Source organism: Oncorhynchus kisutch, linkage group LG2 (genome assembly GCF_002021735.2).
Source record: "Oncorhynchus kisutch isolate 150728-3 linkage group LG2, Okis_V2, whole genome shotgun sequence".
NCBI lineage: Eukaryota > Metazoa > Chordata > Actinopteri > Salmoniformes > Salmonidae > Oncorhynchus > Oncorhynchus kisutch.
The window spans coordinates 32,002,872-32,487,483 of NC_034175.2; the positions used below are offsets into that span (position 1 = coordinate 32,002,872).

The window sequence follows — 484,612 nt, forward strand, 5'->3', positions numbered from 1 at the left end:
TGGAGAATATCGCCGCCTCAAGGCAGAGCTGGAGGCAGTGAAAGCGGAGAGGTGGCGGTATGAGGAGGCAGCATGGCAGCGCGGCTGGAAGCCCGAGAGGCAGCCCCAAAAATGTCTTGGGGGGTGGCACACGCGGAGTGTGGCGAAGTCAGGTAGGAGACCTGCGCCAACTCCCCGTGCTTACCGTGGAGAGAGAGGGACCGGGCAGGCACCGTGTTAAGTCGTTGCACCGGTGTCCCCGGTGCGCGTGCACAGCCCGGTGCGGTACATTGCAGCGCCTTGTATCGGCCAGGCTAGAGTCGGCATCGAGCCAGGTGCCATGAAGCCGGCTTAGAGTCTCATCGGGCCGGGGTACATGGCACCAGCACGCATGGTGTCCCCGGTTCGCCAGCACAGCCCAGTGCCGGCTATTCCACCTCGCCGCACTGGCCTGGCTACAGGGAGCATTCAACCTGGTAAGGTTGGGCAGGCTCGGTGCTGGAGACCTGCAGTGCGCCTCCACGGTCCGGTCTATCCACGCACCAGCCCTCCGCTGGCAGCTCCCTGCATCACGCTTGCGCTTTGGTCCGATCCTTGTGACTCCTCAGAAGAAGAAGAGGACGAGCATTACAAATGCATCCAATACAAATGTCTTATCTATCTCACAATGAAAACATTATTCAGAGCAGGGTTGGGGTCAATTCCAATTTGAAATTGCAATTAAATTCTTGAATTCACTCATGAAGTGGAGAATCTACTTTTAATTAAATTTGAATTTTAAAAAATCTTATGGAGTTGGAATTAGACTGTTTGAACTTTGAATTGTAATTTCAACCTCTATTCCTATATGTTCAGTTTAACTATGCCGTCTGGACAGCAACATGATCAGCCTGAAAGCCTGAGAGAATTGAATTAGATTTTTTTGAATTTTTGGGGAAAATATTGAATTGGGAATTAAATTCTTGGAATTCATAGCAATTTAATTATCTCTGAATTAAAAGACTGACCTGGACATTTTATTCAATTAAATGGAATTTACAGGGAGAGAGAATTTAATTTGAATTGAATTTGTGGATTTGACCCCAACCCTGATGCAGAGTGCTACAATATTAACCTTAAATCATCAGCATGCTAATGAAGAAATATTTCCCAAATGATGTATTGTTTTTATGTAGCTACAACATCTACATGAGAAAGATTTGAACACTATGGTGATGTTAACTCCAGAATTTACATGAGCCATTTTAAAAATGAGCTTTCAACCATTGGAAGTTTAAAAAATAATGAAGAAAATGAAATATTTAAAACAACAAAAACAAACCCAGTTCAGAACTATTGCCTTTTTGAGGGAACTTTGGAGATTATTCAAAGCTTGTTGAATGCATTTTCTATTTTGGCATCTTCAAAATTAGACAGCAGCTAATGGGCGGGTTTGGCTTTAGAAAATCGGGCTGATCTGTTACAGATTCGTTGCTATGCTTCTCACTGACACTGGCATTGTATATATTTTTTCAGAAAGGGAACACTCTGCCTTATATAAATGCTATATAAACAAATGATGTAGCTAGGATAAACTTAGGCCTACTAAACCTACCTTTTAATGTGTGGCCAACTGTTCCCAGAGCTACACGATACAAGGTTTTGCTCCAGCCAAGCCTCAAACCAATTGGTTCAATCACATCAACTACTGTAATTATGATATTCAATCTAGACTGGGGATGTCATCAAGAGCCAGTTGTCTGCTAGTTGCCACTTCTGACTCAGGTTTATATGGCTTGGGTGGGAGAAAAGTAACATAACATTTTTGTAATTCCTAATATGGCAATTCATATAATATATCCAAAATGAATTATTGTTAACTTAATTAATACTTCAGAAATTATTCCCACCGCTTCAATTTTTCACCCATGTTGTTGTGTTACGGCCTGAATTTAATATGGATTAAATTTAGATTTTTCTGTCATTGACCAGCACACAATACCACATTATGTCAAAGATTTCACCATGAGGACAAAGTTTACTTTAAAACAGTTCCAGAGTTAAATGACTGTGACAGGAGAAAACTGAGGCTGGATCAACAACATTGTAATTACTCCACAATACTAAAAGTAGGAAGACTGTACAGAATACGAATATTCCAAAACATGCATCCTCTTTGCAACAAGGCACTAAAAGTAATACTGCAAAAAAATGGGGCAAATAAATATACTTTTTGTCCTGAATACAATATTTTACTGTTTGTTTAGGGCAAATCCAATACAACACATTATTGAGTACCACTCTCCGTATTTTCAAGCATAATGGTGGCTGCATCTTGTTATGGGTATGCTTGTAATTGTTAAGGACCGGGGATTTTTCAGGATAAAAAATAAATGGAATGGCACTAAGAACAGGCTAAATTCTAGAGGAAAACCTGGTTCAGTCTGCTTTCTACCAGACACTGGGAGATGAGAGACATTTCACACAAGGCCAAATCTACACTGGAGTTGCTTACCAAGAAGACAGTGAATGTTCCTGAGTTACAGGTTTAAATTAAATCTACTCGAAAATCTATAGCAAGACCTGAAATGGTTGTCTTTTTGCCTGGTAACTGATTGCATCTAGAAAGAAAGAGAGAAGAAACAACACATGATCAAGATGAGTTAGCTACTAATTTAAAGCAATGAAACACATAATTGTTACAAATAGTTAATATATTGGCTATATTTAAGAGAATACCAGCATTCGCTTACTTTATCAAGCTTGAAGATGATACACTAATTTACCTAACAAAAAAGTGTTATGAGTGAATGCACCACAAACATCTTTCCAGGCTGTTGACGCATCCTGTTCTCAATGCAGCCTCTTCCAACACCACGGGTAGGGGAAAAAGCATATCCATCTGCAAAAAGTGATTGTACTGTTGCTACCTTAGCTGTTGTGCTTAATAACATGCTATTGAACGGTGACACTATGGATATTGGAGACAGATATGTGATCTCCAAAAAATGTGTTTAAAATCATCATTGGCCAGCTAGCTATTACCTTAATTGTGCAAAAAAATATGATAGCTAACGTTAGCTAGCTAGCTAAGCGCTAGCCACTAGCTAGCCAGTCAGTGTCACTGACAGGTTGAAACTAATAATGCAACAAAATGTATTTCACTCTATCCCATAAAGCTTGACATTGCTAACCAGGCATCAATTAGCTAACACAATTTATAATATATTAGGAAGTTGTCAAAGGTTTGCTGTAAATGCATCACTCGTGGCAAACTTTTCTGGTACACTATTTTAGTTGTATCAAATTTGCCACAAACCTGCGGGAAGTTCACAGCAACAAATACATTTTTGTGAGGGTTCAGATGTGATCCTGAGGAAAGTCCACCTCAATATATACAGTACAGTATGCCTGTCTCAAACACGTCAATGTCATGGGATTACAGGAATTTTATAAGAATCAGATAATCTCCATCATCCATACACTGAGTGTACAAAACATTAGGAACACCTTCCTAATATTAAGTTGCACCCCCTTTTGCCCTCAAAAGAGCCTAAATTTCTAAAGGCATGGACTCTATAAGATGTCGAAAGCGTTCCACAGGGATGCTGGCTCATGTTGGCTCCAGTGCTTCCCACAGTCATGTCAAGTTGGCTGGATGTCCTTTGGGTGGTGGAGTGTTTTTGATACAGACAGGAAATAGTTTAGCATTAAAAACCAAGCAGCTTTGCTGTTCTTGACACACTCCAAACTGCTGTGCCTGGCACCTGCTACCATACCCCGTTTAAAGGCACCTCAATATTTTGTCTTGCCCATTCACCCTCTGAATAGACTACCACAGTATGAGACATAATACCCATGAAACCTAGAGGCCAAACAAGGCAATGGTTCCAATCATTTTTCCACCATTCATTTTTCCCATATGGGATTTTAGAAACACTTAATAAGGGCTGTGTTTCGTGAAGGCTTATTCTGGCATGACATTTTGATAGCCGTGTAAATCTCCCTAGGACAAGTTTACTTTTATCAATATATTCACCTGTAAAAAATTGGCAACATTTCTTTAACTTGACAATTCTGTGATCTGTCTTTTGCGAGTTTTCAATTGACACAATACCTGTTTGCAAATGTGTCAGCTGGAGATGACGTGCAGGAGCATGGAGGAATTTGTAGTCTTGCATGATGTCTACGTTGATGCTAATTCGAGTTTTCGGATCTGAGAGTAAATAGAGCCGAATATATTGATAAAAGTCCCTTAGTCCGAGAGAGATTTACATGGTTATCAAAACATCACGCCAGTGTAGGCCTACACAAAACAAAGAACCATTTCTCTGTTTGACTGCTAGGTTTTATGGGTATTATGACACCTCCACTGTGGGGCTCTATCGCACATTGAAGTGGATTCAACAGGTGACATCAATAAGGGATCATAGCTTTCACCTAGATTCACCTGGTCAGTCTATGTCATGAAAAGAGCAGGTGTTCCTAATGTTTTGTACACTCAGTGTAGAAAGTCTTCAGGATATGTTCAATGTGTTTTGTATGATGCACTTTCTTTTGATGCACACATATATTGTAATACTGTATGATACAGACAGAAGAGTATCGAGAGTGTGACAGAATGGCAGTGGGACTGGGGGTACACAGGTGCATACACTACATCACCAAAAGTATGTGGACACCTGCTCGTCGAACATCTCATTCCAGAATCATGGGCATTAATATGGAGTCGGTCCCCCCTTTGCTGCTATAACAACCTTCACTCTTCAGGGAAGGCTTTCCACTTCATGTTGGAACATTGCTGCGGGGACTTTCTTCCATTCAGCCACAAGAGCATTAGTGAGGTCGGGCACTGATGTTGGGCTATTAGGTCTGACTCGCAGTCAGCGTTCCAATTCGTCTGTTGTACTGCCAGATGGTGAAGCATGATTCATCACTCCAGAGAACTCATTTCCACTGCTCCAGAGTCCCATGGCGGCAAGCTTTACACCACTCCAGCCAATGCTTGGCATTGCACATGGTGATCTTAGGCTTGTGTGTGGCTGCTCGGCCATAGAAACACATTTCATGACGCTCCCGACGAACAGTTATTGTGCTGACGTTGCTTCCAGAGGCAGTTTGGAACTCTGTAGTGAGTGGTGCAACCGAGGACAGAATTCGTTTTTTTCAGCCCTCGGCGGTCCTGTTCTGTGAGCTTGTGTGGCTTACCACTTACCACAATAACAGCACTTACAGTTGACCGGGCAGCTCTAGCAGGTTTGTTTGAAAGGTGGCATCCTATGATGGTGCCACGTTGAAAGTCACTGAGCTCTTCAGTAAGGCTATTCTACTATTCTACTACTCTATAGAGATTGCATGGCTGTGTGCTCGATTTTATACACCTATCAGCAACAGATGTGGCTGAAATAGCCTAATACACTAATTTGAAGGGTTGTCCATTTAGTGTACAGTATATGCTGAAGGAAGTTGCTCAGGGGTAGGCAACTAGCCATGGCCCGTATGAGCCATTTTTGTCAAAGCGGGTAGTTGGGGGTCTGGAAAATTATTATAATCACTTGAAGGTCTCAATATGTCTCATCTCTCAATTGTCTCAAGAGTTAATTTATTAACAAGTGACATCCATAAGTGATCGTAGCTTTCATCTGGATTCACCTGGTCAGTCCATGTCATGGAAAGAGAAGGTGTTTCTAATCGTTTGTACACTCAGTGTACAGTGCCTTTGGAAAGTATTCAGACCTCTTGACTTTATCCACATTTTGTTACGTTACAGCCTTATTCTCCATTTTCTCATCAGGCAAAACACAGTAACTACAGTGTAGTATCTGTTTTTATCTTGTGACAAAGTGTCCTGGTTCAATTATGTTCCGGCTGAAATTTGCAGTAACTATAAAATCCAAGTCAAATCAAGGCATATAGCAGTAATTGATGTTAATGCACTTTAGCCTTGTTCTACCGTGTTCTGACTGCAGTTAACTGCTCTGCCATACAAAGGCAAATAGTATTAACTACCCAAACATTGAAACTGAGAAAAATGGCTTTAAAGGGGATTTGCTGTCCAGCCAAATATGTTGTAGGTGGATAAGTAATAATGCACTGATGTATTATCTTATTATGAAGTATGTTTTTTTTGCATATCAACCATGACCACTAATTTGACCCCTAAGTCAAATAAATGACCATACAAAGTCAAACAAAAAAAACACAAGAAATTTGGATAAACACATTTAGATTTTAAGTGTAAACATTCTATGCAATGAAAACCTTTGTCCTTACCTTATGGTGAAAAAATGCTTGAGGGTTACTACAATACAACATTCAAAACATGAAAACATAACTAAATAAAACCATTAAATACAGTTGTAATGTTTCTATCAAATAGAAAAACAACAAGAATGTTGGATAAACACATTTAAATGGTAAATACTGCACTTTGCCTTTGCATTACCCATATACAGTGGTTGTCCACAGTCATACAAACGCAGAGTGCAGTATCTGCATTTTAGTGGTCATAGGTCAAATCAATGGTCATGGTTGATATGGATAGAAAGAGAGAAAGTGAGAGGGAAAGCAATAGAATGAGAGAGAATGATAAAACCCCTAAAATGCATTTCTTCGGAGAAAGAACCCAGCACATGGCTCCATTTCCGCTGGTGAAGCGGCGAGTTAAAAGGTGGCCCCAGTGCAATGAAACTCAATTTCACGCCACATTATCCCTCCCTGTTCTCTTTCCTGGCCTTCATTTTCATTAAGACCAGATACAATCATAAATTAATAATTACTGTTGAATGTCTAAGCGCAGACCGTCGCCCCGTAGTCTTCGTCTCCATGGCCCTTCATGTTCATGCTTGCAAAATGTTAATTTAGGTAATGTGGCCTGGCCTTTGTCAGATCATTCTCTTTTGTAGTTTCCCTAATACATAATGGTCTATTTGATTAGATGACATTAGGGAGTGTTTTCTGGTCCGATCAAGCTGTACCACCTTCATTCTTCTTCGGAGACTTACACAAGTCAACACAAACATTGAGTTACTCTCTGGTATGATGATCCACAGCAGGCAAAATTTCACATGGATGACATACAGTATCTGTTGTCCTGGTTCAAGTGACGTAAGATAACCACATTAGAACTAGGCCCAGATTCAATTCGATCACGCTTTGTCAGCAATGCATGTTTTAAATACAATGTTTCTGGATTCGAGGAGACCACATTCACGGTAAGGGCTACATAGGTCGGCTCATTCGGAAATGACCTTAAAATGGAGAATTGTTCAAATCCGTGATCAAATGAAATCCTGGCCTAGTTGAAGACCACTTTTTCAGGATGACATCAACACATCTGAAAGTATTATTTTGGTTGGTACCTATCTGAAGCTACAACAAATGAACAGATTATAACCAGACAAACAATTAAAAAATTCTGGTTGTTAAAATTACATCTACAAAACGTCCTTTTACAATCAGTACACATATTGACCATGACCTCACACAATACATCTGTCTGACATCATTGCCATCAATCTTTCCCACAAGGTTCTAATTATATTTAGGATATTGGTTGAATTCTGATGTTTGAGGTGGGTTCAAACAAGCATGTGCCAGAACGGCACTTTAACCCGCCAAATCGTAGGCATTGTCTCGGGGTCACCAAAATATAGAAGCATTGGAAAACAAGTAAGACACTACTATCATCTGTTCTCAATAACTCCTAGAGCTGGTTTGTCTAATGACATGTACATAGACCATTAGAATACGTCAGGTGTCGTTGGCAAAAACCACATTTAATTTATATCTATCGTTTTCCTTGTCGCAGAGACATACAATTTTTGACCCTGTCGCTGTGTCCATTGTCATGGTTACCTGACCGTGATAGCAACAAGACAGTGCAGAAGTAAAAAAATATATATAATATCTGTTAGAATGCTAGGCTTTATTTCGTCACACACAACTGTAAGCTATGTTCTGTAAATCGATTGCAATTACCTTTACCTATCTTGTAATGAGTTTATTTCCCTGTAATAATTAATACAAGTCAAAACGTTAATATAAAATACAGAGTAGCTTTAAGTTACCTGTGGCTCATTATTTTAATTACAGAGCCTAAATATGTTTTACATTGATTGGTTTATCGGTGTTGAAAGGCATTCTATTTGAACCGTCATGCTGCTGATGCCATGCAGACTGTCACATTGTGTTCATACTTTTGCTGATAATGACCAAGTTTGATGTCCGACGACAACAGACAGTTTATGATGTGGCTGAGATGAGTGTCTACAGACAAGTACTGTAAACCAACCTTTAGTTAAAACCATTATACGACAACTAATGCTCAGCTGCCATAAATTAACATGGGCTTTGAACTAGTTCCACCAAATATTCATCCTCAAACCCTGTGAGTTTTCAATTTCTCAGGGGTAAAGGAGAATCACTGGCTTGGAGTCTTACTGAACACTTACCCTCATCTTTATTTAGCCCTGCAGGCAAGCGCAAAACAACATCAAATTGAACAATGTTAACTTAGGCAAAAGAACAGACAGACAGTGACAGGGTCATGCAGAATAATTGTCTCTGGACGATGTCTGTATGGACATGTCTCTATGGCAAGCCAAGCAAATACACCACACAGCTCGTATTGTAACACAGCCGCTGCTTTGAATATGCAGCCAGGGTGCATAATGAACCTACTTGATGCAACTACAGCAGGACAGTACAACAGAACAAATATACGTTTGATATTTAAAGTCTTTGTGCCTTATGGTCATATTTGTACAGAATTGAATTTATTACAAAATGTGCACTGATATGAAACATCTAGCTTCGGGGGCACTTTGCTCAGTTGCCAGTGCAGAACAAGGCGTCAAATTGAGAAATAAACAGCATTTCTGACTAATAGATGAGAACAATCTCACTAAGTCAGCGAAAATGAGTGGGGTGTATGGCTACGTCTTAAATGGCACACTATTTACCATAAGGTGCACTACTTAGTGCCCTATATACGGAATAAACTGCAATTTGAGACACACTCATTCCTTTACTGTAGGCATTTCAAAGGCTGGATATATATGACAAGTGTTGGTAAGGGAAAGAATGAATGGGATCATTGGATGGACACAGTGCATCATTATGACCAAGGTGGCATAGCAGTTCAGACGTCTTTTGTCCTCGTCTTGTCGTGTCCTGTATATATATATATTTACAACTTTTTCACATACATTTTATTTTTATTTTCCATCAACTCATCTTCAAAACACTCTCCTGCAACCCGCCTCACCAATGTATATTTATAAAAAAGTATTATTTACCTCAGATCTGTAATCCTCCAAGAAGCTAGCCAGAAACTCCAAGAAGCTAGCCTGAAACTAGCCAGAAGCTAATCCAGAAGCTAGTTCAGAAGCTAGTTAGCTCCTTTACTGGCAAATCGTTAGTATTCAGCTAACCACGGTTTGTGGTCATCAGCTATCCTTTAGCTCGAAAATCTATCGCCAGTTCTGTACGGCGCAGCGCGGCTCGGAACGGAACATACCGGACCAATTTTTCTCTCCATGTCCCTGGATTTCGACTGCTCTCTGGACATTCATACCCGGATCTCACAGCTAGCTAGCTGCTATCCGTGTGACTATCGGCCTTCGTCGATTCCGGAGCAAACATCAATTATTCCGGAGCTAGCAAGCTCCGTCAATCACTCCTGAGTTCCATCAATCACACCTGGGCTGCAGTCACCTATCCGGACCCGTTTTACTGCTTTCGCGGAGCCCCACCGGGCCTTCACAACTGGACTGCCGACGTTATCTACCCGAAGGAGTTATTCGGCTGGCTCCTGAACGCCCATCTGCGGCCTGCTAACCGTTAGCTGTCTTACCGGCTGCTATCTGAATAGACAATCGGACAATTTTTTTTATATATATATTTATTTATTTTTTATTATTATTATTATGTTTTCTTCTTGGGCCTCTATAACTATATCTATTGTTTTTATTTTTGTTGTTGTTGTGTGATTTGGATTAATCCCCTCTACCACACGGAACCCCACTAATCTACTGACGGAACGCAAGAGGTAGCTAACAACAGACCTCCATCCTATGCTAGCTTGCTACCGATGCCCTGGCTAGCTGTCTAAATCACCAACCAACCTCTCCACTCACCGGACCCTTTTGATCACTCGACTAAGCATGCCTCTCCTTAATGTCAATATGTCTTGTCCATTTCTGTTCTGGTTAGTGTTTATTGGCTTATTTCACTGTAGAGCCTCTAGTCCTGCTCACTATACCTTATCCAACCTATTAGTTCCACCACCCACACATGCAATGACATCTCCTGGTTTCAACGATGTTTCTAGAGACAATATCTCTCTCTTCATCACTCAATACCTAGGTTTACCTCCACTATATTCACATCCTACCATACATTTGTCTGTACATTATACCTTGATGCTATTTTATCGCCCCCAGAAACCTCCTTTTACTCTATGTTCCAGACGTTCCAGACGACCAATTCTCATAGCTTTTAGCCGTACCCTTATTCTACTCCTCCTATGTTCCTCTGGCGATGTAGAGGTGAATCCAGGCCCTGCAGTGCCTAGCTCCACTCCTATTCCCCAGGCGCTCTCTTTTGACGACTTCTGTAACCGTAATAGCCTTGGTTTCATGCATGTTAACATTAGAAGCCTCCTCCCTAAGTTTGTTCTATTCACTGCTTTAGCACACTCTGCCAACCCGGATGTTCTAGCTGTGTCTGAATCCTGGCTTAGGAAGACCACCAAAAACTCAGACATTTTAATTCCAAACTACAACATTTTCAGACAAGATAGAACTGCCAAAGGGGGCGGTGTTGCAATCTACTGCAAAGATAGCCTGCAGATTTCTGTCCTACTATCCAGGTCTGTACCCAAACAATTTGAACTTCTACTTTTAAAAATCCACCTCTCTAAAAACAAGTCTCTCACTGTTGCCGCCTGCTATAGACCACCCTCTGCCCCCAGCTGTGCTCTGGACACCATATGTGAACTGATTGCCCCCCATCTATCTTCAGAGTTCGTGCTGCTAGGTGACCTAAACTGGAACATGCTTAACACCCCAGCCATCCTACAATCTAAACTTGATGCCCTCAATCTCACACAAATTATCAATGAACCTACCAGGTACCTCCCCAAAACCTTAAACACGGGCACCCTCATAGATATCATCCTAACCAACTTCCCCTCTAAATACACCTCTGCTGTCTTCAACCAAGATCTCAGCGATCACTGCCTCATTGCCTGCATCCGTAATGGGTCAGCGGTCAAACGACCGCCACTCATCACTGTAAAACGCTCCCTTAAACACTTCTGCGAGCAGGCCTTTCTAATCGACCTGGCCGGGGTATCCTGGAAGGATATTGATCTCATCCCGTCAGTAGAGGATGCCTGGATATTTTTTAAAAATGCCTTCCTAACCATCCTAAATAAACATGCCCCATTCAAGAAATTTAGAACCAGGAACAGATATAGCCCTTGGTTCTCCCCAGACCTGACTGCCCTTAACCAACACAAAAACATCCTATGGCGTTCTGCATTAGCATCGAACAGCCCCCGTGATATGCAGCTGTTCAGGGAAGCTAGAAATCATTATACACAGGCAGTTAGAAAAGCCAAGGCTAGCTTTTTCAAGCAGAAATTTGCTTCCTGCAACACTAACTCAAAAAAGTTCTGGGACACTGTAAAGTCCATGGAGAATAAGAACACCTCCTCCCAGCTGCCCACTGCACTGAAGATAGGAAACACTGTCACCACTGATAAATCCACCATAATTGAGAATTTCAATAAGCATTTTTCTACGGCTGGCCATGCTTTCCACCTGGCTACTCCTACCCCGGACAACAGCGCTGCACCCCCAACAGCAACTCGCCCAAGCCTTCCCCATTTCTCCTTCTCCCAAATCCATTCAGCTGATGTTCTGAAAGAGCTGCAAAATCTGGACCCCTACAAATCAGCCGGGCTAGACAATCTGGACCCTTTCTTTCTAAAATTATCTGCCGAAATTGTTGCCACCCCTATTACTAGCCTGTTCAACCTCTCTTTCGTGTCGTCTGAGATTCCCAAAGATTGGAAAGCAGCTGCGGTCATCCCCCTCTTCAAAGGGGGGGGACACTCTTGACCCAAACTGCTACAGACCTATATCTATCCTACCGTGCCTTTCTAAGGTCTTCGAAAGCCAAGTCAACAAACAGATTACCGACCATTTCGAATCTCACCATACCTTCTCTGCTATGCAATCCGGTTTCAGAGCTGGTCATGGGTGCACCTCAGCCACGCTCAAGGTCCTAAACGATATCTTAACCGCCATCGATAAGAAACATTACTGTGCAGCCGTATTCATTGATCTGGCCAAGGCTTTCGACTCTGTCAATCACCATATCCTCATCGGCAGACTCGACAGCCTTGGTTTCTCAAATGATTGCCTCGCCTGGTTCACCAACTACTTCTCTGATAGAGTTCAGTGTGTCAAATCGGAGGGTCTGCTGTCCGGACCTCTGGCAGTCTCTATGGGGGTGCCACAGGGTTCAATTCTTGGACCGACTCTCTTCTCTGTATACATCAATGAGGTCGCTCTTGCTGCTGGTGAGTCCCTGATCCACCTCTACGCAGACGACACCATTCTGTATACTTCCGGCCCTTCTCTGGACACTGTGTTAACAACCCTCCAGGCAAGCTTCAATGCCATACAACTCTCCTTCCGTGGCCTCCAATTGCTCTTGAATGCAAGTAAAACTAAATGCATGCTCTTCAACCGATCGCTGCCTGCACCTACCCGCCTGTCCAACATCACTACTCTGGACGGCTCTGACTTAGAATACGTGGACAACTACAAATACTTAGGTGTCTGGTTAGATTGTAAACTCTCCTTCCAGACCCATATCAAACATCTCCAATCCAAAGTTAAATCTAGAATTGGCTTCCTATTTCGCAACAAAGCATCCTTCACTCATGCTGCCAAACATACCCTTGTAAAACTGACCATCCTACCAATCCTCGACTTTGGCGATGTCATTTACAAAATAGCCTCCAATACCCTACTCAACAAATTGGATGCAGTCTATCACAGTGCAATCCGTTTTATCACCAAAGCCCCATATACTACCCACCATTGCGACCTGTACGCTCTCGTTGGCTGGCCCTCGCTTCATACTCGTCGCCAAACCCACTGGCTCCATGTCATCTACAAGACACTGCTAGGTAAAGTCCCCCCTTATCTCAGCTCGCTGGTCACCATAGCATCTCCCACCTGTAGCACACGCTCCAGCAGGTATATCTCTCTAGTCACCCCCAAAACCAATTCTTTCTTTGGCCGCCTCTCCTTCCAGTTCTCTGCTGCCAATGACTGGAACGAACTACAAAAATCTCTGAAACTGGAAACACTTATCTCCCTCACTAGCTTTAAGCACCAACTGTCAGAGCAGCTCACAGATTACTGCACCTGTACATAGCCCACCTATAATTTAGCCCAAACAACTACCTCTTTCCCAACTGTATTTAATTTTAATTTATTTATTTATTTTGCTCCTTTGCACCCCATTATTTTTTTATTTCTACTTTGCACATTCTTCCATTGCAAAACTACCATTCCAGTATTTTACTTGCTATATTGTATTTACTTTGCCATCTTGGCCTTTTTTGCCTTTACCTCCCTTCTCACCTCATTTGCTCACATTGTATATAGACTTGTTTATACTGCATTATTGACTGTATGTTTGTTTTTACTCCATGTGTAACTCTGTGTCGTTTTATCTGTCGAACTGCTTTGCTTTATCTTGGCCAGGTCGCAATTGTAAATGAGAACTTGTTCTCAACTTGCCTACCTGGTTAAATAAAGGTAAAATAAATAAAAAAAATAAATGTAATCTCATTGCATAACTTGTTATAACTTCGATTGATGTTCTCAAGTGACAGCAGACACCTTAATGTTGACTAAAAGGCTGAACTCGACAATAAGACTTTTCGGCGACAGGACTGCTTGACTCTTTGTGTGTCGCACTGCTCCCTCTGAAACGTAAACTTTTTTAAAAAGAAGAGAAAAGCTTGAAATGTTTCAGACCTTGAATTTTTTACAATACTATGTTGAATTATGCAGCGATCAGCCAACTGTTAATCTCTGTGGCTGTGTTACAGCCATGCTTTAAAAAAAATGGGACCAGGCCAAGCAATGCTGTGTCAACACATTCCTCTAAGAATTGCTTACAAGAGAAATGTGTCTCTCAATGTCGATTCAATTTTTCTCCTTACAAGTTTAGAGTGGTGTACCTGTTACAGATCAACGGTCACAGTTAATGATTCTAATCAAATAAAAAATGGTTACAGTAATTAACTAAGGCAACTTAGCATGATACCAGGGGTATGTACTCATTAGTGTACACCGTAGCAAAAGTTTTGCAACAAAAACAAGAGTTTTTTATGTACAATCCCTCTCCGTTTCTGTTTGCTTCCATTCAGTTCCTAGTACACCCCAGTCACACTATAATATAATTTGCTACCTGACAATGATTGGTCCATGTTATGTTGTCATGTATCCCTGGATGTTTTTGGAGTTCTGTTCTTCTGCTTGGAGGTACCTCCCATTACTCAAAGGAAACAGCATGAGCTGTGGGCCTACTCAGTGTAGATACGCATCTGGTGGGGTTGTGTGCAACCCCCAATCAGAGTGTGGCAATGTGTACCTATCAGGTACTGTATAAAGAGCCGGAGTGTGGGCTGCTGTCACATCCTGACCTTAGTTCCTATGTCTCTATTTTTGTTTGGTCAGGGCGTGAGTTAGGGTGGGCATTCTATGTTTTTGTTCTATGCGTTATAGATCTATGTGTTTGGCCTGGTATGGTTCCCAATCAGGGCAGCTGTCAATCGTTGTCTTTGATTGAGAACCATACTTAGTCAGCCTGTTTTCCCACTATGGTTTGTGGGTAGTTGTTTACTGCGTCTGTGTTTTCACCATACAGAACTGTTTCCATTTTCGTTGTTTCACCTTTGTTAGTTTGTGTTCAGTTGTAATAAATTTAACATGGACACGTACCACCCTGCATTTTGGTCCGATCTATCCTACTCCTCATCAGACGAAGAAGAAGTTTGTTACAGAACTACCCACCAAGAAAGGACCAAGCAGCATGGTAACGAGAGGCAGGGATATCTGGAGAAATGGGAGGAGATATTGGACGGCAAGGGACCCTGGGAACAGGCTGGGGAATATCGCCGCCCCAAAGAAGAACTAGAGGCAGCGAAAGCTGAGTGGCGGCGATATGAGGTAAGGCAGCGCAACAGGCACGAGAGGCACACGGGGAGATTGGCGAAGTCAGACGATAGACCTGAGCCAACCACCCGTGCCCCCCCGCAAGTGCCATGTGAGAGTGAGCATCCAGCCAGGGTGTGTTGAGCCAGCTCAGCATGTTTGGTCTCAGGTACGCCGTTTCGGCCCAGTGTATCCTGCGCCGGCGCTGCGTGCTGTGACTCCGGGGTGCTGGGAGGGTGCAGTGCGCCCTATGCCTGCACTCCGCCCGTGCCGGGCGAATGTGGGTATTGAGTCTAAGGGAGAGGTGCGAGTGGTATGCACCAGATCTCCAGTGCTCCCCCACAGCCCGGTTCAACCTGTGCTTGTACTCTGGAGAGTCCGGGCTAAAGTGGTCATCCAGCCTGGAGGAGTGGTGGCAAGGCTGCAAACCAGAGCTCCAGTGCTCCCCCACAGCCCGGTCCATCCGGTTATTCCTCCATGCACCGGGCCTCCTGTAGGTCTCCCCAGCCTGGTGGGTCCTGTGGTATCCCCACGCAACAGGCTGTCTCTCCAACTCCTCCCTCCAGGTTCTTCCTGAGCCGCCCGTCAGTCAGGAGCTGCCAGAGCCGCCCGTCAGTCAGGAGCTGCCAAAGCCGCCCGTCATGAATGGAGGCTCATGCCTATATCCAAGCTCCCATCAGTAATGTAGTACACAGTAAAAAAATATATATATATATTCAGGGGCTTAGTAAATATTACCCACTAAAATGCAGGTTTCTGGATTTACTTCAAGATTTGAATACCTTACTTGATATTTTGTTAGATTTTAGATTGTTTTGTACTTTTTACCCTTATTTTGTCTTGTCCCATCACTGCAACTCCCGTACAGACTCGAGAGAGAGAGGCGAAGGTCGAGAGCCATGCATCCTCCGAAATATGACCCCACCAAGCCACACTGCTTCTTGACACACTGCTCGCTTAACCCAGAAGCCAGCCACACCAATGTGTCAGAGGAAACACTGTACAGCTGGCGACCGTAGTCAGCGTGCATGCATCCGGCCCGCCACAAAGAGTCGCTAGAGCACGATGGGACAAGGACATCCCGGCCGGCCAAACCCTCCCCTAACCCGGATTGTGAACCGCCTCATGGGTCTCCCGGTCGTGGCCGGCTGCGACACAGCCTGGGATCGAACCAGGGTCTGTAGTGACGCCTCGAGCACTGCAATGCAGTGCCTCAGACTGCTGTGCCATACCTTACATTATTTTTGATGTGTTCAAAAAGAATGACATTTGAAAATGCATATTCATTTTATTATACTATGTTTAATTTACTCAATGTTAATAATATTTACTCTCAATTTAAGAATGTGTAGTTTTTGCAACAACTTGCCATGTGGTTGAATTTTGTTGAGGATTGTGGGTAATTCAAAATGTTTCGAATGTATGATAGTTTTACACAATGTTATATGCAAGTTTGAAGAAAGAAAAGCATATTTCTATATTAGTATTAAGCATCTTGTTATACTATGATGTGTAATGGATCATGATGAACGGATATCAAAACCGTCAGACAAATAGACGTTCAAAGATCAGACAACCCAATACAACCTACAAAAAGATAATTAAAGCACAACTGCATATCAATCTGAAAGGAAAACTCCATATTTTGGGATTATATAAACAATTAACTCATGAAACAAATATCTAAGCATAGTTTTCGGTGGACAGACCGTTCAAAAAATCGAGATCATGAGTTTGAATGAAAATGAAAATCCCTGCACAATTTCAATCCACCATTTATTTAATAAAGCAAAGAAGCAAGTGTTGTCAATTAAATAAAATGAGTAAAAAAACTAATTTAAAAAAACTCATAAAACTCATTTAAATAAAATAAGCAAGCTAGGCACCCCTATGTTTATTTATTATTTTCAAACCAAAGAGGCATTTGTTGATTACTGAATTTGTTGATGTGTAGATGGCGCCGACAGACACGGACACCCTGTTTCAAGCTCTTAGTCAACTTTGCAGTATTTTTTTGTGTGTGTTATTTCTTACAGTGCCCTCAGAAAGTATTCACACCGCTTAACTTATTCCAAATTGTTACGTGTTACAGACCCACCTATTTACACTACCGGTCAAAGGTAGGTAATTCAAGGGTTTTTCTTAATTTGTTACTATTTTCTACATTGTAGAATAATAGTGAAGACATCACAACTATGAAATAACACATATGAAATCCTGTAGTAACCAAAAAAGTGTTTTTTAGAAATTGTTGCAAAAACTGAAAATAACAGTTACATAAGTATTCAGACCCTTTACTTAGAGGCAACTTTGGCAGTGACTACAGCCTCGAGTCTTCTTGGGTATGACGCTACAAGCTTGGCACACCTGTATTTGGGGACTTTCTCTCATTCTACCTTGCAGATCCTCTCAAGCTCTGTCAGGTTGGATGGGGAGCATCGCTGCACAGCTATTTTTGGGCCTCTCCAGAGATGTTCGATCGGGTTCAAGTCCGGGCTCTGGCTGGGCCACTCAAGGACATTCAGAGACTTGTCCCAAAGCCACTCCAGCGTTGTCTTGGCTGTGTGCTTAGGGTCGTTGTCCTGTTGGAAGGTGAACCTTTGCCCCAGTCTGAGGTCCTGAGCGCTCTGGAGCAGGTTTTCATCAAGGATCTCTCTGTACTTTGCTCCATTCATCTTTGCCTCAATCCAGACTAGTCTCCCAGTCCCTGCCGATAAAAAACATCCACCACCACCATCCTTCACTGTAGGGATGGTGCCAGGTTTCCTCCAGACGTGACACTTGTCATTCAGGCCAAAGAGGACAATCTTGGTTTCATCAGACCAGAGAATCTTGTTTCTCATGGTCTGAGAGTCTTTAGGTGCCTTTTGGCAAACTCCAAGCAGGCCTTCGTGTGCCTTTTTACTGAGGAGTGGCTTCCGTCTGGTCAATATACCATAAATGCCTGATTGGTGGAGTGCTACAGAGACGGTTGTCCTTCTGGAAGGTTCTCCCATCTCAACAGAGAAACTCTTGAGCTCTGTTAGAGTGTCCATCGGGTTCTTGGTCACCTCCCTGACTAAGGCCCTTCTCCCCCGATTGCTCAGTTTGGCCGGGCGGTCAGCTCTAGGAAGAGTCTTGGTGGTTGCAAACTTATTCCATTTAAGAATGATGGAAGCCACTGTGTTCTTGGTGACCTTCAATACTGCAGAAATGTTTTGGTACCCTTCCCCAGATCTGTACCTTGACACAATCAGGATGGCATGGAGAGGGGTGTGAGTAAGGGGAGAAGGACAATTCTCTGTATTGCCCACCAGAGTACTCGTACCTACTGATGAGCCTGGTCTTTTACTGGACAGGTAAACACGTAACGACCGGTAGTCCTCAACACAGGCAACTCTTGGTGTTAAGTCTGCGTAAACTTTCGGCTGGAGACAACCTAGCTCTGCCGAGTTGCATCGGCTCCGGAAGAGGCGAGTCGGCAGACCTCGGAGACTCTAGGGGGAACTCGGGTAACCTCAGATTCTCTCGGGAATGTTGATGCCGGGGACTTCCAATAATCCGTGAAGGAACGTGTCGAACAGGGATTCTGGGTTCCAGCCGGGGTGGCCTTGAGAGATGCGCTGTTGACAGCGGGGTTACTAAGTGGCTGGGAGGTTACTGTCGTGGCTGGCTGCCTCACAGACAATCAGCGGAATTGCTCCAGAAATGTATTCAAGGCATGGTCATGGCGCTCCGCCAAGGTCTGGAATGCTTCCATAAGACCTCGAAGTAACTCCTCGTGTCTGCCAATGGTAGCTCCTTGGGAGGAGATGGCGTTGAAGAGCTGGTCCGAGTCTGCTGGGTCAGTCATGGCCAGTTCATACTATCAGGACTCAGAATAAAACCCAGAGGCAGACAGTTCAAATCACAGATTTTTATATACAAAACAGGGGGTATATACTTGTGTGTATAAGGTAGTTGTTATGACATTGTTAGATTACTTGTTAGATATTACTGCATGGTTGGAACTAGAAGCACAAGCATTTCGCTACTCTCGCATTAACATCTGCTAACCATGTATATGTGACAAATTAAATAAAATTTGGATTTGATATAGGCCTACTGTCAGTATTTGTCAACATATACAGAAAATAAAATGTCCACATAGACCAATCTCAGAATATTTAATGAGCCCATATCTGGCCATACCATGTATGATATCCCGAGGGAATAAAAAAATGATGTGTGCATGAAATATTTGTCAAATTCTTAAGCACATGCTGAAAACTCAGCATTCATACTTGTCAGGATCCGTATATGGACCTCAGCCAAGAGATGCATATCTGGACTCAATATAGTTCTATCTTGAATGTACTGAGAAAACACAGATATGCTACGTATGCAGTCATTATTTGTCAAAATATAGTATGTCATGTCTCAATATATCAAATGAGTCCATGTCCAGCCATAGGAAATGTCCATGTGTGATATTCGGAGTAATCCCATATCATGTCTAAAAAACAAATCTGTGTTGCGTATTCACAAAACTCCAAATATGTTTTTGGAAATGGTCTGCATTCTCTAGATGATCAAAAACGTGCCACATAAAGATATGTGATATGGACCCTTTCGCCCAGTGTGTGGCCAAACACATGGTCAACCTGCAGTTGACCCTTCCCAACACCATCTCATCCTGTCTGAGGATCTGACCAGTGTGAGACAGTGACGAAGACAGTAATGATGAGATTGATAAAACACTGTCAGAAAGGTTTGATACCTTTAAAATGGTCCTGGGCTCTGAGGGCTTTGACCGGGACACACAGCCGGGACATTGAGGTTGGGGACAATACTCAATGGTCATTGGGTGTGATGACAGAGTCTGTCCAGAGGACGGGAGAAGTAGAGAGTGGGTACTGGCAATTACGATTCATTGGTGAATACGATACACATTCCACAGTAGAGTCAGCCACTCAGCTTACAGTGTGACAGAAACCCCAAAGGATCAGAGCGCAGCTGGGCTGGGACTAGCCAACTAAACTCAATTCCACAATTTGCGATGGAGTTGAGCGGCGACTGTTGTGGGCGGACTTGAGTGCAGACGTCACATAAAATGTACTTTTTTATCAAAAACGACTGATTTCAGCACCCAAAGAATAGCCTGCAATTACAATTATGGGCATACCCGGAGAATAGCAGCAAATTACAATTGCGGGTTATTCTTTGGGTGCTGAAATCAGTAGTTGTTTATAAAATGTCGTCGGATCTCAACGTAAATCTTGGAGTTTAATCAGCTACACCGGGACAGAAGTATGCTGTCATTGTATGACGCTGATTATGATATACATCGACACACGTTCATACACAAGTCCACTGAGAGAGTCTTTCCTTTTTTCTGAATGGGTGTAAACTCCACCCACTGAGGATCTTACCAGTGAAGACCTCTGTAGACAAAGAAGATTATGCAAAAATTAATGAATATGATTCTGAAGACAATGAAGAATATTAGAGACAGCGACAGTGACTGTTCAATATTCGATCATGAAGCTGAGTATAATAGATTCCCTGAAGAACGAGATGATGAAACCTACTGATATACCATTAAAAAGGATTGATTATACAGGTATATCAATGTAGAATCATATCGTTCTGCCAGTGGAACTACACAGTTAAAGTTAATATTGTTTCTTTCTATTTTTGTAAAGACTTACTCTAAGGGCTGGTTGGTGGCTTTTAGGAAGAAACTGCAATGATGGCAGGTTATAATGTAAATGTGACTGAACAAAATTAACTTGAGAACCATCATATCATCTTAAAATGTCTAACTTAGTTATATAATAAAGAGTAACACATTTTACAACCCCACTGTAACATTAAGCTGTATGCATCCCAGTTGTAAGGAATATGGTGGGTATTATGTTCAGCTTCATGATTCCATGTATAATTTGCTGAAAGGGAAGTACAAAGGCAGTTGTTCATTTTACGGCTGAAATGTTGAATTAGTGTAATGCACTTTAACACATTAAATAATTGATTTACATTTTAAAGGAGGCTGGTCTGATCCTCATGTACACATATTCTATTCTATTCTATTCTATTATAGGGTAACACTATGATTATAAAACACACAAGTGCCTAAATTGGAACTCAGTGGATGTACAGTAACATGCTATACATGACATCAGAGCTCCGGTTTTCCACTTCACAGTGCTGTATGGGTTTTGACTGACAGCCATTATAAACTTCAGCACAGCGCATCAAGAAGCCCCCATCCTTCCCTCTAATTGGGCTACTTTTCCACTTTTGATGTTGTCTGAGTGAGGAAAAGGCTGTAAATGAAGAGAAGTCAATGTGTTCTGAAAGATGAGACGCTGAGGATTATAATAAATAATAAATACTGATTTGGGACGGGTCCACAGTGTCTCCTGACCCCTCCTGTCTCAGCCTCCAGTATTTATGCTGCAGTAGTTTATGTGTCAGGGGGCTAGGGTCAGTCTGTTATATTTGGAGTACTTCTCCTGTCTTATCCGGTGTCCTGTGTGAATTTAAGTATGCCCTCTCTAATTCTCTCTTTCTTTCTCTCTCTCCGAGGACCAGAGCCCTAGGACCATGCCTCAGGACTACCTGGCATGATGGCTCCTTGCTGTCCCCAGTCCATCTGGCCTTGCTGCTGCTCCAGTTTCAACTGTTCTGCCTCCGGCTATGAAACCCTGACCTGTTCACCGGACGTGCTACCTGTCCCAGACCTGCTGTTTTCAACTCTCTAGAGAGATACTCTCAATGATCGGCTATGAAAAGCCAACTGACATTTACTCCTGAGGTGCTGACTTGTTGCACCCTCGACAACTACTGTGATTATTATTATTTGACCATGCTGGTCATTTATGAACATTTGAACATCTTGGCCATGTTCTGTTATAATCTCCACCCGGCACAGCCAGAAGAGGACTGGCCACCCCTCATAGCCTGGTTCCTCTCTAGGTTTCTTCCTAGGTTTTGGCCTTTCTAGGGAGTTTTTCCTAGCCACTGTGCTTCTACACCTGCATTGCTTGCTGTTTGGGGTTTTAGGCTGGGTGTTTGTACAGCACTTTGATATATCAGCTGATGTAAGAAGGGCTATATAAATACATGTGATTTGAAACAAGCAAACCACACATCTGTGTCCAAATTTGCATTTCATATTTCCATATTTGAAATCTCATGTTATTTACAATATCAACGTTTATCGCTGTGTTCGATCCACAGTTACAAGGATGACATGCGTTGTACCCTGAATTGTCCTGAAGAGAATGATCCTTCGTTTCTCATATTGTGAAGAAAATATGCTGCTCCACACGCACCTGAATGCACTGAAGGACTCCATTCTATGCGGACCAAAATAACAATCTGTTTGTCTGAAGTGCCTTTTGAAAGCCTAACACTGTAGTATCTTATTTTACAACTTAGCTAGCCATGTTGGTAATAAAATAAGCTTTCAAATGATGCCCACCTGACCCAGATTGCGATTAATAATGGAACATTTTTGGATTGCGTAAACAAACCAGTAATTGTGTGATGATGGGGACACAGGCTGTGTTCCAAACAAAAATCTGTGCTTGCTTTAGTTGCTCAATGGAAAAGCTAGATGAGCTCAAAAAAGCAAGCGCCTTATAGTTGAAGTCTCTTTCCTTGACAGTTTCTTGTCTTCGTACCTGGAGTGTATATCTTAGACCCACTTTTACAAAACTTTAAATATAATGTTCATCAATGAATACAAAACACTGGAAAGTGTTTTGTTCACAGAACATCAACACGTTGTTTTCATCAGAAGACAAGTTGCAAATGTTTCTGGCAATCAGTAAATACTATTGCACAAAATTGTAAATGGATTATCAGTAGTCAATCATGTAAAATATAGGGAACGTTCTAGGGCTCTATTCAATCCGCATCCGGGACAGGCACATTTAAATTATTTTTTTCTAACATTGTGGACATGCAGAGATGCAGAGAATACAATTGGGTTACTTCTACTTCTAACGAAATTTGGGTTACTCCTAAGTCATCATCTCCAACATTGTAACCTTCCATTGCAGAGCTCTGCTTTGGTGTGGGTTTTGGCCTATGTGTTCATATCATTTGCATTCCTCCACTGTATTTACCTTTCCTTATTTCTATTGGGAATTATGTTACTGCTTGCCGATGAAAAGGCTATACAAACCTATGAGCAGACTAGTCTTTTAATTGAATACATGGAATTGGATTGTGATGATACTGATTAAAGAATCTGGCACACGTTGCTTATTTTCTATTTTGGTTTTGATTAGGGATTCTATTTGATTTGTTGTATATTAAATTGTTTGGTGAAATATGCTTAAAAGTAGAGAAATTTCCCATAATTCTGCACCTTTTGAAAGGTACATAATTTTGTAGCTAGTCGAACCCGGGTCCAGTGATTCTCAAGCTGACACCTTAACCGTTGCGCCGAGAGTTCCAGACCTGTGTGAAGTTGCTAGGTGTTGGGTTAAGGTTGCTACATTACGACCTTCCTTTGGGAGAGAGTGTCCCCAAACTTCTCTATACCATGTCCCTCATGGGTACACACCTCTCCAATGGCCTCACGGGCGCCATTTCACTTGTGACACCAATGTAGAAAATTCAGGTTCAGCGACTGCCAATACAACACCTTAACCATTATCCAAGAGGTCCGCTAGGTGTTGGGTTAAGGTCACTACAATATTAATAGTCCATGCAGAGAAATTGTGTGACGCTATCAACAAATCTACTTCTTCTGCCTTGGTGCAGGTTCTACCTGTATTTTGGTTTCGTACAAATGAAAAGTAAAATGGTGTGGTATCTACTGTGCAGGTTAAATTGAATCAGGCCCAGTCTTTGGGCAACAAAATTAATTTAATTAACTCACATTGGTTATCATCAGCATTTGAAGTTTATTTAAAGTTGAAGTACAATGAAGTGTGCTATGCGTAGCTATATGTAAGTTATTAGCGACAGGTCAACAATAAACATCGCAATAAACTTTCAAAGTAAAATAAAGTGTGAACATGGGACAGACACTCTTTTCCCAATATTTTTTCAAACACATAGCCTGTTCCTGTTACAGTACATGACAGAAATCAGCTCCTGTCTCTGGAATTAACTTTTACATACTGCATAAGAGTTGACTCACCTGATGTGCAAAACTATTCAACCTTCAGCTTGAATACAAATGAAGCACATCTCTCATAAAGTAAAATGTCTTCTTTTTGCTGCATCATGATTGCATTAAAATACTGTACATCACTGATTTTGTGAGGGAACTTTGCTTGAGTTTTCATACCAATATTCTACAACGTAGAGGGTCGGTTAATTGTTTCCGATAGTCATTCTAGCTGGTCCATTGTCTGTACACATGTAGGATCTTAATTTGATCACCCTGTTGTTGCAGGAAATGTCCTGCACAGCATGAAATAGTTTAAAACTTTAAAATGTTGGACTTGATTTGCACAAACAAAAAATGGATCAACCCCATACAAAAATGTCAATTCATTATAATCCACATAATAATTCACATTTCCTTTATCTGCAGGATTATTGTCCTGCTGTGGGAAACTGGTCAAATTAAGATCCTATATCTATCTGTATGTGACTTCTGAATAAATTGTCTTGAAAGAGGAGATTCGTTACCAAGTGATAATATGTGATTACCAACTGTCCATGTAACATGTTAATAGCCACACATTAGGAACAAAGGTGTCTGGGAAACTATCTTTAAAAAGTGTTCAAATAAAAACAGTATTACCTGTTGCAAAGGGTTACTATTGACAGCAAAAGTTGTTATTGGAAAGCAAAATGTTTAAGGTGTACATTTTCGAAATCAGTTGGGCTAAAGTGAATCAACCCTACGTATTTGTTCAGCACAATATAGGATTTAAATATCATAATTCCAGGACAAACATTTACATGCCTGCATGCTTTCTCACCAAAATGGCAGGTATTTTAAAGAATGATGGCTCAGAAATGAAACAAAAACAAACTATAAATTCATATAAATGTCAGTATTGTCTTCCTAATAGATCTACTGCATACCCAATACCACCTCTTAACTTTATACATATACCATATTGATAGAGTGAGTTATCCTATCATTATCATCAGTTCTGGTATATACAACAATAGTAAAAAGGAAACTTGATTGTATTTTCTTCTATTTAGAAAACATTCAAATCAAATCTCAGTCGAACCCTTTGATCAACATACGGATAAATTATACATTTTTTTCACAGGTTCGTTCCAAGCTTTATATTTTGGAATTAAACTTGAAATACAAAACAAAACCTCTGAGTCTGACCATGTTCAAAGCTTTCTCGCTGGTTGAAATACAGTATAAAAAATCTTCAGTGCTGAGAATTTATCTGAGATATTACCAACAGTGTACCCCATGGTAATTATTTACTGTGCTAAAAATGTGTTTATACTTAGAAAACAACCCACCTCAATGCATCAAAACCTGCTTTAGCTACTATATTATGTTGATATCTGTAAGAAAAAGTGTTCTAATTCTACATTCAGACACAACCCTTCTTCGGCGTTTGGCCAAACACACTTCCATTGAACTGCTACAGTAAACGCAGCGAGACTTGTTTCTGCTACTAAATCTGCCTGGATAAGGGCTCTTGAGTATCTTCATGGGATTGTTTTCCCCTTCAGCTCTCCTCATCATCTTCTTATCAGTACATCACTGTGGTTTTCAAGAACAGTCTTCCATCTGAAAAAAAATACAAAGGAGACAAGGATTAGCAATAGCGTACTGGCCATGCTGACTCAACTTGGAAATATGGTGTTTAGCTCTACCCTTATAGTCCACAAAAACACACACTGGTTGCTAGCTTGTGTGAGGTTTCCCCACAATAAGCTAACTCCATAGTTTCTGAAACAAAGACCTAGGAGCAAGAGTACTAGGCCTGGGAAGGATGTCAGATTCTCTTGGACATTTCGAAAGCGTAACCAAAAAATGTTTTGTGGATACGGAGGTGATGCCACCACATCCCATTTTCGAATCTGTCCCAGCTGATGCTGGGAACTTCTACAGACATTTAAGCTGGAGCATTGGTACATTATGTGAGGCAACCTGTCTGTCTAAAGAGACTACTAACTTAATAATAATGATACATTAATTGTTTGACAAAATCTGGAAAAACATCAGAAAATATGATCTGAAATCTTACAACACACATGGGACTAGTAAGAATATTTTAAGATAATACACAAAGCAGAGGACTAGAGGTCAATAGAGAATTAACGATCAATTTAAATAGTTGTTTTTCAGTTCAACATCTGGTTAGAATCTGTGTAGGGATTTCAGTCCTGGACTCATAGCTACATGTGGCAAGATCTCATTCGTCTGAATTGTTTATATATTGAGCCTGAAACAGGATACTTGTTATTTGGCCATTGGCCCAATTTTACTGCAAGAAACTCTAATTGGTCAACCACAGGCTAGGGTTGTTGGTTATAAAATTACATCCTTTCTCTTTGTTCTGTGGAGAATCATTGAGGACAGGGAAGAATGAACATCGACCATCTACTTCCCAGCATAACAACTATTATTTATTATTTTTGAATAAACCAATTTTTCTCCCCCTGATTTGCTTTGGGGTCTGTGTTATTGAGGAATAACATCAACTGCTAACATACTCTTATCTAATACTCTTCCAATGTCCCTATTTTCTGGACAATTTAAGTTACTCGAGCATATCACCACTCACAATTGTAGATTTAACAACAGACATGAATATTGTTTGTCCTACAACGTCAAGTCTATAATTGTTGCTTAAATGATTTGCATGATCTGTTGAAACAAGCTGCAGAATCGAGCAGTAACAGTTGAAGAGACTCCTTATGCCAGTGTTTCTCTGTCTCATGAATTAAAATAGGGAAGTAAAACCAGGCCAATACAACCATCTACATATTTAATCATTGACAAAGGCAAATTGTATGAGGAACCGCGATATTCAACACTGCCTGCCTGCACGATTGCACGTCACATGTGTTTAAGACATCTCAACTGACATGCTTGTTTGAACATAATATTGCACTCATGATGTAAAGCGCTTTACGAATGACACTTCCTGTACAGAAGGAGTGTTAATTGAAAAAGGCAGAGTCATTCTTCTCCAATGCTATCTCCAGACACCTGCAACCTAACGAGCTTTGTCCATTTTCAAGGAACACTCATATCTTAGTGGTATGCCCAAACGAGCAGCGCTGCCTCCGATGCAGGGCTGGTAAAAGCATTTGTTAAGCGCAGCTCAGGAGCATGGCGTTTTATTACTGTGCTTTAAGCAGCCCTTTCCTGTCTCTTGCAGTGGACCTAAATAATTCAATTTAATAGGGAAAAGCACACCAAAAGACTAAGCGGCGACAGCTTGAGGAGAGTGATGTGTTGCTGCTTGACACAATGTCATCGGGGTAGAAACGGTACGTTTGTTAGCGGCTTTCAAGAGATTTACAGAGTTCTCGTGACATACTGTGCCCATAGCTGGTTACTATCACAAACACTTCATTCACATTTATTGATATTCTGTAATCTCACTATTAAACCATTTAACATTTGGCCTCTTAAGTTAAGGCCCGTGGCCCACTGGCAATATTTTAAGCCATATATGAATCAGAAAAGCCTCTGTTTCTATCCAAAAAATACAATACAATACAATGAAAACCTTCCTCCATTAGCATTTTTGATTAGTACACATTCTCGCCTATGGTAGGACAGCAACCATCACTGCACCACTAACCATCCAGGCTTCTGTCGTCAATGCATACAGCACGTATGTTTATAAAAAGCTGGATGGAAAAATAGCAAAGGCTTGTTGTGGGAATGTGGGAGGAGGAGACAAACACATGGGCTAATTATCCGGCACTGCCGTGGGTCTCTGAGGCATTGCACTCTGGCTGCCTCTATTCAAGCAATATTGCAGAGTTATGTGTAAAAGTAACTACAGTGTGAATGCAAAGGGCTAAAAATAAAAGGGATAGAGGAAGGTGGTGGTGGTTGGAAGGGGTGGATGGGGATGAAATCATTCACCTCCATGAGATGCCATGTATATCACCTTTCTCTGTCAGTCTCTCTCTGCCTGTCTGTATGTCTGCCTGCCTGTCTGTCTGATCGGCTTTACCTTCACGGCTGTTCATAGGGATGATAGTCAATATAGTAAGGGGAGGCGAAAGTGTGGCTGATTGATCACCTTTGATAAGTTGTGAAGTAACATATCAGGTATTGTAGTGTTCAAACCATCACAATGCTCAACATTTGAATGTTCAGGAAAGGATTAAGAAATACATTTTTGACACAAGGTTCTTATCACGCCCTGGTCGAAGTATTTTGTGTTTATCTTCAGTTATTTGGTCAGTCCAGGGTGTGGCATGGGTTTTTGTATGTGGTGTGTATGTATTGGGATTGTAGCTTAGTGGGGTGTTCTAGTTAAGTCTATGGCTGTCTGAAGTGGTTCTCAATCAGAGGCAGGTGTTTATCGTTGTCTCTGTTTGGGAACCATATTCAGGCAGCCATATTCTTTGAGTGTTGTGTGGGTGATTGTCCTTAGTGTCCTTGTTCCTGTCTCTGTGTTAGTTTACACTAGTATAGGCTGTTTCGGTTTCCGTTACGTTCTTTGTTTTGTAGTGTTTAATATTGATTTGTGTTTTACGTTTGTTTATTAAACATATTTCGCAATCTACACGCTGCATTTTGGTCCGATCCTTGTTCCACCTCTTCGTCAGAGGAGGAGATAGAAGAGAACCGTTACAGAATCACCCACCACAAAAGGACCAAGCAGCGTGTCAACAGGCAGGAGCAGCCCAAAGAGGAGATACGTAATAAGGATTTCTGGACATGGGAGGAAATCCTCGACGGGAGAGGACCCTGGGCTAAACCAGGGGAGTGTAGCCGCACCAAGGTGCAGCAGGAGAGGAGGCAACAGGAGCAGCCCAAAGAGGAGTACAGTATGGACTATACTTCTTGGGAGGAGATAGACAGGTGGGCGGTCGACCCAGGGAGAGTGCCGGTGCCCGCCTGGGATTCGATGGAGCAGTGCGCGGAAGGTTATCGGAGAATGGAGTTGGCGAAGCAAGCACGGCGGCGCGGACGGAAGCCCGAGAGTCAGCCCCAAAAATGTCTTGGGGGGGGGGGGGGTCACAGGGAGTAGGGCTACGCCAGGTAGGAGACCTGCGCAAACTCCCTGTGCTTACCGGGGGGCTAGAGAGACCGGGCAGGCACCGTGTTATGCAGTGGTGCGCACGGTGTCCCCAGTGCGGGTGCATAGCCCGGTGCGGTATATTCCAGCTCCGCGTATCGGCCGGGCTAGAGTGGGTATCGGTCCGGTCTATCCAGTACCACCTCCACACACCAGCCCTCCGGTGGCAGCTCCCCGCACCAGGCTTCCTGTGCGTGTCCTCGGTCCAGTACCACCAGTACCAGCACCACGCATCAGGCCTACAGTGCGCCTTGCCTCTCCAGCGCTGTCGGAGCCTTTCTCCTCTCCTGCGCTGCCGGAGTCTCCCGCCTGTTCAGAGCAGCCAGAGCCTTCCTCCTCTACAGCGCTGCTGGAGTCTCCTGCCTGTTCAGCGCAGCCAGAGCTGCCAGCCTGCATGGAGCAGCCAGAGCTGTCGGTCTGCATGGAGCAGCCAGAGCTGCCAGTCTACATGGAGCAGCCAGAGCTGTCAGTCTGCATGAAGCAGCTAGAGATGTCAGTCTGCATGGAGCAGCCAGATGCCAGTCTGCATGGAGCAGCCAGAGCTGTCAGTCTGCATGAAGCAGCCAGAGCTGTCAGTCTGTATGGAGCAGCCAGAGCTGTCAGTCTGCAAGGAGCTGCCAGTCTGCAAGGAGCTGCCAGTCTGCACGGAGCTGTCAGTCTGCACGGAGCTGCCAGTCTGCAAGGAGCTGCCAGTCTGCAAGGAGCTGCCAGTCTGTAAGGAGCTACCAGTCTGCACGGAGCCGCCAGAGTTGCCAGTCTGTAAGAAGCCGCCAGAGCTGTCAGCCTACATGGAGCAGCCAGAGCCACCAGTCAGCGTGGAGCAGCCAGAGCTGCCAGCCAGCATGGAGCAGCCAGATCTTTCAGTCTGCCAGGATCCGCCAGTCAGCCAGACTCTTCCAGATCTGCCAGTCGACCAGACTCTTCCAGATCTGCCAGTCAACCAGACTCTTCCAGATCTGCCAGTCAGCCAGACTCTTCCAGATCTGCCAGTCAACCAGACTCTTCCAGATCCGCCAGTCAGCCAGGATCTGCCAGAACCACCAGCCAGCCAGGATCTGCCGGATCTAACTACCTGCCTGAGCTTCCTCTCAGTGCTGAGCTTCCTCTCGGTGCTGAGCTTCCTCTCGGTGCTGAGCTTCCTCTCGGTGCTGAGCTTCCTCTCGGTGCTGAGCTTCCCCTCGGTGCTGAGCTTCCCCTCGGTGCTGAGCTTCCCCTCAGTCCCGAGCTTCCCCTCAGTCCCGAGCTTCCCCTCAGTCCCAAGCTTCCCCTCAGTCCCGAGCTGCCTCAGTCCCGAGCTGCCCCTCAGTCCCGATATGCTCCTCAGTCCCGAAATGCTCCTCAGTCCAGTGGGGTTCTGGGTGAGGACTACTAGGCCATGGTCGGCGGCGAGGGTGGACTATACAAGGACGCGAGGAGAAGGGACTAAGACATTGATTGAGTGGGGTCCACGTCCCGTGCCGGAGCCGCCACCATGGACAGACGCCCACCCGGACCCTCCCTATTGTTTTGAGGTGCGTTCGGGAGTCCGCACCTTAGGGGGGGTTCTGTCACGCCCTGGTCGAAGTATTTTGTGTTTATATTCAGTTATTTGGTCAGGCCAGGGTGTGGCATGGGTTTTTGTATGTGGTGTGTATGTATTGGGATTGTAGCTTAGTGGGGTGTTCTAGTTAAGTCTATGGCTGTCTGAAGTGGTTCTCAATCAGAGGCAGGTGTTTATCGTTGTCTCTGATTGGGAACCATATTTAGGCAGCCATATTCTTTGAGTGTTTCGTGGGTGATTGTCCTTAGTGTCCTTGTTCCTGTCTCTGTGTTAGTTTACACTAGTATAGGCTGTTTCGGTTTTCGTTACATTCTTTGTTTTGTAGTGTTTAATATTGATTCGTGTTTTACGTTTGTTTATTAAACATGGATCGCAATCTACACGCTGCATTTTGGTCCGATCCTTGTTCCACCTCTTCGTCAGAGGAGGAGATAGAAGAGAACCGTTACAGTTATCTCTGAAATTGTTGAGACACCATTTTTAATTTGGGCAAATAAATTGGTGGAACTTCTTCTATGTTCGTTCTGTTTTAACTAACTTCCACTGCCTCCAGTTTGCAATATTACTTCAAATCTTGAAACATACTGATTTACATTTTTGAGTGAGAAAAATCTGTGACATCTTGACACATTGTTTTATGAAAGAAAGCCTCATATTTATTTTTCACTTTATCAATTTTTGTATTCAAATCAAGATGAAAAGTTCATTAAAAGAGGATAAATATTTTATTAGATGCCAAATAAAACAGATTTTTTTTTTGCTTCTCTCAGCATAAAATTCCTTTGAAAAATTAATGAATACATGTAAATTATGCAAAATATGCCCAAGCAAACATTTTATGAAGACAATTAAGGGATCCATTAATTACGGTATTTTTTGCTTCACTGACATTCATTCATTTAATTTGAATTTTACTTTAACTGTTTGGATGTTTAATCTCGCAACAAATAACTTTATGTCTCGGGTCATGTAAACTTGCCGAACACATCGAAGGGCAAGCAGGCGGGAACCAGAGAGGAGATACTGGGGAAGATATTTACGTGCACTCTGTCACCATGGCGTTAGAGCCAGGAGAGAGCTTCAGTCCCAGTAGCATGGCTGCCTGCTAGCTGCTACAAAAGCCAGAGCTCCCTCTTGGAACCGATTAAAAAACACTGCAAAAGCAATTAATGAACACAGATTGTGTTAATATCTCAGAATTAGAGAAGTGTGACAAAAGACAAATATAAATAATTAAAATGATGCTCTTGTAATTTTTGGTCTCTCTTTCTCACCCTAGCCTGAGTTGTGAGATGAAAACACAACATACATTTCTCTTGGCTTTTATCCGTGTGATAGGGTTGGGTGTTTTATCCACGTCTTCTTTGCTTGTGTAATTTATCAACATAATTGTTTTGCCTTTGAGAGTAATTACTGTATACTAGGCTGGGAGCAGAGGAGAACAGAGGAGACATGGGTGGCAGACAAATGGCGATCCAACTTCACAAAAGCACACATTGTTCCGTGTTAACTCAACCTCCTCTTGATTCTATTCTTCAAGGCCATTATCACTGACATTATGAGCCCTAGAAATGACACACTTCATAGCTACACCATAGCATATGATATATTATTATATTATCGTTATCATATAATTATAGATTATTCAACTGTGAGAAAGGCATCGGCTATATGTCCAAATTGTGTCTGAACAGGAGAGAAAATATGTATCTTTAGTGTCTATGACAATGTACCATGGTAATGGTTGCTACGTTGCAATGAATAAGCTATGTTTCTGATCACATACAAATAAAATGGTAATGCAATATAAAAAGGAAGTGAGAAAAGTTAAGCCTCCAGTTAATACAGTATAACAATTAAATTATAAAGTGCTGTTTAATGTAAATCAAAAATGTTCCAATTTCAAATTAAGGATACTTGATATACTAATTTAGTATGAAATGGGGGACTATAACTGTTCTCTATCCAGAAGTTTTAAAAAATTGTGAAATGTTGACATATGGTTTACCTTTATTGGACAGCAACCCTTTTCACATCTCTCCACTGACTGAATAACATTTAATTATGAAAGAATCCACCCTCCTTATGGTACAAAACTATGATGAATATCTTTCAAATTTCACAGCGTTTTACTGTGTAATCTTTGTATTTTCCAGGGGAAATTGAGACTTTCAGAGATAAAGCGGTGATGATAGGGAGGATTTGGAAAGGAAGGGAGGGGGAGATGCTGTTGGGGATTATTAGAGGAAGACGTTATGACACTAATGAAGAAGAGAGAGGTGTCGTGTTCTTGGGTGAACAGACTTCCTCACGTGGAGGAAGGAGGGGGTGGTGATCATTTCTGAAGACTCCAATTCCCGCCATGGTCAAAAGTAGTGCACTACATAGGGAATACAGTGCCATTTGGGATGCAGACACAGACGTTGGATAGTCTTCAGAAGTTATCACCACCCCCTCCTTCCTCCATGAAACCCCACAAGGGAAACAAACAAGCCATTCAAATGCACATATTGTTTCAGGACTTATACATAAAATAAAGTGGATCTTAAGAGGTAAACAAACAAGTCAAATACACGTACAGTACCCACATGGGTGCATGTACACAGACACGCATACCTACCGGTCACTGAAATTAACTTATGCGTGCTGATAGTTTCAATGTATTATTATATATCCTCTGATTGCACTTTAAACCTAGTTTACTGTAACATTCATTCAGATCCAGGCAGAGAAGCCTGTTAGTTAAGAAATTAAGAATAAAAATTTGCTTCTTCTATAGGAACAGGTCCTGTCTTTCGTCAATTAGTAAAAATAAAAATTATTTCAATAGTCATTCCGCTAATTGACTATGGCGATATCGTCTATATCAGGTAGTCCCAAACTGGCGTACGGGTACCCCTAGTGGTAAGTACAATTCCGTCGGGGGTACGTCATATAAAAATGTGATACACATTTAAAAAAAAATATATATATATATATACATATATACACACAATACCATTCAAAGGTTTGGGGTCACTTAAAAATGTCCTTGTTTTTAAAAGATAAACATTGTTTTGTCCATTAAAATAACATACAATTGATCAGAAATACAGTGTAGACATTGTTAATGTTGTAAATGACTATTGTAGCTGGAAACGACAGATTTTTTATTAAATATCTACATAGGTGTACAGAGGCCCATTATCAGCAACCATCACTCCGGTGTTCCAATGGCACGTTGTGTTAGCTAATCCAAGTTTTAAAAGGCAAATTGATCATCAGAAAACCCTTTGCAAATTATGTTAGCACAGCTGAAAACTGTTGTGCAGATTTTTTGAATGGTAGTGTATATAGATTTTTTAGTTAAAAAATTCTTCACATTTTCAAACAGTACATTTATATTTTCCAACGGGGCAATACGAGTAGCCTCGTTTCACTGCCTAAAAAAAAAAATCGACCATCTAGTGTTCAGCGAAATAACAACACAATATCAAATACAGGTAGCCGAGTCAAATAATTAACATCCATTCACATTAACCGCTACTCTCTCACGGGAAATCTTCACTCTTGCATGGACATTTAGAAATTAAACATGACAATTTGAAAAATAAGCCACGGGGGTTTTTAGAGCGAAAATAAAGACGACTTTTGAGTAGTAAGACATGAATAAAAGCAAAAGGTTCCATTAATAAGAAGTGGCTAGAAGCATCTTATATGGTGAGCTACCGAGTGGCCAGGACAGGCAAGCCCCATACTATTGTGGAGGACTTAATTCTTCCTGATGCCGCAGATATGGCTGGGACAATGCTGGGAGAAAAGGCCAAAAAACGTTAAGGACAATACCTTCGCAATGCCTTCACGATGCATCAGTGACATGTCAGAAGAAGTATTAAAACAATTACTGCTTCGCATACAAGCCAGTGAATTATATGTATATATAAAGGCACAGCTCCTGGTATATGTCCATTACGTTTATGGGGGTCAATTAAGGAAGACATCCTCTTCTGCAAACCACTGGAAACCAGGACAACATGAGAAGATATTGTTAAAGCACTGGACAGCTTTGTGACATCAAATGGACTTTGGTGGTCAACATGTGTTGGTATCTGTACTGATGGCACAAAAGCCATGACAGGGAGACATAGTGGAGTGGTAATGAGCGTGCAAGCAGTTGCTCCCGAAGCTACTTGGGTACACTGCAGCATCCACCGAGAGGCTCTTGCTGCCAAGGGAATGCCTGACAGATTGAAAGACATTTTGGACACGACAGTGAAAATGGTTAACTTTGTTAAAGCAAGGCCCCTGAACTCTTGTGTATTTTCTGCATTATGCATTGATATGGGCCGTGACCATGTAACGGTTTTACAACATACCAACATACATGCTGGTTATCAATGGGCAAAGTATTGACCCGTTTTTTAAAATTGAGAGACAAGCTTAAATTTTTCTTTACTCTACTTGGCATAATTTGTACTTGTCTGACAGCTAGCATGATGATGAGTTTCTCACATGACTGGTCTATCTGGGTGATGTTTTTACTCGCCTGAATGATCTGAAACGAGGATTACAGGGACTCTCCGCAACTATATTCAATGTGCTGGACAAAATTGAGGCTATGATTAAGAAGCTGGAGCTCTTTTCTGTCTGCATTAACAAGGAAACACACAGGTCTTTCCATCCTTGTATGATTTTTTGTGTGCAAATGAACTCAAGCTTACGGACAATGTGAAATGTGATATAGCGAAGCAGCTGAGTGAGCTGGGTGCGCAAATACGCGGGTACTTTCCCAAAACAGACGACACAAACAACTGGATTTGTTATCCCTTTAATGCCCTGCCTCCAGTCTACTTACCGATATCTGAACAAGAGAGCCTCATCGAAATTGCAACAAGCAGTTCTGTGAAAATGTAATTAAATCAGAAGCCACTGCCCGATTTCTGAGTTTCTTGCCTTGGCAAATCACGCTGTTAAGACACTGATGCCCTTTGCAACCATGTACAGTGGGGCAAAAAAGTATTTAGTCAGCCACCAATTGTGCAAGTTCTCCCACTTAAAAAGATGAGAGAGGCCTGTAATTTTCATCATAGGTACACTTCAACTATGACAGACAAAATGAGAAAAAAAATCCAGAAAATCACATTGTAGGATTTTTTATGAATTAATTTGCAAATTACAGTGGAAAATAAGTATTTGGTCACCAACAAACAAGCAAGATTTCTGGCTCTCACAGACCTGTAACTTCTTCTTTAAGAGGCTCCTCTATCCTCCACTCGTTACCTGTATTAATGGCACCTGTTTGAACTTGTTATCAGTATAAAAGACACCTGTCCACAACCTCAAACAGTCACACTCCAAACTCCACTATGGCCAAGACCAAAGAGCTGTCAAAGGACACCAGAAACAAAATTTTAGACCTGCACCAGGCTGGGAAGACTGAATCTGCAATAGGTAAGCAGCTTGGTTTGAAGAAATCAACTGTGGGAGCAATTATTAAGAAATGGAAGACATACAAGACCACTGATAATCTCCCTCGATTCTGGGGCTCCACGCAAGATCTCACCCCGTGGAGTCAAAATGATCACAAGAACGGTGAGCAAAAATCCCAGAACCACACGGGGGCACTGAGTGAATGACCTGCAGGGAGCTGGGACCAAAGTAACAAAGCCTACCATCTGTAACACACTACGCCGCCAGGGACTCAAATCCTGCAGTGCCAGACGTGTCCCCCTGCTTAAGCCAGCACATTGTCCAGGCCAGTCTGACGTTTGCTAGAGAGCATTTGGATGATCCAGAAGAAGATTGGGAGAATGTCATATGGTCAGATGAAGCCAAAATATAACTTTTTGGTAAAAACTCACCTCGTCGTGTTTGGAGGACAAAGAATGCTGAGTTGCATCCAAAGAACACCATACCTACTGTGAAGCATGGGGGTGGAAACATCATGCTTTCGGGCTGTTTTTCTGCAAAGGGACCAGGACGACTGATCCGTGTAAAGGAAAGAATGAATGGGGCCATGTATCGTGAGATTTTGAGTGAAAACCTCCTTCCATCAGCAAGGGCATTGAAGATGAAACGTGGCTGGGTCTTTCAGCATGACAATGATCCCAAACACACCGCCCGGGCAACGAAGGTCCTGGAGTGGCCTAGCCAGTCTCCAGATCTCAACCCCATAGAAAATCTTTGGAGGGAGTTGAAAGTCTGTGTTGCCCAGCAACAGCTCCAAAACATCACTGCTCTAGAGGAGATCTGCATGGAGGAATGGGCCAAAATACCAGCAACAGTATGTGAAAACCTTGTGAAGACTTACAGAAAACATTTGACCTCTGTCATTGCCAACAAAGGGTATATAACAAAGTATTGAGATAAACTTTTTGTTATTGACCAAATACTTATTTTCCACCATAATTTGCAAATAAATTCATAAAAAATCCTACAATGTGATTTTCTGGATTTTTTTCTCTCACATGTTGTCTGTCATAGTTGAAGTGTACCTATGATGAATCTTACAGGCCTCTCTCATCTTTTTAAGTGGGAGAACTTGCACAATTGGTGGCTGACTAAATACTTTTTTGCCCCACTGTACCTATGTGATAGTGGATTCTTGGCCCTCACTACCATGAAAACTAAATACAGGCAGAAACTGTGTGTGGAAAATTACTGAGACTTTCTCCAATACAACCCAACATACATTGCAGAGTTATGTGCATCATTTCAAGCACACCCTTCTCATTAACCTGTGGTGAGTTATCCACAATAACAAATAAGGTTTTATATGTAAGATGGCTAAATTAAGAGCAAAATTATTGATTATTATTATATTATTATTTGTGCCCTGGAGCTATAAGAGCTCTTTGTCATGTCACACGAGCCGGGTTGTGACAAAAACTCACACTAATTCTTATGTTTAATAAATGTATCGTATAGTGTGTGTGTGTGGCTGGCTTACAATGAAGGCAAAAAACAATAATTGAGAGTGCGCTGACCCAGGGGGTACGCAGCTGGAAGTTGAATGTTTGAAGGGGTACCGTAGGACTATAAAACGTTTGGGAACCACTGGTCTATATGAATGCAGCTGCCACTGTATTGAAGGCATTGGACAGAGTTTATCATCACACTAATGCTCAAATAGAGAAGGTGTGAGGGGGGGGGGGGTGTATAGACAGACTAACAGATGGACAGAAAGAAGAAGAATGATAAATAGAGAGATGAAGTGAGATAATGGCGAGAGAGGGTGAAAGTGAGAGAGAGAGAAAGTGAAAGAGAGGGAGTGAAACAGGGAGAGAGAGTGAGCAAGAGAGAGATTTATCTTCTCCTCAGGTTCATGTACCTTGTATTGTCCTCTCAGCATCTGTTCTTCCAGCACTGCGGTCACTCTCCGTCTCTGGGGTTAGTGAGTCTTGGAGAGCAGAGAGATAGAACAGCACTGCTGTTAAACATCCTTCAAATGGAGCAGCCACACTAAAAGTTTTCATTGAAAAACTCAATTGGCTATAAGTGAAAAACAACTGATACAATAAGACGTTAGATGATTCCACAGTCAGATGCCCTGCTGCATCATGATTTAACTTACTCTTACTTCCAGAATGTAAAGAACTCAGTAACACTATGTGAGTTGTTACCACAACATGTAACTGCAATCTATTTTGTTTTTAGCTCAGGCTGATCCCCAAGTAGCAAATGTATTTGCTGCAAACAGTGAAATACATACAAAAAGCATATGGATACATTAACTTTTTTTGTTTGTTTTATTCTAGACACTATTTTTACTTTATTGCTGCTGTCTGTTTATTTTATCTCCTCCATTCTTTTTTGTTTCACTGTAAAGTGTGTTGTGATTTTAAATGCACTTTAAATAAAGATTGATACATTTTTAAGTAGAGTATAACATAAACATTTAATTAAAAACACAACTAACCATTGAGTGAGCGCAGGCCTTCTGAGGGTGAGGGCTGTTTGAGGAACTGCTCAGCCTGCTCCCTCCTCTTGGACTCGTACTCCAGAGCCTCCTGAAGTTTCCTCTTTGCCTTCTTCTCCTTCTTCAAGCGCTTCTGGATTATTGCTGCGGGGAAAAGCAAGAAAAGGACAACTGTATCAACTTACTTTTATTTAAACCTTTTCTATCCAAGCAAGTCAATTAGGAATAAATTGATATTTACAAAGACTTGGCAAGTGGCCATTGTGGTAAAAGACAAGCAAAACTTGACCAAACTACAGGGCAGAAACATGTGGCAAACAACAGAGTTGAAACTGAGTTTGAGGTAACATTCAAACCAAAATTTTAACATGGGACGTTCACTCAAAATCATTAATTGATGTCAAAGAGAGATTGAGGACACTTAGGTTGGCTCGTGCTGGAAATTAGACTTGCCTGAATTCTTAGCAAACTATATTGAATTCAAAGCAGCAAACTGCTAGAGGGACTTTATTATTATTTATTATTTATTTATTTAAAGCAGCGCTTTAAATAACACAAGTGTGTTAACTTAAGTGTTATTTGTGTCACTTTTATTTAGAATGATGATGAATCATTCATTTTGATAATTCAATATGTATCCATAATTAGCTGATCTCTCGCGGTGGTGGGGGACAATACTAAGTGGTTCATTGGAAGCGGTTGCACAGAAACACACGGCAGTTTTCTTATGTATGTTTGACCGTTTTCATTATTTAGATGTGTGTGTTAAAGTGTTTTGATGAGCTTTGAAGCATGCATACCTCTGTCAAACCAGACACACACACAGACACACACGCACCCTCTCTCAGTCCGTACCTCTGTTCTTCTGTTCGATAGCGAGCTGTTTCTCCAGGGTCTCCCGGAGCTCTCTTTCCCTGAACAGCTCCATCTTTAGCTCCGTCTTCTCCAGCTGCACCTGCTTCTCTTGGGCCCGTGCGTTGTCAATCGCAACCTTCAGCAGGCCCTGCACACATACACCAGTTAGTACAAACACACACACACACACACACACACACACACACACACACACACACACACACACACAAACACACACATACACAAAGACATGTATGAGTACAAATACACGCATGCAAACATGGACACACACATGCACAATTTTAAATAGTGAAACCCTAAAAAAAGTTATCCTTTTAAAATAAAACTATACTTAATATATTCACGTCACCAAAAAACAGATTAAAACACACTGTTTAGCAATGGTATACATTAGCCTCAACAACACCCTCTAAGGTAGCAAAGCTATTTTCTGTCCTCCTCTGGGTACATTGACAATTCAAAACCTAGGAGGTACATGGTTCTCACCCCCTCAATAAACTTACACAGTAATTATGATGACTTCAGGATGACTTTTTCCAACCTATCAGAGCTCTTGCTGTATGAACTAACATGTTGTCCACCCAATCAAAGGATCAGATAATTAATCTATTACTGAAAGCATAAGGTACAGCTAGCTAGCACTGCAGTGCATCGGGTGTTGTGAGTAGTTGACTCAATGAGAAAGGCAATAGGTTAAAGAGTTTTGAACAAATACATATCTTCAAAAATTAAGGAGAAGCGAGAGAGAGAGAGAGAGAGAGCTAGTTTAATCTTTGTTTAATTTTTTGCTTCTTCTTAGTTTAACTTTCACTTACTTAGCTAATGCAGCAAATTTAGCCTAACGTTACTCAACAACCTGACTCAAAACAGAGAAGAATGCTATTCATGTTAGCTAGCTGGCTAAGGCTATCCAACTCTGCAACTCTTCCAAGTCAAGACAAGCCTGCCAGTGTAACTGTTAAACAGCTTGTTGTACACTGTACTGCGTAATTGTACACATGGATTGTGGGTTTACTAACGCATTAGTTCTAGTTGTTGACTATAACGTTAATATGGTGACAACGATGTAGGCTGTTAGCGGTTATGGTATTAAGGTTTGGCTAGGAGAGGTTTTTGTCCCTGGTCACAGACAGCTATTGTGTTGTGCACTAAAGTCCTCAAGCGAAGGAAGAAAAGTGAGAGCAGGAAAGCGCGTAGATGCGATAATAAATTATATAACGAGATGATGCTGAATGTGGCTGCTATGAAAGTGAACTGTGTGTGGGGCTAACCAGGGGTGTATTCATTCTGCCGATTCTATTGCAAAACGTTTCTTAAATAGAAGCAAACGTAACGGGGAAGGACCTGCCAAAATTTGTCAAATAGAAACTCTCATTTTCGTTGCAAAACGGATCTATTTAGACTAATGATTACATTATTGAATGTGTCAGCTTGATTACTCCTATGTGTCTCTCGACCTGTACACCTACATTATAAACTTTAACTTGTAGGCTAGGTTTGTAGCAACCTCATGATGGGTATAGGGAAAATGTGAGTATCATCTAGTAGCCTAAACCTATCGATGTTACATTGAGCTGTGTGAATGGGATATGAATGACAGTCATACAATATGCTGTAATACAAATAAGGCCATGCGCATAAAAAAACAATTGTTCTCCCTAATCTTAAACAGCACAGACTGCCACTGATTAATATACACTACACACCTCACTATACACATCAATATCCACATCAATACACAATCATAGAAAACAATCACGTTTTTCAGTAAAAAGGTCCTCAATCAGCCTTTTGAATTGCCCTAAAGGCACCAATTCATCCAACTTTAGAGAGCCTTGGAGACCATTCCACAAGCAAGGTGCAAAAAAAAGAAAACCAGGGATCTTCAGAGTTAGCCACCCCTAAGACCATGTGTGGTATTTCAAACGTCTATAAGTTAACAATGAAGTATGGTAAGGTAGCAGTTTATGCAGGAGGGCTTTATAAACAAAAATTCATCAATCTGACTTTGCTGAAAGCTACTTTATTGAGGAAAAATGTACTTACTATGACTGTGATATGTGGTTTTGCCACCGAGCTATCTTAAGATGAATCCACTAACTGTAAGTCACTCCAGATAAGAGCGTCCTCTAAATTACAAAAATTACAAATGTAAACCTAAATCTACGAGACTTCAGAGAGGGCCAGCCTACTTTCGGATAGAGAATGCAGTGACTGCCCATACCATAGTGTGTTTTGAGTAGAGTAGAGAGTAGAGTATTACTTTATTAATCCCAATTTGAGAAATTGTTTTATCACAGCATACATCATCAATGACTTACAGGAACAGGACACGCAACAATGACCAACATGATAAGCAACAACAAATACATTGTTATACATTGTTAAATAGGAAGACCTCATAAAAAACATTGATCAATTACACTCGTTAAAAAGCCTCATGGCTGTGGGTAAAAATGACGGTCTAAACCTCTCTGTGGAACTTTTGGGCAGTATGAACCTGCTACTGAAGCTGCTCCTGTGTTGCATTAGAGTGCTGTGGAGTGGGTGGGTGTCATTGTCCATGTGTGTTTTTCCCTTGCAAACTTTTATGAGCAAGTCCTGCATTGATTCCAGGCTGCAGCCAATTGTAGCACTGGCTTTCTTGATTATTTAGTCAAGCTTGTTTAAGTCCTCCTTAGTTGAATTCCCTTTCCAGCACACAATAGCATAGGTCACTACACTCACCAGGACACTGCTATAGAACATGCAAAGCCTTTGGTAACATACATCAAAATATCTAAGCTTCCTTTAAAAGTAGTCTGGATTTTTATTTTTTGTAAACACTGTGAGAGTTCTTCTTCCAGTTAAGTTTGTTGTCTACTATTACACACAAGAGTCAACAGTTCCATTCTCATCACCATTAAAACCTCTTTGGGATGATGCGAATTTTCGCAGCTTTTTGTTAAAAATCGCGCAACATTTCAGCGTCCTGCTACTCATGCCAGGAATATAGTATATGCATATGATAATTGTGTGTGTATAGAAAACACTCTGAAGTCTCTAAAACTGGTTAAATCATGTCTGTGGCTATAACATAACGTGTTTAAGGAGTCAAAATGCGTCGAAAAACTGTTCCCCGAAACACACAAAAAATATCCATCCGCCAGTCAATGTATTGTCTAACGCTGAAATAAATACATAGGAATCCCCTGTAAACGCCTACAGCTTCCACACGATGTCGCCAATGCTGTCATTTTCATTCTGCTTTATCCTTGGTTTGGTAGCGTGACGCATTTCCTTTCTTTGGGCTCACCACAGGATGTTTTGAATGTGAAAACATGGACGATGATTTCAAGACTTGCTGCTATCGAATACAGATCGCCCCGTGATCAATTTAATAGATTATTAACGTTTATTAATACCTAAAGTTGGTTTAGAAAAGTAATTTGAAGTGATTTGTAAAAGTATATAGGCAACTTTTGTAATTTTAAAAAGTGACGTTGCGTCTTGTAAAGGGGCATTTTTCTGGATCAGACCGGTCTTCAGCAAATCACATTTTGGGTATACAATGACGGATTTAATCAGGAAAAAGACCCAATTGTGATGTTTATGTGACATATAGGACGGCCAAGAAAGAAGCTAGTCAAAGGTAATGAATGTTTTATATTTTATTTCTGCGTTTTGGGTAGCGCCGGCTACCCGGTTGTTTTGTTGACGGTCTGGTATTCTGGGGGGTGTTTGCTATCAGATATTCGCTTCTCATGCTTTCGCCGAAAAGCATTTTACAAATCTGACTTGGTGGCTAGATTCACAACGAGTGTAGCTTTAATTCACTACCTTGTATGTGTGTTTTAATGAAAGTTTGAGTTTTATCGAAACACATTGTTTACATATTGTCGCCTTTATGTTTTCAATTTAAAAACAATACCAGTAGTCAATGTATATGAGGCTAATAATTTACTCAATGTTGCACATGCCGTGTGCTGACATTAAACTGTTTGGAGAAAATCCAATCCTTGTAATCTAGGCGGTGAAATGTCCGGAAGCAGGAGATGATGGGATGCTTAGTTTAAAACATACACAAAACTATTACTACTACTACCAAGTTAAATGCCAGATACTTTTCTCCCATAAGGTCTGAGTGGCACTTGGAGGTGACACTGTGATAATGAAGATGGCTTGCCTAAGACTACCACAACAATTGCATTGTCTATGCTAAGAAGGTGGTCAAGGTCAAGGTCAAGGTGTCATACGTCAACTGTAAGCTGTATGCTGATTTCAGAATCAGGAATCAATAATGAGTGCTTTCAAATAAAAAGCCTGCCAATACTGATTAAAACCATCACTTATCTCATTCTTCTCAGTAATGATGCCAGAGTCTGACTTGCTTAGGCAGGTCATGAGAGGAATTTCCACACTTCCGTGCATTAACTGTTATACAAAATGTTGACGGATCCCCAGCAGAGTTTGTGATAAAACGTAGAATGTAGATTGATTTAGCTTTCTTAATTGAGGAATATCTACTGTATTTTTCAATTGCTTGAAATGCTGCCAATCAGCTATCAAGGCAGTTTTTCTAACTTTGGTCCAGGCCTGATTTCTAATCATAATGAGATCTGAAAGTTCTATAGAGAACCATGGATTTGTTCTATTTTACCTCTAAGGCATTTAAAGGGCTCTTGTTTGGCTGCCAGAGATATAAAAATAGATGAGAAAAGTTCTAGAGATAATTCAGGGTCAGGCATGCAGCTTATAGAGGAAAGATGAGAACAATATTTATAATGAAAAATGGCTGGGGAAAATTTGAAAATGTATCTTCATAATTATACGAGGATCAATTTTGTTTCTGTTTTGTATCTCTAATACATGCAATAGACCGGGTTCGTTGTTTAGCAACAAAACTGACCGGTGCGCAACTATGGAGCAAAATAGACTGTTCGACTTGTAAACAGCATGTAAACTATATTTTGTCTCCAAATGTTCATTGAAAACATAATAACATTTTCACAATAGCATTTGTTGTTTCTATAATACGTCTTTAGAGTTGTTGGCTAGCTAGCTAGGGAATTTTAGCCATATTAGCACAGACATGTCATCAGTCAAAACACCTGAAAACAAGACATGGTATCAATAACAACATACTGAAATGAGCAACCTACGATTCTCCACATGGCAGCTTCTTGTCTAGCTAGCTGACTGTTCAGAATCATAACAACGCATGCCTTCCGGCAACATCGATGCTTTGCGCATCATTTTTGTTGTCAGCCAACCTGCCTATACAACAGTGATCACTGACGTCATTAGCAAAGACTACACTTAATAATTACTTGTGGGGGCTATTTGTAAAAAATAAGGTCAATCAGCAAGGACTTTCTTAGCAAGGAGTTTCTTACATTCACCTGTGTAGGTTTGGAGATTAGTTGAGTCAGGTGAATGTCAAGAGAAATATTCTTCAAAAGATCAGAGGCCAAAGTAAGCCAATCCAGGTTAAAATCTATTAAAATCACTAATTCAGATGGGGGAGGGTAAATCCCTGCTACAAACAAATACACTACATGACCAAATGTTGAACATCTCATACCAAAATCATGGGCAATAATATGGAGTTGGTTCCCCCCCTTTGCTGCTATAACAGCCTCCACTCTTCTAGGAAGGCTTTAAATTAGATGTTGGAACATTGCTGCGGGGACTTGCTTCCAATAGACCACAAGGGCATTAGTGAGGTCAGGTACTGTGTTGGGCGATTAAGCCTGGCTCGCAGTCGGCATGGCAATTCATCCCAAAGGTGTTCGATGGGGTTGAGGTCATGTCTCTGTGCAAGCCAGTCAAGTTCTTCCACACTGATCTCGACAAACCATTTCCTTACTCGAAAATGTATTTATTTTAGAATTATCTCATCAATCTACACACAATACCCCGGAATGACAAAGTGAATACTGATTTTTTGACATTTTTGCAAATGCATTAATCATAAAAAAATAAAAAAAAAAATTTAAATTGAGATCGAAATTGAGCTCAGGTGCAAATTGATCATCCTTGAGAGGTTTCTACAAATTGATTGTAGTCCACCTGTGGTAAATTCAATTGATTGGACATGAGTTGGAAAGGCACGCACCTGTTTATATAAGGTCCCACAGTTGACAGTGCATGTCAGAGCAAAAACCATGAGGTCGAATAATTGTCCGTAGAGCTCCGAGACAGGATTGTGTCGAGGCACAGATATGGGGAAGGGTCCCAAAATAATTCTGCAGCATTGAAGGTCCCTAAGAACATAAGACTCTTCCTAAAGCTGCCCACCCGGCCAAACTGAGCAATCGGGGGAGAAGGTCTTTGGTCAGGGAGGTGACCAAAAACACGATGGTCACGCTGACAGAGCTCCAGAGTTCCTCTGTGGAGATGGGAGAACCTTCACGAAGGACAACCATCTTGGCAGCACTCCACCAATGAGACCTTTATGGTAGAGTGGCCAGACGGAAGCCACTCCTCAGTAAAATGCACATGACAGCCCTCTTGGAGTTTGCCTAAAGGCACCTAAAGGACTCTCAGACCATGAGAAACAAGGTTCTCTACTCTGATGAAACCAAGATTGAACTCTTTGGCCTGAATGCCAATTGTCACACCTGGAGGAAAAATGGCACCCTCCCTATGGTGAAGCATTGTGGTGGCAACATCATGCTGTGGGGACGTTTTTCAGAGGCAGGAACTGGGAGATTAGTTAGGATCGAGGGAAAGATTAACAGAGATCCAGAGATCCTTGACAAAAACCTGCTCCAGAGCGCTCAGGACCTCAGACTGGGGCAGAGGTTCACTTTCCAACATAACAACGACCCTAAGTACACACAGTCAAGACAACACAGGAGTGGCTTTGGGACAAGTCTCTGAATGTCCTTGAGAGGCCCAGCCAGAGCCCGGACTTGAACCTGATTGAACATCTCTGGAGAGATCTGAAAACTGACAGAGTTTGCAGAGAAGAATGGAAGAAGCTCCCCAAATACAGGTGTGCCAAGCTTGTAGCATCATACCCAAGAAGACTTAAGGCTGTAATCGCTGCCAAAGGTGCTTCAACAAAGTACTGAGTAAAGGTACATTTGTAAATGTGATATACATTTTTTGAATTTACTAACAATTCAAAAAATCTTCTTGCTTTGTCATTATGTGGTATTGTGTGTAGATTGAAGAGGGGAAAAACATATTTAATTCATTTTTGAATAATGCTGTAACATAACAAAATTTGTAAAAAGTGAAGGATTCTGAATACTTTCCAAATGCACTGTATAGTGTACATGTTTTGGCCTAAGGCCTCATCTATAACCAAACACTCATACGTTTTGGCGATAGTGACACTTAGAGTCGATGATGCCACAAGAGTCGATTTCACATACTGTATAGCGTCACCCATCAACCCTTTTTCAGTCTATCACATCTGAATATGTTGTAATCAGCAATTTCAATGTCCTTATACATAATCAAAACCTTGAGACAGGTCTACGTGAGAACCAGAATATCAGGGCTCGTATAATGCACCCAGACATCAAGCAGGTGCAACTTTGAAATCAAACTTTGCATGTTTACGTGCAACAGCCCAAGTCCTCTATGTGATTTGAAAACTGACGGTGTCGCCATATTTGTGGAAAATTAGAGTAACTGACCAAAACTGTGGGCAGGAGGGAGTTGATGTCTCGGACACCTGTGCATGGGTGACAGTGGCCCTTAGCCGGTCTGCAGACTGTAGACAGACACAAATCTCTCACCATCGTGCTGCCCACAATGATGGTGGTTGTGATGGAATTCAATGGAGAAGGAAGCGGGGGGGATGAGACTGCCTCGGGCAGGGATGGTGGGAGCAGTGGATGGCATTGGGAGGCACTGTAGGCCGGTGGTATGGACAGCGGTTGTTGCCACTGGCCGGCTGCCGGCTGAAAATTCCCAGGATCAGAGCTGACTCCCGGGTATGCCTCCATCGGGGCAAAACTGTTTGATAGCTGCATCGGATATTCCAGGATAGATAAAGGACGGCCAGACAGCCTCCCTTCCTCCTATGCCTGGGGAGGCTGGTTTCTCTTGCTTCTGCCGCAGCTGAGCTACACAACAGGACAACCTCGCTTGATGGTGATGCATTTAGGGCAGATGAACCCCCGTCGCATCAGTTTCACCCTTTCTCTCTTCTCTTGAGTGGAAATCATCTCGCACTTATCGCATTTTGGCCCAGCCATGTGTAAAAACACCAGTACGCTAGCACTGATAGCCTGCTAGCTAGACGCCAAGTAGGATCCAAGCTCGGGTCAGGTTGAAGCGGTCCCAGCCACAGGGGCTAATCGTGACACAAGCTTGTAAGACAGTATGGATAAAAAAACGGCAATCCAAATGTTGACCCAAACGATACAAAGAAATAAAATTACCATAGACTAGGCTAAAAACAGACTAAAACAAGCTAAGAATTCACAAGCCAAACAAATCAAAAACACCGGCAACACACCAACTGGCCGTGACATCAATTTGAGGATGTGCGGCAAGTGTGGTTGGACCGGACCATAAGGCGAAGTAGTAAACAGGATAGCTGTTTGTTCACCCGAACCCACAATTACTAATAACTCATCCGCAACCGCCTATGTATGATGAAGTGAAAATCTGAGGCACACAGCTGACCTTAACCCCCTAAAATAGAAAATGCGCTTTAGGCTACAGTCTGAGACAGTGGAACGATTTTTTGACAGAGGATGCAGGATTTTTTTCGCCTGATATATTTAGATATATTTCTGCTTATAATTTCCGACATTTTGGTAGGCAATTTTTGGGTCAAATTGTTTACAATTAGATACATGCAGCTTCTCTTCTGTCATTATATATTGCTGTCGAAAACTAAATAAAACCTTGCTCACCAGAATAATATATTAAATCGATGGAATGAATGCTTCAATTTAGTTGAAATCTGTAAAGTTCTCTGTGATCTCCACTTGTTTTGTGGAGCAAAGGCTTTTAGGGACCAGGGAGAAAATGCAATTACTCAAAAAAAAACTGGAAATATTTTCCATGCAAAATTTCCAAATGACATCAGCTTGACCAGTTGAAAGGAAATAGAAAGCTTTGAAAATGACCCAACATGTTTCTGATAAGATTTCAAATCATTCCCATGGTGAATACCTAGGCCTGCTACACTAGGAAACCACACACTATTGAGAGACTTTGATATTACCGGCCACAATTGATATGGTGAAAACAATGTGTAGGGAGGCAGAGGCACAAAAACTCACATCAATACCTTTGTCAGATAAACAAAGAATGTATGCTATTGCTAGCAATAAAGATGAAACTCTGACTGAACAACTCAAAAACTCCCTATCTTATGCTCTCCAAATGGACGTTAGCTGTGAGGGCCGAGATACCCTTGCATTGACTTTTGTTCGCTATACATGTCAGGGGATGCTATTCACAAAGACATATTGTTCTGTCTCACAATTCCTGAGCATGAAATGACACAGTGTGCTGCATGGCTTTATTGACAAGAAACAGATTCCATGAGATTGAATGGTGGGCTTTTGCTCCATCTATGGCGGAATGGCGGGCAGGCTTCTGCACTCTAGTTATGAATGTGTTTCCCTCTGCCATATGGACACATTGTATGATACACCGAGAGCAACTGGTGGCAAAAGAGCTGAGATATACTGCAGCAGGTAACTTTGATTATAAACTACATCATACCACATCCACTGCGCACACTCCTGTTTGCAAATGTGTGGAGATATGGGATCAGAGGAGGACAATGTTCTATCTCACACTGAGGCTTGGTGGTTATCTAGGGGGAGTGTTGGAAAGATTTCTTCGCATTGAGAGAGTAACTGCTGTCATTCACAATGGAAGTTAAAAAAATACCTAGTTTATTTTCTGTGTAATGAAAAGGAAATGTGTCTCCTTGCCTATGTAACAGACATATTTGGGAAACTGAATGAACTGAACGCAAGCATGCAGGAGAAATACAAAAACATACTATAGATGAGTGACCAAAGCAGTGAATTCAGATGAAATAATTCTTATTGGAGAGTCTTTCAAAAGCAAACCATAAGTGTCACGAGTGACGATTGCTCACCTCCAACGCTTGGAAGAGCACATTGGAACCTACTTCCCAATCCGTATGACCTTGATCCTGGTTCAGTTGACAAGCCGGTCAGTGAAATCGAACAGCCGATCGAGCTATCATGTGACTGAATGATGCAGACAATATCTTCACTGGTTTTGGTTCCTGACTCAAAGGGAATACATTGCCATCTCCCTCTGAGCATAAATGCCGCGTTCAAAACAATTGGGAACTCAGAACTGGGAACACGGAAATCTCAGACTTCAGTGCTTTCAAGACAACTGCGAACTATGAAAAAAAGGAGCTCTGACTGGGATTCTTAGCAGGGCAGTGCTTTTTTTCATCCAACTCAGAAGCATTGGAATACCGTGGGACGCATTGAAGTCAACATGGGCCAGCATCCCTGTGCTTTTGACACCTTGTAGTCCATGCCTCAAATAATTAAGGCTATTCTGAGGGCAAAAGGGGGCAATATTAGGAATGTATATTAGGAAAGCACTCAATATTAGGAATGTATTCCTAGTTTTTTACACTCAGTGTATAGTTTTCTTCTAAAGTGTGTTAGATACTACTGCACTGTTGGAGCTAGAAACACAAGCATTTCGCTACACCTGCAATAACATCTGCTAAATATATGTATGTGACCAATACAATTTGATTTGAAGGAGTGACAGATTTATTTGACACCTCTTGATCATAGTGGTGAAATACAGGTGTACAGGGGAGAATGGGGGAGGATGATGTTGAGGCCTTTTCTATCATCTTCCAATCTATACTCCTTTTGCCTCTTTGGCCCTCCTATAAGGATTTATCCAACCTCTGACACTAAACTGAAGAAGATTATGATAGGAAAGATACACAGTAAAATATCAATACAGCTAGTCTCCCAAGACAGACAGGTTGCCTCACACATGAACAATGTTCCAGCATACATGTCTAATGTCCAGTTGGTAGTTGGAAATGGACTCACAGGAAATCCGCCCAGAGCCTTATCATTTTGTGCCCTGGTTTAATGTTCCCACCGGATACAAAATTGGTAGCTAGCTAGATAGAGAGCTCTGAGGATATTTTCAATGAGTGTATTTTGCACGTGAGCAGTTTGCATGCACCATGATTGCTAAAGATAGCATTCCACCACTGACCGACTGTGGCTATAATTAGTCTAGCTATCTGCGTCTGCATGTCAGCGCCTCTGACATGTTTCCGAGGTGATTATTTTTCAAGAGCACTATTCCTGCCCACATTTTAAGCCCCACCTACTCAAACTCGTGATTTGTTGGGAGAGATGAAGAGAAAACTCCCCATCTTTCTCAGACCTATTGCTGTTGCTCTAGGTCTGGGTTTTCCGAGACTAATTATCTCTGAATGATCACCACTGATATACAAGCATCTTTACTCCTACTGTACAAGGACAACTCATTATTATAGTCTCCATTCTGTGCAGCGTCCGTTTTTACAACAATTACTCTCCAAATGCAGTGGGCTATAGCTTACTAATTGTTGGTTCCCGTGACCCCAATTTAGACTAAGTTGCTTTATCTCAATTTTCTGCTCAGTTTCATTTTGTTGATTTGTATATTACTATTAAACGCCAAGATCGTTATCAGAGATGACTTACTCGAGTATTGGAGCTGTGTGTGTGTGTGTGTGTCTGTGCGTGTGGTTTTCTAATTAACGCGTAGATCAAAGGGATAACCTTGGAGGACACTGTGCTCTGATGTCCACGTATTGGAGTATTGGAGCAGTGAGCAGGGCAGTGCTGTATCCACATCATTACACTTTGATATAGAACGCCAAGGCATTTATCTCTCTGACTGCTAGTGCTGAGCGATTAAACATAATGTCGGTTTTTAAACAACTAATTGAGCGACGTTGTTTTTTTCCGTGAGCTTGATGCGCAGTTTCTCTAGAGATCAGATCTGTGCGACATAGTAGAAAGTTTTAGTTTCCAAAAGGCCAATATTCTACATAAAGTACCAGTCAAAAGTTTGTACACACCAACTCATTCAAGGGTTTTTCTTTATTTTTACTATTTTCTACGTAGCAGAATAATAGTGAAGACATGACAACTATGAAAAAACACATATGGAATCATGTAGTAACCAAAAGAAATGTTAAACAAATCAAAATATATTTGAAAGTAGCCACCCGTTGCCTTGATGACAGCTTTGCACACTCTTGGCATTCTCTCGAACATCTTTACCTGGAATGCTTTTCAAACAGTTTTGAAGGGGTTCCCACATATGCTGGGCACTTGTTGGCTGCTTTTCTTTCACTCTGCGGTCCAACTCATCCCAAACCATATCAATTGGGTTGAGGTCGGGTGATTGTGGAGGCCAGGTTATCTTATGCAGCACTCCATCACTCTTCTTATTGGTCAAATAGCCCTTACACAGCCTGGAGGTGTGTTGGGTCATTGTCCTGTTGAAAAACAAATTATAGTCCCACCAAGCGCAAACCAAATGTGATGACGTATCGCTGCAGAATGCTGCGGTAGCCATGCTGCTTAAGTGTGCCTTGAAAATAATCACAGACAGCGTCAGCAGCAAAGCACCCCCACACCATCACATCTCCTCCTCCATGCTTCACGGTGGGAACCACACATCATCCGTTCACCTACTCTGAGTCTCACAAACCAAAAATCGCACATTTGACCTCATCGGACCAAAGGACAGATATCCTCTGGTCTAATGTCTATTACTCGTGTTTATTGGCCCAAGCAAGTCCATTCTTCTTATTGGTGTCCTTTAGTAGTGGTTTCTTAGCAGAAATTCGACCATGAAGGCGTGATTCACGCAGTCTCTTCTGAACAGTTGATGTTGAGATGTGTCTGTTACTTGAACTTACGTGAAGCATTTATTTGGCTGCAATTTCTGAGGCTGGTAACTCTAATGAACGTACCCTCTGCAGCAGAGGTAACTCTGGGTCTTCCTTTCCTGTGGCAGTTCTCATGAGAGCGAGTTTCATCATAGCGCTTGATGGTTTTTGCGACTGCACTTGAAGAAACGTTCAAAGTTCTGGACATTTTCCACATTGACTGACCGTCATTTCTTAAAGAAATGATGGACTGTCTTTTCTCTTTGCTTATTTGAGCTGCTCTTGCCATAATATGGACTTGATCTTTTACCAAATAGGGCTATCTTCTGTATAACACCCCTGCCTTGTCACAACACAACTGATTGGCTCAAACGCATTAAGAAGGAAAGAAATTCCACAAATGAACTTTTAACCAGGCACACCTGCTATTTGAAATGCAGATGGTTGTGCCCTTGTGATTCCATATGTTTTATTTGATAGTTTTGATATCTTCACTATTTTTCTACAATGTAGAAAATAGTATGAAATAAAGAAAACACTTGAATGAGTAGGTTTGTCCAGCCTTTTGACTGGTACTGTAGTTTAGCGCAGAAAACCTGATAATTAACTACAATGACCATAATCCATAACACGCCAGCCTACTTGTCCGGTCTGTGTGGAATAGCCACGGACACAGAGAGTAAAGAACACGCGATCGAGAGGGATAGAAAGCAGATGCTTCGCGAAGTAGCTTAAAATACATGATCTAAGTGATTGATAGTTTGTAGTCACAGCAGTCATAAAAATATGCCTTGTTTATTTTTGTACTACTTAAATAGGGATTTTGTCAGATAGCAGCAGCTCTATAGAGATGAGATGATGACTTGGAATGAAATAATGATGTCATCATAATAAATATAAGAATGGAATCCGAAATAGAAAAAAAAGTATTTTTATTATTTTTAAAGTAATTGAACTGAAACAGAACCGACCTCAAAAAGCACTATTGGCTCACCACTACTGACTTCAGGGTCCCTATTCATAAAGTGTCTCAGAGCATGATCTCTGACCTGTGATCAGTTTTACCATTCAGATCACAATGAATAAGATTATTATGGAATGGATTCTAGATCAGAACTTCCATCCTGAGATGATTTGTGAATTCTGGCCCTAGTCTTTACAGTTGCAGGCTAAATGGCACTCAGACAAATGGCTATACAAACTGACGTTTTCTTTACTCTATTGCGTATTAGCTAGGATATTTTCTATTGATTCTCTGTAGACTATTGCTGAGGCCTACATGTATAGTATTGCTAAGGTCTATCTGTATAGAGTATTAGTTAGGCTTACCTGTATATAGTATTGCTAAGGTTTACATGTATAGTATTGCTAAGGTCTACCTGTATAGAGTATTAGTTAGGCTTACCTGTATATAGTATTGCTAAGGTTTACATATATAGTATTGCTAAGGTCTACCTGTATAGAGTATTAGTTAAGGTTTACCTGTATATAGTATTGCTAAGGCAAACCTGTAGAGTATTGCTAAGGCCTACTAGTAGAGTATTGCTAAGGCCTGCCTGTAGAGTATTGGTAAGTTGAACCTGCATAGTATTGCTAAGGCCTACCTGTATTGAGCATTTGTAAGACATACTTGTATTGTGAGGAGTATATTACTAAGGTGAATGTGAGGCCACTGTACCTGTGTGTTGTTAGTGAGAACAGTCTATATTGGTCTGACCTACATGCACTGTATATACCCTGTCAATGAATAAGGCCTATAGCATACCTGTATGTTAGTGAGAAGATTCTCTCTTAGTCAGACCAACTGTACCTGTATGTTAGTGAGAGTCTCTAATGGTCAGACCTAAGTGTATGTTAGTGAGGAGCACCTCCATTGGTCAGGCCCACTGTACCTGTATGTTAGTGAGAAGAGTCTCTATTGATGACAGGCCGTCTGGGAACAGGAATGGCGAAGGGAAGCCAGGTGGTAGACCCTGTCCAGTCAATGACAGCCTCTCGTAGCTGTCTCTCGCAGTCGGGGTGGACATTGGATTGTCGTCTAGAATTAGACCCAAAACAAGAATACAGAACAAGTCAGGACAAGTAGCCTGCTGTGTATTTAAACAGAAGATTGACTATTATTCATTCACAACAGTGTTTATATAGGTAGTAAACTCTAAGATTCAGGCAATCAGAGCTCTCAGGTCCACTCTGATAGATAATCCAGTCCAGGGGTGAATCTCAAAAGTATTTCTTTAAATATGTGCCTCCTTCTTAAATCACAGGAGAAGATCCAAGGTTGACTACCATATACTGTCTCTCTCAGGCTCTAAGCCAACATCCATCCAGGACATAAATTCAGCTTTTCCCCGTGAATGGATGTAATAATGTGCATTCCCAAATAAGAGGGAAGCTGGGCTACAGAGCTCAATTACCTCAGGTGGTTCAGGTTCCTTTGTGTACGCACGTACGGGTGCCTGTCAAACCTATAGGATGGCATCATGTACACATTATTGAGAGAGAAAGTAATATATATATCAATAGAGAGAGAGAGAGAGAGGGAGAGAGAGAGAGAGAGAGAGAGAGAGACCAGCCATGTTTCTGACATTATCTCTATACTCTGTCAGGAAGAGGTGCCACATTATGTTTATGTCTGGAAAGCCTTTAGTCAACCACTAACAATACAAACACACCACACAAAAAACACGCACGCGTACATGCACACACACACCTCAAAATTATATATTATGTGCCATCAATTCCTTGTTAACTCAATTTTTATCAAATCCACTTTGATTCTTTTAACACTGCACTCTAGCTGTGTTCTGTGCAGGTTCTCTCTCTTCCCTCTCATCCACTATTCATACATGTTTATGTGTCAGAGTGATCCTGCACAGGCAAGCTCTCTCTCTCTCCTCCTCCTCTCTCTTTCCCTCCTCACAGTCTCTCCTATCTCTCTCGCCCTTTTCTCTCTCCCTCCTCACAGTCTCTCTCTCCTGTCTCTCTCTCTCTCTCCTCCTCCTCCTCTCTCTTTCCCTCCTCACAGTCTCTCCTATCTCTCTCGCGCTTTCTCTCTCTCCATCCTCAGTCTCTCTCCCTCCTCAGTCTCTCTCCCCTCTCTCCATCTCTTTCTCTTTCTCTCTCTCCATCCTCACAGTCTCTCTCCCTCCACACTCCCTCTCCCTCCTCACAGTCACTCTCCTCTCTCTCTCTCTCTCTCCCTCCACATAGTCTCTATCTCTTTCTCTTTCTCTCTCTCCTCCTAACAATATTCAGCCAAGTGGTAGGAACAGCTGGTCGGCCATTAATTAGTTTAAAGTATTTATTTCACCCATCCTCAGAGCAGATAGAGCCAAAACATTGGAGATTATTTTGAACATCTGCAAATGCCCTGGAAACATGGACTCACTGGCAGGCAGTGGATCCACAGTTTTTATTTTTTTGGGGAGACGGAAAAAGTGAAGTGCAATGTTGGTCCGTGGGGGATGTCAACAACATTTCTCTTCTTTTTTTTACTCCTCTCTTTTTGTATCTTTTCATTCCTGTTGATTCATTTGAATGGATGGATGTAGACTTTGGGATGGCGACTGACTGAAGCAGACTTGAGGAGAGAGCTCCCGAGTTTAAAATAGTTTTTATGACTAAATACGCCATTAAATAACCATTTTACTGCATATTGCAGATTTACTAAGTTAAAATGGTAGATGATGTCTGGGAAAAGTAAAGTGAAGGGGGAACCAGGAACTTTAGCAAACAACTCCCTGCAAAATCAGCCAATGATGGCGGCAATGACTACCACCAGCGAAGACAACTTGACCATCTCCTCCCTGGTGGCCGAATTGGAGAAGAACCGTGCTGCCCTCTTAGCTGAGATGGAAACCTCGCTAACAATGTCCCTCTCGCCCATACAATCATCGCTGGACGTGATTCGTCTGACAGTGGAATCATATGGCCTTCGTCTGACTGACATAAAGAAGGCTCTTTCTGACCACAGTGACAGGCTGACACCCTCAAAGCCACGGTGGTTGTGCGCCATCATAAAAGACAAAATGGACGACCTCGAAAATCGCTCTCAATAACTTGTGAGTGGTAGGACTCTGAGGGCTTTGAGGGAGCTGAGGGCTGTGAGGGAACGCTTTGCAAGAAATTTCATGTCAAAGTTGATTTTGGAAATATTGGGCGATGATACGTTCGTAACTCCACCAGAGCTGGTCAGAGTGCACCACTCATTGAGAGATAGGCTGGCGAAGGGTGAGTGACCACATCCAATGCTAATGATTTTCCTCCACTACCAGGAGAAGGAACAGGTGCTAGAGTTAGCAAGGAACCTTTCTATCAGGGGAATAAAATGTTCCTATTCCAGGACCTGAGCACTCAACTCACCAAGAAACGTGCCACTTTCAATGAAATGAAAGTTGTAACAGGGGGGCATCAAGTTTACACTCTGCCTTTCTACACTCCGCCATCTGGCAGAGCTGCATTTTTACTAACAGGACATGGAGCGCAAGTTCAACACAGCAGCAGAGGCTGAGTCCTTTTACAACCAGCATCGGTTCAGCTGAGTTATATGTGAACTATCCCACTATGCGCACCCCGAAGTGGAATATCAGACAATATGTGCAGTACACTGGATTATTTTGTACAAAATGATATCCAATTGCGATCTTGTCTCATCTCGGCAACTCCGCAACAGGCTCGGGAGAGGAGAAGGTAGAGTCATGCGTCCTCCAAAACATGACCTGCCTAACCATGCTCCTTAACACCCGCCCGCTTGACCTGGAAGCTGCACCAATGTGTCGGAGGACACACAGTTCAACTGGTGACCGGGGTTAGCCCGCAGGCACCCGGCCCGCCTCAAGGAGTTGCTAAGGTCACGATGAGCCAAATAAAGCCCCACTGGCCAAACCCTCCCCTAACCCAGGTGATGCTGGTCCAATTGTGCACCGCTCTATGGGACCCCTGGTCACGGCCGGATCGAACCCGGGTCTGTAGTGACGTCTCAAGCACTGTGATGCAGTGTCTTAGACCGCTGTGCCACTCGTGATGCCTTCCTACTGACTTTTTAAATAGCCAACTGGCTGGACACATGAAACTCTGGTTATGTTGTGGTTAAACAGGTGACACTTGTTTACTTATTTTCTACGGTAGTATAACTGTGTTCCTCACGCATATGGAGTTGGAATTTTAACGTCACGTGAGCCTTACAGTGGGATCATATCGACTACATTAAAGACCATATTGGCAATGTACATAACTTTTCATTCCTGTTTAATTTGGCACCAACTTGATGGATTGCCAAGGACTGAGAAAAGATGTAATCTCTTTTCTCATCATTTCTGTCTGATCATTCCACTCACTCAAGAAAGGATCGCTTGCGTGAATTCACACCTAAAGTTAAGTGTAGCCAACATTTATGTTACAACCATTAATATGTTTACTTATACTATGGGAACATTTTCCTTTACCTGTTTTGGTGTCGCTTGGTTGGCTAATGTATGTAACTATCCTAACCGTTTAGCCATTAACCTTTGACTTCTACTGTGTCTTCAGTTGTTTCTTTTGGGGAAAGTGTAAGTAACCTGTGACTCTATTCTCTGCACTGACACGTGAGCTAAATAGTATGGCCCAAACACAAACATAAGCAGGTCGCTTTCCCGCATGGTGTTCTGATTTGATTTTCATTCACAGCCACTGGCAGGCCAATGCCCAGGAACCTATCCCCGCCTCTTCTTCGTTGAGGAGTCTGAAAGCAGATATTATATTTTTTCAACACATGTACAGTGCCTTGCGAAAGTATTCGGCCCCCTTGAACTTTGCGACCTTTTGCCACATTTCAGGCTTCAAACATAAAGATATAAAACTATATTTTTTTTGTGAAGAATCAACAACAAGTGGGACACAATCATGAAGTGGAACGACATTTATTGGATATTTCAAACTTTTTTAACAAATCAAAAACTGAAAAATTGGGCGTGCAAGATTATTCAGCCCCTTTACTTTCAGTGCAGCAAACTCTCTCCAGAAGTTCGGTGAGGATCTCTGAATGATCCAATGTTGACCTAAATGACTAATGATAATAAATACAATCCACCTGTGTGTAATCAAGTCTCCGTATAAATGCACCTGCACTGTGATGGTCTCAGAGGTCTGTTAAAAGCGCAGAGAGCATCATGAAGAACAAGGAACACACCAGGCAGGTCCGAGATACTGTTGTGAAGAAGTTTAAAGCCGGATTTGGATACAAAAAGATTTCCCAAGCTTTAAACATCCCAAGGAGCACTGTGCAAGCGATAATTTTATTTTTATTTTTTTATTTTACCTTTATTTAACCAGGTAGGCAAGTTGAGAACAAGTTCTCATTTACAATTGCGACCTGGCCAAGATAAAGCAAAGCAGTTCGACAGATAAAACGACACAGAGTTACACATGGAGTAAAAACAAACATACAATCAATAATGCAGTATAAACAAGTCTATATACAATGTGAGCAAATGAGGTGAGAAGGGAGGTAAAGGCAAAAAAGGCCATGATGGCAAAGTAAATACAATATAGCAAGTAAAACACTGGAATGGTAGTTTTGCAATGGAAGAATGTGCAAAGTAGAAATAAAAATAATGGGGTGCAAAGGAGCAAAATAAATAAATAAATAAAAATTAAATACAGTTGGGAAAGAGGTAGTTGTTTGGGCTAAATTATAGGTGGGCTATGTACAGGTGCAGTAATCTGTGAGCTGCTCTGACAGTTGGTGCTTAAAGCTAGTGAGGGAGATAAGTGTTTCCAGTTTCAGAGATTTTTGTAGTTCGTTCCAGTCATTGGCAGCAGACAACTGGATGGAGAGGCGGCCAAAGAAAGAATTGGTTTTGGGGGTGACTAGAGAGATATACCTGCTGGAGCGTGTGCTACAGGAGGGAGATGCTATGGTGACCAGCGAGCTGAGATAAGGGGGGACTTTACCTAGCAGGGTCTTGTAGATGACATGGAGCCAGTGGGTTTGGCGACGAGTATGAAGCGAGGGCCAGCCAACGAGAGCGTACAGGTCGCAATGGTGGGTAGTATATGGGGCTTTGGTGATAAAACGGATTGCACTGTGATAGACTGCATCCAATTTGTTGAGTAGGGTATTGGAGGCTATTTTGTAAATGACATCGCCAAAGTCGAGGATTGGTAGGATGGTCAGTTTTACAAGGGTATGTTTGGCAGCATGAGTGAAGGATGCTTTGTTGCGAAATAGGAAGCCAATTCTAGATTTAACTTTGGATTGGAGATGTTTGATATGGGTCTGGAAGGAGAGTTTACAGTCTAACCAGACACCTAAGTATTTGTAGTTGTCCACGTATTCTAAGTCAGAGCCGTCCAGAGTAGTGATGTTGGACAGGCGGGTAGGTGCAGGTAGCGATCGGTTGAAGAGCATGCATTTAGTTTTACTTGTATTTAAGAGCAATTGGAGGCCACGGAAGGAGAGTTGAATGGCATTGAAGCTTGCCTGGAGGGTTGTTAACACACTGTCCAAAGAAGGGCCGGAAGTATACAGAATGGTGTCGTCTGCGTAGAGGTGGATCAGGGACTCACCAGCAGCAAGAGCGACCTCATTGATGTATACAGAGAAGAGAGTCGGTCCAAGAATTGAACCCTGTGGCACCCCCATTGAGACTGCCAGAGGTCCGGACAGCAGACCCTCCGATTTGACACACTGAACTCTATCAGAGAAGTAGTTGGTGAACCAGGCGAGGCAATCATTTGAGAAACCAAGACTGTCGAGTCTGCCGATGAGGATATGGTGATTGACAGAGTCGAAAGCCTTGGCCAGATCAATGAATACAGCTGCACAGTAATGTTTCTTATCGATGGCGGTTAAGATATCGTTTAGGACCTTGAGCGTGGCTGAGGTGCACCCATGACCAGCTCTGAAACCAGATTGCATAGCAGAGAAGGTATGGTGAGATTCGAAATGGTCGGTAATCTGTTTGTTGACTTGGCTTTCGAAGACCTTAGAAAGGCACGGTAGGATAGATATAGGTCTGTAGCGGTTTGGGTCAAGAGTGTCCCCCCCTTTGAAGAGGGGGATGACCGCAGCTGCTTTCCAATCTTTGGGAATCTCAGACGACACGAAAGAGAGGTTGAACAGGCTAGTAATAGGGGTGGCAACAATTTCGGCAGATAATTTTAGAAAGAAAGGGTCCAGATTGTCTAGCCCGGCTGATTTGTAGGGGTCCAGATTTTGCAGCTCTTTCAGAACATCAGCTGAATGGATTTGGGAGAAGGAGAAATGGGGAAGGCTTGGGCGAGTTGCTGTTGGGGGTGCAGTGCTGTTGTCTGGGGTAGGAGTAGCCAGGTGGAAAGCATGGCCAGCCGTAGAAAAATGCTTATTGAAATTCTCAATTATGGTGGATTTATCAGTGGTGACAGTGTTTCCTATCTTCAGTGCAGTGGGCAGCTGGGAGGAGGTGTTCTTATTCTCCATGGACTTTACAGTGTCCCAGAACTTTTTTGAGTTAGTGTTGCAGGAAGCAAATTTCTGCTTGAAAAAGCTAGCCTTGGCTTTTCTAACTGCCTGTGTATAATGGTTTCTAGCTTCCCTGAACAGCTGCATATCACGGGGGCTGTTCGATGCTAATGCAGAACGCCATAGGATGTTTTTGTGTTGGTTAAGGGCAGTCAGGTCTGGGGAGAACCAAGGGCTATATCTGTTCCTGGTTCTAAATTTCTTGAATGGGGCATGTTTATTTAAGATGGTTAGGAAGGCATTTAAAAAAAATATCCAGGCATCCTCTACTGACGGGATGAGATCAATATCCTTCCAGGATACCCCGGCCAGGTCGATTAGAAAGGCCTGCTCGCAGAAGTGTTTCAGGGAGCGTTTTACAGTGATGAGTGGAGGTCGTTTGACCGCTGACCCATTACGGATGCAGGCAATGAGGCAGTGATCGCTGAGATCTTGGTTGAAGACAGCAGAGGTGTATTTAGAGGGGAAGTTGGTTAGGATGATATCTATGAGGGTGCCCGTGTTTAAGGTTTTGGGGAGGTACCTGGTAGGTTCATTGATAATTTGTGTGAGATTGAGGGCATCAAGTTTAGATTGTAGGATGGCTGGGGTGTTAAGCATGTTCCAGTTTAGGTCGCCTAGCAGCACGAACTCTGAAGATAGATGGGGGGCAATCAGTTCACATATGGTGTCCAGAGCACAGCTGGGGGCAGAGGGTGGTCTATAGCAGGCGGCAACGGTGAGAGACTTGTTTTTAGAGAGGTGGATTTTTAAAAGTAGAAGTTCAAATTGTTTGGGTACAGACCTGGATAGTAGGACAGAACTCTGCAGGCTATCTTTGCAGTAGATTGCAACACCGCCCCCTTTGGCAGTTCTATCTTGTCTGAAAATGTTGTAGTTTGGAATTAAAATGTCTGAATTTTTGGTGGTCTTCCTAAGCCAGGATTCAGACACAGCTAGAACATCCGGGTTGGCAGAGTGTGCTAAAGCAGTGAATAGAACAAACTTAGGGAGGAGGCTTCTAATGTTAACATGCATGAAACCAAGGCTATTACGGTTACAGAAGTCGTCAAAAGAGAGTGCCTGGGGAATAGGAGTGGAGCTAGGCACTGCAGGGCCTGGATTCACCTCTACATCGCCAGAGGAACATAGGAGGAGTAGAATAAGGGTACGGCTAAAAGCTATGAGAATTGGTCGTCTAGAACGTCTGGAACATAGAGTAAAAGGAGGTTTCTGGGGGCGATAAAATAGCATCAAGGTATAATGTACAGACAAATGTATGGTAGGATGTGAATACAGTGGAGGTAAACCTAGGTATTGAGTGATGAAGAGAGAGATATTGTCTCTAGAAACATCGTTGAAACCAGGAGATGTCATTGCATGTGTGGGTGGTGGAACTAATAGGTTGGATAAGGTATAGTGAGCAGGACTAGAGGCTCTACAGTGAAATAAGCCAATAAACACTAACCAGAACAGCAATGGATAAGACATATTGACATTAAGGAGAGGCATGCTTAGTCGAGTGATCAAAAGGGTCCGGTGAGTGGAGAGGTTGGTTGGTGATTTAGACAGCTAGCCAGGGCATCGGTAGCAAGCTAGCATAGGATGGAGGTCTGTTGTTAGCCACCTCTTGCGTTCCGTAAATAGATTAGTGGGGTTCCGTGTGGTAGAGGGGATTAATCCAAATCACACAACAACAACAAAAATAAAAACAATAGATATAGTTATAGAGGCCCAAGAAGAAAACATAATAATAATAATAAAATAATAAAAAAATTGTCCGATTGTCTATTCAGATAGCAGCCGGTAAGACAGCTAACGGTTAGCAGGCCGCAGATGGGCGTTCAGGTAACGTCGCGACGGAGTAGCCAGCCGAATAACTCCTTCGGGTAGATAACGTCGGCAGTCCAGTTGTGAAGGCCCGGTGGGGCTCCGCGAAGGCAGTAAAACGGGTCCGGATAGGTGACTGCAGCCCAGGTGTGATTGATGGAACTCAGGAGTGATTGACGGAGCTTGCTAGCTCCGGAATAATTGATGTTTGCTCCGGAATCGACGAAGGCCAATAGTCACACGGATAGCAGCTAGCTAGCTGTGAGATCCGGGTATGAATGTCCAGAGAGCAGTCGAAATCCAGGGACATGGAGAGAAAAATTGGTCCGGTATGTTCCGTTCCGAGCCGCGCTGCGCCGTACAGAACTGGCGATAGATTTTCGAGCTAAAGGATATCTGATGACCACAAACCGTGGTTAGCTGAATACTAACGATTTGCCAGTAAAGGAGCTAACTAGCTTCTGAACTAGCTTCTGGATTAGCTTCTGGCTAGTTTCAGGCTAGCTTCTTGGAGTTTCTGGCTAGCTTCTTGGAGGATTACAGATCTGAGGTAAATAATACTTTTTTATAAATATACATTGGTGAGGCGGGTTGCAGGAGAGTGTTTTGAAGATGAGTTGATGGAAAATAAAAATAAAATGTACGTGAAAAAGTTGTAAATATATATATATACAGGACACGACAAGACGAGGACAAAAGACGTCTGAACTGCTATGCCACCTTGGTGTTTTATTGATAATATTGAAATGGATGGAGTATCAGACCACTGCAAATCTACCAAGACCTGGCCGTCCCTCTAAACTTTCAGCTCATACAAGGAGAAGACTGATCAGAGATGCAGCCAAGAGGCCCATGATCACTCTGGATGAACTGCAAAGATCTACAGCTGAGGTGGGAGACTCTGTCCATAGGACAACAATCAGTCGTATATTGCACAAATCTGGCCTTTATGGAAGAGTGGCAAGAAGAAAGCCATTTCTTAAAGATATCCATAAAAAGTGTCGTTTAAAGTTTGCCACAAGCCACCTGGGAGACACACCAAACATGTGGAAGAAGGTGCTCTGGTCAGATGAAACCAACATTGAACTTTTTGGCAACAATGCAAAACGTTATGTTTGGCGTAAAAGCAACACAGCTCATCACCCTGAACACACCATCCCCACTGTCAAACATGGTGGTGGCAGCATCATGGTTTGGGCCTGCTTTTCTTCAGCAGGGACAGGGAAGATGGTTAAAATTGATGGGAAGATGGATGGAGCCAAATACAGGACCATTCTGGAAGAAAACCTGATGGAGTCTGCAAAAGACCTGAGACTGGGATGGAGATTTGTCTTCCAACAAGACAATGATCCAAAACATAAAGCAAAATCTACAATGCAATGGTTCAAAAATAAACATATCCAGGTGTTAGAATGGCCAAGTCAAAGTCCAGACCTGAATCCAATCGAGAATCTGTGGAAAGAACTGAAAACTGCTGTTCACAAATGCTCTCCATCCAACCTCACTGAGCTCGAGCTGTTTTGCAAGGAGGAATGGGAAAGAAATTCAGTCTCTCGATGTGCAAAACTGATAGAGACATACCCCAAGCGACTTACAGCTGTAATCGCAGCAAAAGGTGGCGCTACAAAGTATTAACTTAAGGGGGCTGAATAATTTTGCACGCCCAATTTTTCAGTTTTTGATTTGTTAAAAAAGCTTGAAATATCCAATAAATGTCGTTCCACTTCATGATTGTGTCCCACTTGTTGTTGATTCTTCACAAAAAAATACAGTTTTATATCTCTAAGTTTGAAGCCTGAAATGTGGCAAAAGGTCGCAAAGTTCAAGGGGGCCGAAGGCACTGTACATAATACTTACCAGCATAGACTTTCTAGGCCATGGCTTGTGCATATTTTTTTAAATCTAAATGTAACATTAGTGTAACGGCTTTCCTCTTCCTCTTCTAAGGAGGAGTAGCAAGGATCGGACCAATACGCAGCGTGGTAAGTGTCCATGATACTTTAATAATAACTCAACACGACTCAATACAAAAATAACAAAGTGAATGGAAACGAAAACCGAAACAATCCTGAATGGTGACACAAACAACAAAACAGGAAACAATCACCCACACCACACAGATGGGAAAAGGCTACCTAAGTATGATTCTCAATCAGAGACAACTAACGACACCTGCCTCTGATTGAGAACCATACCAGGCCAAACACAAAACACAACATAGAAAGTCGAACATAGACAACCCACCCCAACTCACGCCCTGACCAACCTAAAACAAAGACATAACAAAAAATCTAAGGCCAGAACGTGACAATTAGAATGAGAGGTGCAGCGATACTCATAAGGAAAAAGATACAGTTCACATCAACATCCCCTATTATACCAATGGCCGCTACGTAATAGTGACTGGCACAGTTTGGCGAACCCCAGTTGTTCTTGTAAGTGTGTACTCCCCAAAATGGGATTAAATCAAAGTCATGAAGAAACTCTTCTCCTCACTCTCCAATCTAAATACACAGTATTTTATATTTGGGGGTGACATAAACTGTGTCCCCAGGGTCAGATGGCTACCCGAATAATTTTTTAAGAATTTTTCTGAACAACTAACCCCTCTGCTATTAGATATTTTTGAAAACTCACTCCAGCAGGGTACACTACCTCATACTCTTACTCAGGCTTCCATCTCTTTAACATTGAAGAAAAACAAAGATCCAACCAACTGCTTTTCATTTCAACCGATCTCTCTCCATGTTAACATGGATGTACAAAGTCTGGCAAAGATGCTTGTTTGTAGATTAGAGACGGTCCTACAAACTGTGATATCAGAGGACCAAACTGGGTTTATAAGGACCGTTATTCCTTCTGAAAGACTTCTTAGTGTCATTCACTCTCCAGCTTCTCCAAACAAATCTGAAGTGGTAGATTCTCTTGATGCGAGAATGCCTTTGATAGAGTAGAATGGTAATTTCTGTTCTTTACAATTAAAATGGCTTTGGGGATACATTTACATCCTGGATATGGCTACTCCACACCTCCCCCAAGGCACGTGTATGCACTAACTCTTTTCATTCCAAATTTCCCCCTTAACCCATGGCACACATCAGGGATGCTCCATTTCGCCCCTCCTCTTTGCTCTTGCTATTGAACCTTTGTCACCTTTGCATTAAAGAACAGTCTGCTATTTTCAGGTATTAGGAGAGGGGATTAGGACCACAGAGTGTCACTTTACGCCGATGATTTCCTCCTCTTTGTTTCGGACCCTATACTTTGTATCTTATCTATTTTAAAAGATGTTGGAACTTTATCAGGGTACAAACTGAATTTAGGGAAAAGTTAATGCTTAACTATTAATCATTTATGGGTATAACACAATCTCTGCTGCCCTTCGACTTATCTAAAGCAGGGTTTAGGGGCCAGGGAATATAATATCACCTGATCCCTTCATTCACTGTTAGAGCAGGACTTCTCTACCTTTACAGCAAAGCTGAAAAATGAACCAATTTATTTATATTTTTTATTTTGTTGTTGTTTTTTTGTGTACTTTTTTACCCCTTTTTCTCCCTAATTGGTAGTTACAGGTCTTGTCACATCGATGCAAATCCCATGCGGACTTGGGAAAGGTCGAGAGCACTCCTTCTTGACACACTGCTCGCTTAACCCGGAAGCCATCCTCACCAATGTGTCGAAACACCATACAGCTGATGACCGAAGCCAGTGGACATGCACCTGGCAGCCACAAGTAGTCACTAGAGAGCGCATTGGGACAAGGACATCCCAGCCGGCCAACCCCTACCCTAACTTGGACAACACTGGGTCAATTGTGCACCACCTCATGGGGATCCCGGTCACGGCCTGCTGCAACACAGCCCGGTATCGAACCCGGATCTGTAGTGCCGCCTCTAGCACTGATCAGTGCCTTAGACCGTTGTGCCACATGGGAGGCCCACACCTGCCAAACTTGACTCAGGGTTAATATCCTGGAATAGGAAAGGTAACTTTGCCAGTTTTAATGAGCTATATATACCACTTTCAATCTGCAGCAATTGTATTTATTTAGACATTTTTAAGTCACTTTGTTCAATCCCACTCTTCTACATTACCAAGACTTCTGCTGGCTTATGGTATTGACTGTTTTGCCTGATGTGGCCAAAGGGACACATATAATTTCTGTATGATTTCTTATTGCCAGGAAATAGTCCAGCTTTGCGCAAAATTAAGACAGTTTGGGAAGCAGAACTCGGGGTTTCATTTTCTAATCAGCGGTGGACCAAAGCACTGGAGAAAGTAAATTCATCCACCTCCTGTGCAAGGCCTAATTTAATGTAATGTCCACCATAGGATTACTATTTATATTATTATTTTATTATTATTGTTATTATAAATATTTTATTTTACTATTTGATTTATATTATCTGTTACTCTGTCATTTTAAGGGTGAGAGTGAGTTGGAGGCATTGGGAAGGGGGGGGGGGCAGGGAGGTTTGGGGGATCAATAGGGAATGTTCTGAAAGTGTTGTATATCATTTCTTCAATAAAATATTGATAAAAAAATAATAATGGATGGATGAATTAATTGAAATTTGTTTTGTAAATTAACTTCATAAAACAATTATGAATCGCTTACTTTTAAGAAGTCACTTCTGTGGTAATTTGTTGTTGTTTGTGTTTTTACTGGTTTACTGTGGAAGAAGTGAGCATATGAAAAAATGATATCCTATATAACAAGAGCTACACAAAAAAAATGTTTTCTTCTTTTTACTTCTTTACTGAACCGTTATACTGAAATGTTACAAAAAAACTACAATATCATTTAAAATACTTGGCAGAGCACATCATTGGAATGGCAACCAATGCCTTAAAGCGGGACCAACAATAACATAACCACCGAACTCCAATGACCTGTGATGTTGTTCATATACATGTACAACATCTACCATTTGCATTTATTACATTACACGTTAACATAGCCTCCCCCTCTGCCAAACGCTGCAAATATCCCGTCCAATAAAATCAGCATAACTGCAGCCGAAGCTAGTAGACCTCAGGGAGAGAAGGCCTGTTGTTGTAGCTTTGTAATTGATTTGTACTGTGGGCACTTTGTCCCTTATTTAGTGTTGGCATTCATCATAAATCATTGCTTTAACAAACTCCGGCTTTGCACTCAGCAGGCCTACCCTCCTGCAATATGAAGGCAGATCACAGAGAATATTTGATCGCTTTGTTGCAGAGGAAACAACCTGTCACACAGCAAGGGAAAAGCTAACAGCTTTGTGTTTTGTTCGAAATAGACTCACAACTACAGAGCTGAACAGCGACGCTTGTCAGAGTAAATTTCATTTTCACCAAGATAGGTGTGTAGGCAAATACAGGAAGGTGGAAGCAAATAAACGGCTGATTCAGTTGATATTCAGTAATATTTTTCTTGTTTTGCTTGAGCTGTCTTTTACTGGTAGCAAATACACTGATAATTCAATCAATATAAAGTAATCACTATTTGTTCACTATATTTATCAGAACTCCTGATCTGTTTTTTTCTTAGTCAGGCTTTCACCAGACCTTTTCCTCCCTTCTACTCATTTTCTCCCATCCCCATCCCCATACCTCTCCCCTTCTCTCCTCTACTCTGGCTCTCCTAGCCTGCTGTGTTTGCATGTTTATTCCTCACCATCACTCCGGCATCATTGACTTCAACTCAATTACGGCGAGAGACGCTGGAGTGATGGAGCCGATTGGAATGGAGTGCCGAATTTCCAGGTGATACTTCTCCGCTAGTGAGCGCTGCCAGCAGCAGCTGTGACAGTCTCTTGTGCTGTATGTAGGCTACTCTACATAGGGCCTCCGCTGTGAAATACTTATGGAACAAACCCCCCTCTCTCAGGTCAACCATGTCACAAATAACATTGTTTCAGCTGGATAATAACATTTTGGGACAAAGTAAATACAATGCATTCCGAATGAAATGCCATCATTTAAAAATACCCCCCCCCCCCCTCCCTCTTCTCCTTGCATCCTGCCCTCAATAGTAGCAGTGGGAGTCCTTGACAGTGGGATAGCAATGATGAATCACCTATCCAGTTTATTTTCTTACTCCTCCATGTGCTGTGGTGCCTCTAAAACAGGGGGCCAAGGAATTGACTTGGCAAACTACAGATGCAAAAAAAATATATAACTTTGAGGGATCTGGGCTTATCTCCAATTTACATGTTATTAGATTTGTGTTGTGCGAGGAGTGGGACTCTGACCAAGCGATGTCAAGGAGGGAGAAAAAGATATACCGTATGTTAACCAGAGATTTAAAAAAATCCACTTGAAAACCTTTGATATGTTTGATGGTCGCGGGGAAGGGAAAGTTAGAGGGGGGTGCAACAGACATGCGTTGGCAATCTGTGGTAAATCTAGAGGAAACTTTGGGAAATGTAGTCACCATCTTTGGATAAATAATAGCTATAATTGACCTTGGGAGTTTGAAAATGTGCCATATGCTTTCTGGTTCCTGTGTTTGAATCCGGAGCTCCCTCGGGAGCTTTCAGCTGAATCCTCACACGGAGGGAGGGAGAGAGAGAGAAAGAGAGAGAGAGAGAAAAGGAGAGAGGGAGAGAGAGAGAGCGAGAGAGTGAGAGAGAGAGAGAGAGAGCGAGAGAGAGCGAGAGAGAGCGAGAGAGAGTGTGAGAGAGCGAGCGAGAGTAAGAGAGAGCGAGAGAGAGAGAGAGAGAGAGAGAGAGAGAGAGAGAGAGAGAGAGAAAGAGAGCAAGAGAGAGAGCGAGAGAGCGAGAGAGAGAGAGTGTGAGAGAGAGTGCGAGAGAGCGAGAGAGGGTGTGAGAGAGAGAGCGAGAGAGAGAGAGAGAGCGAGAGAGAGAGAGAGAGAGAGAGAGAGAGAGAGAGAGAGTAGATAGATAAAGAGAGTAGATAAAATGATAGATTTGGGGAAGGTAGACAGATACGAGTATGAAAGAGGAGAGAGGGCGAGAGAAAGAGAGATAAAATATAGAGAAAGAGACACTGAGCGAAAGAGAGAGAGAGCAAATCAAGGGAGAGAGAAACAGTCTCTCTCTGCAGCCTGTGCATTTGGCTGGGGCCAGAGCAGTCAGTGTGATATATTGACAGGTTAAGCCTGTGTCCTTGCAAACGGTGTGTTCCTCCCAGCAGGATAATGGAGCGCTAAAACCTGGAGGTTGTCAGCGGCACATACACAAAGCAGGGCGGTGTGCTTTCAGCCAGGCACAATTAGATTTTATTTGACCTGCCAGCAGTGGCTGAGGAGGGAGGAAGTTGTCCTCCTTGAAATGGAGTGGCTGTGACCTCTTTGCCCGCTAATAGAAGACGACGCTACTGCAGACTGTAGCGGTAGTGATTAGATTGTTTTTTTCCTTCACCTTGTCAAAGAAAACCTAGCTCCGAAACAAATGTACATGAACCTTGCTTCAATCGAGTGGATTTCATCTTTAGATATGTTATGTTTTTGTGGAATATTGAAGGAAATAAGCAACATAGATTCATTAGAATATGCACAAACATAGTCTTTCACCATGTAGTCTTTCACCACTCCAAACACATGTGCACACAAACACAAATGAAGCCATGCAGGACCAAGCATGCACACATGCAGATACACAGTCAAACGTACACACACATTTAAAGGCCCAGAGCAGTCAATAATGTGATTTCCCTGTGTTTTATATATATTTCCACACTATGAGGTTGGAATAATACTGTCAAATTGTGAAAATTATGATAACGACCTCTTAGTCTAAGAGCTGTTTGGAAATCCGTTTTTAAATGTCAGCCTGTTGTGGTGGGATGGAGTTTTGGCCTGCCTGGTGACAGTTAATAGACCGATAAGAAAGAGTTCCAAATTGCTAGTTTTTAATTTTCCCCTCCCTACTCAGAACACTTCCAGAGAGAAATGGCTCTTTTCTAAGAAACTATTTTGGATTACTTTTGACAATTTCAATTAAAAACAATCACAGTAAGGTACATAATTGTTACCCGGAAATGATTTGATATTAGAATACAAACGGCTGCATTGGACCTTTTAACTAATTTCCTTTTCAAGACAGAGAAGATGAGTAGGAGGAGGCAGAGGAGGAGGAAAATGAGAGTGTGCTCCATCCCTGCTGGGGGACAAAGTCAAGAGCCCCAGATGCTTTGGCACAGGTTACACAGGTAACATTTGGCTACCACCCTCTTATCACAGCGGGAAAATCAAGCCCTGTGTTCTCCCTTCTTTCTCTCTCCTTCTCCCCCTCCTTTCTACCTCTATCCCTAATGTTCCTTTAACTTAGAGATGAAATCCCTTGCTGCACAAACCCAGGTATGTGGAGAGAGCGAGAGAGATAGAAAGAGCACGAGAGAGAGATAATCCGTGTGGCCAGTGGGCCTTGTTTCCTAAACGCTCTCCTCCAAACATTACTCTCCACAGGCATTTAATTAGAATTTGGGACCTCAAAACACTGATATTTACCATGACTTTTGGGAAAGTTACATCCTAATTTTTTCTCATGAGATATCATTACATTTCAACTGCCCTATGGGCTGCACTTTTCCAGTAGTAACCAATTCAGTGTGTCACTCTATCCCTCCCTATTTCTCTCTCTCTCTCCCTCTCTCTCTCCCTCCATTTCCATGAGCAGGAGTCCAATAGGGCGGCGCACAATTGGCCCAGCATCATCCAGGTTGGGGTAGGCCGTCATTGTAAATAAGAATTTGTTCTTAACTGACTTGACTAGTTAAATAAAGGTTAAATAACATTTTTTTTTTTTAAATCCCCATTCGCTCTCTCTCTATATCGCTTTACCCATCTTTATCCCCTTCTCCCCCCAGCAATTTGAAGTAATGACTCTTTTCAAATCAAATTTATTTATATAGCCCTTCGTACATCAGCTGATATCTCAAAGTGCTGTACAGAAACCCAGCCTAAAACCCCAAACAGCAAGCAATGCAGGTGTAGAAGCTTTTGATTTGACTTAATAGATTGAAACGTATTCTCAAGGCCACGGGTAGAGTCACACAGATGGAAAGTCTGCATGGAGGAAATATTCATAAATCCTTAAGCGTCTGAGGGGCTGTCAGGGGAGACAAGGGAGCAGCATTCATTCTGCTCAGAACAGATATGATACACTGATCCTGAGATCTCTCTTCAGAAACACACACATCCACCGCCTAACAGGAATTAATAATGACCTATATGATATTGTCTATATGCATGTTAATATAATGACATACAGTACCAGTCAAAAGTTTGGACACACCTACCCATTCAAGAGTTTTTCCATTATTTCCACTATTTTTTACATTGTAGAATAATAGTGAAGACATCAAAACTATGAAATAACACATATGGAATCATGGAGTAACCAAGTAAGTGTTAAACAAACCAAAATATATTTTACATTTGAAATTCTTCAAAGTAGCCACCCTTTGCCTTGATGAAATATTTGCACACTCTTGGCACAACCAGCTTCATGAGGTGCGCCATGTTAAAATTAACAGGTGCGCCTTGTTAAAAGTTCAGTTGTGGAATTTCTTTCCTTCTTAATGTGTTTGAGCCGATCAGTTGTGTTGTGACAAGGCAGGGGTGTTATACAGAAGACAGCCCTATTTGGTAAAAGACCAAGTCCATATTATGGCAAGAACAGCTCAAACAAGCAAAGAGAAACGACAGTCCATCATTACTATAAGAAACGATGGTCAGTCAATGTGGAACATTTCCAGAACTTTGAACGTTTCTTCAAGTGCAGTCGCAAACCATCAAGCACTATGATGAAACTGGCTCTCATGAGGACGACCACAGAAAAGGAAGACCCAGAGTTACCTCTGCTGCAGATGACAAGTTCATTAGAGTTAGCAGCCTCAGATTGCAGCCCAAATAAGTAACAGACACATCTCAACATCAGCTGTTCAGAGGAGACTGCGTGAATCAGGTCTTCATGGTCGAATTGCTGCAAAGAAATCACTAGTAAAGGACACCAAAAAGAATAGACTTGCTTGGGCCAAGAAACACGAGCAATGTCCTTTGGTCTGACGAGTCCAAATTGTAGATTTTTGGTTCCAACTGCCGTGTCTTTGTGTGACTCAGAGTAGGTGAAAGGATGATCTCCGCATGTGTGGTTCCCACCGTGAAGCATGGAGGAGGAGGTGTGATGGTGCTTTGCTGGTGACACTGTATGTGATTTATTTAGAATTGAAGGCACACTTAACCAGCATGGCTACCACAGCATTCTGCAGCGATACGCCATTCCATCTGGTTTGCGCTTAGGGGGACTATCATTTGTTTACCAACAGGACAATGACCCAACACACCTCCAGGCTGTGTAAGGTCCCCAAGAACACAGTGGCCTCCATCATTCTTAAATGGAATGATGCCAGGCCAAACTGAGCAATCGGGGGATAGGGGCCTTGGTCAGGGAGGTGACCAAGAACCCGACATTCTGTCAGAGCTCCAGAGCTCCTTTATGGTGGTGGGTGAACCTTGCAGAAGGACAACCATCTCTACAGCACTCCACTAATCGGGCCATCATGGTAGAGTGGCCAGACGAAAGTCACTCCACAGAAAAAGGCACATGAAAACCCGCTTGGAGTTTGCCAAAAGACACCTAAAGACTCAGACCATGAGAAACAAGATTCTCTGGTCTGATGAAACCAAGATTGAACTTTCTGGCCTGAATGCCAAGCGTCACGTCTGAAGGACACCTGGCACCATCCCTACAGTGAAGCATGGTGGTGGAAGCATCATGCTGTGGGTATGTTTTTTCAGCTGCAGGGACTGAGAAACTAGTCAGGATCGAGGGAAAGATGAACGAAGCAAAGTACAGGGGGATCCTTGATGAAAACTAGCTCCAGAGCAGTCAGGACCTCAGACTGGGGCCAAGGTTCAGTGACCCTAAGCACACAGATTGGCCATGTAGTGCATCTTTCCAAATACCGTGCACTTTATTGTCATATTATTTCATAGTTACATAGACAAATGTAATTCATATTTAACTATGGTTTTCCTTGTGTGTCAATCGGCCGGAAGTTGGAAGACAAACAAATTTGAAATGGTTCTGGGTAAAGTGGGCAAGGCTACATACGGTGAAAAGCACCATTTCTTCTGGCAGTATAAAAACACTAAGTATTCAAACATTTGCCTCCAATAAATTTAGATGACAGTTTGAGCTATGTAAGACACTACCTACTAAAGTCAGCGCCTTGCCCTAAATGTCCTGATATATCCTGTTCGCAGACCTGTTCTGGCGGCAGTCGTACTTTACCTACAGTATGAGTGATGGAATGCAGCATAGGCACTATTACTTAGATAATTCAACAGCTGATCAAACATGAGATGATGTCAGGGGAAGCTGAAATACAGTACAGAACACCAAATCCTGAAGAACATCAAAGCGGAACGAAACAAAAGTTATAGTTTTTTTCCTAAGTGTATTTGGTTATGAGTAGTAGTATGTTTGCCTAATACCAAATGGTATGAAGTATGGTTGTTTCAATAGGACTCAAATGCTCTAACTAGTGTTTGATAAAAGGTATGGTTGTTTTTATATGCCTCATACTACTTTTCTTTGTTTCTTGAGGTTGGTACAGAAATGCAACTGTAACAGTATAACTTTAGTCCGTCCCTCTCCTCGCCCCAACCTGGGCTCAAACCAGGGACCCTCTGCACAGATCAACAGTCACCCTCAAAGCATCATTACCCATCGCTCGACAAAAGCTGCGGCCCTTGCAGAGCAAGGGGAACCACTACTTCAAGGTCTCAAAGCGTGTGATGTCACCGATTGAAATGCTATTAGCGCGCACCACCGCTAACTAGCTAGCCATTTCACATCCGTTACACAACCTCGACTTTTTCGACCTAAACACTTTTCAGACATGGATGGGTTTTCAATTCACATAGAGTATCATTACAACTCAGCTATCTCCCCTGTAAGTGACTTCTCTTCATCTCCCTATTTTCCGTACTTTAGCCCAATCCACTGAGTTGCTCTGCATCAGTCTTCTTTTTATAACCTATGTCCTTGGTGTTGTGCGGGGGGGGGGGGGTCTTCAAAGATGCTCACTACCTATCTACCTATCATTAGCCATCACAAGCCCCGGGATGTGACTTGGCAGACAATAATGCTTTGTGATCAAATAACTTGTCAGTGCATATGCCCAAGCAAAATCATTATTTGATAGAGGATCAATCAAATTTCCCCCGGCCCCCTGTGTGAGGGAAGAAAGACAGGGAGTGCTGATTGTGCAGAGAGGGGACTATCGCTTCAGGTCAGTGGGTGTGGGTTAGATGGGAGTGGGGAGGGCAGTTCATTTGGATATTTGTTCCACCCCCCTACCTTTCTCATGAATGTTCCATTACGTGACACCCTCTTCCATCCGCTAATCGCATTTCATAGAAGAAAAAGAAGAGCAGGGTGATGCTTTTAAGGAACGTTAAAAAAAAGAGGCAGAGAGTTTATTTTTAATCTTTAAAATGCCTCAAAAGTGACAGAATACGCTCTGGCTGCCAAGATGCGCGCCAACGTGAGGCTCAGATGGGGAGATAAATATGCTGTGGTCAGCTCCTAGTGTATCTAGGAGAGGCGGAGGCAAATTTAATAATGCATTATCATTCACTGGCCAAGGTGAAATCTTCCTGTCCATCAGGAACACACAGCAGCAGGCCTCTGTTTCATGTTACCTTTTGCTGGGGGAATGAACAAGTGCCTTAGTGAGGTGTGAGAGGGATGCACTGTAAGGCACAAGGAGTAAGGCATTGTTGCTTTGATATGCTTGCTATTCTACTCCAGACTGTCAGAAAATATAGAGAAAAAAGCACTTTGAGACAACTGCCGATGTAAAAAATGGCTTCATATATACATTGGATTGAATATGAGTAATTGAATATCAAAGCACTCATCGTATTGGATTAGGCTGAAGCACATTAGCCATACAGTGGTTAGAGATATTTTCAGAATGATGAAAAAAGTATAACCAGGCACTTGGTCCCCCCTCACACTTTCCATATCAGAGCATCTGCTATTATGCATATTACAATATAGCCAGCCCATATTGTACCTGCGTGCCCTTGGAAAGAAGCAGAAAACAATTAGTAGGATTATGTCCAATTCTGGAAATTTGCGATTCAAAATAACAACACATACCGCTTCTACAGCTGTTACAGTCAGATAAGGTTGACCCTGAATATAAATTACTGTATTTTTCCTCACCTTTTCTAAATAGCCATTCTGTGAGGTTGTTTGTCTCATTTCATGTTTACATGTAAATAGTAATTAGGCGATGCTACATTACCAACATGCCAAGCACCACATACTCAGCCAAGGTAAACACCAGCATTTGTGTCCCAAATGGCACCATAATCCCTATATAGTACACTACTTTTGATCAGGACCCATAGGACTATTCTCTAAAGTAGTGCATTATAGAGAAAAGGGTGCCATTTGGAATACATTCTAGCTTTCAGCAGCCTTAGTTGTTAGCGACTTCACTAACAGTTCATCATGTTTACAGACTAGCCACGAAACAAATGCTATTTGTGTGCTTTTCCTTGGTAAAGCCTATAAAACATGGAAACAGCCTCTTGGAGGCAGGAGTTATTCAGAACAGTGCCTCTTATCACACTGCAGTCTGGTAGCTAGCTGACTTGAGGACATTGCGAGTCAAACCTTCACATTTTCACTCTACGGATATTACACTGTTATACATGGCTTTTATAACCTTTCACTGGGAAACTAAATCATTCATAATAAAGAGAGAGACAGAGAGAATAGGGGGTGGAGTGACACTTCTTGATGACTAATTCTCTCTCTTTCTTCTCCCTCTCTTTTCTACGGGTGTTTTTGAAAGGCGTATTCCAGTCACCTTGACTTTGCCGTGCGGCCGTCTCTTACAGAGTCTGTTGCTTATCCCGCCTGACCCTGGCCTGTCAATTAGATGTTTAAAAATTAATCTCTTTAACTGGAAATACCACGGCACGGCTTTCTTCCGTCTGCAAATTAAGTGTTATTAATTCGAGCAGCGGTGGCGGCAAAGCCCAATAAGCCCAATATGTTATCAAAACAGATTTCCACACGTTTAACACGTCCCGCCCTTAAGTCCTTTTATAACTGTGAAACCAGGACCCGCTAATGGATTTGTATTCATTTTCCGAGCCCCCTTTTAGGCTTGTAGCAATTGCAGAGAGAGTCGGAGCTCTTCTCTCTCTAACCCTCTAACTCTCTAAGCTGGGCCTTTTAAGAGTTTACTAAACATTTGGCTTCCCTATTTCCGCTTAGTTCTTTTGTCTTCCTTTGAGATCGACTCAGTATATTCAGTCTGGATTAGCGCCAGCTAATGTCGTTAGTCGGCAGAACACAACACAGAAGAGAACAGCATTGGATACTCCCTGGAGGATTGCAATGCCATGCAATGACACCAATATGTCTGCCCGACTATCTTACTGGACACAAACACTATACTGTAGCTCTGATTTAGCACAGCAAACTACTTGGCTAATGCTTGTTTCAAAGATGCCAATTATGTGTGATTTAGGTTATGTTTAAATGTTAAATTACAGTAATTGGTGTGTGTGTGTGTGTATGTGTGTGTATGTGCGTATGTGAGTGTGCATGCAAGCATGCATGCATTCCTGTTTGTGTTTTAGTTTTATGAACTTCTCTGCCTGGATCTGAATGAAGATTCAACAAAGTTGTGTTACAGTAAATTAGGGTTAAATGGGTAATGAGAGGCACGATATAATGCTGCATTAAAACTATCAGCACACATTAGTCAATTTCAGTGACAAGTAGGCTACAGTTTCTTTTATTACTTTTTAGTACCATATAGAAAATGTGTGGAAAATATGATTGTTTCTACAAAATTATACTTATTCCCCCATTTTATCAAATGAAATCAGGTTGCACTTTACATGTCTCTGTGTGATCAGATACACCAGGATGATCCATTTATCCAAGGTAGGACATTATCAGTCCATCTCACAGTGTGTCAACAAGGATACATAACATTTACACAGGAAGTGAGAATATATCCCATTACAGTCAAACCTTTCCCTTTTTAGAATATGGTTAACAGAATCATTTTACAGATTGGTTGCTTTCCAAGTCTCCTTGTGTCATACGAGACCTGTCAGTCATTCTAGCCGCTAGAGTTGTGTGGCGTCATGACAAGACTATAGTTCCAGAACCGGGTGGAAATAGTATTTGTTCTCTTTCAGATGCTTCAAGGGTTAGATTGGTGTTTGGCTTGACAGATGGGCAGGTTTACTACTTTTGAGAGTATTCCATTGGTTCCATTGCACCACATTTCCAGATCCAACAAAACATAACCACTGTAAGTGAATAGAAACATCTAGTGCATTTTCACACAACATTTTTACTGGTGAAATTAAACGTCTGGTGCCCTAGATTTCGTTGTTCTATGTTTGGCTAATCAATATATCTGTTTGTGCTTTTCATCTCCCATATGGTTTCTACAGCAACACCGGAGTGTTGCGCATATTGCTTGTGTTTAAAAAGGCTTCTCCCCCAGTAAATCAAATCATGTTCAATGTTTGATATCTAAAATGAGTTTACAACCAAAGGCTTCCGTGTCTTTTATTCTGCCTTGTTTGTCAACAACCTGCTGTTTCACGAGACGCGGGCTTGTCGAAAGTGATCACCACAGACTTCCCTTTGTGAAGCGATTCAATTAGCTTGATGTGAGATACATAGCTGGCCTTGTACATTTGCCGTTTCAATTTTATTATGGAACATCATCATATCATCAAGTCCTATTTGCAACCGATCGTTACTTGCCAACAATAATTGTGTTAAAAAAGTTGAAAAGACACCCGAAAGCTATACCATCTGGTTGTGAGCTAGAATGAGGATGGACTGGACTTGAAGTAATAAAGAGATTTCAACTACAACAAATGGTCTTTGTCCTTTGTCATCAAAGAGGATGTGGAAAAGAGCGGAGAGATAGTTTCTGTCAGTGCAGTATCTGTGTAGTTTGACTGTCTTCGATAGCAGACACTTACTGATGAGAGATCTTCACGGCGACAAATGATCGGTTGCATTACCGCGTCAGTAACGGTGTACTTTGTCTTCGATAGCCGATACGAGCAGATATTATTAACCCTCATATATGGAGGCAGAGGCAGGACACGGCATCCTACAGTCCCCTCCTCTGTTCTCTCTGTGTGAGTATAATGCACAAGATTAATTCAATTCTCGACCAAGACCATAAATATCAAACAAGTGGAGAAATATCGTTAAACCATTGGAATGTTATCTCATTTGTCTAAACAAACTGATCCGATGAACAATCCTAATTAAAAAGCTTGCCATAAACAATGTAGCAAATCGCAGAACCCTCTCCATCCCTTCCTCCCTCCCTCCAATTCCCTCGCTCTTTAACAATGGAACACATTTATACTACTCATCTAATGCATCATGTATCATATCATTACAGTTCAATATATCTATCATTCATTTTATTTCCTTCACTTAAAGCTTTTATTGGGATTACTTTGGTTATTAGTTGGGTTCTAATGTATTGGTTACCAGCGCTGGGTCTGCCGACCGACTACAATCTCTCTTATCTCACCGCATAAAGCTGTGTGTGTTATTCAAATTGCCTCATTTATTATGATAGCTTCCTCATGTAAATTGTGCTGACTGCTCGCCCTTGCACACTCCTCATTAGACTAATGAAAACCTTCAAACGAAAAAACTAAACAACCTGCCAAATAAAGGTCCGGGGTTATTATGAAAATTACAACTGTGGGAGCCGCGAGAAGCTCTCTTCATTAATTCATGCTCAGCAAATTGGTAACTAATTTAGTTGCACTCCTCTGCATTAATGGGTTATTTTATAAAAATGTTTTTCTGCAGAACCGAGACCTCTGGTACAACCGTGCTGGAGAGGCCGGAATCCTAATCAACACTGGTGACATATTAGGAATTTACAATCTCAATAATAATGTGTTTGTGTTTGTTTGTGTGTGTGTTACATAAATGGATTGTCTGGTTTTCACACCCCCCCTTCTCTCTCTCTCTCTCTCTCTCTCTATCACATATCATAGGACATCACAGGTCTGAATTGTCAACAAAACTGTAATGTGTGTATGGTAGAACAGCATGGTGTTAATAGGCTGAGGTTTAGGTGTTATGTCTCTGTTTATGCAAAGACTGGTTGAGGGGAGCACTGAGCAGAGTAGTACAGAGTATGCAGATGGGGGTAGAAGAAGATCATGCTTGTTTATATTCAATGGTTATTACACTATGTCCCCCGATGGTTGCAGCTCTGCTCACTGTAACACACACATGTAGACACACACATGCACTCAATCACGCACGCACACACACGCAAACACACGCACACGCACACACACACACACACACACACACACACACACACACACACACAGTTGTGGAGTTTGACCTATGAATTCAGAGCATGATCACACTAATTATTACTATTTACTACTTCATATTGTGAGTGGAAGGACGAGAGCTGATCTCCACTTTGGGCTAATTGTTAGCCGCTAACCAAAAGGAAACACACAGCCCAATGATTTCCACTGTGGTTTTGTTATCATTATCCACCTCCACCCCACCCCAACCCACCCAACACCACACAAACCCAACCCCAGCACAACTCTAAACCATCATAGAATACTAAAATATATTATTTGCATCATTTTATGTTTAACTCACAGCATTAAACATTTGTATCTGCTCCTTGTTTGAGTAAAATTGTTTTATAAATGTTTCTAAATCTTGCTCAATAGAGGGGAATGGTAGTGGAATTCATGCTTAGAGACATATCTAAGCATTTAGTAGACTACTTATCATAAATACAGGTACATTTTCACCTAGTATTTACTAAGATTACTTACCTATCTGGTATTTGTTACAAGTAAACCATAAGTGAACAAGTAGTAATTTTATTGACATATCTAAACATAAATGTTTTTCAATATTCAATACATGGTTGCATTGAGGTTGTCATAACCAAACTAAACGACGTATGGAACATACATACACGTATGGAATATAAATACGATACATTGCAAGGTATAGTGCCTTTAGAAAGTATTCACACCCCTTGACTTTTTCCACATATTGTTGTGTTACACCCTGAATTAAAAAATATGATTCAATTCAGATTTTGTTTGTCACTGGCCTACAGACAATATCACATAATGTCAAAGTGGAATTATGTTTTTCGACAAATTATTAAAAATGAAAAGCTGAAATGTTTTTTTTTGCCCGAGAGGAAGGAAACAGCTCAGGGATTTCACAATGAGGCCAATGGATACTTTAAAACAGTTACAGCGTTTAATGGCTGTGATAGTGTCACGTTCTGACCTTTATTTCGTTTGTTTTTGTATTTATTTAGTATAGTCAGGGTGTGAGTTGGGTGGGCAGTCTATGTTTGTTTTTCTATGATTTGGGTATTTCTATGTTTCGGCCTAGTATGGTTCTCAATCAGAGGCAGGTGTCATTAGTTGTCTCTGATTGAGAATCATACTTAGGTAGCCTGGGTTGCACTGTTTGTTTGTGGGTGATTGTCTATGTTGATGGCTTGTTTCAGCGCAGCTCGAATTAGCTTCACGGTTGTTATTTTGTTTACTGTTTTTGTATAGTGTTTCAGTGTTCAGTTCTTTCTTTAATTAAACATTCAACATGAACACATATCACACCGCATTTTGGTCCTCCGATCCGTCTCGCCTCTCCTCTTCAGATGAAGAGGAGGACGACCGTGACCGATAGGGGAAAACCGAAGATGCATCAACAACATTGTAGTTACTCCCCAATACTAACCTAATTGACAGAGGTAATACTTGCAAAGAATGTGGCCAAGCTATTAACTTTTTGTCCTGAATACAAAGTGTTATGTTTGGGGCAAATACAATACAACACATTACTGAGTACCATTCTCCATATTTATAGTGGTGGCTGTATCATGTTATGGGTATGCTTGTAATAATTAAGGACTGGAGAGTTAATTAGGATTTTTTTTAAATCAGAATGGAGCTTAACACAGGAAACATCTGAGAGGACAACCTGGCTCAAACTGCTTTCCCCCAGACACTTGGAGATGAATTCACCTTTCAACAGGACAATAACCTAAAACACAAGGCCAAATCTATACTGCAGTTGCTTATCAAGAAGCTATTTTTTATTTTTTATCTAGCAATGATCAACAAATAATTTGACAAAGCTTGAAGAATTTTGAAAAGAGTCATGGGAAAATATTGTACAGTCCAGGTGTGCAAAGCTCTTACACACTTACCCAGAAATACTCACAGCTGAAATCGCTGCCAAAGGTGATTCTAACACTTATTAACGCATGGGTGTGAATACTTATGTAAATGAGATATTTCTGTATTTCCTTTTAAATACAGTACATTTGCTAAAATGTCTAAAAACATGTTTTTTATTTGTCATTATGGGGTATTGCATGTAGACAGGTGATATATATTTATCCATTTTAAATTCAGGCTGTAACACAACAAAATGTGGAATAAGTCAAGGGGTATGAATACTTTCTAAAGGCACTGTATATGTATGAAAATAGGACACATAACTTACCTTTGTCAACGTGAATATAGGTTTTTCAATAGGACACGTCTTACCTTTGTGAATGTGCATCCTCTTTGCTTCGTGACTCATGTCGTGGGCCAGGTCTCCTTCTTTAGGCCCAGGCAGAATGCTAGGGGAGAGGCCCAGCAGAGCTTGGTTCATTTGGTTCATAGAAAGACCATTCTGATGTATGGCTGGAGAGGAGAGAGAGAGTAGTACAGGTGAGCTAGAAGATGTCTTTGTCTGTTCAAATTGACCTGTATATGCCCTGTTTTTGGAAATGAACTTCTAACTATCACATTTTGAACACGTGGATGATTCAGAATACATGTTTTTCAATTCTGGTACTAAGGAACCCCTAAAGTACAAGGATTTGTTCCATCCCAGCACTAATATACCTGATTAAACTGATCAAGTGTACTAATCATCTAGCACTTGATTTGTTGAATCAGGTGTGTTACTGCTGTTGGGCTGAAACAAAAACCTACACACCCAGTGAGTAACTAGGACTAGGATTGAAGAGCACTACAAATCCCAAATCAATAAATTTATCGGTTCAGTACAACAAAAACAACAATATCAAAATTGGGTTTGTGGGTTAGCGGGGTGGGTTTGTTTGTTTACTTGCGGAACTGAACACGCAGTTAGCCAGTCTGACTCGTTGCATGGGGAGGGAATAGGGGGACGTACGTATCCTGTCTGAGGAGCTCTCTGTGTGGGCCGGTGAGCTGGAGACACTGCTGCTGCGGTGGGACGACGGGTGGCTGCCGGGCCTCCTGCCATCCTCTAAGGAAGGGGTGGGGGAGGGACTGTCTGGGACACGCTCCTGTCAATGACAGAGGGACATCAGTGACAAGGTCATCAGTGACAACTAAGGTCCATGAAAGTAGATGCTATGTAATCAATGTACATTTCCATAGTGCTTTCCACTCTGTCATCGCAGTCAAAAGTTCAGGATAAGTAACTTTAAATGTCCAGAGCTGTATGTTAGTTATACACAGTGTGTGTCCATTCTGCCAGTTTATCTCAATGACTGTGGTGACTATTCTTCAGGGCATGCTCTGTTTGTTGCTGTATCATGGCAGCCATGTTGTAATGTGTTTACTATACAGTTTAGTAAATTAAGTCCATTCTAGCGGTTTACCTTGATTACTGAGGTGACCATTCTGCAGGGCAGGCTCTGCTGTTGTGCCACATCGGCCATGTTGGAATATAACAGTGTTTCCCAATCCTGGTCCTGGGGACCAAAATGGGTGCATATTTTATTTTTGCCCTAACAGTAACAAAGTTATGGGTCCTAAGGATAAGGATTGGGAAACACTGTCATATAATATAATACTTTCTAGTTTAGTATTATGTTTATTATACACAGCTTACCTTGATAACTGAGGTGACCATTCTGCAGGGCAGGCTCTGTTGCTGTGCGACGGCGGCCATGTTGGCGATGGTGCTGAGGTGGTTCATCTGGCTCATTGCCATGGTGACAGAAGCAGGGGGCAAGCTGCACGGGATCAGGGGGTGGGGCATCATCATGAAGGGCAGTTCCAAACCTACAACAGGTGAGAAAGGTGATTGGTTAACGGAAACCATGGTTGATTGGTTCATCTGGATTGGAGGAAATTGATAGGTTAATTGGTTAATTTGATTTAAAGGTAACCATTAAGGGCTGGTTTCAGTCATAACCCTCTACAATGTTAAGATTTTTGTTAGACCATAAGAAAAAATGTATCTAAATGTAACTGTAAACCCCTATTCACATGTGACTAGTATTACTAGAGAATGTTATGCAATTATTAGCCCAGAATGTCCCTTATTCCAGAGTTGTTGTTTTTCTTCAAAGCTGATCCCTACCAAACCATCTTTGGTATATTGTCGCCATACCATTTGAATTTAGGAAGCGTGGTCATAATCATTATTTTATGTTGGGATATTTTATTAGAAGACATCCTACAGTAAATGCACCCTAGCCTTCAGATGTGAGCTAAACGGTGCACTTGCACTTGAGATGCGTTTTTAGGCTATGGATGACAAAGTGAATTGATACTTTCCTAATGTTTAGCTCAGTTGTATGCTGCTGCTTTGCCATCTATTAACAGCAAGGGTTGCATTAAATAGGAGCAATATTTTTTACTGATGCATGTTGGCGATGTTCAAATGATTCACACAAAACTTATAAACAAAAGCATTTACTGTGAAAGTTGACACATGTAGGCCCTTCATATATAGGCTATGAACAACTATTTATCGAATCAGTTATTGTTTTCTTGCTCAAAACGTGAGCAACACCTGTCAAACTCAGACATTTCTCTCAAAACACAGGGATGTCAATTAGCTAGTATTATCAGCAGTAGCTTATTCTGTCTGGAATTGTTACTCTCCAGCCATGTAAAAATAACTGACATAGCAGAATCGCACAGGCTAAAATGACAGATGTGGTGTTTTGTGCTCGTGCACATAATTACATTACCCGACCTCCCCCAGTAAGACTAATCCTGTTCGAATAGGGCTTAAAACTGCAAATAGCGCATTGTAGATTTGATTGAATTAAGATTTACTGAAATATTCTTTCTCTCATAACGAGGTGGGTGGCCATGCTGGTATAACCTACAGATCACTGATACTGACATGCCATGCAATGACAAAATAACAGCATAAAATTATTATTATCAAACAACACTACACTACTTTACTCTAATAAATTTAGCGGGATGAGTTAAACCCGGTCCTTCGCTACAGTATATTTTGAGGTGTAAATGTTTAACAACAGATGTTAATAATAGATACCATAATTGTAATGAAAATGGTAATGATGATAACAGTAGTTGAAAGCCAAACGTTTACACAGCCATAAAAGGCACATAAATTATTCTGTGGCTGAAAAAAAGGTCCACGTTATGGAAATAGGGCTCACTACTCACACATAAGGCATAATCTCAGTCTGCATCCCAAATGGTACCCTTTTCTTTATACAAATAGGGTGCCATTTGGGACAAAAAAAAATAAGGCAATCATTGGAAGCCATTACCCAAATGACTTGTTAAAACACGCTAATAGCAAAACAAGTATCTTCAGAACTACAGTGTGACAAATGTCTACAGGCTATTGTATAGTGTATAGGGCCTAGGATAGTGTGGACTTAGGATACTAGGATACTCTGATACTCTTACAACACCCATTTGTCTGCATAATTTCCAATCCCCCATATCTGTTTTTAGAAATATATTATAAAATATACACATATATATATTTAAAAAAAAAAATAATAATAATATATATATATATATATATATATATATATATATATATATACAGTACCAGTCAAAAGTTTGGACACAACTCATTCCAGGGTTTTTCTTTGGTTTTACTACTTTCTACATTGTAGAATAATAGTGAAGACATCAAAACTATGAAATAACACACATGTAATCATGTAGTATCCAAACATGTGTTAACCAAATCTAAATATATACACTGCTCAAAAAAATAAAGGGAACACTTAAACAACACAATGTAACTCCAAGTCAATCACACTTCTGTGAAATCAAACTGTCCACTTAGGAAGCAACACTGTTTGACAATACATTTCACATGCTGTTGTGCAAATGGTATAGACAACAGGTGGAAATTATAGGCAATTAGCAAGACACCCCCATTAAAGGAGTGGTTCTGCAGGTGGTGACCACAGACCACTTCTCAGTTCCTATGCTCCTGGCTGATGTTTTGGTCACTTTTGAATGCTGGCGGTGCTTACACTCTAGTGGTGGCATGAAACGGAGTCTACAACCCACACAAGTTGCTCAGGTAGTGCAGCTCAATGCGAGCTGTGGCAAGAAGGTTTGCTGTGTCTGTCAGCGTAGTGTCCAGAGCATGGAGGCGCTACCAGGAGATAGGCCAGTACATCAGGAGACGTGGAGGAGGCCGTAGGAGGGCAACAACCCAGCAGCAGGACCGCTACCTCCGCCTTTGTGCAAGGAGGAGCAGGAGGAGCACTGCCAGAACCCTGCAAAATGACCTCCAGCAGGCCACAAATGTGCATGTGTCTGCTCAAACAGTCAGAAACAGACTCCATGAGGGTGGTATGAGGGCCCGATGTCCACAGGTGGGGGTTGGGCTTACAGCCCAACATCGTGCAGGACGTTTGGCATTTGCCAGAGAACACCAAGATTGGAAAATTCGCCACTGGCGCCCTGTGCTCTTCACAGATGAAAGCAGGTTCACACTGAGCACATGTGACAGATGTGAGTCTGGAGACGCCGTGGGGAATGTTCTGATGCCTGCAACATCCTCCAGCATGACCGGTCAGTCATGGTGTGGGGTGGCATTTCTTTGGGGGGCCGCACAGCCCTCCATGTGCTCGCCAGAGGTAGCCTGACTGCCATTAGGTACCGAGATGAGATCCTCAGACCCCTTGTGAGACCATATGCTGGTGCGGTTGGCCCTGGGTTCCTCCTAATGCAAGACAATGCTAGACCTCATGTGGCTGGAGTGTGTCAGCAGTTCCTGCAAGAGGAAGGCATTGATGCTATGGACTGGCCCGCCCATTCCCTAGACCTGAATCCAATTGAGCACATCTGGGACATCATGTCTCGCTCCATCCACCAACGCCACGTTGCACCACAGACTGTCCAGGAGTTGGCGCATACTTTAGTCCAGGTCTGGGAGGAGATCCCTCAGGAGACCATCCGCCACCTCATCAGGAGCATGCCCAGGCATTGTAGGGAGGTCATACAGGCACGTGGAGGCCACACACACTACTAAGCCTCATTTTGACTTGTTTTAAGGACATTACATCAAAGTTGGATCAGCCTGTAGTGTGGTTTTCCACTTTAATTTTGAGTGTGACTCCAAATCCAGACCTCCATGGGTTGATACATTTGATTTCCATTGATAATTTTTGTGTGATTTTGTTGTCAGCACATTCAACTATGTAAAGAAAAAAGTATTTAATAATAATATTTCATTCATTCAGATTTAGGATGTGTTATGTTAGTGTTTCCTTTATTTTTTTGAGCAGTGTATTATATTTGAGATTCTTCAAAGTAGCCACCCTTCAGCTAGGGGTCATGATAAGGGCTGTACCAAAATGTTTGATGTATTAGAATAATTGATTAGGCTTATGTTGTATTAATAGAAGGGGAGGGGTTATAAGACCCCTCCCTCCTTACATTTATAGGGTCCTAGACTACAGATTAAGAATATACAGTATATATTCATTATAGAGGTTTAGTATTGTTCCACAGTTGTTTTCTAGTTCTCTCTCTCTCTCTCTCTCTCTTATAAAGAGACCCCTCTGAGAAATGTGTGACTGAGACAGAACTCTGCAGGGGTGTGTAGGACATAAGACTTGTCAAACATTCCACAATAAATCAACTTTGGGGAGTGGACATTTACTGCTAAATTTTTAGATAACACTAAAAGCCATTGTTTATAAAGCTTTGTAGGCACGGTAAAAAGGTAATGATGTAGGAAGTGACATCACCAGGGCTAGACTTCGGGTTTAACAAAACAACTTGAGACCCTTTATTTGATGCAGAACTTACTCAGAAACATGCATTAAGTTGTGAACTTCTGTCTGCAATTGCATTAATACAGATTTTTGAATGATTTAATTAAAGAAATTGTTATAATGCTAATTTCACCAATGAGCCAATGATTGACAAGGACGAAAGGAACGAACCCTAACAACAGCTTTGCACAAAATAGAATATAGTTAAAATTGTTGTGACGTGACTATCATTAATGTGATGACGGTTATTTTATCAAATCAATTACAGTGGCTTGCGAAAGTATTCACCCCCCTTGGCATAGTTTTGATGTCTTCGCTATTATTCTGCAATGTAGAAAATAGTACAAATAAAGAAAAACCTTTGAATGAGTAGGTGTGTCCAAACTTTTGACTGGTACTGCTTATATATTTGTATATATTTTCCTTAACTATTTTCCCCTAAACCTACCACCCCTCCCTAATTGGAGTAAAATAATGGACCACAATAATTATGCTTCTACTTCCAGCTTATACATACTATATACATTTTACGAACACAGTATATTTGACATTAGTTATCTTTTATTTGTTTTTATTCCCATGATTCAGCTACCCTCAACCCCTCTATCTATCTCTAAAGACCCTTCCACCACTTCTTTGGGGGACATTGAACTTGGCGGGATGAAAAGTGACTGGGAACATTTTGGTCTTGTTCTTTTGCCACTCAGATGCTTCCCCCTGAAGTAGTTTAAAGCCTAAATCTAAAAACCAGTTTGGCTCTATAGAAAAGAAGAGAAAAAACACAGCTAGACCCACCACACAAAGCTAATCCACAAAACAACTGCTTTTGCGAGAAAACATCAGTTGCCAACAAGGGGTAAGGCGATCTACACCGCAAAGAAAAGGGCTGTGGAATGAAAGACACAGAGGTAGTCCTTCTCTCCGTTGTTCCCTCCCATTCCTCCCGAATCATGTTGATTTACATAAGAAAGACGGCATGCAGAATCCAAGTGGCAAGCATTCCCAAACATGAAGAAGGCGAGGGAGAAAAAAGGCAAGGCGTGCACCTTCGGTCCCACCAACTTTGCCATTGGATCTTCGTTTCTGAATCAATTAACTCTCAGCATCCTGGGCTCAATTAAAACAGTGCCACAGAGGGCCTGATGTCAGGGGTACTTACAGTGAGACATCATGGAGAGGCCCACTGTATGTATGTGTGTATCTACATTTCCAATGCACTCAAGGGCCAAGGGGGAGCGCTATTCTGCCTTTGAGGGATACACACGGTGAAGTGCACAAGCACACATGCAGCGCAGGCATGTGCAAGAACACAGACCGAAACACACACACTGCGTCTGACTTACACCTTCAGGAAATTAACATACAAATAAGAGGAGAGAGATTTGCCTGAGACTGATATGACTTTGTCATTCAAATACTGTTTTAGTGGTATGTCTCAGTCTGAAAAGCACGCACGCAAACACACACACACACACACACACACACACACACACACACACACACACACACACACACACACACACACACACACACACACACACACACACACATCTCTCTCAACCATTTTCAAATTATGTTTCCTCCATAAAGGACCATTCAGTTGACTGTAGGGGAACCTGCTGTAGGCCAAGATGAGTTCATACAGTCCTTTTATGGGGGATTGAAAGGCACTGGGCACACAGAGATTGGTTGGATTCAATGTAAAAGATGAGGTGTTGTTGGAACATAGCTGAGTGTTTTATTTGTTTATTTGAGTGGGTGTTTTTTTTTCAGACATATTGTTGCTGGCTTTGTTTTGGAAGGGATTCAATTACTTTTCCCAGGAACTTACAGTACATGATGAATTTATACTGAATGGGTTAGAATTAGATTGGCCAACTATTGTCATTTTAAATAATATGGACATTGGTATGTGTGCGTATGTGACTACATTGTTTGTTTTTGACCCCTTTAAAAAAAAAATGTGAACAATCTGAAAAGGACCTAACTTGATCAACATTACAGTAAGTGAGGTTTTAATTTAACCACATCGCTAGATGCATTCGTTTGTCAGTTACTGTTATTCGCCTATACAGTGGTTCAACTTCAGCGAGTTTAATTCCCATGTGTTGCTTTCCTAGTGAAAGGCATAAACAACAGCATTTTGAGTAATTTACCTGGAGTAAGCCCTAGGGACTTCTAAAGGTAAACTCCTACTTAGCTACCATCATTAAAACAAAATGAATTAATATGCAGGCAAACAGCTCAAGCTATGGGTAATACAGTACTTTGGAAGTGCACGCATGAATAAGCAACAATCCAAATCATGGAGGATAAATGGAATGAATTCAAACACCCTTCGGAAAGATCACATGATTAAAAAGGTGTTGTCAGACAGAAACATATGGAGTAGGTCTGGAAAACGACAAGCAGGTTCAAGTATTAATACAAAATCAGTTGATGAAGGGTTTAACATGATTAAAAAGAGGGCAATAATTGCTACCTCTTTCATGGACTAAAATGACTGAGTCATTAACTTAAAGTGGTACAATATCCTCTATTGTTAATCCTTCTGGTGTTCTAGCGGTGTGTGTGTGTGTGTGTGTGTGTGTGTGTGTGTGTGTGTGTGTGTGTGTGTGTGTGTGTGTGTGTGTGTGCGTGTGTGTTAGAGGTTGGCCGATTATGATTTTTCAACCCCGATACCGATACCGATTATTGGAGGACCAAAAAAGATGATACCGATTAATCGGTCAATTTATTTATAATAATGACAATTACAACAATACTGAATGAACACTTACTTTAACTTAATATAATACATCAATCAATTCAATTTAGCCTCAAGTAAATATTGAAACATGTTAAATTTGGTTTAAAAAATGCAAAAACAAAGTGTTGGAGAAGAAAGTAAAAGTGCAATATGTGCTATGTAAGAAAGCTAACGTTTCAGTTCCTTGCTCAGAACATGACATATGAAAGCTGGTGGTTCCTTTGGGAATATTTAGTCTTCAATATTCCCAGGTAAGAAGTTTTAGGTTGTAGTTATTATTGGAATTATAGGACTATTTCCCTCTATACCATTTGTATTTCATTAACCTTTGACTATTGGATGTTCTTATAGGCACTTTAGTATTGCCAGTGTAACACTATAGCTTCCGTCCCTCTCCTCGCTCCTCCCTGGGCTCGAACCAGCAACACAACGACAACAGCCACCATCGAAGCAGCGTTACCCATGCAGAGCAAGGGGAACAACTACTCGAAGGCTCAGAGCGAGTGACGTTTGAAACGCTATTAGCGCGCGCTAACTAGCTAGCCATTTCACTTCGGTTACACCAGCCTCATCTCGGGAGTTGATATGCTTGAAGTCATAAACTGCGCAATGCTTGACGCACAGCGAAGAGCTGCTGGAAAAATGCCCGAAAGTGCTGTTTGAATGAATGTTTACGCGCCTGCTTCTGCCTACCACTGCTCAGTCAGATACTTAGATACTTGTATGCTCAGTCAGATTATATGCAACGCAGGACACGCTAGATAATATCTAGTAATATCATCAACCATGTGTAACTAGTGATTATGATTGATTGTTTTTTATAACTTAAGTTTAATGCTGGCTAGCAACTTACCTTGGCTTACTACATTCGCGTAACAGGCAGTCTCCTTGTGGAGTGTAAACGAGACAGAGGCGGGTCGTTATTGCGTTGGACTAGTTAACTGCAAGGTTGCAAGATTGGATCCCCCGAGCTGACAAGGTGAAAATCGGTTGTTCTGCCCCTGAACAAGGCAGTTAAGCCACCGTTCTTAGAACGCCATTGAAAATAAGAATGTGTTCTTAAAGGACTTGCCTAGTTAAATAAAGATTAAATAAAGGTGTAAAAAAAAAAAAAAATTGGCAAATCGGCGCCCAAAAATACCGATTTCCGATTGTTATGAAAACTTGAAATCGGCCCTAATTAATCGGCCATTCCGAGTAATCGGTCGACCTCTAGTGTGTGTGCGAGTGTGCCTGTGTGTACTTCTGATGGAGACAGCTATTCTACCCACCTTTTCCTACAATAAGGAATCCTCCAGGGTGGTAATAATGGAAAATTAATCCAAAGGTGTCCGACTGAAAACCTAGCCTTCCGAATACCACACAGATCTATGTCTAGCTGCCAATCGTCAGGTTTAGCTCTGGAGTAGCTAGATTTCCATTGACAAAAATTCAACCAGCTCCTACTTGGCACATTATTATCTCTACAACTGAATGATTTGTTGTTTGTGGAGCAAAACAGAAACAAAAGAGAGAGAGATGACATTTTCAGGCAGAGCTCAGGTTCAGATCTCTTTTTTTCTCTAACTCCCACTGTCCAGGAAAAGTATCATGACAAACAATAAAACAAACAATAGTTGATCGGAGGTCGCCGCCAGCACCTTGAGTAAAAGCTCCAGTATTTAAGCGAACACCGGTGCAAGCCAGGGCAGAGTGGTCTCCGCAGATGCTAGAGCTAATGAAGCTGTCTGTCTGTTATTTACCTTCTTTTAACTGGAAAAGGGGGATGAGATGTACAGTAAGAGATAGCAAGGACTGGAGAGGATCTGTCCAGGCGAGGATCTGTCCAGGCCTCTCTCTCTCTCTCTCTCTCTCTCTCTGTCTCACTCGCTGATTAAGTAGGACCGTGCGGACGACAGGGGAATGCGAAATTGGTTGACAACACAACCCAAGCTGAAGAATCCTTATGTTTGCTAATATATGGCTTGTGTCAAGCCTATCTGTCAAACTAAAACACATTTGAATGTGGTCAGAGCCTTTGATTTGGATTGGGTAAGACACAGGGTTGATTTGTACTGTGTTTTGCTAAAAACCTCCTTTTGCTTTCATGGTACAGAGATGTGTTTTTCGTCTGATATGTCAAAAAACTATAAATGGCAGTTTGAATCAAATTTCTAGAATTACTTCTTATACATTCACATACTCCAAAACAATTTTTTGCTTTTTTACTAAATGCCCTTGTAAAATGCCCCTGAGTTGCTGCTGCATTGCTTAGACAAAGGTGAGAGCATGGTCTTTTTTGTGGTTGTGTTGGGGGATTTTAGTGGTCTTACAGTACCACTAATCAACCAGATATCTTTATTGTAAGTACACATTTCTCCAGAAGGCAACAGCACAGCCTTATGAGGTGGGGGGGCGCTCGATATAGGGGGCGCTCTTTTAATTTTTGGATAAAAAACGTTCCCGTTTTAAACAAGATATTTTGTCACGAAAAGATGCTCGACTATGCATATAATTGACAGCTTTGGAAAGAAAACACTCTGACGTTTCCAAAACTGCAAAGATATTATCTGTGAGTGCCACAAAACTGATGCTACAGGCAAAACCAAGATGAAATTTCAAACAGGAAATGGCCCAGATTTTGAAGGCGCTGTGTTCCAATGTCTCCTCTTATGGCTGTGAATGCGCCAGGAATGAGCCTACACTTTCTGTCGTTTCTGTCACGACTCCGACCGAAGGAGGCTTCCCTTCCCGTTCGGGTGGCGCTAGGCGCTCGTCGTCGCCGGCCTACTAGCTGCCACTGATTATTTCCTCCCCCTCCTTATGTGTTTATTGAGTGCACCTGTTTTGAGTTAGGTAATAATAGTAGTGAGGCTTTATTAGTCAGCCGGCCCGCCTGGTTCCTTGTGCGGGATTAATTATTGTGACCGTCTGTTTGGTGTACTTGTGTGCACGTCTATGGGTTTCGTGTTTTTCCCATTTTCCTGGACAGTTTAAGTCCCCCTGTTTGGGGCGTTTGTTTGTTCATTACGCCCTGTGTTTTCGTGGGGTTGGCTTATGTTTGCCGTTTCTTTGTGCATTAAAATAGCACTACCCTGAACTCCCTGCTTCCTGCGCCTGACTTCTCACCCACTACACTCAGATCGTTACAGTTTCCCCAAGGTGTCTGCAGCATTGTGACGTATTTGTAGGCATATCATTGGAAGATTGACCATAAGAGACTACATTTACCAGGTGCCCGCTTGGTGTCCTCCATCAAAATTATTGCGTAATCTCCAGCTGCGTGCATTTTTCCATTTGCTTCAGAGGAGAAACCCAACTGCCACGAATGATTTATCATCGAATAGATATGTGAAAAACGGCGTTGTAATGACTGAATTTTTGTTTTTTTTCTTAGCCAAACGTGATGAACAAAACGGAGCGATTTCTCCTACACAAATAATCTTTTTGGAAAAACTGAACATTTGCTATCTAACTGAGAGTCTCCTCATTGAAAACATCCGAAGTTCTTCAAAGGTAAATTATTTTATTTGTTTGAATGCTTTTCTTGTTTTTATGAAAATGTTGCCTGCTGAATGCTAGGCTTAATGCTATGCTATCTATCAATACTCTTACACAAAAGCATATTTTTAAAATCTGAGATGACAGTGTTGTTAACAAAAGGCTAAGCTTGTGAGCCAATATATTTATTTCATTTGTGATTTTCATGAATAGTTAACGTAATGAGCATTAATAGTTATGGTAATGAGCTTGAGGCTATGATTACGCTCCCGGATACGGGATTGCTCGACGCAAGAATTTAAACTCCATCAGATAGAAGCGCAAGCTACAGGAAATATACAACAAAAAACCCAGAAACTTAAAGTCGTATTGTGGCAGTTCATGGGCTGTTTTCGTCTACACACGTACAGGCACACAAACACAGACATACAAACACATACCCAGAAACGCACACACATCCCCTACACACACACACATATGAGCACACGCATTCACACACACACAAACACAGACATAAAGACACATATACACAGACACCACAGGGGCTTGGTGGCACCTTAATTGGGGAGAACAGGCTCATGGTAATGACTGGAGAGGAGTAACTGGAATAGTATCAAATACACCAAACACAGTGTTTCCAGGTGTTTGATGCCATTCCATGAGCTAGCTCCCTTCCGGCCATTATAATGAACCTTCAGCAGCCTCCTGTGACAGACACGCACACACTTCCCCTGCACGCACACACAATCACACACACCCATCCACACAGAGACTACACACAACACACATGACCACAATATGGACGACCTTCCTATAGCAGCAGCATGAAAGAGATACACATACTTTCCAATGATTCAGGTGGGAAGGAACACTTGCAAACTTATGTCATGTAATATACTGTAAATACATTTTAGAGAAAGTAATGATAACAAAACATCTTTGGTTTGATGAGGTAGCATAATGACTTGCCTCCCCCTGAACCGCTATGCGCACATTTACTCTAGTGTTGGACGGTATACTTAAACTTTGGTATTCTTTCAATACTAGAACATTAAAAAATATTCGGTGCTAGAATTGTTGTTACATTCGGTACATCTGTCAAATGTGTCTCACGGATCAAGCCTGTATATCAGCGCAGCCGACCCCTTATTATAGCGCGCAGCGTGCCTGCTCCACTTTCTTGTCCACTTTATGTTCACTCCCCACTCATGCTGCACAGAAGGTAACATACTTGAATAATGCGACACATCATGAAGGAATGTTGAAACTGTTCATTACTGTTCACAAAACAATGTCCAAACAGGCTAGAACACTTTACAATGCAAGAAGATACTGGTACCTTCCAGCTTTGTAGGCAAACTTTCCTTGCTAGCTTTCCTAAAGCTAACATAAATTTACTACCCTAGTACTTTGTTTGTAATACCATAATGGAAAATATGCTGATTTCAAAGCTGATTGCCACCCAAAAAATATTAATTCACTTATTTGGCCTCTTCACATCTCTCCCAAAGATGATCCACTTCCTCAGCGAACTGACTGTGCTCTGACAGGCCGCCCCCCTCTTGCCTTGTGCATGATGTCATTACTGGTTAAAGACAGCGCACATTTTTATAAAAGAAGCAACTTCTATGCAAATGTTGTTGATCAGTACAATTAAATCATTCCAAGCTCAATAGCTCAATGCATGCACACACTCCTACTGAAAATGCATTCACCTGCATTGTGGATAGGCCTAGGCAACATATTTTTGATTTACCCAGTTTATCAATATAGATTTAAAAACAAAGTAAATGTATTGTATTATTGATTAATTAATGCATACATGGCTGTCTGAAAATTGTTGACATGAATGATAATGAACTCAAAAGATGCCCAAATATTGAACAGAGCAGAAGCTGAATTTATCTGTCTGGATCAAGTGCCATTCTGTGACTTTGGCTAATATGCCTTCTTCTTTTGCCGTGGTACCATTTTGGTATGGTTTTGGTATTGAGTATCATGATGGTATCGAGTATTGTGATACTAAGCCTGGTGTTGGTATCGTGACAACACTAATGTACTCACACACACACTCACACACACACACAGTATATAGTGTGTTAGGAAATACCCTAGAGACAGACAGTGTTATTTGTCCTGTAAGTATATACAAAGTTCTGCCACTAGCCGCCTACTTCAGATGACTGAGGCTGTGATGCAATCAATTGCAGATAGCTGTAAGGGTCTATGTGTAGATGGTGCAGAGGAGTCAGGCGCAGGACAGCAGAGATTAGTAAATAAAAGTAACTTTACTCAAAGTCATCAAAATACAAGAGAATTACCAAGCCCACAATACGGACCACAATACAACAAACAATCACTCACAACCAAAAATGGGGAAACAGAGGGTTAAATAATAAACAGGTAATTGGGGAATTGAAACCGGTTGTGTAAGACAAAAACAAAACAAATGGAAAATGAAAAGTGGATCGGCGATGGCTAGAAGGCCAGTGACGTCGACCGCTGAACACCGCCCGAACAAGGAGAGGGACCGACTTCGGCGGAAGTCGTGACAATAGCGGTTTTCTGGGGATATCGCTTTCAGAAGTGTGTTTTAAATAAAGTGTCAACTCCTTCCATCTGGGATATCCTTCATCCAGGATATTCTGGTGATTGACTGAATCAATTCACATCACTACTTACAGGCTTCTAAGAAAATAGAATGAATGGTTACAAGAGGTTGAAGAGATCATTTTGTTTAGATAATTCTGCCATGGAGTCACAACGTAGTATCTACGTATCTGTGATCTGATGATCATTACATATGTCATAAATAAAAACATGATGATATGTCTTTCATAATGTCTCAACCTTCTCACAAAATAATTCCAAAATTCCACATTTTCCAAATGAACAATGTGCTTGAAAATAACAATCCACACTAAATGTTGACCCGAAACGAACCAATTACCGCATTTATGTAATGCGCTAAACAACTTGTGGGGGGGACAGAGATGTTACAGACCAGGGTCGTTTTCATTTGGCACCAAATTATATAAAACAGACGGATACCGGGAGGGACAACCTGAACTTGTCCACTAAGAAACATTTATTTATATTTTCTGTTGAAAAAAGGTTGCTACGGTGTGACCCAAAATATACAACCGAGATTAACCTAATAATCCACATGGCTAGGGATGCCCAGGACGTCCAAGCCTCTAGGAGACATTGATATTAAGCCATGACCATACGGTTCACATGTCTAGTGTGGGTCTGGGCCCATCTAACTTGACATTTGTCACAGGTCACTCACAATAAACTGATAACACACACACACACACACACACACACACACACACACACACACACACACACACACACACACACACACACACACACACACACACACACACACACACACACACACACACACACACACACACACACACAGAGAGAGGGAGAGAGAGAACCCATTACTAGCAGCTATTACTACTGACGGGGTAATATATCCCCTGCCAATCAATAGAGTTCTTGTGTCAGTGACACGCCAAGCAGATAGAGGAATTATTTCCATGTGATACGTAGTAAAAGGCCTCCGCCTCTTAAAAAGATTGCTTTCAGTCAACGGGCGAGTCGTTGTCATTTGATTCACTCCCCTCTCCGCCGTCATATGGGTGCCGTTTGGGGATCGGTTTACATGTGCTGGTCATCAGACCATCTGTTTTAATTACAAAATTAGCATTACTCGCTCTGGCCTGTTCTCTTCATCTATAACCATTGGTCCTTGAGAGAAATTCTAAAAATGTAAATGAAAAGCATAGTCAGTTAAAAACAAACTCTCATTTGCAATGACGGTCTACCCCGGCCAAACCCTAACCTGGGCGACGCAGGGCCAATTGTGCGCCGCCCTATGGGACTCCCAATCCCAGCCGGTTGTGATACAGCCTGGAATTGAACCAGGGTCTGTACTGACACCCCCAGCACTGAGATGCGGTGCCTTAGACCGCTGCGCCACTCGGAAGCCAAATTATGTGATTGTCGTAAACGCAAATAGGTGAAACAGGGAAGGAAGACCCAGAGTTACCTATGCTGCAGTTGTTTATAGTTACCAACCTTCTTATTTTTTTGGGGATCCGGCGCCGACAGAGATGGTCGCCTTGCTTTGCGTTATCAGGAACACTGTTACACCAGGAAATCTTCATTTTAATTACATACAGCCGGGAGGAACTATTAGATATAAGAGCAACGTCAACTTACCAACATTACGACCAGGAATACGACTTTCCCGAAGCGGATCCTCTGTTTGGTATGTTTGGTCCACCACCCAGGACAATGGATCGGATCCCATCCGGCGACCCAAAACAACAGTGCCGCAGGAAGGGGAGAAGAAGCGGTCTTCTGGTCAGGCTCCGTAGACGGGCACATCGCGCACCGCTACCGAGTTTACTACTCGCCAACGTCCAGTCTCTTGACAACAAGGTAGACGAAATCCGAGCAAGGGTTGCCTTCCAGAGAGACATCAGAGATTGTAACGTTCTTTGTTTCACGGAAACGTGGCTCACTCGAGACACACCTTCGGAGTCGGTACAGCCACCTGGTTTCTTCACGCATCGCGCTGAATGAAAACAAACATCTCTCTGGTAAGAAGAAGGACAGGGGGGTATGCCTTGTGATTAACAAGAAGTGGTGTGATCATAACAACATACAGGAACTCAAGTCCTTTTGCACACCTGACCTAGAATTCCTTACAATCAAATGTCGACCGCATTATCTACCAAGAGAATTCTCTTCGATTATAATCACAGCAGTAAATATACCCCCCAAGCAGACACATCGATGAAACCACATATCCTGAGGCTTTATTCATTGTAGCTGGGGATTTTAACAAGGCTAATCTGAAAACAAGATTTCCTAAATTTTATCAGCATACCGAATGCGCTACCCGGACGGAAAAAATCCTGGACCATTGTTACTCTAACTTCCGCGAAGCATACAAAGCCCTGCCCCACCCTCCTTTCGGAAAATCTGACCACAACTCCATTTTGTTGCTCCCAGCCTATAGACAGAAACTAAAACAGGAAACGCTCGTGCTCAGGTCTGTTCAACGCTGGTCCGACCAATCTGATTCCATGCTTCAAGATTGCTTCAATCACGTGGACTGGGATATGTTCCGCATAGCTTTGGATAATAACATTGATAAAACTAAATGCATGCTCTTCAACCGATCGCTACCTGCACCTACCCGCCTGTCCAACATCACTTCTCTGGACGGCTCTGACTTAGAATACGTGGACAACTACAAATACTTAGGTGTCTGGTTAGACTGTAAACTCTCCTTCCAGACCCATATCAAACATCTCCAATCCAAAGTTAAATCTAGAATTGGCTTCCTATTTCGCAACAAAGCATCCTTCACTCATGCTGCCAAACATACCCTTGTAAAACTGACCATCCTACCAATCCTCGACTTTGGCGATGTCATTTACAAAATAGCCTCCAATACCCTACTCAACAAATTGGATGCAGTCTATCACAGTGCAATCCGTTTTGTCACCAAAGCCCCATATACTACCCACCATTGCGACCTGTACACTCTCGTTGGCTGGCCCTCGCTTCATACTCGTCGCCAAACCCACTGGATCCATGTCATCTACAAGACCCTGCTAGGTAAAGTCCCCCCTTATCTCAGCTCGCTGGTCACCATAGCATCTCCCACTTGTAGCACACGCTCCAGCAGGTATATCTCTCTAGTCACCCCCAAAACCAATTATTTTTTGGCCGCCTCTCCTTCCAGTTCTCTGCTGCCAATGACTGGAACGAACTACAAAAATCTCTGAAACTGGAAACACTTATCTCCCTCACTAGCTTTAAGCACCAACTGTCAGAGCAGTTCACAGATTACTGCACCTGTACATAGCCCACCTATAATTTAGCCCAAACAACTACCTCTTTCCCAACTGTATTTAATTAATTTATTTATTTTGCTCCTTTGCACCCCATTATTTTTATTTCTACTTTGCACATTCTTCCATTGCAAAACTACCATTCCAGTGTTTTACTTGCTATATTGTATTTACTTTGCCACCATGGCCTTTTTTGCCTTTACCTCCCTTCTCACCTCATTTGCTCACATTGTATATAGACTTGTTTATAATGTATTATTGACTTTATGTTTGTTTTACTCCATGTGTAACTCTGTGTCGTTGTATCTGTCGAACTGCTTTGCTTTATCTTGGCCAGGTCACAATTGTAAATGAGAACTTGTTCTCAACTTGCCTACCTGGTTAAATAAAGGTAAAATAAATAAATAAATACAAATCCAGATAGCAGATGTTCTGAAAGAGCTGCAAAACCTGGACCCGTACAAATCAGCTGGGCTTGACAATCTGGACCCTCTATTTCTGAAACTATCCGCCGCCAATGTCGCAACCCCTATTACCAGCCTGTTCAACCTCTCTTTCATATCGTCTGAGATCCCCAAGGATTGGAAAGCTGCCGCAGTCATCCCCCTCTTCAAAGGGGGAGACACCCTGGACCCAAACTGTTACAGACCTATATCCATCCTGCCCTGCCTATCTAAGGTCTTCGAAAGCCAAGTCAACAAACAGGTCACTGACCATCTCGAATCCCACCGTACCTTCTCCGCTGTGCAATCTGGTTTCCGAGCTGGTCACGGGTGCACCTCAGCCACGCTCAAGGTACTAAACGATATCATAACCGCCATCGATAAAAGACAGTACTGTGCAGCCGTCTTCATCGACCTTGCCAAGGCTTTCGACTCTGTCAATCACCATATTCTTATCGGCAGACTCAGTAGCCTCGGTTTTTCTGATGACTGCCTTGCCTGGTTCACCAACTACTTTGCAGACAGAGTTCAGTGTGTCAAATCGGAGGGCATGCTGTCCGGTCCTCTGGCAGTCTCTATGGGGGTGCCACAGGGTTCAATTCTCGGACCGACTCTTTTCTCTGTATATATCAATGATGCTGCTCTTGCTGCGGGCGATTCCCTGATCCACCTCTACGCAGACGACACCATTCTATATACTTCCGGCCCGTCCTTGGACACTGTGCTATCTAACCTCCAAACGAGCTTCAATGCCATACAACACTCCTTCCGTGGCCTCCAACTGCTCTTAAACGCTAGTAAAACCAAATGCATGCTTTTCAACCGTTCGCTGCCTGCACCCGCACGCCTGACTAGCATCACCACCCTGGATGGTTCCGACCTTGAATATGTGGACATCTATAAGTACATAGGTGTCTGGCTAGACTGTAAACTCTCCTTCCAGACTCATATCAAACATCTCCAATCGAAAAAAATCTAATCTAGAGTCTGCTTTCTATTCCGCAACAAAGCCTCCTTCACTCACGCCGCCAAACTCACCCTAGTAAAACTGACTGTCCTACCGATCCTCGACTTCGGCGATGTCATCTACAAAATAGCTTCCAATACTCTACTCAGCAAACTGGATGCAGTTTATGACAGTGCCATCCGTTTTGTCACTAAAGCACCTTATACCACCCACCACTGCGACCTGTATGCTCTAGTCGGCTGGCCCTCGCTACATATTCGTCGCCAGACCCACTGGCTCCAGGTCATCTACAAGTCCATGCTAGGTAAAGCTCCGCCTTATCTCAGTTCACTGGTCACGATGGCAACACCCACCCGTAGCACGCGCTCCAGCAGGTGTATCTCACTGATCATCCCTAAAGCCAACACCTCATTTGGCCGCCTTTCGTTCCAGTACTCTGCTGCCTGTGACTGGAACGAATTGCAAAAATCGCTGAAGTAGGAGACTTTTATCTCCCTCACCAACTTCAAACATCTGCTATCTGAGCAGCTAACCGATCGCTGCAGCTGTACATAGTCTATCGGTATATAGCCCACTCATTTTTACCTACCTCATCCCCATACTGTTTTTATTTATTTACTTTTCTGCTCTTTTGCACACCAATATCTCTACCTGTACATGACCATCTGATCATTTATCACTCCAGTGTTAATCTGCAAAATTTTAATTATTCGCCTACCTCCTCATGCCTTTTGCACACAATGTATATAGACTCTCTTTTTTTCTACTGAGTTATTGACTTGTTAATTGTTTACTCCATGTGTAACTCTGTGTTGTCTGTTCACACTGCTATGCTTTATCTTGGCCAGGTCGCAGTTGCAAATGAGAACTTGTTCTCAACTAGCCTACCTGGTTAAATAAAGGTGAAATAAAATAAAATAAAAAGTGCCTTTGGTCAAAGTTCTAGACAACTTTACATGCAGAGCTGCAGATGGTGTATGTCTTAGTCTAGTCTTCTTCTTTGTTTAAAGTTTCAAAGTTTGTAACCATGTTCTGGTCTTGTAGTTTTAAACCATTTCAACGTGTAGTCACCTCTCGTAGAGTCTAACCACTTGTGACGTCCAGCTCAACGCCGTCCACCTGCTTGGTCTAATGTAAATTTTGTTAGCAGTCCTTTTATCCACTCGCCTTGGAGTGCGGATCCATGACATTGCCACAATGTCTTTGCTCACGTGGGCGTGGTTAAAACAGTTATCTAATTTAGAAGGCTGAAATCACATTTCATCTTCTCACAAATAGTTTCATATTTAACCATATACGTTTTACAACATTTAGATGGGACATATACATTCTTAGAGTTACAGTTATTTAGTTATACCGTCCTTAATGATATCACAAAACAACAACAAGGATTTATTATTTTGATCCCCACCAACCATTTCCCACATTCTTTATGTTGGAAATATTGTTTCATTATCCACTTTTGGATGTTGGAGTTTTGGTGTCAAATTCTCTCTCTACACAAATTATTTTTGACTTCTCCATACTGCAGATCCAGAGAGAGAAAGTTTACAACTGTTCGTTAAAGTCATAGAATCGGCCCCACTCCCCCCTTCCTCTCTGGTGGGAGAGAGGGGGGGAGTGGCTCTCTTTGATCCTCACCCAGGAGGGAAAGTCATGACAAAATATAGAAAAACCCTGGAATGAGTAGGTGTGTCCAAACTTTTGACTGGTACTGTATATAATATTTTTACACGACACAAGTACTTAGTCTCCTCCATCTTTGTTTGTGTTTGTTGTGAAATGACTCTATCAACATCATTAACATTCAAACGCGTTCACAGCCAAATGCATGCATATTTCAATACCACTTTCACACCCTGAACTGTTTCACCTGTCCTTGTGATTGTCTCCACCCCTTCCAGGTGTCGCTTATTTTCCCTGGTGTATTTATCCCTGTGTTTCTTGTGTCTGTGACAGTTCGTCTTGTATGTTCAAGTCAACCAGCGTGTTTTCCCCGTGCTCCTGCTTTTCTATTCTGTTTTACTAGTCCTCCCGTTTTGACCTTTGCCTGTTTTTCTGGACTCCATTCCCACCTGCCTGACCATTCTGCCTGCCCTGACCTCGAGCCTGCCTGCTATTCTGTACCTGGTTTTGATCTTTTGCCTGTCCATGACCATTCTCTTGCATACCCCTTTTGGATTGTTAATAAACATCTTGGACTCTAACCATCTGCCTCCTGTGTCTGTATCTGGGTCTCGCCGTGTGCCCTCATAACCACTTTATTTCACATCACTCAAAAAACCTGCGAAAGCCCGTCATCAGTGAAAGGTTGGAATGTCATCTATTACACAGTATCACATTGAACCCAAGTGACACTGTCTTTTCAAATTGCCTTGATCTCTTCACTCCCCAAAGGTCAGCCCCTATCCCTGCTAAATGCAACCTGACAGTGGATGCTACAAAGGGGACAGCCCCGACGCATGCATCACCCGCTGCATCAAAGCCCTTCATATTAATCACTTCAATTAATGAAGAAGGAAGCCCTAATGCTGATGAGGGCTGACAAGTCGACTGGTCAGTTGTTTTTATTTAACCATGCCCCTGTCGTAGTGAGGTAACCGCAAGAGACAGTTGTACAAATATTTGCATGCCATGTGGTTTGTGTAGCATGCCACACTTTTTTACTCTGTCTTCCTCTCTCCCTCTATTTCTGTGATGATCCTCTCTACCTCTCCCTTTCTCTATTCTTTTGTCTCTCTCTCTCTCTCCCTCTTGATCTCTCTCTCACAGCTCTAATAAGACTGCCACACCACCACTGCCACTCAAAGATGATAGAACTTGATATGGATCATTACAGGAATAATGTTTAATCAATTCTCCTTGATATTCTAATCTATATCTGCATTTGTGTGCCTCCACACAATTCCCCCATAATGCATATTCAAATTTTAAAGCGGATGCTTAAAAGCCGAATGCAAGCGAAATTAGAACAAGGACATTTGACTTCATTAACATACATTTAAGATTATCGAGTTTATCTTTTGAAATAAAAATGTGTGTGTCGCTCTCTGCTTTATCTGTCACCTGACTCCCCTGGGCCTGAGTCACTAGTAGAGAGGTTGGGAGGACCAAAGTCCAGGAGGAAGAGAGGGAGAGAGAAGAAAGGGAGAGAGAGAGAGAGAGAGAGAAGAAAGGGAGAGAGAGAGAAGAAAGGGAGAGAGAGAGAGAGAGAGAGAGAGAGAGAGAGAGAGAGAGAGAGAGAGAGAGAGAGAGAGAGAGAGAGAGAGACAAATCCTCTGTACAGTTTTGTTCAGTCTATATAGTCAGTCAGTCAGTCAGTCAGTCAGTCAGTCAGTCAGTCAGTCAGTCAGTCAGTCAGTCAGTCAGTCAGTCAGTCAGTCAGTCAGTCTGTCAGTCTGTCTGTCTGTCTGTCTGTCTGTCTGAAGGAGGGCAGGCAGTCAGACAGTCAATGCCCTAGGCCACCAGTTCAGTGCTAAGTTAAGTTCCTAGACCTAGGCCACCAGCACTAACCAAGGCTAACATCCTAGACCACCAGTGCTAATTAAATTCAGTTTGATAAAACTGTATTTATCTCCTCAGGCACAATTAAGAAAGTCATTTTACAAGTATTAACCAAGCTAACATCCTAGGCCATCAGTGCTAAGGAGGCTAACATGGCTAACAAAGCCAGGCACTAGCTAGTGGCTAGATGTGTCCTTCCACCCTGAGAGCTTTATTATTAGAAAGGACATCAACTGACTAATTAAATTGCAGCAGTGAAGCTTGGTTGACAGCTGGTGCAGAGCTTGTGACCAAAAAATATCCCTTTCAAAGAGTAGGAGGCACTGCACACTGCATGAAGATGGACTTATTTTATTTACAGTATTTATTAGTCTACATTTATTTATCCAGGTTTGCTTTTGATATCATATCTAGGATTATTTTCCAGGATTATTACGTGTGATTTAATGCACAGTAATTTCTACATCCTGTAATGTATTTATTGTAATAACAATGGTTTAATTGTTGTTCCTCTACTAAACCATAACATACAGACACAGTCACAGACATAAAAAGAAAGACATTCTACAGAATACAACAATTAACATATATTCTAACCCAGTGTGCAATACAATCAATGCTATATGGCCTATCTTAGTGTTTACCCCATATATAGAGAAACCTAGTTAAACATTGATCTCAGATAATAAGGGCTAACTGTGTTGATGTACCGTCTGGAGGAACAATGTGTCCTGGTTCAGTTCTCTGCTGCTATGGGGGGAAAAACACACACACACACCAAAACTTAACATGGGGCATTTGGAGCTTGCCAAAATGAATACACCCTGAATAATTGATGAAGACCTTTTAAAATAATTGTTATCTGTCTGCTGACGACCGCAAACATGAAACCCACTGATGAGGAGAAAATATGGTTTTAACAAGTCAATAATGGCAAGAGCAACCGGAGCAAGCTTAATCAATGAGGCCGCTGCGTTTGCAAACAAGGACCTGAGTTATAATGCCGATAATTGATTCTCTCCCCCTGTCCTTTCCTCCATCTCTCTCTCTTTATCTGTGTCTTTCTCTCTCTCTTTTATCCCTCTCTTTGTTCTCCCCTTCACGTGATGTCATTGTTTATTGATTCCTTCCTCCGAGGGGGGGGGGGGTTGATGGGAAGTTTCCCGAGTTTGTTTATCGCTGTGACTTCTGCTCCCCTTCTCCCTTCTCCCTCCTCCCGCTCTCCTTCCCCATTTAAAATTTTGCAAGCTGCCACAAGCAGCTTAACCAAAAAGGATTAAGTCCCATAGCCAACTGAGAACACAGATAATGCTCAGTAATTGGTAAAAAATGAAGATGAATGGGACAGCCAGATAAGGGCCAATTAGTTGCTCGCTGTGTACAGCTGTGGTCTTCTCCTCACGGAGCCCTCTCAGGGGCCCCAGCCAGCTCGGCAACACACACACACACACACACACACACACACACACACACACACACACACACACACACACATATATATATATATATAAGAATGAAGAAGTGGATAGTGGATAGTTTCTTATTATTATTAGATACATTCACAAAATATAGATTACTATGTATAGCTTTGTAATACTATAAATGACCAACCGCCTAGTTTTGGAGTATTTAGAAGTTCTATTGTCCTGCTTATGTGAGGAGCTGGCTACTGTACCGGGAGACTTCCAGCAATTGGGCTAAGCTAACAATATGCTAACTTCAATCATCTCCAAACTGCACGCAGAGACATACAAATGTTTTCCATGAGTTCGTCTGACTAAGTAGATAAACAACCTCATTTTGAAATCTTGCGGTATCCCTTTAAGATGTACATGACAGCATTGTCTGGATGATGACAGATGGAATTCCCACACCTAATTACAGACCAAATGTAAGGTCCATTACTGTCACCGCGGTGAGGTGGAGTCAGGTGCATGGCCAGAGAATGGGGGTTAGAGATGAAGAGAAAGAGATGGAGCTCTACAACATAGAGAGAATAAACAGCGATACATGATACGATCTTACTAATTACGGTTCCCAGAGAATCTGTCACTGAACCAGTCATGTCTATTTTAGAGAGAGAGAGAGGGGGGGGGGGGCTTGAAAAGAGAAAACAGTAAAGAGAGGGGTGTTTTCTTCTCTTCTCTGTTCTACTGGCTCATGGTCTTAGTATTTTCTTTTCTCACTCCTGAAAAAAAAATTGGCAGGTTTTTGTTAGTGGGCAGCAGCTGACAATGTTTTCTGTCCCGGTAATGAAGGTTGTGGTTGGGGTTAGGGCGTTGGGATTGAATGGCTGGCTGGCTGTTTATCACACTGAAAGGCCTAGTGCCACATGCGCTCTAACCTGGTTTTGTGATCTGTAATTGTGGCATTTCCTGACAGCCACAGGAACAATCCACATTGTGAGGGCCTCTGAGCCCCTTTGAAAGCAACATGGATGCTCACACACACACACACACACACACACACACACACACACACACACACACACACACACACACACACACACACACACACACACACACACACACACACACACACACACACACACACACACACACACACACACCACCTCCTTCACAAGACTGTCAGGAAGAATCAAAGAGAGGGAGAGACAAACGTTTTGTCTAATCAGAGAACAAGCTCTCTCTCACACACACACACTCTCCTACCTCCCTTCCTCCCCTTTGACAGGATGTGTGGTCACTTGGCTGGGTTGAGTTGAGCTAGCTGCATGTTTTTCCTGATAAATAATAACGTTGATGCAAACAGGAAGGTCTATTTGTGATTCAGTGTTTCCCCTAGGCTTTTTTTTCAACAGCGTTGGCAAGGTTTTTGTGGGTGTCAGAGTGGACAAGGCCAATGGTGCCGTCTCCAACCCAACATTTTAACGGCCCTTCTCTTAGCCACAGAGACAAAATGTTGCAATGTAATTTCCTCCAATTCTACACATTTCGACATTGGGTGGAGAGAACATTTTACAGTTTTAAAGCTAGTTTCCTGCAATTCTACACATTTTGCCATGGCTCATGCCATGTTATTATGCTATTTAAGTGACTTAAACATAGCAAAATCAGTCGGGGCCCCATGCCATGAAACTTTTATGAATTTTAGATTCTCCCTGAAAATCTAGTTTTTAGTTTGGTGATTGTTAGTGTTCAAAGATTATCTTATTAAACAATACATAGCTCCAATAGGTCCAGTACATACTTTATATCTGGCTTTAGTCATTTAAGTGTACACTGAAAATATTTTAACAACCCTGAAAATTAGTGGCGACAACGAATATCAATATAGGGGAAACAATGTGATTAATATTTCATATGTGGGAGAGAAACATTAGCGTGTTCCATTGACACCAACAAATGGCAGCAGACACACAGCAATCCAACTCCACCAACAGAATAGGGTGTCCTTCACAGTCTCTACCTCTGTCTTTCTCTGCCTCTGCCTCTGTCCCTTTCTCTGTTTCTGCATGTGTCTCTGCCTTTGTCCCTGCCTTTATTTCTGTCCCTGCCTCTAACATTACCTCTGTATTTGTATTTCATTTCTCTGTCTCTGCTTTTGTGTCTGCCTTTATCTAGAACAAGTAGTAGTAATATTATACAATTCTTACACTATCATCCTCACCTTCAACCCTTCTGAATTACTATTTTATTTTATATTCACACTCTCTCTCTCTCTCTCTTTCTCTTTAAAACAGAGCATTTATTTACTTCCTCATCAGAACTGCCCTGCATTGAGTCCAGACCAACAGAGCCCAACAAGGCAGTGGCCAAATCAAGTTCCCCTCTTGCACAGTCATACAGCTATATCTGTCAAGTGATTTAGAGGCCTGGATTCCACAGGCATAATGGACTATAGACCAGGACATATTAGGCATGCAGGAATCCAAGCTAGACATGGGACTAAGTACTGCAGGGAAGTATAGGCATTAGCCTAAGCAATATCCTAAGCAAGGCCCTGAGTGCTGAGAGTGAAGCAGATTATATTGCAAACATGAGCAAAACATTTATGCTCTTCATGGTATGTGTCAAAGGATCTGTTTTTGTTTTAACGCAATAAATGTTCCCTAGCAATGAAAGAGATCCCTTTGCAAATATGGCCATTTCATTTAACCAGATAAGTAATTGAGAAGAAATTAAACTTTAGAATAGCTGACCCTCCCTGGTCTATTTTAACGAACCTTTAGGTGCAACTAGCAATTGAAACATTGACAGAACGTTGCTTTTTCTATTTTAAATGTGGAAGAAGTGTTGGCTTTCCCTTTTTAAACATTGCTTAAATGTTGCTCTCTTTACGTTGTCCATCTGATAAGACTATACTATACTAACTTTGTTCCCAGACACTTCTGCCCAAAAGAGAAAGAGTCTGGTGTGGCCTTCTTTAGCCAATACAGAAAGACCGGGAGAAACTCCCGGCGCATAGGCATTGGCACCAACCAATCATCTCCCACATCTTCCCTATAACCCTCCCCCGTGCGTGTGCCTTACATGTCTTGTGCACCTCTTTTTAAGGAGCCACTCCTCGCAGTTGTGTGATTCGCTAAAACTAAATAATGACACATACTTTACCCAGTAAATGTTCCTTTCTATCTCTGTTCCTTTCTTCCATCTGAAGAGACTATACTGTATCTCCTGTGGATTATCTAGATGACTTCTGCTGGCCACCCCTGTCACATGAGAGTAGCTGATATAAACAAGAGATTGCTGCGACACCCAGTAATATAAGGATGGCTTCAGTACCAAACATAATTTGTCTCAAAGCCATTCCTTTGACCAAACGAAGCATTCATTCAAATCATAAATCTGAGGCCAATTTAAATCTATGGAGAGTGAGTGAGAGGGTAGAGAAGGAGAGAGAATTTGAGACAGGCGAGATAGAAAGAGAGAAGGGGGAGAGAGAAAGAGAGATGGGTCCTCTGTCTGCCTGCCTAGCCCCTAATGATTTATTTTCTACATTTCTGCGAGAGAGATTTGTCCATACGCAGTGACAGGTCACCTTCAAACACCAGTGGCAGACTGTTCATCACCATGCACACAAGCAACTCATCGCTGCAAGTAAATATTAAAGGAAAATAATCCAATTGATTGTGGATGGGGCTGAGAGGCGTCCCCGCCATATATTTCATTCAGGGAGCTAATGTCGTGACCGACGCACCCGCGCACACAAACACACACCCATCCACAACACATGCACGCGCACACACACACACACGCCTATCAAGAGAAATAAACACAGATATGCATACAGACGCACGCGCACACACACACACACACTAACACACACACACACGCAATGGCACTCACACACCGCTGCTCCCTTCAACAGAATTATGATTCTTCAGGGAGTGCTTTCTTATGTGTTGCTGGCTGGCTGGCCGTGTGCTCAAGGTTACAATTTAAATTGTAAAAAGATAAAACAGTTTCTTATTAGCTCCATTGCCGTAGCCTTGCTGTTCTTATTCCCATTTATCTTGATTTCGGTGACCTCGTAGCCTCGTTTTCTCATTGGTCGTAGACCCGTTTTCATTTTTTGGGGATTGATGACCTCAGAGCTCATGAATTGTGCTTTGTTCAATCTGCTTAGTGACAGCATCCTGTTTTTACCCAAATATACAGCGTCAAGTACTTCTGTCGAGACACTTAGTAAGAGTAAGTGAATCGAAAACACTATTTAGTGTATCAAAGCTTTAGGGATTACATGGAGCCTATAATTTGTAATGGGCTCATAATAATTCAACACTATATTATCATTTTCCACAATACGCTAAGTGGCTCGGTGGCGATATGAGCAAAATCTGTCTGCATTTGTGGGCTAATAATTAATTGAAATGGCACATATTGAAAAAGCAATGCTCTTGCTGTGATTAAATAAAATAAATTAGAGACTGAGTTTATGGCTAATAGCTTTGGGATACAGTGTTCATGGATTAAACTTTGTATTAACAATGTCTGTGTTGTTTTTAGATTGGATACGAAGGCGGGGGATTTTACAGCGCAGTAGAGAAAAAGACTTTACAGATAGAATGTACCATTGCATTACAAAGACGTGGACAAATGCAAATAATGATACAATTGTTTAATATACATCCAACTTAATATACTAGCCAAGTTAGAACTGCAGTGAACATATAAGGATATTTTGTAGATGTTTCAACTGAACCTGTATTCTCTGAACTGTCTACACTCTGCTCCACACTGGCAAGAATAGGTTTGTTTGGAATCCAGCGCCGCCCTATGGGACTCCCAATCACGGCCGGTTGTGATACTTCCTGGATACAAGCTTGTAGTGGCTTGTAGTGGAATTCAGCTATACAAATGTACAGCTTTGGTTCAACACAAGCTGTATGTAGATGAGATCTGCAAACTCTGATACTCGCCTTGCTTATTTATGTGTCTGTACCGTTGTGTGCGTCTGCATAGGTATTCATACCTGCATTGCTATCTGCATGCATGTCTTCGTGTGAGTGTGAAGACCTGTATTCACCTGTACACTTGCGCGCGCGCGTGTGTGTGTGTGTGCGCGAAGGGCACAATGACTGACTCACCCACACTGGAGCTGACGTCTCCGTTCTCACCGTCTGCCCCATGCTGGTTGGCGTTGCCGTGGTAGCCGCTCATCACCTCCAGCTTGATCTTCTTCACCTTCATGGCTTCGGCAATGGCCGCGTTGGCAGCTGCCGCCGCTGCCAGCCCTTAACACACCACACCGAAGAGGACGGTTAGATACACACTTAGAATGCAACACTTAGTTGGTCTAGAGCAGTGGTTGGATGCTTTTTTGAAGGATTTATTTAAATGTTTATATTAAACATCTTATGAATGATTTTATGAATCATTAATACATAATGAATAACTAAAATGTGTATAGTGAATGGTACACCACTCAAAGGACATCCAGGCAACTTGACACAACTGTAGGAAGCATTGGAGTCAACATGGGCAAGCATCACTGTGGAACGACTTCGACAACTTGTAGAGTCCATACCCTGGCAAATTGAGGCTGTTCTGAGAGCAAAAGGGGGTGCAACTCAATATTAGGAAGTTATTCCTAATATTTTGTACACTCAGTGGACAAGCTAGCGTGTCTGAGGGCCAAAAAAAGAAGAGATCAATTCATGAATACAAACAGTGTATCACATACTGAATATGTACAGTGTATACATCAAGAACATTGAATAAAACATTGATTGATTGATACATTTTATTTAGGGTAAAATAAATGGAAAAAGTGTCATTCAGCTATACAAATGTACAGCTTTGGTTCAATGTAGATGAGATCTTCAAACTCTGATACTCACCTTGCTTAAGTATGTGTCTGTGTGTGTGTGTGTGTGTGTGTGTCTGTGCTGGTGCGCATCTGCATATGTATTCATACCTGCATTGGTATCTGCATGCATGTCTTTGTGTGAGTGAGGACCTGTATACAAATTCACGTGCACATGCGCTGTTCTGAGGGCAAAATGGGGTGCAACTCAATATTAGGAAGGTGTTGCTAATGTTTTGTACTATCAGTGTATATGGCTTTTCTGAAGACCAAAAAAAGAAGGGAGCCACCTGTTGGTCGGTGGGCTCCGAAATAGGTTAGTATAGGTGCAACTGTCCCAGAGTCCCGATAAAATGACTGATAATGACTAGCAGGAGACAAGGATACAATTCACACTTTACTCCACACCCAAGGAAGGCACACATGCACAACTTTACAGAGGAGGGAATTAGTGGTCGTGTTTTCTACAAGAGAGAGAAATACAGAGAATGTTTTTATATTGCGGTAATAACAGGCTAGTGACTGTATAATGACAATAGAGAATGTACATGATAGCAATAGCATACCAGATAACTATGCAGTCACAATGTGCTATGGCAATAGGCAATGTTACATCAAGGCATCATACAGCATCTTGTATCATAGACTAATAAACGAGCATAGCACCCAAAGGGAACAATATATACAAAGCAATGAGCTAGCACGCTAGCTAGTCCATGGGCTGGCGGGTGTAATACACTGCACAGCATGTAGGAGCACAACTGACATTCTAACATTAGCAAATATGGCAAATATGGCTAACATAGCACACAGTAATATGTACAACAGCAGCTGGCACGCTAGGCTACAGAGCACAGTTATATATGCAGTATACAATTAGCGGCTGGGCATAGCTTTAGCATGCTAGGTGACTACGTTAATGTGTGAACAGTAGGCCTCTCGAACAGGGGTATTCAAACGAGGATCTGCATTTTTTTCAGCTTCCAGGAATTGTGTACAGGTCCTTGTGACATCAGGCCATGCATTATCATGCTGAAACATGGCCAGCGGATGAATGGCACGACAGTGGGCCTCAGGATCTCGTCACGGTATCTCTGTGCATTCAACCATAGATAAATGTAATTTTGTTCGCTGTCTGTAAATTATGCCTGCCCATATCATAACCCCACCAGCACCATGTTCACAATGTTGACATCAGCAAACCGCTCGCCCACACAATGCCATATACGCTGTCTGCCATCTGCCCGGTACAGTTGAAACCGGGATTCATATGTGAAGAGCACACTTCTCCAGCTATCGAAAGTGAGCATTTACCCACTGAAGCCATTACGACGCCGAACTGCATTCTCCCTGAGACGGTTTCTGACAGTTTGTGCAGAAATTCTTCTGTTGTACAAACCCACAGTGTCAACAGCTGTGGGTATGTACAACCCACCGGTGAAGAAGTTGGACGTACTGCCAAATTCTCTAAAACGACGTTGGAGGCAGCTTATGGTAGAGAAACAAACATTCAATTCTCTGGCTACAGCTCAGGTGGACATTACAGCAGTCAGCATACCAATTGCACACTCCCTGAAACTTCAGACATCTATGGTATTGTGTTGTGAGACAAACCTGCACATTTTAGAGTGGCCTTTTACTGTCCCAGCACAAGATGCACCTGTTTAATCAGCTTGTTGATATGCCACACCTGTCAAGTGGATGGATTATCTTGGAAAATGAGAAATTCTCACTAACAGAGAGGTAAACAAATTAGTCCAGAAATAACAGAAATAATAATTTTGTGAGTTTCAAAAAAAAAAATCTGGGATGTTTAATTTCTGTTCATGAAACATGGGACCAACACTTTACATGTTGCGTTTATATTTTTGTTCAGTGTATATTGTGGGGAGGTCATTAGAATGGACATCTATCTACCAAATCTATTCATTTTATAATGTTGATTATTTGTCATTATCATTCACCAAATCAGTATCACAGATTATTGTGGAATAGACACAAATTGCTTATTGGAAATTTGTGACATGCACACGAAAGAGTACATTTTTTCTTGTGCAGTACACAATTTTGTATACAGTGCATTTCAATCACAGATAAAGACAGTACGTTACTTAATACATAAACAATAAGTGGGAGGTTGGTCAGGGAGGATGGGTGGGTGGATGTGAACGTCTAGCAACCCAAAGGTTGTGTGAATCTCATTATGGATAACTTTTTCACTAATTAGCTGCCTTGCAACTCTTTACTACTTTTGAGCTACTTTGCAACTACTTAGCATGTCAGATAACCCTTTCCCTGACCCTAACCCTTTAACCCTTTAACCCTTTAACCTAACTCCTAAACCTAACCCTTTATCTACTTAGCTAGCATGTTAACTAACCCTAACCTTAACCCCTAAACCTAACCACCTACCTTAACCCTTAGCCTAGCTTAATGTTAGCCACCAAGCTAGCCTATGCGCTATGAAGAAAGAAAATTGTGTAATACACACAAAATGCCTTGGGGTTGAAAATTGTGTAATACACACAAAAAAGTGGACTTTTTGTGTGCCTGCGTGCCTAATGTGTGTCTATTTCACAATAAGCTGTAATAGTGTGAGGCATTCACCAGATCCAAAACATGTTTTGCAAACATATGATGGGGGTCCTTCAGTCGCCAGATTGCCTGGCCAGAGGTTCAAGGGCAAGAAAATGTTGAAGACCCCTGCTCTACAATATGACCATGGGGGTAGCCATCTTGGGTTGTGCATCAACAAAATGACAGCCATCTTAAGGCCTATAGTGACTAATAGGGAAAGTCTCTATTGCTGGCCTGAACACTTAAAGTGATGCTCACACTCTTTTGTATAATTTCAGCCAGTAGTTTTGAAAGTGGCGCTCACAAGTCAAAACAGGTCCTTCTTTTTTGTGTATTATGTAAAAACAGTTGAAGTCGGAAGTTTACATACACTTAGGTTGGAGTCATAAAAACTCGTTTTTCAACCACTCCTCAAATTTCTTGTTAACAAACTATAGTTTTGGCAAGTCGGTTAGGACATCTACTTTGTGCATGACACAAGTACTTTTTCCAACAATTGTTTACAGACAGATTATTTCACTTATAATTCACTGTATCACAATTCCAGTGGATCAGAAGTTTACATACACTAAGTTGACTGTGCCTTTTAAACAGCTTGGAAAAGTCCAGAAAATTATGTCATGACTTTAGAAGCTTCTGATAGGCTAATTGACATCATTTGAGTCAATTGTCGGTGTACCTGTGGATGTATTTCAAGGCCTACCTTTAAACTCAGTGCCTCTTTGCGTAACTTCTTGGGAAAATCAAGTCTGGTTCATTCTCGGGAGCAATTTCCAAACGCCTTAAGGTACCACATTAATCTGTACAAACAATAGTACGAAAGTATAAACACCATGGGATCACGCAACTGTCATACCGCTCAGGAAGGAGACGTGTTCTGTCTCCTGGAGATGAATGTACTTTGGTGCAAAAAATGCAAATCAATCCCAGAGCAACAGCAAAGGACCTTGTGAAGATGCTGGAAAAAACAGGTACAAAAGTGTCTATATCCACAGTAAAACGAGTCCTATATTGACATAACCTGAAAGGCCACTCAGCAAGGAAGAAGACACTGCTCCAAAACCACCATAAAAAAGCCAAACTATGGTTTGCAACTGCACATGGGGACAAAGATCATACTTTTTGGAGAAATGTCCTCTGGTCTAATGAAACAAAAACAGAACTGTTTGGTCATAATGACCATCGTTATGTTAGGAGGAAAAAGGGTGATGCTTGCAAGCGAAAGAACACCATCCCAACCGTGAAGCATGGGGGTGGCAACATCATGTGGGGGTGCAATGCTGCCGGAAAGACTGGTGCACTTCACAAAATAGATAGCATCATGAGGTGGGAAATTATGTGTACAGTGGGGCAAAAAAGTATTTAGTCAGCCACCAATTGTGCAAGTACTCCAACTTAAAAAGATGAGAAAGGCCTGTAATTTTCATCATAGGTACAGAAAATCACATTGTAGGATTTTTAATGAATTTATTTGCAAATGATGGTGGAAAATAAGTATTTGGTCACCTACAAACAAGCAAGATTTGCTGGGAAGACTGAATCTGCAATAGGTAAGCAGCTTGGTTTGAAGAAATCAACTGTGGGAGCAATTATTAGGAAATGGAAGACATACAAGACCACTGATAATCTCCCTCGATCTGGGGCTCCACGCAAGATCTCACCCAGTGGGGTCAAAATTATCACAAGAACGGTGAGCAAAAATCCCAGAACCACACGGGGGGACCTAGTGAATGACCTGCAGAGAGCTGGGACCAAAGTAACAAAGCCTACCATCAGTAACACACACGTGTCCCCCTGCTTAAGCCATGTCCAGGCCCATCGGAAGTTTGCTAGAGAGCATTTGGATGATCCAGAAGAAGATTGGGAGAATGTCATATGGTCAGATGAAACCAAAATATAACTTTTCTTTTTCTCATCTTTTTTAAGTGGGAGAACTTGCACAATTGGTGGCTGACTAAATACTTTTTTGCCCCACTGTATATATTGAAGCAACATCCCAAGACATCAGTTAAAGCTTGGTCTCAAATGGGTCTTCCAAATGGACAATGACCCCAAGCATACTTCCAAAGTTGTGGCAAAATGGCTTAAGGACAACAAAGTCAAGGTATTGGATCAGCCATCACAAAGCCCTGACCTCAATCCCAAAGATAACGTGTGGGCAGAACTGAAAAAGCATGTGCGAGCAAGGAGGTCCACAGACCTGACTCAGTTACAGCAGCTCTGTCAGGACGAATGGGCAAAAATTCACCCAACTTATTGTGGGAAGCTTGTGGAAGGCTACGTGAAACGTTTGACCCAAGTTAAACAATTTAAAGGCAATGCTACCAAATACTAATTGAGTGTATGTAAACTTCTGACCCACTGGGAATGTGATGAAAGAAATAAAAGCTTAAAAAATCCTTCTCTCTACTATTATTCTTACATTTCACATTCTTAAAATAAAGTGGTGATCCTAACTGACTTAAAACAGGGAATTTTTACAAGGATTAAATGTCAGGAATTGCGAATAACTGAGTTTAAATGTATTTGGCTAAGGTGTATGTAAACTTACAACTTCAACTGTATATAATTTGCAATTTATATGAAATGCTACGAATTCCATTCGTACAGCATGTTATGAATTTGATGTGCTTAAGTTCCCAGACTGCATCTTTAAAAGTACACATAACAGCATATCAGACAGTACACCTTGACCAAGAAATTATATTTACTGGAGGAGAGAAGGGTCCATTGGTGAGTGGTCCAGCTGTGTGAAGTGCAGGTCAGAGGTTTATGAGAGATCTCCTCACTTTACCACTGCTTGCTGGATACTGAGCAAGATCTTATCCACATGTCTACTGGACAGATGCCCTGAGGAGATGCAGATGGGCAGGGCCAAAGGTGGTGATGGGTGGTCAAGTGTCCCAATCGGAGGTCACTGGGAGTGTTCCGGAAAGACCCCTGGCAACAACCCCTAGCAATAGTGACCAGGGCCAGAAGTGTGAATGACCAGTGGATGGTAGCCTCTGCTGGGGCTGGAGAGTCGTAAAGCTTGTCTCGTACCAGGGCCAGAGAGAGGGATTTAGACAGGATTTTATACAGCTGCCACAAAATGTATAAGGTATATTTTCACCTCAAATTCTCACACTCGTGGATGTGTGTCCTCTGTAGTTGACACGCCCCGGTCTTAGTATTTTGTGTTTTCTTTATTATTTTGGTCAGGCCAGGGTGTGACATGGGTTAATTATGTGGTGTGTTTTGTCTTGGGGTTTTGTAGGTATTGGGATTGTGGTATAGTGGGGTTGTCTAGCAAAGTCTATGGTTGCCTGAAGTGGTTCTCAATCAGAGGCAGGTGTTTATCGTTGTCTCTGATTGGGAACCATATTTAGGCAGCCATATTCTTTGAGTGTTTCGTGGGTGATTGTTCCTGTCTCAGTGTTTGTTTGCACCAGATACGGCTGTTTAGGTTTTAATGTTACTTTTATTGTTTGTATTGTTCTTGTATCATCTTCATTAAAGATGTATCGAATTAACCACGCTGCATTTTGGTCCTCCTCTCCTTCGACGGAAGAAAACCTTAACAGTAGTTGCCCCGTAAAGTCCAATGCCGTTTGTAAGGCACCAAGACTGTGGAAATCCTGCCTCATTATGTCACCACCCCTTCAGTGGCATGTGTGGAGTGGGCAGTGGGGGAAGAGGTGCCTTTGATTTAATTCTGTCCATAGTGTCTTTGATTTAAGTCTGTGCAGCAGGAGTCAGAGCGGTCTGTGCCTGTGCCGCTGTAGGTGTCCAGGTTGTTGGAGGAGGCCGTCACACGGAATTTTGCCAGGCATCCCTGGTTGGAAAGGGGAGAGAGTGATTCTCAGGTGGAGGCTCTCCTACAGGGGCTGGATAGGCATAGAGGTCCGGAGGCAGAGGCAGGCCCAGATATGGTCAGCTGATGGCCCGAGGATAGGGACAGGCACCGGACCCGTGGCTGGAGCTAGGTTGGGCGACGGCATCAGTCTGTCCTTATGGGCTGATGAGGGCCGTGGACCCAGCTCTGGGCCCAGCTCTTCAGCCGATGGTGTTGGGCCTGTGTTGGACCCAGGACTGGAGCTGAGTTGGCTAGTGGGTCCAGAATAGGGCCGGACTGGTCCTCCAGGACGGCAGTGCACATCAGGACCACTACAACGTAGAAAATAGTAAAACTAAAGAACAACCCTGGAATGAGTAGGTGTGTCCACCTTTTTGACAGGTACTGTATATAAATAAAGATATCCCCTGATGTTGACACTTTTCGCCCAGTGTCTGGTGACATCTCGGCTCGCTGGAGCTCTGTTGGTCACAGGGCAGAATGCAATACTGGCAAAGGCTTGTCTGGTTCAGGTGATGCTTGTAGTGGCACCGGCTGGAGTGCAGGATGGTGCTTGGCTGGCTGTTGGGACGACTTGGGCCTGGGCAGCCATTGTGGAGCAGGCTCGGGCACTTGCTGGTCTGGCTGCACTTATGTCATTGGGTTGGCTGACTAAAGCACATTAGACGGAACTGGGTGCGGCTCGTTGGAAGGACTGACGGCAGGAGACGTGGAGGCAGGATTAGTTCCAGCACTGACCTGGTAGTGTGAAGGGATGTCCGTCGTGGCATTGGTTTTGGTGGCAGGCTAATAACAATGTAGCATGTAACATATGCTATGAGTAATAGCACTGCTATGTAAGAATAATAGCTGTAATGTACACAATGTAATGACTAGGGATTAGCATGTAGCGGCTAATAGCACTGGACAAGTGAGCATGACATAGGACACAATATATACATAAACACACTATGTACATTAGCAGTGAGCTAGAATATTATACAATATCCACATTAGCAGTACCTTGTAGTAGCTTAACACAGTAAGCTATACAGTAAGAACAGTTTGTGCTAAAAGGCCAAAGCATTAGGAAATAGCATAAAATAGTAAGCATAGGCAATAACTGTAGGCTAGCACACTAGGCTAGGTACAGGCTAGTATGCCTCAGGCTATAGGCCGTTATAACAAACTATACAGGGTATCAGAAGTTAGCGGCTTGAGGTAGAATGCTATGGGCTAACAATGCTAATAAGTAAACAGACAGCCATCTTGGTAGAGGCTAGGACTGTATGAGGAAGTGACCGGGTGTGATGACCACCCGGTAGCCATCTTGGGTTACACTTTCAAACAATGGAAGGACTACTCTTCATGGCCTAGAAAATGTACTGTGCCCAAAACTATGCCAAGAGGCTAAATAAACAGGATATTCAGTTTGGCTAGTACCCATGTATGAATTACTTGCATATAAAGACTGGATAAGGCATGTATAAGCATACAGTTACATAGTTGTAAGGGCTTAAAACATACGGAACAATTCATATATACAAACTGAACCCTAACCTGTTATGAGTCCATAGTGACACAGTAACACAGTTAGGAGGTCCAGGGTGGAGGATTGTCCAGGAAGAAAAGTACAGCTGATGAGTTGGTGTGTAGCCAGAGGTATAGAGAGGCTGTGCTCAACACGGGCTCACCGGTTAGTCACCGGTTAGTCGAGGTAGTTGAGGTAGTATGTACATGTAGGTAGAGTTATTAAAGTGAATTTGCATAGACGATAACAACAGAGAGTAGCAGCGGTGTAAAAGGGGGGAGGCAATGCAAATAGTCTGGGTAGCCATTTGATTAGATGTTCAGGAGTCTTATGGCTTGGGGGAGCTGTTTAGAAGCCTCTTGGATCTAGACTTGGCGCTCCGGTACCACTTGCCATGTGGTAGCAGAGAGAACAGTCTATGACTAGGGTGGCTGGAGTCTTTGACAATTTTTAGGGCCTTCCTCTGACACCGCCTGGTATAGAGGTCCCGGATGGCAGAAAGCTTGGCCCCAGTGATGTGCTGGGCCATACGCACTACCCTCTGTAGCGCCTTACGGTCAGATGCTGAGCAGTTGCCATACCATGCAGTGATGCAACCAGTCATAGACCATGCTCTTGATGGTGCAGCTGTAGAAACTTTGATGATCTGAGGACCCATGCCAAATCTTTTCAGTCTCCTGAGGGGGACTATGTTTCGTCATGCCCTCTTCACGACTGTCTTGGTGTGCTTGGACCATGTTCGTTTGTTGGTTTTTGTGAACACGAAGTAACTTGAAGCTCTCAACCTGTAAAGATTTGTGTTCAAGTACCCAGGAACAGTACGTTGTATGATGTTGTGCAACTGTTAAGTTTCAGCTGTGCTACTTGTTCTACTGGAAACATTCCAGGTTTTTTAACCTTTATTTAACTAGACAAGTCAGTTAAGAACAAATTCTTATTTACAATGCCAAACCCGGGCGATGCTGGGCCAATTGTGTGCCATTGTACGCCACCCTCTGCTGTGCACAATTCAGCTGCCCTGAACTCACTAGCTAAAATGTATTCAATTGCGATTTTAAGTCATTTTATGTCATCATATGTCACAAATAACACCCCATAACGTCAAAGTGGAATTATGTTTTTCTGACATTTTTACAAATTAATTTAAAATGAAAAGCTGAAATGTCTTGAGTCAATAAATATTTAACCCCTAATAAATATTTAGCCTAAACAAGTTCAGGAGTAGAAAGTTGCGTGGACTGTTTGCAATAACAGTGTTAAACATCATTTTGAATGACGACCTCATCTCTGTACCCCACACATACAATTATCTGTAAGGTCCCTCAGTCAAGCTATGAATTTCAAACACAGATTCAACCATAAAGACAAGGGAGGTTTTCCAATGCCTCACAAAGAAGGGCACCTATTGATAGATGGGTAAAAAAAAGGCAGACACTAAATATCCCTTTGACCATGGTGAAGTTATTAATCACACTTTGGATGGTGTATCAATTCACCCAGTCACTACAAAGATACAGGCGTCCTTCCTAACTCAGTTGCAGGAGAGGAAGTAGACTGCTCAGAGATTTCACCATGAGGTCAATAGTGACTTTAAAACAGTTAAAGTTGAATGGCTGTAATAGGAGAAAACGGAGGATGGATTGTAGTGGAAAAATGAGAGAAGGTGATACTCGCAACTGGTAGTCAATGAGGTCACTGAGGCCCAGCGTGATGACTCAATCATGATTTATGACATTGTTTGGGTGGGATTAAACACACCTTTATCTGTGGTTTTCTACAAGGAGGTATGTTCCCACAGAACCCTCAGAGGGAAAGGGGAGATATCTAGTCAGTTGTACAACTGTATGCCTTCAACTGAAATGTGTCTTCCGCATTTAACCCAACCCCTTCGAATCAGAGAGGTGCAGGAGGCTGCCTTTAACCAACATCTATGACTTCGGCGCCCGGGGAACAGTGGGTTAACTACCTGGCTCAGAGGCACAACAACAGATTTTTACCTTTATTTTTAGCTCAGGGATTCAATACAGCAACCTTTCGGTTACTGGCCCAACGCTCTAACCACTAGGCTACCTGCCACCCAGAGCATGGACAACTTCATGTGAAGACAGATTAAACTTTTTCATGTTTTAGAATTCATAATAAGCTATGAATGTTAATATGTTTTATTGTACCCCTAAATGCTATGGATTTTTTGTTACAGGGAAGCTCTGTTATTTTGTTTGTTGGATGGTGGATAGATTAAAGAGGAGTGACACAGGGGTGAATCATTTAAATTGAGTTGATTAGATTACAATCTGGGTGTGTTTCCCTGTCTATTGTTTTTACTAGCAAAGTGCAAATACTGTAAATGCTAATTCAGGTTGGGCGTGAGTTTCTGATTGAATTTAGTTAAAAGGACAGTGAATTTGTTCATATTTAGATAAGTTGTTATTAAGCGCTTCTCTTAATTTTTTCTCTTTGCGAATATTCTGAACTGAAAACATGTGTATCCACATTAAGTCTTAGCCTATTGGTGATCATTTACCAGTCAATCATTTAGTCATTTACTCTGAGTAGTCTGTAATGTGTCATGTGTTTCATGTACAATAGTTTGAGTGTTAACTCTTCCTTGATTCGTTGAATTGAGTATGTATTCCTTGTTTTACAGAGAAATTATTTGATTGACTATACGTTTATAATTTAGTAGGTCTATTTGAACACTATACACATAGCATGTGTTTAGCTTCTAACTGTGCAACTCTGAGCTAAGGTGAACTCAATCATTTAATGCTAGGACATTGATTGCAAGATATTAGCTCCTTGTCCCTTAGCCTCTTATTAATTGCATAACGGTAAACCTAGACACGTTCAACTTATAGAATTCCGAGTGGTTTCGCAAGGCTCCCTACTTTGGCTATAGCCACTGGATACGATTATGGGGCTATGGCATTCACATGATAATGGTGTCAGATGAGCTTATTATTATATTTAACATCATTTCTACATAATGGTTGTATAATTTCCACCAAACTACAGGATCAACAACATTGTAGTTACTCCAAAATACTAACTTAATTGACAGAGTGAAGAGAAGGAAGCCTGTACAGACTAAAAATATCCCAAAACATGCATCCTGTTTGCAAACGGCGCTAAAGTAATACTGCAAAGAATGTGGCAAAGCAATTAACTTTTTGTCCTGAATACACAATGTTCTGTTCGGGGGGGGGGGGGGGGGGCTTGAATTGGTTACTGAGTGAGTGAGTGAGTCTTAGTGTGTGTTGTTTTTTCAAGTGTACTGTGATTCTGTGGCTACCGTTTCTTAGTAAAGTATTACGTTTATCCTTAACCACTGTTTCCTCGTCTGGTCTGTTCTCTGCACCTGGGTCCAACCTCACCACGTCACAGCTGCATCATGTTAGGGGTATGCTTGTAATTGTTAAGGACTGGGGAGTTTTCAGAATAAAAAATACATAGAATGGAGCTAAGAACAGGCAAAATCCTAGAGGACACCTGGTTCAGTCTGCTTTCCACCAGACACTGGGAGATGAATTCACCTTTCATCAGGACAATAACCTAAAACACACTTAGACTCACCCAAAAAGACTCACAGCTGGAATTGCTGCCAAAGCTGATTTGAACATGTATTGTCTCAGGGGGTTTAATACTTATCTAATCAAAATATTAGTGTTTTATTTTTTTTCCACTTCGACAGATTATTTTGTAGATCGTTGACAAAAAAATGTTACACGCAAAATGTGGAGAAAGTCAAGGGGTGTGAATAGTTTCTGAAGGCACTGTATCTGAGTATGTTGTTCTGTACCACCTGCTCCATTTTCTTCATGAAGAGGCATAATCAAAGTGGCACTGTATTAATGTTGTCACCAGCAATTTCTTGATCCTGGTGTCACTCCTTAATTTTGCACTATAAAAACTTGAGCTTGTTGTCACTTTTGGTGAGTGAAATGAGTGAAATGCCTATGTGCAGACAAATCATATTTGATTTTATGTGTTGGTCACACACACATATTTGCAGATGTTAAAGTTGGTGTCGTGAAATGCTTGTGTTTCTAGCTCCAACATTGCAGTAGTATCTAACAAGTAATGTAAGACTTAGTTATGAAAAGGGTCAACGCAGGTAGTCCGGGTAGCCATTTGATTAGCAATCTTATGGCTTGGGGGTTTGCTGTGGAGCAGCAGAGCAGGGGGTCGAAGCTGTTCCTGTTGGTTCCAGACTTGGTGCACTGGTACCGCTTGCTGTGGAGCAGCAGAGAGAAGTCTATGGCTTTTGTGGCTGAAGTCTTTGATAATTTTTTGGGACCTTCCTCTGACACCGTCTGATATGGAGGTCCTGGATGGTAGGGAGCTCGGCTCCAGTGATGTATTGGGCCGTACTCGCCGCCGTCTCATGCCCACTTCACAACAGTGTGTGTGGACCATGTTAATTCCTTAGTGATGGGGACACCGAGGAACTTGAATCTCTCGACTTGCTCCACTACAGCCCCATTGATGTGTATGGGTGCATGCTCACCCTTCCGTTTCCTGTAGTCCACTATCAGCTCCTTTGTCTTGCTGACACAGAGGGACAAGTTGTTGTCCTGGCACCACGGTGCCAGCTCTCTGACCTCCCTATCTCTGTCTCATCGTCGGTGATCAGGTCTACCACCGCTGTGTCGTCAGCAAACTTGATGGTTTTGGAGTCATGTGTGGCCATGCAGTCGTGGGTGAACAGGGAGTATAGAAAGGGACTAAGCACACACCCCTGAGGGGCCCCCGTGTTGATGGTCAGTGTGACAGAGGTGATGTTGCCTAACCTCACCGCCTGGGGGGCAGCCCGTCAGGAAGTCCAGTATCCAGTTGCAGAGGGAGATGTTCAGTCCCAGGGTCCTGAGCTTGGTGATGAGTTTGGAGAGGATTATAGTGTTGAATGCTGAGCTGTAGTCAAATAGCAGCATTCTTACATAGGTCTTCCTTTTGTCCAGGTGGGTGAGGGCAGTGTAGAGTGCAATCGAGATTGCATCATCTGCAGATCTGTTTGGACGGTATGCGAATCGGAGTGGGTGTGTCGCCACCCCCGCAAACACTGTATTGAACACATGGAGCCAGGATAACACATATGTAATGACATGATGCCATTATTTCTGTTTGTAATTAATGGTATGTGTATGCATGGTGGGATGTGCAAGTGTGTGTGTGTGTGTGTGTGTGTGTGTGTGTGTGTGTGCGTGCGTGTGTGTGTGTGTGTGTGTGTGTGTGTGTGTGTGTGTAAAGGACAACTAATAAAGAAAAACGTACAGACGTTTTGAGCCTCTGGCAATTTCAATGATAGCATCTAATGTATTCACCAGATTTAACCCCACTGTCACAGAAACTGAATAATGACCGACATTGCTATTCAAATTCTTTATGGGCTACACAGTCGCTCATAACAGTCTTCCTCTGGCTTTCATTGGCTTGCAAGGACAGTCGTGGGGCAAAACAGGCAAATTCTTAAAGAACTTAAGCTTCAATGTAATTTTCATTTTACTGCTGAATGACTCTGAACAAGGGCAGTGTGGAGTGCAATCGAGATTGCGTCATCTGCAGGAGTGGTTTTCAGGTGCGTGAAATGCAATTAGTGAAAATGTTTATTAATCATATAATTAAACCAGGGCTTTCTGATCAATGCCATCTGTTTTTAAGAGAAACACTTGAATAAGAGAATGAAGATTTTTGCAAGTGTTCTACAGAAAGAACAGGCTCTTCAACGAAAGTCACCTACGGTAAGTACAGTCAAAGGCCAGGTTGACACAAATACATAAGAGCATAATTGTCCAAAATACCCAGTTTTCTCCCAATCAAAATACAATACATGAGAAGTTCATTCCAACTTGGCTACAGTTGACAGCATGACCTGAGTACAGTTTTATGCACCAAATGACGCATATACTGTATCACTGAAAAACATTTCCTTGAAGATTAGTCTAGGACCATGGGAGGAAAAGGGTGCAAGCAAACAGTTGTATAAAGGAAACAGTTGGAAACACACTAGACCCTCTCCAATTCGCCTACTGCCCCGTCCCAACAGATCCACAGAAGACACAATAGCCATTGCACTGCACACCGCCCTCACCAACTTGGACAAAAGGAATGCATATGTGAGGATACTATTCATTGACTAGCTCGGCCTTCAATACCATAGTGCCCATAGGCTCACCACAAATAATTGAATTCCTTCCTATGCAACTGGGTCTTGGACTTTCTGATGGGCCGTCCCCAGGTGGTGAAGGTAGGTAACATTACCACCTCCACACTGATCCTCAACACGGGGTCCCCACAAGGGTGCATCCTCAGTCCCCTCCTGTACTCCCTGTAAACCCACAACTGCGTGTCCTCACAAAGTTCCAACTTCAAGCTCGCTGACGACAAAACGGTCTACAGAGAGGAGGTAGGCACTCGGACGGCATGGTGGCAGGTAAAAAACCTCTCCCTCAACATCAGCAAAACAAAGGAGCTGATTATGGACTTCAGGAGGAACCAGGCTGGGCATACCCCCGTTCAGATAGGTCCCCGAGGGCCCTCACCACGTTCTACAGGAGCACCATTGAGAGCATACCGTTGGGCTGCATCACTGCCTGATACTGCAACTCTACCGCCACAGACCGCAAGGCTCTACAGAGGGTGGTACAATCAGCCGAACGCACCATTGGATGCACACTGTTTACCCTTCAGGACACCTACAACACCAGGTGTCGCAGGAAGGCCAAGAAGATCATCCAGGTCCTCAGCCACCCGAGCCACGGCCTGTTCTCGACGCTTCCATCACTCAGACGAGTATAGGAGCATCATGGCAAAAACTGTATGACTGGCCAATCGCTTCAACCCCCCTAGGGAGCACAAGATATCGGTAAGCATTTAGGAATCAGCTGATATTAGCTAAAAATGCCTAATTTTCTAGTTTAACTCCGATGTGCAAAACCGATGTCAAAGCTGCCGTGCATACCTATATAACATACTGTAGGTAGACGACATAATAACGCCACGAAAAATACAGTGCTACACAGAACAAAAGCAGAAAAATACTAAGTGTACACTTTCAACAACTAAACAAGTTCGAGTCCAGCAGTCCTTTGAAAGAGTAAGAACATTTTATCGAGACAACTCAAAGGCAAAATCCAAGCCAAGCTACTTGCTTAACACCAAGCTACTTGCTATGGGCGTCACTACTATTAGCTTCATGACTGACATTTGGATCAGCAATGTCAGCCCCATGAGCATGCTGAGTCAGACAGCACAGTGGGTCTACGAGGGGTCTATTTCGTACTGAGGAAAGCCATATTGCATGCTCAAGAATGTGCTCGTTCTCATACCGCTGCTGCCATTTCATGGCATTTGAGAACATGTTTGAAACTTAGAAACATGAACACACTCCTAGCTCCATTCGAACAACTGACTGGAGAAATAAGCTCATCAACTGTGTCTGCAGCAGAAGTGATACCCTCTGTCATGACATTGAAACTCCTGCTGAACAAAACTGCCGACACAGATCGTGGGGTTAAAACTTGCAAAGGTACTCTACAAGAGGCTGTGAACAAGTGATCCGGTGGCATTCTCTCTTTTACTGTGTCGCCACCATGCTCGATGCTAGGTACAAGAACCCCTACTTTGATGCAGACAAGAAATAGGGTTTATGTAAAATGTTGGACACAGCTGGACAAGATAGAAACAGACACAGTGACAGTGCGCACCAAAGAAGAGAGGCCACGGACAGACAGAGCTGAAACTTCAGTGCTTGACCAGTATGATGCAATTCTGGTTGAGACTGAACAAATGAACGATGAAACAGCACAGCAAGTAAGTGAATTTAATAGGTTATGATCATGTTTTAATGGTAATGGGGACATATGTAAATGCCAACAAAGTAACTTGTTGGTGTGTGTGTGTTTGTGTGTGTGTGTTTAAACTATTTAACTGTACTAGAATGCTTAAAAGGCTGCTAAAGTTTTTTATATCGGGTGTCGGCATCAGGTTTTTTTTTGGCAAGGAAAATATCGGATATTGGTATCGGGCAAACATTTTGTATCGGTGCATCCCTCATAGTTACAATTGTCAATATGTTTATTATTATTATTGTTTTTTCCTGCCCTTTTTGATCGGCACTGTTGGCGCTTAAGAATTTCACTGTGCCCTGTGCATGTGACTAATAAACTCTAATCTAATCCCCAATGCACACACACAAGCACACACTCCTCTCTCCAGCAGCTGATATGCAGATGGTGAGACCAACTGAGCCACTGACAGGGAGGTGCATATCATTTAAAGCCTCGTTTGCATCTTAAAATACATTGGGACCATATTGACGAACAGTATACATCATGTCACCAAGGCCCGCTCGTTTGCAATGGCACCTCTCTGCTGTTCCATATGCATGAGAACGACACATACACAAATGCACATATACACACACACACACACACACACACACACACACACACACACACGCACACACACACGCACACACACACGCACACACGAGGCTTGGTAATGAATGTGGCCTCTGCCCAGCCTGAAGGTCAGCTTTCATTTCTGTCTAATGGCCAAGAGTCAACTGTTTTCCAAATGAGATGTATGCAGAGTAGACTGCAGAGTAAATATTGAAATCACCTCCGGGGTTGTTACTAAGATTAATTCCGCCACAAATCAGGTGCGGCATAAAGGACTTTTATAGTACAGAAGATGGCATTCACTGATGCATTGTGATGTATGCATGTGCAATTTTTACTTCACCTACTGTGTAGGTTTGATGTACACTGAGTTTACAGAACATTAGGAACACCTGCTTTTTACATGAAATATACTGACCAGGTGAAAGCTATGATCCCATATTGATGTCAGTGTAGTTGAAGGGGAGGAGACAGGTTAAAGAAGGATTTTTAAGCCTTGATACAATTGAGACATGGATTGTGTATGTGTGCCATTCAGAGAGTGAATGGGTAAGACAAAATATTTAAGTGTCTTTGAATGGGGTATGGTAGTAGGTGCCAGGTGCACTGGTTTGAGAGGGTCAAGAAGTGCAACGCTGCTGGGTTTTTCACACTCAACAGATTTCCATGTGCATCATGAATGGTCCACCACTTAAAGGACATCCAGCAAACTTGACATAACTGTGGGAAGCATTGGCGTCAACATGGGCCGGCATCCCTGTGGAACGCTTTCGACACCTTGTAGAGTCCATGACCCGATAAATTGAGTCTGTTCTGAGGGCAAAAGGGGGTGCAACTCAATATTAGGAAGGTGTCCCTAATGTTTTGTACACTTAGTGCATATTGTGATTACAAATTATTGACCAAATGTGCTCAAATCATCAGAGACATTGATCTAATCTAGAAGCCATTGTGATGTTCAGAGAAATTATTGAAAGGTATCTCTGCCAAGAAAGGACGTTTAGCAGAAAAAAAGAAAAAAAAACACCCAATAAAAAACTAACAGATTCATCCAGATCTACTTATCTATGATAAAGGGACTCGGTGAGACTGACCCCCACCTTCCGAACCCCATCTTTACATAATATAAGTTTAAATTGAAACCTTTGTTCATATAATTATTTCATTTCAGCCAATCTATTGTCAATAGCTCATAACACGCAGCACCCACCTTACACTCAATCTAACAAGGAGGCGTCAAGATCTCCGAACAGTGCAACAAGTCTATTAAAACGACTAGACGTGTAAATGTCAAAAGGCCCATCCCACACCCTCCTCCTAATCTGCATTCAGTACTATGCAAACAAAATACCGACATCATGGATTCTTTCAAATTCACCCTAAAAGATTCAGACAGACAGGTTTTTTCGTCTGGTCATCTCATATACACACACACAGAATCCTCCTTGGCCACAAACAAACACCAACACAACAGGGTCATGTTCATTAGCGCACGCAACAGAAAACATTTTAAAACATTTTGCAACGGGAAACAAAAATGAGTGTTTCTCATTGGAAAAGTCCAAGCAGTCCATTTTCTTTCATTTGGTGCCTAATGGACATAACCCAGTATTGCATGGTATGGACACAGCCACACCACACAAGTTGGAAAGCAAACACCCTTCCCAACGCCCCAATTTCAACAAATGGAAAACAGCATGGCAGAGAAGGAGAGTCAGAGTCAGAAAACAGCAAATAATGGAGACGAGGTCTGATGGTTGCCCTCGGAGCAGCTGTCATATTAAATAATAATGAAGCATCTATTAATATGCAAAGGAAGTGGCAGCCTCGACTGGCTTAACGCTGTCATGCCTCTGCATATTGTCAGGATCTTCATCATTAATTAACACGCAAAGCTACCCCATACCTGCGACCAATGTCAGAACATTTCTCTCTTACGACAAACACCCACCCTGATGCCACAGCCCTTCTCAACACCAACCGATGGGAGTAATTCAATTAAAATTAGATTAACTCCACATCGGTACTCAAAAGAAAGACTGACTTTTACGTCTCTTTTTCCCTTCAGGCAGTGATAAAGAGGCAGTGATAAAGAATGACCTGTGTTTTATCTGTTGTGTTGCTTTCTCTTTATATCTCTCCCTCTCTTTATGGTCTATCCCTCCCTCTCTCTCTTTGCTTGCGCCTTCTCTCTATCTCTCTCTCTCTGTAATGCTACTGTATGGTCCCCCCGGTCTCTCGCTCTCTACTCTTACGTGCAGCGCTGAAACAGTAACTAAAACGGTTTCTGAGATGCAGAGGTTAAGCTAAGTAGCAGAAAGGAGAGACAGTCCATGTCAATGAGCATGGATTTGGGGAAGCTTCCTTTTATGCATGGGCTGGCTGTGACGACGGTAGTGGCAGTGACAAACTGGGGTTTTGGAGTTCTGCGAGTCCTCGGGTACACCGCACCCGCGGCACTTGAACTCAGCGCTATTGAACATGACAAATTGTGTATCAATTACAGATACGCACAAACCTTGTGACCAGCGGCGAACTGGAAGCTGTAATGGGAAGTTGTGTGTGTGTGCAGAGCTAGGATATAGTGGTGAAGATGGGTGCCTAGGTAGTGGCCAGAGTGTGAGTCTCTGAATGCAGGCTGTTCAGAAAGCCTCTCTACAGTAAAGGAGATGTCATCTATGTGTGCTGTCAGTCCACGGCATTCCATTTAGTGGGCCAATCTGCCTGTAATGCATCAGCAACTGGAAAGACTCCAGAGCAACCCCAATCCCTGGGGCGCACCCACATGAACACACACACGCACACATGCAAACACGCAGATTCATGCACTCACACGCAGATTCATGCACTCACACACACACAAGCACACATGCACACACATAGATGCATGCACACACACACACACACACACACACACACACACACACACACACACACACACACACACACACACACACACACACACACACACACACACACACACACACACAAGCACATCCAAGCACACACATAAACTTGCACAAAAGCAAACAAATGCATACATACACACACGTGCACACACACGAGCAAAGGATGTTTCCTTAAATTGAAACCATGGCAAATTAAGACACCCTTCCCTGAATTGAACTGGTGTCAAGGGCAAAACATACACATGTCAACAATGTCTCTCACATAAATAGGCTTTCTGAAAATATAAGTCATTGAGTCATTGTGTGGAAAGCACACTTTCATAATGCACTGTATCTCAACTTTGGCACTATAAAACAAAACAAAAAGTCCACATTTTCAAATAACCTTCATTGGTTGAACAATATCTGTGACTCTCTCTCAGTGAAGTTTCCATGCAGGTGGCCATCGGAGAAGATTGGGTTATTGGGTGATTTGCCGGATTTGGTGCAATGCATCATGGGGGACAGATTTTTGTTAAATGGAGTCACCTGCTCTGCAGAGACAGGGTACAGGACTGAGTATTATTCCATTGCTAGTAAGCAAACTACTATGTATGGTCACTTTGCATCATTTTGAAGAATCATTTGTCATAACTTTGTTACTAACTTTGTACCATAATCAAACCACAGAAGCCAGTTAGGGAGAAAGTTCAGCCACCTTGGCTTTTGCGGCCACACATAGAAAGGAAGTTACGAGGGGACCAAAAAAACTAAATTACTTTATCTTGCTTTCCTGAATAACCTGACTAAATGTCAAGGTCATAGACTCCATCGGGGCTTAAAGGGGAGGGATATCAAAAGGCTTTTCTGTTGCTTTATGTTCCACTAAATAAAACCATGGCTTTCTCATCTTTGTCCTGCTTTGCTGTACCGAATGGCCTTTTGAGTCATTCCAAACAAGACACAGATAGTATGTGACCTCACCACACTCCCAGAGTTCAAAGCTGGGCATTGATCTGTGAGCCTCCATTGTTAAGAATGTGGCCAATCTGTGTCTGCTATTGAATTTAAAACATTTCTCAGGTGAATATTATTATTTTTTGCCTTGGAAAGAAAATAACTCACTCCCACGCTGTTTTTTCTCGATGAGAAAATGTGAGTGTAAGGTAGGAAGATTTTCAGAAATACTCAAGCATAGCAAAATCTTGGAGGCAAATTGTAAGATTACAAAGAAAACAAAACAAATTCTATGGAGTTTAGTTGTTTCTTGCAAGATGGCTAAATACAGCAAAGCTAAGAGTTAAGAGAAACCTAAAGACAGTAAAATATTTTTAAATATGGAAAAATCTAAATAAATGAGGGGGAAAAACGAAATATGCAAATCAGAGCATTTTTTACACCCAGCGACATCAAAGACGTCACAATGCAACCAGCCGCAAATAGAACAAAAGCATTAGCTGCATTAAGACTCGCCCGGGGGCACGTTAGGTCACAAACGGTTGTTGTTGATTCTTGTGGCAATAAAGCTTGCTTTAGCATCAACCATGCCTATGTACATACACCAGTGGAGTGGATTTAATCGCACTAATTAGAATGCTCTCAAGGCGAAACGCAGCATCTACTAAAATAATCTGAGAGAATAGGACGTCACTCCAATTTATTCTCCCTTTCTGTCTCTTTCCTTCCTTTTCTCTCTCTCTCCGTTTCCGGGGGATGAGTTAAAAAAAATATTTTTTGTGAACTAGTTCAAATGAGCTGCTGGTTGTCTGGTGGTTGTCTGATGGTTGTCTGATGGTTGTCTGGTGGTTGTGTGTGCATGCGTCACTTCGCTCTGCTTGCAGTTTAGAGGACAAGGAGAGGGAAGCATGGCGTGCTTTGGGGGTGCTGAGGGTATGGAGGATTGTTTCAGTGTGTGTGTGTGTGTGTGTGTGTGTGTGTCCGTGCATGTGTGTGTATGGTTAGCGTATGCATGTAGGTGCACAAATATGTGTGTGTATGTATACATTGACTATGTGCAAATACTGTATGTGTGTGTTTTTGCGTGCGTGCATGTGTGTGATCGTGTTTGTGTGTGCCTCGTGTGTGTGTATGTTAGTGTGCACTTGCGTGTATGCATGCGTCTTTGTTTGTGTGTAACTACAATACATACCTGAGGATGGGAAGGTTCCAGGGGACATGAGGCCAGGGACAGAGTGAGGCATGATGTGTGGGTTCTCTGATGATGTCACACTCTGGGTCCTCTTGGGAGGCCTGCCTGGTCTGGAGCTGGGAGAGACAGAAGAAAGAGGACTTGAACTTTTGATGCTCTCTCTATAGAGACATCTTCCCTTACCTAAAAACAATCCTCAATACCCCCCCCCCCCCACATCACCGTAATAAGTCAAACAGAATGGAGGGAAAAATGTAATAGGGTAAGGTAAGCAGATGTCGGCCAGGGAGCAGAGCGAGAGAAGGGGGGATGAGTGAAGGAGAGAGGGGAGGGGGAAGGGGAAAAGAGGGAGAGAAAGAGATATGTTAAAGAGTAAGACACATATGAGGAAGAGGTAGAAGGATAGAAATGTTGAAATACATGTTGAAATAAAGACAGACAAAGAGAGGGAGGAGAGAGTGAGAGGGGAAAAAAGAGATGGGGGAGAGGAAGGTGTTAACATTTTGGACCACTGCAGAATGCAATTCCATTCCAGAGAGCCAACAAAACACCGTACTGTAAATAAATTCCCTTTTCAAGGACAGTTGCTTTCCGCCGCTCCAACATAATAGACTTCCCGTAACTAATTAGATTACACGCTGAATTTATTTCCTTTATTGCAGATCAACCACTTTTTGATGCATAATTCATCGGCCGTACCTCGTTACCTGCTCCCGCGTATTAATATCCCAGCACACTATTTGAATTGCCTCACTTGCATATGATAAAACCTAGCCGAGGCCGGCAGCGCTCTAGCAGCCCTCTCGGCCTGGAAATTACATGTTAACTTGCTATAATTATTGCAGTCAGGCCCCACTATTGATTTATAGGACTTTGAAAAAACCCAAATATGTGTAGTTCTGGTAATGAATGATATGTTAAGGTTCTTCAGGAAATTAAAAACCACTGGGTGCCTTAGGAAATGTTCTGCTTGTTTGATTTAATGTGACGCCGTAGCTGGGAGGTGGAGGAGAGACGACGTGATTCGGTGATTCAGACTTGTTGGATCTTTTTGATGGGCCCCCGTTTATTACTGCAAATGAGAAGGAGCCCAGATTTGGACTTGATAAATTACTCCTCTGGCTTACTTTCAGAGCTGAGCTGATGTACCCTGTGTATGTATTCCCCCATATCTTAATCAGTTACTTATTAATAAGCTTTGTATCGCAATCGATATAAACTTTAGTTGGCGTAGTTATAGTTTGAAAAAGCCTATGGGATTTATTGTCAATATGATCACATATTCAAGACGCAGGGATTTTATTAGGCACATTCCATTATGGAACATAGACTGAAGAGGTATCTTTGGTGGAGAAAATGAATAGCCAAGTCATGATACTGGTTGCATGCATTATCAGTGATAATAGTCAATTTTAAGCAACACTACATTTCCCTTCCGCATGCCAGAAGAAAAAATATATATGTCACTTCTATAGAAGACCACAGTTAGCAGGTATACCATAGTTCTTTATCACATCATCCTCAATATTTTGCATGGAGTCATCTCAGATCTTCCAAAAGTGAATCTTCTAAATTATCAACAGCCTTATTGAAATATAAAATTGTTTATTTGTCACGACTTCCGCCGAAGTCTGTTCCTCTCCTTGTTCGGGCGGTGTTCGGCGGTCGATGTAGACGGTCTTCTAGCCATCGCCAATCCACCTTTCATTTTCCATTTGTTTTGTCTTGTTTTCCCACACACCTGGTTTACATTCCCTCATTAATTGTCGGAGGATGGTCTGGGTGGGCATCTATCCGTGGTGGTGGCTCTGGTGCACGACGTGGACCCCGCTCCACCTTAGGCTTGGCCCACTTAGGTGGCGCCTCTGGAGCGGGTACCCTCGCAGCGGGCCCCGGAAAGGCGGGCGACTCTGGCAGCTCCAGACTGGCGGGCGACTCTGGCAGCTCCGGACTGGCGGGCGACTCTGGCAGCTCCGGACTGGCGGGCGACTCTGGCAGCTCCGGACTGGCGGGCGACTCTGGCAGCTCCGGACTGGCGGGCGACTCTGGCAGCTCCGGACTGGCGGGCGACTCTGGCAGCTCCGGACTGGCGGGCGACTCTGGCAGCTCCGGACTGGCGGGCGACTCTGGCAGCTCCGGACTGGCGGGCGACTCTGGCAGCTCCGGACTGGCGGGCGACTCTGGCAGCTCCGGACAGGCGGGCGACTCTGGCAGCTCCGGACAGGCGGGCGACTCTGGCAGCTCCGGACAGGCGGGCGACTCTGGCAGCTCCGGACAGGCGGGCGACTCTGGCAGCTCCGGACAGGCAGGCGACTCTGGCAGCTCCGGACAGGCGGGCTACTCTGGCAGCTCCGGACAGGCGGGCGACTCTGGCAGCTCCGGACAGGCGGGCGACTCTGGCAGCTCCGGACAGGCGGGCGACTCTGGCAGCTCCGGACAGGCGGGCGACTCTGGCAGCTCCGGACAGGCGGGCGACTCTGGCAGCTCCGGACAGGCGGGCAACTCCGGCAGCTCCGGACAGACGGGAAACTCCGGCAGCTCCGGACAGGCGGGAGACTCCGGCAGCTCCGGACAGGCGGGAGACTCCGGCAGCTCCGGACAGGCGGGAGACTCCGGCAGCTACGGACAGGCGGGAGACTCCGGCAGCTACGGACAGGCGGGAGACTCCGGCAGCTACGGACAGGCGGGAGACTCCGGCAGCTACGGACAGGCGGGAGACTCCGGCAGCTACGGACAGGCGGGAGACTCCGGCAGCTACGGACAGGCGGGAGACTCCGGCAGCTACGGACAGGCGGGAGACTCCGGCAGCTCCGGACAGGAGGGAGACTCCGGCAGCTCCGGACAGGAGGGAGACTCCGGCAGCTCCGGACAGGAGGGAGACTCCGGCAGCTCCGGACAGGAGGGAGACTCCGGCAGCCCCAGACAGGAGGGAGACTCTGGCAGCAGGCTGGGGAGACATACAGGTGGCCTCCTCCATGGCCGAGGCACCGGTCACACTGGGCCGCGGAGGTGCACTGGCGGTCTCGAGCACAGAGCTGGCCCCACCCGTTCTGGCTGAATGCCAGCTTCCATCCTGCAAATGCGGGACGCTGGCACCGAGCACTCCGGCCTGTGAATACTCGGCCGAGACACAGTGCGCATCACCCCATAGCCTGACCAATCCCATGCTCGCCACAGTAAGCACGGGGAGTGGGCTCAGGTCTCCATCCTGACTCTGCCACACTCCCCATGTGCCCCCCCAAAAAAATTTTTGGGGGGGGCTGCCTCTCGGGCTTCCTTGCCAGCCGTGTTCGTGTTGCCAACTCCATTCTCCGGTATCCCTCCTCGCACTGTTCCAAAGAATCCCAGGCGGGCTCCGGCACTCTCCCTGGGTCGACCGACCACCTTTCTACCTCCTCCCAGGTTGTCTCATAGTCCAAATAGCGCTGCTCACCTGTCCAGGAGTCCCTTTCACCACGCTGCTTGATCCTTTGGTGATGGGTAGTTCTGTAACGGCTGTTGGAAGGAGTGGAGGACCAAGGTGCAACGTGGTACGTGTTCATCTTTATTATTTGAACTGAACACTGATTAACAAAACAACAACGAAGAGAACGAACAAAACCGAAACAGTTCTGTCTGGTGCAGAAAGACACAAAACATAAAACAACTACCCACACAACACAGGTGGGAAAAGGCTACCTAAGTATGATTCTCAATCAGAGACAACGATAGAGAGCTTGCCTCTGATTGAGAACCACACCCGGCCAAACACACAGAAATAGAAAATATAGAACCCACAACATAGAATGCCCACCCCAACTCACGCCCTGACCAAACCAAAATAGAGACATAAAAGGATCTCTAAGGTCAGGGCGTGACATATGTAAGTGCTTGTGTACTATGACTGGTGCGCAACGGGTTATTTTGTACCCACATTTTGTTCTGGATGCTGTTGGTTTTGCTAATAAAACTGCTCCGGTTATTACCCAGTTCTGCTCTCCTGCGCCTGACTTCCCTGCCGCCAGCAACGCACACCTTACATTATTGAAATTTAAGAAAAGAGGTTTCATGCTCAAACAACAGGAGTAGAAGTTGAACTCAATTGACATTTCCCACAATGATAAACGGTTCAACACAGTGGTGTGTCAGTTCAGCCAGTCTCAGAAGTTTAATCTATTCAGTCCTTTTTCTTTGTGATGTGTATTTACCTATATGCAGCCTAAGTACTCTCTCCCTCACACATTATCTGACTCACACACAAATGAGAGAGAGAGAGATAAAAGATAGCGAGAGAGAAAGAAGAGCAAAGAAATTGTGAACAAAAGGGAGGTAAAAAGATAGCAAGATAGAAAGAAGAAAGAAAAAGAGAGAGAACAAATAAGTGTCCGTTCAACCTGGGGACATCTGGAAATGTAATTCCCATTTCTACAGAGCCACCACCTCTTTGATATTATGAGAGGGAGAGATCTCAGACAGTTTTACTGTCATCACTTTCACTTATTCTCCGTCTGAATTATTTACGAAAGACCTCAATGGAGGGCATATGATGGGTGAATGGCTTTTTCAAACAAAACTAAAAGCAGAAAAACTCCAGTGGACAAAACATGTCACATCGACTTGGAGCTGATGGCCAGAAGGGACCAGACGATGTGTGTGCCCGGTAGAAAGGAACAGTTTAGTAGAAGTCATGTTTAGATAGGCTAGAAGAAGATATGTCTGTGTATTTAGAGGGGTAGCATTTCAACTTTGTATGCAGTGGACTGGTGGTGAAAGCTGTACCATAACAGAATAGGGGGTGTCATCTGAAACAGATGTCATTGGGCCACTGCATGTTGTGGTCATGAAGTACAGTATGTCTGGGACATAATTAATAACCATGCATTGTAATACCCATGCACCCCAATAATGTATATTAGCATGGGCTAGATTTAGCATGATCAATTGTCCGTATAGAATTTGGAATATGCAATATATACATACAGTGTGCCCCATAATGCATTTTTGTTGTTATTCTGGTTCTGTACTCTAGCACTTTGGGTTTGAAAGGATACAATGACATTGAGGTGCAGACTGTCAGCTTTAATTTGAGGGTAGTTTCATACATTTCGGATGAACCGTTTAGCACCTTTTGTACATGGTCTCCCCATTTTAAGGTACTAAGTATTTGTTGAATTGGCTTCACAGATGTGTGTCGTTAGGCATGTGTATTAATTTGTGTAGTTAGTGAATGCAGGAGAGCTGTTGATGAATATTATTGATTCTAGACGTTGCTATTGCCTTAGTAGGTGGTTGTTGGGGTGTGACAACATGAAAACAGCAGTGTCGATGCAAATGAAGCTGGCCGTCATAAAGTTCAGAAATGAAAATCAATCAGAAACATTGCAAAAACCCTGGGCATGCCCAAGTTAACAGTTCGGTTCATCATTAACGAGAAAAAAAAAACGGTGAACTCAATGATGTCAAAAGACCAGGTTGACTGAGGAAGACCAGGTAGACTGAGGAGAATACTCTCTATGGTGAAACCCCCCTGACAACAGCCCAACAGATCAAAAACACTCTCCTGGATGCAGGTGTAGATGTGTCAAACTCTACCATACGTAGAAGACTACGCCAGCAGGACTACAGAGGATACACTTCAAGATGCAAACCACTGATACGCCTGAAGAACAGAAAGGCCAGATTACAGTTTGCTAAAAAGCACCTAAAAGAGCCCCAAGAGTTCTGGCAAAAAAGTATTGTGGACAGATGAGACAAAGATTAACATGTACCAGAGTGATGGAAAGAGGAAAGTGTGGAGAGAAAAAAAGACATGCCCATGATCCAAAGCATACCACCTCATCCGTGAACTCGCAATTGTAAATGAGAACTTGTTCTCAACTTGCCTACCTGGTTAAATAAAGGTAAAATAAAATAAATAAATAAAAACATGGTGGAGGGGGTTTTATGGCTTGGGCCTGTTGCTGCCACTTGTCTGCATCGATGATCTGACTGCAGACAGAAGTAGAACAATGAATTCTGAACTCTACAGAAGTATTGTATCTCCTCAGATAAAACCAAATGCCTCCAAACTCATTGCACGGCAATTCATCATGCAACAAGACAATAAACCCAAACATACTGCTGAGGCAACGAAGGGGTTTGTGATGGCCAAATAGTGGAAAATCTCTTGACTGGCTGAGTCAATCACTGGATCTGAATCCAATTGAATATGCATTTTACATGCTGAAGAGGATACTGATAAGTCCCAGAAACAAGCAGGAACTGAAGATGGCTGCAGTACAGGCCTGGCAGAGCATCACCAGGGAAGATACCCAGCATCTGGTGATGTCGATGCATTGCAGACTTCAAGCAGTCATTGCATGCAAAGGATATGCGACCAAATATTAACAATGATTACTTTATTCTACATTATGTTAAACTGTCCAATGATTTTTGATGCCTGAAAATGGGGGGTCTATGTACAAAAGTTTCTATAATTTCTAAACGCTTCATCCGATATGTATGAAAATACCCTCAAATCTGACAGTCTGCACTTCACCCTCATTGTCATTGTATCCTTTCAAACTCAAAGTGCTAGAGCACAGAACCAAAATAACAAAAAATGGTCACTGTCCAATGAATTATGGTGCTCACTGTATACACAGACTATACAAAACACCTGCTCTTTCCATGACAGACTGACCAGGTGAATCTAAGTGACAGCTCTGATCCCTTATTGATGTCACTTGTTAAATCCACTTCAATCAGTGTAGATCAGTGTACCTTTATTTAACCAGGCAAGTCAGTTAAGAACACATTCTTATTTTCAATGACGGCCTGGGAACAGTGGGTTAACTGCCTGTTCAGGGGCAGAACGACAGATTTGTACCTTGTCAGCTCGGGGGTTTGAACTCGCAACCTTCCGGTTACTAGTCCAATGCTCTAACCACTAGGCTACGCTGCCGCCCCAAAGAAGGATTGTTAAGCCTTGTGACAATTGAGACATGGATTGAATGGGTGAATGGGCAAGAACAAATATTTAAGTGCCTTTGAACAGGGCATGGTAGCAGGTGCCAGGCACACCGGTTTGTGTCAATGCTGCTGGGTTTTTCACACTCAACAGTTTCCTGTGTGTACCACCAAAAGGACATACAATGTTTGGTATACTTAGTGTATATACCAGAAGCAATGTATGCTTGAATATATTTGATATATTCAATTCATTTCAGTTTAATGTTAAATTATGTTAGCCATTGACCCATACTTTTCATCATATCATACAGGTCCTGAGAGAATTGCATTAGGGAGACACTGAGGGCATTTTAACTTATTAACACTCATCAGGGATCATTACGAACCATTATGAACTCTCTAGCATTTCATATAGTCCTTCCCATATGGTTGAGCCTGACAAAGATCCCAGTGGGCCAAACCGTCTTATAATTCAAACCGTCTTATGTCACTATAATTCACTGGGAAGTATTAGAGTTGCAGACTTCACTTTTGTCCTATATTTCTTTTTCTCTATGCAGCACCTGACTACTGAATGTCCATACATTTCATACTTCTACTGGGCCCATGCTGTACAGTGGATTGACAATGGAACTCAAACTGGCCCAGAACAAAAGAGCCAGGCTATTTGTCAAGCTGCAGATGCTCACTCCCTAAATAGCTTGGCACATAAACTCCTCAGAAGTAGGGCATTATTGCAGAGAGAGATGGTTTAAATTTAAGACTCAATGTGATTGGGATAGCGTATTTGGTTGATCGAGAAAGTGCGGTATCTAGACCTACAGACAAAAGTATCATGCTTAAAAATGTAATACGCAAATCATCTCAACATAACTTACCAAACCAAGATATTGTACTGCACAATCCCTTTTAGAGACTTTGAGATATGATTTAATGTTATGTATATTAGGGTACATTGACTTTTATTTGGGTTTTGGGAGTTTGAAAGTGCTACTATTAGCGGTTAATGGCTAGGTAAGCAAAACCAAAGTGTGGATTTGTACATAGACCACTTTCATTGTGTAAGTCATTTGGTAATGTGGGTGAAGTGTCCCTTTAATTTGGGTGAACCAGCCCACAGACTATCCACTCCTCCTTTTGTGTTTCCAACCACAGGATAATCCGTGGGGTTTCATATCTCTGGAAACCAAATAGGACCCCACCAACCTAGGGTGCGTGGTCCAGCAAAATATGTTACGAATCGAGGAATTCTTCCTTGCTCTCCTTTAGCTGTTTTGCTACCATGGTGAAAACAAAATAGTGGCTGAACTTTCCCTGAGCCATCACACTTCCTTTAATGGACTGGGTCTGTGTAGACTGAACAGTACATGTCGGGGACCCTGATACTATCTAAAACACTATGCTGCCCAGGCAAACAGATTACACAAGGCCCAACAATACACTCAACCGTGCGGGTCCAATTTCAATGCAACAACGCAATAAAAGCCCAATAATCAAATTCATGTTCTCACCCCCTTTTACAGGAAGCAGACATGAGGTGATACTGTATAATACCAATACATCAGATATCACATCAGTCTTTTAGATCGCATGGCGCAACAGTGCACCTCCACCCTATCAGACTTTCCAGTCGACAACAAATACGAATGAAAGGGATCTTGTTTCGGCGAATACCGTGATTATGATTGTTACGCAGATTGACGGTAAATGTAGTGATTATGATCTATAAGAAATCTATTCAAACTTCAGAATTCTGATTTCTTATTTCCAAGTAAGCAAGCTTTCCCTTACAAATCCTCTAAAAGGGACATCTTCAGATGAAGTTATTAATGTAGGCCTAGTCTGGGTCAATGTGTATGCATTATGGCAGATTTACTCAAGTCAGGTTTACCCAAGTATTATTTTGTGTTGCCTCAAGTCGAACCATTGACCTCTTCTGTTTGACATCTCTGAAAGGTAAGGAGTAACGGAATCATTCTGTGTGTAAACAAAGCTTTCCCTCTCCAGGCCTCTGCCAATCAAGCCTTATAAAATATTAACCCAATGTCATTGCCCTTTTCAAAATCTCTCACCTAGAATTCCCTAATTGTTCCTTTTCTTTATCTCGAGAGAGCAGCGAGTAAATAAATTAACAAAATAGCTTTTATCGCCCCCGCATAACCTTTTAACTGAGGGATTATCTAGAGTTTATTTTTCATTTCTTTTGGAGATAGCCAAGTGAGGCCCATTAATTGGTTTGCTGAGGTGGTGACCACTACCAGCAATGGAACAAGGTATTTTTGATAGAACAAAAGCACAGCTCCTTACCTTCTCGACAGTCAAAGACAAACAGTCAGGGGGAAAAATGTTGGGAAGCCATTTAGAAACACCAGGGCTGAATGTGCTGAATTTATATTTTCTATTTGGTTCAATCGAGTTGCTCTAATACGCAATTCCCTGAAGAGGTTATCTTTGTGTTTGTTTGAAGGACAGGGATAACAAGGCTGGGTTGTAAACAATGCGCAATTTACCATCCCTGCAGATAAGATAGGATTGTTGGTAGAGGGGAAACAACTAAAATGAACTGTTTAACTTTAGTAATGGAAAGGAATTGACAATTAGCTATACTGTCATGTATTTTTCTGTAGTTGTTTGGGTTGTAAAACCTGTTTTGGAGAGTATAATATAACATTTTATTAGAAAATGTAGGGAGAGTGAAAGAAATTATATATAAAACAATTATTTGATGAAACATTTTATTTGGCCTTACTGCTTTTAGCCTTTACCAGATGCCCTTATCCAGACTTACAGGAGCAATTAGGGTTAAGTGCCTTGCTCAAAGACACATCAAGAGATTTTTCACTTACTGTATTTGGCTCGGGGCTTTGATCCAGCCACCTTTCAGTTACTGGCCCTACACTCTTAACTGCTAGGCTACCTTGCCGCCCATACAAACACATTGAATAACAGATTCACTACACGGAACAACAGATAGTCCCCTCAAAACGATCTGAAGTAAGTTTGTTCTGAGAGATATACGAAAAACCAGGAAACATGTATTTAACCCCTTATTTTTGGCACTAAACAGTCTCCAAATACACTGCAATTCATTTTCTCAGGCCTGTGGGCGTCCTAGAGCAAAACATCCAACATGTATGTATTCACAAGAGTCTCAACTTTTCACAGCGGGGTCATAGTGTGTAGCCCAAAACTGTTCGGATACTACAGACAGAAGTTCGCAGATCGGCTGATATCTCTAGCTTAAACTGACAGATTTTTATGGGGATTTTTTTTATTATGCTCAATAGATTTACGCGGGGGCATGGACATGTAAGCATCACATCGTCATATTTTGTTACAAAGTATTCTTTCTAACAAAATATTTACATATAGTTCAGGATGTTGTGTATCCCTGGAAATGATCAGGTTTCATGTAAACATTATGGGGTGGCAAGTAGCCTAGTGGTTAGAGCGTTGGGCCAATAACTGAAAGGTTGCTGGATCAAATCCCTGAGCTGACAAGGTAAATATCTGTCATTCTGCCCCTGAACAAGGCAGTTAACCCACTGTTTCCAAGTAGGCAGTCATTGTAAATAAGAACTTGTTTTTAACTGACTTGCCTAGTTAAATAAAGGTTCAATTTAATAAAATTACAGTTTTGAAAACAAAGTGGAACAGGGTGTGTTATTACCACTACTTTTTTAAAACAATGTCTATATTTATTTCCCAAACACAATTCAACACAATAACAAATTGTTGTCTTTTAATCACATTAAGCATCTGCCATTACAGTCTTAACACCTAACAAACGCTTTGTACTTTTTCATTTAAAAAAAACGTTTAACATAGGCCAGCCCTTGTTGGTCCCAGCAATGATGCCTTGCATTACACCTGGGAAGAAAACACTCCAATTTGCCATTGGCTCAACAAACCTGATGGCCATTGGCTCAACTTACACATATATATATATACATACATACAGTACTTGTCAAAAGTTTGTACAAACCTACTCATTCAAGGGTATTTCTTTATTTTTACTATTTTCTACATTGTAGAATAATAGTGAAGACTTAAAAACCATGAAATAACACATATGGAATCACGTAGTCACCAAAAAATGTTAAGCACATTTTATATTCTTCAAAGTAGCCACCCTTTCCCTTGATGACAGCTATGCACCCTCTTGGCATTCTCTCAACCAGCTTCACCTGGTATTCTTTTCCAACAGTCTTGAAGGAGTTCCCACATATGCTGAGCACTTGTTGGCTGCTTTTTCTTCACTCTGTGGTCCAACTCATCTCAAATAATCTCAATTGGGTTGGGGTTGGGTGATTGTGGAGTCCAGGTCATCTGATGCAGCACACCCGCACTCTCATTCCTGGTCAAATAGCCCTTACATAGCCCGGAGGTCTGTTTGGTCATTGTCCTGTTGAAAAACAAATGATAGTCCCATTAAGCGCAAACCAGTTGGGATGGCATGTTGCTGCAGAATGCTGTGGTAGCCATGCTGGTTAAGTGTGCCTGGAATTCTAAATAAATCACAGACAGTGTCACCAGCAAAGCACCCCCACACCATCACACCTCCTACTCCATGATTCACGGTGGGATCCACACATGCAGAGATCATCTGTTCACCTATTCTGCGTCTCACAAAAACACAGAGGAGGGAACCAAAAATCTAAAATTTGGACTCATCAGACCAAAGGACAGATTTCCACCGGTCTAATGTCCATTTCTGGTGTTTCTTGGTCCAAACAAGCCTCTTCATCTTATTGGTGTCCTTTAGTAGGGGTTTCTTTGCAGCAATTCGACCATGAAGGCCTGATTCACACAGTCTCATCTGAACAGTTGATGTTGAGAAGTATCTGTACTTGAACTCTGTGAAGCATTTATTTGGGCTGCAATCTGAGGTGCAGTTAATTGTAATGAACTCCTCCTCTGCAGCAGAGGTAACTCTGGGTCTTCCTTTACTGTGGCGGTCCACATGAGAGCCAGTTTCATCATAGCGCTTGATGGTTTTTGCGACTGCACTTGAAGAAACTTTCAAAGGTCTTGAAATTTTCCTGATGGACTGACCTTCATGTCTATAAGTAATGATGGACTGTCATTTCTCTTTGCTTATTTGAGCTGTTCTTGCCATAATATGGACTTGGTCTTTTACCAAATAGGGCTATCTTTGGTATACCACTACCTACCTTGTCACAACACAACTGATTGGCGATTAAACGTATTAAGAAGGAAATACATTTCACAAATTCACTTTTAACAAGGCACACCTGTTAATTGAAATGCAATACAGGTGACTGACTACCTCATGAAGCCGGTTGAGAGAATGCCAACAGTGTGCAAAGCTGTCATCAAGGCAAAGGGTGGCCACTTTGAAGAACCTCAAATATAAAATATATCTTGATTTGTTTAACACTTTTTGGTTTCTATATGATTCCATATGTGTTATTTCAAAGTTTTGCTGTATTTACTATTGTTCTAAAATGTAGAAAATAGTTTTTAAAAAAGAAGAAAAACCCTTGAATGAGTAGAAGTGTCCAAACTTTTATTCCAGACTCTGACATTGCTTATTCTGATATTTCTTAATTTGTTATTTCTTTATTTACTTTGGACTATATTAGCCCACATCATTTACATGCTAGGTTTAGGATTTCATATTGAAGTTTAGAGACCCCAACTGATGTATAGAACAATCTTAAAATGATCTACTTTGGTTTCGATACATGCATCATGAAACCTCTAATACTATAACTTAATTTGACTTGGTGAAAATGTTTTTTTTGTTTTTTTTTACCTCTCTTGGGTAGGGAAGTATTTTGATGTTCGGATGAAAAGCGTGCCCAAAGTAAACTGCCTCTTACTCAGGCCCAGAAGCTACGATATGCATATAATTGGTAGATTTGGATAGAAAACACTCTAAAGAATGTCTGTGAGTATAACAGAACTGATATGGCAGGCGAAACCCAGAGGACAAACAAAAATCATTTTTTTCAATGTCTATCACTTTTATTATAGGGCCAAGTCCTCCCAGATTGCAGTTCCTAGAGCTTCCACTAGATGACAACAGTCTTTAGAAAGAGTTTCAGGCTGGTATTTGGAAAAATGAGCCAGAAATTGTCGTTTTCCTAGGTGGCTCCCATTTTGGCTGTAGTGTTTCCAAGCGCGTGGATGAGAGTGCGTTCTTTGGTATTTTTTTTACGGTAAAGACAATAATGATTCTCCGTCTTAAATTGTATTGTTTATTTACGTATTAGGGTACCTAAGGTTGAATTATAAACATTGTTTGACTTGTTTGGAAAAGTTTATTAGTAACATTTGGAGGGAATGCATTTTGATGGAGGGAAACTGGGTGGATTATTGAGTGAAGCTCGCCAGCTAAACTGAGTTTTTATTGTTATAAAGAAGGACATTATCGAACAAAATGACCATTTGTGATGTAACTGGGACCTTTTGGAGTGCCAACAGAAGAAGATCATCAAAGGTAAGGCATTTTTTATATTGCTATTTCTGACTTTCGTGTCGCACCTGCCTGGTTGAAATATATTTTACATGTGTTGCTAGGCAGGGCGCTGTGCTCAGATAATCGCATGGTGTGCTTTCGCCGTAAAGCCTTCTTCAAATCTGACACAGCGGCTGGATTAAGAAGAAGTTAAGCTTTATTTTGATGTTATTACACTTGTGATTTTATGAAAGTTAAATATTGATAATTATGTAGTTTGAATTTCGCGCTCTGCAATTGCACCGGATGTTGGCCAGGTGAGACGCTACTGTCCCACCTGCCCATAAGAATGAACTAACTTGCTTACCACTTTTTCCATGTGGTTTCTTCCATCCATGAAATGATGACCTCTTCCTGAATATTTTGTGAAATTATACATTTTGTGTATGGTTTCAAAGAAACAATGGTGGCTCAACTTACCCCATTGACTCAGCTTACCCCACTCTCCCATCCTAAAAAGGACATTTACTTTTCACACACCTCAGGCCTACAAATAGGTACGCTGAAGAAATCTCACAAAGGGTAACATAGTGATACATGAACATATGAACATATGTATTTATTTATATTTATCCATCTTTTTTTCTCATCCATCCATCCATCCTTTCCCTCATCTCTTATCTGTATCATTTATTTGCATTTAGCCTCTGTTGCTTTATCTCCATCAGCTTTTCCTCACACCTGTCAAATAGTCCCTCGCACAGGTAGCCACATTCCCCTTATCAGATTCAGATACAGTAGCTGCATTATTATTGTGTCCCTGTGTGTGTGTGTTTATGTGTGTGTGTCTGTCTCTCTCTCTCTCTCTGTGTGTGTGTGTGTCTGTGTGTGTCTGTGTGTGTGTGTGTGTGTGTGTGTGTGTGTGTGTGTGTGTGTGTGTGTGTGTGTGTGTGTGTGTGTGTGTGTGTGTGTGTGTGTGTGTGTGTGTGTGTGTGTGTGTGTGTGCGTGCGTGCGTGCGTGCGTGCGTGCGTGCGTGCGTGCGTGCGTGCGTGCGTGCGTGCGTGCGTCTGTCTGTCTGTCTGTCTGTCTGTCTGTCTGTCGGTCTGTCGGTCTGTGCATTTGTGTGTCTCAAAACCCCATTCTTTCCAATTAGCAGTCTGAACAGCTGCATCTGTTGGTAAACGGTGAGACTTTTGTCTTGGAACAATATATCACAGATCAAATTAATTGGAATCAAATAAGGGTATAGAGTTAGCAGCATCAATCCCAAGGCTACTGCCTGTCTTTAGATCCTGCTTTAGTGCCCAGCTCTACCCTACACTCTTAGAAAAAAAGGGTTCGTAAAGGGTTCCTCAGCTGTCCCCATAGGAGGCAGAACCATTTTGCTTTCCATGTAGAACCCTCTGTGGAAAGGGTTCTACAAAGGTTTCTCCTATGGGGACAACAAAATAACCCTTTTAGGCCCTGGTGAAAAGTAGTGCACTATATTGGGAATAGAGTGCTATTTGGGATGGATCCATGGTGTTCAGATTAGAAAAATGGGGGGTTCTGAGAGTGTTCTTCCTTCCTACTTCCCTTTATCTGTGGTAACCGACTGATTAGCAACACAGTGGGTAGGGCTATCAGATAGCACAGTGGCATAGAGGAAAGCCTGCCCAGGTAATGTGGTTCCTTCCTTTGCCTGTAGTTACCTATACTGTACTCTGTCATGAAATGAACCAGACCCATGCTGGCACGGTGCTTTATGCTCAACATGGTCTCATTCCAATTAGTGTTGTTATATGTCATCTATTGTATATGTCACCAAAGATGACATATTACATATGACATGTCTAGATTGCTAGCTACTGACAACTCCATCACACTTGTTTGAAACACTTATTGATTGGGGAACTTCTTATTGTGCTGTATTTGACTTGTTTTTATTGTGTTTGATTTTGATGCTGTCTTCTGAAATTGCTTGTGAAAGAGACCCTGGTCTCAATTTTGACTCCCTGCTTAAATAAAGGTCAAATAATATGGAGAAGGAAAAAAATGATAATTGTAAAGTTTCGATTGTTAAACATGAGTTCTACGGTCTGTGATAATGAGTAAGCAGACTACTTCCTACATCCTGGGAATTGACGAGCTAACTCATAATTGGTTGACTTTTCCATGCCTAATGGATGATTCCCTTAATTAAAAAGATACTGTACCAAATGTTATAAATCAGATAGGGCTAAAACTAAAATGCTGTTAATCAAATGTACGAGAGTCAACAGTTTCAGGAAAGCCTAAATGAGATTGCGAGACATGATATATATATATATATATTTTTTACTCCTACCCAATATTTATTAATTGCAAATCCCTTTGGTTCGACAAAACAGAGCAAGTCTTATCTTCAAACTGTGAGGAAATGTAATCCAACCACGCACTGACTGATCTCTCTTTTTCATGAACTGCGATACATATGAAACAAGTCTTCAAAACAAGGCTTTAAAAAACTTACCCAGTCAGGGTGCCTTTGAGGATATTTAATTAAAATATAATCCTGCATTCATTACTGCTCATATAAATTAAGCTGTCATTCATAAGATTTATGGAATCTCGTTTGCATATTGCATACAATTCATCAATTACTCAAGTATGAAAGGATCGCATTTCCCTTGGAGATTCCTGCTAGCCTGCCAACATTTGAAATGAGAGAAAGAGCAGGACTGTCAGGCATTCAGCACAAACTTTCCCCACAATGCCTGCCGCACTGATTAATCTCATTTCGGAGGCATCCCTTATAAAATTGTACACAGTCCAGCTGCACTTTTCAATTATTTATCCTGTCCTCATAACTAACTGAATGAAATGCAGACCGAGGCTAAAATGTTACGTGGTTCTGGGGGGCTACTTAAGTCAAAGTCTTTAAGTATATAACATGGGATGTTCATACATTAGAGAGAAGAGTTTTTACAGATAACCTAATGGAAGGGAAATGTAGCTGTTTTATTGTGAACGCTGTCAGGCAAATGCTCAGCATGCTGTAATAGCATATTTTCTGTCATATCTGGAATAGGATACATCCACCAGGCATGCTGACAGAGGGTGAAGAGAGAGAGAGAGAGAGGTGGGCGAAGGAGGGAGGGAGAGAGAGGGAGGGATAGAGAAAAAGAGCTGAATAGAGGAGGGAGAGAGTAAAAGAGAGAGAGCGGAGGAGAGAAGACAGTGGGAGGGAGATCGAAAGAGATGGAGGGAGACAGTAAAATAAAGAGGGGGAGAGAGACAGGAAAGAGGGAGGGAGAAAAAAAGAGGGAAGGGAGGCTTACCGCTAAACACATTAAAAAAACTCCCTTTTTTGGACGAGGCAGCTATGGGAAACACAGTATGGAGTAAGTGCTTAAAGCGAGCAGAGCGTGAAATGCGTCTAAGATGAAAAGGTCAGGCAAAAACAAACAGAGGACCAGTCGGCGAGGAAGACGAATGGGAATTAATTGACTCATTAATATGGACGGCTAATAAAGCAGTGTCCAAATCCTAAAACAAAAATCATTGTCAACCATTTCGCTTTAATGGCCCCTTATTTTCAGCTTGAGGAGATTTGGCCTTAAGGTGCATATCAATCTTCAAGAGGGGTGTACTTCCTGTTCCCTTTCTCCCTCTCGCTCTTCCCTTTTCACCTAAACATGCTAGGGGTAACCTCAGTTTTGTGTGTGCATGTCTTTCCCTAGCAGACAAAGAAAGAGTTGATCTGTGTATAAGGATTCCTTGAGAATTAATCTGTGTTTCTGGCAGCGGAACAGAATGACATTAAGGAGTGAAAGTCATCCTGAAGGGTAGCTAATTGGTTCCCTGTAGAAAAATAAAAAAGCAGCTTGATTTATACCAAAATCAAGCCACATTCAGAAGTTCAGATTAATCCTAAACATCATTGTTTCAGAATATTATTGTCCTTGAGCGTTGACTTCAGATCGAGTCAATAGCTAAGGCGTTTTAATTAGATTTTAAATAGACCAGCATGGTTACAATTATGAAACCCGTTTGATTAGAACAATGTAGCTGTGAGAGATTAAAGCGTACGAATGGGATGAGAAATTACTTCAAAATCAATAGCTGATAAGCAATTACTCAACATCAGAAATGATAATTCCATCTAACACACTTACTGTATAACAACACAGAGACAGCAACTAAATAATTAGTTCATCTCTCCCTCTCAAACACACGCACACACTCTCTTTCTGTTTTTCTCTCTCACACACACACACACACGCACACACGATCGTTTGAACTTGGTAATTGTACAACCAGATTGTCGGATGTGATTAATTTCAGGTATAAATGGACACAACACAGAGAGAGCATGATGTAACCATAACATGGGCAGGCAGGAGAATAACTAACAGCAGAGAGAGAAGGAGAGAGAGAGATGGGGGAGAAAGAGTGAGAGAGATAGAGGAAGAGAGAGAGAGAGAGTTTAGGTTATTTCCCTGACATCTGGAATCAAGGACACATAACCCCAATCTTTAAGAACGGAGACAAATTTGAATTACAGAGGCATTTGTGTGAACAGTAACCTGGGGAAGGTTTTCTGTAGTATTATAAATGTAAGAGTTCTAAACTTCCTTAATAAGCACAATGTCTTGAGTAAAAGCCAAATTGGATTTATACCAAAACATCGGACAACTGATCATATTTACACCCTGATAGATAAACATGTCCACCGAAATAATACCAACATATACGCTTGCTTTATCGACTTCCAAAAAGCATTTGATTCTATTTGGCATACAAAGTTATTAAAAAACATGACATAATTAAATCAATGTTCACTGGCAATACGTGCAGCATTAAAATTGGTAAGAAAAGAACAGAATTCTTTAACCAGGGGCGGGGCCTTCGCCATGGTTGCAATCTGAGCCCTGCACTCTTCAATATTTACATTAACGAATTGGCCACTATTCTAAAAAAAATCCTCAGCCCCTGGTGTTAGTCTCCACAATTCAGAAGTTAAATGCCTACTCTTCGCAGATGACCTATGCCTGCTGTCACCCACAATGCATGGCCTACAGCAGAGCCTGGACCTGCTAGAGCAGTACTGCCAGACCTGGGCCCTGGCAGTAAACCCCCAAAATACTAAAATAATGATTTTCCAGCGAAGATCCCGATTTCAGGGAATTAGACCAAAGTTCTCAATTGGAACAACATATATAGAGTACTGCACACACTACAATTACTTAGGTTTAAAAATAAGCTTAACTGGACACCTTAATGAGGCAGTGAATGAGCTGAAAGAGAAAGCACTCTACACCATTAAAAAGCTAATTCAAATTGAAATACCAAATTAAAATTTGCCTAAAACTAATTGAATATGTCATATAACCAATTGCACTTTATGGCAGCGAGGTGTGGAGTCCACTTGCAAAACAAGATTTCATCAAATGGGACAAACACCCCATTGAAACCCTGCATGCAGAGTTCTGTAAGATTCTCTGACATGTCCAGAGGAAAACTACAAACAATGCATGCAGGGCAGAATTAGGCCACTAATAATAAAAACTCAAAAAAGAGCAATTAAGTTTTGGAAACTAAAATACAGTGACCCCCTCTCATATTATTACCAAGCCCTGCAATGACAAGAGCTGAGCAAAGAAAAGAGTCCCCTCATCCAGCTGGTTCTGGTTCTGGAGTCCACAAACCTGTAATACTAACACACTGAAGCCTCAGGACCAGAACATCCAATCAATCAGGATGAATGAAATTACAACACAGTCAAAACAAAACTATACTGCTTATTGGGAAACACAAACACAAGCACAAAGCTAAATGCAGTGCTATCTGGCCCTAAATCGACAGTACACCGTGGCTAAATATTTGACCATGGTTACTGATCAAAACCTTAGAAAAACCTTGACAAAGTACAGGCTCAGTGAGCACAGCCTTGTCATTGAGAAGGGTAGACACAGGAAAACCTGGCTCCCTGTAGAGGAAAGGCTGTGCAACCACTGCACAACAGCAGAACCTGAGACAGAGCTGCATTTCCTGACAAAATGTAAAAAATATAAAACAATTAGAGTGTCATTTTCCCAAATTTGAAACACTTATTCAAGGTTTCAAATACCTCTCTGATGAGGATAGGCTACCCGTCCTGTTAGGGGAGGACGCAGAGAGCTGTGGGTTGGCAGCGCACTACATTGCTGTCTGCCATAAGATGAGGGACAGTGTCTGACAGACCAATCAACCTGCACATGTCCTCTACTGTATACTTATTGTTATTGTTGAATGTATGGTTATTTTGACACTTGGTTATTGTTGTTACTGTTGTCCCGTTGAAAATTTGATTCTCATTTTTATTTATTTTTATATTGTAAATATCCAAAATAAGCTTTGGCAATATGTACATTGTTACGTCATGCCAATAAAGCAAATTGAATTGAATTGAATTGAATTGAGAGAGAGCGAGGAAAGGAGAGTGAGAGACAGGGGACTGAGTGAGAGGGGGGAGAGAGAGAGCAAGAGAGAGAGGAAAGGAGAGATACAGGGAAGAGTGAGGGAGAGGGAGGGAGAAAGAGAGAGAGGAAGAGACCACTCTGAGACAACACACTCCATGTGGAAGCTAAACAGGAAGGCTGTAATTAATTGCACTTCAGATAGCAATCCTGTGTGAAACATTCAACCAAATGTTTGGTTTATTGTCAATTTTTTAAAGATTTTTCCTGTTAATAATTCATGAAATGCATAAAGGAATCCAAAAATTGCAGGAGGAGAAGAAGAGAAATGTTTACATAATCTGAGAACACAGAGGGTTTTGTTCTCTCTCTGTCTCTCTCTCTCTCTCTCTCTCTCTCTCTCGCTTTTTCAAGACAGAAAGAGAGTAACTATAATTGTAGGTAGGCCTAACTGTAATTGTGGCTGACGGATTCTAAAGACCTAGCCAAACAAATGTAGAATAACATTCTACTCACAAACTTAGGGTATAGTTTACGTAAAATAACCTGCTATGCCTACTACCCTGTGGCAAATCCCCCCCCCCACACACACACCCACACACCCACACACCCACAGACACACAGACACACACACACAACACACCCTGAGTGTTGATTATTTATCATGCAGATAGCAGAGCAAAAAGGCCATATGAAGACAGATTTAGACATTGCATATCATTCAACAGTTCCATTTTACATCACGCTGTTCATAAAAATAATGTATTATAGTTTACCAGTTTCTCGCAATTATTTATCCCAGGAAAAGGGAATGGGTTTCGGCGGGAAATTTGTGCAGATCTCTATATCCTGGGGTCCCGCCATTAAACCATAATGCCCCACGCTCGCACCGCTCAAGTTCACTCCGATGCAGGGCCCTTATCAAGTTGGCCGGCTTTGCTTTATATGCTGCTCACAACAATAACATCCCAGCTAACAAAGCAGGAAAGCAGGCACATACGCACACATACACACACACACATGAAAGTAAACACAAACACACACAGATATGCACACGTGCACGAGCACACACACCCACACCCACACACACACACACACACACACACACACACACACACACTACTTCCCAGGGAGAGGCAGATAGAGACAAACATTTCCCAGACAAACATTTGTACTCCTGTTAGGAATCAAAGCTCCTTGCTACTCTGCACGACTCGGAAGCAATCACATTCAGTCTGTGCGTACATCTCTGTGATCATTCCGTAACATTCTCAGGCTGACTGAGCTCACAGGGAAATACCAGCAAGGGCGAATAAAGAAAACAACAGGAACTGAAAAAGGCGGATTCCCACCCTGACAGGGGCCAAATTGAACGTGACACAAACACTGCACCAGTTAACTCACTCCACAATGACTGATTGACATCAGACTGAAGAACACAGAGTAAGGCTGTCTAAAGATACCGGTAACACGTAAAGTTTAAGACATTTCCCAAATGACAATTATCTTAGACACGTTTTATTAGGTCTTCTATCTAACTGAGGGGAAAATCACCTGCTTTATTTATTGAGAAGCTGTACTTCAATAGTGAGAAATGTCTCAGTCTCTGTAGCAAAAACATTGTGCTATCCAGGAGCCCGAGTACATGACATCAATAATCTGCTCCCAAACATTATAAACCTGCATCAGGATATCAATAAGCTGCTCCCAAACATTATAAACCTGCATCAGGACATCAATAAGCTGCTCCCAAACATTATACACCTGCATCAGGACATCAATAATCTGCTCCCTAACATTATAAACCTGCATCAGGACATCAATAATCTGCTCCCTAACATTATAAACCTGCATCAGGACATCAATAAGCTGCTCCCAAACATTATAAATAAGCATCAGGACATTAATAATCTGCTCCCTAACATTATAAACCTGCATCACGAAATTGATGAAGGGCAGCTCAGAACAGCTGAAGGTAAAGAACTGATTGGCTCTCTGCTTGACACCAACAAATGCCCCATAATATCTGGCCCTCTACCCTCCCTAAATCATGGCATTGAACATTTCAGCAGACTTTTATCCCTCCATAACTGGCTATGAGACTATTGCAGCTATGTGAGTTTAAAACATATTGATGATTTTGATACCTTCTGGCAACAACATTTGTTTTGTAAGGAGGATGGGATCCACCCAAATAATCTGGGTTCCTGGATCCTTTCACAGCATTATATGGTTGCATTGAGACAAATACTTATCAATGACCCAAGCCCAGCTCAGTTAATCTCTACCATTGTTTCACTTGAGTTGTCAGAATGCTTCAGCAAATGTACATTATCCCAGGGGCGTTGGAAGACAATGTAAGTAACCTAATGTATGTCTCTCTGCTGATTCTACTGCTATTGTATCCAGTAACCATGTGCCTATGAACCAGAGTTATACTGTTAACACTGAGGCAGTGTGCCCTAGTAGGAAGTCCACTGTGTGCAGCTCACCCTGTGCTATCAGCTCCAATATAAATAACATGAGCAAGTCTACTTCTGATAAGCTTCCCAGTAAAGCAATGTAAACAATCAAGCATCCAAGAAAAGTGCTAAAAATAGCCCACGTTAATATATGTAGCTTAAGAAACAAGGTTCTTGATATCAATAATTTGCTATAAAGAGATGACATTCATATTCTGACAATCTCTGTAACTCACTTAGATAATACCCTCAAATCAAATCAAATCAAAGGTTGTGTGTCATGTGCACTGTCTACACCTTACAGTGAAATGCTTACTTACAGGCTCTAACCAATAGTGCAATGTGAGGGTGGTTGCAATACATGGTTATAACATCTACATAAAATGTCAAAGGTGGAGGTGTTGCCATTTACTGTATATTCAGAAGCACATTCCTGTAAAGCTTAGAGAGGATCTCATGTTACATATTGTTGAAGTTATATGGTTACAGGTTCACCTGCCTCAACCATTCTGGTGGGAAGCTGCTATAGACCACAACGTGCTAACAGTCAGTATCTGGATAATATGTGTGCAATGCTTGATAACGTACTTGATGTCAAGAAAAATCTTAAAACTGTAACTAGTGCCTGCAACCTGGTTCAGGTTGTCAACCTACCAAGGTAGTTACAAACAGCACAAGAATGAAATAATCATGTGTATAGGATGTAGTGATCACAATATAGTAGCCATAGCTGGGCATAATATAGTGCAAAAGAGGTCATACAATATGTTTTGTAGTGATTCCTATGTTGTTGATGCAAATCATATTTGTTGGTCTGTGGTGTTTAATGAGGAGCAACCAGACGCTGCACTTGACACATTTATGAAATTGCTTATTCCAGTTACTAATAAGCATGCCCCCATTAAGAAAATGTCTGTAAAAATGGTTAAATCCCCGTGGTTGATGAGGAATTTAAACATTTTATGGTTGACACGGATGAGGCAAAATAAATGGTAAATAAGTCTGGTTGTACAATCGATTGGCAAACACACTGCAAATTGAAAAATCGTGTGAATAAACTGAATAAAAATATGAAACTATATTATCAAACAAAGATAAATTACCTAGAGAATGATAGTAAAAAGATTTTGGAGCAAAATGTAAATGACATTTTAGGCAAAATGGCAAACTTAACTCCTTCATTCATTGAATCAGATGGCTCATTCATCACAAAACCCTCTTATATTGCCAATTACTTTAATGATTTTTTCAAAATTAGCTAACTTAGGCATGACATGCCAGCAACCACAATCAGGACAGTCAGGACAATCAGGACATTCCACAAACACAACCACAATCAGGACATTCCACAAACACTTACACAAATGACTGATGATTGGCTGAAATAAATTGATGATAAAAAGATAGTGGGAGCTGTTCTGTTAGACTTCAGTGCGGCTGTTGACATTATCGATCATAGTCTGCTGATGGAAAAATGTGATATGTCTTTACACTTCCTGCTATATTGTGGACAAAGAATTACCTGTCTAACAGTAGACAGAGGGTGTTCTTTAATGGAAGCCCCTCCAACATAATCCAGGCAGAACCAGGAATTCCCCAGGGTAGCTGTCTCAGCCCCTTATTTAAACAAAATATTTACTAATGACATGCCACTGTCTTTAACCCTTGTGTAGTCTTAACATTTTGTATACACCCGTTGTCCTATGGGTAAAAAATGACCTGTCTTCACTAAACCTCTAAAATGAAGCAGCTTAATTGAATTTTAAACCCCAAATCGATTTTGTATGAAGAAACAACCTGCCATTCATCATAAACATTGAGAATATCTGTGTTTTCCCTCTTCACAATGCAGAAAGACAGCATTCAATCTGTGGACACCACTCATTTTTATTACAACACACCTGTCATAATTGTTTTCTTTACTAAAGTAGAGGTTTATTATTATTATTATTATTGCTAAAGGTACAGCATAAGTGTAAACATAATTTATTTTGCAAGAGATAGCACTTGTATAGCCAAAGAAAGAAGCAGAAATGTGAAGAAAGTAGTTTTGAATGCATTTTATTGAAGGGAAACAATAACAGTCTTGAACTTTTTGGCAACATGGTGATATATTCTGTTATATACTGTACAACGAGGAATTCAACTAAACTCAGCAAAAAAAGAAACGTCCTCTCACTGTCAACTGCGTTTATGTTCAGCAAACTTAACATGTGTAAATATTTGTATGAACATAACAAGATTCAACAACTGAGACATAAACTGAACAAGTTCCACAGACATGTGACTAACAGAAATTGAATAATGTGTCAAAATCAAAAGTAACAGTCAGTATCTGGTGTGGCCACCAGCTGCATTAAGTACTGCAGTGCATCTCCTCTTCATGGACTGCACCAGATTTTCCAGTCCTTGCTGTTAGATGTTACCCTACTCTTCCACCAAGGCACCTGCAAGTTCCAGGATATTTCTGGGGGGGATGGCCCTAGACCTCACCCTCCGATCCAACAGGTCCCAGATGTGCTTAATGGGATTGAGATCCAGGCTCTTCGCTGGCAATGGCCGAACACTGACATTCCTGTCTTGCAGGAAATCACGCACAGAACGAGCAGTATGGCTGGTGGCTTTCTCATGCTGGAAGGTCATGTCAGGATGAGCCTGTACCTGTCCCGCAGGTGTGATGTTCAGATGTACCGATCCTGCGCAGGTGTTGTTACACATGGTCTGCCACTGTGAGGACGATCAGCTGTCTGTCCTGTCTCCCTGTAGCGCTGTCTTAGGCGTCTCACAGTACGGACATTGCAATTTATTGCCCTGGCCACATCTGCAGTCCTCCTGGCTCCTTGCAGCATGCCTAAGGCACATTCATGTAGATGAGCAGGGGCCCTGGACATCTTTTTTGGTGTTTTTCAGAGTCAGTAGAAAGGCCTCTTTAGTGTCCTAAGTTTTCATAACTGTGACCTTAATTGCCTACCGTCCGTAAGCTGTTAGTGTCTTAACGACCGTTCCACAGGTGCATGTTCATTAATTGTTTATGGTTCATTGAACAAGCATGGGAAACAGTGTTTAAACCCTTTACAATGAAGATCTGTGAAGTTATTTGGAATTTTACAAATTATCTTTGAAAGACAGGGTCCTAAAAAAGGGACATTTCTTTTTTTGCTGAGTTTAGAACATACAAGTCTTGTATTTTATTAACCATTGCCCCCACCCACAAGGTGTATAATCAACAACAATAAATAATAATAAAATAAGATAATAGATACAAAACAAAAACGTGAAGAACATGAATCAATCAACTCTAATTAGCACATGTAGGACAGTATTCAAGTGTGTGTGCATGGACTTGTATTTGCCAAGTCCATTATGCTCAGGAGGACCACATTTTTGATCCACTTTGGGAGGTAAGAAACTAGTGTGGTGGTGGGGGTGAAGGCAAACTTTGATGAGAAGGCCTCTCTCCCCCTTGTTGTGAGGAGTGCAGGGGGGAGCTCAGGCTTGTTCTTTCTAACTGTGCCAACCATGGTGATTTTCCTCTTCAGGAGCTGCTGGCTGAGTTCAATCAGTAGCAAACACAATCTCAATTTCTCATTGCGTATGTGTGTAAATGATTTTATTACTGCCGGGTCAAAAATGACCCGAAGACAATCTTTGTACCCTGGTGGTGTCCAGCTTTCATGGAAATATGAACAAAGGCAATGTTTCACTTTTTCTAATGTTGGGGTCACTCTAGGAAAAGTCAGCAAATATATAACTACCTAAATGTTGATGAACGCCAGGAAGAGTAGCTGCTGCCCTGGCGGAAGCTAACAGTGATCCTTAATAAATAAAAATACTTCCCACTTAAAACGCTTCATAAGAGAGATGAAAAGAAAAAGTACATTTAATTCTGTCAGGAGAGTAAATAGGTCTACTCAGCAGAAAGGAGGAGAGAAAAACTATTGGTGTCTTCGATTATTATCTCTCTCTCTCTCTCTCTCTGTCTCTCTCTCTCTCTCTCTCTCTCGATAATGTAATTCTTAATGTATAACCTGGCAAGACATACATTTTGAAGGCATCACAAGATAGTTTTTCTAGTTCTCTCTCCATCTTTCTCTCTCTCTCTCCCTTCCTTCCCTCTCTCTGTCTATCTCTGCCTCTCTCTCTCTCCCCTGCTTCTCCCTCCCACTCTCCCTCTAAGATGAATTGTTTGCTACATCTCCACCACTAAAAGCCTTCAACCTCTTCAAAGTTGGGTTTGTAATAAGGCCTAGTTGCTGGGAAGAGAGGTGACAGCATGATGAATCTCACAACAGATAGCTCCAATCTGGGACCATTTTTCTCCGATGGATATCTCGCCCGTAACATCAGAGAATAGGAAAATGATATTGGTCTACACGGTGTATTGCAGATGGGGTACCTTTCTCTCTGATGGATATCTCGCCCGTAACATTAGAGAATAGGAGGATGATATTGGTCTTCACGGTGTATTACGAATGGGGTACCTTTCTCTCCGATGGATATCTCGCCCGTAAAATCAGAGAATAGGAGGATGATATTGGTCTACACGGTGTATTACAGACGGGGTACCTTTCTCTCTGATGGATATCTCGCCTGTAACATCAGAGAATAGGAGGATGATGTTAGTCTACACGGTATATTACAGACGGGGTACCTTTCTCTCCGATGGATATCTCGCCCGTAACATCAGAGAATAGGAGGATGATATTAGTCTACACGGTGTATTACAGACGGGGTACCTTTCTCTCCGATGGATATCTCACCCGTAACATCAGAGAATAGGAGGATGATATTAGTCTACACGGTCTATTACAGACGGGTACCTTTCTCTCCGATGGATATCTCGCCGGTAACATCAGAGAATAGGATGATGATGTTAGTCTACACAGTGTATTAAAGACGGGGTACCTTTCTCTCCGCGCTGCACTCCCAGTGAACCAGGGCTATATTTCATTCTGCGGAGTCGGAGGAGTCTCGTACGGCCATGCTTCACTCACAAACTGTATGGAGACCAATCATAACATGGTTCTCTGTACTGTTTGGAATTAGCGTAGCACGTGACTCCGCCAACCGCCACCAAAATGACTTGTTCGACACAGGGATGAACAGTGAGGAATGGTGAGGACAAGAAGTGTCTTTATCACACTTTAGTTAGGATGTGTATCTGATGTTGCGATTCAGACCATACATATTTAGATACAGTTCAAACACTTGTTGAGGCCTCAATACATCTGAAAACATGTGCTGGCATTACATTTGGTAATAAAATGACAGTAACATTTAAAGTTGCATGACTCCTCAGTTAATGTACAAAACACACACGTCTGAGACTGGCCAGAAGAAACAGAGAGAGAGAGACAGAAATGCAAAGAGAAAGAAAGAAAAGTGCAATGTAATGTCAATATTATTTCCCATTTTGTTTTGTTTTGTCTTTCATAGTGTCTTCTCAGTCATGTTGACACTGGTCTACTACCACTGCTTTAATGTATTGTTGTTCTCATTAATATTGTTGTTAATGGTAATCCCATGTCCACTACTACTATTATTATTGCTGTTGGTCCCACCATTTATTTATATATAAATATACATACAATATCTATTTTATACATATATAAATATATATTTTTCTTTTTCTATATCTATAATATCTATATTATTACTTACTTTGACAATGTAAGTAATAATGAACTTACCATGTCAATAAAGTCAATTGAATTGAATTGAAAGACACAGACAGACAGACACAGACAGGGGCTGAGAAAGAGGGAGAGAGGGGGGAGACACAGAGAGTGAAAAATGAAAAAGCGAACAGGAAAGAACGACCACAGACGTTCCTATAACGCCCTAATATCCTCCCTCTCCAGGGGGTCGGGGACCCGGGGCCCCTCTGTTCTTCTCTGCTGACAGACGCAATAGGGATGGCCCTTTGTGAGAGCCCAGAGGTTCGTTAAATGCTATTAATGAAACCCTTGTGCGGGAGACTTGTCAGTATTTCATTATAGACTGATAAACATATAATATTTAAGTGTCAAATGCCGTGCGAGTGGAGTGACATGACGGCGGGAGGGAGGGAGAGAGGGAGAGAGGGAGGGAGGGAGGGAGGCTAAGATAATTTAGGGATTGCAGGACCGAATTCATTCCCATGCTCCAGACTGACAGAATTTATTATTTCAGAGAGAGAGAGAGAGAGAGAGAGAGAGAGAGAGAGAGAGAGAGATGGTGAAGACAGAGAAGGACAGAAATGATAGATAGAGAAAGAAAACACAAAATAAACTGAGAAAGATACTGTAGAGGGACAGAGAAAGATACAAAAAAAATAGAAACCAAGTAGGACAGAAAAAGAGAGAAAAAAATTGAAAGGGTGGGCACGTATTTGAGTGTCTGTTAGGGGGATAAGCTCGGCAAACATCGAAGTGTATTCTTCTCTTTAACAGAGTAAAGAGGGGAATATGTCAGACAAGCTAACAGCCATTGTTAGGACAGTCTGGCCTACCTCTATTGTTCACTATCAATACCAGAATGGGCCAAATAAAATACATGTTTATACTTTGGTTCACATCACTGGACAACCGAGCCCAGCATTGGGACTCTGAGCAGGCTTCTCAAACTCCTTTTGATCATAGTGTAACAATAAAATAGAGGATAATGCTACAGTATGCACATGAGAACAAGCTGCTAGTAAAATAATAATAATAATCATTTGGATACATCAACTTCAGAAACAACTAATGGAGAGATGGACTGTATGAGATGTACAAGTTTCACTTTCTTTAAGAGAAGTCTAAAGGCACTGTATTCCCAATGGGCATTTGTTTACTGATACTGCCAGTTAGGAGTGTGCTGTTAGCTTTTATAGCTTTTAGCTCCGGCGCAAATGCCTGTACAGTACTCTTTGAAGAACTACACTCTTACAAAAAACGGCTACCTAGAACCATAGAGGGTTCTTCGGGTGTGGGAGCACCCTTTGAGTTCCGGGTAGAACCTTTTCCTCAAAGGTTATTTGAGAGTTATTTGTTGGATGAAAGGGTTCTATCCAAAACAAAAAAAAAGATTATCCTATGAGACAACCAAAGAACATCTCTTTCTAAGTGTGTGGTGTTTAAGAGCTCAAGGAGCTACGTTACTGTACAGTTAGCTGCTAAACTAGCCACATCTCTTTCCCCATGAGGAAGTAATCAGTGGTAACCATGACTGTTAATCAGATAATCTTGTCTTTTTCACCCCCTCTCTCTTCAAAATACCAGGAGTTGGGAAGGATAATTAAAAACGTGTCAGGTGAAAGTCTAATGAGCATCTTCGCCACCGCATGTTCATCTCGTGTTCCATCGCTTTGTTCTTCTTATTAACCTCTTCTCCTGCTAGCCATGCCTTAAAATGAAATCTTTAGCCCCTTACATGTGAAATTAAATATGCCCTCATTTGAACGCTTTTAATTATTCTTTATTCACCTTTCTGCTTAAATAAAGGTTAAATAACATTTGGAAAAAGGAGAAGAGGAAGAGCTTCCATCTTCCACTTCCACTTTTGTCAGACGCTTTACTTCATTTATCTCTGAAGAGTGCTGATGGTCCTTCCCTTATCCTCTCCTTCTCCTTCTCTTCATTTACTCCTCCACACACACTGCCCAGGTCTGTCATGATTCACTCCTCCTCCTCCCTCACTCCCCTTTCTTTCTTTTCTCTGTCTTTCTCTCTTGTTCTGCAGCCAGTGCCTGTTTAATTCTCACCTTGCTCTGCCCTTGTCATCAAGCCGCTGAAGCATAAAGCCAGCGAGCAAAGGGAGTGTTTACTCATTTCAACACTACATTACCTAGCTATTAATCACAGCCTGCACTGTAGCACCGCGCAACAGAAACCTCTGGACAAGAGACACATCTCTGCAGCTGCCATTATCTGCCCCCAAACTGCCCTTGATACTAATTTGGTCGCTTGAAAATAACTGTCATGGGTGATAGTCACTGACACGTCTGTGAAGCACCTGTATGTATGCATCAACTGCTTTGGAGTCATTCTAGCAGTGTTTAGAAATGCATAAATGTCTAGCCAGTAAAGCCAATAAGGTTGTTTAAAATAACATCTTACTGTCCTAATTATCTTTAAAAAAACACAACAAGGAAGTGGTATGTTATGTAATCAAATAATATAATCAATGTGAACATGAGCTGGCTGACATTAAAATGCAAGACAATTACGGCACAGGATAGGCAGGAGTCAGTAGGTCTAATTAATCACAATGAATTTCATGCAAATTATATTTGAATGCATAGAAAAAAATAGAAAGTGCTTTCTGAGGTGGCAAAGCCATCCTCAGTCTTCTCCAGGTTGAGCAGGTCACAGAGTGGAATTTATTCATTCATTTAATAATTATTTTTTATAAAAACTGCATCAGGCTGCAGGTTGCACAAATATTTCTGCACATTTGACATTCAACGTCATCTTTACCTTTTCTTCTTTTCAGTGAACATTGGTATGGAATTGCTTACTCTTTTTACTTGCATTATATCCTAACATTCCTCTTTTTAGACAAAAAGTAAAATTATCTGCAAAATAATTTGTCTGTAGGTGTAACACCAGAAAATACAATTCATTGCACATTTAAGTTATCGTGAAATTGAATGAATACAACAACAGTCAGCACTCACAGGGCTGCTAAAGGGCTTGTAATGAGAGCTCTTTAAATATAGGAAGGAGACGTGTGAGAAGACGGATAGCTACGGGGCTAGGAGCTGGCCAGGCAGACTACAGCAGCAGCATAATGCCTCTACTGCCTTCTCTCTCTGTTGTTTCTAATGAGGCTATGGACACAACAGGAACATTATCATTACTGATTGAACCCACTCCTCTCTCGTCTCAGTTTTTATCTCTCTCTTTCTTTGTTACTCTCTCTTTTGCCTTAGCTCCCTGTCCTTTTGCAATTAACATTTTGCGTGGACGGCCAAAGGCGGCAAGCAGTGTGTGCGTGCGTGCATACGTATTGATGTGTGTGAGAGTGTGTGTGGGAGATAGACACAAACCAGAATCATCTGATTTTCAAATAAATGATCAATGTAAATAGTTTAGAGAGCCAGTTTAATCTCTGAACAATGAACCCTTATGAGACATAAGTGAGAGAGAGAGAGAGAGAGAGAGACAGAGACAGAGTGTAGAGGAAAAAAGGTGTTGAGGAAAAAAGGGACTGGTGGTGTGCTGTGGGGATGGGAGCAAAAGCTATGGGGGGTGGAGAGGGAATGAGCAAACACAATGTATCCCTACTCTAATGCAACCTGTTAGAAACCTAGTTAAATAAAGGTAAAATAAAATAAATAACAAATCACCCCATTCAATCAGCATTTATATACATGCCAGTCCACTACTACTCATTTGCATTCATTTCTCCTATTGTATAGTTGGAAATGGCCGACTGTCTCACCAGCACAATTTGTGAGCCTATCAGCAGCCAGAAGAGCCCACACCTGATGCCAATTTAGCCCGCTTGGCTCTATTCATTGCTTTCCACCCGATCTGACAACTCCTCTCCACTCTGGCTCCTCTTCCTTCCAGGAGATTTTTCAATTTGATCTGCTTGTGGTGACAAAATTGTTTTGCTGGTTGTAGAGTTTTTTTCCCCCCTCTTCCTCTTTATTTCACTCCCACTCTTTTCCTCTCACTCCTTCGCTCTTTCTCTCTCTCTATATCTATGAGACTGGGTGTCTATTTGGGTGCCATGGGAAAAGGAGAGGCGAATGATTCTCAGTGGCTTCTGATTTCCTCTATTTGTTCAGAATTAGGGCCCACTTATCTGCTGAAAGAAAAAGCAACTTGTGGAGTGAAAGTGACAGGCAGAAACTAACAGGGCTATTGTGCCCCAAGGATATGCATTCAAACAAGAGGGGCCCTCTTGAAAACATACACAAACACTCACACACTGACACAGACATAAACTCACTCACTCACACAGACACACACACCTCACTCTGTCTCAGTTAATTACCACTGTTAATCCACAGCGTATTTGAGAGTAAATATTTCAATCATTTGTTTCAATATAAAGAGTGAAAAGGGGCCATGGAGTGTCATCCACCCCGTGAATAGAGTGCTGAGGACCTGAGCTCATTTCCACCATAAAAGGGCTGGGGCGCTAAAGTCTAGTTTTTGTGCTGACACCGGCTAAAGTCATTAGACTTTAGCAACAAACTCTTTAGAAGAAAAGCAGAAAGGCAGCCCACAGTTTATACGTCCTTCTCACTGGTGGGAACACAACACACACACACAAACACACCTCAACATTCTCCATTAACTCTCTACCAACTTCCTACCCAAAACAGAACACCACCTCTACCCTACCTGTCCACTCACTACAAAAGAGACAATCCCTTTCCTTGACAGACAGACAATTTCTCATCCTAGCCAAACAAACAGACTAACTAAGCAGTCTTGGGAGTAGAAATTAGCAGATGAAATAATAAGAGAGTGGTGGGGAGGAGGGTGGGAGGTTGACAGTGGGGGATGGAGAGATAAGGAGGGGGGAAGAGGAGGATTGTGACAGAGAGATCCCAGAGTCTAGCTGCTCATTAATCACTGCAGCGTCTTTGACCTTTCATTTGCCAAGGGTGCAACACGAGGAGGAGGAGGGAGAGAAAAGGAGAGAGAAGAAGGAGGAGGGTGGCCGCCACTGTTTACCGCGGCCACTCAGGAATAAAAAAAATAAAAGAAAGACAAACGGATGACGTGTGAATAGATATGCTCGAGTCCAAGAGAAAAAGATGCCGCAACCCATTCTTAATGAAGAGTGAAATTAATCAGCTTCACAGCTTGTTGGATACATCAGGCGTTCCGTATCCCTCCCCCCTTCCCCTTCCCCAACCCCTAGGTGGTATCAGCTGCTCTGTGCTCTGCTTGCCGGGCCTTGATAGAGACTGATAGGCCCGGTGACCATTTACACATGTTATTAAAAGAATTACAAAGATGTTGGCTCATGCTCTCGGCTCCCATGCTCCATCCCCTCCCCTTCACATGTAACGAGGGCTGTGAGGGGGTTTGGGAACTGGGTGCTGGAAATGGCAGTAGGCTGCGACATGAGCGTCAGGCAGTATTTTTAGCTTTGGGATGCTTGGCTCGGCGTTACCGGATGGGGAAGGAGCCGAGCTGTGCAGAGCACTGTAGAGGCAGCAACGGCAGTGAGAAAAAGCTTGATAAGCTAAAGCCATTACATGGGGAGTGTGAGAGAGAGATATACAGCTGTAAAAGTAGTAATGTACAGTTCAGCTGTGTGTGGAGGTTTGTGTTGAGCAGTTAGAGATGATAAGGAGAGTTAGAGACGACCATACTGTAGGAGAAACTGGTTGTTGTGCTTTATCCTAGTAAAAGGGAATTTCTTTACTTTCTCTTTCAATCTCTTTACGTTTATTAAAACATTTCAGTTGAAAAACATTTGTATCGTATCTAATACTGATTTGCTTGAGAGACTGAGTTAATCCCTGAGAGTGCAAAACAATAAGATGCCTAAAAGAGAAATTGAGATTTATTTTAAGAGAACACATTACAAATGAACTCTCTACTGTGGAAATAAAGGTTTTTGGGTGTGAAAATAATAGAAAATCGAGTTGAACTTTTAGGATAGTTTACTGTCAAATACAGTGTGTAGATTGAAACATACAGTACCAGTCAAAAGTTTGGACACACCTACTCATTCAAGTGTTTTTCTTTATTTGGACTATTTTCTACATTGTAGAATAATAGTGAAGACAGCAGAATAATGAAATAACACATATGGAACTCAAAAGCATTAAACAAATTAAAATATATTTTATATTTTTCATTCTTCAAAGTAGCCACCCTTTGCATTGATGACAGCATTGCACAGTTTTGGCATTCTCTCAACCAGCTTCACCTGGAATACTTTTCCAACACATATGCTGAGCACGTGTTGGCTGCCAGGTCATCTGTTGCAGCACTCAATCACTCTCCTTCTTGGTGAAATAGCCCTTACACAGCCTGAAGGTGTGTTGGGTCTTTGTCCTGTTGAAAAACAAATGATAGTCCCACTAAGCACAAACCAGATGGGATGGTGTATCGCTGCAGAATGCTGTGGTAGCCATGCTGGTATTTTGTGCCTTGATTTCAAAATAAATCACAGACAGTGTCACCAGCAATGCACCCCCGCACAATCACACCTCCTTCTCCATGCTTCACGGTGGGAACCACACTTGTGGAGATCATCCGTTCACCTACTCTGCATCTCACAAAGACACAGAGGTTGGAACCAAAAATCTCACATATGGACTTCAGACCAAAGGACAGATTTCCACCCGTCTAATGTCCATTGCTGGTGTTTTTTGGCCCAAGAAAGTCACTTCTTCTTATTGGTGTCCTTTAGTAGTGGATTCTTTGAAGCAATTCAACCATGAAGTCGTGATTCGCGCCATCTCTTCTGAAAAGTTGATGTTGAGATGTGTCTGTTATTTGAACTCTGTGAAGCATTTATTTGGGGTGCAATTTCTGAGGCTGGTAACTCTAATAAACTCCTATTCTGCAGCAGAGGAAACTCTGGATGTTCCTTTTCTGTGGCGGTCCTCATGAGAGCCAGTTTCATCATAGCACTTGATGGTTTTGCGACTGCACTTGAAGAAACTTTCAAAGTTCTTGACATTTTCCAGATTGATTGACCTTCATGTAATGATGGACTGTCGTTTCTCTTAGATTTTTTGAGCTGTTCTTGCCATAATATGGATCTGGTCTTTTACCAAATAAGGCTATCTTCATGTATACCACCTGTACCTTGTTACGACACAACTGATTGGCTAAAATGCATTAAAAAGGAAAGAAATTCCACAAATTATCTTTTAAAAAGGCACACCTATTAATTGAAATGCATTCCAGGTGTCTACCTCATGAAGCTGGTTGAGAGAATGTCAAGAGTGTGCAATGCTGTCATCAAAGCAAAGGGTGGCTACTTTGAAGCATCTCAAATATAAATATATATGTTGATTTCTTTAACACTTTTTTTGGTAACTACATGATTCCATGTGTTCTTTCATAGTTTTGATGTCTTCACTATTATTCTACAATATAGAACATAGTAAAAATGAAGAAAAAACCCTTGAATAAGTAGATGTGTTCATTTTTGACTGGGACTGTACATTTAAGTTATTTTCAACTCTAATTTTCAACTCTAAAAGTTATTCTAATCAGTCCATTTCTACCTCTGGAAGATCCTGCTCCAACTTAATTGTCTATTTCTATTGTCTCAGCAAGATTTTAATTGAAACCAATGGGGATCTAACAACAACTGTGACATGTTGACGTCTGTTGATGTCTGGGGAATAGCTATAAATATGTGACAAAAATGTGTGCATTATTAATGTGATTTCTTAATTATTACTGTAAAATCACCAGTGTTGGAAAAAGTACCCATTTGTCATACTTGAGTAAAAGTATAGAAATAGAAAATGAGTGAGTAAAAGTACAAGTCACTCAATAAATTACTACTTGAGTAAAAGTCTAAAGGTATTTGGTTTTAAATATACTTTAGTATCAAAAGTAAAAGTATAAATCATATAAAATCCATTGCATTAAGCAAACCAGATGGCGTGATTTTCTTGTTTTTTTATTTATTTATGGATAGCCCTGGGCACACTCAAACACTCAGACATAATTTGCAAACGAAACATTTATGTTTAGTGAGTCCGCCAGATCAGAGGCAGATAGGTTGACCAAGGATGTTCTCTTGATAAGTGTGTGAATTGAACCATTTTCCTGTTCTGCTAAGCATTCAAAATGTAAGACTTTTGGGTGTCAGGGAAAATGTATGGAGTAAAAACATAACATTATTTTCTTTAGGAATGGAGTGTGGAAAAAGTAAAAGTTCTCAAAAATATAAAAGGCAAAGTAAATTTCAGATACCCCAGAAAACTACTTAAACTACTTCACAGTATTTTTACATAAGTACTTTACACCACTGAATATCTTCCCTGATCAAGAGATATTCCTTCAATTGCAACCCGAGAGAAAAAAATATACAACAAATTAGGATTTAGTCTTAAATACATCAAGGAAATGAGACAGAGACAAGATGTTTCCTCTGGTATAAAGAGATAAGACATCTCAGACTTTGAGCAATTATTTAGATATAAAACATGACTGTCATGCCCTGACCTTAGTTATCTTTGTTTTCTTTATTATTTTGGTTAGGTCAGGGTGTGACTAGGGTGGTTGGTTTAGTTTTTGTATTGTCTAGGTGTTTTAGTCCTGTCTAGGTGTTTTAGTCCTGTCTAGGTTTTTTTTGTAATTCTATGGGGTTAGTATGTCTAGGTATATGTAGGTCTATGGTGGCCTAAATTGGTTCCCAATCAGAGGCAGCTTTTTATCGTTGTCTCTGATTGGGGATCCTATTTAGGTTGACATTTTCCATTTTGGTTTTATGGGTTATTGTTCTATGTTTAGTTGCCTGTTTGCACTAGTCATATTGCTTCATGGTTCGTTTGTTATTTTGTATAGTTTTGTTCAGTGTTACATTCGTTTAATAAATAGAATGTACGCTTATCACGCTGCACCTTGGTCTCCTCGTTATAACGAACGTGACAATGACCAGGACCAGGAGTGAGATTTCCATCTCTTCCTGTTAGACTCTCTGTAGTACCCATCACTCTGGCCACTCATGCCCTGTCTACAGCTTTAGTGGATTCTGGCACCAGGGAACTTTATGGATCAGACCCTTGCCTCCTCTCCATATTACTACCTACCCGCTCTCCTCTCCTTTTTCGGTTCAAGGTCTCGACTGTCGGCCTCTAGGTTCCGGAGCCATCACACACATCACCCAACCATGTGTTGGGTGATGGAGCCCAATCACCAGAAAAACATACCCTTCATCACCATTGCACCAGTTCACAAGATCATCCTCGGCCAACCTTGGCTTCAGCGCCATAACCCTACCATCTCATGGTCGAGGATGAGAATCACCGACTGGTCACATGAATGCCGGCAGACGTGCTTCCCTGTCCCATGTGGTTCCACGTCGGTTGAGAGTCCTGTGGTTGCCCTCCAGCCCAACATCCCAGAGGAATATCAAGATCTAAGGGAGGTATTCACCAAGACCCGCGCTACCTGTCTCCCTCCTCAACACCCCTGGGACTGTGCCATTGACCTGTTTTCCAGTGCTACGACTCCCCGCAGATGCATCTACCCTCTGTCGGTGGCCAGACCATGGAGGACTACATTCAAGTGGCCCTCCAACAGGGTTTCGTCCGCAGGTTCACGTCCCCTGCGTCGGCTGGTTTCTACTTTGTGGCCAAGAAGGAGGGAGGGTTAGGCCCTTGTATCGTACCCTCTCCCGCCGGTGCCATCAGCTATCGAGTCGGCTCCGCGGGGTCCGGTTCTTCACCAAACTGGACCTGCGGAGTGCCTACAATCTAATTTTTATCCAAGGAGGGGGATGAGTCGAAGATGGCATTCAGCACGATGTCTGGTCACTACGAGTACTTGGTTATGCCCTTTGGCTTAGTCAATGTTCCAGGCATTCGTCAACGTGGTGTTCAGGGACATGCTTGGACGTCAGGGGATTGTGTACATCTGACATCATGATCTTCTCGACCACCTAGAGGATCACACCACTCACGTTCGAACAGTCCTGGAATGCCTCTTGGCTAACCACCAGTTCATCAAGGCGGAGAAGTGCCAATTCCACCAGGGGTCTGTCTCCTTCTTGGGCTACCAAATCAGCCCGCAGGGAGTGAGGATGGAGGACAAGAAGGTAGATGCGGTAAGGTCATGGCCAGTCCCAACCACCATCAAGGGGTTACAACGGTGTTTGGGGTTTGCCAACTTTTACCGGCGCTTCATCAGGAACTTCAGTGCTGCCGCCGCCCCTCTCACCTCCCTCAATGATGGGCCTCGTAGGTTGTTTCGTCTCCAGCAGCCGACGAGGCCTTTCGTCTTGAGGGGCACTTCACCACCGCCCCCTTGCTAAAACACCCAGATCTCACACTACCTGTGGTTGAGGTAGATGCATCGGAGGTGGGTGTGGGGGCAGTTTTGTCACCAAAAACAGGGGGACCCATGAATTTAATCCTTGTGCTTTCTTCTCCAAGAAATTGTCCCCCGCTGAATTCCGACGTCGACGATCGGGAGCTCTTGGCGGTGAAGTTGGAGGAGTGGAAACACTGGCCGGAGGGGGCCAAGGAACCAGTCGTCATCCTCACCGACCATCGGGAACCTAGATTACATATGGACAGCGAGGAGACTGAACCCGTACCAAGACAGGTGGGCGCTTTCTTCACCAGGTTCTAAGAACATCAAGGCTGATGCCCTGTCCTGTATCTACGATTTGGGAGAGGGTCCTGTCCAGACGGCACCCATAATCCCATCCTCCCGAGATGTGGGTTCAGTGTTTGGTATATAGATGTGGACATTCACCAGGCTCTAGAGAGGGAACCCGCACCCCGTAATTGTCCTCCCTCGCGCATCTACGTTCCCACAGGGATAAGGGATGGGCTGCTAAACTGGGCACACGCCATTCTGGTGGTAGTGGATAGATTTTTCAAGTCATGTCGATTCTTCCCCCTGCTCTCCAGGTCGCTGAGGCACTCTTCCGGCATTATGGCCTTCCGGAGGACACAGTCTTTGACCATGGCCCCCAATTCACATCCCGAGTATGGAGGGCCTTCTTGGAGAAAGCTCGGGTCACCGTTAGCCTCACATCAGGTTATCGGCCTCAGTCTAATGGGCAGGTGGAGAGGATGAATCAGGAGCTAGGGAGGTTCCTGAGAAGTCGCTGTCAGAACCGGCAGGTTGAGTGGGAACGTTTCCTTCCTTGGGCAGAATACACCCAGAGCTCTCCACATCACTACTCCACTGGGTTGACCCCCTTCCAGTGTGTTTTGGGTTTCCAGCCGGCCTTGGCCCTGTGGACCCCGGGCCAGACCGTGGCTCCTGCGGTAGATGAGTGGTACCGGAGGGGGTGTGGAACAATGCACACGTGAGACTCCAGCGCACCAGCCATCGTCAGAAGGAACAGGCAGACTGTCACCACACTGAGACCCCTGCGGGATCGCGTCTGGCTCTCTACCATGAACCTCCCACTCTGCCTGCCCTGCAAGAAACTGAGCCCCTGGTTTGTGGGGCTGTTCAAGGTTCTCCGGATGATCAATGAGGTGACATACGTTAGTGACTGGGTTATTGTATCCTGTATCTCACCCTCTTCATGTCTCCTTTCTTTGGCCGGTGGATCCTGGTCCCCGAGCTGATGCTGTTCCCCACGACACACCTCCACCCCCAGACATCGAGGGGGGGGGCCCAGCGTATGCTGTCAGATCCCTACTGGACTCCCGACATCATGGGGGTCAGCTCCCATATCTGGTGGACTGGGAGGGGTATGGCCCAGAGGAGCAGTGTTGGGTTCCGGTGGGGGACATTCTGGTCGGCGTCGTCCTGCGGCAGGGGCCGCATGTAGGATGTGGGGGGGGGGGTAATATCACGTATGCTCCTCCCCTCCGGCGTACGACGTCACCAGAGTACTAACCACCGGTCCTGGGATTCATCATTACGCACACATGTTAATCATTATGATTCATACCTGGACTCCATTACCTCATCATCTCCTCCCCTTTATATGTCACTGTCCCATGTTCAATCACCAGCAGGAATTGTTCTTGTGTATTGGCGTTCTGCCTTATGTTAGTGTTATGTTCTTGGTTTATTTAATTAGAACATTGCACCTCCTTCCAACTCACCGCCCTATCATTACAGCATTCCATCATAAACTATAAGGGTTAACTTTATTAGCCTGACTAATAGTTGTTAGCTACTAACTATGGTTACCGATGCTTGACTGTTATTGCATGGATCAAAAACGTGTTAGCTACATCAGCTGTTATAACATCCATTTCTTTAACGCTTTCCAACATAAAGTCGGAAGTTTACATACACCTACAGCCAAATACATTTAAACTCAATTTTTCACAATTCCTGACATTTAATCAGAGTAAAAAATCTGTCTTCGGTCAGTTAGGATCACCACTTTATTTTAAGAATGTGAAATGTCAGAATAATAGTTGAGGAGATTTATTTCAGCTTTAATTTCTTTCACCACATTCCCAGTGGGTCAGAAGTTTACATACACTCAATTAGTATTTGGTAGCATTGTCTTTAAATTGTTTAACTTGGGTCAAATGTTTCGGGTAGACTTCCACAAGCTTCCCACAATAAGTTGGGTGAATTTTGGCTCATTCCTCCTGACAGAGCTAGTGTAACTGAGTCAGGTTTGTAGGCTTTGCTCGCACATGCTTTCTCAGTTCTGCCCACAAATGTTCTATTGGTTTGAGGTCAGGACTTTGAAGTCCTTAAGCCATTTTGCCACAACTTTGGAAGTATGCTTGGGGTCATTGTCCATTTGGAAGACCCATTTGCGACCAAGCTTTAACTGATGTCTTGATGTTTCTTCAATGTATCCACAATTGTCATACCTCACGATGCCATCTATTTTGTGAAGTGTACCAGTCCCTCCTGCAGCAAAGCACCCCCACAACATGATGCTGCCACCCCCATCATGATTCATGGTTGGGATGGTGTTCTTCGGCTTGCAGGCCTCCCCCTTTTTCCTCCAAACATAACAATGGTCATTATGGCCAAACAGTTATATTATTGTTTCATCAGACCAGAGGACATTTCTCCAAAAAGTATGATCTTCGTCCCCCATGTGCAGTAGCTAACCGTAGACTAGCATTTTAAAAACGTGTTATGGCTGCAGGGGCAGTATTGAGTAGCTTGGATGAAAAGGTGCCCATTGTAAACTGCCAACTCCTCGGTCTCAGTTGCTAATATATGCATATTATTATTAGTATAATGGATAGGAAACACTCTGAAGTTTCTAAAACTGTTTGAATTATGTCTGTGAGTATAACATAACTCATATTGCAGGCAAAAATCTGAGAAATTCCACTTCATGTTTGTATTTTTTCTGGGGGTGGCAGATTTTCAACCAAGCTCTCATTGAAATTACAGCGAGATATGGATGAGTTTTCACTTCCTACTTCTTCCACTAGATGTCAACAGTAAATAGAACTTTGTCTGATGACTCTAATGTGAAGGGGGGTCGAATGAGACAGGAAATAGTCCCCACTGCCACGAGTTGACCATGCTTTCACCATGCGCATTCACAGGGGAAGGACCTGCATTCCACCGGCCATCTGAAGTCATTCTAATTCTCCGGTTGGAATGTTATTTAAGATATATGTAACAACATTCTAAAGATTGATTCAGTACATCGTTTGACATGTTTCTACTGACTGTTACGGAACTTTTGGACATTTCGTCACATTATAGTGGACACGCTTTGTGACTTTGGAATTGTTTACCAAACGAGCTAACCAAAGTAGCTAATTGGACATAAATAATGGACATTTTCGAAAAAATCAAGCATTTATTGTGGACCTGGGATCGCTAGGATTTCATTCTGATGAAGTTCATCAAAGGTAAGGAAACATTATCATGTATTTTCTGGTTTCTGTTGACTCCAACATGGAGGCTAATTTGGCTACTGTTCTGAGCTCCGTCTCAGATTATTGCATGGGTTGCTTTTCCGTAAACTTTTTTTGAAATCTGACACAGCGGTTTCATTAAGGAGAGGTATATCTATAATTCCATGTGTAGAACTTGTATTATCATCTACATTTATGATGAGTATTTCTGTTGAAACGATGTGGCTATGCAAAATCACTTGATGTTTTTGGAACTAGTGAATCTAATATGCCAATGTAATTTTTTTAAATATAAATATGAACTTTATCAAACAAATGAAGACATGAAGTCCTATGAGTGTCATCTGATGAAGATAATTCAAGGTTAGTGATTCATTTTATCTCTATTTCTGCTTTTTGTGAATGCTATATTTCGCTGGAAAATGGCTGTGCTTATTGTGGTTTGGTGGAGACCTAACATAATAGTTTGTAGTGCTTTTGCTGAAAAGCATATTTGAAATCTGACACTTTGGTGGGATTAACAACCAGATTAACTTTAAAATTATATAAAACACATGTATGTTTTAGGAATTGTAATTATGAGATTTCTGTGGTTTGAATTTGGCACCCTCTATTTTCATTGGTAGTTGTCATATCGATCCCGTTAGCACAAAGTAGATGTCCTAACCGACTTGCTAAAATTATAGTTTGTTAACAAGAAATTTGTGGAGTGGTTGAAAAATGAGTTTTAATGACTCTAACCTAAGTGTATGTAATCTTCCAACTTCAACTGTATATTGTCATCAGTTATGATATCACTTAAGCAGCCTCTACAGGCTGATGGGTTCATATTGATGGGTTCAAAAGCATAGGGTTAAGCTACCTTCAAATAACGGAAGTGTTGAGACTGTAAAAGGTATCATTGATTCAAAGGGAGGCGATTACATTGTCTCTGACACAGGTGTGAACGATAGCATGAACCCCCCCCCCCATCAAATTCTGCACGCCAGCAGCGATAGCCATTGATATCGATCACAACCATGGCAAATACTACTAGACAGCTCACTGAGAAGAAAACGCTGCACTTGGTATAACTTCATCTCTTAATACAAAATTACTACCAATGTTTCACTTACATGAGAGTTTGTGATGTCACGTTATAAAGGCCCTTAAATGGGGTCATAGAAAAACAATTACATCTACGCTGTTTTGTGTCTTGTTCAAATCTGTTTTACTGTTTCTCTTTTGTGTTAAACAAGCACAATATCCAATTCAAATTGTATGCACGTTTATTCTTGCTTCACAATAAAACATTTTTAAAATGATAAAGGCCCTTAGATATTTTTTAAATAAATTAAGTTGCTGTCCTGAATCTTTCAAGATTCCAGCCCTTTGCTTATAGATACATATTTAATTGGAGGCTGACTGAGTATTTTGTCATAGGATCTAGAACATCCCAGTAAGATTTTGCAATAGTAGTGCTCAATGCAGGGATGTGGCCTAGTAGAGAGAAACGTGATCTGTTTAGAACACACTACAGATTTTAGTCTCGGATAAGTCCTGTGATTTGTCCTCTCTGGGATGACGACAGTCACTCCTACCAGCGCTTTAAATGTCAAACCTATTTATTGTGTGTGTGAGAGTGAGAGAGATGGAGGCAGGGAGAGATGGAGGGAGGGAGAGACAGAGAGATAGATGGAGTGTTAGGGACAGAGAGAGAAAGGGATAGAGAGATGGAGGGAGGGAGAGACAGAAATTGAGCATTAGGGACATAGAGAGAAGAGAGGAGTAAATAACAGAAAAGTAAAGAAAAGGAAATAGATAGATGGAGAGAGAAAGAGGGAGAGAGAAAATGAGAGAAAGAAAAACATTAAAAGCCTCTCTTCTCTCTCTGTTACTGAATAAGGCTACCAGGGCTCGTAGCTGTAAAAGTGGAAAGCACAACCAACTCAAGCCTGACATCTGTATCAAAACAAAAAGAATCTGCTGTCAGCAGAATGTTCAGTGACTTCTATCACCCCGGTGCTGATAAAGAGTGTTGCGGCTGCTATGAGAGGGGCTCAGTGCATAGGAATGCATGTTAATTGCCACCAGGAAATATGTGTGTTGAGCCTTACAATTTCTGGCATTGCTCCGGTAACTTGGTGAAGGACATGCCAGAAGGGTTCCGGGGAAAACAAAGATTAATGAACGGTGTTGAATTGTGGTAATGCCATGTCAATAAGAGCCATACATTTCATTTCCTGGGTCACATGGGGCTCCTGTGTTAATGTCATGCTTAAAATTTCAGAGCATAACTCACCCGAGCAAGGCCTGGAAATAGAAGATTCATATTTTTATTGTTTTGTTTTTGTACTCTTGATGTGATTATGGGGAGTTGGGGAGATGGGACACACGCTTGCAAAATAATATTAGCTAGGCTATATACAACTAAAGATGTGGAGGAGAGTATTGAGAAATGGGATGCAAACAACATTGAGCTCTGATGATAAAAAACAGAGAGTGAGGAGCTTGTCAATGTAATCCAGCCTGTCTGTAAAAACCCTGTGCTCTAAACAGGAGCAAACCTTTCCGTTTAAATAATTGATATTTTCTGATTAAACTTGGCAGTTCGCATATAATTAATTCTTCATAGTGTGCCTTGAGCAACTCAACGGCCCTGGCTCTACGTGACAGCTTTACGGTGTGTCGGGCGGCTTTTAGCCCAAAATGTTTCAAAAGTGTAACCTATGCAAATCAATGTACTTCCTTAAAAGAATCTAATAAATTAATGTGCAATAGGCCTCTCTCTCTCTCTTTCTCTTTCTCTCTCTCTACTCTCTCTCTCGACGAGCTAGAAAAAGCTGATGAGACAGGTTTAGTTTAATCTCAGGCAATAGAAGTCATTAACCATTCTCAGAGGTATTAAAATATAGCTTGGCCTTTTCTTCTCTCACTTATCATTAGCATCACTTTAATCTCCCCGTGTTTCAAACTGCTATTTTAATAATTACTTACTGTCTTTTGACAACCGGAGAACACGGCACAGCCTCGCTCAGGCAATATCCCGATTTTAGCTGACAAAATGTAGGACATCTATCTACATTTTCCATTCTTTCTTTTTTTCATCATATTCTTTTAACTTCCATCACTTCTGCTTGCCCCCTAAATGTCCGGCTATTAATATCAAAGACATCACAGGATAGAGGGAGAAGAGAAAGAGAGAGAGAGAGGGAGAACGCTAAAATGTGAGATTTGTCCATAAGGATAGTAAAGGGAAAAATAAAGACCTGGAATAATTAGAATAGAATAATGATTAGAATAATGATTCAACATGGTCTCATTAGAATAATGTCAAAATAGTGGCATTTAAACATTGTAGTTATATGTTGCCTATGCTGACATATTACCTATGTTTCAGGAGATATCAGGAATATTTGCATCTATGTTGTCCAAGTGGATCACGAATTCCATGTATTGTGTGTTGAGGGCATCCATTTCTTTTATCCTTGATTCAATGAGAATTTACCACAGAAATTGCATATCTCCAAAGCAGAATAAAAAAATCAACTATTATGCCCAGTCTCCCAATGACTTTGACAGATATAGGGCACGTTCTGTAACTTTTTGATTCTGTGTTGTTGTACTTGTGTTGAGGGAGCAGTAACAATAGTAGTGAATCTGGAGCATGACTAATTCAAACATAATCCATAAAGAATATATACAGTACATACAGTATAAGAGTTATTATGCCATTTATGATGAATTCTCAGCTATGTATTCTTATACTATGTATAAGTAGACTTAAAGGGAGGGATACTTCAGGATTTTGGCAATGAAGCCCTTTTATCTAATTCCCCAGAGTCAGATTAATTCATGGATACCATTTTTATGTAGTGTAGTTTGAAGGAAGTTGCTAACTGGCGTTATCACAATTGCAAACTAGCATCAGCGCAATGACTGGAAGTCTGTGGTAACTGCTAGCATGCTAGTAGATACCATAGTCGTCCAGACATTGTTTTAATGCTAGTTAGCATTGGCTCATGAAAATACCTCTAACTTCCTTCAAACTAGATGCAGAGAAATCAATTTTTTATCCATGATTCATCTGTCTCTGGGGAAGTAGATAATGGGATTCAGTAGTCACCAACCGGTTGATCTTCAAGGCATTCCTTAGTCAATCACCAATCATTTCTGCAATATAGCCAAGAATAAAGGCTTGTGCTTATGTTTTCTATTATTCTTTTTGCGTTGTTGGCGGTAGGTGCACTTGATTCAGAAGTCCTGCGCAGTGTTCAAATGTTAAACCATTTAGTTTGTCTGAAAAAACAAACTCCACCTACCCGGCGGTCCGGAAGGCCTGTGGCTAAATCGAGTATGCCTACTGTGCTGGCCAATCGGATAGCTCAAATCACCGTGCCTACAGATTCCACGACCCCAGCCACAGCAAAGTTTGATACTAGCCTATGTGAGATTTCACACAGAGCTGCTGTTTTTACAAGTGAGTTCATGTAACATTTTTCATTTAGCACTGTCAATGTTTTTATTCAACACTATTAATAATACATAATACACATTTGTCTCTTGGCTACTATGAATGAGTAGCCAAGTCTATCGATAGGCCTGCATTTTTATTATTATTAGCAGCCCTTCGTGTCTATTTGAACATTTCACCTTGGTCATAGGTACAACATGAATTTGTGCTTGAGGCAGATGTGGATGCGGTGCGACTAGAGCTTCGCCATCAGGTGATTGACGGTATGCCCTTTCTCTGGTCAGTCTCACTGGAGGAAGGGAAGGAGAGAGCAGGGACCGCAAGAGGCTGACCCACTGCAGCTATTTTCCTCCCTCTGCTGAGACTAATGCTTCCAACTTCCGACTTCAGTGTGTTCAACACAAATGGGTTCTGGGAAAAAAAATCTGACTGGGAAAAATATTTTTGAACTGTCATCCAACTTGGAATTCCAAGTCGGAAATTCTGGCATCTTTCTAGAGCCCTGACTTTCCAACCTGAACATTACTGAAGTCATGATTTGACCTAGTTTTTGTCCCCGAGTTCTCAGTTGTCTTGAAAGCACGATGACCACCAGATGCAGGTACCATCAGTCCAGTAAAATAAAAAGCAAATGATTTGCTAATTATTTCAATGAATACACAGCTGTGCCTCGCAAGTGCTACACAACTGATTTGGGGCCTAAAATTAACACCCGCCACCCCCCAAATGTGGTAAAATATCTATTTCACCAGACACATTGTCGGTTGGTCAGGAGATAGAAGTCAAGTATGTACACATTTATTGCAAAATAAATTATGCAGTGTTTGTGTATTTTTGTTTCATAGCTAATAGCTATGATTGAAGTGAAGATACATTTTTAAAAGCACTGCACACAGGCATAAAAGTTTCACTAAAGTGAGCCTTTGTCCTTGTGTTTCTTGGCTATTTACAAGCTAGGTTGTTTTTCAACGTTTGAACGTAATGCTTCAGTAAAGACACATTGCCTGCTAGTCAGATTCTCCTATATCACAGGCAGGCACATTGTAACTGACTACACCTTCGGCACGAGCACCCTCATTGCCACAGTAACCTCCTGCCCTTAAAGGGGCAGGTGAACATTTGTCTCATCTATGATATTATATTTGCAATATACCACATCCATTCTTACTAGTAATACATTTATTGTTTTAGAAACATTGCAAAGCATGCTCGTCCGTTTCTGTTTTTTGTTTCAATTATGGAAACAACGAAATATATTTTGTCTGGAAAAAATATCTGAGTGGCTGCCACAGTGGCTGGTGGACCAAAAAGTTAGTTTCAGGCCCTGAACGTATTTATTTTATTATCAACGCTTGAGTTTTGAAACATAATATGGTCAAAATATTTAATTGCCTTTGAACAGGGTATGATAGTAGGTGGCAGGTGCACCGGTTTTCCGTCAAGAACTGCAACGCTGCTGGGTTTTCACACTCAACAGTTTCCCTTGTGTATCATGAATGGGCCACCACCAAAAGGACATCAACCCAATTTGACACAACTGTGGGAAGCACTGGAGTCAACATGGAATGCTTTCGACACCTTGTAGAGTCCATGCCTGATGAATTGAGGCTGTTCTGAGGGCAAAAGGGGGGGATGCAACTCAATATTAGGAAGGTGCTCCTAATGTTTGGTATACTCAGTGTATATATATATCAGTATACTTTAATACTTACAGGACTTTGACGTCCTTATAAACCCTGTTCGACCTCATAAACCAGGTTGTTTACAACATCAAGGGTCACAACAATTTGCACATAAAAATCCACAAGCCCATAAAAGTGCATATAATATATTCACAATTTACTTTAAACATGTACAGTAAGTATGTACTGTATTTGTGGATTTTTACATTCCAAATCCATGTGTTGTGTTTTTCATGTTAGAACTAAGTAGACATAATTATGGCTAATTTGTTCAGGCATTGATCCTGTAGTGTATAACATTGTTCATATGAGGAAAAAGAAAACCAGACAGATTCATATGTTGTACTATTGGATTATATTTTCAGAGGAACAACTGTAAGAACCAACAATCACTGTATCTCCTTACATGAAGCCACGTGCTTATAAAGAGGCATAATGAATCCATGTGTCATGAAGTACATTTCAATTCACCAATTATATAGTAATCCCACAAAAGCTAGTGTATCTCTTCCTTAAAAACATGAAATTGAACTAATCTGCTTTCCCTTCAGTGACTCTGTACTTTGCTGCCTCTCTCAAACTGCTCCAAGATTAAAGGCATTATCAAAGAAGTGGAAACCTCGAGTCCTTTAGATTAGTGTTCAATTACTTAATCCTATAATAGAATTTGAGTTTTTGCCAAAACAACAAGTACCTCAAACGCACATTTATTTCCTCTGTCAAAAGCAACAAGCCACAGCCATAAATATTACAGGCTGTTTTAACTCTTCGGAGGGCCTTCGGGGCTGTAACCATTTAATAGGTTTGAATGGGGGGTGGTATTGTGGTTCTGATGGTATGTTCATTTAATGAAAAGTAAGTAAGCCACATAAGGAAGTGTAGGGTCTGAGTCCTGTTAAAGAAGGTAAACAGTGTGACTGACTGTATCTCCAAGAAAATGGCTCCTCTCTTTAAGAGATAACAACTGTTGTTTTTACTTGTGGGTTATAAGGTGTATGAGAACTTAAAACCGACTCTCTTTCTTTCTCCCTCTCTTTCTTCCACCCCTCATTATCCTGCTTCCAATCTTGTCCTCCAACCAGTTGGAAGCCGTTTATGAACGTTTCAACAATAAAAATCCCGTCCTTACATCAAAAAGAAGCCCCAATTCATTTCATGTTCAAAGGCTAGCTTAAAGTGATACTTCAAAGACGGAGCCCAATCAAAGACACGCAGCTGTTAAAACAATATTTTGTCAGTTAATTGTCTTCAAACCAGATTCTGTACAAAATCCCCCAAAATTAAAGGGGAAACAGAATCAAATAAGTAGCATTCAATCATTCTGAGTAGGATGCTTCGGTGTCTCGCTGAAAGAAATGCTCTGCCGAAGATTTACAACTATTTACACCATGGAGAAGCAGAGTACAATAAGCCTGTATCCTGCTGCAGGAAAAACGAGCTCCCTCTTAAATATGCCAAGGGCTCGAGGCAAAGTAAAGTATGTCCCGAGTCCAAATTGAAGCATTTTTGATAAATGAAGCACCTAGTTATGAAGGCTACATTGCTATAGTTGATGTTTGTACCCTTGCTTTTTCCCTCTCGCAAGGGTCTGTATCTCCACCGTACACGCCCGTATAATGCATTATCACTCTTCCTTATGTGGCCCGCTGCGCTCTGTCATTAGATTTCCTACACAAGGGCAAAGTTGCGGCTGTATTAATAAGTCGGCTATCGCTACTTGAATTGCATTGGAATTTTAATGCTGAGAGGCCGGTGGGGTGGGGGGTGTGGGAAAGGGAAGAGGGGATTTGCAAAGGGAGAGAAAAGAAAGAAGAGAGCTTTGCCAGTCCACTGACTTGACTTAATTTTTTCTAATACGCGTTAGCACCTTGCCTTTAATCCGACTCTAATGTACATTGTTAAGGGTCACAGTTGAGATAGAGAAAGGGGGTGTCAATCAAAGTGTGGTCAAATTATAGCCAGACTCCATTAGAGTTTAGAATGGAGCGGCGAGGTCTAGCACAAGTCAATCAAATCATTTAAAGACTGTTACAGTTATTATGTCCCGCATGTTATGGAACCTGCTCTTACCTTTTATATTATTATTACCTTGACATAAGTGAAGTTAAGGGAATAGGAATGGGGATGTGAACTGAACGGCATCCATTAGTTTAGGTTTAATTCCATTCTGAGAGTTCTGTAAAATTGACTTTTTAAGATATTTTGTTTGATCGTACAAAAAAGTGCTCAGAGCTTGCATTGCGTGGCTGATTCCCTGAATTGCAGACAGAAACCACGCAAGCTAGACCATGGCAATAGGTTTCTGAGAAACTTCAGTGTTGGTGTGTGTAGGGAGAGTAGGAGATAAGTGACCAAAATCTCACCAAACAGGGTAATAAGACAATAGTGATTGAGGCTGACATTTTATGAGGGAAAACATATGAAATATAATCCCACTACATGACCCATGGATAACCTTGATCCTTGTGGATGGTTTTGGGGATGTTCGATTCTGAGAAGTAAAGAGTACTAACCTGTATTTCAGGGCATCCACAGAAGAACCCACATGTGAAAGATAAGAACAAAAACAGGATATCATTAGCTTTAGCTGCAAAAGCTTTAATTACATGCTATTTATACTTTAAGTCTACCAGTATACATGAGTCGCAGAGTCTACAAGTCACAGCCATATTTTCTATGCAACTAAGAAGTGAAGCACAATAAATCATCTCAGCTGCAGGCACACAGGTAATAATTGTGCCCTTCTACAGTAAGTATTTCAGATTGCATTACACCATGCATTACTTCTCAGATGAGTGGTGTTACGGAATACGGTGTGTCTGTTTCATTGGGCTTGCGCAAATCGCTTGGGTAACAGAGTAAGTGAATTACATGTACTCTGAAATAAAATAAAGTTGTAAAACACTTTCATTCTCACTTTTTTTAAACACCAGTTTCATTGTGCAACCTTGATGAACAGTGGTTCTTAGTTTACGAATCTTCAGCAAACAGTACAAATTTGGGAATAAAGATGTAATATAATAATATAATTTCCCCTTTCTGCCAAAAGCCAAGGGTATATGATGTCAAATGCTAAAAGCTGTTGAGGGTGTGCGTGTAAACCTGTCTGTCTGTGTGAGTGTGTGTATACATGTGTGTTGTTGTGTTATTGTGTGCGTGTCAAACTGTCAGTGAGTGTGTTTTTGATTTTACCATCCTTGTGGTGACCAGAAGTCCTCACAAGGATAGTAAAACAAGGAAAATTGTGGGGTCCCCACAAGGACATTTTTAATGTTAGGCTTAGGGTTAGAATTACAGTTAGTGTTAGAATAAGGGTTATGGGTTAGTTTAGGGGTTACGGTTAAGGTTAGGGAAAATATGAATTTGAATGGGAATCAATCGTTTGGTCACCACATGGACAATACAACAAATGTGCCTGTGTGTGTCCCTGCTCCATCTGGGTGACTGCAGCACTTGGAGGCTAGTCACACAACAGGGAGACGAAAGCCTGCTGAAGGATAACAAATGACTTCATGACAAAACAGCCATTGAAATGATTTCAGTATGTGGCATTAAAAACAACTGAACAAATAGAGATAAGAAGGTTAGTAGGATTTGAAATGAGATTTCTCCTCACTCTCTCTCCCTCTCCTCTCCCTTCCTCTCTACCCTCAGCTTAAAAGCTCAACAAAACAAATGGAGCTTATTACTGAAGATTACCTTACACTGGACAGATTCACCACGTGGGGCCCAGAGTAAACAATGCCTTTCTCTCAGCAGTACAAACTATGTTCCATTTATAACAGTGAGCGATCATATCCACCGCAGCCTTAGATAAAGGAAAATATATGCTTGTCAGGAGTTTACAAATACAAATCATTTAAGGAGCCAGTTTCTATGTGTGTTACCATTGCAAACATAGATAAAGTAATTAGATTATGTTATATTACCACATATATTACTGCTACATAAATAGCGGTGGCTGTGGATCAGGCAGTGTGTGTGCATGTGTCTGTGTGTGCGTGTGTGTTTCCATGAGTAAAGGGGACATTTGATTTTTCTATCTCAAAGTAATTGGAGAAGTATAAGGGTCATGACCGAAGCCAATAAAAAACAATACTCTCATTGACGTGGATACGTAACTTGTAGAAATAGGAGTGTCGAAGTGCTAAATGTCATTAGTTGTATATTTAAAAGCTTCAATAGATTTTCTGTAATTGTTTGTTAAACTAATCCAATCATATTTCCCTGTCCCTGTCTTGGTCTAGAGATGGAGAAATGGATTGAGAGATGGAGAGAAGAAATGGAGAGTTGGAGAGAAGAAATGGAGAGATGGATGTAATAATTGAGATATGTGACGGAAAGGCTTGATTCGGTCTTATGTAGCAAAAATTGAAATAGTGTTTTTTTACTTTGGATAAGAGGAGATACTCAGAACTAGAAAATGCTATATCATACACTACCATTGAGGAACAATGGGTAAGTAACATTGCTTTGAAAGTTTATAAAATTGTAAACTCACTTTTGAGAAAATGGCTCTTGAAAATGTTGGTACGTCTACTGGATAGCTCTTCTTTGTTAACACCCATTCAGCTTCGTTCACACCCTCTTAAGCTTTATCCCTACACATCTCTTTAAAGATTCACATGTGAGCCCATGTACTAAACAAGCAAAGATTTCAAGACGAAAGGCTGGTTTATACTATGGGTGTGTTCATAAATGTAATCTGGAGTGCCAGAGTGTGCTCTGGGCGTTCGTTAATAGTGCGTTGTCAGATTGTCTGTTTGTAAATTCAGAGCGTTTCGCTCTCGGAGCGCACACTGGACACTCTGGCGGAGAAGTAGGGATGATCCGAGCGCTCTGACCTCACAGCGGCAGTTAAGCACCCAACCTAACAGGCTAAGGTTGGCTAGCTTGCTAGCTACTTCCAGACAAAAATGAGAGAACACACCTCACTCTGATCATTTTACTCACCCTTGCATAGTTGATCAGGCTGTTTTCATTTCATCCAAAGTGTTGGTGACTGTAACTGTGATGCTGGCAACAATTGAATTAAGATTTTTTTGCCAACGTTTACTGGCACCGGCTATATTTGACAGTTATTCTGTACTATTGCAGACAGGCGAGAGTGTTCTGAAATTGGAGTAGATGGCCAGAGTGAATTTACAAACGCACCCCAACAAAAGCAGTCAAGCATGCTAGCTAACTGGCTAACGTCGGCCAGCTACTTCCAGATACAAATGAGTGAACAGCTCACTCTGACCATTTTACTCGCCCTAGCAGAGCTGGTTAGACTGTTTTCATGTTATCCAGAGCATTGGTGACTGCAACTGTGCTGCTGGCAACAATTTAATTACGCTTTTTTGCAAATGTTTATTGACACCGGCCACGTTCAACAGTTATTCTATGCTATTGCACACTCAGACGTGAGTGCTCTGAAATTGGAGTAGAGCCAGAGCAAATTTACCAGCTATGTCTATCGACAGTTGTTGCAGTGACATCATGAACATTCTATTGAAATGGTTAGTTGCATAGTGGAGTCTTTTGTTTAGACGTGTAGCTGGCTAGCTAAACAATGAGCCTTATTCCCAGCTCATAACGTTACTACCCTGCTTGAATCTGCAGGTAGCTAACCAACCAGGTTCAATGTTAGCTAGCTAGGCTATAAATAGCAATGCAAATGGCTCTGAGATATGAATAATATTACTACACAGATCATACACGTAACATTAGCTAGGGAGCCAGACAGCTAACGTTAGCTAGCTAGCTAACAGTACACTTTAACTTGTAATGAAAACAACTTTCTGACAAAATTTGAAATGTGTAATATCTGAAATGTAGCTAGCTAAACTATTTGACCCATATACATGGATGGACGCTTCTCCCTCTCTGCCATGGTTAGTTTGAAGATGTAATCTGGAGACAGGTGTTTTATACAACAGCCTTCTGTTTGTTCTCTTTTCAACTCTGTCTGCATATTTACAATAAAACGCCAGCATTTTCTTAATCTCCTAAACTATCATACTCTAATTCCACTGATTTCAAAACTCGGTCATCCAGAAAGTGGAGAGCAACACTTATGAAGTTACACTACGTGTTATCTTTTGAAAAAGCTGTGTTAGAAAAAATTGCCTGGAAGGATTGAGATGGAAAGAGGGATGGAGGTATTCTAAGACAAAGACAAGGTCATACACTGTGTACAAAACACTCTTTCCATATACTGACCAGACTGCTGGGTTTTTCATGCTCAACAGTTTCCCGTGTGTATTAAGAATGTTCCACCATCCAAAGGACATCCATCCAACTTGACACAACTGTCAAGTTGGATGGGAATTATTGGAGTCAACATGTGCCAGCATCCCTGTAGAACACTTTCAACATCTTGTAGAGTCCATGCACAATGTATTAAGGATGTTCTGAGGGCAAAAGGGGGTGCAACTCAATTGTACATTCATTGTATATCCTCTTCATTCCCTCTCTTACGCTCTCCTGTCAGTGTAGTAGCAGTGGCTATCCAGAGTCGTTGGCGGGATCACATTTACAGTATGATTTATCTTCAGATGCAGACAACAACAGCGTAGAGCGTTGAACTACCGCCCAACACAGCCACTCCAGATGTTAAGGAGAACAAAAGTCAATTCCAAATAAATTCCCACTGTATTTGTGTTGTGATTTCATTTAAAAGCCTGTGGGGAGGCACCATTTGTTAGCACAAGAGTCAGCAAGAGGTAGGTGGTGGTAGCGTCTGTGTCTGTGTGTGTGTCTGTGTGTGTGTGTCTGTGTGTGTGTGTGTGTGTGTGTGTGTGTGTGTGTGTGTGTGTGTGTGTGTGTGTGTGTGTGTGTGTGTGTGTGTGTGTGTGTGTGTGTGTGTGTGTGTGTGTGTGTGTGTGTGTGTGTGTGTGTTTGTGTGTGTGTGTGTGTGTTTGTGGGCGATAGGGGTGCTCATGTGCCAGAAGCGTTTATTGGTTCACAGTGATTTATTGAGTGAGCTTCATTTCACTGAATGTTCTCAGATATTTATTTCCCTAAAGGCCCACACAACAATATGAACAGGTCTGCGTCCACATATGTCATCATGGGCCATTTTACACTGTCAGGAGATTTCGCTCCAACTAAGAAGGGAAAGACAAGATAGAAATAGACTGAGGGTGTAAGAGACACACCAAGAGAGAGAGAGTGACAGAGAGAGAGAGAAAGAGAGAGATAGTGATTGAAAGAGAGAGGGAGAGAGAGAGAGAGAGGGAGAGAGATAGAGGGGAGGATAGAATGATAGTGTGAGAGAGAGACAAAGTAATAGAGAGAACGTGAAAGATAGAGAAAGTGAAAGAGAAAGAGAGAGAGGGGGGGGAGGATAGAATGATAGAGTGAGAGAGAGACAAAGTAATAGAGAGAGTGTGAGAGAGAGAGAGAGAGAGAGAGAGAGAGGAGGATAGAATGATAGAGTGGGGGAGGATGGAATGATAGAGTGAGAGAGAGACAAAGTAATATAGACAAAGTGAAGAGAGAAAGAGAAAGTAATATAGAGAAAGTGAGAGAGAGAGAGGGGGAGAGGGGGAGGATAGAATGATAGTGAGAGGGAGACAAAGTAACAGAGAGAAAGTGAAAGAGAGAGAGAGAAAGTGAGAGAGAGAGAGAGAGAGAGAGGAGGATAAACAGAGAGAGACAAAGTAATAGAGAGAAAGTGAAAGAGAGAGAGAGAAAGTAATAGAGAAAGTGAGAGAGAGAGGGGGGGAGGATAGAATGATAGAGTGAGAGAGAGACAAAGTAATAGAAAGAAAGTGAAAGAGAGAGAGAGAAAGTAATAGAGAAAGTGAGAGAGAGAGAGGGGGGGAGGATAGAATGATAGAGTGAGAGAAAGTAATAGAGAAAGTGAGAGAGAGAGAGGGGGGGAGGATAGAATGATAGAGTGAGAGAGAGACAAAGTAATAGAAAGAAAGTGAAAGAGAGAGAGAGAGAGAGCTACCATGATCAGGACACCTTTTCATTTGTGTAACCAATAGAAATGGCATCTTTGAATATGGCTGAATAGTTTTTACTGTTCATCCTTCCTTCACTCTCTCCCCCCTGCCAAAAATGTACTTACATTACATACATAATTCAAGCAGAGCCAACATCAGCTCTCTCAGTTAAGGCAGTCTTACATCAAAGAACTCTTTAGCTTGAAGATGGTCACAGTAATTTTGATATGTAACAAATCTTGACTACTCATTCACACAAAGCCCAGTTTCAGCTTCTCAAACAAACATCCCCACCCGTTAAATAAAAGTCACTTGGAAACCAAAATGATCAAATGATTGTGCTTCTCGCAAACGTCCCAATAACCTTTATTCTTAATCTATTTCTTTTGACATAATTATTTTAGACCTAACTGCATATTGGTCCATCATATTCTTTGCTGAGAATTGATATTGAAGACCATTCTAGTTTATTTGATAACAGTACTGTTTCCACTGGTATTTACCTGGTATTCGAAAGGAACTTGTGTGAAGGCAATGAGTACCTTCTGGCACGTACTTCAAAGAATTCAATACAATTGCTAACTGTCTGCTACCAAATTGTGTCGTGTGGTTCTTGTTTCAATCCCATAGAGACAAACCAGTATTTCACAAGTTATTACTGTGCAATTGAATTAGCAGTCAATACCTCATATTAAGGGAAAGGGGGATACCTAGTCAGTTGTACAACTGAATGCTTTCAACTGAAATGTGTCTTCCGCATTTAACTCAGCCCCTCTGGATCAGAGAGGGGAGGGGGCTGCCACAATCAACATCCACGTCTTCAGCGCCCAGGGAACAGTGGGTTAACTGCCTTGCTCAGAGGTAGAATGACAGATTTTTACCTCGTCAGGTAGGAGATTCAATCCAGCAACCTTTCGGTTACTGGCCCAACGCTCTAACCACTAGGCTACCTGCCAGGTGTTACCGCTATTCTCAGAAACATAATATTCAGAGTGTTTCCAACCACCTTTATTAAAAGTTAAAATATCATTATGTGGTGCATTCTTATTCTGTAAGGGTGCTGAGTGGCTGAGCCAGCCAGATGGTCTGATTTTCCAGGCTGTGACATCGGACACACTCATTGACGTGCTGTCTCTCCTCTATCTATTCTTCCTCCATCTCCTTTCCTTTCCTTTCCACTCCGCTCTTCTCCTCTCCTCTCATACCCTTACTTACACCCATCCAATAATTTCAGACAAAACTACGGGAAATAGGTACCTACTGTCGCATAGCCACACTATGAGGTGAGCCCCTAAGCCCTGACCTAACGTCAGTTGGATGTGTATTCTTGAGTAGGTGGCTAGACTTAGGGTTGAAGTAAGCTGGTCTCATACCTGTGCTTCAAGGAACCATCTAATCCTACAGTAGTGAATGAAGGGTCATATTTCAAGCGACTTACCCTTTTCATACTATCCTGCTGACCTGAACTGTACTGTACTGGCTCTAATATTTTACTAATACATTTTCCTTTCCAGCACGGTTCTAGGAACTATTGTGAATGCGTAACCTGGCTAGCACAGTTTGTCTTGGCTCAGCTCAGTAGCGTTAAAAAGGGTATTAGAGTCACAGTGTACAGTAAAGCAATGGAGCTGAACAAAGGCATAGGTACGATAACAACAGTATATCAATCAAACTAATAAATACAATTCCCAATGACTTAGTCAGTGAAAAAACTGTACCATAACCACAAAACAATCCTCATGCCATTAGAATGACTGTTCTGTACAACTATAACCCATTGATTGCTTGGCTAGCATAATTGTCACGGCCGTCGTCAGAATGAGACCAAGGTGCAGCGTGGTGAGTGTACATTTTCCTTCTTTTTGTTAAAATGTCACCAACAAAACAAGAAATAACAAAAATGACCGTGAAGCTTACAAGGGCTTTATTAACCCTAACAAAGACAACTTCCCACAACGACAAAAGTGGAAAAGGCTGCCTAAGTGTGATTCCCAATCAGAGACAACGATAGACAGCTGTCCCTGATTGAGAACCATACCCTGCCAAAACATAGAAACAAAAAACATAGAAAACAGAACATAGAATGCCCACCCAAATCACACCCTGACCAAACCAAATAGAGAAATAAAAAGGCTGTCTAAGGTCAGGGCGTGACAATAATCACTTTGTCGAAATGTGCAAAAGTCAATATGCAAAACCTCCCCGCTGCTGAGACCAAAAAATTACTAAATTGACCCTCATCATAATTCTTTACAGGGCGGATGAAAAAAATCACCACCATCACAGCCAAAGATGAGAAAAAAATCCCTCCCTTTTGTAAAATGAATCTACATTCATGTACATCTATATGAGCCAGTTAAGCAAATCCACCCCTAATTTGAATTGGACCAGCTAAGACCCTGCTCTTTGCATATCAGCCAAGTCCTGGCATTAAAACCCACTCATGCACTTTTTTTATCTGACCCCTAGGTGCTTTTTTGGGTCATATCATCATTACCATAATGTAAGCTCAGAGCCAGGGCGTGGTCTCAGAATATCTCAGCTATCCTCCCTGGTTAAATAAAGGTTAAATAAAATTATCCTTATAGTGTGCTCTAAAATATGGAGTATGTCAAGATTCTGAAATACATTTTTTTCTATTCATTTATTCAAGATAAAAATATATTTATTAATATCTCAAAATGACCCTTTTTCATTTTTATACATATTGTTTGGAACAATATACTCTACAGGTACATCACATTTCCATTGTGGGCTCTCAACAACTTTTTAAGTATTGACACATTTTATGAGCACCACCAACACAGTGAATGGGAAAATGGATTCAAGCGTAGGGCTGTTGCGGTGACCGGACTGTTGCGGTGTTGCGGTGATCGCCACACCAGCAGTGATGAGTCATTATCACATTCAAATTCCACATGTCACAGTAATCTCCTTCTATGCACTCTGGAGATGCTTTGTTAGTACACAACTCACTAATGACCATCAGGTAGCTAATGGTCTGGTACTCAGTGCTCTATTGTCCCTCTAACCACTCTGACAATGCAAATGCAATCGAAAATCACATTAAACACTTATCATCAAAAAAGAATTATGCTTTTAAAACTCACGTCACTGTGATCGATCAACTTGAAGAAAGACGTTCAACAACCGGTTGAAACTGAGTGGAAAACATGGTCGTTGTGGATGTTGTTTCAAAGCTGAACACAACAAAATGGACAGTGCTTTCTAAGGTGATGATTCATTCGAAACACCCATACGCATAGACCTATACTTTATATGAGACCAAGCACAAAAAATAAACTGAATTAAAATAACGATTGTGCCGTTATACAATACATAGCCTTAAAGCCTACCGCATATAACATTCGGCAGAAAAACATTTTCAAAAATGTAGGTTTAAGATGTCTTTGGTACATAATTGCTCTAGCCTACACTCCAAAATTAAACACATTCTAGTAATCACCTTTGAGTGTGAATTGCATTAGTATGCATACTGGTGGACTGGTTATCTCATGCTACACTACAAACGTTTTATCCATGAGTCTGGGAGGGAACGTATAGCCTTAAGCGATGCTGTTGGTTCATTAATTGTACAGGGCGACTTAGTGTTACCCTACAATTAAAGTGAATTTGTATTTTATTTTGAATAGCCTAGTAATATGGCAATTTTAAAATCTTTAGAATTAATAGGCTGACAGAGGGGCTATTAACAGTTTAATGAAATATGTTTCATTGTGACAACATGTTACTATCGATGTTAAAGAACAGATTTCACTTGGTTTCCCAAACAAAGCACTGGGTAGCTGCAGGAACAGGGTTGGCGAGCCCATGGCATACAGAGTTTGGGCGGAATATCACCTGTCGCACAGAGAGAGGCTGCATGCTCCTCAAACAATGGTTGATGCGTGGAGTGATATTATCAAATTAAATCAAAGTTTATTGGTCGTGTACACAGATTTGCAGGTGCAGTGAAATACTTGTGTTTCTAGACCAAACAGTGCAGTAATACATACCAGTAATAAAAAATACAAAAAATACACACATAGTCCTGAAAAAAAATGTAATGAAGGAATACATATAAATAACTATTCTTATAAACCCAGATATGTAATCCCATGTAAAAGGAGAGTTTTGATGGTTACCACTAAAAGAGGAGGATGTCAGCTGCTATTGTATTTATTTCTCAGCTGCACTACAAAACCAGTTGTTTTTCATGATTGAAAAACAAACGTCAGGAAAGTGGCCTCCACTCGTTTTTCGAGTGCCTACAGGATGACGTCTTTATCCACCTGCCCCTGTTCCTGCCATTTGATAATTGGCCATTCTAAATCTAAACTCATTTTACATATTAGTAAAGACAAGATTAAATTGAAAATAGTCTGATGGGTGAAAATATGACAACTTGATGAGAGAACAGCGTGTGTAGCCTTAGGCAAGGAACAAAGCAAAGATTTTTTGGTGACTTCTTCAAATCATGATAGCATAGCCTGATCATAGCATAGTCGCATCATGCAGCCCATATATGTTCTGATTACTAAGACATTCTAACGTTTGATTCATTCACAACTAAAGTTGTCAAATAACTCTAATACTAGTGCATATGACCACATTCATGCTCAACATAGCCACTTCATAAGAGCACTCGCTCTGGAACGGGAAATGTATCCTCTCTGTTTTTTGAAAAATATCCTTTCTATTTTATTAAAGTTCAATTATATTCCTCTCACTATAAAATCATATTATATAAATTAATGGCACGGGACTTATAAGCATATCTTGTCTGCTAAATGAACTAGCCTACAGCCTATGGCATAACATACGTAGGCCGACTCATATTCTGTTCAACTGAATTACATTTTCTGTAGACCGACCTAAAATAAAAAATGTATTTACTGTGTTGGCGTATATTAAATGGATTTCTTAGACTTTTTAAAATGTAATGTTCCAAAGGTACGCAACAGCTGCTTGTATGTGTGGAGGCCTGGAGATGATAAACATGTTTATGTTAATTACCAGTCAACTACCGTGAGACAGTCATTTGTATGACAATAACCGGCAGACAAAATGTTATGACCGCCACAGCCCTATTCAAATGGAATTCCCTCTGCTGGTAATTTGCTGAATAAACAATCCTAAAGGTGGGCTGTGATTTGTTAGCACCATTCTATTTATAAACTGGGTGATATCTCCAAAAGTACAAGAGAGCCCACTCTGGAAATTGTACGTGTTTGAAGAGTATATGTGATGTGCTCTATCAAAATGAGTAGGGTGTGCTAGCTAATTAGCATAAAAAAGTAACATATAAACAGTGTTTACAGTGTTGTACAGCAGCTCTTTTCTGTATTATTTGACAGTCTCTCTCTGGTCAGTGGTGAAATCTCACATAGGCTAGTATCAAACTTTACTATGATTTTGTGGAAGCTGTAGGCACATTGATTTGCGCTATATGATGAACCAGCGCAGTAGGCACTCTTAATTTATCCACAGATCTCCTGGTCTGCCGGGTAGGAGGAGTTTGTCCCTTCAGACAAATTAAATGGTTCAAAATGGGAACACTTTGCTTATCCAGGACGCAGAGTTTCTGAATCAAGTGCACCTACCGCTAACAGTAGAAGACAATAAAAAAATGGGCTTTCTAAAGAATCAACTAAGAATGCCTTGTAGATTGATTGGTGACCACTGCACTAGAACAGCATGTTTTCTAACCAACCTGATTTTTTGGAATGTCGAAATCAAAGTGTAAGCGATAAAATGTGTCCTTGACTAGCTAACAGTCAACTGACAATCTATTGGGTGTCCAATCAAGAGCACATCTTTCGACTAATGGGTAAAGTACAATATGTTAATGGTGTAGATAATTCTCTAAAACAACCAATAGTCCAAACCTCATGTCTCTATTATAATCCATTCAAAAGTTATTGTAGGATGGCCAGAATCAGGATACATAAGATATACCTGTTATTTTTCTCATAAAAACAAGTGTACAGTACACAATAGGTTGGTGACACCTTAATTGGGGATGATGGGATTGTGGTAATCCTGGAGAGGAATTAATGGGATGGCATCAAATATATAAAATATGACACATTGTTTCCAGGTGTTTGAATCCATTCCATTTCCGCCGTTCCGGCTATTATTATGACATATAGCAGCCTCCAGTGGTACATTATCTCTGTGAAATGTCAATGGAGCACTGAGCATATACCAAACTTGTTTATTTTCATAGCCTTTTACATTTAATTCAGCGTATGTCATGCATTTTTTTTGCTACCCACAAAACCCACCTTCAAGACAACAACCGCAAAATGTAAAATCCTCCAAAGTTGTTATGAGAAACCTGCACCGTTATGTCAACAGAGCTCGGTGCTTATTATTTTATGTATTAGGTTACAAAATCCAGCTTTTTGGATATAATGTTGATGATATGTTAGAGAAAACATCCACTGAATGATTCAGAACATGACTAATCATATTGGTCTTTGTAAAATGTATTTTATAACATAAGTGAAATTTCACAACCAATGTGCATTTTCACCCACTCTGGACAGAGCAGGTGGATACCCTACAAGCTAGTTAACTAGCTGTTTAGCTTCCTAGGTAACCAACAAACTAGTTTTTAGACTTATTAACCAGCTAGCTAGCCTAGCCTGTTAATTAAGCCAAGGAGTTTTTTTTATCCCCTTGTACTCTGCCTGAACCATTCAGTAGTTTTTTACTCTGCCTGATCCATTCAGTAGTTTTTTACTCTGCCTGATCCATTCAGTCAGTTTACTGGGACACATACCTGAATAATATCCATGTTACTGTAATGGATGTCATCTTTTTAATGTAATGCTCCTTATCCACATTGAACAGAGTGAGGAGTGTTATGGAGTATTATGGACTATTACTGCTTTGGAGATATTCTGGAGATCGTCTTTGAGAGTGTTAGAGAAGGGAAAGAGAGATATGAAAGGGAAGTTAGAGTGCTATGTGCATGATGATACTGAAAGAGATTCCTGATTTCTGGGATGTCACGTCTGGGAGTGTGTATGTGTGTGTGTGTGCGTGTGTGCAAACAATACACACGTTAACATAATACATCTTCAAATGAATTATATAGTTAGCAGATAAAAAATAAAATTGATTAAAACACTACAAGCCTGCTCGGAGTTCACCAGGAACAATATCAGCAACACAATCATTGTTCAAGCTTGAGTTAGTTTTAGATGGCTGTTAATCAAGAGCACAGTGTGATTGCTATTACTTCATTACTCTGTAGTGATGATACCATCTCTGCCACAACTATGAAACTACGTGACGTATTAGTCTGCTGTGTTCCTTTGTAAACCCAGGTATTCCAAAGTATAAACAGGGAGGTTGGAACTATCCCCTGTCCATCCACACACACATTGCTGTCCTTTAATCATCTCAGTGTCTGAACCCCTGGGATTATGCAGGATGACATAACATTGGGGGCTGTGTCCCAAATGGTACCATATTCTCTATTAAGTGTACTATATAGGGAATAGGGTGTCATTTTAGATACAAGACCGTTTCAAGTGAAAGCCAGAGTTAGTAGGAATGCACGGCTATGCCAACCACAAATAACAGCGAGCTGAGCCACACACACACACGCACACACACACACACACACACACACATATACACACACACACACACACACACACATTATTAAGGGAGAGAGAGTAAAGTTACAGTATAGTAATCTCTCTGGCTGGATATGATATACAACTGTAAAACATTAGCCATGAGAGGATTTGATTGGGGCCTGAGGATTCTTTCCATGCTGCAGTGTAATGCTCTCCCTGAGAGAGCAGGGGCAGGTATTTAATAGGGGTCAGGGATCAGAGGCAGGCTGGGCTGGCCTGTCAATTGGCAGGGGTGCATCAATTAGACAGTGGCAGAGGGTAGGATAAGACCAGGTGGATGAAGAGCATGAGTGGATGGAGGCAGAGAGAAGAGGAGGTGGAGAGAGAAGAGGTGGAAAGGAGAGGACATGAGAGGAGGGGAAATGAGAGGATCGAATAGCAGAGCAGGCGGTGGATGGAGAGTGAGGAGATGGGTTAGGTGAGAGTGAAACACAGTACAATACCGTGAAATGTACTGTATTATACTGAAAAAAATAACTACCGTAATCAGAATGAATTAATTCATTGAGGGTAGGGGTTTATATTTCACATTATTTTACTGTAACTAGAAGGGATTGATGCAAGCAGGTGTTTGGTGATTTATATCACTTGCACTTCTAGAAGCTTAACTGGCAGCAACTACAGGGCAAAACCGAACATAAGGACATGGCAAAATGCTCAACCATTTAAGACTTGCTGCCACTCCAATTTGTCCCCTATACATGTTAAATTGAGGGGGCACTAGAACCACATAGGAGTTAAATTGGTACAGCATTCTCACTCACGGTACAACAATAGCCTCTTACAAGACATGCTTCAAAATATGTTAATGAGTCAGAAACAACAATACCATGCACCCACTAGTGGTCAAAACGTTTTTTGCAGTCCAAAGATACGGTATGATACTGTATTCTGTGGGGTGGAATTACAGTACCATTCGAAATTCAACAGATATTTCCCCCACCCACAACATTTTCATACAATGCACCAACATTTACAGTACGCTGCATTAAAATGTTTTCCCGAGTATTTTTACTGTTTATAATGCCTAAAATTACCGTATAAATTACAGTTTTTCATTACAGTGTAGAGGAGGCAGGGGAGAGCAGGAAGAGAGAATTAGAGGAGGGAAATAAAGAGGAGAATAGTGTAATCTAATGTAATCATCAGAATCATGAGGTCATGACAAATTCTAACAATACAAAACACTGACATTAAATACAGGTTTGAGTGTCAAGATTAACATATAGCCCATACATAAGTAATATATAGCCTTATATATCAAAGAACATTTATTATAAAATATATGATCATATATTTATTTGCATTTGTATTTATTTATTATTTGTATTTTTTTGTGTTTTACTCCCTTTTTCGATCTTGTCTCATCGCTGCAACCCCTCAACGGGCTTGAGGTTAAGTTCGAGTTTTGCGTCATTCGAAACATGACCTACCAAACCACGCTTCTTAACACCCGCCTGCTTAATGCAGACTCCAGCCGCACCAATGTGTCGGAGGAAACACCGTCCACCTGACGGCCGAGGTCAGCCTGCAGGTGCCCATCCCGCCACAAGGAGTCACTAGAGTGCGATGAGCCAAGTAAAGCCCCCCTGGCAAAATCCTCCTCTAACCGGGACGACGCTTGGCCAATTGTGCACCGCCCTAAGGGACCAGTTGTGATACATCCCGGGATCGAACCTGGGTCTGTAGTGACGCCTCTAGCACTGTGATGCAGTGCCTATGACCGCTGTGCCACTCGGGAGGCCATGATCATATATAATATAACATGTATAAATCCCACACCCCAATACAAAAATAATAATATGGATATGTATTTTCATAATGAAAAATGTACTGAGAACATTTGTTTTTCTTTTGTTCAATGCGTTTATTGCTTTGAAATGTGTTTTTTTTTTACATGGCATATATTGAAAAACAATAAATACATTTAAGATGTAGGGGTCAATTATTTTCTAGCTGCATTTAGTGTTAGGCAACCTTATGACTACTTTGTCGTATCTTTGTATCTACCTTAGATGTTGCCATCTCATTTTGAGATTAGATTGAGATGGTGTAGACTGTTGTAGGTTCATCATTTTCATGTACATGTTTTGAAAACACACAGAGACTTATCTAAGTATGAATGTTTATTTTGATACAGTATAGCAGTGGCTGCCCATAAGGTTATGGAATTACACTGTAATAATAAAACATGGTTTAGATATTGTAGTAATCAACAACTGTATATGGTTGTAATCCACTATTTATTTTGGGCTGAGTCCTCCAAGGATTTCCATTGGGAATTGTTTATGCCTGTTGCCACCAGCAGGGGATGAGGGACCACAGCGGTATGCGTATCCACACCTATGACAACTCTACCGTTTCTCATACTCTCTTTTCCTTTGTTCTGTTCAACAGGTACATCTCCGTTCAAAAGTTTGGCATCACTTAGAAATGTCCTTGTTTTTTAAAGAAAAGCACATTTTTATGTCCGTTAAAATGACATAAAATTGATCAAAAATACAGCATTGACATTGTTAATGTTGTAAATGACTATTGTAGCTGGAAACGGCTGATTTTTAATGGAATATCTACATAGGTGTACAGAGTCCCATTATCAGCAACCATCACTCCTGTGTTCCAACTGCACGTTGTGTTAGCTAATCCAAGTTTATCATTTTAAAGGCTAATTGATCATTAGAAAACCCTTTTGCAATTATGTTAGCACAGCTGGAAACGGTTGTTATGATTAAAGGTCAATAAAACGGGTCTTCTTTAGACTTTTGAGTATCTGGAGCATTAGCATTTGTGGGTTTGTTTACAGGCTCAAAATGGCCAGAAACAAATAACTTTCTTCTGCAACTCGTTAGTCTATTCTTGTTCTGAGAAATGAGGGCTATTCCATGCAAGAAATTTCCAAGAAATGGAAGATCTCATACAACGCTGTGTACTACTCCCTTCACAGAACAATGCAAACCGTCTCTAACCAGAATAGAAAGAGGAGTGGGAGGCCCCGGTGCACAACTGAGCGAGACGACAAGTACATTAGTGTCTAGTTTGAGAAACAGACGCCTAACAAGTCCTCAACTGGCAGCTTCGTTAAATAGTACCCGCAAAACACCAGTCTCAACGTCAACAGTGAAGAGGCAACTCCGGGATGCTGGCCTTCTAGGCAGAGTTGCAAAGACAAAACCATATCTCAGGCTGGCCAATAAAAATAAAAGATTAACATGGGTAAAAGAACACAGATACTGGACAGACGAACTCTGCCTAGAAGGCCAGCATCCCGGAGTCGCCTCTTCACTGTTAAAGTTGAGACTGGTGTTTTGCTGTGAAGTGCTAGGGAAAAACCAAAATGTGTACCGAGGGGGGCCCCAGGACCAAGAGTTACGTACAGAGAGTGTATAGATTATAGAATTAGAATTACTAGAAGGGGAATAGGCCCTTAGATCATGGCTAGGAGCGGCTCTACCTTGGGGGTGAGGGGGAACTTTTTCAGGCTCAATAGTTGAAATATGATCCAATCACATTGGATTTTTTTTTTGGGGGGGGGTCTCCATCTCAGAATGAACATATAAGGATAACAGGCGTTGTGTCGGAGATACATCGCCTGTGAAAAGAGGCTACTTGCTGTTCACCCAAACCAACACTGTTTCAGATGAGAATTCCATTCTACACATTCTAATTCTAAGCAACAATGGCTGTGGTACAGTATGTGTTATTTGTAACATTAGTGTAGTAAGCCAGTATTGTTATCTTCAGACGTAAGTCAAATTTTGATATATGTCTGTCATTATGACATTGGAGAATCATTTATGACACATTGAACTTAATTCATTTGAACAATTCTAGGTGGCAAAGGTGGAAAAATATGGACTGGATCCTGAAAAGTGGCCACGATAACTGGTGAGTAGGTTTATGTTCATCGATTGCAAATGAGCATTTGACAGTATTGTCATGATATTTAAAAAATAATATGACTAATGACAGGATACTTCAATAATCTCCAAACTGCTGACTGAGAAATAGAAATGGTATTCATGAGTTCATCTGACTCTGGGTAAGTAGAAAATTGACCAATAATTTCCAAAAATATCTCAGTATCACTTTACTTTTTTAAGTATACCCCATAACAGGGTTGGGACTACTTTCAGGCTAAGGAACCATCTGACTGGCTATAGTTAACTATCCCTTAATCCAGTTAGACTATTCCAAGGAACACGCATAACAAACTAAACCGAACGTCTGTATATCAAGAAGAAGAACGTTTTTGGTTTGTAACCCTAAAGAAATGACCAAATTGAGTCTCCCAGTCCGACATTGAAAAACATCTCCACAGCATGATGCTGCCACTACTACGCTTCACCGTAGGGATGGTGCCAGGTTTCCTCCAGACGTGAGTTCAATCTTGGTTTCATCAGACCAGAAAATCTGTTTTCTCATGGTCTGAGGTCTTTAGGTGTCTTTTGACAAACTCCAAGCAGGCATTCATGTGCCTTTTACTGAGGAATGGCTTCTGTCTGGACCTCCTACCATAAAGGCCTGCTTGGTGGAGTGCTGCAGAGATGATTTTACTTCTGGAAGGTTCTCCCATCTCCACAGAGGAACTTTGGAGTTCTGTCAGAGTGACCATCGGGTTCTTTGTTACCTCCCTGACTAAGGCCCTTATCCCCCGATTGCTCAGTTTGGCCGGGTGGCCAGCTCTAGGAAGAATCTTGGTGGTTCCAAAACTTATTCCATTTAAGAAAAATGAAGGCCACTGTGTTCTTGGGAACCTTCAATTCATCAGAATTATTTTTGGTACCCTTCTCCACATCTGTGCCGACACAGTCCTGTCTCAGAACTTTACCGGCAATTCCTTTGACCTCATGGCTTGGTTTTCTGTTCTGACATGCACTGTCAACTGTGGGACCTTATATGTGACTCACCACCTGAATTTGGTCTTATGTTGCAACATTTAAAAGTAGAGAATCAGAGCTACAACATGGTATACCATACACAGCATTTTGAGGAACAATAAGAAAGTAATTCTGCTTTTAAAGTTGAAACTTGGAAACTCACTTTTGAGAAAAGAGCCTTTGAATGTTTTGGTACCTACTGGAGAGCTCTCCTTTGTCTACACCAATTCAGCATTGTTCACATCCTTTTAAGCTTGCCCCACCCATCTCATTAAGGATTCACATTTGAGGTCATGTGCTAAATGGTAAGTAGTGTAGAAAAGATTAAGACTAAAAGTGGTGGGCAAACTCCAACACTCAGACATAATTTACAAACGAAGCATTTGTGTTTAGTGAGTCTGCCAGATCAGATGAAGTAGGTATGTGTGTATGAATTAGACAATTTTCCTGTAAAAATATAACGAGTACTTTTGGGTGTCAGGGAAAATGTAGAGTAAAAAGTACATTATTTTATTTCGGAATGTGAAGTAAAAGTAGCCAAAAATATAAATAGTAAAGTAAAATAGTAAAGTAATGTACCCCCCCAAAAAAGACTTAAGTAGTACTTTAAAGTATTTTTACTTAAGTACTTTGATCACTGCCCAAATGCCTTCACATCAGTACATGAGCATACTTTATATACTGTTACACATGCACTTATCACATAGTATTCCATACATAAATTAAGGCCATGCAACCTGAGTTGAAACCTGAGTGAGATGCACATGTACAGTACATAAACAGATGCATGTGCCATATATTAATGTGGATGTGCCATTTCTTTATGTGGTGGACACTTGATACGGTCACATGATATTGTTGTAGTATGTCACAAAATCCTGTTACAACCACACATATCAATATTAATTTGATATATCAATGTTTTGCTAAGTGGATGGGTGTCTACAGAAGGTGTAAACAGTACATCCAAATGATTACTTGCATAATAGCAATATCAGAAATAGATAGTGTCCAAATAAAATAATATACAGTATGTACAAGAACAATATCAACAATGATATCAGTGATAGACAAGGTAGTTATATGCATACAATCAGGACAAAAAAAAAATAGTAGCAGCAGGACAAAAAAAAATAGTAGCAACAATGTGTGTTAGGAGAGGGTCATTTGAATAGAAGCACTGCAGATAGTGCTGATGACTGGTCTGTCTGAACCACGCATGAACAAGGGAATCTATATTCGGAGAGCCCGTTTCTGTCCTGCTCTTGACTTTGGTGCAGGGCATGTGACATCCATAGCCTCTTCGTCTCAAAAACTCCCTGATCTTCTCAAAAAGATAATTTTGTCTAGCTGTGTCCAGTCCAGGTGGTGCTTGTACAGGCAGACCATCTATGGGAGGAAGGATGTCAGCATTGAGCAGCAGCTGAAGCCTGGTCCCGACAGTCCGAACGCTCGTTGGTGACAACACCAGGCTCCAGAGCATCGAAGCTGTAAAACAGGGAATAACAACAACAAAAAAATCAGAAGACATTACAACCCTGCACAACATCAATTCACCTCCCAAGTTTAGATAAGAAGAATAACCTCATGCAATGAAATGAAAATTATTTTCACCGGAAGTGCTGGTACTGCTTGATCTGTGGCAGCGGCCTGAAGTACTGAGTCAGGTGTTGTAGCCAGCCATAGCTTTCCACCAGCACCGTACCATCCTCCAGTCCAACCAGCTGTGGGATGTTGACCCCTGTCACAGTGCTGTCCTTCACAACACCAGCAATCTCAGACAAAGCGTTCACTATGGTCTTTCAGAAGCACTGCTTGATGAGGCCGAAGCATCCGTAAGAGGCAAACTGTCAGGACTGTGGTGGAGCTTGTGCATGGTCAGCCAGACACAATACCAGAGCATAAACTTGTTCTGTCCACTACAGTTATCACAATTCAGATCCACACGTGCTTCCCCAACTCCGTAGTTAAAGAAAAAATGATGCATGTAGTTGGTGACTGCGCTACTGCCTTTGCTTGCTTGGGCCAGCTCTTTTTTTGATGGGAGCATTAGGCCATTCTCCTTGTATGACTGGTGGAGGAGAGTCAGGCGTGTTTTACTGATTCTTAAAGACAAATTCCAGATACAAATGTTAGCATTATTATACAATAGATGCAAAATGGCATTCTGAGATAACATCACTACATACATGTAATGTTAGCTAGCTAGCCAGCTATCTAACATCAGCTGGCTAGCTAACAGCAAGCTTTAACTAGCAATACAAATGGATTATCATAGCTAGCTAAAGTTAACAAAATAGGTTAAATGTTAACTAGCAATGCGAAATGGCATTCTGAGAAAACATCACTAACGTTACACAAAATTCATACATGTAAATTAATGTTAGCTAGCAAGCCAGCCATCTAACGTTAGCTAGCTAACAGCAAGCTGTAACTTGGGGGGGTCTTTTTTTTTTTACATGTCACGTTAACGTTAGCTAGCTAAAACATTTACTATAATCCCAATCCATTGTGTAACATTACTAGCAATACAAACCAATTGTCATAGCTAAAGTTAACCAAATAAGTTAGGTTCAATGTTAATGTTAGCTAGCAGCCCAGCCATTGAACTCCAGATGGCTAGCAAACAGCAAGCCTTAACTTGCAATGGAAACAGCTTTCTGACAAAATTAGAATCGTATAATATCTGAAACTGTAGCTAGACTCTTACCCATATACGTGGATGAAAGCTTCACGGTAGACTGCAACCCCTTTCATTAAATAAGATGTCCTGTGTCATTTCCATTTAGTTTGCACAGCTTGTATGGCCCGTTGTGTTCCACTGATTTCAAAACTCTGTCAACTTCTTCCATGACAACAACACTGTTGATCGTCGTTTCTTCCCCATTACTGCGTCAGAAGACTCCAGAATGTCTAGTTCAATGAAAATGTTTTTACCTAAATCAGGGATTTCCTCATCGTCTGATTCAACTTTCAGAGTCAGAGAGAGTCAGCATGGCACGATCGTCCTCCAGAAAGTAGTCAATCACAACTTTTTCCCACTGACCTTTGTCGATAGCGCCTGATAAATTCAGGGCAGCAATGTTATTGAGAGCAGTAGCAACATATTTGCTCCATGGCTAACATTATATTTTTAGAAAAAACTGCAGTAGAAAGGATTATCTACGCATAACGAGCATCTCATTTTATAAACACAAGATGCTACACCGCAGACCCAATCTGAAACTCATCTCTTGGTATGTTCAGCCCAGTCATTATCGCAGACAATCATGTCTAGCGGGAAGGTTCCTGACTTTTTCTCTGACTAAACCAACTAGGCTCTTAATTTAACAACTTTATTCGTATTTACAGATGGCATAAAAATTTGTTATTAAGGCACATGAAAGCTCATATGTCCGAGAAGGCATTTCTACCCCCCAAAAAAGCATTTTGATTTTTTTTTGAAATATATATGTTCAAACGGCTCACCTGTGAAGCCGTGACTTGCGACATATGCCTAGATTCCTTAATCGGGTCACATATAGACATGTGTGTGCCTTTCCAAATCATGTCCAATCAATGGAATTTACCACAGGTGGAATCCAATCAAGATGCAGAAACATCTCACGGATGATCAATGGAAACAGGATGCACCTGAGCTCAATTTCAAGTCTCATAACAAAAGGTCTGAATACTTATGTGAATAAGTTATTTAGCTAAAAATTCTAAAAACCTGTTTTTGCTTTCTCATTATGGGGTATTGTGTGTAGATTGATGAGGAACAATTTTAGAATAAGGCTGTAATGTAACAAAATGTGAAAAAAGTCAATGGGTCTGAATACTTTCCGAATGCACTGCAGTATAACCAGTTGATATTACAGTTTCAATGAATTAATCTTAAAATGGCACTTGTTTTTTATTGACTGAATATGTTTGAAGCAATTTGGCAATTAGGATTTGTTTTCTGTTATGGTTATGATAAAGTAGGCATTACTGACATATTGATAAATGCCCACATGTAATTTTTCCAGTGCAGACATTGTTCTAAAAAAAAATGTTTTCCATTCGGGTACTCAAAAGAAATCATGCTTGTACTCGAACAGTCAAAAAAGGTCAAATGCCCATCCCTAAAACAACAGTAGGCTTATGACCTAGTTCATACATTTTTAAAACATCTTTATGAGAATGATAAACTATGAAGTTAATGGAGTCTATATTCATGCAATTATCAATTAAAGATACAATATCAAATCAAACTTCAATTCAAACTTTATTTGAAGCACATTTAAAATAGAAACACACTTAAAACAATAAAATGAAAAAACAAGCATGGCAATAAAAGAGATCAAATGTTATCAAAGAACATAAAACACAAAAGCCTCATTGTTTAAAGGCCAAGCTAAAAAGGCTAGTTGATAAAGATGGTGGATAAATGAAGATGTCCTACTGAGGCCTTTTACCATTGCAGAAATGGTCACAGTTCTGGTCTACTGTACTTAAAACCTGTATGGGAGAGGGGGCGGTATTTTCACGTCCGGATGAAAAGCGTGCCCAAAGTAAACTGCCTGCTACTCAGGCCCAGAAGCTAGGATATTCATATAATATATATATATAATATTCTTAGTAGATCTGGATAGAAAAAACACTCTAACGTTTCTAAAACTGTTAAAATGATGTCTGTGACTATAACAGAACTTATTTAGCAGGTGAAACCCCGAGGACAAACCAACCAGGAATTTATTTTCTTGAATTGACTGTGTTTTCTATGGGAATCTAGATTTCTGAGGCAGTTCCTAGGGCTTCCACTAGATGATGTCAACAGTCTTTAGAAATTGGATGATGTTTCTCTTTTGAGTAATGAAGAAGTATGTCTGTTCAGACTGAGTGTCGAGTCTAGTGTACTGTTGTGTTTGGGGAGCACGACCTAGCGCTCGCTCCACTTTCATTTTATCCAGTATTGAACACAGTTTATCCCATCTTAAATTTGATCGATTATTTACGTTTTAAAATACCTAAATTTGGATTAGGAAAGTTGTTTGAAATGTTTGGACCAAGATTACAGGTAATTTATTAGATAAATGGTAGTCATGTTGGGTGAGTTGGAACCGGTGATTTTCTGAATCAAATGCGCCAAATAAATGGACATTTTGGGGATATAACGACATCATCATGTGTGATGTTTATGGGAAATATTGGAGTGCCAACAGAAGAAGATCTTCAAAGGTAAGGCATGAATTATATCGTTATTTCTGAGTTTTGTGTCGCGCCTGGCGAGTTGAAATATGATTGTGATTGTCAGGTGTTTGTTTGATGGGGTGCTGGCCTCAGATAATAGCATAGGCGGGACAGTTGCGTCTCACTTGGGCAAAAAACAGGGAAAATGCAGCGCGGCAAATAAAAAAAATGATATAAAATCAAACTTTCATTAAATCACACATGTAAGATACTCAATTAAAGCTACAACCCTGGAGGCGCTACACAAAACGCAGAAATAAAATATAAAAACATGCATTACCTTGACGAGCTTCTTTTGATGGCACTCCAATATGTCCCATAAACATCACAATTGGTCCTTTTGTTGGATTAATTCCATCCATATATATCCAAATGTCCATTTATTTGACGCGTTTGATCCAGAAAAAAACAGCTTGCAAAAAACGCAACGTCACTACAAAATATTTAAAAAGTTGCCTATGAACTTTGCCAAAATATTTCAAACTACTTTTGTAATACAACTTTAGGTACTTTTAAATGTTAACAATCGATCAAATTGTAGACGGGTCTTTCTGTGTTCAATACAGGAATGAAAACAAACCAGCGATACTTTTCACATCTTGCTCAACTCTCAACAGTGTACCCAGTTTCTAGTTGGCCTACTTCTTCATTGCACAAAGGAATAACCTCAACCAAATTCAAAAGACTGGTGACATCCAATGGAAGCAGTAGGAACTGAAAAGCAGTTCCTCAGAAATATCGTTTTCCAACGAGAACACACTGAACAGACAGAGACCTAAAATAAAATAAATTCTGAACGGTTAGTCCTCTGGGTTTTGCCTGCTACATAAGTTCTGTTATAATCACAGACATGAATCAAACAGTTTTAGAAACTACAGAGTGTTTCCTATCCAAATCTATGAATGATATGCATATCTTATATTCTTAGCATGAGTAGCAGGAAGTTGAAATTGGGCACGCTATTTATCCAAAACTAGCCCCAAGTGGTTCCAACAATGCAGTTTTAAGAAAAATACAAAAACAATTAGAAATAAAAGTAACAAATAATTAAAGAGCAGCAGTAAAATAACAATAGCGAGGCTATATAAAGGGGGTACCAGTGCAGAGTCAACGTGTGGGGGCACCGGATAGTTGAGGTAATTTGTACATGTAGGTAGAGTTATTAAAGTGCATAGATAATAACAGAGCAGTAGCAGTGTAAAATGGGAGGGGGGGGGTTCGCAAATGCAAAGAGTCTGGGTAGCCATTTGATTAGATTTTCAGGAGTCTTATGGCTTGAGGGTAGAAGCTGTTTAGAACCTAGAGTTAGCACTCACGTACCGCATGCCGTGCGGTAGCATAGAGCACAGTCTATGACTAGGGTGACTGAAGTCTTTGACAATTTTTAGGGCCTTCCTCTGACTCCGCCTAGTATAGAGGTCCTGGATGGCAGGAAGTTTCCCCCAGTAATGCACTGGGCCGTACACACTACGCTCTGTAGTGCCTTGCGGTCGGAGGCTGAGCAGTTGCCATGTGATGCAACCCGTCAGGATGCTCTCTAAAATATGTGAAGCCATGCCCTTTTTGTGTAAAACCACACCCCTTTTCTGAAGAATTGCATTATGGGCCCTAAAAGCACAGAAATAGTGTCCACTGCTTGTAAACTTTGTATTTTGGCGAATTTAGTACGATATCTGGGAACTTGGCATACTAACTATGACCAATAAGCATACTTCATACTCAATTTACATCACAAATAGTGCAGTTAGTATGAGTATTCGAACACCGCTATGGACTGCCTGTAACATAATTTGAAATGCTGTACTTTAAAAAAAAGTAGAGATTTGTTCCAAGGCATCTAATTAATGTGTGTGATTCTTTAGCTTTTTTTGTTTGAGGTTCCAGTGTTCAATATCGTTTGTTTATTGGGCAGAAGAGCTTACTGTCTCCTGTAATTTCACAGGCTTTGGCCCGCCAGTCAAAAGAACTCTGCTGAAGACAAGCAGAGGTTTGCAGGGCCAACTGAAGACATGATGTCTGATGTGGAGAGAGACCAAGAAGACCCCGATGCATTTTTAATAACCTCCCCAACCTGGCAGAGAATGGCGCAGTACATCACTGGGGCTGAGCTCCCTGCCATCCAGGACCTCTATACCAGGCGGTGTCAGAGGAAGGCCCCAGAAATTGTCCAACTTCCGATACCCAAGCCATAGACTGTTTTCTCTGCTGCTGCACAGCTAGCTGTACCAGTGCACCAAGTTTGGAACCACCAGGACCCTGAACAGCTTCTACCCATGAAGACATAAGACTACTAAACACGACTGCTAAATAGCTAATCGAATGGCTACCCAAACAACCTGCATTGACACTTTTTTGAGAAATGGATTTTGTATATGTGCCATTCAGAGTGTGAATGGGCAAGACAAAATATTGAAATGCATTTGAATGGGGTATGGTAGTAGGTGCCAGGTGCACTGGTTTTGAGTGTCAAGAACTGCAAGGCTGCTATGTTTTTCACGCTGAAGTTTCCCATTTGTATCAATAATGGTCGACCACCGAAAGGATATCCATCTAACTAGACACAACTGTGGGAAGCATTAGTCAACATGGGTCAGCATCCCTGTGGAATGCTTTCGATACCTGGTAGTCCATGCCCCGAAGAATAGAGGTGTTTGTGAGGGTGTAACTTAAATGCACTGGACAGAAATATAAACGCAACATGCCACAATATCAAAGATTTTACTGAGTAACAGTTCATATAAGGAAATCAGTCAATTGAAATAAATACCTTAAAAAAAGAAAAAGGGCTGTGGATCAGAACCAGTCAGTATCTGGTATGATCATTATTTTGCACAATGACACATCTTCACTTAGTTGATTGTGGCCTGTGGAATGTTGTTCCTCTCCTCTTCAATAGATGTGCAAAGTTGCTGGATATTGGTGGTAATTGGAACACATTGTCGCATATGTCGATTCAGAGCATCCCAAACATGCTCAATGGGTGACATATCTGGTGAGTATGCAGGCCATGGAAGAACTGGGATATTTTCAGCTTCCTGGAATTGTGTACAGATCCTTGCGACATGAGGCCGTGCATTATCATGCTGAAGCATGAGGTGATGGCGGCGGTGGCCTCAGGATCTCGTCACGGTATTTCTGTGCATTCAAATTGCCATCAATAAATGCAATTGTTGTCCATAGCTTATGCCTGCCCATACCATAACCCCACTGCCACCATGGGGCACACATCAGCAAACTGCTCATCAGCCATACACGCTGTATGCCATCTGCCCGGTACAGTTGAAAATGGGATTCATCCGTAAAGGGCACACTTCTCCAGTTGCCATCGAAGGTGAACATTTGCCCACTGAAGTCGGTTTACGATGGTGAACCTCAGGTCAAGACCCGGTGAGGACAACGAGCACACAGATGAGTATTCCTGAGACATTTTCTGACAGTTTGTGCAGAAATTATTTTGCTTGTGCAAAGTCAGTTTCATCTGCTGTCTGGGTAGCTGGTCTCAGACAATCCCGCAGGTGAAGAAGCCAGATGTGGAGGTCCTGGGCTGGCATGGTTACACATGATCTTCAATCGTGAGGCCGGTTGGACATACTGACAAATTCTCTAAAATGACATTGGAGGCGCTTATGGTAGAGAAATTAACATTAAATTATCTAGCAACTGGTCTGGTTGACATTCCTGCCGTGAGCATGCCATTTGCACACTCCCTCAACTTGAGACTGTGGGATTGTGTTGTGTGACAAAACTGCACGATTTAGTGGCCTCATATTGTCCCCAGGACAAGGTGCACCTGTGTAATGAGCATGCTGTTAAATTAGCTTCTTGACATGCCACACCTCTCAGGTGGATGGATTATCTTGGCAAACGAATAATGCTCACAAAATGTGTGCTCACAATTTGATAAAAAATAAGCTTTATGTGAGAATGAAACTTTTCTGGAATCTTTTAATTCAGCTCATTAAAGATGGGACCAACACGTTGCATTCATATTTTTGTTCAGTGTAGATATAATATTTAAACCAATGAGAGAGAAACACCTATCTATTGATGGGAAGATTACCCTGATTAATTCTCTAGTGATATCGCAGTTTACATATATATTAATGGCTCTACCAACTCCAAATTATGCGTGAAAAATATTTAACTTGGAATGGCAAACCAGAAGTTAAACGACCACATTTATATAATGCAAAGGACTTGAGGGTTAAAAGTATTAATGTATTAAACATGTATTAAACTCTCTTAGTTTCCATTGTCCAAAATTCTAATCTAGTAAACTACTCTTTGCCTTTTGTAGATTAAAATCGTACATTTTCGGTAGATTGACAATGGATCTCTGTTTAACGTATCCTCCTTTTTAAATTAAGTCATACAGAGTTGGCTACAAATTCATCCTCAAGAAAAGGCATATCTAATATTACAGCAAATAATATGGCTCGACTCCAAAGTACTGATGGAGAGAACCAAAATATTTGAAAAGGTATAATATTTATGAAAGACATTGTAAACAGGGATGGTAAAATTGTCACAAGCAACTAACAATAGTGTCTGGAGGTGTATGCTCAATACAAAATTAGAACCAACTCATACTGGCTCAAAATTCATGCCACAAAATTGGAAGAGACAATTACTTAAAGAAGAAATGAAAGAAATAGTATGCCTGGCACCCATAAAAAAAAGATAAACGGCTTAAAGTGATTAGCATACATTGAAAAATGTATCAGTTTCACTTAAAGTCAAAAGGGGTGACAGCAATGCCACATAAAATTCAAGATAGTTGGAAGCAGGTATTTGATGTCCCAACACCTTGGCACCGGGTCTATCTATCTATCTATATACCTATATATCTATATATATATAAATAACAACAATGGACACATCAATCCGTTCATTTCAATTTAAGCTATTATATAAAACACTTGGGCATACAAAAAGAATGCCCAATATATGGAGGAATTGAACAGTCAACCTTGTGCAGACTCTGCCACGAGGAAACAGAATCAAAAGAGCATATTTTCTGCTACTGTCCATCGGTGGCTCGCTTTTGAAGTCCGGTCCGGGAATGGTTATGTCATAATATCAGGGTTCAGATGGATCTGCAAACTGTATTGTTAGGATATCTGGAAAAACCATGATCAGTCAATGGGAAATAGCATTATACTCTTGGGTAAAGTGTTTACTTTTAGGGCAATATTGGTTTAAACTTTACAAATAAGGAGATTCAGGACCCTCGTAAGACATCACAATAAAATGGAGGGATGTATTGCAAAAGGAAATTACAAATTGGCATTATACTGGGAAAGATGGGTTAATCTGTGGACATCGGAGGTTTGGAGTTATGATCACAATGAATGGCGGATTGGCCGCTGTGTGTGAAAAATCCAGCACTTGCAGAAAGAGGAAATGAATAATGTATGTATTAACGACATGTACCATAAATGTGAGCAAAAATAGCTTTAAGTAGAAGTACAAATAAATAAAATAAGGGGGATTATAAATGATGTAAACAATTAAAGTGATAGAACCCCCAATCTTATCTGCAAAATTAAATGAATATATTCTCAAGGACTTTTTGTTTTTAAGTGCACATGTGTGGTATGTGAGCATGTGCTTCATCCATGTGTGTGCGTGGGAGGGAGTTATTCAAAAGGAGAGATATTTGATTACATTGTGTTCACCTATCCAAGTGATCCAAATGATTTAAACATCGAGCACTGGAGCAGACACGCTCTCCGGAGCTTACATTTGCAATCTTATGCAGTTTAAGTGTATATTGGATAAAGGACAATGTGGCCTATTGAACACATTCACCCTTGAGGCCAAACTCCTACGGTAATGAACAGAAATACAGTGTCCTTTATCATGCTGTATAGGTGGATGAAAAATAATATAAAAATGTTATTTGTCACATGCGCCAAATACAACAGGTAGGCCTTACCTTGAAATGCTTACTTACAAGCCCTAAACAAACAATGCAGTTCAGGAAATAGAGTTAAGAAAATATTTACTAAAAAAATAAATAACACAAAATGACATAACAATGAGGCTATATAGAGGGGGTACCGGTACCGAGTCAATGTGCGGGGTTACAGGTTAGTCGAGAGGATTTGTAAAGTGACACTGCATAGGTAATAAACAGTGTGTAGCAGCAGTGTAAAAACAAAGTGGGGGAGGGTTAATGTAAATTGTCCAGGTGGGCATTTGATTAATTGTTCAGCAGTCATATTGCTTGCGGGTACAAGCTGTTGAGGAGCCTTTTGGACCTAGACTTGGCGTTCTGGTATCGCTGGCCATGTGGTAGCAGAGAGAACAGTCTATGACTTGGGTGACTGGAGTCTTTGACAATTTTTTTGGTCCTTCCTCTAACACTGCCTAGTATATAGGTCTTGGATGTCAGGAAGCGTAGCCCCAGTTATGTACTGGGCCGTCAACGCTACCCTCTATAACTCCTTACGGTCAGAGGACGAGCAGTTGCCATACTAGGCAGTGATGCAACCGGTCAGGATGCTCACGGTGGTGCAGCTGTAGGACTTTTTGACGATCTGGGGGCCTATGCCAAATCTTTTCAGTCTCCTAAGGGGGAAAAGGTGTAATGCCCTCTTCACTACTGTCTTGGTGTGTTTGGACCTGCTTCACAAACACACACACAAAGTCACAAGTTTGTAGGTATGCATAAACACACACGCATGGCACTCTTGGCATGCTCACAATCAGTTATGTTGTGTTGTGACAAGGTAGGGGTGGTATACAGAAGATATCCCTATTTGGTAAAAGACCAGGGCAAGAACAGCTAAAATCAGCAACAGTTCAGCATTACATTAACACATGAAGTCAGTCAATCCAGAAAATGTCTAAAACTTTGAAGGTTTCTTCAAGTGTATTTGCAAAAACCATCAAGCGCTATGATGAAACTATCTCTCATGAGGACCGCCACAGGAAAGGAAGACCCAGAGTTACCTCTACTGTATAGGTTAAGTTCATTAGAGTTAACTGCACCTCAGATTGCAGCCCGAATAAATGCTTCACAGAGTTCAAGTAACAGACACATCTCAATATCAATTGTTCAGAGGAGAGTGTATGAATCAGGCCTTTATGTTCAAATTGCTGCAAAGAAACCACTACTAAAGGACACCAATAAGAAGAAGAGACTTGCTTGGGGTCCAAATTTGAGGATTTGGTTGCAACCGCCATGTCTTTCTGAGACACAGACTAGGTGAATGGATGATCTCAGCATGTGTGGTTCCCACTGTGAAGCATGGAGGTGTGATGGTGCTTTGCTGGTGACACTGTCTGTGATTTATTTAGAGTTCAAGGCACACTTAACCAGCATGGCTACCACAGCATTCTGCAGTGATACGACATCCCATCTGGTTTGCACTTAGTGGGACAATGACCCAACACACTTCCAGGCTGTGTAAGGGCTATTTGACTAAGAAAGAGAGTGATGGAGTGCTGCGTCAGATGACCTGGCCTCCACAATCACCCAACCTCAACCCAATTGAGAAGATTTGTGATGAGTTGGACTGCAGAGGGATTACTACATGATTCCATAAGTGTTATTTCATAGTTTTGATATCTTCACTATTATTCTACAATGTAGAAAATAGTACAAATTAAGAAAAACCCTTGAATGAGTAGGTGTGTCCAAACTTTTGACTGGTACTGTACTTATCACATGTGAAGAACTTTGTGGGTAGTGCTAAAACTAATGACGTCATATCTGAATTCTTCCATCTTAATGCACCTTCTCCTTTAAAGACAAATTCTATTTGAGCAAACACTGTCCATCTGACACGGACAAAACAAAAGCCGAGATGCTCCATTATTACAAAAATCCTTACTCCCACAAATGTTCTTGCTCGAAAATGTTCAGTTTCCAGGAACTGCACACACACACACGCAAGCACATACACAGACGCACACACAGACGCACACACACACGGTTAATTGCTGCTTGGCTGTGAAGTCAGGGTTAAGTCCTCTAGAAACTGGTTCCAGATGGAGAAAATCAGCTCTAATCAAAACAGACAAATGCATTCACTTCTCCAATAAGACAAATGAAGTATTTGTTTCCCCCCAATGACTAAAGGTTTTATGCATATCAAAAATAAAAGATCTCACAGGAGAGTGAAGGAAAAGAAAGTGAAGATGAGAAAAGTGGAGAGAGGTTAGAAAGAGGAGAAATTGTCAATATGATCATCATTGAAAACAGTCAACATACTAGTAATAGGAAAAAATAGTACCAATTCGTACTACGAAATTATGTTCTATATGTGCAGAAGAAACATGGCAGGCAGCATATGTGTAAGTTTACTTGAAAAGCACTATTGATAACATCAACTATGTCAACCAGTATCTAAATTGGAAGACATTTTGAAAAGGCACCACATCATTATGTTGTACATTTTGGGATAGGGCAGATAGGTCTAGAAGCACGGCTGCCCTCCCTTTAGGCGCCATTTTACTAAGCCACACCAGCTGGAGCATGTGCAGACCAGCTGGCTGGTGGGTTTACGGACATATTCATTCTCTTCCTATCCCGGTGTGCTGTCTCCACATGCTTCAAGATGGCCACCATTGTTCCTTTACCTATGAAAGCAAAGGTAACTGAACTAAATTACTATCGCCCCGTAGCACTCACTTCTCTCATCATGAAGTGGACTTCAGGAAACAGCAGAAGGAGCACCCTATCCCTATCCACATCGACAGGACCACAGTGAAGAAGGTGGAAAGCTTCAAGTTCCTCAGCGTACACATCACTGACAAACTGAAATGGTCCACCCACACAGACAGTGTGGTGAAGGCGCACCTAAAGCCCTCACAAACTTTTACTGAGGCACAATTGAGAGCATCCCGTCGGGCTGTATCACTGCCTGGTATGGCAACTGGACCGCCCTCAACCACAGGGCTCTCCAGAGGGTGGTGTGTCTGCCCAACACATCACCAGAGGCAAACTACCTGCCCTCCAGGACACCTACAGCACCCGATGTCACAGGAAGGCCAAAAAGATCATCAAGGATAACAACCACCCAAGCTACTGCCTGTTCACCCCGCTATCATCCAGAAGGCGAGGCCAGTACAGGTGCATCAAAGCTGGGCCCGAGAGATTGAAAAACAGCTTCTATCTCAAGGCCATCAGACTGTTAAATAGCCATCACTAGCACATTAGAGACTGCTGCCTATATACATAGACTTGAAATCACTGGCCACTTTAATAAATGGAACACTAGTCTCTTTAATAATGTTTACATATTTTGCATTACTCATCTCATTTGTACATACTGTATTCTATTATATTCTACTGTATCTTAGTCTATACCGCGCTGATATTGCTCGTCAATATATTTATAAATTCTTAATTCCATTCCTTTACTTAGATTTGTGTGTATTGTTGTGAAATTGTTAGATATTACTTGTTAGATATTACTGCACGGTTGGAGCTAGAAACACAAGCATTTCGCTACACCCGCAATAACATCTGCTAAACACATGTATGTGACCAATAACTTGATTTGATCTGATGCAGTCACGTCTTTCTAAGATATTTAGTCAATCTCTGCCGAATCTACATCGTTCTTGGTTCTACTAAAAAAAATATATAAGTTCTCCTTTCTTTTATAATCCTATTTGTCCACTTTAGAATGGGAGATAGATAGTGATATATAAAGATTTGAGGATGTATGAGAGGAGAAGAGAAAAGAGGAGAAGAAAGGTTTCAAGGGACTGAGTGAGCACTCAACTAGCTTTAAACTTCAGAAACGCTATCATCTTCAAAGGTGGAGAGAGTGTGTCAATTTAAAATCCAAAATGTATCTGGCATCTTTATGCTCCTTAAAATACAATACATCTCGGGCTGATTAAAGCACATCAAAGCCGGGCTCATTCAGTCCTTAGAGCGACGAGGGGAGATTTTAATTGCAAAGTGTTAAAGCTCACAATTAAAGGCTTTGTGAGGGCTCTGAGCTAGCCTAGCCCAAACACCACTGTTGAGGACGGCATACAAATTAGTCTCAACACTGGTGCGAGTGCAGATGGAGAGAGAGGGGTGGAGCTAAAAGTGTGCCTCAACATAAATTGTAATGTTCGGTCAGATTCGTCTTGGAGACTCTAGGTACGAGACAATCAGTAGATTGAGCTTTTATCATCTTCTATTTCTCTCTCTGATAAATTTAGTTCTAAAAGCGGGGGTGGGGGTCACACATGGGTATACGCTCACACACGCGCACACACGCGCACACACACACACACACAGTAAGGTGCAAGTATGTCAGAAAAGGGTGTGCCCGCCATAAGAGGCTGAAAATGACATTGTACAGTTATTAGACTGGAAATAGCCTAACAATGCAAACAGCAGACTGGGCAGGCCTATTTTTAGAGTCCAGAATTCAAAGATGTCATTGATAACAGCACTTTCATGTACCTTTTCACAAGACTATTTGCCTTAAAACTACAGTAAAGAGTTGTATTTGAACAGAAATACACACAAAAAAAATCACATCTCAAAATATAAAATAAACTAAACAAGCCATCTTCGAACAAATCCACAACCCCACTCAACTCTCATCCATCATTAATTATTTTCTAATAAACACGGAGCCATATACTGAAAATACAGTGCCATGGCAACCACATTAATTAAAAGCCTTGATAGATGCGACAGCAGCACGGCGACTTCCATCTAGAAAGGAACCTATCAGGAATTACATTTCCATCAGATGCCGAAAGGACCAGTTGAGGGGGTTTCTCAGTTGTCCCCCTCTAGGGGTTTAATGAAAACACACTTTCATGGAGAAAGTCATCAGAGTCGAGAAGGGGGAGGGGAGACTCCAGCAGCCTTTTGCCATGTGTGGGGAACGACCGTGTGTCTGACCTCTCATTTCAGATTTTAATAAAGTCGCACCCAGGTGTCCTTGCTGCCTTACGTCGCCTGGGGGTTAGGGAGGACTATTTGCTAAACAACAAGAGAAGAGGATTTAAATGTGGTTCTGACTGGAGGGATGGAGAAAGGACGCCTTTTTGTTGTGTTGCAAACGCATGCACACTCACTCACACACACATACTGTCCACTTGGTGGTAAGTTCAATGTGATTTCAGGACTGCTATCTGTGCTTAAGCTAAGCTGTGCTCAAGCTCTGTTGGGAAACCTATTGCAGACCATTGTGTCACTCTGTGGCCTGTAAGATTGAGCACTACTTGAGCAACGAACAGAAACACTTGAATTTCAAAGAGCAAATGCCTCAGCTTTGGGTTGACCTCTGGTGTGTGTGTGTGTGTGTGTATGTGTGTGTGTGTGTGTGTGTGTGTGTGTGTGTGTGTGTGTGTGTGTGTGTGTGTGTGTGTGTGTGTGTGTGTGTGTGTGTGTGTGTGTGTCCATTTGTGGCTTACATGTATGAAGTACAGCACAGGCTGTTCAATGGTGTTTGATGCAACTGTTTGGACTAGTTAGACATGTAAAATAACGTTATAAATGTTACAAATACACAGAGGCTTGTCGTGCAATTCTACTGAACGTCTTTACTTCAGATCAACATGTTAAACTCGTACAAACTCGTGTGACACACACACACACACACACATCTGTGCATGCACACGTCTTTGATACATTCTTAAAGCAAGAACATTCAAATATCCACAGAGCTAGAACCCCACATTACTGAACACAACAATACATTACCATCTGGACTCACACAGAGGATCTAGAGATGTGTATACAAATATAGACCTCATTTATACAATATATTTAGGGTTTAAACACTTAACCTGACTAGCTATTATCTGCCATACGCTATCACTGGCTTCGTCCCATATGGCATCCTGTTCCCTATACAGTGCACTACGTTTGACCAGTGCTTGATGGGCCATGTGACCTTCTTTAATCTACATTAAAAGGAGCAGCAGCAGAGCAGATACCGAGTCAATTAGTGTCATTTTTAATAACACAATTTTATAGGACCTTGGTCAACAGAGCCAAAAGAACAGACTGAAGCTTCCTGGTGTAAATTATAGGCATGTAATAGTCTCCAAACTTCCTCTGTCGAGCCGAGCCTGTGACAAGCACTCCTAAGAGACAATCTGACTCCCAAATTGCACCCTATTCCCTTTATAGTGCACTACTTTTGACCAAGGCCCATAGGGCTCTGGGAGAAAGTGGTGCGCTACGTACATAGGGGTGCCATTTGGGACAGATACAGAGTAGAGAACAGTCGAGGCAATCGGGAGGAGAAAAACACTTTGTGTTATCAAGATCATACAGGGACATTTCTTTAATTAGTGGGAATATTTATTCTTTAGCAAATTGGCAATTTAGTCCCAAAACGAAACTTAAGAATGGGAAATGTCATAATAATAGTGGAGAGTGATTTAATTTCAGCTTTTTATTCTTTCATCACATTCCCAGTGAGTCAGAAGTTTACATACACTCAATTAGTATTTGGTAGCATTGCCTTTAAATAGTTTAACTTGGGTCAAACGTTTTGGGTAGCCTCCCACAAGCTTCCCACAATAACTTGGGTGAAATTTGGTCCATTCCTCCTGACTGAGCTGGTGTAACCAAGTCAGGTTTGTAGGCTTCCTTGCTCGCACATGCTTTTTCAGTTCTGCCCACACATTTTCTATGGGATTGAGGTCAGGGCTTTGTGATGGCCACTCCAATACCTTGAGTAAATAAGTACTCAACCCCTTTGTTGTGGCAAGCCTAAATAAGTTCAGGAGTAAAAACGTGCTTAACATATCATGTCTAATATTAGTGTTTAACATGATTATTGAAGAACAAACTAATATATGTGCCCCACACATACAATTATCTGTAAGTCCCTCAGTCGAGCAATGAATTTCAAACACAGATTTAACCAAAGACCAGGGAGGTTTTCCAATGCCTCACAAAGAAAGGCACCAATTGGTAAAAAAAAGTTACATTGAATATCCCTTTGAGCATGTTGAAGTTATTCATTACACTTTGGATGGTGTGTCAATACACCTAGTCACTACAGAGATACTGGTGTCAGTTGCCGGACTGGAAGGAAACTGCTCAGGGATTTCACCATTAGGCCAATGGTGACTTTAAAACAGTTAGAGTGTATTAATGGCTGTGATAGGTGAAAACTAAGGATGGAAAAACATTGTAGCTCCTCCACAATACTAATCTAATCGACAGAGTGAAAAGAAAGAAGCCTGCACAGAATAAAAATATTTGCAATTAGGCTCAAAAGTAAAACTGCAATGAACATTTTAAAGAAATTAACTTTATGTCCTGAATACAAAGAGTTGTGTTGTGTTAGATTTACGCCAAACATATCAGTGAATGCCACTCATGATATTGTCAAGCATGGTGGTGGCTACATCATGTTATGGGTATGCTTGTCATTGGCAAGGACTAGAGAGCTTTTTCAATTATAAAAATAAACGGAATAGAGCTAAGCACAGGCAAAATCCTAGAGGAAAACCTGGTTCAGTCTGCTTTCCAACATACACTGGGAGACAAATTCACCTTTCAGAAGGACATTAACCTAAAAACACGAACTGGAGTTGCTTACCAAGACGACATTGAATGTTCATGAGTGGCCTATTTAGAGATTTGACTTAACATTGGCTTGAAAAGTTACGGCAAGACTTGAAAATAGCTGTGTATCAATGACCAACAACCAACTTGACAGAGCTTGAAGAATTTTTAAAAGAATAATTGGCAGATATTGTACAATCCAGGTGTGCAAAGCTGTTAGAGAAAGACTCACATTTGTAATCGCTGCCAAAGGTGATTTTAACGTGTATTGACTCAAGGGGTTGAATACTTATCTAATCAAGATACACCTCATGACCAAAAGTGTGTGGAACATCTCATTCCAATATCACGGTCATTAATATGGAAAGGCTTTCACTGGATGTTGAAATATTGCTACAGGGACTTGCTACAAGCATTAGTGAGGTCAGGCACTGAAGTTGGGCGATTAAGCCTGGTTTGCAGACAGTCACTGTTCATTTTCATCCCAAAGGTGTTTGATGGGGTTGAGGTCAGGGCTCTGTGCAAGCCAAGTTCTTCCACACTGAACTCAACAAAACATTTATGTATGGACCTCGCTTTGTGCACGGGGCATTGTCAGCATTCTCTTGGCATCCACCAAACCCCGATTAATCTGTCAAACTACCAGATAGTGAAGCGTGATTCATCACTCCAGAGAACATGTTTCCACTGCTCCAGTGTACAATGAAGGTGAACTTTACACAACTCCAGTTGACGCTTGGCCTTGCGCATGGTAATCTTAGGCTTGTGTGCGGCTGTTCGGCCATGGAAACCCATTTCCTGAAGCTCCCGACTAACAGTTATTGTGCTGATGTTGCTACCAGAGGCAGTTTGGAACTCAGTAGTGAGTGTTGCAACCGCGGACAGACTATTTTTAAGCGCTTCAGCACTCGGCGGTCTCGTTCTGTGAGCAATGTGTGGCCTACCACTTCACGGCTGAGCCGTTGTTGTTCATAGACATTTCCACTTCACAATAATAGCACGTACAGTTGACTGGGGCAGCTCTAGCAGGGCAGAAATCTGATGAACTGACTTGTTGGAAAGGTGGCATCCTATGACGTTGAAAATCACCGTGCTCTTCAGTACGGGCCATTCTACTGCCAATGTTTGTCTTTAGAGATTGCATGTCTGTATGCTCGATTTCATACACCTGTCAGCAACGGGTGTCGATTAAATAGCCTAATCCACTAATCTGAAGGGGTGTCCACATACTTTTGGCCATGTAGTGTATATTAGTGTTTTATTTGACATTTATTTTGTACGAGTGTTGTAATTCTTCATCCAATTTGACATTACAGAGTATTTTGTGTAGCTCATTGACAATTGTTTTTGAATTACATTCATTTCAATCCCACTTTGTAACACAACAAAATGTGGAACATGTACAGTGGGGCAAAAAAGTATTTAGTCAGCAACCAATTGTGCAAGTTCTCTCACTTAAAAAGATCGGAGAGGCCTGTAATTTTCATCATATGTACACTTCAACTATGACAGACAAAATGAGAAAAAGAAAATCACATTGTAGGATTTGTAATGAATTTATTTGCAAATTATGGTGGAAAATAAGTATTGGTCAACTACAAACAAGCAAGATTTCTGGCTCTCACAGACCTGTAACAACTTCTTTAAGAGGCTCCTCTGTCCTCCACTCGTTACCTGTATTAATGGCACTTGTTTGAACTTGTTATCAGTATAAAAGACACCTGTCCACAACCTCAAACAGTCACACTCCAAACTCCACTATGGCCAAGACCAAAGAGCTGTCAAAGGACACCAGAAACAAAATTGTAGACCTGCAATAGGCTGGGAAGACTGCATTTGCAATGGGTAAGCAGCTTGGTTTGAACAAATCAACTTGTGGGAGCAATTATTAGGAAATGGAAGACATACAAGACCACTGATAATCTCCCTCGATCTGGGGCTCCACGCAAGATCTCACCCCGTGGGGTCAAAATGATCACAAGAACGGTGAGCAAAAATCCCAGAACCACACGGGGGGACCTAGTGAGTGACCTGCAGAGCTGGGACCAAAGTAACAAAGCCTAGCATCAGTAACACACTATGCCGCCAGGGACTCAAATCCTGCAGTGCCAGACGTGTCCCCCTGCTTAAGCCAGTACATGTCCAGGCCCGTCTGAAGTTTGCTAGAGAGCATTTGGATGATCCAGAAGAAGATTGGGAGAATGTCATATGGTCAGATGAAACCAAAATATAACTTTTTGGTAAAAACTCAACTCGTTGTGTTTGGAGGACAAAGAATGCTGAGTTGCATCCAAAGAACACCATACCTACTGTGAAGCATGGGGGTGGAAACATCATGCTTTGGGGCTGTTTTTCTGCAAAGGGACCAGGACGACTGATCCGTGTAAAGGAAAGAATGAATGGGGCAATGTATCGTGAGATTTTGAGTGAAAACCTCCTTCCATCAGCAAGGGCATTGAAGATGAAACGTGGCTGGGTCTTTCAGCATGACAATGATCCCAAACATACCGCTTGGGCAACGAAGGAGTGGCATCGTAAGAAGCATTTCAAGGTCCTGGAGTGGCCTAGCCAGTCTCCAGATCTCAACCCCATATAAAATCTTTGGAGGGCTTTGAAAGTCCATGTTGCCCAGCAACAGCCCCAAAACATCACTGCTCTAGAAGAGATCTGCATGGAGGAATGGGACAAAATACCAGCAACAGTGAGTGAAGACTAACAGAAAACGTTTGACCTCTGTCATTGCCAACAAAGGGTATATAACAAACTATTGAGATAAACTTTTGTTATTGACCAAATACTTATTTTCCACCATAATTTGCAAATAAATTCATAAAAAATCCTACAATGTGATTTTCTGGATTTTTTTTCTCATTTTGTCTGTCATATTTTTAAGTGGGAGAACTTGCACAGTTGGTGGCTGTAAATGGGTGTGAACACTTTCTGAAGGCACTGTATATCCCCCCAAAAAACGATACACCATTTTTTACAGTAACCCTCCAATTTTCATTTCCACATGTAGCAAGTGAAGTGTTTGAATAACACAATTTACATGGGTAGCAGGTGAGTTAGACAGATAATATAGTTGTCATGCATCTAATTAGCCTATTTCTTAGCGGTTCCTGCGGCAGCCCACTTCGGCCTCCTCACCTAATTAGCTATCAAGTTAAAAAAGTGAGGTGAATCAGGTCGAACTCAGATGGAGAAGCTTTATCTGATCAAGCTCGTGCCAAATTTTCGAAGAAAACCACATCAGCTAAGCTACCACCTCGTCCTGGACTGACGAATCACCATCGCAGGTGGAAGCTAGTAGGACTACTTATGTAGCAGCTGGCACCTGCAGCCTTCATGTCCCGACAGAGACCTCACTGCCCGGGCCCGGCAATGACAGTGGCCTTGCTCCTCCTCTTCTTCCTCCAATCGAGAACAGTGACAGTTCTTCTAGTGAGTGTGAAGGCCCTCCTCTTCCTCTCCCAGAAAACCAAGCTGATGACTGCCAAAGACCCAGCAGCACTCGTGAGAGCGACTCCACTTCTGTGAACACTGGTAATCCTACGAGTGATGAGCTGGATAGCCCCGACAGCGTGGTCCGAGTTCCAATGTGTAATATAAATAGGCTACCAGCTAAATACTGTATATAGCTATAGATAGGCTAGTAGGCTAGACTTCATTGTCTGCATGATGATTGCATTATTTGGCATTAATAGACTGGTTTATGCAGCACAAACTTTCTATCCAAGCTGCAAGAGAGGTCGAGGACAGCTAAGGTAGACTATAGGCCTACAGGACAGTTGTATATCCCCCCAAAAAATATATTGGTTACTGATTAGTATTTTTTATTTAACATTTATTTAACTAGGTCAAGTCAGTTAAGAACAAAATGTTATTTACAATGACGGCCCAGGAACAGTGGGTTAACTGCCTTGTTCAGGGGCAGAACAACAGATTTTTACCTTGTCAGCTCGGGTATTCGATATAGCAACCTTTAGGTTACTGTCCCAACACTCTAACCACTAGGCTACCTGCCGCCCCAGTATGCTGTTAAATTGTAAAATTAATTTACAATCTGCAAATGTTTGAATTTCCCAATATAATTACTGAACAAGTAAATACATTATTGCCGTAATCCAGTATTCTAAATCGCAGCATTGCGACACCGTAGGCCTATAGCTTTGTCTAACATAAACGTTAGGCTTAACATGAGAAAATGACAACCAAATAAAAATAAACATTTACCCATTATAGCAATGCTATAGGCTACCGCAAGCACTAGCTCCACATAATCTGATAGCCTATCCATAGGCAGTGGCATAGATGTCGCAATTTCAAAACCGTGGACAACAATCGGTAGTCTATACTTGATGAGTGGCTGATGCATTCTATTATTTTTTTCAGGGAGGGGAGAGTGCCCAAACTCCAACTTTGAAGGGGGGTCTGGAGAAACTGACCTACGCCAGTCATCTTTGATATTATGGGGCTGTTTTGCTTCCACTGCTCGAGGCCCTTGTTAAGGTCAACAGCATCATGAACTCTACCAAGTACCAGAACATTTAAGGCCAAACCTGGTTGCCCCTGCCAGGAAGCTGATACATAATCATATTTAATTTACAGCTAAGACCTGAAGCTAGTTCAATTGGACACCTTCTACAGCCGTCAAATTCAACTCTGAAATACAAATACAGTACACTTGACCCCCAAAAATGTAAACATTCATATAACATGGTTAAAAACCGCAAAAAGAGCTAGTTCCTACATACACTGTACGATTCTTAAACCAGGGTTCTGAAAAATAACGAGAACTGCGTTAAGAGGAAATGCCTAACCTGTACACAATTAATGTGATTTACAGATTTTACACTCAATTGAGATTTCAGTTCCCCAAGACATCCAACCAGAACCAGAACAAATAGCAGGCCAAACTATCCCTCTCAGCACTGCCTGGACTACGCAAAAATGCAAATGCTTTCCATTTGAGTTATATTAGGTTTTATTTTCATCGATCTTCATTCGATCTTCCAAAATCCACAAAGAAATGGTTCATTGACCACAAAATCAACATTTTGTAATCTTTAAATCAGTCTCTGGACTTAAACCTCATTTAAAACCTGTGATTTGAACTGAAGAGGGCAGTCTATAGGCGCAGACTGAGGAAAAATATTCTGTATGGAGGAATGGTCTAAGATCCCTCCCAATGTGTTCTCCAATCTCATAAAACATTTTAGAAAAAGGCTAAGTGCCGTTATCCTCTCAAGGGGAGGGTGCATAATGTACTGAAATAATATTTACACCTATCATTTTGAGATTGTATTTATTTTGTATTACTTGTTAAACAAAATGTTTTTCTCTGAGCAATTGTAGGAGTAGAAAATCATAATTTACTGAGCATACACTACAGCTCATTATTGTATTACTTATTTTATACCGTCTTTTTTGCAATTATTCTGGATGTGACTGTACCGACCTATATCCAACCTACCTTTTTTCTATCTTTCTTTCTCCCTCTCAGACCAATGTGCAGCATTGAATCTACCTGCATACCCCTCATTTCCCTCTCTCCATTTCTTCCCCTCTTTTCCTCCTGTGCACCTTTTCTTCCCACTGGATAGCAGGTGCTGAGTGCCTGTGTTTTCTTCCTCTCTTCCGCTCCCCTAGCCCCTTAGGGTTGTCAACCTCAACCCACCCCCCCATTTTAAAACAGGCAAACAGAGGGAAAACTGTTGCAGTCCAAATATATTAAAGTCCTTGGCCAAGCACAACACCAGTCTTCTGCATGTGAATAAGGGCCACTAATACGGTGTCTGTACTAGACAGGATGTATATGATAATATGATGAGAGGTTTTCTGTCCGTTCCAAATTCATTTTGTCAGCAATAGAAACAAATATATTAGGCAGGCAAAAGGAAAAATAATACAGTACCATCATTAAAGACGGGAGTTTTTTGCTGGTCTTTTTTCTGGCCCTTACCATCATTAATGTAGTTCGAGGAGAATGTTGTTTTCATAATGGCAATTGTGTTAAGATATATTTTATGGACAACACCACTTTCCCCCTCGTTTTCACTATGTGTGTCATCAGGAAAATTGCATCAAAAAACATCAGCTTTTGTTTGGTCCTGGCAAGGTTAAGCACGGCTCATTCCAAATGTCCCGAGGGGTGAATGGAGGAGAAAAACTAGTCCATGCAGATACATAAGCCTCAAAGACCAAAAGACAAATCAGGAGGAAAACAAAAGATGCTGACTAATGGAAAACAATGGTGAGAGAAGGGGATATGTGTGGGTATCACAAGAGCAGAGACGAAAGATCCAAAGAAAGAAAGATCCCTCTCAATCAAACAAGGGTTGCCAAGGTTGGTGGAATTAGTAAAAAACAACACATGCTTTTTCCATATAGAGAGAAAGCAGGTATTGTTTTAATTAATATGCAGCTGAGATTATTTTTGTTTAACATGGTAGAGAATTGTTTTTAACAGTTGTGTCAGACTGCGGCACACCTTGCGGGCTGCTGCAGCATTCTTTGGCACGTTATCCATTTTTCTGTTAATGCAATTTGTGATATTGCTAATTTGACCACCAGAGGACATCTTTGATAAGCAATTGATAGTATTCCGTATTGGCATTACCAGAGAATGTAAAACCTTTTTTGCAATAACATAGTATTTGGGATTGAGTTTAAGAAATGTGGCTTAATTAATTTGATTAATATTATGATGTTTTTATTCAGAGAAAAAAACAAAAACTTTGCGTGCTGCAGGCCCAGGCATGGATCAAAGCTGGTGAGGCATTCAATAATGTCATCTTCACAGACGAATCAACCGTGGCCCTTGAGCAATTTCCTCAAAATTGCTACAGAAAAAAGGAAGAAGATCAAGCAAGCCGAGTCCCATGCCTTCGCTCAAATTTCTCGCCAGGGACCAGGCCCATGTTTGATTTTTGATGGTAAGTTTGGCTATTTACAAAGCAAAAGGTATGTAGTAAAATAAAGCTTAAATAAATAAAATACTTACAACACCTTCGGTAGGCCTACAGTATATCTAAAAAAGAAAATTCATCTCTACACGTAGGTCTCCTGATTTAAACCCATTCAAACTTGTTTGGCATCAACTGAAAACATTCATCCATAACTCTGAGAAGCCGACAAGCAAAGATGAACTGGTCAAGGCCATCAAGCTGTTTTGGCTAGAGAAATGGACAATTCAACAATGCAACAAATACATTGATCATCTCAGCAAGGTTTTACCTGTGGTCGTGGAGCTGGATGGAAGTGCGACTAAAATGTAGTTCATATAAACACCTGCATTTGAACGTCTTTTTTCTCGTTATTTTATATTATTAACGAAAGCATAAAAATGTTGATGAAGAAATACTGTACTGCTATTTTGAGTTAGAAATATATACACTATATAGTACTTAAGAACCAGCTCTCAGAGCATCTCACAGATCACTGCACCTGTTCATAGCCCATCTGTATACAGCCCATCTATCTACCTCATTCCCATACTGTATTTATTTATTTTGCTCCTTTTGCACCACAGTATCTCTACTTGCACATCCATCTTTTGCACATCTACCATTCCAGTGTTTAATTGCCATATTGTAATTACTTCACCACCATGGCCTATTTATTGCCTTAACTCCCCTATTTGACCTTTTTTGCACTCACTATATATATACTTGTTTTCTTTTTTTCTACTGTATTATCGACTGTATGTTTTGTTCATTCCATGTGTAACTCTGTGTTGTTGTATGTGTCGAACTGCTATGCTTTATCTTGGCCAGGTCGCAGTTGCAAATTAGAACTTGTTCTCAACTAGCTTACCTGGTTAAATAAAGGTGAAAAAAAACTTTTGGAAATTCAAAGCCATTTGCAAACATTGGAAACAGCAAGTTGGATGCTTAGCAAAAGCAGCTTTTAACCACTTTGAGCATCCTAGGGCAATTGTTCTGGTTTTAAACACACATTAAACCATTGTTAAAGGGATAGTTTATTCAGAATACAAACTAACATAACTTTGCACCTACCTTGGCTATAGCTGTTTCAAGAAGGCAGATTTTTTTCCTTTCAACACTTATATCATTGTTTTGTTACTGTTAGTATGCTCAGTTACACTTAACATTAAACTGTTATTATGCCCGTGTAATAAAAATGTAATTACTTTTGGAGCAACATTTTATTACTACATTTTAATACTTTGGTAATTGCATTTTACTTGCATAGCAATCAATGAGCTGAGAGTTTTTGTAAGTACAGTACACAAGAGGAATAGTGACTTTAATCATAACAATGCTGCTATTGCAGTAAACAAAGTTACTGCACATGTATAAGAACTAGATGTCAAGTGTTACTTACCTTATGTCTCACTCATGAGCATATATTCGTAAGTCATTTTGAAGCTGCAAAAGTAGTCTACTCTAATGTTGAGGTGATTCCATGTCCCTTGTGTACTTAATTCTAGGTTATAGGCCAAATTAAAGTTCCAAAACGGGATTTTCCTGTGTTCTGTGTTTTATGGTGATAATATTTATCAAAGTGCAGCTGCCTCTACTATTAAACCCTTGAATGCCATTTTTATAGAGCCCTTTTATCACAGTAGACACTTGTATTACTCATCACTGTATTCTTTACCAAAAGGTTGGCTGGATCTCATTGAAGTCACATCATTACGCTCTTTTTGTTTACAAAGCCCTGCACCACAAGCTTCCGACTTACCTAACTTCACTGTTAAGATTAAAAATGACAAGTTATCAAACCCGTTCACAGGGTTGGTTAACTCTGGAGACTCCTTTAGTGTTTACAGAGTTAGGTAAGTCAGCCGTTAGTTCTCACTCCACATGTTTGAATGATGTTAAAAATACTTTTCGAATAGATGTGTTTAGTGTCCCTAGGGCAGTTCAGACAGCGGAAAGAGGATTTTTACAATGAAGAATTTGGTTTTTAGTTGACTGTGTTTTGTGTATAATTATGTTTGTCTGTGTAATATGTGTTGTGGATCCCTGTGGAAGGAAAAGCGTTTCACAGGCCCGTCTTCCATGTTGACTTCAATGCTTTCCACAATTGTGTCAAGTTGGCTGGATGTCTTTTCGCTGGTGGACTATTCTTGATACACACGGGAAACTGTTGAGCATGAAAACCCCAGCAGCATTGCAGTTCTTAACACACTCAAACCGGTGCACCTTGCGTCTGGAACCTACTACCATACCTCAATCTTTTGTCTTGCCCGTTCACCCTCTGAATGGCACACTTACATAATCCATGTCTCAATTGTCTCAAGGCTTAAAAATCCTTCGTTGACCTGTATCCTCCCGTACATCTATGCTGATTGAAGCGGATTTAACAGGTGACATCAATGAGGAATCATAGCTTTCACCTGGATTCACCTGGTCAGTCAAACTCATTGAAAGAGCAGGTGTTCCTAATGATTTGTACTCTCAGTGTATATGTATATGGTGACATCACCAGGTGGTAAATTAGTTAATAGACTAATAAAAGAGTTCCAAAATAGAATTAGGAATTAGAATACTATAATTGACACGAACCTTCTTATGATGGAATAAAGGCCAGCCATCTTAGTCATGGAGTTGGTCAACAATGGTTTTGTATTTGTATTTATTACAGCCCCCTTTTTCCTTTGTGTAATGAAGAAGTACGGCCATCTTGAACGAGGGTCACTTGAAGTGTACTCTTAGAGAGGCTCGTGACCAGAAAGCATGCTACAGTTTATTTTCCTCCTGTATAGAACACAGATAATCCCGTCTTCAATTGTATCTATTATTTTTGAAATCGGACAAATTGGCTGGATCCACAACAATTGTAGCTTTAATTTGTTATCTTGCATGTGTGATTTAATAAAAGTTAGATTTTTATAGCAATTTATTTGAATTTGGCGCTCTGCATTTTCCCTGGCTTTTGGCCAGGATTCCCACATATCACAGAGAGGTTAACTTGTTATGGCTGCAATCCCATTAACGGGATATTCATTCAAACAATATTACAAAAAATATTTATATTCATGAAATCACAAGCTTAGCCTTTTGTTAATCCACCTGTCGTGTCAGATTTGGAAAATATGCTTTACAGCGAAAGCAATCCAAGCGTTTGTGTAAGTTTATCGATCGCTCGACAAAACATCATGTACACTAAGCATCAGGTAGCTTGGTCACGAAAACCCGAAGATCATCAAAGGTAAACGATTAATTTGATTGCTTTTCTGATGTTTTCACGAGACTCCCAGTTACACAATAAAATTCCATAAAGATTATTTTTATATCCAAAATACCTCCGTTTGTTTGGCGCGTTATGTTCAGAAATCCACAGGAAAGAGCAGTCACGACAACGCAGACAAATTCCAAATAGTTTCCGCAATGTCCACAGAAACATGTCAAACGTTTTTTATAATCAATCCTCAGGTTGTTTTTAAAATATATAATCAATAATATATCAACCGCAACTGTATTTTTCAGTAGGAGAGGGAAACTCATGCCTGACGCGATGTTATCTTTCTGGCTCATTTTTCAAAATAAAAGCCTGAAACTATGTCTGAAGACTGTTGACACATTGAGGAAGCGATAGGAAAAGGAATCTGGTTGATATCCCTTTAAATGGAGCAATGGGAGGCTATGGAACATGGAGTTTTCAAAATAGAAGCCACGTCCTGGTTTGATTTTCCTCAGGGTTTCGCCTGCAATATTAGTTTTGTTGTACTCACAGACAATATTTTGACAGTATCCAATACTAATAATACTATGCATATATTAGCAACTGAGACTGAGGAGCTGGCTGTTTACTCTGGGCACCTTTTCATCCAAGCTACTCAATACTGCCCCTGCAGCCATAAGAAGTTAATACGTACTACTCTACCACAATATATCTACAATGAAAAATCTATAATACAGCAATATGGAGTCATCAGTATACATAAACACACAGGCTTTACTCAGTGCCAGTGGCAGGTCATTAGTAAAGATTGAAAAAAAGTAAGGGGCCTAGACAGCTGCCCTGGGGAATACCTAACTTTACCTGAATCATGTTGCAGAAGCTTCCATTAAAAAACACCCTCTGTGTTAAGTTAGACAAGTAACTCTCGATCCATGATATAGCAGGGGATGTAAAGCCATAACACACATTTTTCCAGTAGCAGATTATGATCGATAATGTCAAAAGCCACACTGAAGTCTAAAACAGCTCCCACAATCTTCTTATTATCAATTTATTTCAGCCGACCATCAGTCATTTGTGTAAGTGCCACACATTTTTGATGCCCTTCCCTATAAGCGTGCTGAATTCTATTTCATTTATTTAACCTTATTTAACTAGGCAAGTCAGTTACCCTCTAGCGACGAGCAATCCCGTATCCGGGAGCGTAATCATAGCTTCAAGTGCATTACCATAACGCAACGTTTCCTATTCATGAAAATCGCAAATGAAATGAAATAAATATATTGAAACACAAGCTTAGCCTTTTGTTAACAACACTGTTATTTTCAAAATATGCTTTTCAACCAAAGCTACACAAGCATTTGTGTAAGAGTATTGATAGCCTAGCATAGCATTAAGCCTAGCATTCAGCAGGCAACATTTTCACAAAAACAAGAAAAGCATTCAAATAAAATAATTTACCTTTGAAGAACTTCGGATGATTTCAATGACGAGACTCTCAGTTAGATAGCAAATGTTCATTTTTTCCAAAAATATTATTTGTGTTGGCGAAATAGCTCCGTTTTGTTCATCACGTTTGGCTAAGAAAAAGACCGAAAAATGCAGTCACTACAACGCCAAACTGTTTTTCCAACTTAGCTCCATAATATCGACAGAAACATGGCAAACGTTGTTTAGAATCAATCCTCAAGGTGTTTTTCACATATCTATTTGATAATATATCAGTCGTGACAGTTGGTTTCTCATCAGAAGCAAACGGTAAAATACTGCAGTTGGAGATTACTCAAAAATTGCAACGGAGGACACCAAGTGACCACCTGGTAGATGTAGTCTCTTATGGTCAATCTTCCAATGATATGCCTACAAATAAGTCACAATGCTGTCGACACCTTGGGGAAGTGACAGAAAGCCTAAGCTCATTCGTGGCCCATTCACAGCCATATAAGGAGTCATTGGCATGAGGCGGTTTCAAAAAATGCGGCACTTCCTGATTGGATTTTTATCTGGGTTTCGCCTGTAACATCAGTTCTGTGGCACTCACAGACAATATCTTTGCAGTTTTGGAAACGTCAGAGTGTTTTCTTTACTAAGCTGTCAATTATATGCATAGTCGAGCATCTTTTCGTGAAAAAATATCTTGTTTAAAACGGGAACGTTTTTCATCCAAAAATTAAAATAGCGCCCCCTATATCCAAGAAGTTAAGAACAAATTCTTATTTACAATGACGGCCTACCCCAGCAAAACCCGTATGAAAAAACCTGTAGTGCCTTAGACCACTGTACCACCTGGGAGCTCTGAAAGTCTGTTGTTAATTAATAATGTGTTTACTGTGAAATAGCAATGTATCTTGTCAAAACATTTTTTTTTTCAAAAAGTTTACTAAATGTGGGTAACAGGCTAAGTAGCAGCAGTTTGAGCCAGTAAAGTGTTCTTTGCTATTCTTGGGTAGTGGAATGACTTTTGCTTCCCTCCAGGCCTGAGGGCACAGATTGAAGAGGCTTAGATTGAACAGACGGCAAATGGGAGTGGCAATATAGTCCACTATCATCCTCAGTCATCTTCCATCCAAGATGTCAGACCCAGGTCGCTTGTTATTGTTGATATACAGCAATAATTTGTTCACCTATTCCACACTCACTTTATGGAATTCAAAATTACAATTATTGTCTTTCATACTGTCATTTGATCAGTTATGTATGGATGTTTAGGTTCAGAGTTTGTTGTTGTCATGCCTAAATTTGCTAATCTTGCAAAAACATATTTTTTTTGTAGTTGGCAATATCAGTGGGTTTTGTGATGAAAGAGCCATCTGAATCAATGAATGATGGAGCTGAGTTTATCTTTTGCCCAAAATGTAATTTAAGATTCACAAAAGCTTTTAACTATTATCCTTCATATCATTTATCTTTATTTCATAGCACAGTTTCTTCTTGTTTTTGTTTAGTTTAGTCAGATCATTTGTCAATTTACAATGTCTGCCAATCGTCTGTGCAGCCAGCATAATTTGCCATTCCATTTGCCTAATCCCTTGCAAACATAAAATGTTTCAATTCCTCATCAATCCACAGGGATTTAAGTTTTTCCAGTCATTCCATTATTTTTTACATTTCTTTGGATGGTAGATCAGCATTAATATTGCAGATAGATTATAGCTTCCATCAATGCAATTGTCTTCATCACTTCCAATCCCCCAAATATTATTTTGCAAATATACAGTAACAGTCAAAAGTTTGGTTTTTCTTTATTTGTACAACTTTCTACACTGTAGAATAATAGTGAATAGATCAAAACTATGAAATAACACATGGAATCATGTAGTAACCAACTGTTAAACAAATCAAAATATATTTTAGATTCTTCAAAGTAGCCACCCATTCTCTCATCCAGCTTCAACTCCTATGCTTATCCAAAAGTCTTAAAGAAGTTCCCACATATGCTGAGCACTTGTTGGCTGTTTTTCTTTCACTCTGCAGTCCAACTTATCCCAAACAATCTCAACTGGGTTGAGGTCGAGTGATTGTGGAGACCAGGTCATCTGATGCAGCACTCCATCACTCTCCTTCTTGGTCAAATAGACCTTACATAGCCTGGAGGTCTGTTGGGTCATTGTCCAGATGAACAACAAATTATAGTACCACTAAGCACAAACCAGATGGGATGGTGTATCCTTACAGAATCCTGTGGCAGCCATGCTGGTTAAGTGTCCCTTGAATTCTAAATAAATCACTGACAGTGTCACCAGCAAAGCAACCCCACACCTCCTCCTCCATCCGTCATGGTGGAAACCACACATGCAGAGATCATCCATTCACCTACTCTGCCTCTCACAAAGACACGGCAGTTAGAACCAAAAATCTAAAATTTGGGGCAAAAAGATAAACTCAGCTCCATCATTCATTGAATCAGATGGCTCTTCCATCACAAAACCCACTGATATTGCCAACTACTTAAAAAAAGGACAGATCTCCACCGGTCTAATGACCATTGCTCATGGTTCTTGCCCCAAGCAAGTCTCTTCTTATTATTGGTGTCCTTTAGTAGTAGTTTCTTTGCAGCAATTCGACCATGAAGGCCTGATTCTCCTCTGAACAGTTGTTGTTGAGATGTGTATGTTACTAGAACCCTGTGAAGCATTTATTTGGGCCGCAATCTGAGGTGCAGTTAACTCCAATAAATAAATCCTCTGCAGCAAAGGTAACTATACTTATTTCATCAACAAAGTTTCAAATCTATTTATCATAATATATATGTTTGTAAATGTACCATTAAAAAGTATCATAGTGATTGAATGTCCATATAGCTGTACCATGATATTTGCATTGCTACTAAGTAACCCTCCAATTGTTCTCCACTATTCCACCATCTAAAGCCCCTCCTCATCCCTAGTTGTGTTGTCATCCCAGTTACCGAAAGACCACCCCCATTCCCCCAGATTCCTAGGCCCCCCGGGAGGCCAGGACCCATCCTTCGAAAAGTACACACAGTGCCACCCACAGAACAGAAGCAGATCAACCTCTAAAATCATTTCCATTGCTCTCACCTCAATTTGCTTATGTATAGCTATTAAAAAATCTTGTGTATTTTACTTTCCACCATTAACAATTAATATGCGTAATAAGGTTGACAGTTCATGCAAAGGATTGTTGCCTATAACCAGGATTGCCATTGCATTTCATTTTTGTCAAAATTATTATTTTAGAAAACAATTATTGTGATTCATCCTGTATTGTCCCTAACATCCTTCCCCCCAGCAACAGATGTGGGACACACGCACATTCCTGCACGCACACACACACTCAACCCGTTTCCCCCGTTTCCCCCACAAACAACCATAAGCTCAGATGCTCAACATTTGTTACATCCCAGAGCCCAACTCAAGAAAGGACTTGATTTACGAATGCATATACAGTTATAGTTGTTTGAGAAACCATGAAAGATTGAGCAAAATTGGCAAAAATGGGGAGATTTGATTAACCAATATCAAGTCCTAGGTGATGGAGATCAGATACACCCCCTTCCCCTGAAACACACACGGGTCCCCCGTTGGGACCATATTCCCAAGCATCGCAGTGCAGTCAGACCTTTGATTATTTTGTGCCACCAGGGTCACAATAATAAGGCACCTCTCTGATTGTCAGAGTGTGACCCTCTCCCCATGGGTTACTGCAGTCAGTGTTGCCAGCATTGCCACTCCCTAGGTAGGGGTACCCCCGTAATCTCCACAGGCTAGGTACAAGGTCGTCAAGGTTCTCATTAGCAGCTTTGAGAATTTCCTTGTATATTATGCTCTCCCATCAGGGGGCCCTGGCTTTGTAGGACCATCCCTGCCAGGCTGGCTCAGAATCTTGAGGGGGCTGTGCTGCTTAAGTTGGTCTCTTTCCACATTCCTCTTTCTGTTTTGGCTCCATATAGGCAACTTACAGAAAGCCCATATAACAGATAAGGACTTCTCTTTAGTGTATGGGTCGCTCAGGTGGGTGTCTAGGGTATAGGGTTGTGAACCATTCCATTATGATAGGACAATAAATAAATAAATTAGATATAACTTATAATTTATTTTAAAATGTATATCCCTCATCTGCACAAAATTGAAAGCTCTCTCTAGCAAACCCCTTTTCACATTGGTTCTGGGATATGCATCCGTTTCCTTTCTCACTCACTTAATACCATACTTTACCAAACACAAAAACACACCACATCTTCCATCACAATACATCCACACATAGCCACATACTGTGCCTTCTATGTCTTCTGTTTGCCATGTTTTTATCTCCACCATGTTGATTGAGAACTTTTGTGTTCCAATTCTTTATATTTGAAGATGTATTATTTTACTAGTTATCCTTTCTTCTAATGCCATTTATAAAACACTATGAATGGAGAGTTAAATCATCATTATACAACATTCGTCAAGGTTGTATAGTGTATGGTATAGTGTAGTTGTAGCATATTTAACAATTGTTTAATTGTATTGCTTTTCTATCTTTTTATTATTATTATTACAATCCCTACCATGGCTAGTATTTGGTGTTCCATTATTCAACTTCTCTATGAGAACTTTGTCATTTTTAGAATAGCCATGGAGTAGTCTTTGTGTCTCAGAACATTCGGTTGTCAATATACAGTTTATCAACTATGAGAGCTACACACTTCCCTTTAATAATCTATTCTCCTTGAAGATTGGATACAGAACTTTGTGCCGTTCTGCAATCTCCCACGGGAACGGATCATTCATTCCTATTTTCGTATTTTCTTTTACCCAGGCTTTTAACCATTACTTTATCCTTAAAGAAAGCAAATTTGGCAATGGTTGGGCGTTCATAGCTCTGTCCTCTTTGTCTGAAACAGTGTGCAGGTTCAAGTTGGATTTTATCAACAGCATCGAGTGTGATTTGAAGCGTTCCTTCACTACCCTTTCAGAAACTTCTCATTTTTCCTGAATACCAGTAAGTACTAGATGTTCTATCATAGATCTAGTCTGTATGTCAAGTTACACTTCTCTCAGAAAAATGTTCTCCTTTTTAAGTTCATTAATGTCCATTTCTATCTTATTGACTGTCCCTTTTAGCTTGTTTGTTTCTTTCTCCATTATCACAGCTTTTTCATCACTCATTTCGAGGCTCGCCTTCAACTCAATTATATCTTTACTGATCTTTACTGATTTATCGAATTCAACAGATCGCTTTCCACCCTTATCAGTCCTGGTGGTGAAAAGCATAAATCGTCTGCATCCATCAACATTAATTCTCCTTATTTACCGTCTGTTGTGTTAGTGTTGCTTGTATTCATAATATTTGTCGATACATTTCTCAAGACGTATGATTTCTTTTGTGTTGTTATCCAGATTGAATGTTATTATCCACGAGTATAAGAAGTGCAACTAAATAGTCAAACTTACAGATATTGAATATTACGTTGTTATCTTGAGGCAAGGAATCTTGGAATCTGGCCTCAGTAGTAATCACCCTTTTTTCTCCAGTCATTTTCTTACTAACTGGAATAAGCAATTAAATAAATGTGGCAAGTGCAGCGTCTGATTGCTCCTCATTCCACACCACAGACCAGAGAATATTTTTTACATCTTCAACATAGGAATCACTACAACACCTCTTGTATGGTCTCTTATTAGGCCCAGCCTTTAGAACCTTGGTTTTCCTAGATATGGCTACTAACTATATTATGATTACTACCTCCAATGGAGATGGATACTGCTGTAGAGCAGATTTCTGTAACATTAGTAAAGAACTGGTTAGTTTGAAACTTTTTCTTGAGTGGACAGCTTGATGAAAGCCAATCAATATTTAGGGCACCCAGAAAATATACCTCTGTTGATATCACATACATGATCAAGCATTTCACACATACAATCCAGATACTGACTGTTAGCACTTGGTCTATAGGAACTTCCCACAATAATAGGCTTTAGGTGAGGCAGGTGAAGCTGTAGCCACATTACTTCAACAGCATTTGACATGAGATCCTCTTTAAGCTTTACAGGAATATGACTCCACCCTCATTGGCATTTCTGTCTCTTCTGTAGATGTTGTAACCATGTATTGCTACCACTGTATCATCGAAAGTATTATCTAAGTGAGTTTCAGAGATAGTTATTATATGAATTTTATCTGTTACTAGCAACTTAACCTTGTTTCATAATACATGTGTGCTATGTTTAGCGCTTTTCTGGGATGCTTGATTGTTATTATTGCTTTACTGAGAGGCTTATCAGAAGTAGACATGACAGTGATATTTAATGTTTGAGCTGATAGTACAGGGTGAACTGCACACAGTGGGCTTCCTACGAGGGGAAACCCCCTCAGGGCTAACAGTATAACTCATTTAGCCAGTGCTGTGATAAGATATTGTGTCAAAAATACATTTGAAGAAGGTATCTGCATTGCATGTTTGTTAGCTAGCTAGCCAGTTTTAGAGGAATGGATACATAACTTTTCAAATTAACTGATATTATAAAACGAGCTGTTTGGACCCTGGATGTTGATTGGTTGATAGCAGGGAGTTATAAAACCACAGTCCCTGCATTCCACGTGTAATGCATGTTAACCTTTTGGTGTAGGGGGCAGTATTTTCGTTTTTGGCTAAAAAAAGTACCCATTTGAAACGGTCTATTACTCAGCCCCAGAAACTAGAATATGCATATAATTAGATTAGGATAGAAAACACTCTACAGTTTCCAAAACTGTAAAAATATTGTCTGTGAGTATAACAGAACTGATATTGCAGGCGAAAGCCTGAGGAAAATCCAATCAGGAAGTGCCTCTTATTTTGAAACCTCTGTGTTCCTATGCATGCCTATCCTCCATTTAAAGGGATATCAACCAGATTCCTTTTCTATGGCTTCCCTAAGGTGTCAACAGTGTTTAGACATAGTTTCAGGCTTTTATTTTGAAAAATGAGCATGAAGGATCACATTGCGTAAGTGGATCGGTGGGGGCTCTCAGAGTGAGTTTTGCGCAACTGAGTAAAGCAGCCATTGTTTCTCCCGCTGTTATTGAAAAAGCTACACACCCGGTTGATATATTATCGAATATATATTTTAAAACAACCTGAGGATTGATTATAAAAAACATTTGACATGTTTCTGTGGACATTATGGATATTATTTGGAATATACGTCTGCGTTGTCGTGACAGCTCTTTCCTGTGGATTTCCTGTGGATTTCTGAACATAACGCGACCAACAAACGTCGGTATTTTGGGTATAAAAATTGTCTTTATGGAACAAAAGGAACATTTGTTGTGTAACTGGGAGTCTCCTGGGTGAAAACATCCGAAGATCATCAAAGGTAAATTATTTTTTTGATTGCTTTTCTGATTTTCGTGACCTAGCTACTTAATGCTTAGTGTACATAATGTTATTCTGTGCTATAGATAAATTTACGCTTGGATTGCTTTCGCTGTAAAGCATAATTTCAATATCTGAGATGACAGGTGGATTAACAAAAGGCTAAAATGTGATTTGCAATATTGCACTTGTGATTTCATGAATATGAATATTTTTTTGTAATATTATTTTACTGTGGCGCTATGCTATTCAGCGGTTGCGGATGACATTATCCCGTACCGGGATGGGTAGCGTCAAGAAGTTAACAGTTCCATTAGATTTATCAATGTGCATCCACTGTCCCACAGCCTAGCCAGTCAATTTATACATTTAAATTGTGAATAGCCTAGAATTTGGTTTGGTACAGCGGTGGTTAATATAAGCCTCGCTGTGTCTATCCGATCTGTGCAACATGTTGCAGGTTTTTTTAGTGCCATGCATATGAACGTGATGAGACTTCTCTGATCCAGTCAAGTTAATTTATCAGGATCATTATAATAGATATCCAAATAATTGGCAATCGAAACGAAGGTTAAACAAACTAAAATGCATATAGTTTGCTGCCATTTCAGCTGCTTAACCTCTTGAACCTCTGGGGGCAGTATTTCATTTTTGGATGAAAAACATTCCCGTTTTAAACAAGATATTTTGTCACGAAAAGATGCTCGACTATGCATATAATTGACAGATTTGGAAAGAAAACACTCTGACGTTTCCAAAACTGCAAAGATATTGTCTGGGAGTGCCACAGAACTAATGCTACAGGCGAAACCAAGATGAAATTTCATACAGGAAGTGAGCCAGATTTTGGAGGCGCTGTGTTCCAATGTCTCCTTATATGGCTGTGAATGCGCAAGGCTTGAGCCTACACTTTCTGTCGTTTCCCCAAGGTGTTTGCAGCATTGTGACGTATTTGTAGGCATAACATTGGAAAATTGACCATAAGAGACTACATTTACCAGGTGTCCGCTCGGTGTCCTCCGTCGAAACTATTGCGTAATCTCCAGGTGCGTGCATTTTTCCATTTTGAACAGAGGAGAAACCAAACTGCAACGAGTGATTTATCATCGAATAGATATGTGAAAAACACCTTGAGGATTGATTCTAAACAACGTTTGCCATGTTTCTGTCGATATTATGGAGTTAATTTGGAAAAAAGGGTTGCGTTGTAATGACTGCATTTTCCGGTCTTTTTCTTAGCCAAACGTGATGAACAAAACGGAGCGATTTCTCCTGCACAAATAATCTTTTTGGAAAAACTGAACATTTGCTATCTAACTGAGAGTCTCCTCATTGAAAACATCCGAAGTTCTTCAAAGGTAAATGATTTTATTTGAATGCTTTTCTTGTTTTTGTGAAAATGTTGCCTGCTGAATGCTAGGCTTAATGCTATGCTAGCTATCAATACTCTTACACAAATGCTTGTGTAGCTATGGTTGAAAAGCATTTTTTGAAAATCTGAGATGACAGTGTTGTTAACAAAAGGCTAAGCTTGTGAGCCAATATATTTATTTCATTTCATTTGCGATTTTCATGAATAGTTAACGCTGCGTTATGGTAATGAGCTTGAGGCTATAATTACGCTCCCGTATACGGGATTGCTCGTCGCAACAGGTTAATGTGATTGTGTGTTAGCTGTAGCTGGCTAGCTAGCAAAGTAGAAGTAATGTCAGCCTAGCTATCCTCTACAACTATCTTATTGATTCAACAATCAGCTGGTTGTAGCATATTTATACATTATTTATTAACTCATAATTTATTGAAGTTCTTGTCTGTCTTGTAGTCCTTGAACCTCTACTAGATAGCTACATGATTTGTTTAGCATAGCAACGTGGAATGAATAGAATGAACGACTGCGTCAAAACATGTGAACAGAATCAATGACCCTGTTTGGTTAGAAACTTCAGAACCTTAGAACTAACAACTGGCTTTTGCCTGGACTATATAATCTGGTGGAAAGATGGAATAAAATAAATGTACTCATTAACCTCTAGCGACGAGCAATCCCGTATCCGGGAGCGTAATCATAGCCTCAAGCGCATTACCATAACGCAACGTTTCCTATTCATGAAAATCGCAAATGAAATTAAATAAATATATTGAAACACAAGCTTAGCCTTTTGTTAACAACACTGTCATCTCAGACAGTGCACAAGCATTTGTGTAAGTTTAGCATGGCATAATGCTATGCTAGGCTGTGCTGGCAGCAGGCAACATTTTCACAAAAATAAGAAAAGCAACCTTTTTTCAAAATTTGCTCCATAATATCGACAGAAACACGGCAAACGTTGTTTAAGATCCATCCTCAAAGTGTTTTTAACATATGTATTCAATAATATATCCGTGGAGGCAATTGGTTTCTCATAAGAAACTATTGGAAAAATGGCTACCGTAGTATTTTACGCAACGTTTTTTCCGGGAGACACCATGCGTCCACTCGCCCTATATGGTCTCTTACAGCCATTCTCCAATGGAAATGCCTAAAAAGACGTCACAATGCTGCAGACACGTGGAAAACGTACGCTGACTCCTAGCTCCTTCACAGCCATATAAGGAGTCATTGGCATGAGGCTGTTTTAAAATATGCGGCACTTCCTGATTGGATTTTTATCTGGGTTTCGCCTGTAACATCAGTTCTGTGGCACTCACAGACAATATCTTTGCAGTTTGGAAACGTCAGAGTGTTTTCTTTCCAAAGCTGTCAATTATATGCATAGTCGAGCATCTTTTCGTGACAAAATATCTTGTTTAAAACGGGAACGTTTTTCATCCAAAAATTAAAATAGCGCCCCCTATATCCAAGAAGTTAAAATAAAGTTTTTTATGAAAACATGTCGCTAATTATTTTATAATATTTCACAACCGTTTCATAAAAGCAATAAGGCCCTCAAACCCGGGGATTATCGTGTGTTTTACAATGGGGTGGATCTAATCCTGGATGCTGACTGGTTAAAACCGCATTCCAGCCGGCGTACATTCCGTATATATTACCACCGGCTAAAGCTATGATGTTGAAAATGCCTATTTACTCCGTTCCATCTCACTGCACAATCAGCCCAGCCAGGCAATTTATAAACTTGATCTCCAATATAAAAAGCATCTAGACATTATCTCCCATTTCTTTTAGACTAGTATTTAATTTTTTAACAGCGGAGATTTGTATAAAGCATTGTTTCAATATTGAAATTCGATCTCCAGCAGTCCATAGTAATGAACATGTCGGGAGTTGGGACGAGACAGACAGGGAGGCAGGCAGCTTTTCTCAGCCAGCTAAAATCATGAATCAGCTGAAGTAATTTTCATGAATATAAATGTATGCAAAGAAATGTCAATAGAAAACAGGTCAAACGAAATGAAATGCAGCTAGTTTGCTGTCTTTCCAGCTTCCCTTTGAAGTGATTTTGTACTAGCTGTGTTGTGGGCTAGCTCCTCTGAACAACAGTATCCTCACGAGAGAGCACATTTTCAATGCCAGATGAAATCGCGCATCATTAGCTCATTGTTATGGATGTATCCAAATAAATGGCATTAGAAAACAGCTTAAACAAATGCAGCTACTGTTATTCTGTCTTCACTGTTTGACGTGACTGTAAATTAGCCGTAGTTGGTTAGCTACCAAGCAAGGGATAAGAACGTTGCCAGCCAGTATAGCAAGGGAACATTTAGAACAAACGACTGGGTCGCGTCCACATATACATAACAAAAAGACTGAACTACAAGGGTCGCATCTCTGGTAACCGAACCAATAAAACGAACTACCAGCCGGCTTGGGTAGCAACCCTAGATTTGTGCCGGGACTATATTTTTCATAAGGATGAAATAGTTTGAATAAATTAATCAAAATAACATTTTTAATGAAAATATGTCAATCATTATTGTATAATAGTGATAACGCCCACAAAGCCGGTGTTTGGAGGATATATTGGCACGGTTACCAACACCCATGCCAATATATCCTCCAAACACCGGCTTTGAGGGCATAATAACTTAAATAACTCCCTCCTAAGGCCTGTTTTCCGGCCCGAGGTGTAGAACAGCCCTTATTCTGGAGTTATCACACAATAATCACCGGATTATCATACCTTGTTGCTTAAATATGCCAACATTCCATTCGAACAATGCAGTCAATCCACAGCCATACACTGGCTGAAATCAGTTTATGATTGATTTAGACGAGTTGTAAACGCAACAAGTACTGATATTGTATCATATAATCACTCAAAGCTTTCCAAAAAAACATGTGTAGCCTGTTACCATATATTTTAGAAGCTATTCATATAGACATTTTTATACAGACCTGTATAAAATATTTCTAATTATATGACAATATTTTAGGCTGACCAGAACTTCTATTACACAATTTCTGATACATGCATTGATTATTCCTCTCCTGCATTCATTCATTAGACTGGTTACGTTTTCTCCCTGACCAATATGGCTGCCATTTTCACCGCATTGTGGAACTTTGAGGGTTTATAACATAGGCTCTCTAGTAATTTAATAGGATCTCTATGGTTCCAAACCTCTCTGCAAATAATGCACAGTTATGAATACAAGTACTGTTCCCTGAAGGAGGGAACGAGGTATGATATACCATGGGGAGTCAACAACCAATCCTATTCAGCTAACGCAAAGTTATATTCATAACTGTACGTTCCCTTTCGTGGCTTCTGTAACCCCTTTTTGGAGAAAGTGGAACCTGTGTGTGCTTGGGCTACAGTGGTCACTCACTATAACATACTATGGGGACAAACAATCATGCCCCATGCTGCCTCAGAGAGTACCAAACTAGGAGGCCCACAGCAGTCCAAGCACACACAGGTTCCACTTTCTCCAAAAAGGTGTTACAAAAGCCACCCTTTCCCTAATACTTACCTGAGAAGCCTGAACTGTCAGTCTCAAGCCTGAACTGTCAGCCTGAACTGTCAGAGCACCATATAGGGAACCAGAACCCACTGCAGCCCAAGTCCCTAGACCCCACAGTTCCAAGAACAACACTTACCTTGCAAGCCTGAAATGTCAGAACTCGTACCAAGAACTGCAAGTCCAAAACAACAGAACACCTGTTGTGACTTGGTAAAGCGCACACGCGTACTGCATAGCATTGACCAGAGTCGATGAACCACGGCAGCCTGAGGCTCAAACCCATAGGACACCTGCAGTAACCTGTAAACTGTGTAGTCGCACACTGCCACGGCAGCCCAAGGCTCAGACCTACAAGGAACTGTGGTAACACTGATAAATGCGCGCTCTGCGCGCTGACACACATCAAGGCAGCCCAAGGCTCAAACCCACATGGAAACTGTGGTAACCCAGACAAAATGCTGACTAACATCGGCCACGTTGGCCCAAGTCCATAGACCCTATCAGTTCCAAAAAAGCTCACACCGAGACCTGTCGAGCCTGAAATGCCAGAAATCACAAGGAATCACAGTAAAAAAAAACAGGGCCTCTTCTGTGACTTGATAATGCGTATTCGCGTGCCACCTCATCGACGAACAACGGCAGCCCAATGCTCAATCCCACAGGGTTTGAGGTAACCCAGATAAATGCACAACCTGCACACTGCCTAAAACCAGACCCAGCCAAAAGAACACTATGAGCCACACTGGGAGCAGGTCCATCCAAGCGATCAAGCTTCACAAAGGTATGCGGGGAACCCCAACTAATGAATCGTCATGCCCCTGAATACTGCCCAAGAACCGGCCACACACCTAGTGGAGTGAGCAGGCACACCGCTAGGCAACCGTTGTCCTTTGCCGTCATATGACAGGGTGAAAGCCTCCACAATCCAATGAGAAAGATTCTGCTTAGAAGCACACTACCCCCGAGCTGGATGAGCAAAACAGTCAAAAAACGGCACCCGACACAGGCCACGCAACCTCCATTGTTCACTGAAAGCAAACAGAGGTGAGAATGGGAACAGCTCGAAAGCCAGGGACCTGTAAGATTGGTAAAGCCATCAATCCTTACATGACACGCATGAGACAGATGTCATACAAAACTTCAATGTGGAAAAAGAAAGGCCCTGCTCCAGAATATCTTTCAAGAATATCAAAATGTCCAAAGAGCTCTGAAAAGAGAACCTCCTTAAACCTGACACCAACCCTTAAACGCAAGCCACTTACAGTGCATTCGGGAATTATTCAGACTCCTTTACTTTTTAAACATTTACAGCCTTATTCTAAAATGTATGTCATTGTTTTTCCCCTCATGAATCTACACACAATACCCCATAGTGACCAGGTTTTAGGACATTTTTGAAGATTTGTAAAAAAATAAAATAAAATAAAAAGTCTGAGGTCCTGAGTGCTCGGGAGCAGGTTTTGATCAAGGATCTCTCTGTATTTTGCTCCATTCATCTTTCCCTCAACTGGTCTCCCAGTCCCTGCTGCCAGAAAATATCCCCACAGCATGATGCTGCCACAACCATGCTTCCCCGTAGGGATGGTGCCAGGTTTCCTCCAGATGTGACGCTTGGCATTCAGGCCAAAGAGTTTATTCTTGGTGTCATCAGACCACAGAATCTTGTTTCTCATGGTCTGAGAGTCTTTTAGGTGCCTTTCGTCAAACTCCAAGCAGGCTGTCATGTGCTTTTTTACTGAAGAGTGGCTTCCATCTGGCCACGCTACCATAAAGGCCTGACTGGTGGAGTGCTGCATAGATGGTTGTCCTTCTGGAAGATTCTCCCATCTCCACAGAGGAACTCTGGAGCTCTGTCAGAGTGACCATTGGGTTCTTGGTCACCTCCCATACCAAGGCCCTTCTCCCCTGATTGCTCAGTTTGGACGGGCGACCAGCTCGAGCAAGAGTCTTGGTGGTCCCAAACCTCTTCCATTTAAGAATGATAGACTATGTTCTTGGGGACCTTCAATGCTGCATACATGTTTTTGTACCTTTCTGTGCCTCAACACAATCCTGTCTCGGAGCTCCACGGACAATTCCTTTGACCTCATGGCTTGATTTTTGCTCTGACATGCACAACTGTGGGACCTTATATAGACAGGTGTGTGCCTTTCCAAATAATGTTCATTCGTTTGAGTTTACCACAGATGGACTCCAACCAAGTTGTAGAAACGAAACATCTCAAGGATGATTCATGGAAACAGGATGCACCTGAGCTCAATTTCAAGTCTCATAGCAAAGGGTCTGAATACTTAAGTAAATGAGGTATATGTTTTTCATATTTAATACATTTGCAAAAATGTCTAAAAACCTGTTTTCGCTTTGTCATTATGGGGTATTGTGTGTAGATTGATGAATTATAATTGAATGTATTTTAGAATAAGGCTGTAGCGGAACAAAATGTGTAAAAAAAGGTAGGGGTCTGAATACTTTCTGACAACCCTCTCGTAGATGGCGCATGCATTCATGGGTGAAGCCCTAGCCGTCAAATTCACCCTTTTAGATAGGTCAATACCTCGCACATCACCTCGCACCTCACCGGTGCCACCACAATAGAAAAGGTGCGGGCAATAGGTCATTGGGGATGGTGTATAGCACATTAAAATATGCAATCGTGGGATGCACCGGCTGCAATAGCCGTCAAAGTGTGAGCATTGCAACCTTGCAACCTTGAGGTGCTTATTTAAAACAAGTCCAGGATGGGACACAACGTTCCATCATTCTTGTGAACTAAGAAGTACCGGTTGTAACCTCCGCTCTGTACATCGGACACGGGGACCAACGAACAGCCAGATTATGAACGAGAGACAGGCACTAGGACCTCGGGATCCATTGATGTAATGACGCCACGAAAAGGAGGAGGACGCACAGCAAACTGCAGACCATACCATCTCATCACGTCTTCATCACCCATGGTGAAACTGCGCATTTCTGTCACATTGCCAGTCTCCCATACATTATCTCTTGAAGGGGCCAAGCACCGCCCTGAGGACTGGGATAATGTTTTTCTTGTCATTCTTGTTTTCATATCCAGAACTCTTGACACCTGTATGTCTGACCGTGGGGAAGGAACTGTGTGTTCTGATACCCGGCCCACACCGGATTCAGGGACCTCAGCAACCAATAACTTGCCCCCATTGACCAAGACACCTGGGAGCACTGTTGCTACAGTAAATGCTTGGGAAGCAGGACCCCGAGCCAAACAACCTTGTTGGTGAAACTGGATCATCCAAATACATCCGCCTGTCACTCTCAGGAATCAAGAGAACTGGCTCTGTTTATTCGGAACCACTGTGCTAGGATTAGACCCCTTGTTAGCGTCTGCAGCCAAGTAACTCGCCACTCATAGTTGAAATCTTTAAACAGGGGTAAGCAATTGCTTCATCGCTGCAGGGACAGAAGGTGAATACCTTCCCCCAAACCTGGAGGACCTCCACTACGGGGGAGAAAATGCCATCAAAGGTGCATTCACCATTAATGGATCACTCTCCCCTGCTGATTCACACTCTGAAAACCCTCCAGATCCAGTATGCGATATATTGTCCCCGGAATCCAGACTCTGAACACTGCCAGAGAAACCGGAACGAGCCTCACTTGGTTGGGGTGACACATCTATCAACTCCGGCAACCAATTTTCCTCACAAAGTCAGACCGACTCCCAATGGAAGTTGAACCCAGCTGGAGACAATGGTCACACGAACTGGTCCAAGCCAGGGCTTCCTGAGCGTGTTTTCCACCACGTGTTTTCAGGCAAAAGGACAGCACTGGTGAGTGTCTTTCATTTTAATTGTAAAACCACATGCCATAGGGCACGGTCAGAGGTTCAAACTTGGCTGGTTAGCCTTTTTGAACTTACTCTTACCACTGACCATCTTACTCAAGCAAGGAAGCACTGGCTACACAAGCAGAGCAGAAAGTAGTGGTCTTTTAGCCAACACAAATCCTACTCAAGCAAGGAAGAATTAACTACACAAGCAGAGAAGAAAGAAGTTTGCTTTTAGCAAACACAAAAAACGATACCAAGCCCCAAAATGAGTACTCTCTCCCCACTAACAAACACCTCAGTCGGGGCCGAATCTCTTAGCCTTCGTGTGCTTGAAAAGGTTGTAAATTGCGTTGACACATTCTTCCTTCAGGCGAGCTGAAGAGCGAAGAATTTAGGAAATGTATGTGAGCCCGCTATTATAGCCAGGAAGGCGGGGCTTCCGAGGGTGGGCTTGGCATCTACTGGCTGATTTCAGTTTGCTTCAGGTGAATAGGATTGGTCGTTGACTTCCTATAGTATGTTATACCAAGTGACTGACAAAGGGAACAGCTAGTTCGCCTCCCCACTCAGACCATTCCCAGACAATCCTAGCAAAATTCTTGCTTGAGAAATTGCTCTTTGCTAAGAAACTTTTTGTAAACTTTACCATTTTAATTGAAAATAATCCCAGTAAGGTACTTAACTGTTACCTAAAAATGATTTGATATTGAAATAAAAACGACTGCATTGAACCTTGAAGATCCATATCTGAGAGCCCTCCAAACCATGTGCTAATAATAATATATTTAGACTATTCAACTGTAGTAGTTTTTGGTTCTACAACAAATATTCAGCAGCCATCAAATATATATGTTGTTTTCAAATAACTTCAAACATGATTTTGTTTTCTGAAACCTGTATTTGAATTTCAAAGAATATATACTGGACAGAAATATAAACGCAACATGTAAAGTTTTGTCCCATGTTTCATGAGCTGTAATAAAATATACTGGAAATGTTTCATACGCACAAAAAATGTGTTTCTCAAAAATGTGTTTAAATCCCTGTTAGTGAGCATGTCTCCTTTGCCAAGTTAATCCATCCATCTGACAGGTGTGGCATATCAAGAAGCTGATTAAACAGCATGATCATTTCACAGTTGCACATTGTGCTGGGGACAATAAACACTGTAAAATGTGCACGTTTGTCACACAACACAATGTCACAGATGTCTCAAGTTTTGAGGGAGTGTGCAATCAGCAGGAATGTCCACTAGAACTATTGCTGGAGAATTGAATGCTCATTCCTCTACCATAAACTGCCTCCAACGTAGTTTTAGAGAATTTGGCAGTAAGTCCAACCGGCCTCACAACCGCAGCCCATGTGTAACCACGCCAGCCCAGGACCTCCACATCTGGCATCTTCACCTGCGGGATCGTCTGGGACCAGCCACCCTGACAGATGATGAAACTGTGGGTTTGCACAACCTCTATATAAACTACAGTACTAGTCAAAAGTTTGGACACACCTACTCATTCAAGAGTTTCTTTATTTTTACGATTTTCTACATTGTAGAAAGACATCAAAACGATGAAATAACACCTATGGAATCATTTATTAACCAAAAAAAGTGTTAAACAAATCAAAATATATTTTATATTTGAGATTCTTCAAATAGCCACCCTTTGCCTTGATGACAGCTTTTCACACTCTTGGCATTCTCTCAACCAGCTTCATGAGGTAGTCACCTGGAATACATTTCAATTAACAGATGTGCCTTGTTAATTTGTGGAATTTCTTTCCTTCTTAATGTGTTTGAGCCAATCAGTTGTGTTGTGACAAGTTAGGGGTGGTGAAGATAGCCCTATTTGGTGAAATACAAAGTCCATTCTATAACAAGAACAGCTCAAATGAGCAAAGAGAAAGGACAGTCAATCATTACTGAAAAAATTCAGTCGCAAAAATATCAGTCGCAAAAACCATCAAGCGCTATGATGAAACTGCCTCTCAGGAAAGGAAAGGAAGACCCAGAGTTACCTCTGCTGCAGAGGATAAGTTCAATTGAGTTACCAGCCTCAGAAATTGCAGCCAAAATAAATCTTTCACAGAAGTAACAGACACATCTCAGCATTAAACTGTTCAGAGGAGACTGCGTGAATAAGGTTGAATTGCTGCAAAGAAACCACTAGAAACCCGGACTGTATCAAAACCGGACGTGATCGGGAGTCCCATAGGGGGGCACACAATTAGCCCAGAGTCGTCCGGGTTAGGGGAGGGTTTGGTCGGGTGTGCTTTACTTGGCTCAAATCCGTGTGGCGGGCGGGGCGTCTGCAAGCTGACTTCGATCATCAGTTGAATGGAGTTCCCACCGACACATTGGTGCTGCCGGCTTCCGGGCTAAGCGGGCGGGTGTTAAGAAGCGCGGTTTAGCGGGTCATGTTTTGGAGGACCCATGACTCGACTTTCACCTCCCGAGCCCAATGGGGAGTTGCAGCGATGAGACTAGATCGAAATTGGGGAGAAAAATTGGGTAAAAAAAAATAAGAATATGTTTCTAAACACTTCTACATTAATGTGGATGCTACCATGATTATGGACAGTCCTGAATGAATCGTGAATAATAATGAGTGAGAAAGTTACAGATGCACAAATATCATACCCCAAGACATACTAACCTCTCAGCATTAAAATAATAGGGGAGGTTAGCATTGTTTGGGGGGGTATGATATGTATGCCTCTTCAAAAAACAATAATACTACAATAAACAGTATTTGGGGTAGCAGATTTCAAACAGAAATTGGCTCTAATGAGTGTTAGATATGGATTTTGATTTCTTCGGTCCCGGGCTATAAGGTGTGTGCATTGATCATTTTGGTGAAGTATGGAATGGGAGAGTTCTGACAGTGTATGGTTGGGGGGAGCCAGTCTGCAAACTGGGAGACTGGTGTGTATGTGCTCACCATCTGTGCATGTGTGTATATGTGTGCATGTGTGTGCCCTTGCATGCGCGTTTGTGTCTGTGTGCTTCTCTGTGTGTGTGAGTGTGTGTGTGTGTCTCTGTGTGTGTGTGTGTGTGTGTGCGTGTGTGTGCGTGTGCATGTGTTTCTTTCTACATCCCCTCTGTAGTCTCCTCTCCCAGACAGCTCCCCCATGCAGCTCTTCACGCATCAGAGCCCCAGACTTCTATTAAGTGCTTCAATACAGACAATAAATAAATATTGGGTTCCACAACTCTTTATCATCTCCTCACGACTTCAGAGAATTGAGACATAGAGGAGAGAAGAAGTGCTTTGGGATTGTGTGTGTAAGAGCTAGCAGCAGTGCCAATTCTGAACATTAGCTTAGTAGTTTAGCAGATTAGCATCAAAGTGTGTCATAGATGACAGCAGAGCAAGTATCATATCATTTTTATGAGCAATTTTCTTCACTTAAGAATGAATTCCCGACAAAATAATTGGGCTAAAGGAACAGCACCTTGTGACTTAACTTTCTAGCACATTTCCATTATGTATTGAGAGTTGAATTATGTTCAAAATACAATTTAATGAAGTTTAACATTGCACTGCTGAACTGCAATATTTGATCATTTTTCTCAAAGATCAAATCCAGATAACAGATCCAGATAACAGATTAGGCTTCTGAATGGTGAGTGTAACGCTTATCAAACCAATGATCTAATACTATTCTTCAAGCTGAATAACAATATTAGTTCCAATGTTTCAATGTGAATATTTTTGATCCACTCCTAAAAGAAAAAACCTGAAACAAAGTCAAATCCTTCTACCCTGAAAAATGTAGATTTTGATGTTTGTTTGTTCTAATTTTATAATTTACATTGTGGCGTTTGAAAAATTGGTGCAGTTAGAAAAGCTGGGTGATTTCTAAATCTGTGGTTCAAGTGGACTATATGGCAAAAGGGACTTTCAGAATAGGGGTGGGGGGGGGGGGGGTGTCTGTGTGTAATGGCAATGACCTTATCCATACTGCTTTACTAACAGTACTTGCACCTAATGGTAACTATCCTTCTAATGACTGTAGGCTAATTGTCTTGGGATCCTGGAGACCTGGAGCTATGGGTGTGTCCCGTTTTTTATTTTACCTTTATTTAACTAGACAAGTCAGTTAAGAACAAATTCTTATTTTCAATGACGGCCTAGGAACAGTGGGTTAACTGCCTTGTTCGGGGGCAGAACGACAGATGTTTACCTTGTCAGCTCAGGGATTTGATTTTGCAATCTTTCGGTTACTAGTACAAAGCTCTAACCACCAGGCTACGAGCTGCCCTCCAAATTCACTAAAACACCGCTATATTGCAGCTCATTATAAACCCAGACTAAACCTACAGTGACCCACTAGATTAAGTACCCATAAACTGTAGGCTAACAGTAGGTTACAGTGGGCAAGTTAGACTACAGCATATCGGCATTACGGGAGGAGTGAAGCAACGATTTTACGGAAACGTGACAGTGGGAGGAGAGGCAACTTAAGGACCACTCCCGCAAAGCAGCATACCATGCCTTCGGAAAGAGTTCAGACCCCTTGATGTTCTATACCTTTTGTTAGTTTACAGCCTTATTCTAAAATTGATTAAATCGTTTTTTCCCTCAACTATCTACACACAATACCCCATAATGACAAAGCAAAAAACTGGTTTTTAGAAATGTTAGCTATTTTTTTTATTTTTTTAAACTGAAATATCACAATTACATAAGTATTTAGACCCTACAAGCTTGGCACACCTGTATTTGGAGAGTTTCTCCCATTCTTCTCTGCAGATCCTCTCAAGCACTGCAGGTTGGATGAGGAGCGTTGCTGCAAGCTATTTTCAGGTCTCTCCAGAGATTTTCGATCTTCGATAACAGTGAAGACATCAAAACTATGAAATAACACATATGGAATCATGTAGTAACCAAACATGTGTTAAACTAAACAAACTATATTTTATGTTTGAGATTCTTCAAATATATACCCTTTGCCTTGACATTTTTGCACACTCTTGGATTTCTGTAACCCAGCTTCCCCTGGAATGATTTTCCAACAGTCTTGAAGGAGTTCCCACATATGCTGATCACTTGTTGGCTGCTTTTCCTTCACTCTGCTGTCCAATTTATCCCAAACCATCTCAATTGGGTTAAGGTCGGGTGATTGTGGAGGCCAGGTCATCTGATGCAGCACTCCATCACTCTCCTTCTTGGTCAACTAGCGATTACATAACCTGGAAGTGCATTGGGTCATTGTCCTGTTGAAAAACAAATGATAGTACCACTAAGCGCAAACCAGATGGGATGGCGTATCGCTACAAAATTCTGTGGTAGCCATGCTGGTTAAGTGTGCCTTGAACTCTAAATGAATCATCGACAGTGTCAGCAAAGCACCCCCAAACCTCCTCCTTCATGCTGGAGGAGCCCATCCTCCGGTGGGTTCCACACATGTGGAGATCATCCATTCACCTACTCTGCAGCTCACAAGGACATGGCGGTTGGAACCAAAAATCTCACATTTGTAATCATCAGACCTAACGACAGATTTCCACTGGTCTAATGTCCATTGCTCGTGTTTCTTGACCAAAGCAAGTCTCTTCTTATTATTGGTGTCCTTTAATAGTGGTTTCTTTGCAGCAATTCGACCATGAAGGCCAGTTGATGTTGAGATTTGTCTGTTACTTGACCTCTGTGAAGAATTGTTTGGGCCGCAATTTCTGAGGCTGGTAACTCAAATGAACTTATCCTCTGCAGAGGAGGTAACTCCGGGTCTTCCTTTTCTGTGGCTGTCATCATGAGAGCCAGTGTCATCAAAGCTCTTGGTGGTTTTTGCGACTGCACTTGTGTTTTCTATCCTAATCCTAATATGCATATTCTAGATTCTAGACGTCGGTGTGGATGAGTGCGGAATGCGTACCTTTGTGCATATTAGTGCACATGTATGTGTGTAGGCCTACTGCAAACCTACTTGCTGTATAGTTTGAAAATGTAAATCATCTCGGCTAAAGTGATTAACTTCCCAGTTGGTAAACATTATACACAAGTCTGGGCATCAGTTTATTCAAATGGTGTGAGGATAATTTGTGTGATAAGGTCGTTGTATTATCCTAATATATTTGGATATAGGGTCAGAGCACCGTTCAGGTCTCCAGAAAAGCATTTGCATAAAAATACAACGGTCCAGAATCAGCCGGCTTGGTGTGTCATTAAAAAAGGCCAACCTTCCCCTGAATAACTCTAATCTAAACAAGGGAGAGAGATTTGATACCGCTGTTCTGTCCTTAGAATAGGAGGGAAAAAACAAGCTCTCTGCTGCAACAAAGACAGGAAAGCCAGGATAGATTCCTACTTCTTTCTTTTCTTTTCTGCCTTGCTCTCTCTCTACTTCGCATAGCTCACTGATTATGTAGAGAAAACAGAGCTGGGATGATGAACCAAAAAGTACAGACACTGACATTGCCTTCCTCTTACCAAAGCATTTTGCTTACGTTGATAATTTTCAGTGATTTTGCTTCCTGTATATTGTAATTTCGTCAACATAATAGCCTATGCATTATGTTTATTCCTGCTATGAAAGTATCTACCCGTTGCTCAAAATCCTATTGCAGGAAAAATAGTTCTAAAAGTAACTACTGTTGTTGTAGTTCAAGAGAGGTGAGTAAAAGCTTTCTGTGGGAATATAATGTATTTCTCACCTCTTAATATCGAGTTCATGGCACCACATTACTACCGGAGTAGGCTGTGTAACATGGTTTTGATGTGCCCATGATGTGGAGCGAAGCAGAGCGGGCAGTGAATAGGCCTGCATCAAGTAGCCTAGGTCTAGCGCGTTTTTATAGGACATTAGCCTACATTAGCACAGTTTCAGCTGCTACGCTTATTTTAGATGGGAAATTGCTTGGAAAATGAAAAATCTTTGAGCTGCCTCATTTATAGCCTAATTTCCAAGGCCTTCGATACTGTTGACCATCACATTTTTACTCAAAGGCTGACCAAGCTAGGAATGGATCAGGCTTCTAACACTTCTGCAAGTGTTTTTAAAAATATGTCAGACAGGAGTCAAGGTGAGATTTCTGATGGTGTTAAGTCTAGTTTCCTGGATATTACAAAAGGTGTACCGCAGGGGTCTGTACTGGGACCGGTTCTATTTACTATTTATACAAATAATAGTGGTGTATCTGTTAACTTGTAATATTAATCTGCATGCAGACAACACTGTTATGTATGTCATTGCCCCAACTGTTGACCGGGCTATGAAAGAGCAGCAATTTGACCTTGTTACCTTACAGAAAGCCCTGTTTGGTTTGGTTTAAAACAATGTTGGCACGACTAAATACATGCTGTTCTCTTGTTCTCGCAAGAATGTTTCAGATGGATTACATATTTATTCATCGGATGGTTCTCCCATTGATTGGGTTCCCGCCTACAAATATCTGGGCACTTGGATTGACAAAGATTTCATTTTTAAAAACATACAAATGAGCTTGTTAAAAAGCTAAGATTTAAATTAGAAATAGATCTTGTCTCTCCCTAAATAGCATGAAGCAGATTGTATAGTTACCTTTCCTGACAGTTCTTGATTATGGTGACACCATTTACCAGATTGCAGCAGCCACTACTCTTAAACCTTTGGATGTCATCTACTATAGCAGCATTTGTTTTATCACCGGTGACAAATTTAATACTCACCACCACAATCTGTATCAAAAAGGTTGGCTTGTCCTCATTAAATTCCTGAAGATCAATTCATTACTCCCTTTTTCTTTAAAATCCCTACCACACACGCATACAACTTAACTAACTCTGTTGTTCAAGTATATTAAAAAAAACATGAGATAACCAACCCTGTTGGTAACTTGAGCTTCCTTGGGTCTCCACCGAATTAGGTAAATGTGCTTTTAGTTTTAATGCACCTCATTGATGGAAGCAAATACAAAATACACTGCAATTGGACGCTCTGATGCTGCTTGGGCAATTTAAAATATTAACTGGGGAAACTGTTTTCTCAGGAATGTGGCTGTTTTTTTTATTGTTTGTTGTGCTGTATTTTAGTTTGATTTGTCTATGAATTGTGTGTGCAGGACTCCCTTGTGAAAGAGACCCTGGTCTCAATGATGAATCCTTGTATCAAACAAAGTAAAAATAAAATAAAATGACTGATTAATAAATTACCCTACAAAGCTATCTAGCAACAATATCATATTTAGAGTTAGCACTCAAGATAGGACAAGTGTTTTGAGTTCCCTCTTCCTATTGGCCTATAGGATATATGCACAAAGATGTCGGCAAATCCTCTGAAGAACCAAAAATAAATCTGATCATTCTGGATCATATTGTGACAGGTTGCACATCAAAAATATCAATCATGCATTTCCTGGATATGTTTGATGAAATAGCTTACTTTCTGAATCATAGGCTACCTTCTCAATTGTCTTACTTGGCATTGGGGAAAACAAGTCTAGAGCCATCCGCTAATGCAAAGTAACTGTCCATTAAACTTTTTTTTAATCAATGTATTTGCTGTTATCTAGCAAAATACTTACATTTATCGTAATGTGACTTTTTGTCTATCACCCATCTCTAGCACCTCCCCCAAATTATTTTTATCCACATTTTTTGTTGATGTGTCTTTATAGCATTTTTTTTTCACAATATAGATTTTTTCCCGTAATGCCACCAGCTCTACCCCCCCCCCCCACACACACACTCATATCCACCCCCCCACACCTCCCCCCTACACACACACACACACACACACATAATCACCCCTCGACATTAAAGTCTTTCACAGAAATCGGAATTGAATAAATCAACCCTGAAGCCTGACAGAGTTTATCGCCTGGGGTCGCAACCATCCCGCAGCGCGGCAGACTCACAGACAGACAAAGCCTGGTCCCGAAAAGATGTGAAATTACATACAGTTAGCACTTTGAGACAAAAGGAATGGAGAGTGTCACACTGCAGCTTGGTACGGGCTGTAAACGTGACTGGCTGACCATGGTAACAGTTAACAGGCACACACAGAAACACACACACACAACAGGTTTAGACATACACACAAGTACGTACGTAGGTTTAGACACATTCACACACACATACAGGTTTAGATGGAGACACACACATGCACAGGTACACGCGAGCGAGCGCGCACACACACACACACACACCTTTTGGGTCCTGGTCAAAGGTAGTGCACTATAAAGGGAATAGGGTGCCATTTAGGACGCACCAATCGCCTTTCATCACAGAAACATTCAAGAGCTTTCATTAGACAACAAGGGGTTGACATGACATCCCTTCTTACCTAGACTGCACTATTATTAATCACTAGCTAGCGATAGATAGATAGATGCTGGTCCTGTGTGGACTCATCATCTCTGTCACAGATCAAACGCTATCTGTATCTTCCGCGTGCATTTCCTTTACAAACACACATCTCACACCAGTCATCACTTGAGGTGAGAGAGACTTATGGTTGCCAGTGTATTGGGACTCGGGAATCAGTTGACCTTATAAATAAGGTACATAAGCATTATGCAGTGAGTTGATATGCTTGCGAGGATTAATTTGATATCCATAGGCCCATATGACTGGCAGTGACGATCAGTGCAAGGCAGAAGTATCCTAGCACAAATACAAAGATTGAACTAGACACCAAACTGAGGGCTTTGAAATATCATGATGGGATTATCAGAACCTTTGTTAAATAGTGTCAAAGTACAGTAGGACATTAAAGTGTTCTATTTAATTCCATTAGTAGGACTCTCAAGTCCAATAACATATTTGCTTGATAGTTAAATGGGTAACACTTTACAATAAGGTTCCATTTGTAAAGGGTTTATAAAGGGTTTGTAATTACATTACTAACAGTTATTTATTCATTTGTAAATGCATTCATTTGTAAATGCATTTTGACAAACTGGTCAAAATCAGTGGTGTAAAGTACTTCAGTAAAAATACTTTAAAAGTGCTACTTAAGTAGTTTTTGGGGGTATCTGTACTTCACTATTTATATTTTTGACAACTTTTACTCTACTACAATAAATAATGTACATTTTACTTCTTCCATTTTCCCTGACACCCAAAAGTACTCGTTACATTTTGGATGCTTAGCAGGACCGGAAAATTGTCTAATTCACACATTTATCATGAGAACAGCCCTGGTCATCCTTATTGCCTCTCATCTGGCGTACTCACTAAACACAAATGCTTTGTTTGTAAATTATGTCTGACCGTTGGAGTGTGCCCCTGGCTATCCATACATTTCATAAACAAAAAATGGTGCTATCTGGGTTGCTTAATATAAGGAATTTGAAATCATTTATACTTTAACTTTTCATACTTAATGATATTTTAGTGATTACATTTACTTTTGATATATTAGTATATATTTTTTAAATACTTTTACTCAAGTAGTATTTTACTGGTGACTTTCATTTTTACTTTTTCATTTTCTTTTAAGGTATCTTTACTTTTACTCAAGTATAACCATTGGGTACTTTTCCCACCATTTATAAATGCACTTACAAATGCGTATAACATTGAACCCTTATGTATCATGCAACCTTATTATCAATGGTTGCACAGTTATACAATAGTTATGTTCTCAATTTTGGGTGTTATGCACTGCTGCAACCCTAATGGTAGGGTTTTATGACCAATGGTCAACTCCCCTGATGCGTCTTGCCCCATTTTTGAAAACTTGATAATGAATTGGTACACTTATTTATTCCAGGAATGAAGGCCTCATTTGAAGATCTCAAGCCATATTATTCGGGTGGTTTGCTGGTTTGGGAGAAATTCCCCCGACTTCGTGAGATCTTCCCATCTGTGAAACACGATTGAAATAGTGATGACCTGAAACGTGCCCAGAATTTTGTGTTGACACTGACATCATGTGACAGTGCAACATGAAGAATCAGGATGGACTTAGCTATGAGAAGTGTGCAAAGGCCAGACAGAGGAGACAGGCCTTGTGGAATCTGGGAGAAAGAGTGTGCGCTTGTTTGAAATGGAAAAGTGTTGTGGTAGCTATTGATAAAGAAGAACATCAAGATGAAGCAGCTGCTTTACATACAAGTGGGATGCACTGTTGAGCGCTACATCCCAAGGGGTTCGTGCTGATTGTATGGAGATTGTGATAGCTGGTTAAATGCCGTCCCTTGACAAAGCAAGAACAAGATGTATGTCAGGAGAAGTGTAGTATTATCATAAGGAGACTTATATTTGGAATAAAGAGGAGGAAAAAAGAGGCTGAGGAGGTCTAAGAGAGAGAAGGAGGAAGAGGGTTTTATTTTATTTTTTACTTAACCTTTATTTAACTAGGCAAGTCAGTTAAGAACAAATTCTTATTTACAATGACGGCCTACAAAAGGCAAAAGGCGGGGGATGGGATTAAAAAGAAAAAAATATATAGTAACTATAGGACAAAACACACATTATGAAGAGACAACACTACATAAAGAGAGACCTAAGAAAACAACTTAGCAAGGCAGCAACACATGACAACACAGCATGGAAGCAACACAACATGGTAGCAGCACAAAACGTGGTTCAAACATTATTGGGCACAGACAACAGAACAAAAGGCAAGAAGGTAGAGGCAACAATACATCACACAAAGCAGCCACAACTGTCAGTAACATGCTGACCAGACCGGACTCGTCGCGTGTGCGAGCGTTGCAAAATAAATGTAGAAATCCATGTTATTCAATTATTGCACCCACACTGCTCGAGCGCGCCAACGCTTTGCCAAGGGTTAAAATATAACTCCTTTCTATATCTGACGCAGATAGCGCTGCAAGTCCTGCTTCTCCCATCTCCTCATTGGTTTATAGAAGCAGGTACCCACGTGCCATCTCCTCATTGGTTATACCCACATGGGTGATTGAAAGACGAACTGTTTTGCCGGTTTGTCGTGGTAATACTATGAAAGTTTAGATCACCATACAAGTTCAAAGATGAAAAATCCTGGAAGGAGGAGAGATGACTGGAAACTATTCGGTTGACCGTTTTGTGTGTGGATTAATTGTCGGAGTAGAGGACCTTGTGCATTTTAGGTAAAATAACAACTCAATGTTTATATCCCAGGACAAATTAGCTGGCAACAGCAAGCTAGCTAAAAAGGACAGATTAGCTAGCATGTGCAAGCTAGCTAGCTAAATTGCCATACATGTTTAATGCTTTTCGACCTGTCCCCAAATTATTATAGTTGGTTCCAGTCCTTAGCTGCAGCAAACTGAAAAGACGAGTGACCCAGGGATGTGTGTGCTTTCGGGACCTTTAACAGAATGTGAGTGGCAGAACGTGTGTTGTATGTGGAGGATGAGGTCTGCAGTAGATATCTCAGATATTGGGTAGTGAGGCCTAAGAGGGTTTTATAAACACGCATCAACAAGTGGGTCTTGCAACGGGCATACAGAGATGACCAGTTTACAGAGGAGAGTAGAGTGCAGTGATGTGTCCTATAAGGAGCATTGGTGGCAAATATGATGGCCGAATGGTAAAGAACATCTAGCCTTTTGAGAGCACCCTTACCTGCCAATCTATAAAATATGTCTCCGTAATCTAGCATGGGTAGGATGGTCATCTGAATCAAAGTTAGTTTGGCAGCTGGGGTGAAAGAGGAGCGATTACAATAGAGGAAACCAAGTCTATATGTAACTTTAGCCTGCTGCTTTGATATGTGCTGAGAAGGACAGTGTACTGTCTAGCCATACTCCCAACTACTTGTGTGAGGTGACTACCTCAAGCTCTAAACCCTTAGAGGTAGTAATCACACCTGCGGGGAGAGGGGCATTCTTCTTACCAAACCACATGACCTTTGTTTTTGGAGGTGTTCAGAACAAAGTTAAGTGTAGAGAAAGCCTGCTGGAGACTAAGAAAGCTTTGCTGTAAAGCATTTAACACAAAATCCAGGGAGGGGCCAGCTGAGTATAAGACTGTATCATCTGCATATACATGGATGATAGAGCTTCCTACTGCCTGAACTATGTTGTTGATGGAAATTGAGAAGAGTGTGGGGGTACTAAGATCGAGCCTTTGGGCATGCCCTTGGTGACAGGCAGTGGCTGAGAGAGCAAATGTTCTCACTTTATACACTGCACTCTTTGAGAGAGGTAGTTAGAAAACCAGGCCAAAGACCCCTCAGAGACACCAATACTCCTTAGCCTGCCCACAGTAATGTAATGGTCTACCGTATCAAAAGCTTTGGCCAAGTCAATAAAATAGCAGCACAACATTGTTTAGAATCAAGGGAAATGGTGACATCATTGAGGACCTTTAAGATTGCAGTGACACATTCATAACCAGAGTGGAAACCAGATTCCTTACCAGAGAGAATACTATGGGCATGTGGCAACAGTGTGTAGGAGTGTCACGTTCTGACCTTTGTGTTAGTTTGGTCAGGGCATGAGTTGGGGTGGGTAGTCTGTTCTTTTTTCTATGTTGTATTTCTGTGTTTGGCCTGGTATGGTTCTCAATCAGAGGCAGCTGTCGATCGTTGTCTCTGATTGAGAATCATACTTAGGTAGCCTGTTTTCCTCATTTTAGTTGTGGGTGATTATTTTCTGTGTTTTCTGCACCTTACAGGACTGTTTTTTGTTTGTTTGTTTAGTCACTTTGTTATTTTGTATTTCAATGTTCAGTGACTAAAACATCATGAACACGTACCACGCTGCGCTTTGGTCCACACCTTCTTCATACGACAACCGTTACAAGGAGGGAGGTTCCTAGGTGTGAGAAGTGTGCAGAAGGGCATGAGACAAAGGAATGTGTAGCATTGGGGAAAGTTGTGGGATGTTTTAATTGTATTGGGTGCCCATGGGGCTGGGGATCAGAAATGTCCTGTGCGAGAGAGGCATGTTGAGGTTTCCAGGTTTAGAGTAGTTGTCATATGCTGAGGCAGTGAAAAAAGAAGAGGAAGATGGAAGATGGGTCAACTGTACTGCAGGGATGAAACGTAAGGGTATTCGTTTTTTTTTTTTTTTTTGGAAGCAACATATAAGGGAGTTACAATCCAGTCTAGTAGGTGGTGGTGGTGGTAACACAACATTTATTGGATGCCAACCGCTATTAAACCTCATTGAAGAAGAAGACAAGAAGAGACTTCACAACAGAAATGTTGATCACAAGATAAAGGAGAGCAGGTAAGTTCTCCATGCAATTTGTTTCACTTTTGGATACAGAAATTCTGCGGAATGATTTAGCACACTGCTCAGCTAATGTTAGCTGAGTAGCTAGCTAGCTAACATTTGCTAGCACCTTCGATGTCCTACTTAGCTAGCTAGGAAACATTAGCTATCTAAGATTAAGGTAAAACCTAAAACATATTTTTGAATATAGGAATTCTGCTAGATCATTTAGCACAATATAATCATTGATATGATATAGTTAGCTTCCTAAGTAGATCATGTTTACTGGCTAGTTAGCGTCGCAACGTTAGCTAGCTAACATCGACATGACATAATTTCCATGTAATTTTTTTGTTAGCTTTTTTGGAAAAGCACGCTAGATAATTAGTCATTTAACCTTTGAACTCAGGTAAAGTTACTGTCTCTAGCTAGGTAGCTGGTAAATTAGCTAGCTTGCATCCTTTGTCAGTACACTAGTGGTTTCAATTTTAAGATTAACTTACTGGCTCGGTAACTAGCTATTTCATCCGTCCACAAGATATAGTCCCGACACAAATCTAGGGTAGCTACCCAAGCTGTCGTTCATTCTATCGGTTCGGTTGCCAAAGATTCAACCCAGTCGTTCATTCTAAATGTTCCATTGCCATACTGGCTGGCAACGTTCTTATCCCTTGCTTGGTAGCTAGCCAACTACGGCTAACTTACAGTCACGTCAAAAAGTGTGGCCACCGCGACCGGGAGGTCCGTGGGGCGACGCACAATTGGCCTAGCGTCGTCAGGGTTAGGGAGGGTTTGGCCGGTAGGGATATCCTTGTCTCATCGAGCACCAGCGACTCCTGTGGCGGGCCGGGTGCAGTGCACGCTAACCAAGGTTGCCAGGTGCACAGTGTTTCCTCCAAAACATTGGTGTGGCTGGCTTCCGGGTTGGATGCGTGCTGTGTTAAGAACCAGAGCGGCTTGGTTGGGTGGTGTATCGGAGGACGCATGACTTTCGACCTTCGTCTCTCCCGAGCCCGTACGGGAGTTGTAGTTATGAGACAAGATAGTAGCTACTAACAATTGGATACCACGAAATTGGGGAAGAAAAGGGGGTAAAAAAAATTGTTTTTAAAGTGCGGCCAGAATAACAGCAAAGTAGCTGCATTTGCATTTGTTTAAGCTGTTTTCTAGTGACATTTATTTGGATGCATCCATAACAATGAGCTAATAATTAGGTGCGATTTCACCTGGCCTAGAACATGTGCTCACTCGTCAGGACAATGTTGTTCAGACGAGCTAGCCAACAACACAGCTACAGTAACACAATCACTTCAAACTGAAGCTGGAAAGACTGCAAATTAGCTGCACTTTGTTTCGTTTAACCTTATTTTAATTTTTTTTAAATGCATATATGCATAAAAATGATGAGACAGTGGATTGCGCAGTCAGATGGAAGAGAATAAATAGTCAATTTAACAGGTGGTATCACCGGCTAAAATGTGGTTTTAACCATTCAGCATTGAGGATTAGAGCCACCCGTTGTATAAATTGTCATAAATTCCTCTTCTCTCCCACAGATTCCCGTAAGGTCTCAGACTCCAGGATGGGAAATAATTAACAAGGAAGAAACAGATGAAGACACAGAAGGGGGCCATGAGACTCTGTTGTATTTTAAATAGTTAATCTGTTGTCAATTTCTATTCTGACTTGTAATGTTAAAAAAGGGGAGAAAAAGACAACCCCTGTTTATCTGAATTAGCTAGGCTACTCACTGAATGAGTGCTACAGATTTGAGTAACTGTAATTCAAATTGTTTTCCCAATGTATCCTTGTATTAAATTACATGTTTTTACTACGTTTAAGGAGATTATATGCTGTTATAAATGTCTTCATCTCATTAATAAATGGCCAGAAGTTTTCCACTTTCTTATAAGGTATATATTTTTGTTTTGTTATACATATTGGTAAGCCTAACTAATTAATAAATGGTTAGTAGGTTTCCACTTTCTTAAAAATGATCATTTCAGCAGTTATTCATGTTGGTAACGCATTTGTTAAAAATGGTCAGTGGATTGCCACTTTATAATAAGATATCATTTTTGATAAATTAGTTATACATTTTCATAGTTCTGTCACTTTAAATGCGGTATGCTTTTAGCAGTTATACATGTAGATAAATCATTTATAGATCATTTGAGAGTTCACTTAAACCTTAGAGATACTTATAGACAGTATTGGGTACTCATCACTACATACATAAGAGAAGATTCAACACTTTGTTAAACATGTTCAGTCAATGAATGGTGGGTATGAAGACCAAAACATTCAATGCTGTGAGAGGATGCCTCCATTGTTTCACCAACCGAAGGTATTACGGTTACCATTTCACACCAGAGCGTTCACCATACTTGGACTATCACAGAGAAGTGGTAAGGTAAATATAAATATTTGCTCACTATTTAGCAAACACTACCAGTTGTTGCTCTATTTTGAACAATATGATATAACTGTTTATAATGCATTTAAAAATGATAAAATAATCGTTAATAACATAACACCTTTATAAACCCTTTCCTTATTGTAAAGTGTTACCGTTAAAAGGTATATGTAGTATGTAATTCTGACCATTGTTTAACAATATAGACCTCCTCTCTGAGAGGAAGCTTTTCTTTTATTATTTTTTTACTGTCCGAACAGCAGTGTTCATATCGCAGCGACAAGACATGGTCCATCCTACAGTGGTTCTTCCATTAAAAATGTTGAGTTTATGCCGCAACCATTTGTGGTAGATGGTGGCAGATTGTGGTAAATTGCGTCATTGTGGCAACTCCGACATGCCATAAAATTCTGCGGCACCACACAAGGAAGAACCACTGTAGCTGTCCAATATGGATTATTTTGCTCCCCTCCTCAGCAGACCTGGGTTCAAATACTATCTGAAATCTTGGAAATAATATTAGCATTCACCTTAGCTATCCTTGAGTGCCAAGTTAAATCCCGCCCTGCTAAAGTATTTTATATTATGTCAAAAAGTATTTGAACCCAGGTCTGGTACTCCATAGTTAGGATATTTCCAGGAAGAAGTCTACACCATGGTTTAGTCATTGTGTTTGACCCTGACCTTTCCTTCTAGCAATACTGAGGGGTTGTGTGTGTGTGTGTGTGTGTCCTGCTGAGATAACAGTGTCAAGGGGTAAAGAGGTGCCATGCTTGGTGTCAATGTCAGCCATTGATGTTTAAAAAAAAAATCTCAAAGTTTGCCAAACACTTTCCAGACAGATTATCTATGCTCTGCTATGTGTTCTCCCTGCCTGACCTTCTGCTCAGTCTGATGGAGAAAAGACGGTTTCTGGGTACTGTAGACTGTCTTTTATTTCCTGAAGATCTTTGTCTTATATTCTTATTGGTGGCGTTCCAGGTCGTCTTTATCACAGATGCCTTAAGCATCTCTGAAGATTACTGTATCAAATGAATGTGGTTCCTAAGACATGAAACACCTATCCTGGTATCGTCAGATCGGATCATCTGTGCAGTGTGACTGAAAATTAGAATACCTGGAATGTAACCATAACTGGAAAGTGAATTGGCTCTGAAACTACAAAGCCAAACATTTAATTGTCAACATTAATTAAATAAATAAAAGGCCAAAGGAGAATGACTGTATCTGAGGGACAATTTTTTTCTTCTGCGTGTAGCTTGGTTTGGTGTGGTTTGTATAGTAATGCGTTTTCAGAGCCCCTCTAGAGCAAAGCGTCAATTGTAACAATATTAGCCTTTCTGTCATGTAACAGCGAGAATAGCGCGCACGCACACACACACAAACACTAGAAAAACAGACAGAAATCTCTTCAACTAAAGTACATTGTTCCAATGCTACTTTTATTTAACAATATTTACATTTCAATTACCAACCTGATTTTGTACATTACCAGATTTAAACAAAACACTCCCTCTGGAACAGACAGTAAAAATGGATGTCTGATCCTAGTAATCAGATCAGTGTGTCTGGGATCATCTCACAGTCCTACTGTGACATTTCAAAGGTCAAGCGTGAGAGGTCATCGATAGACACAAAACGCAATTTTGGCTTTATTGCAGAACTTTCCATCTCCTGTCCAGGATATGGAGAAACATGATTTTTATCCTTTAAAAGAAAACCTATGAAACAGATCACTGAACACAGCAGTGAACACACACAAACACATACACACTGTAGCTCAATGACACCCACTCCCCCCCCATCTTATCAATCCCTTTTTGCTGTTTAATAGCAAACTTGGGAGAGGACTGCACCGGCGCGACACTTAACACCCACTAGTCTGAGAAAAATGTTTTTGATATGCTTGTGTCATTTAATTATCCCCATTCTACCGGGGCCAGCGCAGGACAATTTTGCAGGATATTAACTTCCAACTAAAACTCTGGCTTGTATAATTTGTGAGGCCAGTCAAGCAGGAGTCGCAGGAGAGCCTTGAAGGGATTCTTCCCACTCACAGTAGTAGTAATACAGGCTTCAATGGGTCGAGTGAGAGAAAGAGAGAAGGGGGGAGTGAGGGGGAGATAGAGAGAGAGAGAGAGAGAGCGCCCCAGGACAGCAACACAATTTGACCTGACCGAATCATGAGAAAACAAAAAGATAATTACTTGACCCATTGGAAAGAATTAACAAAAAAAAACAGAGCAAACTATACTTAACAAAAATATGAATGCAACATGCAACCATTTCAATGATTTTACTGAGTTACAGTTCATATAAGAAAATCAGTCAACTAAAATAAATAAATTAGACCCTATGGATTTCACATGACTGGGCAGGTGATTTGGCATGGTTACACATCGTCTCTAAAATGTTATTGGAGGTGGCTTATGGTAGAGAAATTAACATAAAATTATCTGGCAACAGCTCTGGTGGACATTCCTGCAGTCAGCATGCCAATTGTACGCTCCCTCAATTTGAGACATCTGTGGCATCTGTGTGAAAAAAAGTGCCAATTTTAGAGTGCCCTTTTATTGTCCCCAGCACAAGGTGCACCTGTATAATGAGCATGCTGTTTAATAAGCTTCTTGATATGGTACATGGATGGAGTATCATGGCAAAGGAGAAATGCTCACTTACAGGGGTGTAAACAAATTTGTACACAACATTTGAGAGAAATAAGCTTTTTGGGCATATGGAACATTTCTGGGATCTTTAATTTCAGCTCATGAAACATGGGACCAACACTTTACATGTTGCGTTTATATTTTTGTTCAGTATAGAAAGCTATTTGGCCTTAAACAGAGAATACACAGTGGCAGAATACCTGACCACCGTGACTGACCCAAGTTTAAGAAAAGCTTTGACTATGTACAGACTCAGTGAGCATAGCCTTGCTATTGAGAGAGGCTGTCATCGGCAGACATGGCTCTCAAGAGAAGACAGGGTATATGCACACTGCCAACACAATGAGTTAGAAACTGAGATGCACTTCCTAATCTCCTGCCAAATGTATGACCATAATAGAGACACATATTTCCCACAGATTACACAGACCCCCAAATAATTTGAAAACAAATCCAATTTTGATAAACTCCCATATCTGTTGGGTGAAATACCACAGTGTGCCATCACAGCAGCAAGATCAAGATTTGTGACCTGTTGCCACAAGAAAAGGGCAACCAGTGAAGAACAAACACCATTTTAAAAACAACCCTTATTTATTTTCTCTTTTGTACTTTAAAAATTTGCACATCATTACAACACTGTATATAGCCATAATATGACATTTGAAATGTCTCTATTGCTTTGGAACTTTTGTAAGTATAATGTTTACTGTTCATTTTATATTGTTTATTATCCATTTAACTTGCTTTGGCAATGTAAACATATGTTTCCCATGCCAATAAAGCCCTTTGAATTGAATTGAGAGAGTGATGGAGGGTGGTGGGGAAGAGAGGGAGAACAGGCAGTTAACCCACTGTTCCTAGGCCGTCATTGAAAATAAGAATTTGTTCTTAACTGACTTGCCTAGTAAAATAAAGGTAAAAAAAAAATATATATAATAAAAGATATATAATAAAATGAGGGAGAGAGATGGAGAGGGTGAAAGAGAGACAAGCTACACATGGGTTGCAGATCACATAGGCAACATACAGACAACAACTATCACAACGATAGAAAATGGAGTGTATAGGTGATTTGGCTTTAATAACTGACATGTACAATATGACGGTAGTGCATTTGCGGTTGATATTTTGGTGATTGTTGAAGTGAGCGCTTGAGAAATGGCTAACTAGGGTTAATGTATGTGGACAGACCATTTCAGCCAAGAGGTGGTGTATTATCATAACCCAGTTCATTTCCAGAGGCAACATGCCTCGCTGTGTGTTTTCTGCTCTACTGTGGAATTACCAGAAAAGGAGCTACTGACCGTTTTTGTTGAAAACACACAGAAGGCACAGGTATGTACCAACTTCAACAGCCTATTATTATTTTTTATTTAACCTGTATTTAACCAGGAAAAGACCCTTGAGGTTAGAAACCTCTTTTGGAGGGGGACCTGGCAAGAGGTCAGCAGGAAAAAGTCTGCGTGTAAATACAACACTCAGTACAGTACATATAGTCACACACACACTCACCATCCCCTTTTTCCTCTACTAATACCAGTATGTCAAATTAAATGTATAGTCATTTGACCAATTTAAATTAAAGAACACATTTTATATTTTGCAATAACCAACTGGCAGTAAAATCAAAAACACAATCGTATCCATTGAGATTGAGACTACATGGTCTTTAAAGCCCATTGTCTGTTCTGTGTACCATTTACCTTCTAGCTTCTATTCAACCAGTAGCAGTGTACAGTAGCAAGAATCCTTGTTTCCGATTGGCCAAGGAAGTGTAGGTTGATGCAGTGCTATAGATTTCCCATGGCAGAGTTGAGTGTCACCTCTCCAAGGACCTGACTGTCACTTTTTAGGAGGAGGGTAACAATAGCTAGGGCGCCATGGTTACTGTACTGTAGTGGCGGCACAGGAGTTTTTAAAAGAGCATTCTGCAGTTAAAACAACAGCAAAGGTCACCCTATCATTTTTTAAATAAAAAGTTGAGAGATGGGGCTGGAGAAATGTAAACTCAAACTTCATAGACGTAGCTATAGATGCAAGGTCTGATCCATGAGCTGAAAATGATGGTTTTAACTGTGTATTGAGGCTATACAGTGTTTGTTTACAATTCTATAAAGCTTATATTTGGGTTCTGACCATGTTCATTACAGCTACACGTGTCCCTTGTGGGGCCGGCAGGGTCGGCAGCTAGCTGTCTGGAAAACATCACTGATTGGCTGCAGACGTTAACGCCTCGATCACATATGTGTGCAACAAAAGTTAAACATTCCCCTTCTGCTTCCAATTCTGTCAAGCTGTCTAAGCACACAATTTCATAAATCCCACATATGCACCACAAAAAAACACACTGCAACTGCCTCTGCAAAGAGCAATGCTGCAAGGCAAATGCAGCGTTCCATTGGAAATGAACGTACTACTAGTGTACCAAATCGCAATGACGCTGTTGATGTGATCGAGGCATAACCCTGCAGATATTAAAACACATTGATTGATGCATACTGTGAATTTGGAGCATTGTAACCCATTGAACGAGTTTTACTTGTTCCTCTATGTTGTAATCAAGTGCTGTGTTTTTGTGTGAATTACTGGACATGTGTGTATTCAACTTTAATTTTTTTTAAATTACACCTTTCATCCAAATTAGGATTTGATTTGCTGATAAACAGTTAAGTGATTTGAAATTGATGTATGAGCAAAATATTGCCCTACATTTTCTATTCCACGACTGTGAACAAACACATTTTTAAGGCTTAGTGATAACACCATTGCGAGGGAGAAACTAGATAGGAAATTACATTGTTTACCCCCTCTCCTCTCCTCTTCTTCTGTTGTTAGCTTCAGACAGGCTCCAATGCCTCCAACAGTATCTATTAAAGCCCCTGATTGTTATCTAATCTTTACCTGGCGCTCGCTTGGAAAAGGCCTGAAGCTAATGACACTTGAGACCAGCACCACTTTCTATGGTTTTTCAAAGCATCTGCTCACTCAATACCTCCTGACGAAAACAAGAAAAGAGCCTCTAAAGCTATTTAAAGCAAAGACTCAAATCCACCCAGACAGCAGATTTAAGACCGTTTTTTTCCCCAAGTCAATTTGTGTGTATTGAATTATAACTAATGACGTGCATAAATATTGTTTTGGTTTGTGGAGATGATGATTCTCTATGGAAGCAGCTGGCGGGACACTCAGCTGTAGTATTTGGTAGAAAGACTCACCAAGGTTCCGTAGAGATACACATCAATTAGATCAGAGATGCTAAATACAGATTGGAAATTAGATGAATGGTAGACATTGAACCCTGTGGTGAGTGAAGCTCAGTGGAGGCTCCGAGGAGGAGGAAGGGGAGGACCATCCTACTCAGTGAATTTCATAAAAATAAAAATAGTGAAACATATTTAAAAAGGTTTTTAGATAAGACTATACTAAATATATTTACATCACCAAATAACTGATTAAAACACACTGTTTTGCAATGAATGTCTACAATAGCCTCAACAGCATTCTCTGGGGTAGCACCATGGTTTAGCAGGAGGACAGCTATTTTCCATCCTAAGAGGTTCATGGTCCTCACCCCTTTCCATAGAGTTACACAGTAATTATGATGACTTGCGGAGGACGTCTTCTAACCTATCAGAGCTCATGCAGCATGAACTGACATGTTGTCCACCCAATCAAAGGATCATAAAATTAATCTACTACTGAAAACATAAGCTAGAGCTAGCTAACGCTGCAGTGCATAAAATGTGGTGAGTAGTTGACTCAAAGCGAGAGAAAGACAATAATTGAACAGTTTTGAACAAATCAATTTCTTTAAAAATTAAGGAGAAGCAGCAGAGAGAGAGAGAGCTAGATTTAGTTGTATTGATTTTGTTCACATACTTAGCTAGCTAATGCAGCTAGCTAATTTAGCTTACTCAAACACCCAGCTCAAATAGAGAGGAATGCTTGTATGTTAGCTAGCTGGCTAAGGCTATCCAACACTGGAACTCTTCCAAGTCAAGGCAAGCTTTTGGTTTTATTTATTGACTTCGGGGCCCACCAGTGTTAATGCTATACTGCTTGCTGTACACTGTACTGCGTGATTGTAGTGGGTTTACTAATGCATTAGTTATAGTAAGCTATGTTGACTATGACATCAGCTAATATGGTGACAACGATGTAGGCTGTGTGTAGCGGTTAGCGGTTACTGCGGGTGATCAGGGGTATTCATTCTGACGATTCTGTTGAAAAATATTTCTTAAACGGAAACAAATGGAACGAAAGGGGATAGACCTTTGTCCAATAGAAACTCAAACTCAAAACGGAACTGTTTTATCTAATGATTATACCCTATGTCAGCTAGATGCAGGCAAGAGTGTGCAAGATGGTATTGAATCTGTCACTGTCTTTCACCTTGATTACTCCTTTCACCTTGATTACTTGTGTCTCGACATATGCACGTAAGTTATACACTTACATTCGTAAGCTAGGTTGTAGCAACCTCATAATGGGTACAGGGAATATTTGAGTATCATGAGGTAGCCTAAACCTATTAATGTTACATTGAGCTGGGTGAATGGAATATGAATGACAGTCATTCAATATACTCTAATAGATATGAGGCCATGCTCATTCAAAAAAATGTGCAATGAGCACATTTCACAAATATTTATTTATATATATTTTTCCCCTTATTTAACTATGCAAGTCAGTTACGAACAAATTCTTATTTACAATGACGGCATACCAAAAGGTATAATAATAAATAATAATAAATAAAATACTATATAAAGAGAGACCTAAGACAACAACATAACATGGCAGCAACACATGACAACAAAGTATGGCAGCATGACACAACATGGTAGCAACACTAAACATTAGTGGGCACAGACAACAGCACAAAGGGCAAGAAGGAGAGACAACAATACATCACGCAAAACAGCCACAACTGTCAGTAAGAGTGTCCATGATTGAGTCTTTGAATGAAGAGATTGAGATAAAACTGTCCAGTTTGAGTGTTTGTTGCAGCTCGTTCCAGTCGCTAGCTGCAGCAAACTTAAAAAGACGAGCGACCCAGGGATGTGTGTGCTTTGGGGACCTTTAACAGAATGTGACTGGCAGAACGGGTGTTGTATGTGAAGGATGATGGCTGCAGTAGATATATCAGATATGAGGTAGTGAGGCCTAAGAGGGTTTTATAAATAAGCATCAACCAGTGGGTCTTGCGACGGCTACCCAAACCTGTAAATGCTGTAAATGACTAACTATAATTAATTATAATAATTATATTGCTGACAATCAGTGTCCAGTAAGATACAGATCTATAATACATGACAATATTTCACATTTAACTTGCACACAATGAAAATACCACCTTCCCAACATGCACAAGCTGAGGTTACTATAAAATGTCATTACTTCACAGAATTCCAACCTGTGCAAAAGGTATTTTCATCCGATGATATTCTCTTGCCTTATTACATTCCCCATTAATAAGGAGGAGGAGACCCTTAGGATGCATCCCAAATGGCACCCAATCCCTTTATAGTGAACTACTTTAGTCAAAAGTAGTGCACTAGTCTATACAGGGAGCCATGTGAGTCCCAAAGGGCTCTAGTCAAAAGTAGTACAGAGTATAGGGAATAGGGTGCCCTTTGGGATGCATCCTTACTATCCAGCGCTGGGCTAAAAGAGAAACATCGATACTACAGGAATAACATTGGAGTGTTTATTCAGAAGAAGATTCATCCCTGATAGCCCCTCCTCGAAAATGAAAAGAAGAGTGGGAGGAGAAGAGAGAGAGGGGAAGATAAATAAAAAACAAGAGGAAATTTGCAGGAATCCCATCTGAGATTCCATCCCTGATGGCTTCCTCTTCCTGTCAAGTCAGACGAGAAATTAAGCCAGAGAAAATTAACTCCTGATACGGCCATGGCGAATTAGACAGCGCGAGAGAGGGTGAATTGAATTGGAGAGAGAGAGAGAGAGAGAGAGAGAGAGAGTTGGAAGGAGGGGAAGAAAAAAAAGAAAGACAACCAACGATACACACTTTTTAAGGATTCCAGCCTTGTCATTTTCCATGTTCTGCTCTTTGGACATGCTTGTATTCAGATTCCACTACATCTATTGCTCAAATCAATCCTAATGAGACAATCTGGACTTATTTGCATAATTTAATCATAAATACTCGGTGATACATAGTTCCAAATGCATTTGTAAAATTATCTTTTCATCCTTGGGGCAAAAGTATTAATATAATTAGGCAATACATTTTTTTTAAGAGGGAGGAAATAGGGGAAAACCAGCAAGTGTGCACTCTTTTTAAACTCCCCAGCTTTGGGCTATATGAAAAATTAATTAATTTAGCAGGAATATCAATTTCTCTACATGATCATATTAGACGGAGCACGGGTTAGGGCCCCGGCATTCGTTCTCCAATCAGGAAATCTCATCTGCTCTCCTCTAACTTCTGTCACTAGCGTTTAGCATCTGGAACAATCACCAGTGACTTCTGCCATGGTTCCCTAAATGTACCAGTAATGTGATGGATACTGGTGACTAAAGACAAGCCAGAGATAACTGAGCTTGGGGCAGAGCTCAGGAAAAAAAGAGTAGAGTCAAAATGTGTCGGACAGGTGTGGATCAGACAGGGCAATATCACTGTTAATGAAACTAGTTGAATCCAGTTTGATAATTATATTTGATGGATGGAATTAATAAAAAGATCTTTCAAGTGATTTCAACTTAAAATAGAAAAACTTAAATTACTTCAATGTATTTAAGGAAAATTCACAAAATTGAAAAACCTTATATTAAAACAGGTATGTTGCAGTATGTTGTATAATGTTTTTGTAGTACTTAATAATTTGTTAAAAGGATCTGGCATCCTGGACACAACGGTACTTGTGCTACTATCCAGTGAAAGCATGCAAATAGGCTGAGAGTCTGGACAGCTTCTTCATCCAACAGGAAAATGAACAATGCAAGCCTCTTTGCCATGAAAATAAGCCTAAATCCAGCAATGATATTAGCCAAATATCAAACAAAAAAACCTTCCCTTTAAAAAGATAGAATGCCAAATTTGTATGAATAAGCATTCCAAAAGTTCACATATGAATTTGTATTTTTTAAGAGATGAAGAGCAAACGGATATAACTTTTCTGTATTTGTGAACAATTGATCAGGATAATTATTTAAATATCACTAAGGATATAAATATCAGTCCTAGATATCTACACTTGTGAAAGACAAGTTCATAAAACTGTGGTTTTCAAGCAGACTGCAATTTGTTTGCATAAAAAAACACCAAGCCGCCATCTGCCAGATGAGCCGTTGATTTGAGCATGCAGCTAATTAAATACAACAGTGCTGACAATACATAGAAAAGGAAATTATAACTATTTATTTTCTATCCTTACGAACTACACAGTGCGAGAGTGGGATTTCAATGGGACTTTCACTTCCAAGAAAGTGCTTGAGTGAATTTGTGTTTTTAACAAACCTTTTAACATCTTTCACTCTCTATCTCTCTCTTCCTCTTTCTCTAGTCAGGCATCTGTCACTCTGCTGTTTTGAAAGTTATTATCGCCTCGACTCCATCGTGGATGTGGTTGCCGGGGTGACGGGTTTCTTAGCACCCACTCAGACTGGGGAGTGATTTTAATCGGATCCAGAAATCTCCTCTGAGTACCTGTAAACACAACTGTGCCTTGTCGAAAACAAATATATTATAAGAGAGAGCTCAGCCAAGAGAGGGAGAAAGGAGAATGAGTGAGTGAGAGAGAGAGCGAGCGAGAGAGAGCGAGCGAGCGAGCGACGGAAGAGGTTAGAGGCATTAGACAAGCTGGCACCCTTAGTGCCAAGCTCATACTGAGCACTAAACAAAACAATTACATTAATTTGCAAATATGTTTGTTTAGGTGGAAACATGCCAAAATAAGAGGGTGCGAGGAATAGCAAGAAATAGAGAGAGAGAGAGAGAGGTGACATCTGTGGAGAAAATAAAATACACTATCCTGTCAATACCACGCTACCATATCATTGAACCTTAACCTCACCACCATTCATCTAACATCACAGACATAACAGAACAGGAAACATTTGACTCTAAAAAAAAGCCTTTTCTCGTGGGCCTGGTGTCTTAATACTGTACAGTAAGGGAAAGGAGATCTGGAATATTAGCTGACCTAGGATCTGTGTCTGTGTGAAGGAGGAGCAAAAGGGGCAGTGGTAATCAATCTGGGGTCAGGGTGGGGATATTATAACTGATCTAGGATCTGTGTCTGTGTGAAGGTAGTGTGGTAGTGTTAGACGGGGGTGATAGAAGGCATATTACTACTGACCTAGGACGTGTGTCTGTGTGAATGAGCGGAAGGGGCAGTGGTAATCTGGGGTCACAGTGGGCAGTGGTTTACGTAAAAATATGGAGTAGCCAGCTAAATAGTAAAAGTAGCCAGTCAGGTAATCTGGGCTGGTCCGGGGGGCATGCCACCTGAAAATAAAATCAGCTCTATTTTAGAGGCCTCAGATACATTCCAATGCCTTGACTCCATCCAGAATACACCACTAAATAATTGAATACTTTTGACTTTACCTTCCAGATTGATACAATTAGTAGTGGTATCGAGTAGAAAGACATTACAATAAAAATTGCTGAACGTAATTTGTATGAATGTATGAAATGTATGAATTCAGTACGTTGTTAGTCGTTTTGGATATTGTCTAGGCCTAGGCCTATATTATCAGGACTATTTTCTAAGTAAGATTACCTTTTTTAACATTAAACCGGTCTTCTCTTGAGATGAAAGTCATATTTACAGTTTTACTGCAATATATGAATTGCCACAATGATTTTGTTCTTCAAATAATGTATTTTATTGGCTCTGCTGCTGTGGACACTTAAAGGAAAAATTTGGGTGAACTACCCTTTAACAGTTTGGCCTCTGAGTGGGATTGTTGTCACAGAGCTGGTAGGGTTTCAGACCTGTCAATCAATCACTGTGGGTGGGACTTTGAGGGAAGGCGGTAGATTAGTAATCTAGTTGAAAAACTAGTCTATATAATTTATTGTGGCAAAAACAAAATCTAGTCTTTCAATTTAGATTATTGTGGCAAAAACATAAGAAAATCAGTTTGTGTTCTATCAAGTGTTTAGAAACAATACAGAATTGAATGGAAAATGGATTTATTTTGACTGTTGCCAACCGGAGCGCACAAAAATAACACAGGTACCGAGAGGCGGGACAGACAACAGATTAAAATTAGCTTAGTTAATTAATGAAAATGTGTCTGTTATCGGCTATTTAGCCGATGGCTGGCGCTTATGGAAAACACTGAGTGAGAATATTAGAACTGACCTATGATCTGTGTCTGTGTGAAGGAGAAAAAGGTGCCGTGGTAATCTGGGGTGATGGTGGGGATATAACTGAATCTGTGTCTGTGATCAGGAGTGGTAGTGCTGGACAGGGGTGAGAGAAGGGATATTACTACTGACCTAGGATCTGTGTCTGTGTGAAGGGGAATGAGGAGCAGTGGTAATCTGGGATGACAGTAGGAGTATAACTGACCTAGGATTTGTTTATGTGTGAAGGAACAGGGGTGACAGTAGGAACGTAATCATTACTGATCCAGGATCTGTGAAAGAGAAGGGGCAATGGTAATCTGGGGTGAGAGTAGGGATAGAACTGACTCAGGATTTGAATCTGGCAAGAGTCCCTTGAAAGTACATGAAGGAAAGGCAAATAAATCATTGCACTCTGCACAGAAATAGATACAGTAGCCTATATGCAGCTCGTCGAGACGTTGGCATTGGGGACGGAAGGCATCCGACCTATAGGATATCACACAGCAATGAAAGCAAGCACACCAATAATATATCAACATGACCATATTACTTGAGTAAACATAGAAAAAGTGAACTGTCAAATACAGTGCCACCAACAACACACCAAGTTACATACCCAAAACATATTCTAACGTACTCAAAAAAAGTTGTAAACTAAAGTGAGCATAATACATATAGTGGCAAGATTTACACCCGAGGCCACATCTTGGTCAGACATCAGACGTAACATTGCATGGGCCCAGAAGGGATGCCGTGTCGTTATTTACACAGTGGCTGAATTGAGTCTGTTGTTTTAACCCCTTAACACTTGTGGAAATTGGATTATATGGGATAGGGACAAATGTAAATGATTCTAACGGAAGAACTATAAAAAGCACATGCATGATGACAATGGTTGTAACTGAAAGAGAACACTGTAGATTATGGGGAAATTATCAGACTAAAAATGAGGACACAACAGTTCACCTAACGCGACTGAATCCAAACATTACGCTGTTGATTTTATGTGCATTTTACATTTGCTGTACTTTTCACAGCATTTGTCAATAACTAAATCTGAAAATATTCTAGATACATTCAGTAACATAATAAATAGGTGTAGGTGCAAGATAAGAAAAAACAATGTTTACAGTGAGTGAGAGGTCGAAACTTGTGTCGCCGAGTGGCCACACACCGCTCCAAACTGCGCACAGTTCCTAAGTAATTTGCTCTCCTAGCTTTGCCATTAAGGAACTGAGGCAAGCACACTTGTAGTTTTTTTGTTTTGAACACAGCCCTGCGTGCCCAAATAATTACGGATGTTGTTTACGCAATCCAAAAACGTTCCATTATAAATCACAATCTGGGTCAGGTGGGCATCATTTGAAAATGTACTCTATTGCCAACATGACTAGCTAAGTTATAAAATATGATTTTACAGTGTTTGGCTTTCAAAAGGCACTTCAGACAAACAGATTGTCATTTTGGGACGCATAGAATGTAGTCATGAGTGAATTCAAATGCATGTTCCGCAGATAATTTTCTTCATAATATTACAAACATAGCCTCATTCTGTTCAGGACAACCCAGGGTATAACGCATCCTTGTAACTGTGCATCGAACAGAAATGTTGATACCGTTAATGGCATAAGTTTTAATATATGGTAATGTGAAGTGCACATTTGGACATGTGTGGTTTGCGGTATTTACAACCATTACAATGAAGGTCTACAGTAGCCTCAGCAGCAGTCTGACATGTTGTGAACCCAATCAAAGCATCAGAGAATGAATCTAGTACTGAAAGCATACTTTTTTATTTAACTAGGCAAATCAGTTAAGAACAAATTCTTATTTACAACGATGGCTTAGGAACAGTGGGTTAATTGCCTTGTTCTGCCCTTGAATAACAGATGTTTACCTTGTCAGCTCGGGGATTCGATCTGGCAACCTTTTGGTTACTGTCCCAACACTCTAACCACTAGGCTACCTGCCACACCTATAAGCTATAACTAGCTAGCACTGCATCAAATGTGGTGAGTAGTTGACACAGAGAAAGAAAGACAATAGTTGAACAATTCTGAACAAATTAATCTCTTCCAAAATAAGGAGAGGCAAGAGAGAGAGAGGTAGCTACAATATATTTTGCAGTATATATTTTTTCACTTTCACTTACTTAGCTAGTGTCAAATGCAAATAGCTTGTCTAGCCTACTCAAACACCCAGCTCAAACATAGAGAGATGCTATATTAGCTAGCTGGCTATGGCTATCCAACACTTGAAATCTTCCAAGTCAAGGTAATCTTTTTGTTTTGTTATTTTATTGCCACCGGGGCCTGCCAGTGTAACTACTAAACTGATTGCTACTGACTACACTGTACTGCATGATTGTAGCGGGTTTACTAACGCGTTAGTTCTAGTAGCTATGCTGACTATGACGTGATAACGTTGTAGAATGTGTGTAGTGGTTAGCAGTCACGATATGAAGGTTTGGCTTGGAAAGGTTTTTTCGCCTGGTAACTGACAGCTGATGTGTTGTGCACTGAAGTCCACAAGCAAAGGGATAAGGTGATAGGAGGAGAGCACGTAGATAGTTGCGAGAAGGAATTATAAATACAACAAGCTGTTTATATGTATCTGGTATGAGAGTGAACTGTGTTTGCTCGTGATCGGGTGTGTATTCCTTCTGCTGATTCTGTTGAAAAACGTTTCTTAAACAGAAGCAAACGGAACGGAACAGGGATAAACATTTGCAACTGTTGGACTAATGATTACACCCTAGACCAGCTAAATGCAAGAGTGTGCAAGCTAAGGCAAGCGTGTGCAAGGAGATATTAAATGTGTCAATGTCTGTCACCGTGATTACTCAAAATTCTCTCGACCTGTGCACCTACATTGTAAATTTTCATTCATACGCTAGGTTGTATCAACTTCATGATCGGTACAGGGAAAATTACAGTATCATGTAGTAGCCTAAACCTATTGATGTTACATTGAGCTGGATAAATGGAATATGAATGACAGTCATCCAATATGCTGTAATAAAAATAAGGCCATGCTCATAAAAAAAGAATCATCCTCCCTCATCTTAAACGTCACGGACCACCACTGGTAAAGGACTATTTTGAACACCATTGTCACCGAAAATCACCACTGTATGAAAGAGTATAACGTCATTGTGAAAAGGACTTTGGATAAAAAACAAAACTACGTCAGGCCACTGCACTAATGTTGAATAAACTGTATCATTGTCCTACATGGGCCTACCTTTTTGATGGACTAAAAAGCTACAATGGACTACATTGCTCTAAATTACAAACCTGACTGAGCTCCAAACAACAGAAATAGGTCAAAGAAATAATACAAGTTACTCTTCTTCTTTATAAGTTAGCACCTGACTAGGCCTATATCCAGTGGACAGATGCCTCTGTTTCAAACCTATGATGTAATTCTCCAAATGGGACAGTGTGTGTGTGTGTGTGTATGTCTGGCCGTCCGTTCCCCACCTCCCCATTCACAACCCAATGAGTTCAACCACACACACACACACACACACACACACACCACACACAGAATAAAGGGCGGAGAGGTGAAACTCTCATTGGGGATAGGAACCAGAGTGGTCTAGAACTGCTCCAGAACTCTATCTGAAGGGGAGGTCACAGTTTCTGTTAGGTTTGTGTAAATGCTGCATGATAAGAAAGGGTAAAGTTAATTGATTGTGTGTGAATGTGAATAGGGTGTAGGATAAAACTAGTGTTAAGGCCAGATGTAGAGATAAAATGTGGAAATACAGTAGTTTATGAATCCATTGGTATCATCATGTAGACACAGCATATCCGAAGAGCATTGAAAAGAAGTTCAAAACACTGATGAAAGCTGATAACATCATTTGATAAAAGCAATGCATTTTCAATCCTAATAAATACCTAACGATCTTCAGTATACAGGGCCCATACACATGGTCAAATGTCAAAATGCTATGTTTGCATATTCTGCTATATACATTGCAAACATTGATGCGTCTTCCTCAGAATTCATTGTGAGCAAATTCATATGTACTTTCAAAAAGTAAATAACCCTTCAGTGCATTATTTTCAGAATATTGATTCAGTAGCAGCAAACAACAAAATACTTTTTCTTGATTATACTGCAAATTACTGAATATTTAAATTCAGAAATGTAACCTTATGTGAACCCACCCATAAATTCCTATTTGTCTGTGACAATAAAATGTGTGAGTCCATTCGCATATTTGTGTTTATGCAAGCAAGTATGTCTTACAGCAAAGTGTAATGAAATAATTATCTTACACACTCAACATCATCCTCAAATACACCAGTAACATTGAGCCTAACAATGGCGCCTACATAACATTGCGCCCAGATAGTGTTGTTTTACATTTTACATTTATATTTTACATTTTAGTCATCTAGCAGATGCTCTTATCCAGAGTGAACTACAGCTTAGCGCATTCATGTTAAGGCCTCAAGGACTCTCTCATAACTGCCATAAAATATGTATCTCTTCTCATGTTAGACTTTCCATCATATTTGCATTTCCAGCTCATTTTGCAATGGCAGATCAATATTAAATCAATCAACAGATTAGATGGCATATTTGGCCTGATTCAACTCAATCTGATAGGATGGGCAATACATCACAGCATATGAGCAACAGCACACTAAAAATGGCTTTAAATCAAAAATGGATCTCTACCTAAATCTGTCGCCCATAAAATCCTCCTACACATTGGCATGGCTGGCAAAAGAAAGTGTATTTTGTAATGATCCTATGAAAAGTATTTATTAATCTGAAGATGAACAGTATATTAATCAATTTAAATCCAATTATTGTAATTCTCTATGGTCTAATGTTTTAAAAGGTTGTTTACTTAATTTAAAGTTCAAAGAATTTTAAATTATTGCCCCTATGGCTAGGACAGCTGATATAGGATAACCTACTTTTATTTCAATGTCATTTAAAAATAAAGTAGGGTTAATGGTGAGCTTAATTTAGAGTGGAAATGTGGTAATGCTCACACACAGAGTTGCGGACCTGACTGTAGTATACATGACTATTTACTATAGTAATTGCTGTTTTTGTGGACTGTAGTATACTGTAGTATTTACTGTAGTATTTTTGCAGACTGTAGTATTTAATATACTGTTTTTGAAGACATTACTGTAGTAATGTAGTGTTTTGGATATGTTATATTTTACAAAACAGTGGGGGCTTTGTCCTTAAAAAGAAAACTACTGGACAAAATACTCAGAGCTAATTTTCCATAACCTGTAGGTCATGTAGATAAGTAGGGTTGAGGTCTTAACACATACTTTAGACCATCTGCTCTTTTCTATAACCTGTAGGGAGCATAATATAGTCTATACTTGGCATGTAGGTGTTTCAGTTATGGGTGGCACAAATTTGGATATGGGGAGGGTAATGGGCAGGGTCTATGCAAATTAAAATATAGTGTTTTTGAAGACATTACTGTAGTATTGACTGTAGTGTTTTTGAAGACATTACTGTAGTATTGACTGTAGAGTTTTTGCAGTCTGTTGTATACTTGAGCAATAAGGCCCGAGTGGGTGTGGTATATGGCAAATATACAATGGCTTAGGACTGTTCATTAGCACGAGGCAACGGGAAGTGCCTGGACACAGCCCTTAGCCCTGGTATATTGGCAATATAAGACAAACCAGAGGTGCCTTATTGCTATTAGAAACTGGTTACCAATGTAATTAGAGCAGTAAAAATACATTTGTCACACCCGTGGTATACGGTCTGATATACCATGACGTATGTCAGCCAATCAGCATTCAGGGCTCGAACCACCCAGTTTATAATGTAGTATTCTATAGTAAACTCGTATTTTTTCATGTGTGAGCTTTCCCTCCAGGCAATGGTTTTCAACTTGTTGTGGGTTTTGGACACTTTAATTTCAGGCCATAAAAAAAGTCCTCAAGTAGCCTAATTTAGTAACACTTTCAAATGACTAAAATGTGACTGTTGCGTTTTAACATTTGACTAAAATGTGACTGTTGCGTTTTAACATTCGTTTAGGTTGAGCAAGTCACTGACACAACTCTGCAAGAAGAATCAATTCAATTGCCATCAACCTGCCACAACTTTTTCGAGCTGTGCGCCCTCGCCATGTCCATCTGTGTTTCCCTGTTTAGCCTACTAAAAACTCCATAACAGCATATGCCTATAGTCAGATTTGGCACAATAGAGTATTACAAAAATGCCCTAAAGTTCAGTCATTACAGCTAAATGACATCTGAAACATATGACTTCCACAAAATGGAAAATGTCTCCCCCTTCCCGTGTTACAGCTTTTCTACCTTGACGCCTAAGCTTCTGCTTGCGTAAAACCTATACATCAAATTAGCATCTCTCATGTCTCCACTCACCTGGCATTGGTGCAGTCATTGTACAAAGTCTCGAAATCTTTTCTGGAGATGAGTTTGCAGCGATTGACTCCTGGCTGGATGGCCCCTAGACCTCGCAGGATGCGGACCTGCTCCACATTGCACACCACCGGTGTGATCTCCAGTCTCTTCAGCTTGGTGTACACGGTGTGCAGTCCTCCGACCAGGTGCTTCAGAAACAGATCGAACGCCTGGGGCAGGCAGATGAGTTCGCAGCCGTCCACGGTGAAAGACGCCACCTTCGCCCCCCGCAGTTCTACCATTTTACACTCGTTGTTCTGCGGGGTGTTTTCAACAGGCGACGGGGTCGAGTAGACTGGCTTGCTGGGCAGAGTCCCGGTCGGGGTCGAGATGCCGGGGCTACTGTTGGCGAGGAGCTCCGAGCGGAACAGGTTCTGGCCGGATGGGCCCACGGAGGGAGACGGGGAAGAAGTTGTTGACGGCGGGGACGTGGTCGCGGAAGGAGTGGAGATCGAAGGCGTCTGGACCAGAGGGATTGGCTGGATCAAAGCAGCCGGTACGGCCATGGTCACCTAGGGGAAGAAGAGTAAGTTCAAAGTATAAAAACCACTCCTGCGGAAAAAAGTGCGGCAGTCGAGGAACTCCAAATTAAAGATTCCACGGGAGTTTAGCTCCTCTGATGAGTTGGGGAGTAGAAAGAGATGCTGAAAATAGGTGGTGAGTGAGGGTTTGGGCTGAGCGCGGTGGGACAATGATCAAAGATAGAAGGCGGAATGACAGGAGGAGAATGAGCAGATAAGTGCGGCTCCGCATATGCTCTGTTGATGAGTTGTGGTTGTCACAAGGTACAGAGAGGGAGGAGCTAGGGGACAGTGGAAACCCTTGAAGAAAAGACAGACAGAATTTAAATATGATTATCATTTTATTGAACCTTTATTTAGTTAGGAAATTATTACAAGTCATTGTATCATATTATATAACACGTCATTATTTTATATGGCTTTCTTTAATCTAAAACATGTTTTTGAGATGTTGCATCTCATACGTAATCGCATGCGTCAAGGGACTTGAGTGCAAATACAGTGAAGGAAGGGAGACCGGGAAGGATTGTAACACTTTTTAAGTGACTGTTAAGTAAACATATTAACTGATAAAAGTAGCCCTACTTTCACGCAATTATCGCTTGTCTTCTTTAAATGCACTTTTGAAAACTGAAATCAATCAAACATATTATACCTCTTTAGATTGGTTTATATTTACAAATCACAGTTCAGTGCAATTATGTCAATTCAATTCTGCATCAGCTATGAGCATCTGGGAGACCGGCATCTCTCCAGAATGGTCAAGCACCATGCAACAGCTTTTTTTGCCCATCGTCCTCATTCACCCGGCGCCCGCGATAGGCGGCTTTGTCAAGCATCAGCCGTGCTTCTACGGTTCATGTGTGGATTTCCTAACAAAGCCCACCCGCCCTCTCCCGACCAGTGACACTACAGCTGCCAGTCAGAAGAAATACGATTTTTTTCACTATCAAACCAGGGCATGCCTACTCCCTGTCACCACTTATTTTTTATTTATTTATAGATTTGTATTATTTAAGATACATTGGATGCCATTTGAAAAAGGTTTGTGGAAAAGTACTGTAAATGATTATGTGTGTGCAGTATATATCAGATAATGAGGGCCAGTCCTGGTCACCTGGATCCACTGGTGATGACCAATCCAAATCCAGTCAAATCGAATTTTATTGTCATGTATTTGCAAGCTTCTCACACAGTGCAATGGTGACAAAAGTGACATAGTATATCAAATAAGTAACATAGAAAAGCAGTCAAATAACTGACATTGCATTTACATAACACTAAGAAAACGACTAAATCAAGTATGAGGCATGCAGATAAAAAATACAAATAAAAACTTTCGGGATAATAGTATGGACATTGTTTTCCCATGTACATTGTGAGTGGAATAAGGTACACACCATACAGCATAGTTATATGAAAGTATATACATTAGTAGTGCAGTGAGGTGACATAAGAAAGTGGTGGCTTTGAGACAGGCGGTCTGAGACTTGAAGTTGACCCTCACTGTATCAGATCCCTCTTCCTTGTGCGCCGTCGCCTCCCGCCTTCGCAATCGGAGGTCCCTTTCGGGTAACGGGTGACATGAATCTGGACCCCCTCATCTGTGGCATCCCAGGTTGCAGGGTTCTTCTGAATGGCTACTATACACAAATAAAGAACATTGAGTTACATTTGAATCTACTCAAAAGTAGAGAAAACAAGTGTAACTCATTTAATAATATCAAAACTTACTGTGACGAATGGTCTTCAGAAATAAGTCCCTGAAACAGCCCTTATTCCCTGCCCCAGTGCAGGTTGTGGCGATGTAAAAACGTCTCGACAGAATGGAAGGTAGCAATCACCCCACTGTCGAACTCAGGTCTTGGCACCCATTATTTTATATACAGTGTTCTGTCATTGAATGTGGCCCAAACTTGGCACCGTTGTAGTGTCTCACTTCTGGCCCTGTTTGAAACAATAATGTTACATTGAAATGAAGTAAATACTGTGCAAGAAAGAACAGAAAGGCAAAGTCCCCTCTGGTCTAAGTGAATGTGACGTTACATACCTCCATGAGTTGAGAGGCGACTAGTGTGGGCGGATTTCAGCACCAAAAGAACACATGACAAAACCACAACAAATGTAAGGTATTTATAGAAACAACAAAAAAAAGCTTGCAGTCGCCAAATGTAAAATTAGACAAATTCCTTGCTATTGTCTTTAAGTGATAATGCCAGAGAAGCTGGTGTTTGGAGGATATATTGGCACGGGTGTTGGCAAACCGTGCCAATATATCCTCCAAACACCGGCTTCTCTGGTATTATCACTTTTATATAGTGGGTTACCAACATATTAAAATAATGATTGACATATTTTCATTAAAAATGTTATTTTGTTGAATTTATTCATACTATTTCATCCTTCCACAAGATATAGTCCCGACACAAATCTAGGGTTGCTACCCAAGCCCTTCGTTTTATCGGTTTGGTTGCCAGAGATGTGACCCAGGCATTCAGTCTTATTGTTCTGTATCCATGGACGCGAGCTTCCCAGTCGTTCATTCTAAATGTTCCATTGCCATACTGGCTACCCTTGCTTGGTAGCTAGCCAACTACGGCTAACTTACAGTCACGTCAAACAGAGCAGCCAGAATAACAACAATAGCAGCATTTGCATTTGTTTAAGCTGTTTTCTAGTGACATTTATTTGGATGCATCCATAACAATGAGCTAATGAGGCGAGATTTCGCCTGGTATAGAACATGTGCTCTCTCGTCAGGGCAGTTGTTCAGAGGAGCTAGCCAACCACACGTCTAACACAATCTTTTCAAATGGAAGCTGGAAAGACTTAGTTTTGTTTGACCTTTTTTCAATTGACATTTCTTTGTATATATACATAAAAATGATGCCAGCTGATTCATGATTTAGACTGCCTGAGAAACGCTCCCTGCCTGTCTGTCAGACTCCCGACACGTTCATTACTATGGGACGGCAGGAGATCGAATTTGAATATTGAAACAATGTTGCAAATGTCGGAGAGACAGGCAGCAAGGTTTATACAAATCTCAGCTAAATGTTAGTCGAAAAGAAATGTGGGATAATGTCTAGATGCTTTTTATAGTGGAGATCAAGTATATAAAGTGCCGGGCTATGTTGATGAGAAAGTGGATTGCGCAGTCAGATGGAAGTGAGTAAATAGGCATTTTAACGTCATAGATTTAGCTGGTGGTAACTTGTAGAATAGACACCGGCTGGAATGTGGTTTTAACCAATCAGCATTCAGGATTAGACCCACACTCCGTATAATTAATATTAACTCATGGCTAGATGGCCTTCCTTGGGCTTGTAGGTGTTTTCTGATTGGAGGCTAAATGCCAGAGATGCAAAAGCAGCCTGACAAGGGCGTATAGCGGTCCTATGAGTGGGGGCTACTCGGCAGAGATCATGTCTTGAATGGCAAAGTATTTTCACCTGCTGGTGGTGGGAATTTATAGCTTTGGGTGTAGGGAAAGTGGAAAATAGCAAGCAGGAGGACATTGTTTGTGTACTGGGTAGGTACTTATTGGATCTGAAGACGGTTGTCATAAATGAGTACTCTGTGACAGGTGAAGTGTGAAATTGACTGATAAAACTGATTGCTTCCCATACATTCACGTCCCTAAACTTAACACCTCTTAAAGAGGAGCTTTTGGAAGTTAGTAATGCATGATGGGAATCAGGTGTCACATATGTCAACATAAGTCTATTGTGATGAATGGGATAAGACTAAGATAAAAGTTGTGTGACACACTTAACTGTAGGATGGAGATGCAGAGCTGTATCTTCAAAAGTTAGACAATATATAATAACACATCTCTAGTGTTAATTATTTACACACACTGTATGTATTTATAATTCAATCATCTGAAGTATGTTGGTACTAATGTACAGCCAACTTGATTTCCAAGCTTTTTTTCCATTACTTTACAAAATAGCCAAGCAACATATTGTCTAATGAATGTATCCCACCAACAGGAAACTAAAAACCATTCTTGTACTGTATTTGTATTTGTTTTGATGTAATGACATTTTGTAACAATAAAATAAGTTCATAAGCAAACTGCATTGATTGTCATCTATACATGCAATGCACAATCATCAATAAGTAACACATTACGGTAAAATTGAATAACTTTAATTTATAACCCATTAGTAGACTGTTAAAATGTATTGTGCATGTGTAAATGGTTTAGTAAATGTTTTATTTATTTAACTAGGCAAGTCAGTTAAGAACAAATTCTTATTTACAATGATGGCCTAGGAAGGGGCAGAACATACTCTGAGTTAACACCAAATGCATTCTAGTTGTGTGTCAGATCAGCTTTAAGATAAGCAGTGTGCCTTTTAAAAATTATAAGTTAGGGAAAGAGGGGGCTTGTAGTGTAAAATCAATAGCTGCTTAAAATTCATAGCCAGGCAACCTATTTGCCCTTTATGTCGCTAACCTTTTGCTTAAATATGCACCATATTATGATTTCATTATATACAATAAATGTCACAATACTGTTTTTTGTTGCTTTTGTTGATGTTAAATTGAATCTATTTAACTAGGCAAGTCAGTTAAGAACAAATTCTTATTTACAATGATGGCCTACACCGGCCAAACCCGGACAATGCTGGGCCAATTGTGTACCGCCCTATGGGACTCCCAATCACAGCCGGTTGTGAAACAGCCTGGATTCAAACCAGAGTGTCTGTAGTGGGGCCTCTAGCACTGAGATGCAGTGCCTTGGACCGCTGCGCCATTCGGGCGTATGCCCACTATTACATTTTTGTGCATGGGTTAACTGCAAATCATTGCGTTTGTAATATCTTTTTTTTTAAATCACTCTAATTAGCTTTCTTGAAGAGGAGAATAAAATAGGAGGGGGGTAGAGATGAAGAAATTATGTAACCGCATTGGCAAGCTGTATGGGCATTTCCTTATAAATCAGACCCTTTATCAAAACACAGTGCCCTTAGAAGAAGAAGAAAAACACCATGTTTTGTGTGATACCCACTGTTATTCTCAATCCAATGCAGCTGTCCAGTATGTACTGTGGTGTTAGTGCCTGTAGCTCTATCATACCTCATAAGCCTTCACATGAGATTTTACCAATTGTAGACAACATGCTTTCTCTGTATATTTTCTTTATGTCAAGCCTTGAAAAGTAGTACAAGAGCTTGAAATGTATCAGTGCACGTGTCACGCCACGATCTGTTTCACCTGTCTTTGTGATTGTCTCCACCCACCTCCAGGTGTCACCTGTTTTCCCCATTAGTCCCTGGTATTTACTCTGATGTTCCCTGTTTGTCTGTTGCTATTTCATCTTGTCAAGTCAACCAATGAAGATTGATATGTTTTTTGTTGGAATTAAAGTAGAATTACAGTAACTGACTGTGGAAAACATGTGTTAATGTTGTCATTTCTCCCTACTACAACTAGCAGGTAGGACAGTGTTGCAATGATCAACCCTGACAACCGTCATGGCATGTACTTGGTTGCCAGTCTTGCCAAGAAAATTATTGTTGCAAACAAATGAGTACTGTCCAACTGTAATCACCTCAAAAGACTTCTGCATGATCAATGACACCATATAATGTTTGATGTAGTAATGTATTCACCCCATAAAGCTTTGATAAAACAATGTTGAAAGCAATTTCAATTAAATTAATTTAAATGTCAATTCTCATGGTTAAGATTTTTCTATAATTGGCTATTTAATTAAAATAATTTTCATAGTCATTAATATAGCCAGCAACTTGTAGTGCTCTGACGTGTTTTAATTACATTGTATTAACAAAATTGATATGCTTTAGAAAGCATGGTGAATAAGAAATAATTAGACCAATCATATATCATCCCCTTATGGACATTAAGTGTATCACAATATAATTGATGAACTAAAAACACCAGGGAGATGAATAAGTTTAATTGTGCCGAGTTGGTGTACGCTGCGCCGAACAAAGAATCATGTCCACCATATATTACATATATTATATTGCAATTTATTATCCACAACATCACTTAGCACTTGGTGGTCAACCACTTTCCCCTATGATGACATGACACTTGAAAGCAGCAGTGATGGGCTACATACATCCCAAATGGCACCCTATTCCATATATAGTGCACTACTTTTCACCAGAGCCCTATAGACCCTGGTCAAAACTAGTGCACTATATAGAGAATAGGGTGCCATTTGAGACAGACACAGTGATATTGTGTAGTCTTTTAAAATGTCCCTTCACCCAACATTCATTAATCACCCAACCACTCTTCTACACAAGTCTAATGAGGAAGAAGGATCTTTATTATTTGTTTCTCCAAGGTTATGCTGGCTTGCCCTTATCTTTCCTGCCATGCCACCACCACCATCCAATGCAATCATGCCAGTTGAGCCGAAGGAAAGAAAGATGTCAGAGTGAAAAGAGGAACTTGCCAATTGCTGGGGTTGGGTTTCAGTGGCTTTTTTCCCCTTACTTTTTCTTCTTCGAACTCAACAGATTTGCTACGATAAAGTTTTATGATAGATTTCCAGCAGATATCATTGAATCTACCTTTATCTTCAAGTGCTACGGCATTACCCCACGAAGCAGTGCAACTTCTGACACAAACAAAGAGAGTATGAAGCACGAGGCTGATCTCGCCAGCATTTGTTGTCACACAGCTATCACGTTGTATGAAGGGGAGGGAAGTCCTATGTACATGCACAGGTGCTTATTAGTATGCTAACGAGTTCAGCCTCGTTTCAATTTCTCTGCAATATCTTTGGCTTCACTGTATCTCAGTTCAAGTGACAGTTTTTGCAATACCTTCATATAGTCCGCACTGATGAGCAGTGCAAAAGGAAAGGAGATAAGGGAGACCATTGAAAATAATAGGTAAAGAACCTGGGGGCCTTCAGGGAAGTGGATGCCTCTAATACAGAATTGTGGGAATTGAAGTCCTTCTGCTCCTGTGGTGTCATTGCTCACCTGCAGTAAGAGGAGTGTTACTGCCTATCCCTCTCATCACATTCATCATCATCCATGACACCATACAATCAATTGCATTCAAAATATAAAATTACAGGAGAGGTGGTGGTTGTGCATAATGAAAAACAGAGTGAGTTTGTGAAAGATTGTAAACACCTCTTAAACACAACTACAAATCTACATCCATACAGCCTTTTGAGTTTAGCCAGCAGAATGCTCCTACACACACATGCAAATGCGTACACACACGCACACAAAAGCACCACCCCTCTGGTCATATCACTCCTCAAAAGAGAATAGAACAAGCCAAGAGAGAACTCGATTAATTTTCAGAGAAGTCGACCCCACAGAAAAGACCTTAAGAAAAGACCTACAATTAGACGAGTCATAATAGCTCGAGCCTCTGTTTCAATGTCTTACTGTTTTGTTATATTTCAGTCTTCTGTAATGCATATTGTCACGGGATTCTTCTGTTGAAGGAGAGGCGGACCAAAACTCAGCATGGTTATTGTGATACATCTTTAATGAAGATGATAAATGAACAATATACAAAACAAGAACCGTGAAAAACCAAAAACAGCCCTATCTGGTATCACAAACACAAAGACAAGAACAATCACCCACAAAACCCAACACAAAACAGGCTACCTAAATATGGCTCCCAATCAGAGACAATGACTAACACCTGCCTCTGATTGAGAACCATATCAGGCCCAAACCCAGAAACAGACAAACAAGACATCCAACATAGAATGCCCACTCAGATCACACCCTGACCAAACAAAACATAGAACATACAAAGCAAACTATGGTCAGGGTGTGACACATATAAAGTGTACTATTGGGATGCAAACACAAAATGCAAAACATTTCAACTCTATATCTGACATGTGTCTTCTTTTTTTTAAGCCCATAACCGTGTGTGAGGTGCATACTTTTTTCTCAAAGTAGATAAAGTAGATAAATAATAATAAATACTCTGTGTGACCATGATTTAGCCCACTGCAGTAAAAGGTTATTAATGTGAAATACTATGAGAACATTAATGAAATCACCAAAACACATAATATTTCTTCTTAATTTAGTTGTTTTAACAACCAGTTAATACAATAGCAAAACATTGAAGATAAATGTTTCAAAATTGCCCTTTGAATTAAATATGATACGGCACTGAAAATTACAGTACAATATACTTTTTTGGTTGGTTGGTTCATGAACCCTTACCACACTGTGCTTTGGTCCACTTCTTCAAACAGCTGTTGCAGGATTGTTCAGACATAATCACAACATACCGTAGGTGTACTGTAATCATATAAAACAAATTAAATTAATGAAATAACCAATGTTTAACAGGTACTAGTTTGCATCAAATGTCTTTTGGGCACAGTTTGTCTAGTTGTGATTAAAATTGTATTTAAACTAACATGAATTTAATGTGAAAAAAAAACATTTCACTATGTCATTGGATTTAGTTGGATGAAGAAATACAAAATTCCCTCATGTTGATGACTTTCTTCAAATCCACGTTGATCACCTGGAAAGAGAAACATGCAGCCTATTAGAGTTGTGGTCACGTGTTTGGTATGTGTGCACAAAACCTGTTGTGCACTGTCCAGTAGCCTATATAACTCTATGTTCTTGTATGTAACTATCAGGAAGTACAACTACAATGTGATCAAGTAAAACGCTAAAGTAGATCAAAATAAATGTAAATTATTATATTTTATTCCTCATTGATGAAGAGGGTAATCTGGCCATTTCCTGGTTGGCAAACAGTGGGCGAGGTCAAGAGCACAGTTAATAGCTCTCCCTTCACAGTAGAAGCCTGAAACAAGGTTCTAAAGACTGACATCTAGTGGAAGCCTTAGTAAGTGTAATATGACCCCATAGACACTGTATATTGGATAGGCAATGACTTGAAAAACTACAAACCTCAGGTTTCCCAATTCCTATTTGGATTTTTTTCTCAGGTTTTTGCCTGCCATATGAGTTCTGTTATACTCACAGACATCATTCAAACAGTTTTTTAGAAACTTCAGAGTGTTTTCTATCCAATAATATGCATAATAATAATATGCATATTCTAGCTTTTGGGCCTAAGTAGCAGGCAGTTTACTCCGGGCACCTTATTCATCCAAGATACTCAATACTGCTCCCGTTCCCAAAGAGGTTAATAGCTGTTTGAGTCAGGGGTCTGGGAGAATGCCATGAGCTAAGTCAGGCGAGCGGGCGTGAGAGTTAGCTGCGTTCATTTTCATTTCTAAAGACAAAGGAATTGTCCAGGTGAAACATTATTGAAGATTTCTGATAAACTATCCTAAAGATTGATTCTATACTCTATATTCTATTCTATCGTTTGACATGTTTCTACAAACTGTAATATAACTTTTTTGACTTTTCGTCTGAACTAAGTGATCGCGCATTAAGCATTTGGATTACTGGGCAAAAAAAAGGAGGTATTTGGACATAAATTATGGACTTTATCGAACAAAACAAACATTTATTGTGGAACTGGGATTCCTGGAAGTGCATTCCAATGAAGATCATCGAAGGTAAGTGAATATTTATAACGCTATTAGTTTTGTGACACCTCTCCTCGGTTGGAAAATGGCTGTATGTTTTCTGTAACTTGGCGATGACCAAACATAATCGCAAGGTGTGCTTTCGCCGTAAAGCCTTTTTGAAATCTGACACAGCGGTTGCATTAAGGAGAAGTGTATCTTTAATTGTGTGTTTAACTTTTTATGGCTGCAGGGGCAGTATTGAGTAGCTAGGATGAAAAGGTGCCCATTGTAAACGGTCAGCTCCTCAGTCTCAGTTGCTAATATATGCATATTATTATTAGTATAATGGATAGGAAACACTCTGAAGTTTCTAAAACTGTTTGAATTATGTCTGTGAGTATAACAGAACTCATATTGCAGGCAAAAACCTGAGAAATTCCACTTCCTGTTTGTATTTTATCTGGGGGTGGCAGATTTTCAACCAAGCTCTCATTGAAATTACAGCGAGATATGGATGGGTTTTCACTTCCTACGCCTTCCACTAGATGGCAACAGTCAATAGAACTTTGTCCGATGACTCTAATGTGAAGGGGGGTGGAATGAGAAAGGAAATTGACAGTGTTTTCACTATGTGCTTTCACAGGAGAAGGACCTGCGTTCCACAGGTCATCTGAAGTCATTCTAATTCTCCGGTTGGAACGTTATTCAAGATATACAGTGGGGAGCACAAGTATTTGATACACTGACGATTTTGCAGGTTTTCCTACTTACAAAGCATGTAGAGGTCTGTACATTTTTATCATAGGTACACTTCAACTGTGAGAGACGGAATCTAAAACAAAAATCCAGAAAATCACGTTGTATGATTTTTTAAAGTAATTAATTTGCATTTTATTGCATGACATAAGTATTTGATACATCAGAAAAGCAGAACTTAATATTTGGTACAGAAAGCTTTGTTTGCAATTACAGAGATCATACGTTTCCTATAGTTCTTGACCAGGTTTACACACACTGCAGCAGGGATTTTGGCCCACTCCTCCATACAGACCTTCTCCAGATCCTTTAGGTTTCGGGGCTGTCGCTGGGCAATACGGACTTTCAGCTCACTCCAAAGATTTTCTATTGGGGTCAAGTCTGGAGACTGGCTAGGCCACTCCAGGACCTTGAGATGCTTCTTGGGGATCCACTCCTTAGTTGCCCTGGCTGTGTGTTTCGGGTCGTTGTCATGCTGGAAGACCCAGTCACGGCTCATCTTCATTTCTCTTACTGAGGGAAGGAGGTTGTTGGCCAAGATCTCGCGATACATGGCCCCATCCATCCTCCCCTCAATACGGTGCAGTCGTCCTGTCCCCTTTGCAGAAAAGCATCCCCAAAGAATGATGTTTCCACCTCCATGTTTCACGGTTGGGATGGTGTTCTTGGGGTTGTACTCATCCTTCTTCTTCCTCCAAACACGGCAAGTGGAGTTTACACCAAAAGGCTCTATTTTTGTCTCATCAGACCACATGACCATTCCTCCTCTGGATCATCCAGATGGTCATTGGCAAACTTCAGACGGGCCTGGACATGCGCTGGCGTGAGCAGGGGGACCTTGCGTGCGCTGCAGGATTTTAATCCATGACGGCGTAGTGTGTTACTAATGGTTTTCTTTCAGACTGTGGTCCCAGCTCTCTTCAGGTCATTGACCAGGTCCTGCCGTGTAGTTCTGGGCTGATCCCTCACCTTTCTCATGATCATTGATGCCCCACGAGGTGAGATCTTCCATGGAGCCCCAGACCGAGGGTAATTGACCGTCATCTTGAACTTCTTCCATTTTCTAATAATTGTGCCAACAGTTGTTTCCTTCTCACCAAGCTGCTTGCCTATTGTCCTGTAGCCCATCCCAGCCTTGTGCAGGTCTACAATTTTATTCCTGATGTGCTTACACAGCTCCCTGGTCTTGGCCATTGTGGAGTGGTTGGAGTCTGTTTGATTGAGTGTGTGGACAGGTGTCTTTTGTACAGGTAACGAGTTCAAACAGGTGCAGTTAATACAGGTAATGAGTGGAGAACAGGAGGGCATCTTAAAGAAAAACTAACAGGTCTGTGAGAGCCGAAATTCTTACTGGTTGGTAGGTGATCAAATACTTATGTCATGCAATAAAATGCTAATTAATTACTTAAAAATCATACACTGTGATTTTCTGCATTTTTGTTTTAGATTCCATCTCTCACAGTTGAAGTGTACCTATGATAACTTACAGACCTCTACATGCTTTGTAAGTAGGAAAACCTGCAAAATCGGTAGTGTATAAAATACTTGTTCTCCCCACTGTATGTAACAACATTCTAAAGATTGATTCAGTACATCGTTTGACATGTTTCTACTGACTGTTACAGAACTTTTGGACATTTCGTCACGTTATAGTAGACGCGCTTTGTGACTTTGGAATTGTTTACCAAATGCGCTAACCAATGTAGCTAATTGGACATAAATAACGGACATTTTCGAACAAATCAAGCATTTGTTGTGGACCTGGGATTCCTAGGACTGCATTCTGATGAAGGTCATCAAAGGTAAGGAAACATTTATCATGTATTTTCTGGTTTCTGTTGACTCCAACATGGCGATTAATTTGGCTTCTGTTCTGAGCCCCGTCTGAAATTATTGCATGGGTTTTGATATTTTTTTGATGAAATCTGACACAGCGGTTGCATTAAGGAGAGGTATATCTATAATTCCATGTGTTGAACTTGTATTATCATCTACATTTATGATGGGTATTTCTGTTGAAACGATGTGGCTATGCAAAATCACTTGATGTTTTTGGAACTAGTGAATTTAATAAGCCAATGTTAACTCAGATTTTTTAAATATAAATATGAACTTTATCAAACAAAATATGCATGTATTGTGTAAACAGAAAGTCCTATGAGTGTCATCCGATGAAGATAATTCAAGGTTAGTGATTCATTTTATCTCTATTTCTGCTTTTTGTGAATGCTATATTTCACTGGAAAATGGCTGTGCTTATTGTGGTTTGGTGGAGACCTAACATAATCGTTTGTAGTGCTTTTGCTGAAAAGCATATTTGAAATCAGACACTTTGGTGGGATTAACAACGAGAATAGCTTTAAAATGGTATGAGACATGTATGTTTGGGGAATGTTAATTGTGAGATTTTTGATGTTTTGAAAATGGCGCCCTACACTTTGACTGGCTGTTGTCAAATCGCTCCCGTTAACGGGATTGCAGCCATAAGAAGTTAATGAATGGTACTGGTAAAGCATATCCCTGGGGATGTATATGATTATACTCCAATGTTCTGTTTATGCATTATAGGTTGCAATATGCAGAAATTCTCCACCATTTCCTGGTTGATAAAATTCGAATAGTTCACCTAATTTCAGTTTATGAAACAAAACAAGCAGTCATTGTGTAGAGAATCATTGTACCATCTTTTCCATAACCAAAAATATTGTATTATTGAAGATGGTGTACAACACCGAAAGTAAGAGATGCTAAAACAAAACTTAAGAATGGGAAGCATAGAAATACCACACATAGAACAGATCTACCTCTTCTTTCTCTTCATTTCAATGAAGAAGAAGGATGGGGGTGTATGTTTCATGATTAACGACTCATGGTGTAATAGTGATAAAATACAGGAACTCAAGTCCTTTTGTTCACCCAAACTTGAATACCTCACAATCAAATGCCGACTGTATTATCTCCCAAGAGAATTCTGTTCGGTTATATTCACAGCTGTGTATATCCCCTCTCAAGCCGATACCACGACAGCCCTAAAAGAACTTCACTGGAAAGAACTTCATGTGGAAACCACATATCCTGAGGCAACATTTATTGTATCTGGGGATTTTAACAAAACAAATTTGAGGAAAAGGCTGAGAAGTTCAATCAACACATTGACTGTAGTACTTGCGCTGCTAAAACATTCGACCACCGCTACTCCAACTTCCGGGATGCATACAAGGCCTTCCCCCACCCTCCTTTCGGCAAATCTGATCTCAACTCCATTTTGCTTCTCCCTTCCTATAGGCAGAAACTCAAACAGGAAGTACCCATGCTAAGGACTATTCAACGCTGGTCTGACCAATCGGAATCAACGCTGCAAGACTGTTTTGATCACGCAGACTGCTGGGATATGTTCCGGGTAGCCTCCGAGAATAATACTGTATATGCTGATACGGTGACTGAGTTTATCAAGAAGTGTATAGGAGATGTTGTACCCACTGTGACTATTAAGTCCAACCCTAACCAGAAACCGTGGGTGGCAGCATTTGCACAAAACTGAAAGTGCGAACCATCACATTTAACCATGGCAAGGTGACTGGGAATATGGCAGGAGTGTTTACGGACATATTCAATTGCTCCCTATCCCAGTTTACTGTCTCCATATGCTTCAAGATGTCCACCATTGTTCCTGTACCCAAGAAAGCAAACTGAATTAAATCACTATCGCCCTGTAGCACTCACTTCTGTCATCATGAAGTACTTTGAGAGACTAGTCACGGATCATATCACCTCTAATTTACCTGACACCCTAGACTCACTTCAATTTGCTTACCGCCCCATTAGATCCACAGATGATGCAATCACCATCGCACTGCACACTGCCCTATCCCATCTGGACAAGAAGACCTATACCTATGCAAGAATGCTGTTCATTGACTATTGCTCAGCATTCAACACCATAGTACCCTCCAAGCTCATCATCAAGCTGGAGGCCTTGGGTCTCAACCCTGCCCTGTGCAACTGGGTCCTGGACTTTCCGACGGGCCGCCCCCAGGTAGTGATGGTAGGAAAAAACACCTTCACTTTGCTGATACGCAGCAATGGGCCCAACAAGGATACGTGCTCTGCTCCATCCTGTACTCCCTGTTCACAAATGACTGCGTGGCCCCGCACACCTCCAGCTCAATCATCAAGTTTGCAGACGGCACAACAGTAGTAGTAGCCTGAATACCAACAATGACGAGACAGCCTACAGGGAGCAGGTGAGGGCCCTGGGAGTATTGTGCCAAGAAATCTCTCACCCAACATCAGCAAAACAAAGGAGCTGATCGTAGACTTCAGGAAACAGCAGAGGGAGCACCCCCTATCCACATCGACGGGACTGCGGTGGAGAAGGTGGAAAGCTTCAAGTTCCTCTGCGTACATATCACTAACAAACTGAAATGGTCCACCCACACAGACAGTGTGGTGAAGAAGGCACAACAGCACCTCTTCAACCTCAGGAGGCTGAAGAAATTTGACTTGGCACCTAAAACACAAACTTTTACAGGTGCACAACTGAAAGCATCCTGTCGGGCTACAGTGGGGCAAAAAAGTATTTAGTCAGCCACCAATTGTGCAAATTCTCCCACTTAAAAAGATGAGAGAGGCCTGTAATTTTCATCATAGGTACACTTCACCTTTGATGGAGAAAATTAGATTTGTTTCCCCGGAAAATCACATTGTAGGATTTTTAATGAATTTATTTGCAAATTATGGTGGAAAATAAGTATTTGGTCACCTACAAACAAGCAAGATTTCTGGCTCTCACAGACCTGTAATGTCTTCCTTAAGAGGCTCCTCTGTCCTCCACTCGTTACCTGTATAAATGGCACCTGTTTGAACTTGTTATCAGTATAAAAGACACCTGTCCACAACCTCAAACAGTCACACTCCAAACTTTACTATGGCCAAGACCAAAGAGCTGTCTAAGGACACCAGAAACAAAATTGTAGACCTGCCCCAGGCTGGGAAGACTGAATCTGCAATAGGTAAGCAGCTTGGTTTGAAGAAATCAACTGTGGGAGCAATTATTAGGAAATGGAAGACATACAAGACCACAGATAATCTCCCTCGATCTGGGGCTCCACGCAAGATCTCACCCCGTGGGGTCAAAATGATTACAAGAACGGTGAGCTAAAATCCCAGAACCACACGGGGGGACCTAGTGAATGACCTGCAGAGAGCTGGGACCAAAGTAACAAAGCCTACCATCAGTAACACACTACACGGCCAGCGACTCAAATCCTTAAGCAGTGTCCCCCTGCTTAAGCCAGTACATGTCCAGGCCTGTCTGAAGTTTGCTAGAGAGCATTTGGATGATCCAGAAGAAGATTGGGAGAATGTCATATGGTCAGATGAAACCAAAATATAACTTTTTGGTAAAAACTTGTTGTGTTTGGAGGACAAAGAATGCTGAGTTGCATCCAAAGAACACCATACCTACTGTGAAGCATGGGGGTGGAAACATCATGCTTTGGGGCTGTTTTTCTGCAAAGGGACCAGGACGACTGATCCGTATAAAGGAAAGAATGAATGGGGCCATGTATCGTAAGATTTTGAGTGAAAACCTCCTTCCATCAGCAAGGGCTTTGAAGGTGAAACGTGGCTGGGTCTTTCAGCATGAGAATGATCCCAAACACATCCCCCGGCAACGAAGGAGTGGCTTCGTAAGAAGCATTTCAAGGTCCTGGAGTGGCCTAGCCAGTCTCCAGATCTCAACCCCATAGAAAATCTTTGGAGGGAGTTGAAAGTCTGTGTTGCCCAGCAACAGCCCCAAAACATCACTGATCTAGAGGAGATCTGCATGGAGGAATGGGCCAAAATATCAGCAACAGTGTGTGAAAACCTGGTGAAGACTTACAGAAAACGTTTGACCTCTGTCATTGCCAACAAAGGGTATATAACAAAGTATTGAGATAAAGTTTTGTTAATAACTAAATACTTATTTTCCACCATAATTTGCAAATAAATTCATTTTTTCTCATTTTGTCTGTCATAGTTGAAGTGTACCTATCATGACAATTACAGGCCTCTCTCATCTTTTTGAGTGGGAGAACTTGCACAATTGGTGGCTGACTAAATACTTTTTTGCCCCACTGTATATCACTGCCTGGTACGGCAACTGCACTGCCGCAACCGCAGGGCTTTCCAGAGGGTGGTGCGGTCTGCCCAATGTATCACTGGGGGAAAACTACCTGCCCTCCAGGACACCTGCAGCATCCGATGTCACCAGAAGGCCAAAAAGATAATCAAGGACAACAACTACCCGAGCCACCACCTGTTCCGTCAGTACAGGTGCATCAAAGCTGGGACCGAGAGACTGAAAAACAGCTTCTATCTCAAGGCCATCAGACTGTTAAATTCTGTTAAGTAGCCATCACTAGCACAGAGGCAGCTGCCCTATATATATATATATATATATATATATATATATATATATATATATATATATATATATATATAGACTTGGAATCACTGGCCACTTTAATAATGTAACATTAGTCACTTTAATAATGTTTACATATTTTGCATTCCTCATCTCATATGTATGTACTGTATTCTATCCTATTCAACTGTATCTTAGTCTATATTACTGTTTGATATAATGCACTGTTAGAGTTAGAAACACAAGCATTTCGCTACACCTGCAATAACCGCTAATCTGCTAAACACGTCTATGTGACAAATAAAATATGATCTGATTTTGATTGGAATGACAGATCTATGACTCATTTCTATGTGAATTTGGTCAGGTAGCCAAATAAGGTACATATTGCAGCTTTAAGCATGGTAAGTACATTTATTGAAATCTGTGCTAGATAAATACATGTATATTTATAATCTGAAGACGTTTAGATTATAATTAATGTCTGTGAAATGATAATTGATCATTGTATCACGTCTTCTTCCTATTGGCTGATGCATTATGGGTAGTGTTATTTAAACACTGTCATTTTCTTGTTTGAGAGGAAGGAGCGTTGAAAGATGGCGGAAGCGGACGCTGATGTGAAGCGTGAATATAATGGCGGGGGAATCAAGGAGAATTGTAATATTGTCCAAAAGAAAAGAAAACAGAGCAAAGTAGCATACGGTGATGAGAATGTCCCTTCTTATTTTGTAGGAGTACATTTTGTTAATGAGGAGCAGCTGATTGGAAGGCTGTGAGGATCACAAGAGGCGGGCTTGTTTTGATTTTTTTTGTGTTGCGTCCCACCCGATTTGAGAAGTTTGATTTGTCCTGTGTGTCTCTTCGGAACAGGGCACCCAACAATATTTGTTGTCGATGTTGCAGAGAGGAAAAATATTCCTGGAGTGATTGATTCTTGACAGATAAATTGTGGGGACTTAAGAAAAAGTGAAGAGTCTATCTGTTCTTTTTTTCTTTGAAATGGAGTCTCTCCCTACTCAAGTGCAGTTGGGATATATAAACTACAGAGTCAGAGCTTTTGTTCCAAGACCAATGCAGTGTGATCACTGTAAAGCTTTTAGACATGTTTCAAGTGTTTGCAGAAGGGAGTAGCTGAGATGTTCAAGTTGTGGAAAAGATCCTATCACGTGATAAAAATGTGACATCTTGCAATTGTGTTGGGAACCATGAAGCCATATCTTAGGAATGCCAAACAAGGGTGAAAGAGAATGAGGTGGCCAAAGTCGGGGCTTTCCAGAGTATTTCATATGCAGTGGCTGTTTGAGGTTTTGAATGGTGCTTGAAGAGTGCATGGTGGTGGATAGGCCTTCACTGATGGCTGCAGGTGTTGCCATTCAACAGCAGGACCCAGATATCTTGAAGGTGGAATTTGTGGCCTTTATAGCTATGGTGATTAATGGTGCTGCCAATGTGGAGAGGAAGTCCAGGAAAATAGATATCATTGTGCATGCGTCGGAATGGTTCCTGGGACTGGAAGACTTCTCAGCGGAGGAGTTGCATGGAGTATTGTCACAAGCCGTATCACCCTCTCAGGTCATAGAGCCTGAGAAGGGAGATTTGACCGAAGGAAGAAGTGGAGGTTTGAGAGTTTTGGTTTATCAATGTGTTTTTTTATTGTTCTATTTTGGGAGGATTAAGTGTGTTTTCCCTATCATTTATGGGTTTTATTTCTCTCTTGTTTTTTTCAATCCCATCCAGTTGGTGGCAGTAATACACCTTTTTGGGTTGTGACATTGTGTTCAAATGCTGTTTTTTTTATTTTGTAAGTTCTCAATCTGTTGCAGGCAAACCAGTTTAAAATCTATAAGTTTACCAAACGCATAAGTAATTATCAAGTAGAGAACAGTCGTAAAAGTTCAATATATTTTAACAAATTAGAAATCAGTCATATCAAAAGTGATGTTAGCTTTGCATTGTGAAAAGCAAATACGTCAGATGAACATGTATTTCTAGATGAAATACTGTTTGGTGACAAAAAAAACTGTGTGTTGTACTTAGTCAAGTGAAAATGTGCTTAGAGTTTTGAAACACTGCCTTTTTTATGATCCGTTTTGAGTTTAGTACTAAGTGTTGTGAAAATGTGCCACAGCGATTGACAAAAACGGTAACATATCTCAGACCTGGGTTCAAATACTACTTGAAATCGTTTAAAATACCAATCATTTATTGAGCTTGCCTTACGCAATGGAACCAAAATAATAGTAGCAAAACTGCAAACCCCACCCGTCTTGCAATCCAGGGGGCAGGCTATAGCAAACGCTAAAGAGTATTTGAAATACTTAAAATAGTATTTGAACCCAGGTTTAAACTTGGCACCACACGTCCCGCTAGGGCACCTCCCCCCACTGCTCAACTGACACAGTAGCACACAGAACGCAAAAAATATTCTTAGAAATATTTAACCTCCACACATTAACAAGTCCAATAGCTCAAATGAAAGATAAACACCTTGTTCATCTAGCCACCAAGTCAGATTTCTAAAATGATTTACGGCGAAAACATAGCACATATTTATGTCAAACCACCACCAAAGATAGGCTAATTTACATAGCCATTTTGTAGAACAATAGATGCAATCACAAAAGCAGGATTAAAAGTAAAATAATTCACTAACCTTTTGAAAATCTTCATCAGATGACAGGAATAGGACATGTTATACAGTACATTTATGTTTTTTTCAATAATATGCTAATTATATCCATAAATCACGGTTTACATAGAAGGTCATGGCTAAAAAATGCTACAACAATGCCTGGAGAAATTATGGTAACTCTGCCAGATAACAGAAATACACATCATAAACGTTGACTAAATATACATGTTCTACATATACTTAGAAAGATACACTTCTTCTTAATAAAACAGCTGTGTTACATTTATTTTTAACTTTACAGATTTCGTTCACTAGGCTATAATGTGAGTCGGCGCTCAGGAATTAGCATTTTGGCTCCTCCACAGAAACCCAAATTTAACACATAAATGTTCCCTTACCTTTGCTGTTCTTCCATCAGAAGACCTGGAAGGGTTTATACTTACCAAAAACAGCTTTAGTTTTGAAGTCTGTGTCTTTCGGTTATCAAACACGACATATTTCGGTTGAAATGCAGCCAAAAAGTAAAGTTAGTTCGCACCAAAACGTCAAAATTACATATTATATGTCGACTAAACTTGTCAAACTTGGTTCAGAACACAGCGTTAGCATGCTATATAGCTTCACCGCAATTCTCAGGACAAAGAGAAACACACGCATCGTTTAATCAATCTTGAAAGAAAGACACCACAGGCGCAGAATGCGCGTGAGATCTCGCGCGACCGAAAGGATTCGGCCCGTCATTAATCTCGTGAGCACGCGATTCACACAATGAGAAGCCCCATTGAAAGCGGACACCGCGCTGAAGGCATAGGAACTGTTCCCAGGACCGTAGGTGCTTGGGAAGGGTGGGGTCGATGACGTCAAAGTTGGGCCAACTTTTTGGATGACAAGAGAGAGTTTGGGAGAATGAGTGCCCTGAGAGTTCTGCTTTACTTACAGACATAATTTAAACGGTTTTAGAAGCTTTAGAGTGTTTTCTATTCAATAATATTTATTATATGCATATATTAGCAATTTTTTACAGATTTTTTTTTTGTTTACTATGGGCACGCATTTCACCAACGGGGGCAGTATTCTGCCCTAGCCTTAACAGGTTTAATGTAGCCAGGCTTACAAAGAGAGAGAGGTTTGTGGATATCTATATTGTAGTGGGCAAGGAGGTAAGACCAAGAATCAGAACATTAATAATATCTCCATAACCCACCTCTAACTTCTTCATTGGATGTCATGCACCTTAAATATAGCTAGGCTCACGTAGAGACAGTCATTTGTGGATATTTAAATTGTAGTGGCGAGAAGGGAAATCTGTTTAAACAGCAGTAATTACCGGCCATTGTCAGTCTCGCGGTGTTGTGCTCATTCTGCCACAGCCGCAGTGATTAAAATGAATCCCCATCGATTTCTCCATGACTGCACTGGCAGGAGTGATCCCGTGACCTTTCTCCATTGATTGAACATAACAATCACAATTCAATTGTAATGCAAAGAGAACATTTGTTAGAATGCATGATCCATTTCCCGGGCCTTGTGAAGGGTAATCAATGGAGTGACTCTTTGGAGTATTCCCACTACGATATAGCAAGAAGAGTCTGAGGAGCGGAATGGTGAAAGAGATTTCTACTTTTCATTTCACATTGCATCCTTGCCTTACCTTTCGTTGACATTCTTGGTCCGCAGCTCAAAATGACCGTATATATCACAGTAGCCACTACTAGCCAGTAAGCACAACTATTCAACAATGACAGAAACTTTTCTTCTAAAACATATTACACTTAAATTAAAAAGCATGTGCAAAAATTATAGGGTTTATTTTCTCGTATGTAGGCTACACATTTTAGCTTCAAGACAAAAGCACAGACTTGCTAACACAGCATGTACTTGTCAAGTATCTTTAGCCTAAGAAAAATTTAGGATTAACCCTCTCATACGAATATAAAAGTACAGTAGGCCTCCCTTACAACAATACAACAAACCAGACTTCATTTTGATCAAAATCATGTAATGAGGTAAAAGCAAATTGCATCTGAAAATGTGGGTATAAGTGTGACAAGCTGTTTTATATGGAAGCTCATACCCGCCACCCCAAAAATGAAATGCCTCATTTGTCAACGTGCACAATTTGTCTGTGCTTCAGTCTGATCAACTGTAGCCTATTGATAACAGCCACAGCTGCAGGTAGCCTAGAGAAGCCTATGCACTCTGTTTCCCTCTGGGCCTGGCCAGGGGAAACAAAACGTCATGTTTTGTAGACTAAGCTATGTGTTTATCACCTAAAATTAGGCAAATTTATTTGTTTTCTGAGAAAATATGATCAAATTCTGTATATATTAAAACTTCAGGTGGCAAGGCTTCCTCTGCCATTTTAATCCAGAATTATTGACTGGAATTAATCAATCAACACAATAGTGATGACATATAGTGTCTTTTTAATTTATAGATGCAAAGGCCTACACGATGCCCTTATAGTTTTATTGTCCAATCGCAGTTGTTGTCTCGTTATCTGTGTAAAGGGTTTTAATGTTTTCATCCTCCCTATTACCTGATTAGAAAAATTATCTGGTCCCATCATAGGTCATATACATAATATTATTTTTTTACCGCTGATTTATTACTGTCATACGCTAAAACTAGGGCCTGGTTAGGTTATCCTGCCCCCCCACCACGATGGGAATTGTGGTGCCACCTCTGAAATCACCACACAATATTACAAATGAAATAAACATATCCTATTTGTATAATTTACATTTGACCTGTTTCTGGTGGTTGGGATAGGCTTCCATAGTTGTATGTGGCTCAGTGCAGGCATTAGTTGCTGTAACAAATTAAGAATGTAACAGGCTGTTACTGCAATTTCAAGAAAAACATCTATAAAACAAGTCTAGAATATTAGGAAAATGTCTATACATTTCAGCTATTATTATTTATACTTTACGAGTGTTGGCTCAACGAGAGAATTCTGTTTACACTGCCCTGCTTCAAGGGAGGAAACTGTCTGGTGAGTGTCATGCACTACCTCCAGAAGTAGTGGTGGAGACGTAGCAGGTACACAAGTTTACATTTGAGTAATACACTATACGTATATACAAAAGTATGTGGGCACCCCTTCAAATGAGTGGATTCAGCTATTTCAGCCACATCCGTTTCTGACAGGTGTATAAAATCGAGCACACTGCCATGCAATCTCCATTCACAAACATTGGCAGTAGAATGGCCTTACTGAAAAGCTCAGTGACTTTCAACGTGGCACCGTCATAGGATGCCACCTTTCCAACAAGTCAATTAATCAAATTTCTGCCCTGCTAGAGCTTCCCTGGACAACTGTAAGTGCTGTTTTCTTGAAGTGGAAACATCAAGGAGCCACAATGGCTCAGCTGCAAAGTGGTAGGCCACACAAGCTCACAGAACGGGACCGCCGAGTGCTGAAATATTCAAAATCAATTAAAATTAGTCTGTCCCCCGGTTGCAAGATTCACTACCAAGTTCCAAACTGCTTCTGGAAGCAACGTCACCACAATAACTGTCTGTCGGGAGCTTCATGAAATGGGTGACCATGGCAGAACAGTTCCACACAACCCTAAGATCACCATGTGAGGATAGCTGGATAGCTGTGCTGCAAGCCCAGCTTCAGACGCAATCGTTAGGCAAGGGTAATTTCAGTGTAGGAAAGGATGAAACAGCATCTGTGGCACCAATAGTACAGATAGTAGTGTAAATCCCCTGGCACAGTCCCCGCAGCCGGACAACTTTCTCACGGTTTCTGGAAGGAAATGCTGTAGGAACGCTCAACCGGTGTCGCTCATTCAGCCGACAGAAACTTTCAACCGGTTTTCCCCATTAAGCAGCGGGTCGGAGTCAGAGGCCGATTCTTCTCTGGTCTCTACTCCTCCCGTTACGGGGTCTGAGACGCCGAAGCTTCCCACCATTAGCTCTGACAAATTGAAAACTCTAGTCATTGGCGACTCCATTACCCGCAGTATTAGACTTAAAGCGAATCATCCAGCGATCATACACTGTTTACCCGGGGGCAGGGCTACCGACGTTAAGGCTAATCTGAAGATGGTGCTGGCTAAAGCTAAAACTGGCGAGTGTAGAGAGTATAGAGATATTGTTATCCACGTCGGCACCAACGATGTTAGGATGAAACAGTCAGAAATCACCAAGCGCAACATAGCTTCTGCGTGCATATCAGCTAGAAAGATGTGTCGGCATCGAGTAATTGTCTCTGGCCCCCTCCCAGTTAGGGGGAGTGATGAGCTCTACACAGCAGTCTCACAACTCAATCGCTGGTTGAAAACTGTTTTCTGCCCCTCCCAAAAGTTAGAATTTGTAGATAATTGGCCCTCTTTCTGGGACTCACCCACAAACAAGACCAAGCCTGACCTGCTGAGGAGTGACGGACTCCATCCTAGCTGGAGGGGTGCTCTCATCTTATCTACCAACATAGACAGGGCTCTAACTCCTCTAGCTCCACAATGAAATAGGGTGCAGGCCAGGCAGCAGGCTGTTAGCCAGCCTGCCAGCATAGTGGAGTCTGCCATTAGCACAGTCAGTGTAGTCAGCTCAGCTATCACCATTGAGACCGTGTCTGTGCCTCGACCTAGGTTGGGCAAAACTAAACATGGCGGTGTTCGCCTTAGCAATCTCACTAGGATAAAGACCACCTCCATTCCTGTCATTACTGAAAGAGATCATGATACCTCACATCTCAAAATAGGGCTACTTAATGTTAGATCCCTTACTTCAAAGGCAATTATAGTCAATGAACTAATCACTGATCATAATCTTGATGTGATTGGCCTGACTGAAACATGGCTTAAGCCTGATGAATTTACTGTTTTAAATGAGGCCTCACCTCCTGGCTACACTAGTGACCATATCCCCCGTGCATCCCGCAAAGGCGGAGGTGTTGCTAACATTTACGATAGCACATTTCAATTTACAAAAAAAAAAATGACATTTTCGTCTTTTGAGCTTCTAGTCATGAAATCTATGCAGCCTACTCAATCACTTTTTATAGCTACTGTTTACAGGCCTCCTGGGCCATATACAGCGTTTCTCACTGAGTTCCCTGAATTCCTATCGGACCTTGTAGTCATAGCAGATAATATTCTAATCTTTGGTGACTTTAATATTCACATGGAAAAGTCCACAGACCCACTCCAAAAGGCTTTCGGAGCCATCATCGACTCAGTGGGTTTTGTCCAACATGTCTCTGGACCCACTCACTGTCACAGTCATACGCTGGACCTAGTTTTGTCCCATGGAATAAATGTGGTGGATCTTAATGTTTTTTCTCATAATCCTGGACTATCGGACCACCATTTTATTACGTTTGCAATTGCAACAAATAATCTGCTTAGACCCCAACCAAGGAACATCAAAAGTCGTGCTATAAATTCACAGACAACACAAAGATTCCTTGATGCCCTTCCAGACTCCCTCTGCCTACCCAAGGACGCCAGAGGACAAAAATCAGTTAACCACCTAACTGAGGATCTCAATTTAACCTTGCGCAATACCCTAGATGCAGTTGCACCCCTAAAAACGAAAAACATTTATCATAAGAAACTAGCTCCCTGGTACACAGAAAATACCCGAGCTCTGAAGCAAGCTTCCAGAAAATTGGAACGGAAATGGCTCCACACCAAACTGGAAGTCTTCCGACTAGCTTGGAAGGACGGTACCGTGCAGTACCGTAGAGCCCTTACTGCTGCTCGATCATCCTATTTTTCTAACTTAATTGAGGAAAATAAGAACAATCCCAAATTCCTTTTTAATACTGTCGCAAAGCTAACTAAAAAGCAGCATTCCCCAAGAGAGGATGACTTTCACTTTAGCAGTGATAAATTCATGAACTTCTTTGAGGAAAAGATTATGATTATTAGAAAGCAAATTACGGACTCCTCTTTAAACCTGCGTATTCCTCCAAACCTCAGTTGTCCTGAGTCTGCACAACTCTGCCAGGACCTAGGATCAAGAGAGACGCTCAAGTGTTTTAGTACTATATCTCTTGACACAATGATGAACATAATCATGGCCTCTAAACCTTCAAGCTGCATACTGGACCCTATTCCAACTAAACTACTGAAAGAGCTGCTTCCTGTGCTTGGCCCTCCTATGTTGAACATAATAAACGGCTCTCTATCCACTGGATGTGTACCAAACTCACTAAAAGTGGCAGTAATAAAGCCTCTCTTGAAAAAGCCAAACCTTGACCCAGAAAATATAAAAAACTATCGGCCTATATCGAATCTTCCATTCCTCTCAAAAATTTTTGAGAAGGCTGTTGCGCAGCAACTCACTGCCTTCCTGAAGACAAACAATGTATACGAAATGCTTCAGTCTGGTTTTAGACCCCATCATAGCACTGAGACGGCACTTGTGAAGGTGGTAAATTACATTTTAATGGCATCGGACCGAGGCTCTGCATCTGTCCTCGTGCTCCTAGACCTTAGTGCTGCTTTTGATACCATCGACCACATTCTTTTGGAGAGATTGGAAACCCAAATTGGTCTACACGGACATGTTCTGGCCTGGTTTAGATCTTATCTGTCGGAAAGATATCAGTTTGTCTCTGTGAATGGTTTGTCCTCTGACAAATCAACTGTAAATTTCGGTGTTCCTCAAGGTTCCGTTTTAGACCACTATTGTTTTCACTATATATTTTACCTCTTGGGGATGTTATTCGAAAACATAATGTAAACTTTCACTGCTATGCGGATGACACACAGCTGTACATTTCAATGAAACATGGTGAAGCCCCAAAATTGCCCTTGCTAGAAGCATGTGTTTCAGACATAAGGAAGTGGATGGCTGCAAACTTTCTACTATTAAACTCGGACAAAACAGAGATGCTTGTTCTAGGTCCCAAGAAACAAAGAGATCTTCTGTTGAATCTGACAATTAATCTTAATGGTTGTTCAGTCGTCTCAAATAAAACTGTGAAGGACCTCGGCGTTACTCTGGACCCTGATCTCTCTTTTGAAGAACATATCAAGACCATTTCGAGGACAGCTTTTTTCCATCTACGTATCATTGCAAAAATCAGAAACTTTCTGTCCAAAAATGATGCAGAAAAATGAATCCATGCTTTTGTCACTTCTAGGTTAGACTACTGCAATGCTCTATTTTCCGGCTACCCGGATAAAGCACTAAATAAACTTCAGTTAGTGCTAAATACGGCTGCTAGAATCCTGACTAGAACCAAAAAATGTGATCATATTACTCCAGTGCTAGCCTCTCTACACTGGCTTCCTGTCAAAGCAAGGGCTGATTTCAAGGTTTTACTGCTAACCTACAAAGCATTACATGGGCTTGCTCCTACCTATATCTCTGATTTGGTCCTGCCGTACATACCTACACGTACGCTACGGTCACAAGACGCAGGCCTCCTAATTGTCCCTAGAATTTCTAAGCAAACAGCTGGAGGCAGGGCTTTCTCCTATAGAGCTCCATTTTTATGGAACGGTCTGCCTACCCATGTCAGAGACGCAAACTCGGTCTCAACCTTTAAGTCTTTACTGAAGACTCATCTCTTCAGTGGGTCATATGATTGAGTGTAGTCTGGCCCAGGAGTGGGAAGGTGAACGGAAAGGCTCTGGAGCAACGAACCGCCCTTGCTGTCTCTGCCTGGCCTGTTCCCCTCTTTCCACTGGGATTCTCTGCCTCTAACCCTATTACAGGGGCTGAGTCACTGGCTTGCTGGGGCTCTCTCATGCCGTCCCTGGAGGGGGTGCGTCACCTGAGTGGGTTGATTCACTGTTGTGGTCATCCTGTCTGGGTTGGCGCCCCCCCCTTGGGTTGTGCCGTGGTGGAGATCTTTGTGGGCTATACTCAGCCTTGTCTCAGGATGGTAAGTTGGTGGTTGAAGATATCCCTCTAGTGGTGTGGGGGCTGTGCTTTGGCAAAGTGGGTGGGGTTATATCCTTCCTGTTTGGCCCTGTCCGGGGGTGTCCTCGGATGGGGCCACAGTGTCTCCTGACCCCTCCTGTCTCAGCCTCCAGTATTTATTCTGCAGTAGTTTATGTGTCGGGGGGCTGGGGTCAGTTTTTTATATCTGGAGTACTTCTCCTGTCCTATTCGGTGTCCTGTGTGAATCTAAGTGTGCGTTCTCTAATTCTCTCCTTCTCTCTTTCTTTCTCTCTCTCGGAGGACCTGAGCCCTAGGACCATGCCCCAGGACTACCTGACATGATGACTCCTTGCTGTCCCCAGTCCACCTGGCCATGCTGCTGCTCCAGTTTCAACTTCCACCTGACTGTGCTGCTGCTCCAGTTTCAACTGTTCTGCCTTATTATTATTCGACCATGCTGGTCATTTATGAACATTTGAACATCTTGGCCATGTTCTGTTATAATCTCCACCCGGCACAGCCAGAAGAGGACTGGCCACCCCACATAGCCTGGTTCCTCTCTAGGTTTCTTCCTAGGTATTGGCCTTTCTAGGGAGTTTTTCCTAGCCACCGTGCTTCTACACCTGCATTGCTTGCTGTTTGGGGTTTTAGGCTGGGTTTCTGTACAGCACTTTGAGATATCAGCTGATGTACGAAGGGCTATATAAATAAATTTGATTTGATGTGCAATACCAAGCGTGGGCTGGAATGGTGTAAAGCTCGCCGCCTTTGAACTCTGGAGCAGTGGAAACAAGTTCTTGGGAGTGATGAATCACGCTTCACCATCTGGCAGTCCGATGGATGAATCTGGATTCGGCGGATGCCAGGAGAACACTACCTGCCCCAATGCACAGTGCAAACTGTAAAGTTTTGTGAAGGAGGAATAACGGTCTTGGGCTGTTTTTCATGGTTCGGGCTAGGCCCCTTAGATCCAGTGGGGGGAAATAACCTCACAGCATACAAATACCGTAGTGCCAAGTCTAGGTCCAAAAGGCTTCTTAACAGCTTTTAATCCCAAGTCAAAAGACTGCTGAACAGCTAATTAAATGGCTACCTGGACTATTTACTTTTACCCCTTTTTCTCCCCAATTTCGTGGTATCCAATTGGTAGTTACAGTCTTGTCTCATCGCTACAACTCCCATACGGACTCGGGAGAGGCAAAGGTTGAGAACCATGCTTCCTGCAAAACACAACCCAACCAAGCCGCACTGATTCTTAACACAATGCCCGCTTAACCCGGAAGTCAGCCACACCAAACACTGTACACCTGGCAACCATGTCCATCGTGCATGCATCCAGCCCACCACAGGAGTCGCTAGAGTGCAATGGGACAAGGACATCCCTGCCGGCCAAACCCTCCCCTAAACAGGACGACACTGGGCCAATTGTACGCCGCCCCATAGGTCTCCCGGTCACGGCCGGCTATGACAGAGCCTGGATTCGAACCAGGATCTCTAGTGGTACAGCTAGCAACCGCGATGCAGTGCCTTAGACCAGGGTTGAAATATGCTACTCTGTCTTTGTTTACTGTTGTGCTATCATCAGATAATAGCTTCTTATGCTTTCGCCGAAAAGCCTTTTGTGAATCCAGCCTGTCAGATTTCAAACGAGTGTAGCTTTAATTCGGTATCTTACATGTGTGATTTAATGAAAGTTAGAATTTTAGAGTATTTTATTTGAATTTGGCGCCCTGCATTTTCCCTGGCAATTGGCCAGGTGGGACATTTGCGTCCCGCCTATCCCAGAGAGGTTTAAAAAAAACAATTGTTGCTTAAAATACCAAAATCTAACTGCCTGTTGCTCAGGACTTGAAGCAAGGGTATGAATATTCTTGATACCATTTGAAAGGAAACACTTTGAAGTTTGTGGAAATGTGAAATTAATGTTGGAGAATGTAATACATTAGATCTGGTAAACATATGGTGTGGTTGTGGACAGTAGTTGTGTGGTTGTGGTCAGTAAATGTGGTCACTCGTCATAATTTTTTGCCTACGCTGCCACATGTGTGCTGTCACATGTGCCCTGCCTCATGTCCTCTGTGTCTGTGAGTATCAATAGCAATTGCTCCATTTGGGCGGTTCAGTGATGAGATGGAGAGCTGTTAGCTGAAGTTATTAACTAAGTTTTAACTAAAAGCTGTAACTTTTTATTGGTATTTGGTATATTTGGTAACTTTTTAATGGTATTTGGTATATTTCTGTTCTGATTTTTTTTATTTGAAAAGCAGAGAAGTAGTGGAAGATTTCATATGCTTTTTTGTGTGTGTGGGGGGTCAAAACGGCAGTAAAAAAAACTGTTGGAAATAAACGTATTAATGCAGTAACTAAAACAGCTGTATCGTTAGAGCCGTAGAATACATTTTTGTTCCACAAACAGATTTGAATAGCAGAGAGAAGATGATGTCATACCCTCTAACTGTTTTTCTAACTTGTTGGGGAAGTGGTTTAACATTTCAGTTGTTTATAAAAAGTTACAGAAATTGTTGTTGATGTGGTTACTAAAACAGCTGTAGCAAAGGGGTCAAGTAGCTCATTTGTTGCATTGTTGCATTTACAGTGAATGTAATGTTGGAAATTATGATGTCACAATGGGGCCTTTTAGAATCTTTAGGAAATGCCATGAAAGTGAATGAAGATTTACAAAAAGTTTAGTAGTTTAAAAAGCATAAAATATATCAAAAGTTGTGTACAAACACAATATTCCAGAGCAATCTGTACATTTGAAAGTTTGAATGATGTGGTAGGAGGAATAACATTCCAAATAATAACAAGAAGAAGTATGACGGAAATTTAAAATGGGATGTTTGCTTTGCTAGAACCATTATTAATAGTAACTATAATAAGTCAGAAGTATTACGAAGATTATTGTACAATCCTGCTGTGCAAAGTCTCCAAAGGTGATTCTAACATGTATTGACTTAGGGGGTTAAGTTCTTATCAAATCAAGATACCTTAATGATTTATTTATTTTTATTTATTTTTTACAAATGTTTGAATTTTTCTTCCATTTTGACACTACAGAGTATTTAAGTTTAGATTGTCGAGAGAAAATGACAAATAAATCAAATTGAATTCCACTTTGTAACATACTTTCTGAAGGCACTCTGTATATCTGATAGACCAAACTTTCCTAAGTGAAACCCACCACTTGCACTGCATACTCCAAGTAATGCATGACTAAAGCCATAAAACTGTAATATACCACACATACATAACATCTCATTCCCTCTTTAAAAGCTTCTCTTGATCATGTCTTTCAAAAACTTTTTTATGATAAAGTGTGTATGCGAACGATGTCCTTAAGGGATTTATTTTTAGAATCGGGAGATTATAGTTTACACGGATATTAAAACGATTAGACCAGTCAGCTCTCTGAAGGCAGTTTATCTAATGGGGAAAATGTGCTATGCTAATTGAGAAATTCTGATGGATGCTTAAACTAGGCTACTTCCACTCTCTCTCTTCCCCCCTTCTCTCTCTCTCTCTCTCTCCTTTCTTTCTCTCCTTCTCTCTGTCTTTGCTGGAGGATTTTAGATTTCAGTTTGATAACATCAGAACCAGCCATAAGCTGTGAGAGACGGCAGGGTGAGTGAAACCAGCGTAGGCCAAGCTAAAAGGTAATTGTCTCGGGAAAACTTTGCAGATGACAGATTCAATTCCATTCAGTTAATGTTGAATACATCCTGTACAAACATGGTAGCCCGCTATCTCACTGTGCTGGAAAAACAAAAGGAAATGTTAATTGCTTTAATCATCCCCAGCTTTGACATTGTTGTCAGCGGTTTAACAGAAAACGTATTGATGAGGAAATTGAACCACATTTGGTAAACCGATCCGCAATTGAGATACAGGCCTATCCCAAGAAGCGTAGTGGAGCTCCCAGTCACAACTTGTTTTGTGACTGGGAGCTCCAGGGAACAATGTAAAGCTAGGCCACAGCATTTACTTTTATTAAGAGGAAACAACCATGGAAAACAACCAAGCTATTGCGTAGCCTTTCAGTTGCTCTAATCAGCTAGATGTGTGTATCTCTTCTTTTTCTAACACAAACAGCATCATTAACAGATAGGACAGTAGAAATATGCATTTTTTCATTACGGAGGATTCAGAATTATTGTCAGGTATAGGAAAATTGATAAGAAAACTATCTGAGCCATTTAAACTGGAACAACCATTTCAGTAATTGGTGCAATAAATCTAACTGATTGGATCAGTTTAGAAAAATGTATCACTAAGAACTTCAAACTTGTTGCTAAGGCTCTGCACTTTCTGGGGGACTGAGTTTTAAAATCCGTGGTATGCCCGGTGGAAGCAGTGTATGATATCTAAGGAGATGGAGAAAATTCAGCCATTCGATTGCAAATGCGGAGGGAGTTGAAAAGACAACACAGAAAATTGGTGTGTTGTATAATACACCTGTCTCCGGATTACATCTTCAAACTAAGGGCAACCATGGCATCTGTGACAGAGAGGGAGAATCGTTCATCCATGTATAAGGTTATACATTTCTAATTGAGTCATAAAGTAGTTTTCATTGCAAGTTAAAGCGTACTGTTAGCTAGCTAGCTAACGTTAGCTGGCTGGCTGGCTTGCTCGCTAGCTAACGGTACATGTATGATCTGTGTAGTAAAATTATTAATATTTCAGAGCCATATGCATTGCTTGTTATAGCCTAATATTAGCTAGCTAGCTAAGATTGAACCTATTAGTTGGTTAGCTTTATCTACCTGTAGATTCATAAAGGTTAGTAACATTAAGAGTTGGGAGTGGTTCGTTGTTTAGCTAGCTAGCTAATGGTGACTAACCCCATTCCGTACAAATTTGCACAACTGCAGCATTCAAATAAGGCTGCAATGATAACTAATGGGACTGTAGCGACTGTGTTGCATCAACATTCAGGGTGTGAACTAAGTTTTGATTCAGTGTTGATTAACATGGTAATGGACTAAAAGTATTTGAGAAAATGAAAAAACTGACCCCTCCGATGCGGTACGTTACATCATGACCTGTCACTACGTAATGTAAGGCACATATTTGCAACTCAATTTATGCCGTTAAGCCTCTTTCCACCAGGGGTAGCGCTTCTCTTGCAAATTAAAAACAAGAAAGGGACAGGGTAAAGGGTAAGGGGATACCTATTCAATTGTACAACTGAATGCATTCATTTTTTGTGTCTTCACTGCAAGCCATCATGACTCTCATGTTTACTTCTGAAGATAACTTTAGCTCTGCCCTAAAAACCCGATTCATATTCGACACAAACCTTCAAATAGGTATTTAATGACACATTATACAAACTCGTTATAGTGTTTTATTTAGATTTTAGAGGTGATAAGTTGGACAGATCGGGTGAAAAAACCATTTTCCCCACATGACATATCTCCCCCCTTTCACTATCACGCAGTAGGTTTCACTTCCCCACACGCCATTTTTAAAAAGAACCGACAGAGCTCCTTTTCTTCTTCAATCATGCAGAGAAGGGTATCATGAAGTTCTTGTTGTTGATTTTGCTGGAAAGGGGAGAAATTGTGATTTACAATGGTATTGATATTACAGTTGATCTGGAAGTAATGCATTTTTTGGGTGCTACAATAAGGTCAATTGTATGGACCAGCACGAAGTACAAAAGTCCGTTAGTTAAAACCTCTCTGGGATAGGCGGGACGCAAATGTCCCACCTGGCCAATTGCCAGGGAAAATGCAGAGCGTCAAATTCAAATAAAATTCTATAAAATTCTAACTTTCATTAAATCATACATGTAAGATACCAAATTAAAGCTACACTCGTTGTGAATCCAGCTAACATGTCAGGTTTCAAAAAGGCTTTTTCGGCAAACAGTAAACAAAGAAAGAATTGCATATTTCAACCCTTCAGTCACCACACAAAACGCAGAAATAAAATATAAATCATGCCTTACCTTTGACGAGCTTCTTTTTTTGGCACTCCATTATGTCCCATAAACATCACAAATGGTCCTTTTGTTTGATTCATTCCGTCAATATATATCAAAAATATCCATTCATTTGGCGCATTTGATCCAGAAAAAAACAGCTTCCAATTTGCACAAAGTCACTACAAAATATCTCAAAAGTTACCTGTAAACTTTGCCAAAACATTTCAAACTACTTTTGTAATACAACTTTAGATATTTTCAAACGTTAATAATTGATCAAATTGAGGACGGGTCTATCTGTTTTCAATAGAGGACAAGAGGAAACTAACGCTACTTTTTTAGTCTTGCGCAACTCTCAAACAGTACACATAACGTTACCCTGATCCAAGATGGCCATACTTCTTCATTTCACAAAGGAATAACCTCAAACTATTTCCAAAGACTGGTGACATCCAGTGGAAGCAGTAGGAACTGCAAACAAGTGCCTTAGAAATCTAGTTCCCCACTGAAAACACATTGAATTGACAGTGACCTAAAAAAGAAATCTGAATGGTTAGTCCTCGGGTTTTGCCTGCTACATAAGTTCTGTTATACTCACAGACATGATTCAAACAGGTTTAGAAACTTCAGAGTGTTTTCTAATAATATGCATATCTTATATTCTTGGCATGAGTGGCAGGAAGTTGAAATTGGGCACGCTATTTATCCAAAAGTGAAAATGCTGCCCCCTATCCCAAAGAGGTTAACATTACATGTCAAAACGAAAGACTCTTTTTGCAAGTAACTTTGCAAGTAACCATTTTACTGAACTGTTTACACCTTATGTATCATGTGCATTCTAAGAGAAACTTAGACTACAATTAGGGTGTGGAAATGTTAGGATTATTTTGCTCGTACTGTGGTAATGTAGGCTACTCCCGACCTGTCATGTTGTACCGCACCCGAGTGGCGCAGCAGTCTAAGCTGTGCACTGTGCAAACTGCGTTGCCACAGATGCTGGTTCAATATCTGTGCCAGCCGCGACTGGGAGACCCATGAGGCAACGGTATGCTTTTGGTTTCTCTCCCTCTAAAAACAGAAATAAATAATTCTAAATAATAAACTGGCTTTATTTACTAATTAGTAACAATGCCTCACCCCATGTTCAAGAATGGCCTTTTTCCCGCTCACTTTAGGTTATTTGAACACGAAATAATCTCCAAAATATTGTTATTATTTAAACAAGCCATAGAAAATTGGTTGCAATTTCAGTTAAATCCACCAGAAAAGACAGAACAAATAATACAACAAATATTGTGGTTAAACTCATGTACTAATTGATAAAATTCCCCTTACATAGTAATGTAGAATCCTCCAATCCGCTAAATGTAATTACTGGCGGAGAGGCATGTCATTGAAAAAAATATTTTTAGATATACTGTAGGCCTACCGTAGGTGACATGAGTCTCACTAGTCTTGAGTAATGTTCTGTTAAAAGTGGTGTAAGTCTTCTTTATTTTTAATGTGTCTGCAGCATTTGTGTATTGGAGTCACTTTTAATTCTTAATTGATCTACTATTATAGGCCACTGTAATCAATGGGGGCTCAGGGCGGTACCATTCTGCTGATCTGATGAAGGTGCTCATGGATGAGATTCAAACTTTGAAGACCGAGATTGAGTTATTGAAGGCAGACCAGCAGAAAGAGAAACATTATCTGAGGGCAGAGTTACGGGCGACAGCAAATGCATTGATCGAGAGCCAGGCGGTACTGGCGGAGAGTCACTCGTCATTTGCAGAGAGTCAGGCGGCATTGGCGGAGAGTCAGGCAGAGAATGACGCATTGGAGAGGGCGAGGAATGAGATGGAGTCGCAATCCATGCCAGGCACACCTGTGAGCTCTGGAACTCCACCACCGACAGGCAGAGTCAACATACTGGGAGGTTCGTCAGGTTTTCGGTTCACCCTGACAGTTCCATTCCTCTTCTGAAAACAGAACTTGACCAACTGCTCAGCACGGGCCGTCCAGACCGTTATGCCGTTCTGCTATTCCAAGGATGTGTAACCGGAGAGAGAGACCCCCAGTGGACACAGAATACCAACTGGGATGGATCCCGAGGCAAATGTGGCTTACCAGTGAACCTCTGGGTGCTCATCATTAATACTGTGTTTCAGAAGTGTCTGTCCATTACTGATAAAACCCGAAGAAGGATGCACCCCTTTTTTTAAATTTTCGCGTAAAATGACATACCCAAATCTACAGTGGGGAGAAAATGTATTTGATACACTGCCGATTTTGCAGGTCTTCCTACTGACTAAGCATGTAGAGGTCTGTAATTTTTATCATAGGTACACTTCAACTGTGTTAGACGGAATCTAAAACAAAAATCCAGACAATCACATTATGATTGTTTAAGTAATTAATTTGCATTTTATTGCATGACATAAGTATTTGATCACCTACCAACCAGTAAGAATTCCCGGCTCTCACAGACCTGTTAGTTTTTCTTTAAGAAGCCCTCCTGTTGTCCACTCATTACCTGTATTAACTGCACGTGTTTGAACTCGTTACCTGCATAAAAGACACCTGTCCACACACACTCTATCAAACAGACTCCAACCTCTCCACAATGGCCAAGACCAGAGAGCTGTGTAAGGACATCAGAAATAAAATTGTAGACCTGCACAAGGCTGGGATGGGCTACAGGACAAAGGGCAAACAGCTTGGTGAGAAGGCAACAACTGTTGGCGCAGTTATTAGAAAATGGAAGAAGTTCAAGATGACGGTCAATCACCCTCGGTCTGGGGCTCCATGCAAGATCTCACCTCGTGGGGCATCAATGATCATGAGGAAGGTGAGGGATCAGCCCAGAACTACACGGCAGGACCTGGTCAATGACCTGAAGAGAGCTGGGACCATAGTCTCAAAGAAAACCATTAGTAACACTCTACGCCGTCATGGATTAAAATCCTGCAGCGCACGCAAGGTCCCCCTGCTCAAGCCAGCGCATGTCCAGGCCCGTCTGAAGTTTGCCAATGACCATCTGGATGATCCAGAGGAGGATTGGGAGAAGGTCATGTGGTCTGATGTGACAGAAATAGAGCCTTTTGGTCTAAACTCCACTCGCCGTGTTTGGAGGAAGAAGAAGGATGAGTACAACCCCAAGACACCATCCCAACCGTGAAGCATGGAGGTGGAAACATCATTCTTTGGGGATGCTTTTCTGCAAAGGTGACAGGATGACTGCACCGTATTGAGGGGAGGATGGATGGGGCCATGTATCGCTAGATCTTGGCCAACAACCTCCTTCCCTCAGTAAGAGCATTGAAGATGGGTCGTGGCTGGATCTTCCAGCATGACAATGCCCCGAAACACACAGCCAGGGCAAGTAAGGAGTGACTCCGTAAGAAGCATCTCAAGGTCCTGGAGTGGCCTAGCCAGTCTCCAGACCTGTACCCAATAGAACACCTTTGGAAGGAGCTGAAAGTCCGTATTGCCCAGCGACAGCCCCGAAACCTGAAGGATCTGGAGAAGGTCTGTATGGAGGAGTGGGACAAAATGCAAGAGAAAGGCCATAATGTATTATTTCAGCCCATGTGCAATATTTTGGCCACTAGATGGCAGCAGTGGATGTGCAACGTTTTAGACTGATTCAATGAACCATAGGAAAAATGCCAAGGGGGGTGAATACTTTCATAAGGCACTGTAACGTGATTTGACGTAATTTTATCTGTGGCCAATGACCTTAAGCCCTCTTGGATGGGCACTTCTAATGTAACTCTATGGCAGCACCCAACGGCCTTGAATTTTTGAGCCCTACACTTAGATTTGGCCGTGACGTAGTGTCGCCATGAGTGACAGAACACTGAGCCAATCACAAAGCACCTGGAGAATATTACCCAATCAGTGCGCAGCTAGAGAACATTACCAACCCCTACTTGCCATATTTTCCGCTGGCTGCCCCACCACCACAGAAAGCACTGAGCTAGGCGGAAACACCTGCAATTTGGAGCTGCCCTACTCAAGAACACAAAAAAGAGACCAATTTTAAATGCGGCTTTATTAACTAAATTATTATTATAATTTATTTTTTTTAACATTATTTGCAAACTGATATGTGACAAAAAAAATAAAATAATAATAATTTAGTTAATAAAGCCGCATTTAAAATTGGTCTCTTTTTTTGTGTTCTTGAGCAGGGCAGCTCCAAATTGCAGGTGTTTCCGCCTAGCTCAGTGCTTGGTAATGTCAAAATATTATGCTAAAAAGGTGGGGCTCAAAACAGGTGGGGCTCTGCCCTGAATGACGGGTCGCCAATGGATATAGGGCTGGGAGATATGTGCAACACCAATCATTTACCAAGGGACTGGAGTTGCCCATCCCTGGTTTACGGGAAACTTTGCCCTGGAAATGGGTGTCACTGTTGTTCCACTCTGTAAATTACATAAAGACTACAAGAGCAGTGTCATATGTGACCCACCAGCTGGACTCAGTCCTGTGTAGAAAAATTACACATTTAGTTTTTTACATTGGATGAAAGAAGAGACTCTTAGCTAGAATATGGTTTATCATATACTGCATTTGAGGAACAATGAGAACATTATTCTGCTTTGAAAATTGATAAACTTGTAACCCCACTTTTGAGAAAATGGCCCGTGAATTTTTTGGTACACCTACTGGAGAGCTCTTCTTTGTCTACACTCATTCAGCATCATTCACACCCTCTTAAGCCTTAGCCCCACCCATCTCTTTAAGGATTCACAGTGTAGTAAACCACCAAAGATTGCAAAACTAAAAGTGGTGAAAGTATTAACAAAAAGTAGTAGTAAAATAAAATTTGATTTAGTCCTTGGCCTATATCCTAATCTGACTTTGGTGCAGGCCATGTTGTTCTTCTCCGTCTCTGGTAAACACACAATATATTAATTAAAATAAATGTTTATTTGTCACATGCAGAGGATACAGAAGGTGTAAATGGTACAGTGAAATTGTTTTGTTTAGTTTGTTTAGTCATATAGCTTGCTAGCGAAACAATTAACCATAATCCCAACTCTAATGCCGCATTCAAAACAACTGTAAACTCAAAGAAAAAAATTATATTTGAACGGTCATCCAACTCGGAATTCCAACTCAGGAACTCAGGCCTTTTTCTCGAGCGCAGATCCTAACAGATCACAGATCATAAACGTAACATTAGCTACCGAGCCAGCTAGCTAGTAGTACGCTTTATCTTGCAATGAAAATTTATTTTTGATAAAATTAGAAACGTATAATATCTGAAAATGTAGCTAGACTCTTACCTGTATACATGGATGAACGCTTCTCTCTCTTTCATGGATGCCATGGTTTCCCGGAGACGGATCAACAGCCTCCTTTCCATGTTCTCTTTATGGACTCTCACCGCATTTGGCAATCATCTCTCTGCTTCCACCGGCATTTCACATTACTTTGGGTTGTAAATATATTATAACTCTTGAATGAATGTCATGCTGAATGTAAACATGTGCTTAACAAGTCACATAATACATTGCATGGACTACCTCTGTGCGCAATAATAGTGTTTAACCTGATTTTGAATGACTACCTCATCTCTGTACCCCAAACTCAGTAATGTAATCTGATTACATTCAGTTACTTTTAGATTACTTTCCCCTTAAGAGGACTTAGAAGACAAAAATGTATGTTACCAATTGAACGACATCTATTGCAGGATAAATCAATGTTAAAGTTTACATAGCTGGCCATATATAGATGTTAAAAAATTACTTTATGGGTTAGTTATGTAAGCTTCTTCTAACCCATCGCTTTCTACTACATATAATAATACGATTAAATCATATCTTTACATTAAAAAACAAAATCTATCAGAATGTAAGTCTCTGAATGTCCTTGAGTGGCCAATTAGTTGAAAATAAAATACAGAAATATCTCATTTACATAAACCCCTAGTTAAACCCCTTTTCACACCTAGAGTATAAAATATTTTCCCAAATTGCTCAAAAATCTTCAAATTCTTTAAACTCTGCACAATTGATCATTGCTAGAAAATCATGTTCAAGTCTTGCAATAGAATTTTCAAGCGGATTTAGTCAAAACTGTAACTTGGCCACTCAGGAACATTCACCGACTTCTTGGTAAGCAACTCCAGTGTAGATTTGGCCTTGTGTTTTATGTTATTGTCCTGCTGAAACAGCTATTAATCTCCCAGTGTCTGGTGAAAGCAGACTAAATCAGGTTTTCCTCTTGGATTTTGCCTGTGCTAAGCTCATTCCGTTTATTTTTTAACCTGAAAAACTTTAATGATTACAAGCACACCCATAACAGGATGAGGACAATACAGTGCCACTGACACTGCCCGCAACTAAAACATGCGGACTCTCCTTCTTTGCAGCCGACGTGAGTAAAACATTTAAACGTGTCAACCCTCGCAAGGCTGCAGGCCCAGACGGCATCCCCAGCCGCGCCCTCAGAGCATGCGCAGACCAGCTGGCTGGTGTGTTTACGGACATATTCAATCAATCCCTATCCCAGTCTGTTGTTCCCACATGCTTCAAGAGGGCCACCACTGTTCCTGTTCCCAAGAAAGCTAAGGTAACTGAGCTAAACGACTACCGCCCCATAGCACTCACTTCCATCATCATGAAGTGCTTTGAGAGACTAGTCAAGGACCATCTCACCTCCACCCTACCTGACACCCTAGACCCACTCCAATTTGCTTTACCGCCCAAATAGGTCCACAGACGATGCAATCTCAACCACACTGCACACTGCCCTAACCCATCTGGACAAGAGGAATACCTATGTGAGAATGCTGTTCATCGACTACAGCTCGGCATTTAACACCATAGTGCCCTCCAAGCTCATCATCAAGCTCGAGACCCTGGGTCTCGACCCCGCCCTGTGCAACTGGGTACTGGACTTCCTGACGGGCCGCCCCCAGGTGGTGAGGGTAGGCAACAACATCTCCACCCCGCTGATCCTCAACACTGGGGCCCCACAAGGGTGCGTTCTGAGCCCTCTCCTGTACTCCCTGTTCACCCACGACTGAGTGGCCACGCACGCCTCCAACTCAATCCTCAAGTTTGCGGACGACACAACAGTGGTAGGCTTGATTACCAACAACGACGAGACGGCCTACAGGGAGGAGGTGAGGGCCCTCGGAGTGTGGTGTCAGGAAAATAACCCCACACTCAACGTCAACAAACCTAAGGAGATGATTGTGGACTTCAGGAAACAGCAGAGGGAACACCCTCCTATCCACATCGATGGAACAGTAGTGGAGAGGGTAGTAAGTTTTAAGTTCCTCGGCGAACACATCACAGACAAAGTGAATTGGTCCACCCACACAGACAGCATCGTGAAGAAGGCGTAGCAGCGCCTCTTCAACCTCAGGAGGCTGAAGAAATTCGGCTTGTCACCAAAAGCACTCACAAACTTCTACAGATGCACAATCGAGAGCATCCTGTCGGGCTGTATCACCGCCTGGTACGGCAACTGCTCCGCCCACAACCGTAAGGCTCTCCAGAGGGTAGTGAGGTCTGCACAACGCATCACCGGGGGCAAACTACCTGCCCTCCAGGACACCTACACCACCCGATGTCACAGGAAGGCCATAACGATCATCAAGGACAGCAACCACCCGAGCCACTGCCTGTTCACCCCGCTATCATCCAGAAGGCGAGGTCAGTACAGGTGCATCAAAGCTGGGGCCGAGAGACTGAAAAACAGCTTCTATCTCAAGGCCATCAGACTGTTAAACAGCCACCACTAACATTGAGTGGCTGCTGCCAACACACTGACTCAACTCCAGCCACTTTAATAATGGAAATTGATGGGAATTGATGTAAAATATATCACTAGCCACTTTAAACAATGCTACCCAATATAATGTTTACATACCCTACATTATTCATCTCATATGTATACGTATATACTGTACTCTATATCATCTACTGCATCCTTATGTAATACATGTATCACTAGCCACTTTAACAATGCCACTTTGTTTACATACTCTTCTCATATGTATATACTGCACTCAATACCATCTACTGTATCTTGCCTATGCCGCTCTGTACCATCACTCATTCATATATCTTTATGTACATATTCTTTATCCCCTTACACTTGTGTCTATAAGGTAGTAGTTTTGGAATTGTTAGCTAGATGACTTGTTGGTTATTACTGCATTGTCGGAACTAGAAGCACAAGCATTTCGCTACACTCGCACTAACATCTGCTAACCATGTGTATGTGACAAATAAAATTTTATTTTATTTGATGCAGCCACTACTATGCTTGAAATATGGAGAGTGGTACTCAGTAATGTGTTGTATTGGATATGCCCCAAACATAACACTTTTTATTCAGGACAAAAAGTTAATTGCTTTGCCACATTTTGATCAGTATTACTTCAGTGCCTTGTTGCAAATAGGATCAGGGTTGGGGAGTAATGGATTGCAAAAAAACGGTAACTGTAATCCGTTACATTACCAGCAAAATTTTTTTTTATCAGATTACAGATACTTTTGAAAACTAGATGATTCCCTCGAGGATCACTTTTAAATTCAGAAAAGGGTCTTTGCGAAAAAAAATTATTTGACACTGTTTTCTCAATAACATTCAAATCACCACTGAAAACAAGGCCCAAGAGTCTGACCATAAATCAGAGACCACTATGATGACATACCAAATTTGTTTGATGGATCGTGGGAAAATAGTATTTTTTTCACCCAACTTTTAACCTAAATCCAATGCCATTGTGAAATGTATTGTTGGCTTCACGTTGAATTCACATTGACAACTCAACCAAATGTAAATCAAAACTACACGTTGAATTGACATCTGTGCCCAGTGGGTAGGCAGCAAGATAAAACTGAGAAAAAACTATGGCAGAAAGGCAGAACAGACCAATAATCATGTTACATTCATAAGAACTCTGATGCAGCTGATATGCTATACACACAGAGAGACAAACACTTTCTTAAACTTCTGAAATACTGTATACAGTTATACTTGATTGCCACTTTCTTCTCTGGGGCATCTACTGATGCAGACTTTCCCTTCGCCTCTTTCTTCTGTCCTGCCCCTCAACATTTTTCTATAACAAAGATAATTTGAAACACCAGTTGATAAAAAAGGTGAAATAATACAAAACTATTATAATAATATCAATAAAAAAATAGGCAAAACTGTCAGTGAAAATGGCTGTTGATATGAGCACCATGTGGTGACAAAAGTACTACTAATAACATACCCTCAGGTAGTTGCAGAGGGCTGTGGCTGACATCTTCTCTGGCCCAACAGTACACCTCTTAATCTCCTCAGAACTGATGCTGTATGTACTTTTTTACCCGTAATCCCCAGGACCCCTATACCTTGAATGCCTTCAAAATCCATGCTAACTGGGCTGCTTTTCTGACAACATGTAGCCTACAGTATTGATGTTTACTATTTGTAAGGGATTAACACAGACCATCAACATTATCTGGAAATAATGGACAACATACGTTTGAGGTATTCAAGGCCCTGCAACAGGCTAACATCCTGCCCAGGGGCTGTACTTGAACATCAAGCTGCCTGACATTACAGAAACAAGAGATGAGGCTGCCTTTTTATCTCAATCATTTATTGGGTAGGGCCATCTACATAGCTGCACTCCTGTGCATCCTCTGCCAGCTGAATCATCTCCTGCTCCTCAGGGCTTATGTTCTCTGCAATTAAACACCAAAAAATATTGGTTTCTTATTATTCCTGGTCTTGTTGATGTTTGAACACGTTGTTCCAGACCAGCAGTAACACATTGAAATCAAGGGCTTGATAATTGGTTGATGCTATGCTTGTCAGGCATGTTAGTGGCAGTGATTAAATATAATTAAAATGCACACACACACACACACCTTACGAACTCAGTCTCCAACACTCCCCCGTACCACTCTCTGTGACAGTCCTGGCATGTGTAAATATATTTATAGAAGTTGGAAGTTTAGATACACTTAGGTTGGAGTCATTAAAACTTGTTTTTCAACCACTCCACAAATTTCTTGTTAAAAATCTATAGTTTTGTCAAGTCGGCTAGGACATCTACTTTCTGCATTTTGGACATCTACTAAATGTATTTGGCTAAGATGTATGTAAACAGTTGAAGTTGGAAATTTACATTCACCTTAAACTCAGTTTTTCACAATTCCTGACATTTAATCCTAGTAAACATTCCCTGTCTTAGGTCAGTTAGATCACCACTTTATTTTAAGAATGTGAAATGTCAGAATAATAGCAGAGAGAATGATTTATAACAGCTTTTATTTCTTTCATCACATTCCCAGTGGGTCAGAAGTTTACATACACTCAATTAGTATTTGGTAGCATTGCCTTTAAATTGCTTAACTTGAGTCAAACATTTTGGGTAGCCTTCCACAAGCTTCCCACAATAAGTTGTGTGAATTTTGGTCCATTCCTCCAGACAGAGCTGGTGCAACTTAGTCAGATTTGTAGGCCTCCTTGCTCGCACACACTTTTTCAGTTCTGCCCACACACATACAGTTCTGCCCATTTTCTATAGGATTGAGGTCAGGGCTTTGTGATGGCCACTCCAATACCTTGACTTTGTTGTCCTTAAGCCATTTTGCCACAACTTTGGAAGTATGCTTGGGGTCATTGTCCATTTGGAAGGCCCATTTGTGACCAAGCTTTAACTTCCTGACTGATGTCTTTTCCTCCATCATGATGCCATCTTTTTTGTGAAATGCACTAGCCCCTCTTGCAGCAAAACACACCCACAACATGATGCTGCCACCCCCGTGCTTCATGGTTGGGATGGTGTCCTTCAGCTTGCAATCCTCCTCCTTTTTCCTTCAAACAAATCAATGGTCATTATGGCCAAACAGATCTATTTTTGTTTCATCAGACCAGAGGACATTTATACAAAGTCTGATCTTTGTCCCCATGTGCAGTAGCAAACCGTAACCTGGCTTTTTGATGGTGGTTTTGGAGCAGTGGCTTCTTCCTTGCTGATCAGCCTTTCAGGTTATGCCGATATAGGACTCTCTTTACTGTGGATATAGATACTTTTGTACCTGTTTCACCAGCATCTTCACAAGGTCACAAGGTCCATCATTCTGGGATTGATTTGCACTTTTTGCAGCAAAGTACGTTCATCTCTAGGAGACAGAACATGTCTCCTTCCTGAGAGTTATGACGGCTGCGTAATCCCACTTGTGTACTATTGTCTGTACAGATGAACGTGGTACCTTCAGGCATTTGGAAATTGCTCCCAAGGATGAACCAGACTTTTTCTGAGGTCTTGGCTGATTTCTTTAGATTTCCCATGATGTCAAGCTTGAAGGTAAGCCTTGAAATACATCCACAGGTACACCTCCAACTGACTCAAATGATGCCAATTTGTCTATCAGAAGCTTCTAAACCCATGACATAATTTCTGGAATTTTCCAAGCTGTTTAAAGGCGCAGTCAACTTAGTGTACCTGTATGTAAACTTCTGACCCACTGGAATTGTGATACAGTGAATTATAAGTGATATAATCTGTCTGTAAACAATTGTTGGAAAAATTACTTGTGTCATGCACGAAATAGATGTCCTAACCGACTTGCCAAAACTATAGTTTGTTAACAAGACATTTTTGGAGTGGTTGAAAAATGAGTTTTAACGACTCCAACCTAAGTGTATGTAAACTTCTGACTTCAACCGTATATCTATCTAACTATATCTACACACACTGTATATAGTTAACCTCCCGCTCCCCCTCTCTAGCGCCAGAATGTCCATCATTACACACACCTGTTACCATCATTACGTGCATCAGCGCTCCATTGGATTCACCTGGACTCCATAACTTTGTTGATTGCCCCGTCTATTTCTGTCTGTTCCTCAGTTTGTTCCCCATGTCAGCAATATTGTCGTTATGTTTTCCCTGTCCAGACGCTGTCCCTGTTTGTTTCTTGTTGGTTGTTTTATTAAATGTTCACTCCCTGTACTTGTTTCTCAACTCCCAGCATTTGTCCTCATAAATATTTATTAAATAGGATATGCTCTGTCTTTACCATATACCATGGAGTGATGAATGAGCCAATTGGAAGCTGCTGGTGATTAGGTGGCCATGATGGTATGAAGGCCAGATGGATAATTTAGCCAGGTCACCATGGTTAGCATCCCTTTTAGTGGACACCTGTTTAACACCCTACACAGGGCAATGTCCCCAATCACTGCCCTGGGGCATTGTGATATTTTATGTGTCTCCTACTGGCCCTCCAACACCACTTTCAACATCACTTCCAGCAGCATCTGGGCTCTCATCCGGGGACAACGCTGCTTAGCTTCAGAGGCAAGGCAGCTGTGGGATACAGGGTGGTGTGCTGCTGGCTGTAAGACAATGGGCCTCAGGATCTCGTCACGGTATCTCTGTGCTTTCAAATTGCAATTGTGTTCATTGTCCATAGCGTATGCCTGCCCACACCATAACCCCACCACCACCATGGGGCACTCTGTTCACAATGTTGACATCAACAAACCACTTGCCCACACAACGCCATACACGTGGTCTGCAGCTGTGAAGTCATTTGAACGTATTACCAAATTCTCAAAAATCAACATTGGAGGCGGCTTATGGTAGAGAAATGAACATTCAATGATCTTGCAACAGCTCTGGGGGACATTCCTGTAGTCAGTATGCCAATTGCATGCTCCCTGAAAACTTGAGACATCTGTGGCATTGTGTTGTGTAACAAACAGAACATTTTAGATTGGCCTTTTATTGTCCCCAGCACAAGGTGCTGTGTAATGACCATGCTGTTTAATAGGTTTCTTGATATGCTACACCTGTCAGGTGCATGGATTATCTTGGCAGAGGAGAAATGCTCACTAGCAAATCAAATCAAAATCAAATCAAATTTATTTATATAGCCCTTCGTACATCAGCTGATATCTCAAAGTGCTGTACAGAAACCCAGCCTAAAACCCCAAACAGCAAGCAATGCAGGTGTAGAAGCACGGTGGCTAGGAAAAAGTCCCTAGAAAGGCCAAAACATAGGAAGAAACCTAGAGAGGAACCAGGCTATGTGGGGTGGCCAGTCCTCTTCTGGCTGTGCCGGGTGGAGATTATAACAGAACATGGCCAAGATGTTCAAATGTTCATAAATGACCAGCATGGTCGTATAATAATAAGGCAGAACAGTTGAAACTGGAGCAGCAGCACAGTCAGATGGACTGGGGACAGCAAGGAGTCATCATGTCAGGTAGTCCTGGGGCATGGTCCTAGGGCTCAGGTCCTCAGAGAGAGAGAGAAAAAAAAGAGAGAATTAGAGAGAGCATATGTGGGGTGGCCAGTCCTCTTCTGGCTGTGCCGGGTGGAGATTAAAACAGAACATGGCCAAGATGTTCAAATGTTCATAAATGATCAGCATGTTCGAATAATAAGAAGGCAGAACAGTTGAAACTGGAGCAGCAGCACGGCCAGGTGGACTGGGGACAGCAAGGAGTCATCATGTCAGGTAATCCTGGGGCATGGTCCTAGGGCTCAGGTCCTCCGAGAGAGAGAAGGAGAGAACTAGAGAACGCACACTTAGATTCACATAGGACACCGAATAGGACAGGAGAAGTACTCCAGATATAACAAATTGACCCTAGCCCCCTGACACATAAACTACTGCAGCATAAATACTGGAGGCTGAGACAGGAGGGGTCAGGAGACACTGTGGACCCATCCGAGGACACCCCCAGACAGGGCCAAACAGGAAGGATATAACCCCACCCACTTTGCCAAAGCACAGCCCCCACACCACTAGAGGGATATCTTCAACCACCAACTTACCATCCTGAGACAGGGCCGAGTATAGCCCACAAAGATCACCGCCATGGCACAACCCAAGGGGGGGCGCCAACCCAGACAGGATGACCACATCAGTGAATCAACCCACTCAGGTGACGCACCCCTTCCAGGGACGGCATGAGAGGGCCCCAGTAAGCCAGTGACTCAGCCCCTGTAATAGGGTTAGAGGCAGAGAATCCCAGTGGAAAGAGGGGAACCGGCCATGCAGAGACAGCAAGGGCGGTTCGTTTCTCCAGAGCCTTTCCGTTCACCTTCCCCTCCTGGGCCAGACTACACTCAATCATATGACCCACTGAAGAGATGAGTCTTCAGTAAAGACTTAAAGGTTGAGACCGAGTTTGCGTCTCTGACATGGGTAGGCAGACCGTTCCATAAAAATGGAGCTCTATAGGAGAAAGCCCTGCCTCCAGCTGTTTGCTTAGAAATTCTAGGGACAATTAGGAGGCCTGCGTCTTGTGACCGCAGCGTACGTGTAGGTATGTACGGCAGGACCAAATCAGAGAGATAGGTAGGAGCAAGCCCATGTAATGCTTTGTAGGTTAGCAGTAAAACCTTGAAATCAGCCCTTGCTTTGACAGGAAGCCAGTGTAGAGATGCTAGCACTGGAGTAATATGATCAAATTTTTTGGTTCTAGTCAGGATTCTAGCAGCCGTATTTAGCACCAACTGAAGTTTATTTAGTGCTTTATCCGGGTAGCCGTAAAGTAGAGCATTGCAGTAGTCTAACCTAGAAGTGACAAAAGCATGGATTAATTTTTCTGCATCATTTTTGGACAGAAAGTTTCTGATTTTTGCAATGTTACGTAGATGGAAAAAAGCTGTCCTTGAAATGGTCTTGATATGTTCTTCAAAAGAGAGATCAGGGTCCAGAGTAATGCCGAGGTCCTTCACAGTTTTATTTGAGACGACTGTACAACCAATATGACAACCAAAGATTAATTGTCAGATTCAACAGAAGATCTCTTTGTTTCTTGGGACCTAGAACAAGCATCTCTGTTTTGTCCGTGTTTAAAAGTAGAAAGTTTGCAGCCATCCACTTCCATATGTCTGAAACACATGCTTCTAGCAAGGGCAATTTTGGGGCTTCACCATGTTTCATTTTTTTTTTTTTTTTATTTATTTTATTTTACCTTTATTTAACCAGGTAGGCAAGTTGAGAACAAGTTCTCATTTACAATTGCGACCTGGCCAAGATAAAGCAAAGCAGTTCGACAGATAAAACGAATTGAAATGTACAGCTGTGTGTCATCCGCATAGCAGTGAAAGTTAACATTATGTTTTCGAATAACATCCCCAAGAGGTAAAATATATAGTGAAAACAATAGTGGTCCTAAAACGGAACCTTGAGGAACACCGAAATTTACAGTTGATTTGTCAGAGGACAAACCATTCACAGTGACAAACTGATATCTTTCCGACAGATAAGATCTAAACCAGGCCAGAACTTGTCCGTGTAGACCAATTTGGGTTTCCAATCTCTCCAAAAGAATGTGGTGATCGATGGTATCAAAAGCAGCACTTAAGGTCTAGGAGCACGAGGACAGATGCAGAGCCTCGGTCCGATGCCATTAAAATGTCATTTACCACCTTCACAAGTGCCGTCTCAGTGCTATGATGGGGTCTAAAACCAGACTGAAGCATTTCGTATACATTGTTTGTCTTCAGGAAGGCAGTAAGTTGCTGCGCAACAGCCTTTTCTAAAATTTTGGAGAGGAATGGAAGATTCGATATAGGCCGATAGTTTTTTATATTTTCTGGATCAAGGTTTGGCTTTTTCAAGAGAGGCTTTATTACTGCCACTTTTAGTGAGTTTGGTACACATCCGGTGGATAGAGAGCCGTTTATTATGTTCAACATAGGAGGGCCAAGCACAGGAAGCAGCTCTTTCAGTAGTTTAGTTGGAATAGGGTCCAGTATGCAGCTTGAAGGTTTAGAGGCCATGATTATTTTCATCATTGTGTCAAGAGATATATTACTAAAACACTTGAGCGTCTCTCTTGATCCTAGGTCCTGGGAGAGTTGTGCAGACTCAGGACAACTGAGCTTTGAAGGAATACGCAGATTTAAAGAGGAGTCTGTAATTTGCTTTCTAATAATCATAATCTTTTCCTCAAAGAAGTTCATGAATTTATCACTGCTAAAGTGCAAGTCATCCTCTCTTGGGGAATGCTGCTTTTTAGTTAGCTTTGCGACAGTATCAAAAAGGAATTTCAGATTGTTCTTATTTTCCTCAATTAAGTTTGAAAAATAGGATGATCGAGCAGCAGTAAGGGCTCTTCGGTACTGCACGGTACTGTCTTTCCAAGCTAGTCGGAAGACTTCCAGTTTGGTGTGGCGCCATTTCCGTTCCAATTTTCTGGAAGCTTGCTTCAGAGCTCGGGTATTTTCTGTGTACCAGGGAGCTAGTTTCTTATGAGAAATGTTTTTAGTTTTTAGGGGTGCAACTGCATCTAGGGTATTGCGCAAGGTTAAATTGAGTTCCTCAGTTAGGTGGTTAACTGATTTTTGTCCTCTGGCGTCCTTGGGTAGACAGAGGGAATCTGGAAGGACATCAGCACCGATGTAAACAAATTTGTGCACAACATTTGAGAGAAATAAGCTTTTTGTGCGTATGGAATATTTTTGGGATCTTTTATTTCAGCTCATGGACCAACACTTCACATGTTGCGTTTATATTTTTGTTCAGTTTTGTTAGCATTCTAGCTAACCTGACTGCTACTTCAAAAGTAATCATGTTTGCAAAAATAGCAGCCAAGTTTAAACTTAGCGACTGTCTTAAATACTAGTCCAAACAACATGTAGGCCTGTTAAAAGACCACAACATTTATTTGTCTCTCAGCCTGTATCTTTGGTGCTAACGTTAGCATTGTTAGCTAGCTAAGTAGCTAAACCTGCTGCATCTGAAATAAAGTATATTCAACGTTAACAGAGAAGTACAGACTTAGCAACTGTCCAAGCTAGCAACCAAATCAACCACCCAACAACACTGGAGGCCTATTGGAACTGACATTTACAAGTAATTAAATACGAAAATATAGGCTATTTGGAAAGGGCACAATGGCCGCCGGAGCAGTAACTTTGGTTGGTGATGGAGGGAGTGGTTTTGGCAAATGGAATCATGGGAGTTTGAGCCTTAAACAACAGAAAAAAAGTTGGAGTAAGCTGACTATCAATATCATTCTATAGGTTTTTGAGAGTCTATTTAAAATATTTACAGATGGTATTAGACAAAGACAACCAGAGAAATATTGCAGAAAATTCCAATATGATCAGAAAACTACAGATGGGTTATATAGATAGCTGAAAATGTCCATAATATATTGTATTAGTCATCTCAGGGATCCTACTTGTAAACATCACAGAAAAGCAATTTGCGGTTTTGCTCATCACTAGACAATGTTCTGAACCGGTTCGATCCTCCCAAAAATACTGGTTTATATTGTTTCTTTCTGTTTCTTTTTTAACCTGTAAAAGCACTTTTATTTAATTTTTTATATTTAGCTCAATAAATTACGTCACTAATCAGTGAGGATAGAGCAGGCCAGAATATTAACTACATAAACAAGCTTGTGCATAGCGGAACCAGAAATAAAATCCCGGCTTACCATTTTGTAGTTAAATATAACATGAAACATGATGCCTATAGTATCCTTAACTAGCATTGATAAAGTTTATCCATACTTCTCTAGCTAATAAAAAATCTCTCTCCTATCTTCTGAATCAAGTTGTAATGCCAGTAAAGTCACCTATGCTTTGGAGGGGGAGGGGCAGGTGGCCTAAACACGCACACACACAAACACAGGCAAAGATTTTCAGCTTCTGAGTGACAGAGTAAGGGCTTTGCATAGGCACTTGTTGCGTTTTGTTGTGGGACTAGGACAAAATGCCTAGAAAGTAAATAACTTTATTAACCAGTTTCCATGCTTGTAGAATAACGGTTCTGTTCCACAACAGTATGGATCACTTTCATTCCAGGTTCCATTTCTGTTCCTTAAAAAATGTTATTTTATGGTTTTCGGTTCTGTTCCCTGAACCAGTTCCAACCCTTGATTTGACGAGAGTGAGAGCGGTTTGAGGTGGAGGATTGATTTATGCCTAGGAGGAGCTGCTTCTACAAACAAATATTGGCCACCGCTCCATGAGTGAATCAACTGCTGCGTTACTTTCTAATCGGGTTGTAATGACACTGTGTATTGTCATTGTCAAAATAGCTGAATTTAAAATAAATAACTTTTGATTGTACTTTCACCTGCCTCTGTGGTTGTGTTTGCCGTGGGATATTATAACTTTTTTTGTGACATACAAAGTACACACTGTAAATGACTCTGACTTACTCTAAAGACAAGCAGCAGTTATTTTCTTGAAGTCAGGCCATCATTTTACAGTAGGTCTGTGTGTTCTCAGCCCACAAACACACACTCAACAGCACATCCAACGAGTGATTATTCATGTCATTCTTCAAAGGTCCTTGAGAGGGATTTTGATGCACCAGTTACTCACACACCAGAATTAATTCAAGCTTGGTTAAGATTGTGCCATCTGGGCCCTTGTACTCCACGATTAATGTGATGCAGAGTTGAATCATATGTGTTGTTTGAAGTTCAATAAACAAGGATTTTCTGAGTAAAATGGCAAATACAAATACTAGAGATTAACTAATTTAGGAGATCTCATTTGTGTATTTGGTAATAAAGCCCAGTCGTAATTGCTTATTGTAATCATCAGGCACATACACAAATATGGGGATTTTATGATTAACGTAATGTGGCGAAGAGAAACAAATCTTACAACTGTAAGATGTTTCCGGACATATGTTAATAAGATGATTTATTTGGTGTGAGTTTATACTTACTATTGGTAGAACAAGTTTTGCATCTCCAAATGAGAAAAACAAACTATTTCGCCTGTACAGATTAAGAAACAAAGGAATTGTCCTCCCTTGAAAAATGTTCTATTGAATAATAATTGTACTGCTATGCCCTTGATACTAAACTTTCAATTGAACGTGTTTATCTTAAATTGTATTTCTATGCTCTCGCCCCCCTCTCTGCATTGTTTGTTGTACTCCACATTCTGTCAGGTTGAAGGTGGTCATCATATCTACTGTATCTACACTCAAGAGTACACCTACCTGTTGACAAAAATGGTTCGCTCCTATAGACAGTGAGTCACGTGGCCGTGGCTTGCCAAATAAAGCAGGCAGACAGGCTTCGAAGCATTCGATCACTGTTCGATTGAACGTTAGAATGGCCAAAACGAGTGACTTAAGCAACTTTGAGCATGGTATGATCATCGCTGCCAGGCACGCCGGTTCCAGTATCTCAGAAATGGCCTGCCTCCTGGGCTTTTCACGCACTACAGTGTCTAGTGTTTTCAGAGAATGGTGCGACAAACAAAAAACATCCAGTCCTTACAGTCCTGTGGGCAAAAACAGCTCATTGATGAGAAGTCTAAGGAGAAATGCAAGAATCGGGCAACTAACAGACGGGCCACAAACAGGCAAATAATAGCGCAGCACAATAGTGGTGTGCAGATGGGCATCTTGGAACGCACAACTCCTCAGTCCTTGTTACGGATGGATTATTGAAGAAGAAGTGGCTCCAGTGGGCACTCAGACATTTGAGGAGTGGAAAAACTTTGCCTGGTCCGATGAATCACATTTCCTGTTGCATCATGCTGATGGCAATGTCAGGTTCTGGCGTAGGCAGCATGAGTTTCCTGTTGACAACAGTACTGGGTGGTGGCAGTGGTGTGTTGGTGTGGGGAATGTTTTCCTGGCAAACATTAGGTCACTTGATACCAATTGAGCATTGTTTCCATGCCCCGAAAAATTCAGGTCCTATGGAGGCAAATGGGGGTCTGACCCGGTACTAGATGCGTGTACCTAATAAACTAGCCACTGAGTGTATAAGAAGGCCTACTGTAGCACGACTCACAGTAGCATCACAACACACTGACCTCTACAAAGATTGGAGATTAACATTGAGTTATCATGTAAAACAATGTACAGTATATGCCTAACTGCACCACTCAAGACATATCAAACACCTATAAAACTCACAATATTGTAGCAAGAATAATATTGTAACTTTTGTTACCATATCTGTGAGAGTGTCACATTCGTCGAAATGATTGGACCAAGGCGCAGTGTGCGTAGAGTTCCACATTTTTTTATTAATAGAAACTCACCAAACAAGCACAAACGAAACGTGAAGCTACTGGTGTGCATACAGGCAACTATCTGTAGACAAGATCCCACAAAGCACAATGAGAAAATGGCTACCTAAATATTATCCCCAATCAGAGGCAACGATAAACAGCTGTCTCTGATTGGGAACCATACCAGGCCAACACAAACCATTAACTTCTTGCGACTAGGGGGCGATATTTACATTTTTGAATGAAAAACATTCCCGTTTTAAACAAGATATTTTGTCACAAAAAGATGCTCGACTATGCATATAATTGACAGCTTTGGATAGAAAACACTCTGACGTTTCCAAAACTGCAAAGATATTGTCAAGATATTGTGAGTGCAACAGAACTGATGTTACAGGCGAAAACCAGATAAAAATCCAATCAGGAAGTGCCGCATTTTTTGAAACCGCCTCATGCCAATGACTCCTTATATGGCTGTGAATGAGCTACGAAGGAGCTTACGTTTTCTACGTATTCCCCAAGGTGTCTACAACATTGTGACATCTTTTTACGCATTTCTGTTGAAGAATAGCCGTAAGGGGCCATATTTAGCAAGTGGTCACGTGGTGTCTCCCGCAGAAAATCTCGCGTAAAATACTGATGTATTCATTCCAATCGCTTCTTATGAGAAACCAATTGCCTCTGCGGATATATTATCGAATATATATGTTAAAAACACCTTGAGGATTGATCCTAAACAATGTTTGCCGTGTTTCTGTCGATATTATGGAGCTAATTTGGAAAGAAGTTTGGCGTTGTAGTGGTAGCATTTTCCGGTCGATTTCTCAGCCAAGCATGATGAACTTGATGAAAATGATGAAAAGGAGTTATTTTGCCTACAAAAATAATATTTTTGGAAAAAAGGAACATTGGCTATCTAACTGGGAGTCTCGTGAGTGAAAACATCCAAAGATCATCAAAGGTAAACGATTTAACTTGATTGCTTTTCTGATTTCTGTGACCAAGTTACCTGCTGCTAGCTGGACAAAATGCTATGCTAGGCTATCGATAAACTTACACAAATGCATGTCTAGCTTTGGCTGTAAAGCATATTTTGAAAATCTGAGATGACAGGGTGATTAACAAAAGGCTAAGCTGTGTCTCAATATATTTCATTTGTGATTTTCATGAATAGGAATATTTTCTAGGAATATTTATGTCCGTTGCGTTATGCTAATTAGTGTCAGTCGATGATTACGCCCACGGACCAGGGATGGGGAGTTACTAGAGGTTAACTTTATGACAAAAACATATGCATAATCTTTTGTCTCTACATGAACTAACATATTCCTCTCAATTGTACATGTTTTTCTAGACTCGTTCTAACTTTATAATTACTTACATTTGCTTCCACCATAATGTTTTGTCAGCCATGTTTGCTGAAGAAAGTCACCAGGGACGGGTGGCTCGCTTCAAATTCGTCATTGGAAACACTCAAATGCACCCAAATGCATAATGAGTGCTCTAACTCCCCCTTGTGGTGGTCTGGAGCAATAAAGCCATGACGCTGTGTACCTCTAAGTCCCGCGGTGTAAGCTCGCAACTTTTAAAGGAGGAACCACTGTATGTGGCGCTTTAAAACTGACAGGTGTTATATGCTGTACTCTGTTGCCAGATCCGCATGATAATTTAACAGCATTAATGAATGACTTGGAGGAATTATCTCATTCATTTGCCCCTTCAGATAGTGTGGGTAGTTCAGCATTGTCATGGTTCTATGATACGTTAGGCCCATGGGGTACTCTTACAAGTTCTCCTCCTAGTGGCGATTGTGCTGTGCCTTATGTTTTGTGCCTGTACTATTTTGATAACATGTATTAGGGCTCTATTGCTGAAATGGGTTTGGGTTGCTCTAGGCCCTGACAAATCCCTAATGATTCCTCTCTTAACAAAGTATGATGGAACAGAGGATGAGTACCCTAATTTGAGTTTCATTAGTATTTTTGTAAAAGCAAGCAGTAAATTAAGTAGAGACAGATATTTGCCGCCATGTAAATCTTGATGTCTGTTGCATGAGATCATGATGCATGAGTACCTTTTGTATAATTTCAACATATCTATTCTTTGTCACAAGGACCCAGAAAGACTATAAGGAGTTGTAACCGAATCCTGTTTATTTGGGATTTCACTCTACACCATTGGGTGATTGTTAACGTTCCATTACTGCAGTAATTACTAATCAAGAGTAATTGTTTTGAAGAAATCTAAAAGTCTCTCCTTTGATTAGAATAATTCCACGGCAGAAATAACACATGAAAAAAAAACATAATACTGCAAATTTTCTTAAGAGCTCGAGGCACGGTAGCCCTATCCGTCAGAGCCATTTTGCATCCATTTGCATCCCACGTGATGTCCTAACTGCTTTTTTGTCTGCCTGTCTGTGTCCTGAGAAGTTGCACAAATACAAATCATGGAAACAATAAATACAGTGAACACAGAAAATACTGTAATACTCTGTAATGCTCTGGGTGTCGTGGGTGTGGAGTCAAATGCAGGAGACAGAGAGTTCAATGCTGTGCGTCTTTTAATAGCACCTAACGCACCACAGGGTGCTCACAAAAGTTACGTTCCCAAACACAGGGAATCAAAATGTACAATGGAACAAATCACGACCAGGCACAAACACGTACCTCTACAACAGAGCCGAAGGTTACATAGAAATAATCCCGCACAACAACCAGGCGGGCCGGCTGTCTAATAAAGACAAACTAATTAACCCTACACAGGTGCTACCACTAAACATACAAGGAGGGGGAGGAAAAACAATCAGTGGCAGCTAATAGGCCGGTGACGACGACCGCCGAGCGCCACCCGCCCGGGAAGAGAAAACACCCTCGGTCGGACTCGTGACATACTCACAATATTGTAGCAATATTGTAGAGTTTATCATGTAATTTCCCCATAAGAACATCTGTTATATTAGGTGGTGATTATTTAAGTGACAATCTACAAAAGATTATAAAACTTTCTCACTGTCACACCCTGACTAGTAGAGAGCTGTTTATTCTCTGTTGGTTGGGGCGTGCTAGTCACTAGGGGGGGTCATCTAGGTGATTAAGTAGGATAGATTGGGATAGGTTTAGAAAATGGGAAAGATAGGCAGGACAGAGATGTAAGGGCATAATGGTAAAAACTAGTGTAAAGGAAGAGTAAGAAGGGTTAAAAAAGACAAAGAAGTGGAACAGAGAGGACGATAAGAGGTCATTTTCACCTCCCTATTGTTCCTCTGTGCTAAATGTTCCCCCTCCAGCCCCCCACCGGCCTGGCATCCTCAGTCAGCACCTCCACAACCACCTCCACTTCAACTCTAACAGTTGTGTTTTGACAGAGTGGAATTCCCAATGGAGCAACTGACTGGTCTTGTCTTGCCTCCAAGGGCTTCAACAAATCTGTTTTCCTATTCTGCAGCCTCTACTCCAGTCTTGTCATATTCACCAATGGACCCGTCACCAGCAGTGACTAGATCAAAGGCGAGATTAGAAGAAAAAAAAGATCACGAGGACATCAACTCTTTCTTACAAGCGCCATTGGTGGAATATCCACATCGCCAGCAGCCCAGGCCAGCTGCTGGCGATGTCGGATATGCTGAGTGGCGCCCTGGGATATATCTACAAAAAACCTGGCGACATGATGAGTTGAATGACATTGCAAAAGACCTTCCCGACCCAACAAAGGATGCAGCTGATTTTGTTATGAATATGGTCTGACTGGTGAGACAATACAAACCCTCCGCGGCAGAGGTCGCTCACATTTTTGGGGAAAAGCTGCAGCTCATATGGGGGTTATTACCAGAACCAGCTTATCAACCTCTACGAGAGGTTAAAGACACTACACCTAAAAATTGAATGGGCTGATATTCACTCTTATACCCACAACTCTGATGAATGCTTGGATGATTATAGGCGCAGACTTGAGAACTGTTTCCGCCAACACAGAGGTATGGGAAGAGGAGAGGAATACAATCACCTATTGAAAAATGCTTTGGTAAACGGGTTATGTGAGATGCTACAGCAGATGGTTAGAACAACTTGTATTGGCTATGAAACCACTCCCCTACAAACTGTGGTTGAACATTGTAAACATGCTGAGTGGCAGCATTGTGCTGACTGAGTAGAAACAGAAAGAAAATTAGAGAAGGGGGCTGAAGCTACAAGCTGCCCAACTGGATTTCTACCAAGGAACGGGTGAGCATCAACAAAGTAGCTGTGGGTTCAAACAACATGGTGCTGGTTTTCAGAATGATGTTCGAGTCCGCGGAAGAGGTCGAGGAGCCCCAAGGGGTGCTCCTGAAAGAAGAGTAAGAGGCAGAGGGAGCCCACTATATTCCTGCTATGGGTGTGGGGAAGGACATTATACAGTATTAACCACTGCACCAAAACACCTGGAGGAGCAGTGAGGGGAGGTTGGCAAATGGGATTGTCTCATTCCACCAATTTGTACAACCCAGACCATACCTGACGCGAGGATGAGACAGATGATGTAATCAAACAGCAACAGTTAAAAAACTTTTCCACAAATCTAAATGAACCTGTTATATGCATTGTTGTCAATTTATTGAAATACATTTTTTATTTCACCGTTATTTAACCTGGTAGGCAAGTTGAGAACAAGTTAGTTCTCATTTACAACTGTGACCTGACCAAGAATAAAGTAAAGCAGTTTGACACATACAATAACACAGAGTTACACATGTAATAAACAAACATACAGTCAATAATACACTAGAAAAAAAGTATATATGCAGTGTGTTCAAATGAGGTAAGATTAGGGAGGTGAGGCAATAAATATGCCATGGTGGCGAAGTAATTACAATATACCAATTTAACACTGGAGTGATTGATGTGCAGAAGTTGAATGTGCAAGTAGAGATACCTTGGGTGCAAAGGAGCAAGATAAATCAATAAATACAGTATTGGGATGAGGTAGTAGGATGGGCAATTTACAGATGGGCTATGTACAGGTGCAATGATCTGTGAGCTGCTCTGACAGCTGGTGCTTAAAGCTTATGAGGGAGATATGAGTCTCGAGCTTCAATGATTTTTGCAGTTCGTTCCAGTCATTGGCAGCAGAGAACTGGAAGGAAAGGCGGCCAAAGGAGGAATTGGCTTTGGGGGTGACTAGTGAGATATACCTGCTGGAGCGCGTACTACGGGTGGGTGCTGCTATGGTGACCAGTGAGTTGAGAAAAGGCGGGGCTTTACCCCAACAGAGACTTGTAGATGACCTGGAGCCAGTGGGTTTGACGACGGGTTTGAAGCGAGGGCCAGCCAACGAGAGCGTACAGGTCGCAGTGGTGGGTAGTATATGGGGCTTTGGTGACAAAACGGATTGCACTGTGATAGACTGCATCCAATTTGTTGAGTAGAGTGTTGGAGGATATTTTGTAAATGACATCGCCGAAGTTGAGGAGCGGTAGGATGGTCAGTTTTACGTTATGTTTGGCAACATGAGTGAAGGATGCTTTGTTGCGAAATAAGAGGCCGGTTCTAGATTTCATTTTGGATTGGCGATGCTTAATGTGTATCTGCAAGGAGCGTTTACAGTCTAGACAGACACCTAGGTATTTTAAATTGTCCACATATTCTAAGTCAGAACGTTCCAGAGTAGTGATGCTGGACTGGCGGGTAGGTGCAGGCAGCGATCGGTTGAAGAGCATGCATTTAGTTTTACTTGCATTTAAGAGCAGTTGGAGGCAATGAAGCAGAGTTGTATGGTGTTGAAGCTCGTCTGGAGGTTAGTTAACACAGTGTCCAAAGAACAGCAAGAAGTGTGCAGAATGGTGTCGTCTGCGTAGAGGTGGATCAGAGAATCACCAGCAGCAAGAGCAACATCATTGATGCATACAGAGAAGAGAGTCGGGCCAAGAATTGAACCCTGTGGCACCCCTATAGAGACTGCCAGAGGTCCAGACAACAGGCCCTCCGATTTGACAAACTGAACTCTATCAGAGAAGTAATTGGTGAACCAGGTGAGGCAGTGATAAATCAAGGCTGTTGAGTCTGCCGAGAAGAATGTGGTGATTGACAGAGTCGAAGCCTTGGCCAGGTCGATAAATACGGCTGCACAGTAATGTCTCTTATCGATAGCGATTATGGTACCGTTTAGGACCTTGAGCATGGGTGAAGTGCACCCATGACCAGCTCTGAAACCAGATTGCGTAGCAGAGAAGGTACGGTTGGTTTCGAAATGGTCGGTAATCTGTTTGTTAACTTGGCATTCGAAGACCTTAGAAAAGCAGGGTAGGATAGATATACTGTAGGTCTGTAGCAGTTTGGGTCTAGAGTGTCTCCCCCTTTGAAGAGGGGGATGATCACATCGGCTTTCCAATCTTTGGGAATCACAGACAATATGAAAGAGAGCTTGAACAGGCTAGTAATAGGGGTTGCAACAATTTTGGCAGATAATTTTAGAATGATAGGGTCCAGATTGTCTAGCCCAGCTGATTTGTAGGGCTTCAGATTTTACAGCTCTTTCAGAACATCAGCTGTCTGGATTTGGGTGAAGGAGAAATGGAGGAGGCTTGGGCGAGTTGCTGTGGGGTGTGCCGGGCAGTTGCCCGGGGAACGGGTAGCCAGGTGGAAAGCATGGCCAGCCGTAGAAAAATGCTTCTTGAAATTCTGAATTATAGTGGATTTATCGGTGGTGACAGTGTTTCCTAGCCTCAGCGCAGTGGGCAGCTGGGAGGAGGTGCTCTTATTCTCCATGGACTTTTCAGTGTCGCAGAACTTTTTTAAGTTGGTGCTACAGGATGCAAATTTCTGCTTGAAAATGCTAGCCTTAGCTTTCCTAACTGCCTGTGCATTCCTAACTCCCCTGAAAATGTGCATATCACGGGGGCTATTCGATGCTAATGCAGTACACCACAAGATATTTTTGTGCTGGTCATGGGCAGTCAGGTCTGGAGTGAACCAAGGGCTATATCTGTTCCTGGAGCATTCTTATTTAATATGGTGAGGAAGGCATCCTCTACTGACGGGATGAGGTTAATATCATTCCAGGATACCCCAGCCAGGTTGATTGGAAAGGCCTGCTCGCTGAAGTGTTTTAGGGAGCGTTTGACTGTGATGAGGGGTGGTCGTTTAACCGCAGACCCATTGCGGATGCAGGCAATGAGGCAGTGATCACTGAGATCTTGGTTGAAAGCAGCAGAGTTGTATTTGGAGGGCAAGTTGGTTAGGATGATATCTATCAGGGTGCCCGTGTTTACGGATTCGGGGTTATACTTGGTAGGTTCATTGATAATTTGTGTGAGATTGAGGGCATCAAACTTAGATTGTAGGATGGCTGGGGTGTTAATAATAATGTTTACATATTTCTTCACTACGGCAGATTTTTAATGGAATATCTATACAGGCGTACAGAGGCCCATTATCAGCAACCATCACTCCTGTGTTCCAAGTACTCAACTGGCAGCTTAATTAAATAGTACCCGCAAAACACCCGTCTCAACGTCAACAGTGATGAGGCGACTCCGGGATGCTGGCCTTCCAGGCAGAGTTGCCAAGAAAAAGTCATATCTCAGACTGGCCAAAAAAAATAAAAGATTAAGATGGGCCAAAGAACACAGACACTGGACAGAGGAATTCTACCTAGAAGGCCAACATCCTGGATTCACCTCTTCCCTGTTGACTTTGAGAAGGGTGTTTTGCGGGAACTATTTAATGAAACTGCCAGTTGAGGACTTGTGAGGTGTCTGTTTCTCAAACTAGACACTGTAATGTACTTGTCCTCTTGCTCAGTTATGCACCGGTGCCTCCCACTCCTCTTTCTATTCTGGTTAGGGCCAGTTTGCATTGTTCTGTGAATGGAGTAGTACACAGCGTTGTACGAGATCTTCAGTTTCTTGGCAATTTCTCGCATGGAATAGCCTTCATTTCTCAGAACAAGAATAGACTGACGAGTTTCAGAAGAAAGTTATTTGTTTCTAGTCATTTTGAGCCTGTAATCGAACCCACAAATGCTGATGCTCCAGATACTCAACTAGTCTAAAGAAGGCCAGTTGAATTGCTTTTTTAATTCTGACAACAGTTTTCAGCTGTGCAAACATAATTCCAAAATGGTTTTATGATGATCAATTAGCCTTTAAAATGATACATTTGGATTAGCTAACACAATGTGCCATTGCAACACAGGGGTGATGGTTGCTAATAATGGACCTCTTTACGCCCATGTAGAAAATCAGCCGTTTCCAGCTACACTAGTAATTTACAACATTAACAATGTCTACACTGTATTTCTGATCAATTTGATGTTATTTTATTGGACAAACAACTTGCTTTTCTTTTCATTTCTAAGTGACGCCAAACTTTTGTACTGTATTTTTTCCTATTCTACTGCATCTTAGTCTATGCCTCTCTGATACTGCTCGTCCAAATATTTATGTATTCTTAATTCCATTCCTTTACTTTGTGTGTCTATATTAGATATTACTTGTTAGATATTACTGCACTGTTGGAGCAAGAAACACAAGCATTTCGCTATACCCTCAATAACATTTGCTAAACATGTGACAAATAAAATTTGATTTGATTTGAAACAGGTGAGGTGGCAACATATCAGCACTACAATGCCAGTTCTTCTCTCTCTCCACTCAGTTGGTAGTAGAAATATAAAGTGTATTTCATGGAGTGGAAATTAGGAACATGGGAGGTTGCCAAGCCACAGAAGTCACAGCCAAATGCAGGATCATGGAAGAGGAATGAAAAGATGGAGTGAGCAATAAGGGCTTAACTAAAGTGGGCAGACCAAACAGGAAGACTAAGGAGAAAGCAAATGTTGGGCGTCGCTGTCCCGAACCCTGAGACTGTGGTAGATATGCCTGTTGTTGTGTCCTATCGGGTTGTTTTTTGTTGTGTTTTGGAGAGACCCCTTTAGGTATTAAAAAATATATGTTTTATTTGGTCTTTAGTACAATATCCCATAGAAGCTCATTGAATAACACATTCATAAATTCCAAAAAGACAGTCAAAAAATACATCCTAAGGAATAAGGTTTGAAGTATTTCCTATACGTAGGAAACCCTTGATAAATATTGAAACCCTTATTTTTGTTGGTACAAAACTGACTCCATACTTCCATTTGTTTGTATGGGTTACCTTCAGACGAGTCCCTTCACCCTTGTGGGGCTCGTAGAGGAAAATGGAGAACACCATAGTGTTCATGGGAGTCTCCTCTTTCCACAGTGGGATCAGTTTCTAGCCTTATTCGTTCAGACGCTACAGACAGAAGTTGGCACATCAGCATTACTGACTTCAGAATAGTCTTGTGACACTTGTGGAGATCCTAGAGCAAAACGGACCGATTTTCAGGTCAGATGCCGCATTCAAAACAACTGGGAATTCTGAAAAAAATTGCTCCGACTCGAAAAAAAAACTATTTGAAAGGAAATCCTATTCGGAAATCTAACTCGGGAATTCGGGCCTCTTTCTAGAACTCTGACTTTCCGACATGAAGATCACTGATGTCATTGTTTGACCTTGTATTAATTTGACCTCATGTTCCCAGGTGTTTTGAACTCGGCATGACTAACACCGCAGTTGCTCGGCCACCTTCCACCACAGATGAGGAAGGCCAACATAGACGGATGCAGTGGATTACTTAAACTGACGGTTTTGATGGGAATGTTTTGTATTATTATTATTATATAACAAAAAAATATATTCAAACATGCAATCTACCTGCTGTGAAGCCGCTCAACAAATACACTACATTCAGTCATCTAACAGACTCTCATCCAGAGCGACCCACAAGAGTAACTTGGGTCAAGCGCCCAGCCCAAGGACACGTCGACAGTCAAAACGGGGAACTGAACCAGCGACCTATCGGCCACCGGCCCCAGCTCCCAAGCTCCCAAGCTCCCAACCGCCAGACCCTCAACCATCCAAGATCCCACCACAGTACCCCAAGAGTTGCCCCTCATCCATCTGAGACCTCCACCCACAACCCCCCCCCCCCTACTTGACAACCATTTTGGGTTTAAGTAAAACTTTTGTATAGGTGAAGCTTTTAAAGAGAGGTTTTATGCTTTTATATTTAATAATCTCTACCCACACAGTTCATATTCATTACATAGATAGGTACACTTTATCTTGTCTGGTTAAGCATCCCGGATAAAGTGAAGTATTCTTTGCTCATATGATTTGAAAAATGAATCATCAGGAGTAGGCAGTGCCATAAGGAAGTGAGTAAACTGAAATATGACTAAGGAGTTAAGCAGTGTAATTTTTCATAAATAGACAGTTGCAGGATATTCCTGTCTATTTTTACTAGTTTTCTATTGAAATTCATTGTGGAGAGCTTATTTATATATTTTGTGATTAATACCAAGTATGTTGTTTTATTTTTTCTTTATTTAACTAGGCAAGTCAGTTAAGAACTAATTCTTATTTTCAATGACAGCCTAGGAACAGTGGGGTAACTGCCTTGTTCAGGGGCAGAATGACAGAATTCTACCTTGTGAGCTCAGGGATTCGATCTTACAACCTTTTGGTTACCTGTCCAATAATCTTACCACTAGGACATTGCAGGGTTCTAGCTTGAAGACTTAATATAAAACTTGAGTCATCGACATATATGGGCACAGTTGTTTTTAAGCCTTGGATTTCTAATCCTCTAATGTTGTTATTTGATCTGATTTTAATAGCTAGCATTTCAATGGCCATAAAGAATAGATATGGTGACAGCGGACACCCATGTTTAGCTACTCTTGAGAGTTCAAAACTCTATGAAAAGTAGCCGCTATTTACTATTTTACACCTTGGGTTGCTATGCATTAGTTTTACCCATTGAATACAAATCCAGGCATGTACAGTACCAAGTTAAAAGTTTGGACACTCATTCAAGGGTCTTTATTTCTACTATTTTCTATATTGTAGAATAATAGTGAAGACATCAAAACTATGAAATAACGCATATGGAATCATGTAGTAGCCCAAAAAGTGTTAAACAAATCAAAATATATTTTGTATTTGAGATTCTTCAAAGTAGCCAACAATTACCATGATGACCGCTTTGCACACTCTTGGCACACTCAACACATCTCTGTCTCTCTCTGTCTCACTCTCTCTGTCTCTCTCCCTCAGCTCACACTCCTTTTTAAATAAGCAAATGCAATTTGAAGAATAATTCAAATGATTTTAAAGCCAATGCTGCTGATTATGAGGATTCTCAAAGACTGACCAAATTATTTCACTTCTCATGTCATTAAACCGAGCGTGGGCCTGAAACAAACGGCCTGAATAGCCTTTCACTGATTTCACCCTCGGAATAATAAACATCTGTTGTATCATTATGTGTAGAAAGTAAAGGATCCATGTGTTTGATCGGCACTTGTGTCGTTGTATTCAGGGAACTCGGAAAGGCGCATTTTACACTGATGGTTGGTTTGCATTTGCGGTGTTACAAATGTATGAGTATGTTCATTTCATAAGGTTAATTTAATAATGAGTTGGTTGAAATGCTTCAAAAGGCTGCATTGGTCTTTTAAGGTGAACTTAAATGTGTGGTGCATAATGTAAGCATAACGCCAACTGTCTAGCAACGAGCTTTTCCTGAACAAAATGGAGAGAACCTACACTCTTAGAAGAAAAGGTTTCCAATAGGGTTCTTCGGCTATCCCCATAGGATAACCCTTTTTGGTTCCAGGTAGAACTCTTTTGGATTCCATTGTAGAACCCTCAGAGGAAAAGGTTCTACATGAAACTCAAAAAGGTTCTACCTGGAACCATAAAGGTTTCTTCAAAGGGTTCTCCTATATGGACTGCTGAAGAACCCTTTTTTTTGGTTCTAGATAGCACAATTTTTTGCCAAGAGTGTAGGGCATCAAAGCTAATACATTATCAGAGTGAATGACTAAAATGTTACACCCTGATCTGTTTCACCTGTCTTTGTGTTTGTCTCCACCCCCTCCAGGTGCCGCCCATCTTCCCCATTATCCCCTGTGTATTTATACCAGTGTTCTCTGTTTGCCTGTTGGCAGTTTGTTTTGTTTTGTGAAACCTACCAACGTTTGCTCCCCTGCTCCTGTCTGTTCTTGGTCCGGTTTTCTATTCCTTCCCGGTTTTGACCGTTCTACCTGCCCAAACCCTAAGCCTGCCTGCCGTTCTCTACCTTGCCCAACCTCACTGGATTATTGACCCCTGCCTGCGCTGACCCTGAGACTGCCTGCAGTTCTGGACGTTTTGCAACCTCTCTGGATTACTGACCTCTGTCTGCCTTTGACCTGTCATTTGCCTGCCCCTGTACTATAAATAAACTTTTGTTTCTTCGATACTGTCTGCATCTGGGCCAAACCTGAAACCTGATAGTATGAACTGGCCCTGACTGACCAAGCGTACTCGGACCAGCTCAGCAATGCCATCTCCTCCCAAGGAGCCACCATTGGAATGCACGAGGAGTTGCTTTGTAGTCTCATGGAAGGGTTCCAGACCTTGGCCGAACGCCTTGACCGAGGGTTCAGCACATTGCTGTAGCAATTCGGGGGTTGTCTGTTAGGCAGCCTACCACAATGGTGATCTCCCAGCCTCCCCAGTGTCTCGAGAACCCTGCTTACCTCCTCCGGAGCGCTATGCTGTAGATTCTGGAACCTGCCGGGCTTTTCTCTCCCAGTGCTCCCTCATTTTCGAGCTGCAGCCTTCTTCGTTCTCCTTGGACCGCTCGATGATAGCGGTGAGGGCACTCACCTGGGACACAGCGGTGTGGGAGCAACAATATGCAATCTGCCTCAGTGTGGAGGAGTTCGTGGAAGAAGAAGTTCGGAAGGGGTTTGATTCTCAGTTGTCCGGGAGAGAGGCTGCACGCAAGCTGCTCCAGCTACGTCAAGACTCTCGTAGTGTGGCAGACTACGCAGTGGATTTCCGCATGAGAGAGCTTGGAACCCGGAAGCACTGTTTGACACGTTCCTACACAGAGTATCAGAGGAAGTAAAGGACGAGCTTGCAGCCTGGGAACTACCGACGGATCTCGACTCGCTCATTGCCTGGACCATTCTGATCGATGGGTGACTACGGGAACAAAGGAAGGAGAGGAGATTCGATTTCACTCACCCGTCCAAGGATTCCACCTCGCCTCCGAGGTATCCTGGAGCCCCCGACGGCTCCGTTGCCGAGAGAACCCGAAGCTACACAAGTTTCCCTGAGAGCCTCTGAAGACTGACGATTCACCTCTTCCCGAGCCCATGCAACTAGTTAGAGCTAGACTGTCTCCAGCTGGACGACTATACAGACTTCACACTAAGAGCTGTTTGAATTGTGGGACTACTGGTCATTTTGTCTCCACCTGTTCACTAAAAGACCAGGCTCACCTGTAGGAGCGAGTACTCTGGTGGGCCATACGGAATACATTTCCGCTCCCCTTACTCGCATCCCTTTTCATGCCATGTTGCTTTGGGAGAACCAGTCAAAATCTTTGGGTACTCATCAACTCTGGGGCCGATGAGAGCTTTAAGGACGCTTCCGAGCTGGATATCCCCAATCAGCCCCTATCCATTCCAATGGATGTTAGAGCACTGGACGGGCGCTCTACAGGCCGGGTCACCCTCAATACCACCCCGATCAACCTACGGGTGTCAGGGAACCACAGCGAGATGATCCAGTTCCTGATCATTAAGTCTCCTCAGGTTCCCGTGGCATTGGGATTCTCCTGACTCCAGAGACACAATACCCTCATTGACTGGTCTGCCGGTGCCATCATGGGCTGGAGCCCGTTATGTAACGCCAAATGCCCGAGGTCAGCACAGCTTCCCCCGGCACGTCTTCCTGGGGGCTCAGAAGTTGCCCCGGACCTCTCCGCAATTCCGGTGGGGTACCAGGTTCTCCGGGAGGTGTTCAGTGAGAACCACTTCACTGCCACCGCACCAACCATATGACTGCTGGATTGACCTTCTCCCAGGCACCACTCTGTCCCTTGGATGACTGTACTCTGTCAGGTCCAAAGACAAAGGCTATGGAGACCTACATTGAGGACTCCCTAACTGCTGGGTTAATCCTTCCTTCTGCATCCCCCGCCGGCCCAGGGTTCTTCTTTGTGGAGAAGGACAAAAGTCTGTGCATCAACTACCGGGGTCTCAATGACATCACGGTGAAGAACCGCTACCCGCTACCTCTCATCTCCTCGGCCTTTGAGCCGCTCCAGGGGGCCACCGTGTTCTCCAATCTGGACCTATTGAACGCCTACCATCTGGTGCAGATACGGGAAGGGGACGAGTGGAAGACTGCCGCAGTATCTGGTCATGCCATTTGGTCTTCCAGGCTCTTGTTAATGATGTTCTCCGCAACATGTTGAACCGGTTCATCTTTGTCTACCTCGATGACATCCTCATCCTCTCCTGCTCCCAAGAACATGTGCTCCATGTCCGACAGGTTCTCCAACACCTCCTGGAGAACCAGCTTTTTGTAAAAACAGAGAAGTGTGAATTCCATTGCTCCACCATCCCCTTTCTGGCTTACATCACCTCTGCAGGGAGTGTACAGATGGATCCCGGGAAGGTGAGAGCAGTGGATTGGCCCCATCCTATATCCAATGACCTTAGAGATGGGAAAAAGGGACGATAAACCGGGAGGAGAGTTCGCAGGATTCCACCTGGAGGGGCAGGTCCCAGGTGGACAGCCATACCTTCTGCCTGAGACAATACCGGGAAGCTGCTGTTTGTCTTCTTTTGCCCCATACCTTCTGTATACATCCCACCTCCCATGTGTCCAGATTTAGACCCATGTCTCACAGCCCTTTGTCTCCTGTTTTCTAGTCCTTCCTGGTTTTGACCGTTCTGCCTGCCCTGACCCTGAGCCTGCCTGCCGTTCTGGACCTTTTTCACCCTCTCTGGATTACAGACCTCTGCCTGCCTTTGACCTGTCGTTTGCATGCCCCTGTACTTCGACACTGTGCATCTGAGTCATACCTTAAACCTGATTTAAAATGCATATAGAATGTGACATATGGGAGAATTAAATCAGCAAGGCTACAGTTTAGGCATTTACATTAGAGTTTTCACAAAACACACCAATAAAAGCGTATCTCTGATGCCAAATGTACCATGAAGTGTTATTATAAAAAAAGTTAAATGTGGACTATCACATTATGACTGTACATACTGCCCTACTTAAACTGTTCTGATAGATTTACAAAAATATTACACAAACTAGGCCTAGTAGTGCAAGTAGCTACAGTACAGTAGCTAATTCAATAGTATCATAATATAATAGTAATAATATCTATTCACCACTGCATGATGCAAATAGGCTCAATAGCATGCTTGCGGCTACAAAGTCTAATAAAAGAGAACAATTTCCCACTCTCCTCTCTCTCCCTTCTGAATCACACGACTCTTCAGCCATGTGATCTTCACTAGACAAAATGAGACACAGCAGCTACAACAAAAATGTGAGGCGGGCACCAAGAGAGAAAAGAAGAGAAGTGTTCCCGTGCTCCTTGAATAGATAGTGCTTTTCCTTCACTTTCCTTTATTCTTTCAAAAAGAATGCATCAGAGGCCAAATATTAATTCTTGCCGTGGTACGGCGGGTGGAAGATTCACGCAAGTGGCATACTAGCATGATGTGCTTTTGAATGATTAAGGGAAGGAACACAAAGGGTTTCTCATGGCGTTTGAACTTTCATGCGGAGTTCTGATCACACTCAACTTATTCCCTCGTTCTGCAGAAGACTTGATTTGAAAAGTCAAAAGTAATGAAAGGCCCATAACAGGTAAAGAGAGTGGGATTATATCTTCAAACACAGCAAGGGTTTTGATGCTTTCCGGCTGCTTGGTCAGGTGCACGAACAGAGGATAAACGCTTTTCATCACTTACACTCTCCTCCCACCATGAATTTCCTTAAAAAAATAATAAAGAAATGCCAATAGATCTGATTTCCTAATTCTCCAATCCCCTCCCTCCATCCCTCCCTCCAGTGGCGGACAGGAACAAGAATTCGGCCTTGGCATTTTATCCACACCAGCCAACATCACTGTGTATGCTGCCAACTCACCCCCACACCCCACCCCCCGACAGGCCACCAGCCATACACACACACACACTCCATCACCACACATATTACCTGACCCTACACACCCTACTTTGACACAGGCAGTAGTGCTGACACAACATTGGCAATACAGTACAGCATTTCTCAACCATTCCTGTACCAGTAAATGGCGAGACATGATCCTGCTTTTTTTTTTTACTAGCTCATGTTCAAAATAAATAGAATATGTAAAAACACCACTGGAGATACAACTCATCAGCAGATGAAAACGTACCCAGTTGTCATACTTGAGTAAAAGTAAAGATACCTTAACAGAAAAGGTCTCAAGTAAAAGTAATATAGTATTCTGTGAGTAAAAGTTAAAAGTATTGGATTTTAAATATTTTTAAGTATAAAAAGTACATGTAATTGCTAAAATGTGACCCGATTCAGAAAACTAGGCGTAGGTCGCAAGTCACGACTTCACAGGACAGCCGTTTGAACATACAAAATATGTTTTTATCAAAATAGATTTTTGGGCAGAAATGCCTTCTCGAACAAGTAACTTTCATGTGCCTTAATATCAAGCTATAAAATTGTTAAATTACAAGATATTTGGTTTAGCCACAGAAAAAGTGAGCAACCTTCCCGCTAGCCATGATTGGCTGAGATAATGAGTGGGCTGGACATGTCGAGAGATGAGTTTGGATTGGTCTGCTGGACAGTATGTCTAGGTAATCGTGTTGAACGCGGCTTTAAAAAAAAATTATATCGTAGTTAAACTGCATAAACCTAATGTCAAGTTAACCTCTTGCGACGAGCAATCCCGTATCCGGGAGCATAATCATAGCCTCAAATGCATTAGCATAACGCAGCGGACATAAATACCCTTAGAAACTTTTCCTATTCATGAAAATCGCAAATGAAATAAATATATTCAAACACAAGCTTAGCATTTTGTTAACAACACTGTCATCTCAGATTTTCAAAATATGCGTTAGAGCCAACGCTAGACAAGCATTTGTGTTAGTTTATCATGGCATAATGCTATACTAGGCTCTGCTGGCAGCAGGCAACATTTTCACGAAAATAAGAAAAGCAACCAAATTAAATCATTTACCTTTGAAGAACTTCAGATGCTTTCACTCAGAAGACTCCCAGTTAGATAGCAAATGTTCTTTCTTCCAAAAAGACTATTTTTGTAGGTGAAATAGCTCCCGTTTCTTCATCATGCATGGCTGAGAAATCGACCGGAAAATGCTACAACTATAACGCCAAACTTTTTTCAAAATTTGCTCCATAATATCGACAGAAACACGGCAAACGTTGTTTAGGATCCATCCTCAAGGTGTTTTTGACATATATATTCGATAATATATCCGTCGAGGCAATTGGTTTCTCATAAGAAGCAATTGGAAAAATGGCTACCTCAGTATTTTACACAAGATTTTCTGCGGGAGACACCAGGTGACCACATGCTATATATGGTCCCTTACAGCCATTCTTCAATGGAAATGCCTAAAAAGAGGTCACAATGCTGTAGACACCTTGAGGAATACGTGGAAAACGTAAACTCATTCGTAGCTCATTCACAGCCATATAAGGAGTCATTGGCATGAGGCGGTTTTAAAAAATGCGGCACTTCCTGGTTGGATTTGTATCTGGGTTTCGCCTGTAACATCAGTTCTGTGGCACTCACAGACAATATCTTTGCAGTTTTGGAAACGTCAGAGTTTTTTCTTTCCAAAGCTGTCAATTATATGCATAGTTGAGCATCTTTTCGTGACAAAATATCTTGTTTAAAACGGGAACGTTTTTCATCCCAAATTTTTAATAGCGCCACCTAGTCGCAAGAAGTTAAAGTGCTTCATAAGGCTAGGCCCCTATTTTCTCCACTTAATGTCTGACTGACGTGCCCAAAGTAAACTGCCTGTTGCTCAGGTCCTGAAGCCAAGATATGCATATAATTGGTACCATTGGAAAGGAAACACTCTGAAGTTTGCAGAAAGGTTAAAATAATGTATAAGACTATAAGACAACATATATGGTAGGAGAAAATCCAAAGAAAAACCAACCAGAATTTTTTTGGGAGAGCCCATGCTCTTCTATTAGAACGTAAAGGGAAATAATGAAATCCAGCTCCCATTATGCAATCCCTATGGCTTCCACTGGATGTCAGTAGTCTTTGTTCAAGGGTTCAGGCTTGTTTCTTCCAAACAAGGACGAAGTGTAAGCATTGGTACTGAGATAGACTTGGAAATCAGCCTGTGCACAAGCGACGAAGAGGACGCACACCTGCTAATATCGTTTTCCTATTGAACATACTTCTTTCCGTATGAAATGTTATAGTTGAATTACATTTTAGGGTACCTGAGGATTAAAAAGAAACTTATTTTGACTTGTTTTAACTTCTTGGTGACAGGAGGGCAGTATTGAGTAACTAGGATGAATAAGGTGCCCAGAGTAAACTGCCTGCTACTCTGTCCCAGATGCTAATATATGCATATTATTAGTATTATTGGATATAAAACACTCTGAAGTTTCTAAAACTCTTTGAATGATATCTGTGAGTATAACAGAACTCATATGGCAGGCAAAAACCTGAAACAGATCCAACCAGGAAGTGGGAAATCTGAGGGTTGTAGTTTTTCAAAACTTGGCCTACCAAATACACAGTGGGATATGGATAAAGTTGCACTTCCTACTTCAACCGTCTTTAGAAACTGTTTTGAGGATTCTACTATAAAGGAGGGGCTCATGAGACCTCTGAGTCAGTGGTCTGGCAGAGTGTCTCAGGCTCGTGACGCTCGCTCCCGACAGTTACCTCTCGTTCCAGACATAGGAATTCTCCGGTTGGAACATTATTGATGTTTTATGTTAAAAACATCCTAAAAATGTTTGACATGACATGTTTCTAAAGGACTGTAACAGAACTTTTCAAGTTTTTGTCTGGACAAAGTGCCTGCGCCTCATGAAGATGGATTACTGGGCTGAACAAGCTAACAACAAGTGGCTATTTGGACAGAAATTATGGACTTTGTGGAACTTTATGGGACAAATCAGTCACTTATTGTCGAACTGGGATTCCTGGGAGTGCCTTCTGATGAAGATCATCAAAGGTAAGTGAATATTTATGGTGTCATTTCTAACTTCTGTTGGTTCCAAAATGGGGGATATTTCTCTGTCTGGATTGGGCTCTGAGCGCCGTTCTCAGATTATGCTTCTTCCGTAATAAAAAAAAAATCTGACATAGCGGTTGCATTAAGGAGAAGTCTATCTTTAATTCTGTGAATAACAGTTGTATCTTTTATCAATGTTTATTATGAGTATTTCTGCAAAATCACTGGATGTTTTGGAAACAAAACATTACTGCACGTAACGCGCCAATGTAAACTGAGATTTTTGGACATTAACATGCACATTATCGAACCAAACATACATGTATTGTGTAACATGATGTCCTATGAGTGTCATCTGATGAAGATCATCCAAGGTTAGTGATTCTTTTTATCTATATTTCTGCTTTTTGTGACTCCTATCTTTGGCTGGAAAAATGGCTGTGTTTTTTTTTACTTCGCTATGACCTAACATGTTGTGCTTTTGCTGTAAAGCATTTTTGAAATCGGACAAGATGGGCAGATTAACAAGATGTTTATCTTTCATTTGCTCTATTGGACTTGTGTGAAAGTTACATATTTCTCAAAAACATTTTTAATTTTGCGCACCGCCTTTTCAGAGGGTTCCGCTAGTGCTAGAAAGGTTAACGTTATGTGTATGCTATCCACTTTCTGGAGGACCGAGTTTTGAAACCAGTGGAATTTGAGTATGATAGCTAATGAGATGGAGAAAACACCAGTCTGGATTACATCTTCAAACTAAGGGCAATCATGCATGGCATCAGACAGGAGACGTACTAGCTGGTAAATTTGCTCTAGCTATCTACTCCGATTTTAGACCACGGGTAAGATAGTCTAGCTAGCTACATATTCAGATATTACGCATTAACTAATTTTGACCTAGTATTGTCATTTCAAGTTAAAGTGTACTGTTAGTTAGCTAGCTAATGTTTGCTGGCTGGCTCGCTAACTAACGCTACATCATGCGTTGGGATTCATTGTTTACCTGGCTAGCTATTTAGCTTCATTTCTTAAGTACTTTACACCACTCTAACCTCTTTGTTTGCCTCCCTTCTGTGTCTGTATCTGCATCTTCTCTGTTGTCACTCTGTGCTTCTACTTGTTGTCTGTTTATTGAATACTACTATTGAGTAAATAAGTTGTTGTCTAACATGTCCAAGCAGGAATGCATGATACAATATATTTTGTTGTGCAACCGAATCCAGTCATTGTCATGCATTTTTGCTTGACAAATAGACTACAGTTGCTATATTTTACTGTTACAATAGGACTCCAGAAATGCTATATGTTTCTTTTCAATAGTGATGAATGACACATCTTTATGTACACTAACTTATCATACGCTACTTAATTTGTGGTTCAACACCTGAGGAAGTGGAAATTCAAAACACATGAACTAGATATAGTACCCACTGCTAGTAGCCATGTATTCATCCAACAGTACATTTAATGTTACAGGCTACTCCCAATAAGAGCTAATAGGCCAAATCCCTCACTATGGCCGGTGCGCCTTCCGCACGTGCGCCGATCCATATCTCAAAGCCATATCAACTATCTTTGTTGTAAAATAGTTGCTATTGAGCTGAATATTAATTTATTACATGTATTTTATATATATGGGTTATTCTTGGGCTCGGGAAATATTTCAATACCTCTGACTTTTTAATTTGATATTTGGGTCAACAAAATTAAATATTAAAAGATTTTGTATATAAATTGAAATGTCCAGTATAATGAATTGAAATCAATATAGCATTAATTTAAACTTTATTATTAAAATTGTGTAATGTCCCCCAAGCGTTTCACTTAAGTTTTACTTGGGAAATTAATATTAAAATGTGCACATAATTAATAAATTTTGCCATTAATGCAAACATATGTGTTCTTTTGTTGAGAAAGTGTTTTTAATCAATTAAATGCATGATTAAACTCCACCAATAAAAATGGTCAGTAACAGGAAGTGACACAATTCAACAATTTTCAACTGCATGGTACAGAAACAGGCAAGAAATCACATTATTTTACATCTGTATTTTTGTTGTTTTTTAAAGACAGGGGAGGATTGTCGAGCTGACCAACTCAACCTTGTTACATGAAATATAGATGGAAAACTAGCACTTGTATTTTCAAGTCAACCAGCATGTTTTTCCTGTGCTCCTGCTTTTTTAATGATCTTTTTGCTAGTCCCCCCGGTTTTGACCCTTGCATGTTTCTGGACTCTGTACCCACCTGCTTGACCATTCTGCCTGGCTTGACCTCGAGCCTGCCTGCCACTCTGTACCACCTGGACCCTGAACTGGTTTTGACCTTTTGCCTGTCCACAACCATTCTTTTGCATTGTCACAGATTTCTTCCGTCGAAGGAGAGGAGGACCAAAATGCAGCGTGGTTAGAGTTCATGGTTTTTAATAAGAGAAACTCAACATGACAATTACCAAAAAAGCGTGGCAAAACCCAAAACAGACCTATCTGGTGCAGAGAACACAAAGACAGGAAACAATCACCCACAAAGTACCCACAGAATATGGCTGCCTAAATATGGTTCCCAATCAGAGACAACAATAGACAGCTGCCTCTAATTGAGAACCAATCTAGGCAACCATAGACATACAAAATACCTAGAAAGGAGACAGCCCCATAAACATACAAAACCCCTAGACAGGACAAAAACACATACATCACCTATGTCACACCCTGACCTAACCAAAATAACAAGGAAAACAAAGAATACTAAGGTTAGGGTGTGACATGCATACCCTTTTGGATTACAATAAATATCAAAGACTCAAACCATCTGCTTCCTGTGTCTGCATCTGCGTTTCGCCTTGTGCCTTTGTAGGTAGCCTAGTGGTAGGAGAGTTCGGCACGGCTCTTAACTTCAGTTGTTCCTTTTTAGTCAGTCTAGATCCTAAATTACTCAAGGATTATAGTGTATACATGTATATATTCTAGGAATCTTTGATTTAACGTTATCCATTGAAACATCTAGGGAATGATGGTACCACATTAGCAGCAGAAAGACAAAGGCAGTGTTGAGCACATCAAAATGCTGACCCAGAAAAAGGGAACAATACCTTGAGAGAGAGCGTAAGAGATGGAAAACAAATGTTGAGGCAGGAAAAAGGAAACATCAGTGATTTAAGTGAGAGACACCAGTGTCAGAAGAGTAAACAGTGGGGAACAGCATACAAAGAAGCAAGTAGAGGAAAGGAGCACTGAGGAACATGACCACCCCTCCAGAGTTCAGATCATGTTCCAGAGCAGTCCCCACAGACTGGATCTTCAAGGTCAGGAAAATGTGCATTTAAGGTTTAGAAAATTGATAGGTTGAGTGTAGAAAACGTGTATTTTACAGTTCAAGTGCAATGGTTTTTCAAAAGTGATACTCCACAATATTTTTATTCATTTTTGGACTTATAATGATATTTTCCCATCAAATCTTATAGACTATATTTTAATAATGCACAATGAGCTTGGTTCATGTTAATGTTTCACCTGTCTTTGTGCTTGTCTCCACCCACCAGTGTATTTCTACCTGTGTTCTCTGTTTGTCTGTTGCCAGTTCGTTTGGTTCGTCAAGCCTACCTGTGTTTTTCCCCTTGATCCTGTCTTTTTCTAGTTAATGTTTTCTAGTTATCCCTGTTTTGACCATTCTGCCTGCCCTGAGCCTGCCTGCCATTCTGTACCTTGTCACACCACCCTGGATTATTGACCTCTGCCTGCCCCGAGACTGCCCGAGACTGCCTGCCGTTCTGTACCTAATGGACTCTGATCTGGATTACTGACCTCTGCCTGGCCTTGACCTGTTGTTTTGCCTGCCCTGTGTTCTAGTAATACACTTTTGTTACTTCAACACTGTCTGCGTCTGGGTCATCTCCTGAAACGTGATATTTTATACGTCAAAATGGATGAAGATCCAACAGAGTTTTAGTCAAAGGTTGTGTGATTGCTTTACTAAATCACTAATTTGTTGATTGATTGTAGGCAACGTGAGGAATGGAAAAGACAATCCCGTAAACAAAGAGACAGGCTTCATAATGAAATTAAACAGCTACAGAAATCCTTGAACAAGCAAATGAGGCTAAAAGACAAATACAAAAAAGAGACTCCAATGATTAAAGAAATACTCCCTGGTCGAAAGTGAATGAGCTGACAGCGAAATGCCCTGTAAACTCCAGAATCAGGAAAACCTTGTTGTACCATGAAGCACTCATTGCAGACATCAAAAGCAAATATCTCAAGACCAGAAAAGAAGAGACAAATCATTTCAAAAGTGAAGATTGTTCAGAAAATATAAATGATAGAGATTTGCAGAGCATACCCTAAGCTTTTCAAACAAACGCCCTAAACACCTATGAAAGGAAGCATACTAACCGGCACACCGATGCATTCAAGAGAAAGGTGAAGTCATTATTTTTGAGAGATGATGTGAGCCGGATCACAGTTGGGAGGAAACAAACTATCATAGTGCAGAAAGTCAAGATGCAGAAAAGGTTTCTGGAGGACACCATGAAAAACCTGCACAGAAGATTTTTATCAGAGAAACCTGAGAATCTCTCTTATGCATTGCTTTGTCACCTGAGACCTTTTTGGGTTGTTTACCCCTCCATGTCTGACCGAGACACATGCTTATGTAAGCTCCATGAGAATCTGAACATTGTGGCTGAGAAGCTGAATCTCCTGAAGATAATTGAGACCTCAAATCTGGAGAGCTTGACCGAGATGGTATCCTGCGAATCCTCTAGCAAGAACTGCATGTGCGGGGAGTTAGCTTTTTGCAAACAAAAGTGTGTGTATCTTGGAAGGATTTTGATAGTAATCTAAACTAGTTTTTATGGAAACCGATGGTGACAATGTGCTCTTTCTATGTTTATAGGCACCCTTTCCGTTTTTTACGATCCATGATCTTGGCTGTCTAACTGATGACAGAGTCGGAGCAGGTCTCTTTGCTAATGTAGCATTTGACTGTGAATGTGAGTTTATGTGACCTCAGCTCAGCCTATCAGGAAACCTCATTATAGATTAGTTTAACAGAGAAATTGTGCAAAAAAAAAATCTTAACAGGCCCATACATATATAAAAAATATCAGTGTGTCTATTTTGACCAGCCTAACTAACAAAACATGTTTCCAGCCCATCTGACATTTGCCAGAATATCCAGGTGGCCAAGCCACCCATGCCTCCCTCTCTCCTTTTGTCCCTGCTCCGGGGTTCCTCCACAAAGATAGGTAGGAATCACTTCAAGGAGTGACATTGACAGAGGAAGTGTTGACTAGCATGGTTGTTTGTCTTTTGATGTACAAGATCAAATCGATGTACACGACTCTCTGAGAGAGATCCACGGGACGTTTAGCATTAACCTAAAGGGGCCTTGCTGCATCACCCCACCAATAATTTGCCTCTATATCTGACTATCTTAAAATCATCCAGATTTAGTCATTACTAGAGAGTGTTGACTGAGGAGTAGATGGAAATGCTTTGCTAACACTGTTTTAAGTGAAAGGGAATGGATAAGGTTGTCTTAATGGTATGTAATGATACAGTAAGCCTGACAAAGACACATTAAGTTTACATTTATTGTTCATGAGCTGTTAATCTCTTGCGTGTGGCCTTGTGTCTTATGGTGCTATGACGTTGTCATAGGGCCAATATATCGCGTTTACAGTGAATGCGGTTAAACTAGGTAGGACAAATTATTTTGCATGTGACCTAATGCCTTAAAGGGGCAATCAGCAGTTGAAACAATACCAAAGTACTCTCCCAGCCCGTTTCTGTAAAAATCTGAGTGATGGGGCTGAAGAAATATAACCACTCTCAAATTCATCGACAGAGCTATAGATGCAAAGACTGACCATCCATGGTAACAAAATGAATCATTGCTAATTACATTTACTCTGTTTACAAACATTGGAGTAAATCAGGCTTATATTTTGTGTTCTGCTCATGAGGCATTCATCAGTTACATGTATATTCAATGGGTACATATAATTCATTCACAATTCCAAAAATGGATGTAGCAACTGCAGATTTTCCCTTTAATATCAAGTTATGCTGAAATTATTATCTTGCTCAAAAGGTGACATTCCAAGAAGGTATCATTAATTTATTTGGCAATATATTTAGCACTCACCTGTGTCTTCAGCCATCACTGTTTATGCATCACTGGAGTATATTACTATGTAATACATTACAACTGTATTCATTTATGTCTGTGTGTGACGGGGGCAACTTTGAGATCCAAGCAGCAAAAGAGAGGCTGTGCTTTTCTAGTACATTGTAATTCATAGTGCTTGCCTGTAACTTCATGCTAATGAGAGAGAGAGAGAGAGAGAGTGAGAGAGAGAGAGAGAGAGAGGACTGCTACCCGTGCTTTGAACACTTTACAACAAGCTTTGTTTTTTAATTGGCTGAAATTAATCTTAGGGATGTAGATGCCTGATTTGCATTCATTAAAACCCAACCAAAAGAAGTCATGCTTAATTCCAATCACATTTGCTTAATTATGCATGGCTAGAAATTCCCAAATGAGCTGCATATTTTTGTTAGTCACTTTTCTTTGTTTCCTATAGCAAATATAATGTAATGAAGCTGTCTTTTTGTGTTTTACTGGATGTTGAAGAGCCTAAGCGGCGCACCTTGAGCCTGGGATGAAAACAATATTACTACTAAAGTAATTATAGGAATCTGCATTTTTCATTGTTAATTGTGGATGTCAGCATCATTAATTTTAATTTACGGCAGGCAATAAAATTAAGAATACTTGGTGCTGATGTTTTAAATCATGCCTGTGAAGGGGATGCATAATGCAACTTAAATTTCAAGTAGATATTGATTTGGGTGGATGCTCTTTCCCTTTGAATATTAAACAGGTAGAGTGTTGAGAATCTGCTTTAAGACTTCACTTGTATGAGTAGGGACCAGACCTGAAACTCCAGGACCAGATACCACCAGTGTAACACAATTAAAGGGGCATTATACAGTAAAAAAAAATGTGGCAGCTCGCCACTGTTTTCTAAACAGTAAACAGCTGAGGTATGGGGTTGGAAAAACATAACAACTCAAATTCATAAACAGAGCTATGGTATCGTTAATTTGAAAGTCAAATCCATGTACAAATTCATGTACCAATCGCAGAATGTGTCAGTCCTCAAAAGAGACACAAACATTTATGTTGTATTGCTCTGCATAATGACACTGTGATATTAGTGTCTGATACCAACAGCATAATAAAATGCTCTGCAAATAAAGCTACAAACACTTCCATATACACAATGACAAGAGTGTAATGTTGAAGCAAACAGTGTGTGGTTGTTTCTTCTACACACCTGATCTGAGAGGGGTTGAAATAAGCTGACGATCACCATTTGGCTATTATGTGTCCACCATTCTATCTCAATCTATATATTCCTGCACAACATGAGTGCCACTCTAGAATATTGGGATTCGTTTACCTTTGGTAATTGCCAAAATGTTGATGAAAAATATTGCTCATACAAACCATTTATACAATTACGTAGAGCTGGGACTATAAACCGAAAATTATCGACACTGACCATACCGACCACTTTGCTGATATCGTTTATTACGATAATAGTAGCGTATATCCATATATACTATAGAAATGTAATATGTTTACTAATATGTGTGTTTGTTAATAGGACAATCAAACTAGTAGCAGTAGTTCAAAGGGTAATTTAGCAAAACTGTGTTGTACATTAATGTTATAAATGTATCGTTCTATTTATAGTTATCGTATCAATTTATCACTATATGGATTTTTGTCCATATCGTCCAGCTCTACAATTAGTGCCCCTTTCGGTTTCAAATCAAATCAAATTTTATTTGTCACATGCGCCAAATACAACAGGTTTACAGGCCTTACAGTGAAATGCTTACTTGCGATCCCCTAACCAAGAGTGCAGTTAAAAAAAATATGGATAAGAATAAGAGATAAAAGTATCAAGTAATTTAAGAGCAGCAGTAAAAAATGACAATATCAACAAGAGGGTGCAGGTCCAGAGTCAATGTGCGGGGGCACCAGTTAGTTGAAGTAGTATGTACATGTAGGTAGAGTTAATTAAAGTGACTATGCATAGATGACAACAGAGAGTGGCAGTAGTGTGGAGAGGGGAGGGGGGGTGGTGGCAATGTAAATAGTCTGAGTAGCAATTTGACTAGATGTTCAGGAGTCTTATGGCTTGGGGGTAGTGGCTGGAGTCTTTGACAATTTTTAAGGCCTTCCTCTGAAGCCGCCTGGTATAGAGGTCCTGGATGGCAGGACGCTTGGCCCCAGTCATGTACTGGGCCGTTCGCACTACCCTCTGTAGTGCCTTGCGGTTGGAGGCCGATCAATGCCATACCAGTCAGGGAGGCAACCATGCTCTCGATGGTGCAGCTGTAGAACCTTTAGAGGAGCTGAGGACCCATGCCAAATCTTTTCAGTCTCCTGAGGGAGAATAGGTTTTGTCGTGCCCGCTTCACGACTGTCATGGTGTGCTTGGACTAGAGGTCGACTGATTATGATTTTTCAATACCGATTATTGGAGGACCAAAAAAGGCCGATACCGATTAATCTGCCGATTTGACAATTACAAAAACACTGAATGAACACTTATTTTAACTTAATATAATACATCAATAAAAATTCATTTAGCCTCAAAAAAATAATGAAACATGTTCAATTTGGTTTAAATAATGCAAAAACAAAGTGTTGGAGAAGTAAAGGTGCAATATGTGCCATGTAATAAAGCTAACGTTTGAGTTCCTTGCACAGAACATGAGAACATATGAAAGTTGGTGGTTCCTTTTAACATGAGACTTCAATATTCCAAGGTAAGAGGTTTTAGGTTGTAGTTAATATAGTATTTATAGGACTATTTCTCTCTAATCATCTCCTTTGTCTTGATCTAGTTGAGGGAGAGGTTGTTGTCCTGGCACCACACAGCCAGGTCTCTGACCTCCTCCCTATAGGCAGTCTCACTGTTGTCGGTGATCAGGCTGTTGTTTCATCGGCAAATTTAATGATGGTTTTGGAATCGTGCCTGGACGTGCAGTCATGAGTGAACAGGGAGTACAGGAGGGGACTGAGCATGCACCACTGAGGGGCCCCCGTGTTGAGGATCAGCGAGAGGGGATGTGTTGTTACCTACCCTTACCACCTGGGGGCTGCCCATCAGAAAGTCCAGGACCTAATTGCACAGGGCGGGGTTGAGAACCAGGGCCTCCAGCTTCAGTCAATCAGACGTCTGTATTGCCCTAAAGGCACCAAATCATCACATTTTAGAGAGTTTGGGAGATTATTCCACAAGTAAGGTGCAAGAAAACTAACTAGAGTCCAAAGGAATTTCCATAGTTAGCCATCCCTGACACTGGGTATGGTATTTCGTACAGTATGTCTAAAGGTTAACAATGATGTTAGGTACACTAGGGGTAAAAGAGCTTTATAAATGGAAAGAGAGCAATGTATGGACCAACAATACGTGACATCAAAGAGGACCAGCCTACTTTCTAGTAGAGAATGAAGTGGTGTGTACTAAGCCTGTCAGACGTAATAAAACAGAGCAGTATGATAACTGTATCTAATGGCTTTAGTGAAGTGGCAGCTGCATTCAAATAGATGATGTCGCCTTTGTCTACAATCGATAGGAACGTTAACTGAATTACCTGCTTCTACTATGAAGTGAGATGCATGACCTATTTCTATAGAAGATATCATTTTATTCTCACTTTCTTAACTACCTCGTCGTTATGCTTTTCTTGTCACCATAGTCTAGGGCTGAGAAGAAATGTGACTTTCTATGCCATGGATAATACATTTATGTCATCTTTGTAAGCAGTACATGAACAATGTTATTAAATAACAGTTAGTGTTATGAAATTAGGTCACATGCTAAATAATTTGTCCTACCTAGTTTAACTATTGTGTATTACAGTAGTTTATGTAGAGTAATCCAGTTTACTCCCCAGTCTCAAGTCTTAAGTTTAGCTCAATTTTATGGGTGTGTGATTTAACAAGTCACCAGGGAGTGACAATTAAACAAAACATGTTGGCTACATGCTGTTGCACACACTTAGGCCTGCATATGCATTTATGGAAATAATTTCAAAGTATGTCCTCTCATAAAACTGGGAACATTCACAGAACATTAGCTACATTTCCCATTAAGGTCTAGTTAGGGTTTAATCAAAAAAATTGGATGATAACATACCAAAAATATTAATTAAAAGTTTTTCACAACAAAATATTTTTATTTAAAACAATTTTTTTAATGAAATATACCTGCAATAGTCTAACTTTTACTAAAATGTTGTGCACAACATCTGTAACAACCACCAAAGAACATTCCACAAAAGTCTATCACAGTGCCATCCATTTTGTCACAAAAGCCCCATATACTACCCACCACTGCGACCTGTATGCTCTCGTTGGCTGGTCCTCGCTACATATTCGTCACCAAACCCACTGGCTCCAGATCATCTACAAGTCTTTGCTAGGTAAAGCTCCACGTTAGCTCACTGATCACCATAGCAACACCCACCCGTAGCATGCGCTCCAGTAAGTATATTTCACTGGTCACCCCCAAAGCAAACACCTGCTTTGGCCGACCTTTCCTTCCAGTTCTCTGCTGCCAATGACTGGAACGAATTGCAGTCATTGGCAGCAGAGTTGGAGACTTATATCTCCATCACTAACTTTAAGTATCAGCTGTCTGAGCAACTCACAGATCGCTGCAGCTGTACACAGCCCATCTGTAAATAGCCCATCCAACTAACTACCTACCTCATCCCCATATTTGTTTTTGTTTTTCTGCTCTTTTGCACACCAGTATTTCTACTTGCACATGCTCATCTGCACATATATCACTCCAGTGTAAATTGCTAAATTTGTATTACTTTGCCACTATTGGCCTATTTATTGCCTTACCTCCTTACTTCATTTGCACACATTGTAAACAGATTTGTTCAATTGTGTTATTGACTGTACGTTTTTGAATCCCATGTGTAACTCTGTGTTGTGTTTGTCGCACTGCTTTGCTTTATCTTGGCCAGGTTGCAGTTATAAATGAGGACTTGTTCTCAACTGGCCTACCTGGTTAAGTGGTTTATATAAAAAATAAAATAAAAAACTTAGAAGAAAACTTTTTGGGTTACTACATGATTCCATGTGTGTTTTGATGTATTCACTATCAATCTACAATGTCGAACATAGTAAAAATAAAGAAACCCCTGAGGCGCCAGAGCCCCTCAGCCCAGAGGCGCCAGAGCCCCTCAGCCCAGAGGCACCAGAGCTTCTGCCCCTCTGTCCAGAGCTTCTGCCCCTCTGTCCAGAGCTTCTGCCCCTCTGTCCAGAGCTTCCCCTCTGTCCCGAGCTGCCCCTCTGTCCCGAGCTGCCCCTCTGTCCAGTGGGGTCATTGAGAGGGGTGGCCATGGTGAGAAAGCCATGGAGGCGGACAATAAGGCGGACTAAGACAATGGTGAGGTGGGGTCCGCGTCCCGCGCCAGAGCCGCCACCGCGGACAGACGCCCACCCAGACCCTCCCCTATAGGTCAAGGTTTTGCGGCCGGAGTCCGCATCTTTGGGGGGGGGGGGGGGTACTGTCACGTTCTGACCTTTATTTCCTTTGTTTTGTATTTATTTAGTATGGTCAGGGCGTGAGTTGGGTGGGCAGTCTATGTTTGATTTGCTATGATTTGGGGTTTTCTATGTTTCGGCCTTGTATGGTTCTCAATCAGAGGCAGGTGTCATTAGTTATTTCTGATTGAGAATCATACTTAGGTAGCCTGGGTGTCACTGTGTGTTTGTGGGTGATTGTTCCTGTCTTTGTGTTTGCACCAGATGGGACTGTTTTAGGTTTTCTCACATTTGTTGTTTTTGTTTAGTTTATCTCATGTGTAGTTTCTTTATAAATTAAAGAATATGAATAACCACCACGCTGCGCTTTGGTCCGCCTCTCCTTCAGATGAAGAAAACCATTACAGCTACATGACATTTATCATGAAGTCACCCAGGTGTCCCACACAAGTAGCCCAAATGTACCCAAGTGGCCATATTGGTGAAGGTATATATTTCGAAACAAATCACTATATAAAAAATGCCAAAATGGTATTGTAACACCCCCCCCCCCAAAAAAAAAATTTGAGAAAAAAATATAGATAAAAATATATACATTTACAAAATAACATGGGAAACTATTTACACACTTTGTACAGAAACCCAGCCTAAAACCCCAAACAGCAAGCAATGCAGGTGTAGATGCACGGTGGCTAGTAAAAACTCCCTAGAAAGGCCAAAACCTAGGAAGAAACCTAGAGAGGAACCAGGCTATGAGGGGTGGCCAGTCCTCTTCTGGCTGTGCTGGGTGGAGATTATAACAGAACAAGGCCGAGATTTTCAAACATTCATAGATGACCAGCAGGGTCAAATAATAATAATCACAGTAGTTGTAGAGGATGCAACAGGACAGCACCTCGAGTAAATATGAACAGTTTAGGGTTCCATAGCCGCAGGCAGAACAGTTGAAACTGGAACAGCAGCAAGGCCAGGTGGACTGGGGACAGCAAGGAGTCATCATGCCAGGTAGTCCTGAAGCATTGTCCTAGGGCTCAGGTCCTCCGAGAGAGAGAAAGAGAGAATTAGAGAGAGCATACTTAAATTCACACAGGACACCGGATAAGACAGAAGAAGTACTCCAGATATAACAAACTGCCCCCCGACACATAAACTACTGCAGCATAAATACTGGAGGCTGACACAGGAGGGGTCAGGAGACACTGTGGCCCCATCAGATGAGACCCCCGGACAGGGCCAAACAGGAAGGATATAACATCACCCACTTTGCCAAAGCTCTACACAATATTGTGCTGCTGAGGTATAATAAAGAGATATATATAGAGAATACAGGGAACATGAGGTTGAATATATTATTATAGACCTTCTACATCTACTGTCTCTTTTATATTATGACAGACCAGCGAGATCTACTGTCTTTATTATATTACAACAGACCAGCTGTATCTACTGTCTCCGTTTCACTTTGGCCATTGTTGTGGGCCTGCCGTCTCCTCAACAGCCTCAAATAGGCTATTTAATTTCACACGTAATATTTTATATTATTAATTTCAAACAACGGCATTAACATGAGAAGAACTTACCATTCCAAAACGGTGACATTGTGCCTCTTCTGCAGGCACGTTACAGATTATATACAGTGGCTACAACGGTGTCCTCTCCATTCAAAAAATATTTCTCCACTTGGGAATCGCTAAATTAATCATCCTACAACAATCTGTCTCACTTTTCCGAACAATTTCTTCTACAATTGAGTGGACATCTGTATATCTAGACTTAGATTTAGTTTTCCCTGACTTTGTCGCCATACTGATTGATATATAAACAGTTGAATCTGTGCGTTTACCAAAACAACACTATGCGTAAAATGCGTAGCTCCTTCCGGAATAAAGCTTCAATAGCAAATGGCTCTCTTTATGCTGGAGTTTACAACATGTGTTGGTCTTCCAACACACAACCATTGCATATTGCCACTTTCATCAGCTCATTGGCTATCTACCCAGCAAGATTTCAAGACGATCAGTGGTCATTGGGTTAAAATACAGTCAATCAACGAAACAGTGGTCATATCATTGGTGCACAGTGATGTCTATACTTGTTGTCTTCAAATCGGTTTTTCTTTCAGTCAATACGTCCCGCAAAATGGCCCATCAGGTTTGGTTGTGTTTCAAACAAACCAGTTGATTGCAATGAAACCAAACATGACTGGAAAAGTCACGTTCTGTGTGGGTTATTTACCTGGAATGTGTCGTCGAAAATGGAATGAGACAAAATTCACGACACAAGCGGTTCACAAAATGTTTCGTGTTAGGCTATAAAAACGGATTTTATCAAACAAACGATCATTCCTTGTGTAACAATGAGCATTGGGACTGCAAACATTCAAAGATCGTCAAAAGGTAAACAATTTATTTTAATGCAGTATGTGATTTTGTTACGCCTGTGCTGGTTGAAATTGTTTTTTTATGGGGCTCTATCCTCAGATAATCGCATCGTAATCTTTCGCAGTAAATCCTTTTTTAAATCTGACAAAGCAGTTGGATTAGCAAGATTCTAGGCTTTCGATACATGTGAGACACTTGTATTTTCATGAATGTTTAATATGACTATTTATGTAGCGATCACCGTATGTTGTGGAATTTCAGCCCGCTACCGGGTTCCTTCCTCAGAGAGGTTAAAACTTCTTACGGCTGAAATCCTGTTAATGGGATCGATATGACAACAGCCAGTGAAAGTGCAGGGCGCCAAATTCAAACAACAGAAATCTCATAATTAAAATTCCTCAAACATACAAGATATAGATATACTTCTCCTTAATGCAATCGCTGTGTCAGATTTCAAAAAAGCTTTACGGAAAAAGCACACATGCAATAATCTGAGTACAGCGCTCAGACACAAAAACAAACGCGCCATGTTGTGGAGTCAATAGAAGTCAGAAATAGCATTATAAATATTCACTTACCTTTGATGATCTTCATCAGATTGCACTCCCAGGAATCCCATCTCCACAATAAATGTTTGTTTTGTTCGATAAAGTCCATAATTTATGTCCAAATACCTCCTTTTTGTTCGCGCGTTTAGCTAACAAATTCAAATTAATGAGATGCGAGGACTAGGTCCAGATGAAAAGTCAAAAAGTTCCGTTACAGTTCGTAGAAACATGTCAAACGATGAATATAATCAATCTTTAGGATGTATTTAACATAAATATTCAATAATGTTCAAACCGGACAATTCCTTTGTCTTTAGAAATGCAATGGAAAGCAGGTCGCTTTCACGGGTGCCCGCGAGACTGTGCCCATGGCCTTCTGCCAGACCTCTTAGTCAAACAGCTCTTATTCTCTCCCCCTTCACAGTAGAAACATCAAACAAGGTTCTAAAGACTGTTGACATCTAGTGGAAGCCTTAGGAAGTGCAATCAGACCAGATTTACACTGTATCTTGGATAGGCAAAGAGTTGAAAAACTACAAACCTCAGATTTCCCACTTCCTGGTTGGATTTTTTCCCAGGTTTTTGCCTGCCATATGAGTTCTGTTATATTCACAGACATCATTCAAACGGTTGTGGAAACTTCAGAGTGTTTTCTATCCAAATATACTAATAATTTGCATATCTTAGCTTCTGGGCCTGTGTAGCAGGCAGTTTACTCTGGGCACCTTATTCACCCAAGCTACTCAATTCCGCCCCCCAGCCATAAGAAGTGCACTTAAATATTTTGTCTTGTCCATTCACCCTAAGAATGGAATATATACGCAATAACGAGGAGGGGTACCGGCAACTTGGGTACGGCACCCACCATTTCCCAGTAGCTCCCTTGTGGCATCACGATGTTGGACTTTGCTTGGATATTGCTTGGTTTCGCTGTGAACTGGGGCGCACATAGACTCGCCGCCATCTTCATGTCATGGGGTAGCACCCGTAAGAAGCAATCCATGACCACTTTGTCTATGCTGGAGAGGGTGGATACGTTGGTTAGGAGCTATGCCCTGGCGCTGCGCAGTAGGTCGCTCATCTGGGCTCGGGGGGAGGAGTCGGCCACGAACATCCAGTCGTGGACCAGTTGGGCCCAACAGGCCAAGCTGTACCCGTAGCGGCTGAGTATCTCCAGTTTTGAGACCATTGTAGTTATCCGTCTGTTCAGCATTGAGGTCATAATATGCATTTTGGGCGTTTCTGGAGAGGAATGGGGCCAGCAGACTCGCCCAATTCGCCTTTGGTCACCCTTACCAGAGCATTGTCCATTCAAAAGTGTAGAGGTAGGTTTTGATGTCGTCGTCCTCCTCAGTGTTCGTTCCTGAACTGCCTGTTGCTCTTGTTGGGCCCGGATGAACTGAGCTATACACTCGTCCATGCCGATGCTGTGTAAACGTTAACCCTCATCTGACCACGTTGTCAAATGCTCATGTTCTCTACCACTTGTGGCAGACTAGGGCATTTCATCAAAACATTTACAACAAGTGTGATAACTCTTGGGTGTTTATTAAAGGGTGTTTATTAAAACAATAAAGAAAAAGAAAAGAATAGGTCTAATCCAGGAGACCTCCTCCAGGTTACCGTCTTCTTGGCTCTGGGGTATTGCTGTCTCCTTTGGGGAAAAACCAGAGCCTCCTTGGTTCTAGCAGACCATGAGGATGACTCTATGGGAGCAACCTCTTTCCCCAAAGAACCCCCGTGTGCGGCCCTTCTGGCAGCTTTATGGGACTCATACGGTTGGTGAACAATCAGCCCCTTGATTACTCACCAGCCTCAATCAGCCCCTTGATTACTCACCAGCCTCAATCAGCCCAAATTAGTTCTGGCCGGAGGGCCCGTCGAGACCTAGCTCGTCCAGCAGAGGGAGCCATCACCATGTGATGTAGACTCCGTCTGTCACCAGGCCTCGACCGGTCTCCCCCTCGTGGCTAGTCCGCGATACACCAACATTGATTGAAGTGGATTTAACAAGTGATCATAGCTTTAACCTGGATTCACCTGGTCAAACCCGTAAGGTTTATATTTTAACCTTTAACATCATTGGTGTGTCTCATTCATTCACTCAAGGACAGACAAAAGATTGATAGCTCTGATTTAATAACTATGCCCGGGAATGAGCGTGTGACTTGCCACTTCCTGCCTAGGTGAACAAATCAAGTGAGATGATTATGTTGAGTGACTAAGTAGTTCAGTTTGATTAATCAATCCTCAAAGCGCCAGCGCTAATATTTTGGCGCTTCTCTTTTTTAAGATATTCGCAGATCAGTGGATTTTCCAGGCTAATCCTGCTCTAGCCCTATGGGATGCTCCCCCTTGTCTGTGTACACGGTATTCATCGTGCACTGACAGGTGGAGTCCTTCACATGATAAATAAACTTCAGTATATGGGAGGCTGGCAGTTCAGGGGCAGGTAAGCAGTTATTTTGGATACATTTCACAGTGGAGAATGTGAGAAGCAGCATAGAGCCAGAGGGACAGATGTATGGTGTCCTTGTTGGTTCGCGGGAAAGATGGACCCCTCTCAGTTTCCCCACAGCATAATCATTCTGAACCTCAGCCATGCCTTCAACAACTCAATCATGCAGCACCTCTACCTATAAAGTGGCTGGGTTGATTTGATTGCAATTTTTATTGGATCGCTGGGCCATCCATCCATCCAATTGGGGAAGACTATACAGACGTGACCACTCGTCATTCGCTAGTAGCCTTGGAAACATTGTTTAGATTGGGCTACGTGGGCGGTCATGGGAGGTAAATCAGGAGTCTCGAGTTTTTCTCTCTTAATGTGCGAGCATGGGTTTAAATCATGTGGAAAATGTATGTCGCCATGCCAAAGTATTTTCACCCATCGCTTGGAGTCACATCAACCTGTGACAATGTCAGCACTTTTATCATTCTCTTCAAAAAGGCTATTTCTCCTCTTCAGGCCCTATAAGATTAAAATGGCAGATTTTTGTTTTGTCATGGCTTTTGAATACTTATCAAGCACCCTCCTATGCAGGTAAAAAAAAAATGTATGTCAATATTGTGTCAACTCTTTCTTTACAAGAGAAGATCTTATCTGATCAAAAGCCAAATTACAGATTGTATCCCAAATGAATCCAACATGCACCTTGTCAAAGTACGTATCTCATTCACTGATAGCCTACCTACAGGAAGAACTTTGTTACAGTAGCTAAATTGAAGCACCATATTTCCTTTTCTGCATGAGTGGCTATAAATAGGAATACGACTGAGGCCACATTTATTTAGACCATGTGATAACGCCAAGGCTATTTTGGTTCACACGATGACAAGGTTGTTTGTATACCTTGACCCATTACCACTCTCGCCTACGGGTTTCAGGATCAATTTAATTCAGCATAAATATACCTTGACTGGTAAAACAAATTAGAAATAATAAAAACCATTTAAAAACACATGTGCACGCATGCACGCACACACACACACACACACCATATTGAGATGTCCCTCCTAGCAATGTTTCAAAACTGCACACATTAATGATCCAGCAAGGATTTAGAGAAAATTACCATCTTAGCCCAGGATACGTCTAAACCAGTAAACTAGGTAACAAGCCGGCCGTTAGGACTAGGAATGATTCGAATCAACAAGGGTGAACAGATATGGATACTCGGCGCATTAATGTTAATAGGAATAGATTATGGAGGGATTTCACCGAGTGACCTTCAGCGCTCTAATTGAAATAGTATTCAGAGTCAGCAGTGGAGTAATCAACTTAAACACAGAATCATAAATCATCATGAACAGCCCAGTCACAAGCAAGCCATTAGCCTTGTGTTTTCTCCCCGGGCCACCTTGCGGGAAATATGTGCCACACCGATACGCAGGTTAATAGGAACAGAAATGGCATTTAGAGTCTATTTGGATCAAACTGACTGCAGATGCTGGAGAAGTAGAACTTCTCTAATTTGCAGGTAATGGGAATTGATGAAGTTAGGGTTGTTGGAGATACTTCAGGTGACACTGCACCCATATCAGTGCAGAGAGAAGTATGTGGATACAGTGTATGTATGACTGAAGGCTTACATTACAGACCTGGGCTCAAGTAGTATGTTAGTACTTTCAAATGCTTTAGCTGAACACGATTGAGGTTGTGTCGTAGAAAAAATGCAATAGAACAAAAAGTGCAATCTGGCACTCCAGGCAGGCTCAATGAAACACTCAACATATTTTGAAAGAAAACAAATACTATTTTAACCCAGGGAATTACAGACCTGTATGCATAAGCTATGGGCCAACACACTTCATACATCATATGGATTTTATCATTGCTTTCATGTTACAAAGAGCCATAATAGTTACTTTATGGTGGCCTTTCTGTGATATTCCAAACAGAGGATAGGTAATTGTGTTGGATTAAAGTGAACTCTGTTCAATGGTGTTAATTATGGCTTGCGATAAGGCAACAAACTGCAGAGGGCCAGACGAACTCAAAGCAACACTCGCTCACTCCGTGTATAAGCAACCAATGTGTGCAGTTGAGGCTAAAGTATGTGAATTAGCCTAGTTTAGGTTTAAAATCAACCTTTTGAAAGTTATGTGGAATGTTATTTTGTGAATTATATAGTATCCACAAGTGGTTTTCTGTCATTGAATGTCAGTGGGTTGTGGTTTTCAAGTGTGGGTGGTGTAACATGTCATGGCTCTGTTTTTATTCTATTAAAGGAACAAGTCACATATATACAACAATATCACATAAAAAAATAGTAATACACTGCAGGGGCTTATTTTGGTCTCATTACCTGTAACGTCTGCTTCCAGCTCACACTCTCAAACACGTAGATTCCCTGAACGCAGCTCACTCTCCAGCCCACTTTCCAGCTCGCACTCTCAAACACCTAGATCCTCTGAACGCTGCTCACTCTCCAGCCCACTTTCCAGCTCACACACTCAAACACAGATCCCCTGAACGCTGCTCACTTTCCAGATCCCAATCAACTGAATTCTGATCACCAGTTCACACACCTGTATGTCATTATCACACACTATTTTGTTCAGTTCTTTGCACCCCATCATTGTGAGGTATTGTTTGTTTTGTGACACACTTCTATTCAAAGCTCTGGGTTTCCTGTTATCAACCTATTGCCTGATCTCCCGGGTGATGTTGCTAGCCTTTCCCTGCCTGTACTGTTGCCTTTTTGGACCCCCTGTGTATGACCTTCTGTCTGCCCCTGGACCCAGCTACATGCCTCCTCCTGTGGTTCTTCTGTGGCCCTACAACTGTTGCTCCCTGCGCTTGAAACCAGCTGTCTGTCTCCCTTCGTGTTCATTACCATTACCACTCTTCTTTAACCTACTGGCAGCTCGCTCAAAAAGTACTGATACAGGTTGATCTGACAAAGTTCACAACATCTTTATTAATATCAACAAGTACACTTGTCAGTAAATAGCTTTTTGATTGCGAGCAAAGTGCACAAATTAGATACTAAACAGTTGGCTGGAGTCAAAGAAGCATCTTTCACACAACAATACCCTGCAAACTTGTCAAAAAAATCTTATAAGGAGGCCAATCTCAATGGCTTACAACGCATTAATCAAATAGCAGGTATAATTAAAAGCACTTTGAACAAAATAGTGTTTTTCCCCCTTCTAAATGTTGCTCAGGTAAGGCATTAATTTCTGATCAGTCAGGCCTGGAAGAAAAATAATTAAACTGCCACAGCGGTCTGATGAGTGATGTCAGCATTTTATGGCTGACCTTCCCTCTACAAAAAAAATGTAAAAGAGCCCTTTTGTTGCACGTTATTAATTGAGTTCATGAAAGGATGCACCTGATTAATTTTTGTTGATAATACTTTATATTCCAGTCTGCTGTTCCGTAATCATTTTATGGGTTTTTCTTCTTTGGTGTTGTTTTTAAAAGTTGATTTAAGTCATTGCTGGAGATATTCATTTGTCCAATGGAGAGCTCTGGTCTGGCTGGACAGGAAACAGCTAGTCCATCACATGTCCCTTTGATATTTTCAGTAGAAATTGTGCACAGATATTGCATTTTAAAAGCCTGTTATACTAAATGAAGTGGGTCGCCTGGTTAATGTCCAGAAGCGGGTGTCGTGTAACATTTCCCTTGAAAACCTTTACTGCTGGTTGTTGGGGACTCGTCAGAGGCTAAGGAGAGGACGGAGGAGTCGATAAGAGCACAGGGTTTCTCTTTATCAGTAGGTTTGCCGGTTCCTTAATTGGGAAGATGTGCTAAGATGGCTCATTTGCCTTAAAAGATGTAGGCCTATGGTTGGCTTTTTGAGATTTGCCATGAGGGCAACTTTATCGATGGAAAATGATTGCCAAAATATGGTTGTTTTACCCTTAAAGCAGCAATCTGCAGTTGAAACAATAACAAAGCATTTCCCGCCCATGTTTCAGTAAAAAACGGAGAAATCTAACAACTCAGTCCATGCAAGGACTGACCATCCATGATATGAAAATTATAGTTTTAACTGTGTTTTGAAGCTATATAATTTGTATACATTGACTTTATTTACAAACATTGGAATAAAACAAGTTTATATTTTGGGTCCTGATGGGGTACGACAGTTGAACTAAGCTCATGAGGCATGAAGTTATTTTCTTCTAATATAAATTCATTATATGTAGCCATTGATAAGTCCAAAAATGTATGTAGCAACTGCAAATTGCTCTTTAAATCTCCATCATGTCATCATCATCACTCATACTCACTTTCAAAGTGCTTTTAGAAAGTATTTACACCCATTTATTTTTTCCAGATTCTGTTCTGTTACAGGCTGAAATGGATTAAATTGAGATATTTTTTGTAACAAGCATTTCGCTACACTCGCATTAACATCTGCTAACCATGTGTATGTGACAAATAACATTTGATTTGATTTGATTTGATTTTGATTTAATTGGCCAACAAACAATACCACATCATGTCAGTGGAATTCTGTTTTTAGAAATGTTTACAAATTAATACAACATTTTAAACTGAAATGTCTTAGGTCAATAAGTATTCAACCCCTTTGTTATGGCAAGCCTAAATAAAAGTGTGTTTAACATGATTTTTGAATGACTTCCTCATCTCTGTACCCCACACACACAATCATCTGTAGGTCCCTCAGTCAAGCAGTGAATTTCAAACATTGATTAAACTACAAAGATTAGGGAGGTTTTCCAATGTCTTGCAAAGAAGGCCACCTATTGGGAGATGGGTTAAAAAAGCCGACTTTGAGCATGGTGAAGTTATTAATTACACTTTGGATGGTGTATCAATACATCCAGTCACTACAAAGACTACAAAGTCCTTCCCTAACTCTTTTTCCAGAGAGGAAGGAAATCATTCATTGATTTCACCATGAGGCCAATGGTGATTTTAAAACAGTTAAATAGTTTTTATTAATGGCTGTGACAGGAGAAAACTGAGGATGGATTAACAACATTGTAATAAATGTATGCTTGTAAGGATTGGGGAGTTTTTCAAGGGAAAAAATTATGGAATGGAGCTAAGGACAGGCAAATGAAAACATGGTTCAGCCAAATCACACTGGAGTTGCTAACCAAAAAGATAGTGAATGTTCCTGAGTGGCCGAGTTACAGTTTTAACTTAAATTTATTTGAAGATCTGTGGCAAGACCTGAAAATAGTTGTCTAACAATGATCAACAACCAATTTGACAGAGCTTGAAGAAAATAAAAGAATAATAGGCAAATGTTACGCAATCCAGGTGTGGAAAACTCTTAGAGACTTACCCAGAAAGACCCAGAACGTTGTAATCACTGCCAAAGATGCTTCTACATGGTATTGACTCAGGATTATGAATACTTATGTAAATTTGATATTTACATTGCATTTGGAAAGAATTCAGACCCTTTGACTTTTTCCACATTTTGTTACGTTACAGCTTTATTCTAAAATTGATTAAATTAGATTTTGATCCTCATCAATCTACACACAATACCCCATAATGACAAATCCAAAACAGGTTTTTAGATGATTTTTTAAAAATGATATCACATTTGTAATGCACCACCTGCATTCGGTCTTATGTAGCAAAATCTGAAATTGTTTTTTACAATGTATAAAAGTAGAGACTCAGAGATACATATGGTATATCATACACTGTATTTTTGAGGAACAATGGGAAAGTAATTCTGCTTTGAAAGTTGATAAATTTGTAAACTCACTTTTGAGAAAATGGCCTTGAATGTTTTGGTATCTAGTGAAGAGATCTTCCTTGTCTAAACCCATTCAGCATAGTTTACACCCTCTTAAGCTTTAGCCCGATCCATCCCGTTTCACTCTCGGAGCGTTCAGTTTACCTTTGGATAACGTGAAAACAGCCTAACCAGCTCCGCTGGCAACAATTTCATTACCCTTTTTTGCCAACGTTTACTGACATCGGCCATATTCAATCAGTGTTGTACACTTTAGCTTAACACATGTAGCTAGGGAAACAATGAACTTAGCTAGGTAAACAATGTGTAAGATCACACACATCACGGAACGTTAGCTAACAAGCCAGCCAGCTAACGTTAGCTAGTTAAACAACAATTACCATAGTGCCGAATCAAGTCCTTACTACCCTGCATGAATTTGCTGGGAACTAACCAACCAGGTTCAGTGTTAGCTAGCTAACATTAGGCTCTAACTAGCAAAGCAACCGGTTATGGCATATGAGTAATAACATCATACACGTAATGTTAGCTACGGAGCCAGCCAGCTGACGTTAGCTAGCTAGCTAACAGTACACTTTAGCTTGAAATTATACCACTTTCTGTCAAAATTAGAAACACGTCATATCTGTAGCTAGCTAACAATAGACTATCTTACCCTTCTGTATACATCATCATGCATGATGGACACGTCTCCCTGTCACGGATGCCATACCACAGTTGCCCTTAGTTTGAAGATGTAATCCGGAGACAGGTGTTTTCTCCATCTCTTAAGCTATCATTCTTGAATTACACTGATTTCAAAACTTGATCCTCCAGAAAGTGAGGAGCATCACTTATGCAGCTCCACAACATGATACATTTTTTTAAAGCTGCATTCGACAGCATTACCAACACAGACTGACCAGCTCAAATAGACAGAAGCGCTCTATATGGCAGACCAATCCTCTCTCCTCTCTCGGCATGTCCAGCCCACTCTTTATCTCAGCCAATCATGGCTAATGGGAAGGTTGCCGACATTTTCTGTGGCTTAACCAACAAAGCTTGTAATTTAACAATTTTCTTCGTATTTACAAATGCATACACATTTGTTATTAAGGCACATGAAAGATCACATGTTCCAGAAGGCATTCTCCAGAGCAGAACTCCAGAGGTCTGCCAGAGTGACCATCGGGTTCTTGGTCACCTCCATGACCAAGGCCCCTCTCTTCCGATTGTTCAGTTGGACGGGCGGCCAGCTCTAGGAAGAGTCTTGGTGGTTCCAAACTTCTTCCATTCTTCCATTTAAGAATGATGGAGGCCACTGTGTTCTTGGGGACCTTCAATGCTGCAGAAATTTTTTGGTACCCATCCCCAGATCTGCTCCTGTCTCGGAGCTCTACGGGCAATTCCTTTGACCTCATGGCTTGGTTTTTGCTGTGACATGCATTGTCAACTGTGGGATCTTATAGAGACGGGTTTGTGCCTTTCCAAACCATGTCCTATAAATTGAATTTGTCCTATAAATTGGACTCCAATTAAGTTGTAGAATCATCTCAAAGATGATCAATGGTAGCAGGATGCACCTGAGCTCAATTTCAAGTCTCATAGCAAAGGGTCCAAATGATTTTTGTCAATAAGGCATTTCTGTTTTTATTTTTAATAAATTTGCATTCATGTCTAAAATCATGTTTTCACTTTATCATTATGGGGTTTTGAAGGTAGACGGGTGAGAAAAAAATAGATATTTAGCCCATTTTGAATTCCGGCTGTAACACAACAAAATGTGAAATAAGTCAAGGGGTATGAATACATTCTGAAGGCACTGAACATCTACAAAGTTGCAATTTACTTTGTACTGCCTACAGTTTCCTGTGCTTGTCACAACAGTTAATGTAGTTCCATTGTATTCCATACTCTTACTTACAGTTGTGAAGTAGGACCTCCAACAATGCATTTGAATGTTATTTGTTTATTATTATGGAATATGTCATGCCTTTGCCGCTACAATAGCCTGCTTTTGTATGACAAGTCACAATAGTAATTAATAATAGTCCAAACTGATAATGCCAACAGCATTTGCCTGCTAATGAAAAAAAAGACTCACAGTCATCTGTGAAATGCAAGACGTCATTGAGTCCAGCACAAATGCAGCCGATAATGAACACATTGACAATCCTCCAGTATTGTCCTTGACAGTAGAAAATGAAGTGAATAGCTCAGCTTGTCTTTGTTGTGATATAATATTATAGATCTATAATTATATTGGGCAGATTTTTCCCCTATCACATTTGATATGTTCTGCACATTGAAGAGATGAATTAGCCATAAATAACAGGTCTCATAATTCTGACACTAATTGGAGTATCATGGATGGAGAGAGAGAGAGAGAGAGAGAGATTCAGGCAAACGGCAAAAGAAGCACAATTGAAACAAAAAATATCACAGATGACAACTGGTTTGATGCAAATTGTAAAATTATAAGGAAAAAACTTAGAACACTATCCAATCAAAACCAAAGAGACCCAAATAATGGTGAATTACGCCTTCGTTACTGTGAGAGTTTAAAACTTTCCACTCAGAACCAAAAAAGCACAGTACAACAGCAAGCAGCTGACACTAATTGAGGAGTCCAAAAACACAAACACCTTCTGGCAAAATTGGAAAAAACTAAAGAAAATCTAAACAAGAGGAATTAGCAATACAAAATGATAACATATCGACAACCTATTTTAAAACACTCTACAACACCGTTCAAATTGACACAAACGCAGAACAACGTCAAATTCATGAGAAGTTGAATGGATTAGAAAACACTATAAAGGACAATCAAAATCCATTGGACTCTCCAATTACTGACCAGGAGCTCTATAAGAAACTTCAGGCTCTGAAATTTAAAAAAGCATGCGGACCTGATGGCATCCTAAATGAGATGCTCATACTATCCTGAGTGTAGGTTATTTCCCTGACATCTGGAATCAAGGACTCATAACCCCAATTTTTAAAAACGGAGACAAATTTGACCCAATCTGAGCCCTGCACTCTTCAATATTTACATAAACGAATTGGCCACTATTCTAGAAAATCCTCATCCCCTGGTGTCTCCACAATTCAGAAGTTAAATCCCTACTCTTCACAGATGACCCATGCCTGCTGTCACCCACAGCACATGGACTTACAGCAGAGCCTGGACCTGCTAGAGCAGTACTGCCAGACCTGGGCCCTGGCAGTAAACCCCAAAAAGACTAAAATAATGATTTTCCAGAGAAGATCCAGATCTCAGGGAATTAGACCAAAGTTCTCAATTGGTACAAAATATATAGAGTACTGCACACACTACAATTACTGCAAATACTACAATTACATATCACTAACAAGCCCTGCAATGCCTAGAGCTGAGCAAAGAAAAGAGTCCCCTCATCCAGCTGGTCCTGGGGCTGAGTTCACAAACCTGTTCTACTAACACACTGAAGCCTCAGGACCAGAACATCCAATCAATCAGGATGAACGAAATTACAACACAGTCAAAACAAAACTATATTGCTTATTGGGAAACACAAGCACAAACACAAAGCAAAATGCAGTGCTATCTGGCCCTAAATCGACAGTACACCATGGCTAAATATTTGACCATGGTTACTGATCAAAACCTTAGAAAAACCTTGACAAATTACAGGCTCAGTGAGCACAGCCTTGCCGTTGAGAAGGGTAGACACAGGAAAACCTGGCTCCCTGTAGAGGAAAGGCTGTGCAACCACTGCACAACAGCAGAACCTGAGATGGAGCTGCATTTCCTGACAAAATGTTTAAAAAAATATAAAACCATTCAAGTGTCATTTCCCCAAATTTGAAACCCTTATTCAAGGTTTCAAAGACCTCTCTGATGAGAGTAGGCTACCCGTCCTGTTGGGGGAGGACGCAGAGAGCTGTGTGTTGGCAGCGCAAAACATTGCTGTCTGCCATAAGTTGAGGGACAGTGTCTGACAGACCAATCAACCTGCACATGTACTCTACTGTATGCTTATTGTTGAATGTATGGTTATTTTGACACTTGGTTATTGTTGTTACTGTTGTCTTGTTGACAATTTTGATTCTCATTTTTATATTGTAAATATCCAAAATAAGCTTTAGCAATATGTACATTTGGCCCTACACAGAGAGTACACAGCGGCAGAATACCTGACCACTGTGACTGACCCAAAATTAAGGAAAGCTTTGACTATGTACAGACTCAGTGAGCATAGCCTTGCTATTGAGAAAGGCTGCCGTAGGCAGACATGGCTCTCAAGTGAAGACAGGCTATGTGCACACTGCCCACAAAATGAGGTGGAAACTGAGCTGCATTTCCTAACCTCCTGTCCAATGTATGACCATATTAGAGAGACATATTAGAGAAACTCCCATATCTACTGGGTGAAATTCCACAGTGTGCCATCACAGCAGCAAGATTTGTGACCTGTTGCCGCAGGAAAAGGGCAACCAGTGAAGAACACACACCATTGTAAATACAACCCCTATTTATGCTTATTTATTTTATCTTGTGTCCTTTACCATTTGTACATTGTTAAAACACTGTATATATATATAATATGACATTTGTAATGTCTTTATTGTTTTGAAACTTCTATATGTGTAATGTTTACTGTTAATTTTTATTGTTTATTTCACTTTATATATTATCTACCTCACTTGCTTTGGCAACATGTTTCCCATGCCAATAAAGCCCTTGAATTGAATATGAGAGAGAGAGAGAGAGAGAGAGAGAGAGATCACTGTTACATGTTTACATGTTTGGGGTTTCACAGATAAAGTTGGAAATAATAAAAGATGCACATGCATAAACATGGTAGCATTTGGAGATAATGGGGAAATTATCTGATCAAAGGTGAGGACACATTTCACATGGCAGAAGACTGAAATCCAAACATTAAACTGTTCAATGTCATGTGCATTTTACATGAACTGTACTTCTCACAGCATTTGTCCATAACAAAATCTGCTAATATTCAGCAACATAGCAATAATAATTCTGGTAAATTTGGGGTAAGTGCAACATAAGTGTCAGCGCCATGTGTATAGGTGGCAGGGAAGTCAGGCGCAGGAGAGTAAAATGGAGTGTAAATGGAGTCTTTTAATAAATGTCCACAGAACATGCTCCATAACACAAAAAATTACAGACATGAAAAAAACATGGGTACGAGGACCCGTCGCGCACCAACACAACAAATAAACAACACTGACAATAAGACCATCTCTGACAAAGACATGAGGGGAAACAGAGGGTTAAATACACAACAGGTAATGAATGGGATTGAAAACAGGTGTGTGGGAAGACAAGACAAAACCAATGGAAAATTAAAGTACGCCGGGACCCACTCGATGTCTAGAGGAGGCAGAGGAACATTAAACGGCCCCACAAACCGCGGACCCAGCTTCCGGCAGAGCAGGCGGAGGGGCAGGTTTCGGGTCGAGAGCCAGACCCTGTCCCCTGGTGCGAACACTGGGGCCTCACTGCGGCGACGGTCTGTGCCAATTTTCTGGCGCCTTCTGGCGCGCTGAAGGTGGGACGTGGGCTGCCTCCCAGGTTTCCTCAGCGCGCCGAAACCAATTGTCCACCGCAGGAGCCTCGGTGTGGCTCTGATGCCAAGGAGCCAGAACCGCCTGATACCCTAATACACATTGAAAAGGGGTAAGGTTAGTGGAGGAGTGACGTAGCGAGTTCCGAGCCGTCTCTGCCCAGGGCACGAACTTCGTCGATCCTGGATATAAGACCGCAGAAACCTACCCAAATCCTGGTTAACTCTCTCCACCTGCCCATTACTCTCGGGGTGAAAACCTGAGGTAAGACTAACCGAGATCCCCAGACGCTCCATGAACGCCTTCCAGACCCTTGATGTGAACTGGGGACCCCGATCAGACACTATATCCTCAGGCACCCCGTAGTGCCGGAAAACGTGTGTAAACAGGGCCTCTGCAGTTTGTAAGGCCGTAGGGAGTCCTTGGCAAAGGGAGGAGACGACAGGACTTCGAAAACCGATCCACAACGACCAGGATCGTGGTGTAACTCTGTGAAGGTGGAAGATCAGTCAAAAAATCCACCGACAGGTGCGACCACGGCCGTTGAGGAACGGGTAGAGGTTGTAGCTTACCTCTAGGCAGGTGTCTACGAGCCTTGCACTGGGCGCACACCGAGCAGGAGGAAACATAAATCCTCACATCCTTAGCTAAAGTGGGCCACCAGTACCTCCCATCAAGACAGCGTGTCGTCCGACCTATCCCAGGATGACCAGAGGAGGGTGACATGTGAGCCCAATAGATCAATCAGTCGTGGAAAGCAGACAGAACGTACAGACGACCAGCTGGACACTCAGGGGGAGAGGGCTCTGCACGTGACGCCCGCTCAATGTCCGCGTCCAGCTCCCACACTACAGGCGCCACCAAACACGAAGCTGGGAGTATGGGAGTGGGATCCATGGATCGCTCCTCTGTGTCATACAGCCGAGACAATGCGTCTGCCTTAACGTTCTGGGAGCCTGGTCTGTAAGAAAGAGTAAACACAAAACCAGTGAAAAACATGGCCCACCTTGCCTGGCGAGGATTCAGTCTCTTCGCCTGCCGGATGTACTCCAGATTGCGGTGGTCAGTCCAGATGAGAAAAGGGTGTTTAGCCCCCTCAAGCCAATTTCTCCACACCTTCAAGGCTTCTACGACAGCTAACAGCTCTCGGTTCCCCACATCATAGTTTCGCACCGCCGGGCTGAGTTGCTTCGAAAAGAAAGCACAGGGGCGAAGCTTCAGTGGCGTACCCGAACGCTGAGAGAGCACTGCTCCTATCCGAGCTTCGGATGTGTCCACCTCCACTATGAATGGCAAAGAGGGATCCGGATGAGCCAACACAGGTACCGAGGTAAACAGTCTTCAGGTGCCCAAAAGCCCTGTTCGCCTCAGCCGACCACTGCAAGCGCACCGGGCCCCCCTTTAGCAGTGAGGTAATGGGAGCAGCCACCTGACCAAAACCCCGGATAAACGTCTGGTAGTAATTGGCAAACCCTAAAATAACGCTGCACCTCCTTTACCGTGGTTGGAGTCGGCCAATTACGCACGGCTGTAATGTGGTCGCTCTCCATCTCCATTCCTGAAGTTGAAATCCGATGCCCTAGGAAGAAGATGGATTGTTGGAAGAACAAGCATTTCTCAGCCTTGACATATAGATCATGCTCCAACAGGCGACCAAGCACCCTGCGCACCAGGGACACATGCTCGGCGCGTGTAGTGGAGTATATCAGAATATCATCTATATACACCACTACACCCTACCCGTGCAGGTCCCTGAAGATCTCATCTACAAATGATTGGAAAACTGATGGAGCATTCATCAACCCATATGGCATGACAAGGTACTCATAATGACCTGAGGTGGTGCTAAATGCCATTTTCAACTCATCACCCTTCCGAATACGCACCAGATTGTACGCACTCCTGAGATCCAATTTTGTGAAAAAGCCCCGTGCCATAACTCAATAACTGTATTGATCAGAGGTAGTGGGTAACTATATTTCACTGTGATTTTATTTAGACCTCGATAATCAATGCACAGGCGTAAACCGCCATCCTTTTTTTCACAAAAAATAAACTTGAAGAGATGGGTGAAATGGATGGCTGAATGAACCCCTGATGCAGGGATTCAGAGACATGTCTCCATAGCCTTCGTCTCCGCTTGCGACAGGGGATACACGTGACTCCTGGGATATGCAGCGTCTACCAGGAGATCTATCGCACAATCCCCCCGTCAATGGGGTGGTAATTGAGTCTTTTTACAGAAGGCGAGAGCCAAATCGGCATATTCGGGGGGAATGCGCACGGTGGAGACCTGGTCTGGACTTTCCACCGTAGTAGCACCAACAGAAACCCCTAAACACCTACCTGAGCACTCTCGCGACCACCCCGTGAGAGCCCTCTGTGGCCAAGAAACAGTGGGGTTATGACAAGCTAACCAGGGTAGGCCTAGCACCACAGAATACGCAGGAGAATCAATAAGGAAAATACTAATCTTCTCCTTGTGACCCTCCTGCGTTATCATACACAAAGGTGCGGTTACCTCCCTGATAAACCCTGACCCTAATGGTCGACTATCTAAGGCATGAATAGGGAAATGCATATCCACAGAAACAATAGGGATCCCTAAACTATGAGCTAAACTTTTATTAATGAAATTCCCAGCCGCACCTGAATCTACTAGCGCCTTATACTGGGAATGCAGGGAAAAATCAGGAAAAGAGACCGAGACAAACATTAGTGCAACAGAGGGCTCTGGATGAGAACGGTGCCTACTCACCTGGGGTGATGCCAGAATGCCCTGCCTGCCTTCTCTATTCCCAGAGAAACCAACCCGGCACCGACCAGCAGTGTGCCCTCTGCGTCCATGAATTGGTGCTCGAGCGGGAACCCCCTCCGGTCTCCCTGCGCACCATTCCTCCCAATTCCATAGGTTCGGGATACCCCGATCTAGACGTCCACGAGTAGCCAGCATGTTGTCCAGCCTGATGGACATGTCCACCAGCTGGTCGAAGGTGAGGGTGGTGTCTCTACAGGCCAGCTCCCGACGGACGTCCTCGCGTAGACTACAACGGTAATGGTCGATCAGGGCCCTGTCGCTCCATCCAGCGCCGGAAGCCAAGGTCCTAAACTCCAAAGCAAACTCCTGTGCACTCCTCGTCTCCTGCCTCAGATGATAGAGGAGCTCACCCGCTGCTTTGCCTTCGGGTGGATGGTCGAATACTATCCGGAATTGGCGGGTGAACTCCTCAAAATGGTCCAACGCCACATCCTCCTCTCTACACACAGCACTGGCCCATTCCAGGGCTTTCCCGGTGACGCATGAGATGAGGGCGTAACTCTTCTCACGGTCAGATGGTACTGGGGAGACCGTGGCCAGATACAAGCTCAGCTTAAGGAGGAAACCCTGGCAGCCAGCAGTATCTCCGTTGTATCCTGTGGGTAGGGATAAATGGATCTTCGGTTCCGGAGGGGAAAAAGCATTCAAGGGAGATTCCGGTTGTGGTGGTGGTGGCGCTGGAGAAACTCCCTGTCTCTCCCAGCGATCCATATTCTGGACAATACGATCCATTACAGTGCTCCTCTCCTGCTGACTTCATATTTTTATGGTCAGAGATTGTGTCAGCTCCTTGTGTATAGGTGGCAGGGAAGTCAGGCGCAGGAGAGTCAAAATGGAGTGTAATGGAGTCTTTTAATAAATGTCCACAGAACATGCTCCATTACACTAAAAAGTACAGACATGAAAAAACATGGGTACGAGGACCCGTCGCGCACCAACACAACAAATAAACAACACTGACAATAAAACAATCTCTGACAAAGACATGAGGGGAAACAGAGGGTTAAATACACAACAGGTAATGAATGGGATTGAAACAGGTGTGTGGGAAGACAAGACAAAACCAATGGAAAATGAAAAATGGATCGATGATGGCTAGAAGACCGGTGACGTCGAACTCCGAGCACCGCCCGAACAAGGAGAGGCAACTACTTCGGTAGAAGTCGTGACAATAAGACAAAAACATACAACATACAAGGATTTGATTGAGAGGTCTAACTGTCTCCAAATTGCCACACACCTCTCCAAAGTTTGCACATTTCCAGTAAGTAATTCCAATGTACTTTTATGGCTCACTTTTATGGAACATCCCCACCATCACACAATTACTGTTGTTCCCAATACCCCATGTTGAACCTGTATACAGGATGGAGTGTGAAGGGTTAAAAGGGGGAAAGTTTCCATACGGATTGCTTAACTGGTCCAGTTGTGCGTGGAGATGTTACAAGTCAAATGCAACCTATGTATACTTTGTATTTTATTTTATTTGATTAATTTAACCTTTATTTTAATGGAGTTGTGCTGAGACCAAGGTCTCTTTTTTAAATGAGCCTTGTAATTGACAAGATACACACAATTGTATGCATAGCTAAAATACATAGTTAAAATACATACACAATATACAAGCAAAACACAAACACAATAATAAATTGTGAATCATAAAAGCAAATTTTTCCTTAAAAAGGTCCTCACACAGCCTTCTGAATTGCCTCAGAGGCACCAACTCATCCAATATCAGCGTTTTGTGGAGATCATTCCATAAGTATGGTGCAAAATAACTAAAAGCAGACTTTCCTAACTCAGTCAAGGTCGAAGGGACTTTATTGCATTGTGACGATATATTTTGTTTATGTTTAAAATTGCAATTGATTCATCTCAAATAATATGCATAACTGCAAAATGATATGCATAATATCAATGCAATTCCTATCTGTCATATCATATTCCAATTTTCTCAGAAGTATAGCAATCATCATATTTTAGGAAGCGTTTAACAGAGCCAACAAATAGTATTTTCCTAGCCTGGGGCTCCAAATGAACAGAAATGAGAGAGATTATGTTTAATCACAACCGTCTTTTATCAAGGAGCCTAAAACCCAAACTTTAACTGTCTGTAACCCCAAATGATATGCATATAGAGGTAACCCCACTCACCTCCTTTCATAAAGCCTTGAGAAGACGTGAGATAGGCAGAAACGAACCCACACAGATCATTGGGCTCATCGTTTAGATGATTTCAGCACTTTTTAAAAGTGTCTTTCAGTCCAAGGATGATCAAGTTAGTTAGTCAGTAATGGACCGTGAAAAATCTACAATGTATCAAATGACAACCAAGTCATATGGCCTAGCTGGAGAACTCTAACATGGGCATTCACTTTCTGCAGTTTTACATTATGATAGTATGATGTGAATAATTAGGAACACAATATGCTCTTGCTGTAATACAAATGTTGTGTATGTGCTCAGCTTTTGTCGATAATATAACAAAGAACAGTGTTTAAACGACAAGCACGTAAAACCTACTGAGACACCATGACAACTCATACATCTCATCTAATGGGAAACCATTTACATTTATTTTATTTTAGAAAGCATACCTTTACATCTATTAGCACATTGGAAAGAAGAGATGCAATGCTTCAGTATATTATACATTTTAATATCCAAATAATACCTACTTCCATTTATGTGAAATCACAAAAATAACCTCTCATCTTTCTCCAATCTGCTATGGACTCGTGAAGAAGTTTAGTATTTGCACCTCATTTTGAGGAAAACTTAATTGTCGAGCAAGCATAAAAGGAGACAGGGACGAAGAGAGAGAGAAAGTGAGAGAGAGCACGAGAGAGAGACGGACGGACTGTCAAAGGAGCAGATGCCATTCATCTGTTAACCTGTGCAAGGTAGGCCCACTGAAGTCCTCCTCCTTTGGTGGAGAGCATATGCCCACAACAGCTGTGCCCCCGTGACTAGGCAGTGATTGTGTGCTTGCTAACTGCATTCCTGGGAGCTCGGCCAACACCGAGTTGGAGTGAGCTGTCCTGGTCTTGATGTACTGTAAGCATCTTCCATTATTCAGCAGATTTACTGGTCTTCGTCCCACACAATTCGGTAGGTTTGTACTGCCTTGAGGTGCGAATATCAAATCATATTTTATTGGTCACATACACATGGTTAGCAGATGTTAATGCAAGTGTAGTGAAATGCTTGTTCTTCTAGTTCCAACAGTGCAGTAATATTAACATGAAATCTAACAAATTCACAACGACTACCTTAAACACACAAATATAAAATGTACATATAAATAAATCGATAAGCGATGGCCATGTGGCATAGGCAAGATGCAGTAGATGGAATAGAATATAGTATATAAATATTAGATGAGTAATGTAGGATATGTAGACAGTATTAAAGTGGTGTTATATAAAGTCACTAGTGATACCTTTAATTAAATCAATTTTTTACATGTATTAAAGTGGCCAGAGATTTGAATCTGTATGTTGGCAAGAGCCACTCTATGTTAGTGATGGCTGATTATCAGTCTGATGGCCTTGAGATAGAAGCTGTTTTTCAGTCTCTCGATCCCAGCATTGATGCACCTGTACTGACCTCGCCTTCTGTGTGACAGTGGGGTGAACAGGCAGTGGCTTCAGTGGTTGTTGTCCTTGATGATCTTTTTGGCCTTCTTGTGACATCGGGTGCTGTATGTGTCCTGGAGAGCAGGTAGTTTTCCCCCAGTGATGCGTTATGCATACTACACTACCCTCTGGAGAGCCTTGCAGTTGTGGGCACAGCAGTTGCTGTACCAGGCGGTGATACAGCCCAACAGGATGCTCTTGATTGTGCATATGTAAAATGTTGATTGTTTTAGGTGATAAGCCAAATTTCTTCAGTTTCCTGAGGTTGAAGAGGGGCTGTTGAGCCTTTTTCACCACGCCGTCTGTGTGGGTGGACCATTACAGTTTGTCCGTGATGTGTACGCAGAGGAACTTAAACCTTTCCACCTTCTCAGCTACAGTCCTGTCGATGTGGATGGGGGGATGCTCCCTCCCTCCATGACCATCTCCTTTGTTTTGTTGATGTTGAGTGAGAGGTATTTTTCCTGACACCACACTCCGAGGCCCTCACTTCCTCCCTGTAGGCTGTCTCGTTGTTGTTGGTAATCAAGCCTACCACTGTAGTGTCATGATGATTGAGTTGGAAGCGTGCATGGCCAATTTTTCAGTTTTTGATTTGTTGAAATATCCAATAAATGTCGTTCCACTTCATGATTGTGTCCCACTTGTTGTTGATTCTTCACAAAAAAATACAGTTTTATATCTTTATGTTTGAAGCCTGAAATGTGGCAAAAGGTCGCAAAGTTCAAGGGGGCCGAATACTTTCGCAAGGCACTGTATGTCTCGTGTTGGAGCCGTTGAATTGCGACTCTACTTTGTCTCTATACAGACGCTTTGCTTGTTTGATTGCCTTGAGGAGGGAAAAGCTGCACTGTTTGTATTCGGTCATGTTTCCAGGCACCTTGCCATGATTAAAAGCATTGGTTCGTGATTTCAGTTTTGTGTGAATGCTGCCATCAGTCCACGGTTTCTGGATAGGAAATGTTTTAATAGTCACAGTGGGTACGATATCTCCGATGCACTTGTAATAAACTTGCTCACCGAATCAGCGTATACATCAATGTTGTTGTCTGAGGCTGTCGGGAACATATCCCAGACTACGAGATCGAAGCAATCCTGAAGCGTGGAATCCAATTGGACAGACCAGCGTTGGACAGACCAGAGCACGGGCATTTCCTGTTTAAGTTTCTGTCTATAGGCTGGAAGCAACAAATTGGGGTAATGATCAGATTTGCCGAAGGCAGGTCAGGGGGGCTTTGTATGATCATGTGTGATGCTAAAGGGAAGATAGTACCTTGTTTAACTAGCCACATTAAACCAAACTTAGGCTTCACTTGTGGCGGGCATTAGGGCACAACTTATGTTCTTGGGTCAGTGTTTGTACAATGCAGCATGATATCAAATCCAAGTGGGTTTCATAAATATTACATACTTACAACAAATCGATATGTTACCCCTATGGGCAAGCATAGAACAGGGTAATGTCAAGATGGCGCAGGAGGGGAGGGCTGCCGTCTTATCAGCTCTTAACTAACCATGCTATTTTGTTTGTTTTTTCGCAGTGTTTGTAACTTGTTTTCTACATAATGTTGACGCAAAAGAGCTTCTGGACATCAAAACTGGGATTACTCACCTCAAATTGGACGAGGAGTTATTATTCAATGAATAGGATGCAAGGGATATACTACAGACACCCGACCAGGCCCAGATCCCGGTGATTCACTGGAAAAGGAAACAAAGGTTTACGGAAAGAGATCAGGATGCCTTGTGAGGTTCAGGCGTCTACTGGCTAATCTGCCCTTGCCTTCTGATTTGCTAGCTAACGTTCAATCGCTGGAAAATATAAGGAAGCACGTATATCCTACCAATGGGACATAAAACATTTGAATATCTTATGTTTCACCGAGTCGTGGCTGAACGATGACATTAACCCTTGCAGCCCCCCCCCCCCCTACTTTGTGCAATTTCCGCCTGAAGACATACCCAAATCTAACAGTCTGTAGCTCAGGCACAGAACCAAGGATATGCATATTCTTGGTACCATTTGAAATAAAACACTCTGAAGTTTGTGTAAATGTGAATTGAATGTAGGAGAATAACACACAATAGATCTGGTTTAGATAAAACAATGAAAAAAACGTGTTTTTTATTTTTATTTTTGTATCATCATCTTTAAAATGAACAAGATAAAACAAACATTCTGGCGTTTCCAAAACTGCAAAGATATTGTCTGTGAGTGCCACAGAACTGATGTTACAGGCGAAACCCAGATACAAATCCAATCAGGAAGTGCCGCATTTTTTGAAACCGCCTCATGCCAATGACTCCTTATATGGCTGTGAATGGGCCACGAATGAGCTTAGGCTTTCTGTCGCTTCCCCAGGGTGTCGACAGCATTGTGACGTATTTGTAGGCATATCATTGGAAGATTGACCATAAGAGACTACATCTACCAGGTGGTCGCTTGGTGTCCTCCGTTGCAATTATTGCGTAATCTCCAGCTGCAGTATTTTTCCGTTTGCTTCTGATGAGAAACCAACTGTCACGACTGATATATTATCGAATAGATATGTGAAAAACACCTTGAGGATTGATTCTAAACAACGTTTGCCATGTTTCTGTCGATATTATGGAGCTAATTTGGAAAAAAGTTTGGCGTTGTAGTGACTGCATTTTCCGGTCTTTTTCTTGGCCAAACGTGATGAACAAAACGGAGCTATTTCGCCAACACAAATAATCTTTTTGGAATCTAACTGAGAGTCTCGTCATTGAAATCATCCGAAGTTCTTCAAAGGTAAATTATTTTATTTGAATGCTTTTCTTGTTTTTGTGAAAATGTTGCCTGCTGAATGCTAGGCTTAATGCTATGCTAGGCTATCAATACTCTTACACAAATGCTTGTGTAGCTTTGGTTGAAAAGCATATTTTGAAAATCTGAGATGACAGTGTTGTTAACAAAAGGCTAAGCTTGTGTTTCAATATATTTCTTTAATTTCATTTGCGATTTTCATGAATAGAAAAAGTTGCGTTATGTTAATGCGTTATAGTTGAAGTATTTTTCTGTCGATTTCTCAGCCAAGTAGGATGATGAAACGTGACGTTTTTCGCCTACAAAAATATTCTTTTTGGAAAAAAGGAACATTTGCTATCTAACTGGGAGTCTCCTGAGTGAAAGCATCTGAAATTCTTCAAAGGTAAATGATTTAATTTGGTTGCTTTTCTTATTTTTGTGAAAATGTTGCCTGCTGCCAGCACAGCACAGCATAGCATTATCAAATCAAATTTATTTATATAGCCCTTCGTACATCAGCTGGTATCTCAAAGTGCTGTACAGAAACCCAGCCTAAAACCCCAAACAGCAAGCAATGCAGGTGTAGAAGCACGGTGGCTAGGAAAAACTCCCTAGAAAGGCCCAAACCTAGGAAGAAACCTAGAGAGGAACCAGGCTATGTGGGGTGGCCAGTCCTCTTCTGGCTGTGCTGGGTGGAGATTATAACAGAACATGGCCAAGATGTTCAAATGTTCATAAATGACCAGCATGGTCGTATAATAATAAGGCAGAACAGTTGAAACTGGAGCAGCAGCACGGTCAGGTGGACTGGGGACAGCAAGGAGTCATCATGTCAGGTAGTCCTGGGGCATGGTCCTAGGGCTCAGGTCAGAGAGAAAGAGAGAATTAGAGAACGCACACTTAGATTCACACAGGACAACGAATAGGACAGGAGAGGTACTCCAGATATAACAAACTGACCCTAGCCCCCCGACACATAAACTACTGCAGCATAAATACTGGAGGCTGAGACAGGAGGGGTCAGTTATGCCATGCTAAACTTACACAAATGCTTGTCTAGCGTTGGCTGTAACGCATATTTTGAAAATCTGAGATGACAGTGTTGTTAACAAAAGGCTAAGATTGTGTTTGAATATATTTATTTCATTTCATTTGCGATTTTCATGAATAGGAAACGTTGCGTTATGGTAATGCGCTTGAGGCTATGATTACGCTCCCGGATACGGGATTGCTCGTCGCTAGAGGTTAATGCAGGGAAACTTAAATCAGTTTCACCTAATTTCTATCAGCATGTTAAATGTGCAACCAGAAGGAACATTTTTTTGACCACCTTCATTCCACACACAATGACGCGTGTACAAAGCTCTCCTTCACCCTCCATTTGGCAAATCTGGCAATAACTCTATCCTCATGATTCCTGCTTAACTTCTTGGATATAGGGGGCGCTCTTTTAATTTATGGATAAAAAAACGTGCCCGTTTTAAGCGCAATATTTTGTCACGAAAAGATGCTCGACTATGCATATAATTGGCAGCTTTGGAAAGAAAACACTCTAAGGTTTCCAAAACTGCAAATATATTATCTGTGAGTGCCACAGAACTCATGCTACAGGCGAAACCAAGATGATACCTTAACCAGGAAATGGGCAGAATTTTCGAAGCTTTTCTATTGTCTCCTTATATGGCTGTGAATGCGCCGGGAATGAGCCTGCCCTTCCTATCGTTTCTCCAAGGTGTCTGCAGCATTGTGACATATTTGTAGGCATATCATTGGAAGATTGGCCATAAGAGACTACATTTACCACGGGTCCGCCCAGTGTCCTTTGTGTAAATTTGTGCGTAATCTTCAGCCACAGGCATTTTCTCCTGGGATTCAGAGGGGATAGCAGACTTCCACGAATGATATATCATCGAAGAGATATGTCAAAAACACGTTGAGGATTGGTCCTAAACAACGTTTGCCATGTTTCAGTCGATATTATGGAGTTAATTTTGAAAAAAGTTTGACGTTTTGAAGACTGAATTATTTATTTTTTTGGGTAGCCAAACGTGACGCACCAAACGGAGCAATTTCTCCTAAACAAATCATCTTTCAGGAAAAACGGAGCATTTGCTATCTAACTGAGAGTCTCCTCATTGAAAACATCTGAAGTTCTTCAAAGGTAATGATTTTATTTGAATGATTCTGGTTTTTGGAAAAATGTTGCCTGCTAATGCTAACGCTAAATGCTACGCTAGGATGCTACGCTAACAGCGCTAGCTGTTACACAAATGCTTATTTTGCAATGGTTGAGAAGCATATTTTGAAAATCTGAGATGACAGTTGTTAACAAAAGGCTAAGCTTGAGAGCTAGCATATTAATTTCATTTCATTTGCGATTTTCATGAATAGTTAACGTTGCGTTATGGTAATGAGCTTGAGGCTATATTCACGATACCGGATCCGGGATGGCTCGACGCAACAGGTTAAAAACAAAAATTAAAGCAGGAAGCACCAGTGACCCGGTCTATAAAAAAGTGGTGAGATGAAGCAGATGCTAAACTGCAGCACTGTTTTGCTAGCAGAGACTGGAATATGTTCCGGGATTCGACCGATGCCATTGAGGAGCACAACACATCAGTTACTTTCTTTACCAATAAGTGCATCGAGGACATAGTCCCCACAGTGCCTTGTAAAAGTATTCACCCTTGGCATTTTTCGTATTTTGTTGCATGTGGAATCCTTTGCTAGCAGAGACTGGAATATGTTCCGGGATTCGACCGATGCCATTGAGGAGCACAACACATCAGTTACTTTCTTTACCAATAAGTGCATCGAGGACATAGTCCCCACAGTACCTTGTAAAAGTATTCACCCTTGGCATTTTTCGTATTTTGTTGCATTAGATATACACAAAATAGTCCAAATTGGAAAAGTGGTGCATGCATATGTATTCACCACCTTTGTTATGAAGCCCCTACATAAGATCTGGTGCAACCAATTACCTTCAGAAGTCACATAATTAGTAAATGGATTTTAATTTGGATTTAATGTAATAGATATACACAAAATTGTCCAAATTGGAAAAGTGGTGCATGCAAATGTATTCACCACCTTTGTTATGAAGCCCCTACATAAGATCTGGTGCAACCAATTACCTTCAGAAGTCACATAATTAGTTAAATAAAGTCCACCTGTGTGCAATCTAAGTGTCACATGATCTCAGTATATACACAGATTTTCTGAAAGGCCTCAGAGTCTGCAACACCACTAAGCAAGGGGCACCACCAAGCAAGCGGCACTATGAAGACCAAGGAGCTCTCCAAACAGGTCAGGGACAAAGTTGTGGAGAAGTTAATCAAATTGGCAACAAAGAGACCAAAGATAACCCTGAAGAAGCTGCAAAAAGCCCCACAGAGGAGATTGGAGTATCTGTCTATAAGACAACTTTAAGCCGTACACTCCACAGAGCTGGGCTGTACAGAAGAGTGGCCAGAAGAAGAAAAATAAGCAAACATGTTTGGTGTTCGCCAGCCATGTTGGTGTTCACCAAAAGGCATGTGGAATCCTCCTAAAACATATGGAAGAAGGTACTCTGGTCAGACGAGACAAAAATTGAGATTTTTGGCCATCAAAGAAAACAGTGAAGCACGGTGGTAGCAGCATCATGCTGTGGGGATGTTTTTCTTTGGCAGGGACTGGGAAACTGGTCAGAATTGAAGGAATGATGGATGGTGCTAAATACAGGGAAATTCTTGAGGGAATCTTGTTTGTCTTCAAGATATTTGAAACTGGGACGGAGGTTCAACAAGGTCCAGCAGGACAATTACCCTAAGCATACTGCTAAAGCAACACTGGAGCAGTTTAAGGGGAAACATTTAAATGTCTTGAAATAGCCTAGTCAAAGCCCAGACCTCAATCCAATTGAGAATCTGTTGTATGATTTAAAGATTGCTGTACACCAGCAGAACTCATCCAACTTGAAGGAGCTGGAGCAGTTTTGTCTTGAAGAATGGGGGGTGAATAGTTATGCATGCCCAAGTATTATTTCTTGTTTGTTTCACAATAAAAAATGTTTTTAGCATCTTCAAAGTGGTAGGCATGTTGTGTAAATCAAATGGTACAACCCCCCCAAAAATATTGTTTAATTCCAGGTTGTAAGGCAACAAAATTGGAAAAATGCCAAGGGGTGTGAATACTTTCGGAAGCCACTGTACGTACATACCCCAACAAGAAGCCATGGATTACAGGCAACATTCGCACTGAGCTAAAGGGTAGAGCTGCCGCTTTCAAGGAGCGGGACACTAACCCGGAAGCTTATAAGAAATCCCACTATGCCCTTCGACGAACCATCAAACAGGCAAAGCATCAATACAGGACTAAGATCAAATTGCCCTACACCGGCTCCGACGCTGGTTGGATGTGGCAGGGCTTGCAAACTATCAAAGACTACAAAGGGAAGCACAGCCGAGAGCTGCTCATTGACATGAGCCTACAAGACGAGCTAAATAACTTATATTCTCGCTTCAAGGCAAGTAACACTGAAACATGCATGAGAGCATCAGCTGTTCTGGACGACTGTGATCACGCTCTCTGCAGCTGATGTGATTAAGACCTTTAAACAGGTCAACATTCACAAGGCCGCTGGGCCAAACGGATTACTGGGACGTGTACTCTGAGCATGAGCTGACCAACTGGCAAGTGTCTTCACTGACATGTTCAACATCTCCCTGTCTGAGTCTGTAATACCAACATGTTTCAAACAGACGCCCATAGTCCCTGTGCCCAAGAACACAAAGGCAGCCTGCCTAAATGACTACCGACCCGTAGCACTCACGTCTGTAGCCATGAAATGCTTTGAAAGGCTGGTCATGGCTCACATCAACATCGTTATCCCAGAAAGCCTAGACACACTCAATTTTGCATACCGCACCAACAGATCCACAGATGATGCAATCTCTATTGCACTCCACACTGCCCTTTCCCACCTGGACAAAAGGAACACCTATGTGAGGATTCTATTTATTGACTACAGCCCAGCGTTCAACATATGAGTGCCCTCAAAGCTCATCACAAGTCTAAGGACCCTGGGACTAAACACCTCCCACTGCAACTGGATACTGGACTTCCTGACGAGCCGCCCCCAGGTGGATAGGGTAGGTAACAACACATCCGCCATGCTGATCCTCAACACAGGGGCCCCTCGGGTGCATGCTCAGTCCCCTCCTGTACTCCTTGTTCACTCATGAATGCACGGCCAAGCATGACTCCAACACCATCATTACGTTTGCTGATGACAAAACATTGGTAGGTCTGATCACCGACAACGATGAGACAGCCTATAGGGAGGAGGTCAGAGACCTGACCATGTGGTGCAAGGACCACTACCTCTCCCTCAACATGATCAAGACAAAGGAGATTATTGTGGACTATAGGAAAAGGAGGACAGAGCACGCCCCTTTCTTATGAGCGGGGCTGTAGTGGAGCAGGTTGAGAGCTTCAAGTTCCTTGGCTTCCACATCACCAACAAACTAACATGGTTCAAGTACATCAAGACAGTCGTCAAGAGGGCTCGGCGAAACCTATTCCCCCTCAGCAAACAAAACATATTTGATATGGGTCCTCAGATCTTTAAAAGGTTTTACAGCTGCACCATAGAGAGCATCCTGATGGGTTGCATCACTACATGATTGTAACTGCTCGGCATCCGACGTCAAGGCACTACAGAGGGTAGTGCGTATGGCCCAGTACATCACCAGGGCAAAGCTTCCTGCCATCCTGCCATCCAGGATGGGACCTCTATACCAGGTTGTGTCAGAGGAAGTCAAAGTCAAAGTCAAGACTCCTGCCACCCTAGTCATAGTCTGTTCTCTCTGCTACCGCACGGCAAGCGATACCGCAGCGCCAAGTCCAGGTCCAAGAGGCTAAACAGCTTCTACCCCCAAGCCATAAGACTCCTGAACAGCTAATCAAATGGCTACCAGAATATTTGCATTGCCCCCCCCCCCACACACCATTACGCTGCTGCTACTATTCTCTGTTATCTATGCATAGCCTAAAACTGCATTGTAGGGCTTGCAAAGTAAGCATTTCACTGTAAGGTCTACACGTGTTGTATTCGGCGCATGTGACAAATAATATTTTATTTTATTTTATTTGAGCAAATACCAGGGTTGTGGGTTTAATTCTCGCAAGGGAAAATACTGAATATATCACTGTCAATGTTGACAGTGCTGTCACTTTCATTAAAGCTAAAATAATTACCATATTACTGTAAATGATTACAGCCTGTTTCAAACAACTACAATCTCGTAACAACCAATTAGAGAACTATGATGGGAAATATGATGCAATGATGTTTGATACATAGCCAATGTGACTCACTGTTAGCCTATGTTTAATAATGGCTGCCCCTTCCTCTGCATGTTTCTATTAGCTATTCTATTCTATTCTCTATTCTATGTGCTTTAGTAAACTTCTATATCATTTATTGCAATCCTTAACATTCATGAAGAATGAAAAAGATAAACCACAGCATTTCTATAGGTTTTAATAGTTCATAGAATACAATGGTTTCAGTCAAACAAAATCGTTCACAAAAATAATAATAACCAATAATGGAATTGAACCTCTGACCTTGTCAATGGGTGTATTAGAGGCGAAGTCAGGTGCAGGAGAGTAGAGTGATGTAAACAGGCTCACTTTTATTTTAGTTCTAAAAATGAGAGCACTACATAAATCAAACACACTCAAAACACAGAAAATAACAAAAGTAAAGCGCGTAATATAACACCAGAATAACATGAAACAATTATACACAAAACATGATGGGAAACAGAGGGTTAAATAAAAGTAGATTGATTGGGGAAATGAAACCAGGTGTGAATGGAACAAGACAAGACAAATGGATATATGAAAAATGGAGCGGCGATGGCTAGAACGCCGGTGACGTCGATCGCCGAACGCCGCCCGAGCAAGGAGAGGAGCCGACGTCGTGACAGACCTTCTCATTCAATGGGTTTTGAGAAGGAGACGAGAAAAGAGGATGCGATGAGTCAAGGAAATGCAGAGGAATTGCAGAGGAATTTGACAGCTATTAAAGCCTTCATGCACTCTTTGTCATTGTATTTTAAAGTCATCACTGTATGTCTAATATATTGCTGTGTGTGTTTAATTAATGAAAATAACTACAAAATATATTTTTGATAATTTATTTCCCCGAGCCTTCTTTGACCCTTGAAATGCTCAGTCTGACCATGTGATTGTTAGGAAACAAATATGAAGATATTTACATACACAGCTGATAGGATGGTCTATAGCACACCCCTTACCCAGATGAACCCAGATTGGTCTATTATAATCAGATCACATTGTGACATCATGATGTTGGCCAAAAGTTCCTGACTGCGCTACCATAATCCTCATGGCCTGACAAGAAGCAACCCCTAGCCTATATGGCTAAGAGTCTAGGGCACTTGTGGAAATCTGATAGGGATTGATGAGTGGTGACATAGTGAGAGCTCCACCTTACCCTCTGAAAGGCTTGGTGGTATTTTGGTGGTATTGCTTACACCTGTCCAATTCTCTCAGCTCTCCACAAGTGTCTAGAGGTAGGCGCTAGGGGTTGCATCTGGACAGGACTCCACAACCCTCAGGGTGTGTGGTGGACCTACAGCACGACTTGAGGTATTGGTTGGATGTTTCATTCCATTGCTATACACACATGGTTTTGCAAAGGAGTACACTGGACACACCCTTGGCACTCTTTCAGGCTGATCAAACAGTTCTGGGTAGCTGAAGACCTGCTGTAAACCGTGAAAGGATATATTTACATGTCTACTATTCACACCCTTGCTTCATTCCAGCTAGTTTGATGTGCAACCTCCTACTAACTATTGCTAGAGGCATATCTCTAGTCTAGCAATAAATACTATTGTTTCAGGTGTATAGCATCATTGAATAAGATTACCAATGGTTAGTTAGGTAGCTAGGAAATACTGTATCAGGCAGCTAACAATTTACAGTAACATCAGTTCATCAATAAATCAATACACACTAAATGATGCAGAAATGTAGAAATCTTAGCTTATCTTGGCTCTGTGGCACAGTATGGGCAGCTGTTTATTGATTCATTAATATATAATATATTCATAGATTTATAGAATGGAAATAAACAAGACGTTTTCACCATTCCGATGGCTTCATTTTAACTCGGAAAACAAAGGATCAAAGCGTATATGGACCAAAATCTTACCTAAGGAGTCTTGTAATAATGTTGTCCACGACATAGGCTAATTATCTTGACCACCGTAACAACATAGACAAAGACATTTCTGTAAATTCTCCAGATCAACATTAATTTCTGCACTTTGGCTGTTCAATCTCATGCATCATCAAACCAGCTCTTTTATCACTTGACTGTCATTCAGAAAATATTTTCCTGAATCAGCTGATGTTGCGTCATCATTTCCCCATGTAACTAAACAGCTAGACATCGAATTAATATGCACAATTATTGAAGAACCCCGTTAATGACAGTATTATTTTATTGAACCTTTATTTTGACAGGGAAGACATAGTCTTAAGTCTCTTTTCCAAATGATGAGTTGGTAACACTTTATGTACAGCCTGCTACTTACCAAGTAGTAAAATGAGTAATTACATAATTGCCTAGCAATTGCACTTCAATTTCTTGAAAATCCATTGACACAAGCATCGCTGTAACATTTAGTACCCAGTAGTTACCAATTGTGTTGAATAATTTCAGGTAAGTACCATAATGTATCCATTGTTAATTAAATAGAGTTTCTTAGGTAATACCATGTTTTTCAACTAATCTGGTTCCATTTCTTAAAATTGACTGCCATGCTGAATTTACCCGGAAAGAAAGTAATACCAAATAAAATTGCATTTTAGGATGTGTCTGTGTTAATCTCTGTTATCAAATTATTTTGTCAAAAAAAAAAATATGGGGCTAGTACCCAGAAAATAAACAGTTGGTGGTTTTATGAGGACGGTCACGATTTGTAAACAAACAAAGATATGCTTCAGATTTCCAGATAATATTAGCTAATACAACACACTACAATCCTCTTGTCTGAGGCTGTGAAGTGGAATCAGGCTAAACAAAGGGGGCACCTTCACGATTAAAGAGCTCAGCATCCCTTGAAAAGCAGAGTCTGCCAATCACCGGAGTCCTCCAAAGGCATCTGTGGCCACATGTTCTACACTCCTCGTAAAGTAACCTGGGGAAATGAACGAGCCTCCATTGGCACCCACACAACAAAGGGATCTATAAAGTTGCATAATGTTCTCAAAGAAACTTTACTCTTCACTAGTTCATAATCAACCAGCAGATAACAGCAGCTTTTATTTCATTTCCCTTGTAACCCAACCAACAATGGGTTGTAAATTACACTCACTTCAAGTTTATATTGTATAAATGTTACCATGATAGAGTTTTTTTTCTTTTATTTCATTCCCCTTGTAACCCAACCAACAATGGGTTGTAAATCAAATTCACTTCAAGTATACATGTTTAGCTTGATATAAAGAGTTTTTTAGTTCAATAAATGCTAATAATGCAGTGTATGTAAATAGTTTTGAAATTAAATTAAATAAATAATTGAGGAATGATGACTCAATCATTTAACTTGATGCGAACATAGTTGATTTAGCATATGCACATAATATATGAAAATGTTGTCTTTGCATAAAGCCTTTTACATTATGCTCTGAAGAATTATAGCTAAGAAGGCATTTTCTGAACAAACATGAACATACTTCTTCTCCATAATCACCATCGCTCGTAAACATAACAACCTCATGTTCAGAATTGTACTTTTTTTACCTGCGTGCAAACAATTACAAACTCTTTAGAATTAAAGAGACTGGAGGTTTGTGGAAAGGTATTAATTAGAACTTTATTTATGCAGATTCCTTGTACATTTGCATAAAAGTAATTCCACAGATGGGTTTACGGGAGTAACAACCGTGCCAGACTGCTATATAACATCTGCCTAATCACAACAGAGCTCGTCTTCACTAGCCGCAGCAGAAACAGGTTGACATGCCATCTCAAAGAAAGTACATGTCTGATGTCTACTGCTCCTGGAAGATTCTGCAGAGGTGGAAAGGTTGTTTCAAGAGATACTTTTGTCAAAGTTAACATTTGGTCTTGCTGTGTTGTTTTTCTGTTATTGTGTTGTCAGAATTATCCACTTATTTTATCTTAGAAGAAAATTGACCTTGTCAACCCAATGGCGTGTCTGTGTCTTTTCTGTGTGTGTGTGGGGTGGGGGGTGGGGTTAGGGAAACAAGGATAGGGAAACAAACAATCAAACGTATGCGCCCTTTTAGATTTTATTAATCCGGGGGCACTCTGTGGCTGCCTGCGTGTGCACACACACACATACAGTACACACACACACGCCAGTGCAGCATTGCTGCAAGGTCACTCCAAATATTGATAAATCACCCAGCTGTGTATCCCTCTGACGACTCAGACTAACATCAAGCTGAATGGGGGCGAACGAAAGACTATCAAGAGGCCCTTTTCCTGACATTTTTGTTCATTCACGGCCAGATTGCTTACGACAGCACCGACAGATGTTTCATCTTCATCTTTCCACAGTTAGTAACGTGTGTCAAGTCATATTTCTGTAAGTACTTCACCTCACCCAATGGCCAAATTCAATCCAGGAAGTAGGACGCAGAAAATGTTAGTGCCGATATAGCGCTTCTGTGTTTTATACTTTTTAAAACACATATATTTAATAATTTTAAGACACACACATTTTATACCTTTAAAACATTTGTTTGAAGTGTTTTGGTTTAGGACAATGGTGTTACTGCTGTTCTTAACAAACCATGTTGGCTGGATTTTGACGTCTCCTGGAGCAAGCTTTAGCAGGCTAGCCCCGGCTAGCTCCGACTTGTTAGTTTACCTGGCTGTCACTGACAACCCTGATCTCAAGTCACGGTTGGCTCTTGTAGCCGCTGTTTCTGACCCAAGTATAAGCATATCGGGTTCCTCTGATTTGGAGTCGATCCAGAGATGGACGTTAAAGCTATGAAATGTGAGACCTATAATATGTTCAACGTAGTGTAAGAGGAACAATTTACTGACATACACTTGTGAAAAGTGTAGACAACTTGTTGCTTGAAAATACCAGATTATTGAACTATTAAAGGAGAACCGGGTCCTAAAAGAATGTCGTGCTCTGGCCAAGGAGACTTCAGGATTGCATGCTGTTTTGACGCAACAATTCTAAATGACTAAGGGGATAATCCAAGGTGCTTTATGAGATTGGGCTCCTCTGCAGTAGCCACTGAGGATACTGCATTGGACCACTTTCCTGTATTAACACATCCCACCGACAATAACCGGAGGACTACTGCATATTGTTCTATATTGGAGTAAAGGTATGATTGAAATAGAGGTAGGAGAGGAAGAACATTCCTCTCTCTCGTCCAGACCTGTGGCTCTCTAAATGTTTTACAGCTTTGAGCCCCCTGACTTCACCGTGGCCCTCCGACAAGGCGCTTCAACGCTGCCCCCGTCCTTCCCACTCTACCTGAGCACCCAGGTGCTCAAGCTCCTCTGCATCTGGTCCTGGATTTCTGAGCCAGCCATCCCCTGGATCAACCACAATAGCACGTCACACAGGCTCTCAGCGACTCTCTCGCCATGGGTCACTTGTGGTTGTTATGGAGTTCCATAGTTAGGCATGTGGTGGTTGCAGAAATAAGGACCTATTACTTCCCCATTGCCCTTGTTTGGGATGTAGCTCACCAGGTCTGCTGTGATGGAGAAGCACCCAAATGTTTTTACAAACAACATACATCTTCATAAATTGGAGCAATTAAAAGCTGATTTCAGAGTGCTCATAGATAAATTAAAGGAAACAGACAAACAGGTTCACATTTATGGGCATCAACCTATTCCTGATGGATTTGGAGTAGATTGAACATTTTCACTGCTTTTGGGAGAGGCCCCAGTTCAAGAAGAGGGATGGCTTGCATCCAAATAGGAAATGGGAAAAAGTTATCTTAGCCAACATCGAAGAGGATTTATTTAAAAAAGACTCAAGCACAGCCCAACTCCTGATAGGTAATTCTCGTAGTACTGCTACAGATAACCATATTCTCAGGGGTATTATCAGTAAAAATACCCCCCAAAAGTTAGCTTTTGGTGATGAGCCAAAATACACATTTATCTGTTGCAGGGTTTTTAAAGAATAATTGTCTTGGTCTCCCGAGTGGCGCAGCGGTCTAAGGCACTGCATTCTAGTGCTTGAGGCATCACTACAGACCTGGGTTCGATCCCGGGCTGTGTCATAACTGGCCGTGACCGCAAAATTGGCCCAGCATCGCCCAGGTTAGGGGAGGGTTTGGCTCATCGCGCTCTAGCGATATCTTGTGGTGGGCCTGACACCTGCAGGCTGACCTCAATCATCAGTTGAATGCACAATTGTTGCAGCTGGCTTCCAGGTTAAGCGGGGGCGGGTGTTAAGAAGCGCGGTTTGACAGGTCATGTTTTGAAGGACGCATGACTTGACCTTTGACTCTCCCATTGGAGAGTTGCAGTGATAAGACAAGATCGTAATTGGATCACAAATGCATATCACAAAAACATTTGGGTAAAATACAAAAAATATATATGTACAGTGCCTTGCGAAAGTATTCGGCCCCCTTGAACTTTGCAACCTTTTGCCACATTTCAGGCTTCAACCATAAAGATATAAAACTCTATTTTTTTGTGAAGAATCAACAACAAGTGGGACACAATCATGAAGTGGAACGAAATTTATTGGATATTTCAAACTTTTTTAACAAATCAAAAACTGAAAACTTGGGCGTGCACAATTATTCAGCCCCCTTAAGTTAATAATTTGTAGCGCCACCTTTTGCTGCGATTACAGCTGTAAGTCGCTTGGGGTATGTCTCTATCAGTTTTGCACATCGAGAGACTGACATTTTTTCCCATTCCTCCTTGCAAAACAGCTCGAGCTCAGTGAGGTTGGATGGAGAGCATTTGTGAACAGCAGTTTTCAATTCTTTCCACAGATTCTCGATTGGATTCAGATCTGGACTTTGACTTGGCCATTCTAACACCTGGATATGTTTATTTTTGAACCATTCCATTGTAGATTTTGCAAAACAGCTCGAGCTCAGTGAGGTTGGATGGAGAGCATTTGTGAACAGCAGTTTTCAATTCTTTCCACAGATTCTCGATTGGATTCAGGTCTGGACTTTGACTTGGCCATTCTAACACCTGGATATGTTTATTTTTGAACCATTCCATTGTAGATTTTGCTTTATGTTTTGGATCATTGTCTTGTTGGAAGACAAATCTCCGTCCCAGTCTCAGGTCTTTTGCAGACTCCATCAGGTTTTCTTCCAGAATGGTCCTGTATTTGGCTCCATCCATCTTCCCATCAATTTTAACCATCTTCCCTGTCCCTGCTGAAGAAAAGCAGGCCCAAACCATGATGCTGCCACCACCATGTTTGACAGTGGGGATGGTGTGGTCAGGGTGATGAGCTGTGTTGCTTTTACGCCAAACATAACATTTTGCATTGTTGCCAAAAAGTTCAATTTTGGTTTCATCTGACCAGAGCACCTTCTTCCACATGTTTGGTGTGTCTCCCAGGTGGCTTGTGGCAAACTTTAAACAACACTTTTTATGGATATCTTTAAGAAATGGCTTTCTTCTTGCCACTCTTCCATAAAGGCCAGATTTGTGCAATATACGACTGATTGTTGTCCTATGGACAGAGTCTCCCACCTCAGCTGTAGTTCATCCAGAGTGATCTTGGCTGCATCTCTGATCAGTCTTCTCCTTGTATGAGCTGAAAGTTTAGAGGGACGGCCAGGTCTTGGTAGATTTGCAGTGGTCTGATACTCCTTCCATTTCAATATTATCGCTTGCACAGTGCTCCTTGGGATGTTTAAAGCCTGGGGAATCTTTTTGTATCCAAATCCGGCTTTAAACTTCTTCACAACAGTATCTCGGACCTGCCTGGTGTGTTCCTTGTTCTTCATGATGCTTTCTGCGCTTTTAACGGACCTCTGAGACTATCACAGTGCAGGTGCATTTATACGGAGACTTGATTACACACAGGTGGATTGTATTTATCATCATTAGTCATTTAGGTCAACATTGGATCATTCAGAGATCCTCACTGAACTTCTGGAGAGAGTTTGCTGCACTGAAAGTAAAGGGGCGGAATATTTTGCACGCCCAATTTTTCAGTTTTTGCTTTGTTAAAAAAGTTTGAAATATCCAATAACTGTAGTTCCACTTCATGATTGTGTCCCACTTGTTGTTGATTCTTCACAAAAAAAAATATGTTTTAAGCCTGAAATGTGGCAAAAGGTCGCAAAGTTCAAGGGGGCCGAATACTTTCGCAAGGCATTGTATATATTGGTCTTGACTATAAACTGTCTCAACTGATTGCAAAACCCGCATGGATAAAATAGTCAAGCAAATTCCTCACTGACAGACCTAATTCTGACAAATAGCCCCACAAGTACTTGTCCAGTGGTGTCTTTGCTAATGATCTCAGTGATCCCTGTCCTATTGAACGCATTAGAGATACAAAACAGATGATTATGTATAATGATGAAGAGAAACATTACACATTATGCATGCTTGACCCTGAATAAGTTCTAGAGTTGTTCTCATCTATATTTGTCTGCCAGGGAGATAAACACGCTCCCTTTAAACACCTTAGAGTAAAACATAGAACAAATACTTGGTTCTCTTTAGAACTTTCAGATATTGTTATGATGAGAAATCAGGCCTTGGCCAAGACAATAAAAAAGTGACTCTGTAGCTGATTAGCAGTTTTGCAGGAAATGTAGGCCTAGATTCAATAAGATCAAGCATTAACCGGTGATAGCCGACACCAGCACAACTGATGTTTTTGGTGGTGTCTGAAGGTGTAACTGCGTTGTATCGGTGAGCAGCGGATTTTGGATTATCATGTTTTCAGCTCTGACAGATCGGATAGAAAGGGTGGAGTGTCATTTTTATTAAAAATAATTTATTTGTCCATGTGAAGGCACTGAAATCCATTTCCCTTGCCCATCTATTTGAGCTGCTATCTTTAAGCTTTTGTCTGGGGAAAAATCCATCCATAACTGCTTGAAATGTATCCATACAGTGGCTTGCAAAATTAATCACCCCCTTGGCATTTTTCCAATTTTGTTGCCTTACAACCTGGAATTAATATAGATTTTTGGGGGGTTTGTATAATTTGATTTACACAACATGCCTACCACTTTGACTTTGGGGAGGGGGGGGATAGTAATACACGCTTTTTTTGTCTTCTTGTTTGTTTCACAAATATTTGTTATTGCAAAACAAACAAGAATTAAGACAAAAAAAGGCGTGTATAACTATTCACCCCCCCAAAGTCAATACTTTGTAGAGCCACCTTTTGCAGGAATTACAGCTGCAAGTCTCTTGGGGGTATGTTTCTATAAGCATTGCACATCTAGCCACTGGGATTTTTGCCCAATCTTCAAGGCAAAACAGCTCCAGCTCCTACAAGTTGGATGGGTTCCGCTGGTGTACAGCAATCTTTAAATCATACCACAGATTCTCAATTGGAATGAGGTCTGGGCATCAACTTCTTGGTGACAGGGGGCAGTATTTTTACGTCCGGATGAAATTCATGCCCAAGTTCAACTGCCTGCTACTCATCCCCAGGAGATAAGATATGCATAGTATTAGTAGATTTTGATAGAAAACACTCTGAAGTTTCTAAAACTGTTTGAACCATGTCTGTGAGTATAACAGAACTTATTTAGCAGGCGAAACCCAGAGGACAAACCATTCAGATTTTCTTTTTGAGGTCACTCTCTTTTCAATATATTTTCTTTGGGAATCCAGATTTCTAAGGGATGTGCTTGCAGTTCCTACCGCTTCCACTGGATGTCACCAGTCTTTAGAAATTGGTTGAGGTTTTTCCTTTGTGTAAATGTGGGTCACTTCATGTGTACTGTTTGATAGAGGCTCATGACCAGAAAGCTAGCGTCAGTTTGTTTTCTTCCTGTATTGAACACAGATCATCCCGTCTTCAATTGTATCGATTATTTACGTAAAAAAATACCTAAAGTTGTATTTTAAAAGTAGTTTGAAATGTTTTGGCAAAGTTTAAAGGTAACTCTTGAGATATTTTGTAGTCATGTTGCGTAAGTTAGAACCAGTGTTTTTCTGGATCAAACGCGCCAAATAAATTTACATTTTGGATATATATGGACGGAATTAATCGAACAAAAGGACCATTTGTTATGTTTAAGGGACATATTGGGGTGACAACAGAAGAAGCTCGTCAAAGGTAAGGCATGAATGATATTTTGATTTCTGCGTTTTGTGTCACGCCTGCAGGGTTGAAATATGTTTCTCTCTTCTGTTTATGGAGGTGCTATCCTCAGATAATAGAATTGTTTGCTTTTGCCGAAAAGCCTTTTTGAAATCTGACACGTTGGCTGGATTCACAACATGTGTAGCTTTAATTTGGTGTCTTACATGTGTGATTTCATGAAAGATTGATATTTATAGGAATTTATTTGAATTTGACGTTCTGCATTTTCTCTGGCTTTTGGCCAAGTGGGACGCTACCGTCCCACATATCCCAGAGAGGTTAAAGGTAAACAATTTATTTTATTGCAGTCTGTGATTTTGTTGCGCCTGTGCTGGTTGAAATAGTTTTTTTTATGGGGCTCTATGCTCAGATAATCGCATCATACTGTTCCTCAGTAAATCCTTTTTTGAATCTGACAACGCAGTTGGATTAGCAAGATTCTAGGCTTTCGATACAGGTGAGACACTTGTATTTTCATGAATGTGTAATATCACTATTTATGTAGCGACCACCGTATGTTGTGGAATTTCAGCCCGCTAGTGGGTTCCGTGCGCAGAGAGGTTAAACATCTTTAATATAGACGATAACCGAGAACACTACAAAAATACAAAACAATAAATGTGAAAACCGAAACAGTCCTGTGTGGTGAAACAAACACAGAAACAATCACCCACAAAACAACAGTGAAACCCAGGCTACCTAAGTATGATTCTCAATCAGAGACAACTAACGACACCTGACTCTGATTGAGAACCATACTAGGCCGAACACAGAAAAACAACCTAGACACACAAAACATAGAATGCCCACCCAACTCACGTCCTGACCAACTAAAACAACCCCCCCCCCCCCAAGGCCGCAAAACCTGAACCTATAGGAGGGGGTCTGGGTGGGCATCTGTCCGCGGTGGCGGCTCTGGTGCTGGACGTGGACCCCACTCCACCATAGTCTTAGTCCGCCTCTGTGGTCTCCTAGGAACGGCGACCCATGCCGCTGACCCTGACCTGGGAACCCTACACAACAGGCCCACCGGACTGAGGGACACCTCTGGACTTAAAGGGTAGCTCAGGACTAAGGGGTAGCTCAGGACTGAGAGGTAACTCAGGACTGAGGGGTAACTCAGGAATGAGGGGTAGCTCAGGACTGAGAGGTAACTCAGGACTGAGAGGTAGCTCAGGACTGAGAGGTAGCTCAGGACTGAGAGATAGCTCAGGCCGGTTGACAGCTCTGGCAGCTTCTGGCTGACTGACAGCCCTGGAAGCTCCTGGCTGACTGACGGCTCTGGCAGATCCTGGCTGACTGGCGGCTCTGGCGGATCCTGGCTGAACGGCGGCTCTGGCGGATCCTGGCTGAACGGCGGCTCTGGCGGAACCTGGCTGACTGGCGGCTCTGGCGGATCCTGGCTGACTGGCTGCTCTGGTGGCTCCTGGCTGACTGGAGGCTCTAGCGGCTCCACACTGACGGGAGATTCTAGCGGCTCTGGACAGGCGGGAGACTCTAGCGGCTCTGGACAGGCGGGAGACTCTAGCGTCTCTGGACAGGCGGGAGACTCTAGCGGCTCTGGACAGGCGGGAGAGTCTAGCGGCTCTGGACAGGCGGGAGACTCTAGCGGCTCAGGACAGTTGGGAGACTCTAGCGGCTCTGGACTGGCGGGAGACTCTAGCGGCTCTGGACAGGCGGGAGACTCTTTCGGCTCTGGGCAGACGGGAGACTCTAGCAGCTCTGGGCAGACGGGAGACTCTAGCAGCTCTGGGCAGACGGGAGACTCTAGCAGCTCTGGGCAGATGGGAGATTCTAGCAGCTCTGGGCAGACGGGAGACTCTAGCAGCTCTGGGCAGACGGGAGACTCTAGCAGCTCTGGGCAGATGGGAGACTCTAGCAGTTCTGGGCAGACGGGAGACTCTGATGGCGCTGGGCAGACGGGCAGCTCAGGCGGCGCTGGGCAGACGGCCAGCTCAGGCGGCGCTGGGCAGACTGGAGACTCCGGCGGCGCTGGAGAGGAGGAAGGCTCTGGCAGTGCTGGACAGAGGAGCTTTGGTGCCTCTGGACTGAGGGGCTCTGGTGCCTCTGGACTGAGGGGCGGAAACTCTGGTAGCGCCGGACAGGCGGGAGCACCTGTATTGATGGGACGTAGAGACAGCCTGGTGTGGGGTGCAGGCACTGGTGGTACCGGGCTGGGGACACGCACCTCAGGGTGAGTGCAAGGAACAGGACACACCATGTTGTGAAGGTGTACTGGAGACCTGGTGTGTTTAGCCGGCATCAAATCTTCCAGAAATCTAACACAAGTTTCAGGCTTACGAGGAGTACGAGGAACTGACACAGGTGGCATCGGACAGCTAACACGCTCCTCAGGGCGAATGCCGTGCATACTACGCCAAACCAACAGCTCTCTCTCTACTCTGTCCAATAACTCCTCAACACTGCTCTGATTCCATCCATGGCTCCTTAGGGGAAACAGGGGGAGTTGGCTCAGGTCTGACTCTTGACTCTGCCACACTCTCCCTGTGCCTCCCCCCAAGACATTTTTGGGGCTGCCTCTCTGGCTTCCAGCCGCTCTGCCGTGCTAGTTCCTCTCTGCTTTTGCTGCCTCCAGCTCTGCTTTGGGGCGGCGATATTCCCCTGGCTCTGCCCAGGATACTTTCCCGTCTAGGATCTCCTCTCAAGTCCATTTCTCCAAATAGTGCTGCCTCTCCTGCTGCTGCTGCTGCTGCTTCCTCTCCTGCTACTTACCACGCCGCTTGGTCCTTTTGTGGTGGGTGATTCTTTAACGGTTTTCTTCCGCTGAAGGAGAGGAGGACCAAAGCGCAGCGTGGTTAGTGTTAAACATCTTTAATATAGACGATAACCGAGAATACTACAAAAATACAAAACAATAAATGTGAAAATCCCAGGCTACCTAAGTATGATTCTCAATCAGAGACAACTAACGACACCTGACTCTGATTGAGAACCATACTAGGCCGAACACAGAAAAACAACCTAGACACACAAAACATAGAATGCCCACCCAACTCACGTCCTGACCAACTAAAACAAACAATTAACACAATAACTAGGGTCAGAACGTGACATGTACGATGCGTTTTGCTTCATATGTAGCAAAATGCATCATAACTGGATCATGTCTGTATTTTGAATATTTAAAAAAAGATATACAATTGAAGTCAGGATTTTATATATAATAAGGTTGGAGTCAATAAAACTCGTTTTCAACCACTCCACAAATTTCATGATAACAAACTACAGTTTTGGCAAGTCGGTTAGGACATCTACTTTGTGCTTGACAGAAGTAATTTTTCCAACAACTGCTTACAGACAGATTATTTCACTGTATCACAATTCCAGTGGGTCAGAAGTTAATCTCTCTGGGATCGTTCGGGACACTAGCGTCCCACCTCGCCAATAGCCAGTGAAATTGCAGGGCGCAAAATTCAAAACAACAGAAATTCCTCAACCATACAAGTATTTTACACCATTTTAAAGATACACTTCTCGTTAATCCATCCACAGTGTCCGATTTCAAAAAGGCTTTTGGCGAAAGCAGAACATATCATTATGTTAGTCACAGAAAGCATTCAGCCATTTTCCGACCAAAGAGAGGTGTCACAAAAAGCAGAAACATAGATAAAATGAATCAAATCAAATCAAATCGAATCACTAACCTTTGACGATCTTCATCAGATGACACTCCCAGGACTCAATGTTACACAATACATGTATGTTTTGTTCGATCAAGTTCATATTTATTTCCAAAAACCTCAGTTTACATTGGCGCCATGTTCAGAAATGCCTCCAAAACATTCGGAGAAATTGCAGAGAGCGACATCAAATAACAGAAAAACTCAGCATAAACTTTGATGAGATATACATGTTTTACATAGAATTAAAGATAAACTTGTTCTTAATGCAACCGCTGTGTCAGATTTAAAAAAATCTTTACGGCAAAAGCACGATATTCAATCATCTGAGAATAGGTTCAGCCACAAAAGCAAATTGTGGAGCAAATTGTGGAGTCAACAAAAGTCAAACGTAGCATTATAAATCTTCTCTTACCTTCGCTGATCTCCGTCGGAATGCATTCCCTGGACTCCCACATCCACAAGAAATGTTCGTTTTCTTCGATTACGTCCATATTTATGTCCAAGAACCTCAGTTTTGTTTGCGCGTTTAGGTCACTATTCCAAAGGCACAATGCGCGAGAGCAAAATCCAGACGAGAAGTCAAAAGAGTTCCATTACAGTTTGTAGAAACATGTCAAACGATGTTTACAATCAATCCTTAGGGTCTTTCTATAATAAATCTTCAATAATATTCCAACCAGACAACAGCGTATTTATTACAGAGGAAAAAGAAGGAACGGCGCGCCCGCGTGACCGAGCAGTAAACAACTGATTGGCCTCAGCCTAGTCCACTTGTTGAAACAGCTCTTATTCAACACCCTTCCACAATAGAAGCCACAAACAACTTTCTAAAGACTGTTTACATCTGCTGGAAGCCTTGGGGAGTGTAATCTGGCCCCATAGACACAGGCAATCACTCAAATGAAACTACAAACCTACAAACCTGCCGGAGGAAGCAGGTACAAAATAATCTATATTCACAATAAACGAGTCCTATATCGACATATACTGAGAAGGCCGCTCAGCAAGGAAGAAGCCACTGCTCCAAAACCGCCAAAAAAAGCCAGGCTACGGTTTGCAACTGCACAATGTCCTCTAGTCTGATCAAACAGAGATAGACGTTTTTGGCCATAATGACCATTGTTGTGTTTGGAGGAAAAAGGGGGAAGCTTGCAAGCTGAATAACACCATCCCAACTGTGAAGCACAGGGGTGGCAGCATCATGATGTGGGGGTGCTTTGCTGCAGGAGGGACTGGTGCACGTCACAAAATAGATGGCATCATGAGGAGGAAAATGATGTGGATATATTGAAGCAACATCTCAAGACATCAGTCAGGAAGTTAAAGCTTGGTCGCAAATGGGTCTTCCAAATGGACAATGACCCCAAGCATACTTCCGTGTCAAAATGGCTTAAGGACCACAAAGTCAAGGTAGTGGAGGGGCCACAAAACCCTGACCTCAATCCCATAGAACATTTGGGGTAGAACTGAAAAAGCATGTGCGAGCAAGTAGGCCTACAAACCTGAATCAGTTACACCAGCAGTGTCAGGAGGAATAGGCCAAAATTCACCCAACTAGTTGTTTGAAGCATGTGGAAGGCTACCCAAAATGTTTGACCCTAGTTTAAAGGCAATGCTACCAAATACGAATTGAGTGTTTGTAAACTTCTGACCCACTGGGAATGTGATGAAAGAAATAAAAGCTGAAAGAAATAATTCTCTCCACTACTATTCAGACATTTCACATTCTTCAAATGAAGTGGTGATCCTAATTGACCTAAGACTGGGAATTTTTGCTTAGAATTTTTTGTCAGGAATTGTGAAAAACTGAGTTTAAATGTATTTGGCTAAGGTGTATGTAAACTTCCGACTTCAACTGTATATTTTGTGGTACTTTTACACTTTTTGTCCCATTGCTGCAACTCCCCTGCGGACTTATGAGAGGCGAAGTTTGAGAGCCATGCATTCTCTAAAACACGACCCCGCCAAGACACACTGCTTGCTTAACCCGGAAGCCAGCCGCACCAGTGTGTCGGAGGAAACACCATACAGCTGGCGACTGAAGTCAGCGTGCATGCGCCCGGCCACCACAAGGAGTTGCTAGACTGTGTTTGGACGATGCCAGGCCAATTGTGCGCCACCTCATGGGTCTTCTGGTTGTGGCCGGCTGTGACACAGCCCGGGATCAAACCCGGATCTGTAGTGACACCTCTAGGACTGTGAAGCAGTGCCTTAGACTGCTGTGCTACTTGGGAGGCCTGTATTTTAAAAGTGATATATCTTGAAAATGTGATTGTTGACAATCAAAACGTCTTGGGACTATGTCAACAATGGACTGAAACAAATACCAAACTATCGTTTTGGGGTGGAATTGTCCTTTAATGAGTAGCTATCAGGTACACAGTGTCATAACTCTCCGGGAAGTTGGCTGTTTTATGGCAGTCATAAAATACGTTGCCTCTGTGCTCGAGATTAGAATGTAAACTGTGGAACACTGAGAGACACTTGGACAATCGAAAGTTTGAATAATGAAATATTTATATTTTTGAGAATGTGGGAATGGTCCGTGGGTATTTAGAACAATCATGTCAAAGTTGTTTCATTTGGTGACCTCATGAGAGTATGGATTTTAATACAAAGTTTAACTAGTCAGTGGCCACACCCCCGTGAGCCCAGACATCACATTAGGCGTTATAGAACCACCCATTCTTCCACAGAGTATAAAACCCACTTCCTACAAAACGTACATTAAGTCAGAGAACGCCGGGACGGAGTCCCCACGTTGGAATGGCTACAGTTCTACAGACCATTAGACTAGAAAGCATGGAGCTAACGCTACATGTTGAAATGGTTAACAGATGATGTTCTTGTCCGATTCCTCTCATGTGCAGAAAAAGACAGCTTCCACAAATCCCATGGTATGGAATAGCAGCAAACTTTATATCGGTGGAAAGAGGGGACTGAGCTGCAGCCATTACAAGACACAGTAAGTCTCTAGCATAAACACACGAGGAGCTATTCAAAATTCGAAATGACATCACTGTTTGAAGCGCAGGTGCGTCAATCAACTCTAGAGGATTAACTCTACAGTTTGTAAACAATGTAATTGCAAACAAAGACTGTATAGCTTTATAACATATTTAAACCTAAAGTTTGATATCATGTGTGGTCAGTCCTTGCATCCATAGCCCTGAATATGAATTTGTGATTGTTCACATTTCTCAAATCCCATCCCTCAGCTGATTACCAAAACAAAGACGACGTATCCCCTTTGTTATTGTTTGAAATGCAGATTTAAGGCATGAATGGCACCATGAAATTCTCAACTATCTCTTATTTATGGCTTTGCAGTATCTGATATATCTGTTGTCCTAGTATGTCTAGCTTTGCCTTTGTTTCAACATTGATCAGTGATGCTTCAATTCCTGTAAGAGGCATTCAAAGTGAGCTTGAACTTATTGAGATAGCAGAAGAGTGGAGATCTCAGTCTAATAGAGAGGAGCATTGTTAGATGATTGCTACTCTATCTAGAAGAATCTGAGCTACGAACAAGGAGGAAGGGCTACACAGAGGTCAGGTAGTGGTGGAGAGTGCATTCTACATTGGGCTTGAGATTACAGACCTAAAGCACTCATGCTATTGTATTGTTGATGCATTTGTGTGGTAAATTACCTTCCTGACTTCCATCTTCATTTTTATGAAAGTAAAAGAGACACACATGTTCACAATTAAATTACATAATCAATACTGTTGTCATGTCTGTGACTATCATTAAATGTGAAGACTGTTATTTTATCAAATCAATTCTCTATGTCTAATTATTATGTGATTAAACTAATCATGTAAGCTTTAATTAACTAGGAAGTTAGTTGGGGCACCACGGGAAATGTTTATAGAGTCTCTATTTCCCGAATCGACTCTTCAGATATTTTCAAATCCCTCCCGAACAGGCCCTCATCCCTGTCACTCGCAGGAGAAAGAGAGATTTCACAGAAAACAGAAAACAGTTGATATTGAGATGTGTCTGTTACTTAAGGATTTATTTGGGCTAAAATCTAAGGCTGGTAACTCTAATGAATTTATCCCCTGCAGCAGAGGTAACTCTGGGTCTTCCTTTCCTGTGGCGGTCCTCATGAGAGCCAGTTTCATCATAGCGGTTGATGGGTTTTGCAACTGCACTTAAAGAAACTTTCAAAGTTCTTAACATGTTGCGGAATTGCTGACCTTCTTGTCTTAACCCTTGTGTGGTGTTCATGTTTTGTTATTCACCCAATGTTCACGGGTCTGAAGGACCCACAACATTTTTGTTTCTTTAAAACAATACAGCCATAACAATTTACATTAAAATACTTATATCAATTACAAGCAATATAGGCAGCATACATGGTTAATATTTGCCATTTTACCTCTGCTTGATCACATTTGATCAAAATTCTATTATAATCAAGATAAATCATGTTTATCTAAACAATTATAAATGAAACAAGGTTTTCATCACTATTGATGTTTCTTGCTTCGAACTGAACAAATTGGAAGGACAAATTTTACATACAGTATTTTATGGAAATGATAAATGAGCCCCATTGAACACACAATAATTCCAGTCAACACACCACATGGGGGACAGAGTTTTACTGTGTGTGTGTTGCAAATGTATTTCTTGCACTTAATGCATGTGTACTGTGTCTTCCTGTCCTTCGTGGGTCCACACACATTGCAGTGCTTCTTCTTGTTGCTACCAGCTGCAATCTAGAATAATGAAAACACTTAGTTCAGGAATTTTACTAACATCTTTCTCACTCACTCACTCAAATGTAACTATATATAGATAGTTACAGCAGGCCAAGGTAGGAGAGTCAAACACACACACATGCGACAACATCACTCACACTTACATCCAGTATTGGAGTTGGTTCTGTGGGTTGGGAGGACGGGGTACCAGCATCCTCCTCCTGAATCCTCCTCGCGATGGCTGAAGAAGCTGGAAACATTTTTTGTCATTTTCACCTACACACATACTTTGGGTGCACAGTGTGCATTCAATGAAAATGAGCCAGGGCCAATGAGTCTCAGGTTGAAATTATATTTTTTAGTGACCATTGAAAATGGGTCCCACAGACCCGAAAACCACGCAATCCATCCACCTGACAGGTGTGGCATATCAAGAAGCTGATTAAACAGCATGATCATTATACAGTTGCACCTTGTGCTGGGTACATTAAAGGCCTAAACTAAAATGTGCAGTTTTGTCATACAACACAATGCCACAGTTGTCTCAAGTTAGGGGAGCGTGCAATTGTCGAGATAACTGCAGCAGTGTCCACCAGAGCTGTTGCCAGATAATTTATTGTTAATTTCTCTACCATAAACCACCTCCAATGTCATTTTAGATTATTTGGTAGGATGTCCAACTGTCCTCACAACAGCAGACCACTTCTAACCTCAACACCCCAGGACCTCCACATACAGCTTCTACACCTGCGGGTTCGTCTGAGGGGAGGGGGGGTCAGGTGCTGAGGAGTATTTCTGTCTGTAATAAAGCCCTTTTTGTGGGGAAAAACTCATTCTGATTGACTGGGCCTGGCTTCACATTGGGTGCCCCTGCCCAGTTATGTGATATCAATAGAATAGGGCCTAAAGAATGTTTTTAAATGGACTAAATTCATTATAACAACTGTAAAAGTCTTGTTGCATGTTCCAGACTGGAAATGAAGATAAACACAAAATACTTCGACCAGGGCGTGACAGAACCCCCCCAAGGTGCGGACTCCTGGACGCACACCAAAAACCATAGGGGAGGGTCCGGGTGGGCGTCTGTCCATGGTGGCGGCTCCGGCGCGGGACATGGACCCCACTCTATCAAAGTCTTAGTCCCTCCTTCTCGCGTCCCTGGATAGTCCACCCTCGCCGCCGACCATGGCCTAGTAGTCCTCACCCAGAACCCCACTGGACTGAGGGGCAGCTCGGGACTGAGGGGCAGCTCGGGACTGAGGGGCAGCTCGGGACTGAGGGGCAGCTCGGCACTGAGGGGCAGCTCGGCACTGAGGGGCAGCTCGGCACTGAGGGGCAGCTCGGCACTGAGAGGAAGCTCGGCACTGAGAGGAAGCTCAGCACTGAGAGGAAGCTCAGCACTGAGAGGAAGCTCAGGCAGGTAGTTGGATCTGGCAGATCCTGGCTGGCTGGCGGTTCTGGCAGATCCTGGCTAACTGGCGGATCTGGAAGAGTCTGGCTGACTGGCAGATCTGGAAGAGTCTGGCTGACTGGCAGAACTGGAAGAGTCTGGCTGACTGGCAGATCTGGAAGAGTCTGGCTGACTGGCAGATCTGGAAGAGTCTGGCTGACTGGCGGATCTGGAAGAGTCTGGCTGACTGGCGGATCTGGAAGAGTCTGGCTGACTGGCGGATCTGGAAGAGTCTGGCTGACTGGCGGATCTGGAAGAGTCTGGCTGACTGGCAGATCTGGAAGAGTCTGGCTGACTGGCTGCTCCATGAAGACTGGCAGCTCTGGAGAGGAGAAAGGCTCTGGCAGATCCTGGCTGGCTGGTGGTTCTGGCAGATCCTGGCTGACTGGCGGTTCCGGCAGATCCTGGCTGACTGGCAGATCCTGGCTGACTGGCGGATCCTGGCTGAATAGCGGATCCTGGCTGAATAGGGGATCCTGGCTGAATAGGGGATCTGGAAGATCCTGGCTGACTTGCGGCACTGGCGGCCCCTGGCTGACTGGCGGCACTGGCGGCCCCTGGCTGACTGGCGGCACTGGCGGCCCCTGGCTGACTGGCGGCACTGGCGGCCCCTGACAGACTGGTGGCACTGGCGGCTCCTGGCAGACTGGCGGCACTGGCGGCTCCTGGCGGCACTGGCGGCTCCTGGCAGACGGGCGGCACTGGCGGCGCTGGGCAGACGGGCGGCACTGGCGGCGCTGGGCAGACGGGAAGCTCAGATGGCGCTGGGCAGACGGGAAGCTCCAGCAACGCTGGAGAGGAAGGCTCTGGCAGCGCTGGACTGAGTAGCTCTTGTAGCGCCGAACAGGCGGGAGACTCCGGCTGCGCTGGAGAGGCGGGAGACTCCGGCAGCGCTGGAGAGGTTGGAGACTCCGGCAGCGCTGGAGAGGTGAGGCGCACTGTAGGCCTGATGCATGGTGCTGGCACTGGTGGTACTGGGCCGAGGACATGCACAGGAAGCCTGATGCAGGGAGCTGCTACCGGAGGGCTGGTGCGTGAAGGTGGTACTGGATAGACCGGACTGTGCAGGCGCACTGGAGCTCTTGAGCACCGAGCCTGCCCAACCTTACCTGGCTCGATGCCCACTCTAGCCCGGCTGATACGAGGAGCTGGAATGTACCGCACCGGGCTATGCACCCGCACTGGGGACACCGTGCGCTCCAAAGCATAACACGGTGCCTGCCCGGTCTCACTAGCCCCCCGGTAAGCCCAGGGAGTTTGCGCAGGTCTCCTACCTGGCGTAGCCATACTCCCTGTGAGCCCCCCCCCAAGAAATGTTTGGGGCTGACTCTCGGGCTTCCGTCCGTGCTGCCGTGCTTGCTTCGCCAACTCCATTATCCGATAACCTTCCGCGCACTGCTCCATCGAATCCCAGGCGGGCTCCGGCACTCTCCCTGGGTCGACCGCCCACCTGTCTATCTCCTCCCAAGAAGTATAGTCCATACTCTTGCAGTCCAAACCATACTCCCAGGTCCATTCCTCTTTGCGTTGCTGTTGCTGTTGCCCGTTACCACGCCGCTTGGTCCTGTTGTGGTGGGTGATTCTGTAACGGTTCTCTTTAGTTGAAGGAGAGTCGGACCAAAATGCGGCGTGTAGATTGCGATCCATGTTTATTAAACTGATGCAACACGAATCTGAATACAAACACTACAAAACACTAAACGTAACAAAAACCGAAACAGCCTAATACTGGGGCAAATAAACACAGAACAAGGACATCAGGACACTAAGGACAATCACCCACCAAACACTCAAAGAATATGGCTGCCTAAATATGGTTCCCAATCAGAGACAACGATAAACACCTGCCTCTGATTGAGAACCACTTCAGACAGCCATAGACTTAACTAGAGCACCCCACTAAGCTACAATCCCAATACTAACACACCACATACAAAAACCCATGCCACACCCTGGCCTGACCAAATAAATGAAAATGAAGATGAACACAAAATACTTCGACCAGGGCATGACACCAGCCTAATTTATGATACTATATTTTATTTATTTAACTAGGCGAGTCAGTTAAGAACAAATTCTTAATTACAATGACAGCCTACCAAAAAGCAAAAGGCCTCCTGCGGGGATGGGGGACTGGGATTAAAAATTAAAAATAAATACAATATAGGAAAAATCAAACATCACAACAAGAGAGACAACACAACACTACATGAAGAGAGCCACATTGCAAGGCAGCAATACATGAAAACACAGCATGGTAGCAACACAACATAACAGCATGGTAGCAACACAACATGGTAGCATCACAAAACATGGTACAAACATTATTGGGCAAGAAGGTAGAGACAACAATACATTACAGTAAGAGTGTCCATGATTGAGACTTTGAATGAAGAGATTGAGATAAAACTGTCCAGTTTGAGTGTTTGTTGCAGCTCGTTCCAGTCGCTAGCTGCAGCGAACTGAAAAGAGGAGCGACTCAGGGATGTTTGTGCTATGAGGACCTTTAACAGAATGTGACTGGCAGAACGGGTGTTGTATGTGGAGGATGAGGGCTGCAGTAGATAGGTGGAAGTGAGGAAACAGTCCTTCAGAAACATGGCAAACGATGTATGGAATCAATCGTTAGGATGTTTTTAACATAAAACATCATAAAGTTCCAACCAGAGAATTCCTTTGTCTTCAGAAAAAGCACTGGAACGCGAGGTTACTCTGTCGGTAGCGCGTCATGAGACCAAGATACTATGCCAGACCACTGTCTCAAACCGGTCTCATGAGCCCCTCCTTTATAGTAGAATCCTCATTCAAGTTTCAGAAGACAGTTGACATCTAGTGGAAGCCCTAGGAAGTGCAACGCCATCCATATCTTAATGTGTACTCGGTAGGCAAAGCTTTGAAAAACTACAAACCTCAGATGTCCCACTTCCTGGTTGAATTTTCTCAAGATTTCGCCTGTCATATGTGTTCTGTTATACTCACAGACATCATTCAAACAGTTTTAGAAACTTCAGAGTGTTTTCTATCCAATACTAATAATACTATTCATATATTAGCATCTGGGACAGAGTAGGAGGCAGTTCACTCTGGGCACGCTATTTATCCAAAAGTGAAAATGCTGCCCCCTCACCCAAAAGGTTAACACTAACCACTAACCAGTATACTTTGGTCCTCCTCTTCTTCAGCGGAAGAAACCATTACAGTACAGGTGTCAGAGTCTAGGTGATGTCAGGCGCAGGACACAGAGATGAGTAATAATAGTAACTTTACTCAAAAATTATCTTCCAACAAGGAGAACGAAAATGCAGAATCACAAAAACGAGACAACTGACAACAATAAACACGCACAAAACCATGATGGCACCAGAGGGTTAAATAGGGAAATAATTCAAACGTAATGGGAACCAGGTGTGTACAATACAGACAAAACAAATGGAAAAAGAAATGTAGATCGGTGGAGGCTAGAAATCCGGTGACGTCGACCGCCGAACGCCGCCTGAATAAGGAGAGGCACCAACTTCTGCGGAAGTCTTGACAACAGGGATGATTTCTGTATTTTGAAAGTGATATATCTTGACAACTTGATGGCTGACAAGCAAAACATTTTGGCACTATGTCCACAATGGACTAATGAAACAAATCGTTTTTTCCTTTGAAGATACATTTGAATCTGCAGAGAAATTACATGAAATAGAGAGTTGCTTAGATGTCAAACCAATGTGTTATACCGATACTGTAAGGAATGACACTGGAGGCGAGAAGCAGGTACAATTATTAGGGCTGAGATCCCGCTAATGGGATCGATATGACACCAGCCAGTGAAAGTGCAGGGTGCCAAATTCAAAACAAAATTAATCTCATAATTAAAATTCCTCAGACATACAAGAATTTCACACCATTTTAAAGATACACTTCTTGTTAATCCCACCACAGTGTCCGATTTCAAATAGGCTTTACGGCGAAAGCACCACAAACAATTAAGTTAGGTCAGAGCCAAGTCACAGAAAAACACAGCCATAGAGAGAGAATTAATCACTAACCTTTGGTCTTCATCAGATGACACTCATAGGACTTCATGTTACACATAACATGTATGTTTTGTTCGATATACTTCATATTTATATAAAAACATCTCAGTATACGTTGGTGCGTTATGTTCAGTAGTTCCAAAAACATCCAGTGATTTTGCAGAGAGCCACATCAATTTACAGAAATACTCATAAATGTTGATGAAAATACAAGTGTTATACATGGGAATTTAGATGCACTTCTCCTTAATGCAACCGCTGTTTCAGATTTCAAAAAAGCTTTACGGAAAAAGCTAACCATGCAATAATCTGAGTACGGCTCTCAAAGCCCAAACAAGCCAAAAAGATATCCACCATATTGTGCAGTCAACAGAAGTCAGAAATAATATTATAAATATTCACTTACCTTTGATCTTCATCAGAATGCACCCCCAGGAATCCCAGTTCCACGATAAATGTTTGTTTTGTTCGATAATATCCATAATTTATGTCCAAATAGCTCCTTTTGTTAGTGAGTTTGTTAAACAATTCCAAACTCACGAAGCGCGTTCACTAGGAGCAGACGAAATGTCAAAAAGTTCCGTTACAGTCCGTAGAAACATGTCAAACGATGTATAGAATCAATCTTTAGGATGTTTTTAACATAAATCTTCAATAATGTTCCAACCGGAGAATTACTTTATCTGTAGAAAAGCAATGGAACAGGGCCCGCTCTCATTTGAACGAGCGTCACGAGCTCAAGGCATTCTGGCAGACCTCTGACTCATTCCCCTCTCATTCGCCCCCACTTCACAGTAGAAGCATCAAACAAGGTTCTAAAGACTGTTGACATCTAGTGGAAGCCTTAGGAAGTGCAACATTACCAATATCCCACTGTATCTTCAATAGGGCATGAGTTGAAAAACTACAAACCTCAGATTTCCCACTTCGTGTTTGGATTTTTTCTCTGGTTTTTGCCTGCCATATGAGTTCTGTTATACTCACAGACATCATTCAAACAGTTGTAGAAACTTCAGAGTGTTTTCCATCCAAATATACAAATAATATGCATATATTATCAACTGGAACTGAGAAGGCAGTTTACTCTGGGCACCTTATTCATCCAAGCTACTCAATACTGCCCCCAGCCATAAGAAGTTAATGAAAACGGACACAAAACAGAACAGGAACAGCGTCTGGACAGGGAAAAATAACACAGGGAACAGACTGAGGAGCAGACAGATATAGAGTGGGTAATCAACAAATTTATGGAGTCCAGGTGAGTCCAATATTACTCAGCTGTGCATAATGATGGTGACAGTTGTGTGTAATGAAGGGCAGCCTGGCGCCCTCGAGCACCAGAGAGGGAAAGCAGGAGCAGGCGTGAAAAATACACTGGTGGTAGTGGTTTGACTGGAAATTCTGTGTTTATATGTAATCAGTGGTTCCCAAACTGTTGTATGATCCTTTACCTAAACACTGGTTCTCTTGGGGGACTGTGGCACATTAGATGGCAGCATTCACTTTGTTTTGTCACTTTATTCCAAATAAGTTATTACTATAGTTAATTTGGGATCGAAGAAGGACTGGCCCAATCCCACCACTGGTTCTCTTGGGGAACTGTGGCACATTAGATGGCAGAGTTCGCTTTGTTTTGTCACTTTATTTCAAATACGTTATTACTGTAGTTAATGTGGCACAACATTTGCATTATAAAAATGTATCTGTGTAGTTCATGTAAAGCGGCACCAGCACTGGTCATTATTGGCTAAGACTTTTACCTTAAGTTGCCCTTATACCTATTTAACTACACAGTAATAACTGTAGCAATAACATTATATGAACATAATAACAGGGAAATTTAAGATAAAGTGTTACCTGTTATTGCAACCCAGTACGTTAGGAATACACTTCATTTTCATTGTCAATCAATCGTTAGACACGGGTTGAAGTGGTCAGTGGCTGTGATTTGTTTTGTATTCAACGTTTAGGATAATGACATTAGCAGGAATGTCTTCAGTCCACCCTGCCTGCCATACCATATTAAATTACATCAGTCCGCATTAAAGCTCTGATAATATGCTCCGCATACATGTATGCATCCATTTGCAAAAATGGCATATAATCCAATTAAAAACAGCCACTCCTGTGAACTTTCTGACGGATGCATATCTAATCATTTGGTGTGATCAGTGTTATGTGCCATATAAGAAATCTAAAGTATACAGGCTACAAATCACTTAAGTTAGGAAGACATGAAGGAAATACAGTACAAATTAAGAGAGTAGTCAGCAAGTAAGTACGGAAGCAAATAGGAAAGCAAACTCAAAGTATTCTTTGGCTGTCCCTGAAGTATAACCCTTTTTTTGGTTACAGGTAGAACCCTTTCACCCAACGGAGAAGCCTCAAATAACCCTCTGGTGTTAACGGTTTACTGAAGTGGGCTAAATCAGAGTCACGAAAAGTATTTCTTGGTTATTTTAAACATATATACTTTGAAACCGTATACACCTCAAACACATGGTTATGGGCTTTTTAAAAATCTATGCACCTGCACAATGTCAGATATAGAGTTGAAATGTATTCAATTTGAGTTTGCATAACAATATTACACTTTACATACAGTACCAGTCAAAAGTTTGGACACACCTACTCATTCAAGGGTTTTTCTTTATTTTTACTATTTTCTACATTGTAGAACAATAGTGAAGAAAGACATCAACACTATGAAATAACACATATGGAATCATGTAGTAACCAAAAAAAGTGTTAAATAAGTCAAAATAGATTCTTCAAAGTAGCCACCCTTTGCCTTGATGAAAGTTCACACTCTTGGCATTCTCTCAACCAGCTTCATGAGCTAGTCACTTGGAATGCATTTCAATTAACAGACGTGCCTTGTCCCGCCTTATCTCAGCTCACTGGTCACCATAGCAGCACCCACCCATAGCACGCACTCCAGCAGGTATATCTCACTGGTCATCCCCAAAGCCAATTCTTCCTTTGGCCACCTCTCCTTCCAGTTCTCTGCTTCTAATGACTGGAACAAACTGCAAAAATCACTAAAGTTGGAGACTCTTACCTCCCTCACTAGCTTTAAGCACCAGCTGTCAGAGCAGCTCACAGATCACTGCACCTGTTCATAGCCCATCTCTAAATAGCCCATCCAATCTACCTCATCCCCATACTGTATTTATTTATCTTGCTCCTTTGCACCCCAGTATCTCTACTTGCACCTTTTTATGGTTCTTAGGTACCATCATATAGGCCAGTAGGATGCAAGGAGTCTATCATCTTACTGATAAGTCAACACTGTTTTGATAGAGCACACCTGCGTTAGTTATTCCCCGCAGCTGTGCTTTGGCGTCTGTGTTTGGCCATCGCTGCCTGAATAGCTGCCTGATTATTTCAAATCGGAGGGAATATTCATCCAAGGCCAATAATATAATATGATTCCATATGACTCTCCGGGGCTGAGACAGCTGTTCTCCAGCTTTCAGCGAGAGGAACAGATTTCTGATCTCAATTAATAGGCCCCATGATAGTCAGGGGTGGTTGGCGAATTACACAGATACAGTACTCGCGAAGCTTGTCTTAAACATGGTGGTGGAAAATGTCACTGTTCTTGCAATGTTGAAACAATTAAGATATAAGCAATTGGTAATGTTTGTAGTGATGGATATTAGTATGTGCAATTTCAGAATTAGAGTAAGCATACTAGGTGAGTTTGAAGACTATAATTTCAATAGAACATTGTATTAACAATTTTGATAACACTTTTTACTGTATTATCTAATACTTACCTGGTGTTAATACACTACTATGTGCAAAACTATGTGGCAACAATGTATACTTGCTTTTACTTACTATGCAAATATTAGGTCATTAGCCACTGTTAAATTTAAATCATTTCTAAGTAGTTAGCGGAAACCATTGTTTCTTATCCAATGTTTTGTGGGAGGGAAATGTACATTTGCTCATATCAAACAGATTACACACAGAACAATTTGAATACCTTCATAAGCAAACCGATAAAACTTTATTAACAAGACTTTTGCAGTCGAATTAGACAGCAAGAATTACGGAGAACGAACATCTCTTTGTTTGGCTCAATTTTGCTTAGATCATGCCTCGAATGTTGTCTTTTGTTGTTCATTCCACTGCCTAACAAAGTCTCAACTGTCAGATGTATTCTTTCAGTTAAGGCTTTTTTCTTCATTTCTCCCTTTCAGGAGGAGCCATCTGTGTGTCCAAGGGCACACCCGCAAGGTGCAGACCCCAGAGAGACTTACCTCAGTGTGCCCTCCTGTTTCAGTCAATAGGCAATTATTCCCTCCCAGAAAGCACTGTCAACTTCAAACAGCACACATTCTTCAGGCAGATTAAAAAGAGTAGGCAGAGTCAAAAGTATATTTTATTATTTTGGCCCCCGGAGGATGAATTGGACTCGTCTTTCTGGTGAAATCCAAGACAGTTTAAATGGCGGTGGAGGTATTTTTGGAGTTCAGGGTATAGGGGTGTCTGGGCCACTCTTTATGAAAGGCCAAAAGAGAAGATCAAATTAGAAGGTGAACAGCAAGGGCCTTTTAGGACAAGTGCTATTGGGCCTGTCCACAATGACACCTTACTCCATGGATTTTTTAAAGTCAGTTAAGAACAAATTCATATTTACAATGACGGCCTACCCCGGCCAAACCCTAACCCGTAAAACTTCTTGGCTCAAAAAGTATGTCCCCTATGTCTCCACCTGTAGAGGTTAAATGAAATGGCTGTAATAACTGTTTTGGTCTCACTGATGTGCTTTGGCTGATCAGCAGATAAGCTTCAATCTGGTATGATTTTGCAAAAAGTTGTGATTCAAGGGACATGAAGTTTATGGGAATTCGATGGGGTACATTCATTGGGGTGGGGGGGGGGGGGTTAGCCTCACACCATTGATGCCTAGAGATAGGCATCAACAAACATGATGTCAAAGGGAATATATTGCATTCAATAGGAAAAGATTAGTATCACAATATTGATGCCAAGAGATAGGCATTAGAGATATTACTTATAGGTGAATACATTGCATTCAATTTTAATCAGACTCAATAGGCTTAGCTTCTCCAATGACTGCCTCGCCTGGTTCACCAACTACTTCTCAGAGAGTTCAGTGTGTCAAATCGGAGGGCCTGATGTCCGGACCTCTGGCAGTATCTATGGGGGTGCCAAAGGGCTCAATTCTCGGGCCGACTCTTTTCCCTGTATACATCAATGATGTCGTTCTCGCTGCTGGTGATTCTCTGATCCACCCCTACGCAGACGACACCATTCTGCACACATCTGGCCATTCTTTGGACACTGTGCTAACAAACCTCCAAACAAGCTTCAACGCCATACAACACTCCTTCCGTGCCATCCAACTGCTTTTAAATGTAAGTAAAACTAAGTGCATGCTCTTCAACCGATTGCTGCCCGCACCCTCTAATAAAATGCAAATTAATTACTTAGAAATCATACAATGTGATTCTCTGGATTTTTGTTTTAGATTCCGTCTCTCATAGTTGAAGTGTACCTATGATAAAAATTACAGACCTCTACATGCTTTGTAAGTAGGAAACACTGCCAATTTTGCAGGTTATCAAATACTTGTTCTCTCCACTGTATATCAATCCAGTATTAATGCTAATTTGTAATTATTTTCGCCTCTGGCCTATTTATTGCCTAACTCCCAAATCTTCTACATTTGAACACACTGTACATACTGTTGGAGTCATTCAAACTTGTTTTTCAACCACTCCACAAATGTATTATTAACAAACTATAGATTTGGCAAGTCAGTAAGGACATTTACTTTGTGCATGACACAAGTCATTTAAAGGATGATTATTTCACTTATAATTCACTGTGTCACAAATCCAGTGAGTCAGAGGTAAAGAAAAAAAAAAAAAATGTGCCTTTAAAAAGGTTGGAAAAATCCAGAAAATTATGTAATGGCTTTAGAAGCTTCCGATAGGTTAATTGACATAATTTGAGTCTGTACCTGTGGATGTATTTCAAGGCCTACCTTCAACCTCAGTGCCTCTTTGCTTGACATCATGGGAAAATCTAACGAAATCAGCCAAGACCTCAGAAAAAAACATTGCAGACCTCCACAAGTCTGGTTCATCCTTGGGAGCAATTTCCAAATGCCTGAAGGTATCACGTTCATCTGTACAAACAATAGTATGCAAGTATAAACACAATGGGACCATGCAGCCGTCATACCGCTCAGGAAGGAGACATGTTCTGTCTCATAGAGATGAATGTTCTTTGGTGAGAAAAGTGCAAATCAATCCAAGAACAACAGCAAAGGACCATGTGGAGATGCTGGAGGAAGCAGGTACAAAATTATCTATATCCACAGTAAAAAATAGTCCTAAATCGACAACCTGAAAGGCCGCTCAGAAAGGAAGAAGCCACTGCACATGGGGACAAAGATTTTGGAGAAATGTCCTCTGGTCTGATGAAACAAAAATAGAACTGTTTAGCCATAATGAAAATTGTTATCTTTCTATTTTCCTTTTCTTTTGTGTTATTGGCTGTATGTTTGTTTATTTCTAACTCTGTATGGTTGTTTTTGTCACACTGCTATGCTTTATCTTGGCCAGGTCGCTGTTGTAAATGATAACTTTTTCTCAACTGGCCTACCTGGTAAAAAAAAAGGTGAAAAAAAAATGTCTGTCAGTTCTCTCTCTCTATTCTCTAATCCCCCCTCTCCCTCCCTCTTCTCTCTCTCTCACTCCCTCTTTCTCTTTGCCTCCCTCTGTCTGTCTGTCTCTCTCTCTCTCTGTCTTTCTCTCTCTCTCTCTTCTCTAGGCCCATTCTCTATCTCTCTCCCTGCCTCTCGTGTGCCAGGTAGCCTAGCATTTAAGAGCATTGGGCCAGTAACTGAAATGTTGCTGGTTCGAATCCCAAAGCAGACAAGGTGGAAAAATCTGCTGTTCCCCTGCTCCCCAGTCGCCAATGGCGTAGGTGTCGATTAAGGCAGCCCTCTGTACCTCTCTGATTCAGAAAGATTGGATTACGTACGAAAGACACATTTCGGTTTAATGCATTAATTTGTGCAACTGACTAGGTACAGTGCCTTGCGAAAGTATTTGGCCCCCTTGAACTTTGCGACCTTTTGCCACATTTCCGGCTTCAAACATAAAGATATAAAACTGTATTTTTTTGTGAAGAATCAACAACAAGTGGGACACAATCATGAAGTGGAACGACATTTATTGGATATTTCAAACTTTTTTAACAAATCAAAAACTGAATAATTGGGCGTGCAAAATTATTCAGCCCCTTTACTTTCAGTGCAGCAAACTCTCTCCAGAAATTCAGTGAGGATCTCTGAATGATCCAATGTTGACCTAAATGACTAATGATGATAAATACAATCCACCTGTGTGTAATCAAGTCTCCGTATAAATGCACCTGCACTGTGATAGTCTCAGAGGTCCGTTAAAAGCGCAGAGAGCATCATGAAGAACAAGGAACACACCAGGCAGGTCCGAGATACTGTTGTGAAGAAGTTTAAAGCCGGATTTGGATACAAAAAAGATTTCCCAAGCTTTAAACATCCCAAGGAGCACTGTGCAAGCGATAATATTGAAATGGAAGGAGTATCAGACCACTGCAAGTCTACCAAGACCTGGCCGTCCCTCTAAACTTTCAGCTCATACAAGGAGAAGACTGATCAGAGATGCAGCCAAGAGGCCCATGATCACTCTGGATGAACTGCAGAGATCTACAGCTGAGGTGGGAGACTCTGTCCATAGGACAACAATCAGTCGTATATTGCACAAATCTGGCCTTTATGGAAGAGTGGCAAGAAGAAAGCCATTTCTTAAAGATATCCATAAAAAGTGTTGTTTAAAGTGTGCCACAAGCCACCTGGGAGACACACCAAACATGTGGAAGAAGGTGCTCTGGTCAGATGAAACCAAAATTGAACTTTTTGGCAACAATGCAAAACGTTATGTTTGGCGTAAAAGCAACACAGCGCATCACCCTGAACAAACCATCCCCACTGTCAAACATGGTGGTGGCAGCATCATGGTTTGGGCCTGCTTTTCTTCAGCAGGGACAGGGAAGATGGTTAAAATTGATGGGAAGATGGATGGAGCCAAATACAGGACCATTCTGGAAGAAAACCTGATGGAGTCTGCAAAAGACCTAAGACTGGGACGGAGATTTGTCTTCCAACAAGACAATGATCCAAAACATAAAGCAAAATCTACAATGGAATGGTTCAAAAATAAACATATCCAGGTGTTAGAATGGCCAAGTCAAAGTCCAGACCTGAATCCAATCGAGAATCTGTGGAAAGAACTGAAAACTGCTGTTCACAAATGCTCTCCATCCAACCTCACTGAGCTCGAGCTGTTTTGCAAGGAGGAATGGGAAAAAATGTCAGTCTCTCGATGTGCAAAACTGATAGAGACATACCCCAAGCGACTTACAGCTGTAATCGCAGCAAAAGGTGGCGCTACAACGTATTAACTTAAGGGGGCTGAATAATTTTGCACGTCCAATTTTTCAGTTTTTGATTTGTTAAAAAAGTTTGAAATATCCAATAAATGTCGTTCCACTTCATGATTGTGTCCCACTTGTTGTTGATTCTTCACAAAAAAATACAGTTTTATATCTTTATGTTTGAAGCCTGAAATGTGGCAAAAGTTCGCAAAGTTCAAGGGGGCTGACTACTTTCGCAAGGCACTGTATCCCCTTTCCTTTGCTTACCTCTCTCTCTGTCTTTCTCTTCCTCCACTTTATCCCCACCTCCTCTTCTCTCTCCTTCCTCCTTTATTTGACGCCTCCACCCTCTCCCCTCGCTCTCCCACCGCTCTCTTGTTCTCTCTCTCTCTGAACAGCCTGTTCCTAGGCCGTCATTGAAAATAAGAATTTGTTCTTAACTGACTTGCCTAGTAAAATAAAGGTAAAAAATAAAAATAAATATATCTCTGTTTCTCCCTCCTTCTCTCTCCTCTTTCTCTCCCACTCTCCTTCCTTTCTCCCGCCTCTCTCTTTCCCCTTCCTCCTTCACCCTCATCCTCTCTCCCCCTCCATTCTCTCTCTCACTCCTTATTTCCCTCTCTCTCTCACTCCTTTCCCTCTCTCTCTCTCACTCCTTTCACACCTCTCATATGTCTCTCTCTCCCTCTCCTCTCTCTCCTCCTCTCTCCCAACTCCTCCTTTCTCCCACCTCCACAGACTGGATGTTGACACATAGAAGTCAATACATTGCATTCAATGAGAAAAGATGTGTCAAAAGCTGCAATGGGTAAATTGGCATTCAAGGCAAAAAAGTTAGTGAAAAGCTGCAATGGGTAAATTTGTGACAGACAGACAGACAGACAGACAGACAGACAGACAGAGCCCCTATAGTACTGCAAGACCATTGTGTCCAATGCAGGTCAAAAATCATTTTGGGCCGGTTGATTTCAAATTTCATGATGGTCCACCGGTCCCAAACATGTCAAATTTGGGACAATTCAATTTTTTTTGTCCTAGCTTCAAATCCGGGATGTGGACATGAAGCTAAAGTTAGGATGAAGTTTAGGGTTGAGGTTAGTTGGTTTGAGTATGGTTTGAGCCAGGATGTGGACATGAAGCTAGAGTTAGGGTTGAGTTGGGCGTGGACATGAAGCTAGGGTTATGGTTAGGGCCTCAACCCTAGACATAACCCTAATCCTAATCCAATTAGCTATACCCAATTGGAAATACTTTACTTGACACCCAGTGTCATAACACATTATGACACTGTCCTAACCATGTCATATTATGTCATAACAGCTGGCATAACTTGTCATAACCTATCATAACATGCTCATGTCCCATATATACAACCGTTGTGACATATATTGCTATATTTATGGTTACAACATCTACATAATATTGTCAAAACCTGTTTTTTTTCTGCAAAGATGTTTCCTTTCGTTTGAAAGTTAAGTCCTTTGTCGTTGTTGTAATGAAATCTTTACAATTATGTAAAGAAAAATGTCATGAAGCATTATGACCATCCTGTGTCACTTTACTTGGACTAAGGGTGTGTTCGTAAATTCACTCTGGAGTGCCAGAGTGCGCTCAGAGTGCACTCTGGTCGTTTGTAACTACAGAGCGTTTTCAGATTGTCTGTTCATAAATTCAGGGCGTTTCGCACTTAGAACATTCAAAGCGCGCACTGGACGCTCTGGCCTGACCTCACAACACCAATCAAGCACCCATGCTAACTGGCTCAAGTTGGCTAGCTTGCTAGCTACTTCCAGACAATGAGAGAACAGCCCACTCTGACTATTTTACTCGCCCTAGCAGAGCTGGTTAGGCTGTTTTTGTTATCCAGAGTGTTGGTGACTGTAACTGTGCTGCTGGCAACAATTTAATAACGTTTTTTTAGCCAATGTTTACTGACACTGGTCATATCCAACAGTAGTTATTCTGCGCTCTTGCACACTCAGACAAGAGTGCTTTGAGTAGATAGTCAGAGTGTATTCACAAACGCACCCTAAGAAGATATACTTTATGACACTGTCAACAGGCATTATGACTATTATAATCATATAAGCCAGATAGGCATATCACGTACATGCCCTTATGTCAGTCATCAGTCAAAAAAATGGGGTCTTGTCCTGCTCCTGAAATCTGCTCCTGCATTTATCAGCAAAAGAGCATTGGGTTAGGTGCATGTCTGACATCAATGTGTACATAATTACAATGATAATTGAATATAGTCAATTTCAGAAATGTTATTTAACATAAACATACTGTTGACAAGTAGGCAATAGTGTAATGGAATGCTTTGCCTTGTGTAGTAGGTTTTGTTGGTTTTGACACTTATGTAGGTGTCATAACCAGCCATAAAAAAATTGGAAAACACTAAACAAACAAAAACACGAAGAGTTATCTATCCAAAATGGAGATGTATGGGTAAACCATAAAACATATAATGTATGGGTAAAACATATACATGATCAAATACAAATCTTAGAATCAACTATTAAAGACAACCAGAACCCACTGGATTCCTGTAGTTCATTCAATGAACTACAGGACAAAATACAAACCCTCCAACCCAAAAAGGCCTGTGGTGTTGATGGTATCCTCAATGATATTATAACATATAAAGACAACAAATTCCAATTGGCCTAATTCTTTAACCAGTCGGATTTAGGGGGCGCTATTTAACGTTTTAAACAAGATATTTTGTCAGGAAAAGATGCTCGACTATGCATATAATTGACAGCTTTGGAAAGAAGACACTCTGACGTTTCCAAAATTGCAAAGATATTGTCTGTGAGTGCCACAGAACTGAGGTTACAGGCGAAACCCAGATAAACATCCAACCAGGAAGTGCTGCATTTTTTAAAACTGCCTCATGCCAATGACTCCTTATATGGCTGTGAATGAGCTACGAATGAGCTTACGTTTTCCACATTTTCCCCAAGGTGTCTATAGCATTGTGACGTCTTTTTAGGCATTTCCCTTGAAGAATGGCTGTAAGGGACCATATATGGCATGGTCACATGGTGTCTCCCGCAGAAAACCTTGCGTAAAATACTGAGGTAGCCATTTTTCCAATCGCTTCTTATGAGAAACCAACTGCCTCGACGGATATATTATCGAATATATGTTAAAAACACCTTGAGGATGGATCCTAAACAACGTTTGTCGTGTTTCTGTCAATATTATGGAGCAAATTTTGAAAAAAGTTTGGCGTTATAGTTGTAGCATTTTAGGGTCGATTTCTCAGCCAAGCATGATGAACAAACGGGAGCTATTTCGCCTACGAAAATAATCTTTTTGGAAAAAAGGAACATTTGCTATCTAACTGGGAGACTCCTGAGTGAAAGCATCTGAAGTTCTTCAAAGGTAAATTATTTAAATTGGTTGCTTTTCTTATTTTCGTGAAAATGTTGCCTGCTGACAGCAGAGCCTAGCATAGCATTATGCCATGATAAACTTACGCATTGTCGTAATGTGTGATTTGTCCTATATCTTTGTTATTTATTCATATTTTTTAATCCCAGCCCCTATTCCAGCAGGAGGTCTTTTGCCTTTTGGTAGGCCATCATTGTGAATAAGAATATGTTCTTAACTGACTTGCATAGTTAAATAAAGGTGAAATAAATACAAATAAATTGTCACGGGTAACTTGGTGCATGAGGGAAGAATCAAGCGCAGAGAGCATATTGTTCCACAGGAAGATGTGCACTCTTAATATCATACAGAAAATATTGCCTAACAAAACAGGGCGCGGAAAATGTGGACCAAGCCAACACAACAGGGTACCAGGTCCAGAGCATGAACACCAAAAAAACATACACGTAACATATGAGTAATCCCGCATGAAACAAGGGCGGGTAAACGTACTATAAATAAGGAAGCCAATCAAGACAGGTGGAACTAATAAGACAAAACAAACAGACAACAAAAAAGGGATCGGTGGCGGCTAGTAGGCCGGTGACGACGACCGCCGAGCACCGCCCGAACAGGCAGGGGAGCCAACTTCGGTGGAAGTCGTGACATAAATAAAGTATATATATCAACAAATTGGCAAGGGCATTAGAACAGTCTGCAGCACCCAGTGTCACCCTACCAGAATCTGAAGTCAAATGTCTACTGTTTACTGATGATCTGGTGCTTCTGTCCCCAACCAAGGAGGGCCTACAGCAGCACCTAGATCTCCTGCACAGATTCAGCCAGATTTGGGCCCTGACAGTAAATCTCAGTAAGACAAAAATAATGGTGTTCCAAAAATGGTCCAGTCGCCAGGACCACAAATACAAAATCCATCTAGACACCGTTGCCCCAGAGCACAATTTTTTTTATACATACCTCAGCCTAAACATCAGCGCCACAGGTGACTTCCACAAAGCTGTGAATGAGCTGAGAGACAAGTCAAGAAGGGCCTTATATGGCATCAAAAGGAACATAAAATTAGACATACCAATTAGGATCGGGCTACAAATACTTGAATCAGTTATAGAACCATTGCCCTTTATGGTTGTGAAGTCTGGGGTCCGCTCACCAATCAAGAATTCACAAAATGGGACAAACACCAAATTGAGACTCTGCATGCAGAATTCTGCAAAAATATCCTCTGTGTACAACGTAAAACACTAAATAATGCATGCAGAGCAGAATTAGGTTGATACAAGCTAATTATCAAAATCCAGAAAAGAGACTATGTACAGACTCAGTTAGCATAGCCTTGCTATTGAGAAAGGCCGCCGTAGGCAGACCTGGCTCTCAAGTGAAGACAGGCTATGTGCACACTGCCCGCAAAATGAGTTGGAAACTGAGCTGCACTTCCTAACCTCCTGCCAAGTGTATGACCATATTAGAGACACATATTTCCCTCAGATTACACAGATCCACAAAGAATTTGAAAACAAACCAGATTTTGATAAACTCCCAAATCTACTGGGTGAAATTCCACAGTGTGCCATCACAGCAGCAAGATTTGTGACCTGTTGCCACAAGAAAAGGGCAACCAGTGAAGAACAAACACCATTGTAAATACAACCCATAGTTATGTTTATTTATTTTCCCTGTTGTATTTTAACCATTTGCACATCGTTACAACACTGTATATATACATAATATTACATTTTTAATGTCTTTATTCTTTTGGAACTTCTGCGAGTGTTGTATTTACGGTTCATTTGTATTTTTTATTTAACTTTTGAATATTATCTACTTAACTTGCTTTGGCAATGTTAACACATGTTTCTCATGGCAATAAAGCCCCTTGAATTGAAAGAGACAGAAGGAGGCAAAGAGAGAGAGAGATGAGGGGGAGAGAGGAGGGGGAGAGAGAGGAGATAGGTGGAGGGGGAGAGAGAGAGAGATGGAGAGATATATAGGGAGAGAGAGGAGGGAGGGAGGGAGGGAGGGAGGGAGGGAGGGAGGGAGGGAGGGAGGGAGGGAGGGAGGGAGGGAGGGAGGGAGGGAGGGAGGGAGGGAGGGAGGGAGGGAGGGAGGGAGGGAGGGAGGGAGGGAGGGAGATATGGGGAATAGAGAGCAAGAAAGTGAAAACAGACAGACATGAATGCAATTGACTTATGTGTCAAGTACTTGACGCATATCGATAAGTCAACCTCATTGCAAGTAATGTATTCACTTTGACATCATGTCTGTGATACCTATCTCTGCATCATTATTGTGGCTCTAATCTTTCCCCTATTGAATGCAATGTATTTACTTAGTCTCATGTCCGTGATGCCTATCTCTAGGCATCAATTGTGTGAGGCTAATCTCATGACAGAAGTGTCATGTTCCTTGATGTGTATCTTTATGCAAAACATACCAGATTGACATTTAAGAATTGTATGGCTGGATATCAAACATAATGCACCATAGAGAGAAAGGTATGCTAAAATGATCAGAGCGAGGAATGAATATAGGGCAAGAAGGCTGTGTCAGTCGGCACATTAGCAACATTAGAAACAGAGTTATTTTCAATTAGATCGGTTGTCTCCAGAAACATTTATATTGATGAATGCTTTTGGAGTTATTGTAATTAAATTATTACATTTAAATAAATATTTTTTTTTACTTCTCTTGCTGGAGAGCGGCATTATACTCATCTGCTGTTTTACAAACATTAGCTAGAGTAAAGCTGTGTGTTAGTGGTGTGGAAGTAATTACTAAAGCCAAATGAAATGGTGTTAGATTACATACATACTAAAGAACTTCTCAGCCAATTCTCAGTGAAAATAAGAAGAATAGAATAGACTAAAGGCTGATCAATCTATTGCAGATAGGGGATTTCCCACAGAGCACTTGACGTGTGTGTGTGTGTGTGTGATCTGCATAGCACACTGGCAGCACAGTTTATAAAATATTATATTCACTGTTTAGTATGCATTTGTATACAATATAAAATAACAGACCCAATCAAAAGTCATATTTTATCTAACAATATTTTATTTACTTACAGGCCTATTCCTTTCCCAATGTAGGAGTAACAAACGGGGAAAAACATTATGTATGATTGGGTTCCAGCTATGTAAATACTGGTATTAATAGAGCAATACAATTTCTTTCCCAACAAAATTCAATAATAGAATATAAAAAAATATATATAAAAAAATGTATTATTACATTTGAGTCATTTAGCAGAAGCTTGTATTAATTTGGTTTATATTAAGTGCCCTGCTCAAGGGCACATCAACAGATTTTTCACTTAGTGTGCTTGAGGATTTGAACCTGGTCCAACGCTCTTAACCGCTAGGACAACCACTACCACATTATACAACTCACTGTACATCATTATTAGTCTTTAACAATACTCCATAGGTAATTCCACTGGTAGTTATTCTGGTAGGTAATTCCAATTGTGGTATTATATATAAGAGCAGATCTGTGTCCATACTTTTATTACTGACGATTTACAACATTGTCGTCCTCTAATCCAACCGTACAAAATGCACAGATGCCTCTACTCTACAGTTTACCATTGCCATCTGGTGGGTATGCTGTGCACCTGCCACATTGATGTCTAATATTGACTTATATTGATCTATGCTTCATGATTTATTTTTATTTATTTATTTTATTTTACCTTTATTTAACCAGGCAAGTCAGTTAAGAACACATTCTTATTTTCAATGACGGCCTGGGAACAGTGGGTTAACTGCCTGTTCAGGGGCAGAACGACAGATTTGTACCTTGTCAGCTCGGGGGTTTGAACTCAAAACCTTCCGGTTACTAGTCCAACGCTCTAACCACTAGGCTACCCTGCCGCCCCTGAATTTCCATACATTTCTTTACTGGTCAAAAACATGGTTAAGTTCAAAATCACAGTAAATCACAGTAACACTTTACATACAATCAACAAATAGTTCATTTATTTGTAAACATTTATAGTCATTACAACTCATGGGCATATATTGTATTTATATTAATTTATAAAGCACTTATAAGCATGTCTAAGCATTTATAGAACTGACTTAATCGTGAAAATGATTTTTATAAAGTGCTACCGACATCTCAAATGTATATAAATGGTGATCCCCTCATTAAGGACTGAATGCTTGACTGTCACGGAGGGTTACCTTTTACCCAGTGCCATTTATATCCTGGAGCATCTGAGCATCCAAGCGACACAACTGGCGTACTTGGTCCTGGGTCTTCCTCTATGGTGAATGTCAGCCGAGTCCTCCCACAGATCCCCAATATTACAACTTTAGAATATGCCTAACAACTGGACCATAGCTCAGAGGAAATGCCAGAATGCCAGCATGTGTTTACCGCATCACAACCATCCAAATGCAATCTCTCTCTTGTGGTCATGGACTAATATGACCAACCACAAGCGTGGACAGAGAAGAAAGTAGCAGCACATGCATATTTAAATGGGATACTGGAGACAGTGCTATATGATATGTCAAGATGATACAGTATGCCTTTGAAATGGCATGATGTCTGTTAAGAGTTGTTTTTTTATTGGCAAATATAAAAGGTTTGTTGTGAATGTACCATTCAGTGTATATATACTGTACATACATTACTATTTCATTATGTATATGCTGTACTGTATGACAATAACCATCTTGAAATCCTATTCAGAGACATAATGCATTTACTTTTTTGAGGGGGCACTTATGGCAAAACATTATTTATCTTTGAAGTATTTCCGTATAAATTAAACAATATCTTCCATATTTTCAGCATAATAGTTGTTTCAATGGGCATAACTCCACTTATTCAAGATGCTTAATCTGTGATCAAAAATCTACTATTTAAATATATACTCCATTGATTTTTAAAACTTTTCTATTGAAAAGTGATATCCCAAGTATAAATACATTAACGTACACACAATAACGGGTCAAATAATTGTTTAACAAAGTCATGTTTTCAAGGAAAATTCAAGGAATAGGATATTCAAGTAGTTGTTCTGATGGGAATTTGTGATGTCATCGACCTCCCCCATTTGATTGAGGAACAAAATAAAATAAAATAGGAGGCCCACCCCCACAATGTCATCACATACCTGTACCACCTTTAGTGAAATAAATCAGGTGTTAAATGAGGTGAAAAGGAGTCTGGGGTGCCATTTGAAGTACACTAGCAAATACATTCCCGCATCAATAATAAAATAAAAGGCAATTTTATTTAACCTTTATTTAACCAGGAAAAACCTATATTACAATGGCGACCTGATACTGTTGAGCTTATAATCTATTGGCATGATGCTGACATGACAGTAATGTTGCTGAAGAGACAAGGAGAAATGTATGTGTCATCAAATAAACAAAAAATATATTGAAACTGTACAAATGAAACAACCAGCATTGCTCACATTTTGGCATGACCTCGAATGTTGAATTGGATATTTGCGAGGAATGGTTCTTAGAGTAAACTGTAGGCTACAGCATGTGCAATCCTGACACACTTTTCGTAAGGATAGTGTTCAGAAAGGTGTGAAAGCTAACCATTTCTCTGTCACATGCTACAGTGCCTTGCAAAAGTATTCACCCCCTGTCACGAACCTCGCTGAAGAGGGTGCCTCTTCCTGTTCGGGCGGGGATCGGCGGTCGTCGTCACCGGCCTATTAGCTGCCATCGATTCCTTTTCCGTTTGTGTTGGTTATTGGTTAATTGGGTACACCTGTTTTGTATTAGGGTTTGTTTGTAGGGTATTTAATGGCACTAGGCCCGCTGGGTTTTTGTGCGGGCTTGTTAATTGTTACTCTGTGTTTGATGGTGTGATTTGTTTTCGTATCTTTATTCTCCGGTCTATTTTGTCCTGTTGTGTTGGCGTGATCGTTTTGGTTGCACCAGTGAAATAAATTTGATAAATGACAGAACCCTGCTCTCTGCGCCTGATTCCACCCACCACTCATAGTTATTTGTAACACCCCCCCCCCCCCCTTGGCGTTTTTCCTATTTTGCTGCATTACAGCCTGTAATTTAAGTAGATTTTGGATTTGGATTTCATGTAATGGACATACAAAAAATAGTCCAAATTGGTGAAATGAAATTTAAAAATAACTTGTCTCAAAAAATATATATATTAAACTGAAAAGTGGTGGGTGCATAGGTATTCACCCCCTTTGCTATGAAGTCCCTAAATAAGATCTGGTGCATACAATTACCTTCAGAAGTCACATAATTAGTTAAACAAAGTCAACCTGTGTGCAATCTAAGTGTCACATGATCTGTCACATGATCTCGGTATATATACACCTGTTCTTAAAGGCAGAGTCTGCAACACCACTAAGCAAGGGACACCACCAAGCAAGCGGCATTGTGAAGACCAAGGTGTTCTCCGAACAGGTCAGGGACAAAGTTGTGGAGAAGTACAGATCAGGGTTGGGTTATAAAAAAAAAATCTGAAACTTTGAACATACCACGGAGCACCATTAAATCCATTATAAAAAAATGGAAAGAATATGGCACCACAACAAACCTGCCAAGAGAGGACCAAAACTCATGGACCAGGCAAGGAGGGCAATAATCAGAGAGGCAACAAAGAGACCAAAGATAACACTGAAGGAGTTGCAAAGCTCCACAGTGGAGATTGGCATATCTGTCCATAGGACCATTTGAAACCGCACAGAGCTGTGCTTTACAGAAGAGTGACCAGAAAAAAATTGTTTAAAGAAAAAAAGCATCAAACACGTTTGATGTTCGCCAAAGGCATGTGGGAGACTCCCCAAACATATGGAAGAAGGTACCCTGGTCAGATGAAACTAAAATGTACTTTTTTGGCCATCAAGGAAAACGCTATGTCTGGCGCAAACCCAACACCTCTCATCACCTCGAGAACACCATCATGGTGGTGGCAGCATCATGCTGTTTTTCATCGGCAGGGACTGGGAAACTGGTCAGAATAGAAGACTATGATGGAGGTTCATCTTCCAGCAGGACAATAACACTAAGCATACTGCTAAAGCAGTAAAGGTTTAAGGGGAAATATTTAAATGGCGGAACCCATCCAACTTGAAGGAGCTGGAGCCGTTTTTCCTTGAAGAATGGGCAAATATCCCAGTGGCTGGATGTGCCAAGCTTATGGAGACATACCCCAAGAGACTTGCAGCTGTTATTGCTGCAAAAGGTGTCTCTACAAAGTCTTTACTTTGGGGGGGGGGGGGGTTGAATAGTTTTCACGCTCAAGTTTTCTGTCTTTTTGTCTTATTTCTTGTTTGTTTCACAATAAAACATATTGTGTAACTACAAGGTGGTAGGCATGTTGTGTAAATCAAATGATACAAACCCCCCAGAAATCAATTTTAATTCCAGGTTGTAAGGTAGCAAAATAGGAGCAATGCCGAGAGGGTGAATACTTTCGCAAGCAACTGTAGTTACATACTGTTAATTCAGGGACATGCAGGACATGATACCTTTACAAAGTTGCTTTATGACATACAGTACACTGTAGACATTTTTAAATTGGCTTGTAATTACAGTAATGTACAGCATTATTTTAACAGGAGAGAGTGCAACCTGCCTCACCCAATGTTGCGTTGATTTTTCTTTTTTTCCCTAAAGTATTTACATTTACTTCGGATCTGGAATCCCTCAACTGAAGCTAGCCAGCTAACTACCAGCTATCAGTCAGCAAACCATTGCCAGCGGTCATCAGCTAACCTTCAGCTCGGAAAGCTCTCGTCAGTTGAACAACGTGACTCTAACCAGAGCAATACGGACCTGTTATTTTTATCCCCGGATTCCTACCGCAAACTGAACATTTTCATCTGGATCTTCACAACTAGCTAACCGGAATCCCGGATGACTACTCCTGGTTAGCATTTCCATCCCAGAGCAAGCACAAATTAGCTTGAAGCTAGCCCGGCCAGGGCTCCTGTGCTACCACTGAAGTATACTCCTGGGCTACCACCAAAGCATACTCCTGGGCTACAATATCCGGACCCCTTCTACAGCCGGTACGGGGCATGGAACCCTGCAGATCCCCTACGACTGGAATACCGACGTAATCTGCCCGAGGACTCCCAATAGGCCCCTCAGGTCCGATGCCCGCTGAAGGCCCATTATGCTCACAAGCTAGACCTGCTAGCTACCTAGAACTACTTGGAACCCTACTAATTCCATGACTGGTCTATCGACGTCACCACATGAAGAGGCAAAAACAGACTTAGCCCCATCGCGACATCCCCCAAAGGCTAACTTTCTAGCTCATGCTATCTGCTTGCTTGCTAACCCGGTCGGCTAACTGCTAGCCCTTGCTAACTGCTTGCTTGCTAACCCAGTCTGCTAACTGCTAGCCCCTGCTAACTGCTTGATAACCCGGCCTGCTAACTGCTAGCTTGCCCCGGTCTACTAACTGCTAGTTTCCAGCCCTGGCCTGCTAACTGCTAGCTTACCTGCCCGGTCTGTAACTGCCATCCCATGCTAACTGCTTGCTTGCTAACCCGGCCTGCTAACTGCTATCTTGCCCCGGTCTACTAGCTACTAGCTTGTTTAGCCCCGGCCTGCTAACTGTCTGAATCGCTGTGTCCCCAGCCAGCCCAACCACTCACTGGACCCATATGTTCACTTGGCTACGCATGCCTCTCTCTAATATCAATATGCCTTGTCCATTACTGTCCTGGTTAGTGATTACGGTCTTATTTCACTGTAGAGCCTCTAGCCCTGCTCAATATGCCTTAACCAACCATGTTGTTCCACCTCCTACATATGCGGTGACATCACCTGGTTTAAACATCTCTAGAGACGATATCTCTCTCTTCATTACTCAATGCCTAGGTTTACCTCGAATGTACTGACATCCTACCTTACCTTTGTCTGTACACTATGCCTTGAATCTATGCTATCATGCCCAGAAACCTGCTCCTTTTAATCTCAGTTCTGAACGTGCTAGACGGCCAGTTGGTATAGTCTTTAGCCGTACGCTTATCCTACTTCTCCTCTGTTCCTCTGGTGATGTGGAGGTTAATCCAGGTCCTGCAGTGCCTAGCTCCACTCCCACCCCACAGGTGCTCTCATTTGTTGACTTCTGTAAACGTAAAAGCCTTGGTTTCATGCATGTTAACATTAGAAGCCCTAAGTTTGTTTTACTCACTGCTTTAGCACACTCTGCCAACCCAGATGTCTTAGCCGTGTCTGAATCTTGGCTTAGGAAAACCACCAAAAACCTTGAAATTTCCATTCCTAAATATAACATTTCTGCCAAGATAGAACTGCCAAAAGGGGCGGTGTTGCAATCTACTGCAGAGATAGCCTGCAGAGTTCTGTATTACTATCTAAGTCTGTACCCAAACAATTTGAGCTTCTACTTCTAAAGTTCACCTTTCCAGAAACAAGTCTCTCACTGTTGCCGCTTGCTATAGACCTCCCTCTGCCCCCAGCTGTGCCCTCGATACCATATGTGAATTGATTGCCCCCCATCTATCTTCTGAGCTCGTGCTACTAGGTGACCTAAACTGGGACATGCTTACCACCCCGGCCATCCTACAAACTAAGCTTGATGCCCTCTATCCCACACAACTTATCAATGAACCTACCAGGTTCAACCCCAAATCAGTAAACACTGGCACCCTCATAGATGTCATCCTAACTAACTCGCCCTCCAAATACACCTCTGCTGTTTTCAATCAAGATCTCAGCGATCACTGCCTCATTGCCTGCATCCGTAATGGGTCTGCAGTCAAACGACCACCCCTCATCACTGTCAAACGCTCCCTAAAACACTTCTGCGAGCAGGCCTTTCTAATCGACCTGGCCGGGGTATCCTGGAATGACATTGACCTCATCCCGTCAGTAGACGATGCCTGGCTATTCTTTAAAAGTTCCTTCCTCACCATCTTAAATAAGCATGCCCCTCTCAAAAATGTTGAACTAGGAATAGATATAGTCCTTGGTTCACTCCAGACCTGTCTGCCCTTGACCAGCACAAAAACATCCTGTGGCCATCTGTAGCATCGAATTGCCCCCATGATATGCACATTTTCTGGGAAGTTAGGAACAAATATACACAGGCAGCTTTAAAAGCTAAGGCAAGCTTTTTCAAACAGAAATTTGCATCCTGTAGTACTAACTCAAAAAAGTTCTAGGACACTGTAAAGTCCATGGAGAATATAAGAACACCTCATCCCAACTGCCCACTGTTCTGAGGCTAGGAAACACTGTCACCACAGATAAATCCACTATAATTGAGAATTTCAATAAGCATTTCTCTACGGCTGGCCATGCTTTCCACTTGGCTACCCCTACCCCGGTCAACTGCCCGGCACCCTCCACAGCAACCCGCCAAAGCCCCCACCATTTCTCCTTACCCAAATCCAGATAGCTGATATTTTAAAAGAGCTGCAAAGTTTGGACCCCTACAAATCAGCCGGGCTAGACAATCTGGACCCTCGCTTTCTAAAAATATCTACAGAAATTATTGCAACCCCTATTACTAGCCTGTTCAACCTCTCTTTCGTATCGTCTGAGATTCCCAAAGACTGGAAAGCTGCCGCAGTCATCCCCCTCTTCAAAGGGGGTGACACTCTAGACCCAAACTGCTACAGACCTATATATATATTTTTTAAATATATTTTTTTAACCTTTATTTAACTAGGCAAATTCTTATTTTCAATGACGTCCTAGGAACAGTGGGTTAACTGCCTGTTCAGTATGCCTTATGGCTAACGAGACGTGGTGTGGCCACAACAATATACAGGAACTCAAGTCCTTCTGTTCACCTGATTTAGAATTCCTCACAATCAAATGTCGACCACATTATCTACCAAGGGAATTCTCTTTGATTATAATCACAGCCGTATATATTCCCCCCCAAGCAGACACATCGATGGCCCTGAACGAACTTTATTCGACTCTTTGCAAACTGGAATCCACACATCCTGAGGCTGCATTCATTGTAGCTGGGGATTTTAACAAGGCTAATCTGAAAACAAGACTCCCTAAATTGTATCAGCATATCGATTGCGCAACCAGGGCTGGCAAAACCTTGGATCATTGCTACTCTAACTTCCGCGACGCATATAAGGCCCTGCCCCGCCCTCCTTTCGAAAAAGCTGACCACGACTCCATTTTGTTGATCCCTGCCTACAGACAGAAACTAAAACAAGAAGCTCCCACGCTGAGGTCTGTCCAATGCTGGTCCGACCAATCTGATTCCACACTCCAAGACTGCTTCCATCACGTGGACTGGGATATGTTTCGTATTGCGTCAGACAACAACATTGACGAATACGCTGATTCGGTGTGCGAGTTCAATAGATCGTGTGTTGAAGATGTCGTTCCCATAGCAACGATTAAAACATTCCCAAACCAGAAACCGTGGATTGATGGCAGCATTCGCGTGAAACTGAAAGTGCGAACCACTGCTTTTAATCAGGGCAGGGTGACCGGAAACATGACCAAATACAAACAGTGTAGCTATTCCCTCCGCAAGGCAATCAAACAAGCTAAGCGTCAGTATAGAGACAAAGTAGAATCTCAATTCAACGGCTCAGACACAAGAGGTATGTGGCAGGGTCTACAGTCAATCACGGATTACAAAAAGAAAACCAGCCCCGTCACGGACCAGGATGTCTTGCTCCCAGGCAGACTAAATAACTTTTTTGCCAGCTTTGAGGACAATACAGTGCCACTGACACGGCCTGCAACCAAAACATGCGGCCTCTTCACTGCAGCCGAGGTGAGTAAAACATTTAAACGTGTCAACCCTCGCAAGGCTGCAGGCCCAGACGGCATCCCCAGCCGCGCCCTCAGAGCATACGCAGACCAGCTGGCTGGTGTGTTTACGGACATATTCAATCAATCCCTATCCCAGTCTGCTGTTCCCACATGCTTCAAGAGGGCCACCATTGTTCCTGTTCCCAAGAAAGCTAAGGTAACTGAGCTAAACGACTACCGCCCCGTAGCACTCACTTCCGTCATCATGAAGTGGTGCTTTGAGAGACTAGTCAAGGACCATATCACCTCCACCCTACCTGACACCCTAGACCCACTCCAATTTACATACCACCCCAACAGATCCACAGATTATGCAATCTCTATTGCACTTCACACTGCCCTTCCCCACCTGGACAAAAGGAACACCTATGTGAGAATGCAATTCATTGACTACAGCTCAGCGTTCAACACTATAGTGCCCTCAAAGGTCATAACTAAGCTAAGGACCCTGGAACTCAACACCTCCCGCTGCAACTGTATCCTGGACTTCCTGATGGGCCGCCCCCAGGTGGTAAGAGTAGGTAACAACACATCCGCCATGCTGATCCTCAACACGGAGGCCCCTCAGGCGTGCATGCTTAGTCCCCTCCTGTACTCCCTGTTTACTCATGATTACATGGCAAGGCACGACTCCAACACCATCATTACATTTTCCGACGACACAACAGTGACCGACAATGATGAGACAGCGGTGGGTAGGCCACAGTGTAGCAGTGTAGCTTGAAGTGGCTGAAACAGGTTAAATAATAAGCCTTGAGACTTTGATTGTGTATGTGTGCCATTCAGAGGGTGAAAGGACAATACAAAATATTTTTGTGCCTTTGAACGGGGTATGTTGATAGATGCCAGGCGCACCGGTTTGTGTCAAGAAGTGCGACACTGCTGGGTTTTTCAGGCTCAAAAGTTTCCTGTGTGAATCAAGAATGGTCCACCACCCAAAGGACATCCAGCCAACTTGACACAGCTGTGGGAAGCATTGGTGTCAACATGGGCCAGCATCCCTACAGAATGCTTTCGACACCTCGTAGAGTCTATGCACCGACGAATTGAGGCTGTTCTGGGGGCAAAAGGGGGTACAACTCAATACTAAGAAGCTGTTCCTAAAGTTTGGTATACTCAGTGAATTATGGAATTAAATCACAAATTATCCAATATTTACTTACCATCAAGGTCACAGTGACAAGTAAACATGTATCATGTCGAAACCAAACCAAACAAGACAGTTAAAAAAGACAGTAACATATTATTTGGATATCTGTAGATGCTCTAAAGATTATCTAAAGACTATCAGTAACATTTCAACTCTCTACTAACCATAGCCCTAACCTTAACCCTTATCCTAACCCTAAACGTAACCCTTACCCTCAGCCCGAACCCGAACCTTAACTCTTACCATAACCCTTATTCTAAACCTAACCCTTACCTTAACCTTAGCAAGCAGTTGCTTATCAACATATAGATTTTTGATAGTATCACTATACATACTATCCAAATAACGTGTGACCAACAAAACAACTAACGGCTAGCTAGCATCAAATTCAAAATGAAATACCAGACCATAAAGATCAGTTCCTTAATACATGTTATGTATCCGCACACAGTGTTACTGAATGCAATATGGAGCTATTTACTCCCTGACAGAGTCTTTGCAGTTTTCACTGCTGCCCTACAAATGTTGGCATAAAGTATGCAGTCCTGAAAGATAGCTGCACTACAGTGGCATTTTTAACATGCCTAGCAAGGGACCCAACCAGACCATCAGGACACATGGTCTTGTGCAATGTCAAAAGGATACCTTGAACACCTATCGAGGTGTGCCTTTTGTTAAATAAATTCTTATTTACAATGACGGCCTACACCGGCCAAAGCCAGACGACGCTGGGCTAATTGTGTGCCGCCGTATGGGACTCCAAATTACGGCCGGTTGTGATACAGCCTGGACAAGAGTGTCTGCTGGCCTCCCGAGTGGTGCAGCGGTCTAAGGTACTACATCGCAGTGGTTAAGGTGTCACTACAGACCCGGGTTCGATCCCAAGCTGTGTTGCAGCCGGCCGTGACCGGGATCAAATCAAATCAAATTTTATTTGTAACATACAGATGTTAATACGAGTGTAGCAAAATGCTTGTGCTTCTAGTTCTGACAATGCAGTAATAACCAACGAGTAATCTAAACTAACAATTTCACAACAGCTACCTTATACACACAAGTGTAAAGGGATGAAGAATATGTACATAAAGATATATGAATGAGTGATGGTACAGAACGTCATAGGCAAGATGCAGTAGATGGTATAGTATATACATATGAGATGAGTAATGTAGGGTATGCAAACATTATATTAAGTGGCATTGGATACTCATGGATACCCATGAGGCGGTGTACAATTGGCCAGCGTCGTCTGGGTTAGGGAAGAGTTTGGCCGGCCGGGATGTCCTTGTCCCAGTGCACTCTAGCGACTCCTTGTGGCGGGCCGGGCGCATGCACCCTGACTTTTGTCGCCAGTTGTACGGTGTTTCCTCTGACACATTGGTGCGGCTGGCTTCCGGGTTAAGCGAGCAGTGTGTCAAGAAGCAGTGCGGCTTGGCAGGGTTGTGTTTCGGAGGACGCATGGCTCTCAACCTTCGCTTCTCCCGAGTCCGTACGTGAGTTGCAGCGATGGTACATGACTGTACCTACCAAGTGGATATCATGCAATTGGGGAAAAAAAGGGGTAACATTTATAAAACAATAAAAATAAGAGTGTCTGCTAAATTACCTAAATCTAAAATGTACAGTTTAACAGACTGAACAACTAACACGAACATAAGGGATGGTTTCCCGTTCACATATAGAAAGAACAGTTTGAAACTAACAAACTGTCACATTAAATATATAAGCATTCATCATCACATTTCACACTTTATAGGCAGTTTGAATAGGCTAGGGACTAAAAAGCACTGATGCTGGTTTGGATATTACTTGAATAGAAAGGAGGAACTTGTTGGATTGATTCTGTACAGGCCCTCAAAAAGCCTGGAGTCACAAGAGGAACTACTTGCTGTACTGCTGAATCATTCATTCTTATTCAGGTGTCCTGCATCTTAGGTCAACACTTGACCTAGGTATCCAACACATTCTCATAAAATGCTGGAAGAAAGGAGCTGTTGTGAGTCACAATGTTATTTTAAGAGGCTGTGAACAAGTAACTGAATTAATTAATAGATTCCCTCACACTTGAAGTTAATCTTCCCACAAATCACGTTGCTGCCTTTCCACGTATCTTTTTACTTGTCTTCCCTCCTCGAAACTGAATGTAAAACCAAAGGTAATCATTACTTTAAGTCTTATGTTCTGTCTATTCTACAATTGAAACATATCTTGTCTATTTTTCTACATGTCCAGCCACTCCCTATACAGACAGACACACTGCTCTCACGCAGTTGCGTAATTTGACAAGCGCAAAACAAGAGGGAGTGGGCAGCAGACAACTGCATGGTTTCAGCTATTTGTTCAAATCAGAATTAGTCCTATGCTAAATTACCCCCTCCCCCCTCACACACACACACATTTTTGCGGACTACTGGACATAACATTATCAGCGTTTATGGCCACTGACTTATTAACCAATGATGTTTGGGTCGCTCTGGGGCAGGACGCACCCGAACCCTGAATACCCACTGCACCACCACTAGCGGACAGGCTGAGAGAAGGGCGAGGAAAATATCATGGTCATGGACAAGTCCTCAACAACATGAAGAATACAATCGATGAAAGCGCTTAATTTCACGACTACAATCTGGTACGGTATTTAATTAGAAAGCGAGTTTACAGTTTGAGCGAGGATATTGTATGGCATCGTAGATATTTAGGCTATAGTATAGGCTAATATTCTGCCATCTAATTACCAGGCAAAATAGCCAATATGTACAGACAAATAGTGGATTGAGATTAGACGTTTCCCATCTCAATGTATAGAAGGAGATGCATAACGCATGCAGTCAGCAGGTGGAGTCTAAATTCAGCTGTAGATTTCCATCGCCTAGACAGGAGCACTAAGTTCAGAAGCCCGGCTGCTTGGAGGGGATTTCTTTCATGTACTAATAGTCTTCAATTGGGCCCCAATATTCCCACAAACGACGCACACTGGTTCCATTTGTTTAGTTTTTTAAAATACTGTATGCCTGACTACATGTGTCTCAAAATATTTTGATTGACACACGGAGAGTGACAACGTTGCTCATTGTGATCTTGTTTTGCGTTGGTCAGCATAGTCTTTTTTGGGATATGGATGGTTTTACGGGAGATGTAGCAGTGTAGCCTCCACGATCAGTGCTTTACTGCTGACTGGTTGATATGAACGTGATCACCACTCTCTCCGTTCACTCCTAGAACACTGGTATGGCTGCTAAAAATATAATTTAATAGTGAGATAGTGTATGATGCCATTAGCCAGAGATCCGACTACATTTTTCTTTTTGAGTTGGAGCGGGTTCCATTCCCTAAAATGGCAGCTCGGAGCTGGCACCGGTTATGGCTGGAACATGTAGCTCAATCCAGGGATGCAATACTCCAAATTCGCCCAGTATCCAAACTGCCAAACCATGGCTAGATTAGCCTATGCCACACCAAATTCCAGTAGCCTACACAGGGTTTATTTCCATGATTGTTGCTGGATGATATGTTAGATTAAATAATAAAGATAGACACAACTGTCAAATTCAGTAGCCTTGTTCAAGCGTTGTACAAGTCCCTACATATGGGTCCGGGGAACAGCCCAGCTGGTCGATTATCTATCAACTAGACTCTGTAACATCATCCCTTTCAATAGAAAGTGCAAACGTAACAGCACAACATTAAGTTCTTAACAGTCAAGTCATAACAAATGAAAATGCATTTTCTTTTTATTTCATTTGTCATATTATTTTTTTTTAAATATATAAATAGAGGACAAGTTAACACAGAGTAGTGATCAACAATGAGAATATAGTCCTTTTGTCTGTGGCTGAATAAGTCCATGCTGACGATTTACCAGGCCCTTGTGGGCAGTTTGTGTGACATCATGGTTTCCTTTTGCTGTTCATGAGCGTACTCGTTGCATGTGGTACAGCTGCTGAAGGTCTTTAATTTCTTCTTGCATGTTTGGACAGTTTTTAAAGTTTCATGTGCCTGGCGGTAGCGTCAACTCCTACGTGACTGGAGTGTATGCGGGTATGGGGTAAGCATCTCTGGACATAGTGATTTGAGGATAATGACCTTCTGACCTCTGAACAAGATGCCATTTTGCATGCTGATCTCATCTTGAAAGGTCCAGTATTCTCTCACTGAAAGGTGTCTCTTATTTCAGGTACGGCCAACCTGTGAGAACCTTGGACTTCAGTGACTGTAGGTGTTCGTCCTTGTCAGTGTGTTGCCTAATCTGGGCTAGGCGGTGATCTGTGACGTTTAATTAAGTAGTCTTCCTGATTGATCTGTTGAACATCTTGTTCCTGCTGTAGCGAACAGATGGCATGCTGCTGATAGGCAGTGCCTCTGCCTGTACATTGTGCCATGCTCAGTGTGTTGCAGATGTACATCTCTGGTCCTGGTTTGTAGATGACCTTCAGGCTGTAATTTTGCAGAGTCAGGAGCATGCTTTCAAACCTCTTGGGGCAATGAGTGGTTTGTGGTCAGTTTCAGCGGTGACCAGCTCTCAACTATAGAAGTAGTGATGGAAGCGCAGGAGGCAAATGCACCTGTCTGGCCTTCCAGCAAAAGACATTATCCAAGTCCACTTTAGCTCGAGTTGCTCTGGATTGTGACAGGCTTCGTAATGTTGTAGTAGCGCAACACTGGCATGGATGAAGCCAGAGATTTCATCTCCTGCACTGCGGCCTCATGTTTGGGTAGCCAGTGCCATCGTGTGTCTTTGTCCAACAACTGGCACAGAGGCTCACAGACTACTGATAGGTGTGGCATGAACTTTGCAAAATAGTTTGCAAAACCGATGAGTCTCTGCACTCCTTTTGCATCAGATGGGTTTGGCATGTCGAGGATCGCTCTGACTTTGTCTGGTTCCGGCTTCAGGCTTTTGGCCGAGAGAATGTGGCCATGGAAGTGACGTCTTTCACCTTGAACTGCAGCTTCTTCAGGTCAAGGCACAGCTTAACTGATCATGGGCGCTCCATCAGCGCTTCACATCATTGTCATCTGTGTCACCACAGCCTACGGTCAGGACATCATCAGCGACGGGTTCAATGCCCTTGAGGCCAGCCAGTATCTCATCCTGTTTGCGTTGGTATATCTCAGGCGCCACTGAGACACAAAACGTGAGCTTGAAAAAGCGTTTCTAAATCTGGGGGGTCCAGAAGGCAGTCAATGAAGCTGCTTTCTTCGTCCAGCTTGCGTTGCAGGAATGCATCTCGGTCATCCACCAAGCTGAAAATCCGGGCCTTGGGAAGCTTGTAGAGGACATCCTCCAGTGTCGGCAATGATGTAGTAGGAATGTTTTAGTGCTTGGTTCCGATGCTTTGGGTCGATGCAGACCCTCAACTTCTCTGGCTTTTTCACTGTGACCATATTGCTGATCCAGTCAGTTGGTTCAGTCACAGATGTCATGTGGCCATCGGCCTCATACTTGTCCAGCTGGGCCTTCACAGCCACTTTCAATGCAATGGGCACATTGTGAGGAGCACACTGGACTGACGCTCTCATCCAATTCAAGGTGTACCTCCCCAGGTACTGATTCAATGTGCTCATTGAATACGTCGTCATATCTACTTAGTAGTTGTTCTTTGGACAGAGATCCATGTTGCACATGCTCCACAATGTGCAGATCATTTGGTACGGGGAACTGCATCAGTCCCAGGTGTTTACATTTAGAGTCTGAGAGGAGAAGATGTTAACAACTGGATTCTGGAACGTAGTACCGAAATCCAGTTGACATTGTTGCAGCTTGTTGTGTAGTTGTGTAGTGGCACAAACCATTTCTTCCCTCTTGAGTGTACAGCCCCAATGGATTCATGCATGTAATTGTCACTTTCACTGTTCTGCTCTGAACACTGAGTGACACCATCAACACAGCGAATCTTGCCCTCACTCACCCTTCTTGTGCTTTTGAGAAAGTGATTATTAGTTCCACAAGCTCTGCATGGTTTTTCGTAGGCAGGGCAGTGGTCTTAGCCTTGTGTGTTTACAATTCCACAGTATTTGCATGCTATGGGGCTGTATGTGTTCACCATTCGTGGTGAATTGTCTGAATGTCTGCCTGGCAACAGCATGAACAGTATCAGCGTCAGTGCGTGGGGTTTCCATTTCCATTACTCTCATTCTCATGTCAGTGACTTCGGCAGTGCGGCACATTTCAGTGGCAGTTACTGATGTTAAGTGCCTCTCTTTTAGTAGATGCCAGCGTGTGTCATAATTTGCAAATCCCAGTACTATTTTGACACATCAGTTAATCTTTCAATCCCCCTTATTAACAAGAAGAAGATCTTTCTCTCAAACAGGTTACAAAGTTGTGTACTGACTCACTCTCTTCCTGTTTGCAGCTTCCAAAAACGAACCACTCGTAAATGACGTTCCTGGCGGGCTTGAAGTAATTCTCCAATGCATTCAGTATGGCCTTTGCATTATCCTGTTGTGCAGTGAGGGTGAGATTGTGCCGGTAGATATGCCTGCATTCGCTGCCCATTAAACTCCTCAGAGTTGCCGCTTGGACCTTGTTGGGTTTTTCGTGTAGACTTGTTGCCAGCACATAGTCCTCGAATTCATCCCTGTCCCAATTAGTATTCCAGTCCCCTGTAAGAACCATTGGATTTGGTGGTGGAATGTTCACTGCCATAGCGATGAAATAGGAGGTCTCTTTGCCTTCAGCCATCGAGGTCGGTAGTGATGCTAGCAAGCCAGCTAACAACAACTTTCTGTATGATATATTAGATTAAAGAATAAAGGCACAGAAATGTCAAGTTCAATAGCCTTGATCAAGCATTGTACAAGTCCCTACATACGGGGTCCAGAGAACAGATAAGCTAGTCGATTACCTGTCAACTAGACTCCGTAACAGTGATGGGCCTGTGAATACTGAACATGTATGTACATTATAGGCCATGTCAGTGAAGGATTGGATTGTTAGCTAGCGAATATGCTAACGTTAGCAACCTAGCTAAACATTAGGCTATGGGCTGGCACTGGCAGTATGGGATTATGGAGAGTGAATTCAATTATTTATTCATCATTTTGCTAGGTAGTTATCTAGCTGTGGCCATCTGGCTAGTATCAACAAGGGCTTTCTACAAAATAGCAACATTAGTGGTAACATTGGAATCTAGACCATAAGCAATACGCACAAATATGCATTGCCAAACAACGCTACTGCCACCCTCTGGTTTGAATTATTTTGACAAGGCTGGGTGAATGACAACTTCCAAGGTCTTTGCTGTGTCAACACAAAAGAGATTGACTGCTGTTTGTCTATCCTACCAGTGTGTATGAGCTTTAACACTAGTGCACATCTCTCTCAATTCAATTTGCTTTATTGGCATGACGTAACAATGTACACATTGCCAAAGCTTATTTTGGAGATTTTCAAATATGAACATAATAATCAATATTGTCAACGGAACAACAATAACCAAGGGTCAAAATAACCATACAATGAACAATAACAATGAGCATAGAGGACATGTGCAGATTGGTTGGTCTGTCAGACACTGTCTGTGGCCTACCCACCGCTCTCTCTGTCTTCCCCCAACAGTATGGGTAGCCTATCCTCAACAGAGAGGCATTTGAATTAGGGTTTCCAATTTGGGGAAATTACACTATTTAGGTATTGCAGGGTTTGGTAATGATAGGAGGGGGGGTCACTGTATTTTAGATGTTTACAAAACTTAATTGCTCGTTTTTGAGTTTTTATTATTAGTGGATATTGGCCTAATTCTGCCCTGCATGCATTGTTTGTTTGTTTTCCTCTGGACATGTAGAAGAATGTTACAGAACCCTGCATACAGGGTTTCAATGGGTTGTTTGTCCCATTGAGTGAAATCTTGTTTTGCAAGTGGACCCCACATCTCACTGCCTTAAAGTGCAATTGTTTCAATGACACATTCAATTAGTTTTAGCCAAATATTTCAATTTTAAATGGTTTATTAATGGCATAGAATGTAGAATCTCTCTGTTCATTCACTGCATCATTAAGGTGTCCAGTTGAGTTTATTTTTAAACCTAAATAATTGTAGTGTATGCAGTTGTCAGGCATATGTGTATAGGTGGCAGGGAAGTCAGGCGCAGGAGAGTGAAACGGAGTGTAAAATGGAGTCTTTTAATAATGTCATAGAAACATTACAAACCCCCCCCACTGATGCGCGGCTCCAGCAGCGCGTCGACACCGGCCTCGGGGACGACCTGGAGGGCGAGGTACAGGGTGATCCGGATGGAGACGGTGGAATTCTGATAACATGGAAGGATCTAACACGTCCTCCACCGGAACCCAGCATCTCTCCTCCGGCCCGTACCCCTCCCAGTCCACGAGGTACTGAAGGCCCCTCGCCCGACATCTCGAATCCAAAATGGATCGAACAGAGTACGCCGGAACCCCCTCGATGTCTAGAGGAGGCGGAGGAACATCACGCACTTCAGCCTCCTGGAGCGGGCCAGCCACCATCGGCCTGAGGAGAGACCCATGGAACGAGGGGTTAATACGGTAATTAGTGGGCAGTTGTAACCTATAACATACCTCGTTCACTCTCCTCAGGACTTTAAACGGCCCCACAAACCGCGGACCCAGCTTCCGGCAGAGCAGGCGGAGGGGCAGGTTTCGGGTCGAGAGCCAGACCCTGTCCCCTGGTGCGAACACTGGGGCCTCACTGCGGCGACGGTCTGCGGCAATTTTCTGGCGCCTTATGGCACGCTGAAGGTGGACGTGGGCTGCCTCCCAGGTTTCCTCAGCGTGCCGAAACCAATTGTCCACCGCAGGGGCCTCGGTCTGGCTCTGATGCCAAGGAGCCAGAACCGGCTGATACCCTAATACACATTGAAAAGGAGTAAGGTTAGTGGAGGAGTGACGTAGCAAGTTCTGAGCCATCTCTGCCCAGGGCACGAACTTCGCCCACTCCCCCGGCCGATCCTGGCAATAAGACCGCAGAAACCTACCCACATCCTGGTTAACTCTCTCCACCTGCTCATTACTCTCGGGGTGAAAACCTGAGGTAAGACTAACCGAGATCCCCAGACGCTCCATGAACGCCTTCCAGACCCTTGATGTGAACTGGGGACCCCGATCAGACACTATATCCTCAGGCACCCCATAGTGCCGGAAAACGTGTGTAAATAGGGCCTCTGCAGTTTGGAAGGCCGTAGGGAGACCGGGCAAAGGGAGGAGACGACAGGACTTTGAAAACCGATCCACAACGACCAGGATCGTGGTGTAACCCTGTGAAGGTGGAAGATCAGTCAAAAAATCCACCGACGGGGGCGGAGCTAGCATGTTGGAGTGAACGGCTGTGCGTGAGGGGCTCCTGCAACTTTTTTGCGAAATAATCTAATTTAACCTACAACAACAAACGTTTCTTTCTAATACAAGATTGTAACTTTTTATATGAAAATGCCGAGTAATAAGCGACCAAAGGACAATAAATCCTCAGCGGAGGCCTACACCCCACTAAACAACGAGACAGACATGGCGGGAGGCACATGCAACAACGTGACACTTACAGAACTTACCCGGGCTTTGGGGGAGCTACGTGTTGCTATAGCTGAGGATCTTAAGGCCACTATTGCTGAACTGGACACCAAAATCGAGAGCATCATTCGAACGGTCGCTTCGCATGGCCAGAGTATTGTGGACCTTGAGAAAGCTTCTGAATTCAACGCTGGTAGGATCGACGAGTTAGAGAAGCTATGCACATCATTGCAGGATACTGTGCAGAGGCTTTCTGTGAAAGTGGTGGACCTGGAGGGCCGATCCAGACGTAATAACCTTCGCGTTGTTGGTCTGACAGAGGGGGTAGAGGCGGGCTCTCGCCCCACCGACTTCTTCGCCAAGCTATTGAAGGATGCAATGGGATCGGATGTTTTGGATTCGGATCCCCAGCTGGACCGCGCACATCGCTCCCTTGTCCCAGTGCCTGGATCGGGCCAACGTCCTTGCCCAGTAATCATCTGTTGTCACAGTTTCAAGACCAAGGATCTTATCCTGCGTGAAGCTCGAATGAGGGGAAAACTGTCACATAAAGGGCATCCATTCCGTGTCTATGAGGATTATACGCCCGATGTGGCAATGCGCCCGATGTGGCATCGCGCTGACTACAGAGATGTCATGACCAAACTCTACAAACTCCATCTTCGCCCAGCCTTACTCTTCCCTGCAAGACTAAGAATTACCCCGCCTTCCGGTGAGAAGATTTGGCTCTCCTCGGTTTTGGACGCAGAGAAGTTTATCTGGGGATATACACCAATCCCCCGTACAGGTTAGAGTGCCTTGTTATTGCGTGTTTAGGGTCTGCTCATGGACTCGAATCCATACTATACCATATTGGGTGAAAACGTATTAAACGGGCTCAACAAGGGCTGCCGAACATGTAAGACGCTGAGCAGATCAATGAATGGCGGTCAGAGCTCTCATTTAACGTTACATTCACTTTCATCCCGGCTGTGCTCAGAGCGATGCATATTTTTTTACTTCCAGGTTTGATCACTGACACCTTCGGACGGATATACTTATATTCCCCCACTTTTGTTTTGTTTCGTTATTTATTTTACAATCCTTACATTCTTACTACCATACCATTTATTTATTGCTTGCGGGGGACTGGGGGTGATGGTTGGAAGGGGGCAGACACCTGGTTAACAAGTTGATGTTTTGTGCCGTTCTGCCTTTGTCTGGCCGTGAGCCTCTCTCCCGACTAGAGTCCCACCAGCCCTCTGCAGTGCTTATGTCTGTGTAGGTGTGCGTACATATAATTACTATTTGTACTTTATTACTATTTTCTCTTAGCATTTTAGTATTATGTATGTGTATATTTTAAATCAGTGTAGATTGTTATTCTGGGGAATGAATGTGTGTATGTGTATATGTGCATATGGATGTATATACATATTCTTTAAATATATATATGATTTTTTTGTGTGGGTATGTATACATACAGTGCCTTGCGAAAGTATTCGGCCCCCTTGAACTTTGCGACCTTTTGCCACATTTCAGGCTTCAAACATAAAGATATAAAACTGTATTTTTTTGTGAAGAATCAACAACAAGTGGAACACAATCATGAAGTGGAACGACATTTATTGGATATTTCAAACTTTTTTAACAAATCACAAACTGAAAAATTGGGCGTGCAAAATTATTCAGCCCCCTTAAGTTAATACTTTGTAGCGCCACCTTTTGCTGCGATTACAGCTGTAAGTCGCTTGGGGTATGTCTCTATCAGTTTTGCACATCGAGAGACTGACATTTTTTCCCATTCCTCCTTGCAAAACAGCTCGAGCTCAGTGAGGTTGGATGGAGAGCATTTGTGAACTGCAGTTTTCAGTTCTTTCAACAGATTCTCGATTGGATTCAGGTCTGGACTTTGACTTGGCCATTCTAACACCTGGATATGTTTATTTTTGAACCATTCCATTGTAGATTTTGCTTTATGTTTTGGATCATTGTCTTGTTGGAAGACAAATCTCCGTCCCAGTCTCAGGTCTTTTGCAGACTCCATCAGGTTTTCTTCCAGAATGGTCCTGTATTTGGCTCCATCCATCTTCCCATCAATTTCAACCATCTTCCCTGTCCCTGCTGAAGAAAAGCAGGCCCAAACCATGATGCTGCCACCACCATGTTTGACATGTGTTGCTTTTACGCCAAACATAACGTTTTGCATTGTTGCCAAAAAGTTCAATTTTGGTTTAATCTGACCAGAGCACCTTCTTCCACATGTTTGGTGTGTCTCCCAGGTGGCTTGTGGCAAACTTTAAACAACACTTTTTATGGATATCTTTAGGAAATGGCTTTCTTCTTGCCACTCTTCCATAAAGGCCAGATTTGTGCAATATACGACTGATTGTTGTCCTATGGACAGAGTCTCCCACCTCAGCTGTAGATCTCTGCAGTTCATCCAGAGTGATCATGGGCCTCTTGGCTGCATCTCTGATCAGTCTTCTCCTTGTATGAGCTGAAAGTTTAGAGGGACGGCCAGGTCTTGGTAGATTTGCAGTGGTCTGATACTCCTTCCATTTCAATATTATCGCTTGCACAGTGCTCCTTGGGATGTTTAAAGCTTGGGAAATATTTTTGTATCCAAATCCGGCTTTAAACTTCTTCACTACAGTATCTCGGACCTGCCTGGTGTGTTCCTTGTTCTTCATGATGCACTCTGCGCTTGTAACGGACCTCTGAGACGGATCACAGTGCAGGTGCATTTATACGGAGACTTGATTACACACAGGTGGATTGTATTTATCATCATTAGTCATTTAGGTCAACATTGGATCATTCAGAGATCCTCACTGAACTTCTGGAGAGAGTTTGCTGCACTGAAAGTAAAGGGGCTGAATAATTTTGCACGCCCAATTTTTCAGTTTTTGATTTGTTAAAAAAGTTTGAAATATCCAATAAATGTCGTTCCACTTCATGATTGTGTTCCACTTGTTGTTGATTCTTCACAAAAAAATACAGTTTTATATCTTTATGTTTGAAGCCTGAAATGTGGCAAAAGGTCGCAAAGTTCAAGGGGGCCGAATACTTTCGCAAGGCACTGTATATGTATGTATGTATGTATGTGTGTGTGTGTGTGTATATATATATATATATATATATATATATATATATATATATATATATGTATATATGTATGTGTGGTATATATACGTGTACATGTATGTGTGTGTGTGTGTGTATATATATATATATATTTTTTTTTTCTTTCTTATTAAACATGTTTTTTTTATGGGGGGGGAACGTTTAATTTAACAAATCCTTGTTCCGATCTCCTGACCCACAGTATGTAAAGGTACGGCTGACTATGTCGGTTGCGGATGGTTTATTTTTTGACCGGCAGTGCTTAGCAATATAATCTTGAGGCTATATCTTGCTTATCTCTGGGATTGACCCAGGATGACGCTTAAATGCGCAATATGTTTGTTGCAACTTATTCGGTTTAGGTTTATTAGATGCTAACTGAACACTTAACTCGCGGGAGCCTCCTCAGTTCATATGTTAGTAGAAGTTCTAGGATAGTGAGAGGTGAACGTATAGTTGGGATTTTATTTTTGTTTTACCTCTTGTTCGAGGTCGCGCCGTGCTTTTTTGGCATCGGTCAGACAATGTGTTTATTTTTATTTTTCCTTTTTTTCTCTCCTGTTTGTACATGCCTGTTAAATGTGGGTTGATGGGGGGGGGTAAGTGTTGGGGAAATTAGGGGTACAGGGTGGGAAGTAAAGGTGCTTGCAGGGGGCAGGAGTGGTTTGGATACTGCTCGGGTGTAGGTGCTACATATGCTGATCGTGATGGTTTGGTGCGCTTTCTTACCTTTTTATCAAGTTACATGGTATGCAGGCCACCATAGGAACTACAAACGAGAGGAGGGCGGGGCTTACATTCACTTCCTGGAATGTCAAGGGTTTAAACAAACCAATTAAGAGGGGCAAGGTCCTAGCCCACTTGAAAGCACTCTCGTCTGATATGATATTTTTGCAAGAAACCCATCTGAAGAATAACTCTCATAGCAGACTTAAGTGTAGGTGGGTGGGGCAAGTGTATCACTCTAACTTCTCTGCCAAAACGAGAGGCACAGCGATTCTGGTACGGAAAGGAATTCCTTTTCTACATAAAACCACTACTGCGGATAAAGAGGGTCGGTATGTGATCGTAATAGGAGAAATCCACTCTACCTCAGTAACTCTACTAAATATCTATGGGCCAAACATTGACAACCCCTCTTTTTTCAAAAGAGTCCTTGCCCTGATTCCAGATATCTCCCATACTAACCTGGTCATTGGAGGGGACCTTAACTGTGTGCTAGACCAATATTTGGATAGATCCTCTACCCGGCGAACCCCTACCTCCTATTCAAGCGAATTCTTGAATACCTACATAAAAAATGTGAACTTATTTGATTTTTATTTTTTATTTTTATTTTATTTAACCTTTATTTAACCAGGCAAGTCAGTTAAGAACACATTCTTATTTTCAATGACGGCCTGGGAACAGTGGGTTAACTGCCTGTTCAGGGGCAGAACGACTTGTACGATTTGTACCTTGTCAGCTCGGGGGTTTGAACTCGCAACCTTCCGGTTACTAGTCCAACGCTATATGGAGGATCGCTAATCCTACACGGGTAGGGAATACTCCTTTTACTCTCATGTTCACAAGGTTTATACTCGAATTGACTACTTTTTGTTGGATGCTAGACTACTCCCCTATACCTGTAATGTGAGGTATCATGATATTATAATCTCGGACCACAGTCCACTCACCTTCTCCCTGAGATTGGGTGACATTGTACCAAACGAGAGGGTCTGGAGGTTGAATCCTCAGCTCCTCACAGAACCAACATTCTGTGAATATCTTAAAGACCAAATTACATTTTTCTTTGATACCAACGACAACACAGAGACCTCCCCAGCATTATTGTTGGAAACACTGAAGGCTTATCTGAGAGGCTGTATCATCTCATTTCAGGCTGCCAGGAGTAGGCAAAACAGAGGAAAACTGGAAGAACTGGAGGGACAAATTCACTTACTGGATAGGGAGAATGCTAGCTACACATCTATGGAGAAACATAAAATTACCTCTTTAAAATTTGAATATAATCAGATTCTCTCAGCTAAAATTGCTAAATCTTTTCTCTATGCCAAGCAAAAATATTTAGAGTTTGGTGACAAACCACACAAATTACTCGCCAGACAACTTCGAAAAAATGTGAGTGACCGAATGATTCACAGGGTTAAATCTGCATCTGGGGAATTACTCTCTTCCCCCAAAGACATCAATGACAGATTCCGGCAGTTTTATGAGACTCTATATACATCTAAAGCGGATCCTAACCCCTTAATTATGCAAACATTTTTGGAGGACTGTAATCTTCCTGCCCTGAACCAGGAAGATTCTAACTTCCTGAATAAGGAAATATCTCTTGATGAAATTCGAGAAACAATTAAATCTCTAAAGAGTGGCAAGACCCCGGGCCCAGGGCCCAGATGGATACCCTGGTGAATTCTATAAAACATTCAAAACATGCTCTCTCCCTACCTGCACAAAATGTTGGTTCAGGCCAATGAGGATGGAGCTCTCCCTTCTACTTTGGACGAAGCGTTCATTACATTTATACATAAGAAGGGTAAAGATCCAGAAGAGGTAGGGTCATACAGACCAATATCTCTCCTTAATACAGACCAAAAGATTTTAGCAAAAACTCTGGCTAACAGGCTTAGCACTATAATTGGCAAATTGGTCCATTCGGATCAGACCGGCTTTATCCCTAACAGAAACTCATTCTTCAATCTCAGGCGCCTCTTCAATATTATGTATTCTCAGAGGTTACCCAACGTGGACCTTGCGGTCATATCTCTTGACGCCGAAAAGGCCTTTGACCAAGTTGAGTGGCTCTATCTATTCAAGGTCTTACAGAAATTTAGTATTGGAGATAGGTTCATAAATTGGATCCAGCTTTTATATAGGAACCCCTGTGCCAGAATACTCACTAACCAATCATTGTCGCCCCGATTTAACCTCAATAGGGGGACAAGACAGGGTTGTGCGCTGTCGCTTATGCTCTTCGCCCTAATTATCGAACCGCTTGCTCAGACGATTAGATCTCATGCAGCAATACACGGCTATAATACTAAAGATACCCTAAATAAGATCTCCCTATACGCAGATGACATCCTCCTCTATGTAACAGAACCCCAGGCTAGTATCCCAGCTATTCTTGATGTGATCAATTTGTTTGGTACCTTCTCGGGATACAGAATAAATTGGAACGAGTGAATTAATGCCCATACGGTCGCAAAATACCTCCTGGCTAGAACATCTCCCATTTAAGTTATCTTCAGAAAAATTTACCTACCTAGGAATTGTAGTTACCAAACAATACTCCTTACTATTTAAAGAGAATTTCCCCTCTCTGATACAAAAACTCAAAGCAAACATACTATTTTGGAGAACTCTACCAATTTCTCTGCTCGGAAGAATTAATGCCATTAAAATGGTCTTCCTCCCACAACTGCTCTACCTATATCAGAACATCCCAGTATTCATACCTAAATCCTTTCATAAACAACTGGACTCAATTATCAAAAAAACACCTCTGTAAATCCAAGATGGAAGGAGGATTGTCTCTCCCAAATTTTATATTTTATTACTGGGCCGCTAACCTCTGCGTTGTTATGTTTCTGTTGGACGACGTACTTCCGGCATCCAGCTGGCTTAGTATGGAACGTGAGGAGTGTCACCCCTTCTCTATTGGCGCTGTGATTTTGTCGCCTGTCAATCTGGAGATGTCACTTTATTGTAACAATCCTATTATACATAGCACAGTCCGAATCTGGAAGCAAATTAAAGTCCACTTTGAGCTTAGACCAATGTCATTCATGCTCCCTGTCGCCAGGAATCCCTCCTTTGCCCCTTCTAACCTTGATAACACCTTTGAGCGATGGGGAGAGTTGGGGATAAGTACCATAGGGGATTTATACATAGAAGGGACCTTTGCTTCCTTTGAGTTGCTGAGGGAAACTTATAATCTTCCCAGAAGTAATTTTTTCAGATACCTACAAATTAGAGACTACGTTAGAAAACACCTCCTAACAATTGGGAATGCTAAACCTTCCATGTTTGACGGATGCATAAAAATATGCCCCACCTCAGATAAACTGATATCGGGGCTGTGAATTTGTACTTATTAACGCACTCTCATTTGTAATACTTTAATCTACCTTTGGGCAGCATGTGCTGGCCCTGCCACCCGAGCAGTTGGGGGGGGGGGGAATAAGAGTTTTTTTTTGGGGGGGGGGATAAGGGGGGGGTAGGGGGGAAATCTTCCCTCTTTCTTTCTTTCTACGTGCCCTTGTTTTGTATGTCGTGTTTTGTAATATTTGTTCTGCACCCAGAACTCTGGGTCTTGTTGTTCCTGTATGCTCTTTTATGTTTAGATAAGAATTGTATACCTGTCTTGTATACCTATACACCATTCTTGTGTGTGTTTAATAAAAATATTTGAAACAAAAAAATCCACCGACAGGTGCGACCACGGCCGTTGAGGAACGGGTAGAGGTTGTAGCTTACCTCTGAGCAGGTGTCTAGGAGCCTTGCACTGGGCGCACACCGAGCAGGAAGAAACATAAATCCTCACGTCCTTAGCTAAAGTGGGCCACCAGTACCTCCCTTCAAGACAGCTCATCGTCCGACCTATCCCAGGATGACCAGAGGAGGGTGACGTGTGAGCCCAATAGATCAATCGGTCGTGGACAGCAGACGGAACGTACAGACGACCAGCTGGACACTCAGGGGGAGAGGGCTCTGCACGTGACGCCCGCTCAATGTCCGCGTCCAGCTCCCACACTACAGGCGCCACCAAACACGAAGCTGGGAGTATGGGAGTGGGATCCATGGATCGCTCCTCTGTGTCATACAGCCGAGACAATGCGTCCGCCTTAACGTTCTGGGAGCCTGGTCTGTAAGAAAGAGTAAACACAAAACGATTGAAAAACATGGCCCACCTTGCCTGGCGAGGATTCAATCTCTTCACCTGCCGGATGTACTCCAGATTGCGGTGGTCAGTCCTGATGAGAAAAGGGTGTTTAGCCCCCTCAAGCCAATGCCTCCACACCCTCAAGGCTTCTACGACAGCTAACAGCTCTCGGTTCCCCACATCATAGTTTCGCTCCGCCGGGCTGAGCTTCTTCGAAAAGAAAGCACAGGGGCGAAGCTTCAATGGCGTACCCGAACGCTGAGAGAGCACTGCTCCTATCCCAGCTTCGGATGCGTCAACCTCCACTATGAATGGCGAAGAGGGATCCGGATGAGCCAGCACAGTCACCGAGGTAAACAGAGTCTTCAGGTGCTCAAAAGCCCTGTTCGCCTCAGCCGACCACCGCAAGCGCACCGGGCCCCCCTTTAGCAGTGAGGTAATGGGAGCTGCCACCTGACCAAAACCCCGGATAAACCTCCGGTAGTAATTGGCAAACCCCAAAAAACGCTGCAACTCCTTTACCGTGGTTGGAGTCGGCCAATTACGCACGGCTGTAATGCGGTCGCTCTCCATCTCCACTCCTGAAGTGGAAATCCGATGCCCTAGGAAGGAGATGGATTGTTGGAAGAACAAGCATTTCTCAGCCTTGACATATAGATCATGCTCCAACAGGCAACCAAGCACCCTGCGCACCATGGACACATGCTCGGCACGTGTAGCAGAGTATATCAGAATATCATCTATATACACCACTACACCCTGCCCGTGCAGGTCCCTGAAGATCTCATCTACAAATGATTGGAAAACTGATGGAGCATTCATCAACCCATATGGCATGACAAGGTATTCATAATGACCTGAGGTGGTGCTAAATGCCGTCTTCCACTCATCACCCTTCCGAATACGCACCAGATTGTACGCACTCCTGAGATCCAATTTTGTGAAAAAACGTGCCCCGTGCATTAACTCAATAACCGTATTAATCAGAGGTAGCGGGTAACTATATTTCACTGTGATTTTATTCAGACCTCGATAATCAATGCACGGGCGTAAACCGCCATCCTTTTTTTTCACAAAAAAGAAACTCGAAGAGACGGGTGAAATGGATGGCTGAACCCCTGATGCAGAGATTCAGAGATATATGTCTCCATAGCCTCCTTCTCCGCTTGCGACAGGGGATACACGTGACACTTGGGATATGCAGCGTCTACCAGGAGATCTATCGCACAATCCCCCGTCGATGGGGTGGTAATTGAGTCACCTTCTTTTTACAGAAGGCGAGAGCCAAATCGGCATATTCGGGGGGAATGCGCACGGTGGAGACCTGGTCTGGACTTTCCACCGTAGTAGCACCAACGGAAACCCCTAAACACCTACCTGAGCATTCTCGCGACCACCCCGTGAGAGCCCTCTGTGGCCAAGAAACAGTGGGGTTATGGCAAGCTAACCAGGGTAGGCCTAGCACCACAGAATACGCAGGAGAATCAATAAGGAAAAGACTAATCTTCTCCTTGTGACCCTCCTGCGTTATCATACACAAAGGTGCGGTTACCTCCCTGATAAACCCTGACCCTAATGGTCGACTATCTAAGGCATGAATAGGGAAAGGCATATCCACAGGAACAATAGGGATCCCTAAACTATGAGCTAGACTTTTATTAATGAAATTCCCAGCCGCACCTGAATCTACTAGCGCCTTATACTGGGAATGCAGTGAAAAATCAGGAAAAAAGACAGAGACAAACATTAGTGCAGCAGAGGGCTCTGGATGAGAATGGTGCCTACTCACCTGGGGTGATGCCAGAATGCCCTGCCTGCCTTCTCTATTCCCAGAGGAACCAACCCGGCACCGACCAGCAGTGTGCCCTCTGCGACCATGAATGGTGCTCGAGCGGGAACCCCCTCCGGTCTCCCTGCGCACAATCCCTCCCAATTCCATAGGTTCGGGAGAGAGGGTGCGAGAGGATGGAACAACCAGACCCCGATCTAGACGTCCACGAGTAGCCAGCATGTTGTCCAGCTTGATGGAAATTTGTCTCCATCCTTAAAGATTGGGGTTTTGAGTCCTTGATTCCATATGTCAGGGAAATAAAATTAAGCAGTTTTAACCTTATCATACATCAGTTCCAAATATCTCTAACGGCATGAGTTTTTTTTAATGCACGTGATGTCAGAATACGTTCACTGTTCCAAAATATGATTATTGCGCAAAAGGACAGTTAACATATGCTGCCTGCTAATTTGCTATGTTTCAACTTGTCAATTTCTAATTATTTTCAGTCAACAGTTTGAATTGAGGTGTGTTCCTCCTCCTCATTAATTCACATAGAAGTAGCCCATTTCAGCATTGCGGACAATTTTACGTTTTGAGGCTTTAGTGTGAAGATGCTGGAAGAAATAGGTACAAAAGTATCGATATCCACAGTAAAACGAGTCTTATATCGACATAACCTGAAAGGCTGCTCAGCATGGAAGAAGCCACTGCTCCAAAACCGCCATAAAAAAGCCAGACTATGGTTTGCAACTGCACATGGGGACAAAGATTGTACTTTTTGGAGACATGTCCTCTGGTCTGATGAAACAAAAATAGAACTGTTTGGCCATAATGACCACCATTATGTTTGGAGAAAAAAAGGGGAGGCTTGCAAGCTAAAGAACACCATCCCAACCATGAAGCACAGGGGTGGCAGCATCATGTTGTTCTTTGCTGCAGGAGGGACTGGTGCACTTCACAAAATCAATGGCATCATGAGGAGGAAAATTATGTGGATATATTGAAGGAACATCTCAAGATATCAGTCAGGAAGTTAAAGCTTGGTCACAAATGGGTCTTCCAAATAGACAATGACCCCAAGCATACTTCCAAAGTTGTGGCAAAATGGCTTAAGGACAACAAAGTCAAGGTATTGGAGTGGCCATCACAAAGCCCTGACCTCAATCCTATAGAAAATTTGTGGGCAGAACTGAAGAAGCATGTGCGAGCAAGGAGGCCTACAAACCTGATTCAGTTACACCAGCTCAGTCAGGAGGAATCGGCCAAAATTCACCCAACTTATTGTGGGAAGGTTGTGGAAGGCTACCCGAAATGATTGACCCAAGTTAAACAGTTTTAAAGACAATGCTTCCAAATACCAATTGAGTGTTTGTAAACTTGTGATGTGATGAAAGAAATAACAGCTGAAATAAGTAATTCTCTCTACTATTATTCTGACATTTCACATTCTTAAAATAAAGTGGTGTTCCTAACTGACCTAGACAGGTCATTTTTACTATGATTAAATGTCAGGAATTGTGAAACACCTTAGCCAAATAGATTTAAACTCAGTTTATGTAAACTTCTGACTTCAACTCTATGTATGGAGCATAATGTATTTAGAGTTTTAATCACATGTTTTCAAGTACTGGTAACGAATAATGCATTCCGGTTATTGCATAGATTGTAATGGAAACCTATGATGTGTGTAAAATACTTTTTTGATGGTTATGCTGATTTATAATGAGCTAATGCTAAGCTATTTGCCAGCTATGTGTATGTGTGGCGCCATGTTTGTTGACATTATACCATGCATTCTGGATGTCACGTAATCTGTCAGAGTTATAAAAATATGACCACTTGTGCTACGTCAATCTTTCCCAAGTTAGCGCTAGGACAATTGTACCCTACATTTTCCGGTTTGGATTATTGTGTTATGCTGTAGCTACTTCTGTGAATGTCTGAACATTGCATCCAAAAATAAACTGGTCACATTCTGGACATAACTTTGTAAGGAGTGTGTTTGTGCAAAATGTTTCTGTGAAGAAACAGTGTGGCATTCTCAAATGCTGACTGTTGCATCAATCGAAACTGGAAGTTCTAAATAAGTTTTCTAGTCACACCGGTTTGAGCTTACTGACCACTGTAGAATGATCACAGTTTACTGGGCTGTGAATGTGTGGTTGTTTCCATGTGATCAGACAGAGGTGTTAGTGGCTTAATGGTAAAAAAGCTGAGAAAGAAAGGGTCAATGTCTGTAATTATATACTCTCTCTCTCACACACAGACACAAACAAAGCTTTAAGTACTTTTAAAACTTCAGGCATTCTAAATTAGTGTGACTATACGAGAAAAAACTGGCCTATGGATACAAAGAGCTTTTTAACTTGTCCAGCAATGTTATGAAAACATTGTAACCATCTGTACTGTTTAGATAACTTTACACGCATAGGTCTACACCCACTCTCTCTATCACTTACTCCTACTCTCATGCTATTGACTATTATATTGAGTACCTCATTGTGGGGAATGAACCTATTCCTTTTCAGTTCTTCCCAGGTAGAAATAAAAAACATATGCTAACTTTCACATGATTTTGTCTAGAGGCACACTGTCTTCAGCTTTTTAAAGGCGCAAGCATTGACTGTAGCTGTGTTCTGGGTCCATGCGGAAACACGTGCACTTAAAAGGTTTCCGTGCGGTGAAGAAATGGAGATGTGATTAATGGTGTCACTTTTTTTACTGCGACTGACATGTCAGGTGTTAACTTTCACAGCCCTAGTATTAAATGTAACTCACAAATACTCCATTATTTTTTTTCCCTTGCAGGGTAATTCCGAGATGGACAAATATCTGTCACCTCCTCAGAATATCCCAGACACCAGACAGCCAACTTTCACGGAGGACCTTGGTTCCCCATACAGCATCAACATGAGTCTCCTCCTACCTGACGTTACCTACCTGTGCCCCAGCCTGTGTCGGCCTATGAGACCCATCAAGACAGAGCCTCTCTCCCACTCCCTCATCCATCCCAGTTGCCAGTGCAACCCTGGTCCAACAACCCTTCCAGAACACCCTGGGCTTTATGGCGCTTCGACAGACACAGGAAGTAGTCTGTTCATTAAACAGGAAATTCCCTCCCTGGACTTCCCAGACGTTCCGTTGTTCCAGCTGTTGAACTCTGAGCTGGAGCAGCTGGTGCCCGATCACCCGGTGAACACCAACCTCCATAGTAGGGTCCCTATGTCCTCCTTGTCGGTCCCTTTCAGCAACGTCCACATACCATCCCCCCAGATTGTTGTGAAATCTATGGGAAGCCCACTAAATTTTGTCAATCGTCTGACAACCCAGTTTGCAAGCCATTCGCAGCAGCGACCAGACTATCTTCCTCCGTCCCCACCTAACTCTGAGCCAGGGAGCCCAGACAGAGGGAAAGAGCTGATTCAGAATCATTCTCCGCCTTCATCTTATGCAGCCAGTATTGCCTCGAAACTAAGACCTGGTCTTAGGCCAGTCCAAAGCTCTGGTCTAGGACCAGTTCCGAGCACCAGTCTTGGACAAAGCCAAAGTTCTAGTCTTGGAACAGGCCAGAACCCTGGTGTTGGGCCAGTGTCCCCAACGTTGGCTCAATCGGTTCCAAAGAGGTTTAACCGCAGGAATAACCCTGACCTGGAGAGGAGGAGGATACATCACTGTGACATTCCAGGTGAGGAGACATGGCAGGTAGTCTCAATTCACGAAAGCAGGGTTCCCAAACTGGCGGCCCGTGGGCCGAATTTAGTATAGAAAATTTAGTATAGAAAATAAATACACTGCTCAAAAAAATAAAGGGAACACTTAAACAACACAATGTAACTCCAAGTCAATCACACTTCTGTGAAATCAAACTGTCCACTTAGGAAGCAACACTGATTGACAATAAATGTCACATGCTGTTGTGCAAATGGAATAGACAACAGGTGGAAATTATAGGCAATTAGCAAGACACCTCCAATAAAGGAGTGGTACTGCAGGTGGTGAACACAGACCACTTCTCAGTTCCTATGCTTCCTGGCTGATGTTTTGGTCACTTTTGAATGCTGGCTGTGCTTTCACTCTAGTGGTAGCATGAGACGGAGTCTACAACCCGCACAAGTGGCTCAGGTAGTGCAGCTCATCCAGGGTGGCACGTCAATGCGAGCTGTGGCAAGAAGGTTTGCTTTGTCTGTCAGCGTAGTGTCCAGAGCATGGAGGCGCTACCGGGAGACAGGCCAGTACATCAGGAGATGTGGAGGAACCCGTAGGCAGGCAACAACCCAGCAGCAGGACCGCTACCTCCGCCTTTGTGCAAGGAGGAGCAGGAGGAGCACTGCCAGAGCCCTGCAAAATGACCTCCAGCAGGCCACAAATGTGCATGTCTGCTCAAACGGTCAGAAACAGACTCCATGAGGATGGTATGAGGGCCCTACGTCCACAGGTGGGGGTTGTGCTTACAGCCCAACACTGTGCCGGACGTTTGGCATTTGCCAGAGAACACCAAGATTGGCAAATTCACCACTGGTGCCCTGTGCTCTTCACAGATGAAAGCAGGTTCACACTGAGCACATGTGACAGACGTGACAGAGTCTGGAGACGCCGTGGAGAACGTTCTGCTGCCTGCAACATCCTCCAGCATGACCGGTTTGGCGGTGGGTCAGTCATGGTGTGGGGTGGCATTTATTTGGAGGTCCGCACAGCCCTCCATGTGCTCGCCAGAGGTAGCCTGACTGCCATTACATACCGAGTTGAGATCATCAGACCCCTTGTGAGACCATATGCTGGTGCGGTTGGCCCTGGGTTCCTCCTAATGCAAGACAATGCTAGACCTCATGTGGCTGGTGTGTGTCCGCAGTTACTGCAAGAGGAAGGCATTGATGCTATGGACTGGCCCGCCCGTTCCCCAGACCTGAATCCAATTGAGCACATCTGGGACATCATGTCTCGCTCCATCCACCAACGTTGCACCATAGACTGTCCAGGAGTTGGCAGATTCTTTAGTCCAGGTCTGGGAGAAGATCCCTCAGGGGACCATCCGCCACCTCATCAGGAGCATGCCCAGGCATTGTAGGGAGGTCATACAGGCACGTGGAGGCCACACACACTACTGAGCCTCATTGTGACTTGCTTTAAGGACATTACATCAAAGTTGGATCAGCCTGTAGTGTGGTTTTCCACTTTAATTTTGAGTGTGACTCCAAATCCAGACCTCCATAGGTTGATAAATTTGATTTCCATTGATAATTTTTGCGTGATTTTTGTTGTCAGCACATTCAACTATGTGAAGAAAAAAGTATTTAACAAGAACATTTCATTCATTCAGATCTAGGATGTGTTATTTTAGTGTTCCCTTTATTTTTTTGAGCAGTGTATATACAGTACCAGTCAAAGGTTTGGACACACTAACTCATTCTAGGGGTTTTCTTTCATTTTTTTAACCTTTTTCTACATAGTAGAATAAGAGTGAAGACATCAAAACTATGAACAATACACATTTGGAATTATGTAGTATCCAAAAAAGTCTTAAACAAATCAAAATAAACTTAGCAAAAAAATAAACGTCCTCTCGCTGTCAACTGTGTTTATTTTCAGCAAACTTAACATTTGTAAATATGTGCATGACCATAACAAGATTCAACAACTGAGACATAAACGGAACAAGTTCCATAGACATGTGACTAACAGAAATTGAATAATGTGTCCCTGAACAAAGGGGGGTTCAAAATCAAAAGTAACAGTCAGTATCTGGTGTGGCCACCAGCTGCATTAATTACTGCAGTGCATCTCCTCCTCATGGACTGCACCAAATGTACCAGTTCTTGCTGTGAGATGTTACCCCACTATTCCACCAAGGTACCTGCAAGTTTCCGGACATTTCTGGGGGGAATGGCCCTAGCCCTCACCCTTCAATCCAACAGAATGTGCTCAATGGGATTGGGATCCGGGCTCTTTGCTGGCCATGGCAGAACACTGACATTCCTGTCTTGCAGGAAATCACACACAGAACGAGCAGTATGGCTGGTGGAATTGTCATGCTGGAGGGTCATGTCAGGATGAGCCAGCAGGAAGGGTACCACATGAGGGAGGAGGATGTCTTCCCTGTAACGCACAGCATTGAGATTGCCTGCAATGACAACAAGCTCAGTCCGATGATGTAGTGACACACTGCCACAGACCATGACAGAACCTCCAACTCGATCCCGCTCCAGAGTACAGGCCTCGTTGTAACACTCATTCCTTTGACGATAAACACAAATCAGACCATGTCTCTGGTGAGACAAAACCGCGACTCGTTAGTGAAGAGCACTTTTGCAATGTCCTGTCTGGTCCAGCGATGGTGGGTCTGTGCCTATAGGTGATGTTGTTGCCGGTGATGTCTGGTGAGGACCTGCCTTACAAGAGGCCTACAAGCCCTCAGTTCAGCCTCTCTCAACATATTGCGGACAGTCTGAGCACTGATGGAGGGATTGTGCGTTCCTGGTGTAACTCGGGCAGTTGTTGTTCCCATCCTGTACCTGTCCAGCAGGTGTGATGTTCAGATGTACCGATCCTGTGCAGGTGTTGTCACTCGTGGTCTGCCACTGCGAGGACGATCAGCTATCCGTCCTGTCTCCCTGTAGCGCTGTCTTAGGTGTCTCACAGTACGGATATTGCAATTTATTGCCCTGGCCACATCTGCAGTCCTCATGCCTCCTTGCAGCATGCCTAAGGCATGTTCACGCAGATGAGTAGGGACCCTGGGCATCTTTAGTGTCTTAAGTTTTCATAACTGTGACCTTAATTGTCTACCGTCTCTAAGCTGTTAGTGTCTTTATGACCGTTTCACAGGTGCATGTTCATTAATTGTTTATGGTTCATTGAACAAGCATGGGAAACAGTGTTTAAACCCTTTACAATGAAGATCTGTGAAGTTATTTGGATTTTTACTAATTATCTTTGAAGGACAGGGTCCTGAAAAAGGGACATTTCTTTTCTTGGTGAGTATATATTTCAGATTCTTCAAAGAAGCCACCCTTTTTCCTAGCTGACAGCTTTTCACACTCTTGGTATTCTGTCAGGTAGTCACCTGTAATGCATTTCAATTGACAGGTGTGCCTTGTTGAAGGTTAATTTGTGGATTTTCTTTCTTTTTAATGCGTTTGAGCAAATCAGTTGTGTTATGACAAGGTAGGGGTGGTATACAGAAGATTTTGGTATTTTACCAAATAGGGTAAAATACCAAAATCTTCTGTATACCACCCCTACCTTGTCATAACACAACTGATTTGCTCAAGCACATTAAGAAGGAAGGAAAATCCACTTTGTAGGAGTGGTATACAGAAGACTTTGGTATTTTACCCTATTTGGTAAAAGACCAAGTCCATATTATGGCAAGAACAACTCAAATAAGCAAAGTGAAACAACAGTCCATCATTATTTTATGACATTAACTTTTCAGGATTCACTGACATTCAAGAACTTTAAAAGTTTCTTCAAGTGCTGTAGCAAAAACAATCAAGTGCTATGATGAAACTGGCTCTCATGAGGACCGCCACAAGAAAGGAAGACCCAGAGTTGCCTCTGCTGCAGAGGATACATTTATTAGAGTTACCAGCCTCAGAAACTGCAGCATAAATAAATGCTTCACAGAGTTCAAGTAACAGACACATCTCAACATCAACTGTTCAGAGAAGACTACGTGAATCGGGCCTTCATGGTCAAATTGCTGCAAAGAATCATCTACTAAAGGACACCAATAATAAAAAGATACTTGCTTGGGCCAAGAAACACGAGCAGATGATATTAGACCGTTGGAAATCTGTCCTTAGGTCTGGAGTCTAAATTTGAGATTTTTGGTTCCAACCGCCGTGTCTTTCTGAGACACAGAGTAGGTGAACGGATGATCTCCGCTTGTGGGACCCACCGTGAAGTATGGAGGAGGAGGTGAGATGGTGTGGGGGAGCTTTTATGGTGACACTGTCTGTGATTTATTTAGAATTCAAGGTTCACTTTACCAGCATGTCTACCACAGCATTTTGCAGCGTTACGCCATACCATCTGGTTTGCACTTTGTCCCACTATCATTTGTTTTCCAACAGGACAATGACTCAACACACCTCCAGGCTGTGTAAGGGCTATTTGACCAAGAAGGAGAGTGATTGAGTGCTGCATCAGATGACCTGTCCTCCACAATCACCTGACCTCTACCCAATTGAGCTGGATTAGGATGAGTTGGACCACAGAGTGAAGAAAAAGCAGCTAACAAGTGCTCAGCATATATTGGAACTCCTTCAAGACTGTGGGAAAAGCATTCCAAGTTAAGCTGGTTGAGAGAATGCCAAGAGTGTGCAAAGCTGTCAAGGCAAGGGGTGGCTTCTTTGAAAGATCTGAAATATATTTTTATTTGTTTAACACTTTTTTTGGTTACTGCATGATTCCATATGTGTATTCCATAGTTTTGATGTCTTCACTATTTTTCTACAATTTAGAAAATAGTAAAAATTAAGAAAAACCCCTTGAATGAGTAGTATTTTGGAAACGTGTTCCCAAGTATTCCCATGCATAATAGAGACACTTTTGATCTTATACAATTTTAAGGAAGGTTGAAATTATTGTTTTAGTTAAATATTATACTGTATCTTTTTGGGCTTCTTGTGGTCCATTTGCAGTCTGCAAATTATTTGTAAATACGTTTCGGCCCATCTGCTCAAGACAAAAACGGCCCGCAGGTGAATCTAGTTGATTATTCCTGCACTAAAGTCTGTCTAAGCTCGGTAGTCGAAGTTGGGTATTTGAGGTTTAAAAGGCTTTTGAAGTTTGTCATTTCCACTTTGAAGTTCCAGACTTGACTTTCCCTTACGAAAAATGTATAAAAAATATCCATTAAAAATAATCAATTCAATATTTCTAACGGTTCCATAAAAGGCTAACTTGTTTTATAAACATGAAGTGAATGCATTGTGTGGTTTATAATTCAATCATGACCATTAACACCACTCTGTCAGATGTAGAATGTTATTCTTGTTAATCAATTATAGTTATGTTGTAATGACATGCATTTGGTTCCATTCTTTTTCATCAGGATGTAAGAAAGTGTACACCAAGTCCTCCCATTTAAAGGCCCATTTGCGGACACATACGGGTAAATGTTTTACTGGTAACATTATAAAAGGCCTGTTATGGGCAACTCGTCTCTTATTTTGGGGGGCCAGTATGTTATGTTGCCAGGCAAAATAATGCTTTTGGCATGCAGATGCATTCTGAATTCTAAATGAGATCTGGCCCACCAAATGTTGCTGCATGTTGTCGAACGTGTTTTAAACAGCTTAATTTAAAAACTAAAACCTAAATGTTGACTTGTTTGTGTTTTTATGCCTATCTATTATTTATTAATTGTGTAAAATATGAAATATCTTTACTGACCTTAAAACAAATATTATAGTTAAGTATTTAGTTAGTACCGTACATTTGTGACATAACATAATCAACCCTGTTTCTGCTGTTGAATAATGTCATTGTGTGCTGCATTCCAGGAGAGAAGCCGTACCAATGCTCCTGGGAGGAATGCGAGTGGCGCTTTGCTCGTTCTGACGAGCTGACACGCCACTTTAGGAAACACACAGGGGCCAAGCCATTCCAGTGTGTTGTGTGTAACCGCTGTTTCTCCCGGTCTGACCACCTGGCTCTACACATGAAGAGGCACCGGAGCTAGAGAAGCCCACATACAGTATATCCTTTTTTTTATTAGATCAAAGTCAAATGAAACTTTATGTTAAATATACTTAAGTAAATCTCAGAAACTTTCACAATACTATTGTGCTGACAATTGTTTCACAGGATTAGGCTCTCTGTCCAGTTGGGGTTCTCAATTTACAGTATTATCTCTGTCTTTTCTACTTAGTATTGGTACTTCAAGGCAAAATATTTTAATGTATTGCTATTGACGTATGACTACGACTACATTTAAATCCCATATACCATGTACAAATGGAAGTCTCAGTAATATTTTTTTAAATCTTGTTTAAGAATGATATCACACATTATAGTATTGAGTATCTAAGTGCCTTTTGATGTTTTATTAATGAATTAAAGTAAAAGACAGTCCATTGACTTGATTGCTGCATTTCTTGGCTATAAAAAAATATAAGATAGTTACTGTGTTGTATATTTTTTAAATTTAATATATTGAATAATAAGAGCTATCATTTCAGATTTGAAAATGTGTTGAAATGTAAATATTTTGTATCCTCTGTATTTCGGATCTTATTGTCAATGTTTTGTTTATCGCTCCTTTAAACTGTAAACTGGTTTACAGGATCCGGGATGGCTCGACGCAACAGGTTAACAAAAGTGAATTAGCCATAGAACCGATTCAAAAGACAATAATGAAATAAAGTTTTAAAAAATTAGAAAGAAGGGAAACCTAATATAGCGGAGTGAGTTACAAGGTATTAACTTCTTGCGTCGAGCCATCCCGGATCCGGGATCGTGAATACAGCCTCAAGCTCATTACCATAACGCAACGTTAACTATTCATGAAAATCGCAAATGAAATGAAATTAATATGCTAGCTCTCAAGCTTGTGTAACAGCTAGCACAGCTAGCGTAGCATTTAGCGTTAGCATTAGCAGGCAACCTTTTCACAAAAAACAGAAAATCATTCAAATAAAATCATTACCTTTGAAGAACTTCAGATGTTTTCAATGAGGAGACTCTCAGTTAGATAGCAAATGCTCAGTTTTTCCTGAAAGATTATTTGTTTAGGGGAAATCGCTCCGTTTGGTGCGTCACGTTTAGCTATGAAAAGAACCTGTATCCAGGAGTGTAATTATCCCCGTAGCTCATTAGCATAACACAACATTAACTATTCATGAAAATCGCAAATTAAATTAAATTAATATGCTAGCTCTCAAGCTTAGCCTTTTGTTAACAACACTGTCATCTTAGATTTTCAAAATATGCTTCTCAACCATAGCAAAACAAGCATTTGTGTAACAGCTAGCGCTGCTAGCATAGCATTTAGCGTTAGCATTAGCAGGCAACATTTTCACAAAAAACTGAAAATCATTCAAATAAAATCATTACTTTTGAAGAACTTCAGATGTTTTCAATAAGGAGACTCTCGTTAGATAGCAAATGCTCAGTTTTTCCTGAAAGATTATTTGTTTAGGAGAAATTGCTCCGTTTGGTGTGTCACGTTTGGCTACCAAAAAACCCCGAAAATTCAGTCTTCAAAACGCCGAACTTTTTTCCAAATTAACTCCATAATATCGACTGAAACATGGTAAACGTTGTTTGGAATCAAAGTGTTTTTCACATATCTCTTCATGATATATCGTTCGTTGAAAGCCTCCTCTCTCCTCTCAATCACTGGATGACTGCGTGCAGCTTGTAGATTACGCACCAATTTAGACAAGGGACACCGGGCGGACCCCTGGTAAATGTAGTCTCTTATGGCCAATCTTCCAATGATATGCCTACAAATACGTCACAATGCTGCAGACACCTTGGAGAAACGATAGAAAGGGCAGGCTCATTCCCGGCGCATTCACAGCCATATAAGGAGACAATGGAAAACAGAGCTTCAAAAATTCTGCCCTTTTCCTGGTTGAATTTTCATCTTGGTTTCGCCTGTAGCATGACTTCTGTGGCACTCACAGATAATATCTGTGCAGTTTTGGAAACCTTAGAATGTTTTCTTTCCAAAGCTGCCAATTATATGCATAGTCGAGCATCTTTTCGTGACAAAATATTGCGCTTAAAACGGGCACGTTTTTTTATCCATAAATTAAAAGAGCGCCCCCTATATCCAAGAAGTTAACGCCAAAAGAACAAGCAACAACAGAAAAATAGGTTGCTGACTAGGGATTTACGACCCCTGGAAAATAGCTTATAGGTTGTAAACGGTGAGACCTAATGTCCGATCGACACCACTATAGATAAAGTTTCAAGAAAGGAAACGCACACATAGGTTAAGAGATAGCAAAATACACATTGAGTGTGAGCACACACATAGGGTGTAGTGACATACACATCAATAGACACATAGGAGTAATTTAATCAGAATTTTAGAACCACACACATAGAATAAGGAGATAAATATATCTATCAGTCACAAGGAACAACTAAGAATAAGTCGAATTTATGGTCATATAAAGTGTGAGATCTAAATAATCTATGTAAATAATCTATCAATAATCTAAAATTCGAGGAAAGATTAACGGGAGGTATTTATCAACATAGGTTAAGATAATAATGGAAAAACGCACATACATATATCATAGAAATCCATATATATAGATTGTGAGGAGAAGAAACATGGAGAGTAGAAAATGGATAGAACCCGAGAACAGAAAATGTAGCAAGCCATGGCATTTGGCTAAGGAGTTTGAGGAACCATGCATGCACTGTGATAAGGTGGGCCACAATCACCGAGACTGTAGAGAGAAAGAGGACAGAAAGGATAGGAGAGAGGATTTTGGGGAACGAGCAGGAAAGATTTTAAGTAGAAGGGGAAAACAGAGAAACGCGATGACAGACGGGGGGAAGCGGTGTTTAAATTGCGATAAAACTGGACATTTAGCCAGGGACTGGAAAAAACCCTGCAAATACTGTAACAAAGTAGGACACAATCACAGAGACTGCAGACATAAGGGAGAGAAGAACAACAGGCGCCCACAGCCCGATCAATAGAGGTAAGGAAAAGAGAAGAAAAGGGAACGTATGTGAACGTATTCCTCGCTGGGGAAAAGCTTGGACCTTTAAATTAGGGCTATTTTCTGGGAAATTTCTCGGTAGTGCCGGAGACTACGGAGACTACAGACAATTATAATAATAGTGTTGTTTGCGTGGAGGCTCTGTCAGTTCAATAGTGATGGTGGTCCAGCGGTAAAATTCTTGCCTACCACGCGGAAGTCTCAGGTTTGTATCCCAGCTGATGCACAGATAGACAAAAATTTGGCTTTCGGATTGTAATACAACTATTGATATGTTTTGCCTGGAAGGTTACGGTTATTAGTGTTTCTTTAACCTTTCTAGCGCAGGGGTTCCGCTAGCGGATAAAATTAATCACTATCCTTTGATGATCTTTATCAGATGACACTCATAGGACATCATGTTACACAATACATGTATGTTTTGTTCGATAATGTGCATATTTATATTCAAAAATCTCAGTTTACATTGACAATTTACGTGCATTAATGTTTTGATTCCAAAACATCCGGTGATTTTGCAGAAATATTCATAATAAACATTGATAAAAGATACAAATGTTATTCACCGAATTAAAGATAGACTTCTCCTTAATGCAACCGCTGTGTCAGATTTCAAAAAAACTTTACAGAAAAAGCATAATCTGAGAACGGAGCTCAGAACCTAAAACAGCCAGAGGAATATCTGCCATTTTGGAAAAAACACCATAAATATTCACCTACCTTTGATGATCTTCATGAGAAGGTACTCTCAGGAATCCCAGTTCGACAATAAATGACTGATTTGTTCCATAAAGTTCCATTATTTATGTCCAAATAGCCACTTGTTGTTAGCGTGTTCAGCCCAGTAATCCATCTTCATGAGGTGCAAGCATTTCATCCAGACAAAAACTCGAAAAGTTCCTTTGTCTTCAGAATAGGCACAGGAACGACCGGTAACTCTGTTGGGAGCGCGCGTCATGAGACCGAGACACTATGCCAGACCACTGACTCAAACACATCTCATGAGCCCCTTCTTTATAGTAGAATCCTCATTCAACTTTCAAAAGACAGTTGATATCTAGTGGAAGCCCTAGGAAGTGCAACCTCATCCATATCTCAATGTGTACTCGGTAGGCAAAGCTTTGAAAAACTACAAGCCTCAGATGTCCCACTTCCTGGTTGGATTTTTCTCAGGTTTTCGCCTGCCATATCAAATCAAATCAAATTTATTTATATAGCCCTTCGTACATCAGCTGATATCTCAAAGTGCTGTACAGAAACCCAGCCTAAAACCCCAAACAGCAAGCAATGCAGGTGTAGAAGCAGGTGGCTAGGAAAAACTCCCTAGAAAGGCCAATACCTAGGAAGAAACCTAGAGAGGAACCAGGCTATGTGGGGTGGCCAGTCCTCTTCTGGCTGTGCCGGGTGGAGATTATAACAGAACATGGCCAAGATGTTCAAATGTTCATAAATGACCAGCATGGTTGAATAATAATAAGGCAGAACAGTTGAAACTGGAGCAGCAGCACAGTCAGGTGGAAGTTGAAACTGGAGCAGCAGCACAGTCAGGTGGAAGTTGAAACTGGAGCAGCAGCATGGCCAGGTTCTCTGGGGACAGCAAGGAGTCATCATGTCAGGTAGTCCTGGGGCATGGTCCTAGGGCTCAGGTCAGTTGAAACTGGAACAGCAGCATGGCCAGGTGGACTGGGGACAGCAAGGAGTCATCATGTCAGGTAGTCCTTGGGCATGGTCCTAGGGCTCAGGTCCTCCGAGAGAGAGAAAGAAAGAGAGAAGGAGAGAATTAGAGAACGCACACTTAGATTCACACAGGACACCGAATAGGACAGGAGAAGTACTCCAGATATAACAAACTGACCCCAGCCCCCCGACACATAAACTACTGCAGCATAAATACTGGAGGCTGAGACAGGAGGGGTCAGGAGACACTGTGGCCCCATCCGAGGACAACCCCGGACAGGGCCAAACAGGAAGGATAAAACCCCACCCACTTTGCCAAAGCACAGCCCCCACACCACTAGAGGGATATCTTCAACCACCAACTTACCATCCTGAGACAAGGCTGAGTATAGCCCACAAAGATCTCCGCCACGGCACAACCCAAGGGGGGGGGGGCGCCAACCCAGACAGGATGACCACAACAGTGAATCAACCCACTCAGGTGACGCACCCCCTCCAGGGACGGCATGAGAGAGCCCCAGCAAGCCAGTGACTCAGCCCCTGTAATAGGGTTAGAGGCAGAGAATCCCAGTGGAAAGAGGGGAACCGGCCAGGCAGAGACAGCAAGGGCGGTACGTTGCTCCAGAGCCTTTCCGTTCACCTTCCCACTCCTGGGCCAGACTACACTCAATCATATGACCCACTGAAGAGATGAGTCTTCAGTAAAGACTTAAAGGATGAGACCGAGTTTGCGTCTCTGACATGGGTAGGCAGACCGTTCCATAAAAATGGAGCTCTATAGGAGAAAGCCCTGCCTCCAGCTGTTTGCTTAGAAATTCTAAGGACAATTAGGAGGCCTGCGTCTTGTGACCGTAGCGTACGTGTAGGTATGTACGGCAGGACCAAATCAGAGAGATAGGTAGGAGCAAGCCCATGTAATGCTTTGTAGGTTAGCAGTAAAACCTTGAAATCAGCCCTTGCTTTGACAGGAAGCCAGTGTAGAGAGGCTAGCACTGGAGTAATATGATCAAATTTTTTGGTTCTAGTCAGGATTCTAGCAGCCGTATTTAGCACTAACTGAAGTTTATTTAGTGCTTTATCCGGGTAGCCGGAAAATAGAGCATTGCAGTAGTCTAACCTAGAAGTGACAAAAGCATGGATACATTTTTCTGCATCATTTTTGGACAGAAAGTTTCAGATTTTTGCAATGTTACGTAGATGGAAAAAAGCTGTCCTCGAAATGGTCTTGATATGTTCTTCAAAAGAGAGATCAGGATCCAGAGTAACGCCGAGGTCCTTCACAGTTTTATTTGAGACGACTGAACAACCATTAAGATTAATTGTCAGATTCAACAGAAGATCTCTTTGTTTCTTGGGACCTAGATTCACCATGTTTCATTGAAATGTACAGCTGTGTGTCATCCGCATAGCAGTGAAAGTTTACATTATGTTTTCGAATAACATCCCCAAGAGGTAAAAAATATTGTGAAAACAAGAGTGCTCCTAAAACGGAACATTGAGGAACACCGAAATTTACAGTTGATTTGTCAGAGGACAAACCATTCACAGAGACAAACTGATGTCTTTCCGACAGATAAGATCTAAACCAGGCCAGAACATGTCCGTGTAGACCAATTTGGGTTTCCAATCTCTCCAAAAGAATGTGGTGATCGATGGTATCAAAAGCAGCACTAAGATCTAGGAGCACGAGGACAGATGCAGAGCCTCGGTCCGATGCCATTAAAATGTCATTTACCACCTTCACAAGTGCCGTCTCAGTGCTATGATGGGGTCTAAAACCAGACTGAAGCATTTCGTATACATTGTTTGTCTTCAGGAAGGCAGTGAGTTGCTGCGCAACAGCCTTCTCTAAAATTTTTGAGAGGAATGGAAGATTCGATATAGGCCGATAGTTTTTTATATTTTCTGGGTCAAGGTTTGGCTTTTTCAAGAGAGGCTTTATTACTGCCACTTTTAGTGAGTTTGGTACACATCCAGTGGATAGAGAGCCGTTTATTATGTTTAACATAGGAGGGCCAAGCACAGGAAGCAGCTCTTTCAGTAGTTTAGTTGGAATAGGGTCCAGTATGCAGCTTGAAGGTTTAGAGGCCATGATTATTTTCATCATTGTGTCAAGAGATATAGTACTAAAACACTTGAGCGTCTCTCTTGATCCTAGGTCCTTGCAGAGTTGTGCAGACTCAGGACAACTGAGGTTTGGAGGAATACGCAGGTTTAAAGAGGAGTCCGTAATTTGCTTTCTAATAATCATAATCTTTTCCTCAAAGAAGTTCATGAATTTATCACTGCTAAAGTGAAAGTCATCCTCTCTTGGGGAATGCTGCTTTTTAGTTAGCTATGCGACAGTATTAAAAAGGAATTTCGGATTGTTCTTATTTTCCTCAATTAAGTTAGAAAAATAGGATGATCGAGCAGCAGTAAGGGCTCTACGGTACTGCACGGTACCGTCCTTCCAAGCTAGTCGGAAGACTTCCAGTTTGGTGTGGCGCCATTTCCGTTCCAATTTTCTGGAAGCTTGCTTCAGAGCTTGGGTATTTTCTGTGTACCAGGGAGCTAGTTTCTTATGAGACATTTTTTTAGTTTTTAGGGGTGCAACTGCATCTAGGGTATTGCGCAAGGTTAAATTGAGATCCTCAGTTAGGTGGTTAACTGATTTTTGTCCTCTGGCATCCTTGGGT

General features: G+C 41.7%; 2 protein-coding genes across 5 annotated transcripts; one reads left to right on the forward strand and one right to left on the reverse strand.

Annotated features, from left to right (window-relative positions):
• Nucleotides 1–24,064: 24,064 nt before the first annotated feature.
• On the reverse strand, nt 24,065–283,958 carry LOC109865261 (dachshund homolog 1-like). 4 transcript variants are annotated; one of them, XM_020453374.2, is made up of 12 exons: nt 283,131–283,958; nt 133,573–133,688; nt 111,496–111,642; nt 83,792–83,964; nt 83,559–83,651; nt 83,105–83,240; nt 82,468–82,608; nt 54,466–54,611; nt 39,682–39,829; nt 38,827–38,970; nt 38,239–38,307; nt 24,069–25,905 (listed from the first exon to the last, which is right to left on the reverse strand). In XM_020453374.2, exons 1-12 carry the CDS (start codon nt 283,673–283,675, stop codon nt 25,868–25,870), a joined length of 1,896 nt encoding a protein of 631 aa, XP_020308963.1. In that variant the 5' UTR covers nt 283,676–283,958; the 3' UTR covers nt 24,069–25,867. The 4 variants fall into 4 exon arrangements, with proteins under 4 accessions (XP_020308970.1, XP_020308963.1, XP_020308957.1 ...); XM_020453368.2 differs by having other exon boundaries at nt 83,039–83,240; XM_020453381.2 differs by lacking the exon at nt 83,559–83,651 and having other exon boundaries at nt 24,065–25,905; nt 83,039–83,240.
• A 166,647-nt stretch (nt 283,959–450,605) lies between these two features.
• Nucleotides 450,606–477,645, forward strand: LOC109865290 (Krueppel-like factor 5). Its single transcript, XM_020453397.2, has 4 exons — nt 450,606–450,946; nt 470,377–471,253; nt 476,624–476,683; nt 477,075–477,645. Exons 2-4 carry the CDS (start codon nt 470,389–470,391, stop codon nt 477,251–477,253), a joined length of 1,104 nt encoding a protein of 367 aa, XP_020308986.1. The 5' UTR covers nt 450,606–450,946; nt 470,377–470,388; the 3' UTR covers nt 477,254–477,645.
• Nucleotides 477,646–484,612: the final 6,967 nt, after the last annotated feature.

What these genes read in the sequence shown, in the direction of transcription:
- LOC109865290 (XM_020453397.2), top strand. Translation starts at nt 470,389, where the DNA reads ATGGACAAATATCTGTCACCTCCTCAGAATATCCCAGACACCAGACAG. An exon ending in ACATCACTGTGACATTCCAG is followed by an intron (nt 471,254 to 476,623) that starts GTGAGGAGACAT and finishes CTTTTTCATCAG; the next exon opens with GATGTAAGAAAGTGTACACC. An exon ending in CCATTTGCGGACACATACGG is followed by an intron (nt 476,684 to 477,074) that starts GTAAATGTTTTA and finishes GCTGCATTCCAG; the next exon opens with GAGAGAAGCCGTACCAATGC.
- LOC109865261 (XM_020453368.2), bottom strand. Translation starts at nt 283,675, where the DNA reads ATGGCCGTACCGGCTGCTTTGATCCAGCCAATCCCTCTGGTCCAGACG. An exon ending in TATCGAACAGAAGAACAGAG is followed by an intron (nt 38,971 to 39,681) that starts GTACGGACTGAG and finishes TTTTCCCCGCAG; the next exon opens with CAATAATCCAGAAGCGCTTG. An exon ending in AGGCCTGCGCTCACTCAATG is followed by an intron (nt 38,308 to 38,826) that starts GTTAGTTGTGTT and finishes CTGCTCTCCAAG; the next exon opens with ACTCACTAACCCCAGAGACG.